The 427,690-nt window shown below is 39.6% G+C and overlaps 5 protein-coding genes and 1 pseudogene across 7 annotated transcripts; 4 read left to right on the top strand and 2 right to left on the bottom strand.

Moving 5' to 3' along the window:
• Window positions 1-2,545: 2,545 nt before the first annotated feature.
• C3H8orf88 (chromosome 3 C8orf88 homolog) lies at window positions 2,546-30,990 on the bottom strand. 2 transcript variants are annotated; one of them, XM_052176114.1, is made up of 6 exons: window positions 30,628-30,990; window positions 24,684-24,782; window positions 22,674-22,747; window positions 19,601-19,679; window positions 12,785-12,891; window positions 2,546-2,957 (listed from the first exon to the last, which is right to left on the bottom strand). In XM_052176114.1, the coding sequence occupies exons 2-6, from the start codon at window positions 24,760-24,762 to the stop codon at window positions 2,934-2,936; spliced, it is 363 nt and encodes a 120-aa protein (XP_052032074.1). In that variant the 5' UTR covers window positions 24,763-24,782; window positions 30,628-30,990; the 3' UTR covers window positions 2,546-2,933. The 2 variants fall into 2 exon arrangements, with proteins under 2 accessions (XP_052032074.1, XP_052032075.1); XM_052176115.1 differs by having other exon boundaries at window positions 19,601-19,676.
• Window positions 30,991-45,220: 14,230 nt separating this feature from the next.
• Pip4p2 (phosphatidylinositol-4,5-bisphosphate 4-phosphatase 2) lies at window positions 45,221-97,898 on the bottom strand. Its single transcript, XM_052176112.1, has 7 exons — window positions 97,561-97,898; window positions 73,475-73,623; window positions 67,915-68,021; window positions 66,793-66,916; window positions 57,114-57,166; window positions 46,872-46,962; window positions 45,221-45,604 (listed from the first exon to the last, which is right to left on the bottom strand). The coding sequence occupies exons 1-7, from the start codon at window positions 97,664-97,666 to the stop codon at window positions 45,461-45,463; spliced, it is 774 nt and encodes a 257-aa protein (XP_052032072.1). The 5' UTR covers window positions 97,667-97,898; the 3' UTR covers window positions 45,221-45,460.
• Window positions 97,899-113,679: 15,781 nt separating this feature from the next.
• On the top strand, window positions 113,680-114,543 carry LOC127679770 (40S ribosomal protein S2-like; annotated as a pseudogene).
• Window positions 114,544-142,180: 27,637 nt separating this feature from the next.
• On the top strand, window positions 142,181-159,162 carry Otud6b (OTU deubiquitinase 6B). 2 transcript variants are annotated; one of them, XM_052176109.1, is made up of 7 exons: window positions 142,181-142,460; window positions 143,067-143,218; window positions 146,155-146,235; window positions 151,455-151,767; window positions 153,589-153,650; window positions 155,997-156,103; window positions 156,788-159,162. In XM_052176109.1, the coding sequence occupies exons 1-7, from the start codon at window positions 142,286-142,288 to the stop codon at window positions 156,870-156,872; spliced, it is 975 nt and encodes a 324-aa protein (XP_052032069.1). In that variant the 5' UTR covers window positions 142,181-142,285; the 3' UTR covers window positions 156,873-159,162. The 2 variants fall into 2 exon arrangements, with proteins under 2 accessions (XP_052032069.1, XP_052032070.1); XM_052176110.1 differs by lacking the exon at window positions 142,181-142,460 and adding an exon at window positions 142,479-142,571.
• Window positions 159,163-174,296: 15,134 nt separating this feature from the next.
• Window positions 174,297-292,324, top strand: Lrrc69 (leucine rich repeat containing 69). The gene is made up of 9 exons (XM_052175433.1): window positions 174,297-174,782; window positions 192,348-192,474; window positions 193,673-193,745; window positions 197,364-197,559; window positions 200,666-200,737; window positions 247,419-247,520; window positions 251,280-251,459; window positions 271,003-271,118; window positions 292,145-292,324. Exons 1-8 carry the CDS (start codon window positions 174,579-174,581, stop codon window positions 271,111-271,113), a joined length of 1,065 nt encoding a protein of 354 aa, XP_052031393.1. The 5' UTR covers window positions 174,297-174,578; the 3' UTR covers window positions 271,114-271,118; window positions 292,145-292,324.
• A 2,597-nt stretch (window positions 292,325-294,921) lies between these two features.
• Window positions 294,922-410,343, top strand: Slc26a7 (solute carrier family 26 member 7). Its single transcript, XM_052175432.1, has 19 exons — window positions 294,922-295,028; window positions 295,282-295,505; window positions 326,248-326,358; window positions 331,577-331,749; window positions 351,815-351,979; window positions 365,012-365,164; window positions 369,058-369,140; window positions 371,136-371,283; window positions 373,735-373,848; window positions 382,996-383,073; window positions 384,029-384,124; window positions 389,765-389,871; window positions 391,413-391,479; window positions 394,761-394,898; window positions 398,063-398,111; window positions 404,275-404,375; window positions 408,902-408,956; window positions 409,045-409,148; window positions 410,045-410,343. Exons 2-19 carry the CDS (start codon window positions 295,313-295,315, stop codon window positions 410,078-410,080), a joined length of 1,971 nt encoding a protein of 656 aa, XP_052031392.1. The 5' UTR covers window positions 294,922-295,028; window positions 295,282-295,312; the 3' UTR covers window positions 410,081-410,343.
• The last annotated feature ends 17,347 nt before the right edge of the window (window positions 410,344-427,690 follow it).

Genomic DNA, 427,690 nt, shown 5'->3' with positions numbered 1-427,690 from the left:
GCATATGCTCTATAGCAGTGGTTCTCAACCTTCCGATTGCTGTGACCTTTTAATACTTTCCTCATATTGTGATGACCCCAATCATAAAATTATTTCATTGCTACGTCATAACTAATTTTGCTACTGTTAGGAATCAGAGTGCAAATATCTGATATGCAGAATATCTGATATACTACCCCCAAAGAGGTCGCAGCCCACACGTTGAAACCCACTGCTCTAAAGGATTACATCTGTGCTTTGTGACTTGTTCAGTAACACATTGTTCTGTGAGAAAAACATTCTTCTTCCATAGGGTCCATGTGGTCCTCAAACTATTCGCTCTATAGTTCCTTTAATATCAACATAAATGCATAAAACAGCCCAGGCAGTATAGCCTGTAGAAGCTCTGCCTATGTGTCATGTGGTAAACTGGTATTTTACAAGTGAACAATCTATAGTAACTTAGGGCATTTACTAATACAAAATTGCTATTTGTAAGTATTACAATTTTCATATATAAGCTAAACATTATGGAGGAAAGCTTTACTTTGGAGAAATTAAAATTTTTGTCAGAAGGCTTTGGTATATGATCCATATTCTTATAAAAACTGAACACTTGAATTTAAATGAAGATTTTTAAATTCAGTACTTTAAATAAAACTAAAGCTTTAGTTTTCCTCAACTGAATAAAAAAATTGAAAACAAGCACAAAAGTTTACAACTGAACGCACCTATTTTCTAAACTTTCCTAAGGCAACCAAGATAAACTATACATCTTATCTACCCTTCCCTATAAGTTCTGGTTATAGACTCTGCTACAAAAATATACATACAACTACTATCATGTTATGCTCTCATAAATATGCCTATGACACTTTGGGTCTTAAGGGAAAATATATGTAAAATATTATGTTTTTAACAGTTGGAAAACCTAGGGAAATAGAAAGCTTGAATGAAATTTTCATTTCATAACTATGAGATGAGAATACCATCTCAAAATACTTTATGGAATAGTTTTGTATATTCAGTCCGCATACGTCTATGTAAAATGTCATAGACAGTAGCACCTTTTACGCACACATGCACACATGCTCTGTATTCAGATCTTAAGGTGACAAGCACTGTGAAGCAGGGCCTGCCTCCGCTCTTTTGTTACATGTATGCAGGACAAGACATTTCTGGGGTTATCTGATGGCTGCTGAGACCCCTGCCCATTGTGTGAAAGAGAAGGGGGCAGCAGAGCCTCACTGTGGTCTCTGTGATCACACACAATAAAGATCTGAAACCCAGGGGACTATAAATACACATGCTTTTGGAAAATCCTTGGAAAAATGCTTTCAAAATAGATTACGACCAATCAAAACGCTATCTTAACTGGCTCACTTCATATCTAATCCCAAAATTCTATCAAGTGTTTTTGTACACTAGGAGAGCAGTCTAACTGAAATGGGGCTCCATGCAGCAAACAGAGTTTGGAGAAATGCCTTCTTGTTACAAATTTGAATGATGTTTGTAAATATATTAAACTAGAATCAAAGGGGGAAAAAGCAAATAATTATCTTGCTAAACTCTGCTAATTCTGATCTCAGCTATTATGCATACATGTTTGAAGTGTGTGTTCACATGTGTGTGATTATGTATGAAAATACATGCACATACTGGATCCTATGACAAAAAGGAAAATAGTAGGGGGCAACACATACACAAACATACACACACTCACACAATAATAGAGCTATAGAATAATCTCATTTTCAAGCAAGAAATAAATTTATGCTTAATGAAGGGGTATTTTTCCCTATTAAAAAAACAATCCTTTCTCTGAGGAGCTAAGCAATGAACAAGACTCCCAGGCAGGGCCAGGCTGGCACAGCTACTATGGACTAGATGTTAGCATCTGGACGAGCATTCCCAAAGCAGCAAACCAGACGCACTGCTTTTAGAGCTTCACAGGAAGTTCTTTCTGCTTCAGGAAGAGACAAAGTTTCTCATGAACAGTGACCTTGAATGACTTTCCCGTGATCCCAGGGCACAAATGAATGAGTGGACTTGTATTTACTTACCTTTCTGTCTGCAGTATTTCTGACACATTACATGCAGTTTACTGCATTAAATTCCTAGGAATTAAAAGCTTAAGCCTCCAAATTCTATATGAGGAATGGCAGAATCAAAACTTAATATGCCTCAACTATTTGCAGCCTGAATTTTTCCTCTTTTAGAGACAATTTCAATTTTATTTCCCTACTGCGTGACTCTTGATTAGATAGTCTGGTGAAGAACATTAAGTGTCAGCTACTTTCAACCTCTGTTTCATAAGTACCTTTTCAAATTGTTCATCCCTGCTAGTAGGTGTGACCCTAAGACCATACCGTTGTTAAGAACCCAGTGAAGCAACGGTGTTTCTGAAAGGCTCCCCCACCCCTGGCATTGACAGCTCCTCTTTGAACACCAGAATCATTCTGGGCTCTGCAGACATCATAGTGTCCTGGTCAGGTGCTGATGTGTAATCGGTGGGCGAAAGACCAAGTGACTGACATTAAGGGCAACAAAAATTCTGTACCATATATACATTGTAGCAAATACTTTATATTTGAGAATCTTTACAGCTTACATTTCCATTCCATTATTACAAGTGGTGAAAAACAAGAATTGCAAGTAGCATGCAAATTATAATACAGTCTTCCCACTTCGCCAACAACATCCCCACTTTCGAGTGTTACTTCCCAATTTTTGCAGGAACTGCCTGCAAAGCTGAAACTGATTAGAAAAATTCTTTATACTTTAAAATATCTCTTTCTCCTTTTATGAGAAGCCAAATAGCCAACCATCAAAAGTAAAAATAAATTGAATCGTCACAGTCCATTAGTTATTATTACTAGGTCCACTTCATTTGCAGGTGTCCAAAATATAAAATGAATAATTCTTTATCTTCAAATTCATCTGTTCTTAAAATGCTACTTAAAACTTTGGTTGTTTTCCTGTAAGATAGAAGGACAATTTATCAATTAGACTAACTGAATACAGTTTTCACGAGTTAGCTTATTCAACCAAATACTATGAATCTACTTCTATTTAAATGCATGTTACTATAGAAACTATTAAAGTGACTGAAGCTTTCAAATATATTTGTGTTTCAGTAAGCCTGTGTAATCCATTCTTAAAAATAGTAAATTGTGTTTCAAGTCTGGTATTCTGTTTCTGTGGCCTAGATTTTTAAATGTTGTTAATGTATAAAGCAAAAGTAAGCAATTCTAATTTATGTTTACTCAAAAGGAGTTTGTCAAGCATTTATTAGCAAAATAAAGTGTCAATGAATCATTTAAGCCTGAAATAAAGATTGTGTTTTATGTATAATTAAAATTTATATCTATTCTTACTGACCAAGAAATTATGTTCCCTTAGATCTTCAAACAAATGAAAAAATTCAAGAATCTAATAACCTTTTCTTTGCCAAATATTCCTTTTTCAAGGTATTATTAAAAATTTTTACTTCCTAATTTAATTTCCCAAAAATTGGCAAACAAGCTAATGAAATGGCTCAGTGAGTAGAGGTGCTTGCCACCACTCCTGATGACCTGAGTGTGATCCTAGGATGACCCTGCAATGCTATGTTGTGACCACAGTGTCACAATGCACCTCCATACACACACACACACACACACACACACACCAAACGAAATAAAAATGTTTAACTTGTTAGAGGCACCTATAAAATTTCAATTATGGAATATTGATAGATATAATCAATATAAATGTTTTTACTTATAACCAAAGAACTATATTTACTTACACTGGGGATTAGTAGTGTGTGCCAACTGAAGCACAGATACGCAGGCATACACACCTATGGGTTTGCGGGGTTCTGCTCTGGCTTCCTTCTTACTCTCTTGAGATAAGGTGTATCACTGAACTTAGAACTGGTTGACACTCAGTAAGCCTCAAAGACCGTCCTAGTTCCTTATGCACCCACACCTAACTTTTGATATGGGTTTTGGAGATTCAAACTGAGGTTCTCATGACTACAACTACTCCTGCCCACCGAATTATCAGCCCAGCCCCATGAATGACAGCAGAAATGGTATGGATCTTCAAGACTTAAAATTCCAAAATTGGGAAAAGAAGATAGTATAGACCACAGTGAAACTTTTCTCAGTCTCCAAGTCTCACCTTAAAATAATCATTGCTTTTACCTAAAGAAAATAGTGATTTTGAAATCAATCAAAAAGGCAAAGGTTAGCTTCTGGTCAGCTTCCCTACCTGAGCCAGATCAGCAGAATGATAACGTCCTATACCCTATGGCCTGCGTGCATCCTAGGAGGTCCACAGTAACCAGGGACACAGATGAAAATCTCACCCAAATACCCACACAAATGGGGCACCCACAGAACCCAGCCAACACAGGAGCTACCCTCCCTGCCAAACTCTACCTTCCTTCCGGTCCACTCTCCACCCAGACCAAGAACATCTGGCCCAACACACTCCCACAATCTACAGCCAATCAGCCTCCCAGGAAGTCTGCATTAACCAGAGAAACAGGAGGCCCACCCTAAGCAGAGATAGCACTTCCTGACTCCAAGGAGATCAGCTCTAATCTAGGTCACAGAGCTCTACCTGTCTCCAGTCACAGACATCCAGGCCAATTAACACCAAGGATAATGAGATGGCCAGAGGCAAGTGCAAGATCATAAGTGACAGAACCCAATGCAAATCAGCACCATAAGAACCCAGTTCTACCACAACAAGCCCTGGATACCCTAACATGCCTGAAAAGCAAGATAATGACCTAAAATCCAATCTCATGAAGATCAGAGAGGCCTTTAAGGAGGATATAAGTGTTGGGGTTCTGTCTAAGCTCCACCCCACACCTACCTGACAATAGCCAGGTATGCCCCGCCCCAGAGATCTAGCCCACTATAAGAGGGGCTACTTTCCCCTCCTCTCCCTCTTTGCTCTCTGTTCTCCCACATTCTCCCACCTCTCTGCCCCTTGGGCTCTCCTCCCTCCCCCTCTCCATGTGGTCATGGCCGGCCTCCACTTTACTTCTCTACTCTCTCTCTCTCTCTCTCTCTCTCTCCCACTAACTCCCATCCCCTGCTCTGAATAAACTCTATTCTATACCATGCCTGTGTGCGTGTGGTCCCTCAGAGGCAGAGGTGCCCAGGCAAGGGCCCACCTGGACACCTTCCCCGACACCTCCTAGCCACACTCCCCAACGCCCTATATTCTTCCTTTTTAAGCCCTTTCAATAAGTAACTCCCTTAAAGAAATACAGGAAAATACAGGCAAATAGGTAGAAGACCTTAAGAAGAAACAATTAAATTCCTTAAAAAATAAAAAAAGAATTACAGAAAAATACAATCAAGCAGGTGAAGGAATTGAACAAAATGGTCCAAGAAATAAAAATGGAAATAGAAACAAATTTTAAAAATGGCTTACAGTCTACAACTGTATCCAGGAGCAGTTTGGGTGCTCCGACCCACACACACACACAGACCCACACACACACACACACACACACACACACACTGCCTATACCCAGAGACAGCTTGACTCCCAGAAGGTCTGTCATAACCAGGCTCACAGATATGGCACCCCAGAACCTCTCCCACACCCAGAGATATAGCCTGACTAAAGGAGGTCCATAACAAACAGGCTCAGCAGAAGGACAGGCTCCAGTCAGAGACAGCAAGGCCAGTTAACACCAAAGATAACCAGATGTTGAGAGGCAAGCACAAGAACATAAGCAAAAGAAACCAATGATACTTGGCAACATCAGAACCCAGTTCTCCCACCATAGCAAGCCCTAGATATTCCAACACACCTGAAAAGTCTAGATTCTTACCTAAAATTCCATCTCATGAAGATGATAGAGGACCTTAAGGAGAGCATAAAATTCCCTTACAGGAGAACACAGGTAAACAGGTAGAAGCCCTTAAAAAAGGAAACACATAAGTTCCTTAAAGAAATAGAGGAAAACACAAGCAAACCGGTGAAGAAATTGAACAAAACCTTCCAGGATCAAAACTAGAAAATAGAAACAATAAAGAAATCACACAGAGAGGCAATCCTGGAGATGGAAAACCTCGGAAAGCTCCAACACAAAGAGGAAAACTACACCCAAGAAAAAACACGAAATTAGTCTTATCACAACAAACCCAAAAGAAGAAAAACACACAAACATAATGCTACCTCTAACAATGAAAATAACAAGAAGCAAAAATCATTAGTCTTTAATATCTCACAAGATCAATTGACCCAATTCCCCAATAAAAAGACATAGGCTAATAGACTGGATATATAAACAGGACACAACATTTTACTGTATATAGGAAAAATACATTGGGACAAAAATAGACACTGCCTCAGAGTAAAAGAGTGGAAAAAATGTTTTCAAAACAAATGGCGTCCCCTCCCCCCCAAAAAAGCTGGAATAGCAAAATTCTAGTATCCAATAAAATAGACTTTCAACCAAAAGTTATCAAAAAAGATAGAGAAGGATACGTCATACTCATCGAAGGAAAATTCCACCAAAATGATCCCTCAAATCTGAACATATATGCTCTAAATGCCACAAATACAAAGGCACCCACAATTGTAAAAGAAAAGTTACTAAAGCTCAAAGCATACATTGAACCTCACACAATAATAGTGGGAGACTTCAACACTCTCACCAATGGACACATCATGGAAACAGAAAATAAACAGAGACACAGTGAAACTAACAGAACTTATGAACCAAATGGATTTAACAAATATAAACAAAACATTTCTCCCTAATAGAAAAGAATATACCTTCTTCTCAGCACCTCCGGGAACCTTCTCTGAAACTGACTACATAAATGGATGCAAAACAAGCCTCAAAAGATACAAGAATATAAAATTAATCACATGCATTCTGTCAGATCACCACCAACTAAGGCTGGTCTTCATCAACAATAAAAACAACAGAAATCCCACATACATATGAAAACTAAACAACCCTCTATGCAATGATAACTTGGTCAGGGAAAAAATTAAAGTCTTTCTAGATTTTAATGAAAATGAAGGCACAGCATACCCAAACTTATGGAACACAATGAAAGCAGTGATAAGAGGAAAATTTATAGCACAGAGGGCCTCAATAAAGAAATTGGAGAGATTCTACACTAGCAACTTAACAGCACAATTTAAAGATCTACAATAAAAAGAAGCAAACACACCCATGAGGAGTAGACAGCAGGAAATAAACTCAGGGCTCAAATCAACCAAGTAAAAACAAAGAAAACTATACAAAGAATCAACAAAACTAAGAGCTGATTCTTTGAGAAAATCACTTAGGCAAACAAGCTAAAGGGCACAGAGACAGTATCCAATTTAACAAAATCAGAAATGAAAAGGGAGATATAACAACAGAAACTGAGGAAATTCAAAACCTCATCAGATCCTACTACAAAAGCCTGTAGTCAACAAAACTGGAAAATCTACATAAAATAGATGATTTTCTAGACAGAAACCAGGTACTAAAGTTAAATCAGGACCAGAAAAACTATCTAAACAGTCCCATAATGTCTAAGGAAATAGAAACAGTCATTAAAAGTCTCCCAACCACAAAAAGCCCAGGACCAGATGGTTTTAGTGCAGAATTCTATCAGACCTTCAAAGAAGAACTAATACCAATACTCTTCAAACTATTCCACAAAATAGAAACAGAAGGAATACTACTTAATTTATTCTATGAAGCCAGTTACTCTGATATCTAAGCCACACAAAGACCCAAAAAAGAGTACTTCAGACTAATTTTGCTTATGAATATAGATGCAAAATTCAATAAAATTCTCACAAACTGAATCTAAGAAGGTACAAAAACAATGATTCACCATGATCAGGTAGGCTTCAACTCAGAGACACAGGGATAATTCAATATAAGGAAATCCATCAGTATAATCCACTATTATAAACAACTTAAAGGAAAAAGTCACATGACCATCTCATTAGCTACTGAAAAGTCTTTGACGAAATGCGACACCCCTTCAGGTTAAGTCTTAAAAAGATCAGAAATTCAAGGCAAATACCTGAACATAATAAAAGAAATATACAGCAAACCAAAACCCAACATCAAATTAAATGGACAACTATTTGAAGTAATCCCACTAAAATCAGGGACCAGACAAGAATGCTCATTCTCTCCATATTTATTCAATTTAGTGCTTGAAGTTCTAGCTAGAACAATTCAACAACAAATGATCAAAGTGATACAAATTGGAAAGGAGAAAGTCAAAGTATCACTATTTGTAGATGATATAATAGTATACATAAGCAAGCCAAAAATTCTACAAGAGAACTCCTACAGCTGATAAACAACTTCAGCAATGTGGGAGGATATAAAATTAACAAAAACAAATCAGTACTCTTCCTCTACACAAAGGATAGATGGGCTGAAAAAGAAATTAGGGAAACAACACCCTTCAAAATAGTTACAAATAATATAAAATATCTTGGTGTAATTCTAACCAAGCAAGTGAAAGATCTGTATAAAAATAACTTAGAGTCTCTGAAGACAGAAATCAAAGAAGACCCTCAGAGGATGGAAAGATCTCCCATGTTCATGGATTGGTAGGATCAACATAGTTAAAATAGCCATTTTACCAAAAGCAATCTACAGATGCAATCACCATAAAAATTCCAACTCAATTCTTCACAAAGATAGAAAGAGAAATTCTCAACTTCATCTGAAATAACAAATAACCCAGGATAGAGAAAACAATTCTCAACAATAAAAGAACTGAGGGAATCACCATCCCTGACCACAAGCTGTACTACAGAGCAATAGTGATAAAAAACTGCATGGTACTGGTACAGAGACAGAGAGGTAGATCAATGGAATAGAATTGAAGACCCAGAAATATACCCACACACCTATGGTCAATTGATCTTTGACAAAGAAGCCAAAACCATCCAGTGGAAAAACGACAGCATTTTCAACAAATGGTGCTGGCAGTCTGCAGTCGAAAGAAGAATACCCATTGATCATTTTTATCTCCTTGTACAAAGCTCAAGTCCAAACATATCAAGTACATCCACATAAAATCAGATACACTGAATCTAATAGAAGAGAAAGTGGAGAAGAGCCTCAAGCACATGGACACAGGGGAAATTTTCCTGAACAGAACACCAATGGCTCAGGCTCTAAAATCAACAATTGACAAATGGGACCTCATAAAATTCAAAAGTTCTGTAAGGCTAAGAACACTGTCAATAAGACAAAATAGCAACCTACAGATTGGAAAAAGATCTTTACCAACCGTACATTCAATAGAGGGCTAATATCCAATATATACAAAGAACTCAAGTTACCCTATTACAAAATGGGGTACAGAGCTAAACAAAGAATTTTCAACTGAGGAATATCAAATGGACAAGAATCCCCCGAAGAAATGTTCAACAACCTTAGTCATCACGGATATGCAAATCAAAATAACCCTGTGATTTCACCTTACTCCAGTCAGAATGGCTAAGATCAAAAACTCAGAAGACAGCAGTTGCTGGTGAGGACATGGAGAAAGAAAAGCACAATTCCATTGCTCATGGGATTGCCAGATGTTACAAATGCTTTGGAAATCAATCCAATAGTTCCTCAGAAAATTGGAAATAGTTCTGCCTGAAGACCCAGCTATACCACTACTGGACATATATACCCAAGAGATGCTCTAATATATAACAAGGGCATGTGCTACACTATGCTTATAGCAGCCTTATTTATAATAGGTAGAAGCTGGAAACAACTCAGATGTCCCTCAATGAAAGAATGGATGCAGAAACTGTGGTACATTTACACAATGGAGTACTACTCAGCTATTAAAAAGAATGACTTGACGAATATTGCAGGCAGACGGATGGAACTAGAAAATATCACCCTGAGTGAGGTAGCCCAAGGGGGAGGAGGAATGGGATCAGGAACTGTGGGAGGGGGAACCAGGAAGCAGAGTCAATGACTGGGAAAAAAGTAAAGGAAAATATGCAGAATGAAAAAAATGCCAAAATTAGTAGAGACCAAAAAGAAGAGACTGAATGTGGAATGACTGGTAGATACATCATTTGCATTTTAATATGTTGTTTGGTTTAATCCTAGCCACACAGAAATCATCATCCTTATCTTAAATTGCAAAATTAAGGCTCAAGGTAAGTAACTGTCCAAGCTTGAAACAGCAATATACAGAGTAGAGCAACAACTTAAACTCAAGTATGACAGGAAAACCCATGCCCTTTTTTATAAGCATGCAGCAAAATGCATTACATATTGCTGTGTGTACTTGATATACTTGGTGGATTGGCATGGAAATATCAAAAGCTGGGCAGCAAAAAAATAAATAAATAAATAAAAATTAAAAAAAGAAGGACTATCCTGTATCAAAAGAATAATTGAACAGAACAACAGAACAGAAGGTCAAGCATGCATTTCTTCAAGGTGTCAGGGCACTATCCTTTCTTTAAATATTGCTAGGATGACTAGATATCCATACAAACCAATTAAAACAATTCTGTACTGGCTGGTTTTATGTGTCAACTTGACACAGGCTGGAGTTATCACAGAGAAAGGAGTTTCAGTTGGGGAAGTGCCTCCATGAGATCCAACTGTGAGGCATTTTCTTAATTAGTGATCAAGGGGGAGGGCCCCTTGTAGGTGGTACCATCCTTGGCCTGGTATTCTTGTATTCTATAAGAGAGCAGGCTGAGCAAGCCAGGGGATGCAAGCCAGGAAGGAACATCCCTCTATGGCCTCTGCATCAGCTCCTGCTTCTTGACCTGCTTGGGTTCCAGTCCTGACTTCCTTTGATGATGTACAGCAATGTAGAACTGTAAGCTGAATAAACCCTTTCCTCCCCAACTTGCTTCTTGGTCATGATGTTTATGCAGGAATAGAAACCCTGACTAAGACAGATTGGTGCCAGTGTAGTGGGGTATTCCTGTGACAACCTGACCATGTTTTGGGGAGGACTATGGAAGGACTTTGGAACTTTGAGCTAGATGATCCATTCAGTGTTAAGAGCTCTGTTGAATGTTCTGTAGGAGCTTGGAAGAAAATGAGAACATTGCAGAAAATGGAGGCCTGGCTTGTGAAATTTCAGAGGGAAGTTTAAAGACTCTTACAGTGGCCATGTTTTGATTGTGAAGATTCTGTAGTTTTGGTTAGTTGGGGCTGAAGGATCAGCTGTGATTAACAAGACACCAGAACCACTAAAGTAAACCTTTGTGTTACCGGAACAATTGATGCTGGTTAGCTGAAGCTAAGAAATTAGTGGTGATTAAGAAGAGAGCAGCATCACTGAGGTGAAATCTGTTAAGTATTTTCTGAGAGCGCAGAGGCTGTGCTCCAGAGATAGCCACAGTTGTATTTTGTGCTGTGGCTGGACTTAGTACTGTGTAAGAGTCACCCAGGTGGTTTTGGCTTTGAAGGCATGAAGGGGTCATGAAGAGCAGCTGAGGCTCTTGGTGCAGTGAGAGGTCACGGAAGGCCATTTGTGAAGGTGCAGCCTCAGTTGCAACTGATGACCCGGGGACTTGAAGGGGTCATGCATAGGAGCAGAGGCTTGTCACCATGAAGAAAGCCTATGAGAGGCTATTGGTGAAGCCTAATTACAGTGGAAGATAGCAGCATTTTGGAGATGCCAGTACCATGGGATGACCACCTGACCACCAAGAACATCAGCAGCAGTGGAGTACAGGCAGCTGGAGCCTAGAAGACAAGCTGTGTGCTACAAAGGGCAGAGCTGGAGAAGTGATCCACGCACTTGAAGGAGCCCAGAAGATTTCTAATTAGATCCCAGACATTGAACCATTGGAGTTTGAGTTTTGCTTTTGGTTGTGACTGTGCCCTGATATGTTTCCTTCTTGAAGGAAGAAAATATTTTAGTGGAGCCCACAGTTGAGAGACTGAATTTTTAAAAGACTTTGAATTTTAAAGATATTGGACATTTTGAAGTGATTGAATTTTTAATGTGTAAAAACTGTGGGGCTTTTAAAGTAATTTAGATCTTGGGGATTAATAAGAAAGTAATGGTTGAGGCTTAATAGTGATGTGTTTGTGTGTCAAGTTGACAAGGGGTCAATTGTACTAGCTGGTTTTGTGTGTCAACTTGACACAGACTGGAGTTATCACAAAGAAAGGAGTTTCAGTTGGGGAAGTGCCTCCATGAGATCCAGCTGTGGGGCATTTTCTTAATTAGTGACCAAGGGGGAGGGCCCCTTGTAGGTGGTACCACCTTTGGGCTGGTGCTCTTGGGTTCTATAAGAGAGCAGGCTGAGCAAGGCAGGGGAAGCAGCCAGTAAGAAACATCCCTCCATGGCCTCTGCATCAGCTCCTGCTTTCTGACCTGCTTGAGTTCCAGTCCTGACTTCCTTTAGTGACGAACTGCAATGAAGAAGTGTAAGCTCAATAAACCCTTTCCTTCCCAACTTGCTTCTTGGTCATGATGTTTGTGCAGGAATAGAAATCCTGACTAAGACAAACACTCACTTTATATTATGTTATAAAATAAATCCCAGGTAGATTATGGAAGTTAATTGAAAGCTAAGATAGAACTTTTAGATTGCAGGATGTATTTTTATAATCTTTGAGCAGAAGAGTTTTACATTCAGAAAATCAAAATTATTCTGTCCTATTTCTTGAGTAAATTATTTTATGGATACATTTAGATTTTTGTGCTTTTTGTACTATCACTACCTTGTCATAGAGAAAGTTAGAATTTCTTTTAATAATAATAATATTAGAGCATAAAAGACAAATACCTGAATACAATTTTGCAATAAGGAAGTGAGGAACACTCACTGGTTTTTGAAGTACAATGGGATGATCAGGCAGAAAGTCTGGTTTTTTTCTGCAGATGGAAACACTTGAAAGCTTCAACAAGAAATCTCTGCTGTATTTAATTCTCTCTGTAGATATTAAAATTTAAACATAATTATAAAACAATTCTATTCCAGTAACTTTTTGACTCAGTTTTTAGATACTGATAAAATGTCCACTATTTTATGAAATGGAATATTTGTTGAAAAGACATAAGAGAAAAATATCATCAAATCTTCATTTCATGTGGAAGGAAAAATAGAAAAATTAGGTATTATAGGGGTTTACTCAAGTATAGCAAGGTGACTTAATGTTATAAAGTATGACAGCATGACCAAGAGATATTACTAATATCTATTAGTAGATTCAGATCATGCAAAAGTGTAATCACTATAAACCAATCTAATCACAATCAATACTGCCAAACTAACTCAAAATATGCATACTGTATATCCAGATCATGCTGGGTCAGAGGTTTTCAACCTGTGGGCCACAGCCCCTTTAGTGGTCACATGACTCTTTAAGGGGTTGCATGTAAGATGTTTAAATTATGATTCATTAACACTAGCAAAATTACAGTTATAAAATAGCAGGAAAATAATTTTATGGTTGGAGTCACCACAACATGACGAACTGTATTAAAGGGTCTCAGTATTAGGATGGTTGAGAATCACTGTGCTAGGTGATGGTCAGAAGATCCATCAGGGTCCCTATCTTTACAGCAACTAACTATTCAAATATCTGCTAATTTCTCATTGGAAATCATCCAAAACTATCACCAATACTGATAGTATGCTGACGCTGAAGGCAATGGTCTCAATGTTCTAAAGAAACCAAAAGAAAAGAATTGAACTTCTTATCAGAAATCCTACTAATACTCTCTAATAAAAGAAATTAAATGAATTTGCCAGAAGACATGATCAGCAAAAATGTTAAAAAGAGGTCATTCAAGTAGAAGGAAAATGATTCTAGCTCCAAACTTTTCTCTTCAAAATGGAAGATCAAAAAAATGATAGCAGTCAGCAAAGTAAAGCAGATTCCTGCTGGTGCCTCTACCTGGCTTTAAATATGTGTCACTACTAAAGTATTAATGTGGTCTTCTGTGTTTCTAAGGTATAGATATATAGAATGACCTGCATATATGTCCAGGAATGTATCATCACCATAGGCTTGAAATGGTACGATATTAAAAACAAGTAAAAAGGTTGAATATTATAATCCCTAGGTTATAACTAGAAAAGAAAAAAGTAACTAGGAATCCATTTATGCAATTTTGCTTCTAAAGCAGGCATTTGACTTGTAAGTTATAGTTCTCTGACTCCTTTGCAACTTATGTATGCATAAGTGGATATAAGTTGACACTAGGAAAAAAAAACACTGTACTGCCTACAAATCATATATATTGTATGTGTATTGTCTGAGATAGTTATCAATATGTTTTGCATAGTAGAAATTTTAAAAGACATGAAACAATGTTAACAGAAATTAGTTGGGAAAATTAGACAACAATGTCAAGTATTATACAACCACACTTCCAAAATTAAGAAAATTAAACACAAAAGGTAGTAATGGGCAGCACTATTAAATATTTAATCTAACTAGTTATTATAGAGATCACACCTATAAAACACAAGTTCTTTTTTAATGTACTTGATATATTATACAGATAGCAAGTATATACAGACAAAAAACAAGTCTTAATAAATTAAAAGACTTAAAATCATATAGCCTATATTCTTTAAGAACAAAATTATACATCTATAATAATACCTAAAAAATCTCAAATATCTAATAACTCAAATAATATATTTCTTTATACATTCAGAAGCTCCAATAATAGGGAAATTAAAATTAATAAAACAATGCAAATACTTAAAATATTTAAATAAATACTTATTTTATTTAAATATTTTACTTAAATATTTATTTAAGTAAGTAAATGCTTAAAAATATTTAAAATTTGTAGAGTGGGGCTGGAAAGCTGGCTCAAAGGTTAAGAACCTTGGTACTCTTTCAGAGGACATGAGTTCAATTCCCAGTACCCATGTGGTGGCACACATTAATTGAATTGTTTGTAATTCCAGTTCCTGGGAATCTGACATTTTCTTCTTGCTTCCACGGGCATCAGGAATACCTTTGGTTCACATAATACATATACTCAGAAAAATTCACATACATAAATTTAAAATGCATAAATCTTTCTCAGATGTGTAGAACATGTCTAAAGTGTAGCTTCAATAAGAACAATGTCTCATTACATCAAAGGGCAACCCTATTGCTAAACACATCACACACTTGAGTCACGGAACATGGAGCAAACAAGATGGTATGATCTAGAAGCTTCTCCTACTGGTTAGCTTTCCTAGTGCTGGAAGGTGCTATGAACACTCCCCCACTTACACTAAGCCTTCAGAGCTACAGTAACAGCCAGGCTGGCAAGACATGCCTGCTGTGGCGATAGTGCCATAGACATAATGAGAGTTATCTCTTTAACAGTGGGTTGAAGACCTGTTCCACAAGATGAATGCATACCTGGCACCATTATCAGCCCAAGGATCTATAGTTAGACAAGTCATGAGCCATAACAGAGAAGTCGCTACTTAAAAATATTTGAAGGGCCATACCAAAAGACATTGATAAAGGAAAGGCTTTGGCCCTGGACAAAGAACTACTAGTTCTGAAGAAATACTGAGAGCTGGAGAAATAGACTTCCCAGAGAGAAACATCCCAGTTGGTTATCCAATACCAAAGGGGCTTCCCTGAAGTTACTACTTTTATTCTGCCAAGAGAACATAATGCTAAGCAGGCTGCTAATGACTTAATTACTTTCTCAACCCTCATCTATTCACTGAATATGATGTTCAACACAGAGAGGCACAACAGAGAATCGGGGACTGCAGAATGAACAGCCCTAAATGGAACAGATAGTGCCCACACCTCCTCCAAAGTCTCAGGGATTAGACCAAAAAGAGTACAAAAGTCAGAGGTTGTTAGTGATTATAAGGAAAGTGTCTTCTGGCCACAGAAGGGTAGAAGAGCTGATATGGCCTCATAGTGGTTATGACAGCATGTATGAGACCTATGCAAGCTCCAGCCATACCAAATCCCAGCTTGGGAAGAGGAGCTGAGCATGAAGTCCCTTCCCTACCTAAGGAGCTTCTGGCAACTGTTAGCTGCTGGGAGAGGGACAGTCAGTTTTCTCAGAGCATAGCTACTGACCACAGGCTGGGGAAATACTACATATCCAAGAATATTTGGTTATCATAAATTTGTGTTAATAGGTTTTAAAAAGTAAAGGGACAGGGAAATAAGAATGGATCAATTCACAGTCTTCTGCATGCTGAACCAGCACCATTTGTTGAAAAGGCTATCTTTTTTCCACTGAATGGTTTTAGCTCCTTTGTCAAAGCTCAAGTGATCAAAGGTGTGTGGGTTTCATTTCTGGGTCTTCAATTCTATTCCATTGACCTACCTGTCTGTCACTGTAACAATACCATGCAGTTTTAACACTATTGCTTTATAGTATTGTTTGAGGTCCGGGATACTGATTCCCCCAGAAGTTCTTTTATTGTTGAGAATAGTTTTCACAATGCTGGGGGTTTTGCTATTCCAAATGAATTTGCAAATTTTTCTTTCTAACTCTATGAAGAATTGAGTTAGAATTTTTATGGGGATTGCATTGAATCTGTAGATTGCCTTCAGCAAGATGGCCATTTTTCCTATATTAATCTTGCCAATCCAAGAGCATGGTACATCTTTCCATTTTCTGAAATCTTCCATTTCTTTCTTCAGAGACTTGAAGTTCTTGTCATATAGATCTTTCAATTGTTTCGTTAGAGTCACGTCAAGATACTCTGAATTGTTTGTGGTTATTGTGAAGGGTGTCATTTCCCTAATTGCTTTCTCAGTCTGTTTATCCTTTGAGTATAGGAAGGCTACTGACTTGAGTTAATTTTTGAGTTAATTTTTTAATCAGGCTACTTTACTGAAGTTGTTTATCAGCTATAGTTCTCTGGTGTAGTTTTGGGGATCATTTAAGTATACTATCATATCACGTACAAATAGTGATATTTTGACTTCTTCCTTTCCGATTTGTATCTCTTTGACCTCCTTTTGTTGTCTAATTGCTCTAGCTAAAACTTCAAGTACTATATTAAATAGTAGAGTTCCAGTCAGAGACTACAGATATAAGAGCAACTTTCAACCAACCAATCAACTTGAATGAAATCGCTATACAAATATTTGGACATGACTTTAGCTTTCTCAGGTCCATCTGAAAATTATATTCTATCAGAATTACTAAAACTAAATGCTAAGAACGGTCAAGAAACTAGATTTCACAGATACATCTAACTACAAGGTCATTCTGAAACAGTCTGATGAAATTATGTATGTATCTAGTCTATGGTCTATCAGACCAACTTCTACCCCAGAGAATTAAAAGAACCCAATAACTTCTTTTATATGAGCAGTCAATATCAACAATAATCAAAAGTTTAAAGCAAAAGGATAAAAAGGATGAATAAGATGTTCAGTCATACAGTGAAATTCCTATCGACCACTTTTCAAGAAAAATGAAACAATAGAGAACAACAGCGATCACTATAAGCTGCCTGAAGCTGGGCATGGGAAGGATGTGAGCAAAGAGGAAAGTATGACAAATGAGTGTGTTTGTGAAGGGAATGTAACGATGCTTACACAGTTCTGCAATTTACCTACAGTACAAATCACACACCTACACTGTGACTTCTACATATAAATTGCATCTTTGGGTAAAGCTCCCAAAAGATGGCTACATTTGAGACAAGAGGATTTTAAATTTGGATAATAAGATGGTGAGGAAGAGACCAGACAGGTCTGTGCTAACCGGGCTGTGTAAAAGCAGTTTTCTAGGAAGCTTTCTGTGATGGGACCGGCTAGGGGCTGAGAACTAAGGATGAGCAACCTCCAGCTGTGGGCAGTGCAATCACAGGAAAAATAAATAAAAAAGGAAAGCTATTAACAAGGTGGGGTGGAAGGCTAGTTCAAACCGTAGAGAATGACTAAGGAAATATAAAAGCAAAATTAGAGAGCCAATGTTATTAGTAACCAAGTGAAATAAGAGTTTTAGAAAAGGAATTGAGAGGAAGAATGGAGTGGAGAAAAACTACCAGATGCACAAACATACTCCACATTGGAAGGTCCTAAGTTTACATACTGAGAGAATTCATCTTTTGTGTGGTTTGTTCCTCCAGACTTGTCTTTTGTTGGTGTGAATTAAGAGTAGCTCAAGTTTTGTGTCTACCTTCTTAAAGTGTGCATGTTTGAGAGCTCTTCACCTGAAATTTTCTATCTGGTCAGACTATCAATCAAGTGTGAAAGTGAAATAAAGCTATTTTCAAACAGACAAACTCAAAAAAGTCATCTATTCAAAACCCTTCTTAAAGCTTCTCAAGAATGTACTGGGGAAAGAGGCAGGAAATGAAAACGTGACAATGTGACCATCAAGGGAAAGCTCAAGTGACATCACGGAAAAGAGCCAAGTGGGACGTCCAAGCTTTCCCGCTCACTGGAATGACAAGCAGGACCATGGGCAGAAGCAGCTTTCTCTCAGCTCTGTAATCCCATTAAAAGTGTAGTCTGTCTGACAGACATTCTGAGGACAAGAGATAGCAACTGGTACAAACACATGGTGTTTCTGTTCGTTTGTTGGTTGGTTGGTTGGTTGGTTGGTTGGTTTTTCTTTCTTTTTTAGTTTTTTGAGACAAGGTTCTTAGTGTAGTCCTAGTTATCCTGGAACTCACTCTGTAGACTAGACTGACCTAGAACTCACTGAGATATGTCTGCTTCTACCTCCCCAGTGCTGGGATTAAAGGCATGAACCACCACTGGCCAGCTATATTTTAAAGTGGTAATATTCCTTCTAAATGATCTATAGATTAAATGTATCACTATCAAAATTTTATCAGCCTCTATTACACAAATGTGAAATCTGATCCAAAAAAGAATGTAGGATTTCAATGAGCACCAGACAGTCTAAACTATCTTGAAAAACAATAGTGTTAGAGAGTTTTATACTTCCAGATATCAAAACTTACTACAAGGCCTCAGTACTGGTACCAGCATAGGGTAATAATATAGGATGAAGGATTAGAACTGAGAGCTCATAAATAAATGTTAACCGCCAAGGCATCTAATTCCAAATAAAGGTTCCAAGGCCATTCAATGAGGAAAAGATGTTTTTAATACTGAATAGCTACAACTCTATTCTCACACTTCATCCATTAATTAACTAAAAATGGATCAAAACCCAAAAGTTACAAAAGTATCAACGTCTAAAGGAAGCAGGGGCAAATATTTACAAAAGCTGATGCTTGCTTTTTACATATAATCCTCAAATACAATGAAATAGAAACACACAAGCCAGACATCATCAAATTAAATGCTAAGCACTGAAAATAGAAAGTGAGAAAATATGTTCCAGCACACGGAAAACACCAGAAAATCTGGTATCCAGTACCTGACAGGGGTTAGCATTCAAAATGAAGGGAGAGAAAGGGTTGGGGGAGAACACACACACACACAGTAAATCAATGAAGAAACCAGCACAATAAAATTTAATCAATGTGTACATAACCCTCCATTTCACTGGAACCGTTATTCCAGGGTCTCCTTTAGAACACAAAAATCAGCATAATTGTTAATACCAAGAAATTAACCTAAAACATAATAAAAGTCTTATGTGGGCAAATGGCAAAGAGAGTTACCCTTGCGCGAGCACTGAGGATCTCTGCTGAAGCCGGACTTCGGCACACGTACCTTTTTTACCTGGAGACTGGTGCTGCTGTTGCTCAGTGAGACCCTGAGAAAAGGCTTGCACTCCATTCGTCTTACACTGCTGAGTAAGAAGACGAAGCTTTAAACCGCGTTTGAAATGTTTAGGTAACATGTTTTCACTACCCAGGAGTATTTATCCAAGGCCTCGTACCAAGGCCTACTTGAAGCTCACTAATAAGCCATAATGATGAGCTTGCTGCACACCTGCAGCCCCAGCACTCAGGAGGCAGAGGTTTGAGCATTGTGAGTTCAAGGTCAGCCTGGGCTACAGAGGGAAACAAGTTCCAAGTCAATCTCAGCTCACGTCTCCCTCTGGGTAACTGCACAGGGGAGACCCCAGTTTCCCTAAGCAGTACGGTTAATGCCATTGTGCTTGGCTATCCAGCAGAGGTAGACGTTACAACTATTCTTCTGAAACCACAATTTGGTTGTAGGACACAAAGGTCAAGTTGGAACTAAACTCAAAACTTCCTTGCCACTTGCTAGCTTTTTATTGTGCCAAAAGATAGTACACAGACTACTGTGCAACTAATCATCAGTGGTTTTACACATTGATAAAACCCTGCATGCTAGATAATAAGGACCTAAAGTCGAGATGGGACCAGTAGTGAAATCGAGGCATGCATATTACATAATTAACTAGCATATTCTCATAAGATTTCAGGCCCACTTCACAGAAGAAGTTCATACCTGCTATTATAAACCTGATCAAAAGCCCATGGCCTGTGAAATAATGTGCTCTATGGGGATAATTTACTACTGTTGCTTTGGACATACATGGGCATGTCTAACTATGTTCTAAATATTTATGTGTTCATTACTAATAGCACTACTCTCATCCTTGGTCTTGCTCAATTACAAACCCTGAATGCTATGTAACATGACATGCCAGTCCAGATGTGATCATTAGTGAAACAGTGGTATGACTGGTATGCAGTTAACTACATACATTCTCATAAGGTGGGGAGTAGTTAACTCAGATTCATAACTGGACAAAAAGAATGTAGGGCCTCCCTGGCCCTAACTGGAACTCCAGTGAACTCCCCACACCCCAAGGCTTGGGGAATATCCTCAAAGAGAGGGTGAAAAGAACAAGAGACTGTGGTTGGAAGGAGTGTTATGATATGCTTGCTTCTGGATATGGCATGTCCATTGTACACATGAACACACAGAAGCTATGGTTATCTGTACAAGACCTGCACAAGACCGAGCTCTTCAACATTCTAGAATGGCTGGCACAGGGGTCCCAGGCAAGATGGGGATGGGGACTATTGGCAATCAATGGTAGCTGAAAGGGAGGAGTTATTTTCCATTGGAAGCATAGCCACTGGTAAGGGGTACATGACCCAGTAAACATCCCCATGCCCCACACAAGCAAGAAACACTGACTAAACTCAGTGGACTATAACACACACACACACACACACACACACACACACACCTATAAAAGTACATGGGTCAAACTCAACACATGAAAAGATACCTCAGTTCTCACACAGAGAGAATAACAATCAAAAGCAACAAAAAGTATCCTTTATAAACACTCAGCAAGAAAAACAAGTTATGTCTGAGAACAAAAGAAGGACTTTGCTCAGGTAACAGAGCTCCATGAAGTCCATAGATAGCTCACCTCAGCTGATAACAGCCTGAAGCGAGAGCACTGTTTAACACAGCAGTTCTCTTCCTGTACATTGTTGCTGTTTGCTGTTATCACAAAGAGCTTTTCACACTCGAAAAAGTGAAAATGCAATGGAGAGTCATTATAACATTCATTATAAAACGGAAACATCTGTCTAGAAAAAGAAAATGCACCAAAAAGCTGTGTTCATGGAAGCTAAAGTATTTTTCTCCATCAGCTCTCACAGAGCTGCTCTATTTGTTAAATAGTTGCCTAGCATTCTAATTATGTTAATATTTGTTCATCCACAGCTTGTTTCTGGAAGTATCTGCATGAGAACAGCTACTATGTTAGAAGGCACTAGGCCACCAGGGAAGAGTCATAGGCTAGAAAGAAGCTTGCACTAAGATTCATACTTCATGTATTTAATTTTTTAGCATAAACATTAATGTGAAAAAAACTAAAAAAGCAGTTAAAATAACTCTATTATAGGAAAAATTTAAAACATATTCATGAAAGAGAAGCAACAACCAGAATAGTTAGCTCTGAGAAGGGTAGGGAGAAAATGAAATTAATTGTAAAAAGGTACACAAGGTTTTTGAATTGTAGGGCTTCTGTTTTTAAATTTTTTAAACAAATACAGGAAAATATATTTTAAAATGCTGAGTAAGCAATATGTTTGTGGCATGTAATCCTTAATATGTGTATGAAATATATCAACATTTTTAAAAGTAGAGTGCACTGAACAGGTCTTGCATACAGCCACCTAGCAATGTCATTTTACAGTTTATAATGTGTACATATTACACACAGAGAGAGACACATACACACACACACATTGTGGATGGGGATGGGGCTGTTCTTGTGACCAATCCCCTAGTGAATAAAGGAGCCAATCACTGGGTGAGTAGGTGGGACTTCCAGGTTGGATGGGTGAAGAGAAGAAGCAGGAGAAAATGAGTTCCTTTTGGAACCAGGACAGCAGAGGGGTAAGATGCAGCTTCGAGAGTTTTCTAGTATCATGGTGGATCCTTGTAGATCCGCCACTGCAGGAATCAGATTTTCATAAGGTTTACAAGATTAGGTTATAGGTACTGCACCCAGAGGTTGAGTTACCATTGTTTCTGAGATAAGTTTGTGTTGCATTTTCCTTTACCTGGTGGCTCATCTGGGTTCAAGAGAGAAAGGTACTGCAGCAAAGTGTGGGTTTGCCATCTCTGCATTACAAAGGCTGTGGGGGATTTGAAGCATGGTGTTGGTGTGGTAGTGACCCATCCCTGGGAACCTAGAGAGCTGGGTGGAGAGTTTCAAGAGCTCTGGGCCAGCGCATGCGTGTGTGCACGCACACACACACACACACACACACACACAGGATAAGCATGTACTATGCCACTGAGCTGCTTTCTGGTGCAGTCTGCTATAATATCTAAGACTTACTCTGCCAACTCCACTTTGTAAGCATTGAGTGCTGCATGGATATTCATTCTGAAAGTTGAAAGGGAACACTGGTCCTGTTAGGAGAGGGGAAAATTGTTTTAAAATTCACATATACAATAAATTATATACCTCAGTCTAAAAAGCATCTGTGTTTGTGACATCTTCAACACTGTTACAAAATTTTATGATGGTTTATTATTTGACAAGTATTCAATGTTCTGACATCCAGCTTATTAAGAGATAGGTAATTAAGCATGACAAGAGATTGAGGTCTAAAACTCAAGCTTACAAGCAATGATTTTCATATAATTTCATACACAGTAAACTATGCTCTTACTGTGAGCTTTAGAGAGATCACTGAGGTTCCATAATTGGTTGGAGATACCAGGAAGTTTTCACAAAGCAAGTAAGTATTTAATCTGCATTTGAGGAAAAAGGAACTTCTAGGGACCTGAGCTGTGCAATGTATAGAGATGTGCCAAGAAAGCCCCAAATGATTGATTTACATATGTTTAGCTTTGTATCTACCAAGCCTCCAACTCACTGTCATTTAATCTTAAATGTATTATACTTCTGTTAGAGATCAGGGGCACTCCGTGGTCCTTCCCATTCAACTACATCACAGCCTTGGAGGGAAGGGGTCAATGAGAATCTGCAAAATGGAGATGGAGAGACTGCTGACAGAAGCTGGTCACAGAAAGAACAGGTGCCCGTGGTTTGCCATCATCCACTCTATGATAAACTAAAGATCTGACTTTCAACAGCTTTCAGTCCACAGAGGACACAGCATCTGCACATGGGATCCAACACTGTGGTCCAGGAAGATCCGTTAAGTCCCCTGTCAGTGCTAAGGCACAAACAATTATCTTGAGAGGACGCATGCTTAAATAGAGATGACTTTCTTTGTAGGAACCAAGGTAGGGAGCAGGCTGGTTGCATGTCTGCATTTTCTGCTTCATTTTTATAGAAATAAAAGGAGCATGATTTTCCTTTATTAGCCAGTCCATTAAGCCAGTGGGACAGATTAGAAAGAAGAAATTTTAAGGTAGTTTGCATGTGTATCACTGAATTTAGACCACAGAAGTCACTCTAACAGTAAAGCACTTATTTCAAAGCTGTGTCCAAAGCACATTTTTGTGAACAAAAAGAAAACTGTTTAAGATTGGGAGGTGGTTGAGCAGGAAATGAACCCAGGACCTCGCATTCTGAGTCATATCTCTAGCCAGTTTATATTTTTTTATGAAATGTATCTATTTACTCAGTATGTGTGTGTATCTACATGTGTGTGTATATGCATGTAGACATACATGTATAGGTGAGAGCACAACTTGCAGGAGTCACTTTTCTCTTTCCACCATGTTGGTCCCAGAAGTCCCATCATGGTTATCATAAGATGCCCAATTAAACTTGAATTCTCTCCATGGCCCAAATAAACCCTGACTGTGTAATCTTCTCATCTTAACTTTTCAAGCAGTTGGATTCCAGGCCTGAGCCATGAGACCAGACTTACTTTTACATCATTATTTAGACTTCTGGAATTAGATACTTGCTCAAGCACTCCTATAATTCCTGCTGGCATTACATGTGCAACACAATAACTCCAAGCATTGTTGGTTGCTAAGATTGTTGTAGTTTCATGTGTTTTACAAGATTAATTCTACTAATCACTAACAATAATCATGAGGTAAAAATAATTTATGTGGAAGGGTCTCTCTCTAATCAGAGACCAGTTAAGTATACAATGAGACATTTAAAAAAAAAAAAACTCTGAAAAAAAAAGCCAGCTACTTTCAGTAAGGACTTATTCTCCTTCCCTGGCTGGTCAGTAAGACTTAGGACCGGTAGATACTAATAACCTCTTTAGCTTTACAAAGCATTTGTAAATTCTTCCAACAGAAGAGATCATTAACTTTTATTACCTTTTAAAATCCACCTCAAATAATTACTTTATAAATGACTAATTAGCTGTTACTAAATTAATTCTTAAGAATTAAATACTCCATTATTCACCTGGAGGAGAAGAGAGATGACGAACAGGTCTTGCTGGTTGAAGCGGTTTGCCAATCAATTTTTTTGTTTCCATTGTCATAAAGACCTTGAGGTTCCATACTTTAATAGGGAAAAACACATTTTTATCTTTTAGACAAAGAAATGGAGAGTGTTTATATCTTTTATATATATGCAAACAACCACAATACTCATTTGAAAATATTTAAGTGGTAACAGACATGAAACCCATTTAAAATATTTAACAATCAGACATTTATATTGGTTTTACCACAGTTACACAATCCAGCTTTAAGATATTTGCTTCTTTGATTTATGTAACTCAATCTTCTAGTATTGTTTCCTGCCTATTTGCTGCCTCTTCCAACTACTTTATTTGACCCCTCTTCGGTTCAATGATAACCTTAAGGATGATTAAATTTAGCTTTAGTCTTCTTATCTAAACTCTTTGATGTTCATGTCTACAGCTACCACAGACACGTTATGATGTAATGTATACCTTTACCCTTTATGTCCTAAACTCTAGACCTCCTTTTGCTATTGTGATTTCTACTATCATTGGGACATCAATTAAACATCTCCAAAATGAAATTAAGTGCTGTGGTATCAAAATTCTTCCTGAATTCCTTAAACTCATCACCAGCTCCCTTAAATACCGCTTTACTAAACACACCTTCACTGTGATGGCCTAAGTCACTCTGGCTCATATCCATTTTTTCTGCCAAAGATATCTCACACATTTTCGCCCATTCTCCCACTACTCCCTGACCATCTTTTCAACAGATATAAATGTTCCCCACGTGTGACCTTGGGACACTAAGGACAGGTTCACATGATGACACTCGGAGGACACTGTAGAGTACTATAATTGTTTTTCTTCCATTCTAGACAAAAGTGAAAACCAGGTTCTTCTTAATGAAGAAACATTTATTCCCACAATATCCCCTAAAAAATACAAAGCATGGATAAAACAAGCCATTCCTTGAGCAAGTAAGTAAGGGATGCCATGTTTTGTATTGTGGCCACTTTATATATACTTTTTAAAACATGAATGCATAATTAATGGTCTAAGCCTGAAGGCCTGTAATCACTACTTCTTTGATGATGAGGCAGGAGGATTGAAAGGCCAGTCTAAGCAACTTAGCAAGATCCTGTCAGAAAATAAAACATTTAAAAATTCCATGGAATGTATCTCAAAGGTACATACAGATGATTAATTGCCTCCCATATGCAAGGATCTAGGTAATTCTCTAGCACCTACCAAAACAAAACAAAAATACTGTCCACCAGTTCAGTCTTCTGCACTAAGAATAGAAAAGTGTTCATAGCCACAGCACGGATAATAAACCGCTTACATACATAAATGTTATTACAAACGACTCTGAGGAACCTCTCATAGAACTCAAGCAGAGTGGTATGCTTTGTCATCCACCACTCAGAAAGCTAAGACAGGAAGATTGCAAGTTAGAGGCCACATTGGACCACCTTGTTAAATTCAAAGCCATCGTGCGGTACCTGGCCCATGGCTCACAATTAATCATCTGTATGTAAGCATGCCTGGATTCATACCATAACCTCTAACAGCTAGCTATAGGCAGTAGATAATAAGCATCTTTATGTTCTAGGTTTGATGTGAATACAAATATACACTTACATTAATCACTTAAGTACAGCTATTACATAACATAGTAAAAGGTAATTTATCATTCTCATGTTATAGTTAAGGTGTACAGAAACAATGTAATGGCCCAAGGTCAACAAACTGTGAAATGACAGCTAGGCTTTACCTATGCTAAAGACTAGACAGTGGTTCTCGCGGGTTGTACCCCTTGTGGTGGTAGGATGACCCTTTCACAGGAGTCACATATCAGATATCCTACATATCTGATATTTATCATTTTTGACAGTAGCAAAATTACAGTTATAAAGAGGCAATGAAGTAATTCATGACTGGGCATCATCACAACTTGAGGAACTCTATTAAAGGGTCTCAGCGTTACGAAGGTTCAGAGCCACTGTTACAGAGTCTAACTGTTGCCTCAGTCTTCCAACTGCCCCACAATTTCTAGATAAGAAGGCTTTTCCTATTTTCACAAAACAGTTCTGTTACCTCTTCCAATCCAGTACTTACACATTGCAACTACCTAGTAACCAATGTTTACATTTATTCTTACATTTATTCTTTTCATGCACATGTTCAATGATACAACCCTTTAATCTTCCATCAGCTCCTCCACTCCCAGCCACCACCCACCATTCCATTCAGTTCTCTCTCTCGGGAATGCATCTACTGTGAGCCAAGCCTCCTTGGTCATGGCTATTCGGAGGGTGGTCGAATGGCCGTTATCCTGTTTTACCATGGACAGAAATACAACTGTGTCTCCAGACTCTTTCCCTGTTCCTCTTACCCCGTTGGCTATTCTTTCAGGACCAAAATCAAGGCTCTGCTATTTCCTTAACAAGTATCTTTAACTTAACACACAGCTTAAAGCGAAGCGGTGTTTTGAAAACTGTCGATGTTCTAATAATTAGTCAAAAGTAAACAGTTCCACTTTCCTTATCTTCCTTTTCCATTGGTTCCCACTGTATTACTTCTATTCCTTTTGCTAAAATACAGCATGTAAATAAATTACGTTTACGTGAATATACCATTAATTGGTTGGGACCACAGAAACTGGATCTCAATCATCTTTTCATCCTGTTATCTACAATAGAGTTTTACTATGTAAGCCAAGTAAGCCTAAGACTTTCTCATTATTACTAAATCTTTATGGTACACACCTTCTTAAATTCTAGTGTGCATCAAAATATGACAAAACTAGGACCTTGGTTAGCTTTATACTGGTCATCTAAAATTATGACCTTAAGCAATTTGTAAGCCCTATTTACATTTCCTCAAGTATAAGGTATGATTACTAGTTACTGTTCTGTTACAAGATGCTTTCTTTTATTTAAAAGTCTCTGGAGATACATATTTCTAACGTTACAATAATAAATATAATCCCTCCAAGTCAGTCATGCTAACCTCAGAGTTAATTTTTCCTGAAATGTGTGGATAAGCCAACCAGCACACCTTTCAGTTTCTATCTTCTTATGTTTCTGCTAACTAGTACTGTTTTAATATAACAATTAGCCTTCTAAACCAGAGGTTCGCAGCCTTCCTAATGTTATAACTCTTTAATACATGCTGTGGTGACTCTCAACTATAAAATTATATGTGTTGTTACTTCATAACTTTAATTTTGCTACTATTTTTTATCATAATGTCAATATTTTTGGAGACATGTTTGCCAAAGATGTTGTGACCCACTTTGAGAACTGCTATGTATCTAAACAAATCAACACTGTATTTGTTCATAAATACAACATTGATTCAACAGGAAGCAAAAAACAACTATAAATTGACTATTTTCTATGTGGAATATTTAAAATAATGGTCAAAACCCATCTGTTGTGAATTAGTAACGATACATGCTTCTTCACTTAATGTTTATCCTAACAATGCTGATGTGGACTCTAATGACATCACACAGTAACTTTCCACCCTGTTTCCCATATGAAATAGTGAATTGGAGCACAAAAGAACAGAAGACCTTGGCACACAGCTCCTTGTTTTCCATTGCTCAGCTGAAACTGAACTGTAGACTGTGAAGTCTCTTCCAGCTGCTGAGCAAAGCAAATCTATACTATTCAAACTGTGGGGAATTTCAAGAGTTGGGGAGTAACAGGTTTTGCAAAACAATAAACAAAAAAGACAGCCCCTTTAGAGACACCTACCTTTCAGTTGGCAGTAGAAAGACAACACCTAGGTCTCCCCAGTTATTAACTCAGAGCAGTAAAGAAATTAGAAAATACAGTACACACATACTTTTTAATATCTTTTCTTTGCAAAGTAAACTCTCCTTGCACAGAAACACTGACATTACAGGGAATGAGTTGGAAATCACAATGTATCGAGCACTTATCATTTTAATAACTAAAGGGTTAAGTATTTACAAGATAATCACCACATCAAATTGAGTGACAGGATACTGATCAAGAGAAGACTCCATTTAGTTAAAAGTAATAGAAGCTTGGCTGAACCACTATGTCTGTGTATAAAATAACTTCAGGTTTTAATGCCTGCTTTATCTGAGAGCTTACAAGTTTCCTTGATGCTGCCAGTACTACCATCAGGGAAATAGAATCTCACTGATAATTCTCCATATAACACAGGGCAGACCCAGGAGAAAGTTGTCTTTTAATATGCAAATACAGTTTGTGACTGAGATTCTTTTTTAAGATTATTTGGCATAATATCTCAAAATATTCGTTCAAAATATACTCAAATGGTTGCTAAAGTTTCTTTCAAGTTTCAATAATGTATTCTCTTGAATGATAAGCTGCTTGTGAGTGCAATCAGTAGACTATTATTAGGAATATTCATCAGGAACCTTGCAGCTGCTATTCCACATGTGACAAAACTATATCCCAGGTCCCTTTTCTGTTCTGCAGAAATTGTTCTCATTAATTCTGAAATTACAAATCAACTAGAATTTTCTAATATAGTACAATAAGCACATAAACTGATCAGTTTGTACGCAGTCAGTATTGAGTATAGATGCTTTAAAGTAAAACACCATTTTTAGCTGTTACTATATCCTATCTACCTTACAAATGTTATTTCATTTAACACTGAGCTGTTGAACATTAACTGTTCAAAGTCATTAGTCCCACCTTACAGACAAGAACCATGAGATCCAGAAGTCCAACTCTACGTAGCTAGTTCCTCAAGAAGTGAGATTTGACTACAAAATTCACCCATCCCTGAAGCTGTCTCTTTGTTTAGACATTTGGCTCCACTGTTACATGCAAGTATTTTATGTATTGATGAAAAGTTAACTAGGAGACATGTATGTTGAAGTCTCGCTGAATAAATTGTGTATGTTAACATTTTCCATTTCCTCAATTTATATTTTTTCTTAGAATATTAGATTGTGACAAGTTTTCTTCATACTAGTCATAATGTGGAGTTTAAGAGTTCTAGGGGTGGGAGTGTGGCTCGAGTGGTACTTGTGTAAAGCCCTGGGTTTGATCCCCAGCATAAAACCTGGTGTCATTGCTCACACCTATCACCTCAGCACTTGGGATCTGGGATCGGGAATTCAAACTCATCCTCAGCTTCAGAACTGGCTGGAAACACTGACTACTAAATTAACATCTCCCTTTTAAATGCTTGGCTTCTAGGGGCTAAAACTGTAAGTCAGCAGTGTAGAGTGCTTCCCTTGGATGTGTGAAGTCTTGGATTCTACTCCCAGAGCTACCAAAATAAATATACAAAGTTTTAGTACATTTTTTAAAAGAATCACTTTTATTTACCTTCTGTGTATTTCCCATATGAAAACCCGTTAAGATTTCGATTTTCTACTTCGAAATTCTACAGTTCAAAGTATTCCTCAAAACCGAACGCGGCTTATTAAGAAACAAAAAATAAAATAATAAAAAATAAGAAAACCCTGTCCTGTCCTGATAAAATAGACAAAAAGTAACAAACTATAGATGAACGGGCTATAGAACCCATTATTAGGTAGTGAAAACTCACATTGTATATTCCATAATCTAATTGGCCTATTAGGTTTTAAAAACTATCCAACAGCTATATCACAGTGTTCGTACCTTCTCTAAAAAACCTGGAGAGGGGAACGAAAAGAGGGGGTTTTTGTTTGTTTTGTTGTTTTTGAGCCTCTCTCAGTAAGAGCCACAATGTAAGGCTTCGCCGAGACAAGCCGTCCTGGCAACAGGTGTGAGTGGCGTCAGTCTGGACGGTCTCGCCGGCGGGCACCGGCGGGCGAGCGGGCGAGCGGGAGGCGGCCGAGGCTGCCCTGCCTCCGGCCCTCCTGCCCGCGACCCCGCGGTGCCCGCAGCCCACCCGGCGCCCGGGCTGTGCGGGCGGCCTCCCCTTACCTACCGCCTCAAGACCCAGGAGGGTTTCCGGCGCGGCGTCGCGGCGCTCAGCCCAGACACGGCGGCCGAGCGCCCGGCTGCCGTCGGGGAACGGCTCCCGCCGCGCGTCGCCTCGCGGCCTGGGTCACCGCGGCAGCGGGCTGGGGGCGGGGCGCGGGCGCCGGCCTGGGCGGGCGGGGCGGGGTCCGGGGGACAGGACCGTTAAACCGGCGGCGCGCGCGTCCCGGCCAGGGGCTGCGGGGCGGCACGCGCACGAGGGGCGGCGACTCCCGCGGGTGCGGACCGGCGAGCTCGCCCTCGATGGGGCGCCCGCGTGAACCGCCTCGGGGCTCCGAGCTCCGAGGTCCTCGCTCGCTCGTCGCGGGACCGCTGGGTGGACGGTCTGCGCTGCGCGGTGGAGCGGACCGGTGCGAGCCGGCCCGCCTCTGTGAGGGAGGCCGACGCGGTGGGAGAGGCTGGGTCAGAGGAAAGCCCTGTCTGTGACCCAAGCTCTGGAGCAGGCGCCCAAATCCTTTGCTTTTCCCGTTTAAAAAGGAGCTGGGAGCAGCTCCACCTAGCAGGTCTTGTGGATTCCAGCTGTGGACAAGGGTGGTTGCTGAGAAATGCAGTTCAGCCAGCAGGAATACACATTTTTATTATATTACTTACTTTTCCGTTGCCGTGTCCAAAAAAAACCAAAAAAGACCACGAAAAACTAAGGAGAAGGCCTGGTTCGGCTCCCAGATTGAGGGTATAGTCTACGATGGTGAAGAAGACATGTGGAGAGCACGAGGCAGAGCTGGTCCTAGGAAGCAGAGGTGAAGACCAGCTCGCTTCGCCCCATTCAGTCAGTCCTGCGAGCTTTTCTTGGGCGCAGCTAGGAACTCCCTCACAGCCGCACCCAGAGGTTTGTTGCCTGGGTGATTCTAGATCTCAGTTGACAATATCCCACTCTGTAGATGACGGTCCTTGAAAGGATCCAAAATTAGCTAATGGAAGTCAATTTGAATACAAATCCATTCTTTGCCATCTTCTTTCTCTTGTGAATTTTTTTTCACTGTCGCCTCAGGATGTCCATAGCCCTGTGATGGAGGACATAAATGTGTGTGTGTGTGTGTGTGAGAGAGAGAGAGAGAGAGAGAGAGACAGAGAGAGAGAGAGAGAGAGAGACAGAGACAGAGAGAGACAGAGAGACAGAGAGAGACAGAGAGACAGAGAGAGACAGAGAGGTGGGGGAGAGACACAGACGGAGAGGGAGACACAGAGACACAGACACAGACAGACACACGGGGCGATATCAGGGTACAGACATCCCTCAAGGGACTTAATACAAAGGGGCACAAAGTCAGTTTTGTGGTCTGGGTAAGTATTGGAATAGAACATTCGGGAGTACGGTACAAAGATGGCTCTGCTGACACTCAGGCCTTAGGCAAAAGTTTCCTGGGAAGGCAATGCTTCCGTTGTTTCAGTTACCCGTACGAAATGTTTTACTTGCCTGGAAGAAAACTGAAAGTACAAAGGAGATAGTATTTTAGTGCAAAGTAAGCAATGACGAAGAGGAAAACTAAACAAGACGTGTTTTAAGTCTGATTCTGAACCTTTATTTCATGGTGGATTATTTTAATTTTATGTGTATAAGTACACTGTAGCTGTACACACCAGAAGAGGGCATCAGATCCCATTACAGATGGTTGTGAGCCACCATGAGGTTGCTGGGAATTGAATTCAGGGCCTCTGGAAGAGGAGTCAGTGCTCTTAACTGCTGATCCATCTCTCCAGCCCTTAATGGTCGACCTTTTAAGAGACATTTTTAAGGCTTTCCGGCAAATGGCATGATCAAAATTGATTATTTAAGAGATCTTTCTAGCTGGTATGGGTGGTAGGTGTTGTGGGTAGTGAGAAAGGCAGAAACATAGGCCATCTGTAGACACCAACACGGCAAGAAGAAATATATCTGCATTAAGGATGGAAGAGTATATATTATATTTGATATTACATATATGAATATTATCTAATTATACAGAGAGGGAGAGATATCCTGAGGAAGAACCAGTGCAGCTTATTGGCAGTTTGGACAGGAAAGGAGAACACGATACTAGGATGTCTTGGGTTTTTGACCCAGGAAGAATTGAGTCAGGAGTGGTGGTATATATGTATATATGGTATATATGGCATATATGTATATATATGGACTATAAAAGGTAAGCTTGAGAAAGGAAATGAGTTAAGCTGAGGCTTACATAGATGAGATTATAATGGGATGTTTAGCTTGCAATATCAAAAATTATACAGAAAATGTACACTAGTACATATGGCATATGTATACATATATTTCATTAGCGTTATAAATTGGAGAATTAAGGGAAATAGAGCTCCAGGCAGTGATGGCGCATGCCTGTAATCCCAGTACTTGGGAGGCAGAGGCAGGCATATTTCTGAGTTCGAGGCCAGCCTGGTCTACAGAGTGAGTTCCAGGACATCCTCAGTTCTGAGCACAGCATGTGTGCATTGCACTCTGCACACCCTAAAGCCACACATGTCCATGAACAAGACTGTCATGTGCTTTGGATTGTGGTTCTTTTACTGCATAGAAAAATTTTCTGCTTTGTGGGACTGGAGAGATGGTTCAACAGTTAGCATGTACTGCTCTTGCAAAAGACCTGGGTTCACTTCCCATCACCCACAGCAGGAGATTCACAACTGCCTGTAGCTCCAGCTTCATATCTGACACTTCTGGCCTTGCCAAACACTAGCACTCAGATACACAAACCTACCCACAAACGCGTACCCATAAAAGTAATATTAAAGTTTTCTGCTCTTATTTATACAATAACTAGGGAGCATGCATAAAATAAATATATCTTTAATTATATTGCATTATAATTTTTATTTTAAATTTTGAGTAGCTGAATACAGTTGTATAGGAGATTATTTGCTGCTGAGGTGACTTCGTGGATACAATCACTTGTTTTGTAATCATAAGTGCCTAAGTTTAGATCCTCAGAGTTACATAGAATCCAGGAGTTGCCAAGTGCTCCTTTAACCCCTACACTGGGGCACTGGACACTGGGCCCTGGGGACTGGGCGCTGGGCGCTGGGCGCTGGGCGGGGAGTGCATAGAAAGATTGCTGGCACTAGGTGCCCAGTCAGCTTAGACAAAAAAAAAAAAATACAAATTCCATGTTCAGTGAGAGACCCTGTCTCAAAGGGATAAAGTAGAGAGAGAGCAAGACACTTGACAACATTCTCCATGTCTGGGTGTGCACAGGTGCACACACAAACACACACAAACCAATACTTTGTCTTTATAGTAGGACAAAATTGGCAAGTTTTGAAATGACTCTAAACATATTTCTGGCATGCTGCACTGTGTATTTCTGCAAGGCAGCATTCTGATGTCAGTATTGACAATTACAGAGTCAAATATGATCGGCCGAAAGTGATATTCTGGTGGGAGACGTAGGGAGGGAAAAGGGGAACATTAACAGATATTGGCAGGGGAGAAACATGAGTAAGGGCCTGCAGAATGAATGGAAATACCTATCCTCGGGAAGTGGGAGGTGGGGGGACCCTCTAGAATGTACGAGAGATCTGGGAGGTTAGAGACTCTTAGTATTCAAAGAAGAAATGCCCTATACTGGGGAGAGGGAACTTGTAGAGTCCATCTCCAGTATAAAGAGATGGCATCAGGCTGGAGAGATGGCTCAGTGATTAAGAGCAGTGGCTCTCTTCCAGAGGTTGTGAGTTCAATTCCCAGCATGGCTCACAGCCATCTCTAATGGAATCTGATGCCCTCTTCTGGTGTGTTCATAGACAGTGACAGAGTACTCACATAAAATATGTCTAAAACAAACGGAAGGATGGAAGGAAGAAAGGAAGGAAGAAAATGTAATGAGATTTTTTTTAAGGCAGGGCATAAAGTGGAGGGATGGGGTTGTCATCCCAAGGTCAAAAACTCTGTTTCTGACTGAAAGGGCTCCAGGACAAATATGGAGAACAGACTGAGGGTAGGGAAGTCCAGTGAGCATCCCAAATTGGGATCCATCTCAAGGGGAAGCTACAAGGCCTGACTCTATCACAGATGCTATAGTGTGCTTACAGACAGGAGCCCAGCATGGCTGCCCTCAGAGAGGCCCAACAAGCAGCTGACTGAGACAGACGCAGATACTTACACCCAACAAACATAGTCCGGGGACCCCTGTGGATGAGTTAGGGAAAGGCTGGAAGAAATCTGAGGGGAGTAACCACATAGGAAGCCCAGCAGTCTCAACTATCCTGGACCCCAAGATCTCTCAGACACTGAGCCACCAGTCAGGCAGCACACACCAGCTGATGTGAGGCCCCTGACACATAGACAGTAGGACGGCCCGGTCTGGCCTCAATGCGAGAAGATGTGCCTAATCCTCAAGAGACTTGAGGTCCCAGGGAGTGGGGAGGTCTGGTGAGGGTGTTGGGGACATCCTTTTGGAGATGGGTGAAGAGTTATGGGATGAGGAAGAACAGGAGGGTGGACCAGGAGGGGGATAATGAATGGACTGTAGAGAAAGATTAAAGATGATTTTTTAAGAAAGAAAAAAAGAAAGAAAATGTTGATGTTCTGTGTCATGCATTATCAAATATTCAAGTTTTAATTTTTATGTAAAATAAGCACATCCATCTCATTAATATGAAAATCACTTCATCATTCATGGTAAATTTTTATGTGTTCTAAAATAAAATTCATGTTTTATGTCAGTAAATGTTTTAGCTGCTTATTTGCTTTATAGATAGATAGATAGATAGATAGATAGATAGATAGATAGATAGATAGATGGATGGATAGATAGATATAGATAGATAGAGTCAGTATCATGAATGTTTCTCAGGAGAAAGGATTCATGAGTGGAAAAGATTTCAGTGGTTCTGGTCTAGACTACAGCACTACTAGTGCATTCCCATTGACATTCAACTCCCTGTCATGTGACAAGAATGAAAACCACATTCTGAAATCTCCATTGACTATGAAGATATGAAGAGACTTGTGGATGACAGGCAGGTGCTAGGCAGAGAGGAAGCTACATATAATGACTAAAGCAAGTGTGACTGAAGATGCCAGAAAAAAAGGATCACGGGGCTTCCATAACACATGCCCTGTTACAAAAGGCTTCAGTCTGAAAAGGCTCCAATGCAAATGCCCAAAGTCTAGGCCAAGGCCAAGACATATTTGGTATGGAAATATCAGACACCCCAAGGTTTTAAGAAAATTGTATTGACTACTAGGGAACCGTTTAATATTTTTATTTGTGTGCGTTCACTAGCACATGCATGGTCACACAGGCCTGTTTGTGCCCTCAGAGGGCAGAAAAGGGGGTTTATCAGTTGCTCAATATGAGTGAGCAAATATGAGTGCTAATATTCTTAGCCACTAAGCCTTCTTTCTAATTCCTTTCCATAATTTAAATCAAAACACTCGAACAGCAATAGGCCACTTAAAGTGTTCAAAAAATTCAGCATAAGCAGAGTCTATTAGAACGCTACCTCAGCCAATGCTTGACAAAACAGGGCTACAGTGGAACAAAACTCTGCCTGAAAAAGTGGCAAACAATACGTCCTTCATAGGTCTTAGCTGCATCTGACACTGAAGCTGCCTTCAAAAGAGTAAACCCTCATTTTTTCTCTTATTTTTCCAATTGTTCTAGAGCATTTCAATTCAAGCCATGAGCATTTAGCAAAATACAAACAGGATGAAATTTAAATTTATAAGTCAGCATGAAAAATTAACTGAAGACATTTACAGACTTGTTTTTAAGCATTTTGGGCTCTTATATAACTTATCTACTATTACAAAAAAGTAAACTTAAGTTATATTACTTAATTAACTAATTAATTAATATTAATTAATTAGGCTCAACCCATGTCAGTTTTCTCATTCTTAATACTATTCCTACTCAGTCTTTCTATTATTTGTTAGTTATTAAAAGAAAATATATTAAATAATATCCCAAGGTTTTAAGAAAATTTTATATACTAGGGAAATATGGATAGTTTTAATATTTTTATTTCTGTGTTCACTAGTACCTGCATACTCACACAGGCCTGTGGGCACTCTCATTGATTAAATGATTTAAATTAAAACCACTTTCAATAAACATTGCCATTAATTTTAATAAAAGGACATAAGACCCAAAAGTCATTAGCTACAATGTGACGTGCAGTAAAATCTCATACAGTAGAAGACAGCTGAGCTTCGAAGACAGACAAAAAGGGACTATCATTTGGTGGTCGTCAGCAACTTAACCTCTCCAGAATCTCATGGGTGTGGTGGACATTTAATGTGTGCACATACATATACATACACACATACACACATACATATACATACACACATATATGAATATATTCACACACATATGTGCGCGTGAGGGTCCAATCAGGTGCACGGTATTTTAAACAGAGCAATCCAGACACATATCAGAATTACCTAGCAGTGATTGCTTTCAATGAAGATTGACTTTAAAATCAGTCTTTGAAAATCGCCATGCCCGTGTTCTCTATAAAACAGAAAGGAGCACATTTCCCTCCTTGGCTCCTGTAAATACACAGCATGCTTTGAGCCGCTAGAACAGTACTCAGCCATGTCATTATTAAATTCTTTTCCTTTCTCCTGAAATAACATATATGTTCGTAAAAGATGCCAGAAGAACCTAATCACGGCTAGTGAGATAGCTCTGTGGGTAGAAGTGCTTGCTCTACAGGCCAGATCTCATGGGTCGATCAACACAATGAGGAGCTGTAATCGACTCCCAACTCTGTCCTCTGACCTCACCACGTGCACCATGATACATGAACACACACACACACACACACACACACACACACACACACACACACACACACACCACACCACACCACACCACACCACAACACATCACATCACATCCACACAAGAATAATAAAATAGTTTTTAAAAGAAGTTACCTAGTCAAAAGTTCATTTTCCCCTCTAAAAACAAATGAGACTTTTAGCACTTAGAGCAGCAGGGGGCGATCGAGTTCTTTGTTTCTGATTAGGCACTAGGAGGCGGTCTTTCTGCAAGCTGAGGGCACCAGGACATGCTGCACACACAAAAGAAGTGAGACTATAGGGCTTGCGATCCGGTCTCACAATTTAGAATTGATGGCAAAGTTGTGGCGATTTATTTAAGATCAAGCTTTAATAGATATAAAAATCGAAATGTAAGTTAATGCATATTGGTGTGTTCATACCATACTTACTGACTTGCTAGTTTAAAGTGTTTAAATCATTTGTCTCTCATCATCCAGAAGTAACACTTTGTTATTTTTCCTTAGTGTTTAGAGTTCAGACATATACTTTCCCTAAAGCAGATCAAAAAGCAAGTATTATATTGTTTATGTTGTGACTGGGTTCAAATGATAAACATTTTATGTTTTTTTCACTTATATTTTATTTATTAGGTTTTTTAAAATTAGATTTCCCTGTATATCTCTGGCTGTCATGGAACTCTCTCTGTAGAATAGGCTGGCCTAGAACTCACAGACTCACAGAGATCCACTTTACTCTACTTCCTAAGTCCTTAGATTAAAGGCTTGAGCCACCACTGCCAAACTTTTTCATGGTTTTTAGTGGGTGGTGGATTTTTATGCCACAGGTTAAGTGTGCCATAATTGATTGAGCCCAACTCTTTTAAAAAAAATTAGTTTTTCTAATATTTACAACAGAAATATGATAAACATCATACATATACACACTTGCTCTTTGGCATATATTCTTAGAATTATACCAGAGAATATGGGGCACAGGAGACTGCAAAAAGAGAAGACTGAGATTCTCATGTCCTAAAAATTTGTGGAATACTAGTGCTCTTTTTCAGTTAATAGAAAAGAAATACCTTCTCTTTGGTTCAATTTACAGTCTTTCCTAGGAAAACACATGCCTGACGGGACAGAAGAGACAGCTCAGGGCTTAAGGGATCACACTTCTCTAACAAAACATCTTCTGAGTCAGATTCTCAGAATTCATGTCTGGCAGCTCACAGCTGCCTGTAACTCCAGAACCAGGCTCTCTGACATCCCTGTCCTCCACAGGTACCTACATTCATGTGTGTGTGCAAGCACGCAGGGTTAAAAATAAAAAATAAATTTAAAAAAAAAACAGTAACATTTTAAAAAGGTATTCATGCTTAGTTTCACATTTCTTTTATTTATTTATCTTAGGCAGGTTCTCACCATGTATCCCAGGCTGGCCTGGATTTGCTATGTGGACCAGGCTGGCACGAAGCTCAGTTTCCCTGCCTCTGCTTCCCAGGTGCTGGGATTAAAGGTGTGTGCCACCAGACTTGGCTTATTTCTCCTGCTTCTTCACGTCTTGAGACCCTTCTTGTATCTCAGAGATAGATTCAACTATTTTGAAAAATACCTTCACCAATTTGTCTTTTGCTCTTATTTGTATTTTTCTCATACACTAGTTTTTGAAGTGTGTGTCTTTCTTTCAATCACTTCCTATACCAATCTTATACATGTTTTGCTTTTAGGTACTATTTCCATCTTTTTTTTTTTTCATTAACCCTAGGTTATAATATGGATCTAAATATTGTAGTTCAAAATACCTTGGCCTTGCCCTGCTGCACCTGCAGAGGCAGCTCTGCAGCTGGACCACTGGCTGCAGGAAACCCAGGAGGGGATCATCCAGCTCAGGAAAGTTTCAGGCGTGATCTCCAAGCAGCAGTAAAGGCAAAGTCCCCTTACAGCACACCCAGCATTGGTAAACTGTACCCTATCCCCTGCATTCCACTTTCCAGCAGAGGACTCTGCGCTAAGAACACCAGGTAAAAACACTCACCTCGCCTTGCATCCCCTGTCTGCCAAATTCCCTTACAGTACACCCAACAGCTTTACACTGTCCCCTGCACTCCAAAGCTCTACCTGGTTTTCCAGAGGCCCACTGGCACCAGGTAAGACCCCACCCCAAACCTTTGCCCACCAAGTCTCCTTAAAACACGCCCAACAGACATACCTGCGCCCACCCCCTGGATTTCATTCTCCAGTCCACAACTCCACCACATGCTTTCCAGGAAGCCACTCTGCACCTGAGATCCCAGGCTACACTGGTACCCCACAGGCAAGGGTAGCACCCAAAACCCTAGAGGTCACAGAGGCCACAAAAATCCCAGGGGACACACCCTACTGGTTCTAGTCACTAGAACCTCAGGCCACCCAGGCCAGAAGAGAGGAAACAGAAACCAAGGGGGGAATCCAAAAATTCATACATACAGCAAAGATAAACTCAGAAATCAGCATCTAAACCTATACTTTTCAAATTATTCCACACTATAAAAATGAACACTGTCAAGTGCACTTTATGAAGCTGTAGTCACCTTGATTCCTAAACCACACAGACTCATCCAAGAAAAGAGAATTTCTGACCAGTCTCCCTTATTAACATTAATGAAAAAATACTCAATAAAATACTTCCAATCCACAAACACATCAAAAACATCATCTATCATGATCTAGTATGCTTTATCCTAGAAATGAATGGATGAGTCAACATATGAAAATCCTTCAATGTAATCCACCATATAAACAAACTGAAAGAAAAAAAAAACACATGATCATCTCATTAGATGCTGCAAACGCTTTTGACAAAATCCAACCTTTCATGATGTAAGTCTGGGAGAGATCAGAAATACATGGCAAATACTTAAACACAATAAAGTCAATATGCATCAAGCTGACACCCAACATCAAAATAAATGGACAGAAACTTAAAGCAATTCCACCAAAATCAAGGACAAGACAAAGCTGGCTCTCTCTCTGTATCTATTCAATATCGTGCTTGAGGTTTCAGCTAGTATGCAAAAGTGAGCCCCAAAATTCTACCAGAGAACTCCTCTATCTAATAAACACCTTCAGCAAAGGAGCTAGATGGAAAATTAACTCCAAAGCCAGAATCAGTAGCCCTCCAATATAGAACTGGTAAATGGGCTAAGAAAGAAATTAGGGAAACCACACCCTTCACAATAACCAGAAATAATAAAATATCTTGGTGTAACTCTAACCAAGCAAGTTAAAGACCTATATGACAAGCACTTCAAATCTTTGAAGAAAGAAACTGAAGATACCAGAAGATGGAAAGATCTCCCATACTTATGGATCTGTAAGATTAACATAGTAAATGGCAATCCTACCAAAAGCAATCTACAGAGTCAACTCAATTCCTATCAATATTTCAACATAATTCTTTAGAGACATTGAGAGAACAAGTCTCTAGTTTATTTGAAGAAACAAAAAAACCCAAGACAGCTAAAACAATGCTGTACAATAAAATAACTTCTGGGGGTGCCACCCTTTCTGATTTCCAGCTGTAGCAGGCAGCTTGATCAACGGACTAGAACTGAAGAAACAGAAGTAAATCCACACACCTATGAGCATTGGTCTTTGACAAAGAAGCCAAAACTATATGATGGAAGAAAAGAAAGCATCTTCAACAAATGGTGCTGGTCTAACCGGATGCCTGAATAGAGAAGGCTGCAAATAGATCCATATTCATCACCCTGCACAAAACTCAAGTCCAAGTAGATCAAAGACCACAACTTGAAACCAGATACACTAAATCTGAAAGAACAAAACATGGAGAATGGTTTTGAAAGCACTGGCACAGGAAGCAACTTCCTGAACAGAACTCCAACAACTCAGGTACAAAGATCAACAATTAATAAATGGGAACTTGTGAAACTGCAAAGCTTCTTTAAGGCAAAGGACAGCATCAAAGGATAAAATGGCAGCCTACAGAATGGGAAAGATTTTTCACGTACTCCACATCTGACAGAGGGCTGATATGCAAAATATATAAAGAACCCAAAAAATTAGACAACAACAAATAACCCAATTTAAAAATGGGGTACAGGGCTGGAGAAATGGCTTAGTGGTTAAGAGCACTGTCTGCTCTTCTAGAGGTCCTGAGTTCAATACCCAGCAACTACACGGTAGTTCATAACCATTTGCAATGGGATCTAATGACTCTTCGGGTATGTCTAAAGACAGCTACAATGTACTCATATACATAAAATAAATAAATCTTTTTTTAAAAGATTTTTTAAATGGAGTTCAGATATAAACAGAATTCTGGACAGAGGAATCTCTAATGGCCGAGAAGCACTTAAAGAAATGTTCACCATCCTTAATCATCAGGGAAATCAACACCAAAACGACTCAGATTCCATTTTACACCTATCAGATTGGCTAAGATCAAAGCCTCAAGCAACAGCTCATGCTGGTGAGAATGTGGAAGCAAGGGGAACACTTCTCCACTGCTTATGGGAGCTCAAACTTATACAAACACTTTGAAAATAGATTTGGTGGTTTCTCAGAAAATTGGGCATAGTTCTACCTTAAGACATAACTGTGCCACTCCTGAATATATACCCAAAAGATGTTCCACTGTGCTACAGGGACACTTGCTCAACTATGTTCATAACAGCTTTACTCATAATAGCCATTAACTAGAAACAACCAGGATGTCCCTCAATTGACGAATGGATAAAGAAAATGTTGTAAATCCACACAATGGAATATTACTCGGCTATTAAAAACAATGACATCATGAAATTTGCAGACAAATGGATGAAACTAGACAAAAGGATGAACTAGAAAAGATCATCCTGAGTGCGGTAACCCAGACCCAGAAAGACAAACACGGTATTTACTCACTTATAAGTGGACATTAGTATAGTGGACATTACTATAGTATTAGTAAGTGGACCATGCTATAATCCATAGACCCAAAGAGGCTATGTAACAAAGAGGGGCCAAGGGATGATGCTTAAATCTGAGACGGGAAAATAGATTTCACATCAGAAGTAGAGGGAGGAGCCTGGGTTGGGAGTGGGTGGGGGTAAGAATGGGGAGGACAAGGTGGAGAGAAGATAGAAAGATAGAGTATAGGGAGAGAAGAATCCTAGATAGAAACCTAGGACAATGGAAACTCCAGGGATCTATGAGGGTAAGCCTAGTTAAGACTTCTTGCAATGGGGAACCTGGGATCTGAACTGGCCATCTCCTATAACCATGCAAGATACCCAATGGAAGGACTGGGACCCCAACACAGCTATAAAATCTTAGAACCACAATTTGTCCTGACTTAAAAAAAAATGTGCAGGGGTAAAAGATGGAGTGGGATTTGAGGGAAGGGCCAACCAATGACAGGCCCAGCTTGAGGTCTATGCCACGAGAGGAACCCCACTCCTGACACTATTAATGATATCCTGCTATACATGCAATACAGTATCCTAGCATCCCTGCCATCAGGCTTCACCCAGTAGCTGATGGAAACTCATGCAGAGACCCACAGCCAACACTAGGTGGAGCCTGGGGAATCCTGTGGAAGAGTGGGAGGAAGGACTGAAGAAGCCAGAGGGGTCAAGGACACCAGAAGAAAACCTACTGAATCAACTAACCTGGGCTCACAGGGGCTCCAGAAAACTAAGCCCCACCCAGAGAGCATGCATGGGTCATTCTGGTTTTCATTTCCCTGATGATTAAGGATGGTGAAGTGCTTCTATGCCACTAGAGATTCCTCTGTCCAGCATTCTGTTAATATCTGTACCCCATTTTTAAAATATATTTTAAAGATTTATTTATTTAATGGATATGAGTACATTGTAGCTTGGCACATAGATAACAGTTGTACAGCTGTGTCTTCATGTGGGACTCCTAAAGCAGGAGCTTTTAACTACACTGCCTGCCTTTGGATCCCTTTCCCTTGACTAGATGCCTTGTCTAGCCTCAACAGAAGCTACTCTTCCTGCAACTGGGCAGGCCAAGTCTGGTGGATGCCCACGGGAGGCCTCCCTTTGTCTGAGGAGAAGAGGAAGAAGCATGGATGTGGGGAGGGGAGGAAGTGAGAGTGGAAGGACTGGGCAGAGATGAGGGAGAGGAAGCTGTGATGGGGATGTAAAGAAAATAGACAAATTCATAATAATAATAAAATACAAATACCGACCCAAGTATATAGAAGAACTAAAAGTAATCCAATCCCTCATGCACATTCATTCTTTACTTTATAGTGAGTATCAGGAAGGGATCTAAATGGGGATGAATGTATGAACAAACTTTCATACATATCCCACAGATATATTCTGGAAGGATATTGTCAAATAGCATATAATACAATGTAAGATTTCAAACCAATAGGGAAAAGATGAAAGACTCCCAGTGCTGTTACAGTACTGTCAATAATACAATGATTATTTTATACTGAATATAGAGTGTGCTAACAACACCTTAGCATTCTAAAAAAAAAAAAAAAAACTGAAACAGTTATGAACACAGTATAAAAAGGATAAATGAACATTATACAAAATGTTCATTTAATATGTCGTTAATATGAATGTTTCACAGCAAGATCTCAAAGTAAATTTTGGAAATTAAATCTAACTTTTTAAGATAAAATAGAACAAAGCGATTTTTGAATAATAATCTTTATTAGCATATTTTTCAAAGGTACATATAATCCTGAGCTACTTCATGTATACATTTATCATTTTCTCTTTGAGGTGTACATGTAGTTAACTCCAACTTCGCAGTAAGTACGTTTTCATATTAATCAGGAACATAAATAATTTAGAACATTAGCCTTGTCCCGTGGAATCACCTACTAATGTCTTCAGGGCATCTCATTGTCTAATTCTACAATGTGAAAGAGTTTAGAGCACTGACTCTCAAGGAATTCCTTCTAGACTGTAAAACTGGGCAGTGCAAGAGCTGAGTCCGTGAATCCCACGCGAAGTTTTAGACAATGATGAAACTCCTTATCTATGATCCATTCTCTTGAAGAAGTTGAGTCATTATCTGGCCAGATGAGAAATGGTAAGAGAATCTCTAATTCTAACTATTAGCTCTAATTCAGCTGATGCAAAAAGTCATAGGTTCTCTTCACAGAGAAGCAGGTATACAGGTATCTCAAGAAGAAATGTTTACCATGATCTAATGAAAAGGATTGCAACCCCCAGTGTCAACATGTCTTGGACGAGATGATGAAGTATTATAAAACATGTTGTTTGAAATACTTCCTCCAGTCTATAAAGGAATACATTCAGGAGAGTAACATTAAATTCCATAAATCCAGACCAGATTTTTTGCAAATGCTAAATAAAAAGAAAAAAATGAAAGGCAAAAAGTCCTGTAATCTTAGAGAAAAGACATTTATCTAACATCTCCAACTGTGGACTATATGTTCATCCTAGGTATTTTAATTTACTACCAAAATATTGTATCTTTCTACAAACAACAACAAAAAAACCAAGCATATAGTATCTAGAAATGTTTCTCTGACAAGAATGTCAAGTTTTTCAAAGTACACTCAATTTTTTTTCCTGAATAAGGTAGCTATACTCTTAGGTTAAAATTACAGTAAGCAGTTCAAGCAAAAATGCATATTGCTTAGATTTTTAAAGCAAGCAATTCTGTTTAAAATGTAAGTATAAATGTGAACCTATTGTAGAAACATTTATAAACACTTCTTGGGAATAGTCCCACATCAACGAGTAATGGAACAACTGGTTTAAACATAATGAAAGACTGATATTAGATATAATATGTGAGGACAAATGCAAAAATACCTTTATGATTTAAAAGAACAAAGACACAGCTTTATTTTTCCAAGTCTGAAAACCTAGCAGCAAAATGAACTTGCATATAATGTACTTCAGTGAGCATCTGTTTGGAAAAGACTCACACAGTCTTGAGACTACTATACAAACCAGGGTGGAATCCATTAGGATAAGTGATTTGAAGGTGTCCAGAAGAGTTTCTCAAGGCTTACTGGACACTCTCACCTGCATCAAGGATTCCTGGGTAGGCTTAAGCAAAACCGTGTTCAGGATAACTGACTCGGATTGCACCCCAGTAACAGGCTCGGATAAGGCAAATCAAACCTAACAGATAAGCAATTGCCCAAGACACATAGGTTGCATGAAATCGCCTTGAAAAATCTTGTGTGCCAACCTGAAACAAAAAATATTAAAGCAAGAGATTAGAAACTTTAAGCAAATGTCTCCTTGGAAAACTTGTGCTGGGCTTCCTGTTTGTGATTATACAAAATAATCTCCAAACTGAAGCCACTGTAAGACTACGTGTATCTCTTGACTATAAGTGAGAGACAACAATGGTAGCTGTATAACTACTAATTTTATGAGGTAAATAGAGAAGCACACTGCCAAATACAGTGATGCATGCCTGTAAACCTCAGAACTCAGTACCAAAAAAGAAGAAAAATAAAGAAGAAAATTCATGTGAAGTTCTTTGTAAGGTATTTAGTCCATGTAAATATTTACTTCCATGCGGCACGGCAGGGCACTGCTAATGATATGGGACCGGGTATTTTAACCAAGGAACACAGCACACAGAAAGCAAAGATCAACACCCTCTCTTCATCTGGAGTGAGTCCCATGCCAACTGTTTAACTTCCGTCTCCTCTGAAACTAACCCATGCTCCTAACAAACATCGTTGTTTGAGTAGAAGATAGTTCATGACCACGAAATGTTGGTTCTGCCAACTCGACAAAAATCAGTGGGCTTTTGACAAACCAATAGTGAATTTCTCAGTGCTAACGACTTTCAAATGGGCACAAATGGCCTCTGTCTGGATAGGGCAGACTCCATTAGGAATGGTACATGGGCAATGAAACTTGACTTCATAAAGTTAATATAATGCCATGCGATCTTTTGTAAGGCTGAAGAGATGCTATGGTTAGGAGCACTGCCTGCTCACTCAGAGGACCTAGATTAGAATCTTATCACCCACATCAGGACTCACAACTATCTGTAACTCCAGCTTTGGAGAACCTGATACTTTCTGCTGACCTCCCTGGGAACCCAGTATTCAAGTAGTGTACAAACATGCATGCACACAAAAATGCCTATCCATATAAAATCAGATAAAAAGTTTTTTTAATAATTAACTAATTGAAAATAAAGACCTATTCTAGGATTGGATATCTGATTGACCATAGTCCCTCAGAAGCTCTAGAGCCTGTCGTGCTGAGTTACCACTAACTTGGGGATCACTGATGGGTGTCCCAAGTCTCACCACAGACTAAAGTTGATAACTTGCAGAAAGAATTATAACCATAGTGTTCAGTCTCTTGGCATAGGAGAGTACACCTGTAATCCTAGTATTTGGGAGGTAGAGGTAAGAGGATCATGAACTCAAAATCCAGCCTCTGCTCCACGAGACCCCGTATCAGACCAAAGAAACAAAGGTGGTACTCACAGTTAATCCAACTGCAATGAAAATGCATATCATTCCGATGGTGACATACGCACAGCAGCGTCTCCGGGGAAGGGCGCTACCTACCGAGGAGCTGCAAAGGGCAGAGCAGAGGGACACACTAAATATCTCCGCAAAGATTGTCCATAGCATCTCCATGACTTCTCATGCACGGCTTCAGGTACTTAATAGCATCATGTGTATCTTCAAAATGGCGGACAGTATTACAAATTGACATGTTTCAACAAATGACAACAAATTGCTCACTGACAATATTCATAAAAATGAAAAACCCACTGTGGTCCCTGATCATCCTTCAGCTAAATGTCCATATCCCAGAAGTCTTTTCTGTATGGAGAATAAATGTTCGCTAACAAGTAGCATTTGGTCTGCTTATGGTTTGTTTTTAGTGAAGAAAACTTTGGAAATAGAGAAATGAGTAAAAAGAGAAAGCATGTATAATTCTACTACCCTAAAACAATCGCCTAGTACCCTGGTGTACTATTCTCCTGACAGTCAATTCTGACCCATAGGGGGCATGGACTTTTTCCTGTTATCAAGCATTCATACAATAGACTTCTTATATGTAATTAAATCCCCAATCATTTACACAGAAGTGTTTCCGTCATTATAATAACAGTCAACTAGGGCTGGAGAGATGGTTCAGAGGTTAAGAGCATGGGCTGCTCTTCCAGAGGTCTTGAGTTCAATTTCCAACAACTACATGGTGGCTCATAACCATCTAAAATGAGATCTAGTGCCCTCTTCTGGCCCACATGCATACACGCAGGCAGAAAGCTGTACACATAAAAAAATCTTTAAAACAAAACCAAAAAAAAAAAAACTGTCAACTAAGCAACATTTGAAAAGCATTGTGATTATTTTTCATCATTTTCTTAATTTTTTTAGAATTAGAATTATGACATTATAGGGGTTAAACTTTTAGGTTTCTTAACACATACTGTTTAAAAGCTTCTGGGAAATTCATTGAAGCATATACTGCTACTGTGCTTCTCAAATGAAAGGCAAAATCTTGTAACATTTACCTACCTCCACCTTGAATTTTGGTAATTTTCAAATGATGCAAGTATATGAGTGCAAGTCGCCTAAGCCTGGTGGGCACTGCTTGCTAATATGCATATGCTTTGCTATGCAAATATGCATGGTTTGCATATGCAAATATGCATATGCATACGCAATATATGCCATATGCATGGAACTGTTAGTGAACAGAAAATGAAGTATCACCTTCGCATGGCCAGTGTCAAGACCATGTAATCATTCAGTGGCTGGCTATTAAATGAGTGAAATGCAGAAACAGGCCACAGAAACAAACACAGTGCTCTAAAGAGGCTTGCATTATGCGAACCTTCAATTTCCTTCATTACTCAAATTTTCCTAGAAGCTAATGAACTTGCTGCAAATATAAGCATCACCATTTTTCCTGAATGAAACATTAACATAAATGTCTGGGTTCCCCAGAGACAACCGTAGACACTGCACTGTGCAGGCAGCTGTCTGAGATCAATGGGGCACATAGAGTTCAAACTTTAATGCTCTATTTAGCCTTAAACTGATTTCGATTTTATTTCTTATGTGGCCTATGAGCAGGATTCCTGTACACTTAGCTCAGAGCTCAGTGGTGTTTCTTATTACACTACCTGTCTAGCAATCTCTGGAGGCCTCTAACTTACCATGCACAAAAAACAAAGGAAACTCCTTAGAACTGAGCATTGAAGAAGTCAAAGATTCTAAGTGAACATTAGAGCTACTTTTTCATGTACCAAAAGAGTAACTCAGGTGCACTAATGCGAATCCTGTTTAGAAAACCCATGTCCTTTTTTTAACTGTTCAAATTAAGTCACCAGTGAAGAAGACTCAATTCCTGACACATTCCACAGCCTGTGTCAACCCACCACATGGATGAAATAAAAACCAAGGCCTACTCTTTGCACCAGTAAAAACCTTAGTATTTAATACTATATGGTGCTACATGCGATATCTAGCATTGTTTGTACATCATCAAATCTTAATAGATATGTGTGTTGAACTGTTTGTTTAGGATTTGACCTTTTATTTGCTTAATTCCCCATGGAGGAAATCTGTATTGCTAAGAGACTACCTAGTTCATTTGTATTTTCATAACAAATATTTTCTTAACTTTCATCTTATGAATAGAACATTTTCTTATTATAACCACTACACTGAGTGTTACTGTGTGAGACTGTGTTATATGGCTGAGAATACCTCAAACCTGTTCCTAGAAAGAGTGTTGGGTTATGCCACAGACATACCTTTAACTTTAATAAATATCAAATTCATGTCTTCAGCAAAATTGTATGAGACATGCCATTATTCTACCTATATTCTTGCCGGCACTTCACCAACACTTAGTATTATTCTTATTTACCATGGCCAAGAATGGTTTGCAATTGTAGATTTGAATATGCATAACCCTTTCTTCATCTTTTCAGCTGTGAATTGGCTTTCTTTTTTATTCAAAACTTGTTCATGTCTTTAACATCTTTTGATAGAGAGATTTTTATCAAGAAAATCAATGCAATACATGGCAATTCTTTTTCTAAATAAATTTTTATTATTTTTAGTTATGTATAGGTGTGTGTGTGTGTGTATTTGTGTGTGTGTATGTGTGTGTGTGCATGTTTACAGGAGTATAGGTGTCTAAAACAGCTGAGATGAGTTGGATCCCCCTGGAAGAGGAATTACAGCTGCTTATGGGCAACCCAATGTAGGCCCAAGGAACTCTACTGAGGCCCTTGGTAATATCAATACATGTTTACATGTTTTTAACCACTGAGCCATCTTTCTAGCCCAAGGTAATTCTTTACATTGAAAATTTCCACTCTTCCTTTAAGGGTTATGATTTTTGATGCCTTATCTAGGAAGTTCTTTCTTATCCATTCCAAACATACTTTTCTATCGTTTAAAGTCTTAAACTTTTTGCTTCTTATGTGTATCTTAATTCACAAGAACGCAGTTATTATAACTGCCAGTTTTCATTTTAAGCATTAGAACTTATATTTATTTACTATACTATATTTATTATATAGTATACACAAGTATGAGATTTTTGTTTCTGATATAAGTGACTATAGTGTTAGTTATTTTTATATTAAATAGGTAAGCCAGGACATGTGATAAGAAGGAAACACAGACCATAAAAGGCAAATCACAGTTAAGGGAGTTTGTGGGTATAATGTCAGATGTGGGTACCCAGGCCAGAGCTGACAAATAGCCTTGTGTTGTGTGTGGTTAACTGGCATTGGCAGACTCCACTCAATTGGTAGCAAAGTTCCTGCTGCTGTTACCTTTCCAGACAATCAGAGAGGGGTGAGAATACCTAAGCAAGGAGCTCTGTGTGTGAGGAGCATGGGAGGACGCTGGGATTGCCACTTTTCCTCAGATCCCAGTGTTTCCTACGAAGCGCACCCTATCCCAGCTGTACGGGATGATTTGGCTGGGATCAGGGATGTGTTAGGAGCAGAGTCCAGTTACTAAAATAAAGGACAGCACCAAAGACTTGCTATTGAACCTCACGTGGGTGTTTCGACTCCAGTCAGCATTTGCTGGGTGTGTATTTGCCTTTCATTTTAGGGTTATAGCCTTTTCTGTGCATTTTTGTACATTCTATGTTCAACTGTTATATTTTTAACCCTCTCTTTTGGCTTCCGTTTTGCTACTAAGATGCTTGCTAGCACAGCTCTCTTTCTTTTCCTTGTCTCTGTTTCTGGTGAGTTATTTTTCATTACCTGTTTGGGTGCAAGAACATACTAAGAACTTTATCGGGAGGGAGTCGATCCCAGCTTTTCCATCTTTTTGAAAGGCAAAGGCTATTTCTCTTCACCTGAATGGAAAACCCTCAGGGTAGCCCAGCTATGATCACATCTTCGTTGGTGGGCCCTACGGGATTCTTTTTAGCTTCCATAAGATATACATTAAAGAGGATGTTTATTATAGCTAATTATTTATTTTAAAGCATATATAAAAAATGTGGAAAGGTTATTTAGTGTTCCCAAGAATCTATGTTTTAAACTATAAACTTCCTTATCACACATCACTTTCTGAAATGCTAAGCTTATAAGGGACACTTGGAAAGTGTGAGTACAGCCACTGCGAGGGAAAATAATTTAATGCTAAACAATGCTCTTTGTAGTTTCAGGTGGGGGAATGGGGGGAGGGGAGGCTGCAGCTTGAATATTGCTTCTTCCCTTCTGAGCCTCGCTTTGGAGCATAACCGTCACTGTGAGCTTTTAAGAGGATGGGACTTGAATTGGAAGAACACATGGATGTGTGGCATTTGATTAGGTGACTAGGATTGGATAGTCACCAGGCTGAGACCCCCCAGGAGGGAACCTTGTTCTGTTCTTAAAGCACAGGCAGAAAGACCAGAAAGACAAACAGGCACTCATTCCCACTCACTAGCCACGTGAAACTTTACCACCCCAAACATATCTAGGCTCTTAACCCTACATCACATAAGCTAAAATAAACCTTATTTTTTCCTCTTTATTATTTATGCATGAATCCTTAAATATTTCATTATTGCAGTACCAAATAAACTAACACATAGTGAGGTTTCAAGACAGGGCGAGACTGAACTCGATAGAAGGCTGAGTCTATTTTAGTTCGTAATCTCAGCCATGGTTCAATATGAGAGAAAAATAATATCAGAACCATTCTCCTATGGGAGGGTGGTTATGAATAGTAACCAAAAAGTGGTGTAAAATGTTTTATAAAAGCAAACAGGAGAAACAAAAGAGATTCCGGCTCATTTGTGGGGTTTACTGGGTGTGTTTGAGGCAGGCAGGGGAGAGGAAGTGAAGCAGCCAGGCCATCTCACAGCTCGCACATGAGAATAGAGGAGAGCATCAAGGGTTTAGGAAGTGAGAGACTCTGTTGATGCTACCATGTGGGCTCAGCTGTAGGTACAGGAGGAAACGGAGAAAGCTGCAGAAAGCAGGTAGAGACGTATACATGAGGGGCCTTATAACGCTTTTGGAGTTTAGGTAATGGACTTATAATGAACATTCTAGATGGGAAAAAGGAGACAGAAAATGTTTCCTCAACATAATGTGTACAGCACTAGAAGGACAACCTTAAGAAAGCAATGGACAGGGTTCAGATCAGAAGGGACATGACGCCTTTTGAACTGTGCAGCATATAAATCACATATTCGCATGCCGTGAGAACTACTAGAAATATGAAGCCAGAGTTTACAATCATATATGGATGTGGGCACTGGTTGTCTAGGAAACTGGTTGAAAAATTTAAGGGTGGAGGCCAAAGGGTAAGTCAGAAGAGCACTGTCACAGTCCGAACACAAGATACTGAATGAGTGGCGCAAAACCGAAACAGGAAGCATAAGAAGGGAAAGTAAACCGTCAAGACAGAGTGACAGGATGTCAGAATCCATATGTGGAGAATAAAGAAAAGATATGACCAGAATTCTAGCTGCACTGGGGTCACAGGTCATGCCCATCATCTATAAGAAATGCTGGAGTGCAGAGTGTGCTCAGGAACTCATTCAAGGTGTTTGTGATGTCAGCTACATAGGAGAATGAAATAACTGTGGATGAGACTGTAAACAGGGACTATCCAGGACAGCCACGGCTGCACTGTGAGGAGGGAGGGAGGCTGGGAGGGAGAAAAGGAGGGAGGGAGGGAGGGAGGGAGGGAGGGAGGGAGGGAGGGAGGGAGGGAGGGAGGGAGGGAGGGAGAAAGGGAGAAAGGGAGAAAGGGAGAAAGGGAGAAAGGGAGAAAGGGAGAAATGGAGAAAGGGAGAAAGGGAGAAAGGGAGGGAAGGAGGGAGAAAGGGAGGGAGGGAGAAAGAGAGAAAGGGAGAAAGGGAGAAAGGGAGGGAAGGAGGGAGAAAGGGAGGGAGGGAGGGAGAAAGGGAGGGAGGGAGAAAGGGAGGGAAGGAGGGAGAAAGGGAGGGAGGGAGGTATGGACAGAAGGAGGGAGGGAGAGAGGGAACAGGGGAGGATACATAAACGCTAAAAGGGGAATAAAGAGCAAAGCTCTAGCTGAAGGGGAAAGCTGTACATCAGTAGAAAGTTAATTCCAAAAGTTTTAGCTTTCAGTTACTCTGGGAAAAAGAGGAGGAAAGTAATGGCCACGTTGATACAAAACGTTATTTGCATGTGGGAAAGACCAGCTGAAGAATGTAAATCCAGCAAACCTGAGACTCTTTGTATCAACCATGATAAAGGGAATCTACTGTCTCTGCCAGCTCCACATCCTCCAGATCCTGAGGATCTAGCCTCCAGTGCGAGCCTCCAGTGCGTGCAGGAAGTAAGGCATCCTCGGCTCAGCCTCCTCCGTCCCTGCTCAGTCCTCGGTGTGTCCGTGTCTCCTTAAGGGCAGGGCTCCACTCTGACTCCTCCCTTGCCTTTGCACAAGTGGCTGCTTCTGCAGTGAACCACCATGACATCTTCTTCACAAATCTCCCCTTATGTGCACAACTCGGATCACATTTCGCCCTGTCCTGGAAGTCACTTCATGATCGCGTTCCTGCCCATCTTCACACACTGCACTTAAATGTTTTACTCTTAGTTTTCCATCTTGCTCCTTCCCACCTTCTGCCTACCAAACTAAGGTGCATCACTGTAAGAAGTACCCAGTCACACAGGAGTGCTGACTCTGTGTAAGAAGTACCCCGTCACACAGGAGTGCTGACTCTGTGTAAGAAGTACCCCGTCACACAGGAGTGCTGACTCTGTGTAAGAAGTACCCCGTCACACAGGAGTGCTGACTCTGTGTAAGAAGTACCCCGTCACACAGGAGTGCTGACTCTGTGTAAGAAGTACCCCGTCACACAGGAGTGCTGACTCTGTGTAAGAAGTACCCCGTCACACAGGAGTGCTGACTCCGTGTAAGAAGTACCCCGTCACACAGGAGTGCTGACTCCGTGTAAGAAGTACCCCGTCACACAGGAGTGCTGACTCCGTGTAAGAAGTACCCCGTCACACAGGAGTGCTGACTCCGTGTAAGAAGTACCCCGTCACACAGGAGTGCTGACTCCGTGTAAGAAGTACCCCGTCACACAGGAGTGCTGACTCCGTGTAAGAAGTACCCCGTCACACAGGAGTGCTGACTCCGTGTAAGAAGTACCCCGTCACACAGGAGTGCTGACTCCGTGTAAGAAGTACCCCGTCACACAGGAGTGCTGACTCCGTGTAAGAAGTACCCCGTCACACAGGAGTGCTGACTCCGTGTAAGAAGTACCCCGTCACACAGGAGTGCTGACTCCGTGTAAGAAGTACCCCGTCACACAGGAGTGCTGACTCCGTGTAAGAAGTACCCCGTCACACAGGAGTGCTGACTCCGTGTAAGAAGTACCCCGTCACACAGGAGTGCTGACTCCGTGTAAGAAGTACCCCATCACACAGGAGTGCTGACTCCGTGTAAGAAGTACCCCGTCACACAGGAGTGCTGACTCTGTGTAAGAAGTACCCCGTCACACAGGAGTGCTGACTCTGTGTAAGAAGTACCCAGTCACACAGGAGTGCTGACTCCGTCTAAGAAGTACCCCGTCACACAGGAGTGCTGACTCTGTGTAAGAAGTACCCCGTCACACAGGAGTGCTGACTTGGAAACTCTAAAGGATGGCTCCAAGAGCAAAAATCCATAATAACTGAAAACAGTAGAAAGGGATTCACAAAGGAGCTCTTGGTAATGTAGAACTGACATTCGATGATGATTTGACAAGAAGTCAATGCATTTCTTAGTCTTAGGTCCATTATAGCATTTCAGTGTGGGGACGGCAGCCTACATTATACTTCAGAATGCTGGGACTGCATATCCAGATGGCAGTGGAAAGAAAAACAAGTGTCCACATCTGCATGAATAAGGAATAGGAGAACACATTTCTTTGCCTGTGGTGGCATGGGGAAATGCTTGTGCAATTAACACACAGCATACTAGTTATATAGGAAAAATTTTATAATTCCTATAGCTAAAAAGAAATTCTGGGATTGTTATGTTTAAAGAAATAAAATGCTCTATCAGTCTCTTATTCTAATAGCACCTTCAAGTTACTAGAAAGAAAAACATGCCAAAAAGAAATCTGGACTTGGGAGGCAGAGGCAGGCGGATTTCTGAGTTCGAGGCCAGCCTGGTCTACAAAGAGAGTTCCAGGACAGCCAGGGCTACACAGAGAAACCCTGTCTTGAAAAAAGCAAAAAAAGAAAAAAAGAAAAGAAAAAGAAATCTGGAAGCCAAACGTGTGCTCATGCGATGACAGTATCTGCATCTGCCTTCGAGAAGGCCCTGAGTTCTCCCCTGGTTAACATACGACTCCAATTCTGCAAGCCATCTTCTAGATTGATGTTTAGGCTGGTTTGGTCCACATGAATTTCTATTCACACTGCTCCCTAGGTTACTGATACAAATTCTTCCTTATATCAATACATCCTTATGGTCATAAATTTTACATTCTTGTCATCAGCAAAACACAATGCCACCATTCTAAAGCAGTTAAACAAACAGGTCCCTTAAGCATAAACCCCGCCCTTTCCCCACAGTTTCTTACTGTAAAAGAGTGCTAACCTACACTCTAAGATAGTTGTAAAAGCTCTGGCTACTGTGTACAGGTGTCTAGAAGGCCGTGCTCACTGTGCCAAGCACCCTATCCTCTGCTGACTATTTTTTATAACTTTACTATTACTTAATATCCTTGGAAAAGATAGTTCCCACTTAGTTTTGTGCATTTTTGATACCTTCATACAGAAATATTGATAGCATGCATGTTTACCTACGTTGGGCACTGTTGTCTCCTAACACCATATTTTTCTGTGTGTGTTTGGGGTTGTCTGCTTTTCTTCCCCATGCCTGGACTTCCTGTAGACTTAATAAAACTAAGAACTTAGGTGATTAATTTCACAGGTTTAAAGTATCTCTGCTTTTGAAGCTAAAAATAAATGATAAAGAAAATTACCCCCGAGGTATATGTAGTGGAAATTATTTAGCAGCGATGAATGGAGACATTTCATTATGTAGTCTCGATTTTTTCAGACACTTCAATTATTTTCTCTGAGAAATCATTCTTGTGATTTTTTTTCTACTGTCAAAGTAGATGAAGCTAATTAGATCATGCTAAAGGTCATAAAAAGTATGAATCCATATTTTCTGTTTTAAGAATTGAATTGTCAAAACATTCCAGTTTAATTGACTTTGCTTATATTATAATTCGCACGCATCAGTGGATAATCATTTTAATTATATTTTCATTATCAAATTAAATGTTGTGTAGAATGGTTAACAAATCAAGCCCAAGAATACTATGATTTAAAAGCCCTTCTTAAAAGGTTGGCTGCCTGGGAACTTAGGTTTTTAAAAGTTCCCAGGATCCCATACATAATGAGAATGATTTATTGGGTATAAATTCTCTCTGTGTGTAATATGCATTTCCCCAAATATGATCTTTCCTGGATATCCGGAATGTGGGTATGTGCTTGGCCATGTTCCCCGGGGAACCAAGTCTCAAGGGAGCACCCTTAGTAGACATACACTGCAGGTACAGCAACAATTCTTTCATAGGAGACTCTGCCTACAAGCCTTGTGGCCCATTTGTCTTTTCCCTCTGTTGAGTATATTTAATATTCTTCAGCGAGAGTAAATCACATCTGTGAGTGTGACTGAGGGCTGTGAGTTCTCTTGGAAAGTTCTTTGGTCCTCGGAATCCCCAACACATATGCCATAAAGTATTTTTAATCAATATGTCTTTTGTCATTTCCCATGTTCATCTAGGCAAACCAGTTAGAAACACAGATAAATAAATATACTGGATTGCTAAACCATGCAATTACATGAACTTTACCAGTGTAATAACCTTATCAGGAAAGAAGCGGAAAAACTAACCACCAACTGATTACAGACTCACAAACAATATAGGTTTTTCTCCTTGGTAACAGTGCTTCTTACAAATTGATCACAAAAGTTTATAATCTTCGTAACGTTGGAAAACTCTCCAGGTAACTTGACAATGTATTAGTTTTGCTCTCTTAAAAATGGATTTCCCTTTAAAGAACAATAACTAAGCCCCAATTATTTTCACTTCAAACCGGACTATGTTAGCTTAAGGATGCCTTGGCTTTGTCCTGAAAGAATTAAGTAAGTGTGCATTCACTTCATGACATGTTTTAAGAAGTAAATCTACAGAAGTGAGAATTCCAAGCTCTTCTGATCACTCTCAAGCACTCATGATATTTCCAGCAAAGAACTTACATTTTTTTGCAGTGTGGGCATTTCGCCAGAGTGTTGAACCTCAGTTCCATCCACTGTAAAATAAATAAGAGAGAAAGATTTGAAAAGAATAACAACTAAAAACCAGCCAATCGGAGACCTGTTTACTTTAGTCTAAATGTCACCAGGGATCGTGGCACAGTCATCAATCACTGCCTTGTGGTTGCACAGTGTTTTTCCTCCAACGGTTCTCATCCCTTAGAACACATTTGGGATCCCAGCCTGAACCTGTTTCCATGACTCTCGCAGGGCTCTGACATCACCCACATTGGCCTCACGAGGAAAACAGCATGCACTCTTTGCCCTCGTTCCTGCGTTGACTTATTACAGTGTATCATGTACCTTCAAACTTTATTTTCCTCTAAGCCCTAAGGACCAACTTGGAAATACCTGAATATTCTGATTTGTAACGGTTTTCAATTTTCTATTTCACTTGTGTGAGAAGCCACAGCAGACATAATAAACTAACCAAATGAGATGCTGGCAGAATTGCAACCAGGGAACTGGATTTTGCTCCCTCGCTGCTTGTAAAATGTAACAAAAACACATTAATCCTATGGTACAATTTTCTCCCCCATCTACCAGTAAATGCGGTAATAGAATATGTTACCTTTCTCAAAGAAATGTCATCTAGATACTTAAAATAGAATACAGATCTTAGGGCAAAGTCAAAAAGTTCCTGTAAATTTAAGCTAAATCTTTACTTTACGAAGGAAAGTATTTTCAAATGGCTTTTTAAGGGGGTGTGGTTATTGCTCTGAGTTCCAGTCGATGTTCACTGTGATATCCCAACAGGCTTTCTAATTGATCATTTTGCTTTACATAAGATAATATTATATTTCTTTCGTAGTTCCACAGAGAGATAAATATGTCATTAGTTTTGTGTCCCATATAAAAGTTAATTTTTGTTAAAGATTCTAGGTGGTCAATTTCTACTTGCGAATTTTCAATAACTTATACAGAATTTAATGTTTTTCAAATAACAAAATATAGTTTTAACAAAATATCTAATAGATTTTCTTTTAATCCTTAGATTTAAGAAATAAGCAAAGAGGTATAGATTTCCTGTGCTCGGTTTCTTCATTTTAATAAGAAACTCAGCAAACCTTGACAAAACCTGCCCACTCCTGTTCTGTCACAGCAGGCCACATAGTCTCAAAGTAAGAAACTTCATGTGTGTACTCAGCTCCTCAGAGATTAGTTTTCAACAGCTGAGAATGTCAACCAAACCCACATTGTTTTCAGGTTACAACCAAACTTCCTCTCACCACTTTCTCTCTGTGATATGCTAGTTTATTTTAGTTATTCTTATCTGCAAAGGACCCTTGAATTAATATGCCAAACAGAGATTTAGACAGATTTACACAGAAACTGGGGCAGAGCACAAAGTGAACTAATGTGTTCTTTTCTGTCTTCCTAACAAAGTTAGATGAGTTCCTGGATTATAATGGCACTTGAGATTTTATTTATAAACAGCTTTCATAAGTGAGTTCTGTAATTCGAACAATAATACAGACTGAAGGAGACACTCACAAAACGCTTAGGTCAAGGGTAACTCAAAACCCAAGACTCAAGGTTGACACATTGCAGAATGTGAATTTTAGGGGACCAGCCAAAAGGGGACTATTTATCTCAACATGATTATTTTATAGTGAACATTTTAGCACAGGTTAACCTTGGCAAATTCATTGATAACAAACACAAAACATGAGAACTGATAGTGAAAGAGGTCACAACCCAACCAACCCAACACAAATGATGGTGGTATCATCTCCCAGTATGGTCTCTCTGCAGCAAATTCAAAAAGGAAAAAGTTCTATGACTGGGCCTGATTTTGTGGGTATTTAATTGAACGAAAATTCTTCTGCAAAGAATTTGACTTTCTACAATCTTTCTATCTAAAATGCTATGCCTGTGCTCTTAAAATGATATTGTTCTATCTTGAAGTCCTGAGGGAAAAATAAAAAAAAAAAAAAATTTGGCATCTTGGTCACTTCAGGTAGTCCCTAGCTGGGGTATGGCACCTGCAAGAGACCCTGAATCCAAAACATAGCATGTCTACCTCCCTCATGAAGACTCAACCCTGCTCTGACCTAACTCCTCCCTGCTCCTAGGTGCTAAAGAGAGCATCTTTCTGATGCCTGTGGGGTGTGTGTGTGTGTGTGTGTGTGTGTGTGTGTGCTGTTCCGTGTTGAGATGGCATGAAGCAGAGTCTGGTGTGCATACCCATCATAGCTCTCACACACATACACACACACACACACACACACACACACACACACACACACACGCCACCCTGCTGCAGCTTAGCCATCGCGGGCACACATCCGTGAGCTAGAAGAACACATCATAGAATCAGAAGACAGGTATGCCCCTGGGCACCCTGAATCCACCTGTCTGTATCTCTCCTCATCTCAGCTCATTAGATGCTATCTCTTCATCAATTAAAAACAGGACGTGTGGTAACTGGACCAGAATCTGCCATGCCTTATGCATCCCCTTACTCACAAGCACATCCTCAGTCCCTCAAGTTCCGTATCACTGGGTTCCCATGCTAGAATGTGCGACTACATCTTTAGAGACACCATAGATTGGCACCTATGCCCATATGGCTGTAGTCTGAGTACCACCCTCATCTCTATGGCTCTGGCTGTCTTCCTATAGTGCTAAGACTCAGCACTGCCAATGGTGGTTGGCAAAGGGCATGTGGTAGACACTGGTTCCAAGTTTGATATATGTTGTCAGGAGAGGTGCATATCTATCAGAGACATGTCTATGCTACTCTAGGTCTTTCCCTAGCAAAATCGGTAACCTCTTTGTGAGCTCTGTGAATTCTTTCAGGTGACTTCTGATCCGGAGCCATCCAATCCGTCAACCTTCCATTCCCGTTCCCTTGCCTCTGTCTGTGCCCTAACTCTGTCCTAAGGTAACAGCATAACAGTCTCTATAAAGAGACGTCATCCATTCTCTTTTGTGCAGTACAGGAGAATCTGAGTACATTTAATTGGGTTTCTTCCCACGATTCAAGTGGGGAAGCTGGCGGGGAGGCCAGCCCGTTGTCTTCCAGGCTCCAGGAGTGAGGAGAGCGTTACAGAAAGGTTACTGCTCTTTCATGGAAAATCAAGTTGAATGATCAGGTTCTTGTTTAAAAAGAAAGAAAAAAGAAATCTCACTTATGTCAAAAAAAACCTAAAAGTAACTTCTTTAAAACAAAATCATTTAAGACATCTTTCAATATTGTATCGACTTCTAACCCATTCTACTAAACAGATAAACTCAGGGGCCCCATGATACATTTTCAACTAAGAAAGCTCATAAAATAAAGCTTTATTGCATAAAATCGGTCACTTAATATCACCCCACTAAAGTATATTTCAATGGATATAATACAATGAGAGATACCTAGAAATACATTTACACTGAAACTATCATGTCCCTCTGCTGTGGCACTTACTCTGTATTCAAGTAAAGAAACTCTTCCCTGTTGACAGTACCAGCTTGGCTCAATTCAGTCAGGGAAAAGTTTGAACCATGATAGGATAAACAGCTCACCATCCTGATCTTTAATCCACAGAATGACTGAGCACATTTAGTGAGCTATGCCTCTGAACCATTAACTGTGACTCAGCACATTTGGTGACTTGTGTCTCTGGAACATTATCTGTGACTCAGCACATTTAGTATGTTGGTTAGTTTTATAAAAGGACACTGGCCTCGGTCAGGATGAACATGCCTTTTATCAGCAAGTGCATACCTGTCCCCAGGAGACTCGGTGTCAACCTCTGTTGCACATTAAGAAATGTCTTTATATTCCTGGTGGACTAGTTTAAGCCTGCATATTCACTTTATTTCTCCTAGGAAATTGTTTTCCCAACATGCCTCTCAAAATAGTCACTGCGATCTGACCACAGGATTCCCTCAAAATAGTCTGAATGAGAAACAATATTTGGTTGTGCGACATAAAAACTCCCTTTAGGATGTTAACAGTTATGCACAGGAAAAGTACTAAAGTACTTACAAAAAAAAAGTCTTGTCTTTTCAGCTTGTCATTTACCAAAATATGAAACTGTTTATAGAATAATACTTGATTATCCCATTAAATAAATGACATTAAATATAACTTGCAAACACAACTCCTGTACTTTTAAACAGTATAAGTGAGTCCAGGCAGGTCTTGAAGCAGTATCAGACAGTAACTCCTAACCAGCCTAACTTCGGAATTATAAGCCTGACTATTAAAAGAAGACAGGAGAAACAGAAGGATGCTGGTGAGCACCGCTCACCATCCTCATCTTTAAACCCCCCAAAAAAGAATGTCCTCTCTGGTCTCAAAAGTCCAGAAAAGGCTTTTTTGTTTTCATTGTTGTTAATATCCTCTTGTTTAAAATGTCATAAATATCTTCTAAGAATCACAGGATTTCTTTTTCTTTTGTTTCTTAAAAAACTCAACTACAGTTCAGCCTAGCTTTTATCTTACAAAATTAAATATTTGCACACTTTTATTTATAAACATGACTTCACTTTTTTTTTTCCTGAGGAATTTTTATTCTCTTGATTTTTCTCCACTCAGGACAAAGAGTGAGTAGAAAAAGATCAATATTATTCACATTTAGCACAATAATGATAAGGTCCCAAGAAAGATGAGCTTTGTAACCAGCACTCACTTAGGGACACCGAGCAGATCTTTAGTCCCCAAACCCTGATACACTAGGGACAGAACTCAAGCCCTCCTAACTGCCTGCAAACCCTGGGACCAGCAGAAAGACCAGCAAAGGAGAAGAACACGTTATCCCTGAGCTCCCAACCCTGCTGGACTTCTCTCCTTAATCTGAAACTATCAAAATCAATTCCCATTCTATTAATACTGACAATGTTCTCACTTATTACTAAAAATAACTTCCCAGAGTTTTTGAAATCATCTTTACGTTCTGTACTTTAAACCAATTATCTCTTCTGATAAAGATTTTAAGTTTTTAATTATTGTTACTGTGTGAGTAGCAGAGGCTAACACAATCACCTGACTCAGTTGCCTGGTGCAAATATTAAGCAGAAGATTTGACTATAAACATGAGACTGTGGCTTACATAGAGCAAAAAACCAAAATGAATAAATAATATTTTACGATTATAAAACTATCCCTCCTACACATCTTTTTAAATTCCCATTTGAATCTTTTCTCTAGAATTCACTATTACATGGTTCCCCTAGCACTAAATAGAGGGCATGAAAACGGAAAAGAATAAAGAATTGGAGAGGGGCTTACTGGGGCAAGGGTGGGCCAGAGTAACTGGGAAGTAGGAAAGAGAAAGAAACACAAAAAAACACAGTGTGAAATGCTATAATGGTATCTAACACATTGCATCACTATTTAAATTTAAATATATATGTCTAACAACTTCTTAAACATTTTCCTCACTCTTTTCCATATTATTAACACTATCATTCATTTTCCTTCTCTCTAATTATTAATGCTTTTTCTAACTATCACATCACTTTTCTGAATAATAAAAGCTAAACATCTTTTTACCCCATGGACTGCATGGGAATGATACCCATATACCTAAGTATAAACACTTTCTTTTTTAATTAGCATTTTTACATTTATTGTTTGTTGTTATTCTGCATGAGTGTGGGGGGTGGGTGGGGGTGGATGGGTGTCCACTCACATTGTAGAGGTCAGAGGACAATGTAGAAATCAGTTCTTTCCTTCTACTATGTGACTTCCTAGGTTTGGACTAGGTTTATCAGGTTCAGCAGCAAGTGCCTAATACCTGCCTGTATCTTGCCAAACTTACATAAAGCACTTGCATAGCTTTCTACCCTAGGAGAATGCCCTGTCTTTTAGGTTAGGTGGCTCTGAATTAAAACAGTGTGTTCCCATGCTCTATTCTAAATACACTTCACAGCATTCTTAATTGTCTTTCCCTTCCTACTAGGTTAGAAAACTCTAAAAAATTAGAAATTGCTTGCCATGATTTCCTTGGGATCTGCTCAGCACCTGGTGCACACAGTCTATATTTATTAATGAATTATATTAGCTGTTTTATACATTGGATACCAAGATAATCCATGGAAAGTTTAGGGATCTAAAATAGAAAGAATGCATGATCATCGCAGAAGGAAATCCCTGAGTGAGTTGAAAAGCGCTCTATTCTGAAGAGTTTTAAATATCACATTCAAAAGGCAATTTCTTTATGTGAGACGAAGAATAACAGATGTGTTCAACATGTATGTAGCCAAGTGAATTAATTTGTGTCTCCTGACATGTATAAAATGTACTGATCTACACTAAGGGAATATGAAGGGGCTGTAAGCAGCAATCTGTGATTTATCCCAAGTATATTCTCTAATTTATATAACCACTGTCCTAGGCAATAAAATACAATGTAATAGGGGGGATTTATACTTCATCCTACATCAGACAAATCTGAGTGGTCCCTATGAAGTGTACACAATTGAATGAGGGAATGAATTTCCATTTCCTTCTCCAACAGCTAAAGTGACCAGAAATGAATTTAAAGATGTAGGATGCAGCCAGGTGCAGGTGGTGCTGCTCATCTTTAAACCCAGCACTGAGGGGAAATGGGGGTGGTGGGGTAGAGACAGGTAGATCTCTGAGCTCCAAGCCAGACTTACATAGAGAGTCTTAGGGCAGCCAGGACTATACAAAGAACACCTCTTGAGAAACAGAAAACAAAACAAAACAAAGCAAATAGAAAACAACAATAACAAAACCAGAGGGCAACAGGGCTTCTAAATTGTTTTCAGCAAAAATCAAAGTCTTAGCAAGTAATTTGGTGAACCAAATGCTAAAACATAACTGCTTACAGAGACACATGCCAGAGAAAGCAGGCAGGTTCCTACTGAGGAAAGTTCTAGCAGGTAAGGTACTTGAACTACTACATACTTTCAAACTGGGTGTTAGATAGAGGCTGTGCTTAAAACAAGGAGCATCAGACTTCCATGCCTACTGAGGCATGAGTCACAGTAACCAAGATGCAGAAACAACTCATAAATCTGCTGACAGGTCAGAACTGGTGGTATACACATGACATGAAATACTTCAGTCTTTAAATGGAAGGCAATCATACCACTTTATGACAACATGAATAACACTGTGTGATTAGGTCTACAGACAGAACTGAAAACAGTGACACCCTTAGAGGCAGAAAAGACAGGATCGTTCTAGTAGCTCAGGAAAGGCAAAGAAGAATTAGCAGCAGTCCACTATGCAACTACAGCTAAGGACATTGTCTCATCTTCTTGAAATGATGAAGAAAGCAGTTAGTGAGTGTCTAACTGTTGTTTTCACGCTACGCTAAAGATGATCTACATGTTCACTTGTTTGATTGTGACGATTTTAATGCACACATGTATGTGAATGTAAGTTGCACCTCCTAGATCCATGTATGAGTTCTGGTTGTCAGCTACATCCCAAGGCTGAAAACCAAATACCATAGTGTTCCTTGCAAACTCTCTCCAGACTGCACAGCCAGAAGCACTACTCATTCAGCACATTCAAGAGAAGAGTGGTTTACTCTACAAAGGAACTAAGCTAACAAGTCTGTGACCTTACAATTTCCTGGGACCTTAGGAAAGTGGAGGGACTATTCTACAAAGAAAGGAGTTAAACTCTACAGTCTACGCAAGGGTAAGTACATCACTAGATCACTGCCTAGTATCCCAGTTCCAACTTTCCCAGGAGATCAGAGAATCTTTCCCCAGAAAAACTGGTGCCTCAGCAGATTTGCAGGTATTTAAGAATGACAATTTTTCAAAGAAAAGGAGAAAATGGAAAAGAAATCATCTAGTCTACATGTAGAGACCAGTAAGGGAACTTAAATAAACATTTGAGTCAAATTTCTACTATGAACAAAACACATATTAAAAAAATGAGGACAAAACAGAGAAAAGCACTGAGAAAAATATCACCTCCTAAAAAGTATTTCTGATCGATGCCATGGGGAAGAAATTATAACCAAAAGGAAAGAGAATTTGAAAGGTTCTTGGGTATTGAAGCTTAAGTTAGATCATCTGAAATAAAGCCAGAAGCCCTTGGAACACTCTCCCTGGAACATGTCCTCATGAAATTACAAATCAACGGGGAAAATGAAAGAGAAGGAAAAGCAAGGAAAAATACAGAGGAATGGGTCAATAGGAAGGCCCTGGAATTAGAATAGTCAAAGTCTCTTTATCACTGGAAAAGGCCTGCAACTTTCCAAAAGGAGCAACTGGAAACCTCAAATTCAATAGCTAAACTAGTATGCAAATTTGATGTTAGATTAAAAACTACCTACAGGATAGTTTACTTCATGTCCCTTCACAGAAGGACAAAGTCAGAAGCTATGCAGGTAGCACATGAGGCAAATCTGAAGACCGAAACAGACCTTTCAGGAAGGTGGTGAAGGAGAGTCCAAGGTGACAGCAAAAGCAGAGAGCTAAAATAAAAGATTGTAGCCACATCTGACTAGATACATCTATACATCTAAAACATGATGTAAAGAACTAATAGCCTGCACACAGAAAACAGGAGGCACATATTTACAGTTCCAACAACACACTGAAGGTCACGTGATAGAATTGGGCTATGTCCCATGTCCCAAGATTGCATCTAATCTTAACATGGAATACTAGGAACACGGTAAGTCCACTGGGAATAAGGAAAGAAAATGAGGGCGAGGATAGGAGGACGGTGGTGTGAGTGTAAACCGTTCACATCAAGTCTGACAAAGTAGTGGCCAACAGGAAGGAACAGCTTGAATGTAGAAAACCGCTGTCTGTCAAGTAGCTAGAAGAGCTGAAGGCATCTGAGGGACACAAGCTGGTAATCAGGTAGATGAGGAGGTCCCAAGCCCAGTTAGATATTTAGAGCATGTGAATACAAACTGCTCTAATACAATAAACACATCAATGGAAAAGGCCAATCACATTTGTTAAGTTCGTCCATCCCTTGGCGGTGTTCATGGACTTCCTTGCCAAGACTCTAGAAAGTATCTAACACTAAGGACCTAAAATAACTCTTTCCTCCTATGTCTTGAATAGGAAAAAAAATTCACCCTCCCTGTCCTGGTACTCACTCAAAAATCTGCCTGCCCCTCGTCCCTGCACCACCATACCCTTGCTGATGGGATGAGTCATTATGAAATTAATTCTTTAAAAATCAACCGAGTTGAACTTAGTACTAAAACAACTTCTCTAGAATTGCTCACATCAAAATACTTGTATTTTAGATTTTGTCCAGAGGTTTCTCTAATCATGGGTATCGGAATTAATTTCCTTTATCCGAAGTAAAAATTTTACAGTGAGTACATTTTTCATAAATTGTATAATAATTTTTCTTGAATTCTTATATTTTCTAGAAGCTGTAAAGCCAGGTTAAACACATGCACTTGGCCACTAAGTACAGTGAGAGGCACGGTAAGATTTATTTGCTTACAAAGATAGCCACCAATAGAGAGCTAAAGCTGAATGCATCTTTGTCTAATTCACAAAGGCTGTTATATGCCCTGCCAAACTCCAGACTCAGCAGCTTCATCAATAAGGCTCTATTTTAACTTTGCGATCGATATACACTTGGATAAAACTATACAATTATAACTAGTCCTCAGTGATGACCTAGGTGTACAGATTAGTGTCCTAAGACCAACATACAGCTACTTACCAGGAACGTGTTCCCGCAGTGCCCGCACACTACCCTCGTGCCTTCCGGCTGGACTGGCAATGCAGGCTGAGCCGGCTGTTCTTCAGAAATGAGCATTACCGGGCCAAGGTTAATTATGCGTCGACTGTGGAAAGAAAGAGCAAACAAATTCATTAACCCACAAATAGACCCAAGGCAAACCCAGAACACTTGGCCAGAAATAGATTACAGTGAAGTAAACTAACTAAATCAAGTATCAAACCCTGGACCCCAAATCATTCATATTATATATATACATTTCAAATACAAACTATATGAGTTCCAGTCAATGTCCTCAGGAATCACTTAACTGTCATTTCTAAATTTTTATAATTTACTCTTTATAATTTCAATTTCAAATCAGAAGAGCTTTTTCCTTAATCTATACAGACGACTTGAATTTGGTAGAAGATGAATGTACAAAGTGGTTTTTCCACATTAATAAGTGTGTCTGTCATGAAAGTATCAAGTGCTGAGTGAAACCACATTTCTCTGAGAAGCCTAGTACTGCTTGATAGTTATCCACTCAGAGGAGGAAAGAAAGGAATGTGGGTCCATGTTCCCTTTTTATTCCCTAGCCAGAGGATACATCTGATGGTCAAAAGACCAGAGAAGTTTCAGGAACAAGAAAACAGTGGAGGTGTTTATATACTTGCATGTAAAGACATGCATAATCACATTTGGCATAAGCAAACAATCCCGGGCATTATTACAAATATTATACAGACACTTGTGTAGCATACAGGGAGATACATGATTAAAAAAAATTATCTCCTGGGTTAAAATTAATTATCTCAATGGTAAACTAACTAGTTATTTCTAATAAGTCCAATGAGTCACTGATTTATTATTGTCCACTAAATGGCCACATAAGAAAAAAAATATCCACTGTCCATTCAAAAATATTTATCTTACAAATAATTCTGACTGCCACATTCTAAGTCTATCATCTCTTTAACAATAATAACAAGAAAAATCTATGCTTTGTAATAACTGAGGACAAAGACTGGAACAAAGCCTAGGACATAAAGAGCCTTAATAAATACTTGTTGAATGCACAAATGAATGAATGAATTAATGAATGAATGAATCTTTGTCTCTTACCAGTTGGGTCTCGGACATCCTATTCGCCGAGATGTGTCCTTACAAATGAGGAGACAATTACAAGGGCATCTAACATATTTCTTCCCTGTTGGGGGAGTTTTGATTGGCTAGATGATGGAAAAAAATGCAAACACAGAAAAATCAACCAAAATACAAATTGTCACAAGTCGTTTGTGTTTAAGGTGGATACAATTACTTGACATTGGAAGGCCCCACAGTGCTACCTAAGTAGGCTCTAAGAAAGAATGCACTGGGCATGACTTCCCAGGGCTAAGACGTTGGTTGGTGAGCACTCAGAAGTTCGAGGACTGGGGGGATTTGCAGTAAAGAACCCATTTCAAAGTTTACACTGGCCTTTTCATAGGGTAGGGACAATTTAGCACATGCTGGTTGTTCTCTCCTTAGAGTTCCCAACATAAGATCATATAGCTGTCCACTTAGATAGAAACAGAACAGGACCCACGCTCAACAAAAGCAACCAGAGCAAAGAGAGCTCATTCGTTTTCTTAAACTACTCAATAGAAGTGATTAATTAATTTTATGGCGGTATCAAACAGCAAAACTTGCAGTTGCTCCAAACACTAGTAATTGTTGTTGTTGTTGTTGTTGTTGTTGTTATTATTGTTGTTGTTGTTGTTATTTAAACTGAGACTAAATAGCCTAGAAGAAAAGACTCCTTGCCATACTAGAACTTAAGCTGGCTAAACTGAACAGTCACACGGAAAAGAACTGATGTTTTCTGTGGCATTGCCATCAAAGCCCATGGCCTGAAGGCAAGCATGAGAAAGCAGGAGCCATCTCAGCCTGAGAGACGGCCTACAAAGCATCGTACCTGTACTGATCAAAACACTAAAGCAACAGAAAGACAAAAGAGACAAAAAAATCAATAAAAGAATGTTAAAAGTAAGCTAGCATCACAATGAAACCTATGACTCTGGTTTAACTGCTGAAGTGTAAGCTCTTCCTTCCTAAAGACACTAGTGAGACAGCTTGGGAAGTGTGAGCTAGGTCACAACATAAGAATACAGGGATTAGGGAGGTGGTGCGGTGGTTAGGAATGCTAGCTACTCTGCTAGTGGTGTGGAGTGGGGATAGTGGGTTTAATTCCCAGCCTCGAGACCTGGGAGTTAAGTTCTACAGGATCTGACTCCCTCTTCTGGTCTCCATGGGCATTGTACACATATGGTTCACAGACATCCATGCAAGCAAAACTCTTACACATTTAAAAAAGGAAAGATAGAATAATACAAAAGAAAGAGGGGAGGTTAGAGAAGGTAAATAAAATTGGGGAAAAAAAAAGAGAGTACCAAGTATGATTCAACATTAATGTTCTGCATTTGATAAATTTAAATTGGCAAAATTTATTTTGAAACAAAAGCTTCTATAGCATAAATGTTAACATTTGTGGATAAGGATGAGGGGCATTTGGGGATGTTTCCTATTTATCTTTACATCTTGGTGATCTAAAGAAAGAAGTTTGTGTTTGGCAGAAAACATGTTGATTTTTTTCAGGGCTAGCAAAGCAATATGTGCTATGAGATTCTCTGAAGAAGTTGAGTATCAGCAGCAAGCTACAGCTCTCAGCCATGTGATCTGAAGGGGAAAAGACCCACACTACACAGTGACCACAGGTAACCTGCGCAGTAGGCTAAATGTATAATATGCTTAGCATACTAAATTAATTCCATGTTCTTATGGGTATATTGTTACATAAGACTACAGAAATCAAAAAGTTCCCACACATTAGTATTTTTGTAATCCTTACCTTTAAAAAAAATCCAAACATTTTAAGTGATTAACTGTCATAAAGATTAGTAAAAAAAAAATCTGTAATTTATTAAGCATATTTCAGGTTACCAAACCTGAATGTTTAAAATTCACAAACATCAAGAATATATAGCTATAGAATGTAAAACACCAAGAAAACAGAATTTGAGCATGTACGTATTTGCTATTTATCTGTTATTCAAAATCTGCCATGAAATAAATGTGTGCTTGACAATGAATAAGATTTTCACACTTTTTTTTTATTTTCTCACTTCTAGACATCATTTTTTTTACTTATAATAGAAGGCAACTAAGTTAGATTTTAAGACTAGTTCTCAGTGCCACCTTATGTCATATCCCTCATGAGCATGGGAGAAAGAGAAGAGAAATGCCCTTGAGCGCGTTTTTGTTTGTTTTGTTTTCAGATTTATTTATTTATTTATTTAATTTTTATGTTTATGGCTCTTTTGCCTGCAGGTATATCTGTGCAACACATGCATGCAGTGCCACTGCCCAGAAGAGGGTAAGGATTCCCCTGGAACTGGACTTACAACAGTGTTGTAGGCTGCCAAAGGGGTGCTGGGAACTGAAGCCAGGTCCTCTGCAAGAACAAGTGCCCTTCACCTCTGAGCCATTTCTCCAGCCCAAGCATACATTCTACAATTATTATTTGGCAAAACTAAGTGTGGTGGAGCATGCCTTTAATCCCAGCACTCAGAGGCGGGTGGATCTCTATGAGTTCCGGGCCATCCTGGTCTACATAGTGAGTTCTAGGACAGCCAGAACTACACAGTGAGATCCTGTCTCAAATAACAATAAAAGTTGCTTTGCCAATAATACCTACGCTGGGTGCTTTATTCCTGTTCCCACAGCAGTCCTACAGAACTGGTATTATTTTCAGAGATAGTCACTGAACAGAAAACTGGCACTCATGCTCCCGTCTGTCAGCCTCTGAATCTCTGGCTAACAATCAGCTACGGGCCATTTAATCTGACAGACATAGCAGCTTCCTATCAGAGTGGCTACCACAGAGAACTGAGACTCTGAGGCCAGATTTCAGAAAGGATCACAGGAGTAGCCTGAGACGCTGGATGGGGGAAGCTCACCGTTGGACCTGAGTCTATTTCACTTAGTAGCTCTGATATTTTCAACCTAGGATTCTCTGAAGCCATTCCCCGGGGCCTCACGGCTCTTCACATGAAAGTGTAAGATCAAATCCCATGTGAGACATTATCCAGTCACATGGCACGGCCCTCCTCAGAGCTCTCTCTTCACCTCTCCCCCTTAGCAAGGTTAGAGCTAAGAAACAAAGCCATCAGATGACATGCTAGCATCTTCACGACTGTCTGCATTTCTTTACTTGGTCAGAGGTGATAATCATGAAAAGAATCGACATAGTTTCCTGTAGACACCAAAGCAGCAAACTGCCCTGGTCAAATCGCTGACTGACTGATGCTGTCTGCTAAATCTTCAGAAACTAAGGTTTTATCATGAATGACCTACTCTGTCCTGTTTAAAAAAATAAATAAAAAGACAAAGCATTAAAATGTTTGTTTGTCTGCTTGTTCCTATTCATTAACGAAGGTCAGGCACAGTGACACACTCTTGTAACCCTGGTGCCCCTAGGGACTGAAGCAGGAGGATCTCGAGCTGAGAAGATGGGGAGACTGCAGGACTGGGAGACTGGCTCCGAAGGTAAAACTACTTGTTGTGCAAGCATGAGAACCTGAATTTAAATTCCCAGCATCTACATATGAGGAAAGGCATGGCTGAGCACACCTGGAACCCCACACTGTAGGTTGCAGAGACAGTCAGGGGCAGAGAGAAACTCTAGACAGTCAGCCAAACTCAGAGCTCATGTGCTTCAGTGAGAGACACTGTCTTAAAGGAAGAAAGCCAAGAGTGACAGAGAAAAACATCCTCTTCTGGCCTCTACACACACACACACACACACACACACTCACACACACACCACACACACACACTTACTCACTCACACACACACACTCACTCACACACACACCACACACACACTCACTCACACACACTCACTCACACACACACTCACACACACACTCACACACACACACACACTACACACACACTCTCTCTCTCTCTCTCTCACACACACACACACACACACACACTCACCGAGAGAGAGAGAGAGAGAGAGAGAGAGAGAGAGAGAGAGAGAGAGACTGTCAACAAAAAAAACTGTAGATAGATACAGCAGAATGAGAGAGGATATTACTAAATCCAAGGAAAGAATCAAAGCTCTGGCTTTTAAAATCAGCACTTTTGCCTTACTCCCTTTATCTCCTTGCCAAATTTACAAAGAACACAATCGAAGATGATCCTAATTAAATCCACTAGCCACTGACCAACTTACACACTAGCTAGCTTTGTGGCTATGACTATCTATCATGATAAACTTCTGTAAGGGTAGGTTATCCCTAACTGGGGAAAAAAACTGCAATGAAATATACTGCTTTATGAATTAGAGTTTTATTTTACAACTCTAATACAATGAAGCCTAGTATCTATACTTTGTGGTTCTTAGAGACAATGACCACTAGTAGACTGGTTTATAATTTCCCAAACTGGGAGAAATACAAACACTAAAATTCAATTCATGTTTAACTGCAGATTTCAAAACAGACTGAAAAAAAAAATAAAGTCTAACTATACAAATAGGAACAGAGATCAACTAAATAGTATATCCCTTACCAGGTATTAATTTAAACTGTAAAAACTTAGTTTTTCTTCTGAGAGAAAATTTATTCTATTAAGATTTAGGTTTATGGGACATATGAGGAGGGGGGATCTGGGAAAGGGGAAATCATTTGGAATGTAAACAAAGAATATAGAAAATAAAAATATTAAAAAAAAACTTACGTAGTTTTTCTTCCAACAGAAAATTTATTCTATTAAGATTTAGATTTATGGGACATATGAAGAGGGGGGATCTGGGAAAGGGGAAATCATTTGGAATGTAAACAAAGAATATAGAAAATAAAAATATTAAAAAAATAAAAAAATAAAAGAAAATGGAGCTTCTCTCAGCAGAAAAAAAAAAAGATTTAGGTTTAGTTATTCTTCCCAAAGAGCAGCTTTTTTTTTAAAAGATTTATTTATTTACTACATATACAGTGTTCTGCCTATATATAGTCCTGCAGGCCAGAAGAGGGTAACAGATCACATTATAGATGGTTATGAGCCACCATGTGGTTGCTGGGAATTGAACTCAGGACCTCTGGAAGAGCAGCCAGTACTCTTAACCTCTGAGCCTTCTCTCTAGCCCCAATAATATGCTTTTTAAAAGTGCCCTTCAATTCTTTAATAATTACATTGCATTGATATCTAACAAGTGGAATAAAATGCTAAGCTTTTTGCAAACAAGCAGTATGCCACAGAAAGTAATAATAAATTCAAAAATGAGGAAAAAGAATACCGATATGGATATTAAATAAATAGTATTCTACATAAAGACAACATATGCAGTAAAGCCCAGTAGATGCACTAAAATAAAAATGGTCATATACTAAAGAGAAATATATGTAAAGAACAAAAGGAACATTATATTTAAATTAACAAAGAAATTTTCTAATGGTGTTATCCTAACCATGTACAGACATTCTTATATAATAAAGGAATGAGAGGCAGGAGAAATAAATGAAAAGGATCATCATATTTATATACTACATTGGCACTTAGATAGCACTATTAAAGAACTTCCTTTAGAAGATGACATCAGTTAGTGACCTATGCTTTTTTAGTGGAAATTGCCACTTACCGTCGCTTCACTGCAAACAGTGCACTTAACCACATGCTGGTGGAGTTTGCCATCCAGGTTGATTAGAGATTGGCACACACGACAGTTGATCACAGGAATACCACTGGTTCCTGGACTGGCAATGGCTGTATACGGAGGTGGGAGTTCAGCTGAAAGGATTTTACATTGAATCAGAAACTGGCTAGTTTGAGCATAGAAGCCTTAGATGTACAGTATAAACTACTAAAACACTTCCTCCATATTGAAGATTTAACACTAGCTGATCTGTCCTTGTTGCAGAGAGTAACTATGCATGTAACTGTGTTCATGCATAATTTGATTCTTTTTATTTATTGGATATTTTATTTATCTACATTTTAAGTGTTATTCCCTTTCCCATCCCCCCTCCTCCTGCTTCTGCGAGGGTGCTCCCCCACCCATTCAACTATTATCACCTCCCAAGCAGAATGATTCTTAACTCTCATAAAATCCAAATTTGATAGCTTAGGTCTCCTGCAGTGGGGAATTTCCTCTATTTAAAATATCCACTCCATTCCTTTGCATTCATCTGGATACCTGGTACAGCAGTTTGTGCCTAACTGGAAATCGCATGCTAGTGCACCTGTAATTCCAGTGCTTGGTAAGGTGAGACAGGAGGATTGCGAAAACACAAGACAATAGATGAAGGGACAAAAAGCATTAGATCCCCGTACTTTAACACCTGAGCTGTGACCTACCTGGAGAGTAATCACAGTTATTTATGACATTTAGAGCTTGATAGCAAACATGCTGCTTAAACGACCAACCCAGAGAGACAACACTATAGACTTTATTCCATAAGACACTAAGAAGCTCACCGGCCTATCCACATGTGGATGCCTACAGATGGCTCACAAGCTAAGACCAAGTAATGGCCACCGACTGTCATACCGTTATAAAAGGAATCCCCGCTTCCTCCTAGAACCACGATCCCCTCAGCAATCTCCCCTCCAAGAACTTGCCACTGTTGCAGTATATTTCAATCAATTTTCTCCCTGCCTGTTTGCACTCCTGGTAAATTTTTGTTTACCCACTCCTGTCACCATCCCTCCAGACCCTGCTTCACATGGCAAAGGAAAGACTCTGTCAAAGAAGAACGAATACATAAATAAACAAACACATAAAATCCCTCCCTACTGGAAAACAAAAATGGTCAACAAAAGCTCAGCGACTATAATCACTTACACATAGCATACATATGTTGAGTGCATTTATGTTTTCTATATATACCAGCGCAGTAAATGATTGACTATGATCACAAGAAAACACGGGTCTTGAGAAAGTCAGGGAGACTTTCTAACACACTTTTTAACCTTGCTTGTGCTGAAGCCTGAACAGAGAAGAAAATGCTCTAAAGAAAGACTTGTGTTTTTGCTTCAGTCACCACACCGCAACTGTCTTTTCCCCCCATGTGAATGGAGTCACATCAAAGGAATGGACAAATAATTCTGCCAAGCAAAAAAACACTGGCATTCTGTCCATAAACAGGAATCTTATAAGCCACAAAGACCCTAGATTCTGTCCCCCTTAAACATGAAACATCTTTGTCTTTTTAGAGATTTATTTTTTATTTTATGTATATGAGTACACTGTAGCTGTCTTCAGACACACCAGAAGAGGGCATTAGATCCAATTATAGATGGTTGTGAGCCACCATTATAGATCCCATTATGTGATCCCATTATAGATGGTTGTGGTTGCTGGGAATTGAACTCAGGACCTCTGACAGAGCAGTCAGTGCTCCCAATCGCTGAGCCATCTCTCTTGCCCCATGGAACATTGTTAAGATTCCATTTTTGTTGGCCACAGATTCAACAAAAAGCTGAGGTCATAACAGGAAAATGAGACTGTTTAGAGTTCAGGTCCCCTCCTCCAGGAACTGATTGGCCCATCTCTCGTGGTCAAATTCACCCTTTGCTCATGGTGAATGCAAGATGGTCACAGGTGAGATGAGAGACACCCCTCCTTATCGGTGGTCAAACTGCAAACACATCCCTTTTCATTACCAAACTTGGTTTCCCAATTTCTTTCAAATACTGGGGAGAGGGTCAGGTTCATAAACCAAAATACCCATGAAAGTAAAACTTTTGGAAAAAAAATTTCATAACTCAAAGATACACACAAACGCACATTAGCTATTTCCTGCTGTTGCTGAAACAGCATTGAATTGTGAGACAGAGTCTAGATTTTATTGAATAGGTAAAGAGTTATGCCTTGTTTCATCTGATATATTAGAAATACCCAGAAGAAAATCTCATAAGGCTGCATCCCTAGACAAAGAACAACAACAGGCACTGAAAGTTTCTGAAAGCAGGAAATTGGGAAGAGGCCCTAACTAGTTATCCTATTCCAAGGATCAGTGGTCAGCTGGTATGTGATCATGTATGTACCACGACACTAAATGGGCTTAGCTCTGTGTGTGTGCGTGTGCATGTGTGTGAGTGTGTATGTGTACATTTATCCATACATGTAACAAATAACAAAAAGATAACAATGAATTTGAGAGATTTGGGGAGGGGGGTGTACATGGAAGAGGTTGAAGGGACTCAAGGGAGAAAAGGTGGAATCATGGGCAAGGCGATCATGTGCAGTCAAACACACACACATACACACATGTACAAAAACACAAAGATTTTTCAAATTGTGAGAGAAGGAAAGAAGGAAAGAAGGAAGGAAAGAAGGAAGGAAGGAAGGAAGAGTGGGCTGGAGGGAGAGACGGCTCAGCAGTGAAGAATGCTTGCTCCTTTTCAGAGGACACACAGTCCCCAGCAGCCATAACAGGCAATTCGTAACCACTTGTGATCCCATCTTCAACAGATCTGATGTACAAGTGGTTGTTACTCACACGGATGTATACATGTAAATGAAATATGTGTATGCAAATAAAATGTGTGTGCTTGTTCATCACGTGCATGCCTGGTACCGGAGGAGGCCAGAAGAGGCATCGTATCCCTTGGGATTGAAGCTGCAGGCAGGGGTGAGCAGCCATGGGGGTGCTGAGAATTGAACCTGGGTCTTCTAGAAAAACAGCCAGTCCTCTTAAGCATCAAGTCAACTTTCCAGCTCCAATAACCTGTGTCTTTTTAAGAATAAAATGTCAGTGTTGTAACAATCACTTGAAATGCAAAATATGAAATCCTATGAATTTTACCTCAAAGATTGACCCTATCATTTTTAATCTGTCAAGCAAGCAAAGCCCTTAATGACAAAATACATTCAGATCTGTTCTTTTGGAGGTGTGTTGGAATAACCAGTGATTTCAGTTTAAAACAGAAGGGACAGCTCCATGTAGCCTAAGGCATGTCTGACTCGTTAGTAACTCTGCCTTGGACTGTTAAAATGCCCCCGACTTAGCTGATATTTACTACATAGTTACTGAATAGTTTCGTGAGCTCACAAAACACTGAAGTATATTGGGTATAATATTGTCTCAGTAAAATAAGACTAAATAATATACCAGTACCCTCAGAGTGCCAGTATCCATATATAATGGCTGTACACTGGAGCAAAAACAAACAAATAAACAAACAAACAAACATGCCCTTGGAGGTGAGAAAGCCAGGAGGCATCAGCTTGACCTAACACATGAATAGAATTGCTGATACTATAGCCTCGTTCCTCCACTAATCAGCACGCCTAGGCCTTTCATTACATCACTACAGCCTAAGGCAATCCAGAGACACTTGGTGTATTTTTGGCATCTCTCACTCAGAATTTACCCAAAGGAAGCCCTCATTGACAGCTCTCTCCTCCCATAAGAGACCTCCAATTGTGGAAGTTACTGCAACAGCAATTAGCATTTAAACTTCCTCACTTCATCTCCTTTCCCTTTTACAATAGTCAAGAAATCACTAGAGATGAGCCTCAGCCTTGGGGAAATTTATAAATGAAAAAGGCTACTGTAATCTCTGAATTGCAGCTCACTTTTAAGTAAAAAATCCACTTTTTTAAGAGTCTTCGTAGATACTTAAGCAATGAACATCTTCTCTGTGGGATTATAGTAAATAAAAGATCTTTTTTTTCTATGTATTTGCAGTCTGTAATTCTAAACAGCATTGCCAAATCTTTAGGACTGTGCCACACGTCAGGAGCGAAATCAATCTATGAAGTCTAATGTTTTCACTGAAAAGAAAGCCTTCAGATTACGAGACTGACATGCTGCCTGCCCTGGTAGACAGGAGTCTTGCAAAGCTGTCCTCTGAGAGGCTCCACCCAGCAGCTGACTGGACAGATACTGACACCCACAGCGGAACAGCCGGTGGAGTATGGGGACTCTTATGAAAGAATGGGAGGAAGGAATGTAGGCCCCTAAGGGGATAGGAACTCCACAGGAAGACCAACAGAGTCAACCAACCTGGACTCTTGGGGCTCTCAGAGTCTGAACCACCAACCAGAGAACCATATACAGGCTGGACTACACAGGCTGGACCTAGGCCCCCCACAAATGTGTCGCAGATATCCAGCTCAGTCTTCATGTGCTTCTCAAACCGGAGCAGGGGCTATCCCTGAAGCTGTTGACTGTCTGTGGGATATCCTCTTCTAGCTGGGCTGCCTTGTCTGGCCTCAGTAGGAGAGGATGCACCTAGCCTGCAGAGACTGTGCAAGGTTGGAGGGGGGGGGATATGTGTGGGAGGGGGGGTTCCACCCTCTTTGAGGAGAAAAGGAAATGGGGAAGGGATTGTGGGAGGGTGTAACCTGGAGTGGGGGCAGTGATTGGGGATATAAAGTGAACACATAAATAAAAGAAATAATAACAACAATAATAACAACTAAAAAGAAAGCCAACGCCTAGAGATGCTGACTGCCGAAGGGCTCTGTGATTCTGCTCTTCCTAGAGCAGAAGTCACTGCTCTGAAGGCAGAGCTGGTGTGGGGGAAAGATGTAAAGGCAGGGGAGGTGATGGGAACAGTCAAGAAGATGAAAGAGTCCAGGGGATGCTGAACAGTATGAAGAAATCATCCATGGTAATAAAAACCTCCTAGAAAAAAACAGACTCCTGTGAAAGAGACAGAGCGAAGGCGGAGGGATCAAGGGACACAGAGCTGCTCCCGCAACATTGGAAAGGAAGTGGTACCACCCCACGACCCCATAAGCAATCAGATTACAGTTTGCCAACATGAGCCTCGGCATAGTCTGTCTACTCTGCGCCAAGCAGTTTCTCCATTTTGCTAATCTATCCTAGTGTATTAATCTGTACTCTTTTTGAGAGACATCTCTCTGTATTCTAAATGTTGGCAGTGCCTCGCTGAGCTGCTCAGCCCTTTCCCGCCTCACTCACTCCTCTTCGAGCCTCTTCAGTGGCAATGCCTGCCCACTGAACTCACTGTTTTCACCCGTGCACTCACTGTATCCCTCTCCCCTTGACAAAGATGGATGCCTAACAGAAAAATGACATCACATTAAAGTCTGAGATGGACTAGGATCCTATTACAGTAGGAGGTCCTTAAGAAGAAGGCCAGCATTATTCTCCCCCCCCCCCCCCGCGCGACTCCTACCCCCCCATTCCCCACCCCCGTTTCCACTTCAGGATGACTTTCTTCGTGGTCTTTGGGAGAATGTGGCTTAAGACAAAGTCAGCTGCGCTGTTAATAGGACTTCTGTTTCCAGTGGCAACTCAATACAGCTCAATACAGAGAAGAGGAAGTGCCATACTTTACTCCTCCCCTTCTCAGAACCACACCACCGTTAGAAGAAGGTATCTGGCACACATCAGATTAAGACACGACTGTCACCCTGGAATCTAAACACACCATTCTTTGTTCAGTATTGTGACTGTGGAGCTGTGCAGACACCCTCTGACTCTATAAGCTGGCGGCAGCTGCTGTTAGTAGGTGCTGGGGAAAACCTATCAAGCCAGAAGAGAGAGGCACTTGTCTCTTCTGTTACCTGTTTGCTTCCTATGAGCTTCCAAAGTACCTGCTAGTTCTCTAAATGTCACCCTTGGAATACTCCACCACTCACTGTGGCTAAAACACCTTCCAATGGCAACACTGAATCCCGTTTTCAGTCTTCAACTACCAACTTCACTGTGTCGGCCATGTTCCAGCCAGCCTCCTTATGCCACAGTCTTAGTGCCAGCTGCTTGGTGGTCTTCAATAGTCTTTTTTCAGCAGTGCAGGGACCCCTCCCCCACACGGACAAGCTTTAACAGTTTCAGTCTTTTGCTCCCTGGGTCTAACCGTGATTGCTACATTTTGTTACATCCTGGACATTTGATACAAAGATGTTTACCTTCAGTTATCTAGTTAGCAATTTTATACCTAGCTAACAATTCTCTCATCAGTTTCAACTGAGTTGTTTCTATGTTCCGATAAGGTGTTGACTAATATAAAAACTGATATAAGATACCTCAGGAAAAACAGGGATAAATCAGAGGAGGGGTTGGATGACCGTGGACTTATTTGAGCAGCATGCTCAGAGCTCCTTACAATGAGGCAGAGGAGCGTATGGATGCATGACATGGGTGCAGTCATCCTGAGGACCCTGACTAATCCTGGCGTTAAGCATGATGTCTATCTAGGAAGTGTCACATAATCATTGATGGAGTAGTAATTACTGTACTATTACTATAAGGACAGGAAAGGATGTCCATGAATGTACAGGTCCTGGAAGAAAATAAAGAGGCTCAGCTCTTTACAGAACTGTTACAGCTTTAAAATTAGCATGTATTTCTCATTAAGAAATGGATGATAGGGGCTGGAGAGATGGCTCAGTGGTTAAGAGCACTGACTGCTCTTCCGAAGGTCCTGAGTTCAATTCCCAGCAACCACATGGTGGCTCACAACCATCCCTAATGAGATCTGACGCCCTCTTCTGGTGTGTCTGAAGACAGCTACAGAGCTCATCATATATATGTTAAATAAATAAAATCTAAAAAAAAGAAAAGAAAAAGAAATGGATGATAACTAAAGTCATACAAAGAGACTCTTTCTTCTGCCTCTTGAATTCTGGTTCTCTTCAGAGAGCCTGCCAGTCTGTCCCTAGTACTGGGGCCTAAACTCTCATCAAAGCCTATGTCATGCCCCCTTTTAACGTATCTCCTAATAAATTCCCTACTCCTCAGAATAAAAGAAGGAAAGAAGCGAGGAAGCATGCAAACAAGCAAGTCTAAAGATCTTATTAGAAATCAAACACAAAATTTAGTTGTGGTAATTGAAAATTGTCAGATAAGTCCACAGCCTTCCTAAACCTGCCATTGATAGCCAATCAGAGTACTAATTACAAAGGAGTGGAATTGTGGACCTTAGAATGTACCCCAAATAGAACTGAGAGTACATTCCTGACTCAAAGACTCCCTCACAAGTAGAAAATAGCTTTCTCTCCTTATCCTCAAAAGTCAGCCTTCCCTTTATAAATACCTCCTATGATGTTATTGGAAATGGAGTGGCCATTTTCCTTAAGACCAACCATTAAAACCTCTTACTGCCAGGATGAGGATAAAATTTCAGTATGCTTTAAAAGAATGAAATTAGGTCTGGTAAGATGCTTCTGTGCGTACGAGCCTTAGCGGCTTACACAGAGGACCAGTTTTAGGTCTCAGCACCCACACAGTGGCTCCCAATCATTTGTGACTCCACTTCTGGGAACCCAACACCTCTTCTTCTGACCTCCAGGGGCAATACACACACACACACACACACACACACACACACTGCTCATATATGTATGCAGACAAAGCAATGATTACATAACATAAAATTACATGAATCTTAAAACTAATTTAAAAAACAAATACAAACACTAAGCAGAATTGAATTACGCATTAAGAGAACTACAAGATTTCTGGTAATACATATCATCTCAAACCTGAAAATATTTTGGAGTAAATCTTCAGGGTACAAGCAAAAGAAGACAGAACACAATACTGAATTGAGCTAGATTTTCTGGATTCACTCCTTGCTTAAAAGCTACAATCAACTGAGATGTATATGAACTCATAGAGACTACAGCAATATGCACGGGACAACACAGGCTCAACCCAGAGAGGGTCTGAGCACTGAGATGAGAAAGCAGGCACAAGCTCCCATCCCTAACCAAGAGGTTCTCTCCTATTGACAACCACACACAAAGAGAAAAATACTATGCACGTATTCCAATGAAGTCTCACTGGGTAAACCACATTCAAAGGTAGCCCATGCCTACCAACCAACACAAAATGAATTCAGTGGTATTTTTGTAGACTTTTGGTCTCATAGGTTTTACTTGGGTAATTTTCTTTTTTTTTTTTTTATCTTATTGGTCTTTGGTTGCACCTCTGGTTTCCAAATTTGTGTGTGTGTGTGTGTATGTGTGTGTGTGTGTGTGTCTGTGTCTGTGTCTGTGTGTGTGTGTTTCTTGTGCTTGTTTCTTTTGTTTTGTTTCTGTTTTTTATTCTGGTTTTATTGGTTTTTGTTTGTCTGTTTGCCTGTTTTCTAAAGAGAGAAAGGAAGAGTTTGGAATTGGGTAATTGGAGTTGACTATTATTAGCTGGAGCAGCCATTACAGAAATCAGTAGGGTTCTAAAAAGCTAAAACTAAAACTAAAACTGCTATATGACCTGCTATTCAACTCCTGGGCATGTACCTATATGTACTATAGTGGTACTTGGATATCCATGTTTACTGCTAAACTGTTCGCAGACTCTAGAATATAATGTGGAATCAGCCAGAGGTCCAGAAATAGAAGAATGCATAATGAAAGTGTACATGCACAAAATGACATTTTATCCAGCCACAAAGAAAATTAAATTATGGCATTTGCAGAATAAGGGGCTGTATTAGAGATCATTATGTTGAGTGAAATAAACCAGATTCAGAAAGACAAATGTCATGCTCTCTTACTTACAGAATCTAAATGTAAACATCTGTATATCTATGCACGTATCTATAAATATATCCATATATAGATGGGAATGGGAACAGGGCTATGAAAGAGATGGAAGAGGTCTAAACAGAGGAGGCCGGGGCTCAAGAGAAGCTAATAGCCCACCTGTGGCATCAAAGCGCGTGCGAAGGATCATTGAAGACGGTGGGAAACACTAAGAGCAAAGCATGATGGTTATACACACCTAACAACACCACAAGGATGACTAGCACAAGGACTACTATCACGTATAACCACAGTCACAAAGACTGTTGTATGATAACAGAAAGATAATTATTTGGTTAAAAAAGAAAACTCTGACGAAGGCAGAGTGTGCACCAGGGTTACAAGTGGAGGGGAAAGCCTGTGGGTGCAGTCCTTACTGCACAACCTAGCACTGATTCCTTTAAGTATTACAACACTTCCATGCAAGTTTACCATTAATGCCTTCCTCCAATCTCTAGATTGCCTCCTCTAGAAAACCAGCCACCATATGTATGGCTGCAATATCAGCTTGAGAGCAACATGAGTTTTCATCCCAGGGCCATTAGGCCTCTTTACAGAAGCTTACATGAAGCCACCATAGACCACAAGGCAACAACAAACCTATCTCTCAGTCAACAATGAATATAAAATTTCTCTATGAACTATGTATCACCAACTATCTTGCACTATCTCATGCATATAGGCTGTGTCAAGAAACAGTCACATATCTGGAGATCCTTTAAGAAATGCCTACCGACCTGCTGATAAGCAACTCCTAGGTGGCAACAACTGCTACTCTACTTTCCCCTTTGCTTGTAAAGCAAGCACGACCCTACCGGAATAATGCAGTTCACCTGTGGTACTGCTATTGCTCCCAAGAAGTGACCACTTACGGTGTGTTTTAGTTTTGTTTTTTCAATTATCGCATTTATTGCTATTTCAAAAAATACAATTTTTTTCTGGCATTGCTTTATGTGACATCACACTGAGTATTTATAGGGTTCCACCCTTAGTTTGACATTTACAATACTGCTTTCAAAATACATGTCACAAAAAAACTACAAAGATGCCCCTTTGTTATAAAGATCAAATAATTGCTTCCCTGGCAAAGGAAGGAAGGAAATCTCCCATAGCCTAAACAGGTGTCACGGATTAGTCTTCTGCTACTTTTGTTGTTGTTGTTGTTTTGTTTTGTTTTGTTTTTCAAGACAGGGTTTCTCTGTATAGTCCTGGCTGTCCTGGAACTCACTCTGTAGACCAGGCTGGCCTCGAACTCAGGAATTTGCCTGCCTCTGCCTCCCAAGTGCTGGGATTAAAGGTGTGCACCACCACTGCCCGGCTTCTTCTTCTTTTTTTTTTTTAAGATTTATTTATTTCAAGTATGTGAGTACACTGAAGCTGTCTTCAGACACACCAGAAGAGGGCACCAGATCCCACTACAGATGGTTGTGAGCCATCACATGGTTGCTGGGAATTGAACTCTGGACCTCTGGTAGAGCAATCAGTGTTCTTAACCTCGGAGACATCTCTCCAGCCCATTACTCTGTTTTACTCACCACATTTCACTGGTAATCACAAACTGCATTTTCTAAGAGAAAGTAAGAGAGTTCTTTGCATACACACACACACACACATAACCTCAAGTATTCATGAATTACTATTAATAAAGTCTATTTATCCCAGGCTGTTGAAAGACATGTTAGACCAGATGGGGGAGGGGAGAGAAAAACTACATGCATGAGAAAAGCAAACAGCCAAACTGGGTTTGTAATGTTTTGTTTGCTTAAAGATGTCATCAGTATGTCATTCTTTTAAGATCTCATGCTACTTGATAGTAGAAATATGTAAACTAGTATATTATACTCTGCATCTTTCTAATTACAAATTATTACCTTTAATGAGTTATAAGTGGATCAAGGATTAACCAATTTTAGATTAAAATCAATAATTAGAATTTTAGAATTAGAATAATTTTAGAATTTGAAGTAGTCACTATACTTCTGAGCAAAATCAAATAAATACACGAGGGCTGACATGACCCTTAGGATCAATATTTTTATCTTACAGGCATATAGTAAGTGCTAAAAGCTATAAGTGAAAAAAAATCCCATTTTTTAGCCAATGAATTAATTAAATTTCATTTCCTAAAGAAATGGAGTGATTAGAGTGGCAGTTCTTCCCTACAGACAGTAGCAGTGACACGCCTGGAATGCCTTCCGCGTCCTGTGGGCATTTCTAGTAAAGATGTGGCCACGTGTTCCATGAATCACATGGCCTTTTGTTCTCATGCTCCTCCAGCTCCCTGTGACACCTCACTGCCCAGCGATGTCACCGTGATGCCCACTCCATCACCCATTCATTCACAGGGAGGATACATGGAGGATGGGGATACTGAGTTAGGGAGAGAGCATGCTGCTCGTGCCTACATATGGGAGACCTAGAAGAGATCACATGCAAGAGAGGACAGAGACAGGGATCCAATCTCCAGCCATACAATCGCACACACACACACATACTGCAATACCAACTGGACACACACTATTCAGGGAATATGTATTTCCTATCAAAGACTGCACAAAACAGGGGAGCTGTGCTGTGCAGCTACACTTTTAGTTGTAATAGTACCAGAGTTGCCTTCCCATTCATCTGTCTGTAGGAAGGAAAATGTAAATCTCAACCTGGAAAAGACTAGAACTGACGAGTAACTGATACTGGTGTGAGACAGCAGGGAAACCATGTAGGAGACGCCCTGATGCTTCGCATTTGGAACCGAATTCTCCTAAGACCCTGGAAACGCTGACACTGAAGGTCTGTCCTTCACATCAAATAGCATTTTCACGTAGGATTTGGACCACGTACTTTCTAATATATAATACATTTTATTCAAGCAGTATTTTCTACATGTTTATGGAATTTCTGAACTACTGCTCTGTAGCTTACGACAAATATTATCATTTAAAGCATCTGCACCATCCCATCATAACCACGGATTATAACATGTTCACAAGTTTATGAAGCTCTCCATTTCATGTTGAGAACCGTTATTATCATATGCATATAAGTAACGGTGGGCTTTTCTCCCTTCAAAAATTTTACTTTATGCTTATATTGCTGTAACTTTTATCTTGGAAAAAAAGACTTGTGTTTTATTTATCCGATCAATGTATTCATTATGCAGGTATGAGAGTCTTCTCACTGCTGATCACAGAAGCCACCACAGCTTTTATACACCCTGCCAGTGCTTCTAAATACTACTGCATATAATACGCACATGTGCATACTTGTACTATGTTTTTACACACTATTTCTCATCACACATTTTTCACCTCACAGCATCTTCTGACAATCTCCCCACTAGTATTCTAGTGGGATATACAGTTCCCTCATTTGCTTTTCCAGCTGCAAGCCAGGCGTGGTGACACACATCTTTAATCCTAGCACTGGAGAGTTTGGGGTAGGCAGATCTCTGAGCGATCAAGGCCAGCCTGGTCTACAAAGCAAGTTCCAGGAGAGCCGGGGCTACCACAGAGAAACCCTGTTTGGAAAAACAGAAACTTCTTACTTGTCCAACTGCACAGCATTCCATTCCAGCCACACGTCATGGCTTATTGTGGTAGTTTTATAACATGGCTGCAAGTTCTCTGTCCCTCTTACCATGAAGAGATGAAGGCCATATTCCTCCACTTTTAAACCAGGTGATTTAACCTGGTTTAATTGCTTCAACCAATAAGTTTGCAGATGTGATTTTTTGACTTTCAGACTCAATCATACATATTATCTGGCATTCACTTGGATTGTCCAGTATTGAGGGGTGACTTATTCTCATTAGAGATTGGTAGCAAACCCAGCTTATGCTGAACTTGGCAAAGTGTCCTATATAGAGAACCAAAACAGTCCTATAAGTTTGGAAACTATCTCAAAGTTTTACATTATTTTGTATTCATGTGTAGAATCCAAACACCTTAACAGAAATCAGTGTTTATTTGGGTAACATCTTATGAAACCCTTCCTATTTAAATCACTTTTATTAATTTCTTGTTTTCAAGATGATGAAGCTTAGAGCTCTTAATCTCTGAAACAATAAAATATCACTTTGTACTCTGTCGTCCTCAATCTCTCCCTCTACTGACATCATTTTCAAATCTAGAATTAGAGCCTTTCTTATAAACTGTTTTGAAAGTTACATGCAGCAACCAAATTTAAACAACTCAGCAAAATATGGGCAGAAAAAGTAATATGCCTCCAAACACCCATGTTTGAATAAATATTCTTTGCCCAGTCACATAGCACGTGCATACGTGGTCTGCAGATGAATAAAACATCCCATGCTAGTCAGACATCTAATCCAGAAAAGAAGAATTACGCAATAGTTCTAAAACATTCACACATTGTCTTTTCAATAAAAATACTATAAAATTTAGAATTTAATCCCAAGAAGGACTTTGAAAGTAAAGGTAAAGAGATGTAACGCAGGTCATAAAGACTGAGCACCTGTTGTAAGGTAAATAGTTTGAGCATCCTTAATTAAAAAAAAAAAATTAACCTCTAAACTGTTTTGAAATCCAAATAAGTTTGAACACTAAAATGACACAGTATTTCAGATTTCACCTTTTCAGATTAGGGATGTTCAGCCTGTGGAGCCTATGCAAATTTCTAATGAATTAACTCATTAATTAAATCCATCCCAAGCACTTTGGATGAAGGATATTCTGTGGAGATATACCTCTGGTGCTTCAAATTCCTTACAAAAAAAAAACAATTGGGCTACAAAACATGAAGCATAAAAGCCATAATACTGAATACTGCATGTTTCCAGTGTGAGAAACTGAGGCTCCCACCTGGAACGGCTGGCGCCTGACAGTAATTAAGAATGACTCTGAGGCTATAAAGGAGCTGGAGCTCCATGATGCTTGGGAGTCTCACCCCAAGCCATGGAAACAGAGCAAGGCCCTGCACATATCTTATGTTTATTCCTATAGAGCAAAGACAGGGAGAGCGGTTATTTTATAACAACAATGGATCAAAGAAAATACCTAGAAACATATACAAGCTGCGCAAATCCACTAGGACTCTTGCTCCCCTTACCCACCAAAGAACAGAAGCTTTGTCAAAAAAAAACCCCACCAGAAACACATTACTGATTCCTTTTAGAAGATAAGAAAATGATGTTATTCCTACGATACTTAATACCTCTTAGTAATTATGAAAATGCAATGTACAAGAGCTGAGTTCAAAGTCGTCTCCAGAATTGCCTCCTTTCCCCCACAGTGGGATTACAGTTTTCATTTGGAGAAGTTCCCCAGTTATTTCCCAGGGCTCACTAGCCTGAAAGACAAGATGGTTGTGAACTTCTATTGTGCCCATGCTAGCTTTCCTCTGCCACACCTCTGACCATTTGCCAATGCCATCAGCAAATGCCAGTGCTCTATGCTTGATACCTCCTGAGATAGGTGTGGAGGCTGAGGCAGCGAAATCAAAAGTTCCAAGCTAGCCCAAGCTACTTAGTAAGACCCTATCTCCACGCACAAGCATGCATGGATGGATGGATGAATGGATGGATGGATGGATGGATGGATGGATGGATGGATGGATGGATGAGTGGATGGGTGGATGGGTGGATGGGTGGGTGGATAGATGGATGGATGGATGGATGGGTGGATGGGTGGATGGCTGGATGGGTGGATGGGTGGATGGGTGGATGGGTGGATGGGTGGATGGGTGGATGGGTGGATGGATGGATGGATGGATGGATGGATGGATGGGTGGATGGATGGATGGGTAGGTGGGTGGGTGGGTGGGTGAGTGGGTGGATGGATGGGTGGGTGGGTGGGTGGGTGGGTGGGTGGGTGAGTGGATGGATGGATGGATGGGTGGGTGGGTGGGTGAGTGGATGGATGGATGGATGGGTGGGTGGGTGGATGGATGGATGGATGGGTGGGTGGGTGGATGGATGGATGGAGGGAGGGAGGGATGGATGGATACTAAGTTCAACCACATCTCGGTATTTCCAATGCTTCTCTCACCTCCACCACAGTTCAGAACATCATTCCACAACTCATAGCCTGTTAATTAGTGCTATATCTTACTGGTTTCTTCTCATCTTCCCTATGTATATGTTTTCCATATACAAATCAGGATTGGAGCTAGAGAGATAGCTCAGCGGTTAAGAGCACTGACTGCTCTTCGGAAGGTCCTGAGTTCAAATCTCAGCAACCACATGGTGGCTCACAACCATCTGTAAAGAGATCTAATGCCCTCTTATGGAATGTCTGAAGACAACTTCAGTGTACTTACATATAATAAATAAATAAATCTTTAAAAAAAAATCAGGACAATTTTTAAAAATAAAGGTTCATTTTACTCTAGCCCTCCATGCCTCCTGGTTACCATCATAAAGCAATCCCTCTCTGGCTGGTGACCTGCCAAGCCTCTTGGGCTCTCTCAGTCCACACCTATGACCTCTTCTAACTATTCTTCCCCTAAATCCCATGCTCTTACCAGTGGTATGTCCAGCTGTGAAACTGCAGGTATGATATTTCCTGACCCCATTGCCTAGAAATCTCTTCTTTCCCCTAAAATTCTGATGGCTGATTCTGACTCATTTTTCAGGACTCTGTGATTGTTGCCTCTGAAACGTCTTTTCTGATAGCCCATCTGAAACATCGTTGTTCCTTGCTTATTATTCTGAAATTACAGTGCTTAGAGTACACAGCACAAATGAATGGAAGTTCTTCAGCTCACTCAAATATTTGAAAGGGAGGCGGAAAGAACTGAGGTGGGATAGCCTTGATTTAACATTTTAAAGGAGCTGGGGGAAAAACGTAAATGAAATGTGAGAATTATAAAACAGAATAAAAGAACCTTGAAGGCCAGTGCTTAGGGAATACCAGAAAAGGATTCTGACAGGAAGTGCTTGGCATGCCACTAGAGTGCCAGAAGCAAATATAATTCATCCTATTTTCCTTCTTTATTTAGTTTATGTATATGGTACACTGTAGCTGTCTTCAGACACACCAGAAGAGGGCATCGGATCCCATAACAGATGGTTGTGAGCCACCATGTGGTTGCTGAGAATTGAACTCAGGACCTCTGTAAAGGCAGTCAGTGCTCTTGACCAAGGAGCAGTCTCTCCAGTCCCTAAAGGTCATCCTTAATGAAGATATGTCCTCAATGAAACAAAGTTTGACTTAAGAAAAAATTGGAAGATACCCCTTAACTGCACTGAATTATAACAACAAAGATATCAAGTTTTCATATTTATCAAGAGCATGCATGTTCATGATCTTAGAGTGCCAGGACATTTCTTGCATATCATGACAATGTGACTTCCAGTGGGTCTCAGAGTCTTTAGCAAATAACACATTTAAACAAAGTTCACTAGGGTGTGTGTGTGTGTGTGTGTGTGTGTGTGTATAGGTCCTTGCATCTACATCATTTCTTCCTATCAACAGATAACCAATCTTGGTTCTTTAAGTATGCAGGGAGATTCCCCAGCCCAACAAGTGGATGTTTTGATTCATCTACTATGGTTAATTCATAAACACTTAAATATAGGTTATAAGATTATTTCCAACAATAGACTAAATTCCCCGGTTTTATTTCAGAGGTAAATAAGCAAGATGATGCATTAACTTGCCCAACTTTTACTACTCCAGAAGAAAATTGGGAAGGGACATGCATCTGCCATTGCAGATGGAGCCACTGAAACATTACAAGATTTCTCTTCAGCTCCTTCAGCCCTGGATCAGCAAACACACAGCCTGAAAGCAAGAAGACAGTTAACGTCACCAGAAAGATAGGGAACTTCCAGTAAAAGGGCAGAGAGAGATGGACCATATCATCAGAAGTCAAGTCTGCCCACCCGCCCTGTTAGGCCCTCTGCACCTCAGAAACAGCTACTTTCTTTCTTTCTCTTTCTCTCTCTCTCTCTCTCTCTCTCTCTCTCTCTCTGGGTTTTTTGTTTTTTGTTTTTTGTTTTTTTTTTGGTAACTTTTGTTTTTTTCGAGACTGGGTTTCTCTGTATAGCCCTGGCTGTCCTGGAACTCACTCTGTAGACCAGGCTGGCCTTGAACTCAGAAATCTGCCTGCCTCTGCCTCCCAGAGTGCTGGGATTACAGGCATGCGCCACCACTGCCCGGCTAGCAGCTACTTTCTTGATGACTCTGTGTTTATGAGTGGACCTTAGGACCATAATAGACTCATCCATTCATCTGGAGAAAGGACTGTATTTAACTTTTCCTTGGAGTTTGAATCACTTCCCATTTGTGTAGGACATAACATTGGTTTTCCTATTAAAGGTTAAATATGGATGTATATTCTACAAGATATTAGAACTACAAATCATATGGGTCTCTTTTCAAGTTTCTATTCTCTAGATTTTTCTGACCAATACAATAATGTAACTAACAGACACAGTTTGGATCTCTGTTCTTGTTGGCAGAGTATTATACATAATTCTTTCACTACTGTAATAATATAATTTGTATATAGGATACTAATGCAGCAAATGACAACTAGATTTATCTAGAACATCTCAAACCAAGACACTCTGGATATCCTGCATTTAAAAAATAAAAGGGTTAGGTGTGGGCAATGGTGGTACATGCCTTTAATCCCAGTGCATGGAAGGGAGAGACAGGCAGATCTCTGAGTTCGAGGTCAACCTGTTCTACAGAGTGAGTTCCAGAACAGCCTGGAATATACAGAGACATTTTATCTATAAAAACAATGAATCTAGAAAAAATGAATAAATAAAAATAAATGTAAAAAGAAAGAAAAGGTAGATGTTGGAACACAGTCCAAAATGGAGTCCTCTGAGGGGAATTTTGCATGCTTGTGAAAAAATTCCAAGAAACAAGAGTCTTATGACCACAGTCTCTTAAAATAAAAAAATAAAAAAATAAAAAAACACACACTGAATTGTTCTTAGAATGTGCTTTGAATTTGAATGTTCTTGGAATGTGCCCTTCTTCCAAGGTATAGTGGATAGGACTGACAGGACTGAGTTTACTTCAGCTGTTGTTATTCATATGCCACATGTAGCCCGTCCTTGTGGCTGAACACAGTATTCATGTGATTCTTCTTAACTCTCAGAGGATAAATTCCCTGAGCTTCTGAATGAAGCTGACCCCTCAGTGAGACTTCAGTGTGTCTCATTTCTATGCTCTGCATGCTGCCAACTAAAGCAATAAACACTCAAGCAATTGGATTTCTTCTCCTTCCACCAAGACACTTCATCATGGGTGGGTAGCATCTGCTCTCGCACACTCCTGGGGCCCTGAGGAGCTCTGAATCAATGTGCACGTACTTAGCTCCGGCCAGTGCACATACAGCACAAGGCCTCTTAGTTCTAGGCTTATAGATCCTGCATATAGATCAATTCATATCATTTCTTTTTGGATATTTAGAAGCATATGAAATGCCTCAAATCTGAAGCTAAGTTTGGGGTCTGTCTTCTCCAAAACTTGCTCCTCTTCTGGTGTTCTCTGTTTTAGTGCAGCCAAAGAAACCACAAAGTTGCATAAGCAGAATTCTTGGAGATCTTTGCCATCATCCTCTCACTCCCAGTACCGATCTGTCCACAAGTTTGGTTCAATCTTCTCGTTGATTTGCTTGGGATTTGGCAGTGCTGGGAACTAAGCCCACGGTGTTTGTCTTCTGGTCGAATCCTCTACCAGTGGGTTTGACCTCTGTCACTTTTTTCATGGCAGCAATTTTTAAAATTATTTTGTGACAGAATCTTGTTAAATTGGCCCCCAATCTGCGGTTCTCCTGAGTAGCAGGAATCAGGGGTATATGCTACAATGCTTGGCTTTTACCCCAAAATATAACCCGAGCCCAACCAACCAGCATAACTAATCAAATTTGCCTAAATTGTTATTGCAGTTCAGTAAGACAGTTGTCCCTATGTACTCTGGTCAACTATCAAATTCATCTACTCTATAGAATGATTTAAAACAGTTACCTGACACACTGCTTTTTTGTTTAAACAAAACATCCTTCGTATGGCCCATAAATGCTTGAGAATCAACTCATATTCATTGTAGGCCCCCTTGGGGCACTCAAAATTACAGTATCGTAAACAAAAAGTTAGGGTTAGTGTTGACAATTCTGTGAGTTGTTCGGCATCTGTTTGGGTTGTTGTCACTTACAGTCTCTTGTGTAGACATAGTAATAGTTTGCCTTTAGTTAGTATGATTTAAAGACTCATCTGTGTGGTGTATCAAGACATTGACATGTCTGCAGATTGATCAGACAACTTTCTTTTTAGTGGACTTTTTGAACAGCTGGTTTTGGCGTTCTGTAAGCATGACTATCTCCAACGATCCCACTTCTTACAGGACAAGTTACTTTTTTCCAAAGTGCTCCTCAATAATGTCCAAAGCAAAAAACGATAATCTCTCCTCATTAACATCTAAACTCATTCAGCACATCTTCTACCTTATTCTGGAGGTCTAAACCAAGTCACGGTGTCAGCCCTCATCAAACGCTCTATAGAGCTTGAATGTCTGAAAGCAAAGTTATTATGAGGCAAGAAAGTCTATGAAGAATATCAACACACCTCCCCTCTAATCTCATTTTGTAGCATGTGCCCTACATCTCTTTCTACTTTAGCAGCATTGAACTTCCTCCCCCGACCCCTGCACTCACCATTCCCCATTTGGATACTGTGGTTTTTGCTTTTTAGTTTGTGCTTTTTCATACTACTTGCTTTGCATACAATGTCCACATGGTCCCCCTTTCATCTGGATAACTCCTATTCCACTTTTAGACTCCAATCAAGGTTCAGAAAAGCCTTTCCTGTCTCCCTTAACCAGGTTAAATCAATAAATGTGGTCAAGGCACTAGACACGTTTCAAATATGGTCCTTGTCCCCTTTGTATGTGTTTCTGTGAATGATTGTGCAATTCATCTCCATTACATCATAAGATAAAAGGAAACGTCTGTTTTTCCTTTCCTACCAGAGTTTGGCTAAAATGCCAGGATTAGGTGAAGAATGAAATAAAAAAACAACCCTAGAAGACCTGCCTCTTTGTTTGTAACACAGTATCTCCCTTATTGAATTATACAAAAGAATATAAGGACATTCCTGTTGTCAATACTGTGGATACTTAGACGCCTGGAAGTCAACACATATATCCTACAGATTTTGTAAAGTGAGCTATTAGTTCTTTGCCAGCTTGATACAAAATGTAATTGCCTGGGCAGAGGGAACCTCAGCTGAGGAATTGCACCTCCAAAACGGGCCTGTGGGCATTTTCCTAGGTAATAACTGGTATGGGAAGTATCAGCCCACTGCGGGCAGTGAATTCTACCTTTCCACAGGTGGCTCTGGGTTACATAAGGAAGCAGGCTGAGCAAGCCATGCAAAGCAAGCCAATAAGGGCACCACTCCACCGCTCTGCTCTAGATCCTGCCTACGGATTCCTACCTTGAGCCCCTGCCCTGGCTTCCCAAGCTGGGATAAACCCTTTCCTCACACGTTTCTTTTAGTCATAGTGTTTTATTACATCGAAAGAAAATTAAACTGGGATGCAAATATAAACATTCTATCATCCTGCCCTATACTGTCTCAAATATTAGCAGATCTGTAAGGGAAGCAATTAATCTATCCAAACTATTCATGTTTGTGGTGCTTCCCTCGCTCCCACTTTCATTTCAAATGAAACTAATATCTGTTTTTTATTTTAATTGTTATGCCTTAACACAAGCTGTCTTATATACCAAAGCACTGTAGTCAGGAGAGAACCAACACTCTGTAGCTGCCCAGTACTGACATTGGAGACCACCCGCATTCTATTCAGAAACTCGGGTGGATAGTTTCAGGGATATCTTAGTTAGGGTTTTACTGCTGTGAGCAGACACCATGACCAAGGCAACTCTTAGAAGGACATTTAATTAGGGCTGGCTTACAGGTTCAGAGTTTCAGTCCATTATCTTCAAGGCAAGAGCAAGGCAGTGTCCAGGCAAGTATGGTGCAGGAGGAGCTGAGAGTTCTACATCTTCATCCAAAGGCTGCTAGCAGAAGACTGACTTCCAGGCAGCTAGGACAAGGGTATTAAATCCCACACCCACAAGGCCAAACCAACTCCAACAAAGTCACACCTCTCAACAGTGGCACTCCCTGGGCCAAGCATATTCAAACCATCATGGAATTCTTCTTGGGCAAAACCTAATATCCAATGATAAATGATCTCCACTATATTATTAATAGCCTTCCCTGAAATAACCCAAAATGCACGATTTCTTCTCAGGAGATAGGAATGATAATTCACGATCCTTGGAAAATGGAGCAAAGAAGAGCTGATGAAGTAGCTCAGTGGTTAAGAGCATACACTGCTCTTACAGAGGACCCCACATTTGGTTACCAGCACCCACAACAGGTGACTAACAATCAACTAGAACTCCAGTGCCAAGGAATCCAATGCTCTCGGCCAGCATCCTCAACCATGCACACACACATGTTGCACATACACACACTCAGGCACACACACAAACACATAAAAAATACATCTCTAAAAAGAAGGGTGTCACAAAGCAATGGATTAGAAAATATTGTTGTTAAGCCTCCTCCTCTTCCTCTTCCTCCTCTTCTTCTTCCTCCTCTTTCTCCTTCTCCTTCTTCTCCTCTTTTTAGCCAACTAAACATCTGAGAAATTAGGATGGGAAGGCAGTCAAGTTGGTAACATGTTTACTACGAAAGCATGAGGATGTGAATCTGGATCCGTAGGACACACATAGAAAGCTGAGTGTGGTAGTGCACATTGGAACCCCAGTTATGAGGTGTCAGAAGCCAGAGGACTTGTGGGTTTTGTTGGTCATCTAGAATTGCTTAATCAATTAGCTCCAGGTTCACTGAGAGATTCTGTCTCAAAAATTGAAGTAGGGAATGACAGAGAAACATGATTGTGTACCTGTGGCACTTGTATACACGAACACATATACCACACCCACACATCCACACACCCACAAACACAAGTTTGAAGAATTATAAGTGGTATCATAAACTAAAATTAACCATCAAAATGTATATTCAAGTTCTAGTCACTGGATTCCAACTAAGAAGTTTATAATTGTTAGCTATTAACAGAATCTGATGATAACAGAAGTCTTAAAATCTGAACTGCCAGAGATTGGTGTCAAATACCTTTAATCCCAGTACTCCTGACGCAGAAACAGGCAGATCTCTGAGTTCAAGTCCAGCCTGGTCTACAGAGTGCTTTCCAGGACAGTGAAACCCTGTCTCAAAAAACAAAACAAAACAAAACGAAACAAAACAAAAGCATCTGAACTGAGTCAATCAAGAATTTCTTCATTCTTTCTTTCTACTCTAAGAACTCCCAAAGACACAGTTTTTGTCAGCCTTCCTTAGAGCTGACTAGTGTGGGGCATACTCAGGGGGCCCAAAAAGTTCCTGAATGAATGGAACAGTGCTCAAGATTTAGAACGTGTGCATTACTCAAATAATTGTTATTAATAAAGAAAAGATACTGTCATCATGAGAATAAAATGACTTTTTCATTTATGTTTTTTGCTTCATAGGTACTACCCTATATGATATTAGTTTTAAATATCTCCATTGGTTCTGAAAAAAATTATTCTATTGTAAGGCCAAAGAGTTAAAGACTCTCTTAAAAGTAGTAGTTAAGAGATCTTTAGAGTGAAATTACTTCTTTTCAGTACTTGATTGGAAATGCTTCTTCCTTTGTAGTTTGAGGAATCTGACCAAATTAAGGAAATCTATTGAGAACAATGAAGTCTATGCAGGTCCATATTTTGTTGTAACCACAAACTGCCTAAAAAAAAAAAAAAAAAGGAAAACACATCTCCATGACTTCAGTCCAAACTCAGTCTCTTAATAAATCATCAAATATTTTATTCCGTAGACAAAAACTAATAAAACAGAAACATTCATTCAGGAACCAGTGACTATGGATTAGATAGTACGGTATTAATATCGAATGGTTACTGAAAGAAATCCCCCGACTTGGTGTCCCTGTGATTTCTGACCAACAAGGGTAACTCATAGGTTTTCTGTGTGTCAGTTCCTGTGGACTTTGCCCCTTTCCTCTCGGGCTGTCAATCACTCTGAATTACTCCCAGCCAACCACAGTTTTCCTTTGTTCTGCTTCTGTTTACAGATTGAGATCCAGAATGTTGATTTTTCAAGTTATAAAATGTTCAAAAGAAATGCTAAATGGCAAACAACTTCAACCTGTGGTAGTGTTCCCCGCCCTCCCCTCCCCCCATTTCAGACATGAACTTAGAAGTTGTGCTACAAGACATGGGACCTGCTTATATTCCCAAAGCACTACTAACTTTGTCCTCCTTGGGTTTAAAACTTCATTCACGCTAGGCCAAAAGAGCAAGATGGAGTAAGGTACGTTTACACGTGCCATATTTAATCTCTGTAAGGGCCTTCCAGACTTCCGTAGTAAACACTCCCAAAGACTCTGAACAAAGACAGATCTTGAATAAATCGAATCCTTTGGTAAACAGACTTCTTTTCCTTCACCATACCATTTTTCCAAACCCGTTTTTAAGTGTACACCGAAAACAAACCTAAAAATATATACAGTATAAACTTGGGTAACTTTTTGGAAGTTAATTTCAACCTCACCCAGGCATGCGTTTAAAAAATTCCTTCCTTTCCAGCGGAAGGTTCTTCATTCGCCGCTGAAGCGATGAAACCCACTCCTTACAGGCAGGAATAATGCCCGTAGCTTAGGAATTTCGGACATATTAGAGATATTGACTAACTCTGTTGCTTCTGGTTAAGCACTGCCCTGCTCGCACTCGGGGGGGGGGGGGGCGCTGAGTGTGAGAGACTAAGATGTTTCCTGCTGAAGTCCTCTCAAGGACAGATTCCAGGGTGAGCAGTGCCCCGTGTTTTTCAGCAAACCAGAAGCACTTGGGAATGACTGAAGGATCTGCACCACCGCCCAGCTGCACGTAGGGGCTGCTTTGCAAACAGCAGCACGGAGCAGCACGGGGAAATCCATGGCAGATCCTGGAGCTGGGAAAGAAGTGTTCAAGCACACACTCCCCACACCACACGCAGCAGCAGCGAAGCCCTGCAGAGACGCTTTCGGGTAGGCAGGCACCGCCTGGGAAGGCGGCAGTCAGCATCCTTTTCCCCCAGCCCAAGGGAGAAGCTCTCCTCCGCCTCCGCGCTAGAGCTCCCCGGCATTCATCCTTCCAGACCTTTCTGCGAGAAGCAGAAAGGACTATGCCGGCCTTACCTCTTGGGCTGCTCTCTTGCAAGTACGGCGGGGCGGTGGGAGTGACATTGCCCGATTGGGATGCTGACAGCAGAGGCGAACGCTCGTCCACCCCGTCAGCAGCCATGACTGCGGCGACAGCGCGGCGGGCCGCGGCTGGAGCTGGGCTGCGGCGAGGGAGGAGGTGGTGGCCAGCAAGGCCGCCGCGCCGCTGCTACGGCCTCCGGGAGGGCCCAGGATGTGTCACAAGGCAGGAGGCGGGGGAGGGGAGGGTGCGGGACCGCGAGGCGGGGGGAAGGGAAGCACGCCGGGAGGCATGCTGGGGGAGGGGACTGGAGAGCAAAGAAAGAGCCGGGAGGAGGAGGAGGAGGAGGAGGAAGGGAAGAAGTGTGGAGGGAAATCCAGCCAGTCTGAGAAAAGGGGGGGGGGGGGGGAGAGGGAGGACTGATTAGGAAGTGGGGGAGGGGAAGAGATCAAGTAAGCAAGAGGAGGGGCAAAGGGAAGGAGAGGGCGAGGAATGTTTTAAACTAAGGGGACTGAGGATAAAGAGCAGCTTTGAAAGGCCCTGAAAGAGGCCTGTACTTGATTACAGGGAAAACTAGAGCAATCAAGTTCAGCTCCTCCAGGAAGTAGGAGAGTCTAAACTCGTCTGGTAAACTTTGCAGCTGGGGGAAGAAAACTTGTTTCTTGGGTTATCATTTTCTTCTGAGAGGATTCTTCTTTGTTATGAATCATAGTTGAGTATCAGTTGTCTGGGAAGTGTTGGTTCATGCGCATTGGGCTTTCCTTTTTTCCTTGTTTTTGGTTTTGGTTTTTGGTTTTTGGGAGTTTTTTTAGCAATAAGAGTGCTGACATTTGATTTTTGGCACTTTAAGCATAAGTGTTAATTTTTACAACTTCCGCTTTACAAAATAGGCTGTCATTGTAGTTTTTACAATAATGAGGCCTCTGTATAATTTTTTTGGTTTTTTTTTTTTTTTTTTTTTTTTTTTTTTTTTTTTTTTTTTTGGTTTTTTGGATTTTTGGATTTGGTTTTTTCGAGACACGGTTTCTCGGTATAGCCCTGGCTGTCCTGGAACTCACTCTGTACACCAGGCTGGCCTCGAACTCAGAAATCCACCTGCCTCTGCCTCCCAGAGTGCTGGGATTACAGACGTGCGCCACCGGCTGCCTCTGTATAATGTAAGACAATTAAATCTTTTACCTACAAAAGATTAAAAATAAAAAGGTTATTGGAGCTGGGCAGTGGTGGCGGCATGCCTTTAATCCCAGCACTTGGGAGGTAGAGGCAGGCGGATTTCTGAGTTCGAGGCCAACCTGGTCTACAGAATGAGTTCCAGGACAGCCAGGGCTACACAGAGAAACCCTGTCTCGAAAACACAAATAAACAAACAAAAAAAAATGGTTATTGGACTCTTCAATAACAATGATATCCATTGGTGGATAGCTCACCGATTAAGGTGCTCACTGTTCTTGCTTAGGACACAAAAACCAGTTCACAGCTCCCATATTTGGTGGCTCACAAACCACCTGTAACTCCAGTAAATGGAATTCAGTGCCTTCATCTGGCCTACACCGAGGCACACACAAACACAAGCACACTCACACGCACAGGGAGACAGACAGACAGTTTTTTTAAATGTTTTTAAATATGAAAGAGACTTATTGTCTTATTTTCTACTTACATTTTTGTTATCTTTTTTGATGTTTTGACATTTGATTCCAACATGATTTACATTAAAAACAACAACAAAAACAAGCCAAAGTTTAGAACACATCCAAATAAAAATGCAAACGGAATAATAACTTTCCTGCTGTGGTTCTGCTGAGTAACTTGGGAAGAATTATTTACTCACTTTTCCAGGTGTCCCCAAGTTCTAGGGTGTGGTCTCCATGCTCAGGGTGGCTGAAAGATCCCAAGGTGAACTATCTGTACAGGAGACTGATAGTTGCCCCTTACAGTTCAGTCTGTATAAACAGCAGACATCAGGCATTCGAAACTACTCAAATCACATTTCGGATCCTCAAGCTGCTCTCTGAAGACACATTCTTCCTTCCTAAATCTATAAAATACCAACTGGAAACCCTAAGGGAAGATAAAGAACAATGTTTTCTTTCATGCAGCATCTTTGGAGGGCCAATGACAGGAAGATACAATACAATATAAGGATCTTATTATGGTGTGGTCCCTATGACAACCTAGATGGGTCTCCAGTAGCCTGAGATTTGAAAACTTAAGATGTACCACTCCTGGGGGTTGGGGAGCTTATCCCTTGAAAAATAGGTACCAGTACCTCACAGTTATAGACTAACGACCACTGACTTGAAGAAAATTACAAAACTAATCCACAGAACCCGGCTTTGACCCTGATTATGGTTTGGATTGTCCTACCAAGGCTTATATGGAAAAGACTGGTTCCCCACAGAAACAATATTGGGAGGTGCTGTCAGGGGTTAAGAGGAGGAACCTTTGGGTCATCAAAGGTGCACACCCTTAAAAGAAATTGTATCGCTGACTTGTAACCCTTAGGTCATCACATTTTGCTTCCTGCGTGATGAGAGACAGTTCCGCCCACAGTTGATTTTCCCATTTTCCCATCTGCAGCCCTCATCAAGGGACAACTAATACCTTGTACTTGATTTGCGTGGACAAGCTCAGTAAGGTATTTGCCTCCTGTGTTTGCTTATAGTGAGGCAAAGCTGACAGTCAATCTCATGTTCTGTCATGCCACCCCCCCAACTCCATTTTAACAGTATATTTACATTTGCATTATCCTCCTACTCTCTATCTCCAATTGACAGATGAGGTCAGAAGACAAATATCTTTTAGAGAGACTCCTTTTTAAAATTTTAATGTACCTCATTCCCCCTTTCCTTTCCTCCTCCAAAGCCTCCCACACACTCCCCCACTCCCTGTCAGAGTCATGGCCGCTTTTTATTGGATTCTTATTGAATATAGATGCCAAAATATATAAATACAACCAGCTGAGTCTGTTGTTGTTTGTATGTACATGATTTCAGGTTCTATCAGTTGGTATTATAAAAACAGTGGCTCGTCCCTGGGGAAGACTAATTCTCCCTCTCAGTATTGACTATAGTTCTTCATTAAGGAATGGGGCCCTTTGTGATTTCCCCTTTTGTACAGAGCCATATTGGGGCAATCTTGCACTTGGTCAGAGTTTGACTTTGGTCAAGGTTAACTTCTCCCAGTTAGCCAGGATCCTGCTCCACCTAGGGTGGAGTGCACGTAGTAAAGGTCAAGTTCATTGTTCTTCCTGGTATAGGGATTCCTGAATTAAACAGGTGACCCACCCAGCTGCCGGAGCAGTCAAGACGAAGACCTCCAAGAGAAGCTAGACAACTTCCACCGGAACTCAGCCTGGAGTCTGGGGGGAAGGGTTTGCCCGAACTGTTATAAGGTCTGGCGCCATTAAAGTTTACGGCTTTGATCAGTGAACATTGACTTAGCCGTACTTTCTTTTCGCCGCTCTTCCCTATGACCCCAAAATTCTCTCAACAGGTAACCCAGTTTACATGTAGCTGCTGGCGGCTACATAGTGGCGCCTGAACGTGGGAAGACCTGGCACGAGAGAATTTCTTGAGGTAGCCCTATCCAGCGAAGCTTCGCAGAAAAAGGTGAAAATTAATGGTTTCCGCACGGTAAGCAACATAGAGGGCAAAACTAGCGCTAGTGAATTCGTGTCTATGGTTGTGAGTGCAGGAATGGATACAGTTTTTCAAGCATACTGCGTGGACCCAGCGCAGGACTGCTTGGGTTGATAAGATAGGGAAATATGGGGAAGGAATTTGGTAGGCATTTGCCCAAAGCTCGTAAGAGCTGATTTCGGCGAAAAGAAAGGGGTTTTTAAAAATAGGCATATGTCCACAGCTTCTAAGAGCTGTTTAAAGAGGAAAATGGATGCAATTGCTTAACAAGCACGCTTAACTTTCTGTGTATCTTTCCGTGTTTGTCCCGGTGCACCGACCGACTGTCTATGTGTATGTTTATGTCCTCTCTGTGTCTTTGTGTGAATGACTGTTTCATGTTAAAAAGAAAAAATTGGTAAAGATTACATCTGCTGGTAACCTCTTGAGCTAGCCACAGTTTGTGTGGGGATTGATTCAAAGCCACGCTGCGGCAGCGTAGCTCACTCACCCAAGACAGAAACATGGCTGGGGAAAAAGCCGCTCTTAAAAGCCCAGAAACCTCGAGATTTGGGAAGACCTTGGTTTGGCTTGTGAAATTCATGTAGTCGCTTTATACATGTTTCTAATTGGTTTTAATGATATAAGGCTTTACATTTCTTGACTAAAGAGTTATAAATTAATTGGTTATTATGTAAAAGATATAGTGTTATTAAGAAAAGGTTAGTTTAAAACTGGTGATTCAGTGTTAGAGCTATCTTAACTAACTACACGTGGCCTAACGCCACTCATGCTTTGTTCTTGTTTATAATTGGATTTAAAGGTATATTTTGCATGTCTTGACTATAGAGTATTGGCTTAAGTCACTGCACATGATTTAAAAGGTATAATGTTATTAACAAAAGTTAGGTTAAGGCTGGTAGTTTAGGGTAGTCGCCATTTTGAACACGTGGCATGATGGTTAAGGCTGGTAGTTTAGGGTAGTCGCCATTTTGAACACCACATGGCATGACGCAATCCAGGAAATACAGGCCTTTGGGACGCTCCTAAATTGGCATGGTGTTTCATGTGAATCTTGGCCTGGAGATTAGACTTAATGAAGATTAAGATCTAAAATATTGTCTCTTTAATAAGTTACACTGTTATACACTTGAACATAAGAACTGGCATACAAACCTTGTGCTGTAAATATGTGTTTGCCATTAATTTTAAAGAAAATAGATTGTTTAAAATTGAGATTTGCTTCCAAAATTACAATTGTGCTCTAATATTGCAAGAAAACATTGAGTTACAATAAAAATCAGTGTGTCATTGGCTACAGTTTTCAGTTTGCAGGCTCGTAATTGTTAACATTTTGTAATTAAGATAATTTTGAGAGTGATACAGCTATGGGTTTTAGGGGCCCATTGCCACTTTTCCACAAGTTTATAGGCTACAATGGTAGGAGCAAAATTTAACCCTCCAAGATTAAAAAGGATATCTCTGTAGAAATGTATTTGATATCAAGTAGGTTCCTTTGACCATGAAATTACAGGTTTCTTTTGTTTAATCCTCAAAATGTCCTTGCAGGACAGATAGTTTGGGTCTGGTCTTAGATAAAAGGCTCAGATTAGAAGATATTTACATTTGAGGAATCTCATACAATGTCCTTGCCAAGGACTCAAGGTGGATCCTAGGGCAGATAAAAAAAAAAAAAAAATTTACATTTGAGTTAATGCAAAGCTTAGAGTTGCCTCAGGGGAAGCTAGTGAGGAAGTTTTGAGAAATTGTTTCTGCCTTACAGGCCCCACCTAGGGAGTGTTTGGCTTTAAAAAAAAAAAAAAAAAAAAAAAAAAAAAAGGTTTTTGACTTATCCAGGTGTGGGTTAAAATGCAGTTCAAATCTATGAAAGGTCAAGGAGGCTATAAAAGCATTAACATTTGGCCTGTCTACTCCCTATAAAATTATTGTAAATTTAAAGGGTTGGTTTTTTGCTTTACATTCTGATAATTATAAAAGCATTTGCTTCTAATTTTAAAGAGACAACAAAACAATTTCATTAGAAAGTTTTGCCTCAAGGAATGGCTAACAGCCTTATGTCTTGTGAGAAAAAGTGTTTTGTCTCTGTTTCAATACTAGAAGTTAAGATCTTAAAATTTTCAGTGTATAATGTTCATAGAATGTTTGTTACAGGCCCTTGCTCCTATAGACTTTTAGAATTTTTAGGTAAATGGCTTTCAAAAGTTGTTAGGATATATTAATTGGCTTTATCTTATATTTACCTCATTTTAAGCTTGCCACAGAAGGTCTTAAACCTCTGTTTTCAAGGTAGGAAACATTTGTTCCTTGCTTCAAGCAACAATCAAATTTATTATTAATGGTTGATCTATTACATGGCAAGCATTTTTAGGCAAAATTAATAATTGTTATCCAAAAGATAATTTGTACTATCAGATCACATGTTTATTCCTTTAAGTTTCTCCCTGCTTCAACACAGATACCTGAATTGGGTGCTATAGCAGCTATTTTTAAGATGTTAAAGGTCAAGCTTTTAATAGTATATATATATATATATATAGCTCATGGTTTTATAATTGCTTAAAATTGGTCCATTTTTAATACTGCTAATTCTTAATTTCTACAGTTTGTACAAATGTGATTCAAATTTCTAAGAACAAAGGATATGTTCTCTAAATGACTGTCCTTTAGGTATTTGAAATAATTTTATATTTTGTGCACATCAAATTGTAAAGATTTGTTCTTGATGTCCTCAATTTCTACCTCTACCACGTAATGGTGTTAATCCTAGAGGACTTAGTTATTACAGATAAATGATATTCATATTTCTAATTTAAAAGATTAAAAAAATATGTACATGTGACTAATGATTCATTTTTAGGCTGTCTAGTTGCAACTGCTCTAACAGAAAAAGCAACTATATTTTATATAATTACATAGTTATTGCCTATGTTATGGGTTATACTTTGTGTTCCAACTTAAATTAATAAAACAATATCTTCTTGGAAGAAAGAAGAGAGGGGAAATCGTGTCCCTGTACATATAATTTAAATTATGCTTACATGTTTTTAAGAAAATTTTAAAATTTTAAAATTTAGATGCCAAGAAACTCCTTGCTAAATGTATATGACATCTTGTAATTAGACATATTGATGTCTAGGTGAAATGAAGGAATTCACTTACTAACATATGCCATGATCCTGATTTAATATTGGGGGAGAAGGCATGTCCTCTGTTTTTTCCACAGAATGCTGCAGAAGATATGCTGACTGTGCTTGCTGAATGCCCAGACCATGGTAACATAAGAGCTATATTGGATATATGTTCTTGACTTACCTCAATTGTTAAATGTCCCAGGTTAGATAAATTGCCTAGCTTCAAGCTTTTAGACTTTGTGGGACAGAACATGGAGACTGTTATGCTAGCTTAGGAAAAATTAATTAGAAGAGTTAAAATGACTCTTCTCCTTATTGTGCTCAGCTGACTCAACCATAGACTGGTCTAGAAATAATTCCAATATTGAAGATTCCAATTTTGAGGATGGCTAACAATCTTCAGCCAGCTGTGTTAATTTAACATATAGTCTCCACTTTTCCTGAGAAGTAACAGCTTAATTCTTGATTCACAAGGCTACCTCTCCCACCTCAGAGGCCAAGCCTTGGGTCCTTAAAGTTGTTAATTTACAACTGAATTGGATACTTCTGGGACAAGTTAATCCTATTCCACCTTTAACTCTTGACCTTGTCTGTTAAGCAGACTGGCTGTCTCCACCCAGGCTCACCTGGATGGAGAGATTACATGTCTGTTAAAGACACTTGCAGACCCCCCTGGCTTCAAAACTTACACAAGTGGATCTCCAAAGAGGGAGCCACATAGAACTCAGATCTATGTGTGTTTGTTTTTGAACAAACATGGGTACCAGCGAGACGTGCGAGGCAAAGCACTGCATGGGGAGGTGAATTTCTGCTTCTGAGTCCCCAGGAAGTACACCTAATTGCATAGGGGTTAACGTCGAGAGGCTGTCCTTAAAATAATAAGGGAGCCTATTACCCCTCCTCTGAAAAAGACGTTATACAATATTTAAGAGGAATTACGGTCAATGCTTCCCCTCCTGGTTAAGGCCCGCCTTCTTATGAAGGATATTTATCCACTTGTTTTCTACCTCCTCGTGTTCAAATTAATAAAAAAAGGGAGGACATGTACAGAGCCATATTGGGGCAATCTTGCACTTGGTCAGAGTTTGACTTTGGTCAAGGTTAACTTCTCCCAGTTAGCCAGGATCCTGCTCCACCTAGGGTGGAGTGCACGTAGTAAAGGTCAAGTTCATTGTTCTTCCTGGTATAGGGATTCCTGAATTAAACAGGTGACCCACCCAGCTGCCGGAGCAGTCAAGACGAAGACCTCCAAGAGAAGCTAGACAACTTCCACCGGAACTCAGCCTGGAGTCTGGGGGGAAGGGTTTGCCCGAACTGTTATAAGGTCTGGCGCCATTAAAGTTTACGGCTTTGATCAGTGAACATTGACTTAGCCGTACGGTCTTTTCGCCGCTCTTCCCTATGACCCCAAAATTCTCTCAACAGGTAACCCAGTTTACATGTAGCTGCTGGCGGCTACACCCTTTCCAATTTAATATGTCTATTACTGTTGTCACTGTTTGCATCTTGTTTAGACAGACATATTGTTGAGGAATCATGGGTGTAGCTTCCCTGGCATTTCTAAGAGATACAATTTCACTGGTCCTCTGGGTTCTACAATTTCCCTACCCCCTCTTCTGACATGTTCCCTGTCTTAGTTACAGTTTCTATTACTGTGAAGAGACACCATGACCAAGGCAACTCTAATACAGGAAAACATTTAATTGGGGCTGGCTTAGAGTTTCAGAGGTTCAGTCCATTGTCATCATGGTGAGAAATATGGTAGCAGCATGCAGGCAGACGTGGTGCTGGAGAAGGAACTGAGAGTTCTGCATCTTGAGCTGCAGATAGCAAATGGAGACTGGCTTCCACATTGGGCAGAACTTGAGCATAAGAGACCCCAAAGTCCACCCTGCCCACTTCTTTCAACAAGGCCAAACTTACTCCAGAAAAGCCTCGTCCCCTCCTAATAGAGCATCTCCCTCCTAATAGAGCATCTCCCTATGAGCCAAGCATTCAAACACACGAGTCTATGGGCGCCATCCCTATGCAAACCACCATAGTCCCTGAGCCTGGGGTACAGAGGTTGTGTTGTATATTGGTGGAGTTTGTAGCCCTTAGGACTGGGCACTCCACTACCCATTCCCTATATTTTGACCATTTGTGGTTTTATGTGATGACCTCTGTCTCCTGCAAAGAGAGGCTTCTTTTTTATTTTATTTTATTTTATTTTATTTTATTTTATTTTTGAGACAGGGTTTCTCTGTATAGCCCTGGCTGTCCTGGGACTCACTCTGTAGACCAGGCTGGCCTCGAACTCAGAAATCTGCCTGCCTCTGCCTCCCAAGTGCTGGGATTACAGGCGTGCGCCACCACTGCCTGGCTAAAGAGAAGCTTCTTTGAGGAGGGATGAGAATTACATTCATCTATGGGTATAAGGATTAGTATTTAGAATAAAATTTGGAATGAGCCTGGTCTAAAAAGCAGAGCTGGCTTGTTACCCACTGAGATCCATGACCTCACTAGCTGAAAGCAGTTGGTTAGGTTTCCAGTAGCAGGTATGATTTCCCTGTTGTTAAGTGGGCCTTAACTCCAGTCATATTTCTAATGCTGTAGAAATACTGATCCTAAGGTCCTATTCCCTAATTGGTTCTTGATTGATCAATAAAGATGCCCAGGGCCAACTGCTGGGTGGAACAAAAGAGGCAGGACTTCCGAGTCTCTGCAGGTAAGATAAGGGATGCAGGTAGAGGAAAGGGGATTTCTCCATACTTCAGGAGGAGAAAAGTTTAACCATGTGAGATCTAAGACAGAACGACCATAGGCTGCTTCTCCAGGTGGGAGATTAGAAATACAACTAAGCTGAGTTTTGGGTTGTCAAACAAGGAGAAGGTAACTGGAACAGTAAGCTAAGGGTAGATTTAGGGTGCTGAGCTAAGAGCACTGGGAAGGGCACAGTAGCCACAGAAGCACCCAGCAATTGAGCCAATAAGGCAGGTTGAAATTGAGCTACTTGTGTGTCTGCATTTTTCATCTGTGGATCCAATATTCTCTGGGCAGGGGCTGTTATTGCTGTCCACCTGGAGCGTAAAGCAAGGCAGTAGGAACTATGTGCAACAGCTTAACATCAAGATATGAGCACCACAGTTGCACCTTTTGGAATATTTTACAGTGCCAGTCATTGTTGTGGTTCCTAGACATCACTTCTGGGTAGGGACTATTCATTGTTTCTCCTCATTTGGCAGCTTGTATAGCGGCCCCCTGGTACTATAAAGGCTAGTCCTTGAGGAGGAAGTAGCCATATGTCTTTTATTCACAATTTATCTCCAATGTCTAACACAATGTATAGCACATTAACAAGCAATTTCTATTTGCCAGACAAATAAGGAAATGATTGAATAAACAAATACTGTATAATCCTAGAGTCTTAATAAAAGTCTTCGGCATGAAAAAGTCTAGAGCAGATCTTGGGATATAGCTTAGCTGTTAAAGGACTTACTCACCATGTACCAGGCCCTGGGTTCACTCCACAGTATCACATAAACTGAGTGAGGTGGTGCACTGTTGTAATCGGAGGCAGCAGAAACAGAAAGCAGTTCAAGGCCAGCCTCGACTATGTAACAGGTCTCAGGCCAGCATGGACTATGTGATGAGATCCTGTCTTAGGGTAAGAGTGGGGGTGCCCCCTGTATTGTATAAGATGGCTGAGACATCTTGGGATCATGCAGTCCTTCTGTAACCTGTCTCAGCCTTAAAGTATCCCTGAGACTACAAGTGTATACCACTGTGCCTAGATCATTTCATGATTTAAAAAAATCCTGTATTGCATGGGCATATGTGCATATATGCAGGCAAGTACCCACAGAGATTAGAAGCATTGGGTCCCCTGGAACTGGAGTTATCGGTAGCTGGGATCCACCTGTCAGGAAATAGAACTTGGATCCATTTCAAGAGTAGTATGGGCTCTTGAATGTTGAGCCATCCTTGAGGCCTTTCATAACTTTTTAAATGAAGATGACAGTATTGCCATTTAACTTAACATGTTTTAATTGTTGCATGTATTTATTATCTCTACAACTATAGTTGCACCTATAGAGTGATACATTTGAAGAATGTTTCCCCTTTTACTTCACCATAAATCAATCCAGAAAGTTATCTTTCTTTACTTTGTGATATGGCTTCCCCATTCAACTTAGAACTTATTTGAAGCTAATGGCAGTTACTTCTTTACTGTAAAAGTTCGTAGATCTATGAAGGTTGCATTTACAGTAATACCAAATCAGACAAAAAAGTCTTAAATCAGCATCACTTCACTCTAGTTTCAAGATAACACCATGGTTTATGATTACTCAATAAAGTTAAGTAGCACTTGCAAATTCATAATATTCCATTTTTATGACAGGTAGCATCTTTATTCACAAGAGAAGCTAATACATATAATAAAAGGTTTTGTTCACACAAGAGATGTGACATATAATGTAACTAAACTGCTACCCCAGTTATTTGCTACATAACAGACCACACCCAAAGCTTTACAAGTGTGGCTGGTTGTTCATGACTGTAGGTTGGTTGGGTGACTATTTGGTCAGACTTGCATCAACTTGGCTAGCTAAGCTTTGCTGGAAATTTTGCCCATAGCTGGTTTCAGCTGGGACATCTAAGGTGGTTGGACATCTCCTCACAATTCTCATGTGCCTGCTAGTATTAAAGCTCTACTCCAAGAGGAAGCCAAAGTGACAGTGCAGAGTTTCAAACGCTGTCACTTTTACCACATGCTTTGGCTCTAGGTTGGACAACTAGTGATTTCCCTTCCTCTTTGAAGTTACAAGGCCAGTGGAGGAATAGGCACTGTTTCTTGGTAGAAGAACCAGCAATCACATCACAAAGGGGCGTGGAACATAAGAAAACAGGATTGTTGAAAGCCATTGTATAGTTATATGACTGTTTACCCTTTTTTTTTTTACAATGGTCTGTGTCTTGCTTTATGAAAAGACAATAGATTCCAACTTGAGAAATTTTGCTGTGTCCATATTATGTTTTGAAAGTCCTTAAAGAAACTAACATGGAGAATTCATTAGTCCCATTTTCAAGGTATAGAAGTGGGAACAGTGGAACATTTATGCAAGAATTCATTTATGATTTAAGGAGCTAGTGCCATCTCCAGATTGGATCTGCTATAGAAGCTGGTTTAGCTCTGTCTATGTATTGCATGTGACCTATTTTTTGGTACTTTGTACCATTTCTTAGACCTCTGTAAGTCCCCAACAGCCAGGTAGTCTGTCCTGTAGTCAACTTCTAGTCTCAAAAATAAATAAATAAAAATAAATAAATAAATGTTTTTGCTTTTGTTTTTATTTTTAAATGAAATATTTAATATTTTTTATTTTTGTTAGTTTGTTTGGCACCAGTTTTCTGGTGGTACTCTGTTATAGCAACAAAAAATAAACTAAAATTACCCAAATCTACTTTGTACATTGTGTCACTTAAGTCAAATCCAGGTCCTTATAGAGCTCTTTGATATAATTCCACATGTTCAGCCCCTTGGATAGAGCAGAATTCTGAAACGTACTAGGGAACAAGTTACTGGTCCCTTGCATATAACAGTATAGGATTCTCCTCCATTGTGATACAATTCTGCATGTCCTGGTATTCCATTTTCTGTCTGCCACTTCCCCTCACTCTTGGCTTCCCAGTGAATCCATGCTTTCTGTAAGATGTGCTTCCTGTTGACAGCTGAGTAGCTTTTTCAGCCTGCCTTCTGCCAAAAGAGAGTTGGAATCACAAAGGCCTCTTTACATTTGATACTGTCTCTTTAAGTCCATATTTATATAATTTCATTGAGTGTAAAATACCCTCTATAAGCTCATGTGCTTAAATCCTGATTCCCAGCTGATGGTGTTTTTTGAGAATGCTGTTGCATATTTAGGAGGTGGCGCCTTGTTGGAAGAATGAGCCACTGGGGGTGGAACTTGATGTTTTATAAACTCATTCTATTTCCTGTTCACCTTCTTGTTGGAAGCAAGAAGAGATCCTTGCATGCACACATCACTAGGGAAACCAGGAATGTTAAGCATGCAGGATTGTCCTTTGAAAGGAAAGGCTGTATAACCTGTTTTTTTCCCATCCTGAAGGCTAGGAATTGGAGGTGAATAACAGCCTGGTGATTTGTGTTATCGACCATAGCAAGCTTCCACAAACAGGACCAGAAGAGGCAAGTAGTCTAAATGACTCTTCCATTATCTGTATAGCTAGGAGCTCCCCCAAGCACTCCCAAGAACTGGTCATTTGACTAGTAGCTCATATGACCCTTGTGTTATCAGTTTGACAGAGACCAGGCTAGATCCTCCCCGGAGCCCTTAAACTAATACATGTAGCCTATCTCTAGAAACCATCTTCTTGGAAAAAAAAAGGCACATACTTTGGGCTGAGTTTCAATGTAATTGTGCCCCCTTGTGCACCAGGAATTGTATTTCATCAGGAAAAAAGTTTCCCCTCAAATTGTACTGTTTAAATATGATGACAATAAATCTCCTGACATTAGACTCCTAAAGTTTAATCCAACCTGGCTAACTCAGGCTGAATTGACTTTTCCTTCTTGCCTATCCATGGATCTTTATGCTACTTACTGGTCATGATGCCTTTAGGGACCGGACACCCTCTGCTTCCTGACTTCAATGCAGTGTAGTCACATTGTAGCCTGTTGCCATGCTTTCACTATCCTGATGACTGTATCCCCTTGACAGGTAACAAAGTAACCACTCTCTCCTTTAAGTTGCTTCTTGTCGGGCAATTTGTCACAAGAATGAGAAACATATTCTCAGTACCAAAAAGTATTATTGAAAGTGGGATCATTGTTGTGATCAACCTGAATATATGGTTTTTAGGCTTTGGAACTTGTTTGCAGGAGAAATAAGGTAGACTTTGGAACTTCAGGCTAAGAAGAAAAAGTCCTGAAATGAAGTCAACAGAGTTTAATGGGCTATTCTCATTGGAATTTGAAAGCCCTCAAGGCTACAAAGACTGTAAATAGTAGAAGGCTGGTTCCCCAGGTTTCAGACAGCAACAAAGACTCTTTCAAGAAATGATGTAGGCTATTCCTGCCGACCTGGCATGAGAACCAGAGGGAGGTTTAATGTTCGGGCGGAAGGGACTATTTTGCTTGGCAGAGGGACTTTTGAAGCAGTGCAGTAAGCAAGCTGGGGACTGGCTATTGCTCTCCACTGTATGTCTAACTTTATAGCCCATCCTCGATTCTTAGTCAGTCTTTGCTTTCTGAGGGAAGTAATTTGCCCAGCCTTCTTCTGATATCAAGTCTTTCATGCCCATTCTCTTGGCTTCCCTTACATGACATATCCCAGAACTCTAAACCAAAACTAACTCTTTATCCTTAGGTTGCTTCTGCCGCGAATTCTTATTTTATCATAAGAATAGAAAAGTAGCTGGGCGGTGGGGGCACACACTTTTAATCCCAGCACTTCGGAGGCAGAGGCAGGCAGATTTCTGAGTTCGAGGCCAGCCTGGTCTACAGAGTGAATTCCGGGACAGCCAGGACTACACAGAGAAAGCCTGTCTCAAAAAAAAAAAAAAAAAAACAAAAAACAAACAAACAAAAAAAAAAAAAGAAAAGAAAAAGAAAAAGAAGTAAGACAAATATCCGCAGGATACTCAAATTCCATCTAACAGGGGTCCCACACGTGACAGGATTTTTCCTGTTCAATCAGACTAAAATATTAGGGCAGCAGGAGGCCTGTGATTGGACAGGGAAAGGGAAGGGGAGGCAAAGCTAAGAATTGCAGAGACAGAGAACATCTCAGGGAGAAAGGAAAAGGCCAAGATAGAGGAAGACAGACAGGAGGAAGAACCTGAACTGGTGTGGCCTTAGATAGCCACAGGTAGTTATGATACCATAAGGTTAGAATAATTAGTATAAAGTTTTTATCATTATTAATTGGTTCTGAAATTATTGTATTGACATCTTATAAATTGAGAAATTTTTTGACACATAAATCTGATTGGTTAATCACATGCTTCAAGAGTTTTGATTTACTTGGTTAGTGGAATGTGGGACCTCTGGTTGCAGGGGTTTATGGCTGAGAAGGAACTAGCCACTCCTGGTACTAGCAAGCCAGAGCTGGGAACACAACAATCAGACGCTGGGAAGCCTGCTGGTCCAGCCCCTCTGGGGAGTTCACAGGATGAGAGAATCAGGGGCATGGGGAATTGGCGGTTTCATTTTTAAATATTTCCTGTGGCAGGAGAGAGAATCTATTATTTACTTTGCAGACATAACACCTGTCAATAAAAAGCTATGGCTAATGAGCTAAAGTAGGAAATAGAGCTGAACTAGGAAATAAGTTCTAGGAGAGAGAGAAAGGAAGTCTGGAAAACAAGTGCAAGGGATTCCTCCAGATAAAGAGGAAGATGGCTAAATAAACCTGACAAGAGGTAACTAACCAGTAGAGGAACTTAGACTAGAATAAACTAGATTACTAAAATATGAGCTAGTCAGGCAACAGAGCCAAGGTTATTGGCTTAGGCATTTGCCTAAGACTTTATAGAAATAAATCTCAGATTTGTTATTTCTGTAAACAAAGTGGATGGGAGGAAAAGAATAGTTACATGGAATTCTTGTATAGCTAAGGAAAATTTCTGTATCACTCCAAGTTTCTTGAAGGTCACCTTCCATATGAATTTTACCATGAGGCCTTCATTCCCATTGTGAACCTGCTACTGTTGAAAGATTGTTTCAGACCCTATATATTTCCTTTAAAGTCTATTACAAATGTTGCTCCTTTAGTTCACTTCAGTGGTAGGCAAAATAGTGCCAACGATATCTTCAATCAAACCCCCAAGATCTTGTATCTGTTTTATCTCACCAAGAAAAAGGGCACGTTGCAGACCTACAGACAAGAAGTCTGATCTGAATGGCCTCTCCAGGCCAAGTCTAACCATGTGAGTCTTTAAAGGCTAATCACCTTTTCCAGCCAAGGTCAGATTCCCCAGAAGAGAGCTGAGGAAAGTGAAGAGACACAGTCTACCACTGCCAGCTTAGAAGATGGGAGAAGACTGGAGAATAAGGGTAGCCTTTGCAAGTTAGGTTTGACCTTCAACTAATGACAGCAAGGAAGGACACAGGGTCTATGCTTACAAAGAACCGGACTCAGCAAAGCACAAGTGAGCAAAGAACAAAGTTTCGCCCCAGCCCTCGGAACACCTTGTGTTTACCCAACAAAGTCATGTGGGACTTTCACTCAAAGTAGGAAATCTATATTATTTAAACTGCTCTAATTTTGGTAATTTGGGGATGCCAATAGAAGGGGGGGTGGGGGGGTGGGGGGGGTGGGGGGGTGGGGGGGAGGGGGGCGGGGAGGAGCCCAGGATTAGCCGTGGCGGCTTCTGCGGAGGATTCGGCAGCGGTCTTAGGGGCAGGGACCGTGGTCGAGGCCGAGGCCGCGGGGCTCGTGGAGGTAGAGCTGAAGACAAGGAGTGGATCCCCATCACCAAGCTGGGCCGCCTGGTTAAGGACATGAAGATCAGTCCTTGGAGGAGATCTACCTGTTCTCCCTGCCCATTAAAAAGTCTGAGGTCATTGAGTTTTTCCTGGGCGCATCCCTAAAGGATGAGCTTCTGAAAATAATGCCAGTGCAGAAGCAGGCTGGCCAGAGGACCAGGTTCAAGGCATTCGTCGCTATTGGGGACTACAATGGTCACAATGGTCTTGGTGTTAAATGCTCCAAGGAGGTCGCCACTGCCATCCGAGGAGCCATCATCTTGGCCAAGCTCTCCATCGTCCCTGTGTGGAGAGGCTACAGGGGGAACAAGATTGGCAAGCCCCACACGGTTCCGTGTAAGGTGACAGGCCGCTGTGGCTCTGTGCTGGTGCGTCTCATCCCTGCCCCCAGAGGCACTGGCATTGTCTCTGCTCCTGTGCCCAAGAAGCTCCTGATGATGGCCGGTATAGATGACTGCTACACATCAGCCAGGGGCTGCACTGCCACCCTGGACGACTTTGCCAAGGCCACCTTTGATGCCATCTCCAAGACCTACAGCTACCTGACCCCCGACCTCTGGAAAGAGACCGAGTTCACCAAGACTCCTTATCAGGAGTTCATTGATTATCTTGTGAAAACCCACACCAGAGTCTCTGTTCAGAGGACCCAGGCTCCAGCTGTGGCTACCACATAGGGGTTTTTATACAAGACAAATAAATGAATTAAGTCTGAAAAACAAAAAACAAAAAAACTGGCAATTTTGTATGTAATTAAGCATTGTGACAATACTGTTGGCATGAAGGATATATGTCAGGCACACTTCAGTCTTAAGCTTCCTGAGAAAATTATGTTTATATCTTATAATTAAAAGAGATTTTTGTTTGTTTACGGTATGATTTCACTATGCTGTAGCCCAGGCTGGCCTGGAACTTACTATGTATGGTAATAAACACTGAATGCCAAATATATGAGATTTAGAATCACATATGAAACAAGCCAGTGGTCCCTGAAGTAAAAATTTCTGTTTCCTTTGGAGACTCAGTTGTATCATGTGATGTTTTTTCTAGAAACTGTATTATGAGGCAATGTTTCTGCTGAAGCAAACATGTGAAAGGGTAATTTTGCTGAGGACAGACAAGTGGTGTTTTTCTAAAAGCAGCCTGGGAACAGGGCATGTGATGTTTAGCAAAAGCAGATACTTGAATAAACATGTGATGTTTAAAAGGGGTATAAATATAACCCAACACACAGAGGACAACAGTGTGTGGTATTTGCTCACCTTGCCACTCATTGCTAGTCAGTGTTTGTCATGACTTCATAGAGAAAAACACACCAAAGAATGTCTGGTGGTATTCCTGTGGCTTCTTGCCCTAGTTGGCTGAGTCTCATGGTTTCTTCTACCTCAGCCTGCCATTGCTGATTCACGAATAGTGTTTGTGAGTGGATTGAGCTGTAGCTGCTGATTTGCATGAGCTACACTACTGACATCCTGATAACACAAATTGGATTTTGCTCCAAAGAACTATTTCTAAACAGGTCCACACGCTCATTTGCCCTATTAACCTTTCCTTTCCACCACCTCTGGGTGTGTGGTAGGCTAGAAGAGATGGCTCAGCGATTAAGAGCACTGGCTGCTCTTCCAGAGGTCCTGAGTTCAATTCCCAGCAGCCACATGGTGGCTCACAACCCTCTGAAATGGGATTTGATGCCCTCTTCTGCTGTGTCTGAAGACAGAGTCAGTGTACTCATATACATTTTTTTAAAAATAGGTTTTAAAAAATATAAGCCTACAGGGCACACATCTGAGGGGTCGTTTTGATTGTTTTAGCCACTGTGAAAGCCTGTGGAGTAGGTTCATTGATGTATAACCTAAAGCGAGTGGTCCAGATATCAGGAGAGCCTAAGGAGGTGAGGGCGGCGGTGGTGGCGGTGGCGGTGGCAGCTATTCACAGGCATTTGAACCTAAATTCTCAAGCCCTTCAACACAGACTGATGAACAGTGGATTTATAGGAACCCTTATAGCCTTTGGCACCAGATTCAAATTACTGAGGCACTAAACCTAGTGGACTGATCAACTACCATGTTCTCAGCCTTTCATGAAGATATACACTGCTAGGCAACCCACACCGTATTGTGTAAGCTAATCTAATAAATCCTACTTTAATATAGATTCATTCTATTTGGTTCTGTTTCTTTAGAGAGTTCTGACCAATACACAGTCTAACTGTGGCTGACCTTGAACTCATTTGTTCTGTTAAGACAGCAAAATGCTAGGATTGTAGACATGTGCCGCCACACCTTGCTCACAAGAATTGTTAGGAAGAAATTTTTTTATAAAGTATTTAACTTTATAATCAGATTTTTTTTACTTGCAAATTTGATTTTTTTTTTTTTAAATTTACCACTTGACCTCTTTGATAGTGTCTCCATATAAATGCCCTCAATCTGGTTAACATTCCTGTTGGTTATTTGTTGACTTCATTGTATTCTCAAAATCTTTAGCAACACTTGTAAAGTGGAGTTGGGACTGTCTCTGATTCTGTTGCATGCCAGGGATCCCCTTTCCCTATCTGGACTGCCTGGTTGGGCCTCAGTGGGAAAGGATGCCCCTAGTCCTGCTTGGATGTCCTGAATGTTGCAGGATGGGGGTGGGGTGGGGTTTACCCTTCTCTGAGGGTAAGAGATGTGACTAATGGGGGAGGGGTTTGTGAATTAAGCTAAAAAATTGTAATGCGAGACAAGGAGATATAACATTTGTTTATATATAACCCACTCAAATACAGTTCTAAAAGCACCTATATTATTTTGACATTAAAAAAAAATTTGTGCCAGGTGGTGGTGGCACACACCTGTAATCCCAGCACTCTGGGAGGCAGAGGCAGGGTGATTTCTGAGTTTGAGGCCAGCCTGGTCTACAGAGTGAGTTCCAGGACAGCCAGGGCTGTACAGAGAAACCCTGTCTCGGAAAAACCAAATATATATATATATATATATATATATATATATATATATATATATATATATATATATATATATATATATATATATAGTGTCCTATGCCTATAATCTCAGTAGTACAGAGGTGGATGCAGGTTAATTAGGAGTTTAAGGTCATCTTCAGCAATATGAAGAGTTCAAGGCCAGTTGGGCTATATGAGGCCTTGACAAAAAAATAAAAAAATGAGGTCCATTAAAAACCAGAAAGTAACAAAATGAGGCCCAGTAAAAAAAAAATGGTACTTTGTGTTGATTGACATGCATATGATCCAAGTGACAGTAATAATACATTTCATGAAAATTCAGGTTTTGATTTGAATTTTCATTTGTTTAGTAGAGGTTCTTATCTTACCTGCTTTGACGAATCGGCCTGCATTTGAAAGACCTAACACAATAGCTCCTTAAAACTTCTCCAGGACACCATTAAAAATAGGTTTTTCTTTTGTATAAAGAAGAATGAGCTAATGTAGCTGTGACTGAATAATCCTCTCTCCTCCAAATTGCCTCAGCCCCATGCTGTATGCATTTAAAGGAAGGGCACTCAGGGTGTGCTAAAGTTGATGAGATAATAAAGGTGGAGTCCTAATTGAACAGAATTTGTGTGTGTGTGCATGCATGTGTGTATGTGAGTGTGCGACTGCATGTGTGTGTGTAGTGGGGAGTTACATCTACCTGTTTGTGTGCACGCATGTGTGTAGGTATCAATTACAGGAGTCAATTGTCTCTGGGGATCAAAGTCAGGTCCTCAGGCTTCCTGCTCAGCATCTTTTCAGCCATCTCTCCGGCTTCAATTAGCATTCCTTTAAGAAGAGGCTCGGGGTGCTAATTAGCCTACTCTCTCTTCAGGCTTGGGAGGGATGCCACTTACAGATACAGTTAGATAACTGCGGCCACCTTCAGGTCGGGAAGAGAGCTTTCACCTGTCTCAGAACCAGCGAGCTACCTTTTATCTTGGTGCTTCCACCTCCAGAACTGTGAGAAAATACAACGAATTTTGTAAGCTCTGCAATCTGTTTTCTTTTTTTATGGCAGCTCAATCTGAACAATACATCCCAAAAAGTAAGATTAACATTACAAATATTTTTTCACTGGGGCAATGATGAGGCTTGTCTTTAATCCCAGCACTTGAGAGGCAGAGGCAGGTGGATTTCTTAGTTCTAGGCCAGTCTGGTCTACAGAGTGAGTTCCAGGACAGCCAGAGCTACACAGAGAAATTCTGTCTCGAAACAAACAAACAAACAAACAAACAAACAAACAAAAAACAATTTTTTTCCAGTCCAGATCAAACTCAGAACTTCACATATTCTAGGTAAGTCTAACAACTCCATCCCCAGTCCCAATGCAACTTTAAAAACAAAATCCATTTGCCCCTTTGAGGCCTACATGCAGACTATCATAGAGAGGTCCACACACATGAATTGTCGAGAAAAGCCTATTGAGAAAAGGAGGTAGTTAGCAAGTATTATACTGTCCTTCCCTGTGATTTCCCACTCTGCTTAAAAAAACCTGTCACCCCTTTAGAAGCTGGCACTGCCTGCATTTCCTAACAGATTTTGAATCACAATTTGGGCTTATTTTCTTCTTTTCACTTTCTCTTGTGTTATTGAGCCCTTAAATAAGTCATCTCTGAGTATTTAACCAGGTGTCTGCTTCCCAGCATTGCAGAATCTTTGTGCCATTTTACAACTCATTTTTTTTCAGCAAATGTTTCTTGAGCACTTTCTACGTGCCAGACAACTCTAAGGAGTCCCAAATGCCTGCCTAAAGAACAATGATTTCATAAGGAAGGAAGTAAGGAAGTGCATGTACACACACACACACACACACACACCACTAAATAAATATAAATATAAAATATAAATAAATATAAAATAAAAACTATTGAGCCTAATTGAATCTGCTAATTTGGGGGAGATATTTTTGTTAATCCATTATAACAGTTTATCACATTTATTATCTAATATTTTCATATGTCATTATTTGGACAATAAAAAAAAAGAGTAACCAAGCCAACACTTGGGAGGACATGGTAGGTAATTTATGTAGTGTGATAAGTAAGTATTAAGAGAATGAAACTAATTTCCATATGTTGATATTGAAAACCTCCTAAATAATTAGATGAAAACATGTTACAAAAAACCACAATAGAACTATCCCACTTATGTGAAATTAAATATAAATAAACCTTGTTGATTTATTTGACGCATACTATAGTAAACAAACGAATGCCTTTTAAGATCTTTTTTTGGGGGGCTGGGGGTTTGGTTTTTTGGATTTGGTTTTTTTGAGACAGGGTTTCTCTGTGTAGCCCTGGCTGTCCTGGAACTCACTCTGTAGACTAGGCTGGCCTCGAACTCAGAAATCCGCCTGCCTCTGCCTCCCGTTGTTCTGGGATTACAGGTGTGTGCCACCAACACCTGGCTTTTAAGATCTTTTAAAAGGGCTGGATAGATGGCTTGGTGGTTAAGAGCACTGACTTCCAGAGGACCAGAGTTCAATTCCCAGCAAACATGTGGCAGCTCAAAACCATCTGTAATGGGATCGATGTCTTCTTCTGGTGTGTCTGAAGACAGCGACAGTGTGTGCATATGCATAAAATCAATAGTCATTTAAAAATGTTTTTAAAGAGTTCTGTGATCTCAAGTACCACAAATACAAGAGTTCGATCCCCACTTTTAGTTTTCAGACAAGGTTTCTTTGTGTAGCCCTAGGTGTCCTGGATCTCACTCTGTAGGCCAGTCTGGCCTTGAACTCACAGAGAACCAACCACCTGCCTCTCTCTCTATGTGCTGGGATTGAAGGCTCGAGCCACTACCACTTGTCCTAAATTTCACTTTCTTAATAGAAATAATACACCAAAAAATTACATTTTATATAATCATTGAAATATTATAATCCTTGCAGCATCCTAATAGTAGAATATTTGAAATAGTTTTAGTTTCTGACATTCTCAAATTAGGTAAACAAAGCATGAAGCAGTCATTAAAAGGTAAAGTGTACAGTTGTGAAAGTCATTTCAAAAAATATATATAGTGATACAGAAAATAGAGCAAAAATTTAAATAGCAAAAGCAAGTCCCAAAACAGATTTGACAGAAGGTTCTCCATTGTAAGTGTGTGTAAAATGTATCTGCTCAGTTGGCTGTGGTGGTGCACAATTTTAATCCCAGCAATCAGGAGGCAGAGGCAAATGGATCTCTGAGATAGAGTCTAGCCTGCTCTACAGAGTAAATTCCAGAACAGCCAGAGCTACACAGGAAAAACCCTGTCTCACAAAACAAACAAACAAACAAATTTATCTGATTAGACGAATGAATTCAGCACAAGAATATTTTAAGACTAGTGTGCCAGCATCAGAGAGGCACTGACTTCCCAGGGGGGAATAAGAGCCTGTTTTATTAGTATTATTAGGTACAGGAAGTAAAAAATCAGAAAGAGAGAGAGGATTCAAGAAGCAACGATGCAGCCAGATGGGGACTGAAAAACTAGAAATGCAGAGAAAGTTCTTTCAGGTCCTCTGCAGTCCTCAGCAGTCCTATGCAGAACAATATTATGGAGTCACAGTGCTACTGCCTAGGGATCTTGATTGGGTTTATGGTCTCTGTCAGTTAAAGAAATAAAGAGGAAAAATAATCTCTAGCATGACAGGTAGCAGAAGAAAATTTATAAACACAGCAGACAGGACAGCTAAAGAAAGGCTCATCGCAGGGCGAGGCCACCCATACCACGGGCGGGCGCATAGAGAGGGACTTCTCAGAGAAGAGGGGTCTCCTGGTAAACTTAATCCTAGTGTCTCCTTGAGGACTGGGGCTTTTAAAGTCTTTGCAGGGTCTGCTTCAGGAGGTGTTGGTAAGTTTGAAGAAAGACAGGACTGCTGATTAGCCCACTTCTGTTGGGTAAACAGATTCTGATCCAGCTTCTGATCTGGGGCCCACCAGGGGCTGTGCCTGCAAGGAGAAAAGCAGCCAGGCCTTTGTCAGGACACAAAGGAGAATGAAGAAGACTGCCATCTCTCCCTATTTTTTTCTTTCTTTATGTATACCAGACACATCAAGAAGAGGGCATCAGATATCATTGTAATAATCATTAAATAATGTGGTTGCTGAGACTTGAACTTAGGACCTCTGGAAGAGCAGTCAGTTCTCTCATCCACTGAGCCATCTCTCCAGCGCCCCCATCTCTCCCTCTTAATGACCCATTTATGTCTCCTCTGTCCCTGCTACCTATCAGGGGATCCGTCTAACTCCTAGTCGTTCAGCACGATATGAAACTCAGGAATTTGCATCTCATAATATCTTCATATGGCTTTGGCTTTGAGGATCATAGCATGTACTGGCTAGTTTCGTGTGTCAACTTACACAGGCTGGAGTTATCACAGAGAAAGGAACTTCAGTTGGGGAAGTGCCTCCATGAGATCCAGCTGTGGGGCATTTTCTCAATTAGTGATTAAGTGGTGAGAGCCCTTTGTGGGTGATGCCATCCCTGGGCTGGTGCTCTTGGGTTCTATAGAGAGCAGGCTGAGCAAGGCAGGGGAAGCAAGCCAGTAAGGAGCATCCCTCCATGGCCTCTGCATCAGCTCCTGCATCCTGACCTGCTTGAGTTCCAGTCCTGACTTCCTTTAGTGATGAACAGCTGTGTGGAAGTGTAAGCTCAGTAAACCCTTTCCTCCCCAACTTGCTTCTTGGTCATGATGTTTGTGCAGGAATAGAAACCCTGACTAAGACATGGCATGTTCTAACCAGTTTGAAAATAAATAATAGGATATCTGAACTACACTAGAACAAAAGGGAGAATTGACCTAGGCAGACAGCAGAGAGCCTGCTGCTTCAGGTGGGTTGAGACTATGCAAATATTCAGAGAAAGCTGAGACTTGTTTCAGATTGTGACGGTGGTAAGGGCAACCTACAGCCGTTGGAACCAGCAATGACTGGTGCTACCACAGCCTGAAATTTGGGCTTGACACAGTGGCTTAGTTACTTTCTTAATTCTATAGACCTATTTGAATCTCAGAGTTACTCTTTTTATTTTGAACATCTATTTTAATTTACATGACTACTCCTCTTCACCCCCCCAAAGATATTTGCATAAAATCATGTGTCTTAGCTCTTAGTTAACTTCTCTTCATTTTCTCTTCTCAAAGGTGTGATTTCTCTTTTTTATGTATTTCAAACATTCTTTTTCTGAGACAGGGTTTCTCTGTGTAGTCCTGGCTATTCTGGAACTCACTTTGTAGACTAGGCTAACCTTGAACTCAAGAGATCTACCCTCCTTTGCCTCCGGAGTGCGGGGAATTAAAGGCGTGTGCCACCACCACCTAACATTAGTATTATTTTGTTTTATTCATAGCTTATCTAAAATCATTTTGTTAGTAACCTTTGCGTTGCTCCTGTAGATGATAGAAAGAATAGTTAAGAAAGGGAGACGATTTTACTTTGACTCAGGGTTTGTAGAGATTTTAGTTCATGGACAGATGGCTTGTGGTAAGGCAGACATCATAATAGCAGGAATGTATGACAGAGCAGTTACTCATCTCCTGATGGTCTAAAAGGAGAGAAAGAATGAGAGAGAGAGAGAGAGAGAGAGAGAGAGAGAGAGAGAGAGAGAGAGAGAGAGAGAGCGCACATGGACAAAGTATCAGATCCCATCCCCACAAAAACCTCTGACTAATAAATGACCTACTTCTTCCAGGTAAGCCCCCCCCCCCTCCTCCTCCTCCTCCTCCTCCTCCTTCTCCTTTTCCTCCTCCTCCACATCTTGTCTCTTTTTTTCCAACATAAAATTTTTATTGATTCTTTGGGAATTTCACACCATGAACACTGTGATTGTGTGTATAGGTATAGCTCCCATAAACTCCCGTGTTTGAATGCTGGACCCATAGGGAGTAGCACTTTAAGGAGGTGTGACCTTGTTGAAGTGACCTTATTGAAGGAAGTGAGTCACTGTTGGGGCAAGTTTGAGGTCTCCTAAGCTCAAGTTATGCCCAGTGTCTCCTCCTGGCTAGCTTCTGATAAAGCTGTAGAACTGTTGGCTCCTCCAGCACCATGTTTGTCTGCATGCTGCTATACTTCCTGCCATGATGATAATGGACTGAACCTCTGAAACTGTAAGCTAGCCCTGATTAAATGCTTTCCTCTATAAGAGTTGCCTTGGTCATGGTGTCTCTTCACAGCAATAAAACCCTAACTAAGACACATCCTGATCACACTTGTGTTATCTCTGTACTCATTGGAGCATAGTCAAACTCTCAGTGGCCTGACCCTTTAATACAACTGGGTTCTTCCCCTCCCATATGCCCATCAGAAGTTATCTGTTGTAGAGAGATACACTTCACCATCCCCACATCACTTTTAAAGAGTTTTAAAACGTCTCTTTGATGTTTTTCCTATCTAGGCTGTTATTTTGGGGGGAGTGGTAGGGAGTTGTCACAGAAGCCTTCCATGTCCCTCCCTTTCAACTGTGCATCTGCAATCACAGAGATCACAGCAAATGTAGCTCCTTGTTCCAGCAGGAGCAGGGATCATATGTTCCACAGGGTTCCTGGCAAGGGCACAAACCACAGACATGGTCCCTGGCTGCAGGTACATCAGTAGCACCATGGACCAGACAAGGCCCTCAGAGGGAGCTCAGACCAAGCATATCATCATCTATTGACCATCTTCTAAAGTTGCCCCCCATCCCAAATAGTGGTACTAATGAAGTACCAAGCCTTCTACACATGAACATTTAATATCGAAATTATAGCAGTCACTGATTCAAGTACAAAAGGCATGGCTCCAATTTCCTGAATTGGCATTAGTTCCCTAGAGGAGTTTACCTAATGTTTAAAACATTTGTTCTAGTCTCTGCATATGGAATATTTTTAGTGTGAGAGTCCACACTAAAAATAACCCTTCGCAAATAGGCCTTAAACTGGGTCTCAAGAAGGCTGTGCTCTGGGCATGGTATGCTATCATCCTTTGAATTCTCAACAACCGTGGCTACCAAGACCCATGCAAGATTGATCTCAGTAACACCCTATCATGATGAAAGATGCGATGAGACCCAGCCCCTTCTTGAGGATATTAAGCAGTTAACAGTTACTGGAAGAGAGATACTTTCTTCAGTAGTATGCCCCATGGTCCTATAGATAACCTTTCGCTGCACGTTCCTATAAGTAACCCCATTTAAGCTCACTGGTGCACCTAGCTAGACTTGGGTAGAATTATTTCTTTGGTTTTTCACTGGTGTCTTATCTGGGCATCTAGACATTTGTTAATCTCTCCATCCCATGTAGCACGTGATGCTGGAACATGGAAAATGATGGAACTGAAGGGAAGTTTGGAAAGAACATTTTTCTTGTTTCTGTTGTGTGTGATGAGACACGTGATGAAAGCTAGGCAGTCTGAAGGTGGAGTAACTGCAGGGGGACCTTTTTTTAAATGGTTGTCTTTCCCCTTATGGTATGGACTGATATGCCTTCTAGCTGCACTGTCCTTGTTGTGGCTGAAAAGATGTACAAACAAGGCTCATGAGTCTAGAATAGAGTACCCACATGGAGAATACCATAGTGGCTATCTTCTGCTTGTATGTGTCATCTCATAGATGAATGGGGTCTACCTTGGGAGTATGAGGATGTCCTATTATGTGACAGTGTTCTTGGGATATGTGAACAATTGTCTACTAACCACCAGTAGGGAATAAGTGGCAACAGACTGGCATAAGGACACTACAAAAGTCCCACTTGCCAAACCAGTAAGATTTATTGGGGTTATTTACAGGACTATGGATGAGGAGTTATAGGAGAACAAATGACTCAAAGACAGTTGCATCAGCAAAAGCCTAACTCCGCATGGAGGACAGCTCATGGAGGCTGGAAACCTAGAGCACATTAAACAGCCTTCAGGCAGTTTGAAATGTTAGCGTGTGTATAGCAGTTGGTCTGAACCTTCCAAGCATGCCAGTGTGCACCTGCATCATCCACGTGGCTCAGGTGGTAACGCCCTTCTACGTGGCTAGGCTTGTCTGAGAGTATCTCTCAACAGTCCTCACTGTTGACATGTGCTTGGGAAGGGAAGGCCCTGGTGAATCCAGTCAGATTGGGGGACATCCCGAAACCTTTGAGATGCTTGTTTTCTGAGCATAATGAGTTTTCCCATAGGATCAAGTGTTTACCTCCCCTTAGAAATCCTGTGTTGTTAGAAGCCTCTCTCCATGATGAAAAGTCCATCTCTCAGTGAACACTGCTATACAATTGCCCAAATGCCTAGTGGGTTAGAGGGCGTATTGCCGTTCCTCCGAGTGCCATACATGGCATAAGATCATAAACAGATTGTGGCCTCAGTTATGTGGCCTTTACTCTCGACAATTAAATCTGCCCAGTAAGACGAGGCTGAAGTGCCCATCCAGAAACACTTTGTGTACAGAAGTTACAGTGGAAGAACAGGCTTGTCTTCTGCACAGGCCTCTCTGCACCTCGGGATGAAACGCAGGCTGGGCTAGAACAGAGAATACAAATGAGGTGCTAACTGGCTGCTCCTGGAATCCACAAACATGGAATCCGTGGGGAGAACTGGACAGTAAAGAGGGACAGCATATGTAGAAGTGATAGGAGAAACTTTTCAGGTCCCCTCTTTAATACACCTCGAGGAAGGACCTGTGAAACGGCATGCAGATGAAGGCCTTAATAGTGGCTTAATATAAGCAACTATGATTGTGAGCGATGTTCTGCCTTTGAACTGTTTAAACTGGGAAATACTTCACTCTTTAAGTTAAAGTAATTACTTTTATCTTTATGTCTGTGTCTATATATGTCATGTGTGTAGGTGTCCAAAGAGGCCTAAGGAAGCATCCATGTTCTCTAGAGTCCTCATTTCAGGAAACTGTAAGCTCCTAGTATGGATTCTCTGAACTGAACTCGGACCCTCTGGAAGAACCTCTGAGCTATCTCAACAGCCTCTGAGAAATACTTTTATATAAGAAATAAGGAAGGGTTCCATAGCCTGGCTCATGAGGTTGTGGGACATGGAGTAGATGGAGGAAGGCCACGTGCAGGTAAAAGCAAGAGTTGTGGAGCTTCTCATTCCTTGTTAAATCCAAGACAGCATAATCTGAAGCAATCTCAGAGAAATCGGTCCCTTATGAACTGTCTCATAAAAGTGGTCAGAAACACTTGCTTATTGCTGACAAAAGTCCCCATGAATATAAGGTACTGAAGAGTCTTAGAGGAAGGACAAAACTGGGCATGTGCAACGTGGCATTTGCTGGCCGGTTCACTTAATCAGCCAGGACTCTTGACAGGAGACTTAGGAAGGCTTGCTTCAGCACTGAGTTCAGAACTGGTCCAACTGAGCCCCAGCCTGAGACACCCTCTTTATGAGATAGGAGAGACGCTGATAGACCTGAATGAATTAGGCTGGCATATAATCAAGTTTGTAAAGTGCTAACACCATTGGAGGAAAGAGAAAGTTCAGATATAAAACCTTGTCTAGGTCACAGGAAAGCAAATACAGCAAGATTTTCAACGTGCTTCAGAAAAAAAATTGATGGAAGGCAAATTCAGTATGTCAGCCTCTGGAAGGCTTCAGTCCTGAGCAAATAGTATTGAACGGGTCACTAATAACACAGTAGGGGTAAAGATGAGTAAGCGTCTTCCAGGGATGGGCAGTTATGACCACTCTCTCCCCTTCCGCTCCACCACCCAGTAAGCTGCGTACTTTTCTCTCCTGTAGGAAACTGTACTGATTGTGGAGATTGTTGGCTTAGCCCAGGTCCTCTCAGCAGGCAGGTAATCAATGAAGAATAATGCTGTGGGGTATTCATCAGAGAAAACTGCTCAGGAATGGGTTTAAGCCCAAAGAAAGTCTTTATTAGCCTGCTGGTGACTACACTGGGTATTTGAGATCCCAGAGTAGCCTTTCACAGGGTGAGCTTTAAAGTATAAAAACAATGCCCTGAGTTGACATACTTCAGCTAATAAGAACAGTTAGCCCAAAGCAGAACTACAGAAGCCAAAAAGCAAGGTTAGTAGATTTAGAGACTTTCCCATAATTATAGACTCGGATGGATTAAGGTTTTTGTTTTAGTTTTAACAGGTGGTGCTATCTACATGCTGAGTTTTATGGCTTGAATGGTACAGTCTTTCATCATGAAGTTGGTTGTGATGAAGTCTGGGGCCTTGTTTCAAATAACATCTAGCTGTAGCTCAAGTCCAGAGTCTATCAGACACGGGAAGCCTCAGGGGACATAGCAGGTGAGGGTATGTAAGAACTTTCCCTTGGCCCTAGCCTGGTAAGAGCAAAGGGGGGGGGCTCTCAGGGCCATCTGGCATAGTGAAAGTGTGGGGAGATTCATGACAGTCCTCTGTGAAGCATTCCGAGTTGAGAAGGCAGGAGGACTCCTAGAAAAAGCTGCTTTGTGGGAGGCTGACTAAGGTAGTGCCTGCCCTCTGTGCTGCTATAACCAACATTGATCGTTTGGGGAAATAATTAATACGAGTGATGAAAATTTCCCATCCTCCAGTCATGGAAGACAAAATTTTCCATGCTAATTAGTGATGGCATTTACATGCTAACAACATTTTAAATTTATTTACACTCCAGTCCTTGCCTTCCCTCCTCAGTGCCCCCTCCACAGTTCCTCATTCCATTCTTCATCCCCCCTCCTCCTAGAGGGTGCTCCCCTCCAACCAGGCTTCCCCAGGGGCTTTAAGTCTCAAGGATTAATCGAATCTTCTTCCACTGTGGCCAGACCAGGAAGACCTTTGCTACATATGTGTTGGAGGCCTTGGACCAGCCTGTGTATGCTCCTGGTTGGTGGCTCCGGCTCTGGGAGTTCCCTGAGGTCTGGGCAAGTTGAGACTGCTGGTCTTCCTATGGGGTCATCCTCCCCTTCAGCTCCTTCAATCCTTCCCCTCATTCAACCACAGGGATCCCTGACTTCAGTTCAATGGTCAGCTGTAAGTATCTGCTTCTGTCTCAGTCAGCAGCTGGTCAGACCTCTCAGAAGACAGCCATGCCAGGCTCTTGTCTATAAGCACACCATGGTATCAGTAATAGTGTCAGGCCTTGGTACCCTCCTTTGAGATGGATCCCAAGTTGGGTCAGTCAATGGACCTTTCCTTTCCTTCAGCCTCTTCTCCATTTTTGTCCCTGAAGTTCTTTTAGACAGGAAAAGTTCTGGGTCAGAAATTTTGATTGTGGGTTAGTAATCCTGTCCTTCCACTTTAGGCCCTGTCTAGCTGCTGGAGGTGGATTCTTCAGTTCTCTTTCCCAAATGCTGGGCATTTTGGTTAAGGTCACCCCATCCTTAGAGTCCTTAGAGTCTCTTACCTCCTGGGTCTCTGGTACTTTCTAGAGGGTTCCCCCACCTCCGACCCTCCATGCTGCTTATCTACATTTATTCTCCTGGACCTCTGGGCATCTGTCCTGCCTCATCCTCACCCCATACATGATCTTGTTCCCCCTTTCCTCTCCCCATCCCCTCTCTCACCCAGGTTCCTCCCTTCTTCTGCCTCCAGTGATTATTTCCTTTCCTCCTCTAAGTGGAATTGAAGCATCCTCACTTGAGCCTTTCAATATGATACACTTCTTATGATCTGTGGGTTATATCCTAGGTATTCTGTACTCTTTGGCTAATATCCACTAATCAGTGCATATATACCATGCATGTCCTTTTGAATCTGAATTATCTCACTCAGGATGTTATTTTCTAGTTCCATCCATTTGCCTGCAAAATTCATGATGTCCTCGTTTTTAATAGCTGAATGGTATTCCATTGTATAAATTAACTACATTTTCTGAATCCATTCTTCTGTTGAGGGGCATTTGGGTTGTTTCCAGCTTCTGGTTATTACAAATTAGGCTGCTAGGAACATAGTGGAGCATGTGTCCTTGTGGTATGGTGGGGAAACTTTTGGGTATATGCCCAGGAATAGTGTAGCTGGATATTCAGGAAGAACTATTTGCAATTTTCTGAAGAACCTCCAGATTGATTTCCAGAGTGTTTGTACCAGTTTGCAATCCCACCAGCAATGGAGGAGTGTTCCTCTTTCTCCACATCCTCACCAGGATGTGCTGTCACTTGAGTTTTGATCTTAGCCATTCTGATTGCTGTGAGGTAGAATCTCAGGGTTATTTTGATTTCAATTTCCCTGATGATTAAGGATGTTGAATATTTCTTTAAGTGCTTCTCTGTCATTTAAGAGTCCTTTGATGAGAATTCTGTTTAGCTCAGTATCCTATTTTTAATAGGGTTATTTGGATTTTTGGAGTCTAACTTCTTGAGTTCTTTGTATATGTTGGATATTAGCCCTCTATTGGATGTAGGATTGGTAAAGATCTTTTCCCAATCTGTAGGTTGCCGTTTTGGCCTATCAATAGTGTCCTTTGCCTTATAGATGCTTTGCAATTTTATGAGGTCCCATTGGTCAATTGTTGATCTTAGAGCCTGGGCCATTGGCATTCTGTTCAGGAAATTTTCCTCTATGCTAATGCATTTGAGGCTTTCCCCCACTTTCTCTTCTATTAGATTCAGTGTATCTGGTTTTATGTGGAAGTCCTTGATCCACTTGGACTTGAGCTTTGTGCAGGATCTATTTTCTTCTTCTTCATACAGACTGTCAGTTAGACCAGCACCATTTATTGAAGATGCTTTCTTTTTTCCACTGTATATTTTTTGGTCTTTGTCAAAGATCATAGGTATGTGGGTTTATTTCTGGGTCTTTGATTCTATTCCATTGATCAACTTGTCTCTTTCTATGCCAATACCATGAGGTTTTTAATTCAATGAAAATGAAGACACATCATATCCAAACTTATGGAACACAATGAAAGCAGTGTTAAGAGGAAAATTCATAGTGCTAAGTGCCTTCCTAAAGAATTTGGAGAGATCCCAAACAAGCAACTTAAGATCATACCTGAAAGCTCTAGAACAGAAAGAAGAAGCCGAGGGAAGGAAATAGTCAAACTCAGGACTGAAGTCTGCCAGTTAGAAACAAAGCGAAGATACAAAGAATCAACATAACCAAGATCTGGTTCTTTGAGAAAATCAACAAGATAGGTAAACCCTTAGCCATACTAACTAAAGGACATAGAGACTACCAAGACAGGGTAATCAGCCCTTCAAAATTCTGTGTTACAAAGGTCTATCAGATGATCCTGGGCCAGAAGGCTGAAGACTGATGCTTCCAAGTTTTGAAGAATGAGGGACTGTTTAGGTGATCATTGGTCTCTATAAATTCTCTAAGTTTGGAAGCTATGTTTTGTGCTTTTCATATTTTCAGGTAATATTTGTCGTTCTTGGATTTCTGACAGGGTTGAAGACTGGTAGTCTCATAGCAAACCTGAGCTGTTTAGCATTGAGAAAGATGATATAGATTTGAGAGGATGGTTTTCAGATGGCACAAAATCTAATACCAAGACATAATCCAGGTGTAGGGTTATAAGTCTTTAAGTTAGGATAGATGACATAGTGCATTATTTAATTGACAAAATTGATCAACTGGGTGTTAAGAGTATCTTATACTATATAAATTGTAGAATGATAATAGTTGTACTCAATTTATATCTGAGGGAAAAGACCCTTTTAATTGGAAATAAAGGGGCAAATGTTGTGGATTGCCCTGGTGCTATTTGTATTTTGATGCTAATTCTGCTTCCTAAAGAGGGGCTGCCTGGAATGAGGAGTCAATCTTGTACTCAGGTGACTTCGCTGTGACCATTCTCCCCATCTTAACTTGTAAAATAAAGGCTAGAGCCAGTGATTGGGCAGTGCAAGGGAATGTGGAGCTGAAAAGTTGGCAGGGAGAAGGAGTGGGGGGGGGGAGAAGAATAGAGGAGGAGGAGGAGATGGAAAAAATGGAGCAGAAGCGCGTGGCCTGGAGAAGCCTCCAGCTATAAGGGTCTTACAGCTGGGGAGTAGAGTAGTGAAGTGGTAGATTTGCCCAATCTAGGTGCACAGATGTATTCATATTAATTGAGTTGTGTTTATTTTTGCATGGGCTTATTTCAGTTGGAGATTTTACTGTAACAGAGACCGTATCCAAATTAACAAACTCAGAAATTAAAAGGGAGACATAACAACAGAAACTGAGGAAATTAAAAAAAAACATCAGAACCTACTACAAAAGCCTATATTCTACAAAACGGGAAAACCAAGATGAAATGAATAATTTTCTAGACAGATACTATGTACCAAAGTTAAATCAAGATCAGGTAAACTATCTAAACAGTCCTATAACCCCTAAGGAAATAGAAATAGTCACTAAAACTTCCCAACCAAAAAATCCAGATGGCTATAGTATAGAATTCTACCAGACCTTCAAACAGCTAATACCAACACTCCTCAAACTATTCCAGGAAACGGTAACAAAAGGAACACTACCTAATTCATTCTATGAAGCCACAGTTACTCTGATACCTAATCCACACAAAGACCCAACAAAGAAAGAGAACTTAAGACCAATCTCCCTTATGCATATCAATGCAAATATATACTTAATAAAATTCTTGCAATCAATTTCCAAAAACACATCAAAATAATCATTCACCATGATCAAGGTAGGCTTCATGCTAGGGATGCAGGAATAGTTCAATATCTGAAAACCCATCAGCATAATACACTGTATAAACAAATTCAAGGAAAAAAGTCACATAATCATCTCATTAAATGCTGGAAAAGCCTTTGACAAAATACAACACTCTTTCATGTTAAAAGTCTTGGAGAGATCAAGAATTCATGGCACATGCCTAAACATAATAAAAGAAATGTATAGCAAACCAACTGCCAACATTAAATTATACCAAGAGAAATTAGAAACAATCCCACCAAAATCCGGGACAGGACAAGGTTTCCCACTCTCTCCTTATCTATTCAATAAAATACTTTAAGTTCCAACTAGATCAATAAGACAACAAAAGGAGATCAGGGGAATACAAATTGTCAAAGAAGAAGTTAAGGTGTTACTATTTGCAGATGATACATAAGCAATCCCCAAAATACCACCAGGGAACTCCTACAGCTGGCAAACAACTTCAGCAAAGTGGCAGGATATAAAATTAACTCAAACAAATCAGTAGCCTTTCTTTACACAAATGATAAACATGCTGAGAAAGAAATTAGGGACCAACACCCTTCATAATAGCCACAAATAGAACAAAATATCTTGGTGTAACTCTTACCAACAAATGAATGATCTGTATGACAAGAACTTCAAATCCCTGAAAAAAGAATTTCAAGACCTTAGAAGATGGACAGATCTACCATGCTCATGGATTGGTGGGATTAACGTAATGAAAGTCTTACCAAAAACCATCTATAGATTCAATACCATCCCCATCAAAATTCCAACACAATTCTTCACAGACATAGAAAGAACAATTCTCTTCATATTTTCCGTATTTTTTTTTTTAAAAAAAACCAGAACAACCAAAATAATTCCCAAGAATAAAAGATCTTCTAAGGTACCACTATCTGTGACCTCAAGCTATACTAGAAAATAACACTAATAAAATCTACATGGTATTGATGATAACAACTTTTTAATTCCCTTATCTGGTCATACCTGAGACCAGTTGGAAATTTCAAGGAATGGAGGATCGTGGGACTTCATTTGTTACAGTATATGTGTTTGAGTGTATGTCTATGTAGGTCATCTTTGGGGAGTCATTTTAACCTTCTGTGGTGCAGAGGCTGGGTCTTTCTTGTTTCTGATGCTGTGCAGCCAACTCCAAGCTGGATGTTCTTCAAGCTTCCAACTCACATTTCCGTCCCAGACTTTCATTTCACTGGGATTACAGACACACACCACCCCATCCAGCTTTTTAGTGAGTTCTGGGGATTAAACACAGCTCACAGGCTTGTGTGGTAAATGATTTTTTTCTGCTCAGCCTTTTCCTAGGTACCCAAAATTGTTTCATTTCATAGATTTGAGGCTGAACTATGAGTATTTTATGGACTTAGGAGAGCACCTGAACACTGTGCAAGCACGTGTCAACAATTAAGGATGTGAAATCCAGGTACACAGACTGCAAGGGCTAGGCCTAGCTGTAAAATTCTTGGTAACATTATGGATGTGTAAGGCACAGACAATATGTGCTCATTTACAGCGAGGGGAGCACAAAAAAGCCAATGGCCTGTGCCTGAAGAATATTAAAACAGAGGTTAATTGTTTAATATTTTTTATTAAATATTAAATAGAACTGAAAGAAGTTACCTTGTATGAGTAGAGAAAAGATGTTCCCAGAAACCACAAGGATATTAATAAAAGTCCCAGGAGCAGGGGTAGGCTGCTTTCTCTAGAGGGTTTGGCCATGAAGGCTGCTGTAACCACTGAAACAATCGTGGCTACTACACTTGAGTTTGTTGCAAACCAGGACAAGATCATAATTCATAATTCATAACTCAGACCATTGCTGGAGACACTACATGCTCTACAGGAATGAAGCTAGGGTTTAACTGGAATCTTATTACCTATTGGCTAGCCTGTGTAGTACCAGAAGGTGTGTGAATGTAGTAATTTGGGAAAAACTGCCATCAAGAATCCTACTCAGCCATTAACCCAGTGTAGCTAACTAGAAACACAAAAGGCCGAATGTAATGGGTACATGTGTGTGTGGGGTACAATAAATTGCTTTCTAATTGGATTTTTTTTTTTGAGAAAGTGTCTCTCTAGATAGTCCTGGCTGTCCAGAAAATTTGGTATGTAAGTCAGTTTTGCTTTCAAACTCACAAAAGATCCACCTTTCTCTTCCAGGATGCTGCATTAAGGGTGTGTACGACCACACCCAGCAATAATCAGATTTAAAGTCAGTTCCACAAGAGGGAATTCTTACCTGGTGCTATAAACCAGGGCAAAGGCCAGAAGATGGGAAGTCATAGGTCCTAGAGGTAGGGATCAATGTTTGCTAAATGGCTCTGATGTGTTTGTCATTACTTTCTATCTTGCTTTTGCTCATAGATTATTCTTGCTATCATCCTTGGTATGAAAAAAAATTTTCAGTGAGTGGTAAGTAGATTCAAAACTAGTCAGAATGCTGAAAATGATGGACTGATGGCTACCCACACAAAACTGTACACGATGGAGCCTAGTAACATTCCACCACAGAGAAGTGGGGGTGGGGGTGGTTCATAAGTCTCTGTCCCTCTAGGAGGATACATACTTAACAGTTCTCTGGGAACGAAATTCTGCTTTCAGTGGTTAAATTGGTCATGCTCTTGTAAACAACCCCCTTTTCTAAACAACAGAAAGCCACTTTTTAAGGTTTCTGGGCAATGCTGTGTTTACCAGGGCAGAGCACATTCTGAGCCAAGGCCACACCACTGTCTTGGACCCAGTCAGTGGGCCTGCTCTGTTGGGGTGTGTAGGGCTTTTCTGATTGGACCTAACAGGAAAAAAAAAGAAATTAAAATGAAACACATACAAACATTTCTGGGATGTTTAGAACAATTTTTTAAAAAGAATTCCCATGAAATTCCATATATTAGAAAAACAGTCATAAGTCAATAGCACCAGTTTCTACTCTTTCAGAGGGAGCACAGCCTTGTCAAAACCTTAATTTTGGACTTTAGTATTCATAATCATGAGACAATATATTTCTTTTTTTTTATGTAATAATCCAACTTTTGACATTTATTTTTCTAGGCCAAACCAATACAAACTAATATAGCCGGTAAGACTACAATGTTACTAGTTTTACTCTGATATCAATTTAAGTGGATTTATACAGTGATCGATCTGGGGACTGAAACGGGAGAAAAGAATGTTAAACACCTATACAAACTTCATTTACAAATAATGTTACTAAAATAAGTACTATGCAAAAAATTTTGATGTAAGAATTTTTTTCTCTTTCAGAAATAGATTATTTTTCACATAATGATTATTTCATACCATGATTATGGTTTCCCTGCTATGGCTCCAGGTACCTCCTCCCCTCCCATTCCATTTGGACCCACCCCCTTTCTGTCCCTCATTAGAAATCAAACAGGCTTCTAAGGGATAATAATAAAATAAAATAAGATAAACCAAAGCAAGCACATTGGAATAGGACAAAACAAACAGGAGGAAAAGAGCCCAAAAAAGGGACAAGAAGCAGACATAGACGCAGAGACCCGCTTGTTCTCACACTGAGGAATCCTATAAAAACATAAAACTAGAAGCCATAATATATACCCAAAGGGGTGGGCTGGAGAGATGGCTCAGTGGTTAAGAGCATTGACTGCTCTTCTGGAAGTCCTGAGTTCAAATACCAGCAACCACATGGTTGCTCACAACCATCTGTAATGAGATCTGATGCCCTCTTCTGGTGTGTCTGAAGAGAGTGACAGTGTACTCACATGTAATTAATAAATCTCTCTCTCTCTCTCTCTCTGTCTCTCTCCACCCACCCCCCCACACCCACACCCACACCCCCCCCCACAGGACCAGTAGAGGAAAAAAAAGAAAAATTAAAAAAAATGATAAAATTCAGAAGAGAAAAATCCCCAACAGGATATTATAAGACAAGGAACCTCCAACGGTGCCATTGAATCAGTTTTCTGTTAGCTGTCTAACACTAGGCGGGTGGCCTACCCTAAAGAGTAGTTTGTTTCCCCAGTGAGATTTCCTTGGAGAAACCTAATTTTCATTTGCAGGTGGTTATCAGTTGGAGATTGCTTCTGGGTCAGCAATAGGAACACACATCTGTTTTTCCTTTCATTTTTAAGACCCCACCTGATGCAGACTTGGGCAGGCTCTGTGCATGTCACCTCAGTCTCTGTGAGTTCACGTGTATCGGTCCTGCTGTGTTTACAGGGCCTTCTTTCCTTGCTGTCCTCCATCCCCTCTGACTCTTACACTTCTTCTGCCTCCTCTTCTGCAGAGTTCTCTGAAACCTGAATGGAAGGATTTCATGGAAACATCCCATTTATAGGTGAGTGTTCAGAAGTCTCTGAGTCTCAGATCATTGTCTGGCTGTGGGTCTCTGTTTGTTCTCCTGCAGGAGGATGCTTCTCTGATAATGTCTGGGCAACATCCTGATCTATGAGTACAAAAGAATGTTATTAGGAGTCTTGTTATTGTTCTATTCTTTTAAAACAATAGTAGTACTTTACTCTACATCCCTGAGGCATTGGTCACTCAAATAACACACGAATTTCATTTCATCGAGTGGATTTTAAGTCAAATCAGATATTGGTTGGTTACGTCCACAAGCTTTGATTCAGTAGATGATTTCAGTAGCTTATTTTATACGCAGGATACCATTGTCAATTAAAGGTGTTGGAGCTGAGTTGCTTTTTACATTTTTTCTTTTGGAGTGTGCAGAGTACCTTCAGGTACCAAAAACACTATCCTGTAGGAGTGGTGGCTCTAGGGAGGCACCGAGTTGTGTCGGTGTTGTCGTCAGCAATGGGACTTGCCATCAGTTTGTGCTGAGCAATCAATAGTTTTAAGAATAGCCTGGTTGTTTGGCAATTACATTGGATCCCTTTGCCCAATTACCCAATTTGACATATATATTTATATTTCCAGGTACTAGAAGCTTCATTTGGTGGCAAGAGATATCCAGTTGGGGCTTGGCTCCCCTGTCATTTAGTGTATTAGTCAGGGTTCTCTAGAGTCACAGAACTTATGGATAGTATCTATATGGTAAGGGAATTTGTTGATGACTTACAGTCTGTAGTCCAACTCCCCAACAGTGATTAGCAGCAGCAGCTGTGGATGGAAGTCCAAGGATCTAGCAGTTGCTCAGTCCCACAAGGCAAGCAGTCAAAGAGAGCATGAATCTTTCTTCTTCCAATGTCCTTATGTAGGTCTCCAGCAGAAGGCGCGGCCCAGATTAAAGGTGTGTGCTATCACAACTGGATCTGGGACTTGCTTTGTCCCAGATGACCTTGAACTCAGAGATCTCCCTGTCTTAATCTTCTGGGATTCATAGCCACTATGCCTCAAGATCTCCATGCCAAGATCCAGATCAGAAACTTGTATCTCTCAGCCTCCAGATTAGGATCACGAGTAAGCCTTCCAATTCTGGATTGTAGTTCATTCCAGATATAGTCATGTTGACAACCAGGAATATCAGTTACATTTGGCTATTTCATTTAGATCTCCCTAGTGTGTGTATATATTTTAGGAGGTTTCTACTGTGTTAACTTTCCAAACTACATCTCAAATGATCCTTAATTTTAGCTGTCCCTTCTCGTATTTCCCACCCTATTCAATGCTCCTATTCCAGTCCCTCCTTCATTCTCCACCCATTACTATTCATTCTACTTATTTTTCCTAGGGATAGCTAACTGCCCTCCTTAGTCCTTTACTCTGTACCTATTCTCTGTGGTTCTAAGGATTGAAGTTTGGTTAACATTGACTTAACAGCTAACATTTACATATAATGACTACAGCTATATTTATCTTTCTGGCCTTGGTTAACTCACTGTGGATGATATATTTTGTAGTTGCATCTATTTACCAACCTCCCTGGACAATGTTGGGTTCCCAGTGAGTCTCAATGTAGCATCTTATAGATACCTTAAAGATTACAACGTTAGAATAGTAGCTATACAAGAATAGAGTATAAAGATTGTTTAAGGATGTATTAAGAACAGAATTAATTAGAAAAGTGATTATAAATAAAGCTGATAGTTTAAAATGGCATAATCTTTATTCTTCTGTTTAGTAACTTGTAATGTGTCTTTAAAAATTAAATACTGTAATTTGTTGCTTGTTTTTATGAGACAAAGTAATAAAATTGGAATCGTTTTTGGTTTTTTTCTCCCTTTCTCCAGAGCTTTCATTCTTACCTCTATTTATCATGTTACTGGAATTAAAGACCATTAATGATCCAACTTCAGTCTGGGTAAAAAGCTACTAGTGAAGTAACCCCATGAGAACTTGTAAGATTTTCAAAATTTGGTACTACAATACTATTTTTATAATATAACTTGAAGGATTTTTTCAGCAAAATGAAATTAGAGCATCACATGACCCTTTATACAGAGAATACATGAAAATTGTATTAGTCAGTGCCCTGGCCTTACTATTGTACTTGCTCCAGAGAAGAAGTAACTATTACAAGAAGAAATGGTGTTGTTACTCAACAGCAATCCCTTATTTCTCATTAGCTCTTTGCTACAATTCACTATGCTCTGGATTATGCGATCTAATGGACTCTTACTCGTCACTTAAAATCTCTCAAGTTCTTGGGTTTCTTTTTAATCTTTGTTTTTACAACATTCTTTTTCTCTTTCTTTCTTTCTTTCTTTCTTTCTTTCTTTCTTTCTTTCTTTCTTTCTTTCTTTCTTTCTTTCTTCTTCTTCTTCTTCTTCTTCTTCTTCTTCTTCTTCTTCTTCTTCTTCTTCTTCTTCTTCTTCTTCTTCTTCTTCTTCTTTTTTCTAAGTGCTATAGTACGGATGAAAGGCACAAACAAGCCTTGAAACCAGTTGGGTTTTACTATTCATCATGTGGTGCTAAGCCAGTTAACATTCAGAGCTGCATTTTCATGGCTAGTGGTTACAGAGTATAGATCCTTGTTGTTTTACTTTGAGGTTGGTACTAATTGGCATCATCAGCAACATGTGATCCAGAAAGAAAACAATCCTAGGTTTAATTCAAACAGTATCTGCACCTTAATGATAATTTCTTGCCAATTGACTGCATGCTAATACAAAGGTGACACCATTTTCAGGAGAGATCAGTAAAGAATATTAACAGCCCTCACTGTATTACTACAGCTTATATTCTAACTACTGGCAATGTTTCTATTTATCCACACAGGACCAATTAAATGATTAGTCATAAATACAACCTATCAATAAAAGCATACACATACTTACACACCAGCCTTCAGATAAGAGAATTTACCTGCTAAGCCATCTTACCAGCCCTTAGTGGTTTTTTTGTTTGTTTTTTTGTTTGTATTTTTTTGAGACAGGGTTTTTCTGTGTAGCCCTGGCTATCCTGGAACTCACTCTGTAGACCAGGCTGACCTCGAACTCAGAAATCTGCCTGCTTCTGTCTCCCAAGTGCTGGGATTAAAGGCATGCACCACCACAGCCTGGCTAGTTTATATATTTCTAATGTTAAGATCATGACAGTCAATATATTGAATAAATGAATGCTTTTTTTTTTCTTGCCATGTGGTGATGTAGTTAGAGGCACACATATTGCTTATATATGTTTAGCCTGCCAGGCTAAATATATATAAAATGCTTTGTCAGAATTGAATTATTAGCAGGAAAGGGCAGAGGTATTCAGGTGAGGTCAAGGCCAGTGGAATTCCCAAGTTTACGGGCTCCACACTGTTTCCTACCCACTTCATCCTAGGTTGATTGTGGGTATGGCGTAAGAACATGATAATATCTCTTTAAGAACAAATTGAGGAGCCAGGCAGTGGTGGTGCACGCCTTTAATCCTAGCACTTGTGAGGCAGAGGCAGGCAGATTTCTGAGTTTGAGGCCAGCCTGGTCTACAAAGTGAGTTCCAGGACAGCCAGGGCTATACAGAGAAACCCTGTCTCGAAAAAACTAAAAACAAATATAAAAAAAATTACATAAAGTGAAAGATTTTAGACCCATTTGCATTGAGTTTTATTATCCTATATGTCACCATCCCTTCTAGGCCCCATCCCAGTTACCTGGCAGCAGCCAGATATGCCTGACTCATTATAAAAGGGGCTCTTCGCCCCCTCCTCTATCTTATCCTCTTACTCCCTGCCCCTTCTCCCTCACCATACCTTTCCCCACCCCTCTCCATGTGTTCCTGGCCAGCCTTGGGAAGAGGTGCCTCAGCATGGCCCCACAGAGGCATCCCTTCCACCTTACCTCACCCGGGTCTACCAAATATATTCTCAGCTCCTCTTTCTTTTTTATAAAACACAACACGATATACACCAATCCAAGCTTCATTTCTTTAAATAGTGTTCGTACCATTAGCAATTTCATGTGATTTCCCCCGTTAGCCATTTCAGTTGGTGTTCTCAATTGGCTCTGTTATACCCAATGGATATGGATATGGCCTGCCCGCAGTATAACTGTAGCCATTTTGTTCCTTGTCTGCCAGCTATTTTATATTGTTGTTGTAATAAGCCTGCCAGTCATTGGTGCATAGAAGTGACATGGCTCAGACAAAGGACGTATTGACCACATACCCTGTTTTGTTCTATATGTTCTGAAAATTCTGTGTGAGGTTTGCTAATCTTAAGAAATTCCACAAAGCTTTTCATGCAACCTATGAAATCCAAGGCCAGTATGAACTGTTATGTCTAAAATAGCTTGAAATAGAGCTGACCACCAGAAAGTACTTCTTGCACCTGTGAATGAACTCATTGCTTTTTGTGTTTTTTTCCTTTGTAAGATGACAGAGAAAGATGACCATTGTCATCGTTCTGAACTAGCTCTGTTCTGACCAGTATTAGGGTGTATATTCAAAACCATCCCTGTCGGACTGAGATCTGTGTTCATGTGGTTTGTGGCACGACTCTTGGACCACAACATCATTAAGCAAAAAAAGTTCAGAGAAAATTCTTTACTGACAAAGTTTCTTAACCCATGAATATTTAAGAATTCCTTCCAGTTGCTGTATTAATTAGTCTTTTGTTGTGATAAAATATCACAATGAAGGCAACTTAAAAAATAAAGTTATTTGGCATATTTGGTTTACACAGTATTAGACCCCATGATGGTGGAGTGGAAGCCAGATAGTGAGAGCTGAATCTAAGGACGGAATCAGAGAAACAATAAAACATCAATAGCAACCCAAAGAAAACTGGAATGCTACATATTTAGAATCAAAAGCCCATCTCCAGTGACATACTTTCTCCAGCAATGCAATACCTTTTATTCCTACCCACAGAGCACCACCAACTGGGCACCATGTATACAAATATCTGAGCCTATTGGGGCACATTCTCATTCAAACCAACTTCCACTTACTGGCCCTATACCCTGATGTCCCCATCATAATGCAAAATGTATTTAGTCCAACTCCAAAAATTTCTAGTCTCTAAGCTTGTCAGGGTATACAACTTTCCTATAAAAACTACATTTCTTTATGATTTCATTGCATTGATTTCTGGCATTTAGATTTTCAAGAAAAAAATCTCAGATCATAACTTGATTTCTCAGTTTAAATACTTGTACAATACTCCCTCACAACCTTGATATTAAACAAAACAAAACAGGATACATGTAGATTTTTTTTCTCTTTACCAAAATTAAAATGTACCCCTTATAGGTTTATACCGTTGTAGGCCCAGTTTATTATTCATCCCTGGAAGTAAGAAATGAACAACTGTCTTCAATTCATTTCAGAACTATTATTTCAACTTCATTTGTTTTGTTCTGCCTCAGACATTCATACAAAAAAGAGCATTTATAGGCTGAGAGAAGCTGAAGAGAGAGAAGGGCAATCCTGTAGGAGGACGAGCAGTCTCATTTAATTGGGACCTCCGAGATTTTCAAACACTGGTCCACCAAACGGGCATCACACACCAGCTGATAAGAGGTCCTGACACACACACACACACACACACACACACACACACACACACACACACTAGAGGACTGCCGCGTCTGTGTCCATTTAGAGATGATGCACTTAACCCTCAAGAGACTGGAGGCCCCAGGGAGTTTAGAGGTCAGGGGGTTTGGGGGGGGATAGGGACAGGGCATATATATATATATGGAGCATTTATGTATTTATTTATTTTTGAGACTGGTTCTCACCTATGTAACTCTCTGATGTCCTGTAGCTCACTATGTAGACCAGGCTGGCCTTGAACTCACTGAGATCTGCCTGCCTAACTCCCAAGTGCAGGGATTAAAGGCCTGCACAACCACGCTCAGTCCTAAAAATAGATTTTTATTTTACAGGACCAGCACTCTGGGTCTTCCACCCCTGCACCTGCCCTCCACCATTCCGTGAGCATTCTTGTTTGCCTTTACTAATTTGGTTTTGTGGCACACATGACTTACAATTGTTAAATCTTGCCTCAGACCTTCAAAACACCTTGACATCACTGTTATCCGTCTTACCATTGAACTTAGCAAATGGACTTTACGAAGCTTAGTCCTTTTTATATCTTTCTCTATTATCACTTATTGAAGAGTAGGCTTACCACGTTGTAAAAATAAAACAATTCCCTACTGTATGACTGACATAACATAAAGATCCTCATTGAAAACATACCACGCCTTTATTAAAATTAAAAAAAAAAAAGAAATCTTCTCACTATGTCTTGGCAAAGGGCACATCAACAGAGTGCTTCTAAACACAAATTGAAAGCTGTGCTAAAGAACGGTCGTGATGTCATCTCCGTGCGCCCGGTCAGAGCCAATCGCCTGGCGCGTAGCTTTGTACCGAAGAAGCCGCGGGTGCCTTCTCCGTCGCACAGTCCCAGCTTCCGGCGCGCCGCCCGGAGCGGTCGGAGCGCGCAGGCGCCCTAGCCCATGTCGGTCGGCTTCTCCGGGTTTCAGTGGTTAGACCTGGATCCGGAGCCGCCTTGAGGCGGGGCTGGGCCTTCCCGGCGGCCAATGGCGCCCCGGGTGAGGGTTGAGGGGTGGGAGGCGCTGGCCCGCCTGAGGTGCCCAGCTCCTCCAGCGCGTGTGCCCCGCTACCTGGTCGTCATGGAGGAGGTCTTGGCTGAAGAGCTTGATGATGAGGAGCAGCTGGTGAGAAGGCATCGGAAGGAGAAGAAGGAGCTGCAAGGTGACGGGAAAGGGACCGGGAATGTAAAAGTCGTCCACACCCAGGGCTGGCAGCGTGGCGTGTACCCTCGGGAACCTGGATCCGTCTAGGCTTCCCCTCAGATAACTTTTGGTGTGTCTTCTCCACCCTTCCCCATTCCATCGACCCCCATATTTGCAGTCCTCGGCGGTGTCCCCGTGTGCGGCCTGCCGTGGACCCCAGGCCGGTCCGTTGCACGTGCTACTGCTTGATGTGCCTGGAGGCGAAAGCCTTGGACCTCCTCTGCCTCCCTTCCCATTCCTGCCCCCGATCCCGACGCCTGGCCTTAGTGGTGTGTTCTGAATTGCTTCACCTTGGCTTGACGGTCACAGAAAAGGATATTTAAAAGGTGGAAGTTTTAATATATGGTTTTGTAACCTTGGTCTTGCCCTGTCAAACTATACAAATTCTGGGCTGTGTTTACGTTGGGTCGCAAGCCTCATCCGGGCCCTTCTCGATAGCTGATTGTTGTGTCATGATTAATTGCTTCTATAATTACTTTACATTCTATAATTATACCCCTTCCCACCCTCTTTTCACTCTTTCTTCTGGGGGGCTCTGACACGGCGGTTTTTGATGACTTTTTAGCTAAAATTCAGGGAATGAAGAACGCTGTTCCCAAAAACGACAAAAAGAGGAGGAAGCAGCTCACAGAAGATGTTGCTAAACTGGAGAGAGAAATGGAACAGAAACACAGGGAAGAACTGGAGCAGTTGAAGTTGACTTTTAAGGACAATAAGGTATGGGGAGCAAAGCTTGTCTCCGAGCCCGAGGAAACAACTGTCTGAGTGGGTTGAACTGCTTATTGAAAACATTCTCAAAATCCTGAAACCAAGTCACACAGTCACACATCACATTTCCTTATCGTTAGTTTTTGAGACTAGAGTGTCTTGTAGCCCAGGCTGTCTGTGACCCTTGTGGATTTGGAGCAGAGGATTAACCTTGAACTTCAAGGTCAGATCCTCCTGTTTAGATTTCACAAGTGCTGGGATTACAGGCATGCACCACCACACCTTGCTGTACATTTCTTCAGTATTTTTGTGACCAGGTTTATGGCCAGATTTTTATATTTTTTTAATGGGAGAACAGCAAAAAGTGCCTACTTAACCTAATAAACCTGGAAAGAAGGAAAGAATAAAACGTGCTAGATAAGGGTTCTCTGGAATGAAAGTTAGCAGACTAGACTGCTTGTCAAGAATTACTGATGAATAAGATTGTAACCTCTGCAAAGTTATTTAATCAACCCTCGAATAAATTTGAAATTATAATGTGAAATTATAGTTAAGTAGAGAAGTGCTATAGGAACCAGTTGTGGTGAAGGAAGTAGTGATGCTTTTTGTGTACATGGGAGGATGCTTGCGTGTATCTGTTCAGTGTATCATTCTGCCTAACGTGTACCAGCTACTCTGTTTGAGGCACGTACGTGTCAGTAACCCTGTAAGTAATAGCTATGAAGTAATGCAGATAATCACATGATTCCAGTAGGAAACCAGAGATTACGAATTTTGTCCCGAAGTCATAATAGTTATTGAGGTGACAAAAGCTAGACTTCAAAACCAGACACGTCTTTATATCCTGATATAATATAGTGATTTGTTGCCTGGTTTTTGGATATAAAGGGTCATATATTCTACAATCTCAGTTAACTGTTGATAGGGATTTCTTAGTTTTGTCCAAGACCTTGTCTTCTGTGAGTTTGGATTCATTTTTGTTCTGTTGACAAGGGGGAACAGTTTCTGTGTATCTATTTACATAGAATACTAAATATAGTGGCGAAGTCTTTGATTTCTTTTCCTAGTCATCATGTTCCTGACCTTTCTTAGTATTAAAATGCTTTTATCTCCAGCCTGGCATGGTGATATACATGCCTATAGTGCCAGCACTCAGGAGGCACTCAGGGAGGTTGTGAGTCTAAGGCCAAACTGGGCTTCATAGCAAGACCCCTATCTCAAAACCCAACAGTAGCTACAGAAAAGGAAGTGACAAGAAAACTTTTATTGGGGCTGCCAGTATGGTTAACCAGGTAAGGTGCTTGCTGTTCAACTTGAGTTCTGTCCCTGGAAGAAAGAGAAAATTGACTCACACAAGTTGTCTTCTGACCTCTATTGCAGCACGTATGCACATGCACACATTCTTTTTCTCTCTTACATACACACACACACACACAAACCCCAAACAAGGCTGTTGTGCTGTTGTGTTTAGACATGTTAGTATTGTGCTAATTTTCTATTTCTAATTGTCTCCCTGTATTTTCTAGTAGCAGGGTGTTAGTTTTTTTTTTTTGTTTTTTTGTTTTTTTTTTTTTTTGTAAGTACACTGTTGCTGTCTTCAGACACCCCAGAAGAGGGCATCAGATCTCATTACTGATCATCATGATCATGATAACCATCATATTGATGGTTCTGAGCCATCATGTGGTTGCTGGGATTTGAACTCACGACCTTTGGAAGAACAGTCTGCACTCTTCAAGATTTCTTTCATGGATTTCCAAATAGAAAAGTTTGGTTCATAGTCTTTTGTCACCTACTAAAATGCAAATTCTCCAGTTTGCCTTGAACTGTTCTCTTTATCATTAATTAAACTTGTTTGGTGGTTGGCCTCTCCCCCAAAATCTTCTGTTTTTTTTTTTTTTTTTTTTTTGTTAATATGGATGATAGTTTTATCAGAATCCAAAATAAAAAAAAAAAAAAAAAGGGAAAGAAAGGACAAGAAAAGAATGAAGTCTACCAGAAATTTTAATAGTTTATCACCTGGGAAGTCTTTGGAGACTTCTGTATCTGTTTCAGATGCTTTGGGTTGTTTTATATATTTATCATACTAAAAATTAGCTTGACTTTCAGTTATACTAATGGTAACAAAATAACAGTAATAATAAACAGCTATTTATTCATGTAGAAAGGTAACTTCTTTAACAATGTTAACATTTGGACTTAAGGGTCTTTGTAGCTATTGATGTTACCAGTTTGTAGCTAGGCGAAGATAGAAATCAGTTATTCTAACCTGAAGAATTAGTACTCATTAAGTTTTAGCTAGTTAACATGGGGAAGTGACTTGTCAGCTTTAGGATATGAATATAGTAATGACACATCGGCAGCAGAGGATGATCTTATTGGACACCAAATGGGGGAGAAGCCCTTGGTCCTGGGAAGACTTGATACCGTAGTGTACAGGAATACCAGGACAGGGAAGCAGAGGTGGGTTGATGGGGAAGGGGAGATGGCTTACGGGATTTTCGGGGGAGGAGGGATCCAGGAACGGGAACAATATTTGAAGTGTAAATAAAGAATATACCTAATAAAAATAAATAAATGAATTTAATTATAAAACAAAAAGAAGATAGTAATGAGCACAAACGATTTTATATGTTAGCATTCTTGGACAGGAAGGCTGTCCTTGAATGAAAGTAAGGTATTTGGGGTAATAGAAGAGGTTCAGGAAGGACAGAAGGTGTGCAGGGTGCTTGGATCTTACAGATTCATGGAAGTAGAGAAAGGTGACAAAGCATGCTGTCTAATCCTGTGTCTAATGTGGCTGCTGCAATGCAAAGTAAGGGACTGGATATATTTTTAATTTTCAGTAACAATTTAGTAGCCTAACACTTTCAATAAATTAAAACATTTTTTATTGATTTTTGTATTTCTTTCTTTTTTTTTTTTTAATGTTTTTGTTCTTTCAGATAGATTCTGTTGCTGATAACATTTCAAACTTGGTACTTGAGAATCAACCACCTCGGATTTCAAAAGCACAAAAGAGACGGGTATGAAAGTCATATCACCATGTATATAAGCTAGTGCTATTGTGTGCTTAATATTTTTTTAGGTATTATATAAGAAATGATTTGAAAAAAGCTGGAGTTCCTTGTCAGAGAACTTGAACTGACAAGTCCTTACCATATGTCAGATAATAGTCTAAACTACTTACATTGAAATCTCATGTAGTCCCGACAATAATCTTGTGAGGTAGGATTATATTTCCTGACCTTCTATAGAAATTAATAGGTATTAGAAATAAAAAGTAAGATATCTAGTTTGCAATTCTTGTAGAAATCAGGGAGACTAAAGGCTGTCTTCTGTGACAAATATTTTATTATAGACTTAATTTAGAAATTTTAAAGAGTGGGGTCATATGACTGATGCAAAACCCTGTTTAAGCATTAGTGCTCAGGGTGAAGCGAAGACTTGAACTTAGAAATACAAGGACTCACATAGAGATCCAGAGTCCTCAGAAAATTACATTGGTATTTACATAACATTTAACGACATTAAAAATGCAGAGAAGGGAACTTCATCATGTCAAGTGTTAAGGATGTGTTATTATAATTTGAAGGAAAGATAAATGTTTTCACAAGATATTGTATGCTCGAGAAATAATGTAATAAAAACGAATGTGGAATGAGATAGAGTATTAGGCTTATTGGAAATAATGTGTTAATGATCTTAGCATAATGAAAATGGCAGGAGGCGGGTAAGTCTTTCCACTTTAGAAAAAGAAGTTTAAAATTCAGTATTTTGGTTCTGAATACTATTTTACTAATTGTTCACACTGGTTAAGCTCTAAGTGTATATTTCAGGGTGTGTTTAGTACACAGTATAGTTGAGCATGGAAGGTCAGTGTCTGGCAGGATGCTCCCCCCCACCCCCTTTTTAAATTGTGCTTTTGAAGGTCAGACAGGACTGTAAGCTGCTCCCCAACCCTAGTTATGGTTTGAACTCATGTACTCTCATGACTTGCCATTCAATTTCAGTAATAGGTAAGGGAAAATAATATCTATGAGGACTATTATGGGCATTAAAAAATAAGCTGTGCAGAACCATAAATATAAGGCCTGGAGAACTGAAGTGTCAACAAATAATCATATTTACCATGTTACTCCTATCATTTTCCTTTTACAAAGGCCTAAGACAGTCTCCTTTTGTATGACAGTTAAGTTGCAAATAATCAAATATTTACCATATTTATATGAATTTTACTCTTGTGTATTTCAAAGAATTATTTAGAGTGCATGCTGTCTTGAAGGGCTATGTAGTTTAACTCCTTATTTATAATAGCCATTCTTATGGTCCCGAGACTGTCATCCTGCTTCTGTACATCAGCAGGTGTGTGTGTGCCAGTAAGGTAACAAATTTAAAAATTTATTGATACTTATTAATTGCAGCATCTCATGGTAGCCTATTTAATTCTAAAAACCAAGCTACTGTGTACCTAGACCTATCTTTTAAAAAGAAGTTTTATAATTTCTGTCCTATCTGAATGTAATTTAATACATTTTCCAACTAAAGTCTGATGACTATAGTATAATTTATAGTTGACTGCTTATCACTTGGCAGAGAAAATGATTCCCAGATTACTTTGTTAATCTAGTGGGCTTTTGGAGTGGAGAACACTTAAGTGTTCATAATGCTTACCAGAATGGAACCTGGATCCAAAATAGGCAAATTAGACATTAAATTATTTAGAACTGTTCTTTTTGCCAAAGCACTAAGGCTTAAAAAGCCAGTTAGCCACTGGTGGTTGTTATTGGTAGTGAGACAAGTCTGGAGGAAAAGCCTGACATATTTATGGTGATTTATCATAAAACTCTTATGGGGTCTTATTTTTAAACTGGAGAAACATGGGCACATTAACCTCAGGAATTTGTGCCTAAGAAGATGGCTCAGTGGATAACATTGCTGCATAGCCTGAGACCTTGAGTTCAATCCTGGAATTCACACAGTGGAAGGAGAGAACCAACTGCTGCAAGCCCCCCTCCCCCAAAACAAAAACAACAAACAAGAAAACCCAAACAAACCCAAACAAACCCTCAGTAAGTATTGAGGGGAAGAAAAGAACATGGAAACTCTATTTGTAGTTTGGAAAAACAAAACAAAACTAAGTTAGAAATAAAATAATTGATTTCCAAAACAAGGAATTTGAGAAGTAGAATGGGATGTAGTTTTCTTATTTTATAAATGAGAAAGATGAGACTTGGTTATCTCAACGAGAAGGAGAATTTAACACAACCCTGGACTAGTGCTCAAATCAGCGTGACTAGTTTTGCTCCAGCAGTATGTTTACAAGTTCCATGCTCCTGCCTTTCACCTACTCTTGTAGACCTGACGCCATTCTGTCTCTAGTACTGTTCCTGTAGAAAGTACCTAATGTAGGAAACACCCACAGAGATAAGGATCCAAAGGATTTTACATTCGATTTATTGGAAGCAAGCTCAGTTGCTTTTTAATTCTGAAGCAGATCATTATGTAAAATAAGATAATGTAGAAGTTAGTATTGGAAGATAGTTTTGAAGACAGAATGAAGTTCCGTTCTGAGAGTGAAAGCATGTATGACGTTAACCCCCGCTGCCATGTGCCCCAACCTTTATTCTGATTCAGGTGCCTGCATAAAGGAGCTCTGTGCTGTCCCCTGCCCCGCTCCGCTCTAACCAGCTGTATGGCCTTTGGAAATCTTTCTGCATGCTGTTTCCTCAGAAGAGGAAAATGAGGGGGTTTTGGATTAGATATCTAAGGTGCTTATTCTATCTCCCTCCCCAATCTCTGCCCTGCTGAAACTGTTTTTAAGTATTTTATAAAGTTATAGTGCCATCTTGTGTTTTAAGATTTTATACCTAGATTCACAGTTGTAGATGAAGTAAATCATGCTACTCTTCTTATGGTTAAAGCTGGTTAAACATAAGTTTTCTTGGATTCAGCTAATTAAACCCACAAAAGAACATTTGAAAATTCTCTCATGTAGCACATTATGGAGTCATTCAGTTTATTAAATTGTGCCTTTTATTCTTACCATTTATTTCTGCCCCAAGGAGTTGAAATTAGATCACAGAAGTCCTTACCTTCTCTTTTTTTTTTTTTTTTTTTTTGATTTTGGTTTTTTTCGAGATAGGGTTTCTCTGTATTGCCCTGGCTGTCCTGGAACTTACTCTGTAGACCAGGCTGGCTTCGAACTCAGAAATCCACCTGCCTCTGCCTCCCAGAGTGCTGGGATTACAGGCGTGCGCCACCACCACCCTGCTAGAAGTCCTTACTGTTTGTTAAAATTGCTTTACCGTTTTCTACTCTTCTGTAGAAACTAAACCAAGGTACTGAACCAAGATTGTCCGGTGCTGGAAATATGATTTAGTGGTTAGGAGCACTGGGTACTCTTCCAGAAGACCTGGTTTGCTTCCCAGTTCAAATGCTAGTTCCAGTCATCTGTGACTTTAGTTTTGGGGATCTGACTGACACACCATACACACCCTTTCTGGATTGTGGGAACTCAGTGCATCTGGTACACAGACATATAAGGGGATAAATACTGATACTATACAAGAAAATAAAGTACAGTTTTAAAAAATTGCAAAATTTAGTGAGGGATTTCTTTCCTCTTTGGTGGAAAGATAATTTCCCTCCCAAGTGCATAAACATGTGTGGTTGTGATTAGAAAGTTGTAAATGCACAGAAACAACCCTCCAAATAGACTGTCCTGCCTTCCAGAAGGAAGGAGCTACAAATGCTATGCTGAGCCCGCTCCTTTGCAGTGCTATATAGGATGAACATTATTTATTAATGACAGGCCTGTCTTTAGCCAGCCACTTCATCACTTGAAACTTTTCTCTTGTGTGCTAGTTCTGTGAATTGTTTTTAGCTATGAAACATGAATGTTCTCTGGTTTATGATTCTTAGTACTTCACATTTAGAAATGTTTTCCTTTGTCTCCAAATTTCCCATAGTACTCATTAATATATCTCTTGTTGATTTCACTGAATCCTCACCATGGGGAAATCTCAAGCATTTGTATTTTATTATTTAAAGTAAGAAAGCATATTCTACCATATTAAAAATACCATTGTGTTACAAAGGATATGTCCCATTTTCTGTAATTGTATTATGTTTATTACAATTAAACGAAAGAAAATCTGGGAGGATATTTACTTTGAGCTCTAGAGAGAATAGGGGATCATGTGACTTAGAGGAATTTTAGTGTAACTGTAATATTTGAATTGCTTGCCAGCAAGTTTTTTAAAAAATCTATTTATTAGCTATTTATAGGTGATGTATCCACCTTTAAAAAATAGATTAAAAATAGTATCTGTTATACCTTTCTGGTTGTATTAACATAGTAAATCCACTGTAGTGGAGTGATACAACCTTCGAGTAGTTTGGGATGAAATATTCATGTACTTAAATGTTTATGTACTTAAAGGCTGAGTAGAGCTGAATCGTTTTAATTTTTTTGAGGTAGGATCTTATCCTTTAGCTCTGGCTGTCCAGAAACTCACTTTGTAGACCAGGCTCATACATATTATGCTCACAAAGATCCACCTGTCTCTGCTTCCCAAGTCCTGGGTTTAAAGGCATTGTACCAGTATAACATAGTAAATCCACTGGGCCACCGAATTGTAAGACACAACTTTGAAATCAGCCAGTCAAGTTGTTCACATGTTTTTAACTAGTCCTTATGAGGACAGGTATGGTTGCAAATGCCATTAATTCCAACACTTGGAAATCCTAGGTGTAGGAGGTTGGAGAGTATAGGCTAGCCCCAGCTACCATAGCAAGGTACTCCTCAAATAAGCAAACAGATTAGCAGACTTTCTAAGAAGATATCCTGTGCCCCTTCCTGGCTGCTCCTTTCTTTCTTCTGTGAAATAAGTTCTTACATTGCAGGCCAGGCTGGACTCGAACACTGTTGCCCAGGCTGTCCTTAGGCATGCAACCCTTCTGTATCAGCTTCCCAGGTGCATCTAGAGACCTAGGTCGCTGCTCCTGCTTGTACGAAATGCTTCTTTATGTGTTAGTACAGAGCGAGGGCTGGGAACATAGCATCAGATGAATGAGATCCTTGTCCTCCAGGGATTGGAGTTAGAGAGGTCTACAAATGGTGAGATGATCAAAATGGCAGCGCTTGTGGGAGAAGGACATGGCAAGAATGTCAGACTAATGTCTCCATTGTTACCGAATGTGAACTAATCCTAATATCATTAACTTTCCTATATTGTCCTAGGAAAAGAAGGCTGCATTGGAAAAGGAACGAGAAGAAAGGATAGCTGAGGCTGAAATTGAGAACTTATCTGGAGCCAGACATTTAGAAAGTGAAAAACTTGCTCAAATATTGGCAGCCAGAGAATTGGAAATTAAACATATCCCGTCTGATGGTCATTGTATGTATGGAGCGCTTGAGGATCAGCTGAGAGAACAGGACTGCGCTCTGACTGTGGCTACCCTGAGGAGGCAGACTGCCGAGTACATGCAAAGCCATTCCGACGACTTCCTGCCCTTCCTAACAAACCCCAGCACCGGGGACGTGTACACTCCAGGTACTTGAGCTTTCTCCACCACGCTTTGTTAGTGTTTCTGGTTTTCAAATAAAGTGTTTCCTGGGTGTAGCAAGGAAGACCTTTCTTAATGAAGACAAAAGATTGTTAACATTTAGGCAGGTTTATTTTCTATATTTTGAATAGATGTAGGTATATTTTTCTTTATCTTGTAAGTACTTAACTAATTTTTTTGTTAAAATGTATTAATTGCTATATGTAAGTAACATGGAAAATAAGAGAGGTTAGTCATCAAAATACGTAGGGCTAGTCATTAATGAAAGATGTGTGTTAATTTATGTTTAACAAAGTTAGAGGGAGGTGACGTTTTGATTAGTCTTTGTAAGTATGCAATTGTATGGCATTAAGACCATGAGCAGAATATGATTATGAAAACTAACTTAATTGTACTCAGGGAAGTATAATGTTTCTTTCAATAAAGTATAGCTAGGAGGGTTACTAGTTACATAAAATTTGATTTTATAAATCCCATAAATGATATTTTCTGTTTGTTAAAATAAATTAATGATTAAGGTACAGTTGTTAGGATGTTCTATGTTATTGAGAGAAATGAAGTGGAGGGAAGGTCACAGGTAAGGCAGTGGCCACTGGGAGAAGGTCACATGGCCAGGTGGCTAGGAGAAGGGATGGTGTCGGCCGAGTCCTTTAATGGTGTCTGCCCTCCATGGAGAAGGTAGAACGTAGCATGGGATGAACACAGTGGACACTGGCTGGAGCTGGTCATTTGCGGTGAGTGAACCTTAGGTACCTGGATAGATCTCAAGTGTGACTTCATGTATCAGAATTCTTACATTTGTCTACCCCCCTCTTCTAGTAGTACAATATTTAATTCATGTTGCATCAAGGAAACAAAGGATTTAGTTCATTCATTAAGCCAACTTTCATTGAAGGCCATGGTGTGGAAAGTATTTTAGGGCTGTCTTGAACAATGAAGACTTAATAGTGAAAGAGATTAACACACTAAGTATATTGTCTTTTAGTTTTAGCTTTTCTTCCCTTCCTTGGACAGGAAGGATGTTTTATTTTATTTTTATTTTATATGTGTTGTTATGGATGTCTTGCCTGCATCTATGTTTATGTACCATGTCTTAGTCCTTGGGGACCAGAATAGGGTTTCAAAAGAAGTGAGATTTTTTTGTGGGTCCTGGGAATTTAGGTCCTTTCCAGATTCTCTGAAAGCAGCAATGCCCCCGAGCCATTGCACCTTCACGTGTTTAGCCCTTGTTAAAGTGTGACGTTTAACAGTTTATGTGTGCAGTAATGTGCCTATTATAAAGTCGGAGATTAAGCCTTGTCAGGGCCCATTCAGTAAAATCTCTTCCTTGGCTAAAACTGACATTGATTCAGATCTTGTAAAGGTGTGTAAAACGACGCAGAGAGACTGTCTGCTGCTGCCCTGGGAGATGATGCCTATTTGTACTTGATTCCTTAGAGGCTCCTTCATTCAGTAAGCCTAAATATAGAGGGGCTACATATTTTACCTTGTGTGTCATTTTGCATGCAGTTTTGGTTTTAGAGCACTTGTCAGGATAGAGTGAATATTTGACACTTAGCTGTTGCTTTAGGTGATGATGAGAGAGAGCAGTTAATTACATACCTTTCTGGGTCTCAGGTGGAGGGCCAGAAGCAGAAATGCTTTGCTCTTCCATAGAAACATGGTGGAAAGGTTGGTGAGTGTATTTAGTGTACTTCTAAAGGGAGGTGGTACAGAAAGGAGATGTTATTGATCAGGGATGGTGGGAGCTACAAAAGAGATTGTGTGACATGATTTCAAACACAGTTATTCTGATCTGTTTCCCACAGAAGAGTTTGGGAAGTACTGTGACGACATTGTTAACACAGCGGCATGGGGAGGCCAGCTTGAGGTAAGCCGAGTCACAGTGATTGTGGACATCAAATTATTTCTGAATCACCACTTGTGGTTTTTACTACATCTAGTTTTTACTTCCATGTTTTTCAGCTAAGCCCAGTTCTCTTTGATGATGTCTTTTTTTCTTTCTATATTTGCCATTTTTCTCCCGACAATTAGAGAGTTATACATTCTGTGTCTGTGATTAAACTATATCCCCTTGAGTAAGTGAAGTGTGATTTCATCTTAAATAGCCCAGAGTTGGATTTATGACTTAACAGAAGCTGGCGTTGCGTCTGTGTGTTGTCATTTGAGATGCCAATCTGTTTGATTTTTCTGTATTTAAAAAAAAATAAAGACAATAAAATGAGGACTTACTTGGTATCCAAGCTGGTGAGATGCTGTCTTGGATACTGGCCTGAGCTATACAGGGAGATCCTGTCTTAAGAAAAAAAAAGTTGCTGGGCGGTGGTGGTGCACGCCTGTAATCCCAGCACTCTGGGAGGCAGAGGCAGGTGAATTTCTGAGTTCAAGGCCAGTCTGGTCTACAGATGAGTTCCAGGACAGCCAGGGCTACACAGAGAAACTCTGTCTTCCAAAACCAAATCCAAAAAACCAAAAAAAAAAAAAAGAAAAGAAAAAAAAAGTTGTTGATTTTATTCCCTGAAGGTGAATTTTAATCTAATAGTTCAATGTTGCAGAAATAACTTCTCCTTTATATCGGAAATAAAAATGAACCAGGGTTGGACCTATTATGTACCTATAATCCCGTCACTAGGGAGACTGAGGCCAGAGGAGTAGTTAACACCGTGCTAGGCTATGTAAAGTAAAAATTGTATTTCATATAAACCTTTTTAAAAATTTTTTCATTATCTTTTTAAAAAATGATTTATTTATTTATTTATGTGATTACACTGTAGCTATCCTCAGACACACCAGAAGAGGGCATCTGATCCCATTACAGATGGTTGTGAGCCACCATGTGGTTGGTGGGAGTTGAACTCAGGACCTCTGGAAGAGCAGTCAGTGCTCTTAACCACTGAGCCATCTCTCCAGCCCTTTATATAAAACTTACTGTCGCACATTTATTACAATTATCAGTTGAATTCCTCCTTGATAGTGGATTACGTGAAGGCAATAAAAAAATGCATTGATATTTTTGCATAAGAAAACAATAGAAACTTAACATTATTTCTTTGAGCATTTTTAAAATTTACTGTTAACCATGTTTAATTACATGAAAACATCTATTTAATGTTTAGGCCTGGTGGTGACACGCAGTCTGAGGTGTTAGAGGGTGAAAGGGCAAACCCTAGGCTCTGCTCATGGCTCATGCTCCGACTTCCTCTGACTACGGGTGGGTGATCCTCCAGCTTCGTGTCCTGTGGTTCAAATGGTTCAGTGAGCCCCTTGCAGTGTATGAGTTTGTGAACTAAGGGGCCGGACGAGTGCCTCCAGCAGTGTTGGTATCCTGGGAGGGTTAGTTGTCTCCAGTGGTCTGTGCTTCTGAAGACCCTTACACTCCTGTGTGAGAGCGAGATGTGAATGTTCCTGGCACGTTTTAGTACAGTGCTGGAGTTGGACCTCTCCACCAGAGGGAACCATTCCCATTGTTTTCTCTCCTGACTCAGACATACAGCACATGTTCCGCTGGTAATGGCCTGGATAACAAGGCTTGAAGTACCCTTTTTGTGAAGGCTCACAGAGCAACGAGATGGCTTTGGATACTTAATTCTGTTAAATTGAGATCATTTGTGACACTTTTAAAAAACATCTTTGGAAGGATATTTGCTCATTCATTGCTCGTGAATTTCTTTAAAGTACAAGTTGTTTTCATGCTTAGATAAATGTATATTTTTGATCAGATGCAAAGAACCTAAGTTCTTATTGCATGTTATAAAATGAAAGTAATATAACTTGTTAACTGGATGGAGATTGTAGCACAGGGCAGAACGGTTCACATTCTTACACTTACCTTGTTCTTGCTGAAAGTTATGGAGCCATGGTTCTGGATAGTGACTGCACGGCGGCATCTGAGAAGCTCTTAAAGCGAACCTCATGATCTGCCAGACCTCATTCCCCGCCCTTCGGCTGTTCTTCACCCACTTCACCAAGCCTGACATTGGTATATTTTACAACACTATTGTATGTTCAAGACAATTCCTGCATTTGATGTGGTTATTTAATTTGTTCTTTCAGCAGTTCACCAAAAACTAAGTGAATTACCTGAGCTCTTGGTGCTCATATGAACAGAGCAAATCTCTGATCTAACTGGTGGCCATGTTCTGTGTATGTAATTAGTTTGTGATTTGAATAAGATTTCCATTTTGCTTTTCTTACTAACTTATTTTTCCCCCTGTAGCTAAGGGCTCTTTCTCACATCTTACAAACACCAATCGAGATACTACAGGCAGATGCTCCTCCTATTATAGTTGGTGAAGAGTATCCGAGGGATCCATTAGTGCTAGTGTAAGTACCTAGGGCATTTTACTGTTATTTTCATAATTAAAACAAAAAGGTATGTGGAAAGATTTTAGGTTGTATTTACTTACTAGTCAAAATGCTGTAATTAGCTGAATTAATTCTGTTTATGTTAAAGGGAATCGTAGAACTAGAAAGCATCTGAATGTGTGTTTTACATAATTGCTTGGATTATTGGGCCTCTTTTTTTGTATGAGTTAAGAATAGTGTTCTTCAAAAGGGTGTGAAATATTAGGACTAGCTTTGTGTGTTGTGTGACATTAACAGCACTAAGTTTTAACTACCACCCTTCATGCTGTGAATGTCTTTGCATGATTGAGAATTGGCCCTGCATATTCAGCTTGGAGGAATAATTTCTCTAGTTTTTCTCTTGTGTGTGTGTGTGTGTTTATTAGCTATTACCATTTATGGTCTGAACGTTAGTGAACTTTGAGCTCACTGAGCCCTCAGCATCTCAGCCTTTGCTGCCCTTCTAGTGACTGGACTGCTTGCTCGCTTCCAAGACTTGTCATTTAATGTTGGCCTCTTAATGAATATGCTTATTAACAGTTCATTAATGATATCTCTGCGGGCTGGGACGTTCAGAGTGCATTATTTTATATGTCTGTATACTATATACATTTATATATAGTAAATAACTCACCAAAATGCAATTTCATTCTTTTATTTCAGATACATGAGGCATGCTTATGGCTTAGGAGAACATTATAATTCGGTTACACGGTTGGTGAACTCAGCTACTGAAAATTGCAGCTAATTTACAAAATGTTACACTGTTATATAGAGTGTGCCAATCTACCAAGTACTAGATTGTTATAAATGCTACTGAAAAACACAGCTACCTTAAATGAGTTTTATGAATAAGCTTACTAACAGGCTTTTAGAAATACGGTGGATTACCTTTAGCCAGTGCTCTCTTAATGGCAGTTGTAGAATTTAAAGTCTGTTGTGGAGAATATCACTCATAGACAAAGCTGTTACTCTTTGCAATAATTAATTTTAGTTGTCCTGCACATTCTGGTTTGGAATAAATTTTGTTTTAAATTTTGGCCCCACAACTTTATGTTCTAAAAGTAAAGATTTCAATTTAATTTTTCTTAAAAGTATGGAGACTTGGTCTCTGTCATCATAGGAACATATTGTAGTGACAGCAGGTGTGTCATTGCTTAGAAAGTGCTCACAGTCCCGGTGACTGGTATCCTAGGTCAGCAGTGTGCAGCTTTTTATGCAGCCTATCTCTGCTGCTAAGAAGAAACTGCTTCAGTAGTTAAGAAGATTTGAATACTGAATGCTTATATGAGAATCAGTATAAAGAAATGAGACAAAATCAATGGTAAATAGGTGTCATTTGTCAATTTTGAATCTTTTGTAACAAATTGGAGATTTCCCTTTTCTGTATGTGTAGCTTTAAAAGTTTGTAATTCCTGCATTGCTGGCCTCTCAGCCAGAGGCTGGAGTTAGAGTTGAACCTTGTTTCTCTTCACAACTGAGAATTTTTACACTTTGCCCAACAGTTCTCAGCTGCTATGCTTTCTCTAGTACTTTCCTGCTGAGAGGCATCCGGCAGCCTCTCACTGCTCACGCTGCAAGGTGATGCTGTGATAATGCAGAAAGGGCCATGAGCACATTCCCTTTAAGTCTTCCCCCTTCCAGCTGTGCTCACTTTCTAGGATTCAATGAAAGCCCTGGCTACAAATTATTTTGTTACATAATGTATCACTTTTTTTACTCACATGTTTATTATATTTTATGTGTAAGAAAAGTTGATGGCAGGGGTGGCGCATTGCCTTTAATCCCAGCACTTGGGAGGCAGAGGCAGGCGGATTTCTGAGTTCAAGGCCAGCCTGGTCTACAGAGCGAGTTCCAGAACAGCCAGGGCTACATGTTTTTTAGAGAGAGAAACCCTCTCTATATATATAAAAAAAAAAGAAAAAAAGAAAAAAGAAAAAAATTGGGAAAGAAAAGTTGAAGGTCCCTGTTCAGAAGCAGAGAGCTGTGTGGTAAAATCAGTACAGAAGAATTTTATATGGAATGAATGAGTCATGTTACTGAGATTTTAAATCACTTAGAACAGCATTCTTTGTTAGAGAGTTGTGCCCCACACAAGTGTGCTGCTGTTCTTGTGTAACAGTCCACGGGATGGAGACACAGCTCTAGAGCACTCGCCTACTGTGCAGGAGGCTCAAGGTTCAATTTTTAGCACCAACAAAACACAATTTATGAAAATGAAACTTCTTATTGTGATCTGTTTTTTTCCAAGTTAGAAATATAACTAAGTTGAGCATCATGTTTATAACACTTGGGCTTTGATCTATGTACACGTCTCTGAGTAAATAATGGGCTTTGATGGTAAAAGCAGGTAGTGGTGGGTGTGGTAAGGCGGCAGAGCGGTCGGTGGAGCAAGGGCTGTTTGAGGTCGTTCTGGCTGACTGAAGCGCACTCCTGCCTGCCTCACGGGGAGGGCATTCTGAAACCTGTCTGTAACTTTTGATCCTTTTTTATTCTGAAATTTATAAAAGCATCAAGTTGTAAAATAAATGCTTCGAACTCATTTTGAAGTAATGTTATCTTCATCAGCCTTAAGGAGTAATAAAACATTATGAAATAGTTATTGAAAATTCCGTTTGTAACAAAGATACTCTAAAATAACTCATTAATGTTTCATTGTTTTGACAAGAATTCAAATGTACTGAATTATGTATTTCTAATTTTTGTTTATATGTTTTATTTTAAAAGGGCCAGTATATTTATGAATAAAATGTATGGCCCACTTCTACCATTTTAGCGATAAATGGAAAAATCTTCTAAAAACGGTAGATGTTAATTTAAAAACAATGTATGCAAATTAAGTTTGCTGCTGCTGGTCTGATTGAAAACATTTATGTCAGAATTCTAGAATGTGTCTTCAGCCAAGAATTTTATCTACTTACATATATTTATAACCTGTAAAAAGTAAAACAAAGAATGTGTAACTGTTGTGAGCAAAATAGCTTTGCTCGTAATATGTGATGTTTACCAAAAGAATAAATGATAAAGAGTTGAATCAACATGTGTCTGTTCAAATTTTTTAGCAGTTTCAGGATTTAGCAGTAGAGCGTGAACTGTCAAGCTTTATTTAGCTATCTTTTTTTTTTCTTCATATATTGAGGATGTTACAATCACAGATTCTTGCACTTAAGGGCCTCTGAATAAAAACATGAGCATATCATTTTGCCCAAAGTAAAGAGAGATGATAAAGAAGCAGCCATTACGCTACTGCTTTTAGAAGAAATAATGTGGAAGCTTGGACGACATTGATCAATGGATATTTATTTTGGATCAGAAGGGTCTAAAAACATTGTGTAAGATTTATGAGGTTCTTTGGTTTGGTTGGTTGGTTTTTTTGTTGCTTAGTTTTTGTTTTTGTTTTTTTGTTTTTTTTAAAGAAGGACATCATTAAAAGATACCTTCGTGCCAACTGGTATCTGCAAATTGGTACCTGCCCACAATTATTAGTATCTTGGTGCAATTGTCATGAACCAGTGAAAACACAAATCAGTTGATTGTTGAGAATGTAATTACTAGCTTATAACTTTGACATTAGTTGAGCAAATATTATTTCCTCTTATTTATTTTATCTTATTTAAACTCTCCATCTTTAAACTCTGGTAGCATAAGTTCTTTCCCTTGAATCCACTCTTGTTTTCTGTGACTGAATACCCACACTTGACTCTTCTTACTGACCACCCACGCTATACTCTAATCAGTGAACTCACCCTGACTCTCCTCTCAACACCTACTCCTGTTCTCTCCCCATGAACACCTCCCCTTTCACCTCACAGGACACCGGTCAGCTTTTATTCAGAGGCCAACGCTTTACCTTCTTCACCTTTTACCTGCTTTCCCCAGTCAAATAGACCCTTCTTAGGCACTTGTCTCTAGACCCGCACACCCAGGCTAGGTTGGTTAATGGATGAGTTCTAGTGCCCACAGAACTAGTTATGTGCATGTTTATTTTCCTCTAGTTTAAGTGCTTAAAAATAACTTTTTTTTTTTTTTGTTTTTTTTGTTTTTTGGATTTTTTTTTTTTTTCCAGACAGGGTTTCTCTGTATAGCCCTGGCTATCCTGCAGCTCACTCTGTAGACCAGGCTGGTCTCAAACTCAGAAATCCACCTGCCTCTGCTTCCCAAAGTGCTGGGATTACAGGCGTGTGCCACCACCGCCCGGCTTAAAAAATAACTTCTTTTTTTTCTCTTTCTTTTTTTAATTTTAGAATTCTTAATTTTCCTCCCTTCCCATCTCCTCTCCATGAGCCCCCTCATCCCATCCCATCCCCTTTGCTTCCAAGAGGGTGCTCCCCACCCACCCACTCCTGCCTCACCCTTCTAGCATCCATCCCCCTTCTTTGGGGCATCAAGTCTCTACAGGACCAAGTGCTTCCCCTCACACGGATACCAGCTAAGGCAGTCCTCTGGTACATATGTAGTGGAAGCCATGGACTGGCCTGAGTGTATTCTTTGGTTGGAGGCTTAGTCCCTGGGGAGTCCTGAGGGGTCGGGTTGATAGTGCTGTTCTTTCTCTGAGGACAGCAATCCCCTTCAGCTCCTTAGTTCTTCCTCTTGATTCTTCCATTGGGGTCTCTGGGCTCAGTCTAATAATGGTTGGCTGTGAGGATCTGCATCTGACTTAGGTGCTGGCAGAGCCTCAGAGGACAGCCATACCAGGCTGTGTCTTCAAGCACATCTTGACATCAGCAGTATTGTCAGGGAGTGGTGTCTGTAAATGAGATGGATGGCAAGGTGGGGCAGTCTCTGGATGGCCTTTCCTTTAGTCTCTGCTCCATTTTTGTCCACGTTTCCTTTAGACAGGAACAATTTTGGGTTAAAAATTTTGAGATTGGTGGGTGGTCCCATCAATTGGGGGCCATGTCTATGGAGGTGGTCTCTTCAGGATCTATCAGCCTGCTGTTGGGCATTTCAGCTAATGTCATTCCCCTGGGGCCCTCTCTCATCCCTGCTGTCTGGGACTTTCTAGTGGTCCCCCTGTCCCTCCCTATTCCCCACCAACTACTGCACATATTTCTGTTCATTCTCCTGGCCCTTTGGACTACTCTCCTGTCTCTTCCCATACTCCCCCTTTCCTCTCCCACCCAGATCCCTCCCTCCCTCTGCCCCTTATGATTATTTTGTTCTCCCTTCTAAGTGGGATTGAAACATTCACACTCTGGCCTTCCTTTTTTTTATGCTTTGAATGGTCTGAGTTATATCATGGGTATTCTGAGCTTTTGGGCTAAAATCCACAGGTATGCCCTTTTGGGTTTGAATTACCTCAGTCAGGATATTTCTAGTTCCATCCATTTGTCTGCAAAATTTGTGAACTCTTCATTTTTTAATAGCTGAGTAGTATTCCATTGTGTAAATGTACCACATTTTCTGTATCCATTCTTCCATTGACACATCTGGGTTGTTTCCAGCTTCTGGCTATTATAAATAAGGCTGCTATGAATATAATGGTGCACATGTCCTGTGGTTATGGTGGAGCCTCTATCATTCCTGGTTTCTGGGACTTTCTAGTTGGAGGGTGTGTGTATATGTCCAGAAGTGGTATAGCTGGGTCTTCAGGTAGAACTATTTTCAATTTTCTGAGGAACCACAAGATTTCCAGAGTGGTTGTACTAGCTTGCAATACCACCAGGAATGGAGGAGTGTTCCTCTTTCTCCACATCCTTGCCTGTAGCCTGAGTTTTTGATCTTAGTATTCTGATTGGTGTGAGGTGGAATATCAGGGTCATTTTGTTTTGCATTTCCCTGATGACTAAGGATGTTGGACATTTCTTTAGGTGCTTCTTGGCCATTCCTGTTAACTACTGTTAAAAGATTCAGCTTGGGCTGGAGCGATGGCTCAGCCGCCCTTCCCAAGGTCCTGAGTTCAATTCCCAGCAACCACATGGTGACTCACGATCTGTAATTGGATTCAGTGTCCTCTTCTGGTGCGGCTGCAGACATCAGTGGTGTACTCACATATATAAAATAAATAGATCGATAAGAAAAGATTTAGCTTAATAGGTGCTTATTAAATGCTTCCCAAGTGTCTTTGGATATCATTTGAGAGGACAGATTCGAGAACTTGTCATTAAATAATTGGCAGCTGTGAGTAGAGAGGATTGTGCTTGGTCATGAAGAGAATGCCTTACCTTACCGTGGGTCGTTTGGTGATTGAAGAGGGAAAAAGGAACAACCTGAGAGCATTTTCTTTTCTCGTTTTTCAGGTACCCCTAGTCTGAGAATCCTAAATCTGAATCATTCCCAACATTTAGAACTTGGAGCACTGACCCCATAAATAGGAAAAGCTATACCACTGACTTTTACGTTTCCTGCTCAAAAACTTGAAAACATATTATACAAAATTATTTGGATCATGGAAGTCTGTATGATAGATATGAAGCATAGATAAGTTCCATACTAAGACACAAGACTCAAGCTGGTGGGGTGTAAGCAAATGGTCTAGAATTCTGAAGAGCCCACTATCCAATGTTTCAAATAAGCCTCAGCCTGTCGTATGTAACTGTTATTCTGTCTTTTATCAATGAAGATAATGCCCGATTTTAATGAACCTTCAAAATATATGGAGTGTATAGATTAAATAAGTATTAAAAGCTATTTGGTAGACTGCTCATGGAAGGTTTATAGGGGCCAGCGACATTATGTCGTTGGGAGGAAGTGTTTGCCACTAAGTCTGAAGATATGAGTATGATCTCTGTATGTCACAAGGCAGAAGGAGAGAATTGATTTCACTTCTTGTCCTCTGACCTCACATGTTCCACACGAATTTCAGCATAGTTCCAGGGCCAGCTAGCATGACATACTGACATACATTGTTGCCTCTCCTGAAAGCTCGTTACAAAGTGTTGGTTTGTAAGTGAAGGTCTCTTGCGATTTCTCTTCTTTATCACCCATGTTTATAGTTTCAGGCAGCACAGCACTACGATTGGGTGAATATGAACTCCAGATTATGAGTTTGTAAGAGATAAGATGACCATATGTTAAAAAGTAGGTTCTTAAATCTTCTGTTCTTCAGTCCCTGCCGTTGTGATCTTCTCCCAACAAAAGAGTGTTTCTAGACTGCCCTTCAGTTTACAGGTTGACGGTTGGTGCTCGCTCCTTGTTTTTACACTGTAGGATAAAGTTGTTGGGGTTGTCTCACGGAGTATTCTGATACTTCAGCAGATAAACTATGAAGCTTAGAATTGGTTCTGTGGCCTAAGCCAAATACAAAAGGATCCAAAAGAGGATAAGATGGGACTGGGACACTTAGAGACTATCATTAATCTTTGTCACATGCACTGAAGATAGTTCAATTTGGGATCAGACAATGCATCTTAATTTCAAACTCTTTACATCTCAGCTTGTTATAAATCAGGAATAGTATGTCCCTCTTAGAGCTAGAGTACTGTTCTTATGGCTGCAGTAAAATGCTTAAGTAACTGAGACGAAAAGATCTCTTCTCACAGTTGGAGAGTTGAGTTAGTCACAACAGGCAATGCGTGGTGACAGGAGTGCGGGGCAGGGGGTCCCTTTGCCCCTTGTTAAGGGGGAAGATGGGTGCTGTAAAGAACTTGATTTCCTTTGAGTCAAACACCCTAACCCATGAAATGGTGCTGCATCTGCATAAGGTAGTTCTTCCCCCTCAGATCGGTCAGTCTAGAAGTGACTGTAGAAACATGATCAGAGGTTTGTCTCCTAGAAAATTCTAGATTCTCTCAAACTGACAGTATTACAAGAACTATAATGAAAACTTAGGTGTGGTTAGAGAGATGGCTCAGTGCTTAAGGACTCAGTGTTCTTGCAGAGGACAGTTTCATTCCCAGCACTCTGGGGAGGCTCACAGCTGCCTGGAACTAGTTCAGGGGGTCCTATGTCCTCTTCTGGCCTCCCAGGGTAATGACTCATATACACACACGTCCTCACACAGATATGCATGCATATGCATAATTAGAAGATAAAAATAAAATTTATAGAGCCCAAAGACTTCCTGGGAAACTATCATTCCTTAACAAGGAAAGGAAAAATTAAGGTAATTTTAATTAGCATTTTAGCATATTCTATGTGATTTATGCTTATGAGAATAGTTATTCTATAAATGATCTTTGGGAAGAAAGGCAGAATCATAATAAGACATTAATCTCTTGGAAAACTAAACTCTCAAGACAGTTTATAAATCAATTTTGAAAGGCCAAGGGCAAGGAAGGCTTTACTCTTGCCTCTGGTGGCCAGGCTGAGACCACCACAGTGGGAGAAGGTAAAAGCGGGCCTGTTATTTCTTATCTAATATCTCAAATTTTCTTTAGTTTGTTTAGAAGTTTGATTGATTCAGCAAGGTTTACAGTTTTGGTTATGATAGTACCCTTAAATGAGTTCTTAAATTGTGGCTATTCTGAACCAATCAGCACCAATTGGGAACACACCTTTTCTGAGTCCATAATGAATAGTCAAGTGCTTCTTAGCAATGCTTGCTGTATGCTGCGATAAATTGACAATGTTTGTTCTAATCATTGCTGAATGTGACACAATCACACAGTTACAAAACAAGTGGTTTGATTTGTGTGGCTTTGAGTTTGGTGCATTGCTCACTGGTCTGAATGTAACCCCTGCCAAGTGCAGAAATGCTTCTCAAAACTACCAGGTACTTTTTGTTTTTAGTGGAAAAATCACCGTTGCCTTTAACCCTGTGGCTCACTCCTCCTCTGCTTCTGTAACTCAGCTCTTTGCTGGTTCTAACTCCATGAGCTCTATTCTGACCTCAGCCATTTTCCCACCATTTTCAGGGTATTCACCATGACTCTTTCTCACATGACTTTAAAGCGTCTGAAGTTGGTGTGCTGAATACAGCAGTTACATTTTGTTTGGCCCATGTAGTGGTTGAATTTTCTTTAAAAGACAGTTCGTGGTTTAAAAACAAGGAGCTTTCACTTTAAAATTCTTGTTTTCACCTTTTCAAGGGAAAAACTTCAAAGAGTTGTTGTCACCAGGCCAGCGTTTCCTGGCAGGACTCAGTGTGAAGCTGGTAGCCGCTGTCTGCTGTAGGAGGACCCGCAGTCTGCTTAGCGTCTGCTAACTTGTGTTTCTTGTCTCCATCAGACATGCCCGGTGTCCAAGCCGCAGTCCTGGCGTTACTGTAAGCCATCCTTTCCTGTGTTTCCCTTGTTTTGTTTATTCCCCATCATTGGCCTCCTTAGGTATTTAGGAATTGATTGGTCTTGGTTTTATCTCCGTGTTCTGTTTTCTACCTCCATCCCCTTTATTGGCCATTTCCTTCTGATTTGTATGTTTTTAATACTCAGTAGAAAATATGTGTGTATCTGTTTGTATGTTTTTAAAATTGATTTTCGAGCAGTTCATCTCAGTAGATGGTAATTAAATTGCTTCTCTGAAATCAGGTCCCATTGGCGAAAGAACAAAACTTACTATAAGATGGTAAGTTTCTGTGACATTTTCATGAACTTAAAGAAAGTTGCTTAAAGGCTATCTTCTCTATCAGAGGAATTAAGAAGTTCTTAATAGTGTAACCATGCTGGCTGTACTTGAGGATAAAGCTTTAAAAATGACCTTATTAGCATTAAGAGTGGTCTGCTAAACTTTATAAACTGCTCATAGAGATCCAAACTCCTAACCCATGGCAAGTTTTTTTTGTGTATGATTTCTGGCAGATCATTCTTTAGCACTTCACTTGAACTCCTGTAAGAGGGGTGACCTAGGCACTCAGATATCTGATAAATATTATACTGAAGTCATATGGGTGAGGAAGTAGGTAGCCAAGTGTGGTGGCACATGCCTTTAATCCCAGCACCCGGGAGGCAGAGCCAGGTGGATCTCTGAGAGTTCAAGGCCACCCTGGTCTGCATAGAGAGTTCTAGATCTTATCCCGTTACAGTAAGAGTGTGTTAAAAGAGGAAGAAAGAAGGGCCTGTTGTCCCATGGGTGGCAGCAGAGGGGCAGGTTCTGCAGGTGGTGCGCATGTGTTAACTCCTGTGTCAGAGAGTTGTGCTCACATCTCCATGTTTAAAGAACAGTGGGGATATTGGTTTATTTGTGTGTATGAGATTGCACAAAAGCAAATGAACTTTTCTTGCACACTCACGTTGTTCCCGGAGCTGTGCTAAATAGTTTACACTCATGGGCTGGATCACTCCCCCATGCCAGGTTGAGTGCTTTCATCCCTGTTGTAAAGAGAACGGGAGGAGACCTGGAGAGTTTTGTCCATGCCACGTGGCTAGTCATCAGTAAGGCTCTCTCGGGAAGGCGGGCCTGTGGCTGTACAAGGCCCTAATATCAAACTTTCTATTTCCATATTTTCTTTAAAAAGTGAACCAAGAGAAACCAGTGCCATCTATTATAGGACAGAGAATTACTATAGCTGTTTTGAGCGTATGAAGCATCTGCTAGTTTGAAAACCTTTACCCAAGTCCCAGACCACACTTTAATCACAAAATGAGCTTGCCAAAGCAAGTCAAGTAAATGCATGGTTTCTTTCATAATCTGTATTTATGAATTCCTGGTTTTTCATGCATTTTCCCGGCTTTCAAATATCTGTTAGTTTTTCACAGGGGCCTTTGTTACATTCAGAATTAGCTAGATACTTTCGTATCATAGTATTTTAGTAAGTGTAACTAGCCTTCTCTTTATCAGCGAAATAAATGGCTGTTTCCACTTGAAGGTCCTGACATCCTAGGATATATAATTGAGCATTCTCATAGCACTTTGTACTTCCAGAGTCATTTATAATCATTAGTTCGCTATTTCCCAGGCGTCTCCGTGGAATAGACTCGTATTCCCTCTTGTTGTTTTACTGATGAGAAAGTAGATAGAGCCAGTTTGACTGACTAGAAGTTCACATAGTAAGTCATTAACTCTGGTCTGGATTAGCCTCCAGCTTTAGCTTCTTGGTCCTGTACTGGGTTCACAGGCTTGTGTTTTAAAAAGCTGATGATTTTTCAATTTTCTTGCCAAATGGTTTGCTTTCTGTTTGCTGGGAAAGCTCTGGATGCCAGCATTCCACGAGGCTCTGCAGCAGGCAGTTCCGCAACCCTCTCATTTGTCGCTGCCCACACATGGGGTGTATTTAACACACAGGTCCAAATTCAAAAATGCGAAAAAGCAAGCTCATGTCTTTTTTCATTCCATTTTCTAGGTTTCTAATGTCTATAAACCTGGACTTTCACAACACACTGTTTTGTCAGATACACTTTCTACCGTACCCTCTCCCTCCATACTATAAGTGATCATCTAATGTACCTGCAAAAGGCCAATTATAGTCACGATCTTACCACAACTATGACCTGACTTCTCATCTTTATCCCTCCTTGCCTCTAAAACAGTACAGAACCTGCCTCGTCGTGGGTTGGAAGCAATCGCCCTGTGCTATGTAGTGTGGGTATCCCCTGGGCTGTCTTCTGAAACTTTAAAATCACCGAACCCTCATTTTTGGCCCAAGCCTAATGAACAGCTATTGGGTGTCTGCTCTATTAGCTATGCTATTAGAGATTGTCGTTCAAATATGGCTTAGTATGTAATAGCAAGGGAAAATAAGAAAAGAACATAAAATAGAAGATAAAAAAATGCTAGGTGGAGTTTAAAATCTGCTTTATGGAACTATGCTCCTTTGTACAAAGCTGCCAAGGGCAAATGAACCGCATGAGCAAAGGGGTGGGTGGGCCTGATGTCCTCACAAGAGGTTTCCTAAGGACTGCTATGTGACATTAGATGGGTATATGACATTTATCCCACTCTGGGGGATATTCTAACTGACAAGCAATGAGGGGCCATGGACTATTTTATAGCAGATATATAGTTTTTTGTTTTTGTTTTTTTGTTTTTTGAAATACAGGCACTTTTGTTTTATTCAACTACTTGATGCTTATTTATCTGTCATCATCTTTGAATGAATGATTGGCCTTCCTGCAGTTACTCTGATCTTTTTTTTTTTTTTGATTATTTCCTTTTTTTATTAGATATTTTCCTTACTTACATTCCAAATGTTAGCCCCTTTCCTTGTTTCCCCTCCAAAAACCCCCTACCCCATTCCCCCTTCCCCTGCTCACTAACCACACACTCCCACTTCCTGTCCTGGCATTCCCCTACCCTGGGGCATCGAGCCTTCACAGGACCAAGGGCCTCTCTTCTCATTGATACCCAACAAGACCATTCTCTGCTACATGTGTGGCTGGAGCCATGGGTTCCTCCATGTTACTCTTTGGTTGGTGGTTTAGATTTTATTACAGAAACGTAGTTGATGCTGCAGATGCCCAGTATAGAGTGCTAACCCGGTATGTGTGAAGCCTTGAGTTTAATCCTCACCACTATACAAGATAAAGAGTGAGAGAAGACGTGTAAGGATGGCAGTGGTTGAACCCGAGACTGTGTTGCAAACATAAAACAGTTCAGGTGAGAAGCTGTGAGTCTTTCTGTCCTTAGTGGGAGGAGAAGGGGACAGGTAGGAACAGGGTAGCAGGGAGGGTTTGTGCTGAATAAACTTAGCAAAGCTAGGGTTTTTTCACAGAGTCCTTATAGTTTCAGGGCACTTCTGGCTATAGGACACGTTATACACAAAATTTATTTATTTATTTATTTATTTATTTATTTATTTATTTATTTATTTATTATTATTATTATTTTCTGAATTCTTTGTTTACATTCCCAATTCTTTCCCCTTTCCCGGTTCCCCCCTCCCCATATGTCTCATAAGCCTTCTCTCCACCCATTCTACACACACAATTTAGAAGTCTTACGCTACAGCTTGGAAAACAGTAGTTACTGCATGGGTGTTGTGACTCACTTCGAGTGTTAAGTTGACCACATTCAGAACCCTTACAGGCGCCCTTCTGAACACATCTGTGAGGCTGTTTCTAGAGAGGATTGGTGAAGGGCAAAATCTGCTTTCAGCATGGGTGTCACTTCCAAGAGTGAGGACTCAGGAAATGGCCCTGTCTGTCTGTGTTTGCAGCTCAGGCCTGCGTTAGGGCGGCCCTTGCTCCTTTCCCTGCGGCTCCCTTCTGCCATCAGACTCCAACTTTCTTGGCCTTTGTGTGTGAACTCTACACCAGCCATGCTCCAGAGAGCTTCCAGGCTTCCATTGGAAGACTGGAACAGCTAAGGTGTCCCTCCATGAACTGAGTGGCTCCCTGGCTTCTTCCTCTTCATCTCGAAGACAACGATTGTTAGACTGCCTTGCCCCCAATGTAATGTATAAGCCGAGCTATTAAATCCCCACGTGTATCACATTCACAGTTGATTGGGTCTGTTTCCCTACAGCAGCCTGCCTGATAAGGCACCACATGCCCTTGCAATTTTGCTGGTTTAGCTGCAATGTATTCATGCTGAGCTTGCATTTCCTCTTCTGTCACATCTCCTGCCTCTCAGGGCAGGAACAGCATTGGGCACAGATTAAAAAAAAGCTTCCTTCCTGGAGCAGCAGGCTCCAGGACTCCTAAATCACACGAGTTTAAGTTTACACAACATATCCCCTTTCTACACAATGCCTACTTTTTGGTTCGTTTTATTTAAGTTCTTTTGCTGCTATAACAAAAACATCTAAGTGAGTTTTGGGAGTAGGCCTGGAGTGTAGGTTTTAAGAGTCCTGAATAGACTATTAATGGGAGACTTCTGTTTTACTAAGAGGCTATTGGTGAAGGGTTAGAGAGCTGAAGAAAATATCAAAGGAAAGGAAAGGTGGCTTCCGTGTAGCAGAAAGTTTAGTACGGCTATTTGCTTTAACAGTGAAAAATGAACATAAGTCACCAATGCATGCTCTAGCCAAGGGGTTCTAAATATTTTGTCAAAAAATGCTGTCAGAATGATAGTAAAAGACGAGAGATGATAAAGAAGAAAATCTAAATATATGGGCGCATGCCTTTGGGAGTTTGAACTGTAAAACTAATGGCTATACTTGGTTGTCAAATTGACTACATCTGGAATTAGTTAAAACACAAGCTACTGGAAACTCTTGTGAGGGATTTTCTTGCTTGGATCAATGGAGGTGGGAAGAGTCACCTTATATCTGTGCCACACCTTCTGGTGCAGCCTACGTAAAGGGTCTGGAAGAAGGAAGCTTTTTTTTTTTTTTTAACCTGCTTGACTTCCATCTCACTGTCAAGGTCATTCCTTCATTTTTATTAGAGCCAATTTCTAGGGGATTCCTGCTTGTACTGAAGACATCCAGTCTCAGGATGGACTACTGAACAAGCATGGATTCTTGGACTTCATGTTGGAAGACAGCCATTGTTGGAATAGTCAGGGCACAGGCTGTAAGCCACTCTCAGAAATCCCATGTATCTTTCCATCAGTTCTGTTTCTGTAGAAGATGCTATTATATCATTCTCTCCAGACAGTAACTGATGCTCACAGTGAGAAATGTCTTCCAGACAGAGCAAATCTAAGAAAACTGAAGTGCCTGAGGAAGCCGATGATATGTAGATTTTGTTTGGAACACAGGAAGATCAAAGATCCCAACTGAATGGCTGGAATCTTAAAGGTACAATTCCAAAGCAGTTTCACCTGGAAATCCAAGATGGAGGGCTGGTGAGGTGGCTCAGCAAGTGAAGGTGTTTGTCACCAAGTTGGACCTGAGTTCAGTCCCTGACTCTTCTTACATGCTGGAAGGAGAGAACTGATTCCTGAAAGTTGGCCTCAGACCTTCACATGCATGCGGTGGCTGTTCCCACACACCTACTAAATACAATTAAAGAAAAGGTCTAAAGGAATTCCAAGACAGAGACTGCATAGCAGTCTGGGGGCAGCAACGGATGGAGATCTTGCTTGACACAATGTGGTAAAACCTTGAAAGACCCACTGAAATTTTTTAAAAGGATTTATGCCAGTTTGGATAGAAAGGAATAATGCTAAATTAAAAATAAACCTTAATGCTTTCTTGGTAGGATTGTGTCTATCACAATAAAATGGTACAATCACCATGGAATACAGTGTGGCAACGCCTCAAAGGAATCGATGTTCAGGTACTGTATGATGTAATGATCCCACTCCTAAATATATACCCTAGTTAACTGAAATATTACCCTTTAATTCTTCAATATCATTTCTAAGAGCCAAAGTAGGAAGAGCCAAAATGTCCTTCATGAAGATAAAATGATGAATAAAAAGTAAAATGTAGATATAATGGACTATTATTTAGCAGTAAAAATTACATGGATATGCCTTGCAAATGTGACTCTCAGAAGCCAGTCATATAACTTCACCTATATACAGTGTTCAAAGTAGGCAACACGTTTCAAGAAAAGGATTATGGTGGGTCAGGGTTGGGTCTTAGAACATGATCTCATCATTCTGTTTTTCTCATCTGCTGCCAAGAGGGAGAATTTAATTTGTCTCACTTGAAATGTGGGCAAATCTCAGTGACTTGCTCTTTCTAATCAATAGGTTGTTGATTAGAATTAACAATCTAGAAGTGATGCACCATGACATCAGGTTAAGTCATGGTGGTAATGTTTCCACTCTACTTTCTATCTTGAGATGCCCAAACCATATGTCCAGGCTGACTACCTGAAGGTCCTAGTCAGCATCTCTTGCAAGATACAGGAACGTGAACCTTTAGGTGATTATTTTTTTTTTTTTAATTTTGCTTATCTAGCCTTTGTGCTGCCACAGTGGTCATCAAAGGGAGCAAATATAAGCATGGACAAAATTAAGATTGGTGAATAAATGAATGTTTGAAATCATTGTGTGGTGGTTTCACAGCAATAGATAACCAGAGTAGATTGGGTCTATACTATTGATTAGTTGCTATATGTTACAGAAGAAGGAATCAAAGTTTACAGTATGGTTTGTCAGAGCAATAGGAACCAGGATCAGGTAACAGCACCCCCTTTCCCTCTCTAGGTGATTAACAATTTTCTAGTGTTTGGGTACTATCTTGTAGGATTCTGGACACATAATAGTCACTTAGAGATGATGGTGGCAGAGCTTAAAAGATTCCTCCTTATGTATGTATACATGTGTGTATTCACATGTATTCATACGTGAGATGGTCCATGTGTGTGCTCATGTAGAGGTACAAAGCTGCCTTTGGGAGTCTTTTTCTACTTCTCTACCTTATTTATTGATGTAGGATCTACATGGCTATTTTGGTTACCCAACTTGCTGTGGGGATCCAAGTCTGCTTTTCTAGAGTTGGATTTGCAGGTGAGCTACCCAGTGTCCCCTGAGTTTCCTGGCTTCCTGGAGATCTGAACTTTGGGACTCATACAGCAAGTAGTTTAACCAGCCTGTCTCTAGAGGAAAGATTTATACAATCTCAGGAGAAACCAGAGCATAGTTTTTTGGAATTTTAATTGTGTGTGTGTGTGTGTGTGTGTGTGTGTGTGTGTGTACCTGTACACACATGTACATGCACACATAAGTAAGACTGTTTAATAATAAAGCCCTGCAGACATTTTGATTAGAGTCTTAATAGTTTTTCAAACAAAACTAGGATTGAAAGAAAAAAGGCAGTTCATACATACCTGGAAATTCTTTTATCTATACTAGCAACTGGAAGTCATTAGCAACAAGTTTGTTGTGTTAATATGATAGTGACGTTTATTAGACTGTTGTAAGGTTCCTATTCCTATTTCAGAACTATGGAACCTGCTGTTCTCATGTTGGAAACTTCTTGCTTCAATAGCACTTCGCAGTGACCCTTGTTTCTATTTTCCTTAAAATATGAATAATTATTTCTCTTTCGTGGTTTTCTTTTTACCCATAGTAACTCTTTTCATGACATAAATTTACATCATTATCATGATTTGTTTTCTACAACTGTACTGTAATCTATTTGAGCCTTTTAACATCCTCATCCACTCCTTTATAGTCAGTCCTTGCACTAGAGTTGTGTTTTGAAAACTTGGTAGGTTGAGTAGCACTTATAGCATATAAATATTTGGCGATCATAATCTAAGTTTCCAATATGCCTAACAAAAGTGGCTCCATACCTCCTCATATCTAGGTACAGATGGGTTCTAATGATCAAAGGTAAAAGGCTACAGCTTCCTTTCCTGTAATTTCCAACATACATATGAAACAGTAAGACTAGTATTAAAAACCCCTGTGTGCCTGTTACTCAGCATCAATAATGTCAATAGTTATCAACATTGTGTCCATCCTGCTGCTTCCCCTGCTTCCTCAAGATTCTGTAAGGATTTCTAAATGTTGGATACAGGCAAAACAAGTCCTATTGTTAATACCATATTGTTTTATATAAGCAGAATTAAGGATTACTATCATCATAACCAGCCCATCAATACATTTCTCTTGACTGATTGCTGTTTATTAAGATCAAGAGTCTGTCCAGGTGCACACACTATCTTTTGCTATTATTAAATCCTCATTCTCAGAACAGTCTTCATTTTTAATCATGCAATTGCTGAAACTCCATTCCCCTTTTCCCTGTAGAGTAGTGGTTCTCAACCTGTGGATCTTTACCCCCTTTGGCAATCCTCTGTCTCCAAAAATATTTACATTACTATTCATAACCATAGGATAATTACAGTTATGATGTAGAAATGAAAATAATTGTATGGATGGGGTCACCCCAGCATGACGGTATTAAAGCCGCGTTAGGAGGGTTGAGAACAACTGCTGTAGAGCTTCGCGTGCCATAGATTTGGCTGAATCTTGCGCTGACGGTAACTTCAGCTTGCTCTCTGGGCCTCCCATTTCTGCACGTGTTGGTTAGCCTAAAGCCATTGTTAGATGGAGGGTTAGTTTACTGAATGAGGTTTCATCTGCACTCTGTGCTGCATACCATCAGGTACTTTCAATCCACATGATACTTTCAGTTGTAAGTGGCTAAAACCGATGAATGGGTTTCTAGTCTTAATCCTACCAACCGAGTTCCTGTATTTCATTAGAACTTGGAGAAATGATGAATTTCCTACGGCTTGTTAAAATTCATTTATTTGCTCCAATTTCTGTATGAATGAAAACTATGATCTATCTGAATATAATGACATGCAGTTTGTATTACAAGAATGTAATACATGCTTGATTCATTTCTCCTTTATTAGTTTTTAGACTGAGCTGATATCCCAGCCACTCCAAGTATGATTAATGAGTTCTTCCCTCCTTTTATAACTTTTTGAAGCTCTTATGTACTCCAAGGCTTCAGTATTAGGGAATGTTTCAGTCTACATTATTATTTCTTTTTCAGATGTTTAGCCTTCCTCATCTCAAAATGGTGGAAGACTTCCAAGCTGGCCCAGTGGCCTGATATGATCTCGGTATTTGATAAAGTCCATGTGTCTGGCATGGGCCAGCCTGTTTACACAAGCCCTGTCTTGTATGCTTCTTGCCCAACCTGCAGTGGCTGTTTCCTCTCTCTACTTAGAAACTCACCTAATACCTCCTACCTTCATCACAATGGGGAGTGGTTTGCATCTATGACACAACAATTCTGCAATTACATATTCTAAAGATATATAATAACTCTTCCTCCATAATGGTCACCTCTTCAAAAGTCATGGCTGAGAGATTAATGCTAACAGCACTGAAGGGTGGCAGGAACACCAGGATCCTTACTTTGAATGGCAAGAGGATAACTAAGATGCCCTCAGCACTGGAAAAGCTGCCTAATCTGAGGACTCTAGACCTTCAAAATAATCGCATCTCCAAAGTATGCCCAGAGCTAAGGACCTTGACCCAGGTGAGGAACCTCAGGGCTTTTGGGATTGAGGATAGAAAATAGATAAAAGCCGTAAGAGATGGAGCAGTGACACTTGAGTCTCTGGAGACTCAGCTCTCTGGAGACAATGTGGAGTGCTGTGGGGGAGGGATGAGTAGCTGCTCTCGCTTAGGGCATTACACATGGCAGGCAAGATGTTGCAATTTACTCCTGTGCCCTTTGGCCCGCATCTGGAATTAGAACTAGATCTTGGCTCATCTTCCTTCAGGCTGTCATCTGGAAAGAAGTCGGAAGCCCGGCTCTAGTCGTCTTTCTACCTTGGGGCTCACATCTGGAAGTAGGCTTTGAGGATTCAGGCAAGACTGCCCACCTCCCTGGGGGGACTGACCCAAAGTCTTTGCATATGGAATTAAGACACATTTAGGGTGTTGAGGAGGGAGTTGCTTTTTTCATTTCCTAGAACTGGCTGGAACTTCAAGTGGAGAGGAGGGTTGATAGGAATAGGAACAGAAAGGAATTTCTCCCCCCTAATACAACTTTTAGGAGATGGTTAATGTTTAAAATAAAGAATACCCTTCTTAAAGAGAAGCAGTTGACATGAATGAGTGCCAGATGCTTATGGTAAACGTTTCTTTCTGATAATGTCTGATGGCAGCTGCTAAAAATCTTGAGGTTAAGTAGGCACAAGGCAACAGTATTCCTTTTGCTGAGTTCTTCACAGTCAGTATGGAAAGAACCTTTAGACAACTCAGTCATTGAAACTTACTACAAGTTAAAGGATAAATCTGTCATCTTCATATGGCCTCCTTTACCTTTTATGAAATCATAATATTCAATAGTAGTTAATAGTAACTTCAAATGATGTAGTTATAGCTATAAGACAGGAACTCACACTTTTCTAAAGGATAGCTAAGTTTCCAAGCAAAAAATTTTGAGCTCACTAAAAACCATGAAGTGATTTGTTTTCCTATTTTGGATTTGTTTCTATTTATATATTGTTGTTATAAGAAAACTCATTGTTTAAAAGCTTATATTAAAATTACCTTTTATGACACTTTGAGTTTCAGTCCGCACTTTCGTGTTGAATTACGCTCAACTTATTCTTTCTTCGGCGTGTCCATTTCAATTACTAACTTTCAAATTCCTATATGGTAAGCTTAGTTTCTGCACAGTTACCTTTTCAACTCAGTGCGATGACACACTTAGATCTTTCAGTAGCCAGAGCCTCACACTGCTCCCCACTGTGTATGCTGCTGGCACCAACATGTGCAATCTACTCTGGCCTTGCCTTGGTGGCTTCATTACCTTTTATAAGTTTTATAGCATTTACATTTTGGTCAATTATAACCACGATCAAGCCTTTATTTTGCCTCAGAGAATTCTTCAATATGTATTGGTGAACAAGTGTCATTTGGAGAGAATCAGTATATTTCTCTCTCTCTCTCTCTCTCTCTCTCTCTCTCTCTCTCTCTCTCTCTCTCTCTCTCTCTCTCTCTCTCTCTCCCCTCCCCTCTCTATTGCATTATACTGGCTTCATTTTATTTCAGAGTGATGTCACACAGTTTTTAAATGCACCTGATATTTTCCTCCAGGACCTCCATTCTCTAGCCCTTAACTAAGCTGACTGTCCTCTGGTTTTACTGGATGCTGTCAGTCCAGGATGTCACTGACTAGCATCCTAAAGTGGACTTAGTTGGTTTCTGAAACCCGTTTTCCTCTTTACATCTCCCATTCACTTTTTTCTCACTTTCCTGTACTTCCTCTGCTGCTGCCTCTGGATTGCTAGAATTAAAACTGTATATATGTCTGCATGACCAACAGGTTATCTTTCTTTTTCAATTCAGTAACTCTCCATATATCATCCTAGTCTGGGTATGTTGTAGTTAATATGTATATCCCTTGTATACTTGAAACACCCCTTCATGTTGAAAGTCTTGGAGAGATCAGGAATTCATGGCACATACCTAAACATAATAAAAGCAATATTCAGCAAACAAACAGCAAACATCAAATTAAGTGGAGAGATACTTGAAGCAATCCCACTAAGATCCGGGACAAGACAAGGCTGCCCACTCTCTCCCTAACTATCCAATATAGTACTAGATGTTCTAGCTAGAGCAATTAGATGACAAAAGGAGATCAAGGAGATACAAATTGGAAAGCAATAAATCAAGGTATCACTATTTGAGGAAGACATAAGCAACCTCCAAAATTCTGTCACAGAACTCCTACACCTGATAAACAACTTCAGCAAAGTAGCTAGATATAGAATTAATTAAAATCAGTAGCCTTCTATTATACAAATGATAAACAATCTGAGAAAGAAATTAGGGAAATAACACTTTTCACAATAGCCACAAATAATATAAAATATCTTGGTTTAATTCTAACCGATAAAGTGAAAGATCTATATGAGAAGTACTTCAAGTCCCTGATGAAAGAAGTCAAGTTCTTGATTTCTTCCTTTCCAATTTGGATCTCCTTGATCTCCTTGAAGACCTTAGATGATAGAAAGATCACCATGTTCATGCATTGGTAAGATTAACATAGTAAAAATGGCCATCTTACCGGAAGCAATCTACAGACAATCCCCATCAAAATTCCAACACAATTCTTCACAGATATGGAAAGAGCAAAACTTCATAAGGAAAAACAAAACAGAACAAAACAAAAACCTAGGATGGTCAAAACAATTCTCAACAATAAAAGAACTCCTGGGGGAATGACCCTCCCTGACCTCAAGCTGTACTATGGAGCAATAGTGATTAAAAACTGCATGGTATTGGTACAGAGACAGACAGGTAGATCAATGGAATAGAATTGAAGACCCAGAAATAAACCCACACACACTTGATACTTGAAAAAGAATCCAAAACCATTCAGTGGAACAAAAGAAAGCATCTTCAACAAATGGTGGTGGTCTAACTGGTGGTCTGGTGGTTTGGGTTAAAATGTCCCAGAGACCTGGGAGGTGGGAAAGCACAGTCAGAGATGTGGGGAAGCTAGAGCCAATTTGGGAGCTGCTAGGAGTCTCAGAAGAGCAGAAAATGGAGTCAGGGGCCAAGGACTGGGGATAGCATCTAGGCTGAGGGATGTGGGAAGAGGAGCTCCAGCTTTCTTCATGGGGTGATTGTCTGTGTCTTGTGGACACAGGCTTGGCAGAGGTTGTGGCTGGGAGTGCAGAGAGGCCTCCCATGGGAGATTATTCTGCCACTCTGTAGCGAAGGTCTTCTTCATGGCTCTCCACTGTGGATCTTGAAGAGGAACAGTCCATAGTCCCAAACAGTTTATTGGACATGGCAGGAAATGGATGTATAATGTAACATACCCCCTTTCTCAGGGTGGGCCTGAGATTAAATACATTTTTGCAGGGAGGAATGTCTGGGAAGGGAAGCTTATTGGCCAAACCCTCCTGGCATCTAGTTACCTCATTAGCATGGAGAACTCCATTTTGGGCCTAATATGATCAGAGGACATGTCTCTTTTATGTGACAACCATGGCGCGTGTTCCAAGTCTGGCAGGGAGCTGGGAGTCACCTAAGCCTTAGGTGTGTGCCCACTGAGTCTCTGGGTTTTGACCTGCTCTACCTTACCAAACTTACTTGCATGATTTTACGTTCCACACCAACCCATTTTCAAAACTTTTGACCCACAGTGGTTCCTGTCTAAAAGAAATGGAGAGGCAAAAATGGAGCAGAGACTGAAGAAAAGGCCATCGGGTGACTAGCCCAAGTTAGGATCCATCCCATGCAAGGACACCAAATCCTGACACTATTGCTGATGCCATGTTGTGCTTGCAGACAGGAGCCTAGCATGGCTGTCCTCTGAGAGACTCTACCAGCAGCTGACTGAGACAGAGTCAGATACTTATAGTCAACCATTGGACTGAGGTTGTGGAACTCTATGTAAAGAGTTAGGGGAAGGACTGAGCTGAAGGGGATTGTGACCCTATAGGAAGAACAACAATATGAACTAACCCAGACCCTTCAGAGTACCCAGAGACTAAGCCACCAATCAAAGAGCAAACATGGGCTGGTCCATGGCCTCCATTACATATGTACCAGAGGACTGCCTTGTCTGGCTTCCGTGGAAGAGGATGTGCCTAATCCTGTAGCAACTAGATGCTCCAGGGAAGGGGAATGCTAGTGGGCATGGGTGGGTGGGTAGGCGGGGGAGCACCCTCTCAGAAGCAAGGGGGAGGTAGGAGGGAGTGAAGAACTCAGGGAGGCTGGGCAGGAAGGTAGATAACATTTGGAATGTAAATAAAACCATTTAATAAAAGAAAGAAAATGTCTGTATTATGTCTTTATACTTGACTAATAGTTGTATAATAAATGTCACATGCTATGAAATATTCTTCGTTAGGAAAGAAACTTCAAAGATCGATAGCATGACTATCTTCCTTTTGTGGTTCTCTTTTGCTTTCTGATTGTATTAGGAGAGACTGTATATTTTGACTTCTGTTACTCGCTTCAATTTCTTCTGGCTCAGCTCACTGCCTGGTGTTTAAGAAGAAATACTGTTTTGAACTCAACTGACTTCAACTGAGGCTTCTTTTGGTCTCTCTTTAGTGTGCTTTCTAAGTGTTGCAGGCTAATGGCTTTATGTAGTTTTGCTGTTCATAAAGTAGCAATGTCTCTTAAATAGGGGTTCAAGATTGGGAAGCTATCCATTTCTACTCTGTATACGGAGTTATAAAAGCAAACGGAATGTGCAAGAAAGTGTTGGAGAATCAGTGAAGGTCATCAGTTGATCATACTGCTCACTCTTCACTTGTTCAATAGAAAGCAGATGAAAGTGAAGAGCTGAGGAAGGAAAAGTAAGGGGGTGGGGCGGGGGAGGGGAGCAGAGGGGAAAGGGGGGCTCGCAGAGGGGAGGGAGGGAGGGGAGGAGAGGTGAAGATAGGGTTGGGGTTGGGGGAAGGAGGCCTCCCTGGATCTGTTGTGAGCCTGGGACAGTTATCAGGCCCTTATCAGCTAATGTAAAGCACAGCACTTGGTCTCTGGCACTCACTAGCACAATGTATAGATGATTATCCAAAGACTAGTACATTTGGTTGGAAGAGCAACCAATTCCTTTCCAGTTGTACAGGAATACTTATGCCATAGGAAACTACTCAAAGAGGTTGCGGTAAGGACAGGTAGTGTTTTTCTTTTGTTTTTGAAGTCATAGTTATGTCATTTCTCACCTTTCCTCCTTTTAAACCCTCCCGTATTACTTGTCTTCCTTCTTCCAAATTCATGACCTCTTTTTTCATTGTTACATGCATATATGCACATATACATACATATTCCTATATGTAACTTCCAGCAAAATAAGGAAGATTTTGTAAATTCTTGTGATAAAACAATCCTTAGCTTAGCAAAAACAGCTAAGGAAAAGGTTTAGTGTCCATCTAATTTGAACCAATTCCCAGACAGATGTACTTGCAGAAATATCTTTTGTGTAAAGTTATGGGGTTTTTTGCAAGGTTGTGATTATAGTAGAAATTTCTGTTTAATTAAGCATACATGTACTTTATAATATGGTACTGTATAATCTCTTAGAAAGATTTTGAATTGAACTTTCTTGGGCTAAGCATGTCTATGGAAACATGCTGAACTTTATTAATTAGCAGGGAAATGAAAACCAAAGCCAAAATGAGATGTCAGTTACATATGTTAGGATGACCATAGTTCAGTGAATTGTAACAAGTGTTGGTGAGGGTATGAAGGGTATGTGTGTGTCTTTGTATACAATGTATAGTCATTGTGCAAAAACACTGTAGAGCTTCTTCCAAAACAAAACAAAATAACCTTAAACTAGTTTATGATGCAACAGTCCTCCTCTGGGTGTGTGCACAGAAGGAACAGTATGAATGGCAAGAAGAAACATCTGTACCACATGTTCCTGTGTAGCCTTATTTATGGCATCCAAGACACAGAAGCATCTGCAATTTCTATCAATGCGTGAGCACAAAAAAGGTGTGTCTATGCATTTACAATGAAATTCCATTCAGCCTCTGAAAGGACGGAACCCTGCCTCCTTGACAGCACATAAACTCTACAGACATACTAACTGCAATGAGTGGACATCGAAAGACATGCTGCCTAATCACAACCAGATGCTATGTAATTCTAGCTTGGGGACTATAGAGGCAGGGGGCTCTGGGTTCAAAGTCATTCTCTGAAATGGCCAGTTCTAAGTTAGCCTGGGCTACAAGAGACCTCATTTCAAAACTGGGTGAATGGACTGAGACAGACAAGACAGACACAATCCTTTCTAAAACCGTCTGAAACTCCCACTCATGTGTTATATAAATCACTTTCTATGGCATCTGAAATTTTCAACTCAAGGAAACAGATATGGAATGGTAGTTACATGGGTTTGTGGCAGGGGAGAGATGATAGGGAATAAATTGGGGCTACAGATTTGTTATGTAATAGAAACAAAATCAAGACATTGAACATGCAGTAATGTGACTATGGTTAGTATTATATACTTGCAACTTTTTAAGAGCAGTTCTAATGCCATTCTTAGCAGAGAGAGAGAGAGAGAGAGAGAGAGAGAGAGAGAGAGAGAGAGAGAGAGAGAGGGAGAGGGAGAGGGAGGGAGAGGGAGAGAGAGAGGAGAGACTATACATCTGATGGAGACCATCTAGCCATTCTAGCCAGTACTTAGTTCTAATGGATTGGTGTTCCATCAAAATCATGCATTTAAAGTTTCTGTTACAGGTGACACTTTTTAAAAGTACTGTGTATGTTAGCAAAATCCAGCTTTTATGCTTTAATTTTAGGTTTAATTCAGTAAATAGAATCCATTGCCTTGTAAGTATTAAAGGATGCAAGAATTTTCCTCTAAAGCACTCTTTCTTTTTTTTTATTCGATATATTTTTTATTTACATTTCAAATGATTTCCCTTTTTTTGAACCCCCACTCCCCGAAAGTCCCATCAGACCCCATCCCTCCCCCTGTTTTCCCACCCAACCCTTCCCACTTCCCTGTTCTGGTTTTGCCCTATACTGCTTCACTGAGTCTTTCCAGAACCAGGGGCCACTCCTCCGTTCTTCTTGTACGTCATTTGATGTGTGGATTATGTTTTGGGTATTCCAGTTTTCTAGGTTAACACCCACTTATTAGTGAGTAAAGCACTGTTTCTTAACCTGTGGGTTATGACTCATTTGGGGGTCAAAGGATGCTTCCACAGGGGCCGCATATTGGATATCCTGCATATTACTTACATTATGATTCATAACAGCAAAATTACAGTTATGAAGTAGCAACAAAATAATTTCATGATTGGGGGTCATCACTGCGTGAGGAAATGTCTTAAAAGGGTTGTAGAACTAAGAAAGATGAGAACCACGGATTCCATTTCAAAATGTTTAATTATCTCTTAGTTTCCATTAGACATTTTTCCTTTTTAAAACTTATAAAACAATATATGGCATTGTAAATTTGGTCAAACTTTAGGAGAAAATGAACTGTGTCCCCATTACTAACGCTAGCCTGTACTTAGAGAGTTTTATGACTTAGCTGATGGTGGGGTAGCAAATGCCCTCAAGAATGTCTACGTCCTCAGCCCATTGTTGACCTGGACAAAAGAATAGTGTTGACACTTCTGAGCTCTTACAATTGGGACTCCTGTAGCTAACTCTTATGGCTAAAGGATATATGTTTGTAATTCAATTGTGTTTTAGTTTTATTAAGCTCTGTGCCCCAATGTCTTATAAAAAAGTGACTGTGATAATAGAAATATGTGAAAAGATGAGCTAGAGTTATAAATTATTAAGACAACAGATAAGTTTAAAAACTAAAAGTCATTATGGATGTCAACATGTATACATGGATTTATAAATCCCCTGATGCTTTTTAAGGATGGTGCATTGTCTTCTGGGTGTGATCAATTATAGCTAATGGTAAATAGTTGTTCTCATCACCAAGCATATGATTGTACTATCTGTAGTCCTTAAAACAGCTTCAGAAAGAATAATAGACACCATTATTCCCATTTTAAGAAGAAATAGAGGTTCAGAAATTTGAGTGACTTTCCTTAGATCATAAAGTAGACAGTATTCAAAGCCTGTACTTCGCATACTGCATTATAGTAAAAGCTGTTCACGAATAGAACAAAATTTCCAAATGAAAGTTTTACATTCAATACAAGAAAATTATATGCACTGTGCACGCGTGTGCAATGTATGTGTAATGTGTAATGTGCAATATGTGTATGTTTGACTATTTTGAGCAATAGCAATTAAACAATGTAGTGTAGGACAGACCATACAGTAAAGTCATTTATTTCATCACAAATCATAGCATGGACCCCAGATTGCCTTCTCTGCAAAGCCAGGGCTATGCTTGGACTGCAGTAGACAGGCTCAAGACTGCCAGCCATGGTGTTTGGCATAAATTACATTCTCTATTGAAATGCTAGCCATTGCTATTTCCAGTAATCACTTAGTGGGTTTTCTTCTTCTTAAGTTCCATGTCCATTTATCTTCTGTGTTTACAAAGAAATGTTGCTTCAGATTGTTTCAGCTAGATGGTAAAGTCTCTAAGCACCAGTAGACACTAGAGTGCTGACCTTGTATCCATATCAAAGAGGAAATGGGCATTTTCTTGAAGTCCAGCCACTAGAAGTGCTTAAAAAATATGTGGGTCATTTAGTGAAGTGAATCAAATTTAGGAAAGGGGAAGAGAGATGGCAGCAAATGCACAAAGAACCGAAAAGGCTGCACGCAAGTTGGAAAAGTTAGATTTTTTTTTATAATTGAAAAAGTTCATTTAATTACTAAGAAATATCTCCAGATAAGAAGCCAGAAACAAAGGGTTTTTTTTTTCTTACTGGTAGTCCCAATCTCACGTTGCTTCATTGTAAAAGGGTAAGTGAGTCCCTGGCTAGAATACAATTTGGATTGACCCTCAAAGCCCTTGCCTGGTTCTCTACCTTTCTGATGTGCTACTAGAAAAACTCACATTATCCAGAGTTTTGGAAGATGGCTCAGACAGTACAGTACTCCCTGTACAACACAAATAAAAAGCTGGGCATTGTGGCACGCACTTGTGATTCCAGTGCTGGGGAATGGAGACAGGTGGAATCCTGGGGTGCGCTGGCTGGCCAGGCCACACTATTTGGTGAGTTCTAGAATGGGAAGAGACTTCCCAAAACAATTGAAAAACCTCAAGGTTTATAGTTCCCAAGGGATAACACCTAAGGTTGGCCCCTGACCTCATGTCCCTCCCTCCCTCCTTACCTCCCTCCCTTCCTTCCTTCCTTTGTCCCTCCCTCCTTCCTTTCCTTTCTCTCCCTCTTTGCCTCCCTCCCTCCTTCCTTCTTTCCTTTCTTCCTTTCCTTCCTTTCATTTTCCTTTTTTTCTTTGTTTTCCTTTCATCGGAAATAGATTTTTTCTCATATACTATATGATCATGATTTCTCCTCCCTCAGCTCCTCCCAGTTCCTCCCCCCTCCACTGCCATCCAGATCCATTCCCTTTCTGTAACAGGCTTCTAAGAGATAATAAAATATAACATAATAAAATATAAAGATAAGACAAACAAACAAACAAACAAACAAAAAAAACCTACCAACTCTGTCACCTGTTCTCCGTTTTCTGGTCCATGTCTCTGCTCACTTCCCCGGAGGCCTGCTGGCACCAGGGACAACCAGACAGGAGCCTAGCATAGCCATCACCAGAGAGGCTTCACCCAGAAGCTGATGCAGAGGGATGCAGAGACCCACAGCCAAGCATTTAGCAGAGCCTGGGGAATCCTGTGAAAGACTTTTAGGAAGTGTTGAAGGAGCCACTGGGGTCAAGGACACCACAAGAAAATCTACAGAAACAACTAACCTGAGCCCTTAGGGGCTCACTGAGACTGAACTGCCAACCAGAGGACATGCCTGGAACCAGCCCTCTACACATGTGGAACAGTTGTGTAGCTAGGTCTCTGTGTGGGACTCCTAACGTGGGAGCAGAGGCTGCTCCTGACTACATTGTCTGCCTTTGGATCCCTTCTTCATAACTGGGTTTCTTTGTCAAGCCTCAACCTGGGAAGATATGCCAGTCTTGGAACTGGGTATGCCTAGGCAGGCTCATATCCATGAGAAGCCCCCCTTTCCTGAAGAGAAGAGTAGGAGGGGTGGATGGGAGAGGGAGGGGACAGGTGGAGACTGGAAGAGCATGAGGGAAGGGGAGGTTGGGTCAGGTAAACTAACTTATAAACTAACTTATAAATAATGTATAAAACAATGACAGAAAAAAATTCCGAAACTGAAAACACACACCAAAGTTAGACAAGACAAACAAACCAACATGAGGAAAAAAGTCCAAGAGAAGGAATTTGAGACCCACTTGTGGAAACACTCAGGAGTCCCATAAAAACACTGAGCTGGAAGCCATAACCTAAGCACAGAGGACCTGGTGCAGAGGCCTTGTGCTGCTGCCTCAGTCTCTGGGAGTTTTCATGAGCTTTACTCATACTGACTTAGAGGGCTTGTTTTCTTGATGCCTCTGGCTCTTACACTCTCTGCCTCCTCTTCATGGGATTCCCTGAGCTCTGAGGAGAGGGATTTGGTGGAGACATCCCATTTAGGGCTGAGTGTTTCAAGATTGGTCTGTCTCTCTGTCTCTCTGTTTCTTCTCCCTTCCCCCTCTCTCCATAATATCTGGCTCTGGGTCTCCATATTTGGGAACATAATTTGATGGTTGAAAAATTTCATGGATTGACTGTCCAAATAGTTATTTAGACATAATTGAGTAGCATTAGGAAGAAGGATTTAAATAAGGTAACAGCACATTTGTTATAAATTCAGCTGAGCCATCTGAGAGGCAGGCAGTAACTAAGGCCTAACAGGGTGACTTGAGTATTGGAAGGGTGACTAGAGTGTCTATGAGACTTGCACCTACGAGGAACTTTGATGCTAAGATTTGATTACTGACAAAAGTTCTAGGTGACCCTGGAGTTCAGCCACCACAGGATTATCACAGCAGTAGGTATGTTGTCAACACTAGGGAAGGGAAAGCTGACCCACGTTGTTCATGGGTGTCACCAAGTTTTAGAATCTGGTATAAGCATGATCCACTGGAGATGTCTTGGGTGCCAAAACCAACAACATGCAGTTTTTACAGGGATAAATGTAAATTCCTCTGTTTAGGTTGAGAGAGGAACTCATTGCACAAGCTCAGGATGTGGGTTATATGCTTGACAGTTAATGTAAGTTTGTTATTGTTATTCTTGGCCTAAGAGAGGGAGGGGGTACCAGGGGACTTATGCACCAGTAATGTGCCTCATTTAGGTTGAAAACAAAACAAAAACTATGTCCTAATAGTTAAGGGACAGATCGATCAAATTCAGGGAGCATGATAACAATTCTTCAAACATTGTAAATATTATGTAAGCAGAGTGGGAATAAAACTGTTGTTTCTGGGTGCTGTGGGAAGAACTGGGTAAGAGGTACAGAGAGAGGGCTGTAGCTTAATGATAACGAATGACAGGTGAGCCAGTGAGATAGCTCTGGAAGTGAGGTGCTTGACACCATGGCCAAGGACAGACAGATGACATTCAGACTCCATGAATGAGAGCGTACTCATCTGCCCAAGCCTTTGGGCACCATCTCCAGCATTTGGGCTGCAACTAATTGTCCCTGATTCTCGAGAGGAGCATTCAAGGTGTGATCAAGGGGTCTGGCACCCATGTCCTTAGGAAAACAAATGGTTAAGGGAAAGACAGATCAAATTCAGGGAGTTGTGATGACACTTCTTCAAAAATTTTAAATATTACATAAGAGGAGTGGGAATAAAACTGTTGTTTCTGGGTGTTGCGCGAAGAACTGGAAAGAGGTACAAGGGCTATCTATAGCATGACCATAAAGAATAGCCATTAAGCTAGTGAGGTGGCTCAGTGAGTGAAAGTGCTTGCCACCAGGTTTGACAACCCAAGTTTGGTCCCTGGGATCAAGATAGAGAAGGAGAGGAGTGACTCCAGAAAGTTGTCCTTTCACAATGACTCTGTGGCATGTGCACCCTTCCCTACTTAATTTAATGCAATACAAAACAAAAGTGTTAGCTGCTGCACACCATGTTCATCATGACAGAATGAAATGCTCACTTGGATTTATAGGAGACTAGCTTTACCCAAGCTCTTTCTAATGGTTGGATGCACTAATTTCCCCATAATGTGCTATGAAAAATATAAAAATAGTAGTGTTGTCAACTGGGGTTTGGCACCAGATCAGACTACTGAGAGAATGCCAGTAGAACTTCTTTGTTGGGAGATAATTATTGAAGTAATGCAAGCCAAAGAACTTAAAATCATTTGTTGTATGCTTAAAATGCCTTCTTTAGGAACCATATGTAATCACGGTGTGACATTGAACCCCTTGCTAGGATCAGTCTTGTCAAGGAACACACCCAAATTATCACCTCAAACAACCCTTTTACGAACAGACCTTCCCCAATGACCTCAGTCCGACTCCCAGTTTGCTGACATCTCATTTCCCTGGTTTCTTCATATTTAGTAGTTAATACTAACAGACATAAAAATTTTTAACTTGTCTCTCTTACATCCCAACACTAGATTATGAACGTTCTTAAGTACCTTATTCATGACAACTCTGCTAGCATTCAAGAGAGTGCTCTCCAACTAATGCAAAGAGAATAAATGACCATTACAAATGGACAGATGCACGTGGATTGATGAACCTTCTAGGTGGGGAGGCATATCTCAACCATTAGTCAATCCTTGCCTCAGTTTTGGATTTTTTTTATATGATTTTTAGTAAACTCTGATGAAACGTAGCATATTTGCATGGTGATAAAGGATGGCTGTTGCTCTCCCATCTGACGTTGAGGAGATGGTTGCAAGTTTAAAAGCAACTAAAGACTTCCTTTTGGGCAGGCGTGGTGGCTCACACTTGTAATTGCCTAGACGTGGGAAGCCAAGGCAGTCGGATTGCATTGAGACCAGCCTGGTCTACATTTTTATAGGTCAGCCTGGGCTACAGAGGCCCAACAAGTGTCTTTACTTAGAACCATATCATTGGCCTTTGTTTCTTGTAATAACAAAAGTGTCTTAAAAGTCATTGTCCTTGCTCCTTTGTTTTCCCCACAGCCCACTCCTACAGACTTCTCTCTCCTGGCTATCACAATCATTACTGACTTTTGCATTGCTCAATCCAGGGCTTATTTCTGTGCTTTGAACTCTGTTCTCTTTCCCCTGGATTTTGGCCTCACCTTCCTTCCTTAGAAGAGTTTTCCCTTTCTTTCCCATTGACTTCTGTGGCACTGTGTAGTTTGGAAAGCCTTAGACACAGGCTCTGGAACTTCCTGAGATGGTTCTCTTGGGGCATCGTACATAAGGGAGGGACTGGGGCTGCTGTGGCAGGGCGGAGCGGAGGCAAAGCTGGGTGGTGACACTGAATGACACTAGGAATAGAAACCTAACTCAGCTGCAGACTCTATGTTAAATCTTTCCCCTCAGATTGCTAGGTGAGTATATTGTAACTCTACCTTCAGAATGGATGGTCTAAAGGCAGCACATAGATTTTAAATAGGATAATTTAATTCTGAGGTGAAGATATATTTGGAGGCAAATGCTTTACTCTGAATAGTTAGGATATGAAATTTCTTTGCAGTGTACAAAAATGTATGAACAAGTGTGTAGTAAGTTAAAGATAAAACTTGAGGGCTGGAGAGATGATTCAGAAGTTAAGAGCACAGACTGCTTTCTCAGAGGACCCAGGTTCAATCCATAGCATTCACTTGGTGACTCACAACCATCTCTATCTAACCTTAATTCTAGGAGATCCAGCACCCTTCTTCATTCTCTGTGCACACACATATCTGTGCAGGCAAGATACCCATATGCATACAAATCATTTAAAAATATAAGAAGTTAGCTGGGCGGTGGTGGCAGCTCACACCTGTAATCCCAGCACTCTGGGAGGCAGAGGCAGGCAGATTTCTGAGTTCGAGGCCAGCCTGGTCTACAGAGTGAGTTCCAGGACAGCCAGTGCTATACAGAGAAACCCTGTCTTGAAAAAAACCAAATCCTAAAAAACCATATGTGTGTGTGTGTGTGTGTGTGTGTGTGTGTATACACACACACAAATATATATATATGAAGTTAAAACAATTTTTCTTTTATTGAAAACATTTTTTATATAGCATATTCTGATTCCAGTTTTCTCTCCCTTTACTCTTTCCAGTCCCCCCACCCCATCTCCCAACCAGCTCCTCCGTTGTTCCGTTTCTCATTAGGAAACAGACAGATATCTAAGGGATATTAGTAGAATAAAATAGAATAGAATAAGATAAAAATCAAATGATAATTTTAAAGTTCATAGTTTATTATAAAAAAATGTTATTCTTAAAAACTCTATGGCCACGTCTCTATATTTCTTTACACCATTAAAAGAAAGTGAAGGAAGTAGCCATCAGAGTGGAGAGATAGATCACTAGTAAAAAGTTCTTCACTATGTCATTCAAAAGGTTTGTAACAAATATTAGGTGGCATATGTAAATTATAAATTGTCTAAATTTTGTTAAAATCTAGAAAAAAATTGACCAATTCCTAGACATGTAAGACCTACCAAATTAATCCAAGGAAAAGAAATGAATCCACAACAGACTGGCCTGGAAAGCCCTATGTAGACCAAGCTGGCTCCAAACGCACAGTGATCACCAGTCTCTGCCTCCCAAGTGCTGGGATTGATAGGAGGTACACAATCATTCCAGGCCTAGTGCTTGAAATCAGAACAATGAAACAAAAGAAGGGAAAGAAATCATAATAATACAAACAGAAAAAGAAGATAATATTTCTATCAAAAGTCAAAGTATTCTTATTTTCATGACATGATTTTATGCATAAAATATCCTCAATGACTGAGTCCACCAAAAACTCTGATAAGTATGTACAGTGAAGGAAATAATCATCGGAGTGAAGTGACAGCTTAATAGCAAAATATTTTTTACTAAGTGCATCAAACATGGGATAATGTCTGAAGTGTATAAAGAACTGTAAAATGAAACACCAAATTCAACCAATAAATGACTGACAACTGAACACACACTTCTCAAAGAACAAACGCAAATGGATGATAAATATTTGGAAAGTCTTCAAAAAAGTATGGAAATTAAAGCTGTATTAGAAGCTCAGCTTACCTCACTCCGAATGGCTATCACCAAGAAAATAAATAAGACCAAATGCTAGCAAAGATGTGGTGGGGGTAGGGGGTGAGGGTGGGGGAGATACTGTTTCACTCTTGGGAGTATAAAATGGTGTAGCCATTATGGAAATGCATATGGAGTGTGTTAGGGGTAAAAACATAAATAGCATATGTCTCAACTATATTACTACTTGATATATGCTTGCAAGATTATAAATGAACACAGCACAGAGGAATTGTACACCTATGGTGATTGCTGCATTACTGACAATTCTGAAAAAAAAAATGGACCTACCCTGAGTGTCATCAACTGATGAATGACTGGGTAAACAAATGTGTTACCAAGAAAGTGGCCCATAGATTCAACTAACCAGGGTTCATAGCGGTTCACGGAGACTGAACGGGCAATCAGGGAAGCTGTGTGAGTCAGACTTAGGTCCCTTGCATATACATTACATGTATATAGTGGTTGGGTAGTTTTTTTGGAACACCTAAAAGTAGGAGTGGGGGCTGTCTCTGAGTCTTTTGTCTGCTTTTAGGACAGTTTTTCTTTGACTGTATTGCCTCATCCAGCCTTCATATGAAAGGATGTGCCTACTCTTATTGCAACATGATATGCCATGCTCGGTTGGTATTCCTGGGAGGCCTGCCCTTTTCTGAAGGGAAAGGAGGAGGAATGGATCTGGCAAGAGAGGAGTTGGGGGTTGCGGGAGAGTGGAGAGAGGAGAGGAGGGAGGGAGAAACTGTGGTTGACATGTAATATATGAGAGAAAAATAAATTAAAAAAAGATACATGGTATTTACACAGTGAAATTTTATTTCATGTTCATGACATCTTCAGAAACTCGAGTGAAATTAGAGATCATTAAGTGAAAAAACGCCAGTCTAAGAATGAAAAATATCACCTTTTAGTTCTCATATGCAGCATCTAGGTTTCAGTGTGTGTGTGTGTGTGTGTGTGTGTGAGAGAGAGAGAGAGAGAGAGAGAGAGAGAGAGAGAGAGAGAGAGAGAGAGAAGATCAAGTTGTAAGGAGGGAAGAGCTGAGGTTGAGGAGCTGGTAATAAAATACCTGTGTATGTGGGCAGGGCTTCCCGATGGGGGGAGGGGGCTATGCCGACCCGGGGCCTGCAGAGGAGATAAGGAAGAGTTGAGGGGAGGGAGAGAGTGAGTCAGGCTAATGGGGATAGTCAGGGGTCTCTGACTGACTAGCTAGCACCCAGGTTCTTCTTTATTTATACAAATTTCACAGAACAAAGGCAGACTAATGCTCACCCAAATGGTACAGATATGTGCTTGGTTTCTTATTACATGTCCAAGGTTACAAGTTTAGTTGCAATTAGAAAATATTAAACAGAACAGATTTTATTATCGGCCCTACAACTCCAATTTAAAGAATCCAAAGAATGTCCCCCAACCCCAAAGCAAACACATTTGTTATATGACAGCCTGATTTCAGTCTGGCAATGTTTGCAGTTTTAGAGCACTCCACACAAACAGAGAATATCTGAACCAGTCTTTTCATGAATAGCAAATAGGAATATACAACTTCGTTTACTATATGTTTCATTATCTATGCTTAAAGCAGGAAAGGTTTATTTTAGTTAATCTGTCTTATTGACTGAGTTTTATTCCTCCAGGGGTGTACCCTGTATTACCTCCTACCTTTCAACTACATTTTCACAGAGCTCTAAGCCTATAATAAAAAGAAGCCTTGAATCTGTAGCCTACTTTCTGTCCAGAGTTTGTCAGTTGTCTCTGTTTACCCTGTACCGATTACTCTGCTTGAGTTTGCTCAGGGTCAGATACCCCACGACCCCGGCATAATGGCCTCATCTCGCTATGTGCGTATCTGCATTTACTCACTGCAAGGCACAAGGAAGACTTCCAAATAGTGGCCAAATAAACTCAGAATTAAGGATTTTCCTCAAAAGACCCAGACAGCATTTTTTTCTCAGAAAGACATAAAATGGGTGACAGTGCAGAAAGTCCCCAAGAGTGCAACACACAGAGACCAAAACCCAAAAGCGAGAGACAGAAGGACAGCAGCTGTGGCATTCGGTTCAGCCTTGCTGAAATGTCGTGCAGCCGTGCTGGCTTCACTGTCACCACTTCCAGTGGATGTGGCCAAGCCATGCACGTAATGTAGAAGCAGAAGGGAGAGTATGTGATGGATTTGGAGACAGCAAGAGAGCGATAGAGAAGAAGCGGGAGGACTGTGGGAAGGAGGAAGAATGAGCACTAATTAATAAGACAGACATGCATGAAAATGCCACAATGAAACACACTCCGTTGTGTGCTAGCTTAAGAAAATGGAGAGAAATAATTTCTCTGTGTGTGCTTAGGTTATATAGATGTCAGCAAAGGGTCTTAACTTACTGCTCTCCCCATTTGGAGATAGACAATGTACAAATATCTTACTTATATCTCTATATGTTTACAGTTGACATTACTAAATATGGGAAACAACCATTTACAAGAGGTTGCTGAAGAGATAAAATACCTTACCTCCCTGAAGAATCTTCATTTATTTGGAAACAGGATTTGCAGAATTGCTCCTGGAGTCTTTGGTAAGTTAGTTATAGACTATAGCATTGTGTTTAAGCTCTAGTATCTAGTAATGTGACACAAAATAAAAAGGAATTTTATTGTGCTGAAATTAAGGAAGTTCTGAAATGACACTTAAAGTTTTTTTTAATCTATTTTATTTTGGCTTTTCAAGACACGTTTCTCTGTGTACCAGACCTGGCAGTCCTGGAACTTGCTTTATAGACCAGGATGGCCTTGAACTCACACATCCACCTGCTTCTGCCTCCTGACTGCTGAGATTAAAGGCATGTGCCATCATGATCAGCATTTTTAATTAAAAAAAACACTGAGAATTTCACACATGAATATAATGTGCACCACGTCCTCCTCTTCAACCTTCTGTGTATTATAATCACATCCCCATTGAGCAGAGTAGATTCTCCAAGGTCACAGAATTATTCCAAAGCTAAGTCAACCATAAGCTTTCATTCTATAGAACTGTGATACATTAAAATGGTTTAACTTTTTTTTCTGGGAAAAAAAAAAACCACACGAGATGAGACAAAGCAGATCCACAGGATATGTAGTTCGTGAATAAACTGCTTTGTTCTGTTGGCCTCTTTATTATTTTGATTTGGATGCCATAATTTTCAAGTTGTAGCAGTGGGGAAAAGCAGCCTTTGTCTGTTTCAAATAAAGATTAAGCCCAAACCAGGTTTCCTTCCTAAATTGCAACAGTTTCCAGGAGCTGTTTGGGCAGTGTTAGTCCTGGATGCTAAATCTTAGGAATGTCATGACTTAGTGGAGGAATCTTGATTGAGGACTTGCCTATGTCTGTGCAGGAGTTGGAAGGTGGCTTCACATGAGTGGAAAGTGGAGACACAAGCTTCAAAGGAACGAAACCAAGCACAGGAAAAAAGGCTGTGTGGCAAGACCAAGGCAGAGAGGCTCAGAGTGTCAGAACGTTGATGAGAAAAAGTGGACTCCATTTCTGGCTCTGCTTTGTAGTTCTTAGGTCCAGTTGGTGGCCAGCCTGGTTCTCTCCTTTGTCCTCAGCGTTGTAACTATGTGACACATTTCCTCTTTTTGCCTTAACTAGTTTACTAGAGTATCTGTCTTCAGCAACCAGCAGAAACTTGGCCAAGGCAGGCAAGCATCCACAAGGAATTCAAAGGTGTATAGAAAGACTAAAACTTATTTCCTACCAGATGGCTAAAGTGACAAATTATTTTCTAACAGATGGCCTGCGACGCTTGATTCTGCTTAATCTGAATGACAACAAACTTACGAGTCTTCCTGAAGATATTGGCAGGTAATTCTGATTCATAGTGAGGCTTGGCTAAATATTACATTTCTGTCCTTGCCCAGACTCTATCCCAATCATCTGATGGTTTTAGACCTAGCATCAAGTAGTTAGGATGGTTGCAGATAACAGAAGTGTGGAGCAAGCTACTGATACTCTTTTCTCTTTTGTGTGGACCATATATGTTTGTGTGTGGACGTGTACAGTATGTGGAGAGACCACGGGGTGACATAAGGGTGACTGCTCAGTCCCTTTCCACTTTATTTATTGAGACAGTCTCTCACGGGACCTGGAGCTCATACTGTGAGTTTGTCTGGGTAGCAGAAGGGATTGGCTTATCTCTGACCCTTAGCTCTGGGTTTACAGACACTTGCTACCATGCCAGTCTAGAGGAAGTCACATTCTGGTCCCCCAGCATGCGGGATGCGGGACAAACATTTGAGCAACAGAGCCTTCCCTCAATCACTAAGTGTAAGCAGATGATTCCTCAACTACTTGGGAGAAATGAGGAGCAGAGGGGATGTAAGAGTAAAAGTTGGAGCTTGAAACATAAGGTCCTAAATCTGATGCTATTGATATGCTAGCTCAGGGGTTCTTGGAGCTTGCTCAGCCAGATCGGGGACATTAAATTTTATTTCACTAGTGTCATAAACCATTTTGAGCTGTATGGGAAAAGGTCACATAAAAGGAAAGGATTTAAAATTACGATGTCATTTTCATTAAATTAAAAAACGGCACATTTTATTATCATTAGCCACAACCAAAATATGTTGTTTTCCCTTACCCTGCACATCTGTGCAGACAGGCTATCATTAGAGTGTTTTGCTGGAGCCGGCTGATGGTCTTGTCCTTCTGAGGCAGTACAGTCTTTGAGCTGTTTCTCTGACAGATGGAGTGAACTCTGCTCAGGTCTCCTCTGGGGACTCATTATTGCCTATTGAACAGAAACATGAATTACAAAGAGAATGTGCGCAGTCCTCAGCACAGGACCATTCGGAGAGCCTACTCTGTATCAATTCACTTGTCACTACTTCTTTCAAAATACTTTTATAGTGAAATACTTTTATAGTACTTTAAGTGGAAGAAACAAAACAACAACAACAAAAGAACAAGAGGCAATCTAATTTCTGTGGAAGAGAAATACTATGGATAATTAAAATGCCAGTATTTGTTTGCTTGCTTTTCCATGGTCTTGATTTATCAGTCAATTGGTTTATGAACTGGTAATGATAGTGAACAGAAAAAGACCCGCTGAAGAGACCTGGTGAATCAAGTTCAGGATATATCCTTGGTTAGCTGCCCTAGATCTTACTCCCTTTGCCTTTTAATGGGAGAATTTTGAATAGCTGAACTCCAAACCACTCGTAGTGATGGTATAATTTTCTAGTTTGAGAAGCTGTCTGTGTTTGGAGTGGGGTGAACACTGTTTAAGAAAGCATGTAGTTGTGAGGGGATATACAAGAATGAAAAAACAGCTTTCTTTAGGAAAGGTAGGGTCACAAGTAGGTCCCCATTTTTTTTTTTTATAGCTAGCTCTAGGCTGTCCATATTCGCACCAGACCATAGGCAAAAGCTAATTCCCCATCTCCTATCCTGGAGAACTTTCTTTTATTTTAATTTTATCTTTAAAGTATGTGTATACTTGTATATGGTAGTGTGTTTAGAGACCACAGTCCACCATTTGGGATGTATGTGTGTGTGGATGTGTGCATGTGAGCTACAGGTTCCTGAGAAAGCCAGTAAATAAAATGGGATTCTCCGAAGCTGGGGGTCACAAGAAGTTGTGAGCTGCCAGATGTTGGATACTGGGAACCACATTTGGGTCATTTGCAAGAGTAGCATGTGAGCCTTAAATACAGAATCATCTCTCTAGCTCCACTGGATGAGATTTCTTTATCTTCCCTTAATGGTTAAGGGTTAAATCTTAATGATTTCCATCTTTATAATGAGGGCAAGAATGGTATTTATAAGGTGGTTTTTTTTTTCCCATTCAAGATTTAGTAAGTTCTTGGGATCTGGACAGGTGGCTAAGTAGTGAGGGCTTTTTGCTGTTCATGCAGAAGCCCTGGGTTCCTACTTCTGTTCCAGCAGCTCACAACTACCTGTGACTTCAGTGCAGGTGATTTGACTTCTTTTGGCCTCTGTGAGTACCTGAATACATGTAGTGTACAAGCATGCAATCAAGATGTGTGTGTATGTGTGTGTGTGTGTGTGTGTTAAGTAAATTTTCAAAAATAGAAATGAGGAACAAAAGCTAAGAGTTCTCAATAAGATTTTCATTATCATTCCTATGAGTTGCTTTTTATTCTAGCTGTTTCATGTTCTTCACATGCACTCCTTTCTAGAGATGAAAGACTATTTTGGGTGTGAATTTCAGGAAAAGCATTAGGTCCATGTCGCATCTTCCTCTTCTCCTTCCAGAACTCAAGCAGCCGTGTTAGCAGGAAAGGCTATGAATCAATACACTGATTAAGAGGGGAGTGTGGACTGTGTCAAATATGTATGGATGCCTGTTTTCTGTCTTCTCAATTTGCTCAGAACTCAGCAGGGTAGAGAAGAATTTGTTGGTTAAGATACCTTAAGCCTCACAGTTCATGGGCTTGGGGTCTGTATAACCACTGTAAGTGGCGGTGCATAGCTGCATAGAAGACAGGAGAAGCTTCGTGCAGACAGACTCTCTGAAACAGCAAGTGGGAGAGAGGAAAGCATCAAAGACTCATCCCTTCTCATTTGCAACCTCAAGAAGCTATTTTGTGAAGTTGTCTCTCAATCCTCTGCAGAGGAAATAGATCTGCAGCATGTCACACAGTACATCCCTTTGTTCAAACAGCTTCTTTACTTGAAAATGTTCATCGCAGAGACATTGGTCTGGTACAAGGCTTCTGCTACACTCTAAGTACTGGATCCTTGCTGGGACTCCTCTAGGATATCCAGTTGTTTCCTTGTGTCTTGGAGATCCTATAGCTTTGGAACAGCAGGATGGACCCTTCCAACAGCTCTAGCAGTTCATAGGAGGGGTGGATGTTGGGGTGGGCCAAATGAAAGTCCTAGATCTGGGCCTTGGTGGTAGCTGAGCTGGTCAGTCCATCAGCTCTTCTGGCCTGTGCCACCATGGCCTGCTCATCAGCACTGCCCGGGCTAGCTCACTCAAGTGCTGCAGTCGTGTCGTTCTATACTTTTTCCTAACTCGGTATGCATGTTCATGTTTTTTTGTCCTCTGGTTTCGTTTCTCATATGGCCAATGTGTGTGCATAAGGAATGAATATAGAGTTCTTTTTCTCCTTTTCCATTTATTTGTTGTTTGTAGTTGTTGTTTGAGACAGAATCTTGCTATGCAGCCTTGGCTGGCCTGGAATTCACTATGTAGACCAGGTTGGCTTTAAACTAACAGGGGTCCACTTGCTTCTGCTTCCCCAATATTGGGATTATAGGCATGTACCATTAAAGCTGGAAGAATTCTCTTTTGCTTAAATCTAGATATTATATAACTTTCTGATTACAAATTATTTTTAAAAACTAAGTTTCAGTAAAGACACTTACTTACTGATTCAGAGGGCTTCCCGGAAAACGTGGCACTTTAATAATGGACTTTCCTTCTCTGATGGCTTCTCTTGTTTACTGTTTTAGGTTAAGGAGTCTTACCTACTTAAGCCTCAACCATAACAATCTCACTGTGATACCCAAAGAGCTCTGTTCCCTTGAGCATCTTTGTGAACTTCATCTTAACTACAATCAGATCACATGCATCCCTGAAGAGATCAAGTGCTTACAGAATCTTCAGCAGCTGTTTCTGGTCAGGAACAACATCGAAGAGTTGCCAAAGGTAAAGAAAAAAGGGGCATTGCTTGTTTCCGTTGCTGTTGGAGAAGAACTCGTTCAACATATTGGGAGGTAGTTATAAGCTAGTCCATATCATTGTTCATTTCAGCCTGCATTATAAATGACAAAGTTCTTCAAAGTTCATTTGTTTTTGTAAACAAAAAGGTGTGAATCACTTTTCTTTTTTTTGTGAATCACTTTCTAACACATTACAAATTATGTGTATGTCTATACATGCCTATGAATGTATATTTTCTGTCTATATTTTGTGTCAGACTCCCTGTAGACTCTAATTTGATTTCTCTGTTCCTGAAGATAGAAAAAGAGCCCTTTGAGTACAAGATAGACTTGGGGCTTCTGAAAAATAGTCTTACCTTAAAACGTTCCCTGCTTTTGTGATGGTTGAAGTCTAAGGATAACCACTTTGGATTTGACTATGTGAATGAGTATGCAGAAGGTAAACAGAAACAGCATGAGGCAGCTTTGGGGTTTGTACAGAAAGCTTCTCTGTAAGTCTTAAGAGTTTGCTTTCGTGAAGCAGATCTAGGAGATGGAGGTGGATATGGGGACACTCACTACTTAGGAAATACATTTAAATCATCTACTCAAATACAGGTGGCTATTTCTTGCTACTGGAGAAGTAAGGCTTCTAGGTCTGTGAACTGGTCATAATGGTATCAACATTTCAAAGTCCAACAAAGAACTTCAGAATTCATAGAAGAAGGCACACAATGAGGAACTGGAGGGAGAGTGGCAGCATACGGGCTAATATGTCACTTGCTTCTCAAAGCAGTCTACTAAGAGCATTATTAGCCCAACACAGTCTCTTGGGGCTTTATGTGGTCCAAGAGGCTCATGTATGCAATGGTCCATAACCTTAGTGTCAGAGGACAGGAAGTGGCAGTATCTTGAGGGTCAGTTCCTCATGAGTGAAACTGTCACCCTTATTAAAGAGATCCAAAACTAAGCATGCTAGTGCAACCTTACAATCCCAACATGCAAGATCCAAAAAATGCTGAAGCATCCTTAGTTACATGACAAGACTGAAGCCAGCCTTGTGTTGTATATGAAAACCCTGTCTTAAACAAGAACCCAAACCAAAACCAAGCTAAGCCAAAGCAAATCAAACCAAAACAGAACAAAGCATGTTAGGAGGCTTCAGCGGGACAAAGAGCTTTTTCCATCATGTGATGTATCACAAGAAGTTGGCAGTTTCTAACCCAGAAAGGGCACATTATAGCCCCACCACGCCTTGACTTCTACATTCTTTGAAGGTGAGAATACATTGCTATGCTTCTTAGATATCTAATTTCTAGTTCTCTGTTACAGAAGACCAACTTATCTCCTCTTCTTCACATTTACAAGTTAAAAGTACAGACAAGTCCTGCAGCCAAGCTTCTTTGTTAAATTAGAATTTCCCTTGGTCGAGTCAATGCCTTGGCATTTGCCTTGGTCATAGTGGTCAGATGAAATTTATTAAAAATTTCAATGTAATTGATGCTCTTTATAGTCAGAAAGAATACCAATGATATTTAGCTTTGTGCCTATGATATAGTTGGCTGTGTTGACTTTTCTCTGTCTGGCTTCCATTTCCTTTTGTTCTCATATTGTAGCCTTGTAAGTTCTCTCTCCCTGTGAGTTTCTGAGCTTTGATTAGTCTTGTCCTATTTTACTACACAGGTCTTTGAGCCAAGTTAAAATATTCCTTCATTTGAGACATAGTGATTTGCCTGGTGCAGGCTTAAGGTGTAAGCTAGGTAAATGGGACAAGGTTGATGGATTGACTGGGGTAAGTTAGTCTTTCTGCTTGTTAAACAGTGAGAATGAAGACTTACATCTAGGGACTGCAGGGGTGGCTCAGTGGTTCAGAGCATCCTCTTACAGAGGACCCAGGTTCAATTTTCAGCACACACATAGCTCACAACCATCCATAACTTCAGTCACAGGGGATGTACTGTACTCTTATGACCTCTGTGGACACTGTGCACACATGTGGTTTATAGACATGCAATCAATCAATCAATCAATCAATCAATCAATCAATATATGTGTGTGTGTGTGTGTGTGTATAGACTAAAAACATAAAATAATTTCTATATCCTGATGTCTCCTTTGTCATTGGCTCTTTTCTGTTGTTTTAACACTCTACTCTTCCTACAGTTCTATCCCAGTCACCATGTTCTCTCCATAGAACAGTTTCTGTCCAAGTCTACTCCTTGACCTGACTTTAACAAATATGGAAATCTATAGTACAGTCAGTACCGCAAACGCATCATCTGCTTCCAGACAATGCAACATGTGAGAAAAGATGGAGACTACTGGATATGGCTAAAGAGTTATGCCATTTCCCTAGAAAGAAACTCTGCCACCAAAATAATAGTAGCATATCAGAAGCATTTCTACAATACTGGAAGTCATTTAATAAATTTTCCTCTCGTTTTTCAATTTCAACTGGTTTTGAAGTTTCCAGGTTTTAAAACCCTAGTTTACATTTGCTTTTTAATAGAAATACTAGAAGTAAGATGTTCCACAATGACCACGTGGTTACTACGGTAATTCACAGCTGCATTGACCATATAGATATAGTTCTGTTTTATGTCTTTTGTGAAGAAAGGGTTATGTTATCATAGTGTTATACAAAAGATAGATGTACTATAAATTCTGCTGAAGTTATCATTACAGGAAACATTCCAGGATTATATGTTTTCTGTTTCCCAGGGTTTCTATTTTAATAATAGATGGTGTCTAAAAGGGCTCACTAAATATTAGGCTGTTTGGATTTCATAACTCAGTTAATTCACTTAACAATCATAAGCATATATCATTTATGTTTAGTAGAACGTGAAGAAATCAAAATACAAAGGTGCATAGGAAGTTGTATATGATTACACTTAGTAACAGCAAGAGGTGAGTTTAGACCTAAAAATAGTTAACTGGGAATATCTTATCTTGTTCTGGAGTACATAGACAAAACAAGGATTTTTAGTTATTGGACCATCTGTAGAGATTGCCTTGGGGAAGACTGTCTTGATGGAGGGACACCTAAATCCACTCTGAACCAAGTCAATTCTTACAATTTTGTATTAAAATGTTTTTGTCTTCTAACACAGGAAATTTGTCGTCTTGCAAAACTAAGAATTCTGGACATAGCTGGAAATGTAATCCAGATATTTCCAGCAGGCGTAAGTACTGTCAGTTGTTACTGTAGTTAAAAATCATTCTGTTTATATTGTTGGGAATAGAAAATACAAGCAGCCAGCAAAAGATGTAGTAATTGGAGCCTTGATTTGTACAGTGACTCAAAGGTTTGCTTTGTTCTAGAATTTCAAAACTCATTCTTTTTCACCCTTTTCCTTGTGTTCTGAGCCTGCTGAATGTGTTTGAACCAAATGAATTCTGGTTGTTAACATAAATATTTAATCTATCAGTTATGTTTACATTTTTTGGTTATTACACACTGCTTTTGGTCACCTCTGACTTGTTTGAAAAGACCACTTTCTTGGGCACGAGACTTTTTCCCATATAGTGAATCCAGAAGTGACTCTTTGTTCATTGTTTTCAAGCCATGAAAGTACATTTCAAGCTATGAAAATGCACTTTCTTTCCCATTTGGAAGTGAATTTTGAGTTTGTTTATTGCAAATAACAGAGACAGTTCATTTTGGCAGCTTGTAACTTTGGGGAAAGTAATAGCTGTTTTTCATATTGCATTTTTATATCTAAGTGAGCATGCTGGAACATAACATTCACGTAAATAATTATAAGTCCATTCATCCAGAAAGTATTCAGTAAATATCTGTGGATCCATTAATTTTATTCTTACTGATAGATTAAAATTATAGTTTTTAGACACTTTCATCCTAATTTTATAATTAAAATTATATAATTTTAATACCAGAAAGGATGAAAATGTAAAATATTGGGATCAAAATATGCTTTATGAAAATATATGAAATATTCCAATTGTGGTAAAATATGTATCATAAAAGGTTTTTTTTTTTTTTTGGTATTATCTTACCAACTGAAATGGTGTCATTAGACAAATTCCCAATTAGATAAATTTCCAGTTCTCTTGTTAGCATCTATCACAGCATTTTAAGATAAGATATTTCTCCTGTTCTTTAAACTATCATTCTGTGTTCTGTCTTTGTGTATTTGATTACTTGGTGCGCTCCACAGAAGACATTCACAGGCATTTGCTCTTTTGTGAATGGCTCCTTTCACTTAGCACAGTGTCACTCAAGTTCATCTCTGCTAACAAGAGTTGGGCTTTTCTTCTTTGCTCTAGGCTGAATCCTAGTCAGTCATAGTGCATGCCTGTGTGCCTATTGATTCTCCATCGTTTTGTGTATTGACACTTGTGGTGTTTCAGTTTTTTTTTTGCTTACTGTGAGCTAATATACTATGCTGCAAACCTTGTTGTACAAGTTTGAGTTTTCACTTTCAGTTTCTCTTAGATATAGCCTCGGAAGTAGAATTACCAAATTATTAGTCATTTCCTATCTCCCTTTCTTCTCTTGAGGTCTTTTATCTTCTTTTATTTCTTATCATATCATCTGACAGAAGCATCTTAAGGAAGGGCTTGTTGTGGCGCACAGTTCAAGGGCAGAGTTCATTGTCATGGGGAAGCTAAGGTATCAAACAGGCAGGTGAAACAACTGGTCGTATTTGTCCATACAGAATGCTAGGGCTCAGCTCTCTTACGTATTCTGGGACCCAGCACATGGAATGGTTCTGCCCACATTCAGAGTGGGTCTTCTCACCTCTATTAACTAAATCTAAATAATTCCCCACAAAAATGTCTACAGGCTAACAAGTCTAAGTAATCCCACAGGGGCATGTCACAAAGCTTGCCTTCTAGTTGATTCTAAAGCCTGGCAAACTGACAATAAATATTAACCATCACACATTTAATCTTTTAAAGGACTTACTATACTGTTAACAATATTATAGTTCAAAGTATAGGAAAGAATAGATTCCATGATTCTATTCATATTGTGGGTTTGATTTAAATCTGTGCACACTGTGATGAAACCTTGATTTCCAGAGCATCCTTCTGCTGTCACCTCTACAACGGTACCACTGGAGCAGACCATGGAAAGGCACGGTCCTTTTTCAGACTATGTAGATATTAGAATGCTAACTTTACTATCAAACATATCTTGAATTTTATCTTAATATTATTTATTAAATAAATAAATCTGAATAATGTTCTTCAACTCTACTTAGCACCCATCTTGGTACTGCCAATAATTCAGTTTTCTCTAAAAAGTGATTCAATATCAAAAGTTATGTTTAAATACCCCTGCTTCCAATAATTTTAGCAAGCCTTTGACATGATCCATGCCAGGTTCACTTTCAGAAAATCCTGTAAACCTTATGAAATAAGCTAGTATACAAACTCACCTGAGCTTTGTTCCCCAATTTTTTTTAACCTAGGAATTTTAAAAATGATTTTCCTTTCCGAAACAGTAGTGACATTTTGCAAATTATTGGTGTGAAATTCATTTTCCACAGTTGAGAGATGGGACAAACTGATGGAGCACACAGCAAATGCAGAGATGACTTGCTGGCTCTGTAGTATATAAGTAAGTAAGTGGTAGAGAGTTCAGTTTCAAAGTAAGTAATGTGAACATCAACAACATTGAAGACCACAGACTAACAATGAAAACACAGACTTAACAGCGAAGGACACAAACTTTGGAGTCATATATCCATTCGTTTAAATTTCTAAGTTCTTATTTACTAAACTATGACTTTAGACAAGTTGAGTTGCCACTTAAAACCACCAAACTCATGAGCATATTAAATTTGTGAATGATTATAAAACATTTTATAGAGATTGTCAAAAGAATGGAAATGACTTTGATAATGAATTCTCTGTGAACTGTTTGGTAATGCACAAGCACAGCACTTGCAGTGACTATTCACTATCTATGGGTGGCAATAGGAAACACTGATTTTCTGAAGGATGTGTTTTACAACCTGTTCTTACTATAAAATGTTGAAAGCCATGAAAACTAGAAGAGCAAAGGGAGAGCTGTGGTTTTGTGAAGCACACTATGCTCTCTGGCACTGCAATTACATTCTGTAGAATGGATTTAATAGTTTATTTTACTGCCATGCGTTCGAGACAATGTTTCTCTGAGTCATAGCCCTGACTGTCCTGGAACTCCCATTGTAGACCAGGTTGGCTTTGAACTCACAGAGACCCACCTGCCTCTGCCTCCTGAGTGCTGGGATTAAAGGCGCGCACCGCCATGCTCTGACATTGCTGTTCTCTTAAAAATCATTTTATATTTGAGTTTTATGGTCTAAAATTTGGTGTGCAACTTAGAAAAAATTTTTTTGTGTGTGTATTTACTGCTCTAATAAACTTTATGAAAATAGCTTAATTACAGTGAACGGGACCCATAAAAAAGCAACAAATTAAAACAGACACAAAAAGAATGGAGCCAAACTTAGAAAATTTTATTTTGCAGTAATATTTAATTTTTTAAGGTAACTTTTAAATATTTGAGACTGATTTGTAAAGATTTATTTATTTTATGTGCATTCGTGTTTTTGGCTGTATGACTCTGTGGATCCTGTGCATATCTGGTGTTTGCAGAGGTCAGAAGAGAGCACTGAATCCCCTAGAACTACAGTTATGAACATCTATGAGCAGCCATGTGGGTGCTGGGAATCGATCCTGCATCCTCGAGAAGAACAAGTGTTTTTGACTGCTGAGCCATCTCTCCAGTCCCTCCCACCTGCAAAGTTTGATATTTTAAATCAGGAGTTATTATACAAATAAGAATGTATGTTAACTGGAAACCTGATTACAAGTATGTGTCACCATACTGGCTTAGCATTTCTCCAGTTAACAAGGTAATTGGGCCTGAGGCTCTAGGACAGCTGGGAAGGTTCTCTTTTAGCGTGTGTAAAGCCCCGTTGGTCACCAGCACTTCCTGAACCTGGTGTGGAAGCCCAAGCCTACCATGCTTGTGGAACTAGGATAATCAAACTTTTGAGATCAAACTCTGGCTAGCCTGGAATGCAGGAGATCTTGTAAAACAAAAACAGAAGCAAAAGAAAAGCAAAGAGTAAAGCAATAAGGGAAGGAAGCATTCATTGTATAAAAGGTATAAGTCATATGTGTATGTAGCAACAATTAATGACAACAGAGGCCATAAATTTGAAAGAGAGCAAGAGGGGTATATGGGTGGGTGTGGAGGAGGGACAGGGAAGAAGAAAATTAGGCAATAATATTATAATATGTAATATAAAAATACATAATGTAACATAATTTCATAATATAATAGAAATATTTTGAAAGTGTATATAAGATTGTAAACTACAAAGTATAAGGTGCATTTAAATTTATTTTTCAGAGACAATATGTTATTTTCAGTCAGTATTTAATTTTTACATATTCACTTTAGAATAAAATTGAAATTATACTTCATCAAAGAATCTTTTTCACTTAACATTATATGTTGAATACTCTTAAGCAATATATTTCAGATATTTGATTTTAATCATTGGATCTTTTTAAAATCATGTTTACTTTTTTTTAAATACTTTCATTTATGGGAATAGATTGGAATGAAGCAGGCCTTTGAGGAAAAAGATGATCAGACTGGCATCTTTTATTTACACTTTCTTTGACAGGGTGAGATTTCCAAAACGTAACTCCACAGTGGGTGGAGTGTATGGAACAGTGGCAGTTATGGTAATGGCTGGTTGAGTAAGTTTCCCATGCTTGTCATAACTGGGGCTAAATATCTCTATTCTTTTCTCTTAGAAAGATACAAGTCCTTGGGCTTTTGTCTACCCTCACTTAACAATGACTTCATCCTAGCTAATTGTATCTTCATAATTCTGCGACACGCTGCTTTTGGGTGGATGGAACTATTCAACACTTTGGTAAAGTGTAAAACTTAGGATCTGCAACAGATTTAACTGTACAGTGTGAAGACAGTTCAGTCCAACTATCATTTATTGAGTGTCTCCTCTGGCCATTCCCTCTCACGTGTTGCTCTTGAATATTGGAGGGATTCCAACCATCATAGGGTTGCCAGCACCCATGTTAAGCAGCTCTGATGTCACCAACCACTCAGCTTCTGCAATCGCAGCTGTACATCCTTGCACATGTACACACAATTAAAATCTTTTTTGGATTGAGTGAACCAACTAATTGGTTATTTTATTTAGTGTTTGTGTGTGACCCATCGCACATGAATGATGAAGGCCACAGGACAACTTCTGGGAGTTGATTCTTCCTTTCAGCCATGTGGGTTTCTAGGATCTAAATCAGGTTATCTGGCTTGGCAACCAAGTGTGTTACTCACTGAGCAGTGTTGCTGGCCTTCTCAAAATAAAAATTAAAATGGAATTCCTACCATCATAATATTCTAGTGAGACAAATGAACAGTGATGGATATTGCTTGTGTGGAACTTGAATATCATGTTAGGTCTTGGAGATCTCATAAAAGCAAGAAACACAGACTTTTAAAAAATGGGATCATTGAAGAAGTAGACATTAGCTTGTAAAGCAAAGGGTCCAGGTAGGTAGTAATTCATTATGTCTCCAAAATATGAAGGGGAAAAAATGACCAGATGCACTTTTAAGATTGGGGAAGGAAAAATATTGTCATTACTTGCTGTTGAGAACTTTGTATAAGCTATCAGTGGGGTTTGTGAGAGTCAAGCACTATGAATGTCTTTTTCCATATTTTAAAAAAAATAGAAAACTCAGTCTCTAAAGTAGTAGTGACTAAATCCTTTCAACAGGGAAAAAAGTGAATTCTTTAGATTTTTAGTCCCTTTGAAAAAAATTTAAAAGACCTGTGCATCTTCTTTCCCTAGCTCTTCTTTACCCAAAACTTAGTGATTTGAAATAGAAGTTAGCTTAACTGAAGTGACAAAAACGTCTTTTTTGGATGGGGTTTCTCTGTATAACAGCTTTGGCCATTCTGGAGATGGAGCTGTAGACCAGATTGGCCTTGAACTCACAGAGGTCCACCCGCCTCTGTCTGACAAGAGGTAGGATTAAGGGCATGGTGTACCATGCCTAGCTGACAAAAGTTTTAATCACTATTACCAGGAAGCATCATGAGGTCTGACTTTGATGTGAAATTTAAAACAAAGCTTCATCTTTGAGTATCGCAGAACTAGGAGCAAGCTTCACATTTCTCAGTCACACTCTTGTCAGAGTCTATTGGGAATCTTTCTACTCACCTGCAGTAGCACGACATTTTAGATCTAGAAATAACACAGGAAGGTATTTTTTGCATCATTATTTTATAGTTGTTCAGTAATTTACAAGTTTTTGAAGCAATGTTCCATGTAGTGAGATCTGTTTGATGTTGTGCAATTTCCTGGAGAAGCAGATTGAACCTCAGACCTATTTAGGGCTAAATGTTTTGAGACTCCAGAGAAGTAATTAGCTAGTAGACATTGCCCTCCTTCTTGAGTACACAGTAGAATCCTTTGGATAGCTGGTTAAAACCCAGACTGCTGGGCTTCACTCCCAGAGTTTCTGAGTCAGATGGCTGTGGAGCCCAAGAGTGTGCATTTCTATTAAGTTCTCAGGTGTTGCTGATGCTGCAAGTATGGGGATCATACTTGCAGAACCACAGTCCTGAATTATAGAGCAATGCCGATCTAGACCTGGCACCGAGGACTTTGCCAAGAGCCCAGGCTCCATCCATCTTAGTACAGAGCCTCTGAAAAATCTGTTCTTTGTCTTAGCAGTGATAAGCAGGGGCTGTCCCTGTTATGTTACACAAATAACATTTCCTTTCTAACACTCGGAGGTCAGATTCTGAGAATGTCACTGTGTCCTTGAGTCAAGTGATGCTGAAGGAGCAGTGTTTGAACAGTATAGTTCTCTGTATGTGAAAAGGCTTCACCCAAAACAGGGTTTTGGTATGTGAACATAGGGATGCAGGGAATGGTGGGTTTTGGGAAGCTGAGATTGGCATGTTGGCCTGTAGAGTTAACCTTATTCCCCTCAGCTATATTTATTGTAAATGTATGTGGTAATTCCATGCCACTGATAAAATGGATAGTTATTTATTATTATTTTTACCCAATTTAAAAATAGGCCAGAGATTTTAGTATGTGAATCGAACACTAAATTACTCTGGAGAATTTTTGGGATGACCAAATCTTTACCATGTTATTTATTTAGTAACTTAAGAGTTTTATCTTTAAAGAATTTCCCATTTACATTAACTGGATGCAATCTGCATACAGATGATTTAACTTAAACATTTATATGGCTACAGGTCAATGTGACAGTACGTGAGAAAGTGCTTTGCTAAGAGTACACCCTCAAGAAATGTACTTAAGAAGATGGAGTCACAGCCAATAATCCATTTTCCACAGTTGCTGCTTGCTTTCAATGTCAAATTTTTGACTCAATGTTCATTCATGTCTGAAGCTTCCACAGACAGTCTGTGTCAGGGTTAAGAATTTTCAGTATTTAATTTTTTTAAAGGTTTAAAGGCATGTATTTTAATAATTATGTGGGAGAGGGAGAGAGAGAGAGACAGAGAGACACAAATAGACAGAGACAGAGAGACAGACACATGCACACACTCATATATTCACACAGAGAGACAGGGAGAGAGACAGAGAGGACACAGAGAGAGGACAGAGAGACAAAGAGAGACAGATACAGAGAGAAAGACAGACACATGCACACACACATATACACATGTACAGAGAGAGAGTGACACAGAGACAAAGACACACACACATACACACACACACACAGAGAGAGAGAGAGAGAGAGAGAGAGAGAGAGAGAGAGAGAGAGAGAGAGAGAGAGAGCCATGGGTTGTAGCAGTGTTGTGAGGCAGATGCTGCTGTGCGAACTATTCCTCGCTGGCATGACTGACATCGTTACAGTGCCTTTTCCATTTCATCCATGCTCCTTGGTCTTCTTCAATAATTCTTAAGAGTTATAAACCAACTTTGGGGATGTCAAGAACACTTATTCTTTTACAGTATAAAAAACAAAGGACAGGAAAATATCTATTTTCTTTTTTCAGAAACACAAACCCTGTGAAGAGTGAAGAAGTTTGAATCCACTGTTTCAAAACATAATATCCCTGCCTAGCTTAATAGTTATTGCTGTTACATCCTTGGGCACCATAGTGTGTTAACTGTAATATGAATCTTTTTCCCGTTATCCATTGGTGGTATTAATAACTCTTCTATTAAAATTCTCTTTGGAAGGTTCTTGGCATACAGTTGGTGGTCAGCAAAAATAGAAACAGTGAATAATAGAGATACTATCTATAAAACCTTTGTTAGTGCACTGGCATATGCTATGTAGTAAATGTTCTTTTCAGTTTGGGGTACTGGCCAGTTGGCCCCAGGTTTTCATGCCTATCACAAGTATTCTTTCTTTAGGATTTCTTTTAAGGATTTGCTTCATCTGTCTTTCACTTACATGTCCTATGCGTTTGCAGACTTTCAAAAGCATATGATTAGGTGCTGTGCTGTAGCTTGGTGACAGAGTATTTGCCTAGTAAATCAAAGGCCCTAGGTTCAATCCTCAGTAACATAGGCCACAATAAAAACTTAACAGAGCCCAGTTTGCACTGATCAGGGCCTTCACTGATGTGTACCCAAGGCACTGCGTAATGTGTACAACCTCAACAGCATATACCGCATACTAATAATGAGTTTCTCTGAAGATGCATTAGCATTCCTCAGATCTAATTCAGTTATGTAATAAAATGGAAGCAGTCACCTATGCCTCTGAAAGAGCTCTGATTCTCAAAATCTGTAACTTTAGTTCTATCTGTTTTTGTAAGTCATTTTCCACTCTCTAGTAGAACACTAGCTTTCTAAATGAAGACTGTCTCTGAAAATAGAGCAGTATGTCACTGAACTCTGTTCCATAGACCCTTCTCAGACTGTTGGCAACTAGTGACTTCTCTGCGTATGACCAATGCTGGTTGCTTTTGATATGTTCTAGTCTGTGAAAATCTTGCTGAGTTGTCCTGGACTTGCTTGATAGATGGTGTGGACAATATACTTTAATCTCTACCTGATGCTTGTCTGATTCATGAAGCCTAAATGTTTCATGAATGATTCCAATGTCTTTAGCCATTTTATACTTGCGTGCTTATACAAAATAAGGAAATGTGTCTTATTAACCAAGGCATTTGTATATGTGTGCACACATATGTGCATTTGTGTACCTGTGCATGGATGTGTGTGGAGGCCAGAGGTTAAAGTCAGATGTCTTTCTCTGTTATTCCAACCTCATTTATTGAGTCAAGTTGTTTCATTTGAGCCAGGAGCACACAAAAAATTTATCTAGACTAGCCAGTCAGAATGCTCTGAAGAGCCATGGTCTCCACCTTTTACACACTGGGATGACAGGCGTTTGGGCACTGGGGATCCTACTTCTACTTCTCTTCCTCATGCTACAAGTTCTTTTCCTGATGAACAGTCTTCAACACCCACAATTTTATTATTTTTTAGGATCCTTATTATATCTAAATGAGCTTACACACGTTCATTAGAGTAATATCCATATAGGAAGGTTATTTACAAATATTCATGCATTTCTAGGAAGACCATTTAATTTTAGTTTATAGTTTCATAAGGAATTGTGACCTGGAATGCTTCAAGAGTAGAGATTACATTACAAATATTACCATGTCCCTGAACAATCATGTCTAAGTATCTAGGAAACACAACTGAGTAATGGGAAAGAGAGAGTGAATTCAGAGAAGGAAATTGCAGTGTTTACCTCATACCCAAACTTCTTTCTGATGCTTAAAATCTTCTTCAGAAATGATTTTAAAAATAGCCCAGTACAAAATAAAGATATACAAGGAAATATCCATAAGGTTGTGGGCAAGAATGCCTCTATGTCTGTGATATGGGAGTTTGCTCTGAGCTGTGAGACACTCCAGCCTCACACCTTGTCCTCTAGCTATTCTGCCTCTCTGTCTCTGCAATAGTAAGTTTTGGGATCCATATGCTATTTGGTATCTATTATCCATCCATCATCCATCCATCTATCCATCCATCCATCCATCCATCCATCCATCCATCCATCCATCCATCCGTCTGTCTGTACTGGCTGGTTTTGTGTGTCAACTTGAAACAAGCTGGAGATATTACAGAGAAAGGAGCTTCCTTTGAGGAACTTTGATCCAGCTGTAAGGCATTTTCACAACTAGTGATCAAGGGTGGGAGAGCCCATTATGGGTGATGCCATCCCTGGGCTGGTAGTTTTGGGTTCTATAAGAAAGCAAGCTGAGCAAGACAAGGGAAGCAAGCCAGTAAGCAGCACTCCTTCATGGCCTCTGCATCAGCTCCTTCCTCCAAGTTCCTGCCCTGTGTGTGTTCCTGTCCTGACTTCCTTTGGTGATAAACAGCAACATGGAAGTGTAAGCTGAATAAAACCTTTCCTTCCCAACTTGCTTCTTGGTCATGAAAAAGAAAATCAACTTTGTCTTCTTGGAATAGAAATCCTGATTAAGACACAGTCTATCTACTTTTGCCTCTCAAATATTAAAGAAAGATATATCCTGGCCTTGAATCTCTTTAAATGCCTTTCTAAAATTTGACCTTAATTTGAAAATAACATATATATTTTTTCAGTTGGTAGGGATCCCTTCCATGGCTAAATTTATTAGGAGATACACATTTAAAACAACATTCTGTGAACTGTAACAGACGTGGGACATGAGCCAATGCTTTACTAATGCAAATCCCTAGTGGGATCTGGTTTTATGTGAGTGATGTAAGCTTAGCTAACATGGGCTAGTGAACTCCAAAGTTGGACTGGATGCTTTCCCTGTCTCTGCTTTTATGAGGCTGAGCTCATGTTCCACTGTTTCTCGTGTGGGGGCAGGAGAGGAGGAGTGTGCTGGATTACATGCTGTTGCTTCTTTTACTATTCCAATTCTAAAATTTCATGAGATAGCCTTTTTGAGATGAAAGCATAGAGAAAATTCATAAAACACTACTCTGGAGAGAATGATCATTTTGTTAAAACTCAGGTTTAAAATTTGAGTGCCCAATTAAGTTTGGTAGTATAGCTGTTTTTCTCTGCTTAGCTAAACTTAAGATCTGGTTTCTGACTTTTTATATCTATACGTGATTTTATAGGAATTAAAGATAGGCTGGTGCTTGATGCCTATAAAATGGAAATCTGTGAAAGGATCATGTTCCATGGGACATGGTCCTTGGAGGACCACGTTTATCTACCATTGGTTAAACACTTCAGAATATGAGTTTTCTCACTAAGTTGTAATGACCTGACTCAGGAGAGCGAAAAGTTGTCTCACTTGTGTCCAAAAATTCTAACATTTAAATAACTTTTCATTAAGGGATGAGGGCAGAGTCATCTACAGCCTGTTCTATAGAGGGACTTCCAGGACAGCCAGGGCTACACAGAGAAATCCTGTCTCAACACATCCCCCCAAAAGATAAAAAACAAAAGAAAGTTTGCATGCTAGTAATTATAACTAGGCTGATATATTTAATTATTTCTGAAAAAATTTCATTGTGGATCATTTGAAAAAATATAGATGAATGAAAAAGAAAAGCAAAATTACCTGTAATATGACCTGCATGATGAAGTAGGCTTTATACCATCAACATACTTTTTACTATTCTTTCAGTTAACAAGACATGCTATCATAAATATGCTTTATAACATCCACAGGTAGGTATAGAATTTTCAGAGGTCATGTGTGTTATTAGAATTAGCCATACAAGCTACTGTATCGATAACATACATGTTTTAAAATGTGCATTTTATTAAAAAATAATTATTTCCTCCTGATAGAATTTTCTACATCATTATTTATAATATTTATGAAGTATGTATGTATGGGTATAATTAAACCATCTCTAAGCTTTTGACACATGGGGTATTTCAGACTTACTTAAGAATAAGTTCTAGTATTCTCATGCAGTTTAGTTTGGTTCATACCAGTTTTTTTTTTAAGATTTATTTATTTATTATATGTAAGTACACTGTAGCTGTCTTTAAACACTCCAGAAGAGGGTGTTGGATCTCGTTACAGATGGTTGTGAGCCACCATGTGGTTGCTGGGAATTGAACTCAGGACCTTTGGAAGAGCAGTTAGTGCTCTTAACCGCTGAGCCATCTCTCCAGCCCTTCATTCCAGTTTTTTAGTCCCCTAGAAAGACTTCCTTTATTCTTGAATCAAAAATTACACACATTTGCACAAAGTATATAATTGTCTGCTTCTGTTTTCTCTGGCATGGATTTTTCTGTTGTCTCTAATGGTGCTGCCATCCAGTGACGACCAGATAACTTCATTTAAGATGTTGATTAATTAATTTGGAGCACTTGAGAGTTTCTGTAAAATTGGTTGCCGTCTCTCTCTTTTTTTTTAACCCACTGCATAGGAGAGGACAAAATTCTCAAATTGAAATATGCTAGCTGGCATTAGGAATTCTGATGCTTCCCTGAGGTTGCCCACCACTAAGCAAAAATCAATTCCTTTTCTTTCTGTTTAAACACAGGCTTTGCTTGGCTAGGAATGCTATGAAGTTTGGCGGTTAGGGGAGTAACACGAGGAGCTGGATGTGGGAGAGTACACGTAGGGTAGAGTGTAGTCTCTTGAGTCCACAGTGCTGCCTCTCCTGAGGGAACAGTGGCGACACTGTTCAGGCTGTCTGCATCACCTTCTCTGAAGGCTCTATTACCCTTCTGGATTGAATTTCCTTAGCTGATTGCAGATAGTAATTCTTCCCCTACTTCTGTATTCACTTTGATTGACGCTTCACCCCTGTCTAGTGGAGATGAGTTGTGAAGTCAATTTTTACACTCTGTTCAACCTGCTTTAACAAGACACCTCATGAGGATGGTTGGTAAGCAACAGAAATTGTTTACAAATTTAAGATACCCTGGATTAGGTTACTAACAGATTTGAAATCTAGAGAGTCCTCATGTGGCAAAAAGATACATTCTAGTGAGCCTCTTGAGAAGGGCATTTATGAGAACAGACCCTCAAGATCATTCACTTCCCAAAGCCTCACACCTCTTAATCCTATAAAATTTAGGATTAGATTTCAACATAAAAAATTTGGAAATAAGACCACAACAATAATAAAAAAGAAGGAAACAACTGTTGATTCAAAAAAGATGTTCCTGCTGAGGGAACAAAACCCCACAATTTGTTTATGCTAGACACTGGGCTGTGGGTTGATTGATTATCTTCTTTTTCTAGAAAGATGCAATGATTACCATTCTTCATTTGACCTATAAAGTTCCATGAAGTGAATGTTATTCTAATCATAGAAACAGGCTCAGGTCCTTTAAGTGACACATACACAGAGGTTGTGTGGAAGGAATGGATATGTCTCTAGCCTTCATCTTCAAGGCCATCAGTTTCTTCAGTCCACTGTTTCATAGAGATAAGTCAGTTGAAACACTAAATGGAGTGTTTTTATGGTCAAACCTGAAAGCATGCATATCAATAACAGTATGCAGATGGAACAGGTTGTACACAGACTCACACAGACACAGACACAGACACAGACACACACACACACACACACACACACACAGGCTACAAATTCAAATAAGGGCAAGGAGAAGTCTATGGTAGGTTTTGAAGGGAGAAAAGGGAAGGGGAAATGTTTTAATTATATTAATATCAAAAAATAAACAATTAAAAATTACTTTGAGTCAAGCTCAAAACATCTTTCTTTTCTTTTTAATCACATTTGGGATGTAAGAAACTTCAGTCGAAGATATTCAAGGATCCTTTGAAACACTTACACTTAATTTGAACAAAGAACAAAAGGTCACTGACAGAAGTTAAAAATTCTTTGCTTTTAGGGGGCTATATTTAAAACCACATTGGGGCTTGTGTGGTTGAAAACCAATTTAGAAGCTGCAAACTGATGTGCCCTCCCTCCCTGCTCCCCCTTCCCTTTGTGAATCTGGCCACTCAAGTTTTAATTTCCGGTCAGGTTCAGAAAAATGGAAGAGGAAAGATCCACAAGCAGTTCTCCAAGCAGAAAAAGCTTTCGTAAAACCCTTGAATATTTTCCCTTTTTCCCTGTTCTGAATCATTGCCTAGATTGGGCAAGTTTTAGGATGGAACTGGCCATTTTTAGTTCCAGACGCTCCAGTATAGAGGGAGAGGACTTCCATGGCTTTGACTTGCAGTAGACAATGCCATCACACAGAGGTTCCTTACAACCCTCCCACCCCCTCCATGTAGGGATGGTGAGTGCCCGTGTACCTTCGGAGGGAGGTTACCAGGCTAGGGGGGGGCCAGACTTGATCCTTGGTCTTTTCTTTGGGCGGGGAACTCTATGAGGCCTGTTCCATTACTCCAGCAAGGCAGGTTTTGATAAGAAGAGACAGCCCCATAACTTTAAAGCTTTATTGTAGAGAAATAAAGTGAGAGAGGGCAAGTAGAGAAGTAAAAGCTGCCATGACCACGTGGGAAGAGGGAGAAGAGAAGAGAAAAGAGAAAGCTAAGAGAAAGAGAGAACAGAAAAGAAAAGAGAAGACAAGAGAGAGGAGCAAGGGAGAAGGGTGAGAGATCAAGGAGGGGCAAGAAGTCCTTTTATAGTGGACGGGCTACCTGGCTGGGCCAGGTGACTGTGGGGGTGGAGTCCAGGGGCATGGCCCTGCATTACTGATGGCCACAGGGTTTTGCCCAACACCTCTACTGTCCTCTGAAGCCTCATGTGGGATAGAAGAGTGTCTAGGAGTATGGTTCCCTCCTCCAGCTGAAATGTTCTGACCATGCAACTGGCTACCAGAACTTGAAAAGATGACTTTCTAAGGAAAGGAAATTTCATCTAGATTAAAGAAATGGAGTAGCCTTGCGTGTTCTTAATGGAGAAGTCATAAAAATGCACATATGAAGGTTTTTTGCAGTGATTCAAAGATGGCGAGTTTTCATTTGGACATTGCTATACACATTTTTCTTTTTTTTTTTGGCTCCTTGCTTACAAGATAATGGACCCTAACCAAGTTTAAACAGGGATGAATACAGAGAATCTGACGGTAGGTTGCCACAGAGATGACTTAGCAGTTAGGATTACTTGCTATTCTTTTAGAGTACCTGGGTTCAGTTCTTAGCATAGCTTAACATAGCAGCTCACAACTGTCTGTAACTCTATAGGACAAAACAAACAAAGTAGAAAAATATTTAAAGAAAAAGCATAAGAAACAAAGGGAGATACAGAGACACACAATTTCATTCACGCAGAAATTTCATAAACCTACAAAACCAGCAAAGTACTTATAAGTTAAAAGATAATAATCAGAAGTAAAAAAAAAAAAAAAAAAAAAAAGCCCTGACAAAATATCCTAAGACAAAGAGTCTCCAAAGACGCCATTGAGTTCATTTTGTGTTGGCTGTCTGCTTTCTTGGCATGAGGTCTACCTTTAAGAGTGACTTATTTCTCCAGTGTGACGGCATCAAAGAAAGCTAATTTTTCAGTTGTGGGCAGTTATCAATTGTGGGTAGATTTTGGGTTAGAAATGGGGGCTCATGTCCACTTCTCTTAGTGATAGGAACCTATCTGGTGTGGACTTATGCACACTACCACAGTCTCTGCTGGATCATATGTGTGTCAGTTCTGCTATGCTTAAAAGTCCTTGTCTCCTGGTGTTTCTTCAGCAGTGGGGTCTTGCTTTCAGTTTCTGGAGAGCAGCTGATAACTTTGGCAGTAGCCTGGTTGTTTGGGGATTCACATAGGACCCAGTTGGCCTACAACTTGACTAGATGTAAGCTATACCTGGTACTGGAAACTTCATTTGATGAAGAGAGATGTCTAGTTGGGGCTCCCTCTCCCTCAATCTTTGATAATTTCATTTAGATCCATTTCATATATCTTATTTAGGAAGCTTCTCCTGTATTAGGTTTCCATTACTGCCCCTCATATAGTCCTTAGTTTTAGCTGCCTCTCCTCATCGTCTCTCTCTCTCTCACCACCTATTACTTGTCCTTCACTGGTTCACACTCCTGGTCCCATCTCTGACCATTCCATCCCCTTGTCTATCCTTTACTATTTATTCTACAACCCTTTCCTCAGAATCCATCTCTACTTAATAGTCCCTTACTATCTGCCTAACTTTGTGGTAATATGGATTGTAGCCTGCCTATCAAAGACCTATCAACTAATATCTAGATATAAGTGAATGTATACTATATTTGTTTTTCTGGGTCAATTACCTCACACAGAATGAGTTTTTTCTAGATCCATTCTTTTACCTGCCAATTTCATGATTTCACTTTTTAATGACAGAGAAATGGACATCTAGATTATTTTTAGTTTTTAGCTCTTATGAATAGAGCAGGAATGAACATGGCTGAGGAAGTGTCTCTGTAGTAGGATATGGAGTTCTTGGTATATGCCTAAGAGTGGTATAGATAGATCTTGAGGTAGATTCATCCTCAGCTTCCTGAGGTACTGCTGACTGCACTGATTTTCATAGTTTGTACCCCTGCCAGGAATGGATGAGTGTTTTTCTTTCTTTTTTTTTTAATTTGATATAATTTATTTACATTTCAAATGATTTCCCTTTTCTAGCCCCCCCACTCCCCAAAAGTCCCGTAAGCCCCCTTCTCTTCCCCTGTCCTCCCACCCACCCCTTCCCACTTCCCCGTTCTGGTTTTGCTGAATACTGTTTCACTGAGTATTTCCAGAACCAGGGGCCACTCCTCCTTTCTTCTTGTACCTCATTTGATGTGTGGATTATGTTTTGGGTATTCCAGTTTTCTAGGTTAATATCCACTTATTAGTGAGTGCATACCATGATTCACCTTTTGAGTCTGGGTTACCTCACTTAGTATGATATTCTCTAGCTCCATCCATTTGCCTAAGAATTTCATGAATTCATTGTTTCTAATGGCTGAATAGTACTCCATTGTGTAGATATACCACATTTTTTGCATCCACTCTTCTGTTGAGGGATACCTGGGTTCTTTCCAGCATCTGGCAATTATAAATAGGGCTGCTATGAACATAGTAGAACATGTATCCTTATTACATGGTGGGGAGTCTTCTGGGTATATGCCCAGGAGTGGTATAGCAGGATCTTCTGGAAGTGAGGTGCCCAGTTTTCGGAGGAACCGCCAGACTGCTTTCCAGAGTGGTTGTACCAATTTGCAACCCCACCAGCAGTGGAGGAGTGTTCCTCTTTCTCCACACCCTCTCCAACACCTGCTGTCTCCTGAATTTTTAATCTTAGCCATTCTGACTGGTGTAAGACGAAATCTCAGGGTTGTTTGGATTTGCATTTCCCTAATGACTAATGAAGTTGAGCATTTTTTAAGATGCTTCTCCGCCATCCGAAGTTCTTCAGGTGAGAATTCTTTGTTTAACTCTGTACCCCATTTTTTAATAGGGTTGTTTGGTTTTCTGGAGTCTAACTTCTTAAGTTCTTTATATATATTGGATATTAGCCCTCTATCTGATGTAGGATTGGTGAAGATCTTTTCCCAATTTGTTGGTTGCCGATTTGTCCTCTTGATGGTGTCCTTTGCCTTACAGAAACTTTGTAATTTTATGAGGTCCAATTTGTCAATTCTTGCTCTTAGAGCATACGCTATTGGTGTTCTGTTCAGAAACTTTCTCCCTGTACCGATGTCCTCAAGGGTCTTCCCCAGTTTCTTTTCTATTAGCTTCAGAGTGTCTGGCTTTATGTGGAGGTCCTTGATCCATTTGGATTTGAGCTTAGTACAAGGAGACAAGGATGGATCAATTCGCATTTTTCTGCATGCTGACCTCCAGTTGAACCAGCACCATTTGTTGAAAAGGCTATCTTTTTTCCATTGGATGTTTTCAGCCTCTTTGTCGAGGATCAAGTGGCCATAGGTGTGTGGGTTCATTTCTGGATCTTCAATCCTGTTCCATTGATCCTCCTGCCTGTCACTGTACCAATACCATGCAGTTTTTAACACTATTGCTCTGTAGTATTGCTTGAGGTCAGGGATACTGATTCCCCCAGATTTTCTTTTGTTGCTGAGAATAGTTTTAGCTATCCTGGGTTTTTTGTTGTTCCAGATGAATTTGATAATTGCTCTTTCTAACTCTGTGAAGAATTGAGTTGGGATTTTGATGGGTATTGCATTGAATCTGTATAGTGCTTTAGGCAAAATGGCCATTTTAACTATATTGATTCTACTGATCCATGAGCATGGGAGGTTTTCCCATTTTTTGAGGTCTTCTTCCATTTCCTTCTTCAGAGTCTTGAAGTTCTTGTCATACAGATCTTTCACATGTTTGGTAAGAGTCACCCCAAGATACTTTATACTGTTTGTGGCTATTGTGAAGGGGGTCATTTCCCTAATTTCTTTCTCAGCCTGCTTATCCTTTGAGTATAGGAAGGCCACTGATTTGCTTGAGTTGATTTTATAACCTGCCACTTTGCTGAAGTTGTTTATCAGCTGTAGGAGCTCTCTAGTGGAGTTCTTTGGGTCACTTAGGTAGACGATCATGTTGTCTGCAAATAATGATAGTTTGACTTCTTCCTTTCCAATTTGTATCCCTTTGACCTCCTTATGTTGTCGAATTGCCCGAGCTAGTACCTCAAGTACAATATTGAAAAGATAAGGAGAAAGGGGGCAGCCTTGTCTGGTCCCTGATTTCAGTGGGATTGCTTCAAGTTTCTCTCCATTTAGTTTGATGCTGGCTACTGGTTTGCTGTATATTGCTTTTACTATGTTTAGGTATGGGCCTTGAATTCCTGTTCTCTCCAAGACTTTAAGCATGAAAGGATGCTGAATTTTGTCAAATGCTTTTTCAGCATCCAATGAAATGACCATGTGGTTTTGTTCTTTGAGTTTGTTTATGTAGTGGATTGTATTGATGGATTTCCGTATATTGAACCAACCCTGCATTCCCGGGATAAAGCCTACTTGATCATGGTGGATGATCGTTTTGATGTGTTCTTGGATTCGGTTGGCAAGAATTTTATTGAGTATTTTTGCATCGATGTTCATAAGGGAAATTGGTCTGAAGTTCTCTTTCTTTGTTGGATCTTTGTGTGGCTTTGGTATCAGCGTAATTGTGGCTTCGTAGAAGGAATTGGGTAGTGTTCCTTCTGTTTCTATTTTGTGGAATAGTTTGAAGAGTATTGGTGTTAACTCTTCTTTGAAGGTCTGGTAGAATTCTGCACTGAAGCCATCTGGTCCTGTGCTTTTTTTGGTTGGAAGACTTTCTATGACTCCTTCTATTTCTTTAGGCATTATGGGACTGTTTAGATGGTCTAGTTGGTCCTGATTTAATTTTGGTATTTGGTATCTGTCAAGGAAATTGTCCATTTCCTCCAGATTCTCCAGTTGTGTTGAGTACAGGCTCTTGTAGTAGGATCTGATGATTTTTTGAATTTCCTCAGTTTCCGTTGTTATATCTCCCTTTTCATTTCTAAGTTTGTTAATTTGGATACTTTCTCTGTGCCCTTTGGTCAGTCTGGCTAAGGGTTTATCTATCTTGTTGATTTTCTCAAAGAACCAGCTCCTGGTTTTTTTGATTTTTTGTATGGTTCTCTTTGTTTCTACTTGATTGATTTCGGCCCTGAGTTTGATGATTTCCTGCCTTCTACTCCTCCTGGATGAAATAGCTTCTTTTTGTTCCAGGGCTTTCAGGTGTGTCATTAAGCTGGTAATGTATGCTCTCTCCATTTTCTTTTTGGAGGCACTCAGGGCTATGAGTTTTCCTCTTAGCACTGCTTTCATTGTGTCCCATAGATTTGGGTATGTTGTGTTTTCATTTTCATTGTGTTCTAAAAAGTCTTTAATTTCTTTTTTTATTTCTTCCTTGACCAAGGTATCATTGAGTAGAGTATTGTTTAGTTTCCACGTGTATGTGGGTTTTCTGTTGTTTCTGTTGCTATTGAAGACCACTTTTACTCCATAGTGATCAGATAGGATGCATGGGATTAGTTCGATCTTATATTTGTTGAGGTCTGTCTTGTGACCAATTATATGGTCGATTTTGGAGAAGGTACCATGAGGTGCTGAGAAAAAGGTATATTCTTTTGTTTTAGGATAGAATGTTCTATATATATCTGTTAAATCTAATTGGTCCAAAGCTTCAATTAGTTTCATTGTGTCCCTGTTTAGTTTCTGTTTTCCTGATCGGTCCATTGAGGAAAGTGCAGTGTTGAAGTCACCCACAATTATTGTGTTAGGTGCAATGTGTGCTTTTAGTTTTAATAAAGTTTCTTTTAGGAAAGAGGGTGCCCTTGCATTTGGGGCATAGATGTTCAGGATTGACAGTTCTTCTTTTTGTATTTTTCCTTTGACCAGCAAGAAGTGTCCCTCAGGGTCTCTTTTGATGACTTTGGGCTGAAGGTCAATTTTATCTGATATTAAAATGGCTACTCCAACTTGTTTCCTGAGACCATTTGCTTGTAAAATTGTCTTCCAGCCTTTTACTCTAAGGTAGTGTTTGTCTTTGACCCTGAGGTGTGTTTCCTGTAAGCAGCAAAATGTAGGGTCCTGTTTACGTATCCATTCAGTTAGTCTGTGTCTTTTTATTGGGGCATTAAGTCCATTGATGTTAAGAGATATTAAGGAATAGTGATTGTTACTTCCTATCATTTTTGACGTTATTTTTTAAATTTGTATGCTTAACTTCTTTTGGGTCTGATGAAAGGTTACTATCTTGCTTTTTCCAGGGTGAAGTTTCCCTCCTTGTATTGGTGTTGTCCTCCTATTATCCTTTTTAGGGCTGGGTTTGTGGATAGATATTGGGTAAACTTGGTTTTGTCATGAAATATCTTAGTTTCTCTATCTATGGTGATTGAGAGTTTTGCTGGATATAGTAGTTTTGGTTGGCATTTGTGTTCTCTTAGAATCTGCATGAGATCTGCCCAGGACCTTCTAGCCTTCATAGTCTCAGGTGAAAAGTCTGCTGTGATTCTGATAGGTCTTCCTTTATATGTTACTTGGCCTTTTTCTCTTACTGCCTTTAGTATTCTTTCTTTGTTTAGAACATTTGGTGTTTTGATTATTATGTGACGGGAAGTATTTCTGTTCTGGTCCAGTCTGTTTGGAGTTCTGTAGGCTTCTTGTATATTCATGGGCATCTCTCTCTTTAGGTTAGGGAAGTTTTCTTCCATAATTTTATTGAAGATATTTGCTGGCCCTTTAAGTTGTAAATCTTCACTCTCATCTATGCCTATAATCCTTAGGTTTGGTCTTCTCATTGTGTCCTGGATTTCCTGGATATTTTGGGTTACAAGTTTTTTGCATTTTGCATTTTCTTTAACTGTTGAGTCCATGGTTTCTATGGAATCTTCAGCATCTGAGATTCTTTCTTCTATCTCTTGTATTCTGTTGTTGATATTTGCATCTCTGTCCCCTGATTTCTTCCCCAGGCTTTCTATCTCCAAAGTTGTCTCCCTTTGAGTTTTCTTAGTTGTTTCTACTTCTGATTTTAGATCCTGGATGGTTTTGCTTAGCTCCTTCACTTGCTTGTTTGTGCTTTCCTGTAATTCTTTAAGAGATTTTTGTGTTTCCTCTTTCATGACCTCAGCCTGTTGACCAAAGTTCTCCTATATTTCATTAAGAGATTTTTGTGTTTCGTCTTTCATGACCTCAGCCTGTTGACCAAAGTTCTCCTGTATTTCTTTAAGTGTTTTTGCATTTCCTCCTTGTTGGCTTTTGTATTCTCCTGGATTTCTTTCAATGATTTTTGTGTTTCCCTTGCAAGGGCTTCTAACTTTTGATCTATTTTCTCCTGAATTTCTTTAAGTATGTCCTTCATGTGTTCCTGTACTAGTATCATGACCAGTGATTTTAAATCCAAATCTTGTTTGACTGGTGTGATGGGGTATCCAGGACATGTTGGTAGAGGAGAATTGGGTTCAGATGTTGCCATATTGCCTTGATTTCTGTTAGTGACGTTCCTGCGTTTGCCTTTTGCCATCTAGTTCTCACTGGTGTTAGTTTGTCTTGTCAGTGCTGGACTCACCAGTGCAAGCTGCCCCTTCCCAGTTGGCCTCTGGAGCACAGCTTACCTCCTGCACTGCTTGTTGACAGGGTGCTGCTGCCCAGGCTGTTCAGGTCCCAAAGCAGGCACCCGAGGGCTCCCGCTGGGGCCCACTGGATTCACTGGAGCACACTGACTTCTCCCAGCTGGCCGCCCGGAAACCCAGCTAGCCTCTTGCAGGACTTGGTGATGTGGTGCTGCCGCCCAGGCTGATCTCAGTCTGTCCGATCCCTGGAGTCTGGAACCAAGATGGATGCACCTCTCCTGACTGGTGGGAGGCCGAGTTCTGAAGTGGCTTCCGTGCAGGAAAGGCGCCGCACAACTGCAGCTGCTTGCCGCCTGGCTGGTCAGCGAAGTCAGTGGCCGTGGGCGCAGGGCCTAACTGGACCCTGTGTCACCTTGGTTCCACTGCTGATGGCCCTTCAGCTGGACCAGCCACTATGAGTGTTTTTCTTAATCCACATCCTCATCTTTTTTTTTTTTTTTTTTGTATTGGACATTCTGACTTGTGTCAGATGAACTTTCAAATTTCAAAGTAGTTTTGATTTCCCTGACAGCCAAAGATGCTGAGTATTTCCTTCAGCATTTTTCAGCCATTTGTGTTTCCTCTTTCAATAATTCTGTTTAGATCTGTAGCCCTCCTTGTTCATTAGGTGTTTATTTTCTTGATGCTCAGTTTGAGTTCTTTATATATTTTATATATCAGCCCTATCTCAGATGTGGATATTGTAAAAGATTTTCCCCATTCTGTAGGGCACTGCTTTGTCTGAGTGATGGTGTCCTTTCCCATGCCAAAGCTTCCCAGTGTTACGAGGCCACATTCCTTTAGATGCTGGCTTAGTTTCTTTTTTTTCTTAGTTTGTTTTATTGAGAATGGCTTCCCCCCTCACATAGTATATCCTAATATAGCTTCCCTCCCTGACTCCTCCCAGTTCCTCCCCATCTCCCTCATCCACTTCTGTCATGGCTCTCATTAGAAAACAGACTTCAAAGGAACAATAATAAAATAAAATAAGATAAAGCAAAAACTTACACACTGGATAGAATAAAATAAGCAGAAAAGAGCCCAAGAAACATATACATGCAGTAACTCACTTGTTTGCATAACTTGGAATCCAATAAAAACATTAAACTGTTGCATATAATATATATATATATATGCAACAGACAAGTAATGTAGAAAGTAAGAAAATATATATGCATAAATAAAATAAAAAATATTAAAAAATGCCCTGACATGACATTATAGGACAAAGAATGTTCAAATTTGCCCGTGAGTGTGTTTTCTGTTGGCTGTTTCTTGCTGGGTACACAGTCCACCATCAATAGCAGTTTGTTTCACCAGCAAGACTCCCTTTGAGAAAACCAAGTTTTCTTCTGCAAATAGCTTCTAGGTTAGGGATGGAGCATACGTTTACTACTTCTTTAAGTTCTAAGACCCCATTTGGTGTATGTCCTGTGTGTGCTGCCTTAGTCTCTGTAAGTCAATATGTACATTGACCATGTTGATTTAGAAAGCCTTATTTTCTTAGTGTCCTCCACTCCATCTGGCTATTATACTCTTTACATCTCCTGTTCCTCAATGTTGAACCCTGAGGGAAAGAATTTGTTGGAGTCATCTCATTTAGGGCTGAGTGTTGCAATGTCTCCCATTTTCTGTATAAATCTGGCTGTGGCTCTCTGTAGATGCAGGGGGAAGCTTCTCTGATCATGGCTGAGTAAGGTATTGATCTGTGAGTATAGCAGCATGTCATTAGAAGTCATTTTATCATTAGTTTTCATTTTCTTGCTTCTTTGTTTTTTAGGCCAGTATTGTATTATTTGGTTTTTCCCTAAATCCGTGGGCTAGCTAGTCTTAGATTTGTGGTCACCCAAGCAGTCTGTCTGTCCATCCATCCATCCAACCATCCATCCATCCACCCACCCACCCACCCACCCACCCACCCATCCATCCATCCATCCATCCATCCATCTATCTATCTATCTATCTATCTATCTATCTATCTATCTATCTAGGTTTATTACAATACTAATTTAATAGAAGCTGAGAAGTTTCTTTATTTGGTATGCAGAAGTTGGAGATGTTCAGAAAACCAGTATTTTTCAGTTGGGCCCATAGTATCTAAGAAATCATGTAGTCGGTGTGGTGGAGTTTGAGCCAGGTTTATGGAAAGACCAATGTGCTAGTTCAAACAGGGAGAGCAGGCCATTCCTTCTTGCCACATTTGTTCTATTTGGCCTGAGTGGATTATATGATGCCACCCACACTGGCATCTGCTTTACTCAGTTCTTCAACTCAAATGCCAGTTCCATTGAGAAATACCCTTCAGCCCTCATAATATAATATGCAAACATTGTCTTCCACACTGAGAGGATTTTGAGACAAATACTTAAATACCTCATGGTCCAATCAAATCATCATAGACAATTAGCCACTACACTAAATAATAACTATTATTATTTAGTTAAGTATATTATTTGTAATATTAAGTTGTCCTATTAACTTGTTTACACATATATTAATAATTTTGATTATGAAACCACCCTTTTAAATGCCAGGTATTTTGAAGAGAGGGATCATCAGATCTGAAATACTTATTTTATGCATATAGTATATATTAATCAAGAAATAACTTCCTAATGTCATAGATGACAGTTATGAATGATACTATATATGTCATGTATATATAATATATGAATACTACATGTATATATATCATAAACATGAATATATACTATATGCACATGTGTATATTCTACAAGAATACAAGTTTATTTAAAAGTTATAAAATGGGTAGGCATTATCAGGTTTTGAGAAAATTGTTTTGGTATTCTATTAAATTATTTGTGACAAAAGTGGTATATTGAAATATCACCACTGTTTATTCTCTCCCATTGTGCCTGTGACTTAGAGATAATCTCAAATAAATACTCTATTGACTTTAAATTTTATTTGGCACAACTATGGCAGGAATCAATTATACTTATCTAGGTACACTTAACAAGAGTTAAAAATCTTAAGATAATTACTTAAGTTATCAAAACTTATTTTATTAAATTAATTTAATTTAAACAGCAAGATATTAGGGTCATATATAGGCTTGTTATTCATGTTTATGAAACACTAATTTAAGTTTTCTCTACAGAACCAGAAAATATAGGAATGAGAGCAAATTAAATGGTCTGTAGTTTCTAGCAGGGAAATCACAGGTTAAAACCCTGTGTTGCTTTCCCTTTGAATTCCCACCTATTTGCAAATGTTGTGGGCTTTGCTGTCTTTGAACAGAAAAGATTCTCTGCTTCCCCTACTCCTTTATTTTTACAGGAATTCATTCCATTTCTGTGGTAGAACAAAAAGGTTATGAAATATGACGGCTGACAGAGTAAAGTGGGTTTAAAAGAGTTCAGGGCTAGGGACTTATTTTAGCTTGTTTGCAAGCTGGAAGGTCACAAAAGCAGTGGCCCCTCCTTTCCCTGGGCCATTTAAACTAAACATCTTTGAGATGTTCAGATAGAACATCTAGCTGGGTGATTTTATTCTCTGTAATTAACTTAGATGACTTTCTGTCTAATAGAAGGATGAGATTTAAGGTCAATGCAAAAAAAAAAATTCTGATTTTGCTGAGTACAGAGTTAATACAGATGTTGCTCAATTTATAATGCAGTCACATGATCAACTCATGACGAAACCAAGCAGCAGAAGTTATATCTGCAGTTATTAGCCCCAAACTACCAAACATTGTGTCTTTGAACAGCCTATCATAAATGTATTCAAAACATAAATTTAAGTCTACAGTTGGCCAAATTATATGTCACAAATCCCATTTTAGAACTTAAAGTAAGCCATATAATTGATTTAATATTCTACTAAAAATGAAAAACAGAATGACTATGGTGCACTTTTATACCATTGTAAGTTGGAAAATATCTTCATTTTAACCACCATTATGTCATGGGCCGTCTGCCTATAAAATTGAGGCAAATAGTTTGGTAAGTAGAGAATTAGCTTTTTGTTTCTTTGCCTATTGTGTGAGAAGACTTGGACTTGGGTGGGTGCTTAAAATTTAGATATTCTCAGTGGAGATAGCATAAATCTCTAAAAAATGTTTATAAATGATTCCCTTGGATGCCGTTTTTACATTTGAAGGAGTGTTCAGAGCACTTATGGGAAAAATGTTTTCAGACACTTGAGATTGGATAGTTAAGTCATTTCACATTATATAATGTTAACCTAAACCCAGGTTCCTCAATAGACTTGTTCCTAATTGTGACCTCTAGGAACCATGCCAGAAGTAGTTTTGCGATGTGAAGTCTGGGGTTAGAGATAACTGCAGTTTTAGATACCTTTAAGAGCACATTTTTTTGTTTCCTGGGATATTTTTTCTTCACTTGTTTTTAAGATTCAGAGGAAGTACTTTCCCACGTATATTTGGAGCTTGTGTGCCCATACAGATCTCATGTTCTGTGCCTGTAAATAGAAGCTAGTGATGTTTTACTTGAGGACTAAGAATCTGGGATTAGAGCCTGGGTCTAGTTCACTCCAAGATATTGATCCAAAGCACAATGCTGTACCACTCTTTCTGTGTGGAATCATGATCCTCTTCTTGGTCTTCATTCTGCCTTTTGACTAGTGACCACACTTTCCTTAGGGTTACAACTTATCATCTGGTTTGATCTTTTGACTCTAAACATTCATTACATTTTATTCATAAATAATATATTTTGCTAACTAGTTTTTGGCCAACATGTTTTGAATATATTTTATGCTTAACTTTTGCTGCATCTGGAGTTATAGTGAAAATTTTGAACTCTTATAAATTAAAATCTAAAATTACAGAAGCTTTGCAGTTTTTTGAGGTCCTATTTCTTAATTCTTGTTCTTAGAGTATCAGCCATTGGTGTTCTATTCAGGAAACTTTCCCCTGTGCCCATGTGTTCAAGGCTCTTCCCCACTTTCTCCTCTATACGCTTCAGTGTATGTGACTTTATTTGGAGGTCCTTGATCCACTTGGACTTGAGCTTTGTACAAGGAGATAAGAATGGGTCAATTTGCATTTTTCTACATGCTGACCTTCAGTTGATCCAGCACCATTTGTTAAAAATGTTGTCTTTTTTTCCACTGGATGTTTTTAGCTCTTTTGTCAAATATCAAGTGACCATAGGTCTGTGGGTTCATTTCTGGGTCTTCAATTCTATTCCATTGATCTTCCTGCCTGTCACTGTACCAATACAATGCAGTTTTTATCACCATTGCCTGAAGCTGGAAAGAGCCCAGTTGTCCTTCAACAGAGGAATGGATACAGAAATTGTGGTATACATACACAATGGAGTACTACTCAGCTATTAAAAACAATGAATTTATGAAATTCTTAGGCAAATGGATGGAATTAAAAAGTGTCATCCTGAGTGAGGTAACCCAACCACAAAAGAACACACATGGCATGCACTCACTGAAAAGTGGATATTAGCCCAAAAGCTCAGAGTAAACAAGATACAATCAACAGACCACATGAAGCTCAAGAAGAAGACCAAAGTGTGGGTGCTTCGGGGTTTTTTTTTTTTTTTTTTTGAGAAACGGAACAAAATACTCACAGGAGGAATCATGTGTGGGGCAGAGACTGAAGGAAAGGCCATCCAGAGACTATCCTACCTGAAGATTCATCCTATAAACAGTCACCAAACCCTAACACTATTGTGGATGCCAAGAAGTGCTTGCCAAAAGGAGCCTGATATGGCTGTCTCCTGAGGGGCCCTGCCAGAGTCTTACAGATAGAGCAGATGCTAGCATCCAACTATTGGACTGAGCGTGGGATCCCCAGTGGAGGAGTTGGAGAGAGGACTGGAAGAGCTGAAGGGGTTTGCAGCCTCATGGGAAGAATGGCGATGTCAGCCAACTAGACCCTCCCAGGGCTCCCAGGGACTAAGCCATCAACCAAGGGGTACACATGGTTCCAGTTGCAACTGTGGCAGAGGAATGCCTTGTAGGCAATTGGTGGGAGGAGAGGTCCTTGGTCCTATGAAGGATCGATCGATACCCCAGCATGGGGAAATTGAGAGAGGGTAGGTGGGAGTGGGTTGGGTGGAGGGACATCTTCTTGGATATGGGGATGGAGGGTGGGTTGGGGATTTTCTGGGAGGGGGGAACCAGGAAAGAGTATAACATTTTAAATGTAAACGAATAATATATTCAATAAAAATTAAAATTAAAAAATTGTAAACTCTATTATTTTATATGTTTTAGTTAAAATGGAATTACATTACTTTTCTCCTTCCCTTTCCTCCCTTCTTCCCTTCCCATGGATCACCACTATCAAATGGATAGTTGTTTTTCTTTGATTACTATTGTTAAATACACATATGTATATGTATTCATAAATATCTGAGCATAGCCTGCTGAATCTTTTTTTTTTTTTTTTTTTTTTTTGTGCCTGTGGGTTCAGGACTGGCCACTTTGTATTGGGTAACTAATAAAGGGTTTGTCCCTGGAAGAGGCTAATTCTCATTTTTACAGCAGTCCATAGTTACTTGCAGTTCTTTGGCTACAGATGAGACTCCCCAAAATTCCCCCCTTTCCTGTTAACATGCCCATAGATATTGCTATTTTTTTTTCTGTTCTTGTTTATGCAATCATTTCTAGGAGAGACTATTTTATAGCAGATTTCCTGGTATTCTGGCTTTTTCCTGTCCCCTCTTTTGTAATGTTCCTTGAACCATAGATGGTAGGAGCTGTTATGTTGTTATATCTACTGAAGCTGGGCTCCCCTTGATCCATTGATCTTTGCCTTCTGCCCAGCTTTCTCCTTGCTGTAAAGAAAACCTTTTTTGATGAGAGGTGGGAGATATACTTTTCTGTGTGCATAAGAATAGAATTTAGAATTCTATTCTATTGTTCTATCTAGAATTCTATCTAGAATATTGGCCTAGCAAAGTAGTAGTAGATTCTTTTCTAAGGCTCATGACTTCACTAGCCCTAAGTAAGTTGGCTACTTTTCTGTACCAAGCATGATTTCCCTTTTGCTGAGTGGGCCTTAATTCCATTTAAACATAATGTGTATTAAGTGGCACTCCTGGCCTTTTGGGTTCATAGGTATTGCAGCACGAATGTGCAGTTATTTCCTTCCTTTGGCTGCTTGGGGTTGTATATCTGGTACCATGGAAGCTAGACAAAAGAACAAGTCTTTCAAGTTAGATAAAGCTTGAATCATCTGAGTCTTGTGTCTTAAGTGTCTTTAGCAAAAGGAGCTTATTTTCAATCTCCGAGAACCAACCAAAAGCTATATCAATAGTCTGTACTGTTTTGGGAGCCACTTGGAGTACCCTGATAGAGTATTTGAAAGGACGTTTCTCATGCCTGATACTGAGGTGTTTTTTTTTTTTTTTTAAGTTTATGCCCATCCTCCTCTCCTCCCCCAGTGGTAGTGTCTCTCATTTCCCACAGTTATCCATTCAAAGCTCCTTCTCTGGTTTTCCATTTCCCACATCGTATTACCTGTATCCTGTTATTTTCTTCTCAAATCCCACCCCCTTATCCTTTCCTAGTTTCTGTGGTTACTCTGTGTTGTATACTTACATCAGAAGATTTGGAGCTAGGAGCTTCAGATGAGAGAGAACATTCAGCATTTGTCTTTCTGGGTCTAGGTTACCCCATTTAATATCATTTTTTTCTAGGTCCACCAATGTACCTGCAGATTTTATGATTTTATTTTTCTTTACAACTCAGCAGTATTCCATTGTGTATATGTACCACATTTTCAGTATCAGTTCTTATATGGAAAGACATTTAGGATGGAGCTATTGTAAATAGGCATCATGAACATTTGAGTAAGTATCTATGGAGTAGGATGTCAGATTCTTTGGGTATAGGCCCAAGAGTAGTATGCTTGGGTCATTGGGTAGATATATTTTTATTTTATTTATTTTTATTTTATTTATTTTTATTTTGTAAAGATTCTCCACACTGAAATCCAGAGTGGCTGTACCGATTTGCATTTCTCCCAACAGTGATTGAGGGTTTTCTTTCCCTAGAACCTCACTAGCACTTGTGGTCAGTGGTTCTGTTGATCTTTGCTGTTCTGACTGTGTAGTAAGATGTTTCAATTTGCATTTCCCTATTTCCAGGGATGATGAACACACGAGGTAATAGTAAAATGTAAGTTAGTCGATTACTATGCTGTGTGTTCAGTGAGTTCTAGATCTTTACACTGTGCTAGGTCTAACTCAGTGCTAAGCTTTGAAGGACAAAATTCAGCCTTCAGATAATTCTACTTTATGATGATTTTCTTTTTTTTTTTTTTGTTCGTAGTAGATGCTAGGACTTATCAGTATGTTTCTTGATTTGCTTAGTAAAATCAATATCTTATCCTATTAGTTACCTATAATTGTGTGACAATGTGCCAGAAGATGTAGCTACTGAATGCAGCCTTTGTGGATTATTTTACATAAGACTGGCTGGGCAGTAGTAGTACTGCATGCCTTTAATTCCAGCAATTGGGAGGCAGAGGCAGGCAGATTTCTGAGTTCGAGGCCAGCCTGGTCTACAGAGTGAGTTCCCAGCTACACAAGGAAACCCTGTCTCAAACCCCTCCCCCCCAAAAAAAATGTTGGTTACAAAGTTGAGAGGAATTAGCTATGTTTTTAAGTTAAGGTTTCTCATGAGCTGAAATCAAGTCATTTCGAACTGCAGTCATCTCAAGGCTTGCCTAGGGCTAGAGGATCTGTTTCTAGTATGGTGCACTCACAAGGGCCTGGCACAAAACTTTAGATTTGTTCCCATGTGGACTTCCTAAACTTCTTCACTTCATGGTAGTTGGCCTCCTTCAGAGCAAGTGGTGTAAGAACAAGTGGACCATAAGGAATCGCAGTGATTTAATCTCTGAAGTTACATGTGTTTCTGGTGCTGTATTTTATTCTGTAGAAGGGAGTCCTGAAGGCCAGCCCTTAGTCAAGGGAGGATACTTAGAATGCCTTAGAACCTCTTAAAGTCAGAATAGGAAAGAACTGACATTCTAAAAACTCTCCATAATGCTCTAATAGCACAGAACATGTTCTGTCCTGTTTCCTGAGTGTTAATCACAGTACAATTTACAATGGATAGGAGAAGTGTGTGTGTGTGTGTGGGGGGGGCAGTAAGAATTGGGAGAATGTATGAGCATTTGCAAGTTCAGCGTAAGATAAAGATGTCCATAGCTTGTAGATGTTTTGTGCTGGTGTTTTTTAGTAACTAGAGAGACCAATGAGTTTTATATTGGATGATAATATTGTAGAAATGATAAAGAATGGAAATAAGAGGAAAGGAGAAAAACAAATGATATTTTAAAGGTCATTTTGTAAAAAGCAGGAGGATGAGAAAAGGAAAGAAAAGAAAAAGGACCAGTCAGTCTGTTGCCATGTTATAAACGAAATAAACTCATTATAAGTATGCAAAGGAAGGATTTTCAAAGTCTTAGTGGTATAACATTTGAATATGATTATTTTGATGCTTTTATAGTGATTCAAGTATTTATGCTGAATAGATTGAGTTAAAATCAAAGACTAAGCAATTTATGATTAAGCATCTGTAGAAAAATTATTTTAGTTTTTTTAAAGATAAATTATTTGGAAACAAAATAGTTTTTTACAGACAGAGTATATCACTATCGAGTCATTTCTGATCAAGTTATGTATGGAATGAAGTTACTAAAAAGTAGAATATGCACATCTAATACTAAAGAAGACAAATTTGAAATGGTATCTATCTCCTTTACTTAAGTTGCTTTTATATAATAAACACAAAGAAATTTTTCTCAATAGGCTTGTATTATGTATATATATCAGAAACAATCACAGGTGAAGGTGACATACTAGACATGTAAACTACACGACAAGATGTGTATGTTGCTTTATCTGTCAGAGCAAATCTATAGAGAAAGACAATATAGCTCAAATATGTCTACTTTATCACTTAGAAGTTAAGAGTTGACGCACTCAAGCAGAGTATGTAGAGACATTTATAGTGCCTAGATAACGTAAAGACTAAATAGAAGAGGACTACTGTAGGGAGACAGGTAGAACAAAGAAGCAGGTAAGTGGAACCATGTGGCAAATTAGCTATGACTGTCCCCAAGGGAAATTTAAAAATGCAACTGGCTTGAGAAAGGTAGAAAGAATATAGACTTTAAAAAAGGTTAGTGGAGGCCCTGGATAGGAGTCTGTCTCTACTCTCCAGTTTTAAAGGTGAAGAATACTGATGACATTTCATAAACAAACCAAACCAAAACAACCCTCCACCCCCAAAACAAAGCAAAACAACACAAAAAATATGAGAGTTGATGTTTACAGAGGAAGATTTATTTATTTATTTATTCACACCAAGGAGCTGATTGTTTGTATGCTTTCCAACATAAAAAGGATCTGTACTCTATCTTTTTTTTTTCTGTATTCTATCTTTAAATTGGATTATTTAGTTTGTTGATTTCTAACTTATTGAATGTGTTATACATTTTGGATGTTAACCCTCTGTCCAATGTAGAGTTAGTGAAAATCCTTTCCTTTTCATGGGCTACTGTTTTGTCCTAGTTACAGTGTCCTTTACCTTACAGAAGCTTTTCAATTTCATGAGGTCCCATTTATTGATTGTTGTTCTTAGTGCCTACACAACTGGTGTTTTGTTCGGGAAATTATCTCTTGTGCCAATGTATTCACGACTATTCTACACCTTCCCTTCTATCAGGTTCAGTGTATCAGGCTTTATGCTGAGGTCTTTGATCTACTTGGACTTAAGTTGTGCAGGGTGATTAATATGCATGTTTGCATTCTTCTGTAGACATCCAGTTAGAGCAGTACCATTTGTGAAGAGCCTTTCTTTTTTCCATTGTATATTTTTGGCTTCTCTATTAAAAACCAGGAGTCCATAGATGTGTAGATTTATATCTAGGTCTTTATTTCAACTCCTTTGATCAAATTATCTATTTCATGCCCATTCTATGTAATTTTTATTACTTTAACTTTGTAGTAGAGTACAGCTTGAAATCATAGATGGTGATACCTCTGGAAGTTCTTTTATGGTATAAGATTATTATAGATATTCTGGGTTCTTGTTTTTCTATATGAAGTTGTGTATTGTTCTGTCAAGGTCTGTAAAGAAATGTATTGGAATTTTGATGGGGAGTGCATTGAATTTGTAGATGGTAGACTGGCCATTTTTGCTATGTTAATCTTACTGATCCATGAGCATGGGAAATCTAAACAGAATTCTTGGAAGAACAATCTCAGTTGGCTGAGAAACACTTAAAGAAATGTTCAACATCTCTAGCCACCTGTAAAATTAAAAACTAATGAGATTCCATCTTATACATGTTAGTGACTAAGATAAAAAACACAAGTGACAGCCATCCTGGCGAGGATGTGGAGCAAAGGGAACACAACTCCACTGATGGTGGGATTGCAACCTGGGGTTATAGAGCATACAGACACTTGGTAAATTGATATAGCTGTTTCTCAGAAAATTGGGAATCACTGAACCTGAAGACCCAGCTATACCACTCCTGGATGTATACTCAAAGGATGTTCCATTGTGTCATAAGGACACTTGCTCACCTAAAGTCATAGCAGCTTTTTAAAGTAATAAGCAGAAACTGGAAACAACCATATGGATAAAGAAAATGTGGTACATTTATACAATGGAGTATCACTCAGCTGTAAAAAAAAAATGATATCATGAAATTTGCAGGTAAATGGATGGAACTAGAAAAAAATCATCCTGAGTGAGGCAGCCTAGACTTAGAAAGACAGACATGGTTTGTATTCACTTATAAGTGGGTATAAAGTAAAAGACAATCATGCTACATTCCACAGACCCAGAGAGGCGATGTGACCAGGAGAGTTTAAGGGAGAATGCAAGGGAAATAGATTTCTTTGGTGGACTGTGGGTATGTGGAGTTGGGAACATGAGGGATCTGGTTGGAGGAGTGATGGAGGAAATGTTGGGAGAGACAACTAGAATTGGGGAGCATTTTGGGGTAAAGTATAAACCTAATGCAATAGAAACTCTATGGAATCTATGAAAGTAACCCCAGCAAAGATTCATAGTACTGGGAGACATGGAACCTGAACTGGACCAGGTAAGGCTTCAAGTGGACGGACTGGGACACTAACCCAGCTACAAAACCTGCCACCTACATTTTGTCCTGCCTACAGAGTGTTCTGGTACCAGAGACGAGGGGAATCATCATCAAAGAGACCATAGAGAGGTCATCCAGCAACTGATGGGAGCAGATGCAGAGGACCACAGCCAAATATTATTAGGTGGAGCTCCAGAAGTCCTTTGGAGGAGGGGAGGAAGGATCCCAGATCCAGAGGCATTTGGGACACCATGAAAATGTGCTCATAGAGTCAATTGACTGGGACTCACGGGGGCTTGCAGACATCAGGGAGCCTGTGTGGGTCTGACCTAGGTCCGGCTATGGCTAAGTAGCTCTGTGCTTTTGTGGGGATCCTAACAGAAGGAACAGGGGCTTCCCCTGACTCTTTTGTGTACTCAATGGACCTTTTTCCTATTGGGTTGCCTTGTCCAGCCTTGATGTGATGGTATGTGATGGTCTTATTGTAGCGTGCTATGTTGTGTTTGGTTGATGTCCCTTGGAGGCTTCCCCTTTTCTGAGGGGAGGCAGAGATGAGTGGTTCTGGGAGTGGGAGGGGAGAGACTGGGAGAAGGGGAGGGAGGGGGGACTGCAGCAGGGATGTGATATATGAGAGGGGAATAAAATAATCTGTGCAACAGAAAGAAGGGAAGAACTTCAGGATTTTTAATTATAAAAATAATAAACTTAGGAAAATGTCAAATTGTGTAAGGAACTGTGGGGTCCAGGGCACAGTTCAGAGGGACGGGGCTGCCTAGGACGTGTAAGGCACAACATAAGCAGCAAACAATAAAACTCCACTGTCAGAACTAACATTTTAACAGTTATGCTTTAATATTTATGCAATACCTTTAAAATAGATCTTTTGAGAATAGTTTCACATACTGCTCATCTTATTGAATATTAGAGCATGATTTTTTGGTCATTAAAGATCCTTTGTGAGACGAGCTGGGATTTTGGATGCATCTGAAGGAGTATTCAATTTTGATCTAAATGTCTACTAAATTTTATTATAATACAAATGTAAAATAGCTAACACAGGCATAACATTTTAATAGTTAAAATGTTTAACTACCTTCTGTGCTTACTTATTCTATCACAGAAATTGTTCTACATGCTTTGCATAGATTATATTACCTAATCATTATGCTTAGAAGTAGCCTCTTATTATTGCTGATATATTTATCCATTGATAAACAGCACAAGTTCCACTAGGTACTAAGTTTGGAACTGGAATTCAAACAAGGTACATTACACCCAACTGTCCCTTCTTTAACTCATACATTTTACATGATATACCAAGCCATGCACTGGGAAATAAGTGGTAAAAAAGCCGGCCAGAATCTCACTATTCTAATAGTCACACTATTCTAAGCTATAGTGTGAGAATGAAACAGATATTAACCAAGCAACTGTTACCATTGAAATGCACAGGCAGTTGGCCTCTGCTCCTTCCTGCAGAAGTTCCCTTTCCCCTACCCATGCTCCTTCCTGCAGCAAGCGTGAGGCTTCCCTCCTGCTCCCTGTCTGGTCAGAGAGGGCCCAGTCAGGAGCTGGAATATCAGAATATCGCTGTCCCTGTTTCCATAGAGGCACTCCTTAATGAAACTGCCTGAGAGGCCACAGATGCCAGCTTGAGCAGGCAAATGACAACTCCCTAGTCTCCATGTCGCTGAAGCTGACTCTCTCACTGATAAAGAGCTGAGCGCTTCCCAGGTGCAGCTAAACCCATCCTTGGGAAAGAAACACAAAAGCCAGACATCCTTGGGAAGATAAGGTCCCACATTTGGATCGTGAAAGAGAAATAATCAGGGGTCACAGACAGCTATGGCCAAGTCGTAAAACACTGGTTCCTCATAGCACCATAAAGTTATTCCTTAGGTCAGAAGAGTTCCCTCTCCCAGTTGCGCCATTCCACTTTGCTGCCTGAACAAATGATATAGTATTTGGAAAATGACTTGTTTCATTGCCTCCCCTGCCGCCCTAATATCCAAAGCATCCCTAACCATGCTGTATGTAAACATGAAGCCCTCTAGGCTCCAGGTTGCACTCCTCCCTGTCCAGTAGGAAGGTTTGTGATCGAGTCTGACTCGGATATATTAATAAAATACAGACTCTTTTGCATATTTGCTTCGGGCCCTGCAGTTCTTGAGCCCTCCTGGGGTTCCCACAAAATCGGGGACACAACATCATGAACATATAATTGCAAAGTAAAACTTTGCAATTCACATGGGCTTGTCAGGGACTGACAGGCTGGGTAAGGCTCTGAAGGAATGGTGACACAAACTGAGATCTAAAGATTGGTGGAAGGGAAAAGATGTGCAGTAGACAGAGGAAGCAGTCGGTGGCTAGGCCTTAGGGTGGGAGGGCCAAGTGTACTCTGCACAATGCAGTATACTGTTAAGACCGATGTGGATGGGGACTGGAGAAATAGCTCAGTGGTTAAGAGCACTGATTGCTCTTCCAGAGGTCCTCTCATAAATACAATAAATAAATCTTTTTTAAAGAAAGGACTGGTGGGGATGATGTTGTGGCCAAGGCTTTGGGATATGCTGAGTATTTTTATCCTTACTTAAAAGACAACAGGAATCTCAAAGGGAGGAGATGTAATAGCTTTGTACTTTATAAGATTTCTTTCTAAAAAAAAAAAGATTTCTTTCTGTCATGTGGCAGATATACTAGATAGAGCCAGAAGGCATTTAGAGTAGAATTTTTTTGAAGACTTTAATGAAGCCAGGAATAAATGATAGCTTGTTCCAATGTGGTACACTGTGGGTAGAAAGACCTGGCAAGATTCCATAACTGTTTAGTAGGTAAAGTTGGAAATGGCAATTGTACTACTATATACTTTTCTATTGCTGTGATAAAACACCATGACCGAGGCAACTACCCTCGTAGGGGAGCATGGCAGCAAGCCGGCACACACGCAGATACAGCACTGGAGCAGCAGCTGAGAGCCCACGTCTCACTCCATAAACAGGAAGCAGAGAGAGCTTCTTTGAAATAAGTCTTTTGAAACCTTAAAACCCAGTGACATGCTTCCTCCAGCAAGGACCTTTATCCTTCCGAAACAGCTACGGAGTGGTTATTAAAAATTCAAATGCCCAAGACTTATTGGGGGCATTTTATCCAAGCTACCGCAGTGACGTAACTCATTGTGTGATTGCCGTGAGTGAGACGACCAATGCTCAAAGGTCACGCTTTCTCCCTTAGACTGGTGTGATGACGTACTTCCTGAAGGATCGAGTGCAAAGTTGGCTGTGAGATGTAGCGCTGTAGCCATTTCCACAAGACAGTCCTCGGTGTGGATGAAATTGTCCCTGGTAAAGATCAAGTGTAAGGGGAATGTGGCTCAGGGGAGAGCTAGGTCATAAATGGGAAAAGAATTAAAGTCTTGGGAAAGTTGTTGAAGTCAGTGTTGCTGAGAGCTCATGTTGGCTGGGTGAGCGGTCCAGAGGCCACGGAGGGCACCTGGAAGGTGGTGATGAGGAATTTATGGAGAATCTGTGAGCTCTGGAGTACAGTTCTGCAAATGACATTTGTTCAGTTGTTGGAGACAGGGAAGGCTGAGTGCCGTGTGGATCCATGATTAGGATTTCAAGGTAGGTGACGTGAAAGCGGGACAGGCAAAAGATTAGCTACACAAGTAGACAAGAATGCTGTTGTAAATATATAAACACTCTCGTCAAATCCAAGGGGTACATTTTACTCATAAACATCTGTTCTCCTTCCCAGTGTTTGCTCTGGATAGCCTCTTGGAAGAGCTGTTGGACCCCAGTAAGGGTAACTTTCAGGCTTTTTCATTTTTCTTTCTTTTTTAAAAAATATATATATTTTTAATTTTATGCTTGCTGGTATTTTACCTGTGTGTTTGTCTGTGTGAGCCCTAGAGCCCTAGAACTGGAGTAACAGACACACATGAGCTGCCATGTGGGTGCTAGGAATTGAACCTGGGTCCTCTGGAAGAGCAGCCAGTGCTCTTAACCTCTGAGCCATATCTCCAGCCCCTTGGGCTTTTTCTTGACACTTAATTTTTTTCAAATAACTTTTCCTAATCCTTTTTTTTTCAATATGGAAGAAGCTCTAATTTTGTTCTTTGGATTTGACAAGGAAGATAAGGCATCTGTTCATTTCTTACAGACTCTTCCAGCGTCCCTATGTCGCGAGTGATTTTCCTTGGTTAAGATCCATAGAAGATGCCTTGTTGCTTCTCCAGGTTATTTTTGAGATCTTGTTTGGTTTTCCCATTTGGGGACTTCCCTTTGCCTGGCTCTAAGACGCTATTCCATATACTCTCATTTTAAGGAAGTGGATAACTTTGGGGCCAGATAGTCACAAGAGGAGGGAAGTACTTAGGGATAAAAACCAATCTTACCTCAGTGGAGGGACAGAGAATAGAGCAAGAGTCAAAGCAAGCACTGGGATCTGAGGGCTGGGGTACAGTACAGGGCACACATAGTAACAGCCAGAAAGCCACAATGAAGAATTTCATTTCTGGTGACATAAGTCACTGCCCATAATTCTGGGCCAGGAGTGACAGGATCTGAACGGTTTTTTTGTAAAGAAGTCAACCGGCTGTGAGTGGCACTGATAGGACAAAGAGAAAACAGAGCTATTGTTCTCAGTTCAAAGGGCAGAAGTGCTCTATAAAGCAGGGATGTCCAGCATTGTAGGGGAGTGCCAGGACAGAGAAAAGGGAGGGGGGAAAGATAGGAGAATGGATGGAGAGAAGAGGACTTATGGGACATATGGGGAGGGGGGAACTGGGAAAGGGGAAAGCTTTTAGAATGTAAACAAAGAATATAGAAAATAAATAAAAAAGAAAATATCAAAAAAATAAAAAATAAAGAAATATATATATACATACATATATATATATAACAGGGATGTGCTGGGGACAGGGAGGTGACCAGCAAGCCCTCCAATCATGTCTTGCCACAGTGATGTTTAGAGAGGTTACTGGAGACACTGTGGCGTGCCTGAAGCATAGTCACGTGGGCTCATAGAATTCATAGGTAATCTACATTAAATTACAATGTGCTTCTCAAGATTAAGAATATTGAAGTCTGGGAGGAGAACTAGGCTTGGGTACTTTGAGCGCCACCTCTCTGGTCTGAAAAAAGAGTCTCCTCTCTGCTCTCTCTGTATGTGTTTATAGGCTGTACACACAGGTATCTCCTTTCTGCCAGGCTTGGCTCTTAGCCTTATTCCGTCTAAGGATCATCTCTTGGGGCATATATTTGGCAGATATGAAGAATTAAGACTTTAGATCACTCTCTGCCTTTTTTCCTTTCTACTACTTATGGAGAGCGTGAGAGGGATTTTCAGTATAATTTTTTTTTTTTTGTATTTGTATCCACAAATTATGTCATCAGACAAATAACTCCACAATTTTGATTATATGTATCAGGTTTATCATTCTGTGTTTAATTTTCCAGTGGCTGTCAAATCTTATTCATATTCTTTAAAAAATGAGGTGGTTTTTAAATCTAATTTTTTGGATGCCATAGCTCTTGTACTTAAGCTTTATCATCTTCTCAACCGAGTCTTCTTAGAATCCCAGTTCTTATTACAAGTTGGCCCCATGAGCTTTGAGAGGCTCTCGAGTGTGCACAGTAATTTAATGTAGATTTCTTATCTTTGAGTCCATGTGAAACCTCAGCCTTCCCTGTTTACTTTAAACACTGCTTCTCCACACTCCCCTTGCTCAGCTGCCTGTGGCTTTAGGCTGTTTTGAAGTGAACTGTAGCGTGGAGTTGCTTGGTGGGAATCCTGGTATGGATTTATCAAGTCTGGCAAAGGACTTTGCAAATCGCAAAAGCCCGGGTAGAGCTATATTTCTTTGCTGTCCATTTCTTTATCGGTTATTTGCTGAGCGTCAGTAATAAATTACCTCTGATTGGTAATTACTGTGAATCTACTGAGTTTAGAGCTTGCAATATGTAGTTATTTATGTCTTTTTAATGTAAATCAATTTTTATTGATGCTTTGTGGATTTTAACTCACGCACCCAATCCCACTCATTTCCTAGTACTTCCATATCCACCTTCCACCCCAGTAACCTCCTTACAAAAGGAAAAACAAAACAAAATAAAACATTGTGGAAGCTGCTGTGTGTCATGGTGTGTCTAACAGTACACCCTTTTGCCCAAGCATCTTCACTTGCGAATACTCTTTGCAAGGAGTCATTGGTCTGGTTCAAGGCCTCTGGCTTGTGCTACACCACCAATACTGGACCCTCACTGAGACTCCTCTCGTAGGTCCTGCAGCTTTGGATCTGTAGGACTGTCCCCTTCCTGTGCTCCAGTGGCTCATAGATGGGGTAGATGTTGGGGTGGGTCAGCTCAAAGCCCTGGATCTCACCTGGGTGGTAGCTGAGTTGTTCAGCTCTCCCACACTGACCTCACCAATGGCAATGACATCATCACTGTGCAATGGTTGTTGAGAGGTAGGACCAGCTTAGCAAGGTTCTCGGCATCAACATGGCTTCAGGGGGCAGCCCAGACCAAGGACATCTGCATGACGCTGGATGGTACCATGGGCCGTGGGTATCAACACAGACCCCTGCTGCTGTAGGCCTCAGACCCAGACTCGGCCCTCTGCTTGGCGGCAGGTAGCAGTGCAGGCCTTTCATATCAGGCTGTTCCTCACCACTGTCTCCAGTTCTGCCCTCATAGCGCACAAACCACTCTCCTTCTCTTTCTGTCCCCTCTCTCTACCACATACTAGCAACCACCCTCCTGGACAGTGAGGCAGTGAGTGGCCTCTGCCTGCACCTCCAAGACCCAGTTGTTTTTTTATGATTATTAGAATTTTATTTTTTATTACATATATTCTTTATTTGCATTTCAAATGTTGTCCCCTTTCCTGGTTTCCCCCCATAAACCTCCTAACCCATTCCTTCTCCCCCTGCTCACTTATCTACACATTCTCACTTCCCTGTCCTGGCATTTCCATACACTGGGGCATTGAGTCTTCTTAGTACCGAGGGTCTCTCCTCCCTTTGATGTCTAACAAGGCCATTCTCTGCTACATATGCAGCTGGAGCCATGGGTCCCTCCATATGTACTCTTTGGTTGGTGGTTTAGTCCCTGGGAGCTCTGGTTGGTTCATATTGTTCCTCCTCCTATGGGGCTGCAACCTCCTGCAGCTCCTTGGGCAACCTTCTCTAGCTTCTCTATTGGGGACTTTGTGCTCAGTCCAATGGTTGGCTGAGAGCATCCCACTCTGTATTTGTCAGGCACTGGCAGAGCCTCTCAGGAGACAGCTATATCAGGCTCCAGTCAGCAAGCACTTGTTGACATCTATAATAGTGTCTGAAGATCCAGTTCTTAAAGGTAACAAAGCCTGAAATAGTTTTCAGTGGTGATCGTCTCCGCTCTTTATAGGACTGATTTACACATAGACCACGTGGTGAAGGTAGGGGAGCACCGATGGCTGGTGTTCCATTCTCAGACAGATGGTGCATATTTGAGTCAGAACATAAACCTTGAGTAATAACAGCTAAGGCAGAGCTGGTGTGAACTCTCTAAAAAAAAAAAAAAACCCAGTATGGGAAGTGCTTACCAGGCTACGAGTTGGATATCTAAGCTGAAGAGGGCCAAGTATGACACATTAGGACTTTTGAATACACTCTGGATAAGTTGTATTATAGCCATATTTTAATTTAAAAACCCTGCGTAGGAACAAAAGCTTGTACTAATTCCAAATTATTATTTCAATAATCTACACAAGAGGAAACATCCATCGGGACTCAGATGGAGAGTAGCTGTGTCAGACGGAAGGAGATTGTTATGCAGTGATAGCAAGTATTAAGAACTATTCATTGATCCATTGCTAGAACATAGTGTTAATGGACATATATAGGACATATCTAGTTAATGTGGGTGAAGATGAAAGGGAAAGCAACATTTAGGAGAAGAATGAGCTCAACTTCATGTGCTTGTGGAACTTTTGCCTACACGTTCCAGAGAAGCCAGATGTGGGAGAGTACTGCTGACAGCAGTCGATACAAACATGTTCAAGTTCCTTGAATCCTTCTGTGGTTGTTTGAAGAAGAATGACCACAATAGGCTCAGAGATTTGGATGGTTGCTCACTAGGGAATGGCAGAATTTGAAAGGATTCAGAGGTGTGACCTTACTGAAGTGTGTCACCGGAGGTAGGCTTTTAAGTTTTCATAAGCCCAGTGGCTTTCTTTTCTTGCTGCCTGCAGATTCAGTGACCAAGTTACCCTGGTGCCATGAATTTTCTCTGTTCACTTTCCTAAACCAGTGCTAGCCTTTATTATTTTATTTTACTTTATTTTATTTAGAATATTCAATATTACCATTCCCTTATGTTCTGATATTTCCTTACCACAAATTCTTAATGTGGACTAGGGATGGCAGTGCTAAAAATAATGGCACCACTCTGCACACATGGGCCACCACTACTGTGTGAATTCAGAGTTTCTCTTTGAAACCCTGTGTAATATGTTTGCACATTCCTACACAGGCTCTGGTGTGAAACCTCTTTTAAGACTCCCTCACCCCAGCCCCTACCCCGGGGAGTGCTTGTCAGGTTACATGTTAGAGAATGAGGCCAAAAAGAGCTAACTATGACATGTTAGGACTTGTGAATATACTCTGAATAAGTTGTATTATAGCCATGTTTTTATTTAAAAAACCTACTTAGGAACAAAAGTTTATACTAGAGCTCTCCCCAAACCTGCGGCTCCCAGCCTGTATCACTTTCTTTCAGTCTTCTTTTTTATTGCTATCTTGCCTCAAAACTCAGTTGTCAGATGATCTTGTTCTCCATTTCAAAGAAAAAATGTAAGAGATCATGTCTGGGTCCTTTGTCTATGCAATGCATACCTTCAAATATTTATGGAAGTTGTTAGTCTTTCATCTGAGCACAAAGAACAACATAAGAAAAGACAGGAATATTCAACAACCGTTCTGTGTTCCTCTGATCATTTCTCTTCCAACTCTTTCCCATCATCATGAATCTTTTGATATAGTCCTTTTTGTTCTCACATTTCTTTGTTGGGAGGCGGTGTGCATGTGCAGGATGTGTGGGTTCATGTCACTGTGTACAGTGTGTGTGTGTGAATACACATATATGCAAGTGTGTGTTGGCATTGGGTGCCTTCCTTAATCTTTCTGACCTAATTTTTTGAGACAGGTTCTGTCACTGAACCCAGAGCTCTACCAGTCTAGGTTGGCTGGGCAGTGACTCAAGAGAGCTGCTTGTCTCCATTGGGAGACAGCATCGTGTTTAGAGATGCATACCTCCAGCATGGTACCAGCCAAAGTTAGGTTCCCATGCGTGCATAGTGGCCTCATTACTGATATAGCTGTTGCTATGACCACCACAAATCTATTGCTTCAAACAATCTATACGCATGTGTATTTCTGTGTGGAAATGTACACTTGAGTCCAGGTGTCCTTATAGTGCAGAAGAACATGTCAGATCTCTTGGGGCTCAAGGTAAATGCAGTCGTGAGCTGCCTGACCTGGGTACTGTGAACTGAACTTAGGTTTTCTGCCAAATAAATGCTCTTAACTACTGGGCTATCTCTTCAGACCTCAATCTTAATTTAAAAAGTGAAAATCATTTGCATTTCACTAATGTCTTCCCTTACTAGCCAATCCATTCTCCAGACCAGATAGGTCAGTGACATTTTCTGTTCTGATGTCTTTAAATTGGATTGATAAGCTTGAATACTGTAGATGTTTTTAGCTTGGTAACTCTTTGTCCAGAGTTGTACGGTATTATTGTAGAATGTTTAACAGCATCTTTGACCTTTCCTGACTACTTGTCTGCTGTATATTCTCTGTTGGGTTAAAAGATGTTAGCAAACCCAGCATGGGTTGGGGAGGAGTATCAATGTTGACTAAACTTCTAACACTGGTACTTTGAATAGGCATGCACCAAGACACTGAGAAGCTGTCGTAAATTTTGTTAACACAGCAAAATGTAGCTGATTTTTCTTAATGGAGTAACTGTGGCAGCCAAATAATTTGTTCTCTGAAGAAGCTAGGCTGAGGACACCTAATAATACATAAATAAAAAGGCTCTTAGGGAGTTTATTTTGAAGAATCATTAATGTACATTGATTGTGTGACTCTAGGTTAACAAAACTTTCCTACTTTACATGTGGTAATAAATTTTCTTTCTACCTCCTATCCAAACATGGTGGTCCACACCTTTAATCCCAGCCCTTGGGGGAGGCAGAGACAGGAGGATCTCTGTTATATATAATAGGATAACAATTTGGAGAGCCTGTTATCACTTTTGATGGATATATAGTGACAAAATTGAAGCAAGTAAATAGCCTTTGAACTGTTTTTGTAGATGCATTGATTTTTATCTATTATTATTTTTACTTATTCATGTTACACCCTACTCACTGCCTCTTTTCTGGACACCTCCTTTCACAACCTTTCCCCCATACCCCTCCCCTTGTCCCCTGAGCAGGTGGGAGCCCCCTGGGTATCCCCTCACCCTGGCACATCAAGTCTCTGTAAGGCCAGGCACGTTCTCTCCCACTGAGGCCAGACAAGGCAGCCCAGCTAGAAGAACATATCCACACACAGGCAGCAGCTTTTGGGCTAGCCCCTATTCTACTTGTTCAGGGCCCTCATGAAGACCAAGCTGCACATCTGCTACATGTGTGGGGAGACATAGGTCCAGGCCATGTATGTTCTTTGGTTAGTGATCCAGACTCTGAGAGCCCCAAGGGTCCTGATTAGCTGATTCTGCTGATCGTCCTGTGAAATTCCTTTTCTCCTAGTCTTCCATAAGAGTCCCCAAGCTCCATCCACTGTTTGGCTGTGGGTGTCTGCCTCTGTCTGAGTCAGCTGCTGAGTGGAGCTCTCAAAAGACCTCCATGCTAGACTCCTGTCATGCATGTCCTTTTGGGACTGGGTTACCTCACTCAGGATGATATTGTCAAGATCCATTTGTTTGCCTGCAAAATTTGTGATGTCTTTGTTTTTAATAGCAGAATAGTATTTCCTTGTGTAGATGTACCGTATTTTCTTTATTCATTCTTTAGTTGAGGGACATCTAGGTTGTTTCTATTTTCTGGCTAATAAAGCTGCTGTGAACATAGCTGTGGGTGGCTCCTCACCTTATCTTTTGAGAGAGGATCTCTCACTGAACCTGGAGCTTACCAACACAATCTAGACTTCCTTGTCTGTGAGCTCAAGGACTTTTCCCATCTCTGTTTTCCCTGTTCTAAGATTATAGGTGTATAAGTTTGTGCTTTTTTTTTTTTTTTTGTGTAGATACTGAGAATCTAAAGTCAAGTTCTTAGGCTTGTTTGCAAGTACTTTACCTACAGAGCCTCGTCTTCAACTCCTCTTAAAATGACTATGAGTTTAGGTACAAGTATGAGTTACTATTTACCAGGACAGAAAGAAAGAGAAAAACAATGATTGTGGAGAAAATTAGGGGAAATACATTCTATCTTTGATTTTCTCACACTCAGCACCAGCTTGTGACTGGCATTGGCACCAACTCTCAAAGTTGCTCCTTTGCAATGGATAACACTTGAAACTGAATAGAGAAGGTTGTAATGTCTTTGGTGTGGCCAGGATTCAGTTTGATAGAAAGAGGCCTTGAGTTCTTCATCTAAAAATCATGTGTGTGTATGTGTGTGTGTGTGTATAAACTTCACTGTAACATTGAAAATTTAATAACATTATTCCCCAGAAAGATATATTTAATCAATTATTTTTAATTTGTCTAATCATTGCTATTTTTCAAATCCTTGGCTTGCAATGGCATAAACCTCTCGTTCTTTCATAAATGTCGTGAAATTCTGGGGTGTGACTGAGCCAGCTTATTCTGTCTCATGAGAGTTGGTTTTTCTTTTCAGCTCTATACCCAGTGAATTGAATCAGCCGTGGCAGGGGTGTTTATGCTTTAGAATCAAGACATACTGTTAATCCTGCCTCTCCTTCCCTCTCTCTCCTCTCCCAGTCATTTTCAATCAGCTGAGCCCCCCTTCTCTCTGTGCTTCTCTTCTCCCAGCCCTGCTTGCTTTTTCTGTTTACTAGTGAACCTCTGAAGATCTGATTTCTTTCCTGCTTTATTTTTTCCTAAGGATTTAGTCTCCGAGAAGTAGCTCCTTACATTATAGGCTCTAGCGAAGGCCAACTGGACAGACTATGAACACAAAGGTGTTTCTTATTGTCTATTTCAGTGGTACATTCCAGCAGGGTTTGGATTTTCTTTATAGATTAAGTGTCCCTGTAAACACCCTGCTTCCCCACAGCTTCATGCTGTTTCATTTTGCAGGGCCAAGGTTCTGTCACAAGGTCTTGAATGTACTTGCCAGTCACCAGACCACTGAGCCACACCCACCTCCTCTGAGCCACACCCACCTCCTCTGTCGTTTTCTTCTTTACAGTTTACAATGAGATTTTCAGATTTTTCTTGTCTTCATTAAACAAAAATTGATCTGAGGCATTAGTTAATATTTTTTAGTATGTTTTAGTATGTTTTAGAATTGTTTTCATCATGCTTGGTTTTCTAACACATACTACAAATGTTTCTAGAATTTGATTTAGTAAACCTTATATTGTTATTGACTCTGGGATTGTAAACATGTTTCCTTGGCTATTCAATATTGGAGGATATGATCAGTGACTTTAAAACTCTTAATGTTTCTAACAAATAGAATGTCTCTTATTCATTAAATATTAGTGTAGAATGTACATTCTAAATTATAGTGAACCTTAAGAAGTAAAGTTTACTGTCTTATTTGCAAAAGATCTTTTCTTTTACCAGTTTCAGGATCTAAAGTTGAGGGAGTTCTACTGTGAGGGAAACCCACTCTTCCTGAAGAGGCCAATTGTTGCTCCACAACCTAAAGACCTCTGGACTCTGCGGGTGAAAGTTATGGATAATTCTATAAATGTGTAACACTGGTTCATTAAGAATGCAGATCCTCCATGTATTTTTTTTTTTTTTTAGTTGCTCAAAGAATTCAGAGTAACCTGTGAGATTTCCAGATTGACTCAACAATATAGAGTGGAAAAGTTTTGCTGGATGAAAAGAAAATAGGAATTTACTTTTACTTTACCATTCTAAGTATCTTTTCTTTATGCTAGTTGGCTCTTTATTGCCTCAGATTTATTTCACTTTTCGCCTTTCCTGATGAGAACATCGTTGTGATCTGGCATTCACCATGTCCAGCTCAGCAAAGCTAGTTAACAATACCGAAGTACGGACTAGGGAAGCAGGTGAAGGACTCCTCTGCTCCCAGCCTAGATAAAAAAACACAGGCCCTCCTACTGTTGACCATGAGTCTCTAGCATGAATTTTGATTTATCAGTTTTGTTTGGCTGAACATTACAAGATTGCTTCAGATAGAAATTAGTTTTACTGCTTTTAAAATTGTGTTCTTACCATGAAAGCAATATAGATACATATATAGGAATAGGTAAAAGCCAGATAATATCAGTGGGTAAAAACTGAGAAAACTAGTTAGTGACTCATTACTACATTCCTCTGTGACTCTCTTGTATATTTAGAATATATTTTAAGATGAATTAATACTTTATATGCTACTTAGAGACTCCGGTTTTTAATCCCCTTTTTGGTGAATGTCTTTTTAATAAGATTAAAAACATCAACATATTTTTTAAGCGAATATATGCTACTCTGTTACATCATAATATTTAACAATTTTCTCAATGTTAGATGTTTAGATCATTAATATGATCTAAATTTTTGACTTTACAAATGAACTTTCTAGTAAGAAACACAATCTTGAGGTTCACAGTGTAATCAAATATCCTGCAACAGAGGCTAAACTTACCAGATTCATAGGACATTTCTCTTATGTCCATATTTTCTCTATGAATAATGTTATAGGGAAATAACTGGTTTCCTTTAAGATCAGCTCTTTTCAATTTCCTTTCTGGAGATCATTCTCTTCAGTGTCATTATTTTCTGCTCTTGTATAGAAAAATTGTACTTGAAATTCAAATTGATTAAAATAATTTAAAACTGTCACATTATATTTAAGCCTCCTCAACTTGTTTTTTTACCCCCTTCTTGCATCAAGAATATCAGAGTAATGATTCTAGCTACTAGGCTTTTAGGTTTCTGTTGACAGGTACTGTGCTTATGAACAAGGTAGTTGTTTGTTAACCGTCAAGAGGTAGGTATCTTCATTGCACCCTTTTGTAGATGAAGAAACTAAGAAAGTCTAACTAACTAACTAACAACTAACTAACTAACTAGCAGTCATATAGATAGTTTTGGGGCTTGGGTATTGATACTTAATTCCTATAGTTGGCTTTTAGACCACACACTGCAGTGTTACAAAGAGAGAAGATGCAGAAGGTTCTTGGGATAGAAGACATTTCTTGATTGTGGAAGAAGCAGGCTGAATATTTAATCTGACATGGTAGCTTTATTTCAGAAGACTTTAATTTAAGGTTAATTTTCAAAATTGTAATGTGGAGCAACGAGTTAAGTTTATGTATATATTATTAGTAAATGTACACATGGATACATATATAGGATAGCTATATAGTATAAATGACTAGTTTTACTTATATAAATTATTTAGGTGGTTTTGAACGTACTTCTATGAATTTTTCCCAGAATGATGACTCAAACTGATTATACATTTCTAGGTCATTTCTAGTAGACATTTGGTTAACATTGCTGATTAGCAGTTAAATTGCTTTGGGTTTTAGTGGGTCATAGGGCTTTGAAACTGTCTTTGCCTTAGTAGAGAATTTCTAAAGGATATACTTGTTTAGACCTGCAGTCTATTATTGGTTATAGTAATAGTATCTTTCTTTGTGTTTATCCACATTTCTGAGTAAAAAAAATTATTTTTCAATGATATACATTATTCTTCCAAAGTAATACCTTGACTTCAAGGAGAATGTAAATAACGACTGTAATATAATAATAAATGTAATAATGAATGTAAAAGGAATTAGGTGTCAAGTGAGGCATTGGAATCAGCATGTTTGGGTCCAGAGTCATAAATGGTTAAAAGAAATTGTATGACATAATTTACGGGTCTGTGTAGTCCATAAAATGTTTTTGTTTCTGTTTGAAAGATGAGTCCTTATCTGTGAGTTTTCTGCATACTAGGGCTAGCCACCCAATTTGTCTAATTAACTAATAGCATAGCTCTAAAACAAGCATTTTAACTTGAATTACAAACTGCTCCTCGGAAACAGAGAAAAGGTTACAATAAGCCTCTGATGGTGGAACTCATGACAGTATTAGTGCTTTCAGATTTATTCTCTCTGTTTATTTGGCCATTCCCACACTCAGAAGGTTCTACACATGTCAGGATGCTTTGTCCTGTGATGGTGGCCTTCCAAGATGCTTGTTGTCTGGGAAGCATGGGCATAGCAAGGAGTAGGCCTACAGAAATACATAGGAATTCTATGTTTTCGAAATTTCTTTTCTTTTTCTTTTTCTTTCTTTTGATTTTGGTTTTTTTTTTTGAGACAGGGTTTCTCTGTGTAGCCCTGGCTGTCCTGGAACTCACTCTGTAGATGAGGCTGGCCTCAAACTCAGAAATCTACTTACCTCTGCCTCCTAGAGTGCTGGGATTACAGGTGTGCACCACCACTGCCCAGCTTCGAAATTTCTAAAGACTCCAAGAAGCATGAATTAGGGTGAAGTTTTTATACATATTGATATGTATAGATTCCCAATAATGACTTATAGAGTCTGATATGGACTGTTAGAAAACCCTTCATTTTGGGCAGAAAAGTATGTCCCAAATAGGTTATCCTCATACACTGTTTAAGTTTCAAGCAGAGTCTGTGTAATATTTATACAGGGCTTCCATGTTATATAAACACACATTGCCTCATAAACACAAGTATTATTTTTGCCATGCTGACATACTGCATTGGGGCACTGTTGGACAGTGAGGCAGATGCCCGTTTTCTTTGCTAGGTCAGTGGGGACTTAAGTTTAAATATCATATGCTGTGCTTTACTTGAGTTGATGAGGTTGATGGCAATGGTGGAAGGCAACTTCTTTTTCTTCTTTACCTTTTTATTAGTTAGTGTTATCATTGGAATTAGTCAAATTTCCTGTAGATCAGCATGGTGAAGCTTAACGAAGGTTTACAGTAGGTGTTAGCTTATAGACTCTAATTCTGATGCTCCTTAAGTTATGCAGATTGAGCTGTGTTCTGAGCTCTAGTTTAGATAGGAAGAAATTACAGCCTTGTGAATACAATTGAATCTTTCTGAGTTCAGTTTGAATGTTTGGGTGGCCCGGGCTTATTGTACTGAGAGTTAAAAAAAACTAAGTAAAATGACATGTAATTGTATTAATCAGATAATGTAAATTTATTATGACTTGGAGTTTTATATTTAAGAGACATAAAAATGGTAGAAGGTACCCACTTTAATTGTATGTGTGAAAGAGACATTATATTTTTGCAATGGCAGCAACATGCAAATCATATACATATATATATATATATATATATATATATACACACACACACACATATTTATCGCCATTATATAGTGCTGTAGAATCTTAGATTAATAAACAATAAAGAATTAGACATAATTTTGAACTAGTAAAATAAGAATTAATATAATATCTAGAATTTGAATTAATTTGAAAAACTATTTTTTTTAAATTTAGGAAATAGCAGCAAGATTTGTCCTCTGTCTATTAAATGAAGAAGACCCCTTGATTATGGATGCCATCGAGAGTTACCCAGAGGTCAAGGAAAAACTCTCCAAAGCTAAAAAGTGTGCAATATGCAGAAATCCTTTTTTGTCGGAGTGGCTGGAGTGCGTTTATTTTGTGGCTCCATCGAAGGTAAACAGTGTGTTTTTGTGCGAAAATGAACATAAGTGCTCCTGTGTTGGTCCTTACTAATGATATTTGTACCCAAGGAGAGACTTCGTTGATAGGATTCATGATAAACACATTCAGAAAACTGTTATAATCATTATTCCTCGTTCCATCTGAATTTAAGGTCTTGATCACAATACATATACTCCATCAAAAGTCCTTGAATACAGGGCACGGCAGCACAGACCCCTCGTGATTCAGCACGTGAGACACATGGTTTAAAAATTCCCTCGTTCAGTTTGAGCTTTGGTAGAAATGTAAAAGAACTTACCATGCTTAACTGCCACTGCTCGAGAGGCACTGGGACCTGGGAGAATGGAGCTGATAAAGAAGGCAGACTAAAGTCTTCTGCACTAGGCAGTCTTAGAGCATCAGACCATACTCACTTGGAGTGTTAAGAACAGTCACATGAGAAAAGTTCTCATGAATCCAAGCTGTGACCAAACAAGGACAATCTACATGTGGTAGAACATGGTTTTCCATAGAGGCATGTAAAGGGGAGTTTAATGGAATAACAACAAGCAATACAGAGTTATCTGAAGTAAATGCACTCCTATCTGCTATACCTCGGAGAGGCATGAAAACACATTCCAAGAATTATGTGTTTTAAAGGACCTGAGGTCACACAACTCTTGTCTTGTTTTCTGGGAGTGTTAAAAAAGCACTCGATATTCTCAAAGGACTCCATTCCTGGACCATGTCACCTGGAACAGTTCTCACTGAGCAGTTCAGAGAGTGCAATGTAAATGTTTCGTAAGTGTTTAGAAGACTTCTTTCACTTCAAATGACCAAATAGCATTTGAGTTAGGCAGTGTAGTCTTTATTACAACAGTGTTAACTATTTTGTAGCAGTAAGGCATCTGTAGGCAATATATAAGCATGGACCTTACCTTCACATTTCATATAATGTTCTCACGTTGTGAAATGTGTTTCTTTTTTTCAGCCATTTAAAAATATTAAGGCACCTATAGGTCACATGTCCCGAGAACAGTGTGGATCAGGCAGTGCCTGGAGAACCTCAGCTTCCTGACACCTGTTCTAACGCACCCAACATGACATTTGTTCTTAACACTATAACTTGTCTAGCATTGGTGCACAGTCATTCATTCCTGGGACAACAGAGTGTAATATTTGATGATAATGTTGAATAGATGGCATATGTCTTCCCTGCTGTTCTGTAGATGATCATCTGGTGAAGGGAGCAAAACACAAAAACAAATGAACACGCATGGAAGTATAAATCATGTCACATTATAACAGAAAAGAGTAATGTATGTTTTTAGTTTGTTGGGACTTATGTGACATTACCACCGAGTAATTTAAATAACAGATTCTTATTATCCTGTGGCTCTGGAAGCCAGGGGCTCCAATGTCAAGATACTTGGCAAGACCGATGCTTTTTTGTCTTTTTGCTAGATTGTGGAGTATTCTGGTTTACGCTATTCCTATTGCTTTTTTAGTGTTAGTAGTCAACTTGGACCTGGGATTACTCAGAAGACAAGCTTCAAGACACACCAGAGAGGCATTGTTTAGCCTCTGGCTACTTCTGTAGAGATTGCACTAATTGAGATTAGAAGACACACACTAGAAGTGGGAATCAGTGCAGCGAGCTCTCCTTCCTTATGTGCATTGTTTCTAAGATATCCATGCTGTGTCCATCATGAATTTTCTGCAAGGTTCAAAAGACTTTTTGGGGAATAATTTGGAGAAAATTGGGTAATTTTTTCCCTTTCGGTCCACCTGTGAACAAATTCTATTTGTAGTAGGCATATCCACTTGTGATTAGGAAAAACAAAGGAAATGGCTCATCAGAGACAGATACCTCAACTCATGTACATCTTCATTGTGCTCTAATGGCTGTACATGTCTACAAAGATCTATGAATTGGTAACATCCATTGCAGTTTGTCTAGCTAAGTCAGTGTTTGTACTAGAAAGTTTTAGTCTTCAGGGCATTTAGGAAACTTTGAAATTATTTATTTATTCGATGTTCACTGTCTATTTCTCCCACCAAACCTAAGCACAACAGATTTCAGTTGTTTCCTAGAAAAAAAAAAGGCCCAAAGCACCTGATGTTAAATATCAAGAGAAAAAAGAGATCATCACTTGGAAAATGAGGCTAGAAATGTGCCCTGTTGCCTGAGGTGGGAGTAATATCTGGTCATGCGTGTAACCTATTTGAAGAGTTCACAGTGTTGTCTGGAATGGATCACTGCAGTCAAAAGAACCATAAAGAGTAAAACTTGCCAAATTACTTAGCAAAAGTTGCCCAAGCAGCCTGCTTCTCCCAGGCCATGTTCACTGCACCTGGGACAACGTGACGTGCTCATGTTTCACTTGGACAGAGTCCTTTGCAAAATCATCCGATGAACTGTTAGTTTCATTTCAAGATGTTCTTTGGAGAAAGTGCCAGCTAATAAAAACTACCATGACCAGCTCTGGGCTGTCACCTGGAATACCGTAGTTAATATCTAAAACACCCCAGGACACTGATGAGAAATCCTAAGTTTAAACAAGTTAGGTAACTTTGCCAAGTTCTCAAAGTTTCCAACTGGAGACCAGGGGGAGAAACTTGTGTGTTATTCCTTGTACTCAACCTGAAATGATGAAATAGCTAGTCTAACCCATCTAGTCCTCTTTTATTTAATTGACTTTAAGATAGTCATGTTGAAGAGCCATTTATTTACTTCCTCAAATTCAGTTCCCCCACAGGTAAAATAGTACAAATAATTATCTCACTCAGAACTGTGAACACACAAGCTAAGCCATGGGAGATGCAGTTAGAAAGAAGCAGATATGCAGGCTATTGAGTATAAAGTTTGACCTTAATTTTGAAAGCTGTTGTACTGGTTCACCATGGCTATTGATAAACAAACAAACAAACAAACAAATGAGGAAAGAAAAAACAAAAAACAAAGCTACTCTATAGGTATGGGCTTGGAGAACAGCAGTTTATTTTCTAAGACTTCTGAATGGTAGAAATCTCAGATCTGTATCTGAGAGACTTGACTTGATCTGTGGCCATACTTCCTATCTTGTAATGGGATGGTCAAAGGTAGGGCTCAGTAAAAGAGAAATGGGAGAAAAAATTAGAGCCAGCACCAGATAGCAAAGCACATTTTGCAGCTTAGAGCACAGCTGTGCAGTGTGCAGGTGTCACCTGGCTGTTTTTACCACACTGTTATATTTCCATTTTTTTCCTCAAATGCTCTGAAAACAATCAACATAGGAAAAAAGGGGCTTATTTGTCTTATACTTTAGGATATAGTCCATCACTTAGGGGGACATCAAGGTAGGAACTTCATAGCTTTCCACATCATATTTATAGTGAAGAGCAGAGAAACAAACACGTCTTTTGGTTGTTTCCTAAATGACAGCTCAGCTAGATTGTACTTCTTATAAGGTCCAGAACCACCTGACCCAGGAATGATGTCACCCAGAGTGGGCTGGGTATTCTCATATCAACCCATATCCTGAACAGCCATTCTATTACAAAGAAACAGCCCTAGCTCTTAAAAGGATTTTCCTCTGTGGACATAAAGCCATGGGTATTTATGGCAGATAAATCAGATAATTTTATAGGATTCTAACACACATAAGGTTAATGTTGGCTATCACAAAAAAATGAAGAAAGAATGAGTGGGAGAATAAAGATTTGGCATGTATAAAATTTCCATGAAAACATTAGAAGGGCTGTTAGAATTCATTTTACCTAGTGTAGGTGTACTTTATGGTACTGTAAACTATTATAGAAACAAGAAAAGAGCAGCATAAGAATATAGTATGGGTTAAAAATGTAATGATCAAAAAGTAAATTGGAGTCTTTGATTCTGCCTAATGGCAGAAAATATTCAAATAGCAAAACAAGACATGGTATATTTACTGAGTGACTGGTCAAATAAAAAACGTACAAGTCCACATACAATCATATTTTGGTAAAATTATACACAACCAGAGAGAGACGAGAAGAGCTAATTATGAATGAGAAAAAATCGCCAAGAAATGACAATGGACTAAAACAGATTTCTTATTAACAGTTACCAAGGCAAATATGGAATGATGTTTTTAGAGCAAAATGGGCAAATCCCTCAAAAATCTAGAGTTATTGGTGTTGTTGTTTCTTTGAGACAAGATCTTAGTGTATAGCTCTAGATGGTCTTATCCTTGCCATATAGTCCGGGCTGATCATGAAGTTCCTGCTTCAGCCTGCTCAGTACATCAGCATGCTAAGCATTGCATACCTAGATATCCAGATAAGATGATAGATAAAAGTCATGGGAAAGTCAGAAATTTTGAGAAAAGTTGAAAAGAAAATCGTTTGCTTTGTTATGAAACAACCATTGATTTTAATTCTCTCAAAAGTTAGGAAGTAGGTGGGTGATGTACGCCAGTGTAAGAGTTCTTGCCTAGTGTTTAGTCTCAGTAACTGTCACAGCAAAAAATAAAAATTAAACAATGTGAAAAATTAAACTCATGCTATTAGTAAGTACTCAACAGTGAAAACGTATATGTTTATCATCCATATTATGAAGTAATTAATCATTATACAGAAAATTTTAGGGTATTTAAGATTAAATTTGAAAAATCAAAGTGACCATTGAATGTACCTGGCCGGATGGACAATTGGAACATGTATTATTAGTGCCTCACTGTTTACAGTGTAGAAGCATGTGAAAAATACCTGGGATGCTAATGACATTACTGCCATAATGTCGGTGAATGTGGTGGTTTGAGTAGGAATGGCTCACACAGGTTCATATATTTGATTACTTGGTCATTAAGGACTGGCACTATGTGACAGAGATTAGAAGGTATAGATGTGTGGGATTAGATATGATCTTGTGGGAGGAAGTGTGTCACTTGGGTGGCCTTTGAAGTTTCAAATGCTCAAGCTAGGCCCAGTGTCTGTCTCTCTTCCTGCTGCCTGACAGTCCAAATGTAGAACTCTTAGCTACTTCTCAGCACCATGACTGCCTGTATTGCTGTCATACCCCTCTCCATGATGACAATGCACTAAATCCATGGAAAGGAAGCCAGCCTCAATGAAATGGTTTTCTTTATAAGAGTGGCTGTGGCCACGGTATGTCTTCACAGCAGTAGAACATTGAATAAGATGGTAAACAATTCCATTTAGATAGCCTCCAAATTTATGCTGCTTTTACACATAAGTGGGTTAATATTTTGTATAAACTTGTTTGCCCAGAAGCCTCCTTCTCTTTTTATTAAAAACTCAATTATTTAATTATCCATTCAGGAACTAACCTTGGAGCGTGCTGTCCTTAACAGTAAATACTTCATCATGATCGGAGAACCCATTTGGTAATGCTAATGCCTGGCTGCTGCTATGCTTCACCAAACGTTCTGCTTCAAACAGGGTTTGCATCAAAAAAAAAATACATTTTTTTTTCATTGAGTGAAAAATCAAATAGTCTTTTTTCCTGACATGAAGCAGAAAAAGAAAACTCAAACAAACCCCAAATTTCAAATTGAAATGGCTTCTGTTCAGGTGAATGTAGTACCGCATCATGTTTGCCTTCTAAGCCAGTGAGATGACCAGCTGGAAGTAATGGATGAAAAGTGTCACTCAACAATTTACTCAATTTGGTTTTTCAGTATGTTGTAATTATCTAAGTCGTTAGTCCTCAGAAATAAGACTTTGCAGTTTAATTGCTATTTCAGCAGGAATCTTTGAAACAGTGACAGAATTAATCACGTTTAGTTACTAGTAACTTGGGCCACATTTGATCAAGTAACTTAAATATTCTTGTAAAGTTCTTTCCAGACTCTTGAGTGATCCTGTGCCCAAAATTTTCATATGACGGTTTCTTTAGTTGAACTTAACATTCCCCCAGATTCCTTTAAAGTTGAAGAGTTTAGGCAAGGATTGGCTTGGATTATGAACTCTCAGGCTTGTACTGAATGATGTAATGTAATTAAAACTATCCTCAGAAGAGATTAGTGTGAAGGAGGTCTCAGCATAAACGAGTGAAAACGTTCATCTTCTTTACAAAAATAAATGAAACTTTTTAACCTTAATTTCTTTTTTGTGACAACCTGCCAGGAATGAGATGTAATATAATATTATGTTTAATAACTTTCTCCATTACTTAGAGAGTAAAATCTTACTTTGCTATAAAAAGTTATTACTGTTAAGATACCACTGACATTCATTTATGAAGCTGATCATTTCAACTAGTCAGCTGTGAAAATGAATGTGGGTCTTAATACATTTGTGCAGTGGTTAGTCAATTTAATGTACATTTGACAGAGAGAAGATCAGAAGGCATCCCATTTCAAATTCTAAATGGTTGTGAGTGTAGTTATATTTATTGCTCAGCAAATTGAAATGATAATGCATGTTCCATGTTACCTTAGTCACAAAATAGCAGAAGATAATTACAGTATAAATAAATCCACACACTGTTCTTAAATCTCTCCCACTTCTGAGAACTCTGAACCCCATTTCCCTTCTAGAGACTTCTTCCTTTAGTTCTTAAACTGGTGGCATAGAAGCATAATTCCATTGGAATCTTTGATTTGTTTCTTGTAAAAGGTATGAAATTGTAGTCAACTTTAGTTTGTACATTCAAAGATATTCATTACTGAAAACTTTGAATCTCCCCCAGAAAAGTTAAAGGCATTCCTACACAGCAGAGACTGGTGGTAAGCAGGCTCAAAATATGGTGGAAAAAAGGCCAGTTAGCTAAGTAGATGGCTGACTCTGTATTTGATGTTGTTTGTTTGTTTATTTTTTCCATTTTCTTCCCTTAATACAGTCCAAAATATCTTCAAGCAGGACAACCATAAAGAGTTTTATTAAAGAAAGATAATTTTGAGAATAAAAATGAGCATTCTTAAATAGCTGGAAAAAATAGCAGGAAACCCAACCTATCCATGGCTTATGCTGATGGTTCCTGGATGGGGTAGTTAAGTTCAGAGCATACCAAATGCTAGTGTAGTCAGTATTGGTTTGGAAGAGTTAACATTATGAATATACATCTTGGATTTTAGAGGTCATTTTTAGTCACTCCATAAATATCTGAGAACATACTTTAGGCAGGAAGGTCCTAGTACTCTATGTAATGAAGCTTTACTGGGGACCTGCTCAGTGCCCAGTGGTTTAAGGTTTGAGTTTAAAGATATAAAAGGCCCTGGTACTAAAGGGTAATGCTACATGAGTGTCAGAGATAAATCATGTAAAAGTTTCAATATGGACAGTAAAATCATTGTATAGTGTCTGTCCTGGAAAGTATCCTGGATACCTTTTCTTAAAATAGGTACAATTCAGATATATGACTAAGGAAGCAGAGAGAAGTTAGGACCAGGGGACAACACAAAAGGAGCTTCAGGAAGCAACAAGGTTCATTTATAGATTTTGGAGGAGGAGACATTTTGAATAATTGGTGAAAAATTATATAAACCTGTTAAATAGACTAAGAAGAATGAATTAAGTCTAGTGTGTAGGTAACTACAACATTAGGTGTATATGTTACAGTTTAGGATTGTCTGTCAGTGTGTGCTGGATTAATTGAAGCTGAAGAGAAAACATGCTAAAAAACCCATAAAGTGATTGTCTTGTGTAAGGATAATGTGTATCAGTGGAAATACACGGAGGTGGGAACATCCTGGGAAGGAAGGATGACAAAAGTTTGCAATTATACATGGAGAATGTCTGAGAGGAATGCAAAGGAGAAAGATTCATCAAGAAGGGAGTCTATTCTGGAAGCATAACCCAAATTTTATCATTGATAGGTCAAATTTCAAGTGATATCTACATAATTCAAATAAATGTTTTACCTTAGATCTGTTGATTACCAAGAGATATCTAGATAATTCAATCAAGTATGTGTAGCACAAGGTAGAACCAGCATTTCAATAACCTTCATCTGCACATCCCTCCAAGTGTTATGCCATTAGATTATTGAGCATGGTGGTCAAAATTGTTAGTGAAGGATGCTTGGTGACATATTATGACTAACAGAAATATATAATCTAGTGGCCTTGAATTCTCATCCTTTGTGGACTGTAGCAATGTAAGTCCACAAGTTATTTACTTTCTCAATATATGGATTGATAGTCTGCCCAGATTTCTCTGTTTTTGGAGCACCATCTTTGGCCTTATGGCCCAGAATCTCTGACAGACTTTTCTGTGAATCAGGAAATGTGAAGGACTTCTTACCCTGTCTTGGTACATCTCAGTAATTAGCTTCCCTACGTCTCAGTTGTCCAGTTCAGACAGCATACTGTCAGCAGTTGAAGCAAGGCCATTTTCTTGCCCAGTGGCTAGCTTTCTGCACACGAAGCAAAGTCCATAAGGATGTTTTTGATGTCCAGCATCATCTTTGAGGTAGAATCTGGGTGCTGCCAGGAGTAGACCTATATCTTTGTCAAAAAAGCCTTTGGTTACTGAAACATCCTTAAATGATATTTTCTGTGGATCTCTGTAGTTTTTAAAGACCATCTATATACTATATTCCTGAATAGGTAAATGCTGCTTGTTTTTAGCTTTTACTATTTTAGCTATTACTATGAAAACATCTTCTTGTAATTAACTAGACTAGACTCTAACATGACCATGAGTTTGATTTTGACTGCTAATTTTCATTTCTTAATTATTCTAAACAGTTTGTAATAGCAGCTATCAAGGACTAAAACTTTATGTTGCGCTTTAAAATGAATTGTATAGATATAATACCTTATAAAAGAATTGAAACATATACACACACATAAAATATAACCTTAACTATATCAGTATGCAAAAAAATCTATACCAATGTAAGATTTTTGCCTTGTGGTAGCTCTACAGTTTAAGAGTAGATCCAATATTCTACCCTTTGTTCCTATTATTCCTATATTAATCCTATATTTACTTTTTTCCTTTTATCCCTTCTTCTCTTTTCCCTAACACTAAATATTATAGAAAGGATAGAAGAAAGAAAAAGAAATCTCTGAATGTAATCTCCCTTACATTGTTTCCTCCCTGTCTAAGACTATAACAACTTACAACCAACCCATTCTATTTTATTTATTTTTTATTGGTTATTTTATTTATTTACATTTCAAATGTTATCCGTTTTCCTGGTTTTCCCTCTGCAAACCCCCTATCCCATCTCCAATTATCCTACTTCTATGAGGATGCTCCTCTATCCACTGATTCACTCTTTACACACTGCCATAGCATTCCCCTACACATACCAAATGATGCCCAAGAAGAAGGAAGGAGAGGCCCCTGGTCCTGGAAAGGCTCAGTGCAGCAGTGTAGGGGAATACCAGGACAGGGAAGCAGGAAGGGTTGATTGGGTAATGGGGAGGGAAGAGGGCTTGTGGGACTTTTGGGGAGGGGGATCCTGGAAGGGGGAAAGCATTTGAAATGTAAATAAAGAATATACCAAATAAAAAAAAACAAAAAATACTTTCTGATGATGGGGGTATCATTTTTCCTTTTTGTAGGTCCAAAAAAACTTGGGTTATTGCTTACTCTTAAGAAAGCTAGCTGTAATATTTGCTGTCCAGTCTCTGTGTGCTGAGAAAGTTTAGGGCTCACTTGAAGTCTTGACTGGAATAGTTCATGATGCTGGACCATCTAGCTAGCCATTTTAATATTTCCTGGATGTAGATTTTTGAGGAAAAAGCATTGAGGCAGTCTGAGGTAGGGTCATGCAGAATACTGGAAAAAATATGTCTCAGTATTTCAGCTTCCTTTTCTGCATCCCTGAGGGTGAATCTTTTCAGGGCCATTTAAGCTTCACTGGTGTGTGTAAAGATATAAGCTTTCACAATTTAGTTAAAGATGCCTCTTTGCTCACTGTTAGAGCAGGTAAGGCACTAACTTTCTCTATCTGTTAATTTGGACTGTATAATCAAACTGTAATATAAATATCTATCTATGACATTTAAAAGGATGGCATAAGTCCAGAGAATTTTGTATCAAACAAGATTATTGGCTGTGTATAGCTGAAGATCTCACTGGATATGTTTTTATGTCTCAGCCAGTCTCAGCTGTTCCCACACAGAGGGATCAGCAATAGAACTGACCTGTTTTGTTGGTATTCATGATTCATTTCCGTATGCAGCCAAGATCTTCAAGGGGTCTCCCCCTTGTCAAATTTTATTTTTTATCAAATTCAAAGGTTTTCTTCTCTTGTCGAAACAAAGGCAAAATCTCACTCCCAAATAACGCATTTCCTTCCTTCAGTTCTGACATTAGGACATCCTTAATATAAACATGCTAATTTATTTCAGCATTTTTTCCATAATCCAATCTCTCTTAGCAGCTTTTGTATCTGTCACATTGACATGTAAAACCTTAAAGTTCATAAACTAGTATTTGATCTATTTCTGGGAGATCTCATATTCCCCTTCTGTTCCATGAGCATTTCCTTTAAAGTCCTGTTAGAGCTCGTATAATTGCTTGATCTGTAGGATTGTAATTGTAACAATTATCTGTAACAGGTTTTATTTCATAATGTCTGAAAAATTGCTATATTCTAATGGATACATATGTTAAAGTATCATCAATTACAATCTTCAAAGGCATTTTCAAGATAACCATCTCTAATGAACGTTCAATCTCAGAATCAGCCTTTTCAGAATTTAAGGCAGAAACCCATTGGAATTCTGAGTATGTATCAATAGTATGGTGTATCAGCATCTGTACTTACCCTATTTTTCCAGACTCTATTAAGTTAGACTAAAATTTGTCATTTAACATTGTTATGAGGTAGCATTAAACATCATCTTATTCTTAATTCAATATATTGCGTCTCTATGGGTTGCTATTCTAATTTCTCCACCCTTCCTGGATTCTTCTTATCTGAGACTACTTTTTTTTTTTTTTTTTTTTTTTTTTTTTTTTTTTTTTTTTTGCTGTTCTTGAAGATTCCAAATTGGATTCTTCTGAAGATTCTTTATTCCAGTTAAAGAATTCTCTAACCTCTGTTCTGTGACCTCCAATTCCATGTCCCAGTCCTCTCCTTATCTAAGCCTGTTTTATTCTGATCACTCTTAAAAAGGATATATAAAATTGTAACTGTTACTAAATAAACAATAATTTGTGTGCTGATAAGTGATTCAAAATCATATGGGGCTCAGATGGATGTGTCATGGTTCCCCCCCCCCCCATTTTTAACGTAGAAAAAATTTTCCCTTTAATCTCTTTATTCTTTTTTTTTATTTTATATCTTCATTTACATTGCCAATGGTAAAACCTTTCCCGATATCACTCCCCCTAAGACTCCCAACCCTTCCCCTTCCTCCTTCCCTCTGCTTCCATGTATATGCCCCTCCACCCGACACACTCCCTCCCTGCCCTCGGTTTCCCTTTGTTGGGGCCTCTGTTGAGCCTTTACCTGACCAAGGACCATTCCTCCCAACTGATGCCCAACAAGACCTTTCTCTGCCACATTTTTGGCTGGAACCATGTGTGCCCCTTGGTTGATGGTTCAGTCCCTGAGTGTCTTGGGGCATCTGGGTGGCCGAAATCATTGTTCTTCCCATGGGGCTGTAAACTCCTTCAGCTCCTCTGACCATCCTCCAGCTCTTCCATTTGGGAACCCCATGCCCCATTCCAATAGTTGGTTGTTAGCATCTGCCTCTGTATTTGTAAGGCTCTGGCAGGGCCCTTCTGGAGACAGCCATGGCATGCTCCTTTTGGTGTACACTTCTTGTCGTCCATAGTAGTGTCATAATTTGTTGACTGTTTATAGGATGAATCCCCAGGTAGGGCAGTCTCTGGGTGGCCTTTACTTCAGTCTCTGCTCCACACATTGTCTCCCTTATTGCTCCTTGTTCCTTTTCTTAGAGGAACTGAAGCACCCTCACTTAAGTCCTCCTTCTTCTTGAGTAGGGTGAATTGTAACTTGTTTATTTTGAGCTTTTGGGCTAACATCCGCTTATTAGTGAGTGCATATCATGTGTGTTCTTTTGTGATTGGGTTACCTCGCTCAGGATGACACTTTCTAGTTCCATCCATTTGCTTAAGAATTTCATGAATTCATTGTTTTTAATAGCTGAATAGTGCTCCATTGTGTATATACCATAGTTTCTGTATCCATTCCTCTGTTGAGGGACATCTGGGTTCTTTCCATCTTCTGGCTATTATAAATAAGGCAGCTATGAACATAGTGGAGCATGTGTCCTTATTACATGTAGGAACATCTTCTGGGTATATGCCCAGGAGTGGTATAGCTGGGTCCTCAGGTAGTACTATGTCTAATTTTTCTGAGGAATGGTCAAACTGATTTCCAGTGTGGTTTTAGCAGCTTGCAAGCCCACCAACAATGGAGAAGTGTTCCTCTTTCCCCATGTCCTCTCCAGCATCTGCTGTTTCCTGAGTTTTTCATCTTAGCCATTCTGACTGGTGTAAGGTGGATTTAACTTGTTTATTTTCAAACTAAACATTTCTTCCTATGATTTCTTTTATACCCAGTTTCTTTTCTCTTTTATTGTTTTCAGACTTAATGTTTACTTCTTCAGAAGTTTGGGGCATTTCAGTCTCAGCTCTGGGGGAAAATCTGTAGGCTCTTCAGGTCTAGCAGGCTGTCCTTGCTAGTTTTGGGCTGGAGTTGTAGTTTGCTCTATTATGAGATCCAAGCTTCTTTTTCACTGATACTGACTATCTGCCTCTTTTCTGGTTAGTTTTTGTTTTGTTTTGTTTTGTTTTGTTTGTTTGTTTTTTGCCTGCGAGGCACACCTGAAGCTCTGGTTCCCTGCTCACTATTGCTCTCTATCTGCTGTCCACTTGCTCTTTCTTAAAAGGATTTAGCCTTCCCCGTTGCTAGGAAACTGCATTCAGCTCTGGGAGGTGCTTGTTTCCAGCCTTTCTGCCCCGGGCTTTTTTCTTTTCTTTATATATATATATATTATATTTTAATATGCCTTTTTTCTAAATTCTTTGTTTACATTCCAAATGCTTTCCCCTTTCCGGATTCCCCCCTCCCCATATGTCCCATAAGCCCTGTTCTCTCCACCCATTCTCCAGTCACTTCCCTCCTTTTTCTCTGTCCTGGTACTCCCCTACAATGCTGGATCAAGCCTTTCCAGGATCAGGGCCCTCTCCTTACTTCAAGGCCCATACCTAAACATAGTTAAAACAATATACAGCAAACTGATAGCCAACATCAAATTAAATGGAGAGAAACTTGAAGCAATCCCACTAAAATCAGGGACTAGACAAGGCTGTCCTCTCTCTCCATATCTTTTCAATATAGTACTTGAAGTTCTAGCTAGAGCAATTAGACCACTTAAGGAGGTCAAAGGGATACAAATTGGAAAGGAAGAAGTCAAATTATCACTATTTGCAGATGATATGATAGTATACTTAAGTGACCCAAAAAACTCCACCAGAGAACTCCTACAGCTGATAAACAACTTCAGCAAAGTGGCTGGTTATAAAATCAACTCAAGCAAATCAGTTGCCTTCCTATACTCAAAGGATAAACAGGCTGAGAAAGAAGTTAGGGAAATGACACCTTTCACAATAGCCACAAACAATATAAAGTATATTGGTGTAACTCTAACCAAACAAAAGATCTGTATGAGAAGAACTTCAGGTCTTTGAAGAAAGAAATTGAAGAAGACCTCAGAAAATGAAAAAATCTTCCGTGCTCGTGGATCGCCAGGATTAATATAGTGAAAATGGCCATCTTGTCAAAAGCAATATACAGATTCAATGCAATACCCATCAAAATCCCAACTTAGTTCTTCATAGAGTTAGAAAAAGCAATTCTCAAATTCATCTGGAATAACAAAAAAACTCAGGATAGCTAAAACTATTCTCAACAGTAAAAGAACTTCTGGGCGAATCAGTATCCTCGACCTCAAGCAATACTACAGAGCAATAGTGTTAAAAATTGCATGGTATTGGTACAGTGACAGGCAAGTAGACCAATGGAATAGAACTGAAGACCCAAAAAATGCATCCACACATCTATGGTCACTTGATCTTCAACAAAGGGGCTGAAAACATCCAGTGGGGAAAAGATAGCCTTTTCAACAAATGGTGCTGGTTCAACTGGAGGTCAGCATGCAGAAGAATTTGAATTGATCCATCCTTGTCTCCTGTACTAAGCTCAACTCCAAGTGGATCAAGGACCTCCGGGGCTTTTTCTAATACCTTGGCCTTCTGTGCTCTTGTGAATCCATGGAAACATGGCCTTTCCCACTCATGTCCCTGTTCATGAAATAACAACTCTGAGACTTAATTATATATGAATAAATTCCTAGGCTGTAAGCTTGGGCATGTTCTCTGACTAACTCGTAACTTAATTAACCCATTTATTCTATTCTATGAGTGCCCCACAGTGGGTTACCTCTTCTCAATTTCACGTGTCTGTCTCCTCAGGGTTCAGGGGGAATCTCTTGCGACTGACTCTGTCCCAGAATTCTCTACTGGAACTCCCACCTCCTATTTCCTGCCTCAGCTCATTGGCCCATCAACTTTTTATTGACAGGATGCACACAGTACAAAAGATTCTCTCTACATTGTTGCTCTCTATTTTATGTCAGGTTACCACAAATTGAGCATCTTACGAAGATAGATTGTTTCATAGATTTTAAATTCAATATGAGTCTCATTTAGCTAAAATCAAGGCTATTTGGGCCAGGAAAAATGTCTACTGCTTTGCTCTTTAAAACTTCTTGAGGATTTTCACAATTTTTGGGCTCATGGTTCTTCCTACATTTTCAAGCCAATGTTGGTAGATCTTGTGCTTTCATATTATATCATTCAGACCTTCTCTCTTGCCTCCATCTTTTACTTAAACCTTTTTTGGGGAGAGATTTAGTGCATGCATACTGTATTTACATCATTGCAATCAATCTCTTTCCTCCTCTGACTCTAGGGTCCCCCTCTCTCCTATTCCTTCTCAAAAATTCATGATATATTTTTAATTATTATTGCTAGATCTATGTATAGCATAGATATCATAGAACAGATCTATGTATCTGTGTATCATCTATCTATCTACATCTATCATCTCTATCTATTTACATATCTATCTATCTATCTATCTATCTATCTATCTATCTATCTATCTATATTCTGTCCCACCTCCAGCCTAATCAACTTCATGTTCTTGCTCTCTCAAAAATAAACAAAAATAAAAATAATGAAAAACCTTGACAAAATTCCAAGACAAAACAAGATGAAACAACAACAATAACAACAAACACACACACACACACACACACACACACACCACACACACACACACACACACACACACACACACACACACACACACACTATGGAGTTCATTTTGTGTTGGTCAACTACTCCTGGGCATGGAACCTGCCATGGAGTATTGCTGATATACCCACTGACATTCTGGCTACCCTCATAACATTTTTTCTGCTGTTCCATTAATGTAACTTACAGGTAGGTCTCTGTTTTAGGTTTTATGTGTTACTAGGTAATATTGATATTTACCTTTCCAGTCTGCATACTACAGTATATAGAATAACTTCTAGTTCCACAAATGTTTATTAGAAGGGGTGAAGGTACCACCTCCAGTTCTCCATTTTCAATGACGTAAGTAAATGTCGTATATAATAGAGTCTTATCATCATGTTGTGGAGAGCAGCCCATAGCCTTGAAAATAGCCTGCTGTATTAGGTGGGTCCATGGGATGCCTTTGGCCAATGACTCAACAGATGTGACATATTCCTGCCACTGGAGGTTTTAACTTAGATAAGTTGTCTAGTTTGGCACTTTATTTCTCATATGGTGATGTTTTGTGTTTTAATTTTTATCAGCTAGCCACTAAAGTGGTAATTATTTTTGACAGAGTCATAAGGTTTCTTAATTCACATTTGTGAAGAGGGGTACTTTCTGGGAAGGAGTACCATCATTCCTTTGCAACATGTTCATTTCATATGACATGTGTCATACCCGTACAAATAGCTACTGTGACAATACACAGGCAGACAGAAATTTAAATGAACATTTAATTGAAATATCAGATAATTTTATTTGTTTCACAAAACAGTACAGAAGTTGATGATTTTATATGAAAAATTGTAGTACCAGGGAATTATGTCAGTTCTTTTCTTCAGTATAATTCCCAGAAATCAGTCATATCCCTGAGAAGTATTGTATCATTAGAGTAATAAACAGCAAAAAAAGGATGAACAACTAGTTCTATTATAAACAACTAAACAATAAATAATCATTCTCCTGAGAAGGGGTAAAGAAAGTTTGCATTCCTGCTTGTAGCAGGAGCCAACCCACATTCTTCCCTGGCAGTTTCTTAACGACACAAGGGAAATGCAAAAGCCACAGTGGAAGGAGGAAACACCATGAAGAGTTTTCAGTATAAACTTTTCATCTCCTGGAAGTGAGGTGCCCAGTTTTCGGAGGAACCGCCAGACTGCTTTCCAGAGTGGTTGTACCAATTTGCAACCCCACCAGCAGTGGAGGAGTGTTCCTCTTTCTCCGCACCCTCTCCAACACCTGCTGTCTCCTGAATTTTTAATCTTAGCCATTCTGACTGGTGTAAGATGAAATCTTAGGGTTGTTTTGATTTGCATTTCCCTAATGACTAATGAAGTGGAGCATTTTTTAAGATGCTTCTCCGCCATCCGAAGTTCTTCAGGTGAGAATTCTTTGTTTAACTCTGTACCCCATTTTTTAATAGGGTTGTTCGGTTTTCTGGAGTCTAACTTCTTGACCAGAAGATCCTGCTATACCTCTCCTGGGCATATACCCAGAGGATTCCCCACCATGTAATAAGGATACATGCTCTACTATGTTCATAGCAGCCCTATTTATAATTGCCAGATGCTGGAAAGAACCCAGGTATCCCTCAACAGAAGAGTGGATACAAAAAATGTGGTATATCTACACAATGGAGTACTATTCAGCCATTAGAAACAATGAATTCATGAAATTCTTAGGCAAATGGATGGAGCTAGAGAACATCATACTAAGTGAGGTAACCCAGACTCAAAAGGTGAATCATGGTATGCACTCACTAATAAGTGGTTATTAACCTAGAAAACTGGAATACCCAAAACATAATCCACACATCAAATGAGATACAAGAAGAAAGCAGGAGTGGTCCCTGGTTCTGGAAAGACTCAGTGAAACAGTATTTGGCAAAACCAGAACGGGGAACTGGGAAGGGGTGGGAGGGAGGACAGGGGAAGAGAAGGGGGCTTACGGGACTTTCGGGGAGTGGGGGGGGGGCTAGAAAAGGGGAAATCATTTGAAATGTAAATAAATTATATCAAATAAAAAAAAAAACTTTTCATCTCATGGAAAAACTAGAGCAAAGCATACTAGTTAGACCCACAATAGCTTCCCTGATTTATGTTGTTTCTCTGATTATCTCTTGGTTCATGGCTTTTTTCATGTCTCAAATATGTGCCAATTAATGAAGACATGGAGTGGTTTATTTTTAATTTACCATAATGGAGCAGAAAATAACTGTTTCCTTTATACTAGAGACTTGTCTACTTTATGAAAGACACATTTAATTTTGATTTTTTGCCTTTAGATCTCCCACCATCATTTCAACATTAAGTTCATACCATCTAAAGTGATATCATGTCATCCTAGAATCAACTTAAAACCTTCTATAAATTTATCATTACAAAATGAATAATTGCTTTTATTTTTGATCTAGTACATTTATTGTTGAGAGCACATGATTCAATATTTTATGATTCATTTATTGCTTTCCTTCTTTTGTTTCCCAGATATGCTAAGTACATTTTTGAGTTCTTGTTTTGAAGTTCATCCTAGTTATTTTGTGTCAGTTTATTTATCTTTCCAACTAACTCCTGAAAATTCTAGGAAGCAGAGGTTATTTGCTATATATTTTATATTCTTTGTACTTTGCCTAATCCATGCAAATTTTAGATCACTTACAATTTCTCTGTATTCTTGTTGTAAGGATCTTGCTGAATATGCCTAGATGAGGATCCCAAATTTATTAGTTATTGGTCATCTATTGGTTATTATCTATCATTTAAAAATTATTTCTTTTGCTCATTTTTCCTCTTGCCTTTATTTTTGTGTAGGAACTTCCTAAACAGTGCCCTTCAGAAGAGGTAGTGCTCTCTTTCAGGGGTCCCCAAGTCCAGAGTTGAGGTTCTCTAGCTTTGTTGGTTAGTGCTGGGCTATGTGCATATATAGACTAATCACAGTGGACAAAGGTTGTCAATTCATGCTGGCTGAGTAGTAGAATGAATAGTTCTCTCCCAATGTATGTATGTATGTACGTATCTTTGTATGAAGTTTGGAGATAGAAAAACTATCTGTCCAAAAAAAAAAAAAGTTAGATGAGTTCTGTGCCCTCAGTGTGGGAAATGAACACCTGAAAGTCAAAATAAAGATGTTCAGGAAATACCTACTGATTGACTAATAGCTTTGTGGGAAAAAATAAGAAATGGTCAGAATATCACTTCCTAGTCACGGTTCGGGTAGGGATGATGGTACTATGACCTTTGACTTCGATTTCTCACTCATATATGGCAAGTATCAGAGGGCTGTTTCTCTTGAGGGTGAATGGTAATCTTTCAAACATCTAAATAGGATTTCAAACTTCAGTGGAAAAGTGAGCAGAATAGTAATCAAGTATCTCATGGGGTTTGTGATGACATTGTCACTGGATATTTTTTTTTTTTGGAAAAACTAAGTAGTGTCATTGACCAATTAAATCTCAAGTCATATGACTCTGCTTTAGATTTCTTCAATGAGTGCTATGGTGACTTTAAAGTTTTTATTCTCCCCACTTTTTGACATAGAGGAGATCAAAGGAGGCCTTGTAAATGCTCAGGCTGTGATTGTTTAAGATATGTACATTCGATTGACTGGCAGAATTTCTACTACCTATTTTGTGCACAGAGAAGTATGACAAGAGATATATGAAATGTAAGACCTTAAGTCATATATTGACTAGCTTGATTGAGACCCATTGGCAATGATTTTAATGGATATTACAGAAAATGAACAACAATATTAGAATTTCCATATAGGAAGTGTATAGAACACACGCAAAATCAAGAAGCTATTTAGCAGGCACTTGCTGCTTGATAATTAAAACCTTTTTTCAAATAGGAATCAAGTTCTTGTAGCATGTATGATTTTCATAGGCACCCCTAGTATCATATGGTCAAACTACACACTGGAGTTTAGATAAAAGCACATATAAATTTTTTATCATTTAAATTTTGTGTAGTGTTAAATATGCCTTTGTCATCTGGTTAAGCTTGTTTATTTATATATGGTAAAAGAACAAATGAGATATAAATGGAATCATGTGTTCTTTAGAAGTCAATGTTCTGAAACTTTTGAGAAAGGGTTCTGAAACTTCTATTTATTAAAAAAATACTAGAAAACCAGGTTTAGTGATGATTGCTTATGATCCTAAAATTTAGATAATAGTTGCAGTGGAATCAAGCGTTCAAGAGCATTCTCAAGCTTTATCCAACACAAAACAAAATGATCCCACTCCTAACCCTACTGCTTGGAACTATCTTAAGTTGGCTTTTATCTTTCTTTTTAGAACTGGAAGATAAGCAGAAACCTAAAGCTGATTCCTATCCAGACATTAGTGTGTTCCTACCAGTGCTTTGACCAGCGTGATCCTGATATCTTTGGAATTGCTGAAGACTAGAACAGGTGAGATAGTTGAATCTCATTGGACCAGTTGTGTGCTCTGCCCCAGGTCAGCACATGCCCCACTTATGATGTCGTTCTCTGTCTAGACACTTTCAAGTTATTAAGCAAAGAAAGATGAGTCACTCAATTATAAAACTTATACTATAAGTACTGCAGTCTGCATCTAGATGGTTTTGTTTTTAGATGCTTTAGTTCCCTCCTATTGGCTTAAAACATGTAAAATCGTGAAAACCTTCTATCCCTTTATGAGTTCAATCCCCTTTAAAAACACCCGAAGATGAATTTAATGGAGAAACATGTTTCATTGAAGAGCATTTCACAGTTGAAAGATAGATACTCATTTGATCTAGGTAGCTATACTGTATTTGCAGGATTTTCTTTGAGCCCCTAATATCTGTTGATAAGATAAAGAATCTTCATTCAGCTTGAAAAATGAGTGGAAGGCTGGAAAGTTAATGACAGTAACTCCCAATACCATTATTCTTTACAGAGTTTGAAATGTATTTTTTCAAATACATTTTGAAAAAGCTGATTCCTATCCAGACATCAGTGTGTTCCTACCAGTGCTTTGACCAGCGTGATCCTGGTCAGTTCCTGGAAGAGGAACTGATCAGTTCATTTCACTGAAATGAAAGTGTGAATCATTTCTTTTGAGGAAAGAAACAGAGAAAACTAGGAAAAGAACTTATGAGAATATATGTTTCATTTTGCCTAAACTAATGGTTCTTAAAGTATGATTTTCATTCAGTGCTATCCAGAAAATGGTCTGGCCCTATCCTAGGATGAGTGAAGCAGAAACTGGAAGCACTGCTGGGGCGTTTCTGTGGCTGCCCTACAATGAATGATTTGTCCTCTTGAATGATTTGTCTATGTGTTCAAGTTTGAGAACCATAAAGAAGTCTAGCTTGTAAGAAAGTTAATCATAATTTTATATTTAAACTCAGCTAAAAATGCATTACTTCATGTGACTATTTGATGGTTCTCTTGCTAGAGGGCCAAGTGGAGCTTCTTCTATAATTGTCCCACTGGTGCTGTCCTTGTAAAGACTTAATAGATTCAATTCAGGGCACTTCTTTATGCATCAAAGTTACCCCTGGCATAATTGCGATCTATGGAGTGTAGCAAAGGCTCTCCATTCCAAAGAATAAGTCCCAGGTTCCACTCAAACAGTTACTTCAAGGTAACTTTAAAAGGCTCCATTAAACAAGAATGTCCCTTAAACAAAAATAAACAACTGGGACCAACACCAAGCTCACTAAACATGAGTCAGTAAAACACTGTGTGTGCCTGTTGAGAGAAAAATTACATAAGTAAATTGTATTTGATTAGGGAAGTACTTTTTATCTAGTTTATATTGTATAAACATGGTTTGTTTATCATTTGAATCGTATGACTTTAACCATAATCCACTCCTCATCTTGTTCCTGAATAGAAAATTCTACTCACCCATCCATCTCTACACTTCAATAGGCAGTTCTGGTATTTTCTTGAAGTTCATGTGATGTACAGGTGGACTTGGGCTCCGTCTCTCTGTCCTTGATGCTATGTTTAATTCGTAGGTGAAGGTCACTGCAGTCTGGCTTCTCTTCACCATTCCACAGCAACTACTTTCCCAAGGTCATTGCCTACTTCTTTCTCACCACCCTTCTGATTTCCCTACTTCTCTCAGAGGTCGCTCCTCCGCAGATTTGGTCTCCACTAAGCAGCTGTTAAACTGGAGTCACAGCCTGAGATCAATCTGTATTCCCTATGCATTTTAATAGAGTTCTTTTCTGTGTTCTTCATTAAACAAACCAACAAAGAAGCAAACAAACAAAATGGCGTTCTGTGAAACTCCTAGGCAGGTAGCATTCTCTTCCCTCCAGGCCCCTTCTGTTCAATGAGTAACTCCATCCACTTCTGCCCATTCAGTTCCTTTCACTCATCATACCCCACCATCAGTGAGTGTCTGACTCAGCCTGTGTCGTCACCTTTGACCTATAGTTCCAAGTTTTCAAATTTCAACATACATAAAAAAGAATGGAAGTTTTATACAGACTGTTCTTTTCCTATTAATTCATGTATTAAACAATTATTTGCTGAGTGGCTGATATCTACTGGGTACAATAGTTTTCTGCTACTAAATCTGTAATAATGGGATCTTTGCTCTCATAGATATTTCTTTTTAATAGAGGCATTCGAGAAACAATTTGCAAACAATATGCTAAATAAAATAGGATTTTAAAGATATAGAAAAATTAGAATAATATTTATGTGGGAATATTTATCACCCATCTAGAAGGAGTAAAGCAGAGAGCCCTATAGGCATCATAAGTAACAACTGGTTGGTTGAGGATATGGAAGGCTAAGAGCCCAGCCCAGAATCTACTGGAAAGCATCAAATGACTGATATCATTGTTTTGACTTCATAGCTTTGTCATCATTGTTTAGACATAAGCGTTCCGATATCCAGATATGCAGTGCTGCTGAATATATAATCAGGTATCACCTGTCCCCAGGGGAACAACATTAGGAAAGGATGCATCTGAGCCTATCCCATGGGGCTACCCAAGGCTTTGAATCATTTATTAAATCAGGAACTTCTTCCTCTACATGGGTGTGATGCATGTGAGGGTGATGTATTTTCCTGACAGTTGTAATACATCTAAAATGCTGCTGGGATTTAAAACACTGCAAAATGTTTTTCTTTTCTAACAGTTATGGCTATCCTTTATCTAAAGTCAAAGCAACTGGAACATGAAAAAAATTGCAAATGATTCATTTTCCTCTTTGTTTCTCTCATGGACGGTCTCTAGGATTTCCATTTTCACTTATATTTACCTTAGAAGGAGAATAAAAATGAGAAGGAAGTCTCCTTCATTGTTTATTTTAAACTCTTTTTTTGGGGCAATGCTTTCAATTTATTTCAACTGCATGGCAAGAAAGCTGAGAAGAAAGATCTTCCTGGAATCACAATCTTTCTCTTTTCCTTTCCTTTCCTTTCCTTTCCTTTCCTTTCCTTTCCTTTCCTTTCCTTTCCTTTCCTTTCCTTTCCTTTCCTTTCCTTTCCTTTCCTTTCCTTTCCTTTCTTCTTTTCTTTATTTTTAATTGGATATTTTCTTTATTTACATGTCAAATGTTATCCCCTTTCCCAGTCCTGCCCCCATAATCTCCCATCTTATCCCTCCTCACCCTGCTTCTATGAGGGTGTTACCCTACCCACCCACCCACTCCTGCCTCCCTACCCTGGCATTCCCCTACACTGGGGCATTGCTTCAAGCAGAAGTGTATTTTTAGAATCATTAATGAATTGTGAAGAGGTCTGTAGTGACTAGACTTAATTCAAGTAGCACCTCTGATTCTTATTTTGTGTGCATACTTGTATGCATAACTTGACATGAGTTTTCCTTAGTTAACTGGCCAATCCTTTCCTTTTCTTATCTTTGTTTTCCTACCCTAACCCTATTTCTTCTTCTTTGCACTCTTTCATCACACAGTCTCAACATCCTTAGGCTGTGACTGCAGTAATTGTCCAAAATTTCTAGTTATGATCAACATTTCTAGCAAGTTTACAAAATGGTATAAGATTATTTAGAAGTCAAAAATCCAACTAATTTGATGAAGGTATTATTGTTTTTTATAATCAAAGCAATAAATCTTTAAAGGAACAAGCAGTTTGGAAAATTCTAGGTTAAAACATTATCTTGTGGACTAATATATTTATGAAACTGGAGATTTCATTTTAAACAAAAGAAATTTTAGAAAATGGATTTTCACCATTAATATAGCTTCTAAAAGCCATAAAATAATATTGCAAATATTCTTGGTATGTTTTCTTAAAATAGCTCTTTGTATGGCTCTTGTCTAGCTTATTTTTCTGTGAGAAAAGTAAATGGGCAGAAGTTGCTTGGTCTTGCTAAATAACTGTTTGTTTCTTGGTTCTGAGAAACTCCCAGGGCAGCTTAGTCCTCAAACCCACCACGGGAACACTCGGAGCCTTCTCAGGCCACAGGGCTCTCTGTTGTATAAGGCTCAAGTTCAAAAAAGTAATCTTGGGACTCCTATGGCTGTCCTGTCACTAAGGGATCAGTGAAGGGCCACTGAGGGAGTAGAACACATTAGCACACACCACGTTGAGCTGCAAGAGGAGAGTGGTCTCCCGAGAACCTCTGCAAACTCAGGTGAAGGATAAGAATAAGACAAAGTATGTGTGACCAGCCAGAGTCACCACAGGCTTGTTTCACAAGGGCTTCTTAAGGGACATTCTGTTTTATTCCTGTGAGTGCGTAAATGTTTGGGGGAAAGGAAGAAACAAGACAGGAAATGGGAATCCTGAGACTTTGGGTGGCAGGCATCCACCTAGGAAAGTTAGACAAACTGTTCTTCTGTTTATTGTAATTAAAATAAAAACCTATGATTTCTTTCTGAACTGAGGAAATTAGCAGTTGCTTGTACTCGTTCTATTAATATATATTGAAGACAAAACTGGATTTATGGTGGTTTAAAATTGTTCAATTAAAATGCGTCCGTCGAGTAATACTGGCCTAAGGAAGAAGGTACACTACAAAGATATCTTCTGAAATGCTTCTATTTTGTGCCAACAGTTATACCTCCATGAAATATTTATTGTTACCTCCCATAGGGAAGACATTATCCTGACTTGAATGTGGATGGAGTCTCAGTGAACTGCTAGCTGCTTGGAGAGTGCTTTGCACTAAGTCACAATAGCTCTTCTCTGCTCAAAACCAAGAATTCCTCTCTTGGGTCTCCTGGCTAGCATTTATCAGTGTACATGTTTTAGGATACACTATACCTTGCCAGGAGGAGCTAGTGCAGTCGGAGCTAGTGGACAAGTGAGCTTCCTGGAGATGGCCCACCATTTTGCATCACTGTGATGAGTGAATCCTGGACAGGCAGGCACAGCCCCAGGCCCTAGGGCCTTAATCTCCATTTTGCTTCTTGCTGCTAATGTGTTTTCTCATAGTTGTCATTGTTGTATTCCTAATTTTTTTAGTGTGATAGGCAAAGAAAGATCCTTTCTGTCTATTGTCTATTATCAATCCTTTATTGGGTGTTAGCCCTCTGTTGGGTAAATTTCCTTCAGATCAGCATGAAGATGAATAAATTAAAGAATAAGGTTATATAGATGAATCAATGATTTTATAGAATTCCTGATTTGGCTTAAATAATTTTATGAAGTTAAGACAGTTGAAAGTTTACAATTAGAATCAAAAGTAGAATGTGCCTCCTCCTTGTAGAATAGTAAAGGCCACATAGGTTAGAAGAGGAGTTCAATGACCTTCTGTATGTTCCAAGCACACAAATTACTCAAAGAATAATAAGCTTGAAACAAATTTATGAAGAGGAAAGCATTCATTCTAGGTTAGGTTCAGGGAGGAGACCACAGGTTCAGTGTGCAAGGTCACAAACAAGGAGTGGGTGATTCTATTACATAAAAACTATTACGTTGAACTTATAATGAGCTTATGGAATAAAAGGTAGATAAAATTACTGCTCTGAAGGTATAATCAACAATCCTGGTCTAACTCCCTATTGTGTAGCATTTTTATCTGTTTTTGAATTAGGTAATGCTTCCTCTTATATAGACAGCCTTGTCTTAGAGGATATAAATGTGTTAAAGAAAAAAACATTTTTTTTTTTTGTTTTTTCAAGACAGTGTTTCTCTGTATAGCCCTGGCTGTTCTGGAACTCACTCTGTAGACAAGGCTGGCCTTGAACTTAGAAATCCACCTGCCTCTGCCTCCCAAGTGCTGGGATTAAAGGCGTGCGCCACCACCGCCCGGCCAGGAAAAGGCAAATATATTAGAGTGTGCTTATTAGAGCTTTGCTCTATCCACCAAATGTATGTATGTGTGTGTGTGTGTGTGTGTATGTGTATGTGTGTGTATGTATATGATGTGTAAACTTGTTGGAGGCAGCTCATCGGAGTTTACTTTATCCACACAATGTGTGTGTATGTGTGTGTGTGTGTGTGGTGTATGTGTGTGTGAATGTGTGTCTGTCTGTATATATGACTGTCTGTATGCACATATGTATATATGTATGTATGGAAGTATGTTTTATGTATATGTGTGAAATTGCTGGGAGCCTGCATTGATTCATTCACTCAGTTTGTGTGTGTGTGTATGTGTGTGTGTGTGTGATTTTTCTTTCTTTGATTTGCTTTCTTGGTGGGTCCCAAAGAGTTTAAAGAGCTCAGAGTCTCTTGCTGGCCATAGAGAGTACCAGTTACAGATAATTAAGTTTTGCTCCCTTCAGCACCACTAGTGTTGCCAGTATAGTCCCTGCTGCTTTCAGTGGGAGTCCCCGTCAGTTGGTCACTCTCAGCAGCAGCCCCAGTTGCCATCTCTACATGCAGCTTGCCTCAGTTTACCTTGTGGTGCTGGCGCTAGCTGTGACACCTGATGATTGATGTCAGCTCTCTAGTAGTTTCCTCACATTCTTCACAAAGCCCTTCTAGTCATCATATTTAAAATTGCAGGTCCCACCAGCAAACATTAAAGTTTCTCCTTTCTGTTTCTCCTTTTCTCCTCACTTTCTATACCACACTGTAACTTAATTGTCAGTCCAAGTGTAATAACTTAATTGAAACTATCTATGCATATGCATATACTTATATATGATATGTACTATAGGTAAATTTAAAATGATATAATTTCTTATAGCTTTTCAAACATCCTTAGTGTTAATCTAACATTTTATACAAATATTCGATGCATCTTGGTTATATCTATCCCATAATCCTTCTTTTCCATTGGAATCCTCTATCTAGTGCCCCCTACACCTTCATGTCACCATCTTTGTTTTCTTTTATAGCCAACTGAGTCTAATTAATGCAGCTTGCATGATCATGGGGAACCTATTAGAGAGCACATCCATGAAGAAAAAGGATTTTACTTTCTCCAGCAGCAATTAAATTCCAATACCCCCTCAGCTAGTTATGGAGGAGCCTCACAAGCACTCCCCATGCCCACTGCACTTGTCAGCCAGCTTCTTTTTGTACAAGTAACTAGAACTACTGTGAGTTCATTAGCACAATGAATGTTTAAGTATATTGCATTTATGTGTGTGTATGTTATATGTATGTATATGTGTATTTATATGTGTGCCTTTATGTGTCTGTTTACATGGGTATATTGCATGTATATATGTGTATGTTTGTTTTTGTGTTTTATGTGTGTGTATGTGTATATATGTCTATTCATGTGTGTGTCTGCATTTGCATGTGTGTGCATGGTTATATGTGTTTATGTCTGTGTGTATGCATGAATTCTAAGTTTTTTTCTCTGAAGAATGCCTTTGGAATATGGTGGAAATTTCATTGCCTTTCAAGATTGGTTTTGCTAGTGAAAACATTTTCATAATATTTATTCTGCATATCTATAGTATAGGATTTGCAAATTTAATGTTATTCCTAATATCTTCCTTCCTTTTTTAATGTTTTAAAAGATTTTTATTATAGTTCTCCTTTACCTTTACTAGATTAAATTATACTAGAAAAAAATGTGTTGATGATCTGAAACTCAAATTAAGCCCTAAAGCCTATATTTTAGGTGGCAGCCCTACTTTATAGTAAATTTCAACTTTGTTGTCTTTAGTCAACCAGTATTCTGATATTTTCCAGCATAGATTTTTCCTTTTAAATAAGTACAACATATAACACTATGTAAAAGGCATACTATTTGTATTTTCTAATGGTATTCTTTACTACAAGTGTGATAGTTTATTATAAATTCTTTATATTGAGCTTTCTCCACTGTTAATCTTTTATAGACATGGCATTATGCACAAAAGCACAGAGACATTTAATTGCTTCCAGTTACGTTCTGAACAGAGTCCACATTTCTTAACATTTGTTTGTTTTTCATACAGGTCTCTAGTCTACCTGCTTCCCCTCCTGACACTTTTTCTTCATGGCCCCTTTACCTAGTCACTTTCTTCATCAATTAATTTTCTTGTTGTTGTGGTTAAATCTATGACAAGGATGAAATTAAGGGAGAATTGATGACTTTTGGCTTCTCACTTGGAGACATGTTTCTTCTATCAGGGAAGCCAGAGTGGCTTGAGCATGAGGGTATCTGGTTTCAGTGCATCTGAAGTTAGAAAGCAGAAAGTGGCATTGGGCTGGGATGCTCCTGAATGTCTGCCTCACTTCTTCAGCAAGGCTTTACCCGTTGCGGGGAAATGTTATAAAGAAATGGCAAGTTCCCAGGCCACACCCTGCTACTCTCAGCCCCAGTGGTCTCGCAGGCCAGTTTTTATTTTGTGGAGACTCTCTGACTCAGAGCTCCAAAATCTCTCCACCCAGCTCGCTAAGTTCTAATGTCTGGTTGCTACCACGCCATGCCCATGTTTCAACCCCCACAGCCTTTGTGGTCCACATCTGGCAAACCCACACTTTGCCACCATACCTTGCTCTCTTGAACCTAGATGAGTTGCCACATGAAGGAAAACACAACACAAACTTAGTTCAGAAACAAAGGTAACTCAGTCGCTGGGCTAAACTAAACAACTAAAATCCAAATGTCATAAGCCTTATTAAATCTAAGTCCTCCAGAAGCTAACCTTGGAGACACTAGTAACTACATCTGTCCTCATGCGGTCCCAGTCCCAAAAGGACCCCCCCCCTCTCTCCTGTTTCCTCTCTTCCCTATCCAACCTGGAACTCCCGCCTACTTGCCCAGTGATTGGCTCCTTTATTCATTAGGGGATGGTTCACAAGGAGTCACTTGAGTCTGTGACTCATTCCGCAGTCCAGACAGGCCCTCCTAGGAACGCAGAATTAGCATCAAAATACAAGAGCACCAGGGCCATCCACAACACTCACCTCCCACACAGTACCACCAGTGAGGGACCAACAGACTGAAGAACATAAGCCATGTCAGACATTTCCCATTCAAACCACATCATTCTTCTGGGTCCTTACATGCCCATGCTATACTTCCTGGTGTTTATTATCAGTGTATCGGAGCACTGTTTCTTCCTACTAGCTTCTGACATGTTTTGCTCTAAGTATTGCATGTGGCCATATGCATTTTCCCTAACCTCTCAGGGCTTCTGTCTGACAGCCCTATTTCTATGGCACAGAATAACTTCTCAGAGAGTTATTACAAAGATGAAGTGAATTGATACTTGGAAGCATTTTAGCTTGGCACAGTGAGGCTTAGACAGTGCCTATATTGCCACTGGGAGTACCATGAATTTCTAGACTAGTTGATTTATAATGAATACTAAGAGGAAGATCTGATCTTAACAGCAATATAGTGAGCAACATCATAGAGGGGGATTTTTAAGCAAAGAGGAAAAGATCCTAGCACTGCCCCCATGAGTGAGATAAATGGCAGTTGAGATAATACTGGTTGGAACTGAACAAGGGAGATAAGATTCAAGGGGCTGTTATTTTAGAAGCCATGGTATAAAAGATTCTGTAAGAGGAATAAAGCGTGTCACTGAACATCGGTGTCGCATAGTTTGATAAAGGGCTCAGAACATGGTTTGGCATTGGTAGGAAACACAGAATTAGTTTTAAATCTGGAAAATTAAGGATGCTAACAGGATATTGTTGGAATCACTCCTTAGGCTACCCTAATTCTTTTTCTTTTTCACTGCTAGGCAGGAACTGGGGGCTAGAGAAGCATATGGTACCAACACCACAGAGTACTCCAAGCTAATTGAAATTTCTTAGTCACATAGTATTGTGGCTTTGCATCATTTTTTTTTTTTTACAAGATTTGGCATATTCAATCTTCATCTACTATGCTATACTTTATAATAGAATTGTCTAATAATTCCAAGCTGAAAAATTATTGCTAGACTAAAATTTCTCTAGGACAAATAAATCAGTTTCAAATTGATTTGTTTTCTCTGAATGCATTTTAGAAGTCGGACAATAGGGAGAGTAACACCTTTCTGATACAGATATTTATAGAACTGAATGCTTTTAATTACTTGTTTTTAGGAGTAAATTATTTCTAACAAATGAATGTGTTCACAATAGTTTTTTCGTTTACTTGAGTATGACTGTCTGTATTAGGAGCCAGAGTTATTATCCATTATGTTTTGGTATAGACATTCATGGAAATTTAATCTGTTATGAAGTTCATAGCAAGTATTGTACTGCTGCTGTCTACAACCTATGCTTTTTCACAAAAAGTTTTAAAAAGTTCTTTTTCATGTTGTTATGTTGCTCATGATACTGAAGATCATCCTCCCTGCTTAGTACACTGGATTTTCTAGGCATATGTTAAATGATCAGGAAGTCTAGTTGAATGTGTTTTGCTAAACTTAAGAATTGTTTAAGAAATTAAGGTGTCACAATTAGACAACAGGGTGCCAGTATGCTTGAGGAAGTAGGAGGAGAGAAATAACCAGTAAGACGCTGCCAGACATGTTCACTTGGCCTGTTCTATGAAGTTATGGCGTCTGCTAGCAAGATGTGCATATGCCTCTAGTGTTATGTGAAAGATACAGGCACTCCCTGGGCCAGAAGGCTCCCAGAGAAGCTTCATTCTGAATGAAATGTCCCCCCCCCCTTTTTTAAAAATATCATTTAGAGAGTACTGATGATTGAATGAGGTGATCCCTTGGGACTATTTAGTTGTGTGATTCCAAGAAAGCTGGTCATTACCAACAAATTAAGACTTGGTGGATATTGCCAAGAATGCTGCTTAATATTCACAGAGAGAACTAAGGAATATTATGAATGGTTACAAATCAGTGGAGAGGGCCTGGGGTTGGCAAGATATTTCCTCAGTCTTGACTGATTTTATTTAATTAGAACTTCTTTTTTGGTATCCTTGTGGGACTTTTAATGAAGAAACCATCAAACAGAGGCTAATTTATTTCAGCCTAGTTAGGATTCATCAGACTGGTTCTTGCAATAATTCAACACAAGATGAGCCCAGAAGGGGAGACCAGGAATCATAAAGGCGAAATGGAGTGAATTACTTGGCTGCTGAAGAGAGAGTGTGCAAGGCTAGTAGTAGGCAGTTTCCCTTAGGGTGTCCTAGAGAGTGCCCTGAAACCTAAGGACTTCTCTCCTTTTATGCTAATAGGTTTCAGAGATTCCCAAGGGCAAAGCAACTTTCCCCCAAACACAGAGTACATAAGTAAGTAGGAAAGCAAAAAACTCCCATTTTTAAAAACTTAGATGTGCTATTTCACATACGCCTGGCCTTTCTCAGAGAGTTCCCCAGTGTGCTAAGACTCGTTCTCCCATCACTGCCTCAGATGTGCTGTTATGATAGTCAGCCTTCCAAAGGGGCTTGTGTTCCTTGTTCCTCTGCCCTCCAGTTCTCTTTCCCATCAGTCAAGGACATTCTAAACTTGGACGTTTTAGAAACATCTTATTTAAATACATTAAAAGGCATATAAAGAGAATAGATTTAATGCTGATTTGCTGTGAATTTTAAATTACTTCTCATATGTTAACATACTTTAATTTTGTCTCTGCCAATACAATTTGCAGTTCTCCAAAAATTCTGGTAATTGTTCTTTCTCTCCTAAAAATGACATCTCACCCTCACAGTGTGGAGTGTTAGTCAGGATTTCATTCTGGAGCTCATGAGCTCCATGACTTCATTGGCTTTAATGAGACCTGTTGGTTATGAGACAGACTTTCTTTTTAAACTGTTATGCAGAATACCAAGCCCACTATTTTTAGGGCGGGCTTCAGAAAGCCTCCATGATTAGTTTCTGTGTTAAGTATCTCTCTATGTGCACATGTTCTTGTGAATATGAACATTATGCAACTCTTCTGTTATGTTCTGTGGAAGTGCTGCAGCTAGATTTGAAAGTGACAGTCACCCATTTTCACCTCTATTTCAGATTCATAAAATATTTGGTCCATTCTCAAGTTTCACCAGGGCATGGAGGTGTTAAGTGTTGAAACATTAAATGAAATAGGCAACCCTGAACAAGAAGTCTGTTTTATCTTTTTAGATGAGAAATGACTTATGTTTGAAAACAACCTTCCATTCAGTGATGATCTATGCATTCCTAAGCACTCAGTGCTCAAGTTTCTCAACTATTCAACTAGAAGCCCACCATGACAGATCCATTATTTGATCCACAGACAAGCTCAAGAGGTACTGCCTCATGTTGACGGTTGTTAGTTTTTCATGTTCATGCTCACTGATACCTTGCAAACAGGCACAGTATGAACCTATGACCTAGTTTCCCACAGCTACTTTGGGCACTAAAAGCTTCATTAAAGGTCTAGTAGCATCTATATGGAAGGGTTGTATCTCTGTTTCCTGACTTTAGTCTTAGCAGAGTTTCTTAAGTCATAAACATGAATATCTAGAGGAAAAGACGCCTTCAAGAGATGGGAAGAAATATCAGTGGAAGTATATCCTTGCTCATGTTTAGGGCTGACTTCAGAAATGCTAGCATGCCTTGTCTGATAAAATAACTACATTCAACTCCTCACTCCTTCCTGTCTGGAGGAAACAAAAGAGGAAACTTAGAATTTTCAGCATCTAGGGAATATTGTGAAACAGTGTCAACTGCACATAACTCGTGAAAGATTTAGGTGAAAGGAAATCTGGGATGGAAAATAAAAAAACACAAAAGGGCTGTGAGACTCAGAAGTATGCAGCAATTAAAAATTTCTAAGAATTGAAAAACATATGTAAAAAAAAATGTACTGACCCTTTAAAAGGAATGTTCCTGGCCTATTTTTGATATATTTCTATTCCTCACAAGCAAACTCAGGAAATACTTCTCTAGTCATTGATTAATAAGTCTCGAGACATACCAGAGCTGACATATAATCAATTCCAGTAGAGTATTTACTTAACTGTCTGTTGCTCACTAGTCCATGGGATTCTCCTAGAATGTTTAGAAATACATTTAAATTGAGCCTAAGTAAAATCTTGCCCAGAAGATATTTCAGATTGCTAACTTCTTTCTTATATTTTTGGAAGTGCAAAAACTCTGCTCTATTTATTCCTTTTTGAAAACACAAAATTCCTCTTTTCATTGAGAAGTCTTCAGGACAAAAGCCACAATAAAATATTGAGACATAGACATTGGTCTTAAATGAACACAGAAAAAAAATTTGTACTTGGCTATTACAAACTATAAATTAAGATATTTATTTTAATTTACATTCAGGATTCCACCCGCCTCAAAATCACATAGTGTCTTGACAGTGTGAGAAAGAAAATAGAAACTGCTAACCTAAATAGTAGGGAAAAATTGAAGCTGGCAATTGAGGAAAACCTCAAGCTTCACATTTCCAGCTTTGCCCAGGACTCCTGCCCTTTCTGCCAGTTTCCAGAGAATAATACAGTTAGTAAAAACTATGAAAAAGCCTCAATCCTCGTGGCTAGTTTCCGAGTTAAAATCTCCCAGGCGGCAGAAGGTTTCTTCCACAGTAGGTTAGACCGTCCAGGGAAAGTAGAAAAGTGCAGAATGTACTATGCCTCGTGTTGTTGGTGGAATTGAGTTATCTTGATACGACAGCGAAACGAGTTCTTGCAACAGGTCATGGGAGCTGTTGCTCGTTATTGATATCACCACTGACCTGAGCTTAGAGAATTCTGCCTGGATAAATCACCTTTATTGAGGTGATTTTAGCTGCTCAGTATTGGCTACTAAGCCACTAGGTGACACTGTTGCTTCAAGAAATAGTGTAAGAAGCACTGTTCTTTCACAGGTTTTGATTCATTCTTCTGCCAAAGTTGATGCTCTCACAAAGCCAAGAAGCATCAGAATTAGAACTCAAGCCTTCCTTGATATCATGCCATTGACAGAAGTGGCTGCTTCCAACGCATACTAGTGGCTTGTTGAGAACCTGTACTTTGCAATTCTATTTCAAATCCAGTTTACTAGATAAGACCAGTGGGGATACTCATTTAAATTTGTGTTTCAGATAAACAACATTTCAATACTGCATGCTCAGTACAGATGTTTGAATTTCACATACACAACCAATGCATTTGGGGTTTTTCTGGGATTGTTTTTGTTTTGTTTTTGTATATATATATATCTCAATTTCATGAGACATTTCTGACACAAACATAATCCTCGTGTTTTTAAAATTCAAATTTCATTAGGTATGGTATATTTTGCAGGATCTGAAAATGATCGTGTATTTTCTATTTTAACTTAACTATTTTCTAATTAATCTAGGAAGTCTAAGAAAATATATTCAATTTCTTTCTGCTTGGTCTTTCTCTGCTCTCTATTTCTTCTCCTTGTCCGTCCAAGCATACTGCCAATAAGACACTGTCGCAGTTCTGTCTTTTCCTTTTCCATTGTCTCCTCAGCATTGCTCTCCTACACCCCCTCACCCCGTGTGCTTGCCACATTTGCCCTGTTTTCTCTGTTTCTGAAATAACATCTGTAGACGGCTGTCTGTAGACAGCTTCATTACACTCATGGAAACAAGTCCTTATGTTTTAGCACTTGTTTCTCTCCAGCTAAACGAGGTCTATTTTCTTTACCCATTACATTGTAAAACTGCTTCCCTCAAGATCCCTTAGCAACTTTCTTGATGTTAAATCCCACGCTTCTTTAATCATCCATCTTTTCTACTCCCTCCCTTTTTTGAAAAATTTCTATATGAAAGCCCTTACTAATACTATTTCTCTTAGTAATTGTTCTCATGGCTTTGCCATGCTTTTCTTGTGATTGCAAGGTTTTCAATTTCTCTCATAACAGAAAACCAAGCCACATTCCTCATTCACATTCTCTGATTACAAATAATTTGCTGGGAGACTCTGTGCATGAACTTCTCCTTTTGGTTTTCATTCTGATTGTTATTATCAGCTTAAAGAATAAGTGTCTTCAAGAGATCTAGAGATTAACAGAAAAGGAAATGCATTCCATCTTCCTTTCTCATTTTTCTTGAATTCATCAACCTTCAAGTGAGAAAATAAATGAAAGGTCCATTCTCATGTCAGGATGAGCCATTCCTTCCTGGACTGCATGCATACTCATTTGATAAGCTGCCAGTGGTCCTGGGATGGGGGTTGGGTACAAAAAGGTTTTCCTTACCTCATATCCAGAGTGGGCCAGCATACTCTGAGATAGCCTTATTGATGAGTGTGATGTAGTCACTTTAATTCTATTCTCATTTTGGAGCATTTTTAAATTGAATATATGGACTGGAATGTAGGAAAGTTGATGCTTACAACTTTCAAGTATCAGTTCTTTGATGGTTAGTTTAGAAATTTGAGCTCTTAGCCCTAGGTTTTAATTACTCTTCAGATCCCAAGTGCGTTAAATTTCCTAAACTATAATTTCTCCTCATTCTTGGGACTTCTGTAGACTTGCGCAGTCCATAGAAGTTCATAGATAGCTTATAAAGATTCATAGTCTAGGAAATAGCAGGTAATAATATTTACTTCAGTTGAAAATTTTCTTTAGCACAGGTTAGTAGATGGCCAATAAAATTTTCTGTCAGCACATAGAAGGACTGACAGATATATGAACAATGGGCTACTGAGCACATTTATTTTCTTCTCATTTTGACATAGATCTCAAAGTACACTAGACTGCCATTTTCTCAGATTGGATAGAGACTCGTTATTTGTTAAAAGTGATTTATAGACAAGATGAAGGAGAATATTTCTGCTAAGGCAATTGTTTAAATTTAAACTCTCAGAACAATAACTATAAATTCACAACACTCTTGTGGCCATTCCCACTAATTCCCATGCCAGACCAGACATCTTTAATAGGTTTATGCAGATTTTTTTTTTTTTGAGACAGGGTTTCTCTGTGTAGTGCTGGCTGTTCTGGAACTCACTCTGTAGACCAGGCTGACCTCGAACTCAGAAATCTGCCTGCCTCTGCCTCCCAAGCGCTGGGATTACAGGCATGTGCCACCATGTCCAGCTATGAAGATTTTTTTTTTAACTGAACATGAGTGATTGTTTTAGAATTCATCCTGACATCATATATTTCAGATTTCCAGCTTAAGAACAAATTCATCTGCATTGACACAGATGGAAAAATATTTGGGATGTCCTTAACTTCAGGGACTAAGTAGATGAATTTAAAAGAAAATTGCAAGCTAGGTGAGATTGTTCACCCTAGGAGAATAAAATACTTCGTTCTAATTGAATAATAGTGGTAGGCAAGATATTTATGGTATTATACATTTACATATTAATGTTTAAAGGCACATTAAAATCTCTTTGAAACTGCTGAAAGTCTCAGACATGATTCAAATTATCTTAGCAAACAGTGAAAGAAATTTGTGATAGCTAACAATTAGAATTTATCAGTGCCTCTCCCTTATGCCAAGCATTGTCCTTGGTGCCCACTTATCTCAAGGTTCCTTTCAAAGACCTTGAGCAGTTGGCATTTAGTTTTAGCTTTGCTTGCCAAAGCTGCACTAGTTTGTAGTCTGGCTCCATAACATAACACTTCAAATATTTCTCTTCCGTATGTTCCTTCTAACACAAATAAGCAGCGATGTTCCTTGCAGGTTGACTTATTGCCTGAGCAGATGAATTTTCACTAGCAGTAAATATGTGGGATATTGCAATAAGTATTGTCATTTACATGCAATGAAAACTTTGAAATTTCTAGAGTAAGTTTCAGTTGTGACATTAATTAATGAGGGAACTAAAATACCTGACTTTACCCATTTGCTGTTTTCATTGATTGAAATGAATGAAATTCTTTGTTTGAGATCTAAAAGTCCTTGGATATATTAAATTTTTATTGAACTTAAAATGCCTTGAGGACATTTCTATATTTTAAAGCACTATTCATTTATTATTTTTATGTGGATATGTATGTATTTGTGTATGTTAACATGCCTGTTAATGTGTAATGTGTATGTGTATGTGTAATGTATAATATGTAATGTGTAATGTGTATGTGTATGTGTAATGTGTAATGTGTGATGTGCGATGTGTAATGTGTGATGTGTATGTTAAGGTGCCTTTGGAGGTCAGAAACAAGCATTACATACTCTGGAGCTTCAAGTATGTGCTGAGGAATACAGCTGGGCCCTTTGGAAGAGCAGTACATGTTTGCAACTGCGAAGTCATCTTCCCAACCGCTCCTGCTGTGCGAATTTGAATAACTACTATAACTGTGCATGTTTTCTTTTTATATCACTTATATCTCACTGTCACCCTGTTTGGTTTCTGTAGACAAATTTGAGTGTTGAGAAGTCCTGATTATTGTTTTAAGTAGTGTCTGGGGAATTAGCTCATATCTGATTTATGTTGACAGTTGTGGAATCAAAATCATCGAGTAAAACCAAGCTCAAAAGGAAAAAAAAAACATTTTGGGACGTTAGGGCCTCAGTAAAGTCTAACTGTAGTGCTACAACCGTTTACTAAATGACCAATTAGTCCAAAAGGTAGACATCCCAAAACTTCAAGTCAATTCACGGAGGTAGAAGGTAACACTACTCCAAAGTTGGATTTGTTGTAGATTTCGACTCGTAAAATTTGATCCAGAAAAACCTCTTTGGATCATGGGAAACATAGCTGCCAAAAAATGGTATTATTCAGAGTGGTTTGTGGGTACTCAGGCTCTTGCAATTTATTTATAAGGACGTAATAAATATGGGTTTAAAACTTACACCTAGACTTTCCTTCAGTGTTATTTGAAGTAATAAAAATCTTGGTAATGAGACTGTCTATTCCCAGAGAGAAGCACATCTCTGAGCAAGAGGCTCGTTGATGCTGTAGCAAAGACTTCTGATATATTACTAGAGATACACATAGTGTACCATGATGCCTAAGTTTTGCAAAGTGAAAACAGTTTTCAAAAGGAATAAGGATAACACATGAAAATTAAAATTAGCAGTGTAAGTATAGAACACTTTTCATATTCAATACTTCTCTGTACTTTCAGAAATTTATTTTATGATCATTATTTGATGATTGAGTAATCAGGAAAATGAAGAAAAATATTGGCAAATGTAAATAGTTATTGGAATTCTGATCCAAGCATCAGCCCTCTGTATTTTTTCATTTATCTTGACCTAAAGGGTACAAAGCCATTACGTTTTAAAGTCATATTAGGAGCTTTAGCTTTAAATTTTTATTTTTATTTATCGATTGATTGCAATACAGTGTATTGAATCTAGTGCTTCATACTAAGCAAAGAGTCTACCACTAAGCTGTATTCTCAGGACTCTTTTTACTTTTCTCTTTTGAGAGAAAGTCTGTCTCAATAAACTGTCTAGGCTGGATATCAATTTGTTATCCTCCTGTTTCAGTCTTTTAATAACTGGGAATCTTACAGCACCAGGCCTGCAGTGAGCTATGCTTTTGACAAGGAGACCTAGTGCCTATGTATATGAAAGAATAATTTGGTCAGGGTCAGCTCTGTAAGTCACCTTTTGGTCTCCATATGGAGTTATTCATGTTGGAAGGAGGAATTGTAAGAATTTAATATATCCTGGTTCTTAGTGCTGCCTCATATCTGCTACATAAAACTCAAATCATCTTCCAGAATGCTATGGAAATGATAACTATGTTGTTGAGTCCTCTTAATTAGGGCTGACCACTAGGTGCTATTTCCTGTGCTAATGAGGCAGGATCCAATTTGATTTTGGATTTCCTTTAAAAGTAAGTCAAACACTGTTGACAAAGTGGGGGTAATTTATGTTGGGGAACCAACTGATCCATGTGAAAAATGCAAGATTTATTGAGTATTTTTAGCTAGTTCCCTTTTGACTAATACTAAGTTCCAAATAATCTCTTTTTTTCTTTATGATTATTAATCTTTCTAAATGGAGGATATGTATTAAGAGATAGACTTAATGAAATCTTCGGAGAAAATTTACTCTCTTTTTTTTTCTGTATTGAAGTTATATGACCATTGAAGGCAGCATACTTGAGTTGATATGAATCCTTAAGATTCATTTTAGACACTATAACAACATATTTGACCATTTTATCGTCAATTATAGGTACTAGTAGATATACTGCCTTTTTTTCTTTTTTATTTCTTTTGCATCCAGTGGAGGATGTCAGGTATCCTGATTTAGACAGGGTCTGTCTTTGAACTTGAAGCTAGGTCAGTGGTCCGAAACTTCAGTGATCTTCCTAACTTTTTTCTTTCTATAGCACCAGAGCTATAACCACAACTGTTGCATAATGCAAAATAATGGCAGAATGAAAAAAAGAAAGTGAACAAGCAGGTTGGAAAGTTCTATTTAACCGAAGACAGCAAGTTCAACATGTCAGTGGTCCTTCTTGCAACCAGGCTTGCTCACATTGCTGAGTTCACTTTTGGGCCGGTTGGTTATGAGAAAACATGGCAGAATTCAGGGCTATAATTCCCTTGCATGTATCATGGTACTTAGGAAATGAACAGCTCCTAGGAAAGACAAAGAACTATTTTTAGAAATTGTAGCATTGAATGAACTGGACAGGAAGGTGAGAGTCTGTAATATAGTACAGAAGATAGGGTTAAAAGCAAAGAGTAGAACTCTGAAATAGTGGGTCTTGGCTTACCAATTAGGAAAAAATGTTCTAATAGTCAGGTCCAAAAATTAGAAGAGCTGTTTTTCTAAGCTTGTTAGTTTACATCATTAGACAAATTAAAACTAAACTTGGATTAAAGGGTTATACCAGTCTGTATAAAGTTTGCATTAGTTAGAAGATGGTACCATGTTTAATTGACATAATAAAAGTTTACCCCATATGTGGGTGCATCTCAATGCTGGCCATATGGTTTAGTGAGCAGAGGAAAGCTTTTATCCTCTTTCTCTAGCAGATTGAGTCCTGTGCTCTGTGTTTTTTTAATTAGAAATATCATTCACCAACCTCATGTAGTATAGACATGAGTTAGAAACTGCTATGACCTATGCTTTGTCCAGTATAACTTGGATGGATATATATCAGTGCTTTTGGTGTTCCATCCCTGCACAGGTGAGGAACCATGGTGAAATCAAAAGTTTTATGTCAATCTTTAACTTACGACTCTCGAAACCCAGTGAATGTGATCCAGCATATAGCCAGCTTAATATTTCCCCAAAGACTCTGACTTCACTCAAGCCTGGCCCAGGTCCCTTTTACATCATAACGACTTTGAATGCTCTCAGTGCTACGCCCCTCCCCCCAAGCGCTGTGAAGTCTCAAACCAGGCAGGATGCTACATTGCTTGTCCCTTCTCCCTGTGTGCATGTCCTATTCAGTTCTTCCTTCGCCACAATCCAGCTTCTATACTATAAAGAAAAGAACTGTGTTAATAGCATTTCTTAGATTTTGAAAGGGCAAGGAAGAGTTGAACAAGCAATGACAAAAGCTCACCCTATTTTTCCCCCTACTCCCTCCACTTGTTTTCTCTCTGCATACCCTCTCTATTCTTTTAGAGTAAAGTGTGGCAATTTTGCTGCAACAGGCTAAGTGATCCTGGAGCAACTTTAGGAGCACTATTGGATTTATAACTATCTAGTGGATGGTATGTCTCTAGTTTTGTTCCAGGAGATCATAAGGAAAAAAAAAGAAAATGATATGAATAAGCGCTACTCATAAAGAGTTTGCAATATGAGTCAGAAGAAAATTGTAAGAGAAAGATGTAAAGCCAGAAAAAAAATCATGAAAATGACTTGAGCTCTGTGTTTGTGAAGGCTACCTGAATACTAACCCTATAGCCTGACCAGAATACTGGAGACCCGGGGAGATGTTCATGGAACATGTATATTTTCATAAATATTTAAAAAATACGATGTCAGTATGTGGCAGGTCACTTACTATCTGTTCCTGGGACACAAGTATCTGGGCTGCATGGGGCGAATTTACCCTCAGAGTATCCTACTCTTTCTGTGTGACTTCATTATAAATTTACTCTTTTTCCCTGTGAGAATGTTAGTTATACCTTTTCCTGTTTCCTTCATTAAATATCTTACTATCTCCTTCCCTTCCTCCTCCACAGTGATTGATTAATACACACTTGTTGGATGAGAGTTTATTATAAGCTAGATGGGAGTAGCAGGCAGGACAGAAAAATTACATTGTTTTCGTTAATAGGTTTCAATTTAATGTTGGAGGTTACAGAAATTTAGACATGTTAATGATGTCATCCAAATAATGTTTTAGGAAGAAGACCTCTCCTGTTGGCCCATATCTGAAGTGGAAGACAAACAGACAATCTTGTGATATCTATTGGTGTTCTCTGGACATTCAGGGAAGAGATGGCCTATATGGGTGGTATACAGTATTGAACATCAAAGTACCTTCTGTCACTGGAACTTTCAAATAAATGTTATTACTCATGAACTTTATGGTCTGGCCTAGTCATTTTGAGAATTTAATATATGTGGAGAAATTCCATGTAAAGCTTTCTTTGTTTGGCATTACTGATTATACATGAGACTGATAACGTGCTGTGGAGCGTGAGGTTTTGGCAGGCTTTAAATAATGTGTCTGCACACAGGATTGGAAAAATACAGAAGTTGAGCTCCAGATTTAAATGTTAGGATTTTTTTAGTAAAAATTTACTCTCGTAAGAACTGTCTGATGAGCCATCCAGTTTTTCTTCTCATTTTTTTTTCTTTGCAGCCTAGGGTTTGAATTGCTTTTTTAAAATTTCATATTTATCTTAAGAAACTAATACACAGTGAATGTACATGTAATTGTTGACTTCTGTGCACACATGCTGGATAGAGTACATGCAGCAAAGGGAGAGATCGCCACGCGTGAAGGAGAGGCAGCCCACATTTCCTATTGTGTGCACCTGCATTTATCTTCTCAGGCTCCTTTTAGATCACACCGTAAGTTTAAAATGCTCCCGGCATGCAATAAAGACACATGCTCCACTATGTTCATAGCAGCCTTATTTATAATAGCCAGAAGCTGGAAAGAACCCAGATGCCTCTCAAAGGAGGAATGTATTCAGAAAATGTGGTATATTTACACAATGGAATACTACTCAGCAATTAGAAACAATGAATTCACAAAATTTTTAGGCAAATGGTTTGATCTGGAAAATATCATCCTAAGTGAGATCACAAAAGAATACACATGGAATGCAATCTCTGATAAGTGGATATTAATTAGCCCAGAAGCCCTGAATACCCAAGGCACAAATTGCATAACAAATGACTCCCATGAAGAAGTATGGAGAGGGTCCTGATCCTGGAAAGGATTGATCTAGCATTGGAAGGGAATATAAGGACAGAGAAAAAGGAGGGAGGTGATTGGAGAAGGGATGGAGAGAAGAAGGTTTATGGGACATATGGGGAGGGGAGATCCGGGAAAGGGGAAATCATTTGGAATGTAAACAAAGAATATAGAAAATAAAAATATTAAAAAATAAAAAAAAATAAAATGCTCCGGTTTGCAGCGTCCTCTCTGAATGAGATTCTGCCCCTCTCCTTCTCCCTCTCTTTGTTTTGCTAGGGAGTAAACCAAGAGCCCTCATGCATGGTAGGTAGCAACTATTCCACAGACCTTCATTTTGGCCACAAGACTCCTCTACTAACCTTTAGTCTGACCCTGAGTTAGACATTTATTGGAGTGTTAGAAATGTAAATGTGATGAAAATAACCAGGAAAAATAGAGAAAAAAACCCTCATACATTCATATAAATGAACATCTCTCAGTGTATTTAGGATTCATGGAGTTTGAAGAAAGTATTGCCAAGTATTACACATATTAAAAGTATTACACATATTGCTGTTTTTCAATACAGGGTTTCTCTGTTGTAGTCCTGGTTGTTGTGGAACTCACTCTGTAGACCAGGTTGGCCTCGAACTCAGAAATCTTCCTGTCTCTGTCACCCAAGAGCTGGGATTAAAAGCACAAGCCACCACCATCAAGCTATTACACATATTGCAAGGAAGGGGCATCACATTTTTGAAGCTGAGATAGTAGCTCTTTTTCTTAATGTAATTAATGGGAAAAAGTGTAGTGGGATCCTTTACAGAATAAAGTACCTAAGTTCTTACTGTTGTAACAGCTTCCAGCATTTGCTGTCTAGTCTCTGGACAAATGGACATTAGAAAGCACTGTAAATAACTACACACATGCTTTTCTTTCTTTTGGCTTCACAGATTTAGTTAGAATATTGGCTTTTTGGGTTACGTCCAGTGGTTCAGATCATAATACGGGCTTATTCTTCTGGAGGCTGTGGGAAACAATAATATAATAAAATCTTTGACAGTCTATTCTGTTATAAAATGTAACATTAGCTTTTAAAAGGAGAACACTCTACTAAAAGTTATATCAACAAATGTAGTATTACACACACACACACACACACACACACACCACACCACACACGTGCCTCTTCAAACAATCGTTTTAATGATACCAAATTTCTCAATAAAATTTATTTACAATGACATAAGTGTGCTAATTAAAAACATAGCGAGACAATCAGTGAAAAGTGCATGAGCAGAGACAGGAAGCAAAATAAACCCTAGCCACAAATATTTGCTCATTGTGGTACTTAATTCCTTAGCCCAGGAGATGAAATTTCAGTTTGTTTATAAGAACTAGCTAGTCCTCTCTCAAATGGCACAGTGGTTATCTGAATGTTTTTTCTATGAATGAAAACTTCATATTCCGGAGAATAGAAGGACAAGGACTCATGTAGTCCCCTATCATGTTTCAGAGTTTTATGAAATTGGCCATTTTCAGTCATGTTGGAAATATATACCTCACAAAGAAATGTGGCCGTAGCATACTCTATGAAGAAGAGCCTTCTGCTGTCTGGACTTAGCTTTTGCTTGTAGCAAGACACTGGGCTGGCTGGATGCTTCCTGATCTCATTAGCATAGCCCAGCCCACTTCCACCACACGCCCAGAACTACCTCATTAACCATTGGGAATGCAGCCAAAAACATAAGACGACAGTGAATATAAAGGGAATTGCTGGCAAGGGAGCTGGAACTATCTCAGCACCGAACCTGTTACTTTTCCAAGTTCAGAAAAGTATTACATGAAAAGGAATCATTCCTCATTCAGATAAGAATTCAAGGTTTGAGTCTATAATTTTTATCTAGAATAATTAGCTGAAGCAGTAAGGCATGAAGCTCAGTTGCATCCATTTGTTTTTCTGTTTCTTTCTCTCTCTCTCTCTCTCTCTCTCTCTCTCTCTCTCTCTCTCTCTCTCTCTCTCCCTTATTTATTTTCTGGATAACTTTGACATTGTAAACCACAGACGGAATTGGAGCCTGGCATCGAAAGGAGGTGTTCTCCAACGATTTTTTTTCTCTCTCCCTTGCCTAAAGAAGTTGACTACTACAGGAGGGAATCTGAAAAATGACGGGAGCAAAGAGGAAAAAGAGAAGCGCTCTGTGGGGCAAGATGCACACCCCCCACCGAGAAGACATTAAGCAGTGGTGTAAGAGGCGCCTACCTATCTTGGAATGGGCACCACAGTACAATCTGAAGGAAAACCTGCTTCCAGACACGGTGTCTGGGGTAATGCTGGCAGTTCAACAGGTGACACAAGGTAAGTGTGCAATTTTGGGTTGACAGTTTTCTGCAGCATGGATGTTACTTTGCTTCTTGCATGGGGGTTATGTTTGAGGGGTGACAGTTTATCTAGTGAAACAGACTTAATAAATGGTTATTAATGTTAGGAAAATAAGCAGAGTAGATGTTTCTGTGTATGATTTTCCTAATTGCTTTTAAAATTACTTGGCTTCTCCCCCCCCCCCCCCCCCGCCCCACCGGCTAGGAATTAAGCAATTAAGCAGCAGCCCTTGAAGGGAATTACATATTAAAGTTCATAGTGGTTCAGAGTAAAGGATCAGAGATTGTGGGAAATGAGCTTTTATAACTTCACTGTGCCCACATAGTTTCCCACCTTCATGGAATCAAGCTATAAAACATTTCCTGTTCTGAATACAGTTGCTCTTGAGCCCAATTAGCAGCACACAGTTTACAGTTACCTGCAGTAGCCATGGGACTTGCTGTAAGCAGAGAACAAAGCTTTTTGTACATAAAGGAGGCTTATTGCCAAGGTCACTATTTGCAAAGAGAATCCTACGTCTTCAGAGCTTGTGCGGGCTGCAGTGTGCCTGTTTACTTCCACAGGATTCGTGTCTCAATGAGAAATATAACATGGTAAAACATCCCCAGAACAGATTGTAAAAGAATGACATTCTGGGTTAGTAGGTGTGCACTCCTGTGTGTGTGTGTGTGTGTGTGTGTGTGTGTGTGTGAATGCACACACCTCATTTCCCTAAAGGTATGTTCACATGAGTTTTGGCTAACTCAGGTAATAATGTTCTACCTGTAGCCAGAAAAGGAACTGATTTCTCAACTTCCCAGCTTTAAAACTTGGGAACAGCTTTCTTGGCAAAGAGCCTAGTGATTATATTTCCATGCAGTCTTACTACCTCCCTGGCTTTAGCTATTATTTATTCTGTTCAATTATAAGTATGCTTTTAATGAAATTATTCTGTAGCTGGAACAAACTGGTTTCTGTATTTGTGTTTTCAGTCTGATTAGGAACATCTGCATAGGGGGTTTTTAAGAGCCACAATGCTATCATACATTATGGAATCCAAATTTACTGCTTAACTCTGTGTTGTATTTTTAATGACCATTTTTTCAATAGCAAAGTTTAGTAATCTATAAAAAAATGAAAAGGTAATAGCAGATCAGGGCATTCCCAGCTTTTCTTTTATTTGATTTTTAAATTCCAGATGAAACACCTCTGTGTCATTTGAAAATTTAGCTGATAGTCTTAAACAAGTTTTCTCTCCCCAGATGTTTAGTTTCACCATATCCCATAAATTTATTTTGCTGTTATTTAATATAAAATAAAAGTGGAATAATTATGATTTTAGCAGTAGTTGTCTTTTTATGTTTGAAAAGCACCCAGTGACCAAGGACTTTCGGGAATGTGATACAGTTCCCTTTGGATCATTATTAGGACATGGTTTATGTGTAAGTCTTTGGTAGGTAGTTTGGTTTAGCTTTTGAGAGACTTTAATGATCATGCATTACATTGATTAGGAAGACGTAAGCTGATGAGAAGCAGGAAGCTTACTCAGCCTGGCTCCGTGAGACGGTTGGATCAGGTCACATGTTCTGTTCTTGGACAGTTACACTCCTGGGAAGACTGTTAGCGTTTTCCCTCTTGTAAGAAAAGATGAATTCTTGTGAAGAGCCTTTTCAAATAAGCATTTCTCATTTTTTTCAATCTCTTCTATTTAAAAGAGTTCAAAGGTAAAATATGTATTGAAAAGGGCCCACTATTTGAAAGAATCCAGAGCTAACATTGCCCTTTCCATAGGAGGCTTAGGAGACTTAAAGCAGTAAGTTTCTCAAGCCCTCATACCTGAGAAGTGCAGAACTCAGGACTTGAGTCCAAAGCCAACATGCTCAACATTTTCATTTTATTCTCTACACAGCCAAAACCATCAGACTTTTTGTAATACTAATGTTATTTGTAATAGGAAATGTTTTGGAAAAGTCGACTTTCTGTCTCTGCAAATGAGGTCTGTATTCAAGTTTCATCTCTGAGGTCTTAGAGTCAAAGTAGAAGTGGCAGGAAAAGCCATCCCAGCAAGGGGAACAAACAGACATTCTCCCCGGTGCTGTATGTTGATGCTTGTTATCAGCCCTGGTATTAAGGGGACTTAGAAGGAAGAAGAAATAAGGCTTGCTCTTCTATCACAGTGCAAACAATAGAAACAGATCCTTTTTAACTACCGATATGTGAAGCAATGCTGTGAATTCAATGTCTTCAGGACCTATAGGTCCTGAAAATTGATACAGTTCTACCTAGAAATAACTCTTCCTTTCTCTGTCTCTAGAAATGAATTTAAAATTAAGTTAATGAAAAGTATCCTGAGTGATAACTATGAGATAGGTGTTATTAATTTTTTAAAAACAATTTATTTATGTTATTTATGAGTATACTGTAGCTATCTTCAGACACACCAGAAGAGGGCATCAGATCCCATTACAGATAGTTGTGAAACACCATGTGGTGGCTGGGACTTGAATTCAGGACCTCTGGAAGAGCAGTCAGTGCTCTTAACCACTGAGCCATCTCTCCAACCTTGTGTTATTCATTTTTATGTATGCCTGACTCCTATGTCATAGTTCTCTGGGCTGTTCTTATAGATCCCTCTGATTTTAAATCCCTCCTATTTATTTGGCCTTCTCTGCTAAAGAACCTGTGTAGACTTTGCCTCCTCTGCTTCCTATCAGACATTCCTATCTTAGAGTCTTTTATCAGACAATCCTATCTTTGACACTCCAACTTTAGCTCCATCCTAAAAAGCACTGTAGACAATATCATCTGCATAAAGGATTCGACCCCTTTCACTATGCTAAGGATGCTTGTTTTCTTTTCGATCTGAGAACCATCTATTAATCCACACCAGCCTAGACTGTTCTCAAGCACAGTAGATGCCAGAGCATACCCTATCACAATGGAACTGGTCCAAAAGCACAACAAAGGGAACATTTGATCTTCTAAGACCAACACACTAGATAATGTCACCATCCTACGAGGACTTACAGTGAGTAGTAACAATAGGAAGTTTTAGGCCCAAATATACAATGTTGCCAAGAGATCTCTTGGCATATATACCAAAAAGAGAGCCAGAGAGCATAAGTAACTTGCCTGAAGTCACACAGAAGATAAGTGTGGGAGAATGTTTGACCTCAAGTAACCTGGCTCCAGAGTACCCTGCTTGCTTTTGCACACAGCCTTCTCTCAGAGCTAGTCCTGTTTGGCATTCTAACTTCCTCCCCCCCCCCTTTCTCCCACCTTCTCCTCCTACTATAAGACAACCATCAGGTTCTTCCCTTTGGTTTCGGTCCTCTGGTTATTGTGATGGTTTTTGTGACTTCTGGGAAAATACCAGACTCAATCCAGCTATAATTAAGGGATGTATTGATGGACATTCTCTAGGCCAATTTCGAGATGGCCTCCAAGGAGGGGCATGGGGACAGACTTTTAAAGGGGAAACCACATGAAGACCTTCAATCTCTATGCAAGCAAACAAAACCTCTTCTTTTCTGCCAAGTTACATGGTTAAGGCAACTCAAAACAATCTCTGGGTATCTGTGTAAGCACGTTACAGAAGAAGAAGAAAAAAAGCAGTCAGTTATATGTAACAAGTAGATAGTTATAGCTATACATTTTTCTGTGTGTGTCACTCAGTCAAAGTTATTGGGAACTTATCTTCTAGCAACTCAAGTCAGAGACAAACAACTAATGGGTAACATGAAATGGAGCTTCTTAGCCATAACATAGCCTTGCTTCATGTCCTTGCTACTCTTTAATGGGCTAAATTACTTAAATCATTTTCTGAGGCTATCCATTGTCTGTTTTGCCTTCTGTAGATCTTAAGTTACACTGCTGCCATTACAATAATAATAATAATAATAATAATAATAATAATAATAATTAATCTGACCATATTGCTTCCCTGTGCATAATTTGCAATGCCCTTCTTTAGGCTAAAATTAAAAAAAACCTACTCACTCACAGTATCTTATTAAATGGTTAATCATCACAGTATAAAGCCACACTAAAGGAGCTCTCTCCTCTGAGAATCCCTCTCAGGCTCCTGGGAGGAGGAATGTTTTCCTCCTCCTTCTCCTCCCTTTGTCCTTCCCACATATCTCCGTGATAGGCTTTATTTAATACATGGCATTGTAAACCTCTGATATAGTTCTTTCCACAGTCTGTAGACTCTGAAAACAAAGACAGTGTTCTCCTCTTTGTGTTTTACCATCCTGTGTATTGTCTAGCACAGGGGAGGAGGTTTTAAGTAAATATTGAAAGATTTTAGGCATTCCCTAAGATATCGGTTGTCCTACAGTGGCATGCTGACATTGTAGAAAGATGTTGAATTCAATTTAAATCTTATGCCTTAAAAATAAATGTGAGAAATATACCAATAGGGAAAGGGCATTATATGTGAGTAACTGGGGTCTTCCTCCTTCCCTTTCTTGTATCCTCCTAGACACATCTGTAAAAGATGGTTGTCTTCTTCTCAAGTAATGATGGCTGATTAATTTTTTCAAAGCAATGTTTTTGTTAATTCTTTGAGAACTTCATACAGTGTGTTTCGATCATGTCCATTCCCTGTTTCAAGCTTTCCCCAGACACCTCTACCTAACTTCATGTGCTCTCTCCATCGCTTTCTATTTATCTCCCCTTCCTTCTTTTCTTCCTTCCTCCCTCCCTCCCTCCCTCCCTCCCTCCCCCCTCCCTCCCTCCCTCCCCCCTCCCTCCCTCCCTCCCCCCTCTCTCCCTCCCTCCCTCCCTCCCCCCTCCCTCCCTCCCTCCCTTTTCCCTCTCTCCCTCCCTCCCTCCCTCCCTCCCTCCCTCCTTCCCTCCCTCCCTCCCTCCTTCCTTCCTCCCTCCCTCCCTCCCTCCTTCCCTCCCTCCTTCCTTCCTCCCTCCCTCCCTCCTTCCTTCTTCCTTCCTTCCTCCCTCCCTCCCTCTCTCCTTCCTTCCTTCCTTCCTTCCTTCCTTCCTTCCTTCCTCCCTCCCTTGCTCCCTCCCTCCCTCCCTCCCTCCTTCCTTCCTTCCTTCCTTCCTTCTTTCCTTCCTTCCTCCCTCTCTTGCTCCCTCCCTCCCTCCCTCCCTCTTTCCTTCCTTCCTTCCTTCCTTCCTTCCTTCCTTCCTTCCTTCCTTCTTTCCTTCCTCCCTCCCTCCCTCCCTCTCTTGCTCCCTCCCTCCCTCCTTCCTTCCTTCCTCCCTCCCTCCCTCCCTCCCTCCCTCCCTCCCTCCCTCCCTCCCTCCTTCCCTCCTTCCTCCCTCCCTCCCTTCTTCCTTCCTTCCTTCCTTCCTTCCTTCCTTCCTTCCTTCCTTCCCACACTTCAATCCACCAAGTCCAGTTGCTTTGGCTGACCACTCCTGGGTGTGAGGCCTGTCCTGGAATGTCAAATAATGTTAATTTTTTTTTGTTCAACCAGCACTCACAAGATGGATAGCTTATATAAAAATTCAAATGCTGTCTCTTAAAAAAAGGGAGAATGTGGAAGCCCAGGTCCTCCATCCCCATGTGAAGGAGCTGTTTCTCATTGCACTCTGACAGGGTAGTTCTGCCTTTCAGTCACCCACTGACACCCACCCCCAGCATTCTCATCACCTGTTGCCCCCTCCCCCCAGGCACTTAGGTTTGTTTCTTCTGCCAAGGAACTTTCTCCCATGTCTGTGGTAAAATGTTTTGAATCCACTCTTAAATAAAACATTTATAGGGGTATGATATCCCTTAGGTTCTTAAACTACATCGATGGAACCTGCAGGCTTCAGAATTAAGCCAATATATTCCTATATTGATCATGTCTTCTTTATCTTGTACATTTTTGTTGCTTATCTTTTAAAAGGCAAAGAGAATTGCCTCTTACTATTGTAAAACTAAACACTGATTTCAAAGAAGAAAAAACAAAATAAACTTTATGCCCTTATTTCACCACGATAAAATATTTTCTAGAAACTACTTGTAGGTATAAAATCGTTTCCAAACTTGTTACTTGTTTCTGTTAGCAGGCAAGCACTATTGATTATAGGCAGTGTTCACTAATGGATTCTAAGAAAGCCTGTTATAGGTTGTATTGTGTTATATTAACAAATATATAGGTTACATATTGCTACCGAATGCCTTTTGTAGATGAACAGACATCGGTAGTGACTTCAGAGCACTGGAATTGTTATCCACATGACTGGCAAGCCGGCAGGTGTAACACTGGTCTGCAGAATATGTTACCTCATGACTGATACGGTGTGACTGTTGGTGATGCGGAAAGTCCAGCACAAGAGAAGCAGCAAACTAGGAGTGCATCACTTATCCCCTAAGAACCACAGCTAAGGAGAAGGGATGCAGGACTGCCTAGCCTGTCCCTGAGGGACCACCTAGAGGTTTTGTCCCCAACCCATGAAAAATTGAAGTTGCAATCGGGTCACCTGATGTGTAAACCACAATGTTTTGGGTGGCCGCGCAGTACTAAGATATACACCTGCTTCATTGCACTCCCCAAGAAGAGTTGGGTTGCATGTGCGATGAGAAGTGGGAATCCCTGAATCCTCCTACACCGGAAAGATGAACAAATCATCTGGGGATTCTCCCCAACACGTCTCTGCTGCAGGGACACAGCATCCTAGCATTAGCGATATGTTTCTAACTCAGCTCCCTGATCCGTGCTGTCTTCCGGCTAGAATCCCTTCTCCGTGAATAACGGCCGCTAGGCACTCCCAAGAAAGTCTCAAGCATAGTGCCTGTGTCTTCTTCAAAATTCTAGAGGAGCCGCTGTAGAAGCTCTAGTGATACTTTGCCGGCGTCTCCCTCGCCACCCTTTCCCGGGTCCCATGTCTTCCTCCCAAATGATAGCTCCAGATTTCATTTAGCATTCCTGACTTCATTTTTCTTCAGTGTGAAAGATCCAGATATTACAGGACCCCTGCTAAGGCAAACATGTCTAAAACTATGTGCATAAAGAGCCAGGACCATCCATGGTAGGTATTGAAAATTTGCAACGATGGTACTAAGTTGAGGACCAAGCATAATGGCTTCTGTGCTCTTTACTATATAAATATGGCTTCCGCATTTGCCAGCCAGGCTCCATTCCTGATGCTTTTAGTACCTGTACCTCACCTTTGCTTAGGGGAAGAAAACTTAATTGAGTGTTTAGTACCTAAGTGAGATCTTCCTTCTAGCTTTAGTGATAAAGTGCATTTTTAGTCAGAGGCCGGATTGTAACTAGAGTATTCTCTCTCCTCTATGGATGAATTGGAACCACACTAAGAAGACTAAGAGTTTAAAATGCTGGTATCTGGGTGTGGTCTTGATTGTATGACATGTTTCTAGAGGCAGTGTCCAGGCACTGGATAGAGAGACACTGCCTGTGCTCTTGCTCGCTCTGTGTCCCTCCCTCTCTTTCCCCTTTTCCCCTCTCCCCTCCCCTCCCCTCCCCCTCCTCTCCTCTCCCCTCCTTCCCCCTCCTCTCCCCTCCCCTCCCCTCCCCCTCCTCTCTTCTCCCCTCCCTTACCCCTCCTCTCCCCTCCCCTCCCTTCCCCTCTTCTCCCCTCCCTTACCCCTCCTCTCCCCTCCCCTCCCTTCCCCTCCCCTCCCCTTCCCTCTCCCCCTCCTCTCCTCTCCCCCTCCTCTCCCCTCCCCTCCCTTCCCCTCTTCTCCCCTCCCCTCCCCTCTCCCCTCCTCTCCTCTCCCCCTCCTCTCCCCTCCCCTCCCTTCCCCTCTTCTCCCCTCTCCTCCCCTCCTCTTCTCTCCTCCTCCTCTCCTCCCCCTCCCTTCTCCTCCCCTCCTCTTCTCTCCCTCTCCTCCCCTCCCCTCCTCTCTCCCCTCCTCTCCTCGCCCTCTCCTCTCCCCTCCCCTCCCCCCCTCTCTCCCTCCCCTCTTCTTCTCTCCCCCTCCTCTCCCCTCCCCTCCCCCCTCTCTCCCCTCCCCTCTTCTTCTCTCCCCCCTCCTCTCCCCTCCCCTCTCCCCTCTCCCCTCCTCTCCTCTACCCCCCTCTCCCCCTCCTCTCCTCTCCTCTACCACTCTTCTCCCCTCCCCTCCCCTCCCTCTCCTCTCCCCTCCCCTCCCTTCCCCTCTTCTCCCCTCCCCCTCCCCCTCCTCTCCCCCTCCCCTCCCTTCCCCTCTTCTCCCCTCCCCTCCCCTCTCCCCCTCTCCTCTCCCCCTCCTCTCCCCTCCCCTCCCTTCCTCTCTTCTCCTTTCTCCTCCCCTCCTCTTCTCTCCCCCTCCTCTCCTCCCCCTCCCTTCTCCTCCCCTCCTCTTCTCTCCCCCTCCTCTCCCCTCCCCTCCTCTCTCTCCTCCTCTCCTCACCCTCTCCTCTCCCCCTCCCCTCCCCCCTCCTCTCCCCTTCCCTCTTCTTCTCTCCCCCCTCCTCTCCCCTCCCCTCCTCTCCCTCTCCTCTCCCCTCCCCTGTCCTCTCCCCTCCCCTCCCTCTCCTTTTCCCTCCCCTGTCCTCTCTCCTTTCTCTTCTCCTTTCTTCTCCCCTCCCTCTCCTCTCCCCTCCCTTCCTTTTCCCTCCTCTCCCCTCCTCCCCTCTCCTCTCCTTTCTGTGTGTTTCTGTTTCTCTCTCTCTCTCTCTCTCTCTCTCTCTCTCTCTCTCTCTCTCTCTCTTTCCTCTTTCCTCCTTTCTGATTCTTTCGCTCCTTCCTGTTATTGACACAGGTACTGCTATGCAGTGTTGTGCGGCACTGGGCCCACTTACAATTATGTTACATTTGGCTTACATTAACTATGGCTCAAGATGTGGTGACTGCACATTGCCACACGTCTGGACAATGTCTAATTCAGGAAAAAGAGCTGCCTTCTACACACAGGGGCAGGGGTTTACAATGTGGCAGACTTGTCATTTATCATTTTTACATGGTAAGGACAATAAAAATAACTACGTGGCTCAGTACATTAGCCTGGGAACTGCCACATGTGTGAGCCTCATGAAAAGATGACTCCCCTCATGCTGGGGCTGATGACAGTAAAGCTAATGCACATAGATGGCTTCCATGGACCCACAACCTTGAAGATGAAGCCAACACAACAAAGGTCAGAACAGAGAGAAACAGCCTTGGATACACACTGTCTTTTTATTTGCTTGTAGGCACTTTTTTTTTGTTTGCTTATCCTGGTTTGGTTTCTTGTGATTGTTAATGACACATTTTAGTGCTATCACAAGCTAAGTGTGTTAGACAAATTGTTTCTAATTTTATGAAACCCAGCAGGACAAATATTATTGTACTACATAAGCTTTGTGGCTCAGAACTATTATAGCTACATAAGACTTTGTGGCTCAGAACTATTGCTTTGTTGCCCCTAATTCTATCATTGCTAAGACAGATTCCAACAGAAGCCAGGATTCAGTCTATGTTACCACTGTGTGTGTGTATGTGTGTGTGTGTGTAAAACACAACCTGAGTGGGGATACATAGGATCCGAGGCTTTCCCTCATGTTGATCCCTCACTTTGATCCATTTCTCACAATGGCCAGTGCCTATTGTTTGTTGCACAAGGCCCACTCTGTGTGGCCAAAGCCAGAAGAAGGTTCTGATGGTAGAGAGACTACACATACCTTCCCCCAGGGTCTCTTACAGATTGTTGGAATATTTTAGGATGGGAGATGGAGGGGGATACCTGATTTAATCCTGGTCTAAGCACTTGTGATGAGTTTACCAGTTAGCAGTTATGATACAGGAAAAAGGATTCGAGTGAGACCTAGTGGTTAATAAAAGGGACTTTGAATACCCAAGACATAATCCACAAATTAAATTATGTCCAAAAAAGAATGGAGGAGTGGCCCCTGGTTCTGGAAAGACTCAGTACAAGAGTATAGGGGAAGTCCAGAACAGGGAAGTGGGAAGGGATAGATGGAAGAATAGGGGGACGGAAGAGGGTTTATGGGACTTGTGGGGAGTGGGGACCCAGAAAAGGGGAAATCATTTGCAATGTAAATAAAATAAATAAATAAATAAAATCCAAAAACAAAACAAACAAAAAAAACAAAGCAAAACAAAAAAAAAAAAAGGGGACAAAGAACATGTCCCAGGCTCAGTAACCAGTACTAGGGTACTGAAAGTCTTCTTTTTTGCTTGGTTCCCTTCTCTCTGAGCTCTGCTCTCTTTTTTCAGATTAGGTGCATCTCTTGTTCAGAGCCCAGGCACAAACATTAACTGGCTCCCCGTTCTGAGTGCAACGGAGCAATGAGTGTCTCTTCTAACCTTTTTCTTTCCACCAGACACAACTCTATTCCTGTCAATCACCATCCTCAGCAACAGAGTTCCTTCCTGTCTCTCTCTCTCTGGGGTGGGAGAGACTCAATCGTGCAGCTGAGGGGGACCTTAAATTTCCGATTATCCTTTTTCTTCCACTGTGCCGAAACATGCTCATTCACCAAAACACTCAGTAATTGATTGAGTTCTGGGCATGGAGCCTACAACTTTATGTTGGACTTGCCCTCTACTGATTGATCTGTAGACCTGCACCCCCATCCTATCTTATCATCCATTTTTTCCTAAATAAAAGGCACACTGGTGTAATTTCTCCTGCCTCTATACTTGAGTATGTTTTCTGTACTGTCTGTACCTTCTGTTTCCGTGAGCTGAATGATTTTTGTGGCTTCAGTTCTCTTATCTGTTAGTACATTATAGAAGCACATTTGAAGTTCAATGGATTTTTTCTCCTGTAGACTAGACATTACTATCTAGTTGCTTATTGCTCACCATCTCAATGTTTTCCAGAGACATATTTAAACTGAGCACATCATTTTCTCTCCTCAGTCCAGTCCTTATCCCCCATTTTTTGTTGCAATGAAAACTATGCACCCTGCCCCCATCTGCCCAGTTGTCAGAGCCAAAAACTTGGACTTTATCTATATTAACCTTTCCTCTTTTTTTTTTTTGTCTTTTTTTTTATTTGATATAATTTATTTACATTTCAAATGATTTCCCCTTTTCTAGCCCCCCCCCTCCCCGAAAGTCCCGTAAGCCCCCTTCTCTTCCCCTGTCCTCCCTCCCACCCCTTCCCAGTTCCCCGTTCTGGTTTTGCCAAATACTGTTTCACTGAGTCTTTCCAGAACCAGGGACCACTCCTGCTTTCTTCTTGTATCTCATTTGATGTGTGGATTATGTTTTGGGTATTCCAGTTTTCTAGGTTAATAACCACTTATTAGTGAGTGCATACCATGATTCACCTTTTGAGTCTGGGTTACCTCACTTAGTATGATGTTCTCTAGCTCCATCCATTTGCCTAAGAATTTCATGAATTCATTGTTTCTAATGGCTGAATAGTACTCCATTGTGTAGATATACCACATTTTTTGTATCCACTCTTCTGTTGAGGGATACCTGGGTTCTTTCCAGCATCTGGCAATTATAAATAGGGCTGCTATGAACATAGTAGAGCATGTATCCTTATTACATGGTGGGGAATCCTCTGGGTATATGCCCAGGAGTGGTATAGCAGGATCTTCTGGAAGTGAGGTGCCCAGTTTTCGGAGGAACCGCCAGACTGATTTCCAGAGTGGTTGTACCAATTTGCAACCCCACCAGCAGTGGAGGAGTTTAACCTTTCCTCTTATCAGCCATATTATATTAACTGCATTCTGAAAACCCCTCCCCACAAATAGTACCAATTGTGTTTTCGGCAACTTCCTTGGCAGTAGAAATAGCACTAATGTTCACCAAATGCTCAAAATATGACACACAATGAGATAAACCTTCATTGAATATTATATTGATCTTTATAACAACCTTATGAATTAAACAATCAGTTATGCAGTTTCTATACAGCAGAGGGAATATGTATGACACCCAAGCCCGCACTTCTACCACCAGAACCCCACATTTCTTCTTTTCCTGTTCGGCTATTTTATCACATCTTGTCTGAATATTATCTTTTCAAATTCAAAATAATTTTTGGAGCATGGAGAAGCTTTCACTCTACCATTTCTTGTATTTAAGCTCCTGTGTCTATTAATACTTAGGATTCTGGATTATACTAATACTTTATTGAGATCTCAAGGGTATAGGAAATTATAGCATAGCATGATGTGATTTATATAACCTTTTCACTAATGAGGACCATTGACTTTTGATGCAACACTTTTCTGTGAAGAAAAGAGTGTGTGTTTGTAGGAATTTGTTTTCACACAATCGTGGCTCTCGACTATGTGCAGATTTCCTCTGGGAGACCTACTTACAATGGTATTTAATCACAAGCCTGTTGATAGTGTGAACCAGGCAGCTGGCTATGCTCTGTCTTGCTAATAATCAAGCTAAGACCACCACAAACTAGTTGCCAGATGGAAATAACTTTTTACCGTTACTCACATGGCTTGGGTTTAAATTTTGTCCAAATCTTGGAACTAGACACTATGACCTAATTTTTTTCAAAAAGTACTAAAATATGCCTTACCAAGGTTCTTTATTCATTTCTATTAAAAATATTTGACAGACTATGCAACCTTTTGCCATGGTCTTGGAAAGAGACAGAAAAATCTTATAACAATCTATCTCACAAGGGACTTATTATTTTTTCTCTCCTCAGAAATGTGTACAGAATTGTATGAGAATATGATCTTGTTTTTACAACCTTGAAGACATTCTGCTGTTGGCTTTTGTAAGGGTGGGAACCTTTTCTTAATGAAGGTTGGTAGAGTATTGGTTTCAGCTGATTTTTACCTTGAATAGGTTATAAAAATCTATGGACCTGCCAAAAAAAATCTGTTTTTATTCAGGAACATGAAAACTAGTTCCATCTCATCTACATAATATGACATAGCATTAAATGAATGGTTGGTGGTAAAAACTGAGGGAACAAAATATCTATTATGATGCTGCCAAGGTTTTGTTTAATACAGACACACGGCATTAAAACGCAAGTCCCTGTTCATTACTTTTCTTTTTGAGGGACTCTCTAAACACTGTGGCTACAAGGGTTGTTCAGAGAACGACAACCGCTTAGATAGCCAAGTTAGCAGAGAGGGCACAGTTCTGGACAAGCTGGAGAGGACAGACCTGATACAGAGAAGGCCTGAAAGTCTTGTGGGAAATGTGAGGCCCATATGTTGAGCTTACTCTTAGGTGAGATCTTGTCTGGTCATCATGTTCAACACATGATAAAATGGCAGAAGAGAGAAAAAAAAAACAAACTCCAGGACATGGATGACCCTCTCTTCTCATGGAAGGGGTCTCCATTAGTTGGTTCAACTTGGATTGCTTTAATAGCAGCATTCCTCTTGAGAAGAGAAGGGGAAGGTAATGGACAAGAGGAATCTGAGGACTTCTGGTCTACATCTTGGGCTGCGGTTGTATCCCTGTTCTGAGAAAACAGAACTGTAAGCGGGAGTTCCCAGAGAGAAGCTGTCTCTTCAACGAAACTGCTGCAAAGCTGATTAACCAATCAGAACTTCAGTGAGTGCAGTTTGGAATGTTGCAGGTCCAGAGCCATATTTTCTTGGGCCTTCTAAATAGCCATTTACCTGACCTGAACCCGACCTAACTCCTTTGTGATTGTTGGGTAAATCATTTGGAATGTAGAAATGGTGCACGAGTTTGCCTTTATAATGTAGTAACTTATCAGACTATTACCTTCCCCCGATTAAGAGCTAAAGAGTCAGCTGACAGCGTCTGAGATTCTCTCTGCTTTAGTATAAGACACCTCTCCAATGTTCCCTCCATTGTTTTTTAAGCGTCATGATTTATAGCTTTCTTTGTATTATGACTATAAAAGCTTCATGGAACAGCTAATACATTGGGAGTAAGACAAATCTGTGTTCCTAGGCCACACCCTCTCACTCTTGGTTCCAGATTAAACCAACTCTTAGCCTCTTTGAGGTGACAGTTGTGTTTTTACACTGACAGAACTTTGACCTAAGACTAGCGTCAGGATCAGGAATGCTGTTTAAGAAAAACTCAACCACCTGGAAATGGGAGTGTAAAGTTTATCATCAGAGTGTCAGTCTGTGGGGTCAAGCAGAAAAGGTAAAACTTTCTCACTGTCTTGAGTGACTTGAGAACTGAACCGGCTCTTAAGACTTTGTGATAAACGGGTCTGAGTTACAGTTTAGAGAGCTAGCTGAGTTGGCACATCTGAGAGTCTGTCTGGGTTTCTAGGTCATGTGTGGCAAGGCTTTCATATGATAGTGAGTGTCCATCCTGCCCTCTCTTAGATGCTACTGTGTGGGAATCAGGAACCAGCCCACAGGGCAGCAGCACACCATGTCTAACTAGGCAGTAGCTGCTTAGTCCTGCTCAGAGCAAGCTATTGGCACTGTGCATTTCTTCTCTGGTTTGGTATTTCCTCGTTTTCACAAGGGCCTTAGTGTTTGGTATAGAATACTTATCCACCTGAATCACATGAGCTACCTAATCCTCTCTGGGAGTAGCTAGATTATCCTTAGGAAATTAACCCTTTCCAAGTAAGATGGTTGTATGTGATCTATGCCTGAAGAGAAAATTAAACCATATTCTGCAAAGAAGTATTGCATTACATGTATGGTTTCACCTGGACTACAGAATTCTTTTTTTTTTATTTCATTCGATATATTTTTTATTTACATTTCAAATGATTTCCCCTTTTCTGGTCTCCCACTCCCCGAAAGTCACATAAGCCTCCTTCCCTCCCCCTATTCTCCCACCCACCCCTTCCCACTTCCCTGTTCTGGTTTTGCCTTATACTGCTACACTGAGTCTTTCCAGAACTAGGGGCCACTCCTCCGTTCTTGCACCTCATTTGATGTGTGGATTATGTTTTGGGTATTCCAGCTTTCCAGGCTAATATCCACTTATTAGTGAGTGCATACCATGATTGATCTTTTGAGACTGGGTTACCTCATTTAGTATGATGTTCTCCAGCTCCATCCATTTGCCTAAGAATGTCATGAATTCATTGTTTCTAATAGCCGAATAGTACTCCATTGTGTAGATATACCACATTTTTTTGCCTCCATTCTTCTGTTGAGGGATACCTGGGTTCTTTCCAGCTTCTGGCTATTATAAATAGGGATGCTATGAACATAGTGGAGCAAATATCCTTATTACATGCTAGGGAATCCTCTGGGTATATGCCCAGGAGTGGTATAGCAGGATCTTTTGGAAGTGATGTGCCCAGTTTTCTGAGGAACCGCCAGACTGATTTCCAAAGTGGTTGTACCAATTTGCAATCCCACCAGCAGTGGAGGAATGTTCCTCTTTCTCCACATCCTTGCCAACACCTGCTGTCTCCTGAGTTTTTAATCTTAGCCATTCTGACTGGTGTAAGGTGAAATCTCAGGGTTGTTTGATTTGCATTTCCCTGATGACTAATGAAGTTGAGCATTTTTAAAGATGTTTCTCCACCATCCGAAGTTCTTCAGGTGAGAATTCTTTGTTTAACTCTGCACTCCATTTTTAATAGGGTTATTTGGTTTTCTGGGGCCTAACTTCTTGAGTTCTTTGTATATATTGGTTATTAGCCCTCTATCTGATTTACGGTTGGTGAAGATCTTTTCCCAATTTGTTGGTTGCCGATCTGTCCTTTTGATGGTGTCCTTTGCTTTACAGAAACTTTGTAATTTTATGAGGTCCCATTTGTCAATTCTTGATCTTAGTGCATACGCTATTGGTGTTCTGTTCAGAAACTTTCTCCCTGTACCGATGTCCTCAAGGGTTTTCCCCAGTTTCTTTTCTATTAGCTTCAGAGTGTCTGGCTTTATGTGGAGGTCCTTGATCCATTTGGAGTTGAGCTTAGTACTAGGAGACAAGGATGGATCAATTCTCATTCTCATAAAGAGGTCAAAGGTATACAAATTGGAAAGGAAGAAGTCAAACTAATTGACCCAAAAAACTCCACTAGAGAACTCGTACAGCTGATAAACAACTTCAGCAAAGTGGCTGGTTATAAAATCAACTCAAGCAAATCAGTAGCCTTTCTATACTCAAAGGATAAGCAGGCTGAGAATGAAATTAGGGAACTGACACCCTTCACAATAGCCACAAACAGTATAAAGTACCTTCGGGTGACTCTTACCAAGCATGTGAAAGATCTGTATGACAAGAACTTCAAGATTCTGAAGAAAGAAATGGAAGAAGACCTCAAAAAATGGAAAAACCTCCCATGCTCATGGATCAGCAGGATTAATATAGTTAAAATGGCCATTTTGCCAAAAGCAATATACAAATTCAGTGCAATATCCATCAAAATCCCAACTCAATTCTTCATAGAGTTAGAAAGAGCAATTCTCAAATTCATCTGGAATAACAAAAAACCCAGGATAGCTAAAAGTATTCTCAACAACAAAAGAAATTCTGGGGAATCAGTATCCCTGACATCAAGCAATACTACCGAGCAATAGTGTTAAAAAACTATATTGGTACAGTGACAGGCAGGTGGATCAATGGAATAGAATTGAAGATCCAGAAATGAACCTACACACATATGGCCACTTGATCCTCGACAAAGTGGCTGAAAACATCCAATGGAAAAAAGATAGCCTTTTCAACAAATGGTGCTGGTTCAACTGGAGGTCAGCATGCAGGAGAATGTGTATAGAATTCTTTCTATGAAGGGATCACTTTACCCTACTCCATGGCAATAATACAGTTATTAGCATGACAATATAGCAGATATCACTCTAGAAATACTAAAGAGCAAAAGTATCAGTTCTGGGGAGATAAACCAGTTGGTAAAGTACTTACTGTGTGCTTGAGTTCAGATCCCCAGTACACATAAAAAAAGATAGAGCAACTGTAATCCCAGTAGTGACAAGACAGAGACAAGAAGAACCCTGTAGCTTGCTGGCCAGACAGGGTAGAGGAACCAATGATCTCTAAGTTGAGTAAGTGACCCTGGGGAAAACATATGACATCAACTTCTGACCTCCACATGTACACATGTGCATATGCACACACATGGGCACATGGTTATGAACCTGTACCCAGCAACCCTCCACAAAATAGACACATGAGGTAAAACTATCAAGGGGGAAATTCTGTGATTTCTATTGACCATTTTCAAACAATGATTTATTGAGATTTAAAGATGTTTGAAAGAGCAGTTTTACCACTAACTTGCCTTTGTGTTTTATTCCTATTAAAATGAATGCACTTGACATTTCAACTTTAAGATGAAGTGATGAATTTTTATTATAATATGAAGTGTTATGTATCAACAGATACTGGACCCAGCAGATAGTAGGAGCGGTAGTAGCAGTTATTCATCAAAATTCTTGTAAATCATTCCTCTAGTGCCAGGGTTATTATTACTTTGTTTAAAGCTTGCCATATATATGTGTATATATATATATATATATATATATATATATATATATATATATATATATATATATATATATATAGTCATGTACTGACCATATTTTTGTAGGTCATTTTTTTAAAACTTTTTTATTCGATATTTTCTTTATTTACATTTCAAGTGTTTTCCCTTTCCAGGTCTCCCCTTTGGAAACTCCCTATCTCATCCCCCTCCCCCTGCCTCTATGAGGGTGTTACCCAACCATGCCCACCCACTCACCCACTCCTGTCTTCCCACCCTGGCATTCCCCTAACCTGGGACATCGAATGTCTTCAGGCCCAAGGGCCTCTCCTTCCACTGATGTCCAACAAGGCCATCATCTGCCACATATGCTACCGGAGCAATGGATCTGTCCATGTGCATTCTTTGGTTGGTGGTCCAGTCCCCTGGAGCTCTGGGGGTGTGTGGACTGGACATTTTTATCCCTTCTACAGAAACTGGGCTCTTTGAACTTGTGTTGGAATTCTTGCTTGGGCTGACACTTGAGTATTCCTCTCTCCACTTAGATTTTGCTTTGCAGAGGCAGAAGCAATTCTTTATTCTGTAACCAATGGCCATGGCTGCAGCTGCCTCTATTCTAGCATTGCAACCTGTGATGTACATCATGTGTCTTTGCAATTTTCTTGAACCAGGTGATTCACCATCATAGTTACACTTTACCATGGTGCCTCATGATGCTTCTGAAGGAGCACACAGCATTTTAATAATATAGTTTAAAGAATTCTATTCCTTATAATCCAGCTTTCTCACACAAGTGCATTCTCTCTTGACTGGTCCTCTCTGAGGGAGGCTAACCATTGTTCCCCTGCCCTTGATAATGAAATGATTGCATCACATTATATTTGTATTTCCACATTCAATGTTTCTACTTTCTAGTCTCCTTTTCTTCCAACTCCATGTTCTCCACTTTTCATGTATCTTTGTCAAATTTTCAAAGTTAAGTAAGATATTTTAATGGAAATTGAGTTAACATTATTTCTTCCCAACCCAACCTCCTTCAGTGAGACTTTGAGGTCCTGTGGCATTGTTATGATTGTAGTTTCACTGGAATTTGACCAAGGGGTTTGCCAAATACTTACACTGGTAGAGCTAAAATAAAACTCATGTGGAACTCAGGAGAACATTGTCAAGTTACTGATTAATTAATGTTTGTGATTTAGACAATATTAAATGCGTATGCCTTTGGTCAGGGAATTTCTTTTCAAGTAGTTTTTAATTACTTAAACTAATTAAAGATTTATTCACTTTTTAAAAAATTATGTTTCTATATCAGTCTTCACACAAGTTTATGTGCACCACTTGCAGGCAGTGTCTAAGGAGACGAGAGGGAGTCAGATTTTCTAAAGTAGAGTTACAGGTAGTTGTTATTCACCTGCTGTGGGAACTGAACCCCAGTAATCTGTAAGGACAACCCATGCTCCTAACTGCTGAGCCATCGCTCCAGTTTACTTTCATTATCCTTAATTGGGCTCTTTTAATTTTCCTCTGTGTGTGTGTGTGTGTTGTGTGTGTGTGTGATGCCTGTGTATGGTATATGTACATGTATGGGGATGAACATACCAAGGTCAGAGAAGGATATTGGATATACTGCTCTATCATTCTCTACCTTTTTTCCTTGAGACAAGAATCTCACTAAACCTGCAGCTATACTGAAAGATAGCAACCTAGAGAACATCATACTAAGTGAGGTAACCCAGACTCAAAAGGTGAATCATGGTATGCACTCACTAATAAGTGGTTATTAACCTAGAAAACTGGAATACCCAAAACATAATCCACACATCAAATGAGATACAAGAAGAAAGGAGGAGTGGTCCCTGGTTCTGGAAAGACTCAGTGAAACAGTATTCGGCAAAACCAGAACGGGGAAGTGGGAAGGGGTGGGAGGGAGGACAGGGGAAGAGAAGGGACTATCGGGGAGTGGGGGGGCTAGAAAACGGGAAATCATTTGAAATGTAAATAAATTATATTGAATAAAAAAATAAAAAAAAAGAAAGATAGCAACCCACTGAGATTCCATACCTTTAACCCAGCCACAGGGTTATAAGTACCACACATGGTTTTTCACATGGAATCTGGGGAGTGAGCTCATGTTGTCATGCACACATAGCAAGTGCTCTCACCTGATGAGCAATCCCCCAAGCCTACATTTTGCTTTCTTGATATTGAACTGAATCTTTTATATACATTTGAATAATAAACCTTTAGCCAATGTATATTTTGTAAATACTTTCTCTTTTTCACAAGTTATTGTCCATGGCTATGCAAAACTTTGATATGGTCTCTTTTCTCTCCCACTCAACGTCTAGAAGACCACACAGGCTTTTCTGCTGTGTTTTATTCTGGTAATTTTGTAGTTTCAAGCCTCAGATTTAAGGTAACTGATTTTACATTGTAACTTTATCTTTCCAGTACGATTCTCAAAATTTATAAAACTTAGGACTCAGAAACTTGGATCTGCACTCTACTTCATCATTTTATTTTTTACATTTATTGTATATATACACATATATATGCATGTGTGTATGTATGTATGTATGTATGTATGTATGTATATATATATATAATTTTTATTGGATAGTTTCTTTATTTGCAATTTAAATATTATCCCTTTTCCTGGTTTCCCCTCCAGAAACCCCCTATCCCCCTGCTCCTATGAGGGTGTTCCCCCCACCCACTCCCACCTCCCTGCCCAAGCATTCCTCTACACTGGGGCATTGAGCCTTCATAGGAGCAAAGACCTCTTTGCCCATTGATGCCAGACAAGGCCATCTTCTTCTATGTATGTGGCTGGAGCCATGGGTCCTTCTATGTGTACTCTTTGGTTGGTCATTTAGTCCCTGGGATCCCGGGAGGGGGAAGGGGGTTGGGTTGGTTGATATCGTAGATGGATCAAAATCATACTCTGCTATCTGGAGTTCTCAATGTCATTTTATAGTATACATAATTAAAACCAAGCCCAGCTCGTCTTTGTCCTAGGCCCTTTGACAACCCATCTTTCTTCCTGTCTACAGTTTGCAGACGCCAGCTCATACCCTCCGCTTCTTCTCTCTGCTCAGTCCCTCCCTCGGTTTCTCCTGATTCCCACACTCCGAGTTCTCTGGTCCATAACAGCCTATTACCAGGCTCTGAGGACATTTCTCCATTTCAGGAAACTGTTTCTGTGGCTTTGTCACACACATGGACACCCACATTCCTCCTGGCCCCTCTGGCATTTTTTTCTGCATCTGGCAATTCCTCACTCTTCAGTGTTAGAGCTAACCAGATTTTCTTCTTCAGCTTATCTATCTCTTCTCTTCAGGTGGCATCCAAGGCTGGTGCTGTTTCTTTGTTTGTCTTTTCTCATCTGTCTGTCTGTCTGTCTATCTATCTTTCTATCTATCCACTATCTATCTATCTATCTATCTATCTATCTATCTATCTATCTATCTATCTATCTATCATCTATCTTTCTATCTACTATCTATCCACTATCTATCTATCTATCTATCTATCTATCTATCTATCTATCTATCTATCCATCCATCCATCCATCCATCCATCCACCCATCCACCCACCCACCCACCCACCCACCCACCCACCCACCCACCCACCCACTCATCCATCCATCCATCTATCTATCTATCTATCTATCTACCTATCTATCTATCTATCCATCCATCCATCCATCCATCCATCCACCCACCCACCCATCCATCCACCCACCCACCCACCCACTCATCCATCCATCCATCCATCTATCTATCTATCTATCTATCTATCTATCTATCTATCTATCCATCCATCTATCTATCATCTAATCTGTTGTGGCTCTGACACTCTCTACTCCCACCCTATTGGTAGCATTTGGTTATGCGACAAGTGTTAGGAAGAAGTTATTCTATACCTTCATCACAAGCCAAAGATGTGATTTGTTTTTAGATGTATTTGGAATATGTAACTACCTGGTAGGCTGTCCCTTTCTCCACTGCTGTGGTCTGGATACTGGTGGGACTTTTTTTTAACTTTCTTTTCTACTTACCATATAACGTCCATAGCAATATCTGAGAAGGGCAAAAGCACACCTTCCTTTAGTCAGGGTGATAGTAAGATCATTTTGTCATCTTCATTGAACATGCTTATATAGGGTTTATAAACTCATAATACAAGTAGAGATCCTACCTGATAGATGTATAAAAACACTACTCTCCTTGTACTTTCACTTAAAATTGCCACAGCAATCATGTAATCCTGAAACTTGTTTGTGTGTGTCATAGCACATCACAGAGTCTAGTTCCACTTCAGGTTAGTGGAAATAGTTTCAACTCACACATTTTAACAGCTGCAAATAATTCCATAACACAATTGTACCAAACAAACTATTCTTTATATAGTGGTGCATATTTAGCTAATTGTTGTTTAATCATTATGACAAATACAACCAAATTATTAACACATAGTATTAGGAATTGGCACCCAGGCCTTCTATATGAAGCTGCACATGCATGCAGTGGTGACTCTTACCTACATATTGTCATTTTCCTACCACCGTGTGTAGTCACGCCTCTTCCACTCTCAGACACTGTTTCCTGTAAGCCAATGTTGTTTGAAGCTAGGGACAAGAAGGGACCCTGGCCTAGGTTGTTAGAAATGGTAACTTTCCAGATACAATATTAATAATAAGTTCTTCTGGGATATAAAGAATATCATTTTAAAAGCCCTTCTTATGCTTTAACATTAAAAGTTGTAAGTTTTGTTATTAGTTTCTAACATGTCGCTTGGAAGTTCTCACTGCACTTTTAATTTTTTTTTATTTTTGATATTATAATTATACCATTTATCTCATGGCTTTCCTCCCTCCAATCTCCCCCATATATCTGCCCTACTCATTTTGCTAAAGCTATAGATTGAAGGCAGCGAGAATACAGTGGGTATAGCTGCTTGCTTCTGACTCCGATGGTGACCTTTGTCCTCTAACCTTCATTTTTGCCTTGGCATGTAACCCTAATTTACACAGATATAATAAAAATCTTACAGTTTAAATCGAGGAAAAAATTATATATCATTATTCCCTTTCTTTCAGCTTCTCACATGCCTGAGTCTATTATTTCCTGTAGGGTGCAGTCAGTTCTAATACTCATTTGATTGTCCTTCTTTGGTCACTTCCCTTAAGTTAGCTCTTTTCAGGGTTTGGGAGTCTGCTAAGGCCTCAAGGAGGAACAAACAAGAATACACAGAAGGACCAGTAGATTCATTGTTGCCCAAGTCCAGGCTGTAGAGGCACTAGCAGTCTTTTTCAGGCCTGAGTACATAGTTGAGCTCTGTGTACTGCTGAAGTTCCTTCCTGTCCAGGCCTATCTACGGGACTCAACAGACCTTCCAGATCATAGTCGTAGGTCAAGGAACTAGCCATAATCTGAGGAATCTCATACTTTTGTTAATCAAACCCTTCTCTTTCTCTTCACACAACCCTTAAATAAGAGGTAAGTTCTTCTCTCTCTCCTTTGATTGGTTGTGTCTCATGGGACATCAAAGAGAGTGAAACTGACTACCCAAAGTCCATGTCTACGGACTAAAGATGCAGTCTCCTGGCTGGGATATTTTTTTTTCTGGTCAGCACTGAGGAAGTTGGAGAACAAGAAGGTCCTGAAGGTTCAAACTGTAATCCTCCAGAATCACAGATATGGCCATAACACTTGTCTCATACTTAAGACTCTGTGCCATCAGAGGTGTCATTTTCCTCAGGAGAACATACTATGCAGTCTTCTCTCACAGAAACCAAAGAATTCTATGCTTTTAACATTTTCCTTATGTGTAAAATTATCTCAACTGTACTCTTTAACTATTTATACTTCATACCTTGTCTACAGTATTATTTATCACTCAATAATCAGTAGAGGCCTTTTCACTTCTTAGGAGGCAATTGTTTGTTATAGGTTTTAATGTTTAGTTATGTAATAAAGTATATGATATTTATGTTGCTATTCATGATATATGTGAGGCTAAAATATCAGTTGGGAATTTCTCACTGTACACTGTAGAACTATAATATCATATCTCTAATTATAGCACAAGTACCTTAAAAGGGATTTAAAGGTACTTAAGTGATAGTTCACTTAGCACTTGAAAGGCAGAGGCATGAGGAGCTCTGTGATATCAAGGCCAGTCTGGTCTACACAGCAAGTTTTAGAATAGCCAGAGCTCTGTGGAGAGACCCTGTCTCAACAATCAATCAATTAAACAAACATAAGCAAACAAAAGTGATACAGGTCAATTAGTAAACTTCTGTTCAAGCATGAGGTCCTAGGATAAATCTCTAGCTTCCATGTTTTAGTGTGGGTTTATAATACCAGAGGCAGAAGAATAGGAGAAAAGACTCAGGAAATTCTCACTCTCAAAAAAGTACAAAAAGAAAGGAGCCAGCACTGTTAGCCACCTCTGACTTCCATGTGCACATATGGTCGCATCCTTACACACAACAAACACCCCCCCCCCACACACACCTAACAAAAGATAATAAACAAATATGAAGATAATTAATTGCTGTGTAAATAAAAACATCCCAAGACTGGAACCAAAAAGGAAATGAAGCATGTAGCTCTGGTGGCTCCAGATCCTTAGCCTCTACCGCCTTAATGATAAGAGATTCCAGATGTTTTTCCTCAATCCGAAATTAGGGCAGATACAAAATACAGTGAAAAGAGGGCGGAAGGAAGTTTGGAAGAAAGAGAGGCTAGACAGGAAATGAAAGGGACAGGCAGAGGGGAGGACAGAGGGAGGACAGCATGTCCCTATTTCATGAGATAGTTGTCCTCACTAAGTGCTGAGGGAGGACGGTACTCATGAACCCCACTCTCCACTTTTCAGTGTCCTTACAACTTCATTGAAAAGGGAATTGAAGTGTGAATGTAACAAAGGATGGACTTTTTATGTCTTTTCCTTGTGTCATATTGTCTATTGATCCATCCATTTATCTATCCATCTATCTATCCATCTATCCATCCATCTATCCACCCATCTATTCATCCACCCATCCACCCACCCATCCACCCATCCACCCACCCACCCACCCATCCATCCATCCATCCATCCATCCATCCATCCACCCACCCACCCACTCACCCACCCATCTACCCACCCACCCACCCACCCATCCATCCATCCATCCATCCATCCATCCATCCACCCACCCACCCACCCATCCATCCATCCATCCATCCATCCATCCATCCATCCATCCATCCATCCATTAGAAATACTTTCCTAAAGTCACTGATACTGAAAGTGCTGAGAGGTGCTGGCTAGTAGGGAGCATATAGCCTTCCTGCCTGGCTTCAGGATGGGTTCTAAATTAATTAATTCTGATGCTGCAATTTTAAATCAGGCTTCCACCTCCCAAACTCCAGGTTTTTATAAGAAACAAGTAAGCTCTTACTACTGGCTAACCTTTAGTTACATATATTATCTTCACTGAAAGGATATTGTTTGACTAGTGCTATGATTTATCAAGTGATATAATTTGTTAAGTTAAAGTTCACAACTTTGAGTTTTAAAATAAAAATTTCAAGTCTATTTAGGCTGCCTGGCTACATATTTTTAATTCATAGGCACACTGAAAATTGTAGGAGAGACTCAATTAGATTCAATGAAGATTAACAGGAGCCCAGGAGCCCCAAGGGATTTCTGTGAACTAGTCATTGATGGGCTGCCATTATTTTCTTTCTTAGGCACAAGGAATTGGAAAGACTAATGAAGCAGATAAAAAGCATTGCTTGTGTGGAAACTCCATTCCTCGACACTTTACTATATTGGCTACTCTCCCAAATACTGCGGGTCCACTTTGCCTTACATTTCTTTAAAATTACACTGAGCCCTGAGCACACAGTTCTAATTATGGTAGCACATGTACTGGAGATGGAATGAGCTTTTTTTTTTTTTAACATACTGATTACACAAACATTCCAAGGACTATCTTTTACATTTAGCCCCATATCCTCTCCATACTTACTCAAAATGTAAAATTTAGATGAACTTAACAAAGATTCACAAGTTATAGATTCAAAATAGAAAGGCTTTGTTACTTCATATCTATCAAGAACAACTATTTTGACTTTGCTCAGATTGTGAGGTTGACTTTCTACTACCAAATGGCTTCAGTTTTTATTTCCCTCTCAACAGTGACACTGTGTATCTCTCATAGGACTGCCACAGCCAAGGACCACAAATGGGTGGGCAAACATCTCAAAATTTGTTTTACGGGTTTGGAATGTAATATTCCCAAATGTAGGTGTTAATAGGATTGAATCTTTCTGAGAGCCACAAGGAAGAATACATCCCAGGCTTCTCCCCTTCCTTCTGGTGGTTTGCCATAGTCCTTAAGTTCTTTGTTTTTTTCAAAAACAAAGAACCCAATCTCTACTTCTATCTTCATCTGGTGTTTAGGTGAACTTTTGTCTCTCTTCACAAGATGTTCTCTAAAATAATACTATTCAGTTTGAATCAGCCCCTAAACCCCTCTACAATAAGACTTTATTTAAATTAAATGTCTTTAATGATCATATTCTCAATATGTATTTCACATCCTAAAAAGTGAAGGTTTGGGCTCATCTGAGGGACACAATTCAGCTAAAGGTGTGGGCAGCCTGGGGACAGTGCATTCCATTGTGAAGGAGTTATTCAGCTATAGTTTGGTGGGGTGCATGTTTCATTCACATTAGAATCAAATGCTAAAGCCTGTAAAATGTACTACAATGTCAGAGGAAAACAGAGCTCAGGCTTCTGAGTTCTAGGTCCTTGGCCTTGAATTTATAAGGTGGGAGCACTAAACCAACATATACAGATTTGAAAATGTAATGCCTCTGACAGAATGGCTTGACATATGTAATCTTAGTACCAGCCCCCAGTCTGGAATTATTCAGTTTCTAGATACCCCCTTTTCTGCTTTATGCTGGTATCAAATGAATTGCCCTGTACCTGAAATAAAAATGTAGCCCCATAATGTAGAAATCACTTTCTATCTGGTCACCTGTTCTTTTTCTTACCAATAGTGATTGAGTCACTTTTTGGTCATCTTAACCTAAGGGTTATTCTAAGAGCAGAGGTGGAGTTTGTGTTGTCTACAAGTTCCCCAGTCCTTCTGGGTCAACAGGCAGGAAAGCTCCTTTCAGTGCATCCCGGGTTGGAGAAGGAGGCAGCTGATAGCATCTGCTTTACCGTCAGGGCTTCAGGGAAGGTTGATAGGCTCCCAAGGGCAGACTCTGATATTTTAATATAATCTAGTATTGGAATCATTTACTACAAACACAGCATGTCTCCATAAGAATTATGTATTTCAAGACCTTCTAGAAACCATTTTAGTGATTGCATCAGCCTTATATGACTTCACACTGCTTAAATTTGGTTTTCGAATTTTAAAAATAACTAGAATTAGAATATCTCCATCTTTAAGTTTTTCTATCTACTATCTGTCTGTTAGACTCTCTATTCTTGCATTTACCTGTCTACTATCTACCTATTGTCTCTCTATCTTCTATGCATGTCTTTCCATCTGACTTAGTTTTCTTTCTTTTCTTCCCCATCAACCTTTTTGGATTCTTTGATTTTACATCTTGAAACTTTCATTTGTGTTAATTTCACTGTGATAAAAGATTAAGCAATAGACAGGATCTATCAGCATTATTTTTCTAAGTAATAGTATTATGGAGTCACAGTTTTGCATATATATATATATATATATATATATATATATATATATATATATATATATCTCGAATGAATACTGTTCCTTCTTTTTTTTTTAAGGCCAAGAAAGGACAAACTGCTGGTAATTTGAAAATGTCTCTAACTAGTTTAATGGCTTTCTCTATTTGTTGCGGATTTAACATATTTTAGCTTGTATGAATACAAATGCGACAATGCATCTCATTTACATTACAAAACAATAATAAGTGAGCCAGAAACTTTTATCTGGCTGTTCTCTGTAGAAGCACATATGTGAGTGGGATGTGCTTGGGCCTTGTCCTTCCTATTATGGAAAGGGTATTGAAGTTCTAAAGTATCATATAATTCGATTAGTTCATTCCTCTTTTTAGTCAGATCATTCCCTGGAACAATCAATTTCCCCTTACTCCCACACTAACAAGAAATGGGTTCTTATTTATTTAAAGTGTAGAGTCACATAGAATAAAGGAAATGTATGGTCTTCAAGGTTATTCTTATGGATGTGACCCAAATGACATTTCATGTTTACTTTATAGATTTAAGACATTATTAAAAATGACTTAAATAGGACACAGCCATTCATGCCTGTAATCTCAGCATTCAATATGAGAAGGCAGAAAGAATGTCTTGATTTAAATAGCGAAACTCTATCACAGACAAACAAGTAGAGTAAAAAACAAAGCAAATAACCCCTACGACATTTTGGGACAAATATATTCTCTTCTTTTTTTTTTTCCAGTTTTTTTGTTTTTTATCAGATATATTCTTTATTTACATTTCAAATGATTTCCCCTTTCCTGGTCCTCTCCCTCCCCTGAAAGTCCCATAAGCCCTCTCCCCTCCCCCTGTTCCCCAATCAACCCCTCCCGCTTCCCTGTCCTGGTATTCCCCTACACTGCTGCATCGAGCTTTTTCAGGACCAGGGGCCTCTCCTCCCTTTGATGTCCAACAAGGCCATCCTCTACTGCCTATGCATCTGGAGCCATGAGTAACACCATGTATACTATCTGGTTGATGTTTTGTCCCTGGGAGCTCTGGGAGTACCAGGTGGCTCATATTGTTGTTCTTCCTATGGTGCTGCAAATGATGCCCGAGAAGAAGGAAGAACAAAGTATGGATACTCTGGTCCTTCTTAGAAGGGGGAACAAAACACCCACAGAAGGAGATGCAGAGACAAAGTGTGGGGCAGAGTCTGAGGGAAAGACCATCCGGAGACCACCCAACCTAGTGATCCATCCCATATACAGTTACAAAACCCAGACACTATTTTCGATGCCCACAAGTACTCGCTGACTGCCGGATATAGCTGTCACCTGGGAGGTTCTGCTAGTGCATGACAAATACAGAGGGGGACACTCTCAGCCAGCCATTGAACTGAGCACAGGGTCCCCAATGGGGGAGCTAGAGAAAGGACCCAAGGAGCTGAAGGGATTATTCTCTTCTTTTTTTAAAAAAATATTTATTTTTATTGAATATCATCTCCATTTGCATTGCCAATGGTAAAACCTTTCCTGATATCCCCCTTCCCCTAAGACTCTGAACCCCTCCCCTTCCTCCTTCCCCCTAGTCTCCACTTATATGCCTCTCCACTCAACAGACTCCCTCCTCCCCCACCTCGGTTTCCCTTTGTTCAGGCCTCTGTTGACCTGACCAAGTATCATTCCTCCCACTGATGCCCAACAAGGCCTTCCTCTGCCGGTTAGTCTCTTCTTAAATCCATATAAATGTGAGATCTGATTAGTTCATTCATCATTTTAATTAGGTCATTTCCTGAAACTTCAATTCCTCTTAACTCCCACACTAGCAAGAAATGTTTTTATTTATTTTAATAAAAATTTGTATAAAAATCTTAAGGCATTTTTTCTTAGAAATATTTGTTTTATTTTAAAATTATGTGTCTGTATCTGTCTGTACATATGTGCATGTGTGTATCCAGAAAGGGCCAGAAGAGGGCATTGGATTCCTTAGAGCTATTGTTATAGGCATTTATGAGTGCCCAGGATGGGTGACAGAAACCAAATGTTGATCCTGTGCAAAACCAGGAAGTTCTGTCAACTACTGACCTATCTTTTCAACCCTGAAGTCAACTTTTCAAACTATTTCTGTTATATATTTTATCCATGTTAAACTAAAGAGATGAGTGTTCTTCTAATTAAGTAGATAAACAAGAGGTGATTATTCACAAGGTGGGAGAGAGAAATGACTGTTCCGACTTGATGCTCACACGGACTCATCCCAGATGACAATGTTCAATACAGTCAGACAGTTAAGAGTGTGCCAGTTTGACCACAGGTGAACCTAGCATCCATGTGATTTCACCAGAGGTATGCAAGTATTTCCATTAAACATGCCTCGTGATCTTCCTTTTTACACCACTAGTGATTTAATAGATTAGGGTGATCTGGTTAACATCGGCCACACTATTTTGTTCTTTTAACATCTGGGTCCCCTTCTCACACACAGACACTAAATCAGAGATTGCTGTGTTAGACAAATATTGTGCTACCATGACCTACCTTACTGGCTTTGGTGGAAGTGGATGACTAAAACTTATTCTGAAAAATAAATGGTGGTAATTTTCAAGACCGCCCTAGAATTGATGTAAATACAGTATTTTTTCTTTACAAAGTCATTGACATAAAGGATACTAGGAGGTGCTGGCTGGTAGGGGTGGAAATATCTTGCCTTCCAGTGCTAACCCAGGTTCCAGAACTGCTCCTTAAAAGAGCTCTTTCCACCAGTCTGATTGTACCCTACACCATTGTTTTTATGAAATTCCAGAGCAGTTTCTGCTGCTTACTCTTCTGTAGTAAATTTCAATTTCTTTTCACCAAATGTAGAGATCCCATTACCAATAAACAAGCTTTAAAAAAGGAAACAATGGTAGCACTTCAATTTATTTTAGTCAGAGCATAATCATTTTTGTTTAATCAAATGCTCAGCATTAAATTCAAGTGGACTTTCAAATCCTCCCTAGTAGCATTTAATGCCAAGGACTAGCCGTAGACAAGAAATCTTAGTGAACTTGTATTAAATCATGTCTTGGTAACATTAACATCATCAATGGTCATTTAGGAGGGTATAGAAATATTTTCTATGTAGATTTAACACATAAACTATCTAGACTGTAGCATCCATGGAAAATAAAGATGCATCATTGGAGTTATAATTTATATATTCACTGAATAAGATAAGTCAATCTTTTTTTTTCTACTCTAAGGACTTATAGTTGACACACAGTTGAGAGTCTAGTCAGTAGAAAGTAGATTATGATTGGCCTGGCTGCTGTACACACCCTTAACTTGTGCACTCAGACAATCCCTCTGCCAGCTTTTAAGTTTGCGTCCTTGTGCCCCAGGACCAGACCCCCTTCCACTTCAGGCTTCTCTTTGTCCAGTGATAAAGCTACTGTTCCTGCCTACTACATGCATGCTACCGCATAAACAAAAGGACATATGATATATGAAAATGCTTCTAAAATCTGAGTGTACCTAGACAAGCTTGGCTTTAACATTATTACAGATTACTGTTTCTTGTAGAAACAGTAATCTGTAATAATGCAGTCAAGAGAAAAAGTAGTGGTGCAAAAAACACATGGTCTTGAGAACTGAAATAAACTCAGGAATGGTGAGCAATTCTCTTGTAGCACAATAACACTAGTTCTTATTCTGTTGATACACAGGACACTTAGAACATTCCTTTTGGCTTTATGCACAGTAATAGCTGTTAGGAGGTGGTCCTAACCCCTCTGGATTTCTTCACAGGGCTCTCCTTCGCAATGCTCTCATCTGTACACCCAGTGTTTGGTTTATATGGATCTCTGTTTCCAGCCATCATTTATGCTGTATTTGGAATGGGACGCCATGTTGCTACAGGTAATAATTACAGTCTATTCTTAAATTTTTCATATAACTAATAAAAGGGGCTCAAGGTGTTCATTAGTTCCCAGTTACCTTTTCAAAGCCCTTCTCACTGCACTGAGGGATGGGAGGCATGGTTATTTGTCAGATACGCCCTATGCCTTATTGCAGTATCACTGTGACATGAAAGAAGGAATCTGAAAAATAGCATTGCTGAATTGACAATGGAATAAGTATGTAAGCATTTGAAAAAACCCAAAGAGTGTAAAATTTAATTCAATTAATGAAAAATATTTTGAATATATTTCTTCTTTTCTTGAAATAAGTGATCTAAATAAGATATTGGTGTATCTTACCCTACCTTACTATGCATCTCTGAAAAACACAACAATGAATACAAAGGGTGAGCAGTCATAATTTTCTGTGGACAGAATAGACTGTATTTATGTGTGACCTACACCCAAGTGCATGCATCTTCTGTTATTTACAAGCTGAATGATCCTGGACAAGGTTTTAAAACTCTATTAGTTCCTTTATAACTAATAAGATGACTCCTCCCCCATTTCTTACAATAGTGTGAGCTACACAATTGGTATATAGTATTTAATGTAACACTTGCTTATATTAATGTAACATTTATTGAGATTACTTACTATAAGATGATGCCTCAATCTTAAATGTTCATTCAACAACAAAACAGAGTTCAGTGGAGAAAATGTAAGATGCTACTATTTATTTCTGTGAGATCTCAGCTCTTAAGGAATAACATTCACAACAATGTCTTCTGTGGTCAGTTGGTGTTGTTGATTGTATTACTTTCACATTGTCACAATTATCAGGAGATGTGCGACTTAAAACAAGAGGACTTCTGGAGGTCAGTGGTCTGAATACATCTTCCAGCCCTAAAATGAGCAGTCAGCGAAGCTGCATTCTTTTCTGCATGCTTCAGCAAACACCTCATTTTTTTGACTTTTCTATCTTCTCAAAGCATTCTGCATTCCTGGGCTCCTGGACTTTCAAGGCCAGTGGTGGCACCTTCAGATCTCCCTCTCCCTTCACCCTCTTGTCTCCATTTTCTGTATTTGCAAGATGTTGTATCTAGACAATTCAGGATAATCATAGTTTAAGACCAGTTAATTATTGACCTTAATTTCACCTGCTACATTTATAATTTCTTGATATAGAGCATACATGTTTATGGAGTCTGACGATTAGGTGTAGAAATTTTAGGAGGATTTTGCTTATCACATTGATATATATATGGTTTTTCATGAAATGATTTTGTACTTGTATACATTTAATTTTTCTATCACTAAACTTTGTTAGGAGTTATTTATAGACTTTATAGCAGTCATTTATAGACTTGCTACCTAGCATGTACTCTGTGAGCTTGGTTGAAATGCAGATACTGGCTTTCATTACAGATGTGCTGAATTAAAATTGACATGTCCACAGGAGGTTTTACCACACCCTCCCCACAGGCCTTGACATTATGATATATTTCACTCAACTGCAATGGTACAGAAAGCATAGTTCATAATATTATATCTCATCTGGCACCATAGCTGATGTGGTTTGGGTAAAGTGTGCTATGATATGCCTACAGAAGTAGAATTAGCCACAATGAATTCTCAAAAATGTATCTCTACAACTATATATAAAATATTTATTTTAGTACATAAGTGCATGTGTGTCCATGCACATATGTATGTCTGTTTGTATATCTGTGTTTGTTTCATAAAATGTGTATACTATTCAGTAGGAACATTGTTAAGAGATTTACATGCTCTTGTCTTAAATAACCCCTAAGTGGATATTAATTTGTATTATATATAAATTTCAAGTGAACTAGGAAGAAACTTACAAAGTTTCGTATGACAGCACAGAAGACACAGACCTACAATGTGCACACCAGATATAGGCAAGACTGAAACTCAAACTACTTTTTTCTTCTTGACAACAAAATGATTTAGAATATTCACTGAATGAGAGTTTTCTTCCAGATGCAAATGGAGATAGACACAGAATGAATTAGAAATTCGTTTTTGTAATATTTACTTATTTATTAATTAAGGCATGTTTCCACTACTGAGCCCCCTAGTCTAACCTCTGGAATGTTATTCTTACATATGTGAACTACTACACACAGCCAGAAATTCTTAATGCTTATTGCTTTTTAATGGTTCTGTCTTCTGACTTTGCCACAGAACATTTAAGTATGTCTTCAGCAAGACAGAGCAAAGGGCTTTAGAACTGACGTCACAGACATTTTTTCTGCTTGATCCCAGATAAAATAAAAAGGCAAAACAAAATTTCCCAATAGACCATAATTACTTCTAGAAGCTAATGTCACAGATGGTACTTGACTGTCATAATCTAACACCTGGGAGATTTCAGCAGGAATTCTACAAAAATGCCACAAATTCAAGCCCTGTGTGAGCTATATAGTGACTGTCTGGTTAGTCTGGATCTCAGAGTGAAGTCCTGTCTAAAACCAAAAAAATTTAAAAATACTTAATGTGATACTTAAATGTATACACACAGAAACCATTGCATTTAATAGATAATTCCTGTAGATGTTTTAGTGGTTGTACAGTTTGAAAATTACCATTTATGTGAGATTCTGTAACTCTTTAATAACAACATCTATAGATGTGATAGCTGTGATATAGATGTCAAAATGCACATTTTGCAAACCACAGTCCTTCTACTGAACAATAACTGTGGGTGGCATTCTACTTGTGAATTTATGTTTCTTAGAACTTACTGAACCTTTCTGTTTTGGTTAGAAGTGAATATTAGGATCGTGAGCACCAGTAACAAACAGTGGATACTTTTTCTCCTGATATAAATGACAGGGGAACCACAGAAGTGATGTTTGTGATCTTCTTGTGATTGTAAATGTAAGGGCCATTGAATCTCTAAAGATACCCACAAATATTTAATACACAAATGATATTTCACTTGTATTTGATCATATTTTAGTTTCTGTGGGAGTTTTATGTTCCTTGAAACTTTATTAAGAGACCATCGTACTTCTGCGAAGGAAACACACCTTATCTTGGGCTTTAGCCTCCCAGTTAGGTGTTCAGAATGCAGTCTGAATTACTAAACACAGTAAGACATTATACTAGCCTCACTTTATGAACCAACTGTGACATTTTCATACCTGTAAGTTCTGGTTACACCTTGCCTTTCCAGCCTTCATCATCTCCTCTTAACAACTCGCCCCCTTTTCAATGCCTTTTCCATGGTCATGGTTTTGTTTAGGACCCTGCAATTCTCCACTGGAGCTTGGGGGTTCACCAATGGCTGTTCAAATGATGACGGTGACTCCTCAATGCCTGTAGTTTATCAATGGCCACTACTGGAGTAGAAGGGCCATTAACAGGCTCCTTCTTGTGTAGACTCAGAGGAAGAAAGTGCAGTTTCAGTCAGTTCCCATGTCTTTTGAAAGCAATTACTTGCTGAAACTAGAGTGTAAAGATGTTTCATGCACTAGTTTATTTACCTATTTAAAATTTCTTAATTAATTTAAAATATAATTACATAAAATATTTTAAATAAAATGTAATCATAAAATATGATCTTGACTCATAGAAGTCATGGAAAAGAATCAACTGATTCCTTGGACTAGAAAAAGAGAAAAATAAATCTGGTTATGATTCCGATAAAAAACACACATTGTTTAAGGCAATCATTATGGGACAATATGTCTCACCATTCCCAGCCTTTAGATGTGCTTTAATTTATTTCTTAATTTATTCTTTATTTACCTTCAAAATTAGAAAATTCTTTGAAATGGTAAAGACTATTCAGCAATTTAGAGGAAACTTGTAGGATCCCATTTAACAATACAAATAAGTATTCACAGAAATATTTCAATACAGTCGGTTTTGGGGTTCATCCCTCCCCCTTCCAACAAAGTCTTTGAGATTGCCCCTTCTGTCCTGTTTAGTTCCTTCCTATCTTCTACTAAATTCCAAGAAAGAGAACCCTAAACTAAAAAAAAAAAAAAATCCCATACACTAAAATACAAACAACCAACCAAACCTGGAGGTATATCTCTTATGTGATTTTGTTCTGTGCTTTAGTGAGCGTAAAGTCACACTTACTACCTGGTTTGACTTCAGGGCTCTCTGTTGTGAGTTATGCCTTATCTGATGAATGTTCTTTACTTTGTATTACCCATCTGGGTACTAGAATCTTGTCTCCAATCATTAGTTCTTAATTTAGTTTTGCATGACGAGTACCCTTTTTATAGCAATTAATATCTATTGATTTATTAAGAATGCCTAGCTCACTGAGAACAATCAATGCTCAGAGAGCAGAGTATTTAACCATAACAAAACACTATCAATTTTACTAAGACTTAGTAAGTAAACACTTACCGGGTGCTAATGGCCTGCTATTAGGTGCTAACTATGATATATTTGTGTGACATTTAAGACTTTTAGAATATCAAAGGGTGAGGAGTATGCTCTTTTTTATAGACAAGGAGATTGAAGAAATATGTATGGGATTTAAGGCCTAGTCCATTGGAATCCACACCCACCATGCTATTCTAAACCCACAGTGATTCCCAGCTCTTCTTCAAACCCACTGGCCATGCTTGACTACGTATTAGACGACTTACTACTAGCAAAGAAGACTCTGTGCTAGGTGTCCACTGCCAGCTGACTCTGTTGGCCTCGTTTTTGGCTGTGGGAGGGCACCTGTTTTCTCTAGAGTCCCTTTCCCTGGAGGCTCACATATAAACTGGAACAAGATGAAAAATTGATTTGGTAGATTGGAGGAGCCTACATTTTAGCCAAGAGGTTTATAAGTTAGCCATTAAGTCTTCAAGCTTTTCTCCTTTGACTCTCTTCAAACTCTAAAGTATGGGCATCAGTATCATCTTGAGGATAAGGAAATTAAGAGTCAGCGACATATTAGGAGACATTGTTGATATGTTGAAGGCTGGATTTAAATCCAGGCAACAGTCATGCACCTTAGATACTCTGTATGCAGAGAGTTAGGAAAGTGTGTAGCTGAGAATGACACAACAGCTCAGTGAGCATTGGGACAAGTCAGATGTATTGTCTGTTTCTTTCATGGAATGCGATGAAAGAAATGGGGTCCACTGGAGTACAGTGTGTTTTTAATAGCTCTCCGTGCTTCTCAACATCCATGGTAGAATCCAAAAGCTTTTCATGCTTTTATAGAAGCTTTCTGATATCACTCTCACTTGTAGGCACCTTTGGCTTGATGTCCTTGATATCAGCCAACGCTGTGGAACGGCTGGTCCCTCAGGGCAGCAGGAACCTCACTGCTCCGGGCAACTCAAGTGTGCTGGGTTTATCCGAGTTCGAGCTGCAGAGAATCGGGGTTGCAGCGGCCGTTTCTTTCTTGGGTGGAGTGATTCAGGTAAGCAGCCCCAGAATTGATAGGACGGAGGAGGAAGGGACAGAGGGAAGGCAACCAATTATTGCACTATTTTAACCGGCTTGTCTGAGCGTCGATAAAGTTTTATCATTATGGACATGTGTAGTGATTCTATAAATGCTGGTTAGATGAATGAAATAGAATCAATAGATTGAAGATTCAGAGAAACATTTAGTAATATTTTTCTCGAATACTTCTCTACCTAAGCATTTTATGGTTTTGTTGTGTACATGGGCAATAGTCTGTTTCCTTGGCTTGCTGGTCTGAGGTCTTTAGACTCAGAGCTGCACTGTTATTTGCCTCTTCGAAATTCTGAATATCTATTGCTGCCACATTGGTTATTGTCAAAGGTTCCCCAGAAGATCAGCATTTGGTACTTGCTTGTTTTTAATGAGATGATCATAAGGTAGATCATAGCGATCATGACTTTAAGATGAACTTTTAGTGACTGACAAAACAACTTACAGGAACTGGAGAGATGGCTCAGCGGTTAAGGGCACTGACTGCTCTTCCAAAGGTGCTGAGTTCAAATCCCAGCAACCACATCGTGATGATATCTGATACCCTCTTTTGGAGTGTCTGAAGACAGCTACAGTGTACTCACATATAATAGTTAAATAAAAATTTAAAAAAAAATTACAGGAGAAAAAATTACTTTTGCTCACAGTTTCAAAACTATCAGCCCACCATTGCTAAGCTTTATTTGTGGGCCAGTGATGAGACAGAATACTGTAGAAGAAAAAGGTAGCTCACCATGGCACAGCTGGAAAGCAGAGAGAAGGTAAGCGAATTTGGACCTTGGCAGCCTCCATAGCACAGGATCTGTGATCCACTGCCAGTAATAGGTCCTCTCCCCTAGATGGTTTCTACAACCTCCTAGTCATACCACCAGACCATCAATCTATTCATGTATGGGGTTAGAGCTATAATGATCAAATAAGACCCCTGCCCATTGCTTTGGGGAACAAATCTTCAACACATCAGTTTGGGAGTTGCATTTCATACTTAAACCATAGCACACAGAAAGGCACTAAATATTGGACTCAAAAATTCCCTGTTAAGTGCTCATTTCTGCTTGCTTATTTCTTGTAAACTAAATTGTGTATAAATCAGTTTTCCGGATGTCTGTGTTTATTTTGAAATATTGTCTTACTGTTTACAAGATCAAATATGAACATCCAAAAGAGAGAATAGTTGATGATTTTGTGAATAAATGGAAAGAAAAAAAATGTGCTCTACAAAAAAAGAGCAACTAAAACCCTTAGAGTGTCTCCTTGTGGTTGTGTCAGAAGGCTGAAGAATCAAGGGTATAGAATGGAATGAGAACTTAAGTCTGCATAGTAACTGAGAAACATGAACTATTTTGACACGATGACAGAGCAGACCAGGGTCCTGTCAGATTTTTTCTTTCCGGAAGCAAAGACCAGATGTGGCCTTCACCATGTGTTTTCAAACATGGAGGATGCTAGCATGCACTGAGACTTGTGTGGGCTGTGGAAAACGCCCGACATGTCTCCACTCAGACAAAATCTGCCACTGGTGATTGGAGCTCAGGCATGTTGTATTTGGTTTTATATAGATTCCTCTTAATTCCTGCTCATTTAAATGAAGATATTTGCATGAAAGGGGTGAAGAAAGATCACAGTGCTTCCCCTGTCTGTGTTATCTCCCATTTCCGTTCCTCATACAGTTACAGGTGTACAATATATTCAGAGCAGATCATTGTTAATAAGACTAATAACTGCCTTCTTAGTCTCATTTGAACTGTTTTCTATGAGTCTCAAGCAGGTATTTTATTATCATTTAGCATATTTGGATTACGACCTTACAGAGTAAGCTATAAAAGCAGAGGCCGAGATTCAAGCAAGAAAACTCAATCTCCTTGCTCCCACTGAAGCTCCCTATAAACATAAGAGTAAAACAAGGTATTATTAAGGATAATAAAGCCATCTCATTTTCATGGCCTTTTACTGCATGCAAAATGTGATCCAGATAGTTGAATGTTTTCTCTTATAAGTTTGTCAGACATCTGCTTTCTCTTCCTCTGTCCCAGGCTCAGGTCCTGGATGTGTGTGTATCTGTGAGTCAGTCAACTTTTAAGCAGATGGCTGGACTCTGTTTGACCCCCATACTCATCTGTCCCTTGTCAGGCTGGAGTCTTAGAGTCCAAGAGACCCTTTGGATCCAGCTCCTCCAGCGTTAACTTTCCGTTGTTCTCTATCCCGAGTCCACTGACAAGGAGGGAAGTATTCTGCACACACAGTATGCTCTTCAGCCATTCTTGGGTCGTTTTTCTTGCCTTTATGTTGTCCTTCCCATTCCCCACAGACACACAACACATACATTTTTTTAAGTTTTCAGAAGCAATCATGACTGACCTCATTTCCAGACTGTGTAAATTAGAAACGGTCTCAGTTGCAGATAGCAGAGAGGCCTACCCTCAGCTGTTTCACTTGTTCACTGGGGTATTGGTAGGTATTAATGTCTGTCAACACATTCAATTTACTAACAGATCTGCTTTCTCTTATGACATAACAAAGCCCTGTTCCTAAGGATGTTTTGCAGTTTTCAATCTCCCTTCTTTCTTCTCTGCCCCTCCCTCTCCTCCCTCTTTTTCTCTGCCTTTGTCTCTGTCTGTCGGTGTGTCTGTCTGTCTGTCTATCTGTCTCTCACAGATGATTGACCCCAGAATCCGGGGGGTTTTGCTGGTTTTCTATCAGAAGTTTTGTCTTTTAGTCCCCCCCCTTTTACAGATTTTAAGAGTTTTCTATGTATTAGGGATTTTAGCTCTTTTAAGTATGCCATGTGTTGCCATTTTCCCCCATTATGACCATTATTCAATTACTTTTTACCATGTACAGTTGAAAAATATATGGAATTCATCAGTCATGTCTTTTCAGTGGGTTTTAAGCAAGCATTAAAAAGCTTTTCCACTACAATGAGTTGATAGGCGAATTCACATACTTCTTCCTCTTAGTATTATAGAATTTAATCATTTGTTTTCTTTTATATTTGGTTTCTTGGTGACTGAGGAAAAACTTCTGTTGTTCCTAGAATTACGTTGCCTTCTAGCTATGTAAAAAGGCCTAAGGAACTAGGGAAGTAAAATGAAAAAGGAGTTTGCTTTACATGTGATGGGATATATGAATCTGGCTTCACTATTGTTTTCTGAGTGACTGCCTCATTGTGTTAGCGACATTGATTTAAGGTTTGTGGCAATAATGGGCCAGCCTTGTTATTTCCACATATATTTAGATAGAATTCATTACCTGTCCTATTCTAGTTGTTGTATGTCTGTCCTCAGGACAGTAACGCTTTGCTTTATTTTATTATTTAGTGTCATATAGGATGGTTCATTTTTGTAGATTTTTTGTTTATTCTTATGATTATTCTTACATCTTACTTTCAACATCAATAGACCACATTCCATGAAGGCAATTATGTTGATATTTTTGTTTTTATGGTGTTGCTATCTTTACTATGCTGCTTTGTCACATCCAAGAACAAGGGACGCTTTCATTTTTGTTCAGGTCTAATTTTGCGTGTTGAAGTGGTGTTGCAATGTTTTCTTTTTACAGATTTTACATATCTTTATGACATTTATTCCTAAGGCTTATATTATTTGCTGCTACTATAAATGGGATTTTCTTTTCTTGGGGGGGATTTTCTTTAGCATTGTATCAAGGGGCTACTTTATATGGGTAGAAGAACTGCAAATTTTATAGCTAATTTGTATTTTGATAATGTTTAATTTCTATTTTTCTTTTTTTTTAATTTGCCACATAAAGTAATTGTTTGAACATGGAGTTTTCATACACACACTCATTATACTTTATTTCATCTACACTGTTCCTCCCATTCCTTTTACTCTCCTTCCTTCTCCTGAATTGGCTTTCTCTGCTTTCATGTCACATATGTTCAGTTAATCCGTCTTTCCCCTCCTCCATTCCATAAGATCCCTTCCTCCTCTTTCACAGTGAATCAAAAATCAGTATTTGAGAAAAAAATCACTTCTTCTGACTCTGGCTCACATCACTTAACATGATCTCCAGTTGCATCCACTTACTTGAACATATCATAGTTTCATTTTTCTTTATGCCTATATAAAAGTTTATTGTGTACATATACCACAGTTTATTTGTTTAAATACTGTTAGATATGTAGGTTTGTTTCATATTCTGAAAGTATCAGTTGTTGAGCAATAAACACGGATGTGTAACTATTTCTGTGGTGTGTTGACTTTATATTAAAGGTGATATAGGTGAGTCATATGATTGATATACATCTTTATGACATTTATTCCTAAGGCATGAATATATATATATACATAATTTCAAAATGCCACACTGACATCCAAGGTGGTTTTACCTGTTTATATTCTTGCCAATATTGAATATGGATTCCTCTTTCCCAGTATCTTCACCATCATTTGTTGTTATTTGTTTTCTTTATCTTAGTCTTTCGGACTGTGATGAGAAGCAATCCTAAAGCATTTTCATTATTTATTGACCATTTGTACTTCCTTTGAACATGGCCTATTTAGTCTGTTATTCCACTGATTGCTTGGATAACTTGACTCCTTTTGTGTTTAAAATAGTCAATTCTTCCTACATTATGTGCATTACTCTTGTATATGTAGCTGCCAAGAATTTTCTCTTCACTCTGGTGATCACTTTCTTTGCTCTAGAAAGCTTTTTAGTTGAATGGAACTTCATCTGTACGTTTTGGGATTGTTTTCTGTGCTGGATTTCAGTTTGGAAAATTTTTGCCTAAGCCCCTGTCTTGCCCAGTATCTTACTTAGATTTTCCTCAGGTATTTCAAAAGTTACAAGCCATCTATTAAGGTCTTTGAATCATTTTAATGTGCTGCTTGTGTAGAGTGAGACAGAATGATCTCAAATATTGGTGTTTCTGGGCAGGCTTGTCTTAGTTTCTGAGGCTTTTATACTTCTATGTAGGTTTTACAATTGTGTCTTCTAGTTCTGGGAAGGCGCCACTGGTATTTTTAGTAAGTGGTATTGAACCTGTAGATCTTTTTTAGTAACATAGACATTTTTTACAGTATTATGCTTGTTACTTTGTAAGCATGGGAGATTGTTTTTCTATTCATTTTTTAAAATTTTCTTTCTTTAGTGTATTAAAGGTTCTATTGAAGGTGTCTTTTTACTTTCTTAGTCAACTTTACTCCTAGATATTTTATACTGTTTAAAAAGCTATCATGAGTGGAAAATCTTCCTGACTTCGTTTTTTGTAAGCTATTTCTTGATATTGATAAAGTGTATTGATTTCTGTATGACTTTGGAGATATCAATTCTTGTTTTGTTGCTGTGAAGAGACACCATGACCAATGCAACTCTTAAAGCATATGATTGGGGATTTGCTTACAGTTTCAGAGGGTTAGTTTGTTATTGCCCAACAGATTTAGTTCTAGAACTGTGGCTGAAGCTTTACATTCTGATCCACAGGCAGCTGGTGGCAGCAGTGAGGTTGGCATTGAGCCTGGTGTGGGCTTTGGAAACCTCAAAACCTACCTCCACCTTCCTCTGCTTCTTCCAACAAGGCCATGCCTCCTAATCCTTTCCCCAAAATTTACAGCAAATGGGAACCAACAATTCAAACATATGAGTCTATTGGGGACATTCTCATTCAAACTTCCACATTGCACTCTTTGACCCCATAGTATTAATTAACATAATGCAAAATGTCTTCAGGCCAATTCCAAAAGTCCCGTAGTCTTTCAGTTTTAAAATAGTGACCCAAAAAACTCCACCAGAGAACTCCTACAGCTGATAAACAACTTCAACGAAGTGGCTGGCTACAAAGTCAACTCAAGCAAATCAGTACCCTTTATATACTCAAAGGACAAGCAGACTGAGAAAGAAATTAGGGAAATAACACCCTTCACAATAGCCACAAACAGCATAAAGTATCTTGGGGTGACTCTAACCAAACAAGTGAAAGACCTATATGACAAGATCTTCAGATCTCTGAAGAAGGAAATCGAAAAAGATCTCAGAAAATGGAAAAATCTTCCATGCTCATGGATTGGCAGGATTAATATAGTTAAAATGGCCATATTGCCAAAGGCAATATACAGATTCAATGCAATTCCCATCAAAATCCCAACCCAGTTCTTCATAGAGCTAGAAAGAACAATTCTCAAATTCATCTGGAATAACAAAAAAACCAGGATAGCTAAAACTATTCTTAACAGTAAAAGACCTTCAGGGGGATTCAGTATCCCAGACCTCAAACTTTACTACAGAGCAATAGTGATAAAAACTGCATAGTATTGGTACTATGTCAGGCAAGCTGATCAATAGAATAGGATTGAAGACCCAGAAATGAACCCACATACCTATGGTCACTTGATCTTCTACAAAGGAGCTGAAAGCATCCAGTGGAAAAAAAGATAGTCTTTTCAACAAATGGTGCTGGTTCAATTGGAGGTCAGCATGCAGAAGAATGCAAATCGATCCATTCTTATCTCCTTGTACTAAGCTGAACTCCAAATGGATCAAGGACCTCCACATAAAACCTGACACACTAAAACTAATAGAAAAGAAACTGGGGAAGACCCTTGAGGACATGGGCACAGGGGGAAAGTTCCTGAATAGAACACCAATAGCTTTATGCTCTAAGATCAAGAATTGACAAATGGGACCTCACAAAACTACAAAGTTTCTGTAAGGCAAAGGACACTGTCAAAAGGACAAAACGTCAACAAACAGATTGGGAAAGGATCTTCACCAACCCTAAATCTGACAGAGGGCTAATATCTAATATATACAGAGAACTCAAGAAGGTAGAACCCAGAGAACCAAATAACCCCATTAAAAAGTGGGGTACCGAGCTAAACAAAGAATTTTTACATGAAGAACTTCGGAAGAACCTTAAGAAATGTTCAACATCATTAATCATTAGGGAAGTGCAAATCAAAACAACCCTGAGATTTTACCTCACACAAGTCATAATGGCTAAGATCAAAAACTCAGGAGACAGCAGGTGCTGGCGAGGATGTGGAGAAAGAGGAGCACTCCTCCACTGCTGGTGGGATTGTAAGATGGTGCAACCACTTTGGAAATCAGTCTGGCGGTTCCTCAGAAAACTGGACATGGCACTTCTAGAGGACCCTGCTATATCACTCCTGGGCATATACCCAGAGGATTCCCCAGCATGCAATAGGACAAATGCTCCATTATGTTCATAGCAGCCTTATTTGTAGTAGCCAGAAGCTGGAAAGAACCCAGGTGTCCCTCAAGAGAGGAATGGATACAAAAAATGTGGTATATTTACATGATGGAGTACTATTCAGCCATTAGAAACAATGAATTCATGAAATTCTTAGACAAATGGATGGAGCTGGAGAACATCATACTAAGTGAGATAACCCAGTCTCAAAAGATCAGTCATGGTATGCACTCACTGATAAGTGGATAATAACCTAGAAACTTGGAATACCCAAGAAATAACCCACCTATTAAATGATGTCCAAAACGAACAGAGGAGTGGCCCCTGGTTCTGGAAAGACGCAGTGCAACAGTATAGGGGAATACCAGAACAGGGAAGTGGGAAGGAGTAGATGGAGGAACGGGGGCGGGAAGAGGGCTTATGGGACTTGCAGGGAGTGGGGACCCAGAAAAGGGGAAATCATTTGAAATGTAAATAAAGAATACATCGAATAAATAAAAAAGGAAAAATAAGTAAAATAAAATACTTCCCAATTCTAAAGTTTCTTCTGAGACTCAAGGTAAACTCTTAACTGTAACCCCTTGTAAAATAAATAAATAAATAAATAAATAAATAAATAAATAAATAAATAAATAGTAAATAAATAAATGTGATCACACACTTCCAACCTACAGTGGTGCAGAATATCCATTACCATTTCCCAAGGAAGAAGGGCTTAGTGAAGAAATACTGGAGAGAAGCAAGACTGAAAACCTGCAAGGCAAATTACATATTCTGTCTTAGATTTTTTTTAGATCTCCAACTCATTTTAACTTTGTTGACTGCAATAAACTTCTCTCTCCTTGGCATCTCTCCTTGGCAATTCTAGCATCTCTAACATCTTGAGGTCTCCAACTCAATTCAGGTTTCAGCCTCATAGTTTCATGCAGTGGGACTCCATGCAAGGAATTCTCTGTAAAATGCCTTGCTCCAATGGAGGAACGTTACATAACCCATTTTTTGTATCCCTTTTAAAACTCAAAACCATGTTGCTGCTACAGTTGCTAAATTCTGCCTTCTGCTCGGGGTGAGACCTGGCCCTACTTGTAGGGAAATCCCTTGGGTTTATTCTCTTCAAAGCATGCAGGGTATTATGGATTGGGCTTGCCCTGAGGCTAGGACTCCTTTATTCAATTTAGCATTGGGCCTTTGTTTAAGCTTTTTATCTCCAGTGAGCTCAGGACTTGGCTCTGACATTACATGTCCAGGTGCTCCTTTTCTTTTCAAACTGTAGATTTTATATTCGTCTTCATCCAGCTTGTACCTTTTTGTTGTAGATCTGCAAATGAGTAATTGCTGATAACCACATGACACAGTCAGTATTAGGCTATCTTGAAATCTTTGCCAATGACATTAATCCAAAACTCTTTAATTCTGCCTCCGGTTGACTCTTAGGACAAGGACAAAATAGAGGCACATTCTTTGCCAAAATATCACAAGAATGAACTGTAGCCTAGCTGCTAATATTAATAATGTTAGCCTCCGAAACCTCTTGAGCCAGGTCTCCACACTATCACCACTCCTGTCTTTCATGTCCATACCTGGCAAGGTATGTTATCACTGCTTTATCTGTATTCCAACTGCTACTATATTACTGTTTTCTTGCTCTGAAGAGATACTATATCTAAGTCAACTCTTATACAAGAGAACATTTAATTGTAGGCTTGCTTACAGTTTCAGAGGCTTAGTCCCTTATCATCATGGAGGAGAGCAGAAAGGCAAGCAATATACATTCATAGTGTAGGCCATCTTTGCCTGGATAACATTTTGTAGCTACTCTCGCCTTCTTCTCCCTTTCTCTGCTCCTCCCCCACCACATCTCTGTGTTTTTCTGCCTCTCTGTGTGTGCCTCTCAAGCATAGTCATTCAAACAATATCAAACTTCTCCTCCCTTTACTACTTCATTTATATTATAGTTTACAAAATGAAATTCTATAGTCACAGCAACATAATGTGATGTGTGTTTGTGCTCTAAATTAGATTATGGAGCTTTTCACAAACTTTTCTAGTGAAGTGTAACTGTACATTAAATTTCATATATTTTTAATGTACAGTTTGATAAAATTTGACATCTATACGTGTTCATGAAACCATAAGCATTGCAGTCATATCTCACACCTATCCATTGCACACACCCATTTTTTTCTGGACCATTTTTAATCATGTTCTCTCAGTCTTTCATGCACCTTCCCTCTCATGTCATAGCAGTCTACTTCAGAACCCAGGCACCACTTATAGCTATTGATCCTCTAGGATCGTCACAATTGCTTCTTAGCATTGAAAGGAATTCCTGTTAGAATTCTACTCATCTACTTCCCTACTGTGGATTATACAGTAGCTAAATTGACAGCCATGTCAATGCTTTTGTTCTAATTTTTGTCATTCATTTTTTTCTTCTTGGAAGTATATATGTGGGGTGTATTAAGGTGTGTTGGCATCATTATGGTCCTCATATGTGTGTTTATGTACCTTGTATACATAGATGTATGTGTGGATGTTGCAGGTTGACATGGAAGATCTTCCTCATTTTTCTCTACTCTTTTTATATTGAGTTTAGGCCTTTCACTTAATACGGAGCTTTCTGACTTGGCCCATCTAGGTAGCCATCCTGATGCAGGGACCCTTTTTCTCCATGTCTCATGTATTGCAATTACAAGCAGGCCAACCTGCCCACCTGACACTTACATATGTGCTGAGGATTTGAAGTTTAACCCTTATGTTTGTGTGTCGTACACATCATTCATAGAACCATCTTCTCATCGTGTAAATGTATGTGTATATGTGTGCTCCCAGGTGCAAATGCCTGTGTGTATGTGCAAGCTACAGGATATCAAAGGTCCTACCATTACTCTCTGATTTACTTCCTTGAGAAACTTTCTAACTGAGCCTGAATCTTGGTTGATAGCCACCAATGCCAATGATTCTCTTGACTCTGACTTCCACAACACTTGGGATGCATGTGTATATGGCCATGCCTGGCTTTGTGAATACTGTATTTGAACACAGGAACCTTGGGCTTGTCTGGCAAGCACTATTCACCATTGTCTCATCTTTCCAGCCTCTCTATCATCTCTCTCTAAGCCACATTATCATTTGTAAAGAGCATTTTTAGTGTTACTGATATAATTATGCATTATTGATATTACTTTTGATGAAACACAAGAAAGAAAAAGAAAAACAAGTTTCCTAGTCAAAAACCAGTAACAGTCAAGAGAAGAACTGCTTGCACACTAACAACAATGAACTGTTAAGTTCAGGGTAGAATTTTGAGATATAGGGACACATCTTTTTGTAAGGAAGCAAGCATCCAATAAAACTCATTGCCTATTCAGAGCTATATATGTCCCTTATTAGCCTCCATGATGGGCACTTTGCCTCTTTCTTTTTCCAAGAACTTAGAGAGGCCCGGGACTGTCCTTTACCCATTTAATTTTGGAAATTTTCCCAAGCTCTACTTTTCTGAAGTAACCCCAGGACAAGATTTCTGCCCGAAGGACAAAGCATATACAGCTCCTTTGTTTAAGAGTTGCATAAGCACTGGTGGGGGTGGGGTGTTCAGTGACAGAGACCAGTGGTATTGCACCATCGGCTTCTAGCAACATATGGTCTTAAGTCTTCAGGGTGACAAACAACAGACCAAGCTCTTCCACCTCCCTGTAGTTTTGCACTAAACATATGTAGCATACTATGTAAGATGCTCATGAAAGTAGGACTCAAGACAAAAGCGATTCACCCTGTTTTTTCCATGTATCATATTTTCTTTTTCTGAAAATCGTGAGCTTTATTCTTCTGCAGAGGAGAAGGTTGGACATTCTAGTCTCAGCTTCCCCAGTGCTTAAACGCAAATGTGTGCCTCTATGGCCAGCTATTGTTAAAAATGAGTAGACTGTAGAGATGAAACTCAGGCAAGCACTTTACTGAATAACCACCTGTAGGCCTTTTTTAAAAAATTAGGTATATTCTTTATTTACACTTCAAATGTTGTCGCCTTTCCTGGGTCCCCCTCCCTCCCAAAATCCCATAAGCCATCTCCCCTTCCCCAATCAACCCACCCCTGCTTCCCTGCCCTGGTATTACTTTACACTACAGTATCAAGTCTTTCCAGGACCAAGGGCCTCTCCCCATTTGGTGTCAAACAAGGCCATCCTCTGATGCTGATGTGTCTGGGGCCATGGGTAACTCCATGTGTACTCTTTGGTTGTTGGTTTTGTCCCTGGGAGCTCGGGGAGTACTTGATGACTCATATTGTTGTTCCTTCTATGGAGCTGCAAACCCCTTCAGCTCCTTTGGTCCTTTCTCTATCTCATCCATTGGGGACTCTGTGCTCAATTCAATGGCTGGCTGAGGGATTCCCCCTCTGTATTTGTCATGCACTAGCAAAGCCTTCCAGGTGACAGCTGTATCAGGCTCCTGTCAGCAAGCACTTGTGGCATCCACAATAGTGTCTGGGTTTTGTAATTGTATATGGGATGGATTCCTAGGTGGGGTAGTATCTGGATGGTCTTTCCTTCAGACTCTGCTCCACATTTTGTATCTCCTTCTGTGGATATTTTCCCCCTTTCTACAAAGGATCCAAGGATCCATACTTTGTTCTTCCTCCTTCTTGGGCATCATTTGATATGTGAATTGTGTATTGGGTATTCCAAGCTTCTAGGCTAATATCCACTCATCAGTGAGTACATACTATGACTGTTCTTTTGTGGTTGGGTTACCTCACTCAGGATGATATTCTCCAGTTCCATCCATTTGTCTAAGAATTTCATGAATTCATTGTTTTTAATGGCTGAATAGTACTCCATTGTGTATATATACCACATTTTCTGTATCCATTCCTCCATTGCAGGACATCTGAGTTCTTTCCAGCTTCTGGCTATTATAAATATGGCTGCTATAAACATAGTGAAGCATGTGTCCTTATTATATGCGGGAGAATCCTCTGGGTACATGTTCAGGAGTGGTATAGCAGGGTCCTCTGGTAGTATCATGCCCAGTTTTCTGAGGAATCACCAGACTGATTTCCAGAACGGTTTTATCAGCTTGCAATCCCACCACCTGCAAGCCTTTATACAGTATATTATAATTAAGAGATGTCATAATAGAATTTGTACTTCATGTACACTATTGCAACTGCTGAGTTGCATAGCTTATGATCTCATTCATTCATTCATTCGTTTGTTCCTTTCTTTGTTTATTGAGATAAGGTATCACTATGTAGCATAGGCTGTTCTTGAACTTGCAGTGTTGCTTTGGTCTGCTCAGAGCTGAGACCAAAGGCTTAGGCCACCATGCCCAGCTTTCTAAACTGATACTGAGAAGGGAAGGAGGGAAACAAAGCCATCATCTTCTGGAGCAGTGCTGCTCTCGCTCTTTCCCACGAGTCACTTTGTGTGCAGTCCCAGCAGTCTGTGCTCTGGGCTCACACTCTGAAGTTGGTGGAAACATGGGTTCCACACTTGTTCAGTGGGTTGGCAAAAGTCTTTCTCCAGTCATGTAGGGCACCTCCCTCTGTTCATAAACATGTCTGTGTAACTTTGTGTGGTCCCATAAGGCACTGCTCATTCCTTTTCTTCTAAGTCTTCTTGATTCCAGGAAAGAGTACTTGTGTGTTTGTCTTATTTCATACACTGCAGGCCTCTGTGGAACACAGAATGTTTACCCGTCTCATTCCAGCAGCTGGTGCTTAATAATGATGACTTAAAGAAGCAGAGGGAAAAGGTTAATTAAATGTTAGTGGCTTCACTATGTTAAATAAGCAAAATTAAATGAAGATTTTTTTCTTACCTTTATAGATTAGTTTTTATTTATTTTTGCTTCTTTTTTCTTTTGAAAAAAAATCAAAGGACAGAAAATCATTCTGTATCTTTTAAATTGTACTGATTTTCTTAATGAAGGAGGTTAACAAAGCTTAGAACTTTCTAAGTTGGTCATATATTCTATGATCCATTCTGATCTAGTGTAACAGTCTAGTCAGCAGAATCTCTACTTCTCTGTCACCATTATTCCCATACATGATAGAAAGCCAAACTACAAGTCCACTATCTATCAACTCTACACACTCCTGTGCTCCTTAATAGCATGATGCCTCCCTCATCTCATTTGGCCTCCATGTTGTTTCTATTGGCTGGAGTAGAGAGGAGGACAGAAGAGTCAAACCATGCATCCCTGCAGTTCTTTTTCTCATGGTCTCTTGCTTCATTTAGTTTTGTCATGAAAATTCTGGCCATCAAATATATTATGGCATACCTTTAGACCAAGCTCGGAAGTTCAATTAGAAACAATTCTTGAAGCAAGTGAATTTCTGATACGTTCTGTGGCACAGCAAAGTCAAGCCATGTTTGTTTACCTACATGTTTCTCAGCCTGGTTATTAAGGCCATCTCTGTTATACTTTCTTATTCTGTGTGCTTTAGGGGCTGTGTCTTTCTAACTCGGTTCACCCCCTCATAGTCACCTTTTAAATGACTGCTCCACATTCTAACACTAGATTGAGTCCATTACATCTTGGCTCTGATGCAACAGCCAGACTTACATAAGTCTTGGCAAAATTAGGTATTTAATAAATGTATGGAAGAATGATATCACTTGCTGCAGAGACACTCCCTTTTAACTGCTTTTTATAATAGTCCTTGTTCTGACTTCAGGATTTCTTGCCGAATTTTCTGCTATTCCCTCTTGGCTAGGTTTGCTCCTTTTAAGCAGAGCTATCATCTCCACATGACCCTGCTGAACTATTTTCCATCTATACTCCACTTCTTGAGTGCTTTCTAATCATATCTCTGTCTTGAATCCCTCCTTAAGTGTAACAGACTATTCAAAATCTGTCTTGTCTTCCCACAGAATCCAGCGGCACATTTTCTTTTCTTTTTCTTCCTTTCTTTTGACTTCTCTCCCTCCCTCCCTCTCTCCCTCAGTTTTCCCTCCCTCAGTTCTTCCTTCCTCCTTCTCTCTGTCTATCCATTTCTCTCTCCTTTCTTCATTCCATCTCTCCTTCGTTCCCTTTTCCCTACCCTCTCTGTTTTTTAAGACATAATTTCTCTTTCTAGCCATAACTATCCTGGAACTTACTCTGTAAGCCAGGCTGGCCTCCAATTCTGAGAGATCAGCCTGCCTCTGACTCTCAAGTGCTGGGAGTAGATGTGTCTGCCTGCCTCCTTTCCTTTTCTTTTCTTTTCTTTTCTTTTCTTTCCTTTTCCTTTTCCTTTTCCTTTTCCCTTTCCTTTCCCTTTCCCTTTCCCTTTCCCCTTTCCTTTCCTTTCCTTTCCTTTCCCCTCCTCTCTTCCTTTTTTAACTTAGCTTTTATTAGCATTTATTCATTATACATAATAATGGGTTCTATAAAGACATTTTTATACATATCTGTAATGTACTATGATCACATTTACTGTCACATAGCCTACTGTTGAGGGGATGCAATGTTAAATGAGGAGTTAAGATGTAAGGACAATCTGCACAAATGTTTGCGATTATGCAGAGGACATCTGCCTATTGTATTTCATCATCATATAGATTAGACTCAAAGATATCTATTTTATATCCCAATTCTATGCTTAGTTTGCTCTAGCTTTGGGCACTGGGAGCTCTTTTGTTGATTCCTTGGCTCTTAGACCATGGCACATTTATTTATCCATGCTCTCTTATCCCTCTCCTATTCCTGGAAATCATCTTGCTTTTTCTAACTACTAGCTTTTCTTCTACTTTTAAGTCTATTTTTGGTGATCCAGGAAATGTCAGTATCACATATGGAGTGGAGCCAAGAGCCTTATTATCAATTGGGTTCATCAAGTGTGACAAGAATGCCAAAAGATGTTAATAACAGGAGAAACTGAACAGGCTACGTGACTACTCCATATTGTTCATATTTCATGTGTACTTTTTTTTCTGTCATGCCTAAGAGACATTCTCTAACAGAAAGCAGCCTGATACTCTGTCTCTTATAATCGTTCGGCCTCTCCTTCAGTAATTCTTCAAGAGTCTTAGTTGTCAGAATTGTGTTGGAGATACACTAATTGGAATTTGGTAGTGCACAGTTCACATTCTCTGCATTTTGACCAGTTGTGGATCTCCATAATATTTCCCGTAAAGTACAAAAAGAGGCTTCTTTGTGGGATGGGTGAGAGCTACCCATGTCTATGGATATGAAAATATATAATTAGAGTACAGTTACAAATTATATTGACTTAAGAAAATGGCAGCAGTAGGTTCTCCTCTCAAGTCTATAGCATCTCTAGTTATAGATAGTTGGTAGAATTATAGAGCTAGGCATGAATTCCCTCCTATTGATCAGGTTTGACATCCAATCAGACAGTTTCCCATAGTGTAACAGTGCCATTATTGCCTCATTGAGAATTCTCAGATCAGTGGTTTCTAACAGAGCTTAGTGTCACAGATTGTCCATTGCAGTAACATAGGAGTTTCACCACCCTACAAAGCCAGTATGTTTCTTCTTCCTCATTCTGTATTTTCAACTTGTTGGAAACCAAGCTGGACTTACTTACAGTCTTACCTTTTCCAGACTGCCATTAAAGGGAAACTTACACACTGTTTACTTTTATTTCCAATACAAAATCATTTGTATTTCCAATACAAATTCTATCATGTCTTTGATCATTACACTTTAAACTTAAAACAGATCGAAGGTTTTGATATTGAATTTTGCAAAGTATATCTTCATACATATCCATTTAGTCTTTTTTCCCTCTCTCAGATACTTTGGATTTTACACCACCACATCAAATACTTACTGCCATGGTTTTTAGCCTAAATATTTTGTCCATCAAACTCAATAAGGCATACTAACCTTTCAGGACCCAGTTTCAAAGATTTTCAGACTTTACCTTAAAATACTCCTGTTAGGTTTTTTAAATTTTTATTTTTATCTTTTTACAGTTCTAAATCACACTCCTATTTCCTAGCAACTTCATTTCAGTTTTCCTTCAATATTTTATTGAATATGGACATTTTCCTTCAATTATTTCACTTTTCTTAAAATATTTGGAAAGGTGTGAACTGGGTCTTCAACTCCCTGCTCTGCAACAGTGTTATACCTATCTCCTAATGGGTGTTCCATAAATACTCATTGAGTGGGTAAGTGGTTTGCCATAGGGCAAAGACTGGTTACCTGGCACAGCAAGGCTACCTGAAATGCATGCCGTATCACCTTCACTTGAACACACTGTTAGTTCCTACTCACATTAAAAAACAAAAAACAAAACAAAACAAAAAAAAAACATCTGAAGGTTTCTCAAAAATAATGGCCTGAAATAAATTTAATTTATATAAAACACATGATGTGTATACAGACATGATCAAATATTATCATGGTAGAGAACCTTGAAAATGCATGTCAGAGGTTTCAAGCATTAGCCTGGAACATCAGTATTGCTACAAATAGCTGCAATGTGCTGCATGGAATTTACGCTCTCATTATACAGTGCATGACTATTTGGGAGAGGATATTAGCCAGAATACAATCATTATTATCATGCCTGTTGGTAAAAGGAGCTATGGATGTGTATTACATCATTTGCTTCAAAATCCTTAATAAGAACCCTAAGTGAAATATTCTTGAGAATCCTCATTTTACGTCATGCAAGTTTGAAAATGAACGTGGATCAGTCTGTGGGTTCCCTTTCTGAAGCACACTGTTCCAGGATAGGATTTGTTACATTCAGATAGGAGATATTTGTCTCTGTACCAGATCAACCCCCCATGAATGAACTGTTGCAGTTTGGATAATGGGAAGAGGGAGCTCTTTCAACTCTCTCTTCCCCTGCTTCTCTCTTTACCCAACCCACTCCTTCCCTTCCTATCTTTCTCGTCTTCTTCTTCGTCCCCCTCCTCCTCACATCTGTTCTGGGTTATGAAGAATGCTGTGGATGGAATATCAAATATTCAAAGATGTGGATGAATTCTGAATTTATAAGTAAAAGTAAATAACATGAACAATTCCCTGTACATGACACTTTTTTCGTGTGTTTTGCTTTTTTCTAGACAAGGTCTCTCTGTATAGCCTTGGCTGTCCTGGAACTCACTTTGTAGATCAAACTGGCCTTGAACTCATATCAATCCAGATACACCTGCCTCTGCTTCCTAAGTACTCACATTAAAAACCTGCATCATCACTGCCTGGCTTACATAACACACTTGAAAAGGTAAGACTATAAACACAGTACGTGAATCTAAGTTTCCAACAACTTGAAAACAAAGAAAAGGAAAGACAGAAGCAAACAAGCCTTCACGTGTGTGCAGTCCCTGAGGGAGGCCCAGTGGGCTGTGTAAGAAGAGGACCAGTTGGCCTTTCACTCAAGCACTCTCTGTTCCAAGTGTTTGCCCCTGGCTGACAGGCTGTGTTAAAGGCACAGATCTGTGGGCACATAGTGTATTCCAAGAGTGGAGGCTCTGGTGTTTTAAAAGACTCTAGGCCCTTGTCTCTGATTTCTGAGGCTTAGGAGATTTCAACATTTGAAAGAGATAGAATCTTTTGATACCCCGGAGTTGTCCTAGAAGCTTCAATTGTGGAAATGACAAAGGTGTTAGTGGAAGTTTATAGGTAGTTATAGAATGCACTATAGTGGAAGGTATAGGCAGTTACCACTTCAGATTTCTCAGCAAAGCAAATCATAAACCCATCTGGAGATCTTGTGATTTAAGAAATGAATCAAAAGCAGTTGAAATGAAGATGGCCTCTACAAAGCCTTTTGAGAGTTTCCCTCTCAAAATAATGATTAACTCCACGTCACACATATAGAAAATTTCCACCCAACTTTCCACACATGTGTAACATTTTATTTTTTGTGAATAGCTTCCAGAGTTTAACGATGCGAACTCCATCTATGGTTCACTTAGATAAAATGAAGTTTCAACTCTACTGTTCTTGGTCTTTTAATAATATGCTAGTTTCACCTTCATGACCTAAAAGAGTTAATACCATATAAATGAGAACTCATGATCTCATGATCCTGCTAAGAAAGAGATACTTGGTAATTCTTGGTTCAGTGTTTTTGTTGATCGTGTTTTTAGAAGAAAACCAACAGACTGTGTCAAGAGAGGCCACACAGAGGACTGTGTTCCTTTAGTACCCATAAGCTTGCTTGTATTGGAGATTCTAGCAGAGTCTTGTTTCTGCTTTCCAAGCTAACATAAGGCTTCTGAAACAAATCATATTACCAGACACTGTAGTCTTCTCTTACCAGACACTATAGCCTTCTCTTCCCATGCTGGCCATGGGAGTTTGGCATTTTTCTGTTTTAATGACAATCATTCTTCTCTTATCATATATTGGATAAAAGGTGGTAGCTAAGCTGCAACCATTCAAGCATAACCCTTTCTGCACTCACGTTCTTTCAAGGATTCTAGAATGAGAAAATATGCTGGGGCCATGTTTGCCTTTTCAAAAGTGATGGCTGGTTTCCTAGACCGAGTAGATATACAAAATACCTCATGGGATCTTTCTGTACCACCCTTTCTGCATTATTTACAGGCTTCAAATCATTTTCCAGTCTGATTTCACATGCACCTTACCACTACAACTCTAACAGTTGAACAGGGCAGATATCACACTAATAATTTATGGATGGTGGTTTATTTCAGAGAATTGCAGTAGGTGTTTTCTACAGACACATATTTAGGATTTGGAAGAAAACAGGATCAGAAAGCTAAGCTTCCATTTTAATATGAGAGCATTATTGCTGGCAGCCAACCACTGATAGTAATGCTGTCATAATGTATGTTCTGGTGGTACTAGATAACATTTTGAACTTCTAAGTCTCACTGTTAACCTCTTGATGGCAGGAAATCACATTGCTTCCTTCTGGTTTCTTCTTAATCTCATTTTCAACAGGAATTTTAAGACTTGACCTAGATCCTATTATTAAAACATGGCCTTGTTTCTCTTTTCTGGAAGGGATATTCACAAATATTATTTAGTGTTATTTCCAACCTACTAATCCTTAATTTTTACTGATCCTGTGACTGAGTTTATATAGTCAAAGATCTTAAAGCTATTTCTATTCCTCTGGCAAAAGATATGATCGAAATGGCAAGAGTCCACTTTTGCCCTGTCATGAACTTGTTTTGAGATGGAGGATGATGCTGTTTAATGTTTCTATAGTGATTTCTATAAAGTCCTGATTCTTAAGAGGCATCCCTGTTCCCCATCTCTGTCCATACTCCTCCCACTCTGCATATAGGTTCTTGTGTCTTTATAGTAAATCCTAGCCCTTTTAGAGAGGCTTCACGTGCATCTTTCACTCCCACTTTTCAGGAACTGAGGTAAAAAGTCCCTCATCTCTTCAGTGCTTATGAAGCTATACATTTATTGGGTATCAAGTAGTGAATCATCATATAATTATATACATTGATGCAAATTTGATTTTTCTTCCACAGAGATCCACATGTTGATTCTGTTCTCTTCCCTTTTTAAAAGAAACAGTCTCCAAGTTTTGCAGCACAGTTAAACAACAGAACAGTTTTCTTGTATTCTGTCAGTACTGTGAACTCAAGGAGAATGAACACAGAAGGCCTTATCTATGCTGATGACTGGATTCCCAGTCACAGAATAAGAAAGAAAAGGTCAACATTTAGAAAGAAATCTATTGGTTTAATTGTGATGAAATCATCTATACTGTACTTGATACAATTTAGAACATCTTACAATCTTGTAATATTCTCAGAAGTTTGCAAATAACAAATATATAAAATTTAAGAATCCCACTTACCCCAGGTCACTATGTATGTACAGAAGGTGCCCGATATTCCCTCTGCAGGAACTGGGAGTGTGTAACCTACATGTGATACCCAACTCTCCTCTGTCATTTCAGCTGGTCATGTTTGTGCTGCAGCTGGGCAGTGCTACATTCCTGCTTACAGAGCCAGTGATCAGTGCCATGACCACGGGAGCTGCCACCCATGTCGTGACGTCACAAGTCAAGTATCTCTTGGGAATAAAAATGCCATATATATCCGGACCACTGGGATTCTTTTATGTGAGTTTTCTAAGTGTCTCTGTTGTTTATATAATCTGGGTATATGTTTCACAAAATTCAATTTAGCTTCCTACAGTACAGAGAGTTTTCTGTACCACAGAAAGTTGGGTTTAAAATTTAAAATAATAGGATGTTTTAGATATGATCGGGGGTTATGAAACTAGCTTAATGAGTGCAACTTGTTGATTTTGGAAATAATTCCTTATAGTGAATAATTGAATATAAGTTGGGCGTTTGGTGAGAAAAAAATAGCTAGGTGGTTTTGGGAGTCAGATCTGTGGCCAAGTTCTAATGAAATCCACCTACAAGGCTTTTGATCACTCCATCACATTCTTTCAGAACTGTGAACTCCAGTAGGGATCAAAACAGAGGTGTGGTTGGTAGTGGTGACTGGAGCCCAGTAGCAGACAATCAGCTACTGAAAGCTGTCTGAATTTGAGAGGAATGACCGACCAACTTCAGCATATTTCCATAATAGCATTCCATTGCTCTTGTTTTCTTTGGAGACTTGACTTAAAATCCATGACTGCTTAGGACTTTGCATTCAGTTGGAACTTTATAAGAATTACAGCAAATATTCAACTAATGGACTTCATGGCTATCAAACTTCATTTTACTTAGGTTATTGCTGTGTTCTAATTTTAATGTTTTATAGCACGAGTTGTGTCACCCTTAATCTTGAAGCTAAATTTTCTGACTAAGCACCCAGGTATATGGAAGTACAATAACCTGCTGGTTGAATTTCTGTTTTGGTGGTGATTTGCTTCCTGCGCATATCATTATCTACATTATTGATTTTTTTCTCATGTGTATGTGATTTCTCATATGTGTGGGCACATGTGTGTGGCCTGTGTGTGTATGGTGAGGCTGTTTTTGGCTTCAGTCATTTTCCTCTCTTGCTCTCTGCCTTCTTCACTGGGACAGGGGTTCTCCCTGAAACCAGTGTTCACGAGCATGGTTTAGTTAGCTATCGGTTTGCACTGGATATCCTCTCTCTGTCTTCTAAACACTGGAATTACAAACAGAGCCTCCTGGTCTACCTGGCATTTATAAGATTTAGGGATCTGATCTTTTTGCCAGCATGACAAGCACGTTAACTTCTGAGCCATCTCCTGAACCCTACTGATTATTTAAAACAGATTTCAAGTTTTAGAATTACCTCTATCAAAATGATATAATATTTCCAACAAATTCTATCTAGAAATTTCAACATACTGATATTTCACTTCGCCTTTATTGCTGCCAAGTAGGGTGGTTACTGTTCCCCTGCACCTTTGGGACATCCAGTGGTACAGCTGGACCTAGGACGATAATAGCGAAAGAAGACATGCTGTAATTATAGTATAATCTTGGAAATAAAAGGGAAAAAAAAGATTCTAAATACCGTGTATATACTCAAGGACTTAATAAGAACCGTATTTTTTTTTTTAAGAATAGATATATACAGAAATTCTCCATAATGGCATTATATAGATGTAGTGTTTGGGGACATTTGCCAGCATTAAGGAGAAGAGCGTGTTTTTTGCCCTCCTGAAGCTTGACCCAGGTGCGGGTAGAAAACGGAGCCCTGCTTGCACATTTCCATGTATGTAAAACAGAAATGACCAAATACACAGAAATAAGCACAACTTGGAATGAATGTTATGAAATAAAGATTATCAGCTTGATGTTTGGAGACACATAGTATCAGTTGTGTTACTTTTTCTCCTGTAACACAATAGTGAAAGGGACAGCACCTTACACAGTGCTGCATGTCGGGTCTGGAGTTTTGTTGTTTGGGTAATATCTGGCTCAGGGACTCATTCATTGCAAGAAAGCTTAAAAGCAAAACAAGAAAACTGGAACTGTGCCTGGAAGCAACATAACCCCATGCTCCAACTCAAACAAAAGCAGACCAGAGTAGCTGTAAGCCATTAGATGACTGGCTAAGAGTTAAGACCTGCGGTGACTCCCAGTCTACAGGACGAAATAGAATCGGAGAAGATTCTGCCTTGACCTGCCTGGGAATGCTGTGTTAATCCACACATGTGCAGAGTACAGAGCACACATGAGTTAGAACTGAGCCCTGCTCGCGCATTTCCACGTATGTGGATGAACAGATCATCTTTGTTTTCAGAAGTGTGATAAACAGGCCACACTGACTTGGGAATGATACAGTTCCCGCCCCTCCCCCCCAAAGCTGTTACTATGTGGACATGCGCACTGAAGCACTGTGGATGTGACTCCCCTCTTCCGCTCCCCCCCTCCGCCACTTGCGAGGTGAACTGCAGGTTCACCTTATCTAGATCAAACACTGTGGCACCTTTGAAGACCTTTTGTAAGCTCCTACATTGGGCCTGACTCACAGCCACAGGCGTGTGAAGACTGCAGATTTTAAATTCACATTATTCAGCTACTAGAAGACGCGATACTTTTTTTTTCTGATAGAAAAATTTAAAAATCTGTTAACTCTTGCTGCCTTGTGTCAGAGGACCCCGTGCTCTCAGGCTGGTCAGCAGGGAGGATTCTTTGTCTGCCGGTGTGGTAGCACTTTTGTGTCAAAAAATTATGGCGATTCAAGACAGGAATGGCACAAACTAATAATCTGAGCACTTGAGAGACTAAGGGATGAAATAAAAATAACACGAGTCTGAGGCCAGCCTGGACTGTACAGTGAGTTACTGGCTAGCTGCAGTTCCAGAGTGAGTCACACAGTGCGTATATCCACACAGTGCACAGCCAATCCACAGTGCATAGTGTGACTATCTAAAAAGAAGAAAATGTGGTAGTTGAGTATTGATTTGAAAATTAATCTGTATCCCATAGATACTTTTACTGAGATAGTTGAAAAAGAGTTTTGGGATTTTTCAGTTGAATCTGGTGATCAGAATGCACATTCGATCTTACCCCAGATTATTTAAGCTGTACCTGAAAGAGGAGGCCTGAACTCGGCCTTGTAACGCAGAGCAGAGAGAAGGGCACGGCCATCTGATCACAGTGCTTGGAGGGAAGTCAGTGGGCCCAGCTTGGGGCTATCTTCTTTCTGACTACTTCCTTCTGAGTGTTTTATATCCTGTTTGAAAGCTAACCAGGTTTTGGGGAGCAGAGGACCACACCTTGCCACATAAAGTATAGAATATTTTATATGCATGCATAACGAGCCTGTTGTAGATCTTATGGTCTGGGACACTGGTTTTTATTTTTAAAAGTCATGTTTAGCTTATATGTACTCCAAGTCATTCCAGAAGTACTGATCTTGACTGTCGATTTTTAGAGAAAAGATCTTCTCCTCTTGTTCTGATCCTTTGTTTGCGGTAGACATTACTGCCCGATGCTGTGGCAGTGGGTGCTCTGGTGTTTCTTTCCACAGGGATGCCGAGCTGTGTACTAAAGAGAAGTCTGTTATCTAAATTGAATTGGTAACACCTTTGTCCAATGACCTCTCTGGGCTGGAAAATGCACTCACCTCAATGGGACACTTTTTAGCAAATGATTTAAGTCAGATCCATAAAATGTTTTGGCGTTAATGTGTGTGTATGTGTGTGTGTGTGTGTGTGTGTGTGTGTATTACACACACATATATGTGTGTATGTAATGAATATATCATATATATGTGTGTATGTAATAATATATCATATATAATGAATATACCATATGTATACACACATACACACACACACACACATATATGAACTCATATGAAGAGAATTTAATATAGTCACTTACAGGTTGCAGTCCAGCCAGTCCAACAAGAGAAAGGCCAAGCATCCAGTAGCTGTTTAATCCATGGGGTTGAATATCTTTAGTCTACATGGACTCTCAAAGAAGTAGGCTCTTATACCATGAAGGCATACCTCAACATCAGGATAGGTGAACTTTAAAACAAGAGTGAGGGTAAGCAGGGAAAAGGAAAAGTTCCCTTCTTCTATGTCTTTTCTGTAGGCTGGCACCGGGAGGTGTAGCTAGACTATAGCTGTCTGTTTTGTTAACTGATCACTATAATATTATGAAGGGTTATAAAAAAGACTGGGGCATAGCTGTTCCCTAAATGCAAGCCATCGCCTTCTTACTAGTAATAAATAGATATAAAAAGTCTAGATTCTTTAAGCTCCTGATTAAGTAATAAATATGGATACTTTTCCTCTCTAGAGGTTTATTCAGATGCACAAGATGAAACAACAAAGTAAAGTCACACATCTCTTTGCAGTTTAAAAATCACAGTGAACTGAAAATTTATAAACCTGGAAAGTAAATGTTTATTTGTTTATCTACTTTATTTATTTACATTCTAAATGTTACCCCATTCCTGGTCTCTCCCCTCCCAGAGTTCTTCACCTCATGCCCCTCCACTTTGCCTCTGAGAGTGAGTGCCCCTTCCCCAAAACTCTCCTTTGCCTGGGGCATCAAGTTTCTAGAGGATTAGGTACATCCTCTTCCACTGAGGCCAGACAAGACAGTCCTCTATGCTGTTTGGTTGGTGGCTTAATCTCTGGGAGCTCCCAGAGGTCTAAATTAGTTGACACCTTTGGGATTCCCATGGTGTTGCCAGTCCTTCCATTCTTCTAGTCCCTCCCCCAGCTCTTCCATAGGCCCCTGGCCTCAGCCCAATGGTTGGCTGTAAGTATCTGCATCTGTCTCAGTCAGATACTTACTCAGAGTCACAGTCTTTCTCAGAGAACAGTCATGCTAGGCTCCTGTCTGCAAGTACAACATTGCATCAGTAATAGTGTCATGGTTTGTGCCTGCCCATGGGATGGATCCCGAGTTGGGCCAGCCACTAGCTGAACATTCCTTTAGTCTTTGCTTCAGTTTTGTCCCTACATTTCTTTCAGACAAGAACAATTCTGGGCCCAGAATTTTGAAGGTGTGTTGGTGCCCCCATCCCTCTACTGGGGGCTTTGTCTAACTACTGGAGGTGATCTCTTTAGGTTCCACATCCCTACTGTTGGGCATTTCAGCTAAGGTACCTGAAGATCCAGCTATACTGCTCCTGGGCATATACCCAAAAGATGCTCCACCATTCCACAAGGACACATGCTTTACTATGTTCATAGCAGCCTTAAATAGCCTTAAATAGTTCGTGATAGCCAGAAACTGGAAGCAACCCAGATGTCCCTCAACCAAAGAATAGATACAGAAAAAATGTGATTTATGTACACAATGGAATAATAAATACTATTCAGCTATTAAAAATGAGGACATCATGAATTTTTCAGGCAAATGGATAGAACTAGAAATTACCATCCTGGGTGAGGTAACATAGATCTGAACGGATATATACATGCATGGTATGCACTCATTGATAGGTGAATATTAGCAAACAAGTACAGAGTACCCAGGATACATCCCACAGACCATAAGAAGTTAAACAAGAAGAAAGGTCCAAGTTAGAAAGCTTCAGTCTCATGTAGAAGGGGGAACAAAGGCAGAGGGAGAGAAAGACTGGGTGGGAGAGGGGAGGAGTAGAAAGGGGGCAGGATAGGGTATGGCAGGGAGACAGGAGAGAAGGCCAGAGGGCCAGGAGAATGAATGAAAATATTCAGCTGCCAGGGGTGGGGGACAAGGGTCGGGGATCCCCTAGAAAGTCCCAGAAACATGGGATGTGAGAGGCTCCCAGGACTCAATGTAGGTGAAAGTAAATATTTTTGCTGTTAGTAAGAACTCATTCTGGGACTTGAAGATACACTATATTTTAAATTTATTTACAATTTTCCATTGATTCAGCCCTCAGTCTCTTCTGCAGTTATATTCTCACTTCATAAGTTATATATGCTATACGTTAATATATTTAAGAGAAACAGAAATAGTCATGTTAGAAGGGTCACTCTGTCTTGGAGTCCCAGTTCAGCAGTTAAAGTGTCTTGTTCTGTTCTTTCTGCAAAGTCAGGTTTTTGACTCATATGTGAGTTGGTTCCCCAAACACATAACAGAGAAAGCCTTAATTCTTTAGAATGAAAAATGCTTTTTTTAAAAAACTGAAAGATGATGAAGTATGTCTTTAGTAGAAAGGGTGTGTAGCCAAAGGGCACAATAAAAATGACAGAAATTCCTCGTTCATATTTGCACATGTGGATTTCCTTGAGAAGGCGCCAGTGTCGAGACTGAACCAGGCTATGGGAGGTGTGGCAAAGCTCATCCCAGCAGCCTGGCTCTGTGTTTCTTCTAGACACTAATGGACAGTTCTGTGCATTAAGTTCAAGAGAGAAGGCAAACTTCGCACTCTTTCCAATGAACCTTCTTGGAAAGTTTTTACTTTCAGCCTTTATGCAGACGTTCTAAAATGGAAAAACAGTTGCATGTGTGCCTATACCCCAAAGTACAAGCACAGCCCTTTTCTGCTTTGCTGTACAAACTGCAAAAGCAAAACCTAAGAATGTTAATAAAGTGGAATTGAAACGTCAGAAGGAAAGGAGAGCCAACAAAACATTTTCTTTTATAGAGAATGAGATCACAACTAAGTGTGTACAAATGAAGTTTATATTTGGAGAACAAATCTGCTTTGAAGATACAGGCCCCCTGGGACTCCAAGTCAAGAATATACTTTGGTGGCTTATGAACAGTCCCATTTTCTCTGAAGATACTGTGATGTTTTTGTTGGGAGTTGCATGAATGCCAATATACCATAAAAATAACAGGACAAGTAACAGGAGAGAAGCAGAATGCTTATCTGCAGCATGATTTAATCAGTGGTGCAGTGTATAGAAAATGTGAATATGGAGGAATTACATGGACATTTACAATAAAGGTTACTTTCAAATTTTAAATCAGACAGCAAATATTTTTGCAACTCAACCATCTTCGGCTAAGTGCTTTCGATCCCCCACAGTTCACCGAAAAAATGCACCACCGCAAAACCGAGTGCTCGAGTAATTCAAATTAAGCTTATTTTTCTAAACAAGGGATGGCTGAGTGCCAGGTGGGCCTTGGTATGCTTGGCCGCATGTTTGGTCCAAGAGAATTTTGTGTGCCCATGTTGTCTCTAGCTGCTTGTCATACCATGTTCCCCATTCTGGCTGGAGACTTCATTTATCCCTCGAAGCAGAGCAAATGGATTTAATCCTAGCAGGAGATACAGTTGTTGATCAGAAATTTAAATACATTCACACAAAAATGTATAGAATGTTGTTGTTCTCTCCTTCTTTGTCTCTGTGCTTTGTATTAATGAACATGTAACCTGAGACTGATATTCAACATTTTTCTCTTTTATTAGGTATTTGTGTTCACTCCTTTGGGGCATGGAATTATAAGTAGCTTATCAGCAAATATTTTAAAGTATTTAATAATGTGATGGTATGTAGGCAAAACTGATAGGAGACATCCAATCTGAGAAGCAGGGAAACTTGTTTGAACATTAGTTTGGAAAGGATGAAAGATGGATTTAGAGAGCTGTGAGTTTATCAGGAGTTTGCATTCAAATCTCATCTGGTGGAAAGAAACTCTGTAGGGAGGACCACGTTAATGTAATTGAGAGGCACATGGGTAAATGCACCAATGCTATGATTGTTTTAAGAAAACAAGAACTTGGAAATGTTTTTATGACTTTCATACAGCAATAAAGAAAGTAGCACCCATCCTTAATTAAAAAAAACCTACTGGACTAGATTTATGTAACAATTTTTGTTGACAGATTCATAAGCAATGAGGATCTAGTTGATAAATACTACCCATGTTTTCCATGATGAGAGATATGAAGTTGGTTAGGTGGAGGTGAATACCCACACAAACTGGCAAACAAGAATTTCATGTAGTTTGTTGATGAAAAATGGGTCATTGCTTGAAAGAAGTCATGTAATAGGGTGGATGGAAGAACTTGGACTTAAGGTAGTCATTCCTTCTGTCCAGATGGACAGAATATGACTTTTACAGAAACACACAGAGCAAAGATGGACCCATCATCCATGGACACACAATTGACATGATGGAGGGGCAGACAAACCAGCTCTTAACATTCTTTTAAGTGGAAGTCAGAAATTTTGTGATTCTTTTCTTCAACTCTTGCATTTTGTTTACAAGACTTATCCAAAAGCTCTGCAGCTTTTGCCAATAGCAGTATTCACCTAGATGGAATCTTCAGGAAACTCTATTCATTACTAGGCTTTCTAGCAGTTACGTGATCAAAATGCTTTGATGAGTCATACTTCAATAGACATGCTCCCAAAAATGTAGGGAAAGTCACCCTTTTCAGACATATATTTTTGTGAAGAGGATCATGCCAAGTGTATTTTCTATTGCAAAATGAGCACATGTAATAAGCATGTGTGAATGTTAGCATTCTTACCCTCTGGAAACAGTCCTGCCCTTGTGGCTGATGACTAACTCAAAACCATACATTTAAAATTAAGACCCATAGATCAACAGTTATTAGTTTGTACCTACTATTCCAATAGAGTGCTGACACGTAGAAAAATGTTGTGGTTTTCGTGCCACTTAGCTGTTTCCCTAGGGAAATGCAACCTTTTTCATGACAGATCCTTAGTACAGAGATCACACAGGCATAACCAAGGTATGAAAGGTTTTACGTGTTTCCTTTTGCATGGAAGGATTTATTCAGGTGTTCTTTGTGGTCCCTTTGTAGGTAGCCCAGAAATACTAGCAAAAGTGACTATCAATGTTGGTTTCATACTTTAAAATATTTTAATTAACTTTTTCTCTTATATATTTTAGTGTAGTAACCATAGTGCTAGGAAAGGAGATTTTCTTGAGTAATGAATATTTCCAGTGGCTTGAGTATTGAAAAAAAACCCCAACCCATTATAATTTTACCACCTGCTGATATTTTCTAAGCATATGAGATTGTTGTCTTGTGTCATGAAGCGCTATGTGGATTTTCTTCTAACATTTTCTTCTGTACATGTGTGTCCCTATACAGGGTCTTGGAATCCGAGTCATAACTGTGCAATGAAAACAACTGAGTGGGTGTGGCTCCAGGAGCGCTTTTCCTTTTTAGTCAACTGATATGATGAGGTTTTTCTGCCCTCAGTTTTCCTTATTATACAATTTTAGTTACTGAACAACTGTTATTTAGATCAGGCTGATCACATCAAAGATAGATTACTTGGAATTTACTATGGTGGTAATTTTAATATTTATCTCATTGCTTCCCACAAAATAGAACCTCAGTAAGCATGAGTGGATGCAAACATGGCTGCAAACCCATCCCAGGCTAACCCCACGTTCTCCCAGTGAGAAAGAAGGGGTCTTTATAGGATTCAACCTTTCCTGGTTCAGATTCCTAGTCATGTTCTCCACTGTATCCCATTCAGAGGAGGTTTATCATTACTTTTTGCCATCTTAGAACAGAATATTAATTAGGTCAACAATGGTACTTGAATCTGATTTCAGATATTATTGAAAGAGTTGAGAATCCGTTATTGAAAAGACTAAGCAAAACTCAGGTAAAAAAAAGTGTGTGTGTGTGTGTGTGTGTGTGTGTGTGTGTAAAAGTAACTATGCAGAGTTTCAGAAAAAGTATCACATCTAAATAAATCAAATGTAGCAATGTATATGCAAATAAATAATTTTCAATCTCTGAATTGTCTCATAATGGATTTGTTTATGTATATAAATATTTCAATTTTATGCCAAATAACAAACTAGTATTATGATTAGTGCTGAACTAATTTATTAAGTTGATCAGTCAGCTCTAATGAACTTGTTTATTCATCCTACACAGAATTGCTGTTGCTTCTCTCTGAACTTTGAGAAGCCATTGACAAGCACCTTCAGGAAGATTTTTGTTTTTTTGTTTGAGAAAGGATTTCTCTGTGTAGCCCTGACTGTCCTGGAACTCATTCTGTAGGCTGGACTGGCCTTGACCTCAGAGATCAGCCTGCCTTTGCCTATTGAGTGCTGGGATTAAAGGCGTGTGCCAGCATTGCCCAGCTCTAGGAACTTTTATTAACTGGTGGAGAGGGTGTGTACCAACACATTCAGACAACTGGACTTACAGAGAGAAGCATAACATGTATTTAGGATGCCCAGCGCTCTACTGAGTGATTTTATAGAAACACCCGTGTCTATCCTTACCTCCAGCTCGGCAGCATCCGCATGCACCACTCATATGCCATAAACTGATTTAGCCTGTGACTTCTCGAAGTGGGTCCACATGACAGTCATTAGGACTCCTCCCAGCCTGCTCCTCTGTTGTGTTCTTCATGCTCCGAGTTCTTGTTTTAATGAGCCTTTGCCCACTCACCCCCTATGTTCTTCTGGAGCATCTTGTAAGGCATGCTTTGTTTGACAAGCTCTCATTTAATCCAGACAGACAATAAAACCCCGGAGGGGGTCTCATTCCTCTCATTCTGGGGTGGTCATTTGTATCAGTGCAAACACATGTTCTCAAAATGCACATTACATAAAAATCTGCTCTGGATTGGGGGCTTCATTGTCATGGCATACTTTTAATCTCCCGGGGGAAAGGCATAAAGAATAATATAAGTGCTTTAAGACATTTGGATGATTGGCTCTTTGGGAAGAATAGTCTCAATAATATTCTCAATTATTCTCAAACCACTGAACAGAGACAAACGTTTTGAAAAAAGATTCTTGACCCTCTGCTTATGCTTATCCTTATCGGAATGTATCAGACTGAGAAAAACTGTACTGGTGACATTTTTTAAAAAGTAATTAATTGAATTCAGATTTTCTTTGGTATGCATGGCTGTTTTGCCTGCATGTATCTCTGTGTGCCATGCACCCGCAGTGCATGCAGTGCCCTGAGAAGCACATTGTATTCCTCTGGAATTGGAGTTCCAGTGGGTGCGTGGACTCACACCTGGGTCTTCTGGAAGAGCAATCAGTGCCTTTAACCACCGAGTCGTCTCTCCAGCCTCCTGACTTTGGGTTTCTATCTTGGGCTTTGAGTCATTGGTAAAAAAGAAAAAATGAAACAAACAAACAAACAAATAAATAAATGGACCCAGTTTCTTCACTTGCAGGGATGCTGTGAGTAGTTTTCATCATAATATCTAGTGACAGATAGGAAAAGCATTATCTATGTCTCGTGTAATGATTATCCTGTAGATGCGAATTTTGTAGTAGAACTGAATAAGTATAGCGGTGTAGACAGTAATGAGAAAAAAACGCCTGCTCAGTGTTCTGTGATGCATTTCTAAATGTATCAGGTTACACAATGGGTGGTTTGCTGTTGTTGCTGCTGTTGTTGTTGTTGTTATTACGTTATCTCTAAGTTAAAGTGCACTTTGGACAACCTGCCATTTCCTCTGTTGTGCTCACTCAGTGAAGCATCACTGCCTTTTCTTTGACAAAATTATTAAGACATTTGCGACCATGCTCAATATGTACAATTCATGTATGTCCAAGAAGGCTGAGGAGACACAACATATTAGAATACGTACACACAAAATCAAATTAAAAATATTCAAATTTGGTTGCTTAATATCAAATGCTTATAGAGACTGAAGGTAAGATTTAGGTTAGCTGTTTTTTCTCCTTTTCACACTCTTTAGAATGCCTTAAGTCATACCCTATCTCCTTATGCTAGTAGACCTGTCAGGTAAGCAAGTACTCACAAGAATTTATATTATTGAGCAAAATACTGCTGGCACTTAGTTGAATGAATACAAGCTCTCAACTTTGTGCGTATAAAGTTCTAATTTTATTCTTTTTCTTGACTTTACCCTTGATTTTTTTTTTTGCCAACTAGAGTAACAACATTGAGTATCTAATATTAATGTGCTCTTAGCATACCTTCTTCATAGTTACCAATGAATTGCTTGACACTAGCATATTTCCATTTACGTGTTTGTGTGTGTGTGTTGGTGAGTACACAGGCATCTGGAGATCAGAGGACAGTATCAACTGACCTCTGCCTTATTTTCTGAGACAGGGTCTCTCACTGAATCTGGATCTCAGGAATGCATCCAGGCTGGCTGTCCAGTGTGCCCCAGAGATGTTTCTGTCTCGTCTTTCTGGTGCTCACGTAATAGCCCATGTCATGGCTCAAGCTTTTTGATGAGAGTTCTGGGCTGTTGAACTCAGAGCTGTGAGAGCCATCTCCCCTGTCCCATGTTTGTTTTGTGACACTTTGTTCTCAGAAGTCACGTACTCTTTACACCACAGTTGATTTTCTGAGTCATTTAAATGTGACCTTAATGCAAAATATGTCTACAGACTTCTTCCTCCACCTCTTCTTATCTATAACCTGTTCAGTTCCTGCTTCCTGGTTTGGAAAGGGCTACACTCCTTGCTCACACATTCAGTCATATACTTCCATTCAATCCATGTTATTAGCATCTTGTACTAGTTGGTTAATTTAATAGTAAACCCTACAGTGCATTGTAAAGCCTTTGAGTACTAAGACTGTTTCTGCAGTGTTCACCACTGCCAAGCTAGCACTGTCCAGAGCGAATGGTAAGAGATGAACAATTGCCCAGTAACTGAGAACATGGTAACTGGTTACAGTAAGCCAAGTGTCTGATAGCAATTAAATCCCAGCCCCAGCCTTTGATGTGTGTGTGTGTGTGTGTGTGTGTGTCTGTATGTGTCTGTGTGTGTCTGTGTGTGGGTATGTGTCTGTGTGTGTGTGTCTGTGTGTGTGTATTTATGTGTGTGTCTGTGTGTGTGTATGTGTATGTGTCTGTGTGTGTCTGTGTGTGTGTGTGTATGTGTCTCTGTGTGTGTGTCTGTGTGTGTGTGTGTGTCTGTGTCTGTGTGTGTGTGTGTGTGTGTGTCCTATTAAGTTTAAAGACAGCAGTGGACATCAAAAGGGGAGGCCCTTCTTGCCTTTTTATATGGCAAGGAAGGAGTCAGGAAAGTGATTCTCTTCTCTAGTGTCTTGTGTAGAAAGAGACAGACCTTGAGTTTGATGGCACAAAGAAACTTAATGCATGAAAATAAAGGTTTTTCCTTCCCATATTTATTTTTCTCCCTATCTTTGCATCATCCAGTCATTAGTTGTTTGGTTTTTGTTCTTGTTGTTTGTTTGTTTTGTTGGTTTGTTTTAATACAGCATCGGCGAGTTTACTTAGGGTCAGATTGAGATGCTGGTGTTTTCTCAGCCACCCTGATTTTGCTCCTCTCTCGTTCCTGTAGATTTATGCGTATGTGTTTGAGAACATCAAGTCTGTGCAGCTGGAAGCCCTGCTCTTGTCCCTTCTAAGCATCATTGTTCTTGTTCTCGTTAAAGAACTGAACGAACAGTTTAAAAGAAAAATTAAAGTCGTTCTTCCTGTCGACTTAGTTTTGGTAAGTATGCAATCAGCAAAGCTGACCAGCTTTCAGGGAAGGGGCATGATCTGCAGAGGCTTGCTATATTTTCTACAGGAACCCACAGCCATTCCTGGGTCTCATTAATGAAAGACTAATTTGTGTGGATATATATATTAATGTAAGAACAGGAAACTTTTAGAGTCAACATTTTCAAAAAGGAAGGATGCATGTTTTCAATTTATGTAACGTTTCTCATATGCTTTTGATTTTTTTATATAAAAATAAGAGAGCATATCGCCTGAGATCTTCTAAGAGACCTGACTAAGAGTGAGTCCTAAGTAATACTGACTATGATCTGATGCAATGAAATCAAATATGATAACCCGTGCTATTGTCATGACACTTCTGTGACACATGTAGAGCTCTTGTCTGAGAAAAAGTCACTAGTGATTGGAGGGTTTATTGAGCTTTGTATTCCTGAACTAGTTTTACCTCTATTAAAAAATGCTCAAGATTTTCATTGGCCAGAGCTGTTTCTTTGAAATACGCTTGTGACTGGAAAATTATATCATATTTTGCTTATAAAGATGAAGTTTTAAAAGCCTTTCCCAGGAGCACTTAATAAAGGATCACACTGACACAACCACAGCCTGCCAACTTACGTGTACTTAATGAGCGTTAGGTTTTAATGGTCCTTCCTTGTGGTATTCATGTATAATATACATAAATGGTAGTTAAATAACTTCATCAACTGAAATTTTTATGGCAAGATGAAAAATGTGCCATCTTACCCAAAGTTCTGAAGGGATTAAGAAATGCCGGTTGCATCTTGGAAAGTTATATGAAAAGTTGTATAAAAGCAACATTTGAAAATAACCTCTGGGAGACAAGCCCCTAATGTAGTCATAAAGCAACTGTTATTTTTTCTGAAAAATTGGTAAGGATCATTCCAAAAGTGGCAAATATTATTGATATGGCATGGGTTTTCAAGACCCTGGGCAAAAGCACCAATACAAGACAAAACACTTGAAAACTACAGAAAATATATATATATATATATATATATATATATATATATATATATATATATATATATATATACAGTTCCTGTCTTTGTTTTGTTTTTTTTTACCTTGACTTTATTTGGTTGATGACCCTGAAAAGTATATTAAGATAGAGAATTCTACTCCTACAAGTCGAGGGGAATTTGGGAGCATGAGGAGATCCAGTCTAGGCTGTTCTTTCTCCACTCACTCTAGCTTCATCCTACTCACGACACTGAACCAGTGTCAAAGGTTGGCCATGTCCACTGTACCATCTCAACTCCCCCTTGATCCCCTACGGGTTACTCTGGTATGGAAGATCCCCTGTAACCAGACGAGATGCTGTATAAGCAGTGAATGATAGACACTTTAGTATCTGCAGCATAGTTAGAGGAGAAGCAAGAACAGATTTGAGTTGGGCACCTATTCTTTATCCCCTAAAGCTTTCTGCTTATAGGGAATGGGACAGTTGAAGGAGGGCTAGTTAGAACCATCTTTAGCAATCTTGACAGAATCCCTTCTTGTCCATGTCTAAGAGCAGCACTGGTCTATAGATACCTGTAATAGTAACAAAATACTACAGAGGAACTGGTGACCTCAACAGACAAAGAAATCATGTCAAAGAAATACAGCAAAGAATCAGGGTGCTGTCCCATTGACTGTTCATATATCACTTTAATATTTGTATAGTTTACTTTTCAACTTTCTTTTGTTAAACCTAAAATAATATTTTGTTTTTTAAGCCCATTTCATGTTTTAGAAGCATTTTTTTTTACAAGTTCAGTTAAATTAACCAAAAGGGATAGTTAGGAATATAACTGCAAATGCTGCTTCTTTGTATCAAGCATTGATTGTTAAATGCTCTTTATTTGATAGTGTAATTTTGTTATTCCGTAATTCTGATCATGATATGGGTAATTTGTACTTTACATATATGATTGTTGTGTCTCTTTTAAGAAGGTAAGTCACTTAAAGTTGCTTTTGTTATTTCATTTTTATTTGTTGTCAGAAGACTTCCCAAGATTCATTTTAGGTGATACAACTAGTTTTTACTTTACAGGTTATCATTGTATAGTAGCTCGATTTGATAGTATTCTTCAACATTTGTATTTAAGATCTCAAATATAATTTGACCATAGCCCAACACAGTGGAATAGACCAGAAGAGCTGACATGAACTATATTAATCAGTATCTCTTCAAAGCAACTTAAAATCTCTAAAGGGCTCAACCTATGTTTTCCAGGGAGCAAAAATTCACATGCTGTAAAGAAGGGATCTCAGGTCAGACAATATGGAAATTTCATAGCTAGTAAAAATATTAGTACATGAAAAAATGTGACCATGAGTGAGAAACACTCAGGCATCCTGGTCAATGCAACACAGTCTGACCTGGCTTTGATGCGTGCTGAATGATGATTGTAGTGCTGAGGGGAGAGGTCCCTGGTTAAGTGCTTAAACATGAGGACCAGAGTTCCTATACCCAGAACCATTATAAATGGCACCCAGACTGTCATTCCAGCCATAGAAGATGGTAATAGCAGATCCTCAGGGTGGACTGACTATCAAAACTAGCCATATATAGGAGCTCTAGGTTTGATTGAGAGACTTGTTCTCAGAATAAGGCGGAATAGCAGTTATGAGTCCAGGCATCAATTTTGCTCTTCTACATGAACATGAACACATGTACATTTGTATACATGCAATCCTGTGGCAAGTATATATACATAGATGTAGCACACACACATACTGAGAGAGAGAGACAGAGACAGAGAGACTATGATTGTAGACAGAGCAAGTGACCTTGCTTGAATATCTCAATAACATCAAGGTAGGATATCTGAACATCCTTGAGGGCTTTCTGAAAGTCATTTGTCCCATCAGGTTGGGAGCTGGAATAGTTTACTTCACTAAAGAGATAAGGCCCCAAGTTAAAAACAAATTAAGGAGGTTGTAAATCAGCATTTACTACTAGCCCAATAAGAATATTGTGCAGTACTTCATCCTCCTGAGAGGTTGTTCTCATGGAGAGAAAAATGTGTTCTTACACACACACACACACAAACTATGCACACACACATCACTACATTTTGTGTCTTCAAAACTGGACACAATTGGGTGAGTACAAAGCAAAATGTTAGAAAACGCACGCACTGCAAATACTGCCCCTTGGCATCTCAGGGATGTGCTGAGCTGTAGAAATATAATTTAGAATTGTACTTGACATGTGGTGGTGATGACACATGCTATAGACCTGTACATCATACTCAGCTCAGTGTGGCATTGTAACACCGTGTTTAAGGTTTAATTATCAGATCGAAATCATTGACATCATTGACATATCCATTGTCTTGGTCATCTTGCATTCTTTTGTATCGGAACATTCCAAATCTTTTTTAATTATCAGATCGAAATCATTGACATCATTGACATATCCATTGTCTTGGTCATCTTGCATTCTTTTGTATCGGAACATTCCAAATCTTTTTTCCTAGGGATTTTAAAATACATGGTAATTGTAGTCACGTTTAAAATAATTTAATTGATTTATATTATCACCAATGATATATGTTCATTGAACCATACTATAGGATACCAGAAGTTCCTAGCCAAGTTCAGCCATGCCTCTTAACCACTATTTTTTTTTTTTTGATGTTGGATCTCATTGTGTATCCCAGGTTATCCTCAAATTTCAGATCTCTCTGTCTTGACATCCTGAGTGCTAGAATTAGAGGCATGGAACATTCCCTCCTGGCTTAATTTAGTATTTCATTAGTAAATGGTAATCCTGGGACTCATAATATGTGTTGTTAAGCAGCCTTAGGCATTTGAAAGCTAGCTAGTCACACGTGTATACATATTGTTTCTTTTTCCAATGCAACCGCTCAGATCATTGCTGCCTCGTTTGCTTGCTATTGTACCAACATGGAAAACACATACGGATTGGAAGTAGTTGGGCGCATTCCAAACGGGTAATGTAGTCTTTCTTTTAATATGTGTTTATCTGAGTGTTTGGTTTTTGATGTTCAAAGGGCCTAGGCCTGGGTGGGAATGGATTTAATTTTGTTTTGTGACTATATGAGGCAAAATTCTAATTAATTTTTATTATGAATGACAAAACCCAACATGTGGAGAAAAGCAGCAATTTTCTAGGTTATAAGCTAACCTGTTATTAAGTAAGCATGTAACTGGTTTATGCAGCATTGCTTCAAGTAAAAGATTCCAAAAGTATTTACAAAGAAATGGCTCGAAAAATAATGGAGGTGGCTCAATTTGCCAAGGCCTGGATCTGACCTACCTTAAATGCTCAGGCACACGTGTTCTTGTGGCCGCTTTTATCACTGAAGTTATGATAAGTATTCAGAAGCATCGTGTGGAACTGCAATCCCAAAGGCCTGCAAAGAGCCGTACAGAGACAGATATAGATGGCCTGGCTCCCCACCTCTCTCCAGTCTCCCTCCAGACTTCAAGAGAATATATCACATGCGCCACACTGTGAAAGAACAAAAGTCCTTCCAAAACCGGGCTGACAAGCTCAGGCAGAGAAAAACAAATACCTTGTGAGTTCATAACTTTTTTTTATAGGCTGAATAAAACAGACAGAGACAAAGTCTAATTTTGAGACAAAGTTAGAATTGTTGGGTCCTTTGTATTTTCTTTTTCACCTCCTTAAAGTAAATAAATAGTTGAAAAAGCCTTAGAATCAAAACAAAACAAAAAAAGATTAATTAAAAAAAAATCCTCTGTGTTGGCTGGCCTGTGTGTAGACGCAGGCAACGGAGGGTTCCCTCAATCAACTCCTAGTTTCCTAAGGGTCCCCCTGCTTTTTTTCTTGGAAAGCCAGTTGTTTCTTCTTCAGTCCAGGTGTTGTTATTAATTAATCACATTTAGTCTTAATGAATGAGAAGTATGATTTCTCATTTCTAGTTTTGTATGAAATGTATTGTCTTAGGATGTGTACTCACAGTGTTTGGGGAACAAAGCAAATGTAGCACTCAGAGAGAACTCCGGTTCACATTCCAGTCTGGGAAACCCCCTTAAGGAACCGCAGGAAGGCGTGGCTTAGAAATGTTCTCCACCTTCCTCTGAACATTTTCCCATCCCTACTGTGGTTGTGGCAGACTTGACTCGGGGTTGCTGAGAAAGTTAAATGATACAGTTAATGAGAAAGCATCCATGTCCCACCCACACACTAGATAATAAGACAGTGACCAGTAAGAAATGCCCCCCCCCTCCTTTATTTTTACCACAGGAATTCTTACAGGGGTTGGGGTAAGTCTCCCAGCATGACAGGGAAAACGTAAATGGTCATTTGGCTTACATGCTTTTCAAGGGACAATAAGACATAATGGCTGGGTATTATCTGAGAAATGCTTGAAAGACGTGTTTGAAATGAAGCTAAGTGTGGTCTATTTTGCAACAGAGAGGAGATGAGATCTTCCTACTTGTTTTCTTTAGCGTATGGAAGGCATGATTAACTGTCTCATGAAAGGATTGAGTTAAAAATGTAATTACCATAATGAAGTCAATGGCGCATTTGGAGATTAGTCTACAGTAAGCTAGTGTTTGCCTGAAACTCTGCAGCATTCGAGGGAGGAAACATGGCTCCAGTGCTGGCCAAATAAATATTTGGAAAGGTTCAAAGGAAATAAGGCCCAGATATGCTTTTGTTTCCTACAAGAAACTTTTGTCAAGTCAGAATTTCTGCGGTATGACCTGAATTCCCTGGGTATGAGTGTCAGTTAGATGCATGGGGCTCTCCTTGTGGTATTTCTTACAATTTTGCTTTTCTGCTAAATAATATTGGAGATACAGGGCTTTTCAGGGCAAGACTGCTTAGTTTTCTCTTAGGGGGTTCACTTAACTCTGTAAACTTCAGAAACACTACAGAATCAGTAGATTTTGTGGCAAGTTCCTATGGAAACAAGAGGAGGTTCATAACTTCAATACAGTTTTTCTCTCCATAGGATTCCTGCTCCCCGTGCTCCCCCAATGAACATCCTCTCTGCAGTGCTCACTGAAGCTTTCGGAGTTGCACTTGTAGGCTACGTGGCCTCACTGGCTCTTGCACAAGGATCTGCTAAGAAGTTCAAATATTCAGTTGATGACAACCAGGTGGAGTGTGTCCCCAGCCCCTCTCTAGACAGGGGGTTTCACTGTTCTGTGGACTCTCAGATACTGAAAATGTCAAATGTTTGAAAATGCAACTTTCTCTAAATGTGTAGCAAGCACGGGCAGAGCAAAACAGGAACGTCTCTGAGTCATCCACAGGAAGCCGCAACTCCAGCTTTCACAGCGTATAGAACATTAATTTTGTTATTCCATCTTTTTATCTGTATGTCTGTCAGAGGACAGCCTTTGTTCTTTGTCTCCACTGTGTGGGTCCTTGGATTGAACTCACATCAGCAGGTTTGGTAGCAAGTGCCTTTACTCACTGAGTCATCTCACTGACCCTTCTAACACATTTTGAAAGAAACACACACACCTTCACGCTCTTTCATTTGGTTTTAGGGGAGAATCCAAGGGTATTTATCATTTCACGATAGATAACTTTGAACGCTTAGGCATTTCAAAGTGGAACACTAATAATTACTCTTCTTCTTAAGACCCTTTAGGATGTGAAGTTTTGTTCCTACATACCTAAGAGTGCATACACAACCTGCTTACTGAATCTATTCTGCCAGGTTTTACTTTTTCATGCCCCAAGGCCTTATAGAGCTCCCTGAGCCTGCAAAGAAGTTGCAGGAGACTGCAGACCAGTAGAGAGTTACCTGCACATAGAATGCACACCGAGGTTGGGGACCTCAGTTCTCTCTGGGTATGTGTCCATTGAGTTCCACTCTAGGTGCCAGAGGTAAAATAGTAAGCAACACAGAAGAATGTTTCCATCCACTGAGACCCCTCAGGGGTCTCCCTTCTTTGATGCTTAAATTACAGACCCTCGTTATCATGGCTTTCAAGGCTCTAAGTCTGTAGGATTCCATTTCTTATTCAGTCTCATAAGATACGTCCTAAACTCTCTATCTTTTCTTTAAATCACTAGTCAAGAGTTTTGGCTGGAAAATCCATGCTCACAGCTCTGTATCCTTGGAATTCTGTCTCCTCACATTTCTGGATAACTGCCTTATTCAGATACTCACTCCATAGGAAGACGTCTGTTGACCAAACTCCTCAAATCCAGCTCTCTCCACATCCTTCACCATTTGCTTTCTAGCCTTTTCTATTTGATATCTACATTTTCTTACCAGAACCACAACTCTCTGGGGCCAGAGATATCACTTATAGTAACCAATACCAATAGGGGCAGGTAAGGTATTAGGAGGATTTTTTCATATATCCAGAAAAAAACCAAGATAACTGAAGAAGTGCACACATGGATAGGCACTGGACTGTACTCATGTACATGGAAAGAGTCAGAGATAACTGTACAGTTTGGGGCCTAAACTTAAAATGATGTGATTAGAATGGTAGAAACCTATAGAGTAGTTTCTTAGTGAGAGGGTTTCTATTCCTGCAATAAATATCATGACTAAGAAGCAAGTTGGGGAGGAAAGGGTTTATTCAGCTTACACTTCCATATTGCTGTTCATTACCAAAGGAAGTCAGGACTGGAACTCAAGCAGGTCAGGAAGCAGGAGCTGATGCAGAGGCCATGGAGGGATGTTTCTTACTGGCTTGCTTCCCCTGGTTTGCTCAGCCTGCTCTCTTATAGAACCCAAGAATACCAGCCCAGAGATGGCACCACCCACAAGGGTCCCTCCCACCCTTGATCATTAATTGAGAAAATGCCCTACAGCTGGATCCCATGGAGGCATTTCCTCAAGGGAGGCTCCTTTTTCTGTGATAGCTTCAGCTTGGGTCAATCAAATTGGCACACAAAACCAGCCAGTACACGTAGTTACTGATTTCCCATTATTGATCCACTGTTGATGACAAATAAGTAGGTTGGAGGTAGCAATCTGGAGTTAAGAAGAGTAGTGTAAGCTGAGGATGTAGACTTGGGAGTTCCTGGGATGTGTTTGGACAGTTAAGATATAGACAAAGAATAGAAAGCACCAGTACACGTAGTTACTGATTTCCCATTATTGATCCACTGTTGATGACAAATAAGTAGGTTGGAGGTAGCAATCTGGAGTTAAGAAGAGTAGTGTAAGCTGAGGATGTAGACTTGGGAGTTCCTGGGATGTGTTTGGACAGTTAAGATATAGACAAAGAATAGAAAGCACCCCACAGTTGTGACTGCTTAGATAACAAAAGAATCTGCCAAGTGACAGCTGGAGAGGTAGAGGCGAGCCTGGGAACGGGCAATGGGGCAATGGAAATCTTGAATAGTTAGAATCTCCTCGCGAATTCATTATGAGAGCTGAGTGACAGGCTTAGCCTGTTTGGAGGATTGCAAACAGGCTATGAACGTTAGCTATTTTTATTATAACGATTACATCTAAGCTGGTGCGGGGAATAGTGGCTGAGCGTACACAGACTTCATTCGTTAATGAATTGTACCTGGGACCGTGGAAGGGGATTGTGATAAAGAAATGTTCCATTCTCCCATAACTAATCTCGCAGGAATTTTTGGCTCATGGCCTCAGCAACGTGATCCCTTCATTTCTCTTCTGCATCCCAAGCGCTGCCGCCATGGGAAGGACAGCTGGTCTGTACAGCACGGGCGCAAAGACACAGGTAACAACTATTCTTCGGGGAAAGGGGGACTGTGGGGCCGTCTCCTGCTTCTCAGAGTGGAAGGGTGCTCTACTGAGCCTTGAAAACGTTGCAGATTCACATTTTCTAAGCAGCTTCTAGAAGCCCTTCCTCCTTCCATCTCCTGCTCCCTCCATCCTGTCATGACTCCCCCTCATTTTTGTATTTTTCTCATCAACGATGACTTGGCCAAAGGCTCAATGATTCAATGAGTAAACTGCTGGATTCCTTACCCACAGAAGCTTTATTAGCAATCTTGAAGCCAGAGCTCCCTCTAGTGGACGCTTTGATAACGTAAACAGTCTGCATGATTTGTTGTTGTTGTTGTTGTTGTTCACTACCTTGTTATAAAATAAAACCATGCCCAGGCAGAATATATCTTTGTAAGAACACTTCTATATATAGCAGTGAGCAAACGTGCCAAATATATATTCTATATATGCGAATATTTGCGGGTTAAAGGAACAATCGTTTTATATGTATTTTAGAAACTCAAATGAATTCTTATTTTTTGCAAGCCTGATATATACTGGGCATTATGCTCAGTAAGGGTAGGATGACAATGAGGATGGTATGGATGGTGGAGTAAGTAATATTGAGTTATATGTCAGGCATCGTGTGTCTTCTTATGTAAATGCTCTCCATCTTTTAGGGAACTCGTTGGAAGATGTAAAATTGTTGTTCTCAGTTTCTGTGTAAAGTTGAGGGAAAGATGGTGGAAATAGTTGGCCCAGGTGTTGCGTTATGAAACTTTTCCTGGAGAGACCCAAAACACATACCTACTCAGCCAAAATAGGGACCCCACAACAGATTTTATGTATGTATAATACAGATGTTACCAACGTCCCACTTAGGGAACCAATGCGTTCTATTGAGGTTATTTACAGGAATGTGGGCGAGGGGTTGCTTTCAGGAGCAGAAGCGACTCAAGGAAGGATGCACCATCAAAGCCCACCCCAGGATGGGTGACAGTTGACAAAAGCTGGGAACCTGGAGCACAGTGCAAGCCTCAGGCAGCTCAGCAGGTTGGAGAGCATCCTTTCCAGGTGCCCCTTTGGTCTGAGCCTCTGCAGGTAGCCAGCCGGTTTCTTCCAGACAGCTGCTCTGGCTTGAGGGTATTCTTTGCAGCTTGGCTTATCTGTAATGATCCTGCAGTCTTAGTGTTTATTCAGGGGAGGGAGGGACCTAGTGGGTCTGGTCAGATTATGAGTTCCTGAAGCTACTTTGGGTTGTTTATTTTCCGATGTAAGGAGCTTCTCTGCAGGACGGATCGCTCAGAACTGCAGAACAATCCCATGTCACAGACCTTGGGAATGGCAATGCTGAGATTTAAACTCCAAGTGAGTTGTACTCATAACCAGTGACACATCAAGAAAATTAATGTATATCATAAGAAATTAACAATAACAGCTAACCATTATTAAATAATAAGAATTGGATGGAAATCCATAAACTATTTTACATACAAATGTAAACATTTATTAGAGGTTTATCTTATATTATTTTTAAAAGATTAATTAATTAATTAATTTATTTATTTTATGTATATGGGTACACTGTTGCTGTCTTCAAATATACCAGAAGAGAGCATCAGATGCCATTACAGATGGTTGTGAGCCACCATGTGGTTACTGGGAATTGAACTCAGGACCTCAGGAAGAGCAGCCAGTGCTCTTAACCACTGAGCCACCTCTCTATCCCAATAATATAGTTTTTAAGTTGTAGAACAATTCTTGAGAAAAGTGTTAAGTTTTGTGACCTTGTAGGCAAGAATCAAGCTAAATACAGACAAATAGTAATGTATTGAATAAAACTGATGCTATACACTAGTGGTCCTCAACTTTCCCTTAAAACTTTTCCTCATGTTGTGATGATCCCCCCCACCATAAAATCATTTTTGTTGCTATTTCAAAACTAATTTTGCTACCGTTATGAACTATAGTGTAAATATCTGAGTATTTCAATGGTCTTAGGCATCTCCTGTGAAAAGGTCTTTCAACCTTCCCCATGGGGTTGTGAGCCACAGGTTGAGAACCACTGCTGTATACCATAGAGCAGAGAAAAAAATTCAATAATCAATTTTAATACATTACAATTTAACAAAGAATTACTATAACTTCTTTAAGAGGCAAAATTCTCATGTAAACTCAGATTCATGACATCACATAATTTGATGGGAATCTGTGAAGTTAGTGAATTCAAATCCAAGTTCATACTGTTTCTTGGTTTGCCCAAAACCTTGTAATTTATTCTTAAATGTTTTCCATCATTTTCTCTTGTGACTCCTTCCTGTAACACTCACTCTAGGCTGCTATAGATTTTCCTCAAGTATGTCTTTAAAAGGTGAATGTGTTGTTTCCATGTTTCGACTCACTGAATGAAATGTGTCAAGGGAACGTTCTGGAAGCTGGACTTGCATTCTGGCTCCACCACGTAGGAACGGGTGACTGCACCAGAAACCCCTCAGGCTTAAGAGGACTCAGATGACAAAGGAGCATTTACAACTGTATAAAGATTAGATTAATTGACAATGCCCAGCTAGTGAAACACAGAAGCAGACAGAAACCACTCTCGAAATGTCAATGATTACAATTGAGTCTATTAGGTTTCTGTTCTTACTGTTTTTAACTATAGATGTTTGTGTGGCAGGGATGGCTTTCTCCTGAGATGGTGTTCTCATCCTAGTCGGCCCTCGGACTTGCTGCGAGTGCTTGAGAAAGGTGATATCATTCTGTCACTTGTCTTAGAGACAGAAAGGCTGAAATGCAGCCATGAGGTGGAGCCACCGTGACACGTTTCCACCACGATGTGTGTCATCTCTGGCCTTAGGCGCATTGTGTGCATTTTTAATTACTGCATAAGTGATAAGAAAACTCTCTGATCAGTGTTTGTAACTTTCAACAGTGAAGGTTTCAGAGAAAGAACACTTCAGAAAATTTGTCCTAAGTATGAAATCTTAGTGGGCCAATAACCTCATTTACTAGGACGGGGATACAGGATGCTTTGTCTTAGTTCTGGGGTTTGAAGTCTAAAGACTTTTTATTTTATAAATATTTTTCCCACTTGCATGGTATTCTATTCATCAAAGTTCAAATGAAACAAATCTAGGAAAATCACTAAAGTCCACTGGCAGAATACTCTCAGGGTACCCTGCTTACTGAGGTGACAGCTCTATATCTTAACCACTCCTGTCCAACTGCACAAGAAGAGAATCTGAACTCATGTGCAGGCTCAAATTGAGGATGCTTTGCTATCCATTTCAGAGCGTTTATGTTGTAACCACTAAGTGTACGTAGGAACAGTTGCTAACTGGCTTGAAGAGAGCTGTAGGTTATCTTCAAAGTTTGTCTCTGTTTAGGATACTTCTAAAAAGCCCCTCTCACACTTCATGATTTCAAAGTTCTGGCTCTTCACCAGCGCTGCCTCCTCTAGGCACTGGAATGCATTCCCACTAAATTAACCTGGAACACATGAAAGCCCTTCAACTTTTTAGCTAATTACGACTCATCAAAGCATAAATGATAAGCCCATTGCCTTTATTAATTACTTTACCAACCGCTTCAGTATTCTCATAGGAATACTTCACTGCGATATTTCTTTGTGTAGTAGTTATCTATCTAAGACTGGAGGTGTAGATAAGTGAAAACACACTTGTCAGTCATGCCCAGGATTCAATCCCAGCTCTACAAACAAAGGCATTTTATTTCTTTCTTCAGTCCTGGAAAGGTCAGAAATTTATTTTCGCTTACACAGTCTGCTACTTTCCTAGACAAGGCTCAGCTAGAGCTCTATTTCCCCTCGTTCCTGTGTTCCTCTGATTCTTCCTTCTTAAGATTTTAATGATAGGTTTACGTATAAGCATGCATCACTCAGTGTGCAATGCAGTGTCAGTGTCTGCAGAGGCCAGAAACATGGCGTTGAAGCTGTTGAAACTACAGTTACAGGCAGCGGTAAGCCACCTGGTGTGGGTGTTAGGAATTGAACTCAGGTCCCAGAGTAGCAGCTGGAGCTTGTAACTGCTGAGGCATCTCTCTGAACCCCAGCGGCCTGGGTTCTACCTCATATTCAACTTTGCAGAACGTGATTCTCCTCTGCCTGCTAGGCTGCCCCACTCTCTCTGCCTTCCTGTTCCCTCTTGGCTGCTTCCTTCTCTTCTGCAGCTTCCACTAACCCTTGTGGGCGCTGGTCTTCTCTTCACGTTTTGTGCACTGTTGACATTTTGTGCTCACTAATGTGACCGTATGATTGATATCTTCTTTCTTGCCTGAAATTAAAGCCACAGGAGAGTACAGCTTCCGTCTGCTACTGTTCACTGTATCCTTGCTGTTCATTGAGCCAGAGGCCCCGCATGGCTCATGGTCTGTATCTCTGTGCATAGCTGCAGTGGACAAAAAAGAAAAATGGCTAAATTACATAGGATACAATTTAGCAGTCTTGTTGCCATTATGCCAGAGATTTGGCTTTTATTCATCAGGCAATTTTTATTATAATTAATACATTTTAAATATATTGTAGTGCATTTATGGTTGGAAAAAAATCATTTTAAAATCAGGCATTTGGTCATGTACTTTAGAGAAGTCCTGCGGGAAAGAAATATAATATGATCTACCTAAGTAATTTAAGTTATCTAATGGCCCCATCTTTAAAAATGAAAAACTATTAAAACTGGTTTTAATAAATTTTAACTTACCTGATAGGATAAAATAATTATAATTTCAACATGGGTTAGAGAAGTATACACAGTTTTTAAAACATATTTTCTCTTCAATAAAACTTAGGAATCTGGTATGTATTTTACATGTGTGGATTAATCCTAATACGGACTAGTAATATTTCAATTACTTAGGGGCAGAGACTCTAGGACTATTGTACGTGAGTGAATGGAATATAAAGACTGCCAGTGTGTCAGAAAAACGAATTAAATGTTTCAACAGAAATAACACAGAATCTGATCATTTACTAGCAAGTGCTCTGGGCACAGACACACATGTGGCAAAGCTCTTAGCAGTGTTCTCCTTTGCATGTGATGCCCAGAGCCGGGGTCTCTAAGAGCAGCCTTTCCCTTTCAGAGAGCCAGACCAACAGCACAAGTGAACACTGTTTCTCACTCCCTCCTTTCTGAGCTCTGTGCAGGAGCTCGGCGTCCCCTGGCTCCCTCTCCTGCGTGCTTCTCTTCACTTGCAACAGAGGAGATACATCACTGCTTCTCCGGGACTTCAGGAGGCTCACAGAACCAAGAGGGATGCCAGACAGCATCTGCCGCAGCGGCTGCTGAGCCCCACGGAGAAGGGCAGCTGGCATGTTCTGCTGCAACGCTAAGATTGCCTCTGGGCTCTAATTTGCAAAACTGTATTCTTCCGATTCTTCCAGAAGCAGGCTCATTGCTTGCATTTTCTTCAAGGCCTTCTTAATTTAGCTCTGTGGCTGTAGAACCTGCCTTTCAATCTTTCTTTCTTTCTGCCCTTTCCTGTCTTCCTCTTTCATTATTATTATTATTATTGTTGTTGTTGTTGTTATCATTACAATTCTACTACCTTTCATAAATCTGGACATTATTTGATCCCTGCTTAGAAAGCTAACAACTAGGATATCCTCTTTCCAACTAAGTATTGCATGATTATGGAGGACTCTTAATTGGTCATTTTTGTACGGAATGTGCAGTATATAACTGTGCTACTGAGTCCATTTCCTTTGTGTTTCTGAATGGGAATTTATGTAATGTTCACACATATACACATACCTATTTATGCACATAACCTTGTAATAAAATGTGAAAAAATGAGATTTAATTATTTTTTATGCAGACATAACTGTTAGTTGTGACTGCTTAAAGTTTTAAGACAAACATTGTCCTCAGGCCTTTAGTCAGCGTGACACGGAAAGTATTGTAAAGGGAAATACACAGGCCCTGATCGCCTCACGGATGATAAGGATGTGAACACTTGCCTTCAGTTCTAAAACTTTCAGACAGCTCACTTATGCTCTGTTTGTTTTCTGACATGGAAGCAAACCAAATATGATTAATGTAGAGCCTAAGGGGGCCACACATTACTCACTATTCTTTAGTTGCTGTGCAGTGTTTTATAGCAGCCTTAGCAGGCTGCAATCTCTCCAGCAACTTTAAAAAGGAGGTGTGAAAAATCTCTAGCTTGTTGAACTGCCTCACTTTGAGCGATTCCAAATTAAACCAACCCTGTGTTGCAAAATCTCCATTGCCAGTGCTGAGAACTGAACGCTCCACATTAAATTAGATGATATCATAGGTTCGAGGAATAAGGCATCCCCTGCCTCAATTCAAGTCAAAGAAAAAGACACAGTATTAGTATGTAAAACAAAACTCAAAACGTAAACCAATCTTTGGAAACTTCACCGTTTATGCATTAGGCTCATAGCCATTAGACTTATTCTCCATATTTAAGACTATTAAAAACAAGATGGTCACACTTGATGTCCTTTAGAGACACAAGGAGACAGAGAGAGAGACAGATGGAAAAGAGAGAGATTGCTATTTCCCGCACTCTGCCCTGTGTCCCGCCACTGTGCAATATCCCTTTCTTCTGATTCAATCTGCATTTTCCCACCACCCATGATTCTTGACAGAAGTTGGAAAACTTTTCCAAACACATAGGCTTATGCTAACTTAAACGTTTGCTTAGAAATAAGGAGATTTGGCTGGAGAAATGGCCCAGCAGCTTCAAACACTGGGCACTCTTCTGAGAGAGTAAAGTTTTAATTAGCAACTTCAGTTAACTTTAGTTTGAGGAGACAGGACACCCTCTTCTGGCCTCCATGAGTACCAGGCACAAACTACCCAGACACACACCCAGACAAGCAGCTATACGTATAACATAAATAAATTCAGGTTTTAAAAAAAATAAGGGGTTTAATGTTCTCTAAATCACCACTTATTTTTGAGTGGCTAATATATCCATGTTGGACTGAATGAGAAGACAATTCAAAGACAGGGAAATAAACTAACCAACCAACAAACTAAAACCAAACAAAAATCCTCAAACTTGTGTGGCTCTGAGTCCAGTGCAGGCTTCATTCTGCCTTCTCAAGTCTCCAATCTTACTGCATGACCTTGGATGAACTAATCTCTGTAGGCCTCAGAGCCTCCTTAGGAATGCCGACTTCACACGGAATTCATTTCAGCTCTTAGGACTGAAGTTGTTCCCAGGTAGACAGTACGCATTGGATTTAAAGAGACTCATTTGGAGCGGACAAAAGTCATTGATGATTTTTTTTTCTTTTGTACCTGAAATAAGACTTATCAGTTAGTGTGTTTTTTTCTGTCCCTTTAAGCACGTAGCTGTTCTAATCTATGAGCATGACTGATGGGCTGAGTCATTTGCTATTTTACCGACCCCTTCTCCACAAGTGTGTCCTTCAGAGGCATCAAGTTCAAGACACGTGTCCATGCCGGATGCCTCTGGGTGTGTTCACACGCCAGCAGCTGTTACAGATTCAGTTTCAATATCTCTCTGTAAAATCAGGTTTATATTGGTTTACTGACTTTAGTAAATGCCACCACATTTCAGGGGTAAAAGTCATTGTTTCTAGAAAAGTATATTTTGTTTAACCACAAAATCAATATATAAAATACTTCTATCGTTTCAAAATGGGTATCTCCTCGTGTCTAATTATATTCAATTCTCAATGCCTATCCCCATCCCCTGCCAGCCTATAATTTTTCTGTTACTGCTAGGGTTCTGTCTAAGCTCCACCCACAGTTACCTGGAGAGGGCAGGTAGGGCTGCTCAGCCCCTCCTCTCTCTCGCCTCTCTTGCCTCTCTTGCCTCTTGTCCACACACTCTCCCAGCCTCTCTCGCCCCCTCTTTGGCTCTCCTCTCCTTCCCCCTCTTCCACAGGGTCATGGCCAGCCTCTGTTTCTCTACTCTCCCCTTCTCTCTGCCTTTCTCTGCTTCTACTACCCTCTTAACTCCCCTCCCCATACCCTGAATAAACTCTATTTTATACTATAGGGGTCTGTGTCTGGTACCTCGGGGGAAGGGATGCCTTAGCATGGGCCCGCCGAGGCACCCCCTTCCCCCACACCACCATATACCCTATTCTCACCCCTCTTTCTCTTTTTATGGTCCTAACAGTGACTGATGCAGAACTGTATGTTTTGTGTCTAGCTTCTCCTATCACTAATGGTCTGACTTCCACACATTTGATTTCCTTCTGCTGTTTGGAGGATGTTCCAAAATCTATGTATTCTTTTTAGGTCTACAGTAAGTGTGTGCATTACTCCATATGAGAGGCTGGTTTCAAAGGATCTGCAGTGTACCCCAGCAGCAATGTCTGAGGCCTTCAGTTATTCTTGCCTGATTCTGAATTTACTTATGTGTTTTATTTAAGTTCAAGCCATTCTAATACAGCAAGATTCCCTTTGAATTCTTCATAGTGATATTTGAGGACCTGTGAATTTGGCCAAATGTTTTAAGAGGTCAGACTTCTGCTTCTGTGAGGTTGGGCTCTCTGTCGTTGCTCTGGAAGTCAGGTGCTTTGTCAGTAGGCTTAGTGCAAAAGAACACCACACTAAAGACTTCCTGGGATTAGTAAAATTAAGTCTCTTGCATTGGCAGAGAAACTGTGCCTGCAACTCCATCCAAGCACTTTGTAGCCAGCATTCCTTGTGAGGAACTTCAGGGGGCTGAGGGTGGTGGTGGTAGTGGTGGGAGATGGGAGCTTTGGTGCAAATATGTCATTAGCAGATAAAAACCCCAGGCTGCAAATTCTCCCCGTGTTACCCACAGGGCCCTCTGGGAAGTGAGGAGAGGAATCAGGCTATAGAATTTTCCATCGAGGTCTCACTCATACTCGCAACCAGCCTTTGCTTCAACGTGTTGCGCCAATAAATGGTGCCCTATTTGTGCGTGTGTGAGTGCGTGTTCGTCTGTGTATGTGTGTGTACGTGTGCATTTGTAATTGTCCCATCATTGACTTCATTTTGGTTGTAGCAGTTTGTCAATTGTTACATTTGTCACTGCAAAACACAGCTAAGGACAGTCCATGCAACTTAACAATGATATGCCAACGTTTTGTTTCTTGCCCCTGTTCCCATAGCTTTGAAATAACAATAGAGTTCAAGGCTTTCTCTTTTGTCTGTCTTGTGTTTTACAGGTGGCTTGTCTAATATCTTGCATTTTCGTCCTTATTGTCATCTATGCAATAGGACCTTTGCTGTACTGGCTGCCCATGGTATAGTAGTACTTTTTATGATATACATCTTGACTTTTAATCATAATTATTGCACATAAAACACCTTGGAACAATAAATTCAATAATCTTAAATCTGAAAAACATTTTATGTAAGTGAATATTGAGTATAAGGAAGGATGGGGAGAAAGGGAAGGAAATGGTGACAGTCTTCTGGTTCATCAGGGGGAATTAGAAATACTCTCAAGAAAACTATGCTTTGGGGACTGGGGTGCAGCTCCATGGTAAAGACCAGTGAGCACGAATGAATTCCTTGTTTTGATCCTCAGCAATGAAAAGAGGCTTTCAAAGAATGTTGCAGAAAGTGTGGGTTGAAGGAAGAGAGTAGACAACAAAACCCGCTTCCACAGCACACACACGCCTGTCTCTTCTGGAGGGGGACTTAGCACTAGGACCTGTGCTTCCCTACCCCTTCATAGCCAGGGCTCCCCACGACCCCAGCTACCATGCTGGCCCTTGCCTCTGGTTCTCTGATTCCTTGCTTTCCAAGGGAGAGTCAGCATTTTCATAAGATGATTGATTAGTACTCAAGTTCATTTCTCAAAGGTCTAAGTATCTGTGAAACAAGCCATTATTAGGACGTATATAAGTTGAATGCATAATTTCTGTAACAAATACATTTCAAATAAAATACAGTGATCCTAATACAAAGGATGTTCAGTCTTAGGACATTCACCCTCACTTTGTTTCTCTTTTTTTTCTTTTTCTTTTTTTTTTTTTAGACTTATACCAGTTTTGACGTGTGATTTGCTAAAACTGATCTTGAATCCCTAAAGTGCAAAATAAGTTAATTTTAAACAAATATTACTTTAATCTAATTTGTGACAGTTTTTTTCCCCCAACAATTTGCTTTAAAAACAACCACCAATACCCTGGTGTTTTAAATTCACATTAAAATGTTTGTCTTACTTTTCCCCAACTTATTCTTCCTTTGCAGTGCGTTCTTGCAAGTATTATTGTTGTGGGACTGAAGGGAATGTTAATACAGTTCCGGGATTTAAAAAAATACTGGAATGTGGATAAGATCGATTGGGTAAGTAGCAGTCTGACCAGATATTTTCCTTCTTTGGCTTGAGCACATGCTAACAAATATGTTCTAACACTTTCATCGTAAGGAAATACACTTAGCCACTTGAGACTTGTGCATACACAGTTATATCTTCATAGTTCCAAAGACAGCATGAACACAGAATTTTACTTATGTTGATGAATATGTAGTTCAAAAGATTTCAATTCGAGTGGATTGAGGATTCCCAGTTTAAATCGTGGATTGATTGTAAAGGCAGAGTTTACTGAAAGATATGATGGTATATCACGTGCATGAAAATCCAGCATTAAATGTATGATACATAGACACACAGTGGTCTCTCAGCGGTGTCCACGTTAATGCCAAAAACCTCTCACAACTTGTCTTTTAAATAGATTAAGCCGTGGGGAGAATTACATTAGTAAGATATCTCTGGGAACAGAGCAGATTAGATAACAGTAAACAAAGAGAAAGTGTGTTTTGGCTAGCAGAAATACTTAGTGCACGTACACTCTGGTGGTGAGTGAAGAATCTCTGCTCTGTTCTGGACTGCACTTGTCCTATTGAAATGCATGGCCTATGTTTCTTCTTTTGAACCTTGTGCTGTGATGCTCTTGGGCAGATGCCGGTGCTTACTTTCCTTATGTTGTTTCTGTGACTCTCACCACAGCACAAGGCCGAGAGGATGAGGGATGCAGAGACCCGGTGATAACAACTTGACCTCCCTGACACCATCTTCATAGGAAAAGGCACAGAAACATAAAAGAATTGTACACTATGGGTCTTTTATTTTTAAAGATGCGCATTCTTGCTCCCGAGAGTCACTCACACCATGGGTATATGCTCTGAGAAACCTGGGGCTTGCGAAAGGACAGCTTGGGGTGTATCTGTCATGCTCTTCCCGGAGAGCATAAACTAAGATGCAAAGCCCTGAACCGGAAGTGGCATGAGCCCCCAAGGCTAGTGACCAGATGAAGAAAAAGAAAAAGCTATTAGCAGCCATTTTGTTTCCATTTTCTTGCTGCCATGACAGGAAGTGATTTGACTTGCTGTGCCCCCAATACTACCATGGCTCGGAAGCCCCGGAAGCCTCGATAACACAGCACGTTTTTCCCGTGTTGCGGGAAATATTTAAAACTGCTGCATCCTGTGATATCACCGGCTACTCTTGGGCCCCCGAGAGACCCCGCTCTGTCCGGTTTGTGGGCCTCGGAGCAGCTTCTACCTTCTCAGCCACCCACTCCCTGCAGCTAGTTGTCACAAATCCCCTTAACCCAGTCAACCAAAACTCTAGAAGCTTATAATTAATCAGTCAGATTTATATATCAATAAACTCTCAGTCCACAAGATACCCACACAATAAACTCAGCGCCAATTGATACAGATATGAATTGCCCACCTAGCTAAGACAAATTGTCCTGTATTTATCCACCCCTTGTAAGATATTCATAGCTGCCTGTGGCTGTTTAAAGCCACTCAGAATCTGGATCGTCCTGTTCTTCCTCCATCTTCCTTCCTTCTCTTTGTCCTCCCCTCTCCTTCTTTCCCCCCAAACTTTTCGGCTCTACCTTCCCTTCCACTGCCCAATCACTAGTTCTAGCCTTTACAAGTAGAAGTCACTCCTCAACTGCATCTTTCTCCTGGGAAAGCGGAATTAGAATCAAAATACAAACAAGCACCAGGACTACCCACAACGTTTCTGTTTGGGGTTGTTTTCCTCTAGTATTTTGTTACAACAACCACAAAGTGCTCAACACACCTGTAGGTTTTCTCGGGCTGAGGACAAGTTGGAGTCACACAGAGAACGATGCACTTTTGACACAGTCTGAGCACTAAGTGTGTCTCCACTGGACTCTTTGCTGCTTCTCTGGTGACCCGGCTTCAGCCAACAAACTTAAAAACTCTTGTCCATACACACTCTTATCAACACAGTTGTTGTAAAGGCCTTTCAAGATTCTGATATCCTTGGCAGACTACAGATGATTGAAAACTGAGACTATCTCACATCATAGGATTCATGTGTTTTTCCTGATTTATTATCCAAATTCCTGAATAGTTGACAGGTAGCTTACTTAGAGCTAGGGTTTTAAAATCACATTTATTTATTTTTTTTAGATTTTTTCTTTTATAAATTAATTTTATACTACACTTCGGCTTTATTCTAACATGACAAAGTAGAGTTCAAATGCGTTTAATGTATGACCTAAACCAAATATTGGAACCTATGCTTAGAGGGGGACAGAAAGAAGTTTTCAGTGCTAATTACGAAAGCAGGCCCCTAAGTAGGAGGCTGTTAGAGAAAATGGGAAGGGAAAATAAAGTGTGAGCATCCTCAGTGGACTGCGGGAGGATGCGGTTTCCAGTGTTCTCTCTTAACTATTGTGAGGCATTGGGGAGAGCTTGGGCAGGGAGTTGAAAGATCACAGTGAGCTGCCATTCCAAGATCTCTGACTGTAGCGTGTTTGTGAACCTTAGTTTTACAACTGAGCAAACACAGTGGAGGAGGAGGGATATGGAGACAGGTCTGATAGGTATGTATTTGGGCATTGCAAGTTTGAAACAGTTTTTCTAAACAACTTTAAAAATGGCCTAAGAGATTGTAATTGTGGGTTGGCAGGTTAGCTCAGAAGGTAGTCAGATGCTGTGACAAACCTGATGACCTCAGTTTAGTCCTCAGAAACCACATGGTGGGAAGAAAGAACCGCCTCTCACTAGTTTTCCTGTGATGTCCACACATGCACTGTGCCCTCCTCCACTTTTAATAAATAAAGTATATAAAACATGAAATAGGATATTAGTTGTGAACTGATTGATATTGGTCTTGAAAATCTGGATTTAGGAGTCATTACATGAAGACACAGAGTAGACTGTAAAAGGAGGCGTTGGCATAGCGGACCCACTATCATTCAGTGGCATCGTGTTAAGTTCTAATCATATACTATGGCTGGAGTAAATTGATATATATCTTTTTAAATGTCATTTTTAAAGTTTATTTTATGTTATGGGCATTTTGTGTGCATGCATGTCTGTGTACCAACCATGTGCTTAGTACAAGCTGAAGCCAGAAGAAGGTGGGTGTCAGATACTGACTGGCATTAAGGTTGTGAGCTGCCATGTGGGTGCTGGGATTTGAACCTGGGCCCTCGAGAAAAATCAGTCAGTGTTGTTAATCACTGAGCCATCTCTTTAGCCCTAGATATATTTATCTAAACATTTCTTAGCTGTTTTTACCAAAGATCTTTTTGTGTTCTCTGTCTGTCTGTCTCTTTGTGTGTGTGTGTGTGTGTGTGTGTAAATAACTTAAAGCATTAGTTATCAACCTGGGGGTTGCAATCCCTTTGGCAAACCTCTATCTCCAAAAATATTTACACTACAGTTCATAAAAGTAGCAAAATTACACTTATGATATAATTTTATGGTTAGTGGTCACACCAACATGAGGAATTGTACTAAAAGGCATTAGGAAAGTTTTGAACCACTGACTTTAAGGTATAAAGTTCAAAAATTATATTAGAAGTCACCACTTTAAAAAACAGAAATCTTTTATTTTTTCACACAGTTTTAGATTGATTCTATTTAGAGTTGTATATGGAACTCCTGTGGAAAACACCTGTAAAGAATTTACATGAGAGTTCTAAATGAGAGTTTACTCACAGGTTTAGAGCTGAATTCAGAAGCCAGTCAGTTTTATGTAATTTTATGGAAATTTAATGGTACAGACCTATCATCCCACCAGAGAGCAAAATATAGGTGCATATATAAAACTGTGATAATCGAAGAAGAAGAAGAAGAAGAAGAAGAAGAAGAAGAAGAAGAAGAAGAAGAAGAAGAAGAAGAAGAAGAAGAAGAAGTCATGAATTTGAGAGGGAGTAGGAAGACATAGGCAGATGGAAGGGGAAGAGGTAGGGGTGGAACTGATGTATATATAGTGTTTATGTCTGAAATTCTCACAAAAAAATAAATTAAATAATATAGAGCCAGATGGTACTGCAATTGCTTGGCTGTCTAATGAATTCTAGCCTCTAGGCTACATGGTTTTTGTTTTTTGTTTTTAAGTGACAAGATTTTAAAATCCCCAAGTCCTTCTGTAATTATGGAGATTGGTGGAGGGGAGTGGGACTCAATGCTCTGACGAGGTACCGGTCTCCTGCACTCAGGCAGGCTCAGCAGCCCAGGATAGGTAGAGTTCACATCATTATGGAAGTGGAAGTTATAGTAAACTTGTAAGTCTACTTTGCACATGATTAAATATACTATCATAGCCCAGTAAGGAAAGATACAGTGTGTAGCAATAAAGGCTAAAATGATGGCCAGTTCATCTGAATTAAAGAGAACAACTGTGTCCCAACCCATAGGGTGGCAGGCTGGGATGGCCTCGTGAGAAATCATACACCTCGAAAGGTTTTCAAGATAACCCCCGCCCCCATTTGCTTCCAAGGGTTTGGCTTTGCAAAACAGGTTATTTGGAAGCAGTTTTGTGTGGATAAGACACAAGAAAACTGTTTCAAGTCTAAAACAAATCCACTCTAGAGATATTTGCTTCAGACTTGTTTACGGAACGAATGAGCCTCTGTGTGTTGTCAAGGTTTCCCTTTTCCTTTCTAAGCTAACATTTTGTCTTGTGTTTCTTTTCTTCAGATTCTAAGAATTCCACACTCTGTATTTTATTCATTTTCACACCCTGCCTCAGATCCACCCCTCCCCAACCCTCTACTCAACCCAGCTTCATGCTTTTTTTTTTTTTAATAGCTTATGTAGTTCAATTTGTGTTGCCTACCTAAATGCTGTAAGAGTCAGGCGATCCCCTATATCCCCTAGAGTGTGGTTCACCTTCCAGAGATGCCCTTAAAGACTTCTGATTCTCCCTCTCCCGTGAGCTTTGAACGGCCCCAATTGCTCCATTAGAGGTGGAGTTTTGTGCTTGCTTCTCCCCTCTTTGCGTGGTTGTTTGTCCAGCCCAAGCTTGCTCACATCTTGAACATACTGTTGTGTATGAGCTAGTTTGTAGGTGCTGTTGCCTTGCTGTACCCAGAGAACACTTTTGTGTGTGGTGTTCCACTGTCTCCGGCTCTTACAGTCCTTCTACCCTTCTGAGATAATCCCTCAGCCTTAGGGAGAGGGTGTGGGATACAGCTGTCACCATGATTTTATCCTATTTTTAGGCTACAGAGTGGGGTTTCAATTTCATGTGGATAACAAGAAGTTATGTTGTTTGAAGGTACATTAAAACATTGAACCAGAAAGAAAACAAGCGAGCATTGTATTATATATATTCTATTCCCTTTTTTTGTTATTCTCCACTACAGAATATTCTTGAAAAATACAGATTTACCAATATCTTGCAGACAAATTAACAGAGTACAAACCATGTTATTTCTAATATTTTAATGTAAGACAACCTGCTGCTTTCGATTCGTCTCTCTTAATACAGCAATAAGGAAATGACTTGTAACTTTAATCTGCATTAAATGTAGGGCAAAGACTTTAAGCATAACAGACATGAAAGAAATGGAATTGAAGGTGAAGGGAGAGCGGAGAGAGCGAATAAATAAGCAAGTCCATTTTTAGAGATTTGTTCACGGAAGGGCTGTAGAATACAAGTGTGAGGGTCTTACAGTCGTGACAAAATCCTTTCTGTGTCTACAGGGCATTTGGATCAGTACTTACATCTTTACAATATGCTTTGCTGCCAATGTGGGACTGTTGTTTGGTGTTGTCTGCACCATAGCCATCGTGCTAGGACGCTTCCCAAGGTACGGCTTGATTTAAATACCCTGAGTATATATACATATATATGCATATGCATATATATATTTCTATAATTTCATATCTTACTTGTAGTGGGGAAACAGAAAAGCAAACCACAATATATTTTATCTATCTATGATATAGACTAATATTGGTCATAATAAAGAGAATCATCAAAATCATCACAAATTCCTGATATAAATCAATTTAAAGGGGCAATTTTATTTTGCCTATGATTTGGAGATTGCTTTGGGCCTGTAGGGGCCCAGTGCATCCATGATGGAATGCACAGTGGAATAATACAACTTGTTTCTACATGCCTGGAAAACAGAGAGCCGGGTTATGGTGCCAGTATCACCTTCAGCGACACACTCTCAGTGACCCAATTCCCTTCTCTTATCCTTCAACTCTGAGTGCTTCTTTTGCTTCCCATTAGTATAAGTGGGAAGCCAAGCCTTCATCTGAGGGCCGTTTAAAAACCGAACGAGCTGTGTCACAGTTCAGTAGCTTGCATTCCTCGTGATGTACATAAACTGAAGCACACAGTGTGCTCTTTTCAGAGAGCTCATTTCACCACAGGTAATTATCGTGAGATTGATGTTTGTGCTAATATGTGCCGAGTCTTTTGTGTCATCTTCTCAGAGTGGAGACCATTTCTTGGAATAGATTTGTTCATTTGCCCACTGATGGACATTTGAGTTGATCCCATTGTTTTGACTGTTACTAAAACTGTTGTGAGCATTCGGTTACCAAAAAACCCCAAACTGTAACAAATTTCATAACATCTAATAAAATAAGTAAATCTCCTGGTTGTATCTTTATTATAGCATTTAAAAACAAGTTAAAGGATATAGCATTCAATACGATGTAAACTTGCACCAGGAATCATCATTTACGAAATTAAATGACCAGAGATCTTCACGTTCTAGAAGCCACGTCATTTGCTGAGGGGTGCTTTATTGTTGTGACTTTTGGCTGAGTATCAATAACTTGTTCATCCACTTTGAACAGCTATTTTGCTGCATTGCCAGGGTTCGTCTACTACTTGTCATACTCCATTCTCACTGGTCCCCTGGAATTATAATGATTTATGAAACAATTTGAGCCTGTACCTTTAAAAATATAAAATATACTTTCGCCTATACAGAACCCTCAAATACAGAATCTTCTTCCTCCTTTTCTCATTCTCCTTCTCTTCCTTCTTTTTCTTCTTCTTCCTCTTCTTCTTTGCCACTGAGCCCCTTCCTTCCACTCTTTTCATAACATTTTATTTAATCCTTTCTCACTTTATAATTGTTATAAATAAGGACTTAAATAAGGAATATTCTATTTACTAACTTCTATTTAGATACCTGTGCTGTTATTCTCTGCTACAGAATATTCTTGCAAAATGCAGATTTACCAATATCTTACAGACAAATTAACATAGAGTACAAACCATGTTATTTCTAATACTTTAATGTAAGACAACCTGCTGCTTTCAATTCTTCTCTCTTAATATAGCGATCAGGAAATGACTTGTAACTTTAATCTGTCTTAAATGTAGGGCAAAGACTTTAAGCATAACAGACATGAAAGAAATGGAATTGAAGGTGAAGACAGAGATGCATGATGTAAGTCTGACTTCCTTTTCTCTTTGGGCAAGTATTAACATTTGTGGATGAGACAGTTTTGAAGGGCCATAAAATCCAATAAAACATGTTATCGGACACCATCTTTCCAGTGGTATTTGTGTGAACACGACACTTGGCAGTGTGTAATGGATGTGCAATAAATTAGTAAAGAAAAAGAAAACCTCCTTGAATTTAGGTTTCTAATTAAATCACACCACGGTTCATAGAATTTCAGTTCACGGTTGACTTATGGCAGGATTACTTCAGGCATTTGAGAATTTCTTTTCCACTGCTAAATTGCATATAATTAGCCAAATTGGTATCCTTTTTATTCATTAAATGATAAAGAAAATTACAGAATGGAGAAAAAATAAAACAAGGGTCATTCCTGCACTGCTATTTTAATGACCTAATCAGTGGTGGGGTGGTAAAAAAAATCATATGTATGTACGTATGAAATTCTCAAAGAATTTTAAAAATGTTATTTGAAAATACAGTGATATGGAATCATTATCTGAAAGTAATTAAGTCCAAGGTTCTATCTAGAATGTCAATAATCATGGAATTATGCAACTTTCATAAAAAGACAATTTATGTAAACTGACTTGCCTTGCTCCTGTGTAAGGGTATCATGTGATGATGTTTGAGCCCTGTTATCTTTTAAAAATTTAAAGGTGTTCTTTGATGATTTCATACAAGATTGCTTTCACCCCACCCTCTTACCTCTCTCTTCACTCCAGGAAATTACCCCTTGCTTCACTCCACTACCCTGTCCTCCATTCAATTTTTGTATTTTTCTTTTCTCCTTCTTTACTTCCTTTTTCTTTTTCTTCCTTCCATCTTTCCTTCCTTTTTTTAAAAAAATATTTTTTAATTTTTAGACACAGGGTTTCTCTGTGTAATAGCCCTGGCTATCTTAGAGCTCTATTTGTAGGCCAGGTTGGCCTTGAACTGACAGAGATTCACCTGCCTCTTCCTGCCCACTGTTGGGATCAAAGGTCATGCCTGGCTCCTTTCCAACATTCTTGTCTTTTTCATTTGTTTTGTGGCCCACGTATTTTAGCCAAGGATATTTGCCTTTAGCTGTGCACCAACTTCAGATATAGAATCCACTAAGGAGAAATGGGCACTTCTAGTTTCTTGTTTTCAAAAAAAACCAACCATATTTAAAGTGGGGGAAAAAAACTAATACCAGAAGTGTTCACTTGAGCCATTTTAGTCCATTTGTAAAAGTTGCCCTCGCTCTGGACCTGATTGGTAAATGTTTGGTTAACATTTTCTCCTTTATTCTCGTATTCACTTCCTTCATTACCTTATGATTCCCCTCAGAACACAGAGAACTGGCCTCCTTCCAAAAGGACCAATGTCAAAGTCTTTCCAGGTAGCCTGAAAACAGGAAGTAACATCAGGAGTCTTTCTGTGACACCCAGGAGAATGGTTTGTTCTTTTATAAGAGATTTGCTTCCCATAGGGCTGTTTGGTTCTGAGCCTTGGAAGCTGTCCCAGGCTCAAGTTTTCAACCAAACCAGCCTTTCTCTTTCTTTCATAGTTTTCCCATGGAATTTAACCCATAGATCCATCATCCCCCACTGACACCTTCATCTTTGAGACAGAATTTAATTTTAGATAGATGAATTTTTCTTCTAAAGATCACTGGTGAGAAAACTGCATAATCCTTGCCTTCTTGGGCCAAATGTAGCTTAGAGTGAATGAGTGATTTGTAGGACAGATACAAATGCTAGGAATTTCTCTTTTTTCTGTCACCTACACAAGTAATAACTTTTGCTCTTAAACATCCCAGTTTTTTTTAAATGTTACATCTCAGTAGTTTCCTAATATCTTCCATAGGAACAAGAGGTGTGAAAAATAGTGAATGTAACTTGCATATACACTGTTGAATGAACATTTTATCTGACTTAAAATGCTGCTATCCCCTTTCCGCCTCCTCTTCATGCAAAATGGCCATCTACCTCGGGATATGTCTTCTGCAATAGTTCTGCTGAGAATTTCTTAATTGCAGCAACTTGAATCTATTCTTCAACAAAGATTTAATTTTACATCTTAAAATTACTGGAACAATCAAATCTGATGAATGTAAATGGCAGAACTAAACATTAATTTGTTGGCTTTTCAGTTTCTACATGATTTCCTCTAGATTAAACGTGATTTTGACAGCTCAGTCTTTTTGCTATCTTGTATTTTTGGTTGCAATACACTGACTTTCTGGAGTTGAAGTATCTTCATAATTTCAGAAACTCTGAACTACATTTTAAATATTTACTTAAAAATGGGCAAAGTGTAAGGTCTCTGAATTATCCATATTTATGTACCTAATTCTTTATTTCTTCTGCCTGCATGCATGGCTATTCTCTGAATCTCTTCTTTCATGGGAATACAAAAGCCTGAAGGAATAATCCCTTGCTTGGTTGGTAAGGAGTTACCATTCCACAGGATTGACCATCTTCTTAATCAGATACCTATCCCAGAGTCACAGAAAAGAGGGTTTTGGTTGGGCAGTACCAAGTGCTGTCAATAATATCTGAACAGATGGGTAAAGTAGATAGATTTTGTGTTGAAACCATTTCTTCTCCCATTCCCCATCCTACAGTCGGGCAATGCAGTGTAATCCAGAGCTTCCCAGGTTAACCTTGTGTCAATACTATCTCTTATGGTTTACTTTCAGTTAGAACTGCCAATTATTTGCAAAGTTATACTTTATTTAGCGGTGAGCTTACATCAGTGTTATATAAAGAGATCATGGTTGACATGTGAAGACACATGATCAGTTCTATTGAAACACTTATAGATATTTAAGGATGTAGCAGAACACTTGTCTAGCATATGAGAGGCTTTGAGTTTGATTTACCTCAATGCAAAATAACAATTAAGTTCATTTTAATTGATAGGTTGAATGAAAGATGCACTCTGTGGAGGATAGATAGTCTAGGCTATTACCTCACTTGTACCAGTGAATAGAAATGAGACACTTTCTTATTACTAATGTTTCTCAATACTAGATGTCTATTTCCTTGATATGCATGGCATTCCATTAAGACTTACAAATAAATTACAATGATGAATATGTTAGTAAACAGACAGCAATCCACAATTGACTCATATGAATTCAATTGACTCAATTGAATCCTATGTTGACTCATAGGATTTAGTCATCAGGTATAGTTGTTGGTTTTTTTTTGTTTGTTTTTTGTTTGCTTCTTGTTTGCTTTATTTTTTCTGACTCTATTCAGAGTTCTAATCTTTTTCTTTTTTCCACTTAAAAGGAAACCTCACAAAATATAAAAATCATCTCAATAAACAACCCACTTGTTTTCCTGAATGCAAAGAAATTTAGTGCTGATCTGATGAAAATAATCCTAAAGGAAAGTGACAGCAGCCAACCACTTGATGATATCAGCAAGGTAGGACTACCAGCTTCATGATGTGTAATACTGAAAATATCACTAAAAAGATAGAGTGAACCGTGTAAACAACGATAGAGTTTAGATGTTCTTAGAGACCTCAGGGGGAAAAAACTTAACATTGTATATTTGCCTATTCATTTACAATATAACCTGTGAATAGGATACTATTTAATATTGTTTAAGAAATTTGTTCATCATGGACCTAAAATAAATATGTGACAACTTAGTTCTTCGGAATATAAAGTTTGATAAGCAACTTTCCAGAAGCATTAACAGTTGCTGTTAACATTATAACATCATTATATAATTGTCCCTCTCTTCCTTCTTCCTTCTCTTCCTTTTCTTCCTTTCCTACCTTAGCCTTTATATTTTTTTAATTGAGACAGGGTTTCGTTATGCAGTCTATGACCTTTCTGCCCCATTCTCCCAAGTGCCTAGATTGTAGATGCGCACCACCACATTCAGCTTTCTTTATTTCTGTATGACATCTACATGATCAGAGGCACTGAATCGGATGTGCACCGGAATGAGACAGTGTGAATGTATAATTTGCCCTTGAGCCCTCAAGTCCAGAGCCACTCACCAGCTGTGGGAATTTAGATGAGTCTGCCTTTTAGTGTCCTCACTAGTAACTACAAGGATTCAAATAGTTAAAATATGCAAAATTCTTAGAATAATGTTGGAATCCTTAGTTCTGTGCAGACTTAGCTAATGTGATTTTAGGTTGACTGTCCTTTTCATGAAACTTTTGTTGACTCTCCAGATAGTCTCTCAAATATCCTTGAACAGGTATCTCTTAGTTACTCATGTATGGGAGACCTCAGGCCTCTTGCTTCTGGTCTCAAGAACTGTGCAGAAGGACATTCCTTTGTCTACAGCTGAATACTTCTGCCCGTAGTTCTCATCCTGATCTGCCTATGTCCTTTGCCCCAACTGCCCCCCCCCATATAGGACCAAATGCATGATTTTGATGGTCACAGTTGAAAATGAAAGTGTGACGTTCTTCTTCCTGAAATTTCTAACATTTGTGAGATGATGCCATCAGGCTATAAATGAGCATAAACCTTTCACAGACGAGAACCTTTGGGACCCTACAGGTTGTCAATACTTACTGCCTTTGTGCTGTTAGCTTTCACTTCCAATGGGATGTTGAGGACCACAGCCAGTATTTTCAGATTTGAAACCCACTTCTATATGTACTTGTTCAAGTTGACACTGTGTCTATATATTTCACAGAGTCTTTTGTTCTATATGTCGGGGTACAGTTGTAGTAGTTTTTGTGGACTGGTATTAACTCATAATAGCCATGCAAAGTGGCATTATGAAAAATGATATAGTTTTAAATAATCTCGTGAACCCATAAGAAATTTGTCTAATTTAATATCTTCCACCCAAAACCTTGCAATTCAGTTTAATCCAGGATTGTGTAAAATGAACCTGTGTTCCCAATACTGCCTCCTGTCTCCTCCTTCAACTCAGACTATCAGTCATTTGTAAAGTTAGGTTTCAGCTGGAGGAGCCCTACACCATAATGTGTGACATAATGGGATTATAGCTGGCACTTTCTTATGACAAAATATATTTAAAAAATAGCTTTAGTTTTTTATAGCTTTAATTTATGGAAAAACTAAGACAATAGGATAGGTTCTGTATACCTTATAGCACTTCAAGATGTTAATGCCTTGTGTACCAGTTACAGCTAACAGATTCATGTATGTTTTATTCTGTCTTCTTTATTTTGACTAGTAGCTTATTTATTTATTTATTTACTTACTTATTTATTTATTTAGTGAGGGGAGGAGGCTCCAAGATTCTAGCTAGTGCGTTACATTACATTTAACTGCCATTTTTTTGTGATCCTCTTGTCTACAAGGTTCCCAAATTTTCTTGTTTTAAAGGTTGTGAAGATTTTAATCAAGAATGGCCAAGAATTTTGTAGAATGCCCCTGTATTAGTATTTGTTTGGTGTTTTGCTTGGTAAGACTAGAGTATGATCATTAGGAAGGAACACCGTAGGGGCAAAGTCCTACATCCCAACCAAGGTATATAATACAAACAAGACTGATACGGTTGATGGAAATATTGATTCCCTAAGTTCATCTATTGTTTTTAGCCCTTTCTATGCTATACTGTGGAAGGAAGTCACTTTGTTCAGGCCAATTATTAGGAATTAGAGAAGCTATAATTCACCACCTAAAAGTAGGGTATCTAGAAAAATTATTTAAAATTCTTCTGCATAGGAGATTTCAGAGGAGGTAAGAGGGAGAAAGGCAAAGCCCATCTGCTGAGGGCCAGTTCCTGTGATAGAGCCACCAGTGAAGTGCCATTATCTCAATACCGAATAAAAGAAAGACTGAATCTTGGAAACGTCCTAAATAATCTGATAAAAATATATAATCTGTAGCACAGGACAGCATGTAGGGGAATTGATTCCCTGCCCCACCTTAAGGAGGAGCCATCTAGAGAAGCCATACAAGCAATGGAAACCTGGAAAGGCATTGCCTGATTCCAGACTGAGATGTCCCTAGCTTTGTGACTTTGGCCTGGCTTTCTAACTTTCTGGTCTTTGCCTTCTTCATATTGGGGCACAGGATTAGTAACCCCACAGAATGCTTCCAGAAGATTCAATTGTTAATGTCTTCAAGACTTGGGTACAGAATAAACACTGAAAAATATGAGTTGTCCTTACCATAAACAAGAAAAGAAAAAAAGAAAAGAAAAAACAACAAACACAACATTTTTGATAAACAGCTGCTGTCTTGGAGGCATCGCTTTAGAGAAACTGGGCACTATGATACAGAACCTTGTTTGCATGCCCTGACATCAAGCATGTGATAAGTGTTTCTCAAGCATTCTTATGGGGCTAATGTGTATGTAATAATTTTTGACCTCAGATCAAAACAAATTTAGGCTTTCAGAAAATGTTCTAACATCTGACTAAGTGAGCAAAGTGTCTACTGAATGAATGCATGGTCACTTCCAGCCCATAATGGTCTTCATTTCCTAGTTCACTGCGCACAGCATCTGAAATACTCCCGGAACGAAATCTTTGTTGGTGCTGATTATTGTTACTCGTCATGGAGAGAGGACCATGTGACCTTCTCGTTGGAGGCTATATTGTTCCACAGTGCTTTTATTCTTTACATTTATTTCTATTTCAGTGTGAACAGAACACCTTGCTCAGTTCCCTGTCCAACGGCAACTGCAGTGGTGAGTTTGCTTTTACACCAGAGGATAAACAACCCCTTCTCCCTTTTCTCTCTGCTAGCCCCTCCTCCTTTAGGGTTTTCTGTGTTCTTCAGCTAGAATCCCCTTCTCCACCTCTGGCCTCTTCCAATCCCTGTTTACTTACCCTTTCTTTGCCTCTCTCTCCTCCTGTCTTTCTTTTGCCCATCCCTTTGCTCCTCCCCTTTTCTTGTTTCTAGCATCTTCTTCCATCTCTTCTTTTGCTTCCCACTTCTTCCTCTGTTCTTGCTTCCATCTTTCTTCTTTCCTTCTCCTTAAGTTGAATGTCCAAATTCTATATAATCTTCACATAGATCAATCTTTCCCCCAAATATTATCTCAAAGGTATTTTATATTTCTATTTTATCCAACTAGGCTTATAACAGGCTCATGCTTTTCTAGGATAAATGCCAGGTAACAGCAACAGTGTTTTAATGATAAGTCCTTGATATAATATCCAAGTTGGTGTTTATTCTCTGAAAGTTTATCCTCCTGTAAAAGCATGAGTTGAGTTGGCTTTCTTTCAATATACAGAACCAGTAGACACAGTGATGGGCAACTGTGCAGTAGGACTGCAATAGCACCAGTGCACAACTGTGCAGTATGAGTGCAGCAACACTAACACAGAGCTGTGCAGTAAAAGTGCAGCAGTACTAATGCACAATTGTACAACACGAGCACAGCAGCACTAATGCACAACTGTGCAGCAGGAGTGGAATAGCATTAATGCACAACTGTATAGCAGGAGTGCAGTAGCACTAATGCACAACTGTGCAGCAGGAGTGGAATAGCACTAATGCACAACTGCGCAGCAGTAGTACAACTGCACTAATGAACAGCTCTGCAGCAGGAGTGGAACAGAGGTAATGTACAACTGTGCAGCAGGAGTGCAGCAGCACTAATGCACAACTGTGTAGGAATGACACCATATAGCAGTACAGCAGCTAGGTGGTAGAGGACAGAATTAATGAAATCCAAAGCAGATCTAACCAGAGGACTAAATTCTTAAGTGGTTGATATGGAATTATATACTATATGATTTAAATATCATTAGTTGATGAGAAAGAAAGAGAAGAAGTTGAGGGAGGAAATTTTTAAAATCTGCTGCAGTGAATTTGGAAAAGATTCATAAACATGACTTGAGGTCTGATTCGGGCTGTGTCTCTGGTGACCATACACTGGGGCTATAAGACAAGTTTCAACATGCTTCAAGCAATGGAAGCTGTGTATGAAGATTTACTTGCCAATATGAAGTTAATATGTAAATAATTTGTAAAGATTTATCCATCTTCTTTTTAATTTCATGCATATGTAAGGGGAGGTTGGGTGTGGGGGCACGCACACATGAGCTCAGGCCGGAAGAGACTGTTGAGTCCCTAGACCTGGACTGATAAGCAGTTGTGAGCCAGCCTCTTATGGGTGCTCTGAATCAGACTCAGGCCCTGTGCAAGAAGAGGACAGGCTCTTCATCACTAAGACATCTCTTCAGCCACCTAAGCTGTAAATTTTTAATAGAAAAAAGTTTAGGACAAGAAGATAACCCTAGAGTCTCAGTGCTTTTGGCAATTAGTAAATACTCCTTGTAATCATATATTATCATAAGAAAAAATTATAGTAGAAAATAAAGAAAAGGGTAGATTATAAGGAAAGTGCACATAAAGCATATGGGTACTGATAGAAAACGTATCTACTTCACGTATTACCTTCCTTGTCTCACTTTTTTGGATACCCCGGTTTATCCTTAATCCTCATCAGCTTATTTCTCTTCCTCCTCTTCTCCTGCCCAATCTTGTTTAGTCACACCATTACGTTCCCACTTTTCTAAGCCTTCTATGGTCTTGCTCTCAGTTTCATCACTAAAATCTCTTCCTGGTTTCACAACTCTTGTACCACTTCTTATGACCCTCTGTTCTTAATCACATCCAAAATGAGTCAATATGACTTTAAGATTGCTTTTTCTTGTTGATGTGTCATGAGTCAAATTATGATGCTGTAGATTAAAATTTTCAAACAGGAAGCAACGGTATTAAGGGGTGTGTTTATAAAGGAATTTGCTTTTCATTGTGAGGATAGGAAGTTACATGTGACCTGTAACCACCTAGGAGACATTCATCAGATGTAAAGGACACAGAATAGGAGCCACATGACCCAACCAAGGTGAGACATTCATCAGGAAAGGCAGTGGGGAAGGAGACAATATTAAAATAATCTTCTTTCTTTAACCTTTTCAGATACACAGTTAGCATGCAACAGAATAAACAACCTTATAAGACTATTTACATACATTAGAAGATAGATGCCAAGCAGTGGTGGTACATGCCTTGAATCCCACCACTCAGTAGGTAGAGGCAGATGGATCTCTGAGTTCAAAGCCAGCCTAGTCTACAGAGTAACTTCTAGGACATCCAAGGCTACATTAGAAACAAACAAACAAAAACAAACACCAAAAAATTAGAAGATGGAAGCCACAACATTTTTTAAAATGAAAACCATAATTGTTCAACTTATAAAGAGATCTTCTAGAAGATCTAGAATGTTTAGGATTTTAGGCCATCTAATGATAATGCTGACAGAGCCCTGTAGAGCTTTTGTCATGGGGAACCCGCTATGTGGTATTCTACCACCTGTCCCATTTAAGAAAACATCCAGGTTCCCTCTGGGTCTCAGTTCACATAACTCTTTCCATTCGTGCCCTTTTCATGCCATTATGTACCTGGCAAATACTTCACGTACTCTTTTAAGACCTACTTTATCCTAGGGAATATTAAGAGGTAACATGCATTCAGTGTCTATGGAAGAAGGCCTGGATTCTGATGTCACAGATTTCAAAGTTTCAGCAGGCGTCCATCCTTCTGTAGTCCTTCCCCTACTCATAACCCCCAAATAAAAAAGCACAGGTATATAAATGTGTATCACTGCTGTTGTAATTATCCTAAGCTCAGTGGTTTAAAACAGCACACAGTTATTATATTATGCTGCGACAGAAGTTCAGAATGAGTCTCATGAGTATAGCACTGGCTTATGATTAGAATATGTTCCTTTTCGGAGGATCTACAGGAAAATACCTAGTCCATTTCCAACTTGGTCCATCTGTGTTCCTTGGTTCATGCTCACATTAATATTCAAGCCAGTAGAAGCATCTTCAGGTCTCTCTCTGATCTCTTCTTCATTACATCTTCTCTGACTGAATCTCCAGACACTTGGAGAGTCTGGGATAATCTTCCCATACTCACATCCTGAATCTAACCAAATATGCAAAGTTCTTGTTGCCCTGTCAGGTAGCATTCACAGGTACTGAGGATGAGGAGGCAGACTTTGAAAGTATTTGCCTGTGTGTGTGTAGGAGAGCATTGTTCTGTTTCTGGCTCTTCCTTAGCAGTGCATGTACACCTTCTCCAGCTTTATAACCTCTCAAGAATGTTGAAGGCAGCCACTACCATTACTGTTCACCCCTGCACTTACATTCCCTAGGAGGGTGCTTAATATACAGCACCTCTGTTTTAACTGACTGTTGGAATTAGTAAAAGACCAGACCAGTGAGTGAAATGTTCTATAAGCAAATGCTTTTCCAAAGAGAATATTGTTGTTTGTTCAAGGCATTTCTTCTCCCCTTATTCCTTTAGAAATTGGACAGGTAATTCTGTTTCTCAATAGTTGATTTATACCAATATAAAATACTTTTTAAAATTACAAGTGATTCACAGACTGTCAGGATTCTTTTGAAGTAAATGGAAAGCACCCCTAAATTATGCAACTAAGAATATTTTTTAATTAAAAGAGTTAATGAATATTCCACAGGAAAGAGCTGTCTTCCACACTCTGGGTTTAATTGCTCCCCCACACCTGATGGTTAATGTCTTTCTGAGACGTTGTATTTTGGAGATAAAGCCCATCATTTACCACCTACCCTGTGGGATAGATTAGTTGTCTCCTTTGCACATGCTCCAAGCTTGCCTCATTTGCTTAAGGCAGGCTATTAGCTGTGCATCCTCTTATCCAGGAGGATGTGGTTTGTATTGTGCTAGCTGATTTTCTTGGAAGCATGGAGTGCAAGGTTACATCCATGAATGAGTTCAGTGACAGGACAGAGGAGATATGGGTAGAAGAAAATTATTTTTTCACTTGAAAGATTTCAGAAATGCCCCTTGTACTTAAATTTTCATTTGACTGAATCAAAAACTTCACCATTAGGATTTTATTTTTGTTTAAATAAGGTGCTATGAACTAATTTATTTAAAATAGCTTATATTGCAGAAATATAAGGATGCATATTTTGCTTTGATTTGTTTTATCTTGAATGGCCTGAAAATATACACATTTGATGAAAAGAAAGGCAAAAAGAAAAATCATGTATAAAAATAAAAGATGAAATAAGCAAGGTTTCAGATTGACTCTATACAACATATAATTCAATCTATAGATTGAATCTCTAACAACGCATATTATAGAAAATATATAAGACAATAATATAAGACAATGTAGAATACAGTTTAACAGTGAAATAGATATGGCAGGGTTTCAGAGAGAAAATAAACTTTCCTAAAATTATCCCAATGCCATTTTTAGTCATTTAGACAGCATTGTCAGCAATCTCTCTATTAATCAATACATAGATTGTTTTCATTATAGTACTTTTAAGTTCAAAATTTCAAATAAAATTATAGTAGTGTCTAACCAAAACATTGATTTGATAAGCCATTCTGACATTTAATTTGACTTCAATAAACACATGTATCATGATTGCAGAAACCTCTTGCTCTGGCTATATATTGAAGTGGCCAAAATGATGCCTATGGCTTATAGATAAAAAAAAAAAACTATATACATTTTTTGAGGAAAAGTAATGTATTGGCATGTTATCTAAGTCAAGCAATTTATTTGAAGTTACAATTTTTGTTATAAAATCTTATTTGTAACTATTACTATTGTGCTTTTTAGCGAAGAATGAAACATATGCATATAAGTAACATTATATAGACTGAGCAGGTTATTTTAGGGATATATATGACAGCAATTAATGACAAAAGGAACCATGAGTTTGAAAGAGAACAAGAAGGGGTGTGGAGGAAGGACTTGTAAGAAGGAACAAGAAGGGAGAAATGATGCAATTATATTATAACCCCAAAAAAGTAAAGAAAAAGAATAAGAGGGCATTTGAAATATCAGAAAACATTATAATTCATTAGTTATCTATTTTTGAATATTTAATTTCTCTGAAGACAATTCTTAGCAAAAATTTGTTGTTGCTCAATTTTAAATACATGTTTTATGTCATTTGCTCCGAACAATACTGAACACATGAATACAAGTGAAACAATTTTCACACCAACTCTGTCGTCACTGTCAACTTAAATTCTAACACCAAATATTTCCATGGTTTAGTCATTCACTTAAATCAAGGCTCTTGGGTAATAAAAGTATCCACCTTTAAGCTGCGATTGTCCTGGTAACTCTTTACCAACTTTTGGGACAGTGTATATGGGGTGGAGTTGCAACACTTGCCTGTGCCTAAGGTGTATATATTTCTACCATGTCTGATGGCTAAGTGTGGAGCCAGGAAGATACACACCCTTATGAGTTGTTTCTGACCTACTGTTACTTTAAAGAAGACGTTTAACATTTTATTTTCTAAGACTAGTATGTTGAAAAGATTTTCATAGGAAACATATACAACAGGTTAGCGTTGGCTCAGCTGGTTGTTGTATGAGTTTTGTAGGGATAGCGATGGTCCTGGGACTTTGTGCATGCAGATTTACTGTGAATTAACTGAAAATTAATGTTAACACAAATCGCTTCCAAAGCTGGGGAGAACTCCAAAGCATTGGACTTTTGCTTTGATGTATAAACTGAAGTGCATGAGTTTCAGACATCCCGAAACAGGATGGACCTACCAGCAAGAGAAGCAGTTGATGTAGATAGCACTGCATGCAGAATATCTACACTGGGCTTAGAGTTAACCTGCTAGATATCAGGTCAGACTCATTTAAATTTCTCCAGCCAGTCTTCAAAAAAATTGGAAACTAAATTTTAAAAATGAAAATGTTCAGAATTACCATTAGCCGTAAGGACAGTGTTTCTTTGCTACTGTTCAGCTATGTCAGCTGCAGAAATCTGTTCATTCTGACTAGAGTTTCTGTGTCTCCCGCAGAAGAAGCTTCACAGCCCTGCCCCAGTGAGAAGTGTTCTTTGGTCCTGAATTGCAGTGGCTTGACCTTTTTCGACTACACGGGAGTCTCCACGCTTGTTGAGGTATCTGCACATCCTGGGTCAGGCCTGATTCTTTCCCTCTCTCTAGTTGGCAGAACTATTCCTCAGTCACCTCAGCTACAGAGTTTTAAACCCCTTTCCCACAAAAGACATTGAATTCTGTGCCTTTACTACAGTGGGTTTGTTGCAAAAGACCCTATCAGGGTTCTAGGCACGTAGGATTAGGGGGTCAACGTTGGACTGAAATTTGAGTATTATTGGGTATAGGATCTGGCGGGAAGTGAACGCTGAGTGCTTTTAGAATGGAGAAAAGTCTCTTGGGGTGCTGGCTGTATCACCTAGCTGATTCTCCCTGAACCTCAGCCTGCCTGCTTCCCTCACTGAGGCATCTGTATTCTCTCTTCCCCCATCTGATGCTATGGCTGGGAATTGCTTTGTAATAGACACTCAAATAATAAGAAGATTTCTTTCCTTTTTCTTTCATTTTATGTGAATCATTTGTAAAATGTTGTGTTAGCTCTGAGGCTGTGGTTCAGTGGCAGAGAACTGACTAGCAGTCAAAGCCATGGCTTCAATCCCCCAAGTAAATATATAAATAACCAGATAAAAATGGTTTGATTGAATTCAGATTGACTGAGATCCTATATATTTTCTATCTCTCTATTTGTATTGTAAATTTACTTTGAAAGTTCCTACCTTTCACATTCCAGAACTGTAAGGGCAAACTGAGTGTCGCTTTCCAGGAAGTTGGGAATGGAAGTGCTTGGTGGGAAAGTTCTTATCCTGAGGGCATCTGGGAATCATGCTGGATCTGTCTCAGTCCTGCACTGTGCTGGGGAATCAAACCATTTGTTTACATCTTGGTAGTTCCCTTGTGGAAGTGAGGAAATGATTTTAAGAATAGAAGGTATTAGAAAGCAAATAGAAGGCGCAAATCAAGATTTGTAAATATCAAGATGCTCTTCTTATTGAACTACTATTATATTTTTAGCTGAAATTATTGGTTGCCCACTCTAGATATTTAAAGACACTCCTTTGAATTGGTTACGAGGAAGACAAGGGGCCTTCTGCCCTTCAGTTTAGGGTTGAAGGCTGATGGTTAAGAGGAATACAGCAATCCAGGCCAGGAAGCAAGCCAATGAATGGAAGTTCTTGTTTTTCTTTTCTACCTGAGTCATAGCAATGGCTTAAAAGTTCTACATGCTGCAATTAAGACAATTGATGCTTTTTAAACTGGCAGGAAAACTGCGCTTGCACTTGGCATACTATTTTTTTTGCTGTATATACAAAGCTGGCAATGTTGAACCTGTTTTCATTTTTTTTTCTCCTTGTTACTGCATGGTTTATTTATTTTTTTTTTTTAGCTATAATTTATTTTTATTTCTATTTCTAGGGTAAACATGGTGACTGCCAGAAGTACATTTTTCATTTTCTTTTTTTCTATATTCTTTGTTTACATTCCAAATGATTTCCCCTTTCCTGGTTCCTCCCTCCCCACAAGTCCCATAAGCCCTCTCCCCTCCACCCGTTCCCCAATCAACCCCCTCCCACTTCTCTGTCCTGGTAATCCCCTACATTGCTGCATCAAGGCTTTCCAGGACCAGGGCCTCTCCTTTCTTCTTCTTGGGAATCATTTGATATGTGAGTTGTTCAGAGCTTCCTGGCTAATATCCACTTATCAGTGACTGCATTCCATGTGTGTTCTTTTGTGAATGAGTTACCTCACTTAGGATGATATTTTCCAGTTCCAACCATTTACTGCATGTTTTATTGCCTCATGGCTACATTAGAATTTGTGTTAAGTACATAGGCTTTAAGGATAGAAAAATTTTAGGTTCACACATTAGCCAAATACTAGTTCCATGCCTGGAGCTAAATTCTGTCTTCCTTTCTTTTTTCCTTTTTCCTTTTTCCTTTTTCCTTTCCTTTTTCCTTTCCTTTCCTTTCCTTTCCTTTCCTTTCCTTTTTCCTTTCCTTTCCTTTCCTTTTTCCTTTCCTTTTTCCTTTTCCTTTCCTTTCCTTTTCCTTTCCTTTCCTTTTCCTTTCCTTTCCTTTCCTTTTTCCTTTCCTTTCCTTTTTCCTTTCCTTTCCTTTTTCCTTTCCTTTCCTTTCCTTTCCTTTCCTTTTTCCTTTCCTTTCCTTTTTCCTTTCCTTTCCTTTCCTTTCCTTTCCTTTCCTTTCCTTTCCTTTTTCCTTTCCTTTCCTTTCCTTTTTCCTTTCCTCTTTCCTTTCCTCTTTCCTTTCCTCTTTCCTTTCCTCTTTCCTTTCCTCTTTCCTTTCCTCTTTCCTTTCCTCTTTCCTTTCCTCTTTCCTTTCCTCTTTCCTTTCCTCTTTCCTTTCCTCTTTCCTTTCCTCTTTCCTTTCCTCTTTCCTTTCCTCTTTCCTTTCCTCTTTCCTTTCCTTTTCCTTTCCTTTTCCTTTCCTTTTCCTTTCCTTTTCCTTTCCTTTCCTTTCCTTTCCTTTCCTCCTTTCCTTTCCTTTCCTTTCCTTTCCTTTCCTTCTTTCCTTTCCTTTCCTTTTTCCTTTCCTTTCCTTTTTCCTTTCCTTTCCTTTTTCCTTTCCTTTCCTTTTTCGTTTCCTTTTCTTTCCTTTCCTTTCCTTTCCTTTCCTTTCCTTTCCTTTCCTTTCCTTTCCTTTCCTTTTCTTTCCTTTCCTTTTCTTTTCTTTTTCTCCTATCCCTCTCACCCCATGTGGTCATTTGAGTGAATGTGGGTGCATGAATGACATAGTGCATGTATGTATGTCAAAGGAGAAACACAGGCCCGAGTCCTTGCTTTCAACCTTGTTTGAGACAGTATATTTGCCAGGTAGCTGAAAATGTGAGTTACAGGGACTTTTCCTGTCTCTGCCCCACCCCTATCTCTCCACAGGAGCAGTGGGGCTGTGTTGCTTTCTGTATGCAGCATTTAGGTTTGTTCTGAGGGTCCAAAATCAGGTCTTTATGTGTTTGTGACAAGAGCTTTACCCACTGAGCCATTTCCCCAGTCCTGATGTGTTTGCTTTTCTATAAACTAGAGGTAGAGCTCTCCACTCCATCGCATTGTGAGCTCACAGGAAATATCCAGTGGAACGGAAGTGGCCAGCGCAGTTAGTAAGCACTCAGCAATGCCAACATCTATTATTGCCTTTCTCGCTTTAAAAAGTCGTTACTTGAACTAGGGAGATGGCTCTGTAGATAAAGATTTTTGCCAGGCAAGACTGACAACCTGAGTTGATCCTCGAACCTGCATGTACACGAACAACTCCACAATAGAGTTTTGTTTTGTTGGTTGTTATATATAAGTATACATATATGTATAGTGAGTTTTAAAACCATTTCTTAAAAGTGCAAATATATTTGCAAGCACTATTATTTCTTAGTTCCAGGTACCCTGAGAAAAAGTTTGGAGCCACAAGCAGCAGGACCTGACTAGCCATGACCGTTTTCCTGCTTTTTAGGAACCCTCTAGATTGTGTACCTAGCAACTTCAGCACAAAGAGCATTGATCCTGAAGTTGTGGATGGGAAGAGAACTAGATGACTTGTATTTATTCTTTTGCCGGTGTTGGGAGTCTAGGCAGGTCGGTGAACTGGAGATTGCCTTTGTAAACATCAACAGACCATCCGTAACAGCAATGTGTTTGAGCTCCATTGGGTTTAAGAAAAAGTCGAACACTGAGAGGTCACCTTGAATTAATCACATTAACTTACAGAAGCGGGAACTACTTATTCAATGTCAAAGTGCCCATGCTTTGGAGAGTCCATGGTTTATTTTTTTGTTGTTTTTCATTTATAATCAACTCTGATTAATCCACAGTTCCCATTTTTTCAAAAAGGACCTACTGATGGAGAAAGATGAGAGAAATCATGTATCTTGTAACACACATGCTCACAATACATTCTAGATTGTATTGTAAATGCAGCTGTCCATGTCTTGTATATAGGACACATCACTATCATATAACCGTTTCCTCCCAACTATACATGAAGCTTTGCATGCACTTTTAGCCAAAATTCATGATCTTAATCTCCTTTTGGTGAATTTAAATCACTGCTTCATAAATTGTTTCTGGTTAAGTTGGCTAGAAGGCCCTAGTGCTCCTGTGCATGAGTTTGACTCTTCCACTTGGTACACCTTAAAAACTGGGAATTGGTTCCGGTTATTTTGGGGTTTAGTAGCTGGGATTTACAACATCAATGAAGTATTCCTAGATTGTTGCAAAGTAGGAAAGTTAACAGGCCAGCATCCTTCATCTCTTCCACAGGCTGGTCCTGGATTTCCCATAAAAGATGTTGACAGCCGTCCTCTCTCATTTTTACAAGGAAGCAAAGATTGTGTTTCATTTTTCTACAGAAATGGTAATAGTAGCCACTAAATTTAGTCTCTGGAGAATAAATGCTTCAGTTTGAATCCGGTCCTGAATGCATGGCATGTCCTTCACTGTGTAACAATGCCTCCCTCTGGTGGTTTGATTTGGGAAATGTTTTCTCATTTGTTTCCCCAAGAGTTCTCCTTTTTCCCAAAGCCTGCTTCCTCCCTCCAGTCTGCTACCCAGCACTCACCACTTGTCCACTCTTCCTTCTTCCAGCTTTACCTTGATTGCAAGAGCAGGAGTGTGGATGTGTTCTTAGCCAACTGTACAGGTAAGACTGCGTTGTCAGCTACCATCGGATGAGCCCCCTCTCAGCAGCTCCAGGTATCTTTACATATCCTGTGCCTTCTTCTTTGCAGCATCCTTGATAAAAGCAATGACATACTATGGAAACCTAGACACTGAAAAGCCAATTTTTTTCGACTCGGTACCTGCTGCAATAAGTATCATTCAATCAAATAAGGTGAGCTGGTTAAGTTAGGGAGCAGACGCTTTGTAAGAAAAACTAGAAATACATAATCGTTGGAAGTTTTATAAGGCCTCCTCGTTGATCTCTTTTAAAAGAATCTGCGAACAACCCTTCCCTTTGCATCTGATGCTTTTACTTTAAAAGGAATGATTCCATTCCATTTTGTGGGCAAGTTCCAAACAATTGCTGAATAATTAGAATCTTCTAGTGTTGTCATGGCTTAGAGAATTCGATGATCATCTTCGCTTTAATCTAAGATCCACTGTCCTGGATTTGACCTTGAAGCTCTCCGATGCAGAAATACTAAAAATCAATTTTAAATGTATCCTGTGTTCAGATTCTCATGTCACCATGCTTATTTATACTGCCATCTTTTGGAGCATCATTTATGGCTTCTGGTGGTCACATGACTATAAGTATGCAAATTGCTGTGCAATATTAGGCTTTTGTTAATGGTTTTGTAATGATTCCCATAGTCGTGGTTTCCAGCAGTGTCCCCGTGACTTTGAAACATTTTGCCTTTCTCCTTTCCTGGGCAGCATTAGCGCTTCCCACGGTGGGTGACTGCTCCAATCTTCAGTCACAACAGTAACACTATCATTATTTTTACCTACATGTATTGAGTACCTACGGCATTCTAGAATATTCTAAAGGCCTTAGTCATGTTAATTAAATTTGCCACTGCCTATGAGGTAAGTATTCTCAGCCAATTTTTAGAACTAGGAAAACAAAGGCCAAGAGAGGCCTTTGGCCAGTTTCAGTCAGCCATTGGGCTTGGGATGTGGGGCTTTGTTCCAAGTAAGTGTGGCTTATGTTACTACTGTTCTTGCATTGTAGGGTAGATGATGAGGAAGGTGAGTAATATGTGCTTATTTCTTCTTGTCTTTTAGAATTTGAGCAAGGCCAGTGACCACAGTGAAGTCTGAGGCTCACGTGTCGAAGTACATGTCTCATCTTTAGTGCCTGCCCCAAAGAAGCCAGATCCTGGCATTTTGCACACATTTTGGTGTATATACAGTATATCATTCAGCAAGAATGATATGACTTGGCAACTGCATAGCCAGTGGCCAAGACTTGCTGACCTCCTGAGTTTTTCTAATTTTTCTTATTAAACAGATTCATTTAGTTATTTCATATAAGCATCAAAATGCATGTAGCTTTAGTTTACTGAACAGTAAACATGCTTTCATTTCCTGTTAAGAGAGTTTGTATGGTTTTATTTCTGTTTTGTTGTAAGCTAACAAATGGAGAAACACTTTTTTTTTCAGAAATGGTTTGGATTATTTGTAAGCCATTTGTAAAAAATATTAATGTCATCTAGTACATTAAAAAGTGTTAGCAAATGTGCCATTTCTCCATAGTTTTTATCCCAAAGTTATTTAAACATCAGTAAGATAAAGTACTATGTTATACAGTGAAAAATGAAATCTACAGATATGAAGCAGTTGAGAAAAAAGACAATATAGAAGTTATTAATGTCAATACCCATCAACACAATCACTCCAACAATATTCATGTTTTCAACTGTGAGTTCATATGTGGGTGTTTTAGCAAAACCAAGTTCTTGACGTTAATCTGTTGAGTTGTGGATACTGGAAACCATTGTGTGCTTAATCAGATAACTCTGACTTCTGCATTGCCACACACAAGATAGTCTGCTTTCAGACTTATTGCAATCAGAGAATATGAGAATGTGACATGTAATTTTTCTTTTACAAATATGATTTTTCGATGACAAAATATCGTATGAGGAATGCTTTTGTGCTTTTGGATACAAGACTAACATGTAGAAATTTTGAATTTTCTATTTGAGATATAATAAATCAGTAAAATGTAATCTTTTATCAATATATACTAAGATAGATGGCAGATAGAACAACAGACAGACAGAAAGACAGAAGACAGGTAGATGAAAGACAGACAGATGACAGATAGATCTCCATGGCATGTTTTCCATTTTCTTTTGTTAGAGGTAAGCTTGAATGTGATTATCTGTAAATTTGCTAAAATATTAGGATTTTTACAACACTAATGGCCATATATAAGTTTAAACTCTTTTCATGCTTGTATATTTTATTTTTAACTATATACAAGTATGCAATTCCATAATTTTCTAATATATTGTCTTATATATGAAGCCATAGATTAAATTATGCTTTATTCTTAATGGCATCTAAACTCTTATACAGACTTATTAACACTGTCAGAAAAAAACAGGTCCTGCAAAGGGAGTTTGAAAAGAAAGTTAAAAATAGAAATTAAAAATTGGCCTTCTAGTGTGGTTCTTACGGGCATCAGTAAGAGCAAATTCTAACTCTGTCCAAGAGACAGATTGGAATATTCCCTAGGGAATGCAAGGGAAACATTCACATGATCCATCTTTTTAACACCTCAGTCTTTGGAACACAACAGTGTTCCAAATTTTCATGGTCATTTTCATTTTTACTGAAACAAATTCAAAAGAACTGTCTTGGTCCCCCAAATAGCTTCAATATCTTTGTCACTTTTTGAGGTAGCACCAAGTAAGGTAACCAGTATTGTTCATCAGATAGTTTTCTAAGGAACGGTTGAGGGAGACTTAGGAATAGCTTCCTTATAAAAAGGAGTCACATTCTGCATCATCCACTCTCATCATGCTAATGGTGCACAGGGGTCATACTCTTCATCTCCAACCCATTGGACACTATCGTATAATCATGAGTCATGCAAAGCCTAGAAGAGTAATATAGTATGGTACATATAAAGTGATATTTTGGGCTGGAGAGATGGCTCAGAAATTAAGAGTATTGACTGCTTTTCTGAAGGTCCTGAGTTCTAATGCCAGCAACCACATGGTGGTTCACAACCATCCTTAAAGATTTCTGATGCCCTCTTCTGGTGTGTCTGAAGACAGCTACAATGTACTTTAATAAAATAAATAAATCTTTAAAAAAGTGATATTTTGCTATACAGTTTTATTTTAATTAAACTCATGCAGTATAGGCAATTTTAATTTTTTGTAGACTATGGACCCTGGCTGATATTAAAGTCATTATTGTTGGATGGTTTGTTCTGTTTTGTTGTTAATGCTTCGACAGTATTGTCTGAGAAATTTCATCTGAGTGTATTTAGGTATTTAGAGTGTAAGTTTAATGCATGGAAAGTTAACCCCATTAATTTCAGTATCAAACATTGTTACAGTCAAAGACAAGGAAGACCAAACCACACACTGTATAAAGTCCACTGCTCTATAGTTTATGCCAAGACCACAATGACTGTTTACCCAAAGAAAGTCTCTTGAATTAAGTTCTGAGACTCCAAGAACTGCACATAAGTTTTAGGCATACAAGTGTTTATTACAAAGCAGAAACAGAGAACACAGAAGCTACAACACGGTTCTAGTGTCGCAATGCTTTCTGTCAGCACACTGACCTATTTTTATCAGGCCATGCTATTTTTATATGATAAACTCCTTCTATTTACTTGTTATAGTAAAATAACATAAAAACTCACCTATACAAGTGTTAAGAACCTAATATGACAGATATGAAATATGTAACTAGGAAAAACTGTTAATATGAAATATGTAACTAGGAAAAACTGTTAATATTACACATCACATTTATGCAAATCAAGTGCCCTTAAAGTTTTGCCATTTGTCTTTCATTTTAAAGTTTCTTTGCCCTCAATTATATAATTTTGGTGTTATAAAGTTTAGCTTAAACTACTTTGCAATAATTGATTTGACAGATCTCCATTCTATAACCATGCAAGGTAACGAGGACAGAGATGTTTCTTTTTTTAATGAAAACGTTAATGTGTTAATACCCCATGCGAATAATGCTTGGCATTCAACGACTGTTGAAATATGTTGGTATGTTTCTGAACATATTTACCCCTCTGAGATGCCAGTTCTGCACTCTCTGGGTAGATGATCTGACTCAGTATCACATATGCTTTCCGGCAGTCAGTTTATTGCCAGATTTTAAACAGGGAGTTAAGTGGTGCTTATGGCGCTTTCAGAACCCAAAGATTTGTAGTTTGGAGTCATGTAGTCTAATATGCTGCACTTATTTTTATATTTTTCAATGCACTTAATTATTGTGTTTTGTAATTATTTGTACTAACTCAGCATGTAACAACCAATTTACATGGAAATAAATTGAAATATGAGAACTACAATTCTTAAGTGGGGTTGTGTCCATTATTTCCAAGTATTTATTTGCCTGCAAAGAAAATAATACATACTGTTTCCTTGTTCTGACCACTGTACAGTATGTGTTCATTACCCCTAGCAATTTGTCCTTATAAAATTTTGGCCTAGGCCTTTAAACTCCATGCCTTGATTTATGCACTACTGAAAGGGGTGTGTTTTCTGTTGTTATTTTTCTTTCTTTCTTTTGCTAATATTTCAGTTGCACAACACTCTTTTGCCAGACTTACACTCTTTTTGTTCTTATTTTTATTTATGTCTGTATTTCTATTTTTTGCTTGTATTCTTTGCTATGTGCTTTTAATTGTCTTTCCTGGCTTCTGAGGCCGAATTCAACTTTAATGGCGATTGTTCAAAACCAAGAAAATAAACGACTCATTGGCACAGGAGAAAATAAAACAGAAAAGCAATCCTCCGCCTCCACCCAGGCTTGCCTTCTGACTGGGAACTTCAAGGAATAAATAGGATGTTATTATTATTATTTTTCACTTTAATTAAATCCTCATAGACATTATTCCCACGTTGGATTCAATCCATAGATGCCCCCCCCCCCCCCCCCCCCGCCTTACTCTGGTGTCATCTTCTGGATTCATGTTCCCCTTAGATTTCAAAATACATTTCAAGTCACGTTAAATATTATCATAATCACACATGACTGAGAATTAGAGATGTGATTTATTTCTAGACAGAATTTCTTTCCAGCCATGAACCTGTGCAGAAAGCAGCTACATACTCCCCCAAATGTAGAAAAAGGACAGCAGAGGAATGATGCTCTCACCCAAAGAACATGAATGAAAGAATGAGAGAATGTACGCAACAACTAAGGAAATACTGCGGTGCCAGGTTCCCTAGATTCAGATTCGTTACATTGTTTTCAGGTATTCGTTCATTTATTTATGCGTGTGTGCATGTGTGTGTGTGTGGGGGGGGGGAAGGTAGCGAGGAGTGAAGGGAGAGAGGGAGGGAAGGCGAGAGAAAAATAAAGTTAAAGAGAAGAGAGAGGGAGAGAGAGAGAGAGAAAGAGAGAGACAAACAGAGAGAGAGACAAAGAGAGAGACAGAGAGAGAGACAGAGAGACAGAGATACACAAAGAGAGGGCCCTAGAGACTTTTGGGAATTGGTTCTCTCCTGTGGATTCCAGGAATTGAATTTGGGTTTCAGGCTTAGCAACAAAGACCTTTATCTACTTAACCATGTACCTACTAAGATCCATTGAATCTTAAATCTTGAAAATTATCCTCTTTAGTCTGTTGAGTCTCCACCTTCTGGACTCTCTGGAGTGGAAGTTTTCCTGCTAAATCCCCACAGAATTGCTCCCAAAGCCTGTAGCTCTGCAAGCCGTCAAAACCTGAGAAGTCTCCTGCAGCTCCCACAGAGCCATCTCTATTTCTTTTGGTTCACACTGGCAATGTGACTCCATTTCTAGCCCGGCTGATGTGGCTGATGAGATTCATAATGGGACAGTCCATGGCAACCATTTTTCCGTCTCCGTCTTGTTCTTGTCCCACTTCCTTAAAGAGTGGACTAGGCAGACAGTGGGTCCCACAAAGTTTGTACACCCCACTGTCTTTTAAGCAGAATACAACACCTTAAAACCGATTGACATTTTGGCCTTAAAAGAAACAGGTTTGACCCTTGTGGGAGTCAATAGCCTTGAGTTACAGCTCAAAAGCACTGAGAAGGCTTAGGACTACTTGGACTAAATGTGCTCCCAGAGGACACAGTGAGTTTCTACTCTGTTGGCAGGAAAACTATAGCTTCAGGTCTCAGAAGTGGTGGGTCTTAGAGGCTAGAAGCAACTATGGTGACAAATTACCTTTTGCAGCATGGCTTCCCTTCTTCATCAAGGATTTTTGTTTCTCTTAAAATTTTTAATAATTCTGGTCCACCAGGCACGCCAGTGTTAGTCATTTTGGATTCTGCTGTTCCTTGAATTTATAGTTACTCTGGAGATTTTCTCTACTTTTCTTTCTTCTCTTAATCGTTTTATTTCAAACATGGCTTAACTTTTGCTGAAGCCAGAGCTTGAGAGATCAGAGTGAGAAAAGAACAGTCACCCCATGACAGCTGTCAGATAGCTGAGCCTTGGTGAAGATATAGTACATTCCCAAATAATGTTTAAAGGCAGAGCTGGAGAATCACTTTTCAGTTGGATGCACCTTGAGAAATCCCAGAAATGTTTTTTTATTGATATATTTTTATTTACATTTCAAATGATTTCCCCTTTTCTGGGTCCCCACTCCCTGCAAGTCCCATAAGCCCTCTTCCCTCCCCCTGTTCCTCCATCTACACCTTCCCGCTTCCCTGTTCTGGAATTCCCCTATAATCTTGCACTGAGTCTTTCCAGAACCAGGGGCCACTCCTCCATTCTTTTTGGACACCATTTAATATGTGGATTATGTCTTGGGTACTCAAAGTTTCTATGCTAATATCCACTTATCAGTGAGTGTATACTATGATTGATCTTTTGAGACTGGGTTATCTCACTTAGTATGAGGTTCTCCAGCTGCATCGATTTGCCTAAGAATTTCATGAGTACTATTGTTTCTAATGGCTGAATAGTACTCCATTGTGTAAATATACCACATTTTTTGTATCCATTCCTCCATTAAAGGACACCTAGGTTCTTTCCAGCTTCTGGCTACTACACATAGGGCTGCTATGAACATAGTGGAGCATGTGTCCTTATTGCATGCTGAAGAATCCTCTGGGTATATGCCCAGGAGAGGTATAACAGGGTCCTCAGGAAGTGTCATGCCCAGTTTTCTGAGGAACCGCCAGACTGATTTCCAAAGTGGTTGCATCATCTTGCAATCCCACCAGCAGTGGAGGAGTGTTCCTCTTTCTCCACATCCTCGCCAGCACCTGCTGTCTCCTGAGTTTTTGACCTTAGCCATTCTGACTGGTGTGAGGTGAAATCTCAGGGCTGTTTTGATTTGCATTTCCCTAATGATTAATGGTGCTGAACATTTCTTAAAGTGTTTCTCAGCCCTCCGAAGTTCTTCATGTGAAAATTCTTTGTTTAGCTCCATACCCCACTTTTTAATGGGGTTATTTGGTTCTCTGGGTTCTACCTTCTTGAGTTCTTTGTATATATTAGATAGTAGCCCTCTGTCAGATTTAGGGTTGGTGAAGATCCTTTCCCAATCTGTTGGTTGACGTTTTGTCCTTTTGACAGTGTCCTTTGCCTTACAGAAACTTTGTAGTTTTGTGAGGTCCCATTTGTCAATTCTTGATCTTAGAGTGTAAGCTATTGGTGTTCTATTCAGGAACTTTCCCCCTGTGCCCATATCCTCAAGGGTCTTCCCCAGTTTTTTTTCTATTAGTTTCAGTGTGTCGGGTTTTATGTGGAGGTCCTTGATCCATTTGGAGTTGAATAATCCCATGCCTCCTATCTGATCACTATGGAGTAAAAGTGGTCTTTAATAACAATAAAAACAACAGAAAGTCCACATACACATCGAAACTGAACAATACTCTACTCAATGATACCTTGGTCAAGGAAGAAATAAAGAAAGAAATTGAAGATTTCTTAGAATTTAATGAAAATGAAGGCACAACATACACAAATCTATGAGACACAATGAAAGCACTGCTAAGAGGAAAACTCATAGCTTTGAGTGCCTCCAAAAGGAAATTCGAGAGAGCATACACTAAAAGATTAACAGAACAACTGAAGCCCTGGAACAAAAAGAAGCTAATTCACCCAGGAGGAGAAGAAGACAGGAAATCATCAAACTCAGGGCTGAAATCAATCAAGTAGAAACCAAGAGAACCATACAAAGAATCAACAAAACCAAAAGCTTGTTCTTTGAAAAAATCAACAAGATAGATAAACCCTTAGCCAGACTAACGGAAGGGCACAGAGAAAGTATCCAAATTAACAAAATTAGAAATGAAAACGAAGATATTACAACAGAAACAGAGGAAATTCAAAAAATCATCAGATCCTACTACAAAAACCTGTACTCAACACAACTGGAGAATCTGGAGTAAATGGACATTTTCTTAGACAGATACCAATTACCAAAATTAAACCAGGATCAAATAGACCATCTAAACAGACCCATAACCCCTAAAGAAATAGAAGGGGTCATAGATAGCCTTCCAACCAAAAAAAGCACAGGACCAGATGGTTTCAGTGCAGAATTCTATCAGACCTTCAAAGAAGACTTAACACCAATACTCTTCAAACTTTTCCATCAAATAGAAACAGAAGGAAGACTACCCAACTCCTTCGAAGCCACTATTACGCTGATACCAAAACCACACAAAGATCCAACTAAGAAAGAGAATTTCAGGCCAATTTCCCTTATGAATATCGATGCAAAAATACTAAATAAAATTCTTGCCCACCGAATCCAAGAACACATCAAAACGATCATCCACCATGATCAAGTAGGCTTCATCCCCAGACTGCAGAGATGGTTCAATATAAGGAAATCCATAAATGCTATCCACTACATAAACAAACTCAAAGAAAAAAACCACATGATCATTTCATTAGATGCTGAAAAAGCATTTGACAAAATTCAGCATCCTTTCATGCTAAAAGTCTTGGAAAGGACAGGAATTCAAGGCCCATATCTAAACATAGTAAAAGCAATATACAGCAAACCAGTAGCCAACATCAAACTAAATGGAGAGAAACTTGAAGCAATCCCACTAAAATCAGGGATTAGACAAGGCTGCCCCCTCTCTCCATATCTTTTCAATATAGTTCTTGAAGTCCTAGCTAGAGCAATTAGACAACATAAGGAAGTCAAAGAGATACAAATTGGAAAGGAAGAAGTCAAACTATCACTATTTGCAGATGATATGATAGTGTACTTAAGTGACCCTAAAAACTCTACTAGAGAACTCCTACAGCTGATAAACAACTTCAGCAAAGTGGCTGGCTACAAAATCAACGCAAGTAAATCAGTAGCCTTTATATACTCAAAGGACAAGCAGACTGAGAAAGAAATTAGGGTAATGACTCCCTTCACAATAGCTACAAACAGCATAAAGTATCTTGGTGTGACTCTAACCAAACAAGTGAAAGACCTATATGACAAGAACTTCAGAAGTTCTTGATCTCTGAAGAAGGAAATCAAAGAAGATCTCAGAAAATGGAAAAATCTTCCATGCTCATGGATTGGCAGGATTAAAATAGTTAAAACGGCCATCTTGCCAAAGGCAATATACAGATTCAATGCTATCCCCATAAAAATCCCAAGCCAGTTCTTCATAGAACTAGAAAGAGCAATTCTCAAATTCATCTGGAATAACAAAAAACCCAGGATAGCTAAAACTATTCTCAACAGTAAAAGAACTTCAGGGGGATTCAGTATCCCAGACTTTAAACTTTACTACAGAGCAATAGTGATAAAAACTGCATGGTATTGGTACAATGTCAGGCAAGCGAATCAATGGAATAGGATTGAAGACCCAGAAATGAACCAACACACCTATGGTCACTTGATCTTCGACAAAGGAGCTGAAAGCATCCAGTGGAAAAAAGATAGTCTTTTCAACAAATGGTGCTGGTTCAATTGGAGGTCAGCATGCAGAAGAATGCGAATCGATCCAGTCTTATCTCCTTGTACTAAGGTTTTTTTTTTTTTTTTTTTTTTTTTGAGGCAGGAGGCAGGAGGCAGGAGGCAGGAGGCAGGAGGCAGGAGGCAGGAGGCAGGAGGCAGGAGGCAGGAGGCAGGAGGCAGGAGGCAGGAGGCAGGAGGCAGGAGGCAGGAGGCAGGAGGCAGGAGGCAGGAGGCAGGAGGCAGGAGGCAGGAGGCAGGAGGCAGGAGGCAGGAGGCAGGAGGCAGGAGGCAGGAGGCAGGGAGGAGTCCTCTTTATGCCAGCAAAGTCCTGGGGTCTTCATGAGCCAAGCTCCCAAGCCAGGGTAGGATCTTCAAGTATTTGGGACACCCTGGTTGGCTAAATATGGGTATGTAAATGAGGGGAAAGATAGCAGGAACTAGAGATGTACTATAAAAGATGCGTGTAGGAGGGAGCAGGAACGCAGCCACCAAAACTTGCCAGAAGTTAACAATCAGGTCCAAAGGTCTCATCTCTGCCAGGGTAGGGAAACGAAACTCCCAGGAAAGTTTTCGTCCTTGGTTATTAAACAGATGGGGATTTCCACCCAGCAAGCTTTTGTTTGTTTTGTTTCCTGTTTCCTTTTTCAGTTTCTGGGACAGCACTAATATCAACCATACTCTTCTATTGCTTTTATCTGCTTCCCAGTATGAAAACTGCAGGGCTTTACCTGGGCTGTGTTTGGAAGAATCTACCCCTAACAATAGGTCACAGCTACAAATACCTTCTTGTTAAGTGTTCTCCCTCATCTTTGCTACAATTTTCAAGGAAGGGGCTTCTTATTTTATGCTAGTAGATAAGCTGAGGATTCTCCCAGTTTTCAAACACACACACACACACACACACACACACACACACTTCTTGCCTTTTATAGTTTACTCTATTAGTAACCAGAAGGTACAAGCCACTCCTTCAAAGGCTTTGCCTAGAAATAGCTTAGGCCAGGGGGTGACATTGGAGAATTCTCAGTCTGTGCGTATAAATGTGGAGGGGCATGGCAAGCAGCTTGCAGTTCCAGCCGGGCAGGCAGAGGCAGGAATCCCAGAAGCACACTGACTGATGACAACAGCTCTGTCTGTCAGCGCTGGGTTTAACTGAGAGACCCGACCTCAGATAATGCAAGCAAGTGGTTAGGGAAGATTGTCCACATTACCTTTGGGCATGCACTCCCTTCCCCCACGTATGTCCACACATGCACATGTGCATGCACACCACATACACACACATATAAATAAAGACAAGAAAAACAAAATACCACCAATATCTAAATATTTAAAATTTGCCCTGTTCCGTTGTTACCTTACAGAAAATGGTAGTGCCTAATTCAGCCAAATTCTCCGACAATGTGTAACAAGGGTTGCCTCTTCTGGTTTCATGGCTACATTCCTACAAGCTCTCTGTAAATGATTATTTATTTATTCTTCAGAATTGAGGCTTTGTCTATAATGCGTCTTTTGCTTTGTAGCCATGACTGTAATTGCTTTTAAAGTACATCTTCTAAAAACAGCAGTCTGGTCTCCTAGCATCCATCTCGAAACTCTGGCCTCTACCAATTTTTCAGTTCCAAAACCTCCTTCCATATCTTTTAGGTTACAGCAGAATATCTCAGTTTAGCACCAAAATCCATCAGTTTGAGCATCTGTAACCAAATACTAAACACTTGTGGCTGAAACAGAAACACGTTTCTGTTTTAGAGATTAGAAATACAGTTAAGGTGCAGACCAATTTGGTCTGGTAAGTGTATTCCTCTTGGTTTGCAGTCTTTATCGTAGAAGCTCTTTTTATATATATACTACTGTTTTCTTTTAAGTTCACTAATATTCTGAGATCCGAGACTCAGACCCATGAATTGGTACATTCTTGTTAGTCCTATTGCCAGACTGAATGGCTGGATTTCTATAGGGTAAGAGATCCAAGGTCATTTTCAGGTTTGAAAATCTACCAATTCCTGAGCTTGAAAATCCACCAATCCTGGAGCTTAAAAACCTACCAGTCCCTGAGTTCAAAAACCACTAATCCTTGTGTCAGGCTGGGACCCATGCATGCTGGGACCCATGCTTGACAATCTGGGAAACCTGTCTGTACTTCTTCCCTTGACCCCAGGCAAGCATGTCTTTGCATTTCCGGCAACCCTGACCAGGGGTTCAGTTTTTGACCATAGGTTGAAGCTCCTAGCTGACACTACTCACTTAGCTCCTCACTTAAGCTCTACAAACACCCCAGGGACTCAACTTCATTGACCTCCACCCCTGAGATCACTGAACCTACCCAAGAGCTGCCTCCCAATAAACTTGTCTTTATCTTGATTCATATTGAATTGGCTCATTAGGGTGGTGGAAACCTATTAACTTGGGCTCACTCCAACCTGAGTACCTGAAATCTCACCAATCCCTATTTTGAAAACTCTGCTCCTAAGAAACCATAGGTAAAGCCTGTTTCCTAATCAGTTCCTTGTTGCTTATGGCCCAAGCAGGGGCATCTTCTTGTGTCTCTCTCAACAAATCTCTACTGTAATGTTTGCTGTTCACTGTGACTTTGTGGGGTTTCTTGGCTCCTGACTGACCTTTCCCCTTAGAACTGCAACACATTCATGGTTGAACCTTTCCTGTCAGAGCTGTAACACTTCCTCTGGAGCTTCCCTCAGAGCTCAGTATTAATGTATGAATTTTAGAGAAACAAAATTAGTATATAGTAAAGAATTACACATTTTCTACACAATAATAACTTTCCAGGTTTTTTTTAAAAAAAAAACCTGGATATTTTATTTATTTACATTTCAAATGCTATTCCCTCTCCTGGTTTTCCCTCTGCAAACCCCCTATACCATCCTCCCTTACCCTGCTTCTATGAGGGTGCCCCTCCACCTACGCACCCATTGCTGCCTTACTACCTACCCTAGCATTCCTCTACACTGGGGACTATATTCCTCTTTATAGGACCAAGGGCTTCCCCTCCCACTGATGCCAGATAAGGCCCCTCCAGCTCCTTTAGTCCTTCCGCTAACTCCTCCATTGGGGTCGCTGTGCTCAGTCTGAGGGTTAACTGTGAACACCCACATCTGTATTGGTCTGGTGGGGCCTCTCAGGAGACAGCTGTATCAAGCTTCTCTCAGAAAGTACCTCTTGGCATCCACAATAGTGTCTGGGTTTGCATGTAGGATGGATCCCCAGGTGGGGCAGTCTCTGGATGGCCTTTCCTTCAGTTTCTGCTCCATTCTTTGTCCCTGTATTTTCTTTAGACAGGAGAAATTCTGGAAAATATCATCCTGAGTGAGGTAACTCAGTCACAAAAGAACACACATGGTATGTACTCACTGAAAAGTGAATGTCAGGCAGAGTGTGGAATACTCAGGATACAACTCAAGGACCATATGAAGCTCAAGAGGAATAAGGACCAAAGAGGCTTCAGTCCTATTTTAGAAGGGGGAGCAAAATAATCAAGGGAAGTAGAGGGTGAAAGGGACTTGGGAGGAAGAGAAGAAGGAGAGGGGAAAAAGAGAGGCAGAATCATGTACGGGAGGAGATAGGGTTGATATACAAAGGGTCAGGGAATGAACAGAGGTATGTAGCAATGGGGGATGGGGGACTGCGGGTAGCAACCACAAAGTCCCAGATGCCAGGAAAGCAAGAGTCCCCCAGGACCCCAAGGGGATGACATTGGCTGAAATATCCCTCAAAGAGGAGGGAGAACCTATAGAGACCATATCCAGAGGTTAGGCAGGATGGCCCTGGTTGAGGGATGGGGCCACCCACCCATAACTTTCCTTTCTTGTACCTGAAAAACACAGAGCTATTAGATGCACTGGCAAGTTATCCACACTCCTACAAACAACGTACTTACTTATCAACACTCCCGTAAGCAATCTTAATGGAACTCATTGGTTCATCAAAACAAAGAAAAAAGTTAAAAAGAAATGAAAGTAGATGTACAAATAGTCGGAAAGGGAAAAGGGCTCAGCAGAAGTGAGAGGTCTGGAGAATGTGATAGGTGATGGATATATACATTCAAAATATGTCACAATGTCTGCAAATCTCACAAGGAAGCACAGTATTGTGTATAATTAACATATGCTAATTAACATGCAAAAGTTTCATTTGCATCTACCTATCTATCTATCTATCTATCTATCTAAAACACTTTACATAAAAATATGATAGTTGATCCTGAGTGGTCTACTTAAAACATTCTGGTAGGAGAATTGCCTGTCTGAGTTCAAGATCATCTGTGGCAACTTCTTGAATTCTTGCTCAAAATAAGTAAACAGTAATAGATGTTTACTGGCAGAAGGTCTAGATCGAATCCCCTGTATTATAAAATGAACCAATCAATGAACTAAACAAAAACGAACTTCTGCCACTCAACAGAGCAGTATAAACATCTGGTGAATCTGATATGGAAGAAAGTCAAATTGTCAGGATTGGATGTATAATATACCAACTGCTTGGAAGCAAGGTGTTATGTCCTGGGGATGGTTGGAAAAATGAGTTATCTATTTAAAGGAGATTAACTTTAATTGGGTAGCTTTTCCTTAGTTATTACAGACATTTTCATGGATTACAGAGGCAGTTACTGACTGAATCTTTGTGGTTATTTCCCACTGTGGGGTTTTGTTGACTGGTTTATGTTTTTTGTTGTGTTGTGTGCTTTTAAGAAAGAAGGCTTGGTTACCACTAAGTGAATCTACTTCAAAATATTCAGTATTTGAAAATTGTAATTTGTTTTCTATTGATTTACCAGCAAAAAGGAGAACATTCTATATAAGTATAGGAAGCTTTTCATGGTTTAGAAACCTGGCACTTGGCTCATATTTTGAAAAATGATACCCGAGAAGAGCATCTGCTCGACTTTTAGAACCCTTCAACAATGAGCAAAATAGACAGAAAACTAGAATTCCACCATGATTTGCTTTTTTAAGAAAAAGTCTAGTTTAAGTGCAATTTCTGGTATTGTAAATGCAAGAGGAGGCGATAGAAAGGCCCACTCTTACAGCTATATTCTGTTTGGGGTTGAGGCTGATATAAACTATCACAAGTAGAGAGAAAATGATATTCACAAATTAATCACTGCCAGATGTGGGAATGTGTGCCTTCAAGTTTCATTTTATGGATTTTGCTTGTTCCAGTATATTCTTTATTTGCCTTCTAAATGAATTCTTTGGGTAATGGGATAATGAATTTAAATGCATTAAATGTCCAGCAGATTCAAAATTTAATAAAATATGCATATGAGCTCCATCTCAGAATCCAAAAACAAAGTCAGAGATTGTTCCACAATGAATGCAGTCCAAGTTTCAGAGAATCTCCAAGGCAGAAGAATGTCATGTGCACATCTTTACATGTTGCCTGTCATTCACCCACATGAATGACATATGGAAAGTACACAGAAAACTGAATGTAGCAATGGTTAGGAAAGGTACTTGCATCACGAGTCAACATGAAGAGACATGTGACATCTCTGGTCCTTAGGGCCTGGATTACAAGTCTTGTGTTATATACTGACTGTGGATATATATTTTTTAACATTCCCAAGTTGTGGCTGGGAAACTATCATATTCATGCAGATTGAGTGCAGTGAAAATTCTTGGCTTCCAGACTGAGGTGGACATTCATTGTTGGCTGCAAAGGGTTTAACTTCTTTAACTTCTTTGTATTCTATGAATTACTTCATTTATGTTATTTTATTTATGTATATCTGTGCAATACATATGTGGGTGTTATCAAAGGTCAGAAGAGGACATTTAATCCCAACCTCCCTCCCCAGATAGAGTTACAGACAGTGGCTATGAATCACCAATTATGAGTATTGGGAATCATATTATGGTCTTCTGAAAGAGCTCTTTTTTAAAAAAAAAACAAAACAAAAACTTTTTTTGGGAAATTTTCTTTATTTACATTTCAATTGTTTTCCCCATTCCAGGTCTCCCCTTCAGAAACCCAATCCCATCCCTCCTCCCCCTGCCTCTATGAGGGAGCTCTCCTACCCACCCATCCACTTCTGTCTTTCTGCCCTGGCATTCCCCTACACTGGGTCTTCCAACACCTTCAGGCCCGCTCCTCCCACTGATGTCCACATATGCGGCCAGAGCCATGGGTTCCTCCATGTGTACTCTTTGGTTGGTGGTCCAGTCCCTGGGAGCTCTGGGGGTACTGGTTGATTCACATTGTTGTTCCTTCTATGGGGCTTCAAATCCCTTCAGCTCCTTCAGTCCTTTCCCCAACTCCTCAATCCGGGACCCTGTGCTCAGTCCAATGGTTGGCAGTGAGCATCCAACTCTGTATTTGTCAGGCTCTGGCAAATTCTCTCAGGAGAGAGCCACATCAGGCTTCTATTGGCAAGCACTTCTCAGCATCTAAAATAGCGTCCAGGTTTGGTGACTGTATATGAAATGGATCCGCAGATAGGGCATTTTCTGGATGGTCTTTCCTTCAGTCTCTGCTCCACATTTTGTCTCTGTATTTCTTCCTGTGAGTATTTTCTTCCCCCTTCTAAGAAGCACTGGCACATCCAAACTTTGGTCTTCCTTCTTCTTGGGTATTCCAAACTTTTGGACTAATATCTTCTTATCAATGAGTGAATACCATGTGTATTCTTTTGTGACTGAGTTACTTCACTCAGGATGATATTTGCAAGTTCCAATTTGTATTCCATTTGCCTGTGAATTTCATGAATTCATTGTTTTTAACAGCTGAGTAGTACTCCATTGTGTAATTGTACTGCATTTTCTGTATCCATTCCTCTGTTGAAGGACATCGGGATTCTTTCCAGCTTATGGCTATTATAAATAAGACTGCTATGAACATAGTGGGGCATGTGTCCTTGTTAAATGTTGGAGCATCTTTTGGGTGTATGCCCAGGAGTGGTATAGCTGGGTCCTCAGGTAGTACTGTGTTCACTTTTCTGATGTACTGCCAAACTGATTTCTAGAGTGGTTGTTCCAGCTTGCAATTCCATCAGCAATGGGGGAGTAGCCCTCTTTTTCCACATCCCTGCCAGAATCTACTGTCACCTGAGGTTTTGATTTTAGCCATTCTAAGTGCTATGAGGTGGAATCTCAGGATTGTTTTGATTAGTATTTCCTTGGTGACTAAGGATGTTGAACATTACTTTAGGTGCTTCTCAGCCATTCGAGTTTCCTCAGTTGAGAATTCTTTGTTTAGATCTGTTCTCCTTTTTTTTAAAAAATAGGGTTATTTGGTTCTCTGGAGTCTAACTTCATGAGTTTTTTGTATATATTAGATATTAGCCCTCAATGGGATGTAGGATTGGTAAAGATCTTTTCCCAATCTGTTGTTTGCTGTTTTGTTCTACTGACAGTGTCCTTTGTCTTACAGAAATTTTGCAATTTTATGAAATCCCATTTGTGGAGGTCCTTGATCCACCTGGACTTGAGCTTTGTACAGGGAGATAAGAATGGATGAATTTGCATTCTTCTACATGTTGACTGCCAGTTGTACCAGCACCATTTGTTGAAAATGATGTCCTTTTTTTCCAGTAGATGGTTTTAGCTTCTTTGTTCTATATCAAATGAACATAGGTGTGTGGGTTAATTTCTGGGTCTTCAATTTTATTCCATTGATCTTCCTGCCTGTCACTGTACCAATAACATCCAGTTTTCATCACTATTGCTCTGTAGTACATCTTGAGGTCAGGGATGGTGATTCCTCCAGAAGTTCTTTTATTGTTGAGAATAGTTTTCCCTCTCCTGGGTTTTTTTGTTATTGCAAATGAATTTGAGAATCGCTCTTTCTAATTCTATGAAGAATTGAGTTGGAATTTTGATGGTGATAGCTGTGAATCTGTAGATTGCTTTCGGCAAGATGGCCATGTTTACTATATTAATCCTACCAGTCCATGAGCATGGTAGATCTTTCCATCTTCTGAGATCTTCTTTGATTTCTTTCTTCAGGGACTTGAAGCTCTTATCATACAGATCTTTCACTTGTTTGGATAGTCACACCTAAGTATGTAATATTATTTGTGACTATTGTGAAGGGTATCATTTCCCTAATTTCTTTGTCAGCCCATTTATCCTTTGAGCAGAGGAAGGTTACTGATTTGTTTGAGTTAATTTTATATCCACCCACTTTGCTGAAGTTGTTTATCTGATTTAGGAGTTGTCTGGTGGAAATTTTGGCGTCTCTTAAGTATACTATCATATCATCTGCAAATAGTGATATTTTGACTTCTTTCTTTCCAATTTGTATCCCATTGACCTCATTTTCTTGTCTAATTGTCCTAACTAGAACTTCAAGTACTATATTGAATAGATATGGAGAAAGTGGGCAGCCTTGTCTAGTCCCTGATTTTAGTGGGATTGTTTCAAGTTTTTTTCCATTTAGTTTGATGTTGGCTACTGGTTGACTGTATATTGCTTTTATTATATTTAGGCATGGTCCTTGGATTCCTAATTTTTCCAAGACTTTTAACATGAAGAGATGTACATTTTGTCCAATGCTTTTTCAGCATCTAATAAATGATCATGTGTTTTTTTTTTCTTTGAGTTTGTTTATGTAGTGGATTACATTGATGGATTTCCATATATTTAACCATCCCTGCATCCCTGGGTTGAAGCCTACTTGATTGTGGTGAATAATCTTTTTGATGTGTTCTTAGATTTTGTTTGTGAGAATCTTATTGAGTGTTTTTGCATTGATATTCATCTATTGGTGAGAATGGTGTGTTGAAATCTTTCTGGGACCATTTGCTTGGAAAATTATTTTCCAGTTTTTTTACTCTGAGGTAGTGTCTGTCTTTGACACTGAGG

Source organism: Apodemus sylvaticus, chromosome 3, assembly GCF_947179515.1.
Source record: "Apodemus sylvaticus chromosome 3, mApoSyl1.1, whole genome shotgun sequence".
In the NCBI taxonomy this organism is placed as follows: domain Eukaryota; kingdom Metazoa; phylum Chordata; class Mammalia; order Rodentia; family Muridae; genus Apodemus; species Apodemus sylvaticus.
The sequence above is the reverse complement of the archived record's forward strand: the minus strand, read 5'-3'. Positions and strand labels throughout refer to the sequence as shown.

What these genes read in the sequence shown, in the direction of transcription:
- C3H8orf88 (XM_052176114.1), bottom strand. Translation starts at nt 24,762, where the DNA reads ATGACAATGGAAACAAAAAAATTGATTGGCAAACCGCTTCAACCAGCA. An exon ending in TACAAAGTGGAGTTGGCAGA is followed by an intron (nt 19,680 to 22,673) that starts GTAAGTCTTAGA and finishes CTTCTTACTCAG; the next exon opens with CAGTGTAAGACGAATGGAGT. An exon ending in CCATTGTACTTCAAAAACCA is followed by an intron (nt 2,958 to 12,784) that starts GTGAGTGTTCCT and finishes TCTATCTTACAG; the next exon opens with GAAAACAACCAAAGTTTTAA.
- Pip4p2 (XM_052176112.1), bottom strand. Translation starts at nt 97,666, where the DNA reads ATGGCTGCTGACGGGGTGGACGAGCGTTCGCCTCTGCTGTCAGCATCC. An exon ending in GGATGTCCGAGACCCAACTG is followed by an intron (nt 66,917 to 67,914) that starts GTAAGAGACAAA and finishes TTCTTTCCACAG; the next exon opens with TCGACGCATAATTAACCTTG. An exon ending in TCATTGCAGTTGGATTAACT is followed by an intron (nt 45,605 to 46,871) that starts GTGAGTACCACC and finishes TTTTTGTTTCAG; the next exon opens with GTTGGCACACAAGATTTTTC.
- Otud6b (XM_052176109.1), top strand. Translation starts at nt 142,286, where the DNA reads ATGGCGCCCCGGGTGAGGGTTGAGGGGTGGGAGGCGCTGGCCCGCCTG. An exon ending in CAAAAGCACAAAAGAGACGG is followed by an intron (nt 146,236 to 151,454) that starts GTATGAAAGTCA and finishes ATATTGTCCTAG; the next exon opens with GAAAAGAAGGCTGCATTGGA. An exon ending in AGGGATCCATTAGTGCTAGT is followed by an intron (nt 156,104 to 156,787) that starts GTAAGTACCTAG and finishes CTTTTATTTCAG; the next exon opens with ATACATGAGGCATGCTTATG.
- Lrrc69 (XM_052175433.1), top strand. Translation starts at nt 174,579, where the DNA reads ATGGTCACCTCTTCAAAAGTCATGGCTGAGAGATTAATGCTAACAGCA. An exon ending in CTTCCTGAAGATATTGGCAG is followed by an intron (nt 193,746 to 197,363) that starts GTAATTCTGATT and finishes TTACTGTTTTAG; the next exon opens with GTTAAGGAGTCTTACCTACT. An exon ending in TCCAGATATTTCCAGCAGGC is followed by an intron (nt 200,738 to 247,418) that starts GTAAGTACTGTC and finishes TTCTTTTACCAG; the next exon opens with TTTCAGGATCTAAAGTTGAG.
- Slc26a7 (XM_052175432.1), top strand. Translation starts at nt 295,313, where the DNA reads ATGACGGGAGCAAAGAGGAAAAAGAGAAGCGCTCTGTGGGGCAAGATG. An exon ending in GCACGGGCGCAAAGACACAG is followed by an intron (nt 373,849 to 382,995) that starts GTAACAACTATT and finishes TGTGTTTTACAG; the next exon opens with GTGGCTTGTCTAATATCTTG. An exon ending in GAGTCTCCACGCTTGTTGAG is followed by an intron (nt 404,376 to 408,901) that starts GTATCTGCACAT and finishes TCCTTCTTCCAG; the next exon opens with CTTTACCTTGATTGCAAGAG.